This window comes from Asterias amurensis, chromosome 19 (genome assembly GCF_032118995.1).
Source record: "Asterias amurensis chromosome 19, ASM3211899v1".
NCBI classification, from domain to species: Eukaryota; Metazoa; Echinodermata; class Asteroidea; order Forcipulatida; family Asteriidae; genus Asterias; species Asterias amurensis.
Genome location: NC_092666.1, coordinates 11,269,252 through 11,807,115, shown reverse-complemented (window position 1 = coordinate 11,807,115; position 537,864 = coordinate 11,269,252). Strand labels below are relative to the sequence as shown.

Sequence of the window (537,864 nt, the reverse complement as noted above, 5' to 3'; positions counted from 1 at the left end):
TAGCTGTCCACTAATATAACTTCAAAGTGACATTATTTTCAAAATGTTTTTGTACTATCGAAAGTTGTGTACTCAGTGAGCTTGTCGTCAGAAGTTTTATTGTCGATAATAGTTAACTAAATCATGATTACATAGTTTGAAAATCCCCCATTTTCACTATGACTCCCTATAGTGAGTGCACCCCAAAAACTGAATGCATCTTTAATATAAAACGTCAATGTGATTACCATTTTGATACGCTAATGTAATAATTATGAAGGGAATATTAATAATGGCCATTAACTTATGCCTGTCATAATATTATACGGTTTGGCTGATCATATCATAATAATGACTGTGTATGTTAAAGGAACACTGTGCCATGCTTGGATCGGTCGAGTTGGTCTTTGAAAAGCGTTTGTAACCGTTTGTTATAAATGCATATGGTTAGAAAGATTATTTAAAAGTAGAATACAATGATCTACACAAATGTGTCTCGAAAATGCGTGATTTTCTTTTTACTGTGCGAACTAACACGGTCGGCCATTTATGAGTCAACAATTTGACTTCCGTAAAATGGCCGACCGTGTTAGTCGACGAAGTAAAAGAAAAACACGCAATTTCGAGTGATACTTGTGTGGATCATTATATTCTACTTTTAAAAATATCTTTGTAATCATATTTTATGCATTTTATAACAAACGGTTACAAACACTTTTCGAAGACCAACTCGACCGATCCAAGGCAACGTTTCCTTTAATGTTCGTTATCAGAAGGCGTACGTGAAAAAAAAAACAGAAAAAAAAACTTTTGCATACAAAGCATTTTGGTTTAGTTCCTTCTGATAATTGCCTATTTCTTTCAGTAATTGTTTTTGCATACAAAGCATTTTGGTTTGATTCCCTCAGTCTGGTAATTGCTTATTTTTTTCAGTGGTGGTTTAATTGGACGCTGAGGCCCCATTAGTTGACAGAAATAATGAGATCAATGCAATCCCTACCGTCCATGGCTCAACTCGCCTTTTTCTTCTGCTCTCTCGCTCCCGCTTTCTTAAAGACAGTGGACACTGTTGGTAATTGTCAAAGACTAGTCTTATCACTTGGATGTATCTAAACATATGCATAAAATAACAAACCTGTAAAAATTTGAGCTCAATTGGTCGTCGAAGTTGCGAGATATGAATGAAAAGCAACCTTAATCACACGAAGTTGTGTGCTTTCATAATATGCTTGATTTCGAGACCTCAAATTCTAAACTTGAGGTATCGAAATCAAATTCGTGGAAAATTAATTCCTTCTCGAAAACTACGTTACTTCAGAGGGAGCCGTTTCTCACAATGTTTTATACTATCAGCCTCTTCCCATTACTCGTTACCAAGTAAGGTTTTATGCTGATAATTATTTTGAGTGATTACCAATAGTGTCCACTGCCTTTTAAAACAAAAAATTGTCGTTATACAAAATGGTCTTTAAATAAATCCTGCTCGCTCTTCTCCTCTTCTTCATTTGTTAGACTATAAACAATGACATTAAGGAAGACTTGTGATTACAGGAATTAAACATGAAACAACTGAAAAAATGCATCCCCTTTTCAAATCGCATTATTTTTCGTGACATTGTTTTACTAATTGCTCAAAAACTACAGCACCACAGCAACCACTATTTTAAGGGAAGCTTTATACATCATTATCTTCAAACTTTGAAAGTAAATCTGTGGTCTATTGTGTTTTGTGTCCTACCAAGACTATACCCAAACCCATAGAGATTGTATACATTTGGCAGTTGGCTCTTGATCAAATTATGTCCAGCAGGAAGAATAATCTGCAATTGGAATAAAAATTGTATGCACAATCCCAGAGAGCGTTACTGTCAGTAAGTCTCAGATTTCATGAATTTATGTTCCCCCTTTTCACGAACGTAAAATCGTTCTTTGGCAATACTTAGAGACTACCTCTGTATAATTATTTTAAAATGTTATTTTGAAGAAGAAAAAAAACCCGTATAGCTCTACAATGACGTTTGTTTTCACTCCCGCATTATTCTGACCAGGGACACTCGAAAAGACATTCACATACAACCAATTAGTGTAAAACAGGTACGGGTCACTCAGTTTAAACATAATGACCATAAGGCCGTGTAAAAAAAAAAAAAAACAGTTTAGCGTCCGGTTTCTAAAATAAAAAAGGGAGGAGGGGCTTTTAATTTTTGAATTTTTTATTTTCAAGATTTTAAACAAAAAGGAAGAGGACCCCTTTAAATTACATGACTGCCCGAAACATTTTAAAAGTAAAGTTTTTTCTTGTTGAGACCGTTAAAATACATCAATTTTGTTCCATTTAAAAAAAAAAAAAAATCATAATAAAACAATCTTTAAAAAAGGAGGAAGGCGGCCTCTGAAAAAAAAGGGAAGCGGGGACGCTAAACTTTTTTTTTTTCTTGGCCTAAGAACTTGGTAGGAAGCACAACACTAGTTGAGAGTACAACAAACCCGAACAATCTGAATCTGAAAATACATTCCTTTAAGATCAGCTCCCGACCTTCTCCACGAAGCTTCTCTGACAGTCCTTGATTTCATTTTATTTTTATTTTTTAATGATCAGTACTTCATGATCAGAGTGTCATGGCCGAGTGGTTAAGAGCATCGAATTCAAGTTCTGGTGCTAATTCACCCGAGTGTGGGTTCGAATCCCGGTCGTGACACTTGTGTCCTTGAGCAAGATACTTTACTATAATTGCTTCTCTTCACCCAGGGGTATAAATGGGTACCTGCGAGGGTAGAGGTTGATATTGTGAATGAAAAGCTTTCGGAGCGCCACGGCAGCTCGGGGCTGTATACTCCCTAATGGGAGCTGAGAAAGATTAAAGGGATGTTTATTGGCCCAATGACCAGGGGACTAATGTAAAGCGCATTGATACAGTTTATTGTGAAATGCGCTATATAAGAACTTGTTATTATTATTATTATTATTACTTCCTCCTGCCACCCCCCCCCCACGTTGATGATGACGATGGTATTCGAGAGTTAGAATAGTTTTCCTTCCAGATAGGCCTACGCTCAACCGGCAGGCGCGGGCAGAGTGATATAACACGACTAATTGATGTTTCTCACTGCTCGTGACCTATACGCCTCTCGTATGCATGACGTCATAACTCTTTACCCAAAAAGAGGCTAATGGGCGCACGTCCACCACCACTTGCAGTGGTTGCGCTTATGGCCTCGTTTTGGGTTAGCATTGAGACGTGCCTCACTTATAAATAAAGAGAGGCGTATTAAGCAGGGTACTTAGCTATTGTAATTTTCACGTGTATAACAAATATCCCACCATAATACAAAATATGGATAAAATAACGACCATGTGGGGTTATTGGCTCAATATTGGTCAACGAAGATGCAAGAAAATTACGAGTTAAGAAGAGGAACAATCAGGGTTCAGATGTTGTTGTGCCTTAAAGACTCTAGACACTATTGGTAATTGTCAAGGACCAGTCTTTTCACTTGCTGTATCTCAACATATGCATAAAATAACAAACCTGTGAAAATTTGAATTCAATTGGTTGTCAAAGTTGCGAGATAATAATGAAAGGAAAAACACCCTTGTCACACGAAGTTGTGTGCTTTCAGTTGCTTGATTTCGAGACCTCAAATTCTAAATTTGATGTCCTCGAAATCAAATTCGTAGAAAATTACTTCTTTCTCGAAAGTGACTTCACTTCAGAGTGAGCCGTTTCTCACAATGTTTTATACTACCAATCTCTCCCCATTACTTGTTACCAAGTAAGGTTTTATGCTAATAAATTTGAGTAATTACCAATAGTGTCCACTGCCTTTAAGCCTTCCTAGTCAGATTCAAACTTGTGTTTGTGAAAAAGTACCTCTTTCTGTAAAACTTCCACGGGTGTTTTTCTCCTAACAGTATTTTATAATTAGGCTATTTATAATGGCTATCAAGCACATCCCAAGAGTTTCGTTGAATATTTTAATGGTCATTAAATTTTGGGGTATTACCAAGGGTCGTATAATACCTTCAATTTAATAGAACTTTTGGGAATATCTTAATCTCAGCAATCATAGCGAGACGACCATTAGAAGTCGCCACCTTGCTGTTCGGTCCAAGGTGACGTCATCATGTTCAATACAGATATGATTATTACTTCTTATCGGTCAGTTCAACAATTGAGGTTCTTGCTCCCCCATGATTCAACGAAGAATAATGCACCAGAAATGCACTACCAATATATTGATAGAGAATACAATAAAAGGTGGGGTTTATTTTGATTTGGGTTTCCCCCCGGTTGGACGACAACAGTTCCCGTGTATTATGAAAAGTGCGACACTGTGGAGCGCAAGCATCTAGCTTAATTAGTTGAGTATAAAACGGCCACTAAATGGAAACAAAATAGTTATAACTTTTGAATGGACCATCCAACCCCCCCCCCCTTTTCTTTTTAAAGGGGCCGCATTAATTAGTAAATCAACATTGTTATACCATTGTGCAGCCACCTTGATATTCCCATTGAAATCAATGCATGGAGGTTTTATTTCTCACCTCCATGATCAACGTAACATGGAGCTATCTTTTATATAGCTCTATGACGTAACCTAAACCAAAAAGAGGAATAGTCTGGTCACTAACTTGTTTGTACACTGAATGTTGGTTTATTATTGCTAGCATCAATACAAGGACCATGACCATGAACATGACCAAGATGGTCTAAAGTTGCTTGCAATTCGGCCCGATGCCACGATTTTTAAAGGTGTGTAAAATTAATATTAAACCACTGATGAAAACGATATGAAATGAGTCATTTGACCAGATCGTACAGCGGGGACCGTCTGCTCTCCCCTATTGATAAAGGTATATTGTATTGTAAAATGCATAATCCCTCTTTTTTAAGGGACATTGTCGCAACAAGCAGACGGGCAGGTGGATCAATTTTGGAGAGCTGCAAACTCCCAGGGCCCAGGCCACCTGAGCTTCCAACCACGGGTGAGGGTAACGAGGAACCCATCTGCCCCGCAAATGGGCCCATCACTCCGGTCTCACGTTAACAAGTCTTGAGTCGGCGCATTAACTTTCTCGCTGAAGGGCCAATCTCCCGGGACGCAACAAGCTGGTTTGAGTTCTTGTACCCGCAGGCAAATCAACAGCCGTGACTGCTTGGCCAGGTGTTGCCTTGGTGATAAAAACAGGTGGTTTCGCTCTGCTCAGGACCAGCAATTCCTATACACAGTCTGAGAGCATGAGTATGAGTATTCTAGTTCTACATGGTCTGAACATGGAGGAAGAAAATAGTTTATTTCTTCCTCCATGGTCTGAGTGGTCTGAGCCAGTCTGACCATGTCTGAGCCAGTCTGAGCATATCATGGTCAGGGGTCGGTATGTATTATCATCCTCCATGGTATCACAAAGAACTTAGGTCTAGGACTATAGTCTGGAGCACCTCCATGTCTGGAGATTATCCTAAGAAGCTCGTCGTAACTCAGAGATAAGTCTAGTCTTCACTTTTTGAGTGAAGAGACGATTGCCTGGTGCCCCTCACTCCAGCGTGAACCCACACCTTATATTTTAAGCAGCCAGGTTGGCTCAGTGGGTGCTGTCCCTGCCTTTCACCTCATTGGACCCCGGTTCGAGTCCGGACTGGAGCCCAACCTGATTTAGTTGCTGACGACAACTTTTTTTACCCTTCTAATGTATGTTTTTTTTTCTGTGCCATTATGCTGAGCAGTGAATACACGCAAGCTGGTGGCTATCTTGTTTTATTGCTAACCTGCAACAGACGCTTTAAAGGCAGTGGACACTATTGGTTATTACTCAAAATAATTGTTAGCATAAAACCTTACTTGGTAACGAGTAATGGAGAGCTGTATAGTATAAAACACTGCGAGAAATGGCTCCCTCTGAAGTGACGTAGTTTTCGAGAACGAGGTAATTTCACACTCAATATTAAAAGACGAAATTTGCTATAGTAGGAAAAAGTTGCCTACCTTTATTTGCTGCTGATATGATGACATCACAAGTTCGTCAGATGACATAACAACTATAAATATAAAGAAGATGAACAAAGAGTGTCAGACTTTCCAACAACCCGTTGTCTATTAAAATCTTCAATAATATGGAAACTTTGATACCATGCTGATACCACCAACCAGAGCTGTGTTTGACAGAATTGCAAAATAGAGGAAACAGCTTTATTTGGTCACGTGGTTGCTGGACGCCATTTTTTGTATAAATTTAGCACAACCAAAATGTGCAGTCTAGTCCGGCACCCTACATGATTAGTGATAAACAAAAACAAATGCTTCACAGTTACACAAATTGTGCGAGCACCTCTTATAATTTGTAATATACATGTACAGCAATAATAACAGCATTGAGTCCGTGGACATACTTTGTCAGAAAACAAAGCAACTGAAAAAGACATTCCCAAAACACCCAACTGCAAAGTTAAAAAAAATTATTGATGAACTTGGATAACATTCCTGACACGGTTTTCTTGTAACCCCCCCCCCCCCGCAGCCCCCACCCACAATTAATTTTCTGACGTATTCACACTATTTTTTGATACCCTTTTTTCCTTTCTGTGAACTGTTATCAGTTTTTAAATTATCTTCACATCACAAGAACAAGCCTCACATAATCATAAGAACAACTCGGGCGTTGAAGGCACTGAAAACTGTTGGTAATAAAATTACTAAAACAAATAATTGTAAGCATAAAAACTACTTGGTAACGAGCAATGGAGAGCGGTTGATAGTATAAAACATTGTGAGAAACGGCTCACTCTGAAGTAACGTAGTTATTGAGAAAGAGGTAATTTCTTACTAATAAAATACCTCAGCTGAATCCCTTTATATGCATCTGAAAGCACACAAATGTTATGCAACAAGTGTATTTATTTTTTTCATAATTCTCTTGCAACTTTGAGGACCAATCGAGTCCAATGTCAAAGACTTGTTAATAGTAGTGTTTGCACATACGTTGGCAAGTGAGAATCTGGTCTTTGACAATTACCAAACGTGTCCAGTGCCATTAAAAGACCGTTGAAAAGTTGTCCAACAGCATGAACAAATCACAGTTCTTATAAAGAATAAGGTATGGGGATGGCATTATTCTTACGGGAGGGGGGTTGAGCAATATCACGGTTGAGAGGAAAGTCCCATGTGGACCACCTTTTTCTTTCTTCTGCCTTTGCAGAGTGCGGCATCAACGGGGCGAATCGAGCCCCAGTCCCCGGTGGAGTATTGCTTTAAGAAGCCGCATCCGCCAAACAGCGGCTCTTGCATGCCCATTAATAATCACATCTGCGGACAATCAACGGAAGTACAATTTAACCATTTGGTCCATTATTTTGTTTTGACCCTGCTTGAACGTCACTTAACGATCCGACAAATCAACTCTTATGTGACTTAAGACATAATTTTCTTTTCAGCTGATAACATCATATTTTTTGTGTTGCTTTCTGATGTCGTTAACAATAGGGGCTCGAAATTGATTTACCATGCAATTGCAAGGCTATGATAATGATCATCATTTTGGACATTGCTTGGTGCACTTGCGCTGCCTTGTCATTTTTATACAACTCTTTTTTATTGTGTATGATCAGTGCGCATAATATATCCAAAGCCTATACGCATACACTTCTTGTTTCTTTCAACGTTATTCATCTTCGCTGCCTCATTGTTAAAGGCTGTGGACATTATTGGTAATTACTCAAAATAATTATTAGCATAAAACCTTTCTTGGTGACAAGTAATGGGAGAGGTTAATGTTATAAAACATTGTGAGAAACAGCTCCCTCTGAAGTGCCATAGTTTTGGAGAAAGAAGTAATTTTCCAAGAATTTGATTTCGAGACCTCAAGTTTAGAACTTGAGGTCTCGAAATCAACCATCTAAACGCACACAACTTCGTGTGACAATGGTGTTTTCTTCTTTCATTATTATCTCGCAACTTTGATGACCGATTGAGCTCAAATTTTCAACAGGTTTGTTATTTTTATGCATATGTTGAGATACACCATCTGTGAAGGCTAGTCTTTGACAATTACCAATAGTGTCCACTGCCTTTAACGACCAAAGCATTCTGCATTCCTTTTTACTTTATTGTAATACATTCCTATACACCACAAGCTTCAGCAGTGGACCTGCAACCCAGTGGGGAGGGGGCAACATCAACCCCAAATTGGGACGATTTCAATACTATAGAGAAAGCCAAACTGTCTGAAGAAAAAATCCAGCTGACTTCGGTTGTCTCAATCCAAACTAAGGATAATGTGTTCCTCGCTGAAAATTACGCATTTTTGTGTTTGTATGTTTTCTCATGACTCCATTCTCACAACGGATTAAAGGAACACGTTGCCTTGGATCGGACGAGTTGGTCTATGAAAAGCGTTTGAAACCGTTTGTTATGAAATGCATATGGTTAGAAAGATGTTTAAAAGTAGAATACAATGATCCACACAAGTAGCACTCAACATTGTACGGTTTTCATTTTACGTCGCGGACTAACACGGTCGGCCATTTATGGGAGTCAAGTTTTTGACCCCCATAAATGGCCGACCGTGTTTGTCGACGAGGTAACACGAAAACCACGCAATTTCGAGGCATATTTGTGTAGATCATTGTATTCTACTTTTACAACATCTTTCTAACCATACCGATTTTATAACAAACAGTTATAGAACGCTTTTCAAAGACCAACTCGACCGATCCAAGGCAACGTGTTCCTTTAAGACCAGGTGTTCACATGTTTCATGTATAATGAACCGTCTACTTTATATACTACATTGAACGATTATTATGGTTTACCATAGCCCTAAACCAGTATTGGTCATCCACCTGCACAAGCCTCAGACATTTTAGTTTAATATAGGTTTTTTTTCGGTCAATTTCGGAAAATGAGCAGCCAATTTAACCACCAAGCAATTATATTCTATTTCGCGCAAAATCGAATGCTACTCAAAAGGGTCATTCGATTTCGTTTTGGGATTAGTCAAATGTAATGATGATGCTAAAGGAATTTGACTCGACCCAAAACGAAATTGAATGGCCGGATTCTGAATTTGAAACGCAGTAACAACTGGAGAGGCAAAACAGCTTTAATTCGAACGCATGAAAATGAGACTGGCTGCTCATTTGCCGAATTTGACCGAGAAAACCTATATTTAAAGGGAACATAAATATACCTTTGGTTATCGGAATCTCTCGATTGTTTTAACCATTCAACTATTATCTGCGAACATTTCGTTTTGAAATGTTGAAGCGGAGACTGGTGCATGGCGCAGGAAGAAGTATTCCGTAATTCGAATACACAATCTGAAAAGCGTTTCTGGCAGTAACTTTTCTCAAATTCAAACTATGGGGGATACAAATTGACATCTTTTACCATCATAGCCTATATTTACTTCAAAGTAAACTGATTTCTCAAAATTGCTTTGTACAAACGAAACGGCTGCTGTGCTTCTATCTAACCTTGTGAGTTTTTATTGCCATAAATTTGATTAGTGATTACGAACGCGTACATTCCCTTTAAGTGAAGTTGTGAGATGAAATTAAAGGCAGTGGACACTATTGGTAATTGTCAAAGACTAGCCTTCATAGTTTGTGTATCTCAACATATGCATAAAATAACTAACCTGTGAAAATTTGAGCTCAATCGGTCATCGAACTTGCGAGATATGAATGAAAGAAAAAACACCCTTGTCACCCGAAGGTGTGTGCGTTTAGATGGTTGATTTCAAGACCTCAAGTTCTAAATCTGAGGTCTCGAAATCAAATTCGTGGAAAATTACTTCTTTCTCGGAAACTATGGCACTTCAGAGGGTGCCGTTTCTCACAATGTTTTACACCATCAACCTCTCCCCATTACTTGTCACAAAGAAAGGTTTTATGTTTATAATTATTTTGAGTAATTACCAATAGTGTCCACTGCCTTTAAGTTGAACTCTCGTAGACATTGAAAAAGATCCAACTTAACAACAACCTACAGACAGCATATGCTCAGCCGCTCATTTGCACGGGGTTAATAAGTCAAACAAGCCACGTCAAAGAAATAATACAATACACATTGTCTCGTTTTGCTCTGTCCAAAAAGAAAAACACATTATGGGCAATTTTCGTTGACCCGTTTTCTCTCCGCTGATTGAAGTGACGGCTGGCGATGTTCACGTTCCCATGAGTCCGGGAGAATAAGACAAAAGCTCCTTTGAGATCGGAAATGTTATCGATATAATCTTCAATTTTGGGAGGGTCAGGCCTAAATATTAACATCTAATTCGATTAGAGCACCTCTACACACCCGAAGTCGAATCGCAGATAAGTTGAAGAAAGTAAGTTCTTGAAGGACTTTGATTGTGGAGTGTGCTGAGATTTGAGATAAAACGGCACCTCGACAGACTCTCAGTCAGACTCAAAACTATTTTTTAGAGTGGCACAATTACCTCTTTCTCCAAAACTGTAATTTACTTAAAAAGGGGTCGTTTCTAACAATGTTTTATAATATTTTATAATAACAACAGCTCATCGGTGCTCTTTTGCAAGAAGTCTGTATAGTCATTAAATATCAAAAGTAGGCATAGTATATATATATATATATATTTTTTTTAACCGTTCGGTTGTTTTCAAACTATAAAGCAGATGTATAATAAAACTTAAACCCGGTTTCCTCTGAAATAGCGTAGTTTGAAAAAGAAGTAGCAATATCACACTCACTAAAATATTTGAATCTGAGAATGACCTCAGGCCTGAAGCCTTTTCAAACTTGTGCAAAAAGGTTTTGTTTTCATAGTTCTCCTGCAACTTCGATGACCAATTGTGGCCCAAATTTGCACAGGTTTGTTATGCTTATGTTGGGATGGATACATATAGATGTAGAAACACCTCCATGAAAACACCAAGTGCATGAGCTTATACTGGTCTTTGACAATTAATAAATGTGTCCAGTGCCTTTAAGATAAGATGTCAACAGAAGACAAAACAGCACCTTGAAGGTCAAACTTGTATGTAAGGACTCCTACATGTGGTTACCATACATCTCAAGTGGTTGTTATCAATGCGAATTGTACATTCTCATTCATTAAGATAATTAGACTACAGTGCTTAATGATCGACCTGTGGAAGATGGAACAGTCATTTAGCCAAAGTTAATCAACACCTAAGTAGAAACAGGTTAAGATAGGATGACCTGGCACTGGCACAACAAGGTAATCGAAATTCCTCATTACATAACATTAGAGTGGATCATGATGAAGCCATAATCTAGTGTATTGCTCCCATGGCTCCTGGTAATGCCTGTCCGGATTGAAGACACTGGACCCTTTTGGTAATTGTCAAAGACCAAATCAACATCACAACCACAATCATCATCACATCAAACACGAAATCACCACCACCATCTCAATCACCACCATAATCACCACGACATATCCATCGAAATTTCCATCGCCTCGCAATCATCATGACTATATCACCATCACCCTCACATTATCATCAAAATCACCATCACCACAAAATCATCATCAAAATCACCATCACCACCAAATCACCATCACCATCACAATCACCATCACAATCACCACTACATACCATCCCAATGAAAACTCCATCACCATGACCACAACTATCAATATCACCACCTCCATCAATATCACCATCACCATAAAAATCACCATCACCACAAAATCATCATCAAAATCACCATCACCACCAAATCACCATCACCATCACCATCACCATCATAATCACCATTACATACCATCCGACCGAAAACTCCATCACCATGACCACCACCATCACCATGACCACCATCATCAATATCACCATCACCATCAAAATCACCATCACCATCAAAATCACCATCACCACAAAATCATCATCAAAATCACCATCACCACCAAATCACCATCACCATCACCATCACCATCATAATCACCATTACATACCATCCGACCGAAAACTCCATCACCATGACCACCACCATCACCATGACCACCATCATCAATATCACCATCACCATCAAAATCACCATCACCATCAAAATCACCATCACCACAAAATCATCATCAAAATCACCATCACCACCAAATCACCATCACCATCACAATCACCATCATAATCACCATTACATACCATCCCACCGGAAACTCCATCACCATGACCACCACCATCAATATCACCATCACTATCAAAATCACCATCACCAGCGCCATACAATCAATATTATCATGACCATCACCATCACGATCACATCGTCATGAAAATCACCATCACCACAAAATCATCATCGAAACCATTATCACCACCAAATCATCATCAAAATCACCATCCTCTCACCATTATAATCATCTTCACCCTCACCGTCACCATCACCGTCACCACCACAATCATCATCACCCAACGCCACTCTTCGTTCCACAGACGCCCTAACAGAATTAGTTTCTCAAGTTTGACAACACCCCCATGCCAAGGTAGACCCATAGGGTGCGTACGTTTAGCTTCCCTGGGTCATTCCCGGTGTGTGGCGGTTTTTTTCCCCCAGGACGAACGTGGGTAATTATCTGCACACGTTCGTCCTGGGAAAAAAAAAACGCAACACCGGGGTCGACCTGGGGAAGCTAATCGAACGCACCCATTGATTATGCTAGTTATAAAATGGACATCATATAATGCAGCACATCCTATATAATTTCCCCTCCTTCGGGGATAATAATACAAGATTCTTAAGTGACCGTGTAGAAAGTTCTTTCATTGATTATTGCTAGAACCCTTTTTCGGATATTCATCTCATTGGCGTTCGGGTCAAGGAGTGCGTCTGCACGACACAACCTCGTGGGGCAAGCGGAGAATTTCCCCCTCTGATTCGCAAAAGATTCACGCTACTTGAAAGGTAGTGACCGTATCCGCTTGGGTATTTTTTTTGTAGCACACAAAACATAATATACAGAGATTCACATTAACTTACATGGTTCGAAAAAACGATGGCAGAAAACTTTCCTTAAAATATTGCTTGCTGAGGTGCTGTACTTTTTAAGAAATGAATAAAATAGTTTCACGAAAATAATTTTCCTCTAAAAAGACGACAATTATTTTAGTATGTACAACGTGTTTACCAGTACACTGCAGAGTTAGAAAACAATATTAATAACGCGACCCTCCTGAAAACATCGCTGTGCAATTTTGTTTATTTTTTTCTCTCTAAAAAAGTGACGACAATGAAGCTGAAACTTCTACAGGTAAATTATATTACATAAATCTTTATTCACAGTGAGCAAGGATTCATGTCATGGCCAACAACTTCATTTACAAAAGGTATCAAAACCCTTTTAAGTTAAAGACTGTGGACACTATTGGTAATTGTCAAAGACAAGTCTTCTCACTTGGTGTATCTCAACATATGGATAAAACAACAAACCTGTGAAAATTTGAGCTTGATCGGTCGTCGGAGTTGCGCGATAACAATGACAGAAAAAAAACTCTTGTCACACGAAGTTGTGTGCTTTCAGATGCTTGATTTCGAGACCTCAAGTTGGCAAGTTCTCAACTTGAGGTCTCGAAATCAAATTCGTGTTAAATTACTTTTTTCTCCAAAACTAGGTCACTTCAGAGGGAGCTGTTTCTCACAATGTTTTATATCATCAACCTCTCCCAATTACTCGTTACCAAGTAAGGTTTTATGCCAATAATTATTTTGAGTAATAACCAATAGTGTCCACTGCCTTTAAATCCCCATCCCCACGTCGTGGCTAGATTTGTTTTGATCAAGCAATGACAATTTAGTAATACAGGCGTATAGAGCCCGTTTTATAATTAGTTTTTTATTAGGTTTGTATATCTATTCAGAAGCTTACATGTATAGATTCGTGCAATCAGGCAATAACTACAACTATATACATAGAAAGAGTGGGCAAATGAGAGTTTCGTTGTGGGTGGTTTATTTAGGTAGGGCCTTGTTAACTTGTGGGTTTGGATCTGGTTTATCCCATTATGAATATTGAAGAGAACGATTATAAAAAGTGAACGATATCGAAAAAGTGTGGAAAGCTCACAATGACGCTTTGAATGTCTTTGTCATAATTTGTTTGCATTTTTGGAATGGAAATACTGCATAAAATATGGTGCCATTTACCCCCCCCCCCAATAAAAAAAAACAAAAAAAAAAAAACGAATAAATGCCATAAATCAGAAATAAAATAAAAACGCTGTGTATTTTGGTGCACACTTTAAAAGGGTTAGCTCATGCGAAAGATACATGCTTCATGGACAAATGAGAACCGAGTGGACTTTCCAAAGGAATTGTTAATATTGTGACGTCGTCTACTTCTACCCCCCCCGGCTAATTTGCACTGTTCGGTTCATCTCTTTCTCAGAAAGCGAGACGGAATAATAATTTGTGCCTGTGGGGAAATTCCCCTTTTGAAATTTTACGAAGCAAAAAATTGCATGGTGAAACCCTGGGTTTCGTGTCTCTTGTGTAGCACAGCCATATTAATTTGTTAAGTCACAGCAGCGGTTAAAAGAACACGTTGCCTTGGATCGGACGAGTTGGTCTATAAAAAGCGTTTGTAACCGTTTTTTTTTATATATAAAATGCATATGGTTGGAAAGATGTTTTAAAAGTAGAATACAATGATCCACACACATGTGCCTCGAAATTGCGTGGTCGGCCATTTATGGGAGTCAAGTCAAAAATGATTCCCATAAATGGCCGACGTGTTAGTCGACGAGGTAAAAGGAAAATCGTGTAATTTCGAGGCATGTTTGTGTGGACTATTGTATTCTACTTTTACAACATCTTTCTAACCATATGCATTTTATAACAAACGGTAACAAACGCTTTTCAAAGACCAAATCGACAGATTCAAGGCAACGTGTTCCTTTAAGGTCGGTTGTTCTTGATTTTTTACTTTCATGTTTTAATATTTTAGTCAGAGTTTTCAAATTGAGTGAAAATTAAACTTAAGTTGGGGGTGTTGTGACATTTAACACCCATTTGATAATCAAAATTAACATAATTGGTGTTGAAACAACAGCAAATGTAAATGTGGGCAGATATGAGACGCTTGCTATCGAACAGCGAAAATGGTTGACCATTAGAACGCAGATTTATTTATCTAACTTTACTGCAGTGATTATTTAGCAGCGTAAGCAGAAGTTAGACACTAGTGTGAACACGGTGTGTCAATCCTGCGACAAACGCAAAGTGTCTTTTTTACAATCAAGTAGTAATCAAGATGGCGGCTTCAAGGTTAGAGAGGAATAGATTTCCTTCCTCGGTAAAGGGGAAGGGGGCAGATCAGGCTTCGGGCGGTGGATGTTTAGTGCATTCCGGCTCAAGGTGATTAGACATGACTGGGGGTAAGAGGAAGAGGATGGGGACAAGGAAGCAAGGTGGCAGGTAGTGGGAGGGATCGAGAGAAGCTATCAACAACAATCAATTAGGCAGCTTGGAAATGACAGCTCGGGTTTAACGAACTTGTACGGGTAGTTGTCATGGAGTTTCTGTCATGACTTCAACAACTGAAACGCATCAAGGTTGATTTTAAGACTCACAATATTTAAATTAAAGCCGAATTGTTAAAGGTGGGTTTGGGGTGGGGGGGTGGTCGCCATTTTGTTTATCTATCCCGTGGGATTCAGCATAGGGTCATTTACAATTTACTTTATAATGTTTTTCTTATGTTTTTCTTTATTGCTGACTGGAACTTGTTTAATTACCACTGGCACCCTTTCTGTCAGTGGTGCCTGTTTACATCAAAATGCTCCACAGGAAATACTAATTGAAGGATTCCTAAATATTTCATATGACGTGTCTCTGTATGTTTTCTGCCTCTTTTTTGCATTTTTTAATGATGGTTTTTAATTATTGGCAATTTAAAAACAATCTACGTGATTTTCATCACATAATTTGCCTGTCTATATTTTAAAAAAAAAATACTCATGTTTGTGGTAGGCTTTTAAAGCCATTGGACACTTTCTGTAAACCGTACTATCCAAGGCCCACACTTCGTGAATCACAACTTATATGTAAACTAACAAACCTGTGAAAATTTAGGCTCAATCGGTCATCGGAGTCGGGAGAAAATAACGGGAAAACCCACCCTTGTTTCCGCACGTTCGCCGTGTCATGACATGTGTTTAAAAATAAATCCGTAATTCTCGATATCGAGAATAGATATTGTTTTAATGATTTCTCAAAAAGTAAAGCATTTCATTGAATAATATTTCAAGAGAAGTCTTCACCATTACCTTCTGTAAACCCTGTAAATTTGTAAATCTGTGAACTTTTTTTGTTTTTCTGTTCCAAAAGTGTCCAATGGCTTTAATGGTATCTTATTGTGTAACGATAAGTCTCCCGAATTCCAAAGTCTACTTTGCGGCAGTATAATACAATAATAATTACAATAATTATTTACTTATACGCACATTATTTGTCAATAAAGTCACTCACGGCGCACAAAGAGAACATCAGTGTAACATTAATTTAACTGAAAACTTGAAACTGGTTTAGTAAGAACGTAAACAAATATTATGTCTTAGACAATTAGCTAGACTAATAGCTAGACAGTTTCTCAAATAACAAAATCTATGCAGCCAAGTGGAGAATAATATTCACACATGATGCTATACAACAGAACAAAATGCACATTTTTTACGAACTGAGCTTATAAATCTCGACAAGAAAATAATGATTGAGATTTATTTATTTAACAAAAATAAAAATCACGCAATTTTTTGCCTTTTTTTTCTTCCTAACTTTATGGACTAATCTTGGATAATACCTAACAAAAGAAGCATTGGTGGTTTCTGTGGTATCTTCAAGTACATACACCAAATTCAAAGCAAAAACCCGAACACAGCTATTTCGTGGAAGCGTAAGCGACGTGATTTTGAACCTTCAAGGATGAATGCGTTTACAACAAAGAAGTGTTGTAAGAGATTAGGCTTTGGTGTTTGGCTTCCAGCCCAATAATCCCATTGCCAATTCCCAGACGAGAACGAAAAACTGCAGATAAACGTTGCGAAACTTTATAAACGATCGTCATACACTGTACAGCGGTTAACCAGTATAACAGAATCAGTTTTGGCTTGTTGGGACACAGGGGAAAATTGGTTTTGATGATCTTCCAGTCAAGGGAAGTTCGGCAAACTATCAGTACGAACATCAAGCTGGCAACTAAACAGCCAATCTCTTAAAATAAAACATTGGTTTTAAAGGCAGTGGACACTATTGGTAATTACTCAAAATAATTTTTAGCATAGGGAGAGGGAGAGGTTGGTAGTATAAAACATTGTGAGAAACGGCTCCCTCTGAAGTGGAGTAGTTTCCGAGAAAGAAGTAATTTCCCACGAATTTGATTTCGAGACCTCGGATTTAGAATTTGAGGTCTCGAAATCAAACATCTGAAAGCACACAACTTCGTGCGACAAGGGTGTTTCTTCTTTCATTATTATCTCGCAACTTCGATGACCGATTGAGCTCAAATTTCACAGGTTTGTTATGTTATGCATATGTTGAGATACAGCAATTAAGAAGACTGGTCTTTGACATAGGTAATTACTCAAAATAATAATTATTATAAAACCTTTCTTGATAACGAGTAATGGGGAGAGGTTGATAGTTCATTATGAGAAACAGCTCCCTGTGAAGTAACGTAGTTTTCGAGAAAGAAGTAATTTTCCACGAAATTGATTTTGGGACCTCAGATTTAGAATTTGAGGTCTCAAAATCGGGCATCTGAAAGCACACAACTTCGTGCGAACATGGTGCGACAAGGGTGTTTTTTTTCTTTCCTTAATATCTCGCAAATTCGACAACCGATTGAGCTCAAATTTTCACAGGTTTGTTATTTTATGCATATATTATGTTGAGATACACGAACTGTGAAGACTATAGTCTTTGAAATTTACCAATAGTGTCCAGTGTCTTTAAAATTACGCGTCTAAAATAACTTCAAGTTTCTCTGAAAATGAGGATGATTTAACTGGAGTGTTTAATTCAATTTAAAATAAAGTTTACAAGAGATCAAATGAACCATTTAAAAGTATGGGAGAGTCAACAGATTAGCAAATGTTTCAGACGATGGAAGTGATGTCTATCTGTTTAGGGACAAGTCGGTTTTCCAGCACGATGGTTTTGTAGATTGCGATAAACAATGTTTATCTCGGTACATCATGGAGCTAATAAAAGGGCTAAAGCATAGCTGTGATATAAATCTTTCACTATGCAAGCCACTGCATGCCCATGTGCGTCTGATAAGAACTAATGAAGACATAATTGGGCAAAAAACAATTGAAACAATTATATGGGTAGGGTTGTTAACACATTGCCCAAGGGGGGGGGGGGCTTAGTATCATGTTCTGAATGGCAGCTTCACTGATATGTCAATCAGGGGCGCGTGGAAGGCGCAAGTTGTCAGGCGGGGTAAGGGGCGGGTAAGGGGGGGGGGGGTTGTAGGTGATTATATGAGGAGACACGGGCCTAAAGCGATTATTGCTGGTGGAGTTAAATTTCCATACACGAGATACGGTATCGTGAAACCTTTGTTTACAATAAGGAGTGACCTTGTACATTCCAGGGATTTTCATGGCAGACAAGTTAACGATCTGTTATTTTGGAAAGTTTGTTTACCACCTAAATGCAAGATGCATACAAATAACAGCTATAAAACACGTTTTGAGATGTGCCCTTCCTTTATATCAAAAATTGATTAACAAAAACATACAGTATAAATTCCAAGAAATGTTTGTATATGATTTTGTAGAGCTGTGTTTATACATCGATGCTGATAGGAAGTCCCAAATATTGGGTCCAGATTCGGCCACGGGCGACAAAGATGACATTATCCCCCTCCCTACCCATGGCTACTCCGAAATTCCAGGCACCCACTTTCTTTGTGCAGGTCTGCCCATTCCTAATTTGCATTCCAAGTGTATGTTGAGAAAAATGTCACTTTTAAACCCTGTTAAAACAAATCCCCATGGGAACAAGTTCAGGTTTAACAGGTTTTGAGCAAACTTAATCTGAACTCGTCTCCAGAATGTATACATAATAACAGGTTTGGAGTGGACATAAATTCGCTCTGGAGTTTCGGTGATGCTATATAAAAAAAAAATAAAAAAAAAATAAAAAAAAAAACGCGATCAACTTTTGAAATTAATTTCTCCGCAGGTTGTTGTATTATCATATTTTATGATTAAAACAATCGAACGGTCCAACAAAACAATCTGGCTTTAAGGAATTGTCTCAGGTCAACGACCAGCGGCAACAATTATAAAGTCCAATATCTGCGGACCAATGCATAGTTATTTCAACTTGAAGTCTCTCTGCTGACTTTAAAACGCCTCATCTGAATTTCAAAACAGGCGTTCCTTCTTACAAAAGCTTTAAAAACATACAATGCATTAGTTATACCAGACGCTGGGATTCTGATTTGGGATCTTAAAAGAAGTCTTTTGAATACTAAACTGAGCTGTTATTGTGGATTTATCGAATTGAGCACGGTCAATTTGGGGGCAGAGAGAAAAGTCAGATTTGGTAATCAATTCAGGAATTAGGGTTGGATGGGGTGATTTTATACGACGGTGTTTTATACGAAAGTCGTATATTATTTTTAAAGACACCGCACGTTTGGTAATAATTGCGAAAGACCAATTGAGCCTCAATTTTCACATGGATACACCAAGTGAGAATACTTGTCCTCTGACAATTACCAAAGGTGTCCTGTCAATCTAAGTCTGAGAAATGAAAAGGCACAATAGATTTACAATAGGATGGCCCAACATAAACATAAAATAACAAAAACGGGAAAAATTTGGGCTCAATCAGTCATCGAATTTTGCTAGAGAATTACAGAAAAACACCTTTGTTGCATAATGTGCTTTCAGATCCACAATGAAAGATGTTTAAAGGCAGTGGACACTATTGGTGATTGTCAAAGATAGCCTTCACAGTTGGTGTATCTCACAAAAAGAATAGAATAACAAACCTGTGAAAAATTGAGCTCAATCGGTCTTTAAACTTGCGAGATAATAATGAAAGAAAAAACACCCATGTCACACGAAGTTGTGTGCGTTTAGATGGTTGATTTCGAGACCTCAAGTTCTAAATCTGAGGTGTCGAAATCAAATTCATGGAAAATTACTTCTTTCTCGAAAACTACGTTACTTCAGAGGGAGCCGTTTCTCACAATGTTTTATACTATCAATCTCTCCCCATTACTCGTAATCAAGAAAGGTTTTATGCTAAACATTATTTTGAGTAATTACCAATAGTGTCCACTGCCTTTAAATCTTTTAAATTGCTAAAGCCTAAAAGCTTTGAGAAGTCTTTTATTATTTTTGTGAGAAATTCCTCCTGCTCAAAAACTAAGTTATTTCAGAGGGAGCAGTTTCTCACAATGATTTATACCAGCTCTCCATCTTACAAAAAGTTACTGTTCTGATCAATTACCACTGGTTTCCAGTGCCTTTAAACCTTCAGTGGCCTGTTAGACAAAACATGGATTTCGGCTGTGGATAAAAAAAACATGGGAAAACAAATTCAAGCAGTGGGTGTTTTTATTTTTATGACCACCGTCACGTGCCGCAAGCTCACTTGCCGCGTTACCTCTCAGCACCCTCAGCAACATGGAGAGGAACATGACCCGAGGTCTATTCTCAAGGTCACAAGGTCAATAAGATGGTGTTATGTATCGTGTACGTGCGTCATCGCTTGCCCCGCGGTGCCCCCCGGATCTATTATTGGCACGTGGCACTCGTGTGGTAAGAATCATTGATACACAACCGTAGAGATACAAACAAGTCCTTTCTCTATAACGATACAGCCATGGTGTGGGGTCCACTAGTTTTAATGGAGAAAGGACTCAATCGAGTCTACTACAGACTATCCCTTCGTGCGCCATGGGTTTACATCAACATGAATAGACAGTGCACCAATAATGATTTTAGTAAACATAAACATAACCACACAAAATAAACAATTACATGATCAAAGTTAACATCTCTCAATTGCCTATTAGACCAAAAAGGGGGAAAGAATTAGAAGGGACAGCTTTTATCAAACCATAAACACTTTGCGCATACCGAGTGTAGACGAATGTGTTGTGTGCGTTGGTGCACGGAATGGATTGCACGGTATTTTGTTGTATTTTATTCAAACTTTTCATGCAGATTGACTTATGGCCTAAAATTTGTGATTTATCAAAGGCAACATAATACTACTTCATCTATTGTTTGTTCCATTCACAGATAACCCCCAGATAACCCATGGTTTGAGAGTTGTATATTTAAGAGAACCAACGGACATGGAACTGAACAGTTCAACATGCTGGGGGACGTATACTTTAATCCCACGGGATGTGGTGTCAAAGGTCAACTCGTTGACTCGTTGCGTCCTCACGTAATATAAATCTCTTGTCGCACGCCGGCACGTGGTACACACACTGCAAACCCATGAGCACCCACCCCCCCCCCCCCCCTTCTCCATCTCTTCACTTTTACTTTAGACTTTTGTCAAGTCCTTCCTGGCTCAGACAGTTGCACAAAGCTGCTATCCCAAGCGACTGGATGGGGAGACCACGCAGTCAAGCTACTCGACTCGCGCGCGTGGTATCCCCTTTCAGTCGCTTATAGGATCGCAGCTTTAGAAGCTGTCCAGGTCAAGAAAGCCTTGACAAAAGGCTAGCTTTACTTCCGTGGTGTTTCCGTTTAGACAGTGATTGAACACTTCTCGAGGGGAGGAAGGAATAGCTCCCTTAGTTACCAGTAATTGGACCTCCACTATTTAGTGTCGCAACTAAACTTTAAAGGCGCTGGTATTTACTCAAAATAGTTGTTAGCATAAAAACTTGGTAAAATGAGCAATGTAGAGCTAGCTGATGAGAGTACGCAACATTGTAAAAATGGCTTCCATTTGATTTTGAAGTAACGTAAACGAGAAAAAGATATCTCTTACTCGAATATTAAAGGCACTGGACACTATTATTGGTAATTACTCAAAATAATTGTTAGCATGAAAACTTACTTAGTAACAAGCAATGGAGAGCAGTTGATAGTATAAAACATTGTGTTGTCTAAATTAACGTAGTTTTCGAGAAAGAGGTAATTTCACACTCAAATATTAACAGGCATCAGGCCTAATGCCATTTTAGGCATCTGAAAGCAAACAATAATGTGCAACAAGGGTCTTTTTTTCTTAGATTTTTCTCTTGTAACTCCGATGACCAATTCAAGTCAACATTTTCACAGATTTGTTATTTTGTGAGGACACTGCTCTTTTACCAAGGTATACCTTGCCTTTACAACAGACAAATGCCTATGTAATGCCTGGGAAATAAGTAATAATCAACAGCTCGCAGAGTGAATACAACAAAACTGATTACTGGCTTGTCGTCCATGGGGAAATGAAGAAGAACTATAAAAAAGAATTTAAAAAAATAGACAAAAGGTGTTTTCATGACAAATCAGTTGTGGCTTGTGTACACACCTTCGGGCTCGAGTAAACCACAATTTTGTTATGAGGATATTAACAGTCTGCAATGCCAAAGATAAGAACAAAAGCGAATTTATTGCGGTTTAATTATCGGGTGTGCTACGCTATCGGGATATCACAGGTTTTATGTTTAAAAACTGATTGTTATCTTTGATGGACGGGTCATGAGTGCTGAGTGCAGAGGTGACACAAATCCCCCTCTTTCCCCAAATGTTCCTGCCCACTCTTTCCGGCCAACGGTCAGCACCTCTCGAAGGTGTCGAATTTTACGCTGGTAAAACAACAGAGGATGAACAAAACGAACCACACCTCCTCCACTGTTCAAATGCATTGGTTTTACTACAGTTTATTCAGACCCACATTATGTTCCGACACCTATACTAACCCTAACCCCAACCATGTAACCTACATGTGGGTTTCGGAATTATAGGGCGTCGGAATAATACGTAGTGTTGCCGGAACATAAGGAAGGGTGTCAGAATACCTACAGAACAGTCGCATTATGAAGCTTAAAGGAACACGTTGCCTTGGATCGGTCGAGTTGGTCTTTGAAAAGCGTTTGTAACCGTTTTTTATAAAATGCATATGGGTAGAAAGATGTTGTAAAAGTAGAATACAATGATCCACACAAACATGCCTCCAAATTGCGTGGTTTTCCTTTTACCTCGTCGACTAACACGTCGGCCATTTATGGGGGTCAAAATTTTGACTCCCATAAATGGCCGACCATGCTAGTTCGCACAGTAGAAGGAAAACCACGCAATTTCGAGGCAAACTTGTGTGGATCATTGTATTCTACTTTTAAAACATCTTTCCAACCATATGCATTTTATAAAAAACGGTTACGAACGCTTTTGTTTTGACCAACTCGTCCGATCCAAGGCAACGTGTTCCTTTAAACGGTGGCTGCTGTATTTTCCGACAACCCTGTTCCGAAAACCCTATGTTCCCAAAAAACTTTGGGGATTGAAACGCTGTAGAGACTTGCGGTGTCGGAACATTTAAAATTTAAATTAGTTAAAGTATTAAAGCCATTATACACTTTCGGAACAGAAAAACAAGACAACAAGTTCATAGATTTACAAATAACTTTACAGGGTTTACAGAAGGTAATGGTGAAAGACTTCTCTTGAAACATTATTCCATGAAATGCTTTACTTTTTGAGAAAACATTAAAACAATATCGAGAATTACGGATTTATTTTAAACACATGTCATGACACGGCGAAACGTACGGAAACAAGGGTGGGTTTGCCCGTTATTTTCTCCCGACTCCGATAACCGATTGAGCCTAAATTTTCGCAGGTTTGTTATTTTATATAAGTTGTGATACACGAAGTGTGGGCCTTCGGACAAAACTGTTTACCGAAAGTGTCCAATGGCTTTAAAGTATATTATTATTAATGTTAGCTTATAGAAAGTTCATAGAGTCCTTGCTCTCTGGATAGTTTGTGTTGGTACTGACAAAATAGTCGCACAAAGTGTTCATGTTTTGTGTGATCAACCATAATGCTAGTCTTGGTGCAAGACGTTTCTCGTTCCCTTTTCACGCACACCGCGGCCAATTCACCGACAGCGCGCGCACCGACTCACCTGACTTGGGCGGTGAGTGGACTATAAGTCAGGTGAGTCGGTGCGCGCGCTGTCGGTGGATTGGCCGCGGTGTGCGTGAACAGGGAACGAGAAACGTCTTGCACCAAGACTACCATAATGCATGAACAAACAAACCTGTGAAAGTATGAGCTCATTGGTCATCGAGGTTATGACAAAATCGTGAAAAGAGACCCATGTGTTTTCTGTTTTCAAACATCCAGTTTGTTATCACGCGTGATAAAAACTATAGTTTTTTTACTCATTTCTCAGAAACGATAGCATTTTAGGGAAAAATATTTAAAGGAACCCTTTCTACCTTTACGTACATTTTTAAATCATGTAAGTTATGTGTGAATCTGTGAACACTTTTGTTTTTCGACCTACGTAGGCAGTTCTACCTCCATGATTACACATGGCATCCTGAACCCTTATCCAATAACTATCAACTATAGGTATGTGTCTAGTTATCGTGACAGAGGCCAGGTGGGCCTGGTCTGGAGAGCATCACATCATCCACACAGATGGCAAGTGGCTGCCATAACTGTCACAATCACTTAAAGACAAAGCATTTGGACACGTTCGATTGTTTCAATCCTAGGTAGATCTATACAATAAAAAAAACTAAGATTAAACTAACCAAAAATAATAAAAACAATTATTTTAAAAGGTGGTAGAGTTTTTGAGGTATCGTCAAAAATCTGGAGAAAAAATATTTCCACGCATGAAAAAAAAATCTCCTATGAGCACACATCTAATCCGACGCTTCTCATAATAATTCGAACTTTGTGGCATAAAGACTGTTATCTTTGTATTATATAACCACATTACTCCGAAGTATTTTTCTCAAAATGCTTCATACCGTCATGGAGCAATACGAAAGTATAGCACCATGATACCACCAAAGGCTGTTTTTTAGTGCCGTTCATTTTAAAGGGAAGGTACACGTTTGGTAATTACGCAAAACAAATATTAACTTAAATTAAAAAACTGGCTTGGTAACGAGCATTGGAGAGCTGTTGATATATCATGATAGTATACAACATTGTGGGAAACGGCTCCCTCTGAAGAAGCATAGATTTTGAGAAAGAGGTAGTTTCTCACTAAAATAATAAAAGACTTCTAGCCAGAAGTCTTTTATTCCTAATCTCATCATATTCTCTCATCATTTTCTCGCAACTTCGGTGACCAATTTAGCTCAAATTTTCACATGCTTGTTATTTTTTGCTTATGTTGGGATACACCAAGTGAGAAGACTGGTCTTTGACAATTACCAAAGGTGTACCTTCCCTTTAAGAGTAAATTACCAAACGTGTACCTTCCCTCTATAACTGTTGAGGAATCAGCAGTGAGTCTTTTTGAGTGGTTTAAAAACCTGTTGCGTGTGACGTTGTACTCTACAACAACGCCCTCTCTGGGTTCAATCATTGGCTGAGAGTTGTGTGCGGCGCGTGCACGCGGTCATGTTTCCTTTGTCATCTGTTATGGCAGTAAATCTGATTTTCTGAAAAGTTACACTACCTATGGAGCTAATCGTGCACCATCTATTTTGTTTTACCATCAAACCAGAAACGAGCTGGCCCTATATTAAGACAAAAGACTTATCTGGGATTAAGAAGGGGCGGGGTGGGGGTGGTGGTTGGTGAAGAGGTCCGGAACTTCAGGAAAAGCCTTATCTCGATGGCCCATCTGTTAGTTTGATGGAGTTCTTTGAGACTAGGTTGAAACAAAACTGTCAATATTTATGCAAGGGTACTAAAGATACAAAGCGTGCGTCAATGGTTTCTGGAAGAGTTCTCTAGTTTTGAAGCAACTTATTCATACTTCACAATAATATAAGTGAGCGGTGAAAACAATAGACGATGTGACCTGTGACTTCACACGTGTACAAAAGAGCCACAGAGACTGGACTTCCTGCAGGCACAATTTGTACACAGCCTAATGGAAGAAAACATAAAATCTTATATTTTATGGAGATTCCACTGTTTAAATTCTTTTGATATGTTGAAAGGGGGCACATCTCAAAACTTGTTCAGCTTTTACTTTCATAACTCTAAGATTTATGTGGAAATTATAACACCAAATGTCAACTTTCCCATAGGACCAGTGTAGTATCTTGCCTGCCATAATACTCAAAGAATATACAAGGTCACACTTATTGTAAACAAAGTAATATTCTTGCTTTTGTTTTACCCATGTGAACGAAAGGCTCAGACACGTTATGTGGATTGGATTCGAACCCATGACCTTGGTACAACTTGTATCTGTTTTATGTTCAAATGACACCCGTGTTTATTTAGTATCTTCAATAGCTTTAATAACAATCACAGGTTTTATGATTGATTGATGGGTTGTTAAAATGGATTTTACCGTCGTTTGAACTTTTCAAGGATCGCTTCCCTTGGAGCAATCTGGTTTATTGATCAAATACTACACACGCCATTGTTGTATTTTGCGTATTGTTGCGCCATGAGATGGATTAAACAACAGGATTGTGAGCAAGAATTTTTACAAATTTTGGCTTTGAACTTACTTAGAAACGAGCAATGGAGAGCTTCCGATAATATAAACCATTGTGAGAAACGGCCTCTTCAAAAGTAACAAGTTTTGATACAGAGTTAATTTCTCACTCTAATCAGCGCCTTCAGGCCTGAAGCATTTTTCTTAGGCATCTGAAAGCACACATTATTTTGTGAAACAATGGTGCTTTTTTCTTCCATTCTCTTGCAACTTCGATAACCTATTGAGCCCACATTTTCACAGATTTGTTATTGCATATTGCTCTATGCTCTGTGGTTGTTGTACGCACACTGGTCTTTGACAATTTACCAAACTTCGCCATGAACCACCATCAAGTCACCACCAGCTGTTCCAAACCATGAAAGTAGAAACCACTAATGCATACAACTGTTTCAGATATGATTTACAGATTATCTCAACTTACTTCAAGGGTTCACTCAACATCACTCATCGGATATAACCGCTTCGTCAAGTAAAATTAAAAAAGGGACACAATTTTTGTTTACAGGCGAGCGTCGCCCCCCCCCCCCCCATCAATTGACGTCATTGCCGCTAAAGCACCCAGGAAAAAACAAATCGGAAGTGGCTATTTTGGGACCCAGCGTAGCCATAACAATAGCAGCCGAGGTCACAGGGGTCATAAAACAGCGTCTAGCCCGGCTATTAATAGACCCTGGGCACAGTGCGCCATCTTGGATTCGAATTAAGTATAATTATTAATAAGCAGTTCTGATGTGATGGCATTTTGATTTGAGCGGGGTTGTGGAACTTTGCCTGGATTTGTTCCAGTATAAGCTGTGACACAGGTTGAGTGGTTAGACATGGTTAGACAGAATCCTCAATGAAGGCTGTTGCCAGACTACGACCGCAACAGGTCGTTGTAGAATTCAGTGTCACTGGTGCTTGCCTCACTAAAGTTCACAACTGCTGCAACTTTTCATAATTAACTTGTTAAAGGGATTGTGTATGTTTGGTAATTGGAAGACGTTTGCTTGTTTTACTCCTATAATGAGGCCTAATTATGATAAAACTGACCTTTGAAAATTGCATTTCAGCAGGCGTTTTTTGAGATTTTGACCAAAATCTGGAGCGGTTATATTGTCCATCACGCAGGAAGAATAATCTGTAATTGGAGTACACACTCAGAGAAACGTTAGTCGTTCCAGCAGCAACGCTAGTGAGGTTTAAATTTTTGGGGTTAAAAGGTGACCCTTTTAAAGGATTCGGGTACTTTTTCAAAATGTCCACAGATTTACATTAAACTTACAAGGTTTGAAGATAATGATAGTGGAATTCTTCCCTTCAAATACTACTAACTGAGGTTGTGTAGTTTTTGAGAAATGAGTAAAACAAGTCACAAACAAATTTTTGTTTCAAAAGACCAAAATTATTTTAGCATGTAAAATCCCCTTAACCAGTTATGATATTATACCAAAACCATAGCATAACTGGTTAATACGTTTTTACATGCTAAAACTGAGATGAACATTATTACTTTTACTCATTTCTCAAAAACTACAGCACCTCAGTAAGTAAAATTTCAAGGGAAGCTTTCTACCATCATAATCTTCAAACTGTGTAAGTTTAATGTACATCTTCGGACATTGTGGTTTTTTTTTGTTAGGAAAAAGTACATATTATACTCTTTATTAACGTTGACGTCTCTCAAAACGCATTATACATAAATAGTCAAAGCTGCTGTACTTACCTATAGTAAGTTTGTATCCCATTATTCGTCAGAGTCATTACCAAACGTAAAAAAGACCCTTTTAATATATAATAATAATCTGTGCTTTCCAATTCCTGCGGGAAGGGGGGGGGGGGGTCAAGTCCACTTTACATGGGTGGAAAAGGGGACTGGGTTCACTTCCCCAAAATCTTCGATTTCATAAAATTCAGAAAAAAACTTCATCAACTTCTGTACTTTTTTACAGGGTAAAAAAGGTCTACCGAAAACCTGTTGCTGTATGTTTTGGTGGTTTTAGTTCGTGGTTTGGAACGGTTTCAACCCACAGAAAACAAACAACATACAAAACGTGACACTCTTTGAACGGCCTTCAAATAATGGGTTTATCTGGGCTATCAGAATGTAACACGCGTGCACCCCACGCTGCACCAAGTCCACCGAAGGGGAGTTTAGACTTGTCATAGTCACCTGTGTGTATCATTCGAAACTATTTGGGGCTTCCCCATTTTGAAGTGAATTACAGTAAGTTGTTCAAGTAATTATTTCTATGATTATGTGGAGTCATCTTTGAGCACGAAAACATAATCTGTGTCTTTTATTATAGTAATAATGACACGGAAATGTTGCTTAAAGCCATTATACACTTTCGGAACAGAAAAAAATAAATAAAAAATCACCTGGATTTACAAATAACTTACAGTGTTTACAGAAGGTAATGGTGAAATAATTCTCTTGAAATATTATTCCATGAAATGCTTTACTTTTTGAGAAAACATTAAAACAATTATCAATTCTCGATAACGAGAATTACGAGTTATTTTAAACACATGTCATGACACGGTGAAAAGTTCTCGCAATGATTTATACTATCAACCTCTCCCCATAAGTTTTATGCTAATAATTATTTTGAGTTATTACAAAAAGTGTTCACTGTGACAAACATGAGATAACCAAACATGTACGAAGCTTAACCGCCTCCAACAAATTGCAAGAATGAGCCCCGATGACTAGTAGTATCACTTCTTACTCACAAACCACAGATTACGATCTCTCAACAGACTTGAACTTGTCTAATTCAATCCACCATAACCGTGAGTCGGCTTAAAATAGGCGTTGTTTTCGTAAATTAATAAGTTCCCGAAGCCGGTTTCGTTTAACACTATCAAGGTAAGGACTGCCTCTAAGTGGCCGATGAGAGAGAGGGTATTTAATGGAATTGCACGGGAGAGAGTGGGTGCATGTGGGTTGAAGCGCCGTGTGGACAGTGCTGAGTCTAGGGTATAGGTAGGGGACAATGGGGTGAACTTCTGGAAAAACCGGTCACTGGTGACTGATACAATAAATAAAACACGAAACCGAAAAACTATCGATATTGTTTAAAGACCCCGGACACTATTGGTAATTGTCAAAGACCAGTCTTCTCACTTTGTGTATCTCAACATATGCATAAAATAACAATCCTGAGAAACTTTGAGCTCAATTGGTCGTCGAAGTTGCGAGATATTTATGATAGAAACAAAAAAACATAATCGCACGAAGTTGTGTGCTTTCAGATGCTTGATTTCGAGACCTCAAGTTCTAAATTATGAGGTCTCGAAATCAAATTCGCCGCAAAATACTTCTCTCGAAAACTACGTCACTTCAGAGGGAGCCGTTTCTCACCATGTCTTTTATTATCGACCTCTCCCCATTACTCGTTACCAGTCAGGTTTTATGCTAATAACTATTTTGAGTAATTGCCAATAGTATCCACTGCCTTTAAAGACAGTGGATACTATTGGTAATTGACAAAGACCAGTCTTCTCACTTGCTGGTTCTCAGCATTATGCATACAATATACAACCTGTGAAAATTTTAGCTGTATCGGTCATTGAAGTTGCGAGATAATAATGAAAGAGAAATAACCCTTGTTCACGAAGTTGTGTGCGTTTACATGGTTGATTTCGAGACCTCAAATTCTAAATCTGAGGTCTCGGAATCAAATTCGGAAAAATACTTCTTTCTCGAAAACTACGTCACTTCACTTACTATCGACCACTCCCCATTACTCGTTACCAAGTCAGGTTTTATGCTAATAATTATTTTGAGTAATTTCCAATAGTGTCCACTGCCTTTAACCTTGTGAAACATTAAGAACTAGATACAGTTAAGCCAGCCTGTACGCTTTAGAGCTTTCAGGCCTGCAGCCTTTCTCATGCATTTAAGGACATTGCGCAACAAGGGTTTCCTTTTCCTTAGACTTCGATGACCAATTGAGCCAACATTTCCACAGTTTTGTTAATTTTAAAATGTTGGGATACACCAAGTGAGATAACTGTTCTTTGAAAATTACCAAAGGTATCCCGGGGTGGATTTCACCAAGGTAGTCCTAACTTAGGACTAGTCCTAGGCAGTGCTAAGAGATAGGACTGGTCCTAAGTTAGAACCAGTAACTCATCCTAACTTAGGACTGGTCCTATCTCTTAGCATTGCCTAGGACTAGTCCTAAGTTAGGACTACCTTTGTGAAATCCACCCCAGTGCATTTAAACACTGTAAGGGGAAAGGGTGGAATTCAAACACTCTATTACTCGAGTAGGCCTAATCGATTTCAATAATTTATTGAATACAAAAACAAAATCCGCCAATGAGGTAAACAGCATGAAAATTAATCTTTCTAATTTTGCAGTCCAGTGATCTCATACACTTTCAAAGCGTGTGGACGGTAGCAGGTCAAATTGAAATCAACATTTGGAGACAATAGCAAGCACCTGTGGGAGCATGGCGCAGGGCACAAAGCATCACTCGTCACTCGTCTGTATACGTGTTTGACCTCAATATTGGAGTTGAAGAAGGAAAAAAAAAAAAAAAAAAAAAAAAAAACGGGGAAAAAAGAGGTCTTCTCGCTAAGATTTTCAAGGCATTGGCCACATTTTATAAATGCTCAAAACCAGTATTCTCACTTGGTGTATCCCCTAACAAATCTGTGAAAATTCGAGCTCACTAATTGGTCATCGAAATTGCGAGAAAATAATGAAAGAAAAGAACACCCTTGTTTCACAAAATGGATGTTTTCAAATGCCTGTGAGAAAAGCTATACAGGCCTGCAGTCTTTCTCATATTCAAATAGTTTCTTTTCTCCTGTAGTCAACCTGTGCATACACTAGGCTAGTTCTTTATACTGTTTTTAAACAGTATAAAGAAATGTCTTTGTTAAAAACTCATTGTTTGAAGCTGCTTATTTCTAATCTGCTTACTTGTAACATGGGGCTCCATGCTTGTTATTTATCCTTGTACATTTTACTGTTCTCTTTATGCGCTTAGATGCTTTTGCATTGGACGCTTTTCAATTACTATTTAACTAAAGGCACATCGTGTTGGTTTTGTTTTGTAACTATTCCAATTACAGGACTACAAAACCCTAGATGCACTTCATGGGATTCTGTTTTTAGGGCACATGCACTCTCCATACCGTGAGAGTTTTCTCCACCGTCCCTTTCTGTTCAGACAGCAACGGGGTAATCCAGGATTAAAAGTGTTATCAAAATGTGTGATTATTTATAAAATTAAACAACAATAGCTTTTGAACGCCGATTTATTTACAATTTTGACTCGCTAGTTATCATTTGGGATTAAGCAACCTTAGTAGTGACTATATAATAGGACAATAACTTGGGGCCTAGCTCAATGTGACCACTGATTGTATTTATTACACATGGGAATTTTTGTGTTTATTATTTACACATTGGTCTGAAATGAAAACAAATTTACTACTGACTTATCGGCTTAAAACCCTGTCATACTAGACCTGGGCTTATAGCCCGTAGGTAAGCACAAACTTGCTTAGCACATACACATTTTTGCTTAAAGTATTTGGGTACTTTTTCTAACACAAAACACAATGTCCACAGATTTACATTAAACTGATACAGTTTGAAGATATTGATTATACAAAGCTTCCCTTAAAATATTAGTTGCTGAGGTGCTGTAGTTTTTGAGAAATGAGTAAAACAATGTCAGCTAAAATAGTTTTCGTCTCATGATCAGTGAGACGACACTTATTTTCATGACATTGTTTTACTCATTTTCTCAAAAACTACAGCTCCTCGGCAACTAATATTTTCAGGGAAGCTTTCTACTATCATTATCTTCAAACTGTGTCAGCTAAGTGTAAATCTTTAGACATTGTGTTTTTCAAAAAGTACATAGACCCTTTAAAGGCAGTGGCCACTATTGGTAATTACTCAAAATAATTATTACCATAAAACCTTACTTGGTAACGAGTAATGGGGAGAGGTTAAGAAGTATCAAATGTAGTTTTCGGGAAAGAAGTAATTTTCCACGAATTTGATTTCGAGACTTCAGATTTAGAATTATTTTGAGGTCTCAAAATCAAATATCTGACAGCACAAAACTTCGTGAGACAAGCGGTTTTTTTTTCTTTCACTATTATCTCGCAACTTCGATGACCAAATGAGCTCACATTTTCACAGGTTTGTTCTTTCACGTATGTTGAGATACACCAAGTGAGAAGACTGGTCTTTGACAATTACCAATAGTGTCCAGTGTCTTTAACAGAAATAGACATTACATTGATTTTACATTGTTGTGACTGAGGCTCGCTCAGCTAATTTCTTAGCAATGAAATTGGCAAGAAGTATTTATTTTGCTGAAGAGTTTTATGCAAATTCCCTGATCCCCGTACACTGCAAACTCGATGTCTTGTGTAAAACACAAATAATGTTCTTTGTTCCCAATGCAAAATAAACATTGTAATAGTTTATCTCTCATTTTGTAAATGTTCATTGGGTTTCATTTTGAATAGAAACAAACATCCTATAGTAAACTAAAATGGTGAATTATTGTTGCCACAGTTATCAACGAGACTTGTTTTGTTTAGAAAAAGAGAGAAAATAAACACCCGAACACTCACACTCACACCGACACAAACCTAAACACCATAAACAAACACTCTAACAAAGAAACAAGCAAACAAACAAGCACCCCAACAAGCTGAAAAAACCACAATTTCTCAATCTACTATTTTATCATACTTTTTAACGCTTCAAATCTATACCAAACTTATATAATTATTCTCTCTGCCAATGCAGCACACTTTGTATACCGCAGACACTATTCTTGTTCATCATAAAACAATGAAATTCACAGTTGGTTTCGATGTGTAAACCAAGAGTTTCACATGCATTGATTCTGCATTATTGGTGTGTTGACATTTCGCAATGTCTTTCTTCTTTTAGAGCTGTTTCAACACTTACTTTCAGTTGCCTTACGTAAATCGCTCAAAAAATAAAAGGTATTCCTATTTTAGATTTAGGTTGATTATTATTTATTTGTTTTATTTAGTATCCATCTTCGTACCTGATGTTGTATTGGCAGGGGCCGTCCAGGATAAGACAAAAGTAAACGAAAAAAAGAAAAAACAAAATCCATCAAAGCGATGTGCGCTCCAAGACCCCACAACAATTATCGTATGGATATAAAACAAAAAAAGATAATAAAATTATTATATAGGTTTTCTCGGTCAAATTCGGCAAATGAGCAGCCAATTTCATTTTCATGCGTTCAAACTAAAGCTGATTTGCCTCTCCAGTTGTTACTGCGTTTCAAATTCAGAATTCGGCCATTCAATTTCGTTTTGAGTCGAGTCACATTCATTTGGCACTCTGTTCAATTTAGCGTATCGTCATTCTTTTTCGAGACACACACGCCTCAAGAAGCGACTGCGAATTTGAATGCTGCTTTGATGAATTGTTAAATTGAATGTTTATTTTGTTAAATCAAATGACGCAACATTACATTTGACTAATCATAAAACGAAATCGAATGACTCTTTTCAGTAGCATTCGATTTCGTGCGAAATAGAATAGCTTGATGGTTAAATTGGCTGCTCTTTTTCCGAAATTGGCCGAGAAAACCTTTAGTACAGGACTCTACATATTCAATAAAAAAAAAAGAAATAATGAAACACCGAATTGACACATTGGGCAAGAGACATCATTGACCAAAACTGAACACTAACAACGATAAACCACAAAACAATTTCACACAAAAATGTCTCCTCAAAAACTCTATGCAACCCCTCCCTACCGTCACACTGAAACAAACCTAGGGGAAGTTAAACAAATCAATCACAAACTGAAAAATAAATGTAAGAAAGAAATTAAACTATTTATAAATCTATTCATTGAAATCGGAAATTGTGTTTGGTGTTATGAATTGCTAAACATGCACCACAGATAATGAATTTGCAAATTAGACACAGTCTTTATGTACATCCCAGCCATAGACTTTGAATGAACTGGTTATAAGTTTTGATTGAATAAAACAATCTATAAATAAACCCGATGTGAGTATTTCCGAAGTTATATTTGGAAAAGTCTTTTGATTCGTTTTAGTCTCGGTGGAATTGAATCAAATACTTTAGGTCCGGCCAGGGGTTGTATAGAAGGCTATAATAGAGTGTGAGATGTGGGTTCGAGGATGACACACCCATCGTAGCGGATACAGGGGGTAGACCACCGGACCGAGGAGGCCTATTTATAGAGGGGTACCCCCTTCGAAGTCAACAACACACCCGTCTCTCGACTAGCGACCAAATTCCATGGCGCACTTTTGTTGGTAAAACAATGAGCCAATCATCTGAATTTGATAATAAAATCGATGAATATAATGAATAGCTCATGTTTGAACATGTTTTTGTTTTAGTTTTCAATTCAGACCAGATTCCGTTTTTTTTTTTTTTTTTTTTTTTTTAAGACTCTGGACACTGTTGGTAATTGTCAAAGACCAGTCTTCTCACTTGGTGTATCTCAACATAATTATGCATAAAATAACAAACCTGTGAAAATTTGAGCTCAATCGGTCGTCGAAGTTGCCAGATAATAATGAAAGACAAAAAACACCCCCGTCACACGAAGTTGTGTGCTTTCAGGTGCTTGATTTCGAGACCTCAAAAAAAGAAATCTAAATCTGAGATCTCGAAAACAAATTCGCAGAAAATTACTTCTGTCCCGAAAACTACGTCATTTCAGAGGGAGCTGTTTCTCACAATGTTTGACACTATCTCCCCATTACTTGTTACCAAGGAAGGTTTCATGCTAATAATTATGTCGAGTAACTACCAATAGTGTCCATTGCCTTTATAGGATGCAACGACGGCGATTGCCTCCATTTGAAATGCCCCGGTTGAAATTTACAATTTTCTCATTTATACTTATAGGTTCCCTTTACCAAAAAGAAATGTGCCTTCGTGCCCGTGCCCTTTCAAAAAGAAAGCACGACGTGTGACTTGTTATAACAGAAGTGTAGATCTCTGAATGACATTCACCCAGGACAATTCAGAGGTCACAAACCATCACTAGGCGTTGGTAAAATGAGGTAACTTCTTTTTTGGTTTTAATACCAAACCAAGGTGTCCAGTGTCTTTATAGGCAGTGGACACTATTGGTAATTGCTCAAAATAATTTATTTGCATAAAACCTTACTTGGTGACGAGTAATGGGGAGAGGTTGATGGTGTAAAACATTGTGAGAAACGGCTCCCTCTGAAGTTGCATGGTTTTCGAGTAAGAAGTAATTTTCCTCGAATTTGATTTCGAGACCTCAGATTTAGAATTAATTTTGAGGTCTCCAAAATCAACCATCTAAACGCACACAACTTCGCGTGACAAGGGTGTTTTTTCTTTCATTATTATCTCGCAACTTCGATGACCGATTGAGCTCAAATTTTCACAGGTTTGTTATTTTATGCATATTGTTGAGATACAGCTAATATAAGAAGACCATTCTTTGACAGATACCAGAAAAAAAATATTGTTAGCATCAACAAGGATCTTTGAGTGACATTCACACGAGACAATTCAGTGTTTACAAACCATCACAGGGTGGTAATGATCACCGGCCCTAGGCTACGAGAGGGACGGGGACGAGGGAGGAATCGGTACGGGAGAGAGAAACGATATATTTCCGCTGGCTGTCTGCACCATGCCGATAAGAAGATCATCTCTGGTCTTTTTTTTTTCTTTTACTGTGTGCAAGGTGGACTGCACTGATAAGCGCCCGATGGGTCTGGGTCTGAATTGAATGGTCTGGTTTGGACTTGCCATAACAAGTGAAGATCGCTATAGAATGTTTAACACCAAGTCTTCGAAAGTTTATTCTTGTTGATACATATAAAATAATATATATGTACTTTTTGTTCGAGAAGGAATTTTTTTTTTGTAATCCACTTTATTTTCGTTACAATGAAGATTTAAAGAACAAACCCGGATACTTATTTTAGCCGTTATAACTGATATTTAATGAAGATAAAGAAAGAACAACAATCGTTTACTTTACCATTAATATATAATATATAACCATATAAAAGAGCCTGGTTCAGGTTTAGAGACTTGCCATAACACGCAATTATGTTTTAATTTGTTCTTGTTTGTGGTTGTGTTGTCTATTTATGAAAGAAGAAGGAAAATCGACGGTTATTGTGTGGAATAAACCTTATTTCCAATATTAGAAATGGAACTAAATAAACACAAAACCAGTGACAATAAATAGAGGATGGGGGAGAGGTTTTTCTATATTAATCCAAGGCTTGCCGAATAGAGGAAATGTTGAAACTAAGTAAGATATACGAAGGCTGATAAGAAGGGTGGTGTTAAATTTCCAAGAACTGTACTGTCTTCAGACTAAAATTATCGTTTAACTGTAATATAAATTCATAAATTTAACAATTTAGTTAGCAATTAATGCACAGTTGTACATCTAACTCCCATGGTTTTCACTGACATTTCACTGAGAGACAATACAAGCACAGCTAAACGAATTTCTATGCTTACTCTACACCCAGCTATTAAAAGACGACATTGGTGATAACGGTGATGTAAAATAGCGCCCTCTGTAGAAAATGACTGTTTCATTCACGATCGTATACAAAAGACAAGCAACGAGCACGTCATTTGAAGCTGCGCTATACGCTATACAAGCTTCCCTTAGCAGATAATGTTAAATGCTAAACGAATCAATACTCTAAAAAGGAGACAGGAGACAATCAAACGTAATTTCTGACGACTAAACTTTAATTATCCTCATTATTGTGGTACGTGTTTAATTAGAGAATTCGTTTGCAATAGGGGCCAACTAAAATAAAATAGAGTAGAAACTGCATTTATCAATTTACTGTAAAAACTTGGAAGGCGTGAGCGTCAACACGTTTCTATTGTCAAGACGTGTATACAACTACTGGGTGAGGTGAGCTGATCGCACGTTTTCAGCCCCGTCTCTAGGTAACGGTTTGTAAACAAAACCCGTGTTTTCATTTTATAGAAAACCGGTCAAGGATGCCCATCACAAGCCGGGTCAGTAGTTGGCAAAAGTGTTTTGATAGTAAGCAGAGAAGTCAAGACGTATACAAATAACTGGATATGGTGATATGGTAGGCACGAATTCAGCCTCGTCTCTAGGTAACGGTTTGTAAACAAAACCTTGGTTTTCACTTTGTAGAAAACCAGCCAAGAATTCCCATCACAGACCGAGTCGACAGTTGACAAGGAGAGCTTCGATAGTTAGCTCACAGAGAGCTGAGTTGTAAATCTGTTTTAAAACCGCCTAAGAACAGTCACAAAATCTTGAGGAGTTCGACTTCAGCTTCTAATTAGAGATTTCTTGAGTTTACGATAGAAAGCAAGATATTTGTTTTGCGGCAACACTGTGTGTATCTACTTGCCATGTAGTTTTTCCTTTTGAGAACTTTGCTTTATATTCAACTACCGCGGAGTACATTTGTGAATTTGGTAGACAATTCTGTACTACCGCGCAGAGTAGATTTTCGGAATTCGGGAGATTTCTCAGTTCAGAAAGCAATATGTTAAGTTTTGCGGCTTGGGCAGGCATTATCTCCCTTTGTTTTAGCATCTTGAGTGGAATTCAAGCGATATGTCCATCCGGCTGGCTGACTTGGCAAAACTCCTGCTACATCTTACTGCCTCAGAAGATGACTTGGTTCGATGCTAAGATGGTTTGTGACCGACCGGGCAGCAGCATGATCGTCCCAAACACGCACTCGGAACACGATTTTATTTGGCATGAACTTGGCGCCAACAAAGGTGACAATTTGGGACTTTGGATCGGCTGTAGAAGAGTTCAAGAGGCCGATACAGTGTGCTCGGATAACAACAACAACAACAATCTTCAATTCAAGAACTGGGCCCAGGGTCAGCCCGACAAGGGCAATGAAGAGTGCATAAGAATGGCACATACATTTGGTGGTAAATGGGGAGACTCTAACTGCACTTTGGACAAATTTGCTGCTTGTGAAATGAGCGTTCCTGAACCCGAGTACTGCCTGACGGCTGAAGATTACGGTCGCTTCACACCACAGTGTCTGCTCAACCATGACATCAAGAACCTGACAGCCAATGGAGTCATTGGGTGTGGTCAGGCGTGCTGGGCGGAGCCTCGATGCCACTCCTTCAATCTCTGGCAGAAGGGTAAGATCTGCCAGCTTAACAACGCATCCCGTCTGCAGGCTGACGTCGCCGATATCAAGATCATAGAGGGCTGTTCGTTCTTTGAGTTGTGAAACCCAATAATTTTTAGTATATCATTGCACTGCACGGAACTATTCATGATTATTGTATTGGATTGATTGGGACAATTAAAAGATGTGGTTTATGACAAATAATTGATCAGTTCAATTTCGAAGGCCAGATTTTATATGCCTCAATCAATGACCTTTTTTTAGACAGTAGTTGCATATATAGGTCGTGTATAGAATTATCTGCTATACGGAAGATGGCTATAGATCGCTGAAAAAAACCTCTTGTAAATAATGAAGATAACAGAGCAAACTTGTCGAAACGTCGGTACTTATTTCACACCTGCAACTTTACATGGCAAAAATAGTCACATGTAAACCAGTTTCATCTTATAGCCGAATGGTAATCATGTTGTGCTGACAGACTATACCTATAAGAACTCATTTTATTTTTTAAATCTAAAACAACAACAACTATAATCTCCTTATTGCGTGGTTTTAAAGTAGTGCTACGTGGTCAGAGGGAATAATTTAAAAACAAGGTCCGCGGCACTTAGTTGTTGAGCTAACATTGCTGTTCAACAGCGCCCTCTAGTGGATATCTCGTCCCATCCCAACAATACAGGATAAAACTGCCGGTGCCCAAATGGGGACGACGATTGCCATATCAATGACAGTGTGAAGATTTTTATACACATCTGTATGTCCTTTTCATTGTGTGTGATATAATATGCACCTCCCCCTTTTCGGAGAATGGTTACGCTACTTTTTAAGGCAGTGTGTAATTTTAGTAATGACAAAGACCAGTATCCCAATAACAAACATGTTTAAAGTTTGACTGAAGGTCAACGATGTTGCAAGAAAATAACAAAAGGAAAGAACAATACTCTCTAAATTTAAAAGAGTGAAAAACATCACTCTTTACATTTCGAGTTGTACCTCATATGGCTCTTTAAAGGCAGTGGACACTATTGGTAATGACTCAAAATAATTATTAGCATAAAACCTTTCTTGGTGACGAGTAATAGGGAGAGGTTGATGGTATAAAACATTGTGAGAAACGGCACCCTCTGAAGTGCCATAGTTTTCGAGAAAGAAGTAATTTTCCATGAATTTGATTTCGAGACCTCAGATTTAGAACTTGAGGTCTCGAAATCAACCATCTAAACGCACACACCTTCGTGTAACAAGGGTGTTTTTTCTTTCATTCATATCTCGCAAGTTCAATGACCGACTGAGCTCAAACTTTAACAGGTTCATTATTTTATGCATATGTTGAGATACACCAACTGTGGAGGCTAGTCTTTCACAATTACCAATAGTGTCCACGGCCTTTAAAAAGAGTGGTGGTTATTTCACTCCATTAGAGGGGTTTCAACACCAGGACAGAGTGAAAAATCACTCAAAAAGATGCAAACTTCAATCTAAAAGAATGGAAGACCACTCGAAAAAAGGTGTCCCTCATATGGCTCTTCATCAAAGAGTGCTTTTTCACCCTAATGCATTTAGAGGGTATGCTTTCAGATACATGAGAGAAAAGCTCCATGCCTGAAGCCCTTTTCAGATTCAAAAATGTATGGGTGAAGAAACTAACCCTTTCTTTAAAAACTACTGCAAACGGTACTAACTGCAAAGTACACCCTGTCTAAAAATGGGAAGATTCTGCTATTCTTAAAGACACTGGACACTATTGGTAATAGTCAAAGACCAGTCTTCTCACTTGGTGTATCTCAACATATGCATAAAATAACAACCCTGTGAAAATTTGAGCTCATCTGGTCATCCAAGTTGCGAGATAACAATGAAAGAAAAAACACCCTTGTTCAGGTGCTTGATTTCGAGACCTCAACGTCTAAACTTGAGGTCTCTAAATCAAATTCGTGATAAATGACTTATTTCTCGAAAACTACGTCACTTCAGAGGGAGCCGTTTCTCACAATGTTTAATACTACCATTCTCTCCCCAAAACTCATTACCAAAAAGGTTTTATGCTAACCAATAGTGTCCACTGCCTTTAAATGAAATCCAACGTATCGAGACAAAGTTGTCTTTATTATCTCTTTGTTTGTGACATAAAATTGCAGAAAATAAATAAAAATAAATAAACAACACGGTTTGAGCATCCAAGATTGAAATGACTTGCTGTCTTTCCCTCGTAACTTACGTTTTTATTTAACATAAATACCCCTGATTAGCCGGCCTCATTCACTAACTAATTACCATTTTTCTCCCTCTTCTCACCATTGACTTCGTCTTGTGTGTCCCTCCTCTGTGTTCAAACCAGCCCCTTATACCTAAATATCACACTTTTCTTGCCGTCTATCCCCATTATTGTTCATCTCATGTTTTGTTCATTTGTTGTCATCTCTTACCCATGTTGCTTTTGTTGGCTTTCTAGACTGCTTTGTGTGTATACTTGTTTATAGGAGTTGTGGATTGTGTTGTCATTTTTAGCCCCCGAGACAGACTCTGCTAGGGTAGAAACGACAGGCAACAAATTGTGCATTACAAAAATTGAAATGAACAAAAAATAATAATAATAATGCACTCAATGACCTGACGTTTCGACCTTAACAAAGTTCAATATTTAACGACCAAGCTATTACAATTTGAAAAAAAGTTTTAATGTCAGCAATTGTTTTTTGTTTTGATTTCATGACGATGTGAGAGAGTTTTAAAAACAAGTGTTAAAAAGTATTGTTGAATATTTCGCATAATAAAATTTGCCGATAAAAGAGAGGAGCTTATTTGTGTGTGACGCACTGAGAACAGTATTCCAGTAACAATAAATAGCGCCCTCACTCTGAATAAAACAAAGTTGTGAGTTCTTGTCAATGCCATAAACATTGCAGTTCTAATATAAATTGCGGTCGAAATTATATTTGGAGGTTTTCATTCAAAACTTTCGGGATCAGGCAACCATTAACGTATCTTGTTTTACTTTTTCCCTGTCATTTGTATTTTTGATTGGTTGGTTTATGGAGAAACTAGGTTCACACAACGGTGCTTGCACTAAACTATCATTCAATAGGAGACTTTCTGGGACGATAGGTGGCAGCAGACTGACCAGGTAAAATCCATTGTTCTCGGTAATGTGTGCATGCTGAGAATTACGTAAACAAAGGGAATTTACCTGGTAAGTCTGCTGCCACCTAGCGTTCAAAAGTCTCCTATTACAAAATAATTACGAAGTCTCCTGTCTGCAATATTGAGCCCATCTCGGAACCACCAATCGCTCAAAAGAGATACATCTACATAGTGTCATAGCAAATTTCCTACGTTTATTGTATTTCCACAATGCAAACATTCAAGTCTTAGTTACAAAGTTACGTGTTTATTCGTCGGCGGAATGTTCAAGAATGTGAAAGTATAATAAGAGTACAATTGTTGGTTACCCATACTTTGTACGACGTGCATAACATTATGTATGAAATGTTTAGACATAACTTACACAGTTATATAAAACTGTCAATGGTGGAAAACTTCCCTGGAAATTGGCCTGAAATGCTATTGCCTTTTGAAGCCATTGGACACTTTCTCAACAGAACAACAATTAAAAGGTCACAGATTTACAAATAACTTACAGGGTTTACTGAAGGTGATGGTGAAAAACTTCCCTTGAATGATTATTCCATGAAATGCTTTACTTTTTGAGAAATCATTAAAACAATATTATCAATTCTCGATATCGAGAATAACGGATTTATAAAAAAAAAAAACCATGTCATGACACGGCGAAACGTGCGGAAATAAGGGTGGGTCTTCCCGGTATTTTCTCCCGATTCCGATGACCGATTGAGCCTACATTTTCACAGGTTTGTTATTTTTATATTATAAGTTGTGATACACGAAGTGTGGGCCTTTGAACAATACTGTTGACTGAAAGTGTCCAAATGGCTTTAACAAATAAATTAGTAAAACAGTATTCACTATGAACTTGATTACAAGATGCAATGTTCGATAACAAAGATGATGTGGGGGTGGGGGGGGGGTATGGTTCACACACAGTTCTCTATTGACTTCAAGTTGACTGATGGAGCCTCAACTTGCACCCTTTGTTATTTCATCTACGCTTCGTCACACAATTCAAATGTGGATAATGCTTTTTGACAATAAATAATTATGGGCGGTTGCTTACCAATTTTTAATAAAAATTGCCATTATTACACAGCATACCACATCCCTTCACAAGAAAACAGTACACAAAGCAAATGAATAAAGGCTAACAATATGAAAGACAAGTGGTCCATGGCAATCAACCACTGAACAAGAACGTTTTTCGATGTTTCTTGAAAACTTAAAGGGACTCCACGGATCGGGTTCGATGAGAATGAGGGAGACAGTTCCAACCGTGCAGGGCATGTACGTAAAAAAACGCACAATCCACAGAAGCAGAATGCAACCTCGTAAATGACAAGAGTGTACTGTCAGATAGGGTCATAGGTAGGGTAACTGTTTGGATAGATAATGATACATCAACAATTAATTACCCTTAAAAACTTACCCAGTGAGAATCACTGTGGATGTTGAGAGTAAAACCTGTGTTGCGAAAGGATTCCTTTCGATGTATATCTTGGTTTGGATAATATAATTTTTGGTTTGCGGTAACACCATGTGTGTATCTACTTGTCAGGTAAAGATTGTTCTTAGAGAACGGTAGTTCTTGTGTACCCCTATATCGTTTGTGGAATTGATTTTACTTGCCATCTTTTGTTTAAATTTTTACTGCAATTTTAGAGTGTTTAATCAAAGAATATAATGATAACTTTTTATGAGCTAGGTCTGGGAGGACACATCTTTTTTGATATTTTTTTATTTTTTATTTATATTTTACTTTTGCTCTTCCCTGAACGGCCTGTGCTTGTTTAATTGTTTTGTCCGAAGAATTAAATAAAATAAAATAAATAAATTAAATAAAGGAAACTGTCTTACTTTAATCTACTGCCGCGGAGAAGGTTTATCGGATGTTCGGGAGACTTCTCAGTTCTGAAAAGAACTGTCCTGGTTTTGGTAATGTTTATTTCACCCAAAAAAATTGAGGCTGAGAAACGAATCATGCTTGGATAGTTTCTCGGATTTCTGAGAGTTTACTAAAAATTAAATTTTCGTTCGCGAGTCTGAGTGTCAGAGATGGGGTTGGTATCCCATTGTCACCTCACTAAAACGTGACTAATTTTTTTTCTTGAGAAAATACTAGTTTTTTTCTTTCTTCTTATTTTCCCGCAAAGACACTGAATTTCAGCTGAAACTTCCGTATGAGACTTTCATTGCATCTGTCTGTATAACTTTGCATATCAATCAGATTAGCGGAGACAAAAACAACTACCTAAATGACCCTAACCTAGTTCACGCATTTAATGTTTTATGTGCACGCTTACAAGGTAACTCTAAAGGCGGATGGGCCTAAAAAAAAAAAAAAAAAAAAAAAAAAAGAGGACGTGTGCTTAACTATTGTGTTGCAAAGTTTGGATTTTTCGTTCAGTTCAGTGAGTGCTCCGTGGTTCACTGCAACGATATACGCATGGAAACAAACAGTATGGCTTAATACGCCAGAACAGTAAGTGACACAAAGGACACACAAAATTGACAATAATAATTAGTAACATTAATTCACTCAGACGGCATTGTAGGCTGGCATATACGATGATGCAAGCTTTAAAAAAAGTACATAAAAAGAGTAGGGGCGTTTTTTTACCTTTAAAAACTACATCACATGGTTGGATGCATTGGAACGGGATTAGACTAATTTTACCCCCTACTTTGGCCGTGTTCCAGGAACTTCATCACCGGGCATCTCGACCCGATTGACGGCAACCTATTGACTGAGTCCTGCCGGGTTTGAGAAATGATAGGCAATTACCTCGTTAAAAATCGGCATCCCATCAGTGACGTGTGTTGATTATAAATAATGAGGTTCATACAGGTGGTTGTATCCTGTCCAGACAATGCCACGATAGTATACATGCTAATTGAGTTTTCCATTAATTGCATTACAAATCAATGGTTTTAATTTGATATGGATTCCTCCATGCCAAAGGTTGTCAATAACGGTTACTTGATCGCATTATAACAATTAGCATGGTTGTGTAAGGTTTGTTTTGAGAAAAAAAAGGGGGTCTATTAATTGAACCGATCCAATTGAATTCCCTTCAAATAATTTGTTTTTGAAATATCTATCATGGAACAATGCTGTCATATCGAACTGTTTTTAAAATATGTTTTACTTGGTTTGTTTTGTCTATATCGTTTTGCTACACTTTTTTTTCTGGCACAAACATAGGGTCAAAGACTTTGAAGTAAAATGTTTCTTAAAATCCATTAGGCTTAGAGGCCTACCATCCAAAGCTGCTTTATACTTCGTACCATAATTGTATTTTGTTTTTATTGCCATTCGTTTTCAGAGTCATTTCCAAACGTATACAAACCTTAGACCAAGGAATAAAACCGTTTTGGCAAAAACACACAAAAACATAGCTTACAAAAACAAGTTATATAGATCAATGCAACAATTACAACCTAGCTGTTTGGCACACAGTGCTGGGTTTGGTTAGAGTTATGAGGGGCATATTCTGTTCATTAAAAGTTTCTCGTTTACTCTTGCAAACAAAAAGTAAGATCTTGCATTGCTCGAATAGTTTTTCTGGAAGGTTAAAAATAATAAATTTCGAAGTCACAGCGACTCCGGGAATTCACCCAAAACGGCCACCCCTGAGCCGGCCGTCAAACGGCTCCACAGTACCCATCGATGGGAGCGGCACCAACCTCCCAGTGACTCTTCCCGCACAATTGAACTTCTAACAAAGACTTCTCAAAAAACGGCAAGATACCCCGTTGTGAGGTGACTACACCGGACAATAATCACCACATAAAGAAAGACATCGTCGCTGAAAGAAAAACAAAAACCTCCCACAAAAAAAAAATCGCTACAGTTAAAACTACGCAATTTTGTTTTGTTGCGAACGTAATCTTCTAAAGCCGTCAAGCGAGAAACGGGTTTGGGATGGATCGTGATCGTAAAGCGTGGCAAGGGTTATCACGCGTGCCTCGGATTTACCCACGCGTGTCAGAGAACAATAGTTTTGGTCAGGACTGTCGCCCGCTAAAAGAAGAGGAAGGGATGGGTTCATTTATTAGGATTTTTTTGTGTTTTTGACTGGGCTGGATCAATGATGGACTTTGGGATCAGCGTGGGAAAATAAAAGGTTGGAATGCACTTGTTAAGAAGTATCACATCGGGACAATTGAAGTTGACAAATTGGTTGATTGATGGAGTGTGGGATGACAGAGCATCAGAGTGTGACGGGCGCAATGTCACCAGTGCATTTATTTTTTCATTTTTGTTTTTAAAGTTTAATGTTCGAATCCCACCGTAGTAATACACCTGTGATTTTTTTCCCCACAAAACTCAGGAAAGTACCGAGTACAAAGTGCTTTCACGCGTAGGTGTAACTTGTAAAACCAAGTAGTATGATTTCAAAGTCTTTAAGATGCTAGCTGCAGGCCTTACTTGTGGTTTATATTAATGATATTCGAGTTGTTGTGTGAACAGTTACATCTATTTCTAAACTTCAATATGTCAAAAGGGTCGTTGCTACAAAATAAATCAACAGATCTACTGTGCTCTTCGCTGAAATTCACTTATTAATTTGATGGTATGTTTCTTCAAAATATAAAAAAAAAAAAAAAAAATCCGGAACAAACTGTAGGCCTATCTCATCTTGTTATGCTATTTTATTATTTCCTCCTCTTTTTGTTTGTGTTGCTTTAAATCGACAGCCCCCTGGGGTCCAGTCATGGAAGTTTCTTCACAATCATAGTTTATTATTATCAACATTCACCACAAAACCATAGATATAATAATCAGACAAAACCCAACACTGTGTCGTTGTCTGGCCACACCGTGGAAAACCAACTCCTTTGTACCGTACACGAGAGCGGAGATGAAGAACATTGACTGGGGGCTTCACAGTCCCTCACATCACCGAGCTCTCAAGGGTCTCCGTGAATCAATAGTAGGGGAACAAAAGTATCCAATTTAACCTCACAACTTGCAATCCATGGATTAGGATAAAACAACCGGATTGGAAAGGGGCGAACTATTGTATCCTCAATGTATACATTGTCAGATGAAGGAGAGTTGGTAATCCCTAACAGTAGGTGGATCAATCGATCCATGGCTTGATTAATCTATTCTAAAAAAAAAAAGATGTCAAACTGGGATTGGAATCCCTGTGAAATCATTTAGTAACCGCTTTTCTCATGGGGGTATTATCTTGACGTGGCTTTCTATTGTTTACAATAAGGGGATTAGCAAGATGAGGACTTTGGAATGGTTGGAACAACCATTGAAAGGGGGATTATGAACATTAATTAAGCTATGACGTAGATGTAAATTAAGCCGGCAGTGAGGAAGGTGACCATGCTAAGTTCAGATTGCATGTACATTTTATTCTGATCATATTATATAACTAGGCATGTAACTGCTTATGTCTGTTGTGCTGTCATTAAGCTTTCGAGAAAGACGATCTGACTGGGTCGAAACGTCAGGCCATTAACTATTATTATTATTACTACTTTATTTTTTTTTTTTTTTTTTTTACACCATAAGTCCCTTTGGCTGGTAGGCAGTTTACAACAGCAAGTCTATTAGCTCATAGTATTACAACTTTTGTATTTGAAACATAGCATGGTGTGGACTAACTAGTAACCTTGCCAGTACACTCTAGAACTCCGGGTATGAGTTGACCCGGTTTCAGGCCATAGTGGGTCTGATCTTTTCTGGGTCAGTCTGACCAGAACCTGAGTCAAAATTACCTACAAACTGGTCAAGCTGAGGCAGAATATGAGCTAGAATTCGATTTTGCTCAACTGTAAGATCAGTATTGCTCGTGAAAGAACCCTGAACACTTACTTATAAACACGGGGCAAACAAAATCAGAGTCTTAGCTAAAATCCATTTTTTCAGCTGCGCTAGGATTGGTAGTCCTCGTAAAAGAACCCAGAATGCCTATCGTTGAAGAGTAGGGGTTAAACTTTGTTGTTTTTCTGGTTCAAATAGCATGCCATCTAGTTTACGTTTTTTTTTTCCTCAGGCTTGCGAGCCAGCAAAGTTGAGTGATATCTTATAAGGCATCCTGGTTCCAGAAATATATATTACCCAAATTATGTCATATCAATCAATCATAACAATGCATAAACATAATAAAAACAATACCTTACATGAAGTTGGTGTGGATTCAGGTTTATTTAGATGTCGTGCTTTCATTCTTGCGACAGTCACTGCAGAGTAAGAAAGCTGGAGCAAAAACAACAACAGTATGATGAAAAACATTATAGCCGAGATGTAGAAATTTAGGCTTTCCCTGATGAAGGTAAACATTTTGGTGCCTTACCCCGGCTCTTTTTATTGTTGTCTTCTTAACGGCAGTGGACACTATTGGTAATTACTCGAAATAATTATGAGCATAAAACCTTATTTAGACGGGTAATTGAGAGCTGTTGATAATATAAAACATTGTGAGAAGCGGCTGCCTCTGAAGTAATGTAGTTTTCGAGAAAGAAGTAATTTTTCATGAATTTGATTTTGAGACCTCATAATTAGAATTTGAGGTCTCGAAATCAAGCATCTGAAAGCACACAACTTCATGCGACAAGGTTGTTTCTTTCATTATTATCTCGCAACTTCGACGACCGATTGAGCTCAAATTTCCACAGGTCGTTATTTTGTGCACAATGTTGAGATACAACAAGTGAGAAGACTAGCCTATGACAATTACCGAAGGTGACCAGGGGTGGATTTCACAAAGATCGTCCTAACTTAGGACTAGTCCTAGGCAACGCTAAGAGATAGGACCAGTCCTAAGTTAGGATGAGTTACTGGTCCTAACTTGGGACCAGTCCTATCTCTTAGCACTGCCTAAGACTAGTCCTAAGTTAGGACTACCTTTGTGAAATCCACCCCAGTGTCTTTAAAATTTGATAAGTGTGTGAGGTATGATCCTATTTAAAGGATTCGGGTACTTTTTCAAAATGTCTACAGATTTACATTAAACTTACAGGGTTTGAAGATAATGATAGTGGAAAGCTTCCCTTCAAATAATTATTACTAACTAAGTTGTGTAGTTTTTAGGAAATGAGTAAAACAAGTCACAAAATAGTTTTGGTCTCATGAGACCAAAATTATTTTAGCATGTAAAATCCCCTTAACCAGTTATGATATTATACCAAAACCGTAGCATAACTGGTTAATAGGTTTTTACATGCTAAAACTGAGATGAACATTATTACTTTTACTCATTTCTCAAAATTACAGCACCTCAGTAAGTAAAATTTCATGGGAGGCTTTTTACTATAATAATCTTACAGTACAAAAATACCCTTTAAAGCATATTATTTATTTTTTGGGCGGGGGGAGGGGGGCTTGGGCAATGTGAGGGGGGCTTGGGAAATGTGGGGACTTTTATCAAACAGGTACAATATTCACCGATAATGTAAAGACCCCTCGCCAGTGGTTAGCTATTTTATAAATTTATGCATTTCCAATTTTGTACCGTTGCACCTTTGTAATGGCTGCGCATCTTTGAAAAACGGTGTTTCACTGACATAATTGTTTCTAACAAGAAGAAAAAGTTCAAAATAAATAAAATCCGAAGAAGATTCTACTATTAACTGCTGTTAATTGTTGTGGGGTGGACCTATCATGTTATTTCGATGCCATGTATATATAGGGTTGGAATTTAGGTGTGTGTTGAAATTTAAATTTGGGGATTTGTTCGTGATAATAGACAGTTTTTATTCTAAAAATGGCAAAACAAAAATGCGGCACCACTGAACCACTTCAAAGTATATCATGGCAGTACTATATTACTGTGCACCAGTTACATTGTGAGGCATAGGTTAAAAAGGGGCGTTATTTCCAAGTCGACATTATACACGCACATTTATATGGAGACTTGCCGATGTCCGGAAACTGGACATACCGGTCGTCTGCATTTTGGTTGGCGTTTGGGAATTAGTTTGGCATGGAGTCATCATGTGAACATGCATCATAAAAACAGTACAAACGGTATGCAAAGATAAACCCTACCTGGAAACCCATCACATCTGGTGTCTTCTGGTGGGAAAATGTCGCCTGAATAACTGAGATTTAACGGTATAGATGACACGATGTACTTTTCACAATTTCACATTGGCCGCCATCTGTAGACTGGTGCCGTTGCGTTGTGTCGATCCGTTCATTCGTTTACTGCTCAAAGACGTCACATGCTTCACAGCGAACCAGTTATTTCACCACAAGCTATTAGTTTTTCGGACACTGTACAAACCTCGACAAAGGGGGGGGGGGCGGGGATCCAGGAAGGCAGTGAAAAGGTTGGAGGGCTGGGGAGGGGTGAAGTTTTTGTGTTGACCAGCCACTCTTATGTGTTTAGGCCTTCGTCATACGAATAAAAAGGGACTTGACAGTTTGTTTTCCTTATTATTATTAAAGGGTCTATGTACTTTTTGTAGAACGAAAAACACAATGTCTAAAGATTTACACTAAACTTACACAGTTCGAAGATATTGATAGTATACAAAGCTTCCCTGAGGAAGCTGAGGAGCTGTAGTTTTTGAGAAACGAGTAAAACAATGTTATGAAAATAATTATCGTCTCACTGATCATGAGACGAACATTATTTTAGCTTTTAACAACGTATTTTCATGACATTGTTTTATTTGTTTCTCAAAAACTACAGCACCTTGGCAAATAATATTTTAAGGGAAGCTGTCTACCATCATTATCTTCAAACTGTGTATGTTTAATGTAAATCTGTGGACATTATGTTTTATGTTAGAAAAAGTACCCAAATCCTTTAAGACCGAATAATAATAATGCGAATAAATTGGAATCAGGTATCAATGCTGATGTAAATATTAAGTCGACACAAAGTGGGCTCCTACGTAAATATTTATTTTATTTGTTGATCACCTTAAAAAACAAAAAAAGCAACAAAAAACATATACAAAGAATAATCATAACCAAAAACATACAAAAGAAAAGGAGAGTGTTTTCGCGTGTCTGGTTGTACTAGATTAGAATTACCTTTCTTAATAAAGTTTCCAAAAGTGGTTGGATGTGTGTTTTTTAGTATAACCAAAATGTATAAGTAGTCTCTGAAAGTATCCGCTTCAAAACAAAATGTTTCCTCCCCACGAATACAGTTCCCTGCCATCCAAACGTATCAAAATTCACATCCCATTCTCCAACCCAAACATAACAGATTCGAAATCAAAACAAAATAATCAAGATAAAAGAACCGATGCAAGTGATAAAATGATGGGGGGGGGGGGGGGGTAATCTACTCCTTTCGTAAGAATAGAGTAGTCTTTTGTCAAAAAAAAAAAAAAAAAAAAAAAACTTCTACCCCCAAGCTCACATTTCACAAGCGAATATCCCCCGTGTGAATCCGTTTTCATTTTATCGGTTACACGGACAACCTTTATGAAGAATCGAATCATAATAACACAGAAAACCAATCTAGAATAAAAATCACTTAAAGGCACATGACACTATTGGTAATAACTCAAGATAATTTTGAACATAAAAAGCTTACTTGGTGACGAGCAATGGAGAGCTGTACAATGAAACGGCTCCCTCTGTAGTACGGTTTGTTTTTAGAAAGAGGTTATTTCTTACTCGAATATTAACCTACCTCATCTGATGCCTTTTATATGCATATAAACCACAAGGTAAACCGAACAAAGATATTGACAAAATAGGGACACCGCCAATAAAGGGCTAGATAGCTCAGTTGGTTGAGCGCCGGCACGTTAATCCGGAGTTCGTTGTTTCGAATCCCACTCTAGTCAATTCTTTGTTCAACCCCCCAAAAGCCTCTATATGCATCAGAAAATGCAAATTCGATGACCAATTGAGCCAAACTTGTCACGGGTTTGTTATTTTATGCATATGTTGGGATACACCAAGTGAGAATATTGGTCTTTGACAATTACCAAAGGTGTCCAGTCACTTTAAGTCTGAGAAATTAGACGGCTCAAGAGACATACAATAGGATGTTGAGACTGGCCCCTTTAGAAATGGTCAAGGTTAGTTATTAAATCTGTACGGTACTTCTTCGTTCCCTGTCAATTTATTTTCCCGCTTTTTCTCTTCTCCTCCTGTATTTGATAGATTGTCCTAGAGTAAATCCTTGTTTTCTTCAGTTCTTCTTCTTTATTCTTCGCCGGACCTGTCAGGCTTTTACCTCTTGTCTCTCAATTCACGGGGATACCCCCCAGGGGCAATGCGTGCCATCCCCCAATAAAGACCATACTGGCGGATTGGGAAGTTGCAACGGAAATTGGTGAAACTTGAGGGAGCTTTTAAAAACGCTCTCTTCGATCTTGGCTTTTAAGTGTATTATGGGGGGGGGGAGGGGGGGGGGCTCATCTATCATTGGGAGAGATAGCCCTGTGGATTCTATTGAGTCTCGGAAGAATCAAGAAGAGGGGGAAATGTCTATAGTCAAATGACGTCACAATGACGTACGATGGGTTTGTTTATTTTGTAAACATGGAGCATTATTGGAATAATTTTTAAACGCGTGTATACCTGATGTAACTATTTTGCGATCACTTCAAGGATGGTAGAGTAAGTGTTTTCAAGTGCAGAACTTTGATTGAAGAAAGATTGAAGATTTGCCAATAATTCAAACATTGCATTAACCTAATGTTCCAACCGTTACCCCACCAGCACACAATTGTACCTTTGCTTGATTCAAAGAGAGTATTCGAACGTCGGTCAGGAATTTACTGTAGTATTATGTTGTGATTTTGTCATCAAATATACAAACAGATAAACCCAATAAGCAAACATTCATAAAAAGTAGTGAAGCTTTATTACTTCAATGAAATTAATCTTATATCATATTTATTGTGCACCCCGACTGTAATTACTTCAACCGTAAACCTTTTCAGAGGTTTGTATTAATTTCGCTCAGAATCCATAAACCAAAGCTTGTCAATGAATACCCTCACATAGCATGGAATCCACACCAAACACATCTCCAGTGTTTTTGTACCGATTTACAAGCAGCCTATGTTAATAATAAACGGCTAATAACACACCCCTTTGGTAACCAGAGACCAACTGCGCCATTATTGCAGTTAATTTCGCGCGCGCGGACATAAGGTGTCCCGAATCCATCTACCGTTTTTTTTTTCGTCTGAAGGACATGGAAGACTACACTACCCGTTTTCAACCCGAACACCATCGGGGTACCTTAATTGAATTTCTTCAGTATCAGGATCAGGTTCCCAAAAGGGAGAGGGGGAAGAGATGTGGGGAGAAAGAATCCTTGGTTCATTACCAAAAAAAAAATGGGGGAAAAAAATGGAAAAAAAAAATAAAAAATTGAAGCACACACACACAAGTATTAGGAGAAAGGGGGATAAGGGAGAAAACAAAATCAGAGCCCGGTAAACAAAAAATCACGCCTGGGGCTAGAGATGCATCACAGCACCGAAATGAAGGATGGGTTTCAGCGAGACGGTTGGCAGGTAGATGGTTTAAAGTCCGTATACGCTGGCGTATACCACACAGCTCCTCATCCTTAAGACCAGTGCTTTTGTGTAAAACTGAGGTACTCTGCACTCTTCTGCCTGCCAGTTTTTGTTGTTTTATTCATGGCGGCTGAGCGAGTCTTAATAGTGCTTATTTTTTTTCTTGGAGTGATTTCCTCTGCGCTATTGTTATCACTAATGGACTGTCTTCAGGAACAGGTGTTTTTGTTGCGAAACTGACACATTCATCTTTTCTTTTTTCCCTCTTTCTAGGTTTTTTTTTTGGTGGCGCGGATGAGAGGTAATTGCTTTGTTTTGTTGTTGTGTTTTTGCGTAACTAGGGTGATAATGGTTTAAATAGAGAGGTTTGCTGGCTAGCGTGTGTGCTTATTGGGGTGGTGGGGTTAGACGGCAGTTAAGGCATAACATTTAGGCCTACCCACTGTCAAAATAGTTCACACTTATTGCAATATTATGATTAAAAAAAATATTGTGATGAATCTCCCTTTAAGAATGCCACGTGGAACAAACTGTTCTTCACTATGCGAGTTAAATATGATTTACTAAAATGTTATTAATAATAATAACTGTATTTATAAATCGCTAAATTGCCAAAGGCATGACACTGAAGGAAACAATGACAGTACAAAGACGCTGTCGATCAGCAGGGGAAAATATGGGTCTTGAGAGCCCGTTTGAAGCCTTGTTGAATTAGTTCCATCAATGAAACTTCATGACAATTGCAGCTACATGTATGTTAGTAATGGTCAATCGTTAAAAATCATTACCATTTGTGGCGAGGCTTTTGTTTCAAACCTTTTGGCAGACGAGATACAAACCCAGACAAGACAAAGAAAGAATGAGAGAGAAGATTCGAAGAACAAAAGTGTTAACCCCCTTTTTTAAGCAACCGATTGCGTTTGACAGGGCTTCTGTCAATTATCATCTTTTGTCTTAAACAGACACTTAAACGATTTATTTTAATTAGGATTAATATCTAAACGTTTTGATAATCTGTTTCTCTATCACTTATTGCTATTTTGTCATTATTTATTATTTCGGATTGTTTGCGTTAAATAATAAAGCCACATCATCAAGGTTTTGACGAACTGGCCACACTTCTGCCGTTGACGGCGTGTTTCAAAATGGCAATACCATGACGTCATATGGGTTGTTGCAACAAAGCGGCCAGGACATTACGCGAATCTTCGAAAAACCACCGGTAGGAGGGTAATTAAAGGTAGTGGATACTATTGGCAATAATTTACTCAAAAGAAATATTGGCATATAACCTTACTTGGTAATGAGTAATGGGGAGAGGTTGATAGTAAAACACATTGTGAGAAACGGCTTCTTCTAAAGTGCCATAGTTTTCGAGAAAGAAGTAATTTTCCACGAATTTGATTTCAAGACCTCAGCATTAGAATTATTTTGAGGTCTCGAAATCAACCATCTAAACGCACACAACTTCGTGTGACAAGGGTGTTTTTTCTTTCATTATTATCTCGCAACTGCGACGACCAATTGAGCTCAAATTTTCACAGTTTTTTTTATTTTATGCATATGTTGAGATACACCCAGAGAGAAGACTAGTCGTTGACAATTACCAATAGTGTCCACTGTCTTTAACTATAATATTTGACACACAATAACTTTCAAAAGGGGCACCAAGCGTACAATAACGTTCAAGAAAATCTCTTTATTAATCGTCCTCAGCTTTATACAAGCCCAAAATGTTCTCCAACCTCCATACATCAATATTGATAATATTTTGGTCCTATTCCTCAAAAAACACAAAAATGTACAGCAAAAATTAAGGTAAATATAATAATCCATAGGAGCTTCTATACACTCTGGAATGTAGGAAAATCAACGTGATGTTAAAACGCAATAATTATTATAATAATATATAAATTTGTCTAAACTCTCTCTCTCTCACTCAATTTTTTTATTTTTTTATTTTTCGTATTTAACACTTGATTTCAGAGAACTTTTATACTTAGAGGTACATGATTCGGAGTGTCACAGTCGGTTTGCAAAGTGGCGAGAGTGAGGGAGAACTGTCGATAAAGGGATGTGACGTCACAGTAATCTTGTGCTCCTACTCTCTAAGTGTAAAAGAGTGAAAAACACCACTCTTTACATTTCGAGCTGTCCCTCATATCAACATATCAAAATGAGTTGTGGTTATTTCACTCTTGTAGAGGGGTTTCACTCCAGGACAGAGTGAAAAAATAACTCAAAAAGATGCAAACTTCAATCTAAAAGAGTGGAAGACCACTCGAAAAAGAGTTGTCCTTCATATGGCTCTTCAAAGAGTGTTTTTTTCACTCTTTTACATTAAGAGAGTAGTGACCCATGGGAAATCCTATAGATTATAGGAAATGGGTGAATGTTGCACATTGCATTCTATATCTGACGTATGTGTGTGAATAAGGTCACAAAATTGGCACACATTTTGAGGAGTTCAACGAACATACCCGCGCCTAACGCTCTTGTCTTGCACGTGCCTAACTTGTGTATCGTACGTGCCTAACACGCGCCTAACTCTTTTCTAACACTGATGACGTACACGGGTGGGACCGAAAAATTGAACGATTAAGTTTTCCTGTCCAGTGTTTGTTTGTTTGTTTTGGAGAGTGTTTTTTAAGTGATATTTCCAGCCACTTTTTTCTCTGACTTCGATTCACAACCGATTCACTTGAAACTATTTCACAATAATATATCAAGTGTCTCTTTTAATTTCTTTTAAATTTTAAACTCTAGCGTCTTGAGAAAAAGCCTACGACTGCACACAAAAGTGAAGTCAGGCCATTCTTTCAAAATACTAGTAAAAAAAGGAAACTGTTTTCAAACAATATTTACAAAGATACAAAAGTAGACATAAATTCTCAGAATCCTGTCTCTGGGTTAGTATATCTAGGTATTGCAGAGTAAAAAGGTTGCTATAGGCTAATATATTATTAACTTTTGTTTGTTGTAATGTCATTAACTATTATTTTTTAGTTTGTATACGAACTCTGACCTATCAAGGTCAACTTAATCAATTTACATAATTAACAATGTTCTCTCTAAATCATTCTACATTATGCACGCACGGGATACTTTCGTGTGATAACTGGTAGCACGTTAAAAATGGCATTCAAAATAAACAAATTTATTGTATTTCAACTAATAGGCCCCTATCAAGTTTTTTTTAACTGTCTTACTTCGCCAAAGTGTTGGTACACTTCAAATCCAACCCATTATGTTTCAATTATATTATTGTATGGAATGAAATAAAATTAAACCATTGCTCTCTACCTACACAGATTTAATACCAAGTTACTTGTGGTGTGGGGTGCGGGCTTGAAATGTGATAGCTATAGATCGGTGTTATTCATTCAAAGTATAAGACGCTGTTTGTGTTTGGTCTTTCTTAGTTTTGCGCAGAGGAGCAAGGGGCTTTCAACAGAGCGATAGGTTTCACTTATGTCTTCAAGTATACCCGTATTATATCAACAAGACAATAAATTGGCAAAACAAAAATAGAAGGGCATTCTTCCGAAAGCAACTTAGAGGTAATTTCGACAGTTCTTAAATAAATTAATCAAACTGGAGATTTTTAAGAAAACCAGAAGGAATGTTTGAAAGAAGACAGAGTTTGGCACAGCCATGTCTGAGTAAATTCATAAATAACGAAAAAATATATTTCATAAGTTTAACTAAAACACAAAAATAGAAAGACCACAGAGAGCAAATGAAAGAGAGATAAAAAGGCATCCGAGCCGAATTGCTAGACCATTTCGTGACGTAATGACTGCATCTGACGTAACACTGAGTCGCAATGACGTAACCAGTCACGCGATACAGGTGTTTTCAATGTCGAAACAGAAAGAAGAAAAAAAAAATAATAATACCGTCACCAATATTGAAATTGTGCGTACTTCTTTAACACCTTTACGACATTCAATAGCTGAGTCACTGATGTTAAGAATGACTGACCAATCGTTGTAGTTTACAATAAAACAAAAATGCTGATAGTCTGGGTAAAAGTTGCAAGAAGGCCCATTTTAAACAGAAGAACAAATCTACGAGTTGCAAGTCACATTTATTATTTTAGACAGAGGGCGCCCCAGATGCAAAACAGGTTACGTCACGCGTCTATACTCTTACGTCAAAGGTCACATGCCGTGAACATTATATTCTAAATATTTTATTTACAATATTTATTGGTAAAATATGGCATTGCACATTATGGATAGGCACCGCTTCATATCATAACCTTATAACGGCTTGTCAAAATAATCATAAACAAGAATTAAATCAAGCTGAAACGAAACTAAAAAAAAGAAATTACTTCAAAATAAAAACCACATTGTAACAGGGCAATTTAAAATTTAAATAAAATATGTTTCGGAATGATTTTGGGTAACAATTGTTTATTATTGTTTTAATTTCTTTTTAAAATGAAAAACTCCTTAAAACATTGGAATGGTCAACTAACATGATGGAATGTCGCAAGTTAAAACTGATCAGTTGCTACCCAAAACACCATTTTCAGCGTAACCTATTGTTATCATTACTAAACTTTATACAACAATAATCGAACGAAACGAAATCTGATTTCAATATTCCCCGCAATAATTTTAAAACTAAGAATGGGTGAGTGAACAGCTTTCCTAGAGTGTGATTAACACGGACTTGTTAGGTGGTACCCATGTCCCAACCGTGCTCCAACCATGTTCCAACCATGTCCCACATAAAGGGACACGTTGGACCAAACAGACAACCGTGTATTCGATGTTAGCTCGTGCAAAAGTTGCCTCCAAGCTCGAAAGAGCACACCACTTCGACGTTCAAAGGAAACTGGAACAGAATTGTTTGTTTGCGTGTGAGTGAAAAAGGGGGTTTATTCCCCATGAAAAATGAGTTTGCACTATTCCCATCCATGCTCATCGCATGACTGCAACCAGTTCCCACCGCTCGAAAAGGAAATTCCACATAAAAATAAAATTCATTACTTCGCGAATAGAACAGCGTCCACACTATAAAAAAAAAAAAAAAAAAACGCTTTATTTTCCCTGCGTCTGCTTTTCTTCGTACACAATTACACTTACGCCGTGTGGTTTGGCGCCAGTTTTATTAGCCTTCATTTCGCCCCGATCGGCTGTAGTGTTTTTCAAGCCCTATACCTTTATCTGTGCATTGACTACACTAATGAGAGCCTCCATCAATCTTAAGCAAAGGATATACAGTACACACCTTCGTAATGAAAAGGTAAAGGTTAGGCAACCACAAAAAAAAAAAAGAGTCGAGTTGGATGCATGATGTTTTATCTATGCGTGAATGTGACTCCAGTTGCTATTCCATTTGCAAAGTATGTGCAGTAAGGCAATGGCATAATTTCTTGTGTAGTTTGTTTTATTGTTTAAAACTACACAATATTCGTTGACGGTGAAACCATAAGCCTCGATTTAGAGGGTGTAGGTGATACGCCTGTTTATAAAAAACAACATGAACTCACTACAATATAGAACTGCATGTTAAAACATGATCTGGTTGAGTTTATAATTACCAACCTAAAAAACACCGAGGATCACACACCTTATAGCTCTGTCCAAAAAGTTCCAATACTGGAATTCATATTACAGGGTGAAGTTAGTTTTTATATCATGGCACTTTCAGTCTGGTAAGTAAAAACACAATGTTTTCTACCCATAATACGTGCCTATGTGCGGTGACACGTGACTATGTGGATGTGCCACGTGACTGCTGGGGTAGATATTTGCGGCACTGGGTGATGACCAATAGGAGCCGTGAGAGCTGAACAAGCTCGCGTTTGTCGACGGGATAGGAGTGCCAACAAAGTTGATCTTGCTAGGGTGATGGTATCCCTGAGCCAGGTAGCTGAGGTCCGACTGGTACCGGTAAACACTAGGGTCGGCCTGCACGGGCTGCATGGCCTGGGCTAGCCCGGCGAAATCAAACTTGTAGGCGTATCGCTTGCCGTGAACTTTCGTCATAATGTTCTTGTCGTAGTAGTAGCGAAGCGCACGGCTGAGCTTATCGTAGTTCATGTTGGGCTTGCTCTTTCTCTCGCCCCATCGTCTGGCGACCTCATCTGGGTCAGTCATTTTGAACTCTCCGTTGGTGCCCTCCCATGTGATGCAGTTGGCATTGGAGCTATCGGACAGGAGCTCGAGGAGAAACTGCCACAGTTGGATCTGACCGCTTCCTGTTGAAGAAACAAAATTGAGAGAATAAATAACAACATATTTTTAACATTATGGACCAATCACAGGACACCAGGGAACTCTCTGATATAAATTATAATGTACACTGTTAAATGGTAGTTGCAGTGGTTAACGGTAGGCCTAGAATACCATTGAGGAAACTGAGTTTAACAATTGTGGACCGAGCATAGTACACCAGGAAACAACAATAAAGGCATGAACACTGTTAAACCGCTAGGCCTAGGTGCAGTGGTTTACTGTAGGCCTACAACTTTGTGCACTGTGGATTGCCTGGCATTGGGATGACAGAAATGCACTAAAATAATACAATTTCAGTTCATGTTCTATTAGATTCAAGAAGACAAAATGAACAATTTATTTATGGAGTTGTTCAAGAGAAGTTTTAAATCATCTCGCATCCCAAATATTAAGCACACTAAAATTAATATCGCTCACCACAATTCAAATATCAAGACAATAAACTAAGACACTGTGTTTGTAAAACACATTGACTTACACATAACATAACTATACTTAAATATCAATAAGTGCACACAAATGCATACGTCACTTTTCAGCAATGCATCATGGGAAATATCGATTTTTGTTTGTTTATTCATGGGTTAATTTTGTTTTAACAAAGTCAGAAAAAAATGCTTACGGTTCCAGACAGGTCCTCCTAAGCTGGCAGCAGGATTTTCTGTATGAGGTGAAAAATACCGAATTTTGTTTTCAATTATGGCGGGAAAAATTAAACATTCGACCAAATTCTTACGGCTTGGTTTCAAAACGATTGGACCGTTTTCGAAATCAGTAATCAACAAAAGCAGATGTTAGTGATTGTCAGCTTTAGAAATTATGTCGTTTTATAGAATGGATGGATTTACAATGTTTATTAGTATTGTTTAGTGTTACTATTAGTTCGCATTATCTGGTATAAAAATAATAAAAATAGATATTTCCCATGATATCTTGCGATAAATTACGTCACTTAACGGGAAGTAGGCTACTACGCAAACAACGACCGTTTACTGACAAACACTGGGATTGAATGAGCTTTATAATGTTATGCATGAACAACATTAAAAACAACAAATCATAATAATACAAATAAAATGAAGAGACGGGTTTACAGCAAAGGAAATCAAAATTACATGAGATGCTTAGCAAGTAAGGTTTGCAGTGACACCATGTTCAAATCTATTTGTGAGCATTAGTGGCTCTAAGAAGAACCGGTTTGTTCTGCCCGATGTTTTGGTCAGTCGACAGTCATTCTATAGAAGATGGTCAGATCACACTGACCGAAACGTCGAGCAATTACAAACCGGCTCTTCTCCGAGACACCACTACTCACAAAATATATTGTGTACATGGTGTCACCGCAAACCTTACATACATGAGACAGTTTAAAACAATTAAAGAAAGCTGACAAAACAGAGATGCAATACAAGTATAATCAAGCAGGGATTGACAGCATGTGGTTGTCCCTTAAGTCAGTTGTTATTGATTTAAGTCGAGCTAAACGATGGTAACACTAGAAACAGGCAGGCTTGTACAACATCGATCGAGCACAAAAGTCAATCGTTGAAAGTCACGATCAAGTATCGCAGAAGGGAAGGTCCGAACCGGGCGGGTTTTTCACCCCAGGCCAAAAACTGATTTGCGGTGGTTCCCTAAAAAACTGACGGTGTAAAAAAAAAAAAAAAAAAAAAAAAAAAAATATGAAGATGATGTTTCATGGAGGTTTTTGATTTCCACATTCCGTAATGCATGGATGTCGTACTTCGGTAAAGTGGTCTTTCTTCCCTTTCTGCTTCTTTTTTTTAGTTTTTAATAATTAAGGATTTGCAGCGAGACAGAATGGGGCAAGCTTGAACATGGGATACATTTCAACATGCGTCTGACGATTAGCTCTCCATGTCCCATTAGTGTCCATAAACACAATCAATTTGTCGAGGCCAAATTTAACTTGGATTGAGTTACGTCTTCGAGAAACGGTGTCGTTTAGTGGTTTGACAAATAATTGAATGGTTTCAAGTTAAAGCTGACCCTTTTATAAATGGAGTGACCTGAAAATTTAAAGACCAGTTTGCATTTTCAAGAAACGACAGTCTTGTCAAGACATTTGCTTTTCATTAAAAAAACTTTATCTATAACAGTGTAGAAGAGTGTATAAGAGGTAGTCACAAGATTTATCGTAACGAAAACGAGTATTGTCAACGCACAAGCGCGCGATACCATTGCTTGCTTTAGTCACGGTAATCGTAGTCACTGTTAGTTAGTTATGGTCAGTACTGTAATTTAGTTTGGGCATCGGGTAAATTTGTCGGTGGATTGTTTTTTAAAAAGACTTGCGATGATATTTTATTCAAACCGAACAATTGCTCCAAGGGCATCGACGATTCAACCAATATTATTGTTTTTTTTGGATTCCACAAATTGAATTGCCCAAGAATAATTGCGCATGAAAAAAAGGAATGTATGAATACTCCTGAGAATTGCTTAAGGGCGACAGAGTGATTTAAGTATTACACTGGCAGAGATTTTGAGCTTACAATCTAAATATAAAAAAAAACAGTGATTTTTTTTTTCTTTTCTGTATTTTCTCTTATCCTATCATCCGTAATTTTAATGATTTTCTCCCCTTGCCTTTCATCTTCTGTTGCGCGGCGATGGATAAACACTGGGCAAGAAGAGTAGATGCGAAACAAACTCATGTAATCCCCGCCAGCGCCAGCGAAGATCAAAGCCATTAGCAGAGGTTTTTCTGACTATGCCAATAGTTTTCGCGCCAAAATGCCCGGCGAGGCTATCTTCCCGCGTCACTGAACATGCGTGGTCCCCATCCGTTCCCTGCGCACGTACGCAGGCCTAGAGCGAAGCCAAGCCCTTGGCACCGCTGCTACAGCTACGCTCAAATCAAAATCCTATTATTAAGGGACACGTACACGCGGGTGTGTGAGTCGCGGGTCCATTAAGGTAGTCAGGTCTAGAGTTGCTTTTTAAGATGGTGATTAAGACTCGTTTTTTTTTTTTTTCTTAGATTTTTTTTTTTTGATGAGCGTAAAAATCAAAGAAGATAAAGAAGATGTTCAATAACGCAAGTTAAACCTCAGTTTTGTTGTGAAGAGTTTAAGCTTTATTCAGATGGAAATTGTGTGAGAGTAAAAATATATTGGTTTCAATATAATTTAATTTCATTCCCCCGGAGTAGGTTTGTTACAGTCGAAGAAAGTGGCTGTCAATTGTGTACGAGTGTTTAAATCTATATATAGGTGCTGCAGTTAAGTAGGCTTATGTTTTGCGTGTATAATTTATAGGCATTGACCAACCCTCGTTTTATAGTGTTTGTTAATTCAAAAACGAGCCCAACAACACATAATATAATTTAAGAATTTGTTTCTTTAACAAAGGTAGTTTTAGGTAGACTAATGTTTTTGTGTGTAAAAATAAAAAAACATTCTCGCAGCTAATAGGCTGAATAGCATCATTTGTACAAGTTAAAAATAAAAAGCAAAACATTCATTGATTCAACTACGAGTGAAACTGCGATCTCTTTGAAAAGCGGTTAATTTTGTTTGTCGTATTTTGTATTTCCATTGCTCCTATGTTCTCCCCCTTTGCTCTCTAGTGCTTCACGTAAACGGATCTCGATGGCAGCAGACGCATCCAGGTCCGACTAGCTGAATTACAGTCCAAATTAAGTTAAGGTGTTTAACGACGCACGCTGTATCAACCCCAAGCGATATCTGGCCCTCTATAATGACGGGATAATTCAATTCTGGCGATGCAGTTACATGTATTTAATTTAGAATCCTTTTGAGTGATGTGGGGGATGGTTTTTATGTACTACACGCTCCCCTGTGTGTTAGGAGGTTGCATGTTAAATCGTGTAGCTCGAGATATGGGAGGATGGATGGACGATGGTTGTTGCACAAGTGGCCATCTCTTGATATTGACTTAGGTTTTTATACTGCGTAGAAATCTACATGGTTAATATATAGTAGCCAGTGTGAATGTAAAGTGTATTTCTGTTATGTGGCTGTCAAGCAATCCAATCAAATTTAAAAGACAAAAACCTGAAAGCCCCTAAGTTTATTGAGAGAACATATACATGGAAGGATGACAACACCATTTAAGATCTTTGTTAGTTTAGTTAGCATTAATTTGTTGTTATATTAATGAATTTGAACCATTTTGTTAATTTGATACAAAATCTGCTCTTTGACATCGAAACATAAAATATTAAAAATTTCTGCAGTTTTCGTCCACAACACTTCTTTATTTTTGTAGTTAACGCAATTAAAACCTGTTATTTATATGAAATGTTTTTGAATGTTAATGCAAATTATAAAATTAATATAATTATTGGTTAGTGTGATCGGCAATGGATATTCCTCTTCGAATCATCACACAAGAATCTTTGTTTGAAATACAAACCAATAACTTTCGTGTTATTGGATATTTCAAGGCGTAGCGGGTGCGCACCTTCAGCTAATAAAGTCTTCATGCTATTTGAAGAGACTTTCCGCGCACGTGGTTTCAAAGAAATACAAGTTTTTAATTATTATGATGTTGAATTCATTTCATTTGGTTAGTATTCAGTGGAAGACCTGAATGAAATCGGTAGAGTTTTCAGGGCACACAGTGAAGGGCGTTGGATGACAAGACCACGAAGACAAGAAACGCAATCTGATGACAGACCCATCATTCTCCCCTATCTCTCGGTCCGCGAAACACGATCCAACCAACCCTTCCTGTCCTAAAAGACCGAACATCCCATCTTCATCCACCGTGCGCGTGCCTCGTCAAGACGGGGCAGCTCACGTCTCAACACGGTCGCTCTCTTACAACCCGGTAACTGAATCCTCTCGTACAAATCGTAACTTTTTTTTCCAACCTCAAACTCAAAACCCCTCTCCTTTCAATCAGATGCCTGTCACTGGACACGATCCCAAAACGTGGGGGAACAAAAATCATATACGAGACGAATTTCAGATTCTATTAATTTTGTGAGGGCTGGCGGAAATGTTGACCCTTTGCGTACTTCCATGCAGTTGTCGATCAGACCATCGCAGTTTACGACAAAACTTATTTGTTCAGTTTTAACCCTTAGTCTGTTTTTGTCTCTCGTTTTATCTTCCGTGAACAAAATTACAATCTTGCACTTTTTGTTTTGTGTTTATAAAAATTATATTTAACACACCAGAAGAAAGCATCATTCATCGCACGCATTCTTTGTTCCTTTTGGAAGACACGTCTTAATTGATTCATTTTATTCAAAGACAACAATTCCCACTGTTTGAGATTATTCAACAACTGCGTCTACTTTGTTTCATTTTTGTTTTCTTCTTCGACCAGGGATTTTTTTTCTTGCACCGTTGTATAAATACCTCCAGGCGTTATTTTTGTGTCCTTTGTGTCCCTTACATTGGGGTATATAACACAAAATCGTTAGGTGTGCCCACATGAGGAGAAATTCGATACTATGGAAATACAAAATTAATAAAGTTATTGTTAATTTAGCAGAATTCGATGGCTATTGGTCTTTAAATTCGCGTTTAAAGCTCATTCAAAACAGCACGCACGCTCCAACAGAGAAAAATACAACGAAAACAGAAGACCAAGCTGTGCTAAGTGTGAAAAAGGACATCCAACTTTTGTGATCCTTGTCTTTTGTGTCTGCTTTTATGTAAAATAACAAAACCATAGACCGTGCTCAACCTTCTCTACCAGCCTGCTCTATGATTTGTTGTTTCGTTTCCTTTTAAAACACGTCAATTCATAGGGATCGTTTAATGAAACACTTCAACACGGAGGGAGTGCGCAGAATCTCACTTGGGGAAAATTCTTTTTAGTGTGAGCGCAAAACTCTTTTCATTGTTTGTATAAAAACAAGAAACTTTCAGCTTCACTGGGAATTGTGCAGAAACTTTTGTGGCAAGTTTTTGTGGGAAAAAACCTGGTTGGTTTATAAACCAACAGGCGGTTTTTTCTTCTTCGAGATACCTACCAAAGATTGTAACGCTTGGGTCAAAACTTGCGTCAAATATTAAGGTAGGACCTAATCTGCTAACAGAAAAATCCACCGAATATGTGAGCCTATGTTAAAGACTAGTTGGAACAATTTCCCAAACAGGAAAAATAACACCGAAGTTGTGATGTTTAGTTGGGTTTAAAAAAAAAAAAGTAGTTGGACCTAATTCGCTATTAGAACTTAGTTTAGGTCAGAGACTAGCTGGACCCAATACGCCTTCTAAAAGCTATTCGTATTCAAGCTGTCGCATAAAGCTATTGCAGGATCAGCTTATGTGCAATTGAAACCTTCGTTTTATTTAACCGTCTTCATCAGACCACACTATCTGAAGGAGTAAACTAACAAAGCAGTGGTGTGCATTAAAATAATAGTACACCAAGGATTGTTTGATGCAATGGATAAAAAGTACACCACTATTTATAGATCATGCTAAATGATTAAATGGCAAACTGTTGATCCATCATAAATCAGGGGCGCCAGTCGTAAATTCCCAGTCTCAATGGAAAGTACTGATTCAAAAGCAATTTCATAATAATTATCCCATTACCATTCCGCCACCCATAAAGGATAGGGGGAGTGTAGTTCATTTTACATGACCCATTATAAGCTAAGTTATGGTAGGTAATAAAACCATTACTCGTGGTGGTCGAAGGAGTGAGGGGCTAAAGTGTAAGCCGGCAAACCAGTCATTCTGCTATATGTCCTAGCTTTATCATTATTGTTTAGAGTAGGAACCTCATCATGAACATCAGCGGCGCAGAAAGGACATGACAGAAGACAAAAAAGCAGAGCCCCCCCCAAAAAAAAAAAAAAAATAAAAAATAAATAAATAAATAAATAAATAAAAAATTGCGGTGCTGACCATTACCCGAAGGAGGCAAAAGTGTAAGCCAACCAAACCAGTCATTCTACAATATGCCCAAGCTTTTAACATTATTGTTCTCATCATAATAATCGGCGATGCAGAAAGTATATGACCGAAGCAAGAAAAAAAAGGAAGACAAAAAAAAAATAAAAAATAAAAAACAGCACCGCGGCGCTGCGAGAGAGCCTGGTCCGCTTTGGGTGTAAAGTCACTCCTCGCCCCGGGCAAATCGGCCGGTTAACTCGGCTATGAGATGGCAAGTCGGCGGTGCTAGATGCTACTCGTGCCGTAACTCAACCTGGTCGAGTGGCCACTACAGTCCCGCTGCCTCTCCATGCGTGAGGCACTTGACGCCAATATTGCCGTTGGTCTGGGCCGTACAGGGCTAAGCATTTGTAGAAGGCTGGGTGACTCACACACATTTGCATCATCTACAGGAGTCCCAAATTATTCGTCTGCCAACCCGCCCGCCATCATAAAAAAGCTTAAATTCACCGAGAAATTATTGTTGATATTTATTTGCATACAGTCCTACATTCATCCACACTGTCCTCGCCATAAAGCTAAAATTTCTTGAGAGTTGATATTCATTTTGCATCTATACATTCCCGTATCCGTCTATACAGTCTCCGCAAAAAAAAAAAAAAAAAAAAATCCCAGAGAAATGATTGTTGATATTCATTTGCATTTACTGTCCTTATTCGTCTATACTGTACCCGCCATAACAAAAAGCTAACACTCCCAGAGAGTTGATATTTATTTGCATATATTATACAGTCTCGTAGTCGTCTATACCACCAGTCCCCGCCATAACAATAAGCTAAAAATCTCGGAGACATAATTGTTGTTATTCGTTTGCATCTACAGTCCTTACTCGTCTATACACTATACCCGCCATAATGAAAAAGCTAAACTTCACAGATATGTGATTTTTTTAGTTCGTTCACATGGCTGTGGTTTGCCGACATTACTCCTGCTTTTGGCCATTCCATCCACGAGCAATTTGTATTAAAATAACTCAAAAACGTAATTTTGATATTTGTTTCTCAACACGCTTGCATCGTAGGTTGTTGTTTTGTTTTATTTTTATTTAATTTATTTCGTCTTGTTTTACATTTCTGCCGGTTAACAAAGATTTGTTTTAATTCAGTAATAATACCACCAATGTTTAGTGTCACACACACACAGTAATTGTGCATCGCTTGAAGATAAGATTGGTTTCGCATAAATTTGACAATAATGCACGCGGTATCTGGGCTATACAAACATTTCATCCCAAAGGGTTGATCTTTGTTTTCTTATTAATTTTCTTCTGCTGTTATTTAATTAGTTTTTGATTTTTGGGGTTGAACAAAGAATTGACTAGAGTGGGATTCGAACCAACGACCTCCGGATTAACGTGCCGGCGGTCGTTGGTTCGAATCCCACTCTAGTCAATTCTTTGTTCAACCCCAAAAAATCATTTACAAATTTACCCAGTCAGTTTCCCTTGTGGTTTATATTGTTATTTAATTAGATAGAAAACAACCTTTAAGTCGCTCAGTGTAAATGCAGCCCGATTCAATTTTTCTCTCAAAGAAATTACAGATTTAATATCCAGGAATATTAGTACAAATGCCCAATTTCATAAAGCTGCTTAAGCAACAAATAATTGTTCATTACAATGATCTGCTAAGCACATAGGCAGGGGTCCAGTCACATTGTACACATGGCAATGTATGTTGGCTGGTAACCTTGTTATGGTAAGCATAACTGTAGTGCTTACCCACGTTTTGTCACTGGTGATTAAGCCCTGTATTTTAACGAATCACTCATTACAATGTAAGACCATTATTTTTCACAAATGATTTTATTATTACTGTTGTCTGAACCTGAAATGCTTTTGACATTTTCAAAGTGCTTTTCAAAGAAATTACAGTTTTTTGGGCATTTGTACTAACTAATATTCCTGGACATTGTAGTTCTTATAAACAACAATTAGTAGCAGAACCGCAATTATGCTTCCAACAGAACTTGGGATACATGTAAAGCACTGACCCAACCATTCATTTATCTAATATAATTTCACAAGTTGAGATTGAATAAACTGCGTTGTGCTGATGTGCTCCCAACTATGCAATTCCAGATTAATTAAAACGACCACTTCAAAATGAGTGAAAATAAACCCTTTGGGTTATACAGTTTGTTTTCAGTTTTATCCGCCACAATGGCAAGAACCCACTGTGCTGAAATCCTACATATAAAAAAAAAAAAATTCACCGAGCTCCAGCAACTAATTTTAAACCAAAAAAATATTGTATAAGTTCTCCGGAAATTCATTCCGTAGGTTATTGCACAAAGCGAACAATTGTGTGGGTTTATTGCAGCGTGCTGCCGAACCACACCCGAGGCCTCCCCGTTTGTCGCTTGGCAAACATCTTAAACTAACCGGCCGTGATTCCGTCGTACACGGCCTTTCCTTCCTCGGTTGCCGACAAAAAATGTTCCCTGAGTTTTGAAGATATTTTCCTTTTTTTCCTTGTCTGTAAATGCGACTTGCTTCCCGTGAGCAAACCCGCTGCGTGAGGATATGGGCTTTTTCGTTGCCCGTACCGGTTTGTGTCTAGTAATTATTAACACGGTGCACGCACGCTTTTAAAAATCTTTGATTAAACTTGTGTTTGTTTTCTACATGAACTTCATCAGTGAAACTTTGTCATTTCAAACCGTTTATCACTCACTCTGTATGCAATTTAATATTGTTCTTGTACAATGTTTTAGTTATGCGAGACGCAACAAACACACAAGCCCGTAACCGTTTGAAAGGGCAGCCCACAAAGTTCACCCCAAAAGACCGCGCCCGTCGGGGAAGACTCTGCTAGGGTCAAAACGTCAGGTAATTTACTATGTTATGCACTCATACCATAGGTCTTGTTGCTAAGCAGTTTGCAACAGTCACAACTTTTTTATTTTTTTTCCCCTTTTTTTTATATACTTGATACAGGGAAAGAATCAACGTTTCTTTAAAACAAAAAACCGAGACGTTCCATTAACCACACTGACTTCACAAACATCAAATTTCGATGTCCAATGCAAGATACATCGCGACTTGTTGGGATTATAATCTTTCAGTCATCATCTGGACATTTATGTAGTAAAATAATCATTTTAATATATTTTTTAATGATCTCGTTAGCTCCTTGATCTTAAATCGAACTTTAACTGACTTCAACCTCCCGAATTTATTCCCGATGCACAAGTTAGACAGACACAAATCAATGACAAACAGGGAAAACAAAAGCAAGACAAAGGAAAACAATGCAATGAAAACTAAATTAATGAAGTGTAATTACCTGGGTTGGCAAGCGTCCTGCTGGTTGGACCGAAGACTTGGTAAGGATCTGGAAACATAGAATAAGAGCGTAGTTGTTTACAGTTGAATCCCATTTCACCGAAAACGGAATCTCAAACACTGGTTGAGATTTGACGAAAATCTCTCGACGTCTCTTGAATAAAAGTAACTTCCCTTTACAATGGATGTACGTAACAACCACCCGGCAGTAATGAGTTACGACAAAGAGAAACCATTGACTCCAATTTTGCGAACGTAACTTGTAACTTGACTGGTATTTTGAAAGTGTTCACTGCACACAGTTGTTTAAATGCCACCAGTTTGTACCACACGTGCTCTCGTGACCAGTCGTTTCGGTTAGACTAAAGGTGGTGTTTGAGAAATGAGAACCATTTTAACCCCAAATTCCCACTGCTCCCCTAATTGTTTGCTGTGTGGATACGGATTAGAAAACTAATCCCTTTTCTTTTTTTTTTAAACTTGAAGAGAAATAAGTAATCCACTTAAAAACAGGCCCCGTTCTCGAAGGTGTTGCGCTGGGAAACAAAAGCTCGTGCCACGCGCCTGGTGTCCGAAGTGACCCACGTGCCAAAAAGTGGGTTTAGACCCATGGCTTAAAAACCCGTCTTGGTAAAATGTAAGCAAATATTTGTCTTGTGGTCTCCGAGGGATTGTGGGGATGGGCGAGAGAAAGAGAGAGAATACACGAAACAAAGACTAATCGATCTGTGTTAGATGGATGTTGGATCGTAGATGGTGGGGGATTTGGACTGGACGTGGAGGCAGAAGAGAGGACGGGTGGGAGAAAATGACAAACGGAGCAATTTGTTTCGGCTTAGGAAGAGATAAGTGCTTTCTTTTGAACAAATAATTTGGTAGTGATAGCCTGGGAGCTTGATGAGAAATACGTTAACAATGGCATTGAAGGATTGTGAGATGATGAAAGGAATTGATGTGGGTTTTGTGGTGTTGGGGTGAAGATAATGCTTTTGGGAAACAATGCTTGGGTTTTGTAGGCCACGGGCAGAGACTACGGGGGGTTTCACACGGCAGAGGACAGAAGAAGTTCAGGTCATAGAAAGTAAAATGGCACCTACATGTCTGATGGTCAGACTACCATCAAGCACATCTTGCATTAAGTGGCTTGTTGCAAATCCATTTTGAATGTAACTTTGCATGTTTTTCTCACATTTTCCCTTTACATTGCTATTCAGGTAATATTTTTTGTTTAACCTTTACTGCACAGTATCGCCGAGAAAGGTTTGAACATGAATGACTTTTTGAACTTTCGATTTTGATGTGAACAAAGCCCGAATGTTTAAAACGACGTCATTGTCAAATAGAAGGTCACGCATCTCACCAATTCGCACTGATGTACTTTCTATTTCATTGACGACAACTTAAGAATTAATATCTAAAAAAACACGAACAAAAAACACTAAGGCTGGGTTGCCTAGCCTCATGTGATAAATGGCTGTATGCCAAAGTATGATAGTGAATTGGACAAGTACCCGATAGTTTTTTTTAAGCGTGTTCGCAAGGCAGATAAGAGGTATCGAGACGGCGCGCTGGTAGCGAGGCTGCTTCTTTCAAACAAAAACCTCGTTTGAAAACAAGACTGGCACTTGGTTTTAGTCTATTTTCTACCTACATGGTATTAGGAACCAAACCCCCGAATTTGTTTCAGTATCAAATCGGCCTCCATACTGTTCCTTTTCTTTTACTGTATTAACCTTAGTTCGATATTAATGCATTCTGTAATGCTGTGTTTTAACAGTATAAATGTGAAATGAATGAATTAATACCACTTAAATGAAACTTGGCAGTGAAGAGACTTTGTTATGCACGTCATCCATTGTCCATTTGTTTCCCCCTTTTTTAAAAGTCCGCACCGGCTTAATGCCAGTCTGTTTATGAAGCACAAAGGGAACAAAGTCGCTATTCGGAAGGATTTGGGTTTTAAAAGTGGATTATGAGAAGAAGAAGTAAGAAGAAGAAGAGACGAAGAAGAAGGCATAAAAAGAAGCCAGTCCAGGGCAGACCAGGGTTAACCAGGTGTAGATAATAACGTAACGCTTAATACGCGTGAATAAAACACAAAACCGCATGAAAAAAAAAATGGAAAAAAAACTGCCAGTCTGCGGGACGACTCTGACCACTCGCCGTAGAACTTGAGGCATTAGTGGGATACTGAGCGTGTGCATTAAAAGGGTTTGCGCGCCATCACTTAACCCGCTATCTGGCAAACACAGGGACAGGCGACTCTATATCTCTCTCCGGCACAATGTGCTCTTGTGTTGTTGGTGTTACTGAATTCCATTAGTGACCTTTGAAATCAATTTGCGAGGAGTTTGGGGTGAGGATGAGCGAGTGGGGAAGCTGAGAGGGGATTGTAGAAGGGGGGGGGTGGATTCAGACAGTCAGCTTGGAGACAGTAAGGATGAGTGGATTGATGGGAAAGAAAGGGAGTTGCAACTTGGATGAATGGAAACAAATTGCAACCCTAAATAGTCAGGAGGAAGGCATGAGGTAGAAGAAGAAGAAGAAAATAGAAAGGAAAATGAAACATCGATAAAGATTTTTTTGGTACGTCGAAACGTAAGACCATTAACTATTTTTGCATGTATACCGTAGATCTTTTTGGTTGTTGACAAGCAGTTAGCAATTTTTTTTTCTTTCTAAAAAAGGGTAAACAAAAACCAAAATCACTATCAACATACAGACTTTCGATTGTGAGCATCTACTCTGCAACTTTGGTAGAGGTATTTTTGTTTTACAGTTTATCAGTAAATATTTCGGGTACCGATATTATAAGAACGCAGCTATTTCAACTTAATGTCCAAAAAGTTTCAGAAAAGGCTTAGAAAGACCTTTTGTTTACAGAACGAAATATTTTGTATCAAAAACCTTGCTTTCAAAAAGGTGATTGTACGAGTTGTCAAAACGCGTATTGTTGGACTTCGGAAAAAAAGGCCAACCGCCATGTTAGCAATAAGAAGTGAGGTCATTCTTTGAATCACAATTTCACAAGTTAAAAAAAAAAATCATTGAAGGTGAGTATTCTTACCACCTGGTGTATTAAAAACTGCAAGAATTTCATTAAAAACCATAGCATTGTTCATGTATCATTTACATCGCATAGAGTCTTGGTTATATTTCCAGCAACCACAATGTAGGGCAGCACAGTGCGTCAATGAGCTAGCTAGTTTCTAGAGAGACGCAGCAATTTTTTTTTCTCTCTCCACAGTGCGGCAAACCACGCGGAGGAAATTAAATGGAAGGAAGGAAGGACGGAAAGAGTGGAAATAAGAATACTGATAATCAATATAGGACACGGGAGAACACCGGGGGAAGGGTTGTCACAAAGAGAGTCTACCAATGGGGAGGGGGGGGGGGGGGGGGAGTGGAAGCCAGCACAAGGGTGCTAATGGCCATACAAAACTGAAGTTTTGTTTCTCGGGCAAGGTGGCCTCTTTTTAAAATAGAAGTGGCAATAGATGACACGGGAGAACACCGGGGGAAGGGTTGTCATAAAGAGAGGGGGAGGGGGCAAGAGTCGATTAATGGGGAGGGGGTAGTTGAATTCATCACAAGGGTGTTAATGGCCATACAGAACTGAAGTTTTGTTTTTCTTTTTTTTTTTTTCTTTTTTTTTTAATAATAGCAGTGGCAATAGATGACACGGGAGAACACCGCGGGAAGGGTTTAGAGGGGAGGGGCGAAAGTCGAATAACGGGGAGGGGTAGTTGAATCCAGCGGAAGGGTGCTTTTTGCCATACAACACTGAATGTTTGTTTCTCGGGCAAGGTGGCCTCTATATACAATACCAGGGGCAATAGATGACACGGGAGCACACCGGCGGGGAAAGGTTGCAACAAAGAGAGGAGGAAAGAAGTGGGGAGGGATAGGTAGACTCATGTTTAAAATTACCTGGTCTGATCTGTGTGGTGGGCTCAATACCAGGCTTCGGGACTGATGTCGTTGTCTGAGTAAAACCTGCACAAGGTGACAAGAAAGAAAAAGTGACATAAGTTTCTATTATTAATGTGATAAGGGGTTATAATTCGGCACAATGAGTCTCAACTGGTAACCAGTCACCGAAAAGTTGTTTTCAGTTCCTTGAGAAAGTACGCAGAGAGAAACGCGCGTCTGAGTCAAAATTGCACAATATGACAGGGAACAAATGACATGTTAATGCTGGGGTAAGGGGATATATTGTGGCACGGTGAGTCTCAATTGGTAACTCGTCATTGAACAACTTATTAGGGTTGTTTCACCTCATTGGGAATGTGTGCAGAGACACACGTAAGTTTGAATACGTAAGTCGACACCAATCACTCCACTATTGACTCAAAACTCCCGTGTAATTCAAATAAAAGAGGGATGCAGTATAATTTGTAGGGATGCCTCAGCATTTCCCCTCTTGGTTTCCGCAACTAACTTTTGTTCTTTTTATTTTCCTTTTTTCAATTCCCACATGGAATATCTATGACAACTCCTGGCAATTGATTGAGCGAACAAAAAAGCACGAACAACACACGCACAAGTTGAATCCCGCAAGCCATTTTAGACTTGAGTTTCAGCGAGCACAAAAAAAAACCGTACAATTGTCACGCAAAAGTGAGAGGCAAAAAAGTCACCCCGCGTGGCGCCACACTCCGCAAGGGGTCCCGCGAGTTCTGGGGTAAATAATAAAGACTGAATAAAGACTGAATAAAACAAAACAGAGAGAGAGAGAGAGAGAGAGAGAGAGAGAGAGAGAGAGAGAGAGAGAGAGAGAGAGAGAGAGAGAGAGAGAACTCTACACATTATGATGGAGTGAAAACAGAAAAAAAATTGCAGCGTTTCATTTCGAGACAAATGCCTTGGACATGGAGGTTGTTAAGTGGCCGGCTTTTACGCTCCCGTAAAGGAAGTGATAATAGCTAACGTACAGGAAGCCCTACTCTCCGAGGAACGCATCTTAACTACAGACCACGAGAGCGCATTTACTGCGTCAGCGCCCACGAATAACTCTCTTAAATCCGCGCTGAGATTTTGTTTTCAGGCACTCGCTCCCCGCTCCTCTCCACTCTCTATACCGTGTTCCCCGTCAACCAAGCGGTTGTGATTCTAAGGGAATCCTCTGCCCATACTTCGGATCACCCATCTGCATCAGAACACCGGCTGGGGAGAGCAGGCGGCCATGAAAAATTCACGACGGCAAAATGCTGCAGTTTTGTTAAAATCCCGTGGGAGTGCTAGCTGATTATTGCTCATATGTCAGCGCGCATCATCGCAGATTGGCCACGTATAAGACTCAACGTGCGTCTCTCTGGTATTTTTATCGACATGATTTATTTATTTTCGACAAAACGCAAAAAAGTTTTTTTTTGTTTTGTTTTTAATACAACGGCTATCAACAACGTCTTGAATTGTACGGTACAATATTACAGGGCAAAGAGAAGATAATTTTTTGGCACATCCCATTATGATAAAACTTACTGGTTAAGGGAATTTAACGAAACCATAATTAGCACAATCTTTTCGTGAGTACTTTCGAACACAGGCCGAATTGGGGATTGATTAACCTTGATTTATTAAAGCAAAATTGAATTCGAACAAAATTAAACATGGTTGTTTCTTAATGAGCAGGTAAGCTTGTGGTAACACCACATTACGGTATTTAAACGCAACTTAATGTATTGATAAAATGCCTGGTACAGAATTATAAGCCTCTATAACAATTATTTGAAGATGTGCCCTCCTCACTTTATCGAATACACTTCACTGTAGAGTTTCACGAGAAGAGAGTCGGCAAGTGCCGTAGTGCGCAGAGAGGTTCTGCTGCGGAACGAGTGTCAACTTTAACTTCGAAGAGGAGGTGCATGGCTCTGTAAATAGCTGCTTTTTTGGTTCCTTCTCGACGTTTCAACTGGCCTGATTTTGTTGTCGTCGGGAGACATGAATGGCCAGAGTGGTACCCAGTATCCGAAACGTTGCAAATGTACCACTCAGCTCTTGTCAGAGCAGATCTCCACGAGGTTTAAAAACGAGAGACCATCATGTGTTGCCCCAAAGATTAAACTTATGTTATTGTAATTTGTCGTTGTTGGATCGAAATTAGGTTATGCCTTTGTTTTCTAAAAATGTTCATGACAGGAAATTAACAAACCATTCTACACGACACAAGGGAAACGATTGTTGACACAAAACCCCCAAACAACAAGCGGGACCCGTCTATAATTATTTCCTTTGCGGAAACTCGCCCAGTATTTTCAAAACCAAACCCCGGTTTGAACGCCACCGGTACTGCCGTCTCGAACCCGGGGATCGACGGAACCTGGGTACAAGGTCATGAATATCATCCACATGTTGTAAATTATCGAACTGGAAGAAAAAGACAGGAAAAAACAAAAAAAAACAAAAAAAAAACAGGCATCAGATGTTCCACGAGATAAACAAAACAAAAGACAACCCATTCCAATACCCCCTGCATGGAAATTAGCCTATGACAGAAAAAACAGCCCCAAAAGACGAAAAGACAAATTAATCCATTCCAATAGCTCACTGGATACTATGCATTAAACAGGAAGACATTGGGGGAGGGGGGGGGGGGGCATCAGATGTTCCTTCCTGGAAAACAAAACAACAAACCGAACCTAAGTTCCAACAGCTCCCTGGATACTACCTTTTTAAAAAGGACGACAGCTAAAAAGCACAACCAAAAAGGGCCTCAGATGCTACTTCATAGATAAAGTACAAAAACCAAAACCCATTCAAATAGCTACATAGATACTCTGTTTTTTTTTTAAAGGACACAAATAAATGGGGGGAAAAGAGCCTCAGATGTTTCTTCCCAGAAAACAAAAAACAAAAAACAAACCCATTCAAATAGCTCCCAGCAGGATACTGTGTATTTAAAAAAGGAAAAAGTAAAAAAGAACGAGAAAAAAGGGCATCAGATGTTCCACAATAGCTCCCTCGATACTATGTATTTAAAAAGGGAAGACAAGGGGGAAAGGCCCAGCACTGTCATGCACGTTTGACTGGTTAAGCCGTGGTGATAGGGGTCCCTTGGTGATTTTTATTGGGGGATATTAGCTGTGGATGAGAAGTTAAATACACTGGAGACGACCGTGAGTGGTGAGACCACGACATGAGCTTAAACCACGGGCACAGATGGTCAAAGCTTTTAGGGAAGGGACGAGATTTTTTTCTTCTCAGGTTTTGTTTTTCGAGAATGTTAAGAGTGTGTCTTTTATACATCGCTGTACACGCTGACTAGTGGTGAGTTCCGACTCTCCTCCACAATTGTTGTTTATACAATAAATACATATAATAATACCAATAATAATAATGAGACTTAAGGTTGTGCATGGTGGAAAATATTAAGGTTTGCGGTGCACTATGTAAAATATCTTTGGTGAGTAGTGGTAGCTCTGAGAAAATCCGGTTTTCTTTTTTTGAACCGGCTTTTATAAGAGCCACTACTTACTCAATAATAAAATGTGTTGATAAATAAAATAAATACACAAGATAACATTTTGGTCCTATTTTCGTTTAATCAACGTGAATATGTGTATATCTACAAAGCCCCAATTCATAGGAGAGATTTCTTTAAGAGACCGACTGGCTTTACAAACGATCCTGCTACAGTGCTGTTTAGAACTTCGTGTATTATGATTTATTTGCGATAATAGTAAAGGAAAAATGGTAAAATCTTCATTCCAGGATCACTGCGCCCAGGCACTCCTGTATATTCATGGAGTAATGTTTTCATTTTCTCCTGAAGACGAGCAGAGTGCATTGATCGAAACGTCGAGACCAAACCTGTTCTTTTCAGAGCCAAGACTCTCTTATTAGAGAGTCAATACATGGTTGTACCCGCAAGTTTACTATTGTTAAGCGTTGTATTTTTATGCTTCAGAATAGCCCGCAAACATGACAATTTTTTTGTGAAAAAAAAACTCGAAGCCTCAAGGAAGGTGAAACAGCTTCCGATCCATTGGCATTCTCTCCCGTCAGTGCGCATGCGCAAGCCAGGCGAACGGCAGGAGTAGAATACAAGTAAAATGAAAACAAGATCCGCCAATGGCGATGGATCGATTCTTGAAGCGGAAGACTATAGAATGAAAGCAATATTATAGGAATTCGCTCGTCGTGAACTTGGCATTTTACCTTGACCACGGTGAATTTACTTTCATTAGGTTCTCTTGATATGCCTGCCTTTGATAAACTCGCTAAAGAAAATAAAGCATGGTTATTTTTTTTTCTCTGACAGTAAACATGAAGCGACGTTATCAGCATAATGAACGGCATTTGTTTGCCATTGCTGTTGTCGTTGTTGTTTTTTTGGTTTTTTTATCTTTATATAATTATAATTTTTGTTTTCTTCAAAACTAACAGCGTGGTAGTTTGCAAATGGATATCAAACCCCTAGCTTCTTTCTAATTCACAATAGTCATCCATCCCATTCTGTTCATTAGTTTAGTTTATCACCTTTAGTGTACAACTATTAAAATACATCGTGGTGCGAAATAAAGAAAAACAATGCAAACGCAGCCCCTCTAAATGGGGATCCTTGAACAAACAAACATCAGAATAATGTCATTCTAAGATCATTTTGTATTGAAATTGTAAAAGAGCTTCATTGAAAAGGGCAGCGAACTTAGGAGCAAATTATAGTTAAGTTTAAACAATAAATGAGTGATTTCTCCCCATCGGGAACTCCACTCACAAAAGACGTTGGAAATCTCCTGACCCGAACCTCTCCACAACAACCTACGAGTGGCCGTTACGGAACGCTGACACCTCACCTCGTTCATCAACGCCACTACGGATGATATCTCCAAATAAATACAGTCCTATATTCCTTAAACATAAGCTCTAACTACTACCATCACTCAACATATCCCAATTGGGCATGCATTTCAGCACCATCACAGTCAAAAATCAGGCCAAAAAGTCATTCCCTAATTATCTTTAAAAGGCAAAACACACATGATGAGTTTGTAGAGCATTTTAGCGCGCTTTATTTCCCGCCCTTTTTTTTTTACAGGGCTGCTATCTTGCGTGCTCGCAGCACTCCAGCGCTGTTCTTATCGCGTCTGTTTAGCAAACATTGCCATATTTATTAGTCAAATATGGATACCTTATGGAGGAAGGTTGGATGGAACAGTATTACTGAACAGCTGTTTCAATGTAGTATGCAAGCATTAGAGGTGATTTAGTCTGCTGTGCCTACATGTAGACAAGGGGAAAGACAACACTAGCGGCACTTCAGTGTTACGAGGTCTGCCCGTAATCCACATATGGACCGGTATTTAAATATGAGATCGGTGAACGTCTAATAATGAATGGCATGAAACAAAGACAATTCATTGGAGATGTGTCACCCTATATTTATAAAACCATCGTTACATTGTTACTTAATTGGTCATCAAATTTGAAATAAAAATATAAGAAAAAACAGTGCCCCTTGGTGCACAATTTGTGTGCTTGCAGATGACTAAAAAGGGGCTTAAGGCCCGAAGACCTTTATTAGGAAAATTATTTTCATTCGAAGTACATTATTTTGTGTTTATTTTTACTCAACATCTCTATAATAGTGATATCGTTTCCTTCTCGTTTTTTTATTCGTTTTAAATAATATAAAAACGAACAAAATAGCAAGTCTCTGACCTCGTCATACTGACGTCATCTTAGAGTAGGCCTACCTGTATAATTAATTGGTGGTCCGTTTAATTATTCAAATGAAGAAGAAGAAGAAGAAGAAGAAGAAGAAAACAATTTACGAAATTTTGTTTGGGGGTTTTGTATGCTGGAATGAAGTAACCACAAACGACTCCGCGGAGGAATTCCCCAAAGCGCGCAGTCCAAGCCACAGACCCGCCGATGAATCGGCTCCGTCACCCCGGTCGCTTGCAACCATCTGCCCGCTGTCGCCTTGTGTTTACACGGACTTCCCAGTGATTTGTACCGATAACGTTATATCGCTACAGCTGGGTCACTTTATACTCAATCGATCTTTATGGATCTACGAGTTAGGGATTGTTCCGAGATGGCTAGTGTGTATATAAACTCAGGAAGTTGAAGCTGTAATTAACTCATGAACATATGGATATCTGCTGCTGCTGCTGGCACGATCCTTTATAAATATATTTATTTTCACCCGAACTTTCGCATGAGATGTTGATGATCGTACACGAGATGTTGATGATCGTACACAAATCTCAAAACTGAAACTTCCCTTTTCATCTTCCATTGGATTATTGGCTAATGCAGTGATTAAGTTCGCTTTTCTGAGAGTTATTGGCTTCATCACAACCAGATCGAAATGAAATGTGAAAAAAGTCAACTTATTTAAAGACAGTGGACACTATTGGTAAATGTCAAAGACCAGTCTTCTCGCTTGGCGTATCTCAACATATGCATACAATAACAAACCTGTGAAAATTTGAGCTTAATCTGTCATCAAAGTTGCGATATTACAATGAAAAGAAAATAATCTGAGGTCTCGAAATCAAATTCGTGGAAAATTACTTTTTTTTCTCTGGAAAACTACTCCACTTCTGAGGGAGCCGTTTCTCACAATGTTTTCTACTTCCAACCTCTCCCCATTACTCGTTACCAAGTAGGTTCTGTGCTAATAATTATTTTGAGTAATTACCAGTAGTGTCTACTGCCTTTAAAATAATGATCATCTGAAAAGGAGTATCGACTGCACTTTTAAAAGAGCTGGAGAGTTGGTCGAGAACAACCTTGAAACATCTTCAAAATTCAAGACAGCTGTAAAGGCATGACACGTCAATGGTTTCTTAAGGAGCTTTTTATCCGAGTGTTCAATAAATTCGTTAATAAATTGATTAGGTTTTCGATAGGACGACAGCAACAATTACATGGCGTTTGGATGATGCGTTTGCGAATGTATCCTCCAAACAGCAGAATAAATTATGCAAATAATAAAGGTGAATTTATTTACAAATACAAATGTTTACATACTGGATACACCATTTTATCTTGCGATATAATTAATTGATGTTCATTCAGGGGCTTCGTAAAGTGTTGCTGTTTGAAACAGGAACAATACATGTTGTGTATAATCAGTTTTGTCCTGTGCTATATACTAAATGAGGCTGTGGTTATGTGTGAAATCTTCATCTCTTAATTAACTGTTATGCAACTCTTCCTCGAACAAAAAACATTGATCACCCTGGGAAAACAAAGAGCCGTTCTGGAATCTCAAACACATACACAACAAGATCTATGTATAGAATGCAAGGCTGTAGGACGAGTATACGGAACGACAATCAACGCAAAGTCGTGATAATATGCAAATCAACAAAGCAAAGATTGATTATTAAAGGCAGTGGACACTACTGGTAATTGTCAAAGACTAGTCTTCACAGTTGGTGAATCTCAACATATGCATAAAATAACAAACCTGTGAACATTTGCGCTCAATCGGTCATCAAAACTACGAGATAATAATGAAAGAAGAAAACACCCTTGTCACACGAAGTTGTGTGCGTTTAGATGGTTGATTTCGAGACCTCAAATTTTAAACTTGAGGTCTCGAAATCAAACTCGTGGAAAACTACTTCTTTCTCGAAAACTATGACACTTCAGAGGGAGCCGTTTCTCACAATGTTTTATACCACCAACCTCTCCCCATTACTCGTCACCAAGAAAGGTTTTATGCTAATAATTATTTTGAGTGATTACCAATAGTGTCCACTGCCTTTAAAGATGGGAGCCGAGCTCTTTGAGGACGATCGCTTAAATCTTCTCAATCACACAATTCCTTTTCAACATGATTGATAAAAACCGACGTTCGGTATAGTAGGGTCGCAACCACAACACACGTCACTGATGCTTAAGGGCATTGCTTATACATGCTGCTGTAGAACCGTTTGGTTATTTTGAGTATATATACATGTAGTTGTACACAATAAAATAAACTTGTCAAAAATTTCAATTCAAAGAGTAGTCGTTTTTTTTTTTATATTGCCAAAACTTCGGAACGAATAATTATCATACTTAATCCGAAAACGAATACAGAGTATGAGAAGCGTTACCTGTATAACGCTTCGCATGATTTTTGGGATAACTTATTCTCTTTTCCTAAACCGTAGTAGAAATGTTTCTCAAAATGCAAAAGCTGGTGAACTTAGTACCACATAAATTGTGCATTGACATTCAGAGTCAATATCAAACATATGCAGACCCTTTAATGCTCACTGCCTTACCCCTACCCCCTCTTAGCTCTTATTCCTATAGTAAGCTAATGGAATTATCTTCCCCATACGTCACTAATGCTTAATGCTTGCTTCCCTATCCGAACCACTGCATCCCTCTTAATGCTCGCGTCCCCCCCCCCACTCCATTCGCTCTCCCTAACTCCTCCTATTCATAAAGTACTGGAAGTTTTAACTCTGTACGTCACTGATGGTTAGTGCTCGATTCCATACCATATCCCTACCTTCACTCTTAACGCTCGATTCCCTACTCCCCCCCCCCTCCCCTCTAACTCTTATTCCTATAGTACTGGAAGTATCAACTCCATCCAGCATCCGGCGTGTACCACGAGACGACGATGAGAGAGTGGGGGGGAAATCGCGCTCTCTTAACGGGGTAGTTTGCCCCCTTGCAACCCGCTAAGGTACTTGAACACCCCGCTGCAAGTGGCTAGGTAGTTATACTAAGACCGCTCGGAAGTTGGGGCAAGATGGCGGAAAGCTGCTGCGCACCGTCAATACTTGACCCTTTAGAGAGACGAGCGAATGAATAATTTCTTTTGAGAGATTTTATTTCTTTCTTTTCTCGAAATGTGTCTTGAGTTTGTCTCTGCCTTGCGACGAAGGCTTCTAAGGGAATTTTTTAGAGCATGTCAAAGTACAGGCTTAGTTTGTTAGAGCGTGGCGAACTCGATGAAAAAGGCTAGAGCGGCTAGAAAACATCAAGTCTAGCCGAATTTGGAATAGTTCTAAAGAAGGAAACACATACGATAAAATAGAGAGAAAATCTAAATGAAGAATGCTCAGAGAGAAGTGCATGAAAGGTGACTCAAACTTGAGCCTTTTATCCTCAAAAATATAAACAGACAGAAGAAAAACAAGTAGGCTAACTCGCATTACCAAAGCTATAAAAGGTAACAAATCGTGCCCAATGAATATAATAAATGAAGAAATAAATAAACAAATAAATAAATAAATAAATAAATAAATAACCAAATAATTAAATAAAAATCTGTAAACTTGTACTCTATATTTCAGACTGAAATGCTTCCTGAATATGACTATCGTTCAAAAAAAGGACGTTGGCTTCAAACCGATTATTTCAGCTAAGCAATTTGTTATTATTATAATTGTCTGTTGCCATTAGCCCTATGACAATGCAAACACAAGAGCCATGCAGCAATCATAGTAATGTTTAACTGTAGGTGAAATATTTTAAAAGCTGTAGACAAAATACTGAACGCTGTAAAAAAAAATAAAACATTAAAAATAAAACGCTGTACAAAAATGACTAAACTTGTGTACTGTAACGATTACAGCTTATTAACACCCAGACGTAGGGCAAGGACCAAACGCAGGAACACTTAATTGCTCTATTATGCTATTTGATTGAGCTGGGGTGAGGAGGGGTGGGGATGATGGAAGGGGGGGGGGGGGTGACAGCCATGAAGTGTGTACCCATTCGTTAGTTCAAGCCAGCTCAGGGTCCATCACGGCGAATCTACAATCGTCCTAATTAGATGACTGCTAAATGCGTTTTGAGCCCGCAGCAGTTTTCTGTTTTTAAATATCATATTTCAATTTTTTAACAATTACGGAGAGGGATTGATTTCTTGGGGAATTATTTCAGCAAAAATCTACTAAGAGGGAGGGAGGATGTTATCTAAACACCCAAGTCGAAATAGCGTCCCAAGTGAGTATGGACAAAATATTCAGTTATTTTTCTGTTATATTCTTCTGTCAACCTAAAATTTACTGATGTCGTACACCTTACATGTGATTCAGAGAAAGAGAGCAAACTAACTACTTTAACTGAAAACAATTACTACCGGCATACCTATAAACATTACCTTATAATGTTTCATAACAAAATCCAACACTACCCTGCACTTTTTTTATACTGCCGCTCAACCCAGCACCGTAGCCAAACGTTTTCATACCACACCCATAGCCAAACCATCTAAAAACAAACAATGTAAACATCATTTCCACAGCATCTAAATTCGGTTCATCCACAAAATTTCAGATTGAAAATAATTAACTGTCATTTCATTAACCAATCCTTTATCTTGTCTTCAAGTAGTTGCTGAAGTCTAGAATTTCACTGCACAGTCTCGCATGGTCATTAAACGATGGCTATTGACGTCTTCTTTATTAAAATCACCGAGCACAGTTTGTTTTCTCCTTTATTACCAAATAGCAGTAGAGCAAGAAGAGATCTGAACAGCTCTAATTAAGTCGACCTTTTTAAATGAAAGACGGTGACGTAACACAAAAAAGGCCATGCATAATATTTCACTCGCTTTTCTATCAGGTCCGATCGATGTTTACTTTAAAGGTAATTATTAGTCATTTCTTGACAGCAAAAAAAAAAAAAAGGGAATACGGGAATGAAGAGAAGCATGGAGGTTCGATCCAATAAAGAACCAAGGGCATATTCAACCAAAAACAAAATGTGATTCACTCAGATTGATCATAGAACATGAAGGAGACAATGCCAAAGTCAAGTGGGCGGGGCTAAGGTTGGGGGGAATCTCAATGCCGAGATTTTGTAAATTCCATTCCAGTCTGAGTTCAGTCAGAAATATGTCAGCATGTTTTCCTTTTTGTTTGCAATGGTTTTGGCTTAATGTTCCGGAGGGGCGGGCTGAATATTAAAAAGACACTCACAGTGGATGAGGTTTTGCTAAATGTTTTTGCTTATTTCAAGTAAGTATAGGGACATTTATTTAAGTAATTACATGGACATTTCTAGGTTGTGGCAAATCAGGCAAATGTTGACAGTCATTACTAAGTAAAACAATGCCACAATGTAAAGTGGAAAACTAAATTATTCATTCCCAAATGCGTGCAAAATTATCTAACCCCCCCCCCCCCCCCCCCATTCAGTCGACAGAGTCAGAAATTATCATTGTTACAGTAATGGTTTTGGCTTAATGCTCTGGGGCAGGCTGGATATTGCAAAGACACCTACAGTGGATGAGGTTTTGTCAAATGTTTTTGCTTATTTTGAGCAAGGACTGGGACATTTCCTTGATTGTGCATACTAGATCAGAAAAATGCCGGCAGCTACTACTGATTTAAAACCACAATCCATAAACTCATGACGATCTAACTTATGAAGCTGTGCTGTTAGCTCACATTGGCATGCAAATTTAGCCCCCCCCCCATGTAAAATTGACATCGTCAGGAATCAACACTGGTAAGGAACACGACAAGTGACTACAGTCCAGAAGTTATGACAGCCTAGTCACTATTATGTTTTTTTTTTAATAATAGACCTAAAGACGTCCACAAAGCCTCTTTGCATTGAGATGAAGGAGAGATAAGATAGCGAGAGCAACCCTAAATGAAATATCATAGTGAAACCAAAGCCTGTGCATAATATTGACAAGAGCTTCCGTGTCAACTACGAGCGAATCTAACACTCAGGATCACTTTCAGATTCAATAGAAGTAGCTTAATGAAATCAGTCTCTATGTGGAAATATAGTAGAGCATCGCTCATTGGTTCAAAAGAGAAAACCACATGACATTTCTTCGTGAAAATAAAGAAGGGCATCGCTCATTGGATCAATAGAAGTAGCTTAATGAAATCAGTTCTGTGGGGAAATATAGAAGAGCATCGCTCATTGGTTCAATAGAGAAAACCACATGACATTTCTTCGTGAAAATATAGAGCATCACCCATTGGTTCAATAGTGAAAACCACATGACATTTCTACGTGAAAATAAAGAAGGGCATTGCTCATTGGTTCAATTGAAGTAGCTTAATGAAATCAGTTCTGTGTGGAAATATAGAAGAGCATCGCTCATTGGTTCAATAGAAGTAGCTTAATGAAATCAGCTCTATATGGAAATATAGTAGAGCATCGCTCATTGGTTCAATAGAATAAACCACATGACATTTCTTCGTGAAAATAATGAAGGGCATCACCCATTGGTTCAATGGAGAGAGCCCAGTAAAAATGCCCTCTTTGTGAAAATAAAGAAGAACGTCTCCCATTGGTTCAAAAGAGAGCCATATTAAACCCCCTCTTCGTGAGAATAAAGAAGAGCATCACCCAATGGTTCACAAGAGAAAGTCTAATGACAATCTCATCTTCGTGAAAATAAAGAAGAGCAATGCCCATTGGTTCAAAAGAGAAAGCCTACTGACAATCCCCTCTTCGTGAAAATAAAGAAGAGCAATGCCCATTGATCCATTAACACTATGTGACTCACTACCATGTGTTTTGTTGTTACTACTATATTACTTGATGTATAGTTACTGCTGTTTCCTTCGGACATAATTTTGAGGTTGTACATTTTTGTGGCAATAAAGAAGAGCAACGCCCATTGGTACATCAACACCATGGGACTCACAACCAGGCATTTTGTTCCTACTTTTATCATGATTTGTGCGTATTGTTATCGCTGGGTGTTTTTTTTTTTCTAAGAATGTTTGCAAACCTGCTTGGAGGTTGTTAATTTAATGATCAGGAGTTACCATTAGTAAGGTTTTCGGTGACAAAATTTAAACATCTGTTTTGTGAGTCTTTTTTGTTTACCAATACACCGATGTGTGTTAGCACTGTATACTCAGTACTTTCCCCGACTCCTGTGAAAAAAAACCCATCACAGGCATATTACTCGGCTGGGATTCGAACCCACGACCCTTGGAATTCTTGAGCAGTGTCTAACCAACTACATTACCCGGTAGCTAGAGGCAGTTCGAATCCTATGCTTTGGCAGCGGGTACCGCAACGATATATAATTATAAGTTAAATTTGCATCAGGGATAAAGAATACTTATTTAGTTCTGACTTGATAATTGATATAATTTACAACGAGATACCTGTCTGTTTATGCGGGTGATTTAACCGGGAGGGCAGTATGAAGCGCTATGATTTAATAATTGTATTATAGTTCGGATAATCCAGAGCCTCTCAATAATTTAAAGTATCCTCAACGTCACATTAGCTTTGTCATGTGTAAATATGAAGTCGATTGGCGTACGAGGAACTGAGCTTGTCCAAAGGATGAGAAAACTACTGTGATGGGCAGGATTTGATAGAAGGCTTAATTTCAAATACTGGTTGGAAAGTATTTGAACACGAATTATTAAGGCTCTACATTAACTTAACAATATTTAATGTCATATTGAAAAATTAACACATTTTGTACATCGACCCTACAAGTCCAATGATGATTTGTTTTGTTTTGCCCGCTGATTAGTAATGATGCGATGATTCCAGTTTCATTGTTTATTTAAAGGCAGTGGACACTATTGGTAATTACTCAAAATAATTATTAGCATAAAACATTACTTAGTAACGAGTATTAGGGAGAGGTTGATAGTATAAAACATTGTGAGAAACGGCTCCCTCTGAAGTAACGTAGTTTTCGAGAAAGAGGTAATTTTCCACGAATTTGATTTCGAGACCTCAGATTAAGAGTTTGAGGTCTCGAAATCAAGCATCTGAAAGCACACAACTTATGTAACAAAGGTGTTTTTTCTGTCATTGTTCTCTAGCAAATTGTGTTCAAATTTTCACAGGTTTGTTATTTTGTGCATTATGCAAGTGAAACGATTGGTCTTTGACAATTACAAAAAGGTGTCCAGTGTCTTTAAAGACATATCAAGCTTCAATGGAGTTGGATTTATACGAAGAACACATAATTGGTGTAAAAAAATATCGCATATTGTGTTATGCATTAAGATTTGCATTTTTTATGAGGTTTAAAGCACGTTTTGAAATAAGGATAATTTTTTCTCGACAATCTAGTGGAGGATTTGCTAATTGTTAAAACATTTATCAAGAGACAAATTGTGTTCTCTGATGACTTAAACCGACAATGAATTTCAATAATTTTAGTCTTTTGTAAACCGGTTATTGGTTTGTAATTATAAATAAACAAGGGGTTATGAACGTAAAATATAAAAACTTGCAACCAACAGCTAACTAAAATACGAACGTGCCAACCACTAAATGGCAACAATATTGAGCCTAGTATTAACAATCGGGAGCGATAGTTCGTAGAGAACGAAGGCAATGTCACAAGTAAAAAATAGTAATAATAATGCCCCGACTACTAAATTTAGCAACAACATTTGGGCAAAACAGCGATGAGTGTTCGTTCGTTAATTAAGAAGACAATGTCACAGGTAACAATTCAAATTCAGGCAAATATTCCAATTCCCTTACAGCAGAGGAGTCAACATTCGTTGACAGTTTTAGAACTCTGTCAACTTGACCATCTTGATATATTTAAAATAGGGTGCTAAGATTGTGTCGACCAGTTAATATAGCAACCAAAGTTGAACCAGGACTTAACGACAAGAAAGTGTCATTCTTTGAGAAAGAAGACAGTGTCACAAGTAACAATTAAAATAACACGGCAAATATTTGTTATCCCCACGGCAGAACGGCCATTATCAATGAATAATTTGTTTAACTTGTCAATCTTTCAAAAAGTAAAAAAAAAGGTTGTTTCAAGACTTACCCTTTGACGATGACACAGGCACCGATGTCGCCCAGCTGTTCTGCCTTCCCCTCACCAGTGACTCGGCACACGATGGCTCTACAATAAACATCGAAAGAAAATAGAGTTGGCATTTAGCGTCGTCCGTAGTTACAACAAAAAAATAAGAAAATAAAATCACAATCCAAGGGAGCGAAGACAAACGCCTTCTGCGGCTAAGTCCGAACGGGGAAGAAGTGGCGAGCGGCACGGTCTGAGATGCCGTGCGCCGCTCGCTCAAGAGCCCCATTGCACCGCGGTAAATAAACGAGCGGGGGAAAAGGGAACCCTTCAGATGCATGGAGTTGTAGACATCCTTCCTTCCTTCCTTCCTTCCTCAATCTCAATCTACGATGGCGAGGACGAGATAAGTGGCAGGGAGAACTCCTCCCGCTAAAAATAAAAACCCCAGTTAATTGCCGGGTAGTCAATTAATCGGGGGTGAGGTTTGTTTATAGTTGTGTTTGACTTGGCTAAGAACGAAATTAGCAACAATAATAATGTGTGGAATTACCCGTTAGAAACATCTGAGCGGATGTGTCGTAGTGATGTGGGTAGGAATGGTGATGACCTGGCGACCACCGCTTCCCGCCTATTTTGTCCGCCAGTGCAGCGAATTTCTCTCGCTGCAGCTCCACAATTGCGACTTTTTTAACGACCTACACCGGTAATTTCCAGACAAGATCCTGACTTTCTAACAGCAACAGCAACACACACGGCAGCGTTTTCAAAAACAAAACCCAACTCGTTGACTTTTAATACACATGCATATGAACACGCAGTAACTGTGCAGACGACGTGGTTGGAGAAAACGCGCCAAAATTAGAAGTGGAAATTTCGTTGGTAGCAACAACACACGGGTAGCAGACGACATCCAGTGCTCACGACACGCACACAGCAACCATCACCACCACGGTCCGACTGTGATTTATCAAATATTTTGCTTGGGATTCATTGTTAGTGATTTGTTTTTGGTGGGCATGTACTACGGAGACGATAAGGGTGAAGAATAAGAAGAGTGAGAAATAAAGCCCGAGCTTCGTTTGCCTATAGTCAGTGATGTGACGGGTTATGGCCTGGCGGCCTAGCAACAACAGTGAGCTCTTATTGGTTTGTTGGCCTTAATGGCTGTGAAGAGCGCGTAAGTCGCATGAATAGCGATGAGAGTAAGGGCCAATCAAGTGTCTCTATCACGGGCAATGAAACCAGCGGGTGAAGAAAAAATGAGATGGATGGAGAGCTATGAGAGAGAGACTGGGCGAAGGGTACTTGCAGTGCTCTTGCGCTCCAGGCATGCATTAGAGAAAACTCCAACCCGAATCTGTGGTCAAGTCAGCGATCTTGATGGGCCGCGTGCGAGGCGCTTTTCCCCCGTGCCTCTTGTGATGTTAATCGGTGTAGTCTCAATCACCGGTGTAGTCCGGCCTTTTGTTTTTTCCCCCCTGTTTTTTTTTTTTTATCCTCTAGTTTTTATATAATATAGTCACAAGTCCCTCCTCCAAGCAAGTGAAGGATGCAGTCAGACAGCATTGGTAGTTATCAGAGTGTGGGATATAGCTATGGTATCAATTCACCAACGTGGAAGACCAACGTCCGGAGAACCCCGTCCCAATTGGGATGCGGGCGACCGTGAGGAAATCACAAACAGCCCGGTGAGAAGAGAAGGGAGATTGCCCCCCGGTTCTCGGTCATTTTGACGGCACGTGTAACTACGCCGGTACGGAAGGGCCACTGCCTCCCTTCCAAAAATGTCATACGATCAATCAATAAATAAAATAAAATCACAATGGCGATCTTTTGTAGGCATTATGATATGACCTTATGACTTGTGTCAACTGAAATATGACGGCTCGTTCCCAACGCTTGTGCTAAATGTAGGCCTACGTGCAGTGAAATATCATATTGAAGACTGTATGCGCACTCAAATGACTGTTATAAAAATAGGATAAAATAATGAGTTTTTATTCGATGGTGTATACATTACACTTGGGTGTTTATTACTATACAGTAAAATTAATATTATTTTCTAAGTCGGTCTTGACGTTATTGTTGTATGTTTCCGACTGAATTTTCTTTGGAAAACCTCTCAAAATACATCGTTTGTAATAAGAAAAAGGGAATATTTTGTCAGTTGTGAAAACAATAATAAGAACATGTCCTCAAGGGTTCAAAACAAACCCCTGTAATCAATAACAAACAAGTACAAAGTTATATCAATTCATATTGCAACGACAGGCAAAATAAAAACTGCGGCAGCCTAAATTTAGCAATTTGAAGCTTGCAAATTCCACTAATTTCTCCTGACAGCGATATTAAATTGAAACGCATCTTCCAGAACGAACAACAATGAGAAGGTGCGTCAAATTGTAACAGATCTGACGTTTATGCTTAAAGGCACAGTTCTTAGAGCTGTCAAACTGGACAACAATATGATGACAGTTAACCATAAACTGGACACTAGATGGCGTCTCGGACGGCACAACACGCTCGCCCATAGGTGATTTCTACCTGGTTTGAAACAGCACAACAAAGGCAGTCGCCAATCGCATACACGAATGAACTACAGACAATGGGTATCTGTCACAGTTGCCAAAACAAAGAATTGACATTTTGGGTGGAGATAAGAAATGTTCTTATTATGTCTTGGGGCACGCCCTCAATGAAATATACACAGTCAATGTCAATTAAAAGTATCAAAGGTGGACAGTTGGCTTTGTTGTAAATAGAAGGGATGAAATGAAATAAAAAAATCAATTAATGTCACGTTTAACGCGTGTACTAAACTTTGCGTCACTGCGTCAAGTGACAAAGAAAGTATCTGGGACATGGTTTAAGGCAGTGGACACTATTAGTAATTACTCAAAATAATTATTATCATAAAACTTTACTTGGTAACGAGTAATGGGGAGAGGTTGATAATACAAAACCTTGTGAGAAACAGCTCCCTCTGAAGTGACGTAGTTTTCGAGAAAGAAGTAATTTTCAACAAATTTGATTTCGAGACCTCAAGTTTAGAATTTGAGGTCTCGAAATCAAGCATCAGAATGCACACAACTTTGTGTGACACGGGTGTTTTTTTCTTTCATAGTTACCTCGCAACTTCGACGACTAATCGAGCTCAAATTTTCACAGGTTTGTTATATTATGCATATGTTGAGATACACCAAGTGAGAAGACTGGATTTTGACAATTACCAATAGTGTCCAATGTCTTTAAGTGTTATTTATTATAAACTATAGATCGAAATAGCAACAGTCAGCTTCATGTATCTCGATCCACTTTCTGCACAGTGTTAAATTTTAATAATAAATTAAATCATTAATTATTGTTGACCACATTCATGTATTTCTAATTCCCTCCTTTTGTTACACTAATTAGTTACCCGTTCATGTTTGTAGTAATGTCATTTAGCCTTTGATTTAATACTCTGCATAGGGTCAAAACATCAGACCATTATTTTTTTGTTTTCATTTATTAAAGAGGTTAGACAAATTTATATGTCCATCAATGACGTAAATGATTTCTGAAGAGAAAGGAAAAAAAAGGTGTCAAATGACCACGCGCTCCAATTTCAATGTTGGCACTGTGACATAATCGACTTTATACGCGGCAGTGCGGAGGACATCCGTTTAGCGTATGTTCAGGTGAAATATAGCTCCGTTTTTGAATATCATAAATCACAAAGTCGATCAGAGCTACGGCATTTTCTCCCGCCTTTCCATGTCACGGCCGCTTAACAATCAATTAGGCTCAGCTTCGAATCAAAGACAGAGCACACACACCGTCTTAAAGGCACTGGATACCTCTGGTTATTTGGCAAAGACCAGTATTCTAACTTGGAGCAACCCAACATTATGCATATTAAATATAACAAACCTGTTAAAATGTGGGCTCAATTGGTAATTGAAAGAGAATAATACAAGAAAGAACACCTTTGTTGCATTACTTAATGGGAGAGACTTCCAGATAACTAATACAAGGCTTTAGCTGAAGTATTTTGTTATCTGAGTGAGAAATTAACTCTTTCTCAAAAACTACGTTTTATAGAGGGAACCGTTTCTCACAAGGTTTTTATTCTACCAACAGCTCCCCATTGCTCGTTACCGAGTAAGTTTTTATGCTGAACATTTTGAGAAATTACCGATAGTGTCCAGTGCCTTTAAAGTATCTGTGTTCGCCAATATCATATCAGGTAAAGGGATCTGCCGTTTTGATTTTTTGCTGCCCGTCCTTCCTTTTCGATGATAACAGAAACTAGGATAAGATCAGCGTTTGTGTTTATCAACCCCTTAGCTTATAGAGTGAGCTTCACGTTACGGTTATTGCCTTACACTTATTCATCTATTATTATGTTCACTTTACTAAGTTACAATTAATCAATTTATCGAGAAAAATATTCGGCAAGAAATCTACCTAAATCACCCAGTGCTCGCTAGAATTTGTGAATGGAAAAGGGCAATATGGACCTCACTATGGATCATTGTAAAATAATGAACATTACTTAAACAATATATAAAAAGATGTGTGGTAACACCATGTAATGACTATCTCTAATGAGTTGGGTGGTTCTGAAAATAACCGTTGGTTTCAACTTGACGTTTCGATCAGTATGCTCTGATCGTCTTCTGGAGAAGACTTAAACAGAAAACTAAAATAACAAAAAGGAAAACAAGAACATCAACTACAACAACAACAAAAACAACAACAATAATAATAATGACATAATGCAAATGTGTCGAATATAGTTTAAGTTAAAGGCAATTATTTAAAACAGTTAAGTCAGTTCAACGCAACTGCCTATAATGCACTTACAAAACTGTGACACCCATTCCTTGCATTTCAAGGTGAATGCACATTATGTTTTGCTTAATTTATTTTGAGTATTACATGAGCATTGATGCATGATTAAATTATTGTTTGTGTGTTTATGTTTTTATCTTCAAATGACCTCCGTTTTCTTTGAGTCGACTCAGGATTTCAAAATTCAACCGCAGGCATCGATACAAAATACATCACAAAACAAAAACCGCTTGCATTAATGATGTCATTATTTTGTTTATACAAATGATATTTTGCTTCATTTATTATGTTCATTATAACATTGCTGGATGTAATAATTATTAAATGTGTTATGTTGTATCTTCAAAGTGAACCATATACTTCTTGTCTTTTGGTAGACTCAAATTACAAAATTCAACCCCAGGCATCGCAAGAAAACCTTGCATTAATTGTTTTCTTTACGTCATCCAACAGCAAAATATATTCCCTCTAGAGGGGCATAAATCCTTGCTTTTATGGCACTAAATGTTCTTCGTCGCATGGTAATTTGCGTCCCATCCATCAAACGGGACCCGAGTCCCCAAGTCTACAACTGACGTCTTTATTTAAACACTGGCTCCCTTTTTTTTTTTTTTTGCTGGCGCTGATTCTCTCTTTCTCGGCCTTTTTTATCTTCTTTCTTTTGCTTGCCTGTATTTCGCCCGAAATGTGAGCTGCTCGCTGAATATTCAACACGAGAGTTTGATATCGCGGTTGTCTACGCCGGGTCCAAGCTTCTATCCGCGGGTGATACACAGAGCGCGTGGTGAGGACTTAATAATGCTCTCGTCTTCGTAGTGATTTCTCGCTTCGAGTAGGCCTGTAGCCCTGGGACACTTTTTTCCATTCTTTTTCTTCTTCCCATCTCAGAGATGCTCGGTTTAAAAAAAAAAAAAAAACAACATTTGACTTTTTTGATTTTTTTTTTTTAGTAATAAAAAAAAGGTGAGTGGTGATGGATCACTATGGGGGGATGAGATCAATTGAAACAGAATATGTGGGCATACACACGAAGCTCCATTGCTTGCCTTGTTGGGAGAGAGTAGATGCAATAGGGCGAATATTCATGCCTTGAAATGAAAAGAAAAATAGCTAGAGCAGAAAAAAAAGACCGGCGGGGGAGTCGGCATAGACTGAGGTTTTGACGAGGTACGGGGCAGAGAATAGAAAACAATCACGGGGTAATAACATGCAAATCCAACCGGTTAAAAGCTCTCGTATAAAAGCCAGCACCCTTTTATATTCTCCCTTTTTTTATTATTATCATTTTTGTTTTGTTTTGTGTGTGTGTTTGATTTCGACTGGCTCTTGGCCTGGCGCAGCGGTCCGCCGCGTGCAATCGTTTATCGGCAGCACGTGTGGACATCCATTTGCCCCTGGACAACGGTGGCCCAGTATTTGAATGAAACTGAAGCAATACATTTCTCTCCCCTTCTACAACATTTTTTTTTTCACTGTGATCATTAAATCCCTTCGTTTTACGAGCTATAATAGGTCGATTTCATCAGGTGTATCGAAGGGTAAAATATAATACGCAGGGACAAAGGTAGCTCAATGTGGGATGTGAAGTTGCATGGATAGTGCCACGTGTGTCTTCACCGTTCAAAATAAACTGAAGACCAGTGGAGTGCTGTTCGAAACGTCGAAATTACAACGACACTCAAGTCTATTTTAAGAGCAGAACAGACATTATGTTTTTTGAGATGGGTAAATTATGATTGTGAAGTTCAGTTGATCATTTTGTCTGAGGTTTTTTTTGACATAAAAAAAACCAACAAAATGGAAAATTTAAATTATTTATTTGAAAGAGTTTTCAGAAGCGAAATGGTGAAAACATAGTGTGAAATTGTTAAAACATAACGATTGTCAAAACATACATTATTTAATTGCAAACTACATTGTTTGTTTAGTGTAAAGTAACTTTTGCAATGGAACTTTAAACATGCAAAAGTTTAAAATAGTTTTGGGTTATTTGAACGTTAATGTGTTTGATTGATTGATTAATTGCCTTGTTGATTGATTGATTTAATAATCGTTTGTTTGATTGATTGATTGGTTGATTGATTGGTTGATTGATTGATTGATTGATTGATTGATTGATTGAATGTCTGTTTTTCTACATTTTTCATGGTGAATGTGTGATTAATATTGTGCCATTGTCTTAGCTTGTGTTTTTGTGTAAGAGGTGTTGGAAATTGTCTATGGTTTGAAAAATAAAACACAAATAAAAATAATAAACGGGTACAACCATATATTAAGTAATCTTTGTGGGAGTTTTTGCTCTTAAGTGTTTGTTTTCTTTTCTTCTCCATTCTTCAAGAAACTCACAAACACAATTGACAATTATCGCGGCTGATTACAAACAATGTCGTTCTGCTCCAAGGCAAACAATAACAAGCTAATTAGAATATTGGCAAACCCAACTTGTCGAACCGGACAGTGAAAATTAATTAACCACTCCGCTCCTTTTTATTCTTAAACTCCAAAACGGACAATGAGTTGCTCCAGAGTGTTTATCTAAGCATCCAAGTGTATTATGTGCAGCTTCTACCTCTTCAATAACAATAGCTGCACTGAAGCGTATACCCAAACGTACAAAATAGTCCATAATCAACAGCCTAGAAAAACCCTTATTAGTCCTGCACTATCATTGCATCTAAAGGTAACTGGCGTATCTAATTTAACCCAAACGCGGGTATTTTTAAAACGTTGAAAACTACCCATGCGCGTACCCTGTTGAGCGCTGTACACAAATAGAAGAGCAACAAAAAAAAAAAAAAAAAAAAAAAAGGCACAACAAAACCCAAGAGATCCCGATGTTTTAATTAAAGACCGCATTTTGTCAGCCGTGATTGACGTGAACACGGCGCATGCCTTTATTGAAAAAAAGAGAGACTTTATTTTGTCTAATTAACTGATTGAGACAAGATACTGAAATTACATCTCCGTTGGGGACTGGACGTGGTGTATCATGTCACGGAGTAAAGATATACGGCGTGCGCGGGGATGGTTAAATATTGTCAGAATGGATGCTAATAAAAAAGACTAACGTCATTGCATAGCGTGCGGGTCGGGTGCCCTATACGACAGGCAGTGATTACGATAACGAGTTTGCTTCTACGAAACAGGTACCAGTCTTTTTTTTCTGGAACCGCTCATGTTGAGAGAATATTATTCATGACTTCTTGAAGTACATCCATCTTTAATGTTGCAAGGAATTCAGTAGACGGGTAATAATTATTTGGCTTATATATAACGAGAATTCGCTTCGATGCAGCACACTAAAATATCCACTTTGCATTATTCAGAAACTACTCTAGTTTATTGAGAATATCATAACTAGTGCAGTTTTTCTTGTTTGAATATTGTAACTTATATTGGCTCAAAGAGAGCAAGTGACCTAGTAGCGACAGTAAATCTTCGCAGTAAATCTTCGCATTTAAGACAGTCGCACTTGAGTATAAATTGGCAATGATATTAATATTCGATCGATCTACGTTTTTACGTTTCATGACTCATTGTTCTCAGATATCAACTGACTTCATTTAGATCGAGACTTGATCTAGGATATCAATGGCATGGTGGGCTATTATCGTTTGCATAGGGGATCGGTGTTTAAGGCAATTAATTGAAGTAAAGAATTGGGCTAGAGGTTGCGGTGAGGTGATTCCAAGACACAACCTCTTACTCTTGTATAAGATATCAATGACATGGTGGGCTATTATCGTTTGCATACGGGATCGGTGTTTAAAGGCAGTGGACACTACTGGTAATTACTCAAAATAATTATTAGCATAAAACCTTAGTTGGTAACGAGTAATGGGGAGAGGTTGATAGTATAAAACATTGTGAGAAACGGCACCCTCTGAAGTAACGTAGTTTTCGAGAAAGAAGTAATTTTCCACCAATTTGATTTCGAGACCTCAAGTTGAGAATTTGAGGTCTAGAAATCAAGCATCTGAAAGCACACAACTTCGCGTGACAAGGGTGTTTTTCTTTCATTATTATCTCGCAATTTCGACGACCGATTGAGCTCAAATTTGCACAGGTTTGTTATTTTATGCATATGTTGAAATACACCAAGTGAGAAGACTGGTCTTTGACAATTACCAATAGTGTTCAGTGTCTTTAAGACAAAACCTCTTACTTCTCAAGCCATGAACGATGACAAGAGGAGCTGTTATAGTTTGCATACCGAATCGGCGTTTGGCACAATTAAGAGAACGATTTGGGGTAGAGGTTGCGGAGGGGTGTTTCCAATACACGACCTCTTACTCTTGCCTGAATAATGGCGACATGGTGGGCTCTGTTATTGTTCATACGGGATTAATGTTAATGGCGGTTACGTGATTTGGGCTAAAGGTTACGATGGGGGTACAACCCTCTACTTTCGCAAAGTCTATGTACCGTACTCAAATTTAATAAGACGTTCATATAATTTTAAAACGTAAGTTAGAAATTCATTAAGCCAAAAAGTCTGCATATTTTTGGTAGATGTTTATTAATTTATGCGATTATTATTTTGTGTCCATTATCGTAACCACCGTATATAAAAAAAAAAAAAAAAAAACAATCAAACAATAGGCTACAATAACTCGTCTTGTATCGATTGTTACCCATATAATCATCACAACTGTTGAACGGAAAAACAAATCACTTCCTAAACAAAAAATCAAAACAGCCAGGGATTTTCGTTCACACATATTTCATTCCATGACGCATAATTTTGCATCTCAATATTTCCGTCGTCGGCTGAAATCCGTTCCAACCTCCCGCTCCATTAATCAACGATGTGTGTCGCTCAAAAAAAAAACTCAAAGTGCATCCCTTCAGTCAAGGTTGCCCATCTCCAATATCGGTCTGACCTCTCTTCTTGTTAATTTAAGTCCCTTTCTCTTGCCGCCAGTAACTTTGATTGAGATGGATTCTGTGACCTATACGAAATACTCAACAAGTGCTAAACGATGTGACCCGACTACGTTTGTTCTTCTTTTAATACTGTCATTTCCTACAGTGCTTTTTGGAGACAAGAGCAATAGACGCATGGTAATGCCACGCGATACGCGCAAAGCGAGTCGTGCGCGATCCCAACATACTGGTTGACTCCACCGTGCCAGCTAATTAAGACTTCGTCCCCCGTACCTGGGAAACCTCGGGCCCCCGATCGAAGCTAGCTAATTGATCTGCGGTCAAAATTCAGACTCACGCGCCTCGGTTATTAAAATCGCAGGCAGTGTTGGTGTGCCGACTTTTCGAACAAACTCGCTGGCCGTGATTCTCGGCTCAAGATGGGCTTGGAATCACGTTTGCTCACGCTGTTCTTACAAGCCCCCAACAGCATTGTCAATTACCTTGTATGGACGGAGGTACATCTTTAAAGTGAATACGCCATTAAGCGCAAAAGGTTACCAGACATTTACATTCATTTATATCAAGACGTGATGGCTTTGAAAACAGGAAGACAAAACAATGAGTAGAATATTTTGTTCTGCCTGACCGAGCATTCATAAAGCGTCTATATCTCTACTTTGAATCACACAGCAATTACGTATTGACTTGCAATTGTTCCTCATTTTACAAAAGAGATGAAGCCCGGATGAAGATACCATAATAACCTATTTTATTAAAGATTGAATCGTTAGCTACCAAACTGGGTTAACATTTTAAAACGTGTGCACCATTTTGGTTTTCCAGGCGGCACTACTTCTGGCCATTTCCGTTTCCGTTTGCATTTTTTCTCGTGAACATGTCCATTTTCAACGCTCAACAATTATTTTATTTTTTTCTGATAAGATAATAATGACAAAGTACATAATTTTGGAGTGTAAATAAAACAATTGTTAAAAAAAAAAAAGTTTTAAATAACTAAATGAAAGCATTTAAAATGTCAGTTTTTAAATTTGTAATTTTTAATCTCAAAACCAGATTGTATAGGGTGCAGGGGGGGGGGGGGCACGGACATATGCAAAAATGGGGTGTGACACGCCCCCTTCTCCAGTTTAACCTACACAAATTGTCCAAAAACAGATACAAAAACAACAACAACAACACGACAAAAAGAGGACAGCTAGTCAAAACATTGTACATAAATGTGCCGATCATAGTCATAAAACATGAACTTAATTAAATGTAATAATAAAGAAAATTAGTTAGACTTTTCAATTATCACCAAAATCGGTGTATATTTTTAAAAACAGCTGTTGCCGAACAAAAACAGTTTCTTCACCTGTAAACATTTCCTGATTGGTAAACAACGATGGATAAATCTATCTCGATTAACATGCACTAGCCAATACAAAAAGAAATTATAACCAAGGTCAAGAAATTTCTCCTTGATAAAAAAATAAAAAAAATCAACCAGAAGCTACGGAAACTGTACACGTTCCACAAATCCATTAACATCCTCACTGGCCAATCAACGGTGATGTAATCTTTGTGAACAGTGTAATTAATTATGTTTGGATTGAAGGAAGAGATATTAGGAAAAGGGGGGGGCGAAAAAAACCCTGAAGTGGTCAGCAGATATCAAGACACACTTAAAGCACTTGTCACGTAATCTTCACAGCCGGGGAAATTTATCATTGAATATTTAAGGGTCACTGGATTTTAAAAATGGCAAGCACGAACCCATTTTTATTGGATCGGACAAAGAGTCGGTGGTGAGAAACCTCGAAGAATCGAAGGGAATGTTTTCAGAGCAAACGTGAAAGGTGGGTTGAGTGTTAAAGGCACTGGACACTATTGGAAAATATTCAAAATATTTGATGGCATAAAAACTTACTTGGTAACGAGCAATAGAGAAAGCTGTTGATAGTATACAAAATTGTTGTCCAGACAGAGGTTTTTCAATAGTTTTTGCAGAAAGAGTTAATCTCTTTCGCACTTAATAAAATGGTTCAACTGAAGCCTTTTATTATGCATCTGAAAGAACACAGAGATGGCAACAAGTGTGTTTTCTTCTAATTTTTCTCTCACTACTGAGATGACCAAATGGGCCTAGCTTTTGTATTTGTTATTTTATTCATATATTGGGATACGCCAAGTGAGAATACTGGTTTTTGAGAATTACCAGAAGGTATCCAGTGCCTTTAAAGACGACTCTGCTGGAAAGGATGGAATGATGGTGGGGTTGGATGGCGATCATGCATGCACACAGGGACACGGCCATGTTTGTCTTGAGTCGCTCGGTCGCACTGCACTCGATGGCACGGCCAAACGGAAAACGCAATGGGGGAAAACTCGCCGCAGCTCAAGAGCCACATCCTCGGCCCGTCGCTGCGAAACCTTCGCTCTTGAAATTTGGAACGGAAAGCGCGGACAAAGTGGAGCGGCAGGAAGCGCACACGGGCAAAAAAAAAATGGCGGGGAAATCGATCTTGTCAACCAACTTCCTTCCGAGGCTTTTCAGTTGCTTGGTGATCGAGTGGGGGCAGTTCGCAGTAGCTTGGGGTTGGGCCTTAGTTTTAGTCTCCACTCTCTCTTCCCGTGTGTTTATATGGGTTTTAAGAAGAGTGAGATGGGGGCGGGGCTATACACGTTTATGGTGGAAATATCTGGAAAGTAAATGAAGGGGGGAAATCAGCTTTGTCACTTTCCTTCCCTGCATTGTTTACATTGATACTAGATGATTAATTGCTTATAAGGTGCAAGCGTTCGTCTAAGACGCAAGGGTTACTGATGGAAATAGGTATCCCTAGCCATATGCATGACTTCCCCCCTCTCCGTGGCCTCAACACTCTTTGTTTTCCGTTAAGTCGTGTTTAGCCTTTCCGAGAGCCTTACATAGCATCCGGGATCTTCGCGAATTTGTAGCAATCTTCAAACGCACCTTCGGGGGGAAATAATCCAAACCGTGCGAACTTCATTTAATCAAACGGCACCAGTCGAAACTATTTGCACTGTCAATTTGGAACTGAAAAAAAGACAAACATCACAGTCGTGGTCTATTTCGATACACCGTGATAACTCAGTTTTTGAGTTGTATCGCGGTGGAAAGATGACTGTTTTTGTGTGTGTGTCTTCTTCTGTTTTTCTGAATAGATGGGTTTAATTTTGCATCCCGATCGCTTTGATTTCGAGCACTAATGGTGCGTCGTTGCCATAATGATGCTCGCAAGTAATGGATGTCCTTAAGGTGATTGATAACCAGTGCAAACTGCCTCTGCAATATATTAAGACTCCGTTCGGTCTTCTTTCTTGCACACGAAAATAACAACCTCCGATACAAATGAAGGTTCGACTTTTGATTGTCTCATTTTTTTGTTTAGACGTTATAAATAGCAATAGCTGAATACAAATGAGCGAACTTTGAGTTTTGAATCTCGAACCCGATTTCAACTCTCAAAGTGAGCTTGAAAATCACAGATCTGGGTTGCTTAACGTGGTTCTCGGAACCAGGAATTAACACTATTAAATCAAGTTGAATTTTTGCTGATGTTCTGTTTCCGTTTAGCATGTTTTGTCTGTGCTTAGAACATCCGTGTGCACCAAGATGAGTGTGTGGCGTAACAATAATTGCAGCTGAGAAAATCCACTTGAAGCCAATCAGAGCCCACTGATCGAAACGTCGAGTAAACCACACAAACAAATTCAAATCCTACTTAAAATTCGCCTGATTCTACAATACTCAAATGAATCATTCAATATCAGTCAATCTTAACGATGATTTGATTTTAGATTTTCCAAAGGTATTCAGATTGAATTGTAATCGGATGTATTTGAGAAGGAAAAATACATTATCAGGGTGTTTGAACATCTAGTAACAATAAAAGGCATTACAGAGCACTCTTACACGGGGTACCACAGCGCTCTACAAGAAATAATACAACAAGCAAATTATGGCACAAATGATGGAAAAATAGTCATTCTACTTCAATCCAACATTATAACGGCAACATAATTTGTGTTGTTCTGGAGACTCATAAGAATGATTAACAATGGTTGCCATAAATTAAACATGATATTTCAACGGGACCTGAAATAATATACATTGGCACGCCTACTAACAATACAAAAACAAAACAATAATGCGGTTTCAGACTACCCTTAAAGACAGTGGACAATATTGGTAATTGTCAAAGACTAGTCTTCACAGTTGGTGTATCTCAGCATATGCATGAAATAACAAACCTGAGAAAATTTCAGCTCAATCGGTCGTCGAAGTTGTGAGATAATAATGAAAGAAGAAACACCCTTGTCACACGAAGTTGTGTGCTTCGTGGTGCTTGATTTCGAGACCTCAAATTCTAAACTTGAGGTCTCGAAATCAAATTCGTGGAAAATTAGTTATTTCTCGAAAACTATGGCACTTCAGAGGGAGCTGTTTCTCACAATGTTTTACACCATCAACCTCTCCCCATTACTCGTAATCAAGAAAGGTTTTATGATTATGGTTATTTTGAGTAATTACCAATAGTGTCCACTACCTTTAACAAAAATCCCTGTTCGTAGAAAAGGTATCGGCTGACGGGGAGAGGAAAAGAGGCCTTTAGAGAAAGGCGATGAGAGTGTACTGGCGGAAGACGAAGGTAAAGTTCTCTAGTGTTTACTCGAGTGAAACAAGGACTGGATGCAGCGAGAGGGAGAGAGGGATAAAGAGGGTAGGCTGGAGGAGTAGACACGGCGGATGGGCCCTTGAAACCAAACTGGGGAAGATGACGAAGAAGTGAAATGATGATGGAGATATGAGAGAGGAGAAAAAAAAGAGGGTGATTTCCAGACGAGAAGAGACAAAGAGACTACTACGGCTGTTAATGAAGGAGGACCCGGGATGATGTTACAGAGAGGTTAGGGAGTGGAGATGAAGAGGGGGTGGGGTGGTTTAGAAAGGGAGGGGGTGGTTGTACATCGAAAATATTGAGGTGACGACGGTTTGGAAACGGGGAAGAGAGCACAGATACTGGTTAAGGTGAGGGCAGGTTGAAGAGACCGATTCAAGGGTCTATTTACTTTTTGTAGGACAACAATTACAATGTCCACAGATTTACTAAACTTACAAGGTTTATAGATAGTGATGGTAGAAAGTTTCCCTGAAAATATTACTAACTGAGGTGATGTAGTATTTGAGAAATGAGTAAAACAATGTCATGACATAATTTTCGTCTCACTGATCATGAGCCGAAAGTAAACGTATTTTCATGACATTGTTTAACACCCCAGCAAGTAGTATTTTCAGGGAAGCTTTCTTCTATCATTATCTTCAAAAAGTTTAATGTAAATCCGTGGACATTGTGTTGTGTGTTACAAAAAGTACCCAATCCTTTGAGATGAGGAAGAGGGTGAAAGAAATATGATGGGACGAACAATCTTTAAATCACAAAAGTTTCGATCTTCATGAAGCCTTTATAATAATAATGACAAAATACAATGGCCACAATATTGTCTTTAACCAGTCGTCTTGACACAATTTGTAAGGTATATTAAACATAATTTTCTATGCATTTCCCATTTTATTTGGTACATCTAAGTGACTTCTGAATATGCCTGTTGTCTAGAATTATTTGTGTTATTAGTTACAGAGTACTATTGTACTCGATTTGGGTCCTAACACAAACGTATTTTCATAAACACATGTTAAAACCTACACCACAAGTTAATACTTATGAAGGACATGATTAAGTTAACGTGAGCAACTTTTGGAAGTTTCTACTTCTTAGTCACTTTGCATTTTGGGTAATATGAGTATGAGAGAAGCGCCCCTGCGCATGTCCAGAGACCTGTCAACTGCTTTGGTTGTTCATCATCCCACGAGGATGAAAAGTGGTCCCCTCCACCGGACGGTGTGCCGTCTAATCCTCGCTATTCACGGCCACGTGCCCAGCTAAAATACGGTTACCGCTCGCGTGCGCAATCGTTCCCCTGCGGGTTAATAAAACTTTGGCGTACCATTGCCCGACGTGTATTCAAGCGCAAGGTGCGTGTGCAACAGATAGTCATTTTTTTTTTTTTTTTTTTTTTTTTTCTTTCTTTTTTTAGAAGGGGGACATAATGAACAAGCTGCATGGAGCAGTAGTTGACGAACAAGATTGTTGGGTGATTAAAGCAAAGGGGGGTGTCATACAAAACCGAGGGCAAGAGAATGGGACCCTGGCCCGTGCTAGTAATGGGAGGAGAAGCGTGGACACGTGAATAGTGAGTCGTGTGTCACGTCAAAAGTTCGGCGCTCCGGTGGGTTTAGTGTGGTCTGAACTGTATTGTCATTAGACACTGTATTAAAGAAAGTGTATAGTTCAGGCTCGCCATAGGGGAAGATTATCTCTTAGGATAGTAATATCAGAGTTATTGTGGAGATTCATGTATGTCATCGATACCAGGGTATGAATAATATAGACAAACTCTATACCCATTTTTGTTTGGCCAATGTTGTGTTAGGAAGTCGTTTACTTCTGTGGTGTGGTTTTGTAGATTAATTCGTACAATTAAATAAGACTTTGTTTCTTTGTTCGAATTGGGTTACCCTTTTGAGATCACTTTTCTGAAAGTTAAAGATCAAAGTTGTCGAAAGGCTTAGCTTATCCTCATTTAGTGGGACCGGGATGTGAACTTGGTGTAAAGTTTCAGGGGTAGAGGTTCTTAGAATTTGAGCTAGGTAGATCAGGTCATCGGGTATCCATCCTCTGACCTGGAATAAACTTCTGAGTTTTTTTTCTTTCCGTCTTATTAATCCATACAAAAGTTTCAAATCACTTACTTGCTTATTGATTTATTTGTATTTATTTGTTTTCTCCATCGACTTTAGACATTGTCCTTAGCTTGCACATCAGCATTACCTGAAATAGCTCAATACTATAAATATAACATGTTCCCAACTGTTATCTGACATTATATGAATAAAAAAAAATCCTCTAACAAACTACGCTCAATTTGGTATGACGTTGCAACTTTTTATTTTATTTTTTTTTTTTTACTTTATATGCTGGACACTATCCTTTGTACGAATATTTAAGCTGAATAAATAAATGGTAAGTAATAAATAAATAGTTATCAATTTAGTTTTCAAGTTTTATTTACAAGTTTTTCTATCACATTACACTGTCAATTGTACCTATAATTTGGAGAAATCAATTTGAGTTTGTTGGTATCTTTATTTTTTTTTTTGCATTCGTTTCAATAATCGCATTAATAAAAATGATAAACTATGAATCAAATGGGTTGCTTATAACGGATGCCATAAAAAAACACCTGTCCAAGGTAGAATTGAACAATATAACAACAAATAAAACTAAATTAATAAGATCCGATTAGTACCTCAACCAAACCGTACATTCTAAACACTACAGTACATGCTAATCAGTTCGCCTTCTTTCATTCCCGTTCCCCAATCCGACAACGCCTAAACATCAGCTCCTGCAATTTAATTAAACATTGTGAAGTGCCATTAAAAATCAGCCAAGCACCCCCCCTCCCCCAACATCTCTCTCTTTTCGTTCCTTGTCGATTCTCCGAGTAAACCAAAAGACCCACCTACTCGCAATGAATTGAGCAAACATAGTAAACACCCCCAAATGCGAGAGCACTGATTCAACGCAAATACTGGCAGAGAGATATTCTTCGAACGGATTTGGTTTTGTTTGAACAACGGCGAGAGCTAACATGAATAAATTTGAATGAATAAATAATGAAAATCTGGGAAAAAGGGTGAGACTTAAGCTTTCAAGTATCGGGTGCTGGGAACGTATTGTCTGTTTCTAGATTAAACTGAGAAAAAAAAAACGGCTCGCAAACACGTTGAATCAAAATTAAAATTGTCTTTTGTCACACGTATTATTAGTGGGACACCTGTAAGTTGGGTGATAATTCAGAAGGTCGTACACCAGCCGCTTTGTGACTGGTACCCGTTGATGAGTTTGCGCTTCGTAAAATTAATTGCAAATTCGGCTTGTGTTTAAACAACGAAAGAGTGGAGGCAACACTTAATTTAGCTTGTTCTTTACTCCATTCGTGATTTGTGTTGAATGTAGTGAATTTCGGTAAGTTAAAATTATTGTGGGAGTTGCCATCGAACCAGAATTAATAATAGTCAGTAAAAGGGGAGAATATAAGATGAAGGGGAAGTCAAGACAGTTGAGTTTACCTTTTTAACACGAGTTTGAGGGAAAAACGGACAAACGTTTACTTCAAGTGTCTTGTGAAACATTACCACTACCGCTTTATCGAAACAAAGCACACCGATGCAAAACCAGAAATCAATTGAACATGCCACCAACAACTTTAAAGACACTGGACACTATTGGTAATTGTCAAAGACCAGTCTTCTCACTTGCTGTATCTCAACATTATGCATAAAATAACAAACCTGTGAAAATTTGAGCTCAATCGGTCACCGAAGTTGCGAGATAATAATGGAAATAAAAAAAACTTGTCACTTGAAGTTGTGTGCTTCAGATGCTTGATTTCAAAATCTGAGAGCCTCGAAATTAAATTCGTGGAAAATTATGTCTTTCTCGAAAACTACTCAACTAAAGAGGTAGCCGTTTCTAGCAATGTTTTATACTACCAACCTCTCCCCATTGCTCGTTACCAATTAAGGTTTTATGCTAATAATTGTTTTGATTAATAACCAATAGAGTCCGCTGCCTTTAAACTTCAGGCATACCTACTTAATATTTAAACTAAAAAGTGGTGAAAATACTGAACTCCAATGATGTGATGCTTTTATCAAAATTATTCTTGTCACAGTAACATTTTACCAGTCGCGTTTTACCGATACACAACAAATTCCAAATTAAAAACATGAAACCGCACACTGATTTAAAACACTTCAACACTTGCATAAGCTCGATATAAACTGTTAGCAATTCCTTTTGGATAATTTAAAATCATGAACGAAATTATAAATCACCAAGTACGCGAACCAAATCTCTGCGTGTTTCCACTCAACATAGCTATTTATACCATTTCTTATTGTTAAACCTCAAAACAATCATCCAAAATCTCATCGGTATGACTTTAATTAGGTATATATTGAAGTCGAGGTCAAACAATGGTGAAATTCACCTGGCTATGTTGTTACTGTTAAAGCAAGCATCACAAACAAAGGAACCCTCTCTCTGGTGATTTTTCTGTCGTTCTCCTTTGCCATTCTTTATTTCATTTTACAATCTCCAGTCTCAAACCTCTCGATCCTTTTTGCTAATGTCACTTAATAGAGCCGCAAGGATTGATGAGTAGCACAATAGCCCACGTCAGGGCAACCATGAATATGCGATGCCTGCTATAATTAACCCACGGGAGCTTGCGGGGGCCTTCACAGAGCATTAGCGGATGCCGTGCGAGTCGATACCCCGAACAATGGCACGCGACCTGGGAGCACGAGAAGCACCGGAAATGTGCGTCTGTGATGCGGACGTGGGGCCGGGGAAGACGGGGGGATGGTGATGGATAGACGGTCGGAGACATGGAACACGGGAGGGTTACGAGTAAAAAAAAAAAAAAAAAATACATCATAAAAATACTAGAAGAAAAGTCGAAAGGAGAGGAACGAAATATATATATTCAGGAAGATGGAGAGGAAAGATGTATTGACTACTACTACTAAAAAGGGAAGGACACGTGGATGGAAAAAGAGACTAGAATTGATTGAAACAAGATGGGAAGGGTTAATAGAATCATTATATTTGAGGTATCTCTGGGTTTCCAGTTGTGTTATTGAATCTGAAGGTGGGAGGGATAGAGAGAGTTGTAACAAACTGCAATATTGACATGAATCTGACTTTAAATGCCGACACTTGTAATCGGAATGTATGAACGTGGATATGTTCATGTCCTTATCTGGTTCTCGATTAAAGACACTAGAGATTATTGGTTAATGTCAAAGACCAGTCTTCCCACTTGGTGTATCTCAACATATGCATACAATAATAAACCTGTGAAAATTTGAGCTCAATCGGTCGTCGAGTTGCGAGATGAAAGAAAAAACACCTTGTCACACGAAGTTATGTGCTTTAAGATGCTTGATTTCGAGACCTCAAAATTCTAAATCTGAGGTCTCGAAATCAAATTCGCGGAAAATTACTTCTTTCTCGAAAACTTCGTGTGACAAGGATGTTTTTTCTTTAATTGTTATCTCGCAACTTCGACGGCCAAATGAGCTCAAATTTTACTCGTTGATAGTTTATGCATGTTAATTATGTTGAGATGTGCTAAGTGAGAATACTGATCTTTACAATTATCAATAGTGTCCAGAGTCTGTAATCACTGTAGCTTGCAAGCCTAGCCTAAGGAAACCTGTAACATGGATACTTGCTATGCTAAAACCAGAAACCCCGGGTTGACCCCTACTCTTCCACGATAAGTGTTATGGGTTCCTTTTCAATAAGCTTTTAGTATTACATTTCCAAGAATCAGAAGTTGAGTGACAGAATATTTGATAAAATCACAGATCGATGAAGGCAGTAGACAGAAAGCCTGGCGAAAGATGGAGTAGAGGTGGTTCAATAGAACAAAAACAAGAGGATACAATTGCAGGTACAATTTAAACAATGCGCAGGAGAGAGAAATCAATTTAAGAATACTACATAGCGATACACACTCAGTCACTTCCGTCCGTCCGACGAAGGCGAAGAAGAAAACATGACGAAGAAGGGAGGAAATAGCTTCAGTGATCTAGATCAGCGGCTGAAAATTATTTCTTTAAAAAATAAGATGTTTTCTTTTCAGTGCTCATATCGAGCATTGGGTCCCGTCACTTAGTGGAATCAATTCTCCCTCAGCGCACATACGCTAAAGGTTTCTCAGTCTATCTCAGTTTTTTTTTCCCTCGGTCTTTCTCCCCCCCCCCCCCCCGTCTCTCTCTCTCCCCCGTCCACTTCTGAATAAATCAGGTGCTAGCACAGTGAAAAAAAAGGCGCCAATCTGCAAACGACACTTATTTCTGCTTGACATTATCGCCAACAGCCACAATATGTGCCACTAATATCTCCAAATGCCACCTCAAATCCGTGTTGTCATTGCATCAGCAATGGCGAAGGGGTGCCGTAGACATCGATAAAACAACGGCACCCTCGATCGACCGGGGTGCCCGAGTAAATTGCGCCAGCACTCACGGGCTCTTACCTTGTTGTTTTAACCACTAAAATCGGCATGGATTTTGTTTTGAAAGTCACGGAGGTTTTCTTACGATAACAGCACCGGTTAATTTTCACTGTTGAAGTTTTTGCTCCTTAGTGCCCGTTTTTTTTTTTTTTTTTTCCTTTCTTTTTACAAGAAGAGGGGAATGAAAGTCACTGTTTGACAATCGGTGATGATTTCCGATGAGCATTTCTACAATGTTTTCAAAACCAACCTTAAAGTGGTGTTTGGTTTAATTAGAAAACTCTTGATTAAAAGTCATTTTACACATAAATAATTGATTGTCCGGATGTTAAGAGTCGAGTATTACTTATTAAACCTTTCAAAGCTCTTACGTCACTTTCAAGGCGATAGTTTTACCGATAATTTTCGTATTCATTTTGGGACTATATGACTATGGAATACTGTCGCTCATTTTTTATTTTATTTATTTGTTTATTTTTTTGGAGGGGGGGGGGATTATCGGAAATTTTATTCAACTGGTACATCTTTATTTCAATCACGACTTTCAAAATGGCGGCACCTTAAATAGCCTTTCTCAATTGATTTGAGTATTTTATCGCGCGCCAGAAATCACCACTTAAAAATTATGTGCTGTTTGGGGGGTGACGACGGTGGTCTGTTATTAGTACAGTCCGTATCATAACAAAGGAGCCAACCACATCATGCAGCAAGCGTATGTCTCGATCACTACCATGCAATCCAATCCATCCAAGACATCCACAGCGATAGAATTAAACCCGCTCCTCCACCCCCCCCTTTAAATTCAACCATTATTCATACCCCCGTTCGGTAAACACTGCGCAAGACCGTAATAGTGTTGTCGCCGAGCCAACACACACACCCAGAGTGGCTAAACGTACACTAAATCCAGCATTTCTACCCCTTACTCCTTCCCCCCTACCCATGATAAACCATGTTGTTATTAACAACTCCACCGGATTCAGAACATATGCTTGCTGACATCCTAAGCAAAGCCTAGCCATACCACAGAGGTAATGACAACCCTTAGCTATGCACACCGTACATGACTATTAGCCATCCGTTGAGGATTCTGCTTATATTTACTTCCCGCCCTAAGCGACTCGGACCGTCTGTTTTTCCTAAGTGTGCACGCCGTGCATCCATTTGGCCGACTTGGTCCCCCAGGCGATGTGGTATTTTCATTTTAGCGCCGCATGAATAATAGGCTGCTAATTACAATATCGCCTTCGTTTTTTTTTTTTTTGGTAAAAGCATATTTTGTTATCTTGACGGGGTAAAGGCAGCGATTATTAATCTAAAAGAGCATCAGTTTTCTTAAATGTACCATCTTGTTATATTAATACATTCCACTGGGTTTAGAAAAGAGACGAACAAACAGTGGTTGCTGTCTTAACAAAAATTGAAATCAAGAGAGGGAGAGAGGGAAACAATTGTGAGAGTCGGCTCCCTTGTTGGTGAGTGGACCAATTTATGACTTATTAATGTATTTGCTGCTAAATGATATCACTCGCAACTTTGCATGGAACGCAGTTCTGCTAAGCTAAATTGTCAACGCTTAGCAACTTTGTGTATCTAGTTTGATGAACTCATAGGCATACCAATTTAAGCTTATATGATTTTCTACTAAATTCTGCATTGACTGCACTCGCAAGCTATTCCTTATGCTCGACAATTTGACGGGAAATCAGCTCATCAAAGCCGAATTACCATTGCTTGGCAACTTGGTGTACCTCTAGTTTGATGAACATGGGCTTAAAGTATCAAATTTATGACGAATTTATGAACCAATTTATGGCTGATTTGTTTGCTGCCTGCCATGGTAACTTCACTCCCTAGAAATTGCTTTTATTCAATTTCTGTTTCAGCTAAGCCAAATTATACATGCTAAGCAATTTGACGAACCTGTGTATCGCTAGTGTCGAGAGAGAGATGGAAGGGTAACATTATTGCTGATGTAGTAGTGAGGGAGCGATATTGTCCCCGTGTGACACACAGTGGAAACGCCTCACGCCGTAGCCCGCAGGGATACTTGTAAACCATTTGACAACACTATGAAACAGACCCCCATGCTTAGTGGAGCAGGAGTTGAGTTACACGGGAGAAAGATGACGTTCTCAGAGGATTGTCTTTTATGTTTAGAGGAAGATGGTTCTGGAGGGGAAATATGAACGCGTAATAATGTCCATTCTTTTTAATTTCTGACCTCTTGTGCACAGCCGCCCACTACTAACTCCTCAGTGAAATTGACTTAAATGTCAATGTAACCCGAATAAAGCAAACACTTACTATTAAACAACGACAACAAAAACAACATCTATCAAAATATTGATTTGAAACACTTTGATTCGATTGATGTTTGATATTATGGTCGCAACTATGTCAGCGATGTCCATGATATCCCCATTTTGTGTATGTATTTACTTGTTACACATCCAACAGCTAGCGTCAATCAATATCAGGAACAAATAGCACATCGTTGTAAGCATTACCACCGTACCTATTATGTAGTCCAGACCTAATTCTACCCGGACCTAAATGTAGCCCAGTTTAAGTGTAGACCCAATTTATTTACCTATGTAGTCCAAATCTATAATTCTTTCCCGGGCCTTAAATGAAGGTCCAACCATAGTAAACCCTACTTATTAAGTCCGGACCTAGTTTTGTCTGGACCTTAAAGTAGCACAACCTTAAACATAGACTAAACCATTTTACATATAATGTGGTCCGAACCTAATTATACACTACCGTTCAATCAATCATTGGTCAATACAGTCATTTTGTTTTGTCTACAAAGATTGACAGTCATCTTTTGTGTACGACCATGAGTATGCTGACGATGTATATCATGGCCACTTGCTTGTTGATGTGTTATTTATAAGAAATATCAAGCAAGCCCTCTTGTTCGTAATATAATTAATGTGTTAGCCTCTTTCCTTCCTGTTTTGAGGTAGCTTCCACTGGTATAAATGATTTGGGGTCGTATGATTTGTAAATAATAATGCAATGTTGTCTCCCGTTTCAATTAAGGGCACCACTAATTTTGAAAAATGAACTTACAAAGAGAAGTCCATCATGGTTGTGTACGATACCTAGTTTTGAATATTGAACTGTAACAGACAAAGTCCATCATGACAGAACACAATACCTAACACTCACAAAAAAAATATATCCCAGCTCCATTTCAAAACCAAGGACAACCCTGCTGAACCCACCCCATCCCGAACCCTACAACCTCCTCCCCAAACCACCACATTAAATCCAGAACCAATAATACAATCTTTCCTCTAGTACTTCCTCCTTCCTTCCCCCAACCCCTGACAATAAAAAAAAACCTGTCTTCCCTCATCTCCTATATGCGTATTCTGTTTTGTCGCGGCTTCATCATCTCCAGACTCTCCCCCATAAACGAGACTAACCCTGTCACAACATTAGCAGATAAACATGGCCGCAGCACCCAGCAGCTCCAGAATCTAATAACGTGCAGTAAATGGCTTTCTAGCTACAACCATAATCGTTATAGAACCTTATTAGATCCCGTTCACCTTACGGCGTGCGCTGTGTGATTGCCATCTTGTATTATGCGGGGGCCGTTTTGAACTCCTTCAGATGTACTCGTTGACTGTTGTGTGTACGCTTATCGGCGAAGTCGATGAAATTGGTTTTGATGTTGTTTTAACTTCGCGTAATCATGAAAATAGTCAAATGGACTACAAAATATACATAGTTTATTGTATTTATTGTAATTATTAGTGAATGCATATTCACTATCTATCTAGTTTTTCCTTGTTATGTATTACAGCAAGTGGAAGCCACAATTCGGTATTCTTTTTTTATGATTTGGACAAAACAAAAATATATATGTCATGATGAACATGATACGGGGTGTTCTTGTCCTTCATTAAAACAAATTCGTTGTTTTGCTTTGTGTGTGTTTTAGGTCAAGGTTGAAAACAGTATAGATTGTTCTTCGAATCATCAGTAATAATAATTACTAAAAATGTGGATGAATTTCCTAAACAAACAAATAATACAAATGCACAGGTTTTCGCAAAACGCTAGCTCTGACTCAACTATAAAATGTCAAAAGACCGGATACATTTATTTCACACTTGGTGTGCAATCCAGGTAACTTAAACAAACTTATAATGCCAAAGGACGCCTGACTATTTTCTTCCCAACGATATGGTAATGGGGATAAATAATACCATGTTGGTGTTGTTACATATACCAGGAAGAATCAGTTTTCGTAGTGTATATCCGAGTATTACTATTCATTCGTCAATTCATGTGGTTTTTAATTTTCTTTAAAACTACTTTTGACTGCATCCATTTTATATTTTCATATTTATAAAGTTTTTTATTAAAATTTCGCCAAAATGGTTTAAAACCATGACGACATGTCATCATCATAGTTAACTTTAAAGAGATTGCATTCAATCATATTTCGGACACAGAACAGCCGTCGATGTTTCTGTAGGCACAACAACTACTAGACTTCTTGAGCGTCACTCGGTAGACCGTGATAAGCGGCACATCTTACTGATCAGTGCAGCCAAGGGGCCTGATGAGAGCCACATCGCATGCACCAGATAAGCAACTCTCATTATTTTGTAAATTGCTCCATTTTTTCATTAAAAGGTGATCGTTTGGAGGGATTTATGTCAGATTTAAATACAAGAGACGGTCCGCTCCGGTGATAGCGGTTGGACATATTTGATTAATCTTTTTGGAATTTTATTTTCAATTTTGGGTGGTTGCGAAAACTTACTGTTGTTATGTTGAGCTTTTAACTATTATGTCTGCATATGGACAGTAAGAAACCTTGCTTAAAATTTACTACGCTGCCGAGCAAAATGTTAATTGATTATAAATAAATGACGGTAAGATTTTAAGTTGTTGGCTACAAAGCGAAAAGGCTTATTTCTATTAGCTGAGGTCTTGAGAAATCTTTTTCAATGACCAGGGAGTTAACCCCTAAGATGCTTAGCGTAATTCTGATCTTCTTATTAACTGGTAGCCTTGGATGGCCTCTCGATGATAATGATGTCATTATAAACCGTTTACAATGATAGTTATAACAATTATAAAAAAGTGTGCCGTGGAGAGACAAAGTTACAGAATTGGTAAATATCGTAAAGAATTGATTGATTAATTTCAATATGAAAGCTCCTGTTTCACGCAGTACCGATCCCCCATAGATTATTTCAGACTTAAATACTGTCAAAGTGAAGACATCCAAAGCACATCTCACATATTCATCCACAGAAAAACATTAAAGTTAACCAATAAAGTACAACCGTTTTTTCCCCGAAATATTAACTATATTTAGTGATTATGTCACCAATAGACATCCAAATTGTATGACAATATCACAAGTTTGGTGTATGTTGTGTTACTTGAAAGTAATGGGTAGAATCAAATTGAGGCCTTCTCTTCTAAAACGAGGTTACACCCTTTTAAAAGTTCACGAAGATATTGACAAATTATCAACTTTTGCAACCATGTTTTTAAATTTGTAACAATTATAATAAAAAAAAAGAAATAATGAAAATAATTATTGGTGCAATAATGGAGCACACTATTCCCACACTGCACTTTAAACACGACACGAACAACGCTGTTTTTAAAAATCCTCTTAAAAAAAACCCTACCTAGATTTCTTTCCTCTCTTCTTTTTGTTCAAGGAGCGAAACTTCTCGTCAGTTTGCCAAGGGTTCGAGTTTTCTTATATTTGCGCAGCTCTGAGATTTGCGAGTCTCGCTAGCCACGTAATGACCATCATATTAAACTCGTTAGTTGAACCATTAATCATTCCAAAGCATGAAGTTGACGTTGAGAAAAGATGATAATAAAGGAGTTAACGACGAGAGAGGGGACAAGCAACAGGAAGCTTCATACCCAGACTCACTACGTCTTATAAATTCCCAGATATTAGTTCTTCTCCTTCTCTCTTTAAAGCCGACTTTCTCATCCTTCTCTCCCCCCCCCCCCCCCCTCTCCACCCGTCTTCCTTTTTTGTATAAGCACTTGCACTGACTAAGAGAGACAGTCCAAACAATAGATTATCACATTCCCCGCTCCGGACCAGAAATTGCTACTCAAAACCTCTTCCCGCCGAATCACCATTAATTAAAAAAAATTGCCCCGGCCCGAGTCTTCCTCTGCTCCACGGAGTAGGTGAGCAGCGCTTAGTTTACACACACACAAAAAGGGAGATTTGAAGGGACTCACCCCGCTCCACTTCAATAAAGCTATCAAACTTATCATCCCGGCAAAATCCCGGCGACGTGATCGAATTTCTTACGAAGTTTTTTTTATTTGCGTCCATTTACCCTCCCGTTTATTTTAATTATGTTTTGATAATACTTGAACGAGGATGGGCCGCGCATGCGTCTTGGAGACTGAGAAGGATGATGGCCGGGGCGCCCGGTTCTCCCCAGCACGCGCGTGCGTCGCTCAGCCAAGCGAGAGGAGATGTAGCTCGAAGCACGTCGCTGATCGAGGAAGGGAGAGATTTCTCCGCAATTAATTCCACGACGAGCTTCCTTCCTTTCCTACTCTCTTCAACATTTCCCGATTTGACGAGCCCTCTTCCTGGCGAAATTGCCCAGCTCCGATCGCTCCTCACAGGCAATCTTACGTTGAAGCTGAGACACACCGAGAGAAAGAGGCAGCCGCGGTCGGGGTTGTAATAAAACCGCCTGCGGTATATGTGTTGGCTATCGGAACATAAATATCCTTCTGCAAGCCAATATTCGTTTCTCGGGGCTTTAGTGGCTAGATAATGAGACATTCAACTCCGGCGCGAGCGAAGCGAGCAAGCGATAGACTCTGCCGAATAAAAGTCAGTGCGGTATAAACTGCATTGAATAATATTGCCCTGTGAGTGTCAATGGCGCATGCACGCTTGATTTGAGTCCCCGTTCGCCACCGTTTTGTTCTCGCACGAGTACGTTTCGTCATTCACGTATACTCCCCGCCGTGTTATAGTGAACTAGGAACTAGCATCACAAAAGAACCCCGCACACAATTTGAAAAAAAAGGAAAATCTTCCGCAGCCATTATTTGTCTTTTTTTATTTCTTGATGTGGACAAATTAACCTTGGCAAAATTGCCTTTATTAAGTCTCGACTTTTGTCATGTTGGTAACTAATGATTGGATATGATTTTAATAACATCAATAATGTCGCATTACAGCGCGGGAAAGTTGACCCCGCAATCAAATTAGAGGAGTCTGGTGATTGGTTTATCCGAGCTAACCCGTGGTGTCCCTACTATTTGATGGACCAATCAAAGTGGTGGATAAATAAAACAAAAACATAACCCGGGTTGACTCTCGAGCATGGGTTAAAGAATCTCTCTCTCTCTCTCTCTCAAGCTATCTCTGTCATAAATGGAACCACTTGTCCCAAATCTGTGCACAAAGGGTTGTCTAATGGTCCCCATTAGCCAATCAGGGCAAGGCCTCGAGTTACAAACATGTGACTGGGTTTTCAAGAACACGAAAAAGGGTTCGATCGTGCGGCTGAGCACAATGAGTGTATTTTTTCTTTTTTTGACGGACGGGGCTTTTATTGGACAACGTATACCGTGCCCAAACGAAACAAGCCTGTTTGGCTGGAGGCTGTTCCAGTTTGACAAAGGTTATGGACGATTGTAGGGGGAAAGAGGTTGCGTGAGGAATGATGGGACTTGGGCAGATATGATAGATTTGGGGGTAGGAGATACGGGGAGAGGTTCAAGTGAAGATGAAGGAGGAAAGAAGTACGAGTTCACGATTGAAAGGGAAGTGGTTGCGAGAAGAGAGTGAGTTGAGAGTTGACGATTGAACGGAAAGTGGTTACGGGAAGAGAGTCGGTTTAAAGGGTTAGGTGATGGTGAAAGGGTGCGAAAAGGATGGAGTACACACGTTGATGTTGGGTGATGTTTAGACGGGAAGCACTGAAGAAGGGAGTTGCCCTCTCCACTGAGGCTGTCAAATCCTCCATTTACGTGGTTCGAATCCCTCTGTAGACAGTACAAACGTTTACTTCGGGTGCATGGCGATGATTGGACGCGAAGCTCAGGAGAAGGGGTTTTGTCTCTTGTTGCCTTGCAACTGTCCCATTCTGTCGGCCAACTGGCAGATAGCCAACTCCCTCTGGGAATGATCTGACCCCCTCCCCCCCCCCCCCCCCCCCATTGCGCAAAGCTCAGTGCATATAAAATGATACGGGCATGATGTCTGTGCCGATCGAATTTGAATATGGTGAATTGATATCTTTAGAAAAAAAAATATACTCATTACAAATGCCACCAAACTGTCGTGTGCCAATTGTCTTGCAGGAGTGTTTACTGGGGTTACATTGTTAGTTGTCTCTTATCAAAATTTATGAAGTCATGGCACAATTGTTGTATATAGACTACGTTTGTATACATTGACCCACAGTTGTCGTGTTTAGAAGGTATTTGGCTTCAGTTGTATCGGAGGTGCTGTTGGGAGCGTGCAAGGGTGGTGAATCAACAGGCCAAAGGGACTGACGAACAGACATGCCAAGCCAACAAGGAGCTAGTCCGAGCGAGGGACTAAAGTTGACCATTGGGCGATTTTGCCTGGTACCCATGATGTATTGAAATCATAGGTGACCATGGAACATTGACTTGTGGTTGACAAAATAATTGGTCACACCTCGAACTTGCCCAGAGTAGAGATAGGTAAGGGGGTAAGAGGGGGGGGGGGGTAATAAAATCAGATTTTTCACCGTCCTGTTATATTGTTCTTTCTTGTTGTTGTACGTGTGATGCATTATTCATGATCTCGTCTGTCCCCGGGGTTGTAGTCTTTGGGTTTGTACCTCGTCCGTCAAACAGCCGCACGTGTGTATAGGTTTTTGCCCCCCCCCCCCCCCCCTACCACGTGTCCTTATAACCTCAGAGAAAAAAGAGAGGGGGGGCTGGGGGTCCGACCTGATGTTTCACCCCTTCTCTCTTTCTTGATTTACCAATTATCCAAGGGATATGAATGGCTTGCCTGATCATCGACGTACTGTCTCCGAAGTCCCCCCCCCCCCCTCCCTCAATGAGTTTCCGTTGGGAGAGCTCCCGGGCCGGGGGGATTCAGTGTCTGATCAACGGCCGTTCGAAATTGGCCGGGCACGTGTCCGATTATTGGCCGGCCACGTCGAGAACGGAAGAATACAATTAATAGTGGTGCAATGGACTTGTCTGTGTGTGTGTTTGGTGTGTGGGTCCCCCCTTCCATCTCTCTATACCATTCCTCTTCTTCTTCTTCTTTTGGTGAGGGGAGCTCCCTCCGTGATGAGGTTGTTTCAGGGGGACGTTATCCGGAGTGAATAAAGCAATGAATCAACACGGACCATCATTATGGGGATCATCTTTCAACGGGGGCAGGGAAGCGTTTTACCCGGGCGGGCAGCGCTCACAACGGCGAGCAAAGCAGCGTCCGCCGGCACCCAATTTCAAATTCATGGTGAAAATTGATAGTTGCGCACAGGATGTGGGAAATTTTAGACCAATCGACGGTGGCTGATGGCCAAATCAGAGAGGAGGGTGAGAGATGCTGCAGACGAAAGAAGAAAAAAACACCTGCATGACAGAAATTCATAACGGGGGGAGAGCTGGGAACACAAAGGAGCATTTCCCGTCGACTCTTGTTGTTTCGTCGCGATCGGCCCCAGCGAAAAAAAAAATCAATATTGCATTTACAATCACAGGGCACAGAAGTGGCATACACACCGCGGGATCGGGGACTGGGGCCTCGAAACGAAATCCTGGCAATTACCGTGCGGCGATTCCAATCAGGACCCTCCCTAGTTAGCCTTGATATAGCATCACCAATGAATGAAGTTGCAGCGCTATTAGCTGCAGTTGATCGACAAAACTCACACCATGATTCTCTCACTATGGCCGGAACTGTAGATGCCTTTGAACTACCCCACAACAATATAAAAAATATATATAATAGAGAAAATACCGACTTCTTTGCAAAAAAAAAGAAAAAAAAAAAAAAAAAAAAAAAAAAAAACGCCAAGCAGTGAATGAAGCACAAAACAAGTCACTCTAATTACTTTGTTTAAAAGAAAAATGTATGTCAACCAAATTGACTTGATGAAAAAAAATTAAAAATACATTGTTGGGCAATTTTCAGAATGAGCGCGTTTGAAAGAGACCGTATAGCTTTTAGTACACATTTCTCATTGTTGAAAGAAAACCGTTCCGGTTTAGCGGTGCCAGTGATCATCTCCGCAGGGTAGGCAGACTCGGGAAAGCTATCTCACTCGCTGCCGAGAAGAGTTACTTATGGTCGGTCGACGGTTTCGCTAAAAGGGGGGAATCCTCTTGGTGTCATCATCGGATGGATAAAATCACCTGCTTTTTTCTCTGTTTTTTCTCTCTTTCCTAATTTATATTACACTCTCGAGATATTTTGTTTGGCCGATCGGCGCCTGACCATATAATGCGAGGTGATGGGATGGCGTTCAACAGATAAAGGAAAGAAGTATTAGTGTCTAGACTTAGGTCAGAGAACTTGTTTTGGGGTTACTCCTGGACGGGGTGTTTTTGAGGGGAGATTAAAAGCGTGACGCCAAACTATTCCGGAAATTTGTATAAAATATTGCCGTTTACATATCAAAGATTTTAAATTTTGGCTACGGCTAGAATGTTCGTTATTAAGCCGTAGTCGTGTTACTCACTTAAGACACGTTATGGACTCTATATGTTGAGCACACAAGTTGTATGGCAAATTAATTTGCCTAAAGGAACAAATATATAATAGGGGACCAGTTGCATGGCTTCTGACTGGTGTTCTCTACTATAATCACGATATTATATTTATGCTATTTATTGCTATTGTCTCTTATTGTATTGTATTGTATGCTAAGCAAATTGTTAAGCTTACCAGCTGAGTGATCCTGGTAGTTTGGCTGGTAACATTTATTGCTAACCATTATGTTCATGTGCTTACCATATTTAAAAACACTGCAACTGCTGAGTTTAGTCAGAATCCTTGACAATAGAAAAATTTAAATCTAAACTTAAAACCCATCTTTTTAATCACATAAGCGCTTAAAGACTTTAAATGTAATATGCGTCATATAAGAACTGCTTATTAGGTGTTCGGGCCAACAGCCCGGAACACCTCTTATTTGTATTTATTATTGATAATGAACACAAACTGTTAAAACTGAGTGCCGGACCATCAGAGACCTCTATCAAAATGCCACCATCTTGGTCATGCTCCTTATATCCAAGAACAGCAATGGATGCTGATAGTCATTGTACAAAAAGGAACCAGACTAAATCTCCTTCCAGTTTGGTTTCATTGTTTTGAATGGGAAACAATCAAGATGGCCACATTATGATGAAATTATATTGGTACACTCGAAGCCTCGGTGTAATGGTTTGTGTTCGGTGAGGGAGTTTGATATACGTAGGGAAATCATATTTAAGGTGATTCTGTGATTATACACAACCATATAATAATTCTCAATGGCAAAGTAGGCAAACAGGTGGAAGCGGCAATTAACAAACCCCCTTTCCCTCTCTTCCGTGGCCACCTACACCCAAAGCCACAAGTTATGAGTGAGAAATAAAATTAAAACCATCCAGCGCCGCGGTTCATAAAAAAAAAAAAAAAAAAAAAAAGCTAGATCAGACACGCTCACTCAAGGCCGGGGCGGCAATATTTTATTAACCCGCGCACCGCGGGGATTGCAATTAAGTCACAAATACAGGCAATCAACAAAACAAAAGGAAATTCTCACCTGTCCTCTGCATCCGAGAGTTTGTATCCACGTGTGTGCTGACTGGGTAAGGAAATGCAGTTCCACTCCCTGGGAAAATAGTGAATAATTATAGCTCCATTGGTTAGAAAATACTGTGTAAAAATACTAGCGAATATTCTTAGCCAAAATCAGCTTATCACATAATACGGACATTTAAAGTGACCTAAATAAATAAATAGTTAGTAAAAAGCCAACAACACACGAGAGAAAGAGAGAACCGAACCCGAATTTGTGTGATTCTGAGGGAATTTTAGATACACCACACTACCGGGTCAACTGGCCTTGCGTTTAACCGTAAACAAAATGTTTGTCCACACCAGGATCTTATTTCATTTAAATGCTTTTAAAGAATAAAAGTTATGCTCAGGAAAAAAAAGGATGCCTATAGCAGATTGTACATGTGATACGGTATTTTAGCCGGTAAGCTTATTCTAGTAAGCAACATTGTGTTGTGCTTAGCCACTCTCTGTGCTGAAAGACAGTGGACAACTTTGTTAATAATATTGTCAAAGACCAGTCTTCTCACTTGGTGTATCTCAACATAGGTCATGCACAAAATAACACACCTGTGAAAATTTGAACTCGATTGGTCGTCGAAGTTGCAAGATAATAATGAAAGAAAAAACACCCTTGTCACACGAAGATGTGGGCTTTCAGATGCTTGATTTCGAGACCTCAAATTCTAAACTTGAGGTCCCGAAATCGAATTCGTGGAAAATTACTTCTTTCAGAGGGAGCCGTTTCTCACAATGTCTTTTACTATCAACCTCTCCCCATTACTCGTTACCAAGTAAGGTTTTATGCTAATCATTATTTTGAGTAATTACCAATAGTGTCCACTGCTTTTAAAGAACAGCTTGAGTGAAAACGGCAACTGGTGACTTTTGCCGAAATTATTTTGAAATGCTTCTAAATCAAAAAGGAAACGTAGTTCTGGTTCTAACTCGATGCTCTCTAATTAGAGCCAAACGAGAAGAGAAGATGATAACGACATTTGAGTTTTAGATGTAGGAGGAAAACCCCAGAGAATATTTCCAGGGGAAAACCCACACAGTCAGGTGGGTCTGGAATCCCAATCCACATAGTACCCCGGTTGGATTGAAACCGGGTTCCATAGTGGAAGGGAGGCATGGCACCGCTTCACCAACCTTACCACTCAAATGAAGTTAAACAAATGCAAACACTTGGAAATACTTTAAGAACACATTGCTTTGGATCGGTCGAGTTGGTCTTAAAAAGCGTTTTCAACCGTTTGTTATAAAAATGCATATGGTCAGCAAGAAGTTTTAAAAGTAGAATACAATGATCAACACAAATTATGCCTCGAAACTGCATGGTCTTCCTTTTACTTTGCGAGTTAACACGGTCGGCCTCTTATGGGAGTCAACCATTTGACCGTGTAAGTCGACGAGGTAAAAGGAAAACCACGCAATTTCGAGTGATACTTGTGTGGATCATTATATTCTAATTGTGAAATATCTTTCTAATCAAACGCTTTGTAAAGACCAACTCGACTGATCCAAGGCAACGTGTTCCTTGAATGTTGCTTCTCATACAGATACGCGAACTTGAGCCCTATCACGTCATTACTCTTGCTACGTCATCACTGTGAGGTCCGTTTTGTAAACCCGCTTTGTCTCAGCATGTATAGGTATAACAAAGCAACATCCCACAAATGACGTCAAAGTAATGTCATTTTGAAGCCCGCGAACACCGGTAGAAGTGTTTCTAGTTTTTGTTTAAAGTGACATACCTTTCTGAACTTGTTCGGGGTAGTAATTTGATGCATTGCACGTGACGTATTTCTTCTCGGTGATTGGCTGGGCTGATCCAATATTTGTAGCTGTGTGGAAGAGTAGGTGACAGATATGAAAATACACGATGACGAATTCCGAATAAGTGAATAGCCACAATCATGGTCACACATCTGTTGGTGTCCATTTTACGAGCAACAGTTTTAAAGACACTGGATGGACACTATTGGTAGTTGTCAAAGACCAGTCTTCTCACTTGGTGTATCTCAATAATTATGTGCATGATATAACAAACCTATGAAAATTTCAGCTCAATTGGTGGTCGAAGTTGTGAGGTATTACTGAAAGAAAAAAATAACACTCCTGTCGCACCATGGTCACACGTAGTTGTGTGCTTTCAGATGCTTGATTTCGAGACTTCAAATTCTAAACCTGAGGTCTAGAAATCAAATTCGTGGAAAATTAGTTCTTTCTCGAAAACTACGCCACTTCATCAGAGAGAGCTGCTTCTCACAATGTTTTATACTGCCAACCTCCATTACTCGTTATCAAGAAAGGTTTTATGATAATAATTATTTTGAGTAATTACAAATAGTGTTCAATGCCTTTAAAAACCACTGATATGTAGCAGTTTTCTAAATGTTGCATGTGTCAATAATGAATACACAATACTTGAGATTGTCAACAAACAATACAAAAGATAGTGCTTAAAGTTACTTCTTTATTTTGTACATGTTCATTTGGTGTCTTTGTAACAAACCGTGTACACATTATTGTGGCTGTGCACTATGCACTGTTCAAGTGTGGTATGAATCCCTGGTTTTATTACCAGAAATGTATAACAATTAATGTTTTGTTTTGTCTTGTTTGGAATATAACAATAAAAAATAAGGTAAAGAAATGATTCATCTAATATGTGAAACTGTCCCATTAGCTTCAACAGGACAGAAAAGTGACGCCAAAGATGGTCAATTTGCTGTACTGATTAAAATGATCAAGATGATTTTGATTAAGGTGATGATGATCATACGACGAGTTTCAATATCATGTTGATGAAGTCACCGCGATAGGTTTGTCACCTCGTACGCAGTAAAGGCCAATTACCGCCTGGTTTTACCTGCTATCGATCAGAGATTATATCAACTCCAGTCAACCTCTATGCCATAGAGAAAAGAGAAAAGAAGAAAGGAATTCCCCCTGGCAAGAGGGGCCGAATGCAAATAGATTTCTCCCTTTTCATCAAGTGAATTTCGCCTTTATTATTGAACAACTCAGCCGAAAAGAACACAAACATTTACACGTCGGTGGAAATACGAAGAAGACAGAAAGAAAAAAAAAACTCATGAAGTGGGGACTACAGAAGTCAAGGGAATTAAGAAAAAACTCCGTGGCAAACGGGACTTTTCGGAAGATTGCTCGCGGGATACACGGGTCCATTTTCCCCCCTCCATCCTCTTCCGACTCAGAACCAAAATAAGATCCGTGTTTTCCTTGTCAACACGCCATCTCTAGCGTCGTGTTGTGACGTGTTGTGACTTTAACCATCGTGACTTTGTGTGTATATTTGAAGGTAGAGAGGAGAGGAGAAGGAGAAGAGGGGGGCCGGGAAGATAGAGCAAATCGTGGCGGTAGTGGGGGTCGCGTTTCCTCCGGAACCACGTCTCAGTCGCTTCGCTGCGAGTGATTGTTTGTACGCGGTGCGCGTTTTTTTTTTATATGAACCTACAACCATGGAGAAGCAGATATTAAAAAACGCAGTTTTCAACCCCCCTCTGACTCAACTGTATACCACACGTCCATACACAAGATAGACTTAATTGCTAACTCACTGTGGACTAGAGTAGGGATGGCGTTTAATGAATTATTTGAGAAGGAGGTACCATTTTTTTTTTTTTTTTTTTTTTTTTTTCATAATAGGAATAGCTTCTTGAGTTTTGGTGACTTTTTTATATCAGCATCCTGGACTGTTTATTGATGACTTGACAAGTCATTTATCAGCGATCAATCATCTAGTCAGGGGAAATAATTGCAATTGTGCCTTAAGTGCAGAGAGTGTAAACCCCTTCAGCGTCTAAGACCCCCTTGGCCCTCTCTCGTCTGCGTGCGGAAAGGGGAACAAAGGTATCTTTTTGTTGCGCGATTTTCCACGACAGTAACCCCTCACATTGAAAACTCACTCTTTCTTATTGTGGAGTTGTCGCCACGTCATGTGGAATAACTGTTCGTGATATATCTTTACAAGTGAAGATGCCCCTCAAATTCACTTCGACCAAGGGTAAATACGTGTATCGATGAATTTTATTTGGTGGACGCGTTTTACCCTTGTGTGAGAACACATCGAAATGCCGATTCCAGACGAAACAGCTTATAGTGATGTTCAATGCCATAATACTGGACCACCCCTACACAAACACGTCCACACACACAACCTTACGAATCCTGTTGGTGGGGTCCTGTTTTTTTTTTTTTTTTTTCTATTATTCCCCATTTTTCTATTATTCCCCATGCTAAGGAATTCCCTCGTGGTGTCCAGGTTGAACAAAATAATACCCTTGTGGGGTCCAGGGTCGAACAAAAGACTCCCATGTAGGGCTCATTGTTCAATTGAGTAAAGGAACCCCCAAAGGGTAACCAGTAAGCTCACAACTCTGCGTTGCAGTCAGTCTGTGAACTTTCATGAGTGTGTACACTTAGGGAAAATCCTACAATTCAACACTTTATAAACAAAAAAAAATAAAAATGTGTGGACGTGTGTAAGTCCACATAGTGCTTCAAGTCCTAGCATTGTCTGGACCTCTTTTGTTCCCAGGTACACACTTTGTGCAATATTATTAAAACACCCTACGCACATGTTTCGAATTTACCGGTGTGAACCAGCCGTCGATTTCACAAAACTCTTCCTAACTTAAGATTAATCTTAGGACCTAGGACGAGTCCCAACCCTGCACTGTAGCATGCAGACCTTAAGATTAATCCTAAGTTAGGACGAGTTACTCGTCCTAACTCGAGATAAGACGAGTCCTAACTCTTTGTGAAATCGACGGCAGGCTTAAGACCAAATCCCCGGGTTACAACCCCATTAGACCCTCCAAGTAACCAGGAAGGACAATACATTATTTTGCTATTACCTTGTGAGCTCGGAGGTGCACGAGGGGATGGCTGCAGGGCTTTGTCCACGTCATCTGACGTAAGGTTGGGCAGTGGAGCTGTCAGACAAACAAACAAACAAACAAACTTGTTTACAAACTTGGCGAGAGCTCTTAATACAGTCTAAATTATCAGTGAAGAGAACGGTACATCTCACTACTCATTCGTCCAAAACCTTAAAGATTAGTTTTATGATGTTATATTGTGAAGATTGCGTGTTTCTTCGGAGGTAGAGGGAATGAGAAGAAATCCCTGCAGCCAGCAGCCCCCCCCCCCCCCCACCACCCTTGTCCAGACCTCTTCCACGTGAACTCATAACTATTGTTCGTGTCAATCAATGGCACTCTATTGTTCTCTAATAGAAGGTAGGCAAGCAATAATGTATTGTTCTTCATTGTTGTGCTCGACCGAGCAAAAAGGCCGCCGGTGCACAAGCAACCGTAATAAAGACGGTCCTTGTTTTTACGGTGTACTAATTTTCACAGTGGGCTTCAACAAAGACGCCCTCTGTTGCCGGTGTAGGTACAGGGATCTGTATTCGCCGAGTCCTCCAAGCCATTGAGGTTGGAACATTATTCAAGACATAGTGTGGTGCCGAGGGACTTATAAACTTACCATACCCTGTGTCAAACGATTACCAAACACACCCATTTCTTACATAAATAACGTTTAGTGTCTGCAAAAAAAAAATGTGCCCGTCTTTTTGTTTTGCTCACATAACCTTGGATTTTGTTCGTTTGTTCGTTTGTTTGTTTGTTTGTTTGTCGACGTAATGTTCGGATTTTTATTGTCATCCTCCCCATCGCTTCAGATTATAGTTTCAAACTTTAAGTAAACAGTTTCTGAGAACGATCAATAAATACTAATCAATAATCTAAAATATTATCGAAAGGTGGCGCTATCGAGTTTGGTCCTTCACTTCTACATCTGATGACAAATCTGAATTGAAGTGAAACAGATCATCTCATTTTTTTTCCTTTTTCGTCCTAATAAAAAACTGTTAATTAAGAACGATACCAAGGCATAGTGACCGAATTAACCAGTTCGCAATTATCTCAGAGGAAACATAAAAACATACACGGCCCATTAAAAGGAACAGAAAGGAAACAACTCTGCCAAAAGGGAAAACTGGAGAACAAAATGGCACTTTTTATTTTGTATTTTGAAAATCCTCGGACTTTGATCATAGCGCGGGTAGGCCCTTCAGGTCGGCCGCGTTTCGTACCGACCAGCCCGCCGTAAAATGCTCCTCGTGTGAGGGGTAGAGTCGTCGTCTTTAGGTCCCGCGCCGCCTAATTGACAATGTACACACGCAATAATCACATATTAGAAGATCTAAAAGCCTTTTAAAATCACTTCCAACACTGTGAGTAGCTGAGTATAATTGGAATTGTCGTACTGTGATATCATCTCGATGTATGATATTATTAGGTGCCCCTGCCGGAAGCTTGAACGAAATGCTAAAGTGAAAGGGTCTCGCAGTTCACCAGTTGAAATATTTTGCCAATATATTTTTTTTTCGGGGGACACCGAATTAACAACTAAAAGCTTTTCTTTAATCTGTTTTATTTGTTGATTGACGAAATACAAAATGGTTTCAAACACAGTTGATGATTGTTTAGCCCTAGGTGTCTGTGATTTTCCTAAAGCGTGCAATTTAACAATCACGCTCAGTTACTCTGTGTGTTTTGTCTGTGTGACTTTCATTTGTGAGCGGGTTCTGTTGTTTTTTGGAAATCGAGTTAATTGTTACAGCGTGGCCTATAATGTTGTTTTGTTTTTGTTGTTGTGTTTGCTGTCGTCGTCATTCACTCATCCATTCATTCATTTCTTTTATTTTTTTCCACACACAAGGAAAAGTATAATTTACATTACAATATATTGTAATGATTTAGGAATACATAAGTACATTATGATTCTGTGTGAGGATGGAGGTCTCAAAGAAGCATCATCTTGTCGAGTCGAGACCCCACTCATACAATAACAAAATAAAGAACAATACAACAATATGAAAACAAAATTAGTAAATACATAAATAAATAAATAAATTAGTTCGTCGCCTTCAGTGCAATCTGCATCCCCCAATCAAAAATGTGTTTTTATTACTGTAGTTGCTATTTGCTGTTGTCAATACTGCTCATGTCACCTGATATTGTCATTGTCATCTCTCTTAATGTAAAATAGTGAACAAGCACTCTTTCAAGAGCCATATGAAGAACAACTCTTTTTGGAGTAGTCTTCCTCTCTTTTAGATTGAAGTTTGCAACTTTTTGAGTGATTGTTCACTCTGTCCTGGAGTGAAACCCCTCTATAAGAGTGAAATAACCACCACTCTTTTTAAAGAGCCATATGAGGGACAGCTCGAAATGTAAAGAGTGGTGTTTTTCACTCTTTTACACTTTGAGAGCCATTGCTGTCATCGTCGTTGTCGCCGTAAAACGTCATCTTCAAGTTGTTCCTTCTAATGCTGTCGGAACTATTTATAAGTATTGTTTGAATCTTTGCATGGTGTAAATACATAGGAAGCAACCATACAAAAGTAAACTTGCGGGTACAACCATGTAAATAATGTGTTCTGTTTTTTTTTGTGCGAGTGTTGGGACTATTTCCGTTCTCATATTCGTGCATTCATAAATTCACAATAATACTTTGTGGGCATTGCCTTTAAAATTGCTTTCACCGACCTATACAGCGCGGTGCATGAACCGAGGTTTCCATTGTACATGTACTTTGCTCTGTTTACCCATAACTTAATTACGTAAAAAACACATGCTGTATGGTTAATGTATACATGATGCAATTTGTTTCCGATAAACGGTTAATTGCTAGACGTTATTGTGATTTATTGCTTTTTGAATTACATGTTATGGAGTGTGTTTTTTCTCAGACATCAAACAATGGATTTTTGCATCTCCTGGGCAATTAAGTGTTATGGTCAAATTGCCTTTCTTTGGTAGAGAGAGTATGTATTTAATAATATCATTATATAAGTCTTATATAGCGCACGTATCTACCAAATAAGGTACTCAATGCGCTGAGTATACACAAACTTTCAGAAAGATAGGTTATTGCAGTGATGAATTATTAGACCCAATTATTTAGCACCTTATAAGTGCTACGGTGCATTCAGCAGCCACAGCCAGGAACACCGGGGCGAACCCCTTCTCTTTTCGATAAGTGCACTGGGTTCTTTTACATGCGGTTATACACAACACATGGGACCAATGGCTTTACATCCCACCCAAATGACGAAGCAATGGTTAAGTGTCTTGGTTAAGTATCACGGCTGGAGATTCAAACCAACACTCTGTTGATCAGAAACACCAGAGTTTGAATTCGGTGCTCTTAACCGCTCGGCCACGACACTTCCGCACACCGTAAAAAAAACTTTACTATTTCAAATTGTTCAAAAAACAGAAGTGTGTATTAGGACAGTTATGGATGAACCATGAATGAACCATATGGAGGCGCCAGTTGTTCTCCGGTCACGTGGTTTCTGACGCCATTTTGGGGGTCTAAATGCACTTTGTCAGCAGCCTCGCTTCCAAATGGAGCAATGGCCATATCAGCACCTGGAAATAGGGTTGCGAGATCGACCACCACTGGGAACGAGGTTTGGTAATCAGGCATAAACATTTTTTTTCTGGTACTTGTAATCAAGTTTAGAAAAATAAAGACTCCCAAAACCTCGCCCATAGTTTAAAACTCGTCAATCATTCATTGTTTTGTATTTGTTTTGTATTGTGTTTATTTAATTATTGTTATTAATTTGTCATTATTAGTATCAATTTAGTAGGTGTTGGTTTGGTGTAGCTTTGTTTTTTCGCTTTTGTTTTGTCTGTGTTATACCTTTCTTGTCTAAAGACAAGCAGGTCGGCCATTTCGAGGTCAACTTGACAGTAAGTTCACTTCCTACTAAGAGGAAATCAATCCAATATTTTGATTTGTACCAATAACTGGATGGTTACACTAATATTTCGCACCAACTCTGCCCCCAGGTGATGGCCTTTTAAAAGCCCTAGCAAACTGGGAAGTATAGAGAGAAGGAAGATTGTTCTAAAGTAACTACTCCGCCTTTCGCATTAGGAATCTCATGTTCCTAACCCTAAACTGACGTATGCAAAAAGACAGCTCCACGGCAAAAAAAATATAGACAGAAACATAAATTCTCAATCATCTGAGAATCAATTTAAAGATGAGTCATGTCTTTTTCTAGCAACAACAATTTTGCTTCAAAAGGAAATCAAATTTATTTATTTTTTCTTTCTGCTGTCCCGTTTAAACTAAACACACTTAGGGAATATTTGGGTCAAGCCAAATATTAAATCAAGGATAATTGACAGTGCTTTTTGGTTTAGTCGGTTTATGTTGGCTTGCATCGCGGGTCGGCCATTAGGAGTTGATTTGTCATAGATATGGGTTGAATTAGGCTAAATTTGACATGAATTCAAATGAATGTATGTTGTTTCGCCTGATAGAAAACGACAGGGGCAGGCTGGTTCAGTTCTGGACAAGTCGGTGACAACTTGAGACATGCCATCATTTTTGTCTATTAATAACCACTAGAAATACGTGCTTGGAAGGTAGCTGTGAACAGAAAACGGACATGTTCTCACTGTGTCTATGACATAACGATAATAATATCGAAGTCTTATATAGCACACGTATCTACAAAACAAGGTACCAAAAGGCGCTGAGTTTATACAAACTTTCAGAAAGATAGGTTATTGCAGTGATGAATTATAAGACCCAGACGACATGTGCACCTTTGGGTTTACAAGGTGCTACGGCGCATTCAGCAGCCACAGCCAGGAACACCGGGCGAACCCATTATGTTTTCGATAAGTGCACAGGGTTATTTTACATGCGTTACACAACACACGGAACCAACGGGTTTACGTCCCATCCGAAGGACGAACAACCATTAGAGATACGTGATGTGCAAAGGAGTGAGAATCCATGTTTGGTTTTGTGGTTGTACAGAAAAAAACACCAGTCATTTATAGTTGTTGGACGCCAAATTCAGTCGAAATGTAGCACAACCCATCCAATGGGCAGGACTAGTCTGAAACCCTATTTTCGCATATGCATTTTATGGGAATCGACTAAGGCTCTTACCATAGGCGTGTATTAAAGAGGGACCAGTTTTCTACGGTCACGTGGTTGTTGAAGCAGACTTGTCTGGTACCTTGTGTTTGTCAATGTGTAATTGTTTAGACAAGTTTTCACAATTCACCCAATATACACAGCTCTGACCGTAAGCCCTCAAATACTCCACCAACGTTCTGAATCGGCCATGCAGTCATCCACCATCCCAGTGACCTTGCTCCCAATACAAGAAGATCCGCAATTTCGACACAACCGACCGGCAGTTTTACACGTGGAGGAAGGGGCTTGTTAGCTGAGGAAACCACACGACATGCGAGTTGAGGTTTGTCTGAAATCCAGACAGCCAACAAGAGGCTCATTGGAGAGCCAACATCGCTAAGTCTCGAAAGGTTAAAAGCCAAGCATTATTATAAGTAAGATTTGCGGTAAGACCATGTAAATAATCACTTTGTTTTAGTTAGTAGTGGTGGATCTGAGAAGCACCGGTTTGTACTGCTCGACGTTTCGATCAGTGTGCTCTGACCGTCCTCTGCAGAAGACAAGCATTAGGAGACTCTACCACTATACCAATTCCTGTCGTGTACCCTGTCTGCATGCAACAGCAACGACTACTACTTGTCATTATACTAAGAAACACCCTTTTCGAAACAAGGGTTCGGCTATGGCTCAGGCTCAGGCTCTATCAGTTATTTTGGAAAGGCACGCTTTCGGTTCTGAGCTTCAAAGAGGCGAACGGTGCAATAGCCGAAGCCTGCAAGCAAAATCAACGATTTCGAAAAGACCGTTCGACCTCGTCCCCAGCAGACCCGGAAGTTGTCGTTCATTTTGGAAACGAACTTGATTTTCACTTCTCTTCCATTTTAATCAGTTAGGTAATGGATTAAAAGGGACGGTAGTTAAAAACGGCGCTATCTCGGTATATCCAACTGTTATATTAAAGGCAGTTTTTCCTAACCCCATAAACGGGTTCAAGTTTCTGTCATTTTCAGTTACGTAGGCTATCCAATGTTTTCGCGCAAGCAGCACGCTTTGTTTTTAACACACAACCGCTCAATCAAGTATCGGCTATAGCAATCAATCAAAAAACCAAGACCTGTTTTCGCGACCCGTCACTTTCACCACCCCCCCCCCCCCTCTCCCCACACCACCACTCAACATCACTGCACAATATCTACTCGCTAGACGCACCGAATTGCCCTCAAAACCATCCACTGTTTTGTGGAATATTGAGGGGGGAACTGTCGTGCTTATCAGATGCACAAGGTAGCGCAGCACATTTTCCGTTTCAGGCTAATTGACAAACTGCGCGATTTCCTTTGGGCCAATCAAAGTTGTAGCGCAACCCGAGAGCGAACGTGGAAGGGTGGGGGGGGGGGGGGGGGCTATATCCCCTTCTATAACCCCCCCCCCCCCCAAAAAAAAAAAACAAAAAAACAAACAAACAAACAAACAAACAAACAAACAAACAAACAAACAAAAACTACACCGTACACCGGCTGCACGTGAGGTGATGCTATATTTTGTGGTTGGTTTTTGAATCCTGTTCGCATCCTTTCTGCATCTGGACCCAACAAAAAATACTGCTTGACAAACTTCTTTTCTTAACAACAAAAAAATAAGTAGGGCACCAGTCACGGAAATATTAACTTCATGTAATTTTGACTGGTAACCTGTTTCTGCTAAGCAATACTATTCTGTGTTTAGCAAGTTTCCGTGCTTATATAGGGCTTTATGAAATAGGGCCCTGCCCACGTATCCTTTCAACATATGGAAATGACTTCGCTCAGAAAAAAAAAGTTACATTTTCGAATCCTCATGTGCTTTAATTTAACTTAATAGGCATTGTGTGGGTGGGTGAAAACTCGGCCATTATGAACTAAAGGTTGACCCTTTAAAATAAAGTGATGGTGCTTTTTTAAGAGCGTTCGATTAAACCACGCAAAAGAAAATTCAACTTCGAATCCTCTGTGCTTATTAACATTTCATTAAATGGGCGTCGTGTGGATTGGTGAAAACTCGGCCATTAGCTATATAGGCCTACATCCCCGGTGCTGGACTAAAAATGACACCCTTTAAAATAAGCTGGGCTTTTCCACTCACTTCTCCTTTCTTGAAGACATGTTTGACTAAACCAAGCAGACTCACAGGTAACTCTACTTGGTGTGTATGGATGGAGAAACGAATGAAAGGTGACAGAGAGTTAGATTGAGATAGATTTGATCGTCTTGAGAACATGTCGAAGTGGATGCCACGGCATTCCGGTGAATTCCTACGCAGTCATGGTCAAAGTTGGAAAGAGAGAGTGAGAGAGGGAGAAAGTTGGCCGTCTACGTATTGGAAAAAGAGGTGGCTGTTGCGAGCTTCTTTTCAGCCAAAGTAATCTTTAGGCCTATGTTGTATTATTGCAAAAAAAAAAAAAAAAAAAAAAAAAAAAGGTTAATGGCCTGACGTTTCGACCTCGGTATAGTCTTTCTCAGAGGCTTTTGGAGCCTGGGTTAAAGGCACTGGACACTATTGATAATTGTCAAAGACCAGTCTTCTCTCTTGGTGTTTCTCAACATAATGCATACAATAACAAACCTGTGAAAATTTGAGCTCAACTGGTCGTCGAAGTTGCGAGATATGAATGAAATAAAAAAAACACCCTTGTCACACAAAGTTGTGTGCTTTCAGATGCTTGATTTCGAGACCTCTCAAATTCTAAACTTGAGGTCTCGAAATCAAATTCGTGGAAAATTACTTCTTTCTCCAAAACTACGTCACTTCAGAGGGAGCCGTTTCTCACAGTGTTGTATCCTACAACCTCTCCCCATGACTCGTAATCAAGAAAGGTTTTATGCTAATAATTATTTTGAGTAATGACCAACAGTGTCCACTGCCCTTAAAATGCAGGACATTATCTATTGTTTGGGTATATTAATTTAGACCTTTTTTAAAGAAGAAAAAACACGTTACGAGGTACAAAATAAAGTAATACAATTATTGATTGATTGTTTCATTGTTGGTTGTGTAATCTTGTTTCGTAATGATATGAACAATAAGAATAGACACAATAAAGTTTATTCCATGGAAACTGTTGTTGGTCATTATGTTATTACTTAGGCCTAGTTACTATTAATTTTAATCTTTATGTTATTGTGTTATATATTCCCAACCTGTGTGTGAGCTTGTTTTATTGATTAATTTATTTATTTATCGATGTATTTATGTTGTAATTGATGTATTTGATGTTATTGTTCTTTATTTATTTATGTTATGTTGTTGATGTCCACTTGGCCAATTTGAGGCAGCATGTCAGCAAATCCAAAAGTGGTAGAGGGCGCCCTTCCCTTCTACCGTCATTGCCTATCAATAATTTCAGTTAATGCAGGAAACATGACGAATAAGGCTCTTTACGATTTGGGTTAGCTTTGCCTCTTTTCTGATCACCAGGACTAGACTCGGTCCCTGGGACTTATTCGGGCTCAGCGACACTTGACCTTGTGAATGTGTGTGGTTTAAAAAAAAACACCGCACATACAGAAAATTAAAGAATTGGTAAGAAAGAAAAAAATCGTGAAGATCACAGATTTACATAAAATGATAGTAGAAAACATCCCTTGAAATATTTCTGTCTGAAATTTCATATTTGATGAAAAATAAATAATCTAATTTCGCGTTTGGAGTTTATCGCTCAGTGAGCGTTTTATTCATTCTTGTTTTGGCGTCCTGCAATGCAAAATTTGTAATCGGTTTTTCACTATTCTCTCGTGACCCAGTTGTCTGATCGATCTAGAACTTCTACAGGTTTGTCAGTTTATGTATATGGTGGATTACATATAGTGCTAACACTGCCAGCAACTGTTGGCTAGCAAAACCAATTCTGAAATGTTCCTTTAAGCTTTAACTGTTAGAGCTCTTTTTGAATTCTTACTACCTTTGTTATTTTGCCTCATTGTGGGTCAATAGACATTGGTCCATGGGACACAGTTTGGGATCAGTGACCATTGGCGCATGCGCGCAGAGAGAGAGAGATTAAACTTAAACCTTTTAAACTCTGACCTTGTCTGAGGAAGTTGAGGTGTGAGAGCAATACGTCAGCGTTGTAGGAGCTGGTCAACCTTGTGAAGTCATCTCTGGTCATCTTACACAACTGTTTGCCGTCGATGTCGAATCTGTTCACCATGACCTCCTGGAGTGAGTATTCGCTGACCGTCCATTGTACCCACTGTTGGACATGGTCCGTGGACCATGTGTTGGGATCTGTTTGGAAGAGAAAAGATTAGATTAGATTAGATTAGATTAGATTAGATTGGATTTAATGTCCACGTTAAAAAAAAAACATAGAAACTTGACATCCACTGGCCAAATACAAGTATACACAATAAATAAAAAAAATATACAAATTACAAAATAAGTTACGTTAGAAATACAAGCAACAAAATACAGAAGACCCGCGCACTAAAACAAAAATACACCAGCCAAAACAACGCCAACCGGTCACAAATAGGACATCAAGACAACAACAGGCTAGGGGAAAAAAACAGTCTTCCTACCTCCGTGTAGCCACCCGACCAATCCATTCCAAAAATGGTAAAAGGTTCTAACAACCCTTACATGGAGAGGGAAATTAATTTGAATTTCTTCGGTTTTGGTTTCCATCCCAGTTAGTTTTCATTGGTTAAGTTCTTTATTCCAACCCAGTAAACCATGTGTTTGAATGGCAGGGAAAGATTATAACTTTAGGTGTAGTTTATTAAAACACGAGGTAGTCAGCTACAAAAGAGTAGCTAACAATACCACACTCTATAATGATTAAACATTGCAACATACCAGTTAAAGACTATGGACACTATTGGTAATTGTCAATGACCAGTCTTCTCACTTGGTGTATCTCAACATATGCATAAAGTATAAAAAAAAACTGTGAAAATTTGAGCTCAATTGGTCGTCGAAGTTGCGAGATAATAATGAAAGAAAAAACACCCTTGTCACACGAAGTCGTCTGCTTTCACAGATGCTTGATTTCGAGACCTTAAATTCTAATTATAAGGCCTCGAAATCAACTTCGGGGAAAATTACTTCTTTCTCGAAAACTACGTTACTTCAGAGGGAGCCCTGTGTGCTGCATGCGACAAAACAGTTCCCCCCGCCTCCGCCCCCGACCGACAAATATAATTGTTTTAAAAATAGAGGGCGCTGTCACGATTATCCGTGGCTGTCTCGAAGTCTCTACCCGAACCCATGTCCGTTTGTTATGAAGACTAGATCGAGTCTTTCAAAATGACTACTTTAAAAGTGAAACTAAAAAATTATGGTTTAATATTACATGATTTTGCACCGTGGAGCTAAAAAGATTCTTTTCAAAGTGTGTTACGTTTATACTCAATATCGGATTTGTTTGTATATGGTATTATTATATATTTTTTTTCAGGAAATATAACCAAATTGTTTCTCAGCGATCCCTTTCTCTATGACACAATGTTACATTTCTTCTTTCGGACAATTAATGCTAGTATGGTAAGCAAATTTCTGGTAACCTTCGGGGAAAGAAAACGGAACAAATGGATATCCAATTCATATCAATTTAATTGTGTAATAGTTAAGAAAATAATATCATTGTTTCAATGTGTCTATTGTCTTTCCATTCCACCGACCAGGAAGCTGATTGTCATATAATTTCAATTTTAGCAAACCACCTTATACATCGCACCATAGGCATGTGGTCTGACTGACCTGGCATCTCAAACCACATGATACAATACAGCACAGTGTCATATCCAGATTATACAAAAATAAAAACATTACAACAATAAACCGCTGCATGTTTGTGTTGAATAGAGATAACGGATGTACCTCCTTCCTGTTTAGGGAAGGAAAAGTACTCTTCACGGATTCACCACATAATGTTGATACCATCTGGGCTTGTGACGTCACGTAGAGGTCATGACCTATATTGTGTGGCACCCCGACGTCTAGTTATGTTTTAACTGACATTTGTATAAGTGGTGTTGCTTTGCATGGTGTGAATAATATAATATATAAATATATAGTAAACGTTCGGGTACAATATGTATTACATCTCTTTTGTGGGAGTGTAGGCTCTTAAAAAGAGCCGATGTGGTGTTGACGTCAGGAGAAACATTTTGATATTAGGGTAGGAAAAATACAATACGGATTCACCACAATTTTTCTCTTTCGAATCAACGGTTTCGGCTTTGGAGATTCGGCTTCAGGCTTCGTCCTCTCGTCTGAAGCCCTGAGCATACGCAAAGCAGGCGCAATAATACTGTCCACACCAACCACGGTACAAAGCTAGCCTGAGCCGAATCCCAAAGCCGAAGCCGTGGTTTCGGAAAGGGCTGTATATACAATCCAGGCTCCCTTGTGACGTCACGTAGAGGTCACGACCCCTGTTGAGTGTTGTGTGGTACCTCGACGTCGACTTGTGTCTAGCAAGTTGTGTTTTGTTTTAGATCTGCGCAAACGGTATTGTATAATTTGCTACAGTTGTAGCAATAAACCAAGGGGCTGCAGCTTTCCTCCAGTTGTCAGACATTTTTAATGAATACAAATTAGCAACGAAGGGCAATAACAAATTAGCTTGTAATGTAAGGCAAATGTGTGGCCCAGTTTCCTTTTACACTTGCAGCTTAAAGGTATGGGGTCATACATTGGATTTTGTGTCAACGTAATGTTGATGGACATGCACATTATTATCAAGAGAGGTTAACAAAAGTAACCTGTGAACGTTTCAGCTTAACACAGTTTATACTTGTTGAGAAAACAGAAAATAACTGACATGGTATTTTTACCAAAAACGGCGATTTTTGATCCAAGCTCGGTGAAGTGACAGCGGGTACACCAACCGCTTTTCTAGCCCTTTTTTTGCGGACTTTTGAATTCGTTGATCAGATTCGATTGTTTTGGGTGAAATTTGTTCAATACGATTATTATTATTATAGTCTTCAGCAGCTATTTCCATCACTCTGCAATAATCGATACACACTGATGTTGAGGATTGGTACTGTTTTAATATTAAAATCAACAATTCATCAGATTTTAAACAAAACAATTATTTTCCTGTGATTAGACAACCATTCATGTATGTAATGCAGTGACAAGCCCTTGTGCATCTGAAAACCGGGTTTCCCTCGTGACTATGCGTGAACGACCCCAGCGCAGAGGTGACCCAGGCAAATTCACCCGGTGGCTCGGGGTCATGATAACGCTTAAGATTTCCCGGTCATCCAAACTACGACACATCTGTGTCACAGCGTGAAACACTGAAAACCTCCCCCGAGAGAGACCCACGAGGGTTTTCGGTAACGCCCGCTGAAGTTGAACAACGCATTAAAATGAAACCAGATATATTACAACACAGTAGACCAACGATATACAGACATCAATCAATCTGTACTTAGATCAATGTTTGTGATTTGTTCTGGTTCTGTAGGATATTATAATCCCGGTTATAAATATTTTGTGTTTTTCCTCAAGGAGACCGAAAGGAGTTATAGCTGATCGACCACAAGTCGACCGTCCACGAATACATCAAATAGAAACAAATAATAAACTTTCAAGAAATTACTACTGTTGTTGTACTTTTATTGGTTTCGCTGTTAATGTTGCTGTCTAGAGTAGTTGCAGTTGTTTTTGTTGTTGATATTAACTATGTTTATTGTTTGTTGCGCTTGTTGTTCCTGTTGTCGATTTTTTTTTTCACTTTTGTTGTTGATGCTGCTGCAGCTGCTGTAGTTTCTGTATGTGTCTGTTTTCTAATGATTTTTCTGTAAACTATGATCTGTTGGTGTTTATGTTAACAAGACTTCTTTAAAATAATATTCGCAAGTAAACAAAAAGCCCGTATCGTTACAAGGAAAGTCAGATGACGCCAATGAACACTATAAAGCCAGAGACATCCGAACAAAAACTTCTTCGCACTTTGCTCCACAGGCACACTTACTTCACTAAAGAACATGAATTATTTCCCATACATAAAGACATATTAATTGTTGTCTGTCTTTTTTCTTTCAGTTCAACCAAGTCTGAGACCCCATCCCCAGCCATCAAGAACTCGGTTGAGCTATTGCATGTGTCACATGCTAATCCACAATTCATTGGGTGTACACAGCTGCCCCCTGCGCTGAATGATTGATAGCACAGAAAATCTGCAACGTAACTTCGAGTCCCCCCCTTCAATCTCCACCCCCTACTTGAAATCTCCTTCTCTAAACCAGATTATTACCTTGTTTGTTAATCCCCCTAATCTCCCCCAAATCCGTGCAAGCTCTTGATTTCGAGCCTGGAAGATTGCGTCCAATTTGTGGCTGTAATTAACGGGTTCCTGCCGGGGTGCTAAACACGTAAGTCGTGGTCTCGACTAATCGAAAGTGCCCCCATGGAACGAAACCTTTACGAGACACGCGCACTTGTTTTCTTGCCCTCGTTTTTTTTCTTCTTCGTATTCTAAGTCTGTTGTTTTCGTCCTGGTGGTTTGTGATAACATTAGATAATCTGTTATTGAGTTCTAGTAAAAGCTTTTAATTCGACGGGGACCAATAAAATATAATGACGATCACTTTTCATGCAAAAATAAGTAACTAACAGTAAATTAGGAAAAAAGGTCTACTGCCTTATTTTTGTTGAAAAATCGCCAGCACCTCGCTGATTTTCAAATGTATTTTTCTTTTACATTTAAAGATAGTAAAATGAACTGTTTTTTGTTTGGTGATTGAAAGAAAGGAACAGTCCGTAAGATGGTAATGTTCTGCAAAAGTAAAGTTAAAAAAAAAAAAAAAAAAAAAATCACAATTTTTTTCTTTCTTATACATAAGTCTGTTTTGGGGACGGCAGTAGAACACAACATTTGAAAACAAAAGTTTAAAATACCTGTAACATTTTTATTTTATTTTTATATTTAGTTTAAGGAAAGACAAAACAATTGTCATGTGAATTTCACTGATTACTTTCTATTGCATTGCCCTTGCCATACAATAATTGTGTTTACGCTTGTTTGTTTAAGTCCCAAAGCCTATCCCTGTTTTCTTTGCCCTGTTACATGGCTCGAACTTCCTGAATTCGGTCAAACGTGATGAAGAACTGAAGCCTACATAAACCAAAGCAAAATACAAGCTTAGAGTTTACTGCATGTGTACACCAGCATCCTCCGAAATATTGCAAGTCACACATCACCACTGAAGATAGAAAAAGGGTCTTAAATCTATAACTTCCAGATTAAAGAGTTGACCGAGCTAGGTCGTTAAAGGCACTGGACACGTTTGGTAATTGTCAAAGACCAGTCCCACTTGGTGTTTCCCAATACATGCATAAAATAACAAATCTGTGGGCTCAATTTGGTCGCCGAAATTGCTCGAAATTAATGAAAGAGAGAAAACAAACCTTGTTGCACAAAATAATTTGAATGCTTTCAGATGCCGACAAAAGGGCAGAGGCACGAAGTCTTTATTAAGTGAGCAATTATCTCTTTCTTAAAAACTACGTCACTTCAGAGGGAGCCGTTTCTCACAATGTTTTATATTATCAACAGCTCTCAGTTACTCGTTACCAAGTAAGTTGTCATGCTAAAATATGTTGAGTAATTACAGAACGTGTCCTGGGGTCGATTTCACAAAGAGTTGGGACTTGTCTTATCTCGAGTTAGGACGAGTTACTCGTCCTAACTTAGGATTAATCTTAAGGTCTACATGCTACAGTGCAGGGTTGGGACTCGTCCACAGTCCTAAGATTAATTTTAAGTTAGGAAGAGTTTTGTGAAATCGGGGGCAGTGCCTTTAAGCTTTACTCGGGCATGAATTTCTTTCTTCAGTTTCTTGCTACTTCGACCACCGTGGAGTCAAAATTTTCACAGATGCATATGTTGGGATCACCCAAAGTATCTGGTTCCTTTAAAGCACTGCACAACCTAAGTCCAGTTCGACAGTAGCCTGCAATTTTGTTAGTGGTTTTGAAAGCAGGAAGTCCGTATTTCTTCTATCGAATTAGCAGATTTCCGTTCCGGCAAACTGTAACCTTCCTTGATTCCTATCGCGTTCGCCTGCAGCTTCCGGGCTGATGTTGGAAGGGCTGCAGTGGCGCGTGGCACTGAAGGGTTCTTTTAGACATGGGTTAGGTTGATGGGGGTGGAGGGTGGACGAGGTTGTGCCCTTTTAGTCTCATTTACAAGTCGTCTGTGCCCAATTCCATTGCACTGTCTAACGTGTAAGCAGACGAAGGCATTATAATGATCAAAAAGTCATAAAATTTAAAATATATATTACAAAAGTGAATGAATGCTTTACTTGGGAAAACAAGTGTTTCTGTTTGCTTACAAAATTCTTTGAAGACAACTCTTGTTCATAAACCCCATTTACACTACAAAAACTGGGGGTGTTAAATTGGTTCTCCTTGTATATATAATGTGATAACACCGACACGGTGTTAATTTCACCAACGATATAGTAATGGGGATGTCACAAATTGATAGCAGGAAGAAGTTTTTGCAGTGTACCTACAGCTCAAAAATATGAAAAAGCAGTTTTACAAAATCTCAGATTGTTCTGAGCAGACAAAGTGTAACACGGTGGTGCGGTCACAGTGACTGTCCAGTTCAGAGCTCTGAGTGGGTGTGGGTGGGGTGGAGGGTGGGGTACGGGGTTGTGTTATATTGGCATTTGGGACTAAGTCGACCCTGTCCCCGACCCCTTCGTGGTCACCCCCTCCTACATCAAAACATTTCTATCGCTCATGATACATCGAATAATCGTCAAACGGATTATGTTCATTGACATTTTAGAAGCAATTCTGAAACTCACCTTCATAATTTGGCCTATTTATCATGGTACTAAACACTACACCATTCAACGGTTTGAGTTGGGTGTATACCGGCAGTGTTTATCCAGTGGTTATGCGCCAACCATTATTTAAAATTGTCAGTTGAAACTTTGCAATTCAGTTTGATATGCTTTCTATACGACGGAATGAGGTTTTGAAGACACGCAAATAATAGTTATCGAAGTCGGTACACACATTGTTAATAAAAGGGCAAATTTCCAGATTAACATAATATTCACTCATTTATAGTTTAGTACAGTAGCGTTAGAAAGAATCTGAAATGGTTGCAACTCTATAAACAAAAGTCATCGTACGGAATTGTTTCGCGCATTCGAAAGGAGCACAGACAAAGAGTAAATTAATTTTACCAACAAACCTAAATTTCAAAACAAATTTTCTACGTCCATTTTCAATCTATAAAATACTACTGTGCTATTGCTATTGTAAAGAGCTGATGCCACCAAATTCAAGTGATCGTTGTAGCTAGTTTAGAAAACATAATATTTAAGTTATTTTGATATTAGCTTTTACTGATGCAGAGCACATCCGCCAAAGAATATTACTGTAATGATAAATTAGATTTTTGCGCCGAAAGTAAAAAGTGTTAAACATATTACAACCATCGAAATATCTTGAGTTTGTGTTCTTGATGTAGAGTGACTTCTAGAAGACAGAGTCAAATCAACAGAGTTAATAGCAATGTTATCCCATTGCCTTTATAGAGGAAGGTCTCGTTTGTAATAATCATATTTTGCTCACCCAAAAAATATAAATATTGGCTTTTTGAACCGATGGTAAAGTGTTAAATAGTACAGCTATCGAAATAACATGAGTTTTTGTCCTTGCATATTAAAGCATGCCATATTAGTTGCTCAGTGACTTCATAGCTTCATATACAGATAAATCAACAGAGTTAATCGCAATCCTATTCCATTGACTCTGGGTACGGCAAGGTTTATCACCGTGTGTAGAATATTATCATATAGACACACGAGCGACTGAGAGAGAGTACGAGCAGGTGGTTTCTGTGATTAAGTTTGGCATGGGGGAGAGGGCTTCATTGATCGGGTAGCTCTCGGCTGGCGACGCTCGCTCTGGCCCGAGTATTATTGCTGTGCTCAAAGAACAGGTGATATGACGGCGAGCTTGAAAAGGAATACAAGCCAGTGCCGCGGTACGCGCATAATGAATGAGATGTGGGTTTTTTTCTCTTGGGGCGCGTGTATGGAGATACCACGAGTGAAGATAGCACGGGACTGAGTGGTGTGTGTCTGACAGAAATAATGTAAAGCGATGACAAGGATGGGTTTGGATGATTGGTGGGTTTAAGAGGGGGGAAGACAGCGTGAAGGTCGACCTGAGAATGGTCAGACTGGCAGGGGGAATACATCTCTGTGTGGTTCAACATCAAATGCACTTTATGGTTGATGGAAGGCGATGATTAAGACACAAAGTTCGTTCACACTTTGTTTTATTTTTCTTGTACTGTGCAGTGATTTGATGTTGGATGATGTATCCTCGTTCAATGTTATGGGTAGAATAGAGTTGGGGAAACATACTCCACTATAATCTAAATGTTTACAACTAAAGGCAAGGTAGATGATAGAAACAAAAAAGTGATTTGTACTGATTTTGAAAATGATTTGTTCCCAATCTGAAACATTATCAACTTGATGTCAGTATATACCGAATGTCATGAGAGGTAACTTCGTTTAAAACGAAACTATTTATCCGTTGAAAAAGTTTAAAGGCAGTGGACACTTTTGGTAATTACTCAAAATAGTTATTGGCATAAAACCTTTCTTAGTGACTAGTAATGGGGAGAGGTTGGTGGTATACAATGTTGTGAGAAACGGCTTCCCAAGGTGCCATAGTTTTCGAGAAAGAATTAATTTTCCATGAATTTGATTTCGAGACCTCAGATTTAGAACTTGAGGTCTCGAAATCAACCATCTAAACGCACACAATTTCGTGTGACAAAGTTTTTTTTTTCTTTCATTATTATCTCGCAACTTCGATGACCGACTGAGCTCAAATTTTCACAGGTATGTTGAGATACACCAACTGCGAAGGCTAGTCTTTGACAATTACCAATAGTGTCCACTGCCTTTAAGCTTTTCTTTGTGAATATCCTATAGATATACTGAAATCAGTTTAAATTAGTGTTTGCTTTAAGATAGGTTCACAGTAATGTATTATACCTGTATTATATCAATGTGTGATTGGATTGAGAGCAACAACATGTCATTCACATGACATTTTTTGTAAAGACACGGGACACTATTGGTAGTTATCAAAGACCAGTCTTCACACTAGGTGAGATTATAATGAAAGCAAAGCACCCCTGTAACACGAAGTTGTGTGCGTTCAGATGCTTGACTTCGAGACCAAACTCAAGGAAAATTACCCTTTTTTCTCGAAAAATATGTTACTGCAGAGGGGGCCGTTGATCACAAAATTGTATACTATCAACAGCTCTCCATTACTCGTTACCAAGTAAGGTTTTATGCTAATATGCCAATAGTGTCCACTGCCTTTATAAAGTAACATGAGTGCATTTACCCATGTATGTCACTCTAACCTTGAAAGGAGCATTTAATTTCAAACATAAGCTTGTTGTTCCTCGTTATGGAAAGACCTCTTCATATTTGCCAAGATGACGCTCTTCAGACTGCCAATGAACTTGAAACTTTATTTGAGTAAATATTGTTTTATAAATTTAGTTTCATTGTTTTATGTTACGTACTGCGCATAGGGGCCCCTGCATTATGCACAGACGTATTAATGTATTGTGTGGCAGTAATATTTTTACTATTGGGAACAAAGGGTGGAGGTTAACCTAACAATGACTCATTGTTTCTACTTTCGGGACAATGAACCCAGGGGAGCATACGTATTGGTGTGTCATCACATTATGGATGAACCCAATACATGCAAGGTCAAGAATCATGGTTTGTGAATTATATTTTAATATTGGCCTACAATACAATAAGTGGGGTCATTGCGACGTCACTAGACAGACAATTTGACCTTAAGTCAGCTGGTCAAACAATGACTATGTGTTATTGTTATTATTGTGTTGTGAAACGAGACTTGGAAGCGTCATGTGCCCAATTTCATAGAGCTGCTAAGCACAACAATTTGCTCAGCATGAAATTTCTGTCTTGATGAAAACAGGATTACCAACAATATTTACACATGATTTTTTTGGATAAGCAAACAACAGCTGAATACCAGTAACAAGCAATATGCAACAAACTAAAATTTGGTTGGTAAACCTGTTGTTATCAAGGAAAACATTTCATGCAAATTTGTGTGCTTAGCAGCTCTATGAAATTGGGCCCAGATGAGTTTAACATTCGTGCTTGAGAAAAAGTAGGCAAAGTATAAAACTGGTCCCCAAAACGATGCCCATTGTTCCCATCATCTTCATTATTTATATGACAGTGAAGTTAGGTTGGTGTTGGACATTGTACATCACATGTCTGGCAGCGAATATCAATGTTGCTTTTTCGATATAGGATATTGAACATTCACAGAGGTTTGTACAGCGAATACCAATGTTGCTTTTTCGATATAGGATATTGGGCAGTCACAAATTTAAACAGCGCATGTCTCCTTTTTATTTTGAAATTCGACATTGAACATTCACAATGGTTCGTACAGCAATCTTCAATTGAAAAGGACACTTTTATCGGGTTGGTGAGTTGAACAATTGTTAACGGGGTGACAATATCGGAATGGAGACACACAAAAAAACCAAACCAGAAAACAGATCAGCATAGTAGAAAGTATAATCAACTTACCAGCTGGCACGATGACCCGTTTTTCATTGGTGGTGACATTGGGTGGCGGTGAGCGGGCCCGATCGGACTCCGATCCGGGGTAAGGTGGGCACGGGTAAGGGGGTGCCGCCTGGGACGCCTCGGACATTGCCCCATGAGGTTGCTGTCTCTTACTCACGCTACAATCCAAGGGGGATTCAGCCTCCACAACACGGCCGATGGTACCGGCATCATGCCCGTGGGCTACGTGGTCCGGCTCCTGCTTCATACGGATATCTTGCTGGCGGCACTGGTTCCACTGGGGAGGAGCGGCGAGGTCTTGCGGGGAGGGGGACTGCCTGGGCTTGGGGATCACACTCTGGAGAGACGCCGAGGAGTGGGGGCTTACCGAAGATACCACAATAGGCTTGGGCGGCTCTTGGTGGTGGTGCTGGTAAGAATTCTCAAACATGGACTGGTCTTCGGACACTACGGACAGGGCTTCCTGTTTGGAGGAAACAAAAAGCAAGGAAGTCAGCAATGAGGAAACTCAGATTTGTTGGTAATTAAAGCTATTATGAATAAACTAGAAAGTGTTACATCCCTGATAAACCACGCCCACAAAATACCCACTGCTCAACAATAGTGTAGCATATCCAAAGAGGTATATCCATGGTTCCATACCCACGGCACTCTCATTCCGTTCACAATAAATGAAATTAACAATATTTTGCTACAAAAAATTTTCCGAATATAAAGTAGTTGTTGACATTACAGATTTAAGTTATGCAATAATTTTGAAGTGTACGTTCAATACCAATGCATGCCACTTTTTACAAGGACGATGCACTAAATTTCTGGAAACGCAGAAAGGGAAATCCTACTCCCGCTTCACTTTCAGTCTTTTCACACCAAATATTATCCACATTATTTTCTGAAATAATTATGCCGGATATCAGTCATTTGTTGTCTCAACAAAAGTTATTAAATCTAAAGTAATCGGTCAGTTTCCAATTCATGCTTTTTTTTAACGAGGAAAACGCATCAAATTTCTGGCAAAGCAGAAATAAAAATTCTACTCCAGTTTTGTAGTAAACAATGGTAACAAATCAGCTAATAATGTATACAATCTACACTTCATCAACAAAACATGTACTTTTCATTTCTCAATACCAACAACACACATCCGTTTGCATATTGAAACAACATCAACATACAAAAGCTTCCATTATTTGTAAAGTTATTGAGGACCCCATCAAAATGACGGTTTTGCAAAATAATAAACAATGCGGACTGGGAAATAATTGAGGCGCACGCTTGCGGTGTTGGATCAAATTTCGAGCTGTCACTCACTTAAATAAATATCTGCATCGCTATACCTTAACAATCAAGAGTGTGAAGTTATTATTTTACAGAGGGCCAAAGAAACGATGTTTTTTACTTTTGGAAAAAAAAAATGAAAGTGCACACAATATTTAAAATGATATAAGCAGTCGTCATAAAGCCGGACCAAAAGCACTATTCTAAACATTTTTCTGCCACTGTCGTTTTCAATGATTTTTTTTTTCTTTTCTAAAACGATTAAAAAAAGGGCATCCTTAAACAAAAATCAGGAATTTCGTTGAGGATGGTAATTACAATGTGCAGACAGATATTGCACTGAACTTTGTATAAAGAGAGTTGCGACGTAGGTGAGCCAGTTTTCTTCGGTCTTAGTTGATGGACGTCATTAGTCGGTCCAAATGCAGCACAACCCAATGGGCAAACTAGTATGGCACCCTGTACACTGCCTGACATATTTTTGCATGATTCGGCATTCTAACATTTACTAACTCCCCCAAAAGAAAACAATGAGCAACTCGCTCTAAATTAACATTAAATTGTGTTATTTCTTTCCCCCATGTGTAGCACCAATGTTTAACAGTTGGAAAGACCGAAAGTAGTAAAGGACTTAATTTTAGTGAAATTATAAAGACAAATCTTGAAGGTCAAAACTGAAACTAAAGAACCCACGCTGTTTTGTTTTCAAGAGAAAAGAGCACAGTACAAACGAAACGGGTTGTTGTTGCTTTTTTTAAACTAGTCAAGGCTTACCTGTTTTTTATATTGAATTCATTTAGAAACTATCAATTTCTTTTGAAAGTTACAGTTTGTTTTACCGGATAAAACATTTCTGACAGGACCACGGTGCAATCACCAGGAGTTGGTGGTTATTTTAAGAAGAAGAAAACAAAAAAATGTCTTTTTTTTACAAAATAGGAATTATTATGGTTTATAGTATAGAATATTATAGCATTCGCAAATTTAGGAAAATATATATTTTACCACCAGTTCCATCAAGCTCAAGTGTATTGTGTTTTAACAGTCACCAAGAGCTATACGTGATATATTAACGTTGGATATCCAATCGAAATAGCAAAGTCGACATCCGCTGTACAAACCTATGTCCAATGTTCAATGTCAAACTAAAACTTTACTGTCATCAGTCCAAATTACTTTCCATGTAAAACAGAGGAAGTACCAGCGGGCATTTACTGATACACAACGACTCAGTTGAGCAAAATAAACGAGTGTTACGGCACGTGCCGAGTCAAGATAACGTCCAGTTGTTTAAATGGAAGAATGTCCAATATGGAAACAGCAAAGTAGACATTCGCTGTAGAAACCTATTTGAATGTCAAGTGTCCTATATCAAACTATTCCTCGATGATCAAACCACGGAGTATCACTCTGCGCTACCTTCCAGGTAAAATAGAGGAAGTATACACTAGGACTCAGTTAAAGAAATAAACGAGTTCAGATAATACCAGTTGCTAAGAATGTCCAATATTGAAAGACAATGTAGACATTCGGTGTACAAACATATGTGAATGTCAATAGTCCAATATCTAAGTAACTGTTATGTCACCACTCCACAGTACCTTCCAGGTAAAATAAAGGAAGTACAAGCGGGCACTGGTGTGCACATATACTCAATTGGGGAAATAAACGAGTGTTACGGCACGTGCCAAGCTCAGATAACATCCAGTTGTTAAAAGATTAACTTGTGTTACATCTGGGAATACCACCAGTGACCTTGGGGGTTAAGGGGAAACCGATCCACGAGTATTAGGGTATCAGCGACCTGATGCCCGGCACGCGAACTGGTTCAACATTGGCGTGCTTTTACACCCGGGGATAATCGCTTTACCTCCCGGGTGGTATAGCCCGTCGTCGTGTGCCGAATTATTTCCAGTGGGGCGAAAAAAAGGTTTATATTCGCAGTTGTTTGAGTAACAATGTGTATGGGATAAACAGTGTTATTGACACCATGGAGGTGGTGTGACCCATGAACTTAATGCCACATCAATAAACAATTGAACATTGAGGCTGGATGGTAAACGGGTCCCAATTTCAAACTGCTTTGGCAAGACATGTTTGCTAATAACTTTCTGCTGAGCAATTTATAAGTGGTACAGCAACAATGTAATTCCGAGCTGATAAACTAGTTATAATGGGCACAATTGTTATTTGTTTAATTTGTCATTATACTGTTTTGCTAAAGTAGATCATGAAATAACGAACCCAGGTTGTTGATTACAGACCAAATTAATAATATCATGGCCAAAAGATTATTCGACAAACTAAATCCACATAAATGTATAGATAGCCTTAATCAAAGAGGTCAACGGACTAGTTCAAGTCGTGAAATTGTTCAACATCTTTTGAGTAATGTTTAACCACTTCCATAGGCTAAACACATCGCAAGTATAAAATTAAAGACACAATACAAGGGCATCAAAGTATACTAGACTTTCTGGCAGTCCTCTGGAGGGTTTGTTTCAGGAAGATGTGTCCCCGAGTAAAAGTGTATCAGTACGTTGCTTTAAAGGCAGTGGCCACTATTGGTAATTACTCAAAATAATTATTAGTGTAAAACCTTTCTTGGTGACGAGTAATGGGAGAGGTTATTGTGAGAAATGGCTCCCTCTGAAGTGACGTAGTTTTCGAGAAAGAAGTAATATTCCACGATTTTGATTTCAAGACCTCAAGTTTAGAATTTGAGGTCTCGAAATCAAGCATCTGAAAGCACACAACTTTGTGTGACATGGGTGTTTTTTTCTTTCATAGATCTCGCAACTCCGAAGACCAATTGAGCTCAAATTTTCACAGGTTTGTTATTTTATGCATATGTTGAGATACACCAAGTAAGAAGACTGGTCGGTGACAATTACCAATAGTGTCCATTGTCTTTAAGGTCAATGTTAAAATCGTGTACCATCAAGGCAAGTGTTTTTAACAGCACGGTTTTAAGCCGCAGTTGAATACACAGTTGAATATAAATTGAATACACAAAACAACCCGATCCGGGTAGACATTATTGTAAATAGTCTGGCAGACATTTCCTGTTCAATCCACGTCCGGCACGTGGCATTTTGTTTGAATTCACATCTGATGGGTCCGGGCCCAGACCTCAATGGAAATAAACAGACTTGCATTGACACTTCATAACGTGTCTGTACGTGTCAATAAGTGGAACTAATTTTTAAAATATCGTTAAAAAACTTGCCTGTTACACAGTGCGTCGCATGACATCCATTCTGTTACAATACTGCTGTAAAAGCAATGGCGGTATCACAGTATTTGCTATCAGTGTAAAACTAAAGCACACGTGTATATACCATCATCATTTTAGGTACAAATCACACTATTATAGCCGATGTCACATCAAACTTTCTGTTTCAAAAGCTAGAATTAAGTGAAAGTAAAACTAGAATACCCAAGCGTTAAAAGTGAGTATCTGTAAACACACGACCAAGTTCACTCTATCAGTTCACTCTATCAGTTCATTCGTATGTTGTCAACACCTCTTAGTTTGTGAGTCACAACGGCGAGACGTGACCACAGTTACCCCCAAAAGACTCAAAAAAACTTTAAAGACCGGGGAGGGGTACTTTGCTATGCCCTTCCCTGTTTCAGACATCTTATGACGTCATTGGTTGTGGTGTTGCTGGTGGCACTCAAGCGAGTGGCCCGTCGTGCATCTGTATATTATTGCAAATGATCGTTGACTTCTGACCCCAACAACAGCACCACGCAAGGAAGCCACCGCTAGCACCCTGACCTAGCTCTCAAAATGGCTATTATTTATTTTCATTTCTGATTAAAGTAACTGGACACGTTTCCTAATAATATTGTCATCTAAGACTCAAAACGAAATTGAATGGCCGAATTCTGAATTTGAAACGCAGTAACAACTGGAGAGGCAAAACAGCTTTATTTCGAACAAATGAACATGAAATTGGCTGCTCGTTTGCTGAATTCGACCGAGAAAACCTATATAATATCAACAGCTCTCCGTTGCTCGTTAGAATGACAGTTTTTATGGTAACGTTTATTTTCAAGAATTGCAAATAATGTACAGTGCCTTTAAAGTGACCGTGAACACTTTTAAGTGTAGTGTATCTGATAAATTTATTTAATAGATGTTAAATTTGCATCGGGATAAAGAATATTTATTTTTGGTTTTTACCCATACACCGATGTGTGTTAGCACTGTATACTCAGTACTTTCCCGAGTCCTGTGAAAAAAAATATCACAGGCATGGGATTCGAACCCACGACCCTTGCAATTCTAGAGCAGTGTCTTACCAACTAGACTACCGAGGTTGCCCGGTAGCTAGAGGCAGTTCGAATCCTATGTTTTGGCAGCGGGTACCGCAACGATACAATAGATGTTAAATTTGCATCGGGATAAAGAATATTAATTTTTGGTTTTTTACCCATACACCGATGTGTGTTAGCACTGTATACTCAGTACTTTCCCGAGTCCTGTGAAAAAAATAGTCCTCTGATAAATTTAACTCACGTTCGTAGACAGTGTCCATCTCATTATGGCAACTGTAGAGTCACTAATGATATTAACAATTATGGCAGTGACAAGTACATAAATCAGAAATCAAGTTTCACTTGCATTTCATACATTTACAAGACTTGCAAACACAGCATTGATTACAGGTGACAAACAAAACTAACTAAATCATGATTTAGCAATTTTTTTTTTGCTATATAAAAAAAAAACAGATTTTAAATGATTGAAATCTTTCGTTAAAATCGTACTTGCTGTGGTGCTGTAATATTTGAGATATTGCAGGTAAATCATATAATATAACAAACGTCTTCATTCACAGTGAGTAGGGATTCATGTCATGGCAAAACACTTGATCTACAACTTGCTGTGGTGCTGTAATATTTGAGAAATTAGTAAAACAATTTCACAAAAAAGAATTGAGTCATAGAGATAATTCATTATTTACTACGTACATCACATTATTTTAATCTCCTGAAAACTTTGCTCTACTGATTTTCATTTTATTTTAAACGTGACAACTATAAATGAGGCTTAAATTTCTACAGGTAAATCATATATAACAAACGTCTTCATTCACAGTGAGTAGGGATTCATGTCATGGCAAAACACTTGATCTACAAAAGGAATAAAAACATCTTCGATAGTAAAAATAAAAATAAAAAAATCACGCTCGAATCAATCATGCATGCTACATGACAATCAATATTTTGGTTGATTATGATCATCAACATGAACAGCTGATGATCAAAAAGAAGGGGTGAACAGATAGCATCTTTAAACTTGCCCCAGCCTATTAAAAATAAAATGGATTAATTAAAAAACCGAAGTCGTTTGAGAGCAGGTGGTTTTTGCAGCAAGGAGGTTTTCCATTCCCAAATTGCCATGAACTTCATCGTTCATCATCGTGTGGGGGAAGCCCAGGGCCGTTAAAAGCGTCGAATCGACGGCGGTGTATACGCTCCTAACACACGCTGCTCCCAAAACAGACGGTCTGGTCTCGTAGACGGTTGGAGACACGAACTAAATAGATACTAGACATTCATTTTGCACTGAGGAGGTGTTAAGTACACAAAAGACTTGGATTGTATGGCAGGTGAAAATAACAGCCGGGAGTAGGGTCTTTTTTTCAGCGAGTTGCTGTGTTTTTGGCGGGAATCTACTCGCGTGGGGGTCATTTCTTTGCGAAAGACTTCAACCGCGAGCATGCAACGTGCATGTGTTAGATTATTATAAGATGAATGCCTGGTTAGCTTTGCGATGGGATAATACCCCAGGGGGAAATTGTGCTCAACATTTTTTTCTGGAGGGGAAGAAAAAGTTACCCATTAAAGCAAGTGAATGTTTCCTATTTATTAATTATTCATAGTGTTCGACTATTGCAATCGTGTTTGGTAAATATTACAATTTATTTGATTATTGAGTCAATAACCTGCAATGGGTTGAAGTTGTTCCTTTAACTAATTGTAAAAAAAATATATAAAACAATAAAAAATATGACACCCAAATTGAACAGCATCATATCCCGTCTTGATCGATCCGAAGGGGACTGACTATATTTATTCCCACAACATACTCCGGAGACAATAAACTTTCTTAATCTCCTTCCTGCCTCCGTAACTAAATCTTAAAACCCTCCTCAGCAGAGTACATTGTCTTAATGTCTTGGAGTTCTTATCAGCAGTATTCCCCTTGAGTAGTTAAGAAGACAAACTACTGGGATGCTCCTATCTAAATAAGGAACACATTTCCCGGGGGAAACGGGCCCTTGACTCACCCTGAGACCCTGTGATCGAAAGGGCAATTCCCGGACTATTTTCTAAGAAAGGTTTAAATGTTGAGTTTGAGTTTTGGAAGGTGTTCAAAGATAAGGTTTTGAGAGAGTACGAACAATGTGTCATATTCCATTCCACTAAAAGACATAATTATATTTACACTCTTACCGAGAGAAAAATCCTACCGTCAAAACAGCAACTTGGAATACTTGGAAATTATAGGCTAAAGCCATAAAAGTTTGTTGTATAGGTGTACCCGCACACACCGAAACAAATCTGGACGAATAGGGATAATAATTAGTTGCTATAAACCATAAACCAATCAAATGTAATACTCTGTGTAGTGGACAGGTACTCAAAAAGCTTCTTCCCGCCGTGTATTGTTAATGTCTTACTTTGGAAATCACTACCTGTTTCTTGCTTCCCTGCCTCTTATTCTGTCCTAATTCAAACACAATACTAATAGTAATATTTCTGCTTTTTGGTTTCATCTTCTTTTACCCCATTTCCCTCATTTTAGCCCTTGCATCGAGTGGGCCATTTCAGGTCATTGTGATTGTCAATTTCCCATTAACAAATTGATAAACAAGTAAAAGAAGGAGCTCAATCAATGTTGCATGGATTCGAACCGAGTACATCAATTATTTCACTTTCCAGTTTGAACAACAGTTGATAAACACAAAGTATATTTTAGTAATTTACGTCAATGAATCAGCATCGGGTCCTTATCTTATTGTATAAACCTTGGTTTAATTAAAAAGTTCAACACAAAAGTGAAAACAACTCGATATTTTTGCCGAAACTCGAACTTTCAATGTGGGATTATTTGAGGCTACTAATAAAATTCACACGAAACTAAGACACTTCGCAGCCGACACCCTTAAACTAAAGTTACGAAAATAAAGTTCGTATGCTGAGTGATAATTAAGAACAGGGAATCAGAGTGACGCGTTTGTTTCATTTCAAAACATTACAACCGTGCGATAAGGCTTTCTTTCATCATTGCGCATGCTTGATCAACTCTGACCTCACTTCAACTCCAGGGAAGAGTTGGCAAATTCCAGAACAAACAGAAAACCCTAATCAGTCACTGTTTCTTTGTTAGTCATATTATCACAATACATGATAAGTTTAGATGCAAGACACACGCAAGACTTACCAATTTGGCACGGGACGTCCCAAATGTACGGGGGTTAAGGAAGCGCCCAATTAAGAACAGTCCCATTTGGGAATTGCGGGAAACATTTCTTGAACAAGAGCATGCACCAACCGTCACATGTATGGTTGGCAGTTTTGTTTTATGTACATCAACACTGCAACCCTGTCTTAGTGCTTTTCAATGGGGAATTTTGTTTTCTAAATCGATTAAAAAAAAAAATCCTTCAAACGAAAATCGGAATTTTGTTTTGATTATGGCCATTCTAAACTGCAGAAAGAAAATGCGTACGGACGGTTAAACCAAATGTAATGCTCAGTGTGAGAGTTCATCGAGATTGGGCTACAAGTGCTACGGATTCATTGCGATTGGGCTACAAGTTCATCACTATTGGGCTACAAATGCTACGAGTTCAACGCGATCGGGCTGTACTTGCAGCGAGTTCATCACGAGTTGGGCTACAAGCGCTGGCAAGTTTCATCCACTGTATGTACCGTTAAATTCAAACTGACATATCGAGGGAACTGCCTTAATTCAAGATGATGGTGTCTTTATCCAGAATTGGGATAAGTCTTACCACTCGGTCACATCTGCCAGTATTGGACTTAACAGGTTCCTGTTGTGAGTTGGTTTACATGTTTTTCATCGGTATTCAAAGATCGTCTTATTCTTAAAGGAGTTTATGCCGGTTTTCACCATTTTACTATCATATTGTTGTAATTAATTTTTAAAGGCACTGGACGCGTCTGGTAAATTGTCAAAGACCAGTAATCTCACTTAGTGCATCCCAAGATTAAAAAAAAAAGAAAATTCTGTGAAACTTTGGACTCAATTGATTATCGAAGTTGCAAGATAATAATAAAGAAAAAATATCCTAAAAAGGCTTCAGGCCTGAAGTCGTTTAATATTCGAGTAAGAAAATGCCCCTTTCTTCGTTACTTTTAAGGGAGCCGTTTATCACAACGTTTTATACTACCAACATCTCATCTCTCCATTGCTTGTTACCAAGTCAGTTGTTATGCTAGCAATTATTTTGAGTAATTACCAATAGTGTCCAGTGCCTTTAAGGATTAATTGTTTTGACTATAGTGCGTCTGAGATTATATGTCAAACTTAATGAAACTTGTGACCAATTACGAAACAAATCATACAACCTAAAACCCAGAATTGATCGATCTTGAATCATTGTTAATTAAACGGATTTTCATGTAGACAGCGTGCAAGAGTAGCGACGGAGAAATAGCGTATTAGATAAAGCAACAAATGGTAGCACTTAAAAGTAGGGTGTTACTGTTATATAGACTGGTAAATACTCCAGGTATGGGCTTGATCATAGTCATCAAAACACATTTGAATCTGATAAACGAGCTTTATTGCGAGGTAAAGACTCGTCTTTTCACCACATTACTTCGGACTCAATCTATTTGCAAAGTCACTCCATCACACAATTGAGTTTCACCATGCCCTCACTAATCAGATTCAAAGTGGACAATGTATAACTGTGTTTGTTCACTTCAAAAAATGTGTTCATCGGAAAATTTATGATAATATTGAAATAGTGACACATAATTTGCTATTTCAGGGGGAAAAGGTTGAACCGAAAATTTATAGAGTCCCCTCTCATGTGTTCGTTTTTTTTTAACTCAATGCCAATACAGAAGTCATACCAATTATGTCCAACAAATTTGCAACCATTGTCCTTGACTCGTGTAAACAACAAAACGACACCAGCCACAGAAAGGATTCTGCCAAAGAACATATTAAAAAAATGCACTTTTCTACTGGAGACAAATTAAAAATTTGGCAAGCTCATTATTGGAAGACTGTATCACCACTTCTGCTTCCACAACGTAGAGGGGGGGGGGGGGGGGGGTGGAAACTGAACCTTGTGTCGAGTTAAAGACAAGCAAATCAGCATCTCGTATTACAGCAACGAGAGTAAAATGGTTGGGGTTTACTTCCTTACAATGAAAAGGTACTTCAAACATCCTTTAACTTGAATACAATGAACAACTTTCTTTCTGGTCGTAGATCGGGGCTCGTAGAGCTGCTTAACGACACTGGCCACTATTGGTAATTGTCAAAGACCAGTCTTTTCACTTGGTGTATCTCAACATATGCATACAATAACAAACCTGTGAAAATTTGAGCTCGATTGGTCATTGGAGTTGCGAGATAACTATGAAAGAAAACAAACACCCTTGTCACACGAAGTTGTGTGCTTTCAGATGCTTGATTTTGAGACCTCAAATTCTAAACCTGAGGTCTCGAAATCAAATTCGTGGAAAATTACTTCTTTCTCGAAAACTGTTTCACTTCAGAGGGAGCCGTTTCTCGCAGTGTTTTATACAATCAACCTCTCCCCATTACTCGTTACCAAACAAGGTTTTATGCTAATAATTATTTTTAGTAATTACCAATAGTGTCAACTGCCTTTAAGCTAAGCAGAAATATTTCCTAAACATTTCTGTCTCTAAATTAGCAGAGTACCAGTCACAAATTGTAGACGTGGCATGGTACTTTGGCTGGTAACTTTATTCTGGTAAGCAGGATTTCTGTGTGCTTAGCTACTATTGGGCCCATGTAAAACAAAACACGAGATGTTTAAAGCACGAAGAGCAAAAACTTTCAAACTTTTTCACAGTGTGCATGCAAAGATGTTCAACTTATAAAGCTAACTTCTTAGAAGAAAGACCCAAACAAGTTTCCAGAACAACAACAAAAATAGATTTACACATGGTGCTTAACTGCAAACCTCACCTATCTAAACCCTAAACATGCAAAGTTTCAAATACCACCTAAACATTATTAAAGGAAATAAAGAAACTTCGCGGGAAACAAGATAATCCCGTTTTAAATCTTTGTAGGGCAGGAAAGACGGTACAAACTTACTCATTGGATCGGAAGTAGTACAATGTCGTCTTGTTGTTAAGGCGCACTTGAAGAAACTGTCTTGTTGAAAAAAAAATGACTTGATTTACAACAAGTCTGTGGTCAGCGATTGGTTTATATAAACTAGCCGATAAACTATTCCCAGCCAGGTCAATCCCGATCCCTTAAACGATTACAAACCGTCAAACTTTGACTCAAGATTTAGGAACGCAGACTCGTGACGTTACCGGTGTTTGAGACGTTCACAACTCTTGAGAGAACGGGGTTCTCTTTCAGCAACGGATACTTGCGGAATGTCGGTTATCTCACGAACAGCCCCAAAGTCTTTATACAGCAGTTTTTTTCAGCCGTTAATTTTGAAACACGGCCTTGAAACACGTGGTGTTCTGTCGCAGGGCTTCGGGATGGACTGTGAAGAACATGGATCAGCACAGCTACCGTTGTCGCAAACCCTTCCTAGAAAGTGTTGAAAGCTACACTTGGCTTCGTGTACTCGTCGTCTGTAAGTGTGTGTTTGAGAATACTTAGCCTTGTCGAGTCAAATACAAACCTAAAAGACAACCGTCAGTGGGGGGCTCAGTTCCTAAAATGTAAGGAAATGGTCGGGGTTCTTATCGCTAAGGGGCAGGGGGCGCGGGACAGGAAGTAATCAGGCACTGGTTGGGAAGGTCTCTGGGGGCATACTCGAGGTACAGATCTGTGACCGGTCAATCCAGAAAAGGGAACAGGGACCGCGTCCTATAAGTTCCTTGGAGCAAAATCTCCTAGCAGGAATACGTTTCTTCCTGTAGTGTTTTTTTTCTGTGTGAAACCTAACGAGCTAAATTGCAGTTCCGGTCATTTGATAATATAGCTCATCTGAAAACCGGACCACTCCGTTCGTCGCATCATCGTGATCCAATGACTTTCTTGTTTGCTGTTTATGGTTAGGTTTTTCTCGAGCCCATAACTCTACAATCTGCTGCTGTTAAGTCGTTTTCATTTGCGGCTCCCCAATTATGGAAGTCTCCCGACACATCTGCGCTCAGCAACATTACTTCAGATGTTCAAGAAAGGCCTCAAATATCACCTTTTCACCCAATGATTTTTCGTGTTCATTGTTTCGATTTCCTCACTTTCTTTATTTAATGTTGTTCTCGAGTCAACCGCTGTGATCTAAATTAAACAGAGGTATATAAATGCCCTTTTGTATTGTATTGTATTGTATTGTATAACTTCATGTCAGTATCTGCTTCATGTTATGATTTGTATTTATCGTCGCGGAAACTAATGAAAGGTTGACAATAATTCTGCATAAATGTTTGTATTGTTTTATCTTGTCAACTGAGATGAATTGTTTAACCCTTTCTTCTTACTACCGCAAGAGGGCTCAAGTTTTGTGTTTGAGTTCCAATATGGATCCCAGGTAGCAACCTCACCAGCATGGAGTTGCTTCTTTGACAACGTTTCATAGAGTACTTGCTACGGCTGTTCAAGGTCGGCATCATATACATGAACACGTGTTTTACATGCAACAGTCGTTATGACACTGCAAAGTACACACAATTTGCTTCTAAAGGAGGGTTTGCCTGCAAACAAATAATTATGTAGTGATACTGCAAATATTTATACAAATTGTTGGTAAATTTCTTGAGTTTGCTTCAATCACAAGTGTGCTTGTGTGATATTCTTTTAGAAGTAAGAGGTATACGGGGCGCCATGGATCACTTCTGGCCGATTTAACGCAGACCATGATAGGCTTCTGGCCTGATTTTCTTTTCCAAAATGCTTGACTTCGTTGTCAGTGTGGTGCTGGTAGGGGTGATTATTATCTGCACATTTCAACTTCAGGGTGCCTTTTCACGCGACCCCTTAATGCATGTTTAGCAACCTGTGCATTTCCGTATTCAATAATACAGCACGGGAAGAAGTTGGGGGAAGGAAGAGATTATATGATTGTATATGGTGTTCCCGTCAGGGGGGAGAGAGCGTAATAACAAACGTCTGAAGTGCGTGCTGAGTAATGTAGACCAGCCACATATCAATTATATATCAGTATATACGAAACAAACTGCAGGGGCCCAACACAAATCGACACCGATGGTTATGACACTCTGGAATGGTTAATTTTGTTAATGCTATCCGCTATGTGTTATCGATTAGTAATTGATGAGTTGCGATTTACATATTGATATTTGTGATAACATGATGAGTGTAGTGTCAGGGGACACAACACCAATCGACATCAATGATTATTTTACCATCCACGATTACTTTTTATTTTATTTATTGTTTTATGCTACCTACTGATGCGTTGTCGATAACTTATCGATTAGTGAAGATTTGGTCGCAACATTGACTTATTAGAAGCAACCATAAGTTCATTCTTCTTGAATTAACTTCAAGTAATGGGTGTTGATCAAAACGCACGCAGAGTGGGAAGAAACAATTAGCAGTTTGCTAATTGAAATATTGTATGATTTAAAGAGAATGAAAGCAATTTAAAAAGTCATCAAATGACCTAAATGTTACAAGCTGTTTTGAGCTTCCCCTGACCCCCGGGGAATTTCCTTGAAGTACTTCATCATCTCTAATTAATAATTAAATTGATTTAAAAAATACAGTCCTAATAAAAATTGACAAGTACCTGTCATACTTTCCTGTTTAATTTCAGCAATAAAAAGAGAGGAAATGCTAACCAACATATAAGATAAATAAAATAAGACATGGGACCATAAGTTTTGTCCATACAAACTCGATTGTTTTGTTAGAATGTTTTCACTCACACGAAGACAAATGGCGGCGGATAACCCTGTACACCAAAGTTGCAGTGCTCCATTGAGGACTGCCATAGGCTTACATTATTCAAGACGATTGTTAAACATTTCCATGATAAAAAACAAACACTTCATACCAAAGGTATACGTCAAGGTCAGGATTGGGGGGGGGGGGGCTGCGCTCAGGTCTTGCTATAAGGTTGGAGCTTTATGCAGGTGTGGGCTCTATTACTGTGAGAGTTGGGGTAACATTATTTTGTAGGGTTTTTGTTTGGGTTAAATTTTGTTGACTACGTCTAGCAATGGGTTCCTGGCTACGTTCAAGTGTTGGCTTTGTTTAAGGCATGGTTGGAGTATGGCTTCCGTTTAAAGGCAGTGGACACTATTGGTAATTGTCAAAGACTAGCCTTCACAGTTATTGTATCGCAACATACGCATAAAATAACAACCCTGTTGAAATTTGAGCTCAGTCGGTCATCGAACTTGCGAGATAATAATGAAAGAAAACAAATACCCTTGTCACACGAAATTGTGTGCGTTTAGATGGGTGATTTCGAGACCTCACCTCAAGTTCTAAATCTGAGGTCTCGAACTCAAATTCGTGGACAATTACTTCTTTCTCAAAAACTATGGCACTTCAGAGGGAGCCGTTCTCACAATATTTCATACCATCAACCTCTTCCCATTACTCTTCACCAAGAAAGGTTTTGCTAACAATTATATTGAGTAATTACCAATAGTGTCCACTGCCTTTAAGTATATACAGCGTTTTGGGTTACACTTAGGTAGGGGCTGGAACTACATTTTATGAATAGGTCTCGTGTACATTTATGTATTGGCCTCATTTTGGTCATGGTTTAAGCTACCTTTAGGCATGAGCTACAATGAGGTCAGAGTTTGAACCACGTTAAGAATTTACGTACAAAGTAAGGATTGCATAAAGGGCCAGGATACATCAATATATCGGGATGCATTTTAGGCTCTGCATATTTTAGGACGTCAAATAAAAATTATACAACAGCCATATAAATCACACAACAAGTAGATGGTAATAAATTATACAACTTTTTCAGCCAATCCGTCCTCGACTTAATTTATCGAGTCTGACAAAACAAGACAGTTAAAATTCATAATGAGAGCTCCACACTACCCCGTCCATGGTCTTTTAGCTAAGTCTAGTTTCTGGAAGACGAAAATAGACACTTGATTAACCAAATCAACACTTGCACCCTAAGTAGTCGAAAGAAAGAAAACAACTGGTGGAGAAATGCCAGGCAGCAGCCGGGGTCACCCTGACCACAAAACAACAGGAAAAGAGTCTAAGTTGGGGTCATACTCATTGATGTGTAGGGGCTTCTTGCTGTGGTTCTCAGACCCAATCAAGTTGATTAAACTAGACGGTCGGGGACAAAACACCATACATGCATTTAAAAAAAAAAGCGATTTTGAGCGATTGGTTCAAGAAGTCAGTATTTGTGAGTAACAGAAAACTAGCGAAAGTGGCAAATGTATTTATCAGTCATTATGTGTTAATTTGGCTTAATAAGGATGCGCAATCAACTTACGAGATCCTCGGGGGAACGGGGTGAAGGAAATTGAAATTCAGTTGTAAAGAAGTCGGGGAGTGGGACAAAAACATACAAGTGTGTTGAATAACCATCGTTAACGTACATGACAGGTGTGTTAATTAAGATTTATGTAGCTATAGAAATTGAGATTAAACAAACCCACAACTTTTATTTTAAAAACAATCTAACTACTTGTACCGCATAATATATAAGATGGATGGTGCTAATAACCAGGTCGCCATTTACGCAGTTATAAAGTTCGTGGAAAGGTAGGCGTTGTGTCTTAATCGCTAACAAGCTTGTAACCACTAGAAAAAAAAGGCGAAAGTGGATGAGACCCATTTTAAAGGTAAGTTAATAATAATAATAATATTTAAAATGTTGTTGCGCCCCTTACATACAAAATGATCAAAGGCGCAGAAACACATGTTAAAAAGTACAGAGTGGAAGAAAAAGACAAAGAAAAAAGACTGGTCACCAGGCCAGTGCCCCAACAGAAGTATGGGGATACATCTCTCCAGCCAACAGAGAACTAATAGTAACTTTTACATAGGCCTATCTCTGCTGGCATCGGTAATGTTTTGACCTTTTCAGGAGACAGACGCCTCTAACCCTATCTATGATAACATTTGAAACTAACTGACAAGGTGACCATAGAAGAATACACACTAAAAAGGGGGTTTAAACAGGTGGGTTTGGAAAGAGAAGACATCATACAACTTTACAGATGTGTACACAGCTTGCATGGTACAACGATGGCCATGGTGCAAAACTACATTTTGAACTATTTGAAATGCAATAGTTTTTGAGGAAAACTTTAGTCTTGCAAGTCAAAAACTCAATTATTGAAAAAAGTGAAAGCAATACAAGTTTGGCCATCCCTTGTCTGTTTATCGAAACTGCAATGAAACGAGCTTAAACTTTCACAAATGTGTGATTATCCTACAGGGTACTGTTAACATAACACTTGCATAATGCCAACACAATTACATTGGCAGAATTTTAACACCATAATGATGTTAAAGCCACTATTCACTTTCGGTACAGAAACACAAAAAGTTCACAGATTTACAAATAATTTACAGGGTTTACAGAAGGTAATGGTGAAAGACTTCTCTTGAAATATTAGTTTATGAAATGCTTTACTTTTGAGAAAACAGTAAAACAATATCAATCCTTGATAACGAGAATTACGGATTTATTTTAAACACATGTCATGACACGGCGAAACGTGCGGAAACAAAAGTGGGTTTTCCCGTTATTTTCTCCCGACTCCGATGACCGATTGAGACTAAATTTTCACAGGTTTGTTATTTTATATATACGTTGTGATACACGAAGTGTGGGACTTGGAAAATACTGTTTACCGAAAGTGTATAATGGCTTTAAATTTTGATTAGGCTCCTGTGTATCTTGTTAACAACACCCATGGTGTCAATTTCAACACCCTTGTTATTGCAGTTACTCATACGATATGCTTTAGACAGATCCAATGTATTTGCATGAATGTCGAGGTGTTCATGCAACTAAAAGTGTTTCAGTACCCACGTCATTGCACAATTTTTGAAATTAACAGCCTCCTCTTCCCAATTTTCACCCTTCCTTTCCCCTAACTTGCCCCCTTCCTGACCCTCTACCTGACCCCCGTCCTGCACGGTCCCAGACACTAACCTCAGTGTACGAGCACGCCTTAAGACATCTGCAGCGTAGCGAGAGCCTGGCCACACCCGGGTGGTACAGGCACGAGAACCTCGGCATTGTGGACGGATAAACCTGGTACATCATCAACAAACGGCAGCATGTTTCTCATACAATCCGCATCCTTAGTTCCTCCCGACCCCTTCACAACCAAAATCAACGGGGGATTCGAAGCTCTTTCCCCCCGTCGTATAATCGCCTCAACACGCTACACTGACAGCTTCCCTGGACTTTATTCCCACACTGTGTTTCACACACACAAGTAATTCACTCTTAATAATGATCAGAAAACACCGACTGCAAGTACACACTTTGACGAGTGTAGATCCGGAGGCATTTTTTTGATCGGTGGATTTTTCCGTAGATACATGACTTGGGACGTTCCACTGTACAATATGGGAATGTATCTTCTTCTAGTCATTGATTTGTTTGTATAATGCAGTGTGTGTGCTGAGCATCTTTCTTATTTTCGTTACACACTGCGAATGATCAATGTCTCTATCGCATACCTTGCGGGTAATCGTAAAGGGAGTTTTTTATGAACTGTACTGTATAAAATTATGTAGTTAATGGCAGCCATACCAGCTCAACGAAATGAAATGTTGTTGAAGTATATTGTTTTAATCATCCATAAGGCATATACACCTGTTCTTTGAAACAAAATCAATTAATTAAGTATCATTTTTAGAATCCATGAATTGGGCCAAATTTTAATTATATTTGTCAACGACGCTGCGCAAGTAAACATCTCCAATGATTTGCAAATCAAAATGTAAGTGATCAAACAGAACTAAATAAAATTTCCAAAGACTACTTTTGAAAGAGGAAAAAGCCTTGACCCGTCGTCAAAATTGAAGTCTACCTTTGGGCTTCATTAGAAAAAGAAGGAAGGATTAGGCATAAAATTATTTGTAACTTTTTGGAAAAAGAGTTTTATTGTTATGTAGCTTGTTAGGAGCTTGTGGTTATAAATCATGCAACCCAAACCCGCAGACATGTTTACACAAGTTTTATTTATAGTATTATTTTTTTCCATCTTTTTCTCTTCTAAAAATGATTGTCAACCCTCACATCACATCACGGATTTCAAAGACCCGATAATTCCAACTGACATGCTATTTGGCAGACGTTTCCTGCTGCATTTACACGGGATTCGGAACAATTTGTACAAGTTCCGGACTTCAAAGATGCGACAGCCGGAATGGGTTCCGTAAAGCCAGCTGATGACGGCTTGGCGATAGTGCATCGCTAGAGGTTGAAATTCTCAAGTAAGATTGTTAGTTTAATGGCCCTTTTCGAAACCACGGTATCGGCTTTGGATTCGGTTTCAGGCTCAATCCTCGCGTCTGAAGCCCTGAGCACGGTTCACAAAGCACGCGCATTTGCTCAAACAACCGCGGGGCCAAGCTAGCCTGAGCCGAATCCAAAGCCGAAGCCGTGGTTTCGAACAGGGCCTGTGACGGCAACGGGGGACAGAAAAGTATGGAGAACCATCGTGGTTGGAGGACACCACTCGAGCTAAGCAAGCAATCAAGCAAGCATGTTGGTCTAAACAGGTATACACCCGACATCAATAAAAACTATGATCGATTTCAAAGACATCGAACAAGTATACAACCAAAGAGGGAAAAACTGACCGGGTAAATTTTTTCAACGATTTGGGGTTGACCAAAGAACAATTTAATGGATAGTAAATTTTACGTAGATACTTGCGTATTATTCCGCGATTTTGACGGTGTTGTGATTTTTACGTAAATATTTACATGTTGATAGTCTTTCAGTTCATTATTTACACATTCTAAATAAATTACAATTTAAATTATGTATTACTTACTGTATGTATCTTCTCCTTATCATGACAAACACAGTGGTCTCTTTAATTAATAAATCAATAAATCCAGACATTCATTTGTGAAGAAACCGAAAGGAAAACTGACATGGTAAACCTGATAATTTTGTTGGCGAACCCCCAAATCATTTTCCTTTATGAATGAGCCAACACGCAGCTGAAAAGCCCGCAAAAAACAATATTGATCTAACCATAGTACCTAACATAACCCAGTGTCACTACGACTTTATAATCAGAGCCCTTTCTGGGTTCATGCACTTGTTATTAAAGCTAAGCACAAACTACCATAGTTTCATGTTCCTATAAGTGTTGTGATCATGCACTAACTTGTTCTTCTTTTGAACAGACAGGTTATTGATCTAACTCAGTAAGAAGCTAAAAACAATCTAGTAAGATTTGCGGTATTATATGATAATCTGTAAATGAGTCTGGGGTGGTTCTGAAAAGAACCGTTAGTTTCAACTCGACGTTTCGATCAATATGCTTCGATCGTCGTTTTGAAACCACTTCTTTTCAGAAGCACCCCAACTCATTATGTGGTGTTCACGCGCAAACCTTACTATTTCCTAAGGTTTCAGGTTACAGTGTAAGCTGGGACTCGTCCTAAGTCCTAAGATTGAAGATTTTAGTGAAATCGACGGCTGAACGCACTTGTTCTGTTTCTGTCTTTTCAACAGAGACAGATACCGGCAGCTGTGTGTGAAACAGAACAATAATTGACCCGTACAGGGAATCCGTGTCAACCGCAGCAGTATGTCAGTCGTCGCGTACAAGCTGGAGACCCACACAACAAGCAAACAACTAAGGGGCGGAAGGAAGCAACGAATGAGGCAAATTAGACCCCCTCTAACCTCTGAATATCAACATGTTATTATTCTTTCCATTGCCCTATATTACCATAATCCCCTGGCCTATCCCCCCCCCCCCTTCACACCGCACACTACTGAAAACCTTATAATATGGCCCGCCCTCAAGTGTTGACTTCTGTTTAGGGTAAAGAAAAGGATTTTGAAGTTGCATGACATTTCATCCTTAGCCTATCGTTGTCGTCAGGCAGTTTTTCTAGAAAAGCGTACAACGAATGAGTTAAACATGACGTAGGGTAAACAAGTTTTACGAATAAAGAGAAACTTGTTGATGAATCTGAATTCATTCATTTAAGCACATGTCAAGTTGGGCCATGATCATTATATTATTGTATAGTACATTTCATTTTAGATACATTTATTTCATGTCAACATCAATCAACACATTGTGATATCATAGTTCAGAAAACATATAATAACTTGTACTAAGGAAAACTTAATCCAGTTAATGAACAATAAATAGAAAATAGTAACCGTGTAGGGAAAAGAAGAAGCAAAAGCTGTTTTCCCTATTACCCAAAGACAAGGACAGTTTACACACAAAAAACCGTACACCAAACAAACACCAGAGACATGGACATAATGCATGAGTGAGACTGGACAATAGATAAACAATTACAAAAAAAAAAAAAATTGGGAATTATAATAAAAGAGATAATTATATACTTTTTAACATTAAAGGTAACCAGCTTACCTTTTAAAAATAGGAACAAGTTAACGGACAGAATACCCTTAAACATAATCAGAATGTGGCTGGTATCTTATTTGTCTGTTTGTTCGAAGGGGTGTTTATGTATCGGTCCTTGTTGTTCTGTTTTTGTTAAGAACTAATTTGTCTGTCGTTATGCTGTGTGAAATTGGGCACTGGCAATGATTTTACTGAATTTTGATTTTTCAAAAAGAATAAACAATCCAAAATGCCTTTGTGTCACACCTTAAAATACACTAAACACTATTGGAAATTGTCAAAGACTAGTCTTCGAAGTTGGTGTATCTCAACATTATGCATAAAATAACAAACCTGTGAACATTTTAGCTCGATCGGTTGTCGAAGTTGCGAGATATTAATAAAAGAAAATAACACCCTTGTCTCACCGTGGTCACACGAAGTTGTGTGCGTTCATGCAGATGCTTGATTTCGAAACCTCAAAATCTGATTCTGAGGTCTCGAAATCAAATTCGTGGAAAATTACTCCTTTCTCGAAAACTACGTTACTTCAGAGGGAGCCGCTTTATACATTGTTTTATAATATCAATCTCTCCACATTACTCGTTACCAAGTAAGGTTTGACAAAAGTTTGACAACAAAATAAATAAATAAATTTGTGTCACTGCTTAAAGGAAGATTTTTTTAAGCCTCATAACATGTCTCATGCATCAGACATCTCTGAGTGATGACTTTGGTATCTATAAATAGCTCAACACGTGCGCTCATCGTAGCTCAAGAGATGGGATCTCTAATACGCACAAGGTGTGTCGTCCTAGATAGAGGAGAAGACGCATCGGATCATCAATGCAGAGCAGACCTGAGATTTATTGGTACAACAAAAAGTTATTTTTACCCACAAAAACAATTACACATATTCCCCAAGTGAAGTGAGGGGTTTGCACTTGAGTCACCGCTTGTACCCGTCCTTATAGGGATGGATGTATCTTCCTTAAAGCTTTTTTTTATTTTTTTTACTTTTGTTTTGTTTTGAAGTAGCTGATTAAAATTATATTTGATTTTCTTACAGTTTTTTTAGTAAACAATTATTTGTTAGGGTCATTTGTGTTGTTATTTATTTATTTATTTATTTATTTATTTATTTATTTATTTATTTATTTATTTATTTATTTATTTATTTATTTATTTATTTATTTATTTATTTATTTATTTATTTAATTATTTATTTATTTATTTTATTTTATTTTTATTTTTTGGGGGAGGGCTGGTAATAAAACAAGGTGATCAAGAATGATAACTTACACCGTATACACAGTGTCGTCCCCAAACAGCCCTGTGTTGAAGACACTCTGTGGACATTATTGTTTTTAAGCGACGTACACAAACCCTATATTATGCACAAAGAGGTCAGTGTTGCACAAACTTTTTGGACATTCCCTTTAAGAAAAAAACAAATATACATTTGTTTTTAACACTGTTCAAAACCCCATGAATGTAAAAAAAAAAAAAAAAAGTGGATGAAGACATTGTAAGCTATAAAGATGTGGGTCAAAAAACATTCAGCTATTCACTGCATAAGCCTTTTCGAAATCATTGTGTAATTGAAACCCCATAAAGGAAAGCATAACATTTGCAATTAATTTACGAAGCATACGCCCAAGCGCAAGCCTTAGTTTCGAAAACGGCCATAGACACGCGCATTATTTTGAACAAACGACTATGATTGGCTTTGGCATGTCTTAAAGTATTGTCTACTCAGAATTATGTGTCCGTAAGTCATTGTTTCTGACATAGTCATGGCTCCGGATTATATTGGCTTTAGCAGCCACCTTGGAAGCACATGTAGTGGTCTAATCTTAGCTATTTTCCCTAAGCCAATCTTGCTGACGTAGTCATGGTTTCACGCCTCTCCCCAAATTTGGAGAGTCATCTCGACTTTAACACAATCTCGCGCGAAGAGTCATCTCGAATTTAACACAATCTCACTGCAAAGTCATCTCGACTTTAACACATTCACACTGCAAAGTCATCTCGACTTTAACACATTCCCACTGCAAAGTCATCTCGACTTTAATGCAGTCTAGCTGCAGTTGTCACCACTCCTCACTTCTCAAACCCCTGTCTTTATCACAGTATCAGCCATTGCAAGTTTTTTGCGTACGTATAATACACCCCTATCAAGTAGCAGTTAATTTGTACAACGGCTTAGCGTGGAGGAAGTCATTCAGCCAATGGCCTCGTCACTCGATGAAATTATTAGTGGATGGGAAGATTCCATGTCGATCACGAAGACTGAAAAGTGCATCTTCATTGCGTGTATCCTGTTAGAACAGAATGGGTTTTCCCCAAGCAGTTCCTTATTCGTCAATGTGTATAGCGAATGTGTATTGCATATTTTGGGTTATTTCTTAAATGCGGGTGCCCCTCTAATATCATTGTATTTATTCACTCATTAGCTTTTTTTTTACGATGACCCCTTGGAAGGACCCTCTTTGGGTACAGTTTAAAGGCAGTGGACACTATCGGTAATTACTCAAAATAATTATATATATAAAACCTTACTTGGTAACGAGTAATGGGGAGAGGTTGGTAGTAAAAAAACATTGTGAGAAACGGCTCCCTCTGGAGTGGAGTAGTTTTTGAGAAAGAAGTAATTTGTCACGAATTTGATTTCGAGACCTCAGATTTAGATTTTGAGGTCTCTAAATCAAGCATCAGAAAGCACACAACTTCGTGTGACTATAGGGTGTTTTTTCTTTCATTATTATCTCGCAACTTTGATAACCGATTGAGCTCAATTTTCTTTTTTTTTTGCATAAAATTATGTTGAGATACACCAAGTGAGATCACTGGTTTTTGACAACTATCAATAGTGTCCAGTGTCTTAAAAAGATGGTGCCCCTCTAATATCACTGTATTTCCTATACTCCTTAGCCTTTTTTTTACTAGGAAGGATCCTCTGTAGGTACAGTTTAAACTCCTCAAAAAGTAGATTGAGTGTTCTCCTAAAGTGTTGTCATTACATATATCCATGTAATGTTCGTCCTTGAACGTGTGAAACTATTTCGATTTAATTCCCTCTCATGAGACATGTATCCCCATACACTGAATACATCAAAATTAATGTGGCTAAAAAAGAATTAAAATAAATGACTTCGAGTTATTCCCAGAGTGTCTCCAAATGAAATGGTTGGTTCGTACACATTTTTTGGTTTGAGTTGTTGTTGCTTTTCTCATCAATTATGATTATTGTTTTTGCTGTTGATGTTTTATTTATTGTGTCATTATTGTTGTTGTTGCTACTGCTGCTGTTGTTGTTTGTAGTGGTGGTAAACCTACGTGGTCATTTTTCAAGAGACCGCCTGTTTTCAGATTTTTACAACCAAGGTGAACTATAACATGTTTTATAATGGTGAGAAGATGATTTTTTTTTCCTTCCCTTGAACAACAGTTTAAAAAATCGCAATATTACATTTCTGAAAATAAGTATGATTATGCCGTAACCTAAGAAGGTGAGCATCGTTTGATTTGTGTGTCACAATACAAGTACAGACCTCGACATCCTAGCTATTTCTAATCAAATTACATCTTATATTCAACTTATAGAGAGAACAAAATACATCAAGAGAATGGGCAGAAGGCACCACGATTGCTGAGCGATAATTTGCATAACAAATCAAACGGCATTCATTTACAAGCGGCAGGTGGAAATCCTGACGAATTAACGGTTTTAGTTACGCGCGTGAACTCTCTGTTGGCACAGCGGATCGATCGGCTGACGGGGCGCAGTAGCGCTGAAGCCCCCACGGATGGTCATCATGACGCGCTGCTGCCGGCTGAAACTGAACTGCGCTTATTCCTCGGGGTAATTGTGGGCGGGGATTTCTCTATGGCGAAATACATTGTTATGGGGGATTGAGTTATGGCTGATGGTAGAAAAAGAAAGGGAAAATTTGAAATTATCGATGGAGTGTTTAGAGACGTGGGTGTTTCGTGTGCTTACATTACATGAGCCTCTGTGTTTATTACTGACTCGCATGGCAGTCGTATGCAAAACTAACAAACGTTACTGCAAAAAGTAGAAGTCAAACAACAAAGGGAACACTAGGAAAGAAAGGATATAAGCTTATAATGTGAGATGTACGACAAAGTGTGTGGACTGTCAACTAGCAATATTTTTCTTAAATAAAAACATGTTGAAGGATACGAAACAAATAAGACATCGAACTGATGTCAAAATATTAGTTTAAAAAATAGGCATTCGCTGTACATTCCTATGTGAATGTCCAATGTCCAATATCGAAACAGCAAAGTGGAATTTCACATGTACAAACATAATGCGAATGTCCAATATTAAAATAGCTAAGTAGACATTCGTTGTATATTCCTATATGAATGTCCAATGTCCAATATCGAAACAGCAAAGTAGACATTCACATGTACAAACATAATGCGAATGTCCAATATTAAAATAGCTAAGTAGACATTCGCTGTATATTCCTATATGAATGTCTAATGTCCAATATCGAAACAGCAAAGTAGACATTCACATGTACAAACATAAAGAGAATGTCCAATATTAAAATAGCCAAGTATACATTCGCTGTATTGCAACAAGAATGTCCAATGGCCAATAATGTTATAACATCAGTGCTTGTGTCCATTGTGCACTTAACTTGTCACAAGTCTTAATATCTTTATGGAAGCAGTCTATTAGAAAAGTGAAATGAAACTATTATCCGAATTCGTGTTCGATAACTGAAGATGACAAGGCCAAATTTGTATTCAGGTTTAGAAACGAGAAGGAGGAAGAGCCACAGGGGAACATGGCAAGGTAATCCACATTGGCAGGAAGACACCCCCGAGCCCACCTAATAATAACCCTCGGAGGGATATGAGGGGGAGGAGTGGACCCCCTCCCATATTTTATAACGGGACCCCCAAAATTGCTTCACCGAAACCTTTAGATATTGATACATCCATTTCGATGGGAACTGAGTGACTTCATCTATAATTGCAAACATAATTTACAGAATTAATCATTGGAATTGAATTAACCGAACTGACATTTTGGATGATTAGTTAATTTGGGATATATAATCTTGTGATAGTCCACCAGGATTTGTTTTTGCGGCTATACCAGTAACATTTCGCTGGTTTGGCATACAAAAATACTCCAGATCGGAATTAGTTCACTTTGTAAACTTGTAAGTAATCTATTACCCGATTGGTAGATTGATTGATAGATTTATTGATTGATTAACTATGTTTTACAACACATGAATTCCCTAAAACAGATGGTACTGAAGTTGAAGTAGAGTTTGCACGATTGTTTCAGACAAAATCTTTAAATGGACCAGTACGGCCGATAGAGGGGGTAAACCAGTATAAAATTATGGTCTCATGTTCAGCCGCATTTCTACTATTATATAGTCTGGTATTACACGCTGCTGTCTAATGATCAGGGACGGGGAGGAGACGTGGCTTGCAACCTCGCTCTGGTGATTTGAGTTTGTGCGTGAGCAGGGGTGGGTTTCACAAAGAGTTGAGACTAGTCTTATCTCGAGTTAGGACGAGTTACTAGTCATAACTTAGGACTAGCCATACGTTTTGTATATCTCCTAGGACTAGTCCTAACTCCTTGTGAAATCGATCCCAGAGTTATTTGCATACGCCATTCTTTAAGTGTGTTTCATGGAATCGGTACAGAGCCATTTTAAAGTTTCCTTGAACATTAGGCCTACGACTCTCTCATTATTTCAGGGATTCCCATACAGGGGCGGTTCACCTTTAACTGGCACTACGCATGCCTATCGGGCCTCCTAGTCTCGTTTTGAAAACAAGATGGCTGCACTGTACATTCTGAACCTGAATCTGAACTATAAAACTCTCTGGCAAAGCATCATTTATAACTGAACCATCACACCATTTGTTGTAAAAAAAAAAAAGAAGAAAAAAAAAAAAGGGCTGAGTAACAACATTTCAGTTTTAGACGCGGGAGGAAAACACACAAGAAGGAAAAGCAAAGCAGTCAGGTTCAATGTAAAGCAAATTATGTTGGGTTTTTTATCGGTTTTTTTCTTCGAATTTCATAAAATTGTAACGGTGTGACTGTTGTTGTGACAGTCTAAGAAGGGAAAAAACAAGCCCAAATTAAAGTCGCTGGTCTGGGAATCGAACCACGGTCCACAGAGTGAAAGGCAGTGCACAAACCATTGAACAAACCTCACTGCCCGGGGTCAGGGCTCAATAACAAAACAAGTCTTCATTTCCAAAGCTTGCTAACAATCCCATGATCCAGTGCTTGGCCGTACCATCCGAGGCATGTATTATTTTACCCAGGTACCTTGCAAGCAGAGCGCTTGCCTCGTTAACGTATTAAAACAGTAGCATCCTGTTTTTGCCCCGAACCCATGTCAGCTCTCTCAAAAACGACATGGCTACTTTTCCCACTGCAAATGACCGCAACTAAATTTTGTCTGAGCGGCAGAAACTTTCCCCTCGTTTCTCTCTCAGTCCGTAAGATTTACAACATGTGTTCAGGGTAGACTGATTTTTGTTTAATAATAGTGGTTTCTTGTAAATTTCCTAATTTCCTTACCCAGGGAAGCAAGTATTAGGGCATTTAAAAGGAAAATCGCAGGGTAATCTGTCAAGAAAGGGTCCCTCGATCAAAACGGTTTTCGTTGCGTCACTGTCCTATACCATTTTTCAATTTGTCATGGTGCTTAATTGAGTTGTTTTCCCCTTTTTTGTCCTTTCTATTTTTATTAATAAAGTAATAAACTCAAAGTTAATTGTTCTCCATCAATAACGGAGTTCCGTTCGTAATAAACTTAAATGGTTACCTACATTTATTGGACATGTAAAAGTTTGTGTGCGTAATTCGACATGAGTGAAATAGAACAGAAAAAAATGACACGACAGTTCGAAAAATTAACTAATTAAGAACTGTTCGATCAAACAGTTTCGTCACTCGTGGATTTTATAGGGACAAAAACAAGTAGGCTACAAGTTATGTTGACAGGGTTCTTTTATCCTTATTCAAAAATGACCTAGGTCAGAAATTGACCCAGATTCGGTCCAAGGAGACATCGGGTCAGCATGGCCGGTTGGAGGTGAACATGAACCGTATGGGGTCGGTCACTTGGACCCGTTTTGTGGTCTTTACTACCCATCTGGGGATCAGTATGACATTGGGATGATTGTGAACTGTTTGGGGTCATCGTGATCTGTTAGGGTTTATGGGTCAGTTTGTCGGGTCACATGTAAAATGATAAGCCGAGTTCAGAACTCTGATATTGATGAACTGTGATAAAGATGGAATTTCTTAAGTAGGATTTTAAACTTTTCATGGTGGAAATACGATATGGAAAGATTTGCGGTAACACCATGCAATGACTATATCTAATGAGTTGGGGTGGTTCTGAAAAGAACCATTAACGGCGATGGTTCTTTTCAGAACCACCCCAACTCATTAGAGATAGTCATTGCATGGTGTTACCGCAAACCTTTCCATGATCGTATTATATCTCTAATTTGTTTTTTGACTGTTTTGATGTTTTGTTACAAAACCTTCGTAAGTGCAAGTCCACCCCAGTTATTTGTTCTTTCTCAAAACCCACAAATATGTAAAAGCTTAGGCTGTATCCAGTCAGTTTCCCCTGTGGTTTAACCCCTTGAGAGAGATAGTGAAAAGAAAACACTTGACTTGGGAGCAATCTCCCCAAACACTGATACAATTCATTGTGGATAAGTTCTTACAACTATTACGCTCGAGTAAAGAATTTAGATCCTCGGGCTCCTGTGTTACAAAGATGAGCCCAAAGGGTATCTTAAAAAAAAAAAAAAAAAAAAACGGCCAGCGTCTTCACTCTATTTTCTCCATTTCTCCTAATTACCATTAATTAAATACCTCCTCAATTAAGCAGCCATAAATACTTCCAAAGGACAACCCCTTGTCCGATCGGATCATTATTAATTTGTCAAACTTGAAATACAGACCACTAAAGAACCCATCTTTCCGAAGTCATGTCTCTCCTCACCGGGGGGCTGTCCAAAAAGATTTGTTCTGATGAGTGACAGAAAACTGGACACTGGACTTCCACAGACCATGTTTTCAATCACCTCTCGCTAGATTATAATCAACAGCTAACTAAAACCACTGAGTTGCAGACCGTGGGCCACAACGAGCGGACCAACCGACGGTCGTAACTTATTTCCCCTTTGGTTGGTTACTCTCCTCGCTTGTATTCTATTCCGGGAAAGTCCGGGGCAACGCGCTGCACCGATGTGCCCGTCGAATTAGCCCGAATTACCCGTGTAATTATGAGCTGATTGGGACACACCGGGGGCCTTGTTTCGATCACTCGGGACTGGGGTATTTTTGGCTGGGTCCGGTGTCCCCCCCCCCCCCTTTCTCTTGGAAAAACTTCCGAATGCAATAGAAAGCTATTTTGTTGCTACCGAGGGAATTAATTGTTAGCCTTGAATAATTATTTTCGTCTATACAAAGAATGAGGGGTATTATACCAGTGCACTGTTGCCGAGTGGAAAGTGCCAAAAGTGAAAGTCCAGACAAGAATTTATTAAGAGATCAAATAAAAAAAAAGCATTGTCACATGACACAGGTATGCGGAGTTATTTTGTTTTCGAGCCTATTGTGAGCTCAATCAGGTCATCTGAGTATGAGAAACACAGATAAGGACTTCGTTTAACACAGATATGGACTCCAGAATGTCAAATACGTTTGTCAAAAGTTTATTACGTTGGAAGAAAATAAATATATATTTTGTACATTGTTTTGCTGCCTATTGGAAAATTTTACTTAAAGGCAGTGACACTATTGATAAATTGTCAAAGGCTACTCTTCACAGTTGGTGTATCTCAACATATGCATAAAATATCAAACTTGTGAAAATTTGAGCTCAATCGGTCGTCGAAGTTGCGAGATAATAATGAAAGAAAAATAACCCTTGTCACACGAATTTGTGTGCGTTTAGATGGTTGATTTCGAGACCTCAAGTTCTAAATCTTAGGTCTCGAAATCAAATTCGTGGAAAATTTCTTCTTTCTCGAAAACTACATTACTTCAGAGGGAGCCTTTACTCACAATGTTTTATACTATCAATTTCTCCCCATAACTCGTTACAAAGTAAGGTTTTGTGCTAATAATAATGCTAATTTGTGCTAATAATAATGATTTTGAGTAATTACCAATAGTGTCCACTGCCTTTAATAATAAGTTAGTACGCCATTTAAAAAAAAAAGGACTGTCAGACTCATATACTGTTACTATTCAGTGAATAGTAGAAGCATAAGAGCACGAAGACATTTAAGTGATGGTGGAACTGTGTAACGATGTCTAACTGCTAGAACTGAATAATTAATAGGGGATGGGTCTCCGGAGAAGACCGCCACAAGGACGATTCCACCTGCCGTGACGGACCGTTAGTTTCCCCCGGTGGATGAACGGCTTGTCACGGGTCCAGCTGCCCGGTGATTTGACACAGATCGGGCCCGATGTGGGGGAAATTCGTTTATTAAGTGCACCTTGAAGTATGAGAAAGAAATGGGATATCATGGCCGTCGTGTTAAACTTGGCACGTTGTGACAGCCAGGAAACTGCTTTAGAATTATGACAGGTTTGTGTAATCGCTAGATTCAGAGGGGCATATAGCTAGCTGGATATAGACACTCGTTCAAACACTTACCAATGTTTGCATCCCTGTGGGTACAACTCATAGCCCCATAAACTTTGCACATACAATCATTGTGGAGCACCCCAGTTTTTAGATGAGAAATCAAACCAAAAAGGATACAGTATATACGGGAAGATAATTAATTAGTGATGACTATAGATTAATTTAGATTATGAAAACCTAAGAAAATTACAAACTTAAACTTCCCTTTAAATTATAACCTATTTATGTACTATGGAACGTTCGGCTGACTATGGATTTATATGCCTGTCTACTGAGAATTTCCTGCCCCATTAATAAAATAAAATAAATCCGCCATGAAATATTAACAATCATGTATGTTTCCAATAGTCTGCCAAACGTCGTCAGGCAACACACACGGAACAAAGTAAAACTCCGAGATACGAGTCAAGTAGCGCGTCACCGTGGCAGACCTGATGGGGACACTAAACGCACAATGCCCCACGGCTCGGAGCGGCTCGTAAACACCTGCCCGCAACGGACCACCGTTCCGCTGTACAGGATGCGGTTGTCCATAATTAATGGCTGGTGGATTCATAGAAATGAAAGTGTTCTGGCCTAGTCCTACATCATGTCCAATGACGATCACCATCCAAGCAGGTACAACCTTGCATGTTCTGTTATTCTTCTCAGAATCCATCAAAATCCATTGCTATTGCACTTGACGTTTGGTTTTTATTTATTTTAAACCTTCGGACATAACTATTCTCATGGGGTCTTCCAGGGTGTAAAGGCAAAAGGTAAACAAAACCTGTTATTCATGTTTTATTAAAAAACTGCAAAACAGCCGCTCAGCTAAAAGCCGAAATGTACAGTTTACATAGTCATTAAAAGTAATTATTACTATAATAATACAAACAAAGGATGAAATATCAAATGTATGAACACACACAGGCAACAAATTTGTGACAAAAACAACATTAAAATGAGCACAAAAAACATTTTGATTAGATTAAAAATCAACTGTCGCTCATGATCCCAAGAGCCTCGCCAGACTGATAACGGTAATGAAGTGGGGGACAAAAAGCATAATTTAGTAACCAATATTGCTATTGACATTACAGCAATTTTATTGGGGCTGATAAACACCTACATTGTATTAAAGCCATTATACACTTTCGGAACAGAAGACAAAATAAAAGTTCACAGATTTACAAATAACTTACAGGGTTTACAGAAGGTTATGGTGAAAGACTTCTCTTGAAATATTGTTTCATCAAATGCTTTACTTTTTGAGAAAACAATAATACAATTATCAATTCTCGACATCGAGAATTACGGATTTATCGTAAACACATGTCATGACACGGCGAAACGTGCGGAAACCAAGGGTGGGTTTTCCCGTTATTTTCTCCTGACTCCGATGACCGATTGAGCCTAAATTTTCACAGGTTTGTTATTTTATATATAAGTTGTGATACACGAAGTGTTGGCCTTTGGAAAATACTGTTTACCGAAACTGTCAAATGGCTTTAAAGGGTATTATTATGTCCAATTATGATAGTAGAAAGCTTCCCTTGAAATTTTACTTACTGAGGTGCTGTAGTTTTTGAGAAATTAGTAAAAATAATAATTTTCGTCTCAGTTTTAGCATGTAAAAACGTATTAACCAGTTATGCTATGGTTTTGGTATAATATCATAACTGGTTAATGGGATTTTACATGCTAAAATAATTTTGGTCTCATGAGACCAATATTATTTTGTGACTTGTTTTACTCATTTCTCAAAAACTACACAACCTTAGTTAGTAATATTTTAAGGGAAGCTTTCCACTATCATTATCTTCAAACCCTGTAAGTTTAATGTGAATCTGTGGAAATTTTTAAAAAGTACCCGAATCCTTTAAATAAAGAAATGGCAAGTCACAGTTGGCAAACCGGAGAACACATTTTGGTGATGAAAACAAGCAACGTACATAAAAACCATCACTGAAAAAACAAATATAACTGCCAAGGGGAATTAGCCAGAATTTCACAAAATGCGAGCAAGAGACGGAATGGTGGATCGATTGTACCTCTATCAAAGTGATGTGCCCTCCCAGACCCCATGGAAGATGACTACATTCTTAGCATACATTTTGAGCATACCAGAGGGTTGATAATAGGTAGGGTTATTTCCTACAGTGTATTTCCTTTATTAGTGCTTTGTTGAATCTTGGGTACGTTCCATCAAATTTCATTACAACAACAAAATATTTAAAAAAAAAAAAAGAATTAGGTGATAAATTGGAAAGTTTGTGGTAGAGTCAAACTGAACAGGTGTCAACTTCATAATGATGGTCCTAACTTATTTGACTTGTCCTTGGAGTTGTTAAAATCTTGATGCTATTCATATAGCTAGGTAACCCATCGTCCTATCTTCAGATAGACTAGTCTTAACTCATTGTGAAATCAACCCCAGTCCATATTTATAACCTCTGAACCCTCGCTATTGAAAAGCCCCGCTGGTCCCCAGCACTCTATTTGACTAGACAGTCAAAACGGGAAACGTGAAGTTCCGAACCTCAGTGTCCCCCCCCCCCCCCCGAAAAAGGGAAGAAAAAAACTTCCCAAGGAAAACTATTTCAGTGAGTTTGTTAACGGAGTCAAATGAAACATTTCCTGCCTGGATCATACCTGCAGAGCGATAAGCCATTGATGCCCCCTGTTTATAATGATGAAAAATTTCCCCTTCAATTTTTTTTTTTTTTTTTTTTCCAAACGAGACTGGTTCCCATTTGTGGAATGTTTGTAGAGTGGGGTCACCCGCTCGCTAAGGCAAGAACGAGTGTGACTCACGCGTAAATAGTAGGGTAAAATTTGTGTCTGTCAAAATTGCCACTGTCATAGTGCTTTTCAATGAGGAATTTGTATTCTTCTTCTAAATCGATTAACAAAAGGGAAGCCTTACTAAAAAAAAAAAATATATATATATTTTTTGAGGATTGCAATTATATAGTACAGAAAAGAAAATTACCGACAGAAGCGACACTGTGATAGCGCTGTCATTTGTTTAGGCATAGGGCGAAGAGGGCGCTGTTTGTTTATTTCCACCAGATATTTTTCAGTCAAAGGCACTGGACACCTTTGATTGTCAACGACCAGTATTCTCACTTGATGAAACCTCCACTGACGTTACAAATATTAATACAATAATAATACTTTGGAATATTAGATTGTGTCTCTGTTTACAAAGTTGCACCACAGTTGTTATGAAAACAAAAAAATGTCTAGTCTATGTACAACCAATTGTTGGATTTGCCAACAAACAACAATCACTAAAATTGTACAAACAATAAATGTTGAATTTGTAACAGTTTTCAACTAAATGGTAAGAACTTCTGAAATAGTCTGTCACTCGTTTTGCATGCGGAAACAACCTGTGGTTTCAACAGGTTGGGTTGCACGTGAAACTTGGCACAAACTACAGCGTCTCGGTCCAATTTAGTTTATTCTATAGAGGCTTAGATTAAAAACAGGTTCTCAAAAAAAGTCAGTGTGGCCAGCACAGGAGATCCGGCATGCAGACACAAATTGAAACTCATCTACAAGTATTTGTTTCTAAAATTCGTTAATCCACATGCGGGTTGTGGATCTACACTGAATAGTGTTTGTAATCTAAATAATTAACGGTACTTAATTATCACCACAATGCAATTAAGACAAGGTTTGAATGGTAACAGAGCCAGCCAGTATTAAGCTCACATTATGAAAAGATAAATAAACACAAACGGAAACCCCATTGGATCCGAGTACAGTGTGTATGTAAATCAACCACTCTTAAAGGAATATGTTGCCTTGGATCGGCCGAGTTGGTCTTTGAAAAACGTTTGTAACCGTTTGATATAAAATGCACATGGGTAGAACGATGTTGTAAAAGTAGAATACAATGATCCACACAAACACGCCTCGGAATTGCACGGTTTTCCTTTTATCTCGTCGACTAACACGGTCGACCATTTTAATGGCCGACCGTTTAAGTTTGCAAAGTAAAATGAAAACTACTCAATTTCGAGGCAAAATTGTGTGGATCATTGTATTCTACTTTTAAAACATCTTTATAACCATATGCATTTCATAACAAACGGATATAAACGCTTTTTATATCAACGCTTTTTATAGACCAACTCGTCCGATCCAAGGCAACGTATTCCTTTAAAGGAAAACAAACTACGTACACAAAAGTACACTACTCGCCTTTGTCGTATAGAGAGCAATAATCTATGTATTTGGTCTCCCACTTAAATGACTTAAAAAATATGGGCATAAATCTCTAATGATGTTATCGCAGTCAGCTGTCATAAGAACTCGGAAAGAGAACATTAAAACACCCAGCAAGGATTAAGGGGGAACTTTTCAACCAAAATACGAGAGCGTCTCTTAGGTTTAACTCTGGATTATCTTATGTTTGAATCCGTTTTTAGACTAATTTATGCTCTCCTATTTTAAAGGCACTGGACACTATCGGTAATTATTCAAAATAACTGTTAGATTATTGTATCACTTGGCGACGAGTAACGGAGAGCTGTTGATAGCATCAAAACATTGTGAGAAACGGCTCTCTTTGAAATGATGTAGTTTTTGAGAAGGAGGTAATTTCTCCCTCAAACAATTAAAAGACTTCGGGCCTGAAACCATTTTTCGGCATTTAAAAGTGCAAAATAACATTGTCCAACAAGGGTTGTTTTTTTCTTTAAGTCGATGATCAATTGAGTCAAACTTTCCACAGATGTGTTATGCATAATGTTGGGACACATCAAGTGAGAATACTGGTCTTTTCATTACCAAAGTACGAAAGGTGCCCGGGGCCGATTTCACAAAGCACTCATCGCAAGACAAATTGTCAGTATTACCATAGTGAATTGTGTTGTGACTTCTCATTTTACTTTGCAACTAACGATTGATTTGCAGTTGAGATCAATCTTAGCTCTTTGTGAAGTCAGCCCCAGTGCCTTTAAAACACAAATTAGGGGAAAATATAGGGATCTTTTTTGTCAGAAAATAACAGAGTGGCTAGTCGAGCAGGCTGATCTATCGGATATTGTTATTAAGTACTCGAAACTGCTGTTTAACCCGCAGCGATTGGTGGGTTTCCTGTGTTCACCTTATTTCACAAGGCCGGGTCTTATAGAAGAGTTTGCTGTCAACCAGCCAAGGAGCATGGAGCTCTTTAAACGTCAGGTTGGATGTAGAGGGGGGGGGGAGGTTTGCAACTGAGAGAAAATAAGTAAATTGTTTGACGAATGGCATGGGGAAATGTGGTTAGGGTGAAAATTAGCAGTCTCGTCACCAATTATGGTTGAGCTTTAATGTGCTATCAACGTGGTGGTAAGGGATATAGAAGGAACAAAATACATCGTACGACCTCTGACATTTCGGACATTATTAGTGCGTGGGACGAGGCACTTTGGGTTTTGACGGGGAGGAATGAATCTGAGGAGAAAAACAAGACTTTACTCGGCTGTATTCCAAAGCACTTGTGTGGCAATGGTAGTTTTTAAAGACCAGTATCCACACTTGATTTGACCCTATTTTATACATGAAATGACAAATTGTTAAAGTTTAGGCTCACACAGTCTCCTTCGACATTACTTTATTTACTTGTTAAACGAGGAGTTGTTATTTGCGAGATACCAACTAATTGTTTTACTACTTTCTAAAAATTATTTCAAGGGAAAGTGTAGGTTGTGTGCACACCTGTGTTTTTACTTATTTTTCTTCTTTTTCAAATACGTCTTACTATATTTATCTATTTACGATATAACGATTCACCTAAACAACGTTTGTGAACAGGGCGCCACCTATCGAGTATTTAAACTCTTTTTAAAGTTAGACTGTTATTCAATTGATTGAAAATGAAGACAAACTTGTTGAGGTTACCACCTCAGGTACAATGAACTATGACTGGTTCGACGTAGATTTTTATTTTATTTTATTTTTTGTTGCTAAGCATTATTGATAAAAGGAGCGCAGCTCTTTAAAAATAGACACAGATCATTGAACAATAATAAGAATAAAAAAATACCTCCTGTGTAACTGATAATACAATTATTATTATGATGGCTTGTTATCGAAAGACTATTGCCATCCCTCGTGGGCTTGCAAGGACCCCCCCCCCCCCCACCCCTTCCCCACTGGAATTTAACTGTTTGTACCAGCTTTGTAAAGGACCACTTTGTTGTCAAAGTTATTAATTAATCATCTCTCGTCACATTCACTTCCATCGCGGGAGAGAAGCTCAAGATAATAACATTTAGAAACCTGCGTGTAAGGATTCTATTGCTGGAGGGGACCGTGCATTCGTCTCCAGCGACCCGGGGCCACCTGGCGCTGCCCCCACCGTGCCTTGCCCGGTGTTCGTGAGCCGGTGTAACGGGCCATTTCCCGGTACGAAATAGAGCGCTGACAGACGCTCGCTGTGAGTGATTTGGATCGGCCAGGGCGCAAGGGCCCGATACAGTAGCAATCGATGATGGAAATTATTATTATTATTATTATTTTTTTTTTTTTGTGAGAGACTGACAGAGGATATGCGGATGAGGGATGCGGCATCTTGAATCGCAAGTTGGTGCTTGTTGTCGGCGTCAATAGGTTAAAAGTTATAATGAAACATGTATTGAAGAGGTGTTTGTTTGTTCATTTGTTTGATGTTGGAGGGATTGTGTCATTCGTTACATATTTTTTGACTGACTTTTATTTTTTCTGCTGCATTTGAGGATCCATAATAAAAAGATTCGACTTTATAAGCAATCTAATTATATACGATCAAAACTACGTATATAAAATTCGGCAGTGAACCAAATTTCCGTGTTTTTTTTTAAGCAGTAATCTTTAAAATCTGAGTGTGATGTTACTGTCAGTAATGCTTATAAGATTGCAATTTCGGGCGATAGAAAGTGCTACCTTTTTTTCATAACCGCAATAATTCGAAGTAAAAAGTTTATGAAAAAACACTCTATACAAAACTGCTGTACTTCTAGCTAGTTAGTTTATATTATTGCCATTCATTTTCAGAGTCATCACCAGAGTATGAACATAAGGGTTTCCCGCCACCAACAACTGATTAATAAATATTCCTGCACAGCTATCAATGTAAAATTGACAGTGATTGAACTCTGATTTTACAACTTGACACACCGGGAAAATAATTTGCACGAACGTTTAAACCACAAACTTAAAGTTGAAATGACGATCAAAAAAACGCAATAACCTGTATAAACACCAATCCGTAACGTAGCAAAAACGGTAGCTGGGCAAAAATCGTTGTAATAGTAAACCTCACATCACATGTTTTCAAAAGAGCCACAGAGCCTGGACTTCCTGCAAGCAAGACTTGCACACAGCTCAATGAAAGAAGAAAACAACATAAAAATGTTAAATTTTATCAACTTTTGATATGAAGAAAGTGGGCACATCTAAAACTGATATTTCCTTCCTGCGTGTCTTCTCTGTATTCGGGTTCTTGGCTACATTGGTCAGGTTTTTTCTTCTGAGAGTTATTGGCTTCAAAACCAGAAATTAATTAAATGAAAGGAAATCTCAAACCATGATCAGCTCTCATTTCCATTGATCGTGGAAATTATGACAGCAATATCCCTTATGACCAGTGTAGTATCTTGCCTACCATAAAGGAACTGGAATGTACAAAGTCACTCTTTACTGTGAACAAACACTACACAAAAAACATTTTTACCGAAACATAGATGGCGCTATTCTAACTCAGGTAGCCACTGCTAAATAATATGGCACAAAAATGGAAATAAAGGCACATGTGATATGACTTTGTGTAATTATACATGAGTCATATGGTACACTTTTGTCGCTTTTCCTTTCTTTTAAATCAGCCTTCCTCTGACATTTGGGTGTCTAATTAGCTCAAAAACGCGCTAATTTGTCCCCATCAATTATTCCATTACGACTACGCTGTGACCTACTTGGCTACCCTCTGCTCTCGGCTATTGATGCTCGAGTAGCTTGAGGGGTCCCAATACACACGGGACTTGAGAGAATAACAAGGAACTGCACGCAATCTCCAACAAGTAACTGGGGTTCGTGTGGGAGGCCATCTTGGGTGATTTAGATTGAAAACAGAAGTTGGAGATCACAATCTTTTCAACTTTTAACTGTTATGTCTGAAATGTTTTATTCAGGATTGGTGTAGGATTAAACAACTTAATTGTTAAATCCGAGTCTGAAAGTTCATAGGCTACTGTAATACTAAAACCATGTTTTCCTCTGTGAAATGTTTCCTTTTTAAAATGAAGTCATGTTCGAGGAACTTGAGACGTTATTCGGGAAATTTAAAAATCTGAAATAAATCGATTGCGCTTACAACATAATTATTATCCTTAAACATGTATCCGAATCGGTGTACTAGACGGTTATACTCATTTCAACAGTACATTATGATGGTGTACATAATTTACAGACTTAAAGACACTGGACACTATTGGTAATTGTCAAAGACCAGTCTTCTCACTTGGTGTATCTCAACAAATGCTAAAATAACAAACCTTGAAATTTAAGCTTAATTGGTCATTGAAGTTGCGAGATAGAAATAAAAGAAAAAACACACTTTTCACACGAAGTTGTGTGCTTGCAGATGCTTGATTTCGAGACCTCAAATTCTTAACTTGAGGTCTCAAAATCAAATTCGTGGAAAATTACTTCTTTTCCGAAAACTACGTCACTTCAGAGGGAGCCGTTTCTCACAATGTTATATTTTATCAACCTCTCCCCATTACTCGCCACCAAGAAAGGTTTTATGCTAATCATTATTTTGAGTAATTACCAACAGTGTCTACTGCCTTTAAATAAATAACTTAATAAGGTCACATCGATTGACCTCATGCACACCACAATGTCGAGTAAAATCTTGGATAAATATTTGTATAAAATAACCGGTTATCCATGTTGATACATGTTTTAAATGCATCAGAATTGTGGACGTAGTCAACAGTACCCATGACATAGTGTACAAAATGGAAAGACTAAAATAACTTGCTACGGTCATATAGATTGACCTCCTGTAACCACAGTGTCACCCCATATTCGAAACAATAACTTCATCTGATAGCTTCCAATCTATAATACAACTTGGACAAGTTGGGAGAACACAGTGGTCCCATTGACGGCAGTAACCTACCGAGGAGGGACGGTGTCATCGCGATGGATCGCACCGGGCCAAACGAAGCCTCACCCCACCCCAATAACGGCTCTGCGGTCGGTAACTGTGTAAACACGTGAGAATGGTGGTACACCGGATTCAGATTTGAGTCACTATGGTTTTATGGGGTAATCCTCGGCACTTTCCCACTTTTTTTTCCCCTTGGATCCTTCCTGATGTTATCTATGGGGAAATATTTGGGACTTCTTGTTCATATCAACGAAGTTTCTCAGTTATAGTTGCTGCACTCCATCTACTGCTTTTGTGTGGTCTTAAAGTTCTGATTTCAAAATATAAAACAAATTCTCAGGGGATTTGGTGTGGAATGATGTTTCTAATCAACCAAAATGCAAACCAATTTTGTTCACCATGTAGGAGATTTATGTGTGGATAAACCATCTACGCCAAAATATTCATCATTGTTTTCAATCTCACGTGGTGAAACAATACTGAAAACGCACAGATTTGTACGCGCGGCACACATGGCTGTCTGGCAGAATGAGCATCGTCCTTTTGAACTCATAGGCGAGGGCGCTCCATAATTATACGTAATATCAATGCAATGATCAATACCAGGGCACAATTTCATAGAGCTGCTTAAGCAAAAATTTTTGCTTAAGCAAAAAGTTCATTGCTTAGTAAAATCAGATTACCGGCCAAGACTCCACTCAATTGTTATGCTAAGTAAACAACAGCTAAATACTAGTCATAAGCAATGTATATGGCATGGCATTTTGGCCAGTAACGTGTGTAAAATAAGCGAGCTATTTTCGTGCTTAAGCAAATTTTTTGCTTAAGCAGCTCTATGAAATTGGCCCCAGTGCAACATAAGCAGCCAGGGACCAATTTCATACAGCTGCTTTTTAGCAACAATTTTGCTTAAGCACGAAAATAGCTCGCTGATTAATTTAATACATGTTACAGGCAAAAGTTTCAAGCCATATACATTATTTGTGGCTGGTATTTAACTGTTGTTTACTTAGCATAACAATTGAATGGAGTCTTGGCCGGTAATTTGATTTTACTAAGCAAGGTATTTTGTTTTTGCATAAGCAACATTTTGTGCTTAAAGCCATTGGACCCTTTCGGTAAACAGTGTTGTCCAATGCCCACACTTTGTGTATCACAACTTCTATATCAAATAACAAACCTGTGAAAAGTTAGGCTCAATCGGTCATCGGAGTCGGGAGAAAACAACGGAAAAACCCACCCTTGTTTCCGCGCGTTTCGCCGTGTCATGACATGTGTTTAAAATAAATCCGTAAATCTCGTTAACGAGAATTTATATTGTTTTGCTGTTTTCTCAAAAAGTCAAGCATTTCATGGAATAATATTTCAAGAGAAGTCTTTCACCATTGCCTTCTGTAAACCCTGTAAGTTATTTGTAAATCTGGGAACTTTATTTTTTTTTCTGAACCGAAAGGGTCCAATGGCTTTAATGCAGCTATGAAATTGGGCACAGGTAGGAACACGTAAAAAGACAAGAGCAACGATACAGTTTTAATTAGAGAGATTCTAAACGAAAATTATTGTATCAAACATAGGAGATCTTTTTGATAGTGAACCCATGTATCAATTTCCCATCGCGTGGGCACAAATTTTTTTGGGGGAAATCCCAGTTTTATTTCAATCTGCGATTTTTGCAAGAGTTTGAGAAAACAAACAAACTCTTCACTGTGTTTCCTGCCCGGTGGTAAAGTCATCAGAATCATTCGGCATGTTATCTATTAAAAAAACATTCAATTGTGCACGGTATTGGTGGATTTGTGATCTTCACTTTTTACTTCAAGACAATGGACACCTTTGGGAATTGTCAAAGACCAGTCTTCTCACTTGGTGTATCTCAACATACGCATAAAATACAAAACCTATGATAATTTAAGCTCAATTGGTCGTCGAAGTTGGGAGATAATTATTAAAGAAAATACACCTTGTGACACGAAGTTGTGTGCTTTCAGATGCTGAAGATTTAGAATTTGAGGTCTCGAAATCAAGCATCTGAGAGCACACAATTTCGTGTGACCATGGTGCCACAAGGGTTCTTTCATTATTATCTCGCAACTTCGATGACCGATTGAACTCAAATTTTCACAGGTTTGTTGTTTCATGCATAATGTTGAGATAACTGTGAAGACTAGTCTTTGACAAAGCTATGAACATTTATTTTTTTACCAATTTCGCAGACCCTTTTAAAATGAAATTACCACCGATGGTTCATAATTCATACGGTTCATAAAGATGGTTCATAAAGCTTGATTGATGCTTTAATAAATCGACTCGGCAAGTGACAGAGCGATCCGCTGCACAAACCAGATTGATAAATTCATAGCAAACCAGTTATATCAAAGTTAGTTTCCCTCTTCCCCAATCGCCACCCCCCCCCCCCCCGGAGAGTAAAAAGCCTTCCCTGTAGTACGGCGATACAGCAGTATTAACCAAACTACCTGCCATGTCCAATAACCAAGTGCAATACATAACCGGCCCGCTATCAGCAGTAAAAACACAGGTACCAATCCAAGCCAATTTGCCCCACACGGATAAATGCCCCCGTGAGCCCCGGGATTTTCATCCGGAGACGAGCTTCCAAAGGACCCCTTCCCATCCCGGTCTCTTTTCTGCTGCTTCATATTTTTTAGCTATAATTAGCCCGGGCAGGAAAACGGGTAGCAATTAAGAAAGCTCCAACCAGTGCTAACGCGTGAAAGGTCCTCGACTGGGGGAGGGGGTTATATTTAGGTTATGGGGAGCCATGGGTAGGATGTCCTAATCACTGGGGGGGGGGGGGGGGGAGAATCGGGGTCTAATCATTGCGGGGGGTAATTTGAGTTGACCTTTGACATGGCTAATGTCTGATGACCAGTCCTTGGAGTAGAGTCTGGCTGTGCATTGCGGGGGAAACTGTTTTCTGTATATCAAAATTTCCAATAATCGTAATGCTTTTCGATGGGGAAGTGCAAATTATTTATATATTGATTCAGAGAAGGGACTCCTTACAAAACAAAAATGGAAACATTGTTTAAGTATGGCTTTTCATCTATATACTGTATACAAAGTTGCGGTCGAGGGGGGGGGGGGCGGGGACTGCCAAACATGTCTTGCAGAGTCACAACTAATCTTGTATATTATTATATACATGCATCCAAGTTTGACTTACATTCGGTTTGTCAATTGAGCCAACGATGGACTCGGCAAATCTCTCAGGGCAATGTTTACACTTCCTTTTGTAAACTGAAGCAATAAACGTGGACCCCACGAGGCTTCAAAATTGTTCAAAAATTATGTTTCAGGGTATCAAGTTGGTCTGGGTGGAAAACTTCCCTTGATGTACTTGCTTTCTCCACTTTACCCCCAGAATAAACTAACAGTACATTTCAAAGCCATTATACACTTTCGGTAAACAGTATTGTCCAAGTCCCACACTTCGTGTATCACAACTTATATATAAAATAACAAACCTGTGAAAATTTAGGCTCAATCGGTCATCGGAGTCGGGAGAAAATAACGGGAAAACCCACCCTTGTTTCCGCGCGTTTCGCTGTGTCATGACATGTGTTTAAAATAAATCCGTAATTCTCGCTATCGAGAATTGATATTGTTTTAATGTTTTCTCAAAAAGTAAAGCATTTCATGGAGCAATATTTCAAGAGAAGTCTTTCACAATTACCTTCTGTAAACCCTGTAAATTATTTGTAAATCTGTGATTTTTTTATTGATTTTTTTCTGTACCGAAAGTGTATAATGGCTTTAATACAACAATAAACACTATACACGCTAATTTGCATGCTACCTTTGGTCTTAACTCGGACCACTTATGCACTATATCATTGCATTTTTTACATTTTTTTTTGTTCAATCTGCAAATTATACATTATTGCTCTGTAAGTCTGTGACATTATCTTTCTGGGGGTCTGAGCACGTTCTTACATGCGTCTACATCTCATCACTCTCAAATACCGTGTCAACTAATATAAAACTCCAACAGATACAGCATGACTTTCCGCTCTGTTCGATTAAATTCAAACAATTCGCAATGGGAAGAACAAGGAAATAGCAGGAACTTAAAAACACAAATCGACTCTGACAGTCAGTCGTATTAAATAGAAATGCCAACGGATATCCTGAAGTTCGGAGACGTTATCTTACACGCAGAACGGATACAGTTCGAGGTATCGTGTATTACTATACGGCTGGGTATGGGTTGATTTCAACATGTGGTGGGGCTATGGGGGAATAAAGCTAGTGTACAAGGACAAAACATATGCTTTAAAGGTTGGGGTCAAAGATTAGTAACACTCAACAAATTACGAATCTACAGTTGGGTGTAGATTCGTAAAAATAATCTACACTTAAATTTGATCAATAGAGTGACGACACAGAAATAGTTTAAAGGCAGTGGACACTATTGGTAATTACTCAAAATAATTATTAGCATAAAACCTTACTTGGTATCGAGTAATTGGGTGAGGTTGATGGTATAAAACATTGTGAGAAAAAGCTCCCTCTATTCGAGAACTCAAGTTTAGAATTTGAGGTCTCGAAATCAAGCATCTGAAAGCACACAACTTCGTGTGACAAGGGTGTTTTTTTATTTCATTCATATCTCGCAACTTCGACGACCAATTGAGCTCAAATTTTCACAGGTTTGTTATTTTATGCATGCCAGTGAGATATTGCAAGTGAGAAGACTGGTCTTTGACAATTACCAATAGTGTCCACTGTCTTTAAGAACATCTAATTGTACTTAGTGAGAAGAGCAAACTACTCTGAGTATGGATCCGCTTCGAGGAATGGTTTGGATGAATTGTTCGCCCAATACATTTGGGAGACGATTCGTGCATGATTTGTTTCTCAGATTTATGAGGGTTGGTGTCCGTTCGCGAATAATGCTGCCAGAGATGCGGTTGGTACCCGCTGTCGCCTCGCTACACGTGGATGGATTCGACCATCTTGTGGTGTAAAGTAATCAGCAAGAGACTGGTTGGAATATTCTATTTTAACAAGTGTAAATACCGAATGTAGTGATCATTCAACTTAAGAATGGTGCACAAACACGAAACTGAATTCAAAAAGTTGCTAAAAACATATAAATTAATCGAGTTTGTGGAAAATGAGTGGCGAACATGTTGTAATGAACTTATTTTTGGCGAACATGTTTTAATGAACTTATTTAAAAACATTTTTTGCTGTAATTGACCGGGACAGTTCTTTTAACTTTCCCTTTAAGGTGAACTATCATGGGACAGGAAACAGTCCCATGGCGACTAGCAACCTTTGATGTTCCTTCTTTCCTGATTGTCGTTATTATTTCGAATTGTCTTATCATTAGCTTAGGGTATATAAACTCAATGATAGCTGACAGGTGGGGAAATTTGCTGTTTTGGGGGCATTTTATGTTTTTTTCATTTGAATACATACTATGTAGGCCTATAATAATAACACTACTAGCAGAAACTGCACAGTTGAATGGAGTAAAAGGATAGCGACGAGTTCTTAAACTGCCGTTTAAAACCGGCAGGGTCGTGACCCTGCGATAAAGGCCCGAGCCGAAGGCGATGGTTTTTATCGCACGGCCACGACCCTGGAAGATTTCCGACGTCCTTGAGCTCTGTACGTGTGTTGCATTTTTATGACTGAGACAGTTTTCGGATATGCATTCGTGCGCGTGGTATGCATCCAACATATCCAAAACACAACCAGTTACAAACAGCTCCAGCTGGTCATTATCAACCGTTTAAACACCTCCACGTGACGCGCTCTCCACCAATAGGAATAGCGAAACTGTCTGGGGTATTTTGAATATTTTGTTAATGTGGGAACCTTTAAGGGCTGCGTGTATCAATGCGTTGTGTGATTGCAAGTTGCATACATTTTTAATTGGGAATGTATTGTGTTATTTTAGTTTTGGGGGGTTTCGAAGCGGCTATGTGTTTCGAACGATTCATTTGTGCACTAATTGGAATCCGAGCCCCTGCCCACCCCCCCCCCCCCCCCAACTGGTTACACCAATCCATGTACAAACCAGTTACTTTGCCAACTATACTGTCAACATCAATTAATCATCTTAAACAGAACTCTGTTTAAAGGAAGGAACTTTCACCTAACCGCAATATTTTTCGCTCGGTCAGTTTCTTGGAAGAGGCTAGTAATATCATATCTTTGTATGCAAATGTATGTCTGTGAGGCATCAATAACTTAATGTTAAAGGTTCTTATTTGAGTTTTTTTTTAACTCGAAATTCTAGATTAAACACGACTACTAAAACGCAGAGTTTATCATACTCGAATCTAAGGAGGAATAATCCGAATCTAATTCCGAGTCCAACCCCTAAAACAAAACTCATCTTCGTCTTGTTAACTTTGTTTTGCAAGATTCATAATGCAATTATACATAGAGTGTAGCATAAGTCCATTACAGTGGTGTAATCCTCAAATAGCAAAATGTTGATTTTGTTGCCATGTTTACAATGACGCCACTGGGTAATCAGCAAATAGGAATGAGGTTACATCATCACGTGACACCGTTACGGTGTCACGTGATGATGTAATCTCATTCATAATAAACTGAACCAAAGTAAGACGAACGCCCAGTAGAATTAAAATAAGGAGCAAGTTTCAAAGGGCGAACAGCTGGATACCAAACATTTTAATCCCTGAGTTTTGGCGGATAAGTCGACCTCGTGAACGGTAAGGGACGACCGGGGTTTGCATTTTTTTTTTTTTTTTAATCGGCCACGTTTTAGCTCTAAGACGCGCTGATCGATCTATGTCGCGTGGATTTTGTATGATCACTTCCCGTCTAGTGTCACAAATAATCAAACCGACCGTCAGCTAATATATCCAACACGATACCGCAGCCAGAACTCGTGACTTTTCTAGGGGGCAACCAGACCTCGATTCACGGGGGCACCTCACGTCTTCCAAACCCGGCCGGCCTTTATAAGAAATTTCCTCCGGACTTCGATCGAGTTCACTTTCCGTTTTTGTGTTCTACTTTTTGAGGAACGCTAACCTCGATGACATTGCGACAAAATTGTGCGAATAGTATCACAGAGGCGGTATCTACAAAGTATAGAGAGATGGTGGTATATGGGAGATGAAATCAATTAGTAAGATATGTGAGTTTTTAAGGCACTGGACACGTGTGGTAATTATTTAAAATAGATATCACAACTTACTTGGTAATAAGCAACGGTGAGCTGTTGACAGTAAACAAAATTGCAAAAAAGACTTCTTATGAAGTAACGTAGTTTTTGATAAAGAGGACATTTCTAATTAAACTATTTGAATTTGAGAAAGACTTCTGGTCTGAAGCCTTTCTCGTGCATCTGAAAGCACACACAAGTTGTTTGTTCTACAGTGGTTTTTTCTTGCATTCGATGACCAAGGAATGCAAATGTAAACAGATTTGTTTTGTCTATACAAACTATACTACACTTCACAAAAGAATCTGCATGTTGGCATAAGACTCAATTAAAAGATCCCACGTTTAAACTTTAATACAAACTCACATTCCCTATACTTCATGAAAACTTTTCCAAAAATCCCTAGCCAAAAAAAAGAGGCAACCTGAAACTTGTCTCAATCATGACATCTTCGTCATTTAATTTCACTGAAACTTCGAAGTATAGAGTCCAAATGTTTTGATAATCGTCCCCAACTGATGATGTACAACCGGTGATCAATTTAGAAGAGTGGCCTGGATTTTAAGTGTGCCCCCCCCCCCCTTCTTGAAACTGGCTTGTCAGCCGGAACCTCTTCTCAGGATGTTTTGTACAAGGTCAATATATTACAGACATGTAACCTTTCTGGGTGACAATTTGCAAAACTATTTGACCCCGTAAATCAATGTGTGTGATATTACTGAGAAGGCTTGTGTCTCTTTTAAAGACACTGGACACTATTGGTAATTGTCAAAGACCAGTCTTCTCACTTGGTGTATCAAAACATATGCATAAACTAACAAACCTGTGAAAATTTGAGCTCCATCGGTCATCGAATTTGCGAGATAACAATGAAAGAAAAAAACACCCTTGTCACACGAAGTTGTGTGCGTTTAGATGGTTGAACTCGAGACCTCAAATTCTAAATCTGAGGTCTCGAAATCAAATTCGTGGAATATAACTTCTTTCTCGAAAACTATGGCACTTCAGAGGGAGTCGTTTCTCAGATTGTTTTATGCTATCAACCTCTCCCCATTACTCGTAATCAAGAAAGGTTTTATGCTTATAATGATTTTGAGTAATTACCAATAGTGTCCACTGCCTTTAAACCTTGCACACCGGCTCCTCGTTGAGGTAGGTGACCTCACAAGAGCTCTAATAAGTTCATTACTAATTATTTGTTTAATGAATACTTATACTTTTCTGTAAAGTCCATCCTCATGTCAACGCACAAAAAAGGACAAATTGCACTTGTCTGTGACATGTCGGTTTCTGAAATTCCAAGAAATGACGAGCCCCGAAATACCAATCCAAATAAAATGGAATAATTTGTACAAAAGTACCATCAATGTGCTAAAAGGGCCATTGTGTTTCACAACAAGTCTCCGATTGCACCAAAGTGTCTCCACGATGCTCTGCATGTAACGACAACTTCAAAAAGACTTTTGGAATGACTTCCACACTCTCATTTTTTTTTTTGAACGTTTACAACGACTCTATATTGCATATCAGTTTTCATTGACACAAATAATAATAATAATAATAATACACGGTTTTTATATAGCGCCTTTTCACGGGGTGTCTCAAAGCGCTTCCGACATTATTACCCCTGGTCACTGGGCCTTAAATCATTCCTTAAACCATCTCAGCTCCCTGGGGAGTATACAGCCTGTGCGACAATTATATGCGCTACATGGCTAAACCAATCACAAGAACAATCTCTGCCCTCACAGGTACCCATTTGCCCCTGGGTGGAGAGAAGCAATTATAGTTAAGTGTATTGCTCAGGGACACAAGTGTCACGACCTGGATTCGAACCCACACTCTGCTGAACAGAAGCATCAGAGCTTGAGTTCGGTGCTCTTATCCACTCGGCCACGACACCCCATTGCGGGCATTTCCCGGTGATGACCAAAAGACTTATAGAATGTCTTCCACTGCTTCCAATGTAAAACCTCATTCTAACGTTGGTTAGAGCGTTGTTTTCTTTGAACGTTTATATTCTATAAGGAGTCCTCTGAATATAACGACGCTCTCTATACAACGACGCTCTGCATATAATTAGTGTTCATTGACAAAATAAGTGCTGGCCACTCCCGGTGGTGAAAAAAAAACGTTTGTGACTTCCACAGTTTATAGACCATGTGAATTTTGTTTACAATAAGTGTGACCTTGTACATTCTTTGAGTATTCTGGCAGGCACAATACTGCACAGGTCATATGGGAAAGTTAACATTTTGTGTCATAATTTCCACATAAATCCAAGAATTATGAAAGTAAAAGCTGGACAAGTTTTGTGGCTCTTTTGTAAACATGTGATGTCACAGGTCACATCGTCTATTGGTTTTGGTTGTAACGGTGGTTTCCGTAACCTTTATTACGACTCTATGTATAACGACGCTCTCTATATTATCATTTTTCCTTGACAACAAATCAGTGCTGGGCATTCACGGTGATCAACAACAAACGTTAGGAATACCTTCCAGAGCTTCCAGTAGAAAACCACAACAAAATGACATGGTTCCTATGGCCCGATTAGCAATTTGCATGTCTTCTTATAACGTCTATACCAACTCTGAATCTTTATAACGACGCTCTATATATCAGTTTTCGTTGATAAATTAGTTCTAGGGTCGATTTCACAAAGAGTAAGGAGATAATCAATAACGTATGGCTAGGTCCTAAGTTAGGACGAGTCACTTCTTGTCCTAAGGACGAGTAACTCGTCCTAAGACTTTTTTTGTGAAATCGATGGTCACGTATACACATCAGTAGACTTGCGGACAAGTCGATTTCACATGAGTTGAGACTAAACGACTGGCTAGTCCTAAGTTAGGACGAGTAACTCGAGTAACTCGTCCTAAGTCGCCGATAGACTCTGTGTGAAATCGACCCATGGCCACTCCCGGTTTCGTCTTCCAGTGCTTCCAGCAGGAAACCACAACAAAAATGAATCGGTTCCTATGAGGGTGATTAGCATTTTACATGCACCCCTAAGGTGTTATTATATGGACAGCCGACAGGGAGTTTCCACTTAAACATAATGTATTGTTCAGACAGTAGCCACAGACCTGGGTCGTGTTCCTAGTATCCTATAACTGTAATTGAACCTACATTATACTCTCGTGGGCAATGACCAGACTTTTTTTCCCCTCGAGGCCTCTGTTTGGCTAGATTGACTTAAAAGGAACAAAATAGTTTTTGTATAAAAACGATTAAGTTCACAATAACAATTGCTTGGAAGGGGTTGTGTAGTACACTTATGGAACCAAGTCCATTCACTTTAAAACATTATGACCAAAGAATGGACCGCACTCAGTTTCATAAAAGAACACATTTTCGAACAAAAACATGTAACAAACTCTTCCTTGAAAATAAATGCCCTTTCATAAAGAAATCGTATGTTATGCAAAGGTGACCATAAAACTAAAAATACAAAACAAAAATGCACTATTAAAAAGCCACATGGACACACTCCACGTGATATTACATAACATAACTAACTTCTTCAATATTGAACTGTTTCAGAAAACATTTTGTTGTTGTTGTTGTCTCTCTGTTTTCGCTTTGTGGTTTGTTTTTATGTAGGCCCCCTAAGCCTGGTGGGCAGAAATGTGGAGAAATTGGTAAACAATGCCTCAAACTAATCTTAGTCCTAAGTGTCGAAACCGAAACAAAGGAACTAGATGACTATTTATTGGTTTGGATGAGTCCTGCTGCTAGAATCATAAACAGTTCATTGTAATCCAGCCGCAGCTTCGCTCTCTTCCAATCAACAAAAAATAATATACTGCAAATAGATTGCCATTTAGGTTGAATGTCCTTTGCTCTTTATCTAACATAACACTGTAAAATCAGTGTTTAGAACGTCAACACAATTCTAAGCATAAGTTTTGTACCCACTTTTTTTTCACACGTATAACCTAAAACATGTTTAGTTACCTGTGTGCATTTCTGGTCTTCGCTTTCTTGTTATTTTGCACTTGTGTTTTGTCATGTTAAATATATTTGTGTACATTTTGCATTGTTTGGTCAAAAAATTAATAGCAATACAAATAATAATAATTCCTACAAACAGTTTGAGCAGGTTTCAAAATGGTTAGCATTTTTTTTTTTTCATATGATCTAAACAAGTTTTTAACAGTGGGTAGAACTTGTGTGTTTAAACTCTAAACACTGTTGGTAATGCTGTGCATTATCTTGTTTCAAAGAACCAACCAACATCGTCAACCATTCTTGGTTAGGATACCCTACGATTACGTGTCGTTGTTGATTCTTACATGGGTATGGAAATAAATATAGATCTGTACTGATTTTATTTGGAAATTGTAGTTAAAGGCAGTGGACACTATTGGTAATTATCAAAGACTAGACTTCACAGTTGGTGTATCTCATCGTATGCAAAAAGTAACAAACCTGTGAAAATTTGAGCTCAATCGGTCATCGAAGTTGCAAGATAATAATTAAAGAAAAATCACCTTTGTCACGTGAAGTTGTGTGCGTTTAGATGGTTGATTTCGAGACCTCAAGTTCTAAATCTGAAGTCTCGAAATTAAATTCGTGGAAAATTACTTTTTCTCGAAAACTATGGCACTTAAGAGGGAGCCGTTTCTCACAATGTTTTATACCATCAACCTCTCCCCATTACTCGTCATAAAGAAAGGTTTTATGCTAGTAATTATTTTGAGTAATTACCAATAGTGTCCACTGCCTTTAACATATTCAGGGTCATCTGGGTCAAACAAAACTTATTTCAACAATCCCAAAAAAGTATTTTATTTCGGGGTGGGTTTACACCGCATTGTAACAGGCACTGTCTTGTTGGGGTAATATATAGGTCCCCTGTTTCGTCGTGTGTCAGTACTGTCGTTTGTACACATTCAGTGTTGATTCACAATAATTGTGCCAAAGCTATGCTATTGATCATAATAATCTAATCAAACAAACAAAGTTTGTGACATTCACTAACCTAAACTTTGGAATGCTCTCCCACATACAATCAGGATCGCCAACAATACAGGTACCTTCAAAACATTGCTCAAAACCCATTTATTCCGCCAGGCTTTTTACTAGACTTTTACATGGCCGACTGTGGTTTTATTTTTGCTGTTTGATTTTAACTATTGTAATTTTCAGTGTAATTACAATTTTCAAATCTGTTTAAATTATTGTTAATATCTGTATATTGTTGTAATGCGCATCTGTACATATTTTTTATGAAACTTGCGCATAATAAGTGAATAAATTATTATAATTATTATTATTTTATTCACACCAAAGATATACATCTACTGCAATTTCGTTGGGGACAGGTGTAGCAAAACAACACAATACAAAATCATTTAAAGCTGTATCACAATGCTTAACAAGCAGAAGAACAAAATAGCAAGTTATAATTGAAACAAAATTATGAGTTAAATGAAATAAGTCTTGTTATTAGCTTTACTGAAATCCTGGGAGGGATTGAGTATTGCAAATATCATAACATAACATGTTCAATGAGAACAACCAAAATGGATATGTACCAAAATTAATAGTTGGCCCAGCAAAGACCAAACCATAATATCGTGATAGAAAATGCTATACATACGTGTACATGATCAAATTCTGGCATACAATGAGTGTTATGCTATTGTTTCAAAATAAACTCAAACAAACAGAGTTTATTTTGACATTCACACCAAAGCTATACCTCTTCTGCCTTTTCGTTTGGGACATATAAAAACCATAATAACATGATAGCAATAACCGTCATATGCATACACTGTGTTCACATGATATGCTAGCATACAATGAGTGTTATGCTACCGTAGACTTCGCCAGAGCATCAGTGAACATCTGTGTGTGTAAGATATCGAACTAGACCAGATAAGAATATGTGGATCCAAAAAGGAAGTGCGGCCGAAAATAGCAATCTTCATGAACTAGGTTGGACTCGGCACAATGAGTTTCCCAGCTTGCTTCCCTGTATGTGGGACCAGGGGTCGATTTCACAAACAGTTAGGACTAGTCCTAACTGAGGACTAGTCCTACGAGATATACAAATTGCATAGATAGATAGTACTAAGTTAGGACGAGTAACTGGTCCTAACTCGAGATAAGACTAGTCCTAACTCTTTGTGAAATCCACCCCAGCTCTTGTAAATTCAAATATAAAGCTTACTAGTGTTTGAATACAATTATTCAATAATACAGACAGCCACTGTAAGTAGTTTGACTGCAATGATTTGTACTAATTTCGTTCATATATTCATTGATCAGTTTTATTTGCAACTTATTGGTTCGTAAACAATCAGAATTTCTTTGGGGCGAGAATGTTGTGTTAACTCTTTCTAATCCTTTAGTTAGAGACTATTATCAAACCAGCCAAGACTGTGCAGATACGCTGAGCACAACACAAAACTTTCACCAATCTAGATCTATATAGTTGAAGTTACAAGAGCCGGTCACACATACAGGGAAAAAAAGCTGACAAACTCTGTAGAAGGGTGAATTTGTTCACCAAAATCTTTGAAGCCATTATACACTTTCGGTAAACAGTATTGTCCAAGTCCCACACTTCGTGATATCACAACTAATATATAAAATAACAAACCTGTGAAAATTTAGGCTCAATCGGTCATCGGAGTCGGGAAAAAATTACAGGAAAACCCACTCTTGTTTCCGCGCGTTTCGCCGTGTCATGACATGTGTTTAAAATAAATCCGTAATTCTCGAAAATTGATATTGTTTTAATGTTTTCTCAAAAAGTAAAGCATTTCATGGAACAATGTTTCAAGAGAAGTCTTTCACCATTACCTTCTGTAAACCCTTTAAATCATTTGTAAATCTGTGAAATTTTGTTTTCTGTACCGAAAGTGTATAATGGCTTTGAAACTCTCATCGTCCCTCATTTTGAGACTATTACAAAACCTATACAGACAGTGCAGCATGCTGAGCTCATTAAACAAAACAAACATGTCAACAAATAATATTTCGGCAAATACAATTGAAAATCTGGAACCCTCCTGCTACACCTTCTTCCAGATCTTTGAGCAGAGTTTTTGCGCACATAATGGTAGTATTGGAGGCCAATCTAGAAGTCAGTATTGTTACAGCGGTGGTAGAATAGAATGGACAAGACACAGTGAAAACGGGATTCGTTTCGACCATACAAAGATTGCAACTATTCAGTCAGTAATTTCTCGTTGTTGCAATTTTTACAATTTCGGTTCTTTCCAAACTCGCTCAAAAAATAAACACAAATGACATTATAACTAGAAATAATAACTAGACGTTGTTCTAACAAATAAAAACTAGTTTATTGGAGTAGTATTGACTAGTCTTGTTTAACACTTTCGTTAGATGGTGCAAGTTCCTATTTAGTCTGTCCTTTCTCATGTTTGTTTTCTGTTTTCGATTTTTACAATTTCGTTTCTTTCAAAGCTCGTTCAGAAAAAGAAACACAAATGTTTCCCAAAGATTATAATTAGACATTGTTCTAACAAATAGAAACTACTTTATTGGAGTTCTATTGACTCGTTTAACACTTTCGTTTCCCCCATGTGAAACACCTCAATGTTCAGATCCCGTGCGAAGAGTATTCGTGACCAAAAGTAGACTAAGTTGGCTCGTTCAGCGTTGAAGTCGAGACGTGAAGACCGCTACCACAAACTGAGACCGAGACACTGCTTAAACTTTCATGGGGGAGGGACAAGGAATAAACGGGTCTGAAAATCGAGAACGGATGCCAGTCAAACAATAAATCTCGGGGGAGCTATAGGGCAACACACTTGACACGCAGGGCAATGTGGGTTTGGTAAAAAAAAAACATGTATACATGGTCCATGGGACAGACATGTGGAATGGAATACCTTGCTCGGTCTTGATCAATAGCCAATAACTAATATATGCATGCGCGGTCTGGTTTTTAAACATTTTTTTATGTAGAGGCGTATCTTGTAATTCTTCTTGGATGTGATATATTTTACTTTGATATAGTTTGTACTTGCATTAGAGCCTAATAGTAAGAGTAAATTTGTCTGGTCCGGTATGTTTGTGTATGCATTTGTAATACTTAGTGCAGTGTTTTGTTTTTTAAGCATGTCATTTTTATGTTGCCTTTTGATACTAGCGACCATGTTTTTTTATTGTTTTTTTTTATTGTAATACATTCTAAAACATCATGAAAAACAATTTTTTTTTCCCGAGTTGGCTTATGTTGCTATATCATCATGGATAATGAAAAATGTCCTTATAGCTTTTAGCGTAAATGTAAATCTACAGTGTGTAAGCACTGGAGCTGGGACAAATATGGATTAATTTATTATTACGTATTTACAGATTTACAAAAGAAAAATCAATACATCAACATTAACTGCTTGAGGTTTAGCTGGTGTATTTTCTCTGACCGAAAAGTTAGATTTAAAAGACTCCTCTAGATGAAAATGTCAACAAATCTTTTCGTCTCGTTTATTTCTTTGGCATGTCACAAAACTTCTAAACTTCACTCCATGATGGGTTTGTGCTTTGTTGAGTGTCTTGTCACACCCTTTGCCAGTATTATTTCGGTCGCCAGTAGCATACATTGGTAACTTCATAACACTTATGGATATGGACTAGACATTAACTAATTTACAACACATGCATGTACATCAAAACATGTTATCACATTTTAGTTTTTACTATTTTTTTGCGACTAAAATGATGAACAGGCATCGATACACGAAATAATGGTACGGTTTAAAAAAAAAATTGTGTTCAGTATCATCTTTGATAGTTCACGTGTGTGTACGTCAGAGCAAACTCCAACACGCAGCTGGTACAACAATGACAAAAAGACGAGTTCAACAAAATGAAGTTGGTCCAATAGTTCAGTTGCTTCAAAAAAAAAGATTCACAACAACCTTATTACCAAACTTTAAAGTTTAATCCAAATTGTTAGCCATAATACAAAACAGTAACATACTGTTTTGTGTCTATCAAAGACAATGATTTTTTTTGTACAAGAAATACTTGTTTAGCGCCAACAAAAATGTTCAACGAAATTAATTCCGTCTAGATGTTCAGTTGCTTCAAAAATGATTCCCCAAAACCATCTTACAAAACTTCATGCACAAAGTTTCATCTGTAGAATTGTCAGCCAAAATCTAAAACAGTAACAGAATGTTTTGAGTACCACCGCGGCACAGAGACAATTATCCTTTGAATAAGAAAATACTCATATTTGTTTTACGAAAATACTCGTGTAAGTAGCACCTAAAGCTCTAATGTTCATCGAATTGAAGTTCGTATAATAGTCCAGTTGCTTAAAAGATTCACATAATGTTCTTACCAAACATCTTGCACAAACTTCAATCCCATTCGTTAGCCATACTCTAAAACAATAACAAACTTTTGGGGCCAGGCGAAAGAAGACAATGATATTTTGTACAAGAAAATACTCATGTAGAGCCCAAAGCTAATGTTCATCGAAATGAAGTTCGTCCAAATAGTTCAGTTGCTTCAACAAGTTCACAACAACCTTTTTACAAAACTTTACAGTTTGTATCCACCAAAAGTGACAGCCGTAATCTAAAACAGTAACATATTGTTTTGGGTTCCAGCAGCGCATAGAATGACCAACAAGAGAATATTCGTGTAGTAGCGTCCAAAGCTAGTGTTCAACATGACGAAGTTTGGCCAAATACTTAATTCGTTTCACAAGATACTTCTGACCAAACTTCATGCAAAAAGTTTCATCCACAAAATTGTTAGCCATAAGAGATGAGATTTTGTATAGAAATACTCATGTAGCGCTCAAAGCTAAATGTTTTTAAGAAATCAAAATTCATCCAATAGTTCAGTTGCTTCAAAAGATTCTTACCAAACTTCGTGTAAAAAGTTTAAATCCAAATTATTAGCCATAATCTAAAACAGCAAACGACTGTTTTGGATCCAGCAGCAGCACAGAGACAATGATTTGTATACAAGAAAATACCCATGCAGTAGCGTCCAAAGCTAGTGTTCAACATAAAGAAGTTTGTCTAAATAGCTTCACAACAAAACTCAGACCAAACTTTGTGAAAAAAACTGTAGTCCCATTTGTTATCCAAAGTCTAAAACAGTAACATTTTGTTTTGGGTCCAGCGGCGTATAGACAATGAAATACAACAAAATACTCAAGAAGTAGCGCCAAAAGCTGATATTCAACGAAAAGAAGTTTCCAAATAGCTCATTTGTTTCACAAGATGCTTATGACCAAACTTCATGCAAAAAGTTTCATCCACAAAATTGTTAGTCACAACTTAAAACAGAAACAAACTTTTTTTGGTCCAGCGGCCGGAGACAATGATATTTTGTATAGAAAGACTCATGTAGCGCTCAAAGATGAATGTTTTACGAAATCAAAATAGTTCAGTAGCTTAAAAGACTCTTACCAAACTTCGTTAATAAAGTTTAAATCCAAATTATTAGCCATAATCTAAAACAGCAACAGACGGTTTGGGTTCAGCAGCAGCACAGAGACAGCAATATTTTATACAAGAAAATACGCATGTAAGTACAGCACCCAAAGCTAATAGTAAACTAAATGAAGTTTGTTAAAATGTTTCAGTTGCTTCAAAAAAAAAGAGTTTCACATAACTTACTAAACTTCATGTTCAAAGTTTAATCCCACAAACTGTATATCCATAATCTAAAACAGTTACAGACTGTTTTTGGGTCCGTCGGCACAGAGACAATGAGATTTTATACAAGAAAATAGCCATGTAAGTAGCACCCCAAAGCTAATGCTATATCCTGTAACCGCCGGGGGGATGTATCAGAGTCCATCCCATTGTCTGTTCTTACTATCCCAACGGAAAACCAACCATGAGGAAACCGGTTCAGGATATCCCGAAAGGCCCAAGCCAAAACATCCAATGCCTGCAAAAACATCTTTCCCTTCCCTCTAATGTCAGTGTCAAGCACACGCTAAGCGGCGGGGTTGGTAGCCGAGTCACAACACGGTAACGCGAGGGGAAACAAAACCAAAACTTACGGGGGAAACTTGTTGCCTTGATGGTAAAAGGGTAAAGTTTTTGATGGTGGACAAAAAAGATAAACTGTGCACTCACCTTCACTAACTTATCCATCGGTGAATCAGGGAGGTTTGAAGTGGTGGTTATAGGAGAGTGGGGTTGCCTTTAGAGCTGAGGGAAAGATTCCATACACAGACGGGACTATCCAATAGGTTGTGGTACTTCCTTGACTCTAGCTGCGACTAACTGACTGCTGAAGTAACGGGACACCAGGACGTCACTCCAGCAATTGGCCGTGCAAGTTAGGAGCTGTGGAAACAACCAATAGGGAAGCTCGTTTGATCAGGGTATGGGGATGGGAAAAGTAGACTTCGGTCGGGGATGAGTTTTTGAGAGGGATCTGTAGGGGGGGGGGGTTACAACTTGTACAGGCGACGTTGTGTAATTCAATAAGAATTCCATGAGGAATGACAGATTGATGGTGCATTAACACTTGATTAAGAATAGACCCGAGTGATAAGCACCGGCTTTGAATCTACCGGGGATTAATGTATAGTTTCCCCCCACTGGAATATTCCCAGAAGATCGCTCCTTCTACTTCAGATAACGAACTTTTTATAAGTTAATCAATTCTCTTTCTGCAAGAAGACAGTTTACTAGTCAAGTTTGGTAAATATGTCAATTTAACTTTGTGATTGATGTTAAGGAATACTTAATGATAAAACATGGTTCTCCATGATGAAGATGAGCAGAGTATCTTGTTTGAGAAGTCGAGACCACACTGGTTCTTCTCAAAAACAACATTCTCCAGAACCGACACTCTTCTCGAGAAGGAGTTTTACACATGGTTGTACCCGCAAGTTGGAGTTTTTCTAATGGGTCATAGAAGTGTGAAGACCGTGGCATCTACAACAATTTTTTGTATCGTAACAAGACAAAACAAGTTTAAAGCCATTGTACACTTTCGGTACAGAGAAAAAAAAGTTCGCAGATTTACAAATAATTTACAGGGTTTACAGAAGGTAATGGTGAAAGACTTCTCTTGAAATATTATTCCATGAAATGCTTTACTTTTTGGGAAAACATTAAAATAATATAGGTTCTCGATAGCGAGAATTACGGAATTATTTTAAACACATGTCATGACACGGCGAAACGTGCGGCAACAAGGGTGGGTTTTCCCGTTATTTTCTCCCGACTCCGATGACCGATTGAGCCTAAATTTTCACAGGTTTGTTATGTTATATATAAGTTGTGATACACGAAGTGTGGGACTTGGACAATACTGTTTACCGAAAGTGTCCAATAGCTTTAAGTTTATTTTTGTCTAAGTTAGTTCATTCCCAACTCTTTAGGTCATCATTCATCAAATTCGTAGGTAAAGTTTTTGTTTAACGCCAACAGCAAATGGATTCGATGTCTGGTAAGGACTTAGTACTACAAACGGAGAGTATTTCACAACAAGATATCTGATATATTTTTGATTATGTTTGAACTGTTCAGATGACCTTCAAGATCTAAAATTTTTACCAATCCTGAACTTTGTTTCGAACTCTTGCCAAGTCAAGTGCGAAACACTTTCATTGATTATTACAATTAATAATAGTTTTAATTGGACCCCTGTCATTTTTACCTTTTGGTCTCGTTTTCATAACGTCCACGTGGATGGGCGTACGGACAAGATGGCCGCTTCTATCATGAACACAATTGTCTACATCGAAAGAAGTCATTCCACTCCGGAGATTTTTCTGATTGAAAAAAAGACAAAAACAACAGTATGACTTGCTGTTAAAACAAGATTTGTAAAGCTAACTAAGTGGTAGCAGACAGTGTCTCTGTTTTGTGTGCTCAATCACTAACAAATCTATCTGTACATTTTGGGCTTAACCTACTGCTGTGCGAGTCAGGAAAAAAACAGTGGCAAACCAATCGTTTCATTGATTGTGTAACAACCTTATGTTTTGGTTAGGTTTGTTGTTGCTGTTTTCTTGAATATTACCTCATTTCAGAGAAAAATATTTCACACAATAAAGTTCTAGTATCAACCTTATAAATATTCAGTAAAGTTTTAGAGCAAAATTGATCTCTGTTGATTTCATAAATCATTACCAATCCCGTACAATACCTTCAAATGATTTGTTAAAAAATTGTGAGATTGTACATAAATTATCACATTTTTCCAAATAACTAACATGTGATAAAGATGGTCATAATAAAAACGAATCTCATGAAATTATATTATTATTTTTATTTTATTTAAATCTTTAGACATACACAATAGTTACAAGTTGTACAGGGGCTGTCATGGTTAAAACAAAAGTATAAAACTGTCATCAAAAGATGTGTAAAACCAGACCCCTGCCAACGATAAAAATATAGTTATACAATATAAACAGGTAATTGCACTGAAACATTTAAAAATCACACAAAAGAAAACATTAAAACACAAGCAAAACCAGATTATTGAAAACCACAAACTACACCCACAACAAAACACCGTAGCAATAAGAGGAAGGGGCAACAATATTGCTTGACATTGGTTAAGAAATATATGAAAACACTTTTATCTCGTGAGTAAAAAAGTTGTTTTCAAATTTTGAAACATGTCAGAGGTTTTTCATTATTTTATTGTGACTACGATAACCGATTGAGCCTAAATATTTTCACAAATTTGTTATTTCATGTTTGTATTGGGTCACATAAAACAGCGGATCTTTAACAATTATCAATGTTGTCGATGCTCATTAAAATGTTATGATACATCATCTGTTTTAAAGAAAGACAGATTTATTCAAATCCTCTATTTTCAATAAACATGATTTTTCATTTAGTTTTGTGAAGAATTTCGTCGAAATGAGTCGTTGGTCACGTCTTTGGGTGAGCGTCTCATAACGATTTATGAGTTGTCTGAGGATCGTGTGCAGGGTCTTGCACGTGATTTCCATGCAAGGATTTCTACGTGGCAAGCAGACTAAGAACCAACCATTGAGGGAAAATCATCTTTAAGGTGACAGTCTTCAGACATAAGACACAGGATAAACAGATTCCATAGTTTGAAAACAACTTTATCGGGTTAAAACGAAGAGTTTTAAAGACAGTGGACACTATTGGTAATTGTCAAAGACTGACCTTCACAGTTGGTGTATCTCAATAACAAACCTGTGAAAATTTGAACTCAATCGGTCATCGAACTTGCGAGATAATAAGGAAAGAAAAAACACCCTTGTCACACGAAGATGTGTGCGTTTAGATAGTTGATTTCGAGGTCTCGAAATCAAATTCGTGGAAAATTACTTCTTTCTCGAAAACTACGTCACTTCAGAGGGAGCTGTTTCTCACAATGTTTTATACCATCAACCTCTCCCCATTACTCGTCATCAAGAAAGGTTTTACGCTAATAATTATTTTGAGTAATTACCAATAGTGTCCACTGCCTTTAACGAACCGATCATTAAATTTGTAACTACTCATTTACAATTAGGGCAAAATGACCCAAATAATTGACTATGTTAAATGGATCATTTTCCTTGCAGGCTAAATGTTTTACAGAGTATGAGGAAAGGAAATACAGTCAGAGCTATGTTATTAGAAATATATTCAGCAGTCGCAGATTTGTTCTGAAAAAATATAAAGGTAGTATAACAAGCAAAGTTTAAAACTTTCAATTTATCGTGACATATAGGCCCGTTCTGAATGCGTGCCAATTTACGTGCTCGTATTTTTAAAGACAGTGGACACTATTGGTAACTGTCAAAGACTAGTCTTCACAGTTGGTGTATCTCAACATGCATAAAAATAAATAACAAACCTGTGAAAATTTGAGCTCAATCGGTCGTTGACTTTGCGAGATACTAATGAAAGAAAACACAACCTTGTCGCACCATGGTCACAAGAAGTTGTGTGCTTTCCTATGCTTGATTTCAAAACCTCAAATTCTAAATCTGAGGTCTCTAAATCAAACTCGTAGCAACTACTTCTTTCCCGAAAACTACACACTTCAGAGGGAGCCGTTACTCACAATGTTTGTACCATCAACCCCTCCCTACTTGTAATCAAGAAAGGTTTCATGATAATAATTATTTTGAGTAATGACCAATATTGTCCACTGCCTTTAAGACACCATTCCGCCAAGTATGTATCATGTCTGCCCCTACCGATGGGAATGTTGAACACGAAAACACATTTTGAAGGTTTTCTAAGTTTTGAGGAATAGTCTCTTTCCCCGACCTCCATTCCAATAAGAAAACACTCGTGATATTTTTCATAACAGTCCCTTTCACAATCCTTTTTCCCATTTCTCCCTTTGTCTACCATCTTAAAACAAGAGACACAGATTCCCAGCCTACAGCGCTCTGAAACCCCATCGCCTTGCTGCTCAGTCTATTTCTGTCTTGTGTTATTCCTCGGCCCGGCCCGGAAGCTCAATAACACTCCAGAGGAACTTTCGAATTTGGACGAATCAGGGGGCTAAGGTTGAACTGGGACGACTGCTTAGTAGCCGTCTCAAGAAAACATACACGGGGTATAGGGAGAGGGGGGAGCAGTCAGCCACGGGACATGTCAGAACGGGAAAAACCATGCTTGTATATCGAGACGTCGTTTGCCCTTTAAGTGAATCTGAGAGCGGGATTGGTCAGACTGGACTGTGTACTAAGTGGTCACTGGACGCATCGGGGGGGGGGGGGGCGCTAAGGTTGAACTGGGACGAATGCTTAGTAGCCGTCTCAAGAAAACATACACGGGGTATAGGGAGAGGGGGAGCAGTCAGCCACGGGACATGTCAGAACAGAGAAACTTTTGCTTGGATATCAAGTCGTCGTTTGCCCTCTAAGCGAATCTGAGAGAGGATTGGTCAGACTGGACTTTGTACCGAGTGGTCACTGGACGAATCACGGGGGGGGGGGCTAAGGATGAACTGGGACGACTGCTTAGTAGCCGTCTCAAGAAAACATACACGGGGTAGAGAGAGGGGGACTCAAGCAACGAGACACGTCAGAGCAGAGAAACCCTCTGATTGGATACCCTTTAAAGGAACACGTTGCTTTTGATCGGTCGAGTTGGTCTTTGAAAAGCGTTTGTAACCGTTTGTTATAAAATGCTTATGGTTAGAAAGATGTTTTAAAAGTAGAATACAATAATCCACACAAATTTGCCTCGAAATTGCGTGGTTTTCCTTTTACTTTGCGAACTAACACGGTCGGCCATTTATGGGAGTCAAAATTTTGACTCCCATAAATGGCCGACTGTGTTTGTCGACGAGGTAAAAGGAAAACCACGCAATTTCGAGTGATACTTGTGTGGATCATTATATTCTACTTTTGAAATATCTTTCTAATCATATGCATTTTATAACAAACGGTTACAAACGGTTTTCAAAGACCAACTCGGCCGATCCGAGGCAACGTGTTCCTTTAAGAAATCAAAGATTGGGATTTGTCAGACAGGGCTCTTACTGACTGGTCACTTGTGAGGTACTGGTGTGGGAAATCAAAACGTCGTTTGCCCTTTAAAGCCATTGTACACTTTCGGAACAGAACAACATTAAAAGTTCATAGATTTTATACAAATAACATATACGGGTTTACAGAAGGTAATGGTGAAAGACTTCCCTTTAAATATTATTAAACAAGGGTGGGTTTTCTCGTTATTTTCTCCCGACTCTGAAGACCGATTGAGCCTTAATTCTCACAGGTTTGTTATTTTGTATATAAGTTGTGATACAAGAAGTGTGGGCCTTTGGACAATACTGTTTTACTTTAAGTTATCAATCCAAATTGGAATTGGTCAGTATGGAATTTGTGACTGGTCACTGGTGAGACACTACTGCCCCCATACCTCAATCCAACTTAACAGTAGTGGGTACCCACTTGGTGGGTGACATTGAGGGCAATTCTCATCTCGTCTCAATCAAGTCTCTATCCTAGTCACGTACAACTTGGGTGAGGCCGGGGTGCGTTTTCGTGGCTGTTATCAAGAACTGTTTCGGTCATTGGCCATGAATGAGTTTTATATGTGCACGAGTTTGTTTGCGTAAATTACTCAAGTTTAACTTCTGGCCATCGGAGGAAACTTCTGGCCAAATGGGGTGAACTTTTTGCCATTAAGTGGGAAGTGAATTTAAGGCCACATGGGGACACTTCTGGCCACATTGTGTGAGGCTGTTTGCCGCTTGGGTCACTTCGTGCCACTAGTGATCACTTCTGGACACTATAGGGGGAACTTCTGGCCACTTTTTAGCTGTGCACTGCATTGTTCAAGCCTCTGACAGATGAACGTGTAGATTTCTAAGAAATCTGTGTGCCTCATTAGATTAAATCCAATTTAAAGTCAATGGCTGATGATGTAAAACAACGTCCCGATGTAAATGAGGTGTCATTTTGACTTGTGTGAATCTAGATGGATTGGTAGTCGCTAATAACATAATAACCTATAGTCTGTTTTCGCGCCAATATGGTTGTAAACAGGAGATCCTATTCAGTAATCGAGGCGTACCCTCTTCACTGAAAACCGTATCATGTATTCTTCTCTGTAATGACAATGATGATAGAATGAATTTCTGCGTAAATCATTTGTCGATAAATTGTTTTAGTTTGCGAGAAGGACTGGTTAACCTACAGTCGTTCCCAAACAATGATTTAAATGAAATCGTTACCGTTTTCTCCATTAGAGACTTACTTAAGCAGGTTTGTCGGTGGGTTGCCTTTTTTGGTTAGTTGGTTGCTTAGTTGGTTGTTTGGTTGTTTGTTTGATTGATTGGATGCTTGCCGTCTTGGAAATTATGTTCCCTACAGTTGTCTGCGTGTTTGTTTGCCTTCTTGCTTCATTGCAGCTTGCCTGCATGCTTGCCTGCTGCTTGCTTGCTCGTTAGTTTACCCGTTTAATGGCTAAACTTGCATGTTTGCTTGTTCGTTTGCTTGCTTGCCTGCTTATTGGCGAGCTTGCCTGCTTGCTTGTTTGGAGCCTCAATGCGCGTTTGCTTGAATTATTGCTTGCTTGTCTGTCTGCTTGCTTTCTTGCAGCTTGGCTGCTTGCCTGCTTGTCCATTTGCTATAGCTTGCTTGATTGATTGATTGCTTGTACTTGCATGTTTGGTAGGTTGGTTGGTTGGTTGGCTGCTTGCTTGCTTGCTTGCTTGCTTGCTTGCTTGCTTGCTTGCTTGCTTGCTTGCTTGCTTGCTTGCTTGCTTGCTTGCTTGCTTGCCTGCTCACTTGCATGTTTGATATGATAACTGGGTCAGTTAATCGGTAAGATACATGCACACCACAACGGAATGATTTTGCTCATTATGTACATTGGTGGTAGCTCCAGTCCCCGCCCAGGAAGTTAGCGGTAACCTTGGTGTTTCCGGGTTGAGTGATATCAAATAATTCTCATTGTCTGTCTCTACATAAGTTCAATCTACAAATGGTTTATATTACACTCATATAAAAAAAACTAAACAAATCTACACTGTTTTCTACAGTGTTTTCTGAATAACTGGTTAAAACAGGGGAGTAATCCGCGTGATATAACAACAGTGGCAAGAACACGAAAACAAGATCACAGTTAACATAATGTTCACTTTCATGACGAAGTTGTGTAACCAATTATCCTTTAGGAACATATTAATTGTCTCTCATCTAACACCATTGTGGTTTTATAAATAAAGTAAAAGATGTGAAACAATGCCTTTCAATCATTTGAATAATAAACATATTAGTCATTAGATCAATGTAGAGGTTAAAGACACTGGACACTATTGGTAATTGTCTAAGACCAGTCTTCTCACTTGCTGTATCTCAACGTATGCATAAAATAACAAACCTGTGAAAGTTTGAACTCAATCGGTCATCGAAGTTGCGAGATAATAATGACAGAAAAAACACCCTTGTTGTGACACGAAGTTGTGTGCTTTCAGATGCTTGATTTCGAGATCTCAAATCCCAAATCTGCGGTCCCGAAATCAAATTCGTGAAAAATTAGTTCTTTCTCGAAAGCTACATTTTTTCAGAGGGAGCCATTTCTCACAATGTTTTATACCATCAACCTCTCCCCATTACTCGTCACCAAGTAAGGTTTCATGCTAATAAATAGTTTGAGTGTTTGAGATAAACCAATAGTGTCCACTGCCTTTAACAGAGCGAAACTGAGGAAATTAGTATATTGTCAAGATGTAAAAGAATCTGGGTTGTTGATTACAGAACACTAATGTAGGGAATGTCGTCTATAGCAATTTATAACAGTGTGGCCATCTTGATTTTACTCCATTCCAACTCATTGTAACCAAACTGAGGCTGGACTGGACGAAATAATAGTCTGGTGCTTTGTTTGCGCAATGAATGTTAGCATTCAATGAATGTTAGCAATATTGTTACAGAAACAAAGAATATGACCAAGATGGTGACAGCGTGATAAAGGTCTATAACAAGGAACGTCTTACTATGACAAATCCCTTAAATTAAGATGTGATTCAGGGGAGCCTATATAAATAGTGTATTCTGTAAATACCACAAGCTGTGCTAACACCAAACTCATTGTCATGATTATTTTAAGTGTCTGCAGACGTTTCGTTTCCCGGGGATTGCACTGATGAGCTCATTGGTTTAATTTCTCGCATTTGAATTGGTCATTCTATTGCAACCAAAGAGAAACAATCACGTGAGTTGTTTGAACCAGATCACCTAAACAACTCACTCTAACTTTAAAAAAAAGAAGAAAAAAAAAAAAAGTTGAAGATAATGTTGAAGGCCCTCGGAGCCTCTTTGTTGAAGGTTCACAGCAAGTCTCGTCACTATTAGCCCCCCCCCCCCCCCCTCCCCTGCCGAGCCCCTACTTTTGAGATTAAAAATCCCGTATTACGTAAAAATTAGGTATACAAAAATAGAATTTCATGAGTTCTTAATGTAACAATTTCAATATTTTTTTTATTTAAACTTTGTTTTCCCATCACGGCGACAATAATACCTTTAGACTCACCGTCGTTTGTCTTAATCAACATAACAATATATGAACACATACCAAGAGCAACTAAAGGGGGCTTGCTCTATATAAGAGAACAAGAACCTACACTTTTAGTTGGCCAGAGGAGTCCTCTATCGGCATGATGTGTCCCTAGCGGTCAAAAGTTATTCCGGTGGCCAGAAGTGTTCCCTTAAGGCAAGACATGCCCCCGGTTGCCAGAAGTGCCCCCTGGGGGCCGCAAATGCCCCCATTCGGCCATAAATTCCCCCAGTGGATATATCTTTCCACAGTGACCACAAGTATCCCCTTGAGACCAGAAGTGACCCCTATAGTGACCAGGGATGCCCTCTAAAAACGATGCACTCATCTTTCCCCCACCCTAGTTTCTTCACTGTTCACAATGTATTTGTAAATCAATTTGTAATCAAAGAATCGAGGTCAAGAAGAATATTAAGAGTAAAGTAAAAACATTCCTATTGGAAATAAAGGAGCCGACTTCACAACATATGATTTTCAGGATGGTAAAGTCAGATCTTGATGTATTGAGTTTTGTATAATCTCTGTGAGTGACAACTTTACCTCTTTCAAGAAAAATATCGAGAGGCAAAAACAAAAATTCCTAACTTACAAAAAGAAAATCTCAACAAACAGTAGCCAGCTTTACAAAAATATTATTCAATGATGGCAAAAGCATCCCCTCTAAAGGCATTGTACACGTTTGGTAATTGTCAAAGCTCGTGTTCTCACTTGGTGTATCCCATCATAAGCATAAAATAACAAGACTGTGACAATTTTGGCTCAATTGGTCATCAAAGTTGCGAGGAAATGCTGAACGAAAAAACAGCCTTGTTGGACGAATTTGTGTGCTTTCAGAGAGAGACTTCTAGCTAGAAGTCTTTTAACATTTTAGTGAGAAATGACCTATTTCTCAAAAACTACGTTACTTCAGAGGGAGTCGTTTCCCACAATGTTGTTTCTCATCAACAGCTCACCATTACTTCATTACGAAGTCAGTTTTTAAGTTAATATTTGTATTGAGTAATTACCAAACGTGTACCTTCCCTTTAAAGGGTATTCGTAAACGTCTCTAAACCATCCTGTCAGATATTGATGTATGGAGTTCGAATAAATCCCTTGGGGTTACGGGTCAAACCAACTGATCTCCGCTTTGGAACAGTTTGATGTCGGTACAGACTTCTTGTTGAACATCCGATCTGCATAACTTACCTCCTAAATAACCAAGAAAGTTATATTTTAATTTGTTCTGTGAAGACTCAAAAATGTAAGAGGGAATTTTGCAATCTGGATGCGAATGTAATGCTGAGTGTCGCATGAGATGACTAAGCTGACTTAATGTTCAATGTTTTAATGTTTTACAGTTTTAAAGCCGTTTGACACTTTCTGAACAGAACAAAAGTTTAAAGTTCACAGATTTTCAAATAACTTACAGGGTTTACAGAAGATAATGGTGAATGACTTCTCTTGAAATATTACTCCATGAAGCGCTTTACTTTTTGAGAAAACATTAAAACAATTATAAATTCTCGAAATCAAGAATAACTTATTTATTTAAACACATGTCATGACACGGCGAAACGTGCGGAAAAAGGGTGGGTTTTCCCGTTATTGTCTCCCGACTACGATGACCGATTGAGCTTAATTTTTCACAGGTTCGTTATTTTATATATAAGTTGTGATACACGAAGTGTGGGCCTTTGGACAATACTGTTTACCGATGTTGTGCGATTGCTTTAGGGTGGAAGTGATTGTTTTGTGGGAGAATGATTTGTGTTATTGAAATAACTGCACATTGAATGTAGTACCATTGTCGCCTGAAATACTGCATTGTGTAAACATTTGATAGTTGCGAGGACTAAACATGTTCAATGTTCAAAGCATTTGAAAACTACTGTCTGACTATTAACCAAATTGTGTTTAAATATTTTCATCCTAAAGTGAATTTGATTTCTCCATTTTTTTATTTTATTTTTTTTTTATTAGGTTTATCACCTTTAACAATTAATTGTATTGGCTGTATTTTTTCATGTAATTCGACTCTTGGTCGCCATGGGAAATTTGTCGTTAAAGGCAGTGGACACTATTGGTAATTACCCAAAATAATTATTAGCATAAAACCTTTCTTGATGACAAGTAATGGGGAGAGGTTGGTGGTATAAAACATTGTGAGAAACAGCTCCCTCTGAAGTGCCATAGTTTTGGAGAAAGAAGTAATTTTCCACGAATTCGATTTCGAGACCTCAAGTTTAGAACTTGAGGTCTCGAAATCAACCATCTAAACGCACACAACTTCGTGTGACAAGGGTGTTTTCTTCTTTCATTATTATCTCGCAACTTTGATGACCGATTGAGCTCAAATTTTCACAGGTTTGTTATTCTATGCATATGTTGAGATACACAAACTGTGAAGGCTAGTCTTTGACAATTACCAATAGTGTCCACTGCCTTTAAATAATAAAGCCTTTAACATGCTGAATTTGCTGTACATTTTCTTGTATTTCGACCGTTGGTCGCCATGGTATTTTTTTATTTAAAGCGCGTCCCGGCCGTTACTCTCGACCAATAGGAATGAAGAACATACAGGTGCAAGCTCGCGTGTCACGTCCATGTTTCAACACGTTTTACTGGTCATAAATAAAGGTTTATACACACCCACGTGACGCGCTCTCCACCAATATGAATAGCGAAACTGTATGAGGTATTTATGAATGATTGATAATCACACTGATAATGAGTTTTCGGCACCTATTATGTCCAACAAGAACAACTTGTCGAGCATACTCGTTTTGTCGAGAACAACATGTTTGACACTTGAAATGGGTTGTACCTACCTAGTGGTTTGTCATATAATATAAAATAGGTCGAACATAATGGTTTGTCGATATAACGGGTCGAACACAATAAAGTTGTAGGGCATTTCTACACGAAAACAACTGAAACTACGAACTTTCCGGACACATAATGGAAAAATTCGCAAGGGTGAGACTTGTTGCTCGTGTGTCACAGTGTCATAGATGAAAAGTAAAACTAATTTGAAGAAAGTTTTGCTTTGACATACTTGAAAGCCTTCATGATGCAGAGCTCGGATACCCGATGAGGAAACACATGTATGTTTCTAGGTCATGCTGTGACAAAGTTTCAAAAAAATTAGTTGGATTTTAGTGGTTCATCCGGACCAGAAATAAAGCACACTTGTTTACCCGCAAACCAGTTGTAATTAACACCCAAATGTATCCACCCATTTCCTCCTTAATGAAGACAGCTTATAGTCTTAAATCACATTCATGTGTTTCAAAATGTTTTAAAGACACTGGGCACTATTGGTAATTGTCTAAGTATTGTCTTCTCACTTGGTATATCTCAACATATGCATAACTAACCTGTGAACATTTGAGCTCAATTGGTCGTCAAAGTTGCGAGATATTAATGAAATAACACACCCTTGACATACAAAGTTGTGAGCTTTCAGATGCTTGATTTCGAGACCTCAAATTCTAAATCTGAGGTCTCGAAAACAAATTCGTGGAAAATTACTTCTTTCCCGAAAACTACGTTACTTCAGAGGGAACCGTTTCTCACGATGTTTTATACTATCAACTTATCCCCATTACTCGTTACCAAGTTAGGTTTCATGCCAATAACTGTTTTGAGTAATTGCCAACAGTGTCCACTGCCTTTACGCTGGATTGGTGCTAAACTTCTGTTGTTGTATTAATCTCGTTGATTGACGCATGTTCTCGATGTCACAAGTAATGCAAGAAGCGTAACTTACGTATCTTATAGTTGGATTGCATATTACGTTATTGACCACCATCTTCGATGTAAAAACAATGGGAAAAGTGCTCTTGTGTATGCGCTGCGCACGACTGGTAATTAACATATTATCAATATGTACTGAAATAAAGTGACGTGAGGTGTATCTATTTTTGTAGAATATTTCCCTCAGATATGAAGAAAACATTAGCTTATTTAAGTTGTTATCACGCAAATTAAGAACAATGAGTTTACGTGCCGGCCGAAAACTGAATTTTTGTTTTGTTTACGATTTCCTCCTGACGCAGTGGATTAAACCAACATTTCTCTGGATCTGAATTTCCTTTTTTGTTTATTATAAAAAAAAAAAACATGAACACTGTCTGTGACTATTATGTCAGCATTCAGCATTACACGTCACGTAAAACACCTTTAAAAGTTTGATAGAAATGCCTAATTTCTGAGACGCCTTCTATGGTACTAGGTTCCCACTTTGACTCTGTTTCTCCTTTCTCTTCTCTACCTCAGGGCCCCTAGACATCAAGGAATCGCAATAATTAGACCCATAGGCCCAGGATCTGAATCCAACTGTCCCGAAGTTCCTTAGACTAATGAGTTTATTGAAGACATCAAAATACATAATTAACGGGTGATTGCAAGAGCGCAGTCTGTCAAACTAGAGGTATCGGAATTAGTCAATCCAAGACAAATCTAAACTTGCACCTTATGTTCGCCTCAGTAGTGGTATCATTTTTGTAGCTGGATTTTGTTCAAAGCGTGTCCAAAGGCTGTCAGATTTGCGTTCGTTTACACTTAAAGACAATTTTGGGAAACTTGCATTAGGTAAAGAGCTCCAAGACTTTGAAAAAATGGAAACACTTCTGCCGTTGACGGCGTGCGTCAAAATGACAATACTTTGGCGTCATGCGTGGGAGTTTGCTTTGTTATAGATCCATGCTGCTGCAAAGCGGCTATACAAAATGAAGCTCCAACATAAAAACATTATCATGAGTGATGACGTTACATGAGTGATGACGTAACATGAGCGATGACATATCATGAGTGATGACATAACATGGCTTTTCGGGAACTTTTCTGAAAAGTACCACCAAGGGGTGTTGACAAATTTTTTTTCTGCACAATTAAAAGCTGTTTAATCTCATGTGAACACAATTTTCGTATTGATGGAAAACATTTGAAACTAATTTCACCAAAGATTATCTCTTGCCATTTTCGTTCAAGTAGGTCTTTAAACTTGTTGTCAACTCTAACTATCAAGTTCATTGATACGCAGTGACAGTGAAGACCGTGTTATTGACCTGTTAAAAAAAATACCACTCATTCAGTCACCTACGACAGATGTATCTATACCTTAATTCTACGTAATGTAGATTAAGCCGACTAGCATAAGAGCATTACCTGTTTACAAGCTCGGTTGGTTTCGAGACTGGAGTGTGTTCCCCCGGTAAATAATCATTCGTCACTTGATAGTGTCTAGTCGGTCGGAGAACTCCATTAGGGGAAGAAGGGGGGGGTCGTCTCTGCGTAACCCCAGAATGGTCTGTCATAAACACGCTTCTTATCCGAACGAAATAAGGAAATTGGGACTCAATAAAAGTATTAAAAAAACTAACAAGAATCTGTGAAGTCGAGTGGAGGTCATTTTGTATGAGTTTAAAGTAGAGACACAGTGTGACCTAGGCCCAAATTCAAACAGGTGTTTAGCAGAAAATTCTGTTCTGCAAAAGATTTTGCTAAAGGCCCCTTCACACTTAAATATTATTTTAGAGTCAGCGAGAAACGAGTAGGGTAACAATCACACTCGTGGTAATGAATGGTAACATATTTTTGCTAAGAATGATTTTCTGTACTTAGCACGTTTTTGTGCATACAAGTTTATGAAATAGGGCAAAGTTGAACAGAGAAGACCTGGAACTCCGGATGCAGTTTGGATACAAGTCAGAAAAGACCTAAATATATTTTGTTTTCCCCTTTCTCTCTTATTATGGGTACTTTGTGAAAAAAAATAAAGCCATCTTGATAAATATTTCCGTTTGAAAGCTATCGCTATTAAAACCAGATTGTATACAAATCACATCTAATTACATCTGCTTGCAAATTCATAAGTTTTACATAATACTTTGAAGCAACATTTAGGGATATTGTGGCAAAACATGTTATCTTAAACGCAGATTTAATTTGAAAACAAGTGAGGTCCAGGCTGTCAATAGTTACTTGTTTATAACCGGTTTCGAGAACGTGTTTATAACTTTGAATCGACATTCGGTTCGGTGTGGTTGGTTCCAGAGTTCGTGTGTAGGTTTTTAACTTGGTTTTGGTGATTTTGTTTGTTGCTTTTATTTATTCTATTTTGTTGGATGTTTGTCTTCAATCTTTTTTTGTCTGTCCATTATTGTTTTATTGCTTGATGGGATGTTTTTTGTTTGGGGGGGGGGGTTCGGTTTGTTTTCGTTTTTTTGTCCTCTTCTTTTTTTCTTATGTTGAATCCTAGTTGTGATTTTGTTTTTGTTTTTTTGGTTTTTTTTCCAGTTTGACTTTGGTTTGTTTTGGAAGATCTTTGGATATAGTTCCTTCATCTCATTTCCTTTTTCTGTGACAAAGTTTCAGTTAATTTGATGTCATCATGTCAATGTGCAAGTTTCTTAATTGTAATGTAATTTTTAAAAGTTGTGCGTTTTACATGTGTTGTATTATATTTTATCTGTTATTTCTAATTTTACTTTTATCAAAATCAGAAGAAAATAAATTGCACTGAAAAATGCAAGGATTTTCACTTTCTTAAGTACGGGTTTTTGCTCAAATCAACATCTTTGACTTTTACAACATGAATGAAACACAAATCACACAATGTCATCGTGCTACCATCTTGGGCGTATCCCCTACATACAAGAAACTTTCAAAAAACTTAAGAATTACTTATTTGAAGAACCAAACAGTTGCCATACTGCTTCCCTTCATCTGTATAGCTGCTATAATATTGACTAAAATAGAATATTAACCAATAAACAAACAAAAAAGTTGCCGCCCAGGCCGGGATAAAAGTCTTTACTCTCATTTCCCACTGAAAGACGAACCCCTTCCCGTTACAGTTCCTTATTCATCCTTCGCTATATGGGATTATATGGTAGACTTAGAGGCCCTTAAGCCGTAGATTTGGCTAGGATCCCTTGCTAAATTTCAGCATGGGTCCCTTGCTAAGTTTTAGCATGGGTCCCTTGCTAAGTTTTAGCATGTGTCCCTTGCTAAGTTTCAGCATGGGTTCCTTGCTAAATTTCAGCATGGGTCCCTTGCTAAGTTTTAGCATGGGTTCCTTGCTAAGTTTTAGCATGTGTCCCTTGCTAAGTTTCAGCATGGGTTCCTTGCTAAATTTCAGCATGGGTCCCTTGCTAAGTTTTAGCATGGGTCCCTTGCTAAGTTTTAGCATGTGTCCCTTGCTAAGTTTCAGCATGGGTTCCTTGCTAAGTTTTAGCATGGGTTCCTTGCTAAGTTTTAGCATGGGTCCCTTGCTAAGTTTTAGCATGTGTCCCTTGCTAAGTTTCAGCATGGGTTCCTTGCTAAGTTTTAGCATGGGTTCCTTGCTAAGTTTTAGCATGTGTCCCTTGCTAAGTTTTAGCATGGGTTCCTTGCTAAGTTTTAGCATGGGTTCCTTGCTAAGTTTTAGCATGGGTTCCTTGCTAAGTTTTAGCATGGGTTCCTTGCTAAATTTTAGCATGGGTTCCTTGCTAAGTTTTAGCATGGGTTCCTTGCTAAGTTTTAGCATGGGTCCCTTGCGAAGTTTCAGCATGGGTTCCTTGCTAAGTTTTAGCATGGGTCCCTTGCTAAGTTTTAGCATGGGTCCCTTGCTAAGTTTTAGCATGGGTCCCTTGCTAAGTTTCAGCATGGGTCCCTTGCTAAGTTTCAGCATGTGTCCCTTGCTAAGTTTTAGCATGGGTCCCTTGCTAAGTTTTAGCATGGGTTCCTTGCTAAGTTTTAGCATGGGTTCCTTGCTAAGTTTTAGCATGGGTCCCTTGCTAAGTTTCAGCATGGGTCCCTTGCTAAGTTTTAGCATGGGTCCCTTGCTAAGTTTTAGCATGGGTCCCTTGCTAAGTTTTAGCATGGGTCCCTTGCTAAGTTTTAGCATGGGTTCCTTGCTAAGTTTTAGCATGGGTCCCTTGCTAAGTTTCAGCATGGGTCCCTTGCTAAGTTTTAGCATGGGTCCCTTGCTAAGTTTCAGCATGGGTCCCTTGCTAAGTTTAAGCATGGGTTCCTTGCTAAGTTTTAGCATGGGTTCCTTGCTAAGTTTTAGCATGGGTTCCTTGCTAAGTTTTAGCATGGGTTCCTTGCTAAGTTTTAGCATGGGTCCCTTGCTAAGTTTCAGCATGGGTTCCTTGCTAAGTTTTAGCATGGGTTCCTTGCTAAGTTTTAGCATGGGTTCCTTGCTAAGTTTTAGCATGGGTTCCTTGCTAAGTTTTAGCATGGGTTCCTTGCTAAGTTTTAGCATGGGTTCCTTGCTAAGTTTCAGCATGTGTCCCTTGCTAAGTTTCAGCATGGGTCCCTTGCTAAGTTTCAGCATGTGTCCCTTGCTAAGTTTCAGCATGGGTTCCTTGCTAAGTTTTAGCATGGGTTCCTTGCTAAGTTTTAGCATGGGTCCCTTGCTAAGTTTCAGCATGGGTCCCTTGCTAAGTTTTAGCATGGGTCCCTTGCTAAGTTTTAGCATGGATTCCTTGCTAAGTTTTAGCATGGGTTCCTTGCTAAGTTTTAGCATGGGTTCCTTGCTAAGTTTTAGCATGGGTCCCTTGCTAAGTTTCAGCATGGGTTCCTTGCTAAGTTTCAGCATGGGTCCCTTGCTAAGTTTCAGCATGGGTCCCTTGCTAAGTTTCAGCATGGGTTCCTTGCTAAGTTTTAGCATGGGTTCCTTGCTAAGTTTTAGCATGGGTTCCTTGCTAAGTTTTAGCATGGGTTCCTTGCTAAGTTTTAGCATGGGTCCCTTGCTAAGTTTCAGCATGGGTTCCTTGCTAAGTTTCAGCATGGGTTCCTTGCTAAGTTTTAGCATGGGTCCCTTGCTAAGTTTTAGCATGGGTTCCTTGCTAAGTTTCAGCATGGGTTCCTTGCTAAGTTTTAGCATGGGTCCCTTGCTAAGTTTTAGCATGGGTTCCTTGCTAAGTTTTAGCATGGGTTCCTTGCTAAGTTTTAGCATGGGTTCCTTGCTAAGTTTCAGCATGTGTCCCTTGCTAAGTTTCAGCATGTGTCCCTTGCTAAGTTTCAGCATGGGTTCCTTGCTAAGTTTTAGCATGGGTTCCTTGCTAAGTTTTAGCATGGGTTCCTTGCTAAGTTTTAGCATGGGTTCCTTGCTAAGTTTTAGCATGGGTTCCTTGCTAAGTTTTAGCATGGGTTCCTTGCTAAGTTTTAGCATGGGTTCCTTGCTAAGTTTTAGCATGGGTTCCTTGCTAAGTTTTAGCATGGGTTCCTTGCTAAGTTTTAGCATGGGTTCCTTGCTAAGTTTTAGCATGGGTTCCTTGCTAAGTTTTAGCATGGGTTCCTTGCTAAGTTTTAGCATGGGTTCCTTGCTAAGTTTTAGCATGGGTTCCTTGCTAAGTTTTAGCATGGGTTCCTTGCGAAGTTTTAACATGGGTTCCTTCCTTAAGTGTTAAGCCGTGGATGGGAACACGCTGTAACCATATCATGGTTCGTGGAGGCCCCAAACCCCCATTTCCTTCCGCACTTTATTGAGCCTGCTCAGTGTCAGGGGTTGTCAACGCGTATCAAGTCGTGCTAGTGGGGAAGGAGGATAACAATCGACCAGTGTCGTCTACTGACATCATTTACTGCGTACAATCTAGTCCAATACAGGTCTGGCAGTGTTGTCATCCTTGTTTACAGCACATAAAACAAACTACAATGTTTAAAAATATGCTCTAGAATTGCAAGGGTCGTGGGTTCGAATCCCACCTGAGTAATTATGCCTGTGATATTTGTTTTCACAGGACTCGGGAAAGTACTGAGTATACAGTGCTACCACATCGGTGTTTGGGTAAACAAATAATTATTATTTATCCCCGATGCAAATTTAACATCTATTTTAAAATATTGTTTAAAAATATGAGTTTCATAGATTCGCCCATACATCTCCTACACAACACATTAAAAAGCCAATTACTGTCTTGCAATAAATCTATCCAACGTTTAAAGTCAAAGAGTATTTCTGTTTTTTGAAACCGTTCGATTATTTAATCATAATAAATACTGGTGTCGCCTGCTTACATCATTTCCTACAGACATCTTCGGCACAAGAAACAAAAGCCTGGTACAATAGTGTCTTCCTTTCAAGCAACAAATAGCTATAAATAGCTATTCGGGGTAATCTCGGTGGTTCAGTTTATAAGCCATCTGCTCTATATTGGCAAATGTCTGTGGTTCGAATCCCACCCGGGTTTTATGCGTGTGGTTTCGGCGAGTCTATTGCCGAAGTACCTAGTCAAAGTGTGGTAATTAAAAGAAGAAAAAACAGCGACTCTGGTGCAAATGCCATTCAGTTCAAATTGGATACAGAACAAGATTTAAAGGCAGTGGACACTATTGGTAAGTGTCAAAGAATAGTCTTCACAGTTGGTGTATCTCAACATATGCATAAAATAAATAACTTGTGAAAATTTGAGCTCAATCGGTCATCGAACTTGCGTGATAATAATGAATGAAAAAAACACCCTTGTCACACAAAGTTGTGTGCGTTTGGATGGTTGATTTCGAGACTTCAAGTTCTAAATCTGAGGTCTCGGAATCAAATTCGTGGAAAATTACTTCTTTCTCGAAAACTATGGCATTTCAGAGGGAGCCGTTTTTCACAATGTTTTATACCATCAACCTCTCCCCATTACTCGTCACCAAGAAAGGTTTTATGCTAATAATTATTTTGAGTAATTACCAATAGTGTCCACCGCCTTTAACAAAAAAAACGGTCAAAAACAGTATCTCCTCATTTGCATATTTTGTAGACGACTGTTCAGAGTGTTCGCAGCGTTTCAGGAAATGAAAGCATTAATTATGGGAGGCATACCCTAGGCACAAGGTTGACAACTACAACATATCCCCCCCCCCCTTCTGATTGGTCAGGTGTCTATATATACCCTATATGACGTAATCTGACAGATAACGGATTGCATTATTAATTGGGTTTAAATAAACAGATAAACGAGGATATTGAAAACGTGCAACCAAATTGTGCAAATAAAAAAACAAATAATTCACCTAAGTTGCCGATTCCCCCTCACCAACCGACACAGACCGCCACAGAAAAACATCTTAAATTATAACAACATGTCCAACGGTGCGAAAGCCTGTCAATAAATCTAATAATTTGTTATGATATTTTGTTGGAAAACAAGTTTACACGTGGGGTAGGTAAAAACTATAGTCGGGACATCAGGCCAGCCTGAGCGGCCTGTTTTTCTTGGCTCTGCCCCCGGGGCTTCCCGGCCCCCATCCTCGGTCATGGGGGGTCTGGCACGCTCACGCGAGCGAGCCCCGTAATCTAAATCAATCATTGCTTTTCAATAATATCAGATTATCTGCTCAAGTCCCCTGGTGAACGTTTGTGGGTTAGAGGATGGGGAAGGGGGATGTCCAGTATAAACAAAACTATGCCATACCACTGGGCAATAGTTGGGTCATAGTAAACTGTATTTGCAACTAGATACGACTTCAAAATATGAGGGGCCCATTTTTTTTTCCAGGACCACTTTTTAGACGTCCCGTCAAAATCTCCCCCACGGGTTTGACCTCAACCGGAAATACGTCACGGATATGAAAAAGGGTCACCCCTCTAGTTCGGAAAGGTACATGTACTATTAGCTCGGGTCATTTCCCTCGGCCCACTTGTTGTTTCTTTTGAGGTGAGGAGGAGGGGGGTCCTTAGGAAGCGAAAAGCGGGACATGCTGGTAATGGTTTGTGGAGTTGAAAATCTTCCATCGGGCATGTTGTGTATGAGGCAAGGTTGTGATTTTGTGTGCAATGTAAGTAGCATTTAAAGTTACTTACAGGGGTGGGGCATACACGTTTGCTAGTTTCCCTCGGCCGACTTTTGGTTTCTTTTGAGATGAGTGGGGAGGGGGGTTCCTTGGGGAGCGAAAATGGAGACATGCGACGGTAAAGCTATCTGGGTTTGGTGTCACCATTTTTTGAGTTGAAATGCTTCTAGTGGGCGTATGTTATGTTGGAGGGACGGTGTGGATTTCTGCGCAGTGTACAAAGTATTTAAAGGAACACGTTGCCTTGGATCGGTCGAGTTGGTCTTTGAAAACCGTTTGTAACCGTTTGTTATGAAATGCATTATGATTAGAAAGATGATTTAAAGTAAAATACAATGATCCACACAAACTAGGCCCAAAATTGTGTGGTTTTCATTACTTTACGAACTAACACGGTCGGCCATTTATGGGAGTCAAAAAATTGTCGCAATTAGTCAAAGAAGTAAAAGGAAAACAACGCAATTTCAAGTGATACTTGTGTGGATAAATACATATTATACTTTTTAAAACATCTTTCTAACCATATGCATTTTATAACAAACGGTTACAAACGCTTTTCAAAGACCAACTCGACCGATCCAAGGCAACATGTTCCTTTAAAGGTTACTCAAAGGGGAGGCGTAAGTTTGGTAATCCCTCTTATCATTAATGCAAATAAAAAATTGTGGAAAAAGGACGACTACAATAGTTTTAGATACAACTTATATTTTGAGAGACAGTTCACTTCGTAGTAATGTAAAAAAAAAATATTAGTTTTTATCCCCAAAAGTTTAAATCTGAGAAGCGTTACAAGATTCCCATATTGTGCATCCAATACTGATGTTGTGTTCACAGGATCCACATTCTCCGCTAACTTTGCGAGCCGCGGATTTCTGCGTTAGCTGTGTAAGCGAATGATGCCTATGGAAAACTTCCCTGCAAGAAATAACCCGTAAACTATGCCTATGCTTGACGTAAGCGCGGAATTCCCTGCTTCCGTAAGAACAGTTTCATTGCGGTATATTAAAAGCAGAGCCCTCAAATTAGGTTTTGCATGGTACAAACCAAGTCAGCAATTATTATAAATTAAGGTAAGCTCATTAAATTACGGAAACGCGTAATTGGGCACGAGCCCAACATGAGGTTACGATCGAAGTAGATCGACCCCCTGTATATAATTCCCGCCATTTTATAATAGTAACAAGCCCATAAACATTTTTCTTGGCGTGATATCAGCGTGTTTGGCCAGTCACCAGGAGAACGAGGTAGTCTTGCCAAGTACAACCGTTTGACTGACGTCATTGGTTTATGAGTTCTTCGTGACGTTGTTGTCAGGGTCCAATTTCCTAAAGCTGTTTGTGTTCAGTAGAAAATACTGCTTAACAACTTCCTTTGCTAAGCAAATAATTATTGGGGCACAAGTTAATACAACAATGTACACCAACTGTAAGTTTTGCTGGTAACAAGTGTTCTGTTATGCAATACTTGTCTATGCTTAGCAAGTTTTTATACTAATACAGGCTTTGTGATATCTGGCACTGGTTTTACAATTGTGCTCAGCAGTTTTGTTGTGCTTGCAGGCTTTATGAAATTAGGGCCTGTTTAAAGACTAATCCTTAAAACCTATACCCCCCCCCCCTCCCTTCACGCCCCAAAGAAAAATGCTCGTTTCTTTTAGAGGTCACAAGTATCATGACTAACGAAAATTAAATGTTGGGGATAAAGATTTAAGTTTTTAGAAAAATGGCAAGATTTAGGCGAGGATGTGGAGAGCCAGATAAGAAGGGAAAGCCGTCACACCCGGTTATATCCCGAGCCATTCGACGTACAGGAATGTTGTTTTTAAAAGTGCTGACTGATGGACGGTGGGGTTTGAACGCTGCCGTCAAGCGACGGTTAAATGCCAGGTTGGTGATACTAGGGCGATGTACGAGAAGGGGGTATGGGTGGCCAGAGGGATTTAAGACTGTGTTTGTCGGGCCTTGTCACCTTCTTAAAGATTTTTGACTCTTTGGGTGACATTTTTCAAAGAAATATCCTTTTGTCCATCCTTCTCGGGGTTGTTTAAAGACAGTGGACACTAGTGGTAATTGTCAAAGACCAGTCTTCCCACTTGGTGTTTCTCAACATATGCATAAAATAACAAACCTGTGAATATTTGAGCTCAATTGGTCGTCGAAGTTGCGCTATAACTATGAAGAAATAACACCTTTGTCACACAAAGTTGTGTGCTTTCATATGCATGATTTCGAGACCTTAACATTTAATTATGAGGTGTCGAAATCAAATTCTTGGAAAATTACTTCTTTCTCGAAATCCACGTCACTTCTGAGGGGGCCTTTATTCCCCTTTACTTGTTACCAAGTAAGGTTTTATGCTAATAATTATTTTGAGTATTTACCAACAGTGTCCACTGCCCTTTTGAACTACACTATTTGAAGATTTGTTTACATTAATATACTTAACAATTTTAGTTGCACATCTAAAATGCAACGACCGTGCATTTTTCTAACTTATGAATCTCCACTCAAGGAACGGTCAAAACAAGTTTTTTTTATCTGCCCCCTCGATCGAGTGAGGAGCGGGGTTTCTCACTTGGCGGTCAATTAAAGCACTTAATTAAAAAAATATCACCAATTAGTGCAGTGCACTTGTCTGACAAAAACAGCTCTCTAAACATTTCACAGTCTCTGTTTACAGTTTATTATGTGATTAAAGTTCTTGTCGATGCATGCTATTCTGGTCGGAGGTAATAATTTGCACTTCCCTGGAGTGACGGTGTGATATTGAGGCACATTGCAACTGGTTAGTGTTCGTTTCATTTTATTTTCTTTTTTTTTTCAGAGGAGATAAAGTTGTTTGTAGAGGTAAAATTCAAGATTTCTTGTGATCGAAGAAATAAAATGGCTCCTTAAAAAAATAATATGTCATTATTGATATTATTTCCCCTAAAATTAGAATACCTGTTTTTTGGGTTTGCATTTAAGATATATAGCTACCTATAGGCATATAAGTTAATGAATGGCCAAAAAAAAGTTCATTAGTCAAACTACTTTTATTCAACATTTTATGCATTTTTTCGTGTTGCACTTTATTTGTGTTTGTTGTTGTTTTTGTTGATATTCATTGACCTTTGTGTTTTTAGTGTGGTTTTGGTTTTTTTTTTTTTTTTTTTTCAATGCTTCGAGTTGGTGATAAAACTTGCAGAAGTATTGTTTGATGTACATCCATCATTACTATTTTTTTAATTTTTATGTTTTGGGGGCTTTTTTCGTTACAGGTAGATGGTATTCCCCCACCCCCAATGCCTCGAGTTGGCGGTACTAAAGTAGTAGTATGGTAGGTATAGGGGTGCTTTCTAGAAGGTATAGGGGTGCTTTCTAGTAGGTATAGGGGTGCTTTCAAGTCTACATGAATTTTGCTTCCAAACTCATGATGCATCGGAACTGGCGGTTACGGCTGTTCCTAAGACCGTTGCTGAGGGTAGTCAGCCACAGCCAGTGTCAAAGCCGCTATATCGGGCCCGGTCATATTTTTGAGCTAAAAAGACACCGCTGTTAAACTCTGTCTGTTTTCTTCCGTGATTAATTAGGACTTGCATCAAGTATATCCTGAATCTGGAACGGCTTACCTTTGTCTTCCTTCTACTGCTTTCTCCAGTCTTAAACCTGTTCAAGTCCATCATCTTTAACCACACTTCTACCATGTGCACTTCCGTTTTAGGCTCTTTTTCATACCATGTCTTCATCTTGTTTGCGAGCATTGGCTTTCCTTAAGAAAAACATAGTAAATTGTTATTTTAAAACTAAAAAAAAAACATCCTGATCCAAACTTGATAGAGCTGCTTAAAGGAACATTACAGAAATGTTTTTGCTTACCAAACAGTTGCTGGTAGTGTAAGTACTTTATGTAATCCACCATATACATAAACTGATCGATCGGCCATCTTGGTCACGAGAAAATAGTGAAAAACCGATAACACATTATGTTTTGCATGGCATCGATGCAAAAAGAAAAAGAAATAAAATGCTCACTGGACGATAAACTCCAAACAGAAATAAGATTATTTATTTCTCAACAAATATGTCAACTACTATCATCATCATTAGACCTTGTAACTTTTAGGTAAATCTGTGATCTTCACGACTTTTTTTCTTCCAACCAATTCTGTAACGTTAAACAGAAAAGTAGCTAAGCACAACAAAAGTATACTTATCGGAATAAGGTTGTCTCCCAAAGTACGATTTCACATAATGCTATCTGCGACTTGTATCCTGCTCATTTTTTTAAGCAGCAAATTGTTGGAGCAAAACTCCAGAACCAGAAATAATATTGTGGAAAACAATCAATAAGAAATCCCTGAGACCAATTTGATAGAGCTTCTCAAACAAAAAAAAGAAGCTATTTGTAAGCAGAATACAAAATATGTTTACAAAAACAAGGTTGCCACCCCAAAATACCATTTCACATGTGCCACCTGTGACTGGTATCCTGCTAGTTTGTTCTAAGCAGCAAACTGTTAAGCAATGTTTGGTGCTCAGCACCTCTATGAAAACTGGCTCAGACCAAAGAAATTATGAAAGTAGTCTTGAAAGTAGCCCTAGGTTTGCGTTATGTGAATCTCTTCAGATGATCTTGGGGTGGTGGGGGTTGTTTTCTGGAGCTATGATCTTTTTTTTCTTTTCTTTTCTTTCTTTTTTGAGGGGGGTGGCGGGGGGGGGGGCTCCCTCTTAGACATACCGAACGTTGTATGCACTCGCAAAAGGTGTATGACGATGGGATAGTCTTCGTTTCGGGGTTTGTTTTTGAAACTGTTTTTCTGTTTATAGGGTTAAAGTTGCATTATAAAAAACGCCCTGCATTTTGAAGATTTATTTGTTTATTTTTTAGTTCAGGAAAAAAAAAGATTCATGAACACCGCTCTTTGAAGATTCATTGAGTATATTTAAAATTGTTGCACATTCACTGGGCGCTGCTCTTCTTCTCAGCGAGCTAATTACTAGATGGTAAGTGACAATCACTCCCCTGGGTACACCGATTAGAACCCTCACTCAAACCGCTCTTGACTCGGCCTAATCCACCAGACAGCGTCCGGTGATGTTGCGCGGGGCGCACGTTAACACCTCCCTCGTCACAACCTCCGCTAGAGTGTCGGTTAGCTTAGCGGGGGGATCGAGCCGCGAGGCCCCCTCTCTGCTTTGGAGAGATTACTCCCCGGGGTTTGTATCTCGCAGAGCAGACGGTTGTGTTTGTGACTGATTGGCGAGGTCACTGCACTCTTTGGATATCTTAGCTCTCGGGCCTCATGCAAACTGAATCACTTTTATGGTATAATAAAAGATGTTGACACATGACGTTGCGCATTTTGAGTTCCTAAAAAATGAACTTCATACATCATCAATAGAGGGCGCTAGGTACGTTCGTAAACGAGACAATCGATTGCCTCTATAATTATGCCCGTCGCACCACTCTCATTTCTCGTACACTAAATGCTTAAGCCGTGTCCGAATTGGCGACTTTGGCTGCAGCTACGGCTAGATCAGCGCGTCTGTCAGTGTTGAAGAATAGCAGACGCGCGCGCCCTAGCCGTAGCTGTAGCCGAAATCGCCAATGGGAGACTTTTTGAAAGCTCTGCCACTAGAGGGCAGCAGACCTACCAGGTAAGGGTGCACAACTCCTATAGCAAACAATGGTAAATGCTAAAAATTCAAAAATACTCAAAACATATTTAGAAGTCTCTCAGCCTCTTGAAAATTAAATCAGATACATTGTCATACAACTTAACTTCAGATTTCTTGTTAATTTTTGGTAGGTCAGCATTTTGGAATTTTTGCTAATTACCCTAGAAGAAACACTCCTAAAAACTCATGCACACCGCTGGTTATCATTGGGGAACTCGTGTCCAGTACGTCCTGTTTCAGAACAGTTTGGTTTATGCTGGCAATGTGTTATGAAAAACAAAATACAGTTTGGCTAAATCTAAAATACAAAATCAAAAACACGCAAAACACAAGGTATTTGCTGTCAGTGACCGTCACTCATGCTTTTCCTTTTCCTAAGTTGTTGACATTACCTGGTGAAGAGCGCCCTCTCTTGGTGATTGGCAGCTAGTCTAAAGTTTCCCATTCGGACACGGCCTGACTCTCAATATTTGTCTTCAAACTTTGTGTAACAGCGCCCTCTTTTGAATCGACGTATTTCAGCCCTGGTTAATAATTTACAGTATGGGGGGGGGGCACACTAGGAGACAACATTTCCCTATGTGTGGTGATGTTTCCATTACGTTCTCCCATACAGACTGAACAAGTTTCAGTATAATCCTGCCACCAACTTTTCATTTGTTTTGAAATAAAATAGTGTTCATTTTATTCAAAATAATGAGATATTTCTTAACGTAAAAATGAGTGAAAACATGATTGCAAGATGCGGAAAATGTTCCGTCACAATATTAGTTAAAGGCAGTGGACACTACTGGTAATTACTCAAAATAATTATTAGCATAAAACCTTACTTGGTAATGAGTAATGGGGAGAGGTTGATGGTATAAAACATTGTGAGAAACGGCTCCCTCTGAAGTGACATAGTTTTCGAGAAAGAAGTATTTTTCAACGAATTTGATTTCGAGACCTCAAGTTCAGAATTTGAGGTCTCGAAATCAACCATCTAAAAGAACACAACTTCGTGTGACAAGGGTGTTTTTTCTTTCATTATTATCTCGCAACTTCGATGACCGATTGAGCTCAAATTTCCACAGGTTTGTTATTTTATGTATATGTTGAGATACACCAAGTGAGAAGACTGGTCTTTGACAATTACCAATCGTGTCCACTGTCTTTAAGTACACTGCACACTTGTTTGGTTATTATTCTGGTACACTTGTACGTCAGTCATCATTTTCTCGTAATTATACTTTTGGTTTCCCATCATGATAAGACTGTTCATGTGTATTTTAATTTCTTAGTTGGCTTTTGACAATTCAAGAGTTAACTCACCGGATATAAGAAGTAATTGAGTTGCACTTCCGTAAAAAGCACGGTCGCCATCTTGTGGTGGTCCCAAACAGTCCAACATCGTGTATGTATTATACACAAAGCCGCGTACCAGTGACATAATGTCCACTGCGCACATGATTCGAATGGTCTAAACAGAGCATGGTCGAGTTGGTAATGAGTTGACCGTTGTGTAGTTCCTTTATTCTTGTGTATAATATAGACATTGCTGTCTGATCATTGGTAAACCCACATTGTGGGTTTACCATGAAGCAGTCAAAGTTTTCCAATAGTAGTGGCCTATGTAGACTGTTCGTTCGGTACAAAAACCGTAAAACAAGAACACTCTAAAAGAAAAATAGTAGCGCCGCAAGGTGCAATGTGGAGCAAGGTCGATCAAAGGTCTTCAGTTTAATGGGCGATTTTGCTTGGTACCCAGGATGTATTGCATGTATAGGTGATCGCTGAATCAACTTACCCATAATAGGCAACTTGGAGTAGTTACATCATTGACAGCGATGTTCATTGTATACACAAAGAAACTCTCACTGAAAATGGCGTCCGGTGCATACTTCCAGTTCTTAACGATCTTTGCTAAAAAGCAAGATTAACTAAACTGAGATTCAACAGCTGCATAATACGCAAACAAGCTACGGTTTATTGGACAGTGATGCAACACGTGTGACGCAATAGAATGTAGTTTTGTTTTCTTATTCAATGGGTTGCAATGCCCAGGTCAGCAACCTGAGTGGTTGGAGTTCCCAGACGTCGAGTTTGGTCATATTATTTAAAAGTATGTCTTTTTTTATGTCGTCAATTACTGCCAATGAAAATGTATCATATTTTGATGGTGAAGGCCTGCTTAAAAATCGGACTCTTCATGTATGTTGTTTTTTTAATTCATTCATTCAACCACACAGAGCAGTCGTGAAATGCCACAAAAGTCAGTTGTTTGTAATTTCGGTCATGCCTTTAATTTAAAAGAGCACACAGCCGTCGGTTTTGGGCGTGTCTCAGGAAACTAATACATAATTGGAAATAATACATAATGATCCACGCAAAAATGCTTCAATTTTGCATAGTTTCCAATTTACTCTTTTATAACCGAAATCGCCTAATCCAAATTGACTTGACCCTTTAACACTACTAACAACGGAACACTACAGACTTGTATCTACGATGATCGTTGGTTTAAATTAATTTTATTTCATATAGTTCTCAGTTAAAGTGATAAAGTGTGTTTTGACTTGTACATACAAAAATAGTTGAGGTGGATAATATCAATAAGTTTCAGTGAGAAAATTATAAGTTCATAATATTATTATTATTTACAAAATAAAACCAACTCACCTATATATACATATCAGAAACGAATAAAATAAGAATAAATATATTATTCACAAAACTTATTAACACCTAACTTTTCAACTTCAGATACCTTGGACAATGAAAGGGAGTCACTAGGGTGTGGGGAGCGGCCCGTGGTTTTAGAACTGGTGCAGATGTCATCAAGTGTTAATACAGTTATTTATATGAAGTTGCCAGAGACCAGCAGCCGATTTCACGAAACTTTACGCAACTGCGTAAGTCCACTTGCGCAACGTTTATTGCGTAAGTTGCGCCATAAACGTTGCGCAAGTGGACTATACGCAGTTGCGTAAAGTTTCGTGAAATCGGCTACTGAACCAAACCATCTTCGCTCAATTTCATTTTGATGCCCGAGCAGAAAACATTGCTTAACAATTTCCTGCTAAGCAAACATATGAGTAAGACACCAGTCAGAATATGGTACATGTGGAATCATATTTTTGGCCAGTAACCTTAATATACTAAAATCATAGTATTTTGTCGTGCTTAGCTACCTTTTAAGCAAGAGTCTGCTGCCACCTACCGTCCACAAAATGCTCACACCATGCACGTCCATTTTGCTAGACTGATCAACTGTCTTTATCCGAAAGATTAAAGACATGTATTGCGCTATATGTACATGTATACACATGTACGTGAGATTTAACTGCGAGTCTCCATGACCAATAAGGCCATGCAAAATTAATGTCAGGTCAAAGGTGGTTATGGACGTTGGCTAAAAGGCAGATCTTTGTCGTAATAGAGAGGTTTAGCTTCAATTATGTGAGCGTGAACGTCAACATTTTGTGTTGTTTTAATTTCAATTTCAATTCACTTTATTATCCACGATGGGAAATTCATTTCGGCCTTTTATACAACAAATTTACAAATTTTTCACCAGAAAGGTGCCCGAGAGACTCCCCACAAACTCGGGAAATTCCCATTCAGACAGGGGAAAACCTTTCTGGGTGACGTCGCCACTTTGGCTTATTGCATGCTCACGTATGACGTCTGCGTGCACGTACGTACCTGACGTAAAAAATTTTAATTTCACGTATGCTAAAAACGTGAGATTTTACGACACAATTTTGTGACGTTCACGTTCACGTTCACGTTCACGCGGAACGTGCAGCTAAACCTCCCTAATTTACGAGGCTCGAAGTGTGACGTCAGATGTTCAGGTTATCTATAGCGTGATATATCAAACTGTAGACAATTGGTGATAATTAGAATGTGAGAATAACAATAATGTGCGCAGCAAAATTGGGGCGGATTGGAGGAGGTAGTTGGCATTTGCCTTAGTACAGTATTCAGGGTGCGTTCGTTTAGCTGCCCTGGGTGATCCCGGTCTGCCCCGATGCGTTCGAATAGCTTTTGACGCCATTCCAGGGGCTCACCCAGGTCAGCCCCCAGTGCCCTGCTTGTGGAGTGGGTCACTTAGGGGGCTGGCCCCTGATAAACGACGTCACTACGAGAGCGGTGAGTGGTCGTTCGTTTAGCTCTTGTCAGGGGCTCACCCGAGTGAGCACCGCGGGGTAGACCCAGGGAAGCTAAACGAACGCACCAATATGTCAATTCACAGCAATGTACATATCTTGGAAGGACGCTCCTGGACTGGTTGTGGCGTGGGGTTTCCCCTTGCCTGACTGGGAATCTCCCGAGTTTGTTGGGGAGTCTCTCGGGCACCTTCGCTGGATGCCGCCGCTGTTACAGCTGCCATAACTGGGCACTTCATGGGTGTCGGAGAAGGGGGTAAGACAAGAGTTGATCCCCTTGGATCGTTCATTGATGCTGTGGATTTGTTGGTCGTTGGGGGCGGAGTGGTGACGTGAGTTGGTGATGGATCCTGCGTGTAAGGTGGTGGGTCTGTAATGTCCAAATAAATGCAAAACTCTCTCATTTATTTGGGTTCGAACAAAGACAAATATTGACTTGGGCTCAACTTATTTGACCGCTGTTCATGTACCGTAAGTCAGGATCCACTAAGCGTCCCTCAATATCAAATCTTGCACGTCCTTCGCACTAAATCGAAATGTAGACAATATTGACATGGCAATTGGAATTATGCAATCAATGTGTGTAACAAGACGAATTGACTGTAGCACAACTTCTTCAAACAAAGACAAAAATGCTGGGGCTCAATATATCTTTGTTTAACCCAACCATTTAGCATTTGACCTAGTCAGTTTCCTTGTGGCTTATTACTTGATTTTCTCAAATTAAATTTATTAAAATGTCTCCATGAATTTCCATTGCAATTTCTCTTGAGAGTTGTTTACGATAGTGAGGGCCATTATTTCAAATATTTCCATTGGCTTAACCACGTCGTACACATTGGTAAGCTTATATGCCTTGATATTCTAAGATGGACCATACCAGTCGTTACAGAGGGGTGTTAATCAACATAGAACATTGACTTTTATGGGACAGTATAAAACACTGTCATCATCCTTTGTTTTCAAAGTGTCGATTGTCTATGATTTATCTATTTATACAACTTTTAAAATAATGTTAAGCAAACAAATTAATAGTCATTGGCACCAAGAAGTGGACAAATTGTTTCCACAGTAAAAGTAGGAGAAAAACAAAAAAGTTATTTAAGTAGATTGTTCAAACCGTTATTTCGGACTGCTGTTTTGTATTATAAATAAAACGAATTTAAAAGTGTATTTAAGAAGAAAATCAAATTATGAACTTCAAAACTGAAATGTTTCAAATTTGTCGTTTTAACCATTTTTAATTTAAAGAAAAAGCATTACCTTCATCCGTGAAATGGTCCAAGTTGATGACGTCACTACCTTCATCTTTATGCATACCGGTCAGGAAGTAGGTACGCATCTTGCCTTTACCTTTGACCTCGATGTCACCACGTGACTCGAATATGAACTTGTCGTTTTGTGACTGTACAGCCCTGAGTATGAAAATATAACAACAGTGTCCTTAGACCTTTTTTTCTTTTTTAATAATCTACACCAAAACTTACTCTTTTCGGAGCCAAACACTCCCTCATAAGAAATTATCATACGGTTGTACGCGCAAGTTAACTATTAGGCCTAGTTGTAGTTTGTTCCTATTCTTCACACCATGCAAAGCTTCCAACATTACTTGTTGTGATGTTGTTATGTTTAATTTGTTAAGTATTATTTATTCAATTTTTTTGCTAACAAAACAGTTGCTGGCAGTGTAAGCACTTAATGCAACCCACCGTATACATAAACTGATAAACATGTAGAAGTTTAAGATCGATCTGCCATCTGGGTAGCGAGAAAACAGTGAAAACCGATTACAAGTTTTGCGTTGCATCAATGCCAAAATAAAAATGAATGAAACGCTCACTGAGCGATAAACTCCAAACGCGAAGTTAGATTATGTATTTCTCATTAAATAAGACATTTCAGACAGAAATATTTCAAGGGATGTTTTCAACTATAATCATCATTAGACCGTGTAAGTTTTATGTAAATCTGTGATCTTCACGATTTTTGTTTCGAACCAATTCTGTACCGTTCCTCTAACGACTCACGTGTCATTATTTAGTGCATTCTGTGTTAAATCTTCTACTGAATTTCAAGCAATGCATAAACATATTAATCAAACATCAATTACTGAGACTTGCCGTGTTTATCGTTCAGGGATAAACACTTTCTCATAGCAATAGCTTAAAGGCAGCGGACACTATTGACAATTACTCAACAACTTGTTTGTGCGTAAAACCTTACTTGGTAACGAGTAATCGGGAGCTGTTGATATTATAAAACTTTGTGAGAAACGGCTCCCTCTGAGGTAATGTAGTTTTCGACAAAGGAGTAATTTTCCACAAATTTGATTTCGAGACCTCAAAATTAGATTTTTAGGTCTCGAAATCTAGCATCTGAAAGCACACAATTTCGTGTGACAAGGGTGTTTTTTCTTTCATTATTATTTCGCAACTTCGACGACCAATTGAGCTCAAATTTGCACAGGTGTGTTATGTTTTGTTATGCCTAATGTTGAGATACACCAAGTGAGAAGACTGCGTTTCTTTACATAAAATCACAACACACAGCGGGACCTACAGCTTCACTTCCTGTCAGGAGGACGAAGCAATTATGGTTAAGTGCCTTGCTCTAGGCTTGCTTACAGTCCAAATCTAAAGTCAAATTATCTTTTACTCAACCTCAAAGTTAGTCTTTATATCAGTCGTTATCCGAGTGGTTTTATATTGATAATATTGAAATAGAATTGTAACAAAACAGTTCCACAGAGGGAAATGCACAGCGACCTCGATGTGAGGTCAGTGTCTGCAAACCTTAATTTTAAACCTAAATTAAAGGCAGTGGACACTATAGACTGTGCAAGTCTCGCACGTAGCGAAAACGAGAACTTAATTAGAAAAAAAGTATATTTTTGTACAAAACCAAATTGTATTGAAAATGTTATTTGTTAAAAAATTCTCAAAGATTATTACTTTTAACGTACTTTTTGTATAATTATTATTTTAATTCGTGTACATAATTATTGTTTTGTTTAAATTAACGTAAAAATTATACATTTATCGGGACGAGGATCGCTGTTCGACATCGACCTGGATGGTTTTTCTAATAAACCCCGTTTGTGAATCACGTCCAATTGGTGCGATCATCACATAGGTTCAGCGATAATGGGAACGTCAATTGGGTAATATTCTTAATTGTTTAGAGTAAACCGGAAACTGGAGGTCAAGTTTTTTTCTTTAGTTTTCTTCGTTAATTTGTTGAATTGATTTTACTTTTCTGTTTTTAATTACTTATTTTTACATTCCCAAGAACACATTCACTTTTTAGAGTCATAACTTTTGTTAAACTAAAATTATTGACAGAACAAAATCTCCCCAACGTAAAACTCCATTAAGTTGGGACCACAATGGTCCCGGAAGTTCAATTTCTCGCGAGACTTGCACAGTCTATTGGTAATTACTCAAAATAATTATTATCATAAAACCTTGGTAACTAGTAATGGGGAGAGGTTGATAGTTTAAAACATTGTGATAAACGGCTCCCTCTGAAGTGTCATAGTTTTCGAGAAAGAAGTAATTGTCCACGTATTTGATTTCGAGACCTCAGATTTAGAACTTGAGGTCTCGAAATCATTCATCTAAATGCACACAACTTCGTGTGACAAGGGTGTTTTTTTTTTCATTATTATCTCGCAAGTTCGATGCTATTATCATTATTATCTCGCAAATTGAGCTCAAATTTGCACAGGTTTGTTATTTTATGCATAATTATGTTTAGATACACCAACTGTGAAGGCTAGTCTTTGACAATTACCAATAATGTCCATTGCCTTTAAACTGTCTCCCGTTCCGTTGTATTTATCTGTGACCATCTAAAAATCTTCGACATTTTAATTTCCATTCTCGTGCAAGTATAAACAGTTGTCCAAGGCTCTTCGTTTTTGAATATCACGATTTATGCGTGATTAAAACATACATTGACTGAGTGACTGAAAATAAAATCGAGGTTCATTCCGACCCTTTTTTTGAAGAAAAAAAAATATACGCTTAAAGGGAAGGCCGTTTGATATCACTTATTGACAATCAATTACAATAAACCTTTAGCTAGAAGCGTACATACAGCATTATTCCACTGGTTTAAAGGCAGTGGACACTATTGGTAATTACTCAAAATAATTATTAGCATAAAACCATACTTGGTAACGAGTAATGGGGAGAGGTTGATAGTATAAAACATTGTGAGAAACGGCTCCCTCTGAAAGGGAGTATTTTCGAGAAAGAAGTAATTTTCCACGAATTTGATTTCGAGACCTCAGATTTAGAACTTGAGGTCTCGAAATCAAGCATCTGAAAGCACACAACTTCTTGTGACAACGGTGTTTTTCTTTCATTATTATCTCGCAACTTCGACGACCGATTGAGCTCAAATTTTCACAGGTTTGTTATGTTATGTATATATGTTGAGATACATCGAGTGTGAGTCTTTGACAAATACCAATGGTGTCCAGTGTCTATAAGCATTCTGGAAAACATTTCACTTCAAAGTTATGTGGTTATGTGACAAAATATTGGTCTTTATGCCCCAAAGTTAGAATATTTTGAACTCGTGTGGTCTACGGAGTTGCGAGAGAATAATGACAGAAAAAAACCTTGCTGCTAGTGAAAAATTACCTCTTGTTAAAAACTACGTTACTTCAGAGAGAGCCGTTTCTCACAATGTTTTATACTATCAACAGCTCTCCATTGCTCGTTAAGTTTTTAAGCTAATACAAAATTATGCAAACAGTTTCCAGTGTCTTTAATAAGCACTGAACACGTTTGGTAATAATTGTCAAAGACTAGTATTCTCACTTGATGTATCCCAACATATGTATGAAGTAACAAGTCTGTGAATATTTTACCAAATTGGTCATTGAAGTTGCAAGAAAACGTTGTACAAGTTTGGTATGCTTTCAGATAGGAGTAAAAGGCCACCAGTCTTTAATGATTTTGAGTGAGAATTTACCCTTGCTTCCAGTGAAAAATCTTGTACAAAAATTGTATTACTTCAGAGGGAGCCGTTTCTAACAAAGTTTTATACTATCAACGGCTCTCCATTGCTCGTTACCAAGTAAGTTTTTCTTTGCTTATAATGGGAGACTTTCAGAACGCTTGGTGGCAGCAGACTTACCAGGTAAAATGCACATGCTCAGAACTACGTAAACAATTGAAATTTACCCAGTAAGTCTGCTGTCACCTAGCGCCTCAAAGTCTTCCATTGAGTAATTGCCAGCAGTGTCCAGTGCCTTTAAGTGCATGGGTTTTACCTTACTACATCTTCACTTGTATGCACCTTTCCAGGCACGCCCGTGCTCTCCATTCGTGACGCAGTATTTACGGTGTCCCCGAAGAGACAATATCGAGGCATCTTTAGACCGACTACACCAGCTACCACGGGACCAGTGTGTATTCCAACACGTATCTGGATTGCCTCTCCGGTGATTGGGGACAAGACTTCATTGGTTGAGTTAAGCTGCTGGAGACCGAATCGAGCTACTCGCTGAGCGTGTGCGTCTGTCTCAACTGGGAGACCACCGACCACCATGTACGCATCACCAATTGTCTCTACCTACATCAATCAATCAATCAATCAATCAATCAATCAATCAATCAATCAATCAATCAATCAAAAGTCACTTAAAGGAACATTACAGAATTGGTTTTGCTATCAAAACATGTTGCTGGCAGTGTAAGCACTTTATGTAATCCACCATTATACATAACTGACAAACCTGTAGAAGTTCGAGATCAATCGAGAATAGTGAAAAAATGATTACAAATTTTGCATTGCATCGATGCCTAAACAAAAATGAATAAAACGCTCACTGAGCGATAAACTCCAAACGCGAAATAAGACTATATGAAATTTCTGACAGAAATATTTCAAGGGATGTTTTCTACTATCATCATCATTAGACCGTGTAAGTTTTATGTAAATCTGTGATCTTCACGATTTTTGTTTCTTACAAATTCTGTCAAAAGTTTGCTCTAAGGCGCTGAGGCAGAGGTGAATGATTAGTGCCTCAATAATTATGTAACACTCCACCACTCAGTAGCACTATGGAATTGACTTTGGACATAATGGCCCACAGAACACTTGTACCTAGAGCTTATGGAGCACAGGGCATCCAAAACACTTCGTAACAACGAAGGAACAATCATGGTACATTGTGCATTAAAGGAGCTATGGTACTTTGGGCATACAGAACACTAGTGCCTATAGAGCAAATAGAACACTTGTACCTAGGGCATCCGAAACACTTCGTAACAACGAACAATGGTACATTGGGCATAAAAAAGGAACTATGGTACTTTGGACATGCAGAACACTGGTGCCTGGATTATATGGAGCAGTACCAAGGGCATCCGAAACACTTCGTACCAACGAAGGAACAATGGTACCTTGGGCATAAAAAAGGAACTATGGTACTTTGGGCATGCAGAACACTGGTGTCTAGTGCATAACGGAACAGTAGTACAAGGCACACGTAACCATTGTATGCGGCATACAAAACCCTTGAACCACGGGCATACGGAATCCATACTAAGGGCATGTAGAACACTAGTTCACAGGGCATACGGAACACTCTCACTATTAGAACAATGGTACCTTGGGGTTCATAAAACACTTGTATGTAGGACAAACGGAACACTGGTACCTAGGGCATTCGGAATGTCTCAGGTGCCTTCCAAATCACCTACCCGTTATGGTGTTATGGTAATTCTTTAAGGGTACAAGCTAATTACCTTGTAGACGCCACAGGCGCTGGTCAACCTATCAAATCTGGTGTACATAGCATTGAGCAGATGGACTATCTGGATCGGCTGGCACTGACTGCACATGTCTGTGAAATGAACTACGTCACTGAAGAGTATGGTCACCTGCGGAAACTCTCCTGTTAAACGAAAGAGTCTTGGTTCAAGACATTTATATCTGTGTTTGAAGGTTTATTCGGCGTGTCCAAATTAAAGGCTTCGGCAGTGGATATGGCTGAGCGCCAAACTCCTGTTCTTTAACAAAGTATGTCCAGCCAAACTCGTGTACACTGCAAAACTGGCGTGTTTGCTACATATTGATGCAAAGAAAATAATCAAGTGCATTAGACCGTTCTGGTGTAAAAAAAGCAGAAAAAAAACTCTGTTCGTCAACGATAGGTTTTGTTTAAGTAATCGGTAGATGGCGCAACATCGGCTTGCATGAAAGGACTGGGCAAGTTTACGAATCTTGATACGTATTAAATATATTTTCTCCATTAGTTATTGTCACGATATTGGTGACTATATAAACAAAACGTAGTCACTTAAAGATAAGTCTGACCACGGACTCACCTGCTTGAACGTGTCGTCCCTCTCGAAGCTCATTGGCCACCTCCCTGGGCAGCATGGAGTATAGCAGCGTGTCTGTCTTCTTCTTCTCTTCAGCGAGATCCTTCATCAGCACCCTCAGCTCCTCCTTCTTCTGCTCCAACTGCTTGGACAACTCGACTTCTGCGATCCTCTGCTGATTGAAGAGGATGAGATCTCGCGTGATGTCGTGGGGTGCGATGTCCGAGAAGTGGAGACCCCGCTCGGTGAGGTCCTCTAGCTTGGTGAGGCGAGGGGAGCAGAGGAAAACCATCTTCTGCCCAACTTCCATCCACAGCATCTGGCCTAGGAGGAAAATAGAGAAAAGTGTTCCGGTTATTGGAGGACTTTTAGACGCTAGGTGGCAGCAGACTTAGCAGGTAAATCTATTGTTCTCTCGGTAATATGCGCGTGTACAGAACTACTCAAGCAATATACCTTATTGCAAATACTCGGTACGTGCGCGTTAGGGTGGGATGAGGTAGGTGCATACTGGTCTAGCTAGCGATCAATTCTGATCCCTTACTAGACTAGCATGCACCTCATTCAACAGTTTCAACATGGGTTTTTGCGAAAAGGTCTATGATTTGTTTAAGAGAATACCTCTTAGTGATATCGTAGGCTTGTCTTGCATCTTTGCGTTCAGTTCCTCCTTCCGGAAGTCAACAATGAATATTGACGTCCTGAAGGTTCGCAGGCTCTCGACGTTGAGGGCGATGTTCGGATGTCTCACGCTGAAGAAGTCCTCGAACGACGCACCCTCTTCGGTAACCCTTGGACAGAACTGCTGGATCTTGACCCCAGAGTGCTGGATGACGAGGTTCTTGTCGAAAACCACGTGGTACGGAAACGCGTGACAGAAGGTGGACGGATCCACATGGATCTTGTCCGGAATGTGGGCAACGAATTGTTCGGTTTCATGCTGCTCTTTAATGGTGGTAACATCGGGGATCTTGTCTTTGACATCGGAGTCTTTTTCTGTCACTAGTATGGACAACCACTCCTACAAAAGGACATCAAATTGTCAGAAGTTTTTACGAAATTATTCAGTGGCTGTTTATGCTTCTGTCACGAAAACCTGATGTTGAAACGGATTTTTATGACACGGCATTACTGAAATCCCATGTTTGTTTTGATTTGTTAAACGTTTTCTTGTGTATGAAATAAAACATTGTATGATGGAGTTGGGTATATGCTTGATACATTACGGGTGTACCATGTAACGACTCCTTATTGTTGTTCTTAAAAGAGCTTTCATTGTTTGTTCATGGGCACCCTCCCAAAATTAGTTCAAGATGACTTGCGGAATCACCCCCTTTTGCTATTAAAAGTCGCCATTTTGTAGGGCAAACTGTATGCGCGTCCAATCGCATACATCATCGAAGCGCAGCACGCAACATTCCCGGTTTGATCATAGATATAGTATACAAATATTGACTGCTTCGAGTGCTATGGTTAAAACTATGACTCCCGAGGTGATCCCCGGAGCGTTCTATTTTCCCCGAGGCGAAGCCGAGGGAAAATAGAACGCTACGGGGATCACCGGACGTCTGGGTACTGCACGCCGTGTGCTAGTCTGTCGGACTAGCGCACGGCGCCGTGTGCTAGTCTTCGGACTAGCGCATGGCAAACCGACGCACTATCACAAGGCCGTCGTCTAGCATAACTAAGACATGTCATGTGACCCGCTCTAAACCAACGAGCAGGCAGAATACTTGCAAGGGTGTTATAAAATAGATTATAACACCCCTTGCAAAGATTCTGCCTGCTCATTGGTTTAGAGCGCGTCACATGACATGTCTTAGTTTTGCTACACGACGGCCGTCGGTTTGCCATGCGCTAGTCCGACAGACTAGCACACGGCGTGCAGTACCCAGACGTCCGTTGCGTGTACGAGGATGATAAATTAATAGTCTGTAACCATTTCGGATTGCACGACACGACATGCAACACATTCAGCAAAAGTGTTTGCAATCTGTATTCGCGTCGTCCGTGGATTGTAGCATTCAGGTCTGTAACTTAATAATAATAGTACAGTATTTAGAAATGTTTGGGGTGTTATAAAACAAATATTGACTGCTTTTACTCGTGCAATGGTTAAAAACTATGACTCCCGAGGTGATCCCCGTAGCGTTCTATTTTCCCTCGGCTTCGCCTCGGGAAAATAGAACGCTCCGGGGATCACCTCGGGAGTCATAGTTTTAACCATAGCACTCGAAGCAGTCAATATTTGTATAATAACTAGATCGGCCGCGCGTACAAACGCGGGTTCTGGCATGGGGGCTGCCATTGCCTATCTCCCGTGTACATTTTCTGTGCGTTGCCGTCAGCACGTGACTTTTTGCCGTCAGCACGTGACATTTAGCGCGTCAAAGGCATATCTCCCGTGTTCATTTTTGCGCGCCGCCTTTCGAACGTGAAATTTTTACCGCGTCCATGGCGAACAATTTATTTGCTACACAGGTAATGGCGCGTATGTACGCGCGGCCGATCTAGTTATTTAATTCTATATCTATGGGTTTGATTTCTACGGCACATACACGCACACGCACACGCGCACGCACAGACGCCATCTTGTAGGTCAGATATTTGAGCTGCGTGACGTCATATTCAATACGGTCTATATCTGGGCCCAGTTTCAAAGAGCTGCTTAAGCACAACATTTTGCTGAACACTTAGTTGCTAAAAAGAAATAAGCAGGGTACCAGTCACAAATTGTACTTGTGACATGGTAGTTTGGCTGGTAACATTAATTGTTCTGGTAAGCGTAATTTTGTTATGCTTAGCTATTTTGTTGCGCTTAAGCAGCTCTATGAAATAGACTGTGCAAGTCTCGCGCAGATTTGAACTTCCGGGACCATTGTGGTCCCAACCTTATGGAGTTTTAAGTCGGGGAGATTTTGTTTCGTCCATTACTTTAGTTTAATATAGTTTATTACCATAAAAATGACATATGTTGTTAAAAATGTAATACTAATTAACAACATATGTAAAAGTAAAAAATAAAGTCAACATAAAAACAAAGAAAAACCGATATTTAAACTTGACCTCAGGTCAGGTTACTTGTAAAAAATTAAGAATTTGTGCCCATCTCCGATCACGAAACTTACGCAGACGCTTGTTTTGGCCGCGCGGGATGGAAAGCCTTTTCATAAACCAGCTTTCAGTAGTTTCACATTCGGGCGTAGATTTACAAAAGGGGTTTCAAAACATTTAAGATCAAACAAACATCCTTGTCCCAGAGTTTTACTTTTGTCTATACATAGACTTTAACCGATAATTGTGTATTTGTTTAAAAAGCTAAAACTAATTTAAACAAGCTCTAATGGGTATTTTTGTTGTTCAGATTCGGCATTAAGAAAAAATTAAAGCAAAGATTTGATTCATAAAAAAAATAAAGTTATTCAGTTGTCGTGTTTTCTCGCTCCGGTGCGCGCGAGACTTGCACAGTCTATTGGGCCCTGGAGCTTTTGTTATGCTTAAGCAGCTCTATGAAATTGGGCCCTGGAGCTTTAAATAAAGAGATTATTACGTAATAATACCTCTTGACTGATTTTGCCGTCCAATCCCATCGGGGTGAGATTGAACTCAATAAATCGGACATGAAACACCCAGTGGTCCTTCCTAACCCCTCGATGGTACTCCTCCTTGTAATCAATCACCTCCATCTCAATCCGCTCGCAGAATATGATCCTCGCAACACCCTTAATCACACCTGGGGAAGAGGAAGAACACCATTTAAAGACACGCTGATAGTCAGCAATACAGTCCCTTTTCGAATCCAAGGCTTCGGCTTTGGATTCGGCTTCAGGCTCCGTTCTCTCGTCTGAAGCCCTCAGCACGTACGAAAGCACGCGCAATATTGTCAAAACAACCGCGGGTTAAGGCTAACTGTGGAGCCGAAGACGTGTTTTCGAAAAAAGGGTCACAGTTTAAGTATAAAGCTATAAAAATGGGAATTTTGTTCATGGCGTACAAGGAACGGGAGTATCGTGCCGTTGTATCAGCTTTTCAATCAGTTTGATTACATCATCTGATTTGTTTGTTCCCAATAAGCTTCTCAAAAGACAATAGGATACTCATCGATTAGTTTTGGGTTTTTTTTTTTTTTATGTTTTTTACAGTAACCTGCATCTCATAGCAATACTTTTTGTTCATGGTTACCTCAAACCTAACAGAGATAATAAAGTTTTGTTCGCACATCAATAGGAAGGAATGTTTTCTTCCAAAACCGGTAGAAACATGTCTTTCGCTAATTCTTAATTTGGAACGGGATCCTTGCAATGGTAGATATGCAGTTTTTAAATAAAACCGAGGGAATGTTTGGTACCACATGAAAATGCAGAAAACAAAGTTTCCCAAACCGATCCGCATCCCAGCACCACCCTTACCTGATACCACACCGTTCAGTCCCTTACGCACGGAGAAGTAGTGCAACGTCAGGGTACCGTCCTCCCTGGTTTCCGCACGGAAGGACGGCTCGTCCATCATAGGGTACATGGTCTTCATGTAGACCGTGTGCATGAAGTCAAGGTTACCAATGAACTCAGCCAGGTTCTTGCCCAGGGTGCGGATGAGTTTGTCGTAGCCGATGCGCATGACCCACGTGACCCAGAAGACTCCGAAGAGCTCATAGACGCTGTCTGTATGCACACCTGTTCGGTTGATAGTAATTAGAACGTCGCCATAAACAATATTTTGAATGAGGACTCCATTTAAAGGCTCTGGACAATTTAATAATTGTTAGCATAAAAACTTAATTGATTTTGGGGGTTGAACAAAGAATTGACTAGAGTGGTATTCGAACCAACGACATCCGGATTAACGTTCAGGCGCTCTTCCAACTGAGCTATCTAGCCCTATTGGCGGTGGCCCTATTTTTGTCAATATCTTTGTTCGGGTGCCAACTTACTTGGTAACGAGTATATCGGGAGAGGTTGGTAGTACAAAAGATTGTGAGAAACGGCTCCCTCTCAAGTAACGTAGTCTCGAGAAAGAAGTAATTTACCACTAAAATATTTAAATTTCGAGACCTCAGAATTAGATATAGACTGTGCAAGTCTCGCGCGCACCGGAGCGAGAAAACACGACAACTGAAGAACTTTATTTTTTTTATGAATCAAATCTTTGCTTTAATTTATTCTTAATGCCGAATCTGAACCACAAAAATACCCTATAGAGCTTGTTTAAATTAGTTTTAGCAGTTTTAAACACATACACAATTATCGGTTAAAGTCTATGTATCGACAAAAGTAAAGCTCTGGGACAAGGATGTTTGTTTGGTCTTAAATTTTTTGAAACCCCTTTTGTAAATCTTCGCCCGAATGTGAAACTACTGAAAGCTGGTTTATACGCGGACGCACGATGGTCGCAAGGGCGTGAGATAAACGCGTGACGCAGTTTAAAGAGGAAGCCGACGACTAAACGACCAATGAAAGGTTTTTCACCCCGCGCGACCAAAACAAGCGTCTGCGTAAGTTTCGTGATCGGAGATGGGCACAAATTCTTAATTTTTACCAAGTAACCTGACCCGGGGTCAAGTTTAAATATCGGATTTTCTTTGTTATTATGTTGACTTTATTTTTACTTTTATATATGATGTTAATTAGTATTACATTTTTAACAACATATGTCATTTTTATGGTCATAAACTACACTAAACTAAAGTAATGGACGAAACAAAATCTCCCCAACGTAAAACTCCATAAGGTTGGGACCACAATGGTCCCGGAAGTTCAAATCCGCGCGAGACTTGCACAGTCTATTGAGATCCCGAAATCAAGCATCTGAAAGCAAACAACTTCGTGTGACAAGGGTGTTTTTTCTTCCAACATTATCTCGCAACTTCGACGACTGATTGAGTTCGAATTTTCACAGGTTTGTTATTTCATGCATATGTTGAGATACACCAAGTGAGAAGACTGGTCTTTGACAATTACAAATAGTGTCCGGTGTCTTTAAAGATAATAAAGCCTTCAATGCCTCGATCAGAAAACAAATCGTATCTTTTACTGCGCTCTTGTTAGACCTTGTATTGATGTTGTTTTCTTTAACTCACTATCTGCCACGCATGAGACGCGTATAATTATTGGGGGCGTATTCAAAACAAATTCATCAGTTCCTTGGCAACAACGTAGATATTTCACAAACAACTTCTCTTGCCTCACTCAAAAGTCGCAGGCATTCTAATTTTAACTGTATCTAACTTTGTCAAATAATACAAACATAATAATACCCAAAAGATCTGCTGCTGCTTCTGCAAGCTTGTATGTGACGTCATCATCGTATTGTTGGAAATTCACAAACTTGTCTTCCACTCCAGCTTTTTTCCTTTTTGAGATAAACATACCAAAATAAATATGTATTACCAAAGATATTTCTTGAAGATAATCCAGTGTTTCTCATCCCACTTTCAAAACTGTAATACAAATGAGAATTCATACGTCACTGAGTGCTGTTTTTTTTTTTTTTTTTTTGCTTCTTTGTTTCTTGCCCAGGAAACATTAAATCAATCGTTCAATTTAAACCACGTCTTAACTAAGCTCTACTGGCAGCATAATCCACCCCAGTGCCCAAAAAAAGGAAAACTGCAAGGTCAAATCTGTCTCTAACCAAACAGTAAAATCATCCACAGACCTTTAATCCACAGCCGACACGCATGTAAGATTAATTAAAGGGTAACGCAACGCACCATAGCAATCAATCACTTCATTAGCTAATCCAACAAAACAAGAAAACCTTCACAGCTGACAACTAAAAAAAAAAATGATAACTCAACGACGAAAACCAAATTCGTGATTAGTTCGGCCTTCGTGAGTAATTACTCTCCACTAGCGGCGAACATAATGTTTTCATTCATTAATTTTGTTGCTCATGGTCAAGCAATACTCATTTGATGTGAACAGTAACATAATACAACCATTGGGACAAAAAACTGTTGTTGTTTTTTTTGCTGAACATCAAGGCTTACCAACGTAAAGCCTTTGAAATTGTTGGGTGCCTTTGTACAGTTTTTGTTTACTCTTATAGGAATAAACAACTTCTAGCTAGGAGTCTTTTATTATTTTAGTGAGAATTTACCTCTTTCTTTCTTATGAAAGAAAAAACGTCATTGTCACACGAAGTTGTGTGCTTTTTAGATGATTGATTTCGAGACCTCAAGTTCTAAATCTGAGGTCTCGAAATCAAGTTCGTGGAAAATTACTTCTTTCTCGAAAACTATGGCACTTCAGATGAAGCCGTTTCTCACAATGTTTTATACCATCAACCTCACCCCATTTCTCGCCACAGAAATGAGTTATTACCAATAGTGTCCACTGCCTTTTAAACCTTTGCCTTTTTCACCTATAGCCCCCGTACCAGGATCAACCTACACTTTTGAAGCTACCTGCGAAGCTCAATCACAGACCCCAAAATGAGACTACTTCTTACCGTATGGTGTCCCATGTACTCTCGCCAAATCTCTCGAGAACTAAATCTTTCAGGCAGATTTGTATCAAGCCGTACTGCAATACAAAAAAAAGACAAAAACACAAATGTGTTAAAGGCACTGGACACTATTGAAAATTACTCAAAATAATTGTTAGCATAAAAGCTTACTGGGTAACGAGCAATTGCGGAGCTATTGGTAGTACAAAACATTGTGAGAAATAGCTCCCTCTAAAGTAACGTAGTTTTCGAGAAAGAAGTAGTTTTCCACGAATTTGATTTCGAGACCTCAGAATTAGATTTTGAGGTCCATCAAGCATCTGAAAGCACACAACTTCGTGTAATCGTGTAACAATGGTGTTTTTTCTTCCATTATTATCTCGCAACTTTGACAACCAATTAAGTTCAACTTTTTACAGGTTTGTTATTTTATGCATACTATGTTGAGATACACCAACTGAGAAGGCTAGTCTTTGACAATATTACCAGTAGTGTCCAGCTAAAGGGACACTCACTGAACAGTAAAATCTTATCAAAGCGAACTCATGTGAATTCAGGTTGTCCATAAATCTGAGGCTTTAATTCCAAAATCCACTTCTATCTACGTTCATTGGTTGAAAAATGACAAACGAAAATGACATGGCACAGACAAAGCTTCTCTCCAAAGATGGAGATGGATGTTTGGATTATCCTCAATGTTATGGAAAGAGTTTGTATCTCGTATCTTCACTCTAGTAATAATTATTTGCTGTTACTGGCGATTGTACTTAATTTTGCAGTTGAAGTGATGTTCAATCAATTAAGATGTAGGATTGACCATCGCAGTTAAAGCGCCTGTCAGTAAATGGACGCATCACTGGCGTTGCGTCTTGGCTGTCGCAACTAATCACTATTTCGCTTTGTTTTTATTCTTGAACTTGCAATGGTTTATCACTGGCCATTGACCGAAACAGTTATTGGTAAAAGAAAGGAGAAAACAGAGAAAACGCACCCAGATACGACTCTTAGAAAGCGATTGGATCAGATTAGATAAAAACTTTAATATCCCACACTGGGTAAGTTAAAAACTGGCCTTGATTAAAAGAGAAGGCTTATACACATAACAAAGATACCTTAACATTTATAGCAATACAAAATTTACAATTATTTCTTCATACAAAACGTAACTCAATAAAATACGACACTGTTTCGCTTTACAACAACGCAATGAAATACGGCGTTATTTCGCAGTACAACGGCGAAATAACGCAATAAAAACGGCAAATGTTCAATCGTACATTATGTTATAACTCTACGTGTTTTCAAAACACATGACCACTCATGATGTGTGTCCACAAAGTAGCATCTTCAAAGGTTGTTGTAATTTTTCTGATTACATTAAACTACGTTTTGTCAGCCAAGAGGGCACTTACTTCTATAAATATAATTGAAAATAATGCTGCATAAATGAGTTTGTAATTATAACGTACTTTTTTATGAAATCATTCGTTGCTGTCTTAACAGACCACATGGTAGCAATCCATTTAAAATTGTTCAACTTGAGTTTTTGTTGTGCTTTTTTTAAACTGATTTGTGCGACTGTATTTACAAGTTAAAAGAAACCCGTGAACACAATGCTTCAACAAATCCTTGGCATCGCGATGTTGTGATAATGGTTTAAAGGCAGTGGACACTATTGGTAGTTACTCAAAATATTTATTAGCATAAAACCTTTCTTGGTGACGATTAATGGGGAGAGGTTGATGGTATAAAACATTGTGAGAATCGGCTCCCTCTGAAGTGCCATAGTTTTCGAGAAAGAAGTAAGTTTCCACTAATTTGATTTCGAGACCTCAGGTTTAGAACTTGAGGTCTCGAAATCAACGATCTAAACGCACACAACTTCGTGTGGCAAGGGTGTTTTTTTCTTTCCTTATTATCTCGCAAGTTCGATGACCGATTGAGCTCAAATTTTCACAGGTTTGTTATTTTATGCATATGTTGAGATACACCAACTGTGAAGACTAGTCTTTGACAATTACCAATAGTGTCCACTGCCTTTAAGCTGCATGGACTTTTGTTTCATACAATCGTTGGTTGCTTCTTTATAAGATCTTGATTTCGCAATCAAATAAGGAACTGATGAATTCCAAACCCTTAAGAATTGACTCGTGGGATTCAATTAACAAAGTAAAAAGACAAACAGAAAACTATTTGTTGACAATGTCTAAACAAATTTGGGCGTCGTATAGGGTTGTGGTATACGCACAGTTTACACTGCATGAATTAGTTTATGTGTACTTATTTAGGAAATCTTTGGTTGTTGTTGCGCAAATCAATTTTTATCTACTTGGAGTTTTCTTTGTTTTTAACTTTCCAAACTTCAATTACTGATTTGTGAGATTCAATTTTACAAAACTATAAGAAAACCGAATATTAATGTTTAACAATGCATTGCAAGTTTGGGCATCGCGGAATGTAAAAACACTCTTTTTACGAATTTTTATTTTTAATGCCCATTAAGTGGTTTTATAGTTTTAACTGCTTGTTATAGTTCTATATTTTTATACTGTATGCCATGTTTTAATATGTCCATCTGTAATGTCCTTTATTGTCTCTTCTTAAATTGTGGCATCAGGAGATTAACTCGATAGTAATTTAGTTTACTTTTTTCGTAAATCCATTTTTTTTAAATCGTCGTTTGACTCACGCTTTACCAGATCAAGAAGTCACATTTTGGTTGTTTAACTTGAGGTTTTAAAATTTCCAGGCTGCATAAAAATTGATAAATATTAGGCTTTTGAGTCCTTCAAAAACCTAAATACCTGTGGGATTTAATTTACAAAGCTAAAGGAACCACAGAGTATATGAATAGTGAACAATGCCTCACTGAAAATGGGGCATCGAAGAGTTTTGATAATAGTTTACGTTGCGTAAATAAGTTTATGTGTACTTTGTATGAAAACATTTGGTTGATGCGTTATCAGATCTGACGGGTTGCAACTCAATGTAACATCTACTTGAAGTTTTCTTTGGTTTAAATTTGCCAAACTTCAATCACTGACTTGTAAAAAAAACAAAATTATTAATTTTCAACAAGGCCCCGACAAAATTGGGGCATCACAGGGTTGAAACAGTTTACACTGCAATATGGAAATGTTTTGTAGGTACTTTTTATGAAATCCTTGACTCTACTTTAACATAACAAGAAGTCACAGGTCAATTTAAACATTGTTTAATCTGGCTGAACAGCTTGAGGTTTTCAAGTTTCCACGCTGCATACATATTTGATAAACTTGGGGGGTATTTCTTCGTTTGAGTCTTTCAAAACCTTAAAGAGCCAATAAAGGATGATCTCAATATGACCAAGTAGACATCGCAGATACCGGTTAATAACCATTTTACTCTCAAAATTTGCATTTAGTAATAAATATCTCGAGTCAAAAATGCACCCGACCGCGCGGTTTTTTCAGCCGAGAGTCAAAAACGGCTTATCTATTATAATGACCCTGGACGCCAGTGACGAGTTTCCCCTGTTGGTTTTGAACACAGTTCTCCAGCTTTGGCATTTCCACACCAAAATAGCCGCCACTGACGTCACGATTCCTTTGTCGCGCGGGTTTGTTTGACCCCACGTTTTTCAGAAATTTGGCTTGGAGCGTTCTGGAGAAAACCCATTTTTACCATGTTTTAACGTGAGGTAAGAGACTCGTTATATTTTTATGTTTCCTGGATGGACTGCAGCTGTTATAAAACTGTAATATCTATATGTGAGATCATCCTTTATTGGCTGTTTAAGAACTGACTTGTGATCTTTAGTTTACAAAGCTATACGAAACACAGAACATTTGCATCGGCAAAGTTCGGGCATTGCAGGGCTGTGATAAAACGTAAAAGTTTGCTAAAGAGTTGTTTTTCGCTAAGTGACAATTTAATATCAAAAACATTCCTTTTGATTGATGAGGATGTTGAGCTTCATGGTTTCCGGTCATATCTTGCTGCCAGCCGGAACTGCATTTATTTACTGGCTATACTGTTTTGTTGGTTTATCAGAAAAGAATTGTGTTTTTGGAGTAGATAATGCTGATAGAAGCTGTTTTCAAACCCCTGAAGTATTACACAATTTAACATGCTGATACTAAAAAAATTAAGTGAAATAATCAATTATTCTAAAGAGTTAACTTTGTTCCCAGAGGAGGTTTTTGACGTCTAGTCATTTCAGGTTTGGCCATTTTGGCTTTAGAAGAATAATAAGAAGAAGGAAATGTCTGACCCCTTTTAAAGGCAGTGGACACTATTGGTAATTACTCAAAATAATTATTAGCATAACAACTTATTTGATAACAACCAATTGGGAGCTGTTCATGGTATAAAACATTGTGAGAAACGGCTCCCTCTGAAGTAACGTAGTTTTTGAGAAAGAAGTAATTTCCCACTAATTTGATTTCGAGACCTCAGATTTAGAATTTGAGGTCCCGAAATCAAACATCTGAAAGCACACAACTTCGTGTGACAAGGGTGTTTTTTTCTTCCATTATTGTCTCGCAACTTCGATGACCAATTGAGCTCAAATTTTCACAGGTTTGTTATTTTATGCATATAATATTACCAATAGTGTCCACTGCCTTTGAGCTTACAAAAATCAGCCGTACAAATTTCTTTGTGCTTCTAACCTTGTTGACAACGGATTTCAAAGTAGTGTCTACACCATCCGTCGGGAGCATGTTGTACAAGTTTCCATTGTGAGATGAGGATGTTACAAGATTCTTAAAAGGTTCGGTTCAAAAGAACCAACAAGGCTAATGGGAGAGTTTTGGGTTGATGCTTTGACTAATTGCCAAGGCCTAACAATACGTGAAATTGAGTCCGGTCCTTTATTCAAGAAGAGTGAGCATTCACAATATAAACAAAAGCAGAATCCAAAAATATAAAATAACCTATTGTACCGGTTTTAATCCTTTTTTACGCAAGCACATAATGCACAGCACGGACACTTTACTACAAGGGCAAAAGTTCAACACCATAAAAACAAGTCTGCAGCCCTTAAAACGGCAATAGTTCGGGAATAAAACTGATATATTATACAAAATACTACTCAGAGACAGCCACATGACCCTATTCTTTCTAAGAAATAGTAATAAGAGCATGGTCGTGACCCCAAACATGTTACGATAAATATGCTATTCACTAAAGATTGAATGCTGATCTGCACTTTTGGTTGACTCAACAAACATTCGTGATAATAACAATTTATGTGCGTGTTTGTGTTAATTTTGGTCACAAGAGTCACCGAAAACTAGTGGAAACTAACACTGGAAGTTGTCACTGTTTTTGAACAGAATCACATCAATAGCTTAAGGACACTGGTCACTATTGGTAATTGTCAAAGACCAGTCTCCTCACTTGCTGTATCTCAACATATGCATAAAAACATAAAATAAAAACAACATGTAAACATTTGAGCTCAATAATTGGTCATCGAAGTTGTGAGATAATATAGAAAGAAAAAACACCCTTGTGTACGAAGTTGTGTGCTTTCAGATGCTTGATTCTAAATCTGAGGTCTCGAAATCTAGTTCGTGGGAAATTACTTCTTTCTCGAAAACTACTCCACTTCAGAGGGAGCCGTTTCTTACAATAATTTAAACTACCAACCTCTCCCCATTACTCGTTACCAAGTAAGGTTTCATGCTAAAAATGGTTTTGAGTAATTACCAAGAGTGTCCACTGTCTACAAGTTCCTTATTTCATGCACTCGAAATCTATTTATTTCCCTCAAAATATAAGATATTTCCTGATGCGCTCGAAATCAATATGCCCCCCCCCCCCGGGCGGCGGTGAGAGAAGCTCCCTCTCCTGATGTAATACTCGAAAAAAGTCTACACAACTCAAACCTATTTAAAGGCACTCGACACTTTTATTAATTATTCAAAATACTTACTTGGTAACGAGCAATGGAGAGCTGTTGATAGTATAAAACAATGTGGGAAACGGCCCCTCTAAAGTAGCATAGTTTTTGAGAAAGAAGTAATTGTTCACTAAATAATGTTTGAATTTGATTTCGAGACATCAGAGTTAGATTTTGAGGTCCTGAAATCAAGCACCTGAAAGCATACAACTTCGTGTGCCAATGGTGTTTTTGTCTTCTTTATTATCTCTCAACTTCGACGACCATTTGAGTTAAGATTTCCACAGGTTTGTTATTTTGTGCATATTATGTTGAGATACACCAAGTGAGAAGACTGGTCTTTGATAATTACCAAAGGTATCCAGCAGCCGATTACACAAATCTCTAGGATTAATCCTATCTCGAGTTAGGACGAGTAACTCGTCCTAGGACGAGTAACTCGTCCTAACTTAGGATTAATCTTAAGGTCTGCATGCTACAGTGCAAGGCTGGGATTCGTCTCAAGTCCTGAGATTAATCCTAAGTTAGGAAGAGTTTGGTGAAATCGACAGCAGTGTCTTTAATATCAAAAGTAGGCTGAGCTCAGTGAGTCCCTAACACCACACACCTGCAACCTATACATCCCATAATTAGGGAGATCTCTTGCAGTACTGATCCAGATCCAGATTATTTGGTCACGAAACCATTTCAATCGGTTATTTAGTGCACTTCTCAGTTTGTGTAATCTAAAGCATTTAGAACAGTTTTTTAGTTCGTATGATCGAAATGATGTAGTTCATGGGCTCCAAATTATTTTGAGTTTGACACATGAGTCCCAGTATTTGCATGAAGTCGCTCCGACTAATGAATTTTCAAACTCACTCGCAGACGTTACCAGGCAAATCCACTATAATAAAGGCAAGGAAATTGGACTTTCGAGAAAATTGTAGGTTGCTTTTGGCACTAATCACTACATCACTTGTGTTCGACGGTACACAGTGATTTCCCTCGGGAGCTTGTTAGCGTATCCATACAGTACATTCACCACACATGACAACACGTGCACGAACATTTGGCTCAATTTAAAGATAATTGACAGTATTGGTAATTGTCAAAGACCAGTCTTCTCATTTGGTGTATCCCAACATAAGCATAAAAGAAGAGAACCCAAAATCTAATTCTGAGGTCTCGAAATCAAATTCTTGGAAAAGTACTTCTTTCTAGAAAACTATTATCACTACAGAGGGAGCCGTTTCTCACAATGTTTTATACCATCAACCTCTCCCAAATAGTCGTCACCAGTAATTACCAATAGTATCCACTGCCTTTAAAGAGCTTGAAATTTACAATTTCCTCATAGGGTTTTTGGTGTATCTGATCGGAAGAGGTCGAGTTCATCGCTCAGTGAGCGTTTTTATTCGGGTTTCTCTAAATACGAAGTCATACAGGTGTAATAGATGTTAAATTTGCATCGGGGATAAAGAATATTAATTTTGGTTTTTACCCATACACCGATGTGTGTTAGCACTGTATACTCAGTACTTTCCCGAGTCCTGTGAAAAAATATCACGGGCATGTTACTCGGTGTAATATACAGGTGTAATATGTTTGGGTTTTTTTCAACTATTTTCTTTAGACCCAGATGGCCGATCGATCTCAAACTTCTACAGGTTTGTCAGTTTGTGTATATGGTGGATTACATCAAGTGCTTACACTGCCAGCAACTGTTAGCTCAAAAAACTGTTAGCAAAAAAATATATAAAAACATTGTAATGTTCCTTTACAAATCGATTTGGTGTCGCAAAGCAATTTCCTCTTTGGGGTAACACCAAGATGCATATTATATTATTTGTTTCTGCTTAGTTAATAGCCCATCATATTTTGTTAGAGTGTTTTATGTGTAGTGTAATGTGTACTTTTTATGAGCTAGGTCTGGGAGGGCACATCTTTTTTTGCTTTTTTTGTTTGTTTGTCCGAAGAATTAAAATAAAATAAATAAAATCATTTCCGCTATAGCTGAGACTTTTGTTAAAATGTAATAATAATAATAAAAAATCTGTTAATCACTCTATTCCAAAATAACCACCAATCACCCCTTAAATCAAACTCAATTACATAAAGTGATACTAACAGGTAGTTATCCCACAGCGATATTTGTTAGCCCCAATTATTGATTTTGTGTCTGTGAAAAGAGCGGTAGATGTGACATTAACTTAATAGCTCACACGGGCTTTAGTACAAAACAAGCAATTAATGTGTGTTGTGTATACACCGTACTTTACCTACAAATACTGGATGTAGGTTGTAGTTCAACCAGATTCAAGACAAATTGTAACCAACGATCGAATACAACGTTAAAATGAAGTGTCGTGACCGAGCAGTTAGGAGCACCATTTCAAACTCTGGTGTTTCTGATCAGCATACTGTGGGTTCGAATCCAAGTCGTGACACCTGTATCTTTATGCAAGACACTTAACCATTGCTTCGTCCTCCGGATGGGACGTAAAGCCGTTGGTCCCGTGTGATGTGTATGACACGTAAAAAAAACCAAGTGCACTTATCGCTAAGAGAAGATGTTGGCCCCGGTGTTCCCTGGCTGCAAAATGCGCCGTAGCACATTGTAACCCTTATAAGGTGATGCATAACTGGGTCTCAGAATCCGCAACTGTAAAAACCTATTTTTCTGTAAAAAATGTAAGTATAGTGCGCCTTGAGTACCTCGTTGGTATATACGTGCGCTATATTTGACTTCGATGTTATTATAATTAGTTAACGTTTGGTTATCACTTTCAAACATAAAAGTAATACCATCTTTCGGGTAGAAGCATACAGCATATTATGTTAGTGTAAAACATATTGGGAAACATTTCACTTCGAAGAAATGTTGTTGGGTAAAAAATATATCCTTTTGGGTCCCAAAATTTAAGACGTTACTGCAATAACGCTTCTCAGATTGTGTATTCCTATTGGCGACTGTTCTTCCTGCGGTGTACATATTCTTTTAAAGGCAGTAGACACTATTGGTAATTACTCAATATAATTATTGGCATAAAACCTTTCTTGGTGACAAGTAATGGAGAGAGGTTGATGGTATAACACATTGTAAGAAACGGCTCCCTCTGAAGTGCCATAGTTTTCGAGAATTAAAGTAATTTTCAAAAAATTTGATTTCGAGACCTCAAGTTTAGAACTTGAGGTCTCGAAATCAACGATTTAAACGCACACAACTTCGTGTGACAAGGGTTATTTTTCTTTCATTATTATCTCGCAACTTCGATGACCGAATGAGCTCAAATTTTCGGGGTTTTTTTTATGCATGTTGAGATACTCCAACTGTGAAGGCTAGTCTTTAACAATTACCAATAGTGTCCACTGTCTTTAATACTTAATTTGTCTATGATGAAAATAGATTTAGAAAATTTGTAAAAAATTCGCATGCCCCTTGTGGGGGGGGGGAGCGCAAGCCTTCTTCTTTGGTCTGCACATGCTTATTTCTGTAAACATAATATAACTTTCTAAATCGAATGTTATGCTACAAGTGAAACGGTTTACCCCAACAAACATTTCATCAATTACTCGTCTCGTCAATTACTCGTTTTCTTGTAAAAATTAGATTAAACATGGCAAAAGATTTAGTTCAGCACTTTCAGTGTACATTTTGCGGCATCCGATTTCACGAAGCCGATTTCACGCAAATGCACAAGTCCAACTTGTGCGGGAATTTAGTGTGTTGACGGTGCACAACTTACACAATGCATCTCGAGCAGTAGTTGGCATGAAAATGCTCTGGAATTGCAAGGGTCGTGGGTTCGAATCCCACCCGAGTAATATGCCTGTGATTTGTTTTCTTCACAGGACTCGGGAAAGTACTTAGTATACAGCGCTACACACATCGGTGGATAAGTATGGTTAAAACCAAAATTAATATTCTGTATCTTAATATTCTGTATTTAACATGTCTTAAATTTACACAATACATGTTGTGCATTCACTGCGCGTACATATTATATGATCATGTTACACCATTCCTAGAAAAACTTAACTGGCTGCATGTCATGGGATGAATCCAATATAAAAACCATGTGCTTTGTTTACAAACGCCTTCCTGATCTTGGCCGAGCATATTTGAAATCGTGTTTGGTTCTGTGTACCCACGGAAGAGTCGGCTTGCGGTCATCGAAAAACACTACCTCAGCATTTTCCCTCAACATTATTAACTTTGAACTCTGCATGCCCACAGTAGGAACAACACTTTAATGTGAAAGTATCAGATATAAATATTATGGCACATTTTTCTTGGCACATTATCAGTTGCAGAGTTAATATTCTGGGTTATTTTACACGCGTTACACAACACATGGGACCAACGGTTTTACGTCCCATCCGAAGGACGAAGCAATCGTCAAGTGTATTGCTTAAGGACACAAGTGTCATGACGGGGATTCGAACTCACTGTCTGCTGATCAGAAACACCATAGTTTGAATGCGGTGCTCTTAACCGCTCGGCCACGACATTTCCGCTCCGCCACGACACTTCGAACAGCTAAACAATACCAATTGTTATGCATCAACCAGTACAGATTGTGCAAGGCCCACAGCTTAATATAGTTATAAGCAGTTTTTGTGCAACAGTGTCACTATAAAGTAGGGTTTGAACTTTTTCATGGTGAACATACGATTTAGTTAGTTGCGGTAACACCATGCACCATGTGATAAACTCTAATGAGTTGGGGTGGTTCTGAACAGAACCATAGGTTTCAAGAACTAAATCAACTCATTCAGAGATTTTTACCACATGGTGTTCCGCAAACCTTACTATATAGTATCAGAATATATAATTTGCAAACCCTTACTCAAAAGTGTTGTTATAGGCCAGCATAATTCATGTATTCCTTTGACAAGGTCAACTAACTGTTCAACGAAACTAACACAATTTATCAGAAAATATCCTCTAACTGTATGACTTATACCATTTCAGAGCGGAATGTAATTGCAACCAAAGGTCTATTGTATTTGACTCCTTGGAAAACAGTATTAGTGTATACAATTTGTAAGCCTATTATGCTCAAAAGTATTGTTATCGGCCAGCAGAATTTATTTATCGTTTGATAAAGTCAACTAATTGTCCAAGGCAGTGGACACTATTGGTAATTACTCACAATAATATTTAGCATAAAAACGTACTTGATAACAAGCAATGGATAGCTGTTGAATAGTATAAAACATAGCGAGAAACGGCTCCCTCTGAATTGTAACGTATTTTTGAGAAAGAAGTTATTTTCCACTAAAATAATATTTGAATTTTAATTCGAGACCTCAGAATTAGATTTTGAGGTCCCGAAATCAAGGATCTGAAAGCACACAACTTCGTATTACGGGTTTTATTTTATTCCATTATTATCTCACAACCAACCAATCGAGCTCAAATTTGCGCAGGTTTTTTATTTTGTGCGTATGTTGAGATACACCAAGAGAGAAGACTGGTCTTTGACAAATACCAAAGGTGTCCACTGTCTTTAAACGAACAAAAACACAATTTATCAGGAAATATCAATTTGTATGACATGACTTACCATTTCAGCACTTTATCTTATTAACTTCCAATCAAAATGATTATTGTAGGACTCGCTGAAAAACACCAGCAACAGCTCAACAGTGAGACATCAGTTATCAAGATCTGGAAACCTAAAGACAACGAAGAGGTTTTTATGTTAAGTTTAACATCCAATAAAACAGACTTCTCCACACAGGAGAGGATGTCGTTAGTGTGATCTCATAGCGTAGATGATGCGCTCTCAGCCCAGCCTGAACATCTGACGTCAGATATCTGTCTTCAGTTTACGTCAATCCATGTCCACCTTTGAACCTGCACTCATTTCAAATGGAGGTTCATAGTCAAATCATACGTACTTATATCATACATAAATTTCTCTGTTCTATGATTGTTCACATATAAAACAGTAACACGCTGCTGCATGCAGACTACTGAAACGCAGCTGCCAAATATCACCTCGGACCAATAAAAACATATGGACAGATTACGTCACTGCACGTTTATCCAATGAAGTCACAGGTTCTGTAAAGCCAGTACCTGTCTTTATCATTGTTGATCAGTCTATACGTCAGCCTATCTGAGAGTCGGCCTCACACAAAATAAGAACACCCTGATTAATAATCGACTAGACTTGAGTGATGGTTATCCTGCGGCTGTTTGAGGTACCGCTATTTTTGTTTCAACGTTGTTTTATAGTTTAGAAACAGTGGTAGAAACTCCATTGTTCGTGTCAATATGCATTCTTCATTCAATAAAAGTCAATTAATTAACTTAATGTCGACAGTTGAAGGTTAACGTGGCAAGCTTTTATTGGTGTTTAATTGGCACATGTAAAATTTAGATATGCAGTGAAATGCTTTTTGGTTTTGCGTGTCTAAAAACATGTTTATCGTCTCTATGACGTTTTTTTTTTTTTTTCTTTTTCCTTTTCCCATTGTTTAGGTGTTTGTAAAGTTCTGTTTTGCTTTGCAGTTGCAAAATCACAGCTTATTTCAAATACAGCTGAGTTTTGTTGTGCAGTTGTTGTTATTGTTTGTTTGTGGGGGAGTTTGTGTTTGCTTGTTTGTTGGGTTGCTTGATGGTTGTTAAAGACACTGGACACATTTTGTAATTGTCAAAGATCGGTTTTCTCACTTCGTGTATCTCAACATATGCATAACATACCAAACATGTGAAAATGTGGGCGCTCGATTGTTCGTCGGAGTTGCGAGATACCTATGAAAGAAACAAACACCCATATCACACGAAGTTGTGTGCTTTCAGATGCTTGTTTTCGAGACCTCAAATTCTAAGCTTGAGGTCTTAAAATTAATTTCGTGCAAAAATACTTCTTTCTCGAAAACTACGTCACTTCAGAGGGAGCCGTTTCTCACAATGTTTTATACTATCAACCTCTCCCCATTACTCGTTACCAAGTGAGGTTTTATGCTAATAATTATTTTGAGTAATTACCAATAGTATCCACTGCCTTTAAGAACAATCCTTGTGTAGTTTTAAAATGTGCTTCCGAATTAGGATTTTATCGCCATTTATATGTCATAACGTCCACTGCCTTTAATTAATTTGCAAATGCTGTATCAAATAGCTGTAGGCTACGCTGGATTAAACCATTGGCGATCTTGGTTAATTATATTGTAATTCATAATAATCCAATTAGAGGTGGTTTAAAATTCTACTGGCAGGCAATTTATTTGATGCGTGCAGCAATAGATCAGTGCTTTTCTTTAACTAATTATTTCCTAAAATGGCGCCAATGTAAATTTCACTTTCCAGCATCGGGTAGCGCTCTAGTGCACCCCCCCCCCCCTATCTTGCGTCCTTCAGCGCTTTGTGATCTTAGATTTGTAAAAAAAATCTTTTATGTATCCTTTTTTTAAATTTTGATTACAGTTTAAACTAATGTCATGAAGTCGTTGCAACAAAACCCTGAAATTATAGAAGTTTGTAAATGTAATAATATTTTGTTAATTGAATATCATAACGTGAAGAGAGCGTAATGGAAGAAATTGAAATTATTTAGCATAGTTTAGAAAGCACTCAGAAGAAATGGAAATAGAGCAGTGTATTGACTGTCGTCTACTTAAAGGCACGGACACATTTGGTATACGTCAAAGACTAGTATTTAAACTTGGTGTATCCCGACATTATGCATTAAATAAAAAATCTGTAAGAATGCTGTCTTAAAGGATTTGGGTACCTTTTCAAAATGTCCATAGATTTACATGAAATTTACAGGGTTTGAAGATAATGATAGTGGAAAGCTTCCCTTCAAACATTAGTTACTGAGGTACTGTAGTTTTTGATAAATGAGTAAAACAATGTCATGAAAATATGTTTGTAAAGGATTAAAATAATTTTCGTCTCATGAGACGAAAAATATTTCCGTGACATTGTTTTACTCATTGCACAAAAACTACAGCACCTCAGCACGTAATATTTTCAGGGAAGCTTTCTACTATCATTATCTTCAAACTGGGTAAGTTTAGTGTAAATCTAAGGACATTGTGTTTTTTGTCCTACAAAAGTTACATAGACCCTTTAATTGGTCATCGAAGTTGTTATAATGACTAAAGACAGTGGACACTATAAGTAATTGTCAAAGACCAGTCTTCTCACTTAGTGTATCTCAACATATGCATACAATAACAAACCTGTGAAAATTTGAGCTCAATTGGTCGTCAAAGTTGCGAGATAAAAATGAAAGAAAAAACACACTTGTCACACGAAGTTGTGTGCGTTTAGATGGTTGATTTCGGGACCTCAAATTCTAAATCTGAGGTCTCGAAATCAAATTCGTGGAAAATTACTTCTTTCGGGAAAACTATGTCACTTCATATGGAGCCGTTTCTCACAATGAGTTATACTATCAACCTCTCCCCAATACTCATCACCAAGTTAGGTTTTATGCTAATAATTATTTTGAGTAATTACCAATAGTGTCCACTGCCTTTAAACAATGAAATAAAACAACAGTAATCACTGTTTACACAACTGTGTGTGCTTTCAATTGTCTAATAAAAGGCTTCAGGCAAAAAGTATTGAGTGAGAATTAATTATTCTTCTCAAAAACTACGCTACTTCAGAGGGGGCCATTTCTCACACTGTTTTATGCCATCAACAGCTCTCCATTTCTCGATACCAAGTAGTTAGTTATGCTAACAATTATTTTGAGTATTTACCAGTAGTGTACATTGCCTTTAAGATTGTAAAACAGGATGTTACTGGACATTGTTTCAGGTGTAAAAGATAACGGCCTGTCCACAGAGGTTGAAACTTCCAAGTCATCAAGTTTAGCATGAATATTAGATATTTTCTTCACAAAAAAGCTACCCATATCATTAGCAAGAGACAGTTTATCTTTATAAGGTAGGTAGAGGACGTCAACACTATGCCCAAGCAGCTTTTTAGATGCTCTAAATAATTTCCTCTGGTCGGAACTACTACTTTTTATAAAGTCTTTGTAAAAACTGCAGCGAGCTTTATTAAGAAGAAAGGTAACCCTATTTCTAATAAGCTTATATTCTGAAAGATCAGAGACCATGTTTGTTTGTTCGTCGCCTCTTCTTTTCTGCACGTCTCCTCATCCTCAAGGCAGAGTTGATGTCTTGACTAAACCAACTTGAAGGAAGAGCAGTCGTTAGGCATGATTCTTAAACTTTACGCTTGCTGAACGTTGAGCAGTAATGCAGTTAGGCTGACGATGCCATAGCATGCCTTGTCATTAATCCTAAAAAATATTAAATTTAAAGCTCCAAATAATTGAAAATTCATCCTTCAGATCACGTCCCCGTGCTTTTCATCATTTGTAATTCACCTTGAGAAGTCTTCAAAATAGAACAACTTTTATAATTTAAAGGCACTGAACACTATTGTTTATTACTCAAAATAATTGTTAGCATAAAAACTTACTTGTTAACAATCAATGGAGAGCTGTTGATAGTATAAAACATTGCGAGAAACGGCTCCCTCTGAAGTAACGTAGTTTTCGAGAAAGAAGTAGCTCTCAACGAATTTGATTTCGAAACCTCTCAGAATTAGATTTTAAGCTCTCGAAATCAAGCATCTGAAAGCACACAACTTCGTGTGACAATGGTTATTTTCCCTTCAATATTATCTCGCAACTTCGACGACCAATTGAGCTCAGGTTTATTTTATGCATATGTTGAGATACACCAAGTACGAAGACTGGTCTTTGACAATTACCAATAGTGTACGGTGTCTTTAACATTGATACAGAATAAGATGATCTGGTTATCTGTATAGAAGTTTTATAACTCAATCCGTATTAAAGTTACTTCTGAACTGAAGGCTAGGTATGTCACGTCGAGTGATTACCAAGCATGACCTGGTTTATACAATTTATTCAAAGATAATTTTGTTTGTTGAGGATTCAGCTATTCTCTGCTGCTCGACCTCTCAAAGAAATAAGAAATAAGGTCTTACTAACTAAGTCAAGTGTAATGTCACAGTAATGAAACTGACAACTCGTCTTGGCAAAATGCCATCGGGATAATGTCAACAGACCGAATAATAAACAAAACCGCCAGAGAATTTTGCAGTAACCTCCACAATTCTATCTTTTGACAACTTAGACCAAATGACATGAAAAATGTCAAATTGCCCTGGCTTGATTATTTTTCTTAAAGCAAAGCTATCAATGACCACTTATGTTGTGTAGGATTTGAAACTTCTCCTTGGAGTTAATCCAAAGGTTCTTTTCAGAACCACCCCAACTCATTTAGAGAAAGTCATTACATGGTGTTACCGCAAACTCTTCTATCACTTACGTTTTATTTTAATTTTTGTCTTGCTACTTTTTGTGTTTTTAAAAGCAGCTCCACAATAAGACCCTGGTTGATTTTCCTTAATGACTGAAATGCACTGTGGCAAGGAAAGGCAGCTAATTGTGCCCCTTTTTGTTCTAGCCTCGGTCATTCAGCAGTAGCAGTAGACATATGTTAGTAATGCAATCTTTCAATAAACTGAAAACAACTCACTGGTGGTGATGTTAACCTCCATTTTCCTCGTTTTAAACGCCTTCCAAGATGTGTAATTAACCCTTGATTATTCATAACTGCATTCACAAAAAAATATCTATTTTGAAGGTACTGGCTTGGGGTGGGTGCTCCTGCAAGCTGATACTGCTGTGGTTTTGGCTGCCCAAAGAAACAAAAATACCAAGAGCATTCAACCGTGACAACCACTCTCCTGTAGAACAATCGGTGCATACTTTCTCTTTCACTCAGCCAACAAAGGGTGTTCACTCAACATGCTCACTATGCATATTCACTCATCTGTGAAATACCTGGTCTACATTTGGGTCTTTAGAACATAACCAAAAGTGAGCCAAATCCTGATAACACAATACTCTTCAAAACAAGGATTTTCACTCAACTGAAGGGTGCTTACTCAACTGTGAGAAGCAATGTTGTTAGATTAGAAGTAGTTTGAATATGCCTTTATAGACCATCAAAATGACAACGCAACACAACGCGCTTTCGATCTCCAGAAGACGATTAGAGCATACTGATCGAAACGTCGAGTTGAAACCAACGGTTATTTTCAGAACCACCCCCAACTCATTTAGAGGTGGCATTATGGTGTTACCTCAAACCTTACCATATCGTATTTTCACCAATGTGCAAAGTTTCAAATCCTACAACCCACATAAACAAGAAAACACATAAACAAGTCATTTTGATTTCATAATCACTATAATGGGGACTGAGAACAGAGCAAAAAAAGGAGCACAACAAGTCTCAACAGAGGAATTCCTTAGAGATTTGGGTGAACCACAATAACCAGGGCTGAGTTCACAAAACACGAAGATTCATAAAGACATTGGACACTATCGGTCTCAAAATAAGTATTAGCATAAAACCATTTATTGGTAACGAGTAATGGGGAGAGGTTGATAGTATCAAACGGTGTGAGAAACGGCTCCCTCTGAAAGAATAGAGTTTTCGAGAACGAAGTAATTTTCCACGAATTTGATTTCGAGACCTCAGAATTTAAAGTCTCGAAATCAAGCATCTGCAAGCACACAACTTCGTGTGACAAGGATGTTTTTTCTTTCATAGTTATCGCGCAACTGGTCTTTGACAATTACCAATAATGCTTAGTGTCTTTAAGATGAGTTGTCAGTATCACCATAGTGATTTTTATTGTGATCCCACTTTGCATTAATTAGCAATTAAGATTGATTCCAGTTATGATCAAGCTTAGCTCTTTGTGAAATCAGCCCGTGGCTCAAAGAATAGCTCATTTTATGATCAATTATAAAGCAATTAAAGTTTGCTCCTTTTGTCGCGACATGTTGGTTCAGTTCAATTCAATTTCTACAATTCACACTGTTCATCTTGGTAAAAATATTCTTCAACCTGCAATTCTTTCTTAATTTTTTTGTAGGGTAAAAGTCACTCCAATCAATTGAGAATAAGTGACAACTGCAATTGATTTTTGTCCATTGTACTTTCAATCGAATAGAATGAATTTCAGTACAAGTTTTAGAGAGTAACAATGTAAGGCTATCTGAACAAATTGCTTCCTTTCCTTTCCGACGACACATTGCATGGTTAGCCACTGATACGTAAGTGTTTGTTCTGGGTCAAGCACCATGTGTTAGTGCTGCTCTAGTCAGGTTTGTTCACTGTACTGCAAAATATTACCTTGCTCTAAAAAGGGAAATTTTGAGAAAATAGAATTAGCTGCTCCTGCTTATATGAACCGAAAAAGAAAAAAAAAAACGATTACTTAAAGGCACTGTCGGTATTGGTAATTGTCAAAGACCAGTGTTCTCACTTGGTGTATCCCATCATAAGCATAAAATAACAACCCTGTGACAATTTTGGCTCAATTAGTCATCGAAGTTGCGAGAAAATTATGGAAGAAAAAACACCTTTGTTGGACGAATTTGTGTGATTTCAGATAGGAATAAAACACTTCTGGCTAGAAGTCTTTTATAATTATATTAGGGACAAAATACCTCTTTCTCAAAATCTATGCTACTTCAGAGGGAGTCGTTTCCCACAATGTTTTATACTATCAACAGCTCTCCAATGCCCACTATACCAAGTCAGTTTTAAAGTAAAAATTTATGTTGAGTAATTACCGATCGTGTACCTTCTCTTTAATGGTCTGGCGTAATGAATATGGTGCAGAGTCAATCTCAAAGGCTAAGACGGTTCGATATCCATTAGCGATGTACAATATAGACCTTCACTGTCGAAACATATGGTAATGTCCAATATCCAATATCGATATAAAGTAGTCATTCACTGTACAAACCTATGTAAATGACCAATATTCAATATTTAAAAAGCAACATTGATATTCGCTGTACAAACATATGGTAATGTTCAGTATCCAATATCGATGTACAAGGTAGACATTTACTGTACAGACCTATTTGAATGCCCAATATCCAATATTTAATACGCACTGAGCTATAGCTTAGTACACATAAGGGCAACAAGAAAAAAATATTGTCTTCATTCCCGATTCAAAATCAATATGTGAACTGGCATAAAAGAAGCAGTCAAGTGAAAATTTAAGGAAAGAGCAGCAGAATTGAAAAACCTAAGGGTATTTTTATGATTGTTTCGGAGGGGTCATTGAATGCATCCAATCCAATAACATACTCTTGCTTTCAATCAAAACCATCCGACCAAGTCATTACCTAAAATGAAAATAATTATCTTATTCTAGTTTCGAAGTGGCCTCGGTTGTTTGTAAAACGTTGTTTTTTCTTTATTTTGCCAGTGAGATTAAAACATCATCAGAGAGATTGTAAAATTGTCCCTTTTGTCCATTTTCGAAAACGTTGTTTTTCTTTCTTTGGCTTGTGAGGTTCAAACAGCATCAGAGAGATTGTAAGCTTGTCCCTTTGTCCATTTCCCTACAACAAAAAAGTCGGCATTCTCACATTTTGATTAATATACTGAAAAGTAAACACAATCTTCTATTAATAGGAATAACATTTTATTCGGAAGCTAATCACTTCATTTTTGATATCAAAAAAGTACAAGAGTGGAAACAAAATAATCAGAATTTCTGTCTTACAATCATGGCTTGATTTACATTGGGTCAATATTTGATAAATTAAAGCATGTATAAAATATTCACAAAGTTGTTATTTTGTTTGTGAACTAGATTTTCAAAGTACAGCCTATTATACACTAATTGAATATTCATATATTATATTTGCGTCAGGCATGGCAGCAAATTTTCCAAACCATTTCACCGATTAAACTCGGCAAGTGATTGAGAAACACAAATTAATTAAAACATCAAAGTTTGCCTCCTCATATTTACCTAGAATAAAATATGCAAACACATTTCACAAATTGATTTAAAACGTAAGCTGTCAAAAGAACAAGCAATCGGTCATAACCCAAATGGTTTGTGAACAGAGATATGGTACAATGCTAAAGACAGAACATTGTTAAAACCCGCGCTCAATTTCATAGAGCTGCTTAAAGCACAAAAAAGTAGCTAAGCACATCTGCATTTATGCTCAGCAGACTCAGGTTACCAACCAAACGACCATGTCACATGTACCATTTGTGACTGGTATCCTGCTCATTTATTCTAAGCAGGAAGTTGTGAAGCAATATTTTCTGCTTATTTAAGCAGCTAAATGAAATTGGAACAGGATTGTTGTCAGCACAGTTATTGACAAAGACAAGATGAATAATGTGACTAAAAGCAAAAAATTGCGGCCTTTACATTTCTACCCTGAACGAAGTTAATGCGAAGATATGTCACAAATAGTCATACGGAAAATATATGCTGTCAAAAAGTCAAAGCATGGAAGGCCCAAAGATAAGTATTCTATCAATATTGAAGACGTGAAAGACAGACATTACATGCTTAATGTCAAAAGAATGAGGGTATTAAATTGTTGTTGTTCAATTGTCAACAGGCTCAAAATTATTCCTAAATGAAGCAATAAAAAAAAAACATATGTAATATGAAAAGCCTTTGTTTTCAATATTGAAGCTCCTGTATATCCAGGGGTCATTATCACACATATAGACCTGTCTTAGGACTAGTGTTATTACCTTTAGGAGTTTAGCCAGTATATGTTTTCTTTGATTCAGTTGTGTACATTTTGTGCCTGCAGGAAATACAGGGATCAATTCACAATGCACTCAGATTCATTTCAAGATGACTTTATATCAGTTTCACCATAACAACATCGTGACATCACACTTTGCTTAGCAATAAAGATTTACAACTTAAGATCAATATTAGGCTCTTTGAGAAACGAAGCTCAAGGGCCGATTTGACCATTAAAGAGCGAAAGATTGATCTTAACTGTGTAGCAATCTTTATTCCTAAAGGAAAGTGCGATGTCACAAAACCAATCTTACGGTAATATCGTCACTGTCTTCTAAATGCTCGATTGAGATTTATATTTTTCTCAAAGGCTAAATTACAATACATCAAAACCGAACAGGTCATGGTTACATATTAAAGGCAGTGGACACTTTTTGTATTACTCAAAATAAATTACGACATAAAACCTTTCTTGATTATGAGTAATGGGGAGAGGTTGGTAGTATAAAATATTGTGAAGAGACGGAGTTTTCGAGAAAGAACTTTCCACGAATTTAATTTCGAGACCTCAGATTTAGAATTTGAGGTCTCGAAATCAAGCATCTGAAAGCACATAACTTCGTGTGACCGTGGTGCGACAAGGGTGTTTTTTCTTGCATTAATATATCGCAGTTTGTCAATTACCAATAGTGTCCAGTATCTTTATGTCTGATGTTTTGTAATTACCTGTTCATATTTGTTTCCATTCAGCATTCGAGATAGACTCTGCTGTAGGGTTAAAACGTCAATCCATTATATAAAACAAACTATTTGTTAAACACAATTTACTTGCTTTTTGAAAGTCAATAAATACTTTATAATACTTAATTGAAATAGTCAATAAGTAACAAAATAATAAATAGATATATAAATAGCAGTTCGTATACAAATAAGTCACATTTACATTTATAATAATATATTAAAGTTGTTTTTAAATAGCACATGTTTAAGAGGGTATTGCGTTAGAGCTGACTGAACATGCCATACTGGATAGTACACTTAGAGTTGAATTATCATAATTATAAAACAAGTTGGAGTAATAAATATATTTTATAAGTTGGTATTTGTAAACACCTTCAATTGTTCCAAACTATAAATATCAATGTAAAGATAGTACAAAATAGGAATATTACAATAATTGTATCCTAGCTTCTTTATTAAAGCCCTGGTTCATTTTGAACGTCAACATTCCTGAAATCACCGGAACTCCTTTGCGGTAGGCTATGCAGCACTGGAAACCAAAGTTGCGCACAGGTTACTGCTCATTCAAGTTATAGAGATTTAGCAACACGTTCCGCGTGAACGTGAAAGTGAACGTCAGAAAATAATGGCGTTCAAATCTCACGTTTTTAGCAAACGTGAAGTTGCCATTTCACACGTCAGGTACGTATGTGCAGACGCCATACGTTAGCATGCGATAAGCCCAAAGTGTTGACGTCACCCAGAAACAACAGATGTTGACGTTCACGTTTACGTATTGCTCGCGTAACGTGCAGCTAGACCTCCCTATTACTATTAACAATCTCTACCCTCGCGTGTACCCATCTACTCCTGCGTGGTGAGAAGCAATTACAGTTAAGTGCAGCTTGCTCAAGAACACGGTTGTCAAAACCGGAATTCGAGCTCACACTCGGAACTTGAGTCCAATCTTCTAGACCATTTGGCCACGACTTATACATTGCAATCTTTAAACAAATTTAAAAGATCAATTCTACAAAGCATACATTTTAAAAATTGGTCCACCTCACATAGGATACACTCAATTGCATTTGTAGTTACGTAATCGAAGAGTATTTCAATTTAATATAGCAGGCAGTTGATAACTTCTCATTTCGGTCTCACCACAAACATGGTGGTGTGACGAAATATTGCTCAAACTTTTATTTACAAATATACAGGAATTAACATGTCAGCACCAATAGTTATGGAGCGCAATCATGTTAGCATGCACCAACGCGTTTTCAAAACCACCACTGAACATTTTTTTGCATAACAGCAAAATAAGCCTATGTACAACATCAAATAGTCATCTTGCGCTAACAGAAAATAGATGGCTGCACTTTTTTAGAGGGTTAAATCTGGGTCGGTCTAGATATCTGTAGAATTGTGTACACGATGTGCGGAAATAAATTTACAGCCACCTCAAAAAGAAAACAAAACGAAACAACTCTTGTACCTGATATCCCCTACTTAGGTATTGGAATGGTCCAATCTAGGATATCAAGGGCAATGTACGTAGGATTTGATACAATGTGACATTACCTACTCTTAACAGCACTCACTGAAGTGTTTTTAAGAAACATACTATGGCAATTGGCAGTGATTCTTTTTCCTACCTCATTTGTTGTTGTTTCTCTGTATATTTTTTATTTAATTTTTTATTATTTTAGAAAGCTTTAGGGCATTCAAAGGTGTAATAACCTCAGAATATTGACGACAATTATTTGCAAGACACATCACTAATTAGATTGGAAGAAAGCCACCTGCTTCCAAGTGTTACAAAATGCGATGGAAGTTCAAATTTCATTTGTTTTTACAACGCCCAGTTACAACGTCCTCTTCAACACTAATTGCAATTTCATCACCTTGGGGGGGGGGACATGGCTTGTGACTCGTATAACCCGCAAGGAGAAAACAGTTATGAGTTCATTTCAACAACGATTGTATTCAGAACTGACTCCGCGGCAGTACACTTAATTACGATCCTATAAGCTAAAGTAGTAGTCCAGTCTAATTTCTATACCATCCGCCCTGGTAATAGTTAAAAGCAGGACAGTTCTTTTCAGAACTGAGAAGTCTCCTGAACCTCCGATTATCTACTCCGCGGCAGTAGAATAAAGCAAGACAGTTCCCTAAGAACAACTCTACCTGGCAAGTAGATACACACATGGTGTTACCGCAAACCAAATATACATTAATACCTCACCACGAAATACCTCAAATCCTATATAGATATAACTGTATTTCTGTTGACTCATTTCCATTTGAAATGAAGTCAAACAAAACTAAAACATAAAATAAAAATCTACAACTGGGGGAAATCGGATTTCAGTTTTTTTCACGACCAGATTTAATGAGTGTGTTGAGCTAGCTGAAGATTTTGTGCATATTTCACCATTTTTTATCATACGCAATTTTTTTTTATTTACGGGCCTATTCTATGGTTGACCAAATTTCATAAACCGTGCCATCTCTACCGATCCCATGAATTTTGCTTTACAAATGCATAAAGCCGAGAAAACATTGCGTGACTAATTGTTGCACATGCCCCTGTCAATATAAAATTAGTTTTGTGTTATCTGTTGCTTTCATAACCGTTTTCTCCTTAACAGCAGTGGACACTATTGGTAATTACTCAAAATAATTATTAGCATAAAACCTCACTTGGTAACGAGTAATGACATAGTTTTTGAGAAAGAAGTAATTTCCCTCGAATTTGATTTTGAGACCTCAGGTTTAGCAACTGGTCTTGAAATCAACCATCTAAACGCACACAACTTCGTGTGACAAGGGTGGTTTTTCTTTCATTATTATCTCGCAGCTTTTACACCCGATTGAGCTCAAATTTTCACAGGTTTGTTATTTTATGCATATGTTGAGATACACCAACTGTAAAGGCTAGTCTTTGACAATTACCAAAAGTGTCCACTGCCTTTAATGACAGTGTACTAAGCTAGCTGAAGATTTTGTGGATGATGTTTCACAATTTTTATCAAACGCAGTTTTTTTTATTATTATTATTTAGGGCCTATTCTATGGTTTATCAAACAATTCATAAACCGTGTCCAATCCCATGATTTTTGTTTTACAAAATACATGACGCCGAGAAAACATTGCGTGACTAATTGTTGCACATGCCCCTGTCAATTTTGTGTTTTCTGCTGCATTTTATTCATAACCGTTTTCTCCTTAAAGCCATTGGACACTTTCGGAAAAAAAAATTGCGGCACTAAATTTTTCATTGGCCCATGTCAAGACAAAATTAATAGTTGATCTGTATGAACTCCATGATCCATAGGATTTCAGACTAAAATTTTACAATGCTTCGGGGTATGATTTTCCTTTCAATAGGGGGTATATCGCATAATAAATTTCTAGTAATACTATTTTGCAATTTATTGTGTATATACATGTAAGCACTGATTGGCCAAATTAAATAAAACGAGAACTTCAGGTCACAATTATTACATATTGTTATCCGACTATTTCAAATGTTTGCACTGCCAACGTCCATTTAGGCCCGTCTAGCTCATATATTATTCTGCAATTTATCAGAAAATTGAAATACTAAGAACGGTTTATAACCTCCAGAAAAAACAATGAGCTATTGTTTGATAACAACATGAAAATTGAACCATTTTGGTAATTATATATTGATACCTCACCATGCAATGTCGCAACTCCCTATTAGCCTTTTTGAACCATGGTGGACACTATAAAGAGTGCACGGTTTGGACTGGGTGCAAACATACAACGTTAACCAAACCAACTGGTGCAGCAGTGATGTGTTCGGTGTTCAGTCAACTCGTCCATCAGACAACTTGACGGTTGAGACAGCTCGACCGTTCGGACAACTCATGGTGACCATACCTCAACATAATAGACCATATTGAATAACCCTTTTTTGCTATGAAAAGTCGCCATCTTGTAGGGCAAACCGTATGCGCGTCAAGCGCGTACATCATCGAAGCACGCAACATTCCTGGTTTGGTTTCTACGGCACATGCACGCACACAAACACGCACACGCACAGACGCCATCTTGTAGGTCAGATATTTGAGCCGCGTGACGTCATATTCAATACGGTGGGTCTTTACGGCGCTATACAATTGTAAACTCATCTCTGTAGTTAGACGGCGAATCCGTAGAAGTTGTGGATGACAGCACGTGTATTTCAATCTCTTCCATACAATGATCGTTCCCATCGGGGCTGTGACGCCTCATTGGCGGTGGTAGCGGGGGCGAGCAAGATGGGAACGAGGAGTGTTCTGATAAGACCTCAGATTTATTAAGATCCTCTGCATCCCACTTACTGGGTTCTTGGCCACTCATTTTGGGATCCTCCTCATCCCATTTGGGGTCCTCTTTCTCGGCTATGGTGGCTTGTGTTCTCCATTCTGGGTGGTCTCTGTTCCATTTGGGATCGGCGTAAATTGTTCTCTCGTTTTTGACGACGGCGTAGTTTGGAACGTGGTACTTGGTGTCGGGATGTACAACTTTTGGAACGGGGGTGACTGATTGTCGATGAGGTGGTGGGAGGGGCGGTTTTCTGGCGTGCCATCTCTCAGGTTCACTTATTGAGCCTATAAAGGTTGAAAAGAAATCAAAAATATACATGAGAGGGTTGCGATTACATTAAGCTAAGTGCTATATTTTATATCTGGGTATGGTAAATAATTGTATACCCCCATAAAAAAATTAAAGAACGATAGGAGTAAAGTGGATTCATGTCACGTAAATTTCCATGGTTAAGGACATGCATAACAACTTATTTGCAAAGTCTTTTCACAATGTCCCTCATTGGATTGTATCTCTTTTATAATCATACATTGATAAACTATTGACATTTTCCCGAGGGTAATCCACCCCCCCCCCCCCCAACCTTCTATTTTACATTTCCCTTCTTCTCCCTAAAATGATGTTCCTTTTGTGGTTATTGTCCTAAAATTATATTTACCATTTCCCCCTTGTCTCTTTCCCCCAAGAAACATGGGTCTCCTATGGTGTCCCTTCTATTTTTTTTTTCCCTCGCTCTTCCCTCGCTCTTAACCATGTTTTCCTGTGTCTCCTTCTAAAAATGTGTTCTTTTTGTTTACCCTTTGTTTAGGCTTTCGAGTCACAGTGGTTAGGCTCACTTTGATTAATCCTGGCCATCTTAGAATGGGCTTGTCCTGTCTGTTTTTATAATTGTCTTGCTTGACTGCCAGTGCTCCCTCTCATTCAATCATTGGTTTACAATTGTTCTAGGTGTCATAAGTTTACATGCGTTGTTTCTTATACTGTTATATTTCTTTAGTACGGTAATATTGTATCTTGTACTGTTTGTTGAAATCTTGGCCAAATAAATAATAATAATAATAAAAATGTGTTCTTTTTGTTTACCCTTTTCCCTGTCCTCATCCTTAATTAATGCCGATCTTCCATTTACCTTTTTCTCTCGGTCTCCTCCTAAAATGATGTCCCTTCCACCGCAGCTCCGTTCCAGTGTCACTGTCCGTAACACCACTTGGTGCCGCGCTGAAGCTGTCGTACGGCAGTGAGATGTAGCCCTCTGATGGGCTGGACGGCTCATGCCGTATGTTGATCCTCCCACGAGAGCCGTTAAAATCAGGAGAACTAGAACTAGGTGTACTGCTACGGCTATCAAATCTGGAAGGAAATGAACCAGGTATTTTTTATTAATTTATTTTTTTTACCCATACACCGATGTGTGTTAACACTGTATACTCAGTACTTTTCCGAGTCCTGTGAAAAAATATCACAGGCATGTTACTCGGGTGGGATTCGAATCCACGACCCTTGCAATTCTAGAGCAGTCTCTAGATATTTTGTTTACGTGACTGATTTTAACCTGGGTGAAATGAGAATAAATTCAATTTTGTGTATAGGAAAGGTGTCACCCTTTACAATCAACAATGCTAGCCGACAATGTATGCGTGTCGTGGCCGAGTGCACTGTATTCGGATTGTGGTGTTTCTGATCAACAAAATGTGTGTTATCTGGTATGGCTGGCTGCAAATTGGATCAGGATACTTTGTAACCCATAGTTATATTTGAATAAGTAATTCCTATACTTAGAACACAGCACCGAGCTCTGTGTAGAAACATTGTTTGTTTGTTTTTGCTGTCCTTTACTGTTGTCAAACGCTCTTCTGTGATTTTTATGTTATTTGTGCTTTTCCGAGTCTTTTGCTCTGTTACTTTATATTAGGGGTCTTGTGTCATTTGTGCAATTTACTGTTTTCTGTGTTGTATAGTCAAATTATATTTATCTTTCTTTTTATTGTATTAATTGTCAAATTGTAAATTGAAGACAGCAATTCAGTTTTTTACTGCCAGTGTCTTTTTTAAATATTGTTGACTAAAATAAACCATATAATAATACAAATAATAATAATAAAAAAAAAAACGATTTGAGACGCAAGAAGAAAGAAAAATTAATAATAAATTTAGAAACAAAATGAATATAGTCATATCTTCCTTGTTTTAATGGGGAAAGTTTGAAGCAACAATTTTGCAATAATACGAAAACTCAAGCTGCAAAATAAAGAACATTTTGCATGCATCAAAGGCGCATTAATGCATAAATGAATTCGTTGTCTTTTCAGCGAATAGAATTGTAAGTGTTGTTTTGTGCATTTGGTCGCCGCTACATTGTGTGCCCGTCGTATATACATTATATTTTTACAACAGAGTGTGACGCATAAATGACGAGTTACAAATTTTGTGATTCCACCTGTACATTCTAACAAATGGACAAGACTACAGCAGGCACCGTGACTATCTGCCATAATGGCGTTAAGTGAGCAGCCCCCTGTGCTGCAAAAACAACACTGTTTGTTGGAGGACTTCCATTATTGGATGCTATAGTGCAACTGGCTCAAATCCAAGGCTGGCTGCCCTGGGGAGTGTCAATTAGCCTCATTTACGTTTGGTTTAGGCGACGTGTGGTCGATCCTTACAAATGAATGATCTTGAAAAGAAAAGGAACAAAAGACAAGTTGTCAACCAATCTTCAAAGGGCTAAAAGGATGAGTACTTTCCCCCAGTTATGATGGGATGGGACTGTTTACTTTAGCCTTCATGATCCCATGTCGTGTTAATTGAAGAGCCATACTGTGAGGTGACAAGACTAATGCGAGTCTAAATTTTAGTTCACGAAACTTCAACAATATTTCTGAAGGTAACTTCGTCAGTTTAGAGGGTTAGAGTATGGGTTAACCCATGCGTTTCTAATTCAAAGCAAGCACCAATGTGTGAAGGGTTCCTCAGGCTTGCGAGCTAGTGATTAAGTTAACTTATGAGGCGTCCTTGGTATAGGCAAAGCTGTGGAGCATTCAAATCAGTCAATAACTTTATTTGTATGTATTTGAAAACATAAATGATTTGCGGAAGAGACTACTATTTACGGAAAGGTAACATAATAAAATCCGAGTGCGGCAAGCAATCAATATCAATCTAACAATTACAGAACAATAAGCACATTATTCTCCTGTGACAATTCAACTTCGATGATTGACAACTTGCAATAAGAGAGTGCGCAAAAACGCCTCCATGGAAACTATCCACAAAATGTTCAATATCACAGGCACGCGAAGATCTAATAATGGATCCAAACACTTTCTCAATTTGATTTGAACCACAGGTGGCGCTTACTTATACTGCAATTCTTAAGACGAGATGAAACCAGAATCTTATTTGTTTCTGTAACAGATCTTCTGTTTTTGACACGGGATATTTATGTGCAAAGTCCATGAGTGCAAATGGTTTCCTGCCCCTCAGAAAAAAAACATCTAAGACATGACTCTCCTTTTAGATTTGTGGAATGGTCCAGTATGATATCAATGAATATGACTCCCCAGGTAATTACATGTTGTATAAATGTTTTCATTAGTCATTAATTGGAACTCCATCTTCCTTGAGTGCAAATAGTTTTATGCCCCTCAAAAAAAAATTATCTGAGACCTGACACCCCTTTTAAAATTGTGGAATGGCTCAATTTATGTCATGAATTAATATGACCCCCCAGGTAAATACACTTCAGCAAAGTGGCTTAATTAGTACTGTATATAGATAATTGATTAATGGATTAATTGCTACTCCATCTTCTTTTAGTGCAAACGTTTTTTTTCTGCCCCTCAAAAAAACATCTTTAATACCTAACCCCTTTCTGATTTGTTGAATGGTCCAAGTATAGGACACCAATGAATGGGTCATTAAAGCCATTGGACACTTTCGGTAAACAGTATTATCCAAGGCCCACAATTCGAGTATCACAACTTATTTTTAAAACAACAAACCTGTGAAAATTTAGGCTCAATCTGTCATCGGAGTCGGGAGAAAATATGTGTTTAAAATATATCTGTAATTCTCGATATCGAGAATTGATATTGTTCTAATGTTTTCTCAAAAAGTAAAGCATTTCATGGAATAATATTTCAAGACAAGTCTTTCACCATATTTTGTTTCTGTTCCGAAAGTGTCCAATGATTAAGATAAGATGTTAGATGCTTTGGATAATTAATGGCTTAACTAATCATATCATAGATTGATAAAATGGTACTCCATTTCCCTTTGGGGTGAAAACATAATCTTTTCAAAGACAATGTAGACAATCAAATTTGTATACTTACTGTCGCTGCCTTCTAGCTGGTCCCCTGCTCGCCCTTATGACGGGTCTGGTAGCCATATAACCTTTCCTTTGCCCTCTCCTATTGACCTTGTAGCGGGATGGTCTATACACCTGAACGTGGAACCTACCCCTGTCCTGCTCAGATTCGCTGGTTTCACTAGGGTGAGGGGAGGTGGTGCTAACACGTCGCATTTGCTCCCTCGGCCGGGCACCTGTGAAAAATGAGGTGTTTAATCAGCCGATATGTGTAAAAACAAACTTATTCATGGATAAATAGATTCAATGATGTTGAATTTTGTATTCTATATCAAATTTGTTCTAACAGTAATGCGATTAATAATTTAGCAGCTGTCAGGTGGCTGACTTTGTAATTGAGGTTAGAAGCCGGTTCCTATTCATCATTGACCACAAAATTTAAAGGCAGTGGACACTATTGGTAATTGTCAAAGACTAGCTTTCACAGTTGGTGTATCTCAACATATGCATAAAACAACAAACCTGTGAAAATTTGAGCTCAATCCGTCATCGAAGTTGCGAGATAATAATGAAAGAAAAAAACACCAGTGTCACACGAAGTTGTGTGCGTTTAGATGGTTGATCTTGAGACCTCAAGTTCTAAATCTGAGGTCTCGAAATCAAATTCGTGGAAAATTACTTCTTTCTCGAAAACTATATCACTTCAGAGGGAGCCGTTTCTCACAATGTTTTATACCATCCACCTCTCCCCATTACTCGTCACCAAGAAAGGTTTTATGCTAATAATTATTTTGAGTAAGTACCAATAGTGTCCACTGCCTTTAATCAAATAAATTAGAAAAGCAATTTATTTGTAACCTTTACTTAAAATTGGTTGGATTTAAATACTGTTGAATTTTTTTATACAAGAGTAAAAATCACTTAAAACCACATTACACACGATATATGTGAACAAATTTTGAAAACATTGAAAAAATCACTTGGCAGAGTAAAAAGCAAAACACAATACACACAACAATGTTCAAATTTTAGTGCTTCATTAAATATAAACATAATTATACAATTAAGTGAACCGCCTTCCATTATACATCATCAATTGTGAATGATTAAAGTAATGATGAAAAATTAGAATTAGAACAAAATAGAAACATGGATAAAACAAATAAATTGAAATTGGGAAAACATTAACCAGAGAGAAATGGCCAAATAAATATGGGCTGCCAATAAGGAGACAGACAAAAGTGAAATAAAAACTTGTAACCAAAGAGGTGTGTCACTCGATCCTGAATACTGTTAGTTGTATAGGCCCTTGACCTTTTCTTTTGCAAAGTCACGGCCCGAGTTTTTGCAACCCATGGTTGGAAAACTATGGAAAGCCATGAATGCAGATCAAAAACAAACCACTACTCTTTGTAAAAACTTACAAAAATACACATGTATGCAAATTTGTGTTGATTTTGTTGAAAACAAAACAACCAATTATAATAGGGATTTTATATTTGAAAAATTTGACTTTGAGTTAGTATGATCTTTGCTCAGTGGTATGATTGAGTGTTTTACTAACATTCGGCCGGCCGTGCCAAGCAAGGAGGTTTGTTTATCAACAAAAGAAAGGTCTATTGTTTTCCTTACCCTCTTTGATGTATGTAGTCCGGGGAGCGTAACTATCTGTCCTCTCCGGCACGGAGGGCAATGGCGGTGACGCAGTGAAGTGTCGTATCCCCGCCTCTATATCGCTCGCTGTGGAGTAATCAAAATCATGGTGCCCGGAATGGTTCGGTGACGTCACCGAGCGTGGATTCCTCCTTCGGGCTTGCTCTAGCTGGCAGGCGTTCTCGTAGGCCGAGGCTAGCTCCTTGTCACTCACTGTGGTGCAGATTGAGGCTTGACTGCCTCGCTTTGAGTGGCCTAATTCACGGGAGTTAATAAACAAACACATAATTATATTTTCTGATTGATAACTTCTGCAAATTGTTTGTTTTAGCTACAAACTTAAATGTTATTAAAGTATGGGGGGATGAGTTTGAATGAACATTACCTTTTTTTGTACGTTCCTATATAAGCAACGCACAAACGTGCCTTATACTTCAGTTTCTGGGCCATGACATGAATCCCTACTCAGTGTGATGTTTGTGATTTAATTATACCCATAGAAGTTTCTGATTCATTGTCAAGTTTTTGAAAAAAGTTGCACATTGTACAGCCAAGTTTACATGCTCAATTTTTTCGTCTCACTGAGAACGAGAGAAGTTATTTTTGTGAAATTGTTTTACTCATTTCTCAAAAACTACAAAAATTTAAGGGAAGCTTTCTTTCTTTATTATATTTAAACCGTGCAAGTTTAACGTGAATCTGTAGACGTTTGTGTTTTGTGTCGTACAAAAAGTACAGCGTTTCCACCGCCAATCATAGTCATCTTCAACAATTGTTAAACTCTTGAATCAAAGTTAATGCATGATGAGCCGAATAAAAACAGAAAAGAGGAATGAATTTGTACCTCGACGTCTCTCAGAGGAGCTAATACTTGGTGTGTGTGCACTACGCACTGAGGGTGTGTGTGACCCACGAGATGGCGTGTGCCTCCCGGCTGGTGTGCCGCAGTAAACGTTCTGTGGACGGTTGGGCACAACAGGTATCATGTGCGGTCGAATGTCATCTAAACACGCATAGTCGTGGCTTGATGACATAGAAACACGGTTACCAGTTGTAACTGTGGAATGAATACATGAAAATAAATTCAACTCCTTTTGAAGAAGACTTTTGACATCCGTTTCCGGTTACTTGTGAACAATTATTTTAAGAACGTCGCCCAACTGACGTTCTTTTTAGCAACAAGCCTATGTAATAAACTTAAAGACAGTGGACACTATTGGTAATTGTCACAGACCAGTCTTCTCACTTGGTGTATCTCAACACATGCATGAAATAACAAACCTCTGAAAATTTGAGCTCAATTGGTCAGCAAAGTTTTGAAATAACAATGACAGAAAAAACACCCTTGTCAAGTTCTAAACTTGAGGTCTCGAAATCAAATTGGTGGAAAATTACTTCTTTCTCGAAAACTACGTCACTTCAGAGGGAGCCGCTTCTCACAATGTTTTATACTATCAACCTCTCCCCATTACTCGTTACCAAGTGAGGTTTTATGCTGATAATTATTTTGAGTAATTACTAATAGTGGCCACTGCATTTAACAGTCTGGGTGTAGTTAACAACTGGATTAAAAAAATTGGTCTAAACTGGTCTTAAAGAAATGGTTACAATGTTAATTTAACAATGATATAAAAAATTACAATTGTATTGATACAAAATAGCTACGGGAATTTCTATTTTCAAGAGGTTTTTCATCCAATATCTAACAGCGGATTTCCAACGCTTTAATACATGTATTAATTTGAAACCTTAGAAAACAGTGTATTAATTTGTATTTTTTTTATATATTTATAAGATAGTAGTTATTAAAGAAGGCAGCTCTCCTTTATAGGAAACTATAGACTTTGTTCCAGTCGTTTTTCTCCTTTTCAATGAGCGAGACTTTAGACACTCACCAAAGTACTCGCAGTCAGGTGGCAGATCGTACAGTCTGTCGACGTCAATGACGCCCCCATGAGGTCCTAAATCACCCAGGCTTGGATCATCTGAACCTGTTGATCGGAATGTACTCATACTGGGGAATAGTACATCTGAAGAATCATCGGGGTTAAAGTTCATATATGGATCACCACCAACAGCGCCCTCTAGAACATCTACATCTGGTGAGAAACAATACAGAACTCATGACAATCACAAGGATTTGGGTATATTTTGTACGCACAAAATAAAATTGACAAAAAATTGGACTCAATGTTGGTAAACTAAGCCAATGGGTAACTTACCCATTTTAGTCCAATGCGAACAGCCCAGGAAGTTTTCCTCCCAGGTAACTTACCCAACCCGAATGGGTAGTTTAACCGAGCTAAAGATGCCCAGGAAGATTGACCAGGTCAGTTTAACCCAGCCAGAAAGTCCAATGCGGACGCAACGACTCGGTTAAATCTCTCATCGATCCGTGACCCCAAAAAGCCGACATGTTTTGTCATGGAAGAATAAGATTATCATGATTATCGAACTATTCAATGTTACGCAGGGACCCAGCTCGGTTAGTTTACCCACGGTCTCGGTAAGTTTACCCCAGTCAAATCAATCCAAGTGCGGATGGATGGAAAGTTAACCCGTCGGAATGTTACCCAGCGTCCTGGTTAAGTTACCCAAAATATTAATCCAGTGTGAACAGGGCTTAAAACTCTACAGCAAACAAAGTTCAGTCAGTCAGGGGTGTCACAACATATCTTCTTACCGAAATCAGAGCTACTGTTGAAGACCCATGGTGTTGCCCCGGTGATGCTGCTCAGGTTATTGATAGGAGCGACACCCCCGTGTAAGAATGGTTCATTCTCAGATGAAGATCCGCCTTCAACTGGCCGGATGTATCTCCGCCCACTTTGAAGGGAACAACAAGCAATTTATATACAAAATGGTTTGTAAAGTAAAAAATTATTATTCATCAATAAATGCAATGTGAAATTTTAAGGGATAACTTCTCTTTGAATTTTTTTTTTTTTCTTAATAAAAAAACTTCATGTACCCTTGTGGGTACAGCAAGTAATTGTTTATAAAAAAAAACAGCTTAAAGTTGTTGAAAGACTCGTGCAAGTCTGTTGTTGTTATACTTCGGCTGAGCTCTGGCTCCAGCTTTATGGACTCCATCATCATGTTGGAGCAATGTGAATTTTTGCACGGTGTTTCCGACACTGATGGCTATGCATGACATCATCAACAATAACACTAAACTTGCATAAGTCCTTTCACTAATACATATCACCTGTTTTTAAATCGAAAAAAAAAAAAACTTACTGTGTTGGGAAATTATTGTTTTCGAGTTGTGTGGTCTCAGCTTCTTTCTTGGCAGCCTTCTTCTTGATGGCCCTGCGATGACGCCTCGAGCTGAAGATGAAGAGAGCTATGAACATGATGATGAGAAGAAGGGTGATGCCACCCAAGACCGGACCGAAGAGCATGGGATTCTCATAGAAGGCAAGCTTGTTGTGACCGGTGCTCGGGTCTGATATCACCTCGATTGGGGCGGCGGTACCTGTTTTGAAAAACAAAGACGGGACTGATAAGTTTTCTTCAAAATAATCACAATGACCAAGGTTGCGCTGGGTGGACTAAATCCGAGAACTTACAGGTTGTGATATCACTGAGCTTAAGGCAGTAGCACTGGAGAGACAGGCAGGCTGTGGTGAGAGCAGGAGCCAGCGGTTCAAGTGCGATAAAACTTGAGGAAACCACGCGTAATTATCTTTTTCTACGAGAGAACGATTGTGAGTGCTATACTAGGGTGCGTAAGACTAAATTACTTGCAATCAAAACAATTAATGAAAATTCACGTTATCCTTACCGCCACCATATGCAGTAGTCGCAACCCGGAACTCGTACACGCTTGGTCCTGCACCATTCACGGCCGTCACACGAAACACGTACCACGACTGCGGGTGCAAATCCTCCACAACATACATTGACGTTGAGGGCGGTATATTACTTGAAACTGGTACCCAGTTGTCGTCGCCAAAGTTTCTGTATTGGATACTGTACGATTGTATCATGCATCCGCCGGTTGACCAGCTACTGAGCACCAATGAGATGCTAGTCGCATTTGAATAGGGGACAATCTTGTCGGTTGAGGGCGGTATTGGTACTGAGAACGGGGAGAAATTGGGAAAAAAAATATAATTTATTGCAAAGCTGGTTAGAAAAAAAGCTTCTGGTTATTGTCAATATAAGTTATCACACAAGCACGAGTGGAACATGTTTGTTTGAACCCCAAAGTAATTGTTTACACATCAGCTGTTAAAGTTAGCTTGTGGGTAATATCATGAGTACTTGCCACAAAACCAATTAATTTTGATCAAATAATTAAAGGGGTTTATTTCAAAAGTGAAAACGGAAGATCATATTAAGTTCCCAAAAGACAAAATATCATTTCATTTGTTTATACATCTCGATAAATACATGCTGAGGAACTTACTCTCTCCTGTTGTTCTGACGACAAACTCCTCGCTAGGTTTTCCAATCCCAAGTTTATTCCCAGCCGTCATGAAGAATTTGTACGGTGTCCCACACAGGACATCGGTTAAGCGGTGGCTCCGTAGAGTGGCGTTGATCTGTACTAGGGTCCATGTCTGTTCGTGTTCTCGTTTGTAGTGCAGTTGGTACCCTGTAGACAGTGTAGCAAATAAAACATTACAATACAGACTTAAAGGACATGTTTTTAGATTTCTAACTGGACGCTGCTTTTACGCGAAAGTTTGGTTTTGACTTTGGGCCGTGTCAGTTGCTCTGAATGTTCTACTTAGCCAAAACACAGACGCCGTGCAGGGATTAGTCAAACCTGTAATGTGATTTCTGAAATTGCATGTACATTCAAATAATGACTATCATTGTTGCCACTAAATATGATGAAGATTACATTTCATTGCGTCAAGTGGAAACATTGATGATCTTAAGGCAAAGGTTTCAAGGTGTGCATATCTGCTGTCGATTTCACAAAACTCTTCCTAACTTAGGATTAATCTTAGTACTTTGGACGAGTCCCAACCCTGCACTGTAGCATATAGACCTTAAGATTTATCCAAAGTTAGTTACTCGTCCTAACTCGAGATAAGACGAGTCCTAACTCTTTGTGAAATCGACGGCTGACAAATTATTTAAAGAGTGGATGGTGGAACCGAAAGAAGAATTTTAAAAGCAAGTGTTGCAATGTGAACTCGCCACTTCAACAATGTTAATTTCACCTGAAGACGATCGGAGCAGACTGATCGAAACATCGTTAACGACCGGTTCATTTCAGAACCGCACTCCAGTCAAAAGAGATTTTCATATGCAAAGTTTCAAATCCTACTTACCAAGAATTGGGCTACCACCGTTTCCTCCTGATCTCCAGTTGATTTGAATTGAGCGGGCCGTCCTTGCACCCAGCGTAGGAACAGGTGCGTATGGGGGAGCTAAGGGAATAAGACCAACCAGAGATGGAAACAAATTAGTATTTGATTTCACTTATTGTCATTCTTGTCAGCCATCTGTTGTTTTGCCGTCCTTTTTTATCCCACAAGAATATTGTAACAAAAGCAGCGATTACTTTGTTTAAAATCATTTGGTTCTGTTTTAAAATACTCAGAGCCAACAATTGATCTTGGCACCATTTCCAAATATCCCGATCCGAACGTGAATGCATAACTATGACAAATGACGATAAAACAAGCGATTATGGAGCACTTTCTTTATAACTAGATCAGGATTGGTCTAAAAATGGTTTTCATCCACGTTGATAATGAAAGCAAAATTCCTTTGCAGTTATTCTAACTCTCTAAGTGCCCGCTTTTTATTTGCCAGCTTTTTGAGGTTTTTACGAAAATCTGTAAAAAAAAAAAAAAAAATCTTTCAAGCCAAGAAAATGCCTCTTGCTGATTTGTGCTGCCTGAGTACATCCCAAAGGCAATAGCGTTTCTTAAGTGGTAATGCCCTATCGTGAAAACATGACTGTAAACTCTGGGTCGTACATGTTCGATTGATGACACTTTTTGATACCGTTTTTTTATGTACATAAAAACGGTTGTACATGTACAATAATGGCACTTTCGGATTGTTGAGAAATTATGCATAGATCCTAACCACTTTGGATCGGCAGACCAAAAAACCTTTTTAAAATCATGTGTGAATACCCTTACCACCAATACAAATGTTATGTGCAGTCATTTACCTTCTCAAGTAAGCTAGCCATTTTTTTTTATTAATATAAGTGACACCGAAATGTGATACAATAAAAGTAGACCTCAAGTACAGACGATGGCCGGGTAAAACAACCTACCTCATACACCCCTGCAATTACCCTACCCCTTCAATTACCCCATTCCCTCAATGACATCTCCCCAAAAGTTAAGATCATTTTCTTTCATAAAAAAAAACAGCCAGTGTGTACTTAAGGTCTGCGTAAAGTTAGCCACATACCAACCCGATGATCAATATCTAGAATCTAAGTCTAAGCTTTACGATACCACGACACGAAAAATGAACCAAAAAGACAGTTTTGTTACCCAGTACTTATGTTATCGTATAAACCAAAATGGCAGCTACTTTTTCACGCAACGTTTTAATATCCAACACAATTTTGTTTGTAATAGTCTTGTTTTTGGTAGTCAAACGACTTGAGAACAAAATAGTATGCGTCTCAAGATGAGTTGTCAACCTTGCTACAGTGATTTGTAATGAGACGTCACACATCGCTTAACAATTAAGAATGATACACATCAAAAGATCAAGTTTAGGTCTTTGTGAAATCGAATGCAGATGTTGCAAATGGGGCTTTAGAACGTGAAAATCTTTTCTCATGTTTGTAACTTCCTTTTGTGTGTTTAATTTCATATTGTTTGAGCCTTCAAAGAAATAATCCCAATGATGTAACCAAATTGCACCACTGTACATATACTATACAACTTCAACACCGATCTAAAAATAAAGCATGCAGTACCACAAAATGAAATGTCATAACATTTAAAACGTTCATGCACAGAGATCGTTTCATTTTTTTATAATCTTTAATTATGCCACAATTTACTCGCAAAGCATCACCGGAAATATCGTGTCGTGCGTCACGATATACTTACATCCTATTGGTCGACGGACTATTACGTCATCAGGGCAACAGAATCAATAAGTTATTGTATGCAAATACATGCAAATCAGGCAGGAGACAAAAAGAGGTATCATTCAGTTACAACAACAAAGGATTCGATGACAATGGGGCGTCCACAACAAAGACAAACACAAGACGTTTTGATGAAACTTATTTCGACAATTTTGATCAGCAACAGGTTGGTTAAAGGACGTGTTTTAGAAACTTGTGAAACATTTGATGGATCGAACCTTGAAAGACTTGTGGAAATTATAGTTTAAAGGGTCCTCTTTTTGTTCTTTAACCCTTTTTTCAGATGGCTTATAGCTTATTGGAAATGCGTTTTTATGAACACTTTATGAAACATACATCAACGTGTTTACCAGCTCCACTGTGGTCTGTGTAAAAACAAGTTCAATATTTGTTCACGATGAAAAAAATGGTTTTTCCAGAATTGAAGTTTGTTACTCGATTAAAGGAAAGTCTATCAATGAATTGATAGTGGTTTTTTAATAAAGTTTTGTCTTTCCTTGTAAACATTTTGTGACAGTAAAATCAATAGTTGAAGAAAAACATCGTTGATGGTTGGGAAAAAAAATCATACAGTTTACACAAAACAGAGAAGAGAAAACACTTTAACAGACAATTTAAATAAACAAACAGTACAACATTATTGTAGGTTGATAATGCATTTTTATGGTATAATGGTGGTAACAATATCATTGTAACGGTCAAACCTGCACAAACAAATCTTTTTGGAGATTTAAAAAAAAAAGTAAGTCATACACCCCCAAGCTCAACCCAACTATTAAGCCCGGTTCACACTTCCTGCGAATGCGAATACGAAGCGAATTTGACGTGAATTTGACGTCACAACCCTCCTTTCGTAGCGATATTCGCAAGTGAGTTGAACACGGTTTAACCCAGTGCGAATTTCGTTGCGAATTTGTGACGTCAACATTCGTATCGCATTCGCATTCGCAGGAAGTATGAACCGGGCTTTAAAGGCAGTCTTGGTTGCAGTTTGAGACATTGTTTTATAACAATATTGTTTTGAAGCACAGGTTTGACTGTACAATAGGGTCTATGTTAAAACAATGCAAGTATAAATAAGAACACAATTTCAAGGTTTCAACGGATTCATGGGTTGCAATCAACATGCGGTGCTCACAGAGTTTGAAATGTGTCACAACCAGGGTGGGGTTGGAAAAAGTTGGAAAAGGGAAAAGTCAATACTAAAAATGAACTCAGGATCATATCAAGTTGTAAAACCTTGTTAAAATATTCCTTTCTTAGTAAGAAATATACAACACTTTCAGAACTCTTCTTCCTTCTTTCCATTTTTATGTTGTTGTTTTTCTGTTATTTAATTTGTTAATTTTGAGACACATCCAACAGCACAATTGGTGCAATTACAGAATAAATATAGGAAATGAGATGGCACGTTCAGATTTAAAAATGAAAGAAAAACTCCAATGAGGAAAACCCATGTGACCAGGGGTGGATTTCACAAAGGTAGTCCTAACTTAGGACTAGTCCTGGGAAATGCTAAGAGATAGGACCAGTCCTAAGTTAGGATGAGTTACTGGTCCTAACTTGGGACCCGTCCTATCTCTTAGCATTGCCTAGGACTAGTTCTAAGTTAGGACTACCTTTGTGAAATCCACCCCAGGTAAGGACTGAAACCCCAATCCACACTCAAGGCTCTGAGTGGTGAAGGAAGAGACAAGAAACCACTGAGACAACCTGATTTTCTTCTTTTTTATAGTAAAGATTTCAATGCCACAGTTTTGAACCAAAAACATTTTTTAAGCTTTTCTTTTTAATGTGAGCTTAACTTATTGACATTAGCCGTTGATATAAGATTCAGAGGTAAGGGCCAAAGGTGCTATGGGAGGGGAACAAAGGGGAACTGTTGGTTCTGGTACATGCACCATAAATATCAACTTAAAGGGGGATTGTTGTGCAATGGTAAATTTACAGTGGACTCAAAGTGACTCGTAAATCCGTACTATACAAACATTGTGTGAAGTTTTAATTTCTCCAAATTCGATAGTTACGGTTTACATTTCCCTTCAGAGCCACCGTAGGAAAGTTAAAAGAAGGGGTGATATAGGATGTATGTTGTGTAGCATGCACGCATGCGCACTCTGGAAACTTGCAGCTCACGATTCAGCAGTGAACAAACGGGGTCGAAACCATTATATGGACCATGACGAAAAGAATCTGGAATTATTTTGCGTAATATGGGACTTTTAAAATGTTAGCTGGCAGCTAAATGCATTGTTCTCAAAAACGTACGCATGCTCAGAATGGAAACAATGAAAATTAAACTGGTAAGTCTGCTGCCACCTGGCGTTCCAAAGTCTTCCATTAGAGAACGACGGTCCAAGTGATGGCTTCAAGTAGAAACCTCGCACATTCAGGCAGGGAGAAACCCAGGGAAAGTTTGTTCTACAGTGCGGTCTACTTAAATAAAGCTTCCCTCCACCAGCAAAGAGCAAGGGGCATTCCATTAGAAGGGGCTTTCCCAATGATCGGAGAGAGAGGGAGGGGTACAGCACCCAACCACCAGCCCAAGATACCCACATTCACTGACACCACGCCCTCACCGGTGAAATTTTGACTTACCTACAACATGGAGAGCCACAGTTATCTCGTCCGGTGCACCCCATGTGTTGACTGCCTTGCAAGAGTAGTTACCTGCATCTGAGGGTTGGACGGCCTTTATGGAGAGAGAACCATTCTCTAGGATCTGCATGTGGTCGTTCTCCTCCAGTAACGATCTGAAAATTTTGAGAGAGCAAAGTTTTAAATGGTGTGCTGAACATCTTGGTGTGAAGAGCGATTCATATGGGAGACTTTCAGGACGCTTGGTGGCAGAAGACCTACCAGGTAAAATCCATTGTTCTCAATAATGTTCGCACGCTCAGAACTACGTAACCAATGGACATTTACCTGGTAAAGTCTGCTGCCACCTAGCGCCTCAAAGTCTCCCATTGCAGTTGTAACCCTAGGAACTATACAAGCAGGAAGGATTGTTATTTTTAAAGTGCAACCTATTTACCTGTTACGTCTCCACTCTATGGTGGGTCTTGGGTCTCCAACTGCCAGGCAGTCCATCACAACATCTTCTTTCCAGGTTGTTGTTATAGTTTTGGAAAATGACATCACTCTTGCTGGCACTGTTGATATAGGTAGAAAGATCAAATTATACACATGACCATGTTGGTGTGTGTCCCCCCCCCCTAGAATCCTTGACACCCCTAACTTGTGCCCTTCCCCATCCACTTGCCCCTCCCACAGATAACAAAAGATAAATATAAACATATACATGTAAGAAAATCATGATCTTCCATCTAAAGGTATTCACCAAACCTTGTAGAGCCTACTTATTTACTAGCCTATTTATTACTTATACCAAATTTTTGTCATTAATTCTGTGTTTTTAAAACGTAATGTTTTTTTGTTTTTCTATCTTTTTAGTGCACACAGGGAAAACAATTTTCACTTTTTGCTTGTAATCTGTGATGAAAGAAATAAATTGAATTGAGTTGAATTGAATTGAATAGAAGGTTTCTGTCTTATAGTTTAAAATGTCTTTCCTGAAATAGTAACATACTGTACCTCGGGTCATTGGTATTTCAGTAGCCACACGACTTGACTCGCCCTTCCCGATGATAGTGTTACCTCGTACCCAAAAGTCGTACTCGTGATTGGTCTGTAAATCTGACACCATGTAGTGATTAACATGGGGGTCGAGTTCAACTTCTCTGGTGATCTGTGGTCACAAGAAAGGTAAGTTTTGTCTTTTAATAATGAAGTTAAATAGGAAATGCTGTAGAGTTTGTGAAAAGTTTCACCATTTCACTTGGCAAGAAGGAGTGTCATAAGGCAAGTTTATGATGGGCTCGTTTTCATTGAGTTTCATTCATGAAGTTTCTGCTGTTGTCATAGTACATGTGTACACAAATACAAAAGTATTTGGATTTGTGACAACCCATTCAGCTCAGCCGTTAAATGGGATTGACTGTTTAGCTTAGAACTAGTTTTGAGATTTGATTCTCACAACATGAAGTTGTTAATTGAACTTTCGTCTTGTCGAAACTATTCTGCAATGTATTATTTTCCAACCCTACACATTCTGTTAGGGTTGAAGTTTGGTATTCGGCTTACTACACATTCAAAAAAGAGCGTTGTGCTTTTAGTATTAGCATTTAATTCCAATTACAAATTCAAATTTATATTAAGCTTACCTGTTTCCGTTTCAAGTATTAGCATTTAATTTACATATGCAAGTTTATGTTAAGCTTTCTCCTCTCTGTGTTTAGTATTATCATTTAATTTACATAAGCAAATGTATGTAAAGCTTACCTCATTCTCTCCTTGCATGAATTTGATGTAGAGGTAGTAGTGTAGCAGGATGCCATTTATTGATAGAGGTGGTAACCAGGCGACTGTGATACTCGTAGGGGAAGCCGCGTATGCTTTGATATTCGCTGGTGCCCCTGGCACTGTTATAGAAAGATACCATCAAAAAGAAGTATTTGCTTTGGTCCATTACCAAAAAAACAGTTATAATGGCACAGTATAAAATATTACAAGTAAAATCTAAAGGGGAAACTGGCTTTGCAATGTTTTTAAAATTTGGGGTAGAACAAAGTGAGAGCGAAACAACGACTTGTCGACAAACGTGTCCGCACTCTACCAACTGAGCTATGTAGCTGAGGAAGCTATAGTGGTTTGTGAAGTATGATAGTAAAGCATACATTTTCCAGAGGAACAGTTTTCAAATTGTCAGTTATGCGAACCATGCCTATAAAGTCATATCAGTGTTTTGCATTAATTCATAATCTGCAAAATGGTTGATACCTTAAACTCATATGACCATTAAACTGGTAACAGCTATCGAATGATGAATATGGTTGGCTCACAAATCCCATCCACGGTCCCTTTTAGGATAATATCCTGTTGCATGTGCTGAGAACCAGGGACAAACACAGTGCTTTTAAAATGACAAACAGACCGAAATCCATTTGAAACCAGGTTTTATTGAAGGTAAAATTTACTCACAATCTTGTTGAGTGCGGACGAATATAATGGGACTTCTAACTCCCTCGCCCATGCGTGTGTAGGCAACCACTTCCACACTGTAGTTAGTGAACTTCTGCAGGTTGTAGATGTGGGCTGTTAGCTCAAGTGTCTCGTATACCTGTGCATCAGACTCATCTGTAGAAAACAATTCAAATTATTTCTTACTGGTGGTAAAAGTGACTTTTGGGGTTGAACAAAGAATTGACTAGAGTGGGGTCCGAACCAACGACCTCTGGATTAACGTGCCGGCGCTCTACCAACTGAGCTATCTAGCCCTATATTGGCAGTGTCCCTATTTTGTCAATATCTTTGTTCGGGGGTGCCAGTCAGAAGCCATATAACCGTTAACTGCCGTGTAGCCAGGGATCACACTCAAATTACGATACAACCTGGGAAGCGGCAGCCAGGGGATCACCTTAAGGGGATGCAAGTTTTTGTTTCAGATATCAATATAAACCACAAGGGAAACTGACTGGGTAAATTTTGAAATGACTTTTGGGGTTGACCAAAGAATTGACTAGAGTGGGATTCGAACCAACGACCTCCAGATTAACGTGTCGGCGCTCTACCAACTGAGCTATCTAGCCCTATATTGGCGGTGTCCCTATCAGTTTCCCTTGTGGTTTATTTTGGTGGTAAAAGTATCGTACCAAACGTACTGCGGTTGACAGTTAAAGGAACACCTTGCCTACGATCGGATGAGTTGGTCTTTGAAAAGCGTTTGAAACAGTTTGTTATGAATACATTATAATTAGAAAGATATTTATAAAAGTAGAATATAATGATCCACACAAGTATCAGTGAAGGCTGACTCTAAACCTTCTTGCTTGCAAGAGCACCTACCTTCGTCTTGCCTAACCGGCTCGTAGTATATCCGATAACCCTGCAGGATGCCGTTGAGGGAGTCCTCTGTGGCTGGACTGTCCCACATAACCATCAGGCTGGTTGGACCAGTAGGGACGGCGTTCACTGTTCTCGGTGGCTCGCTCGGTACTGTTTTAGGGGCAATTCAAAATTAAAATAGTTGATGTTACAGACAGTGGACACTATTAGTAATTGTCAAAGACTAGTCTTCACAGTTGGTGTATCTCAACATATGCATAAAATAACAAACCTGTGAAAATGTTAGCTCAATCGGTCGTTGAATTTGCAAGATAATAATGAAAGAAAAAACACCCTTGTCATACGAAGCTGTGTGCCTTTTTAATGCTAGATTTCAAGACCTCAAATTCTAAACAAGATTTTCAGGATGAGCAAACATCAGCTGAATACCAGTAACAAGCAATATGCAACAAATGGAAATTTTGTTGGTAATCCTGTTTTTATCTAGGAAGAAATTTCATGCTCGGCAATTTTGTGTGCTTAGCAGCTCTATAAAATTGGGCCCAGACTATCCAACAAGGCTCTTTCTTACTCACCATCTTCCTGTGTGAAAATCTTCCTTTCAGGTGACCAAGGTCCCATGCCCTTTCGGTTGTACCCTGCCAGTTGAATGGTGTACTCCCCGAATTTCCTGAGATGTTTCAGCGTGTAGGTTTCTATGTATCCAGTTTCTACTGGGATCGAGATGGTCTGAAACGGCGAGTCACGATCTTTGTGTCTGATTTGGTAACCAAGCAGGACGCCATTTTGAAGATCTGCTCTTGGTTGCTGTTGTAAAGAAAAGTTAATGATATTAACCATTATTTCCACGAGTATAGGAAGTATGAATAGCTAACTGCCAATTTTGTACATTATTCTTTTCGTATGTGATTGGTTTCTTTCCGTGCCGAACGATGATTCATACAAAGTATCTTGCAATGTCCTGTGAGTTGAAGATTTTGAAGTAATCTCGTTTTAAGATGTGGGGTTGAAGAATTGTGGAGAATTTATAAATCATTTTTGTTCAGTGGTTTGGGTATTATTCTTTCTTTCGTTTCATTTGCTGTCATTGATGAGCAGACTGGACAAAAGTTTGTTGTCGACTAGCAGCTTTATTAATTGAAACTCGTGCTCAAAAGATGTGTCGGGTTCCAGGCAATATCCTCTAGTCGACAAAATGGGCCTTTTACGAAGTCGGGCCATTTTCGAGATTGCTGCTGTTGCCTCTTGCAACTTTTAGTTATACTCTGCTAATATGAATATACATAATAAAATGAACGGAAAAGACTTACTCTCCAAGTTATGGTGATTGATTGTGAAGATTCACTTTCCATTTCGATGTTCAAAGGCGCCCCGGATGGAACTGCAAAGAAAAAGTAGAAAGTTATTTAGATCCATCACTAGCTTTCCAACAAGAGATCTCGAAGTGTAAAAAGATCCTATAAAGAAGTTATTACCAAAGATAAACCTCCAATTTGACAACGACAATGTTAAGATGGACATGAACGGGGAAGTAAAGCCTACCCTCTTCGTCTGTGGTGAATAAGATCTCAGCACTAGCTTCACTGATACCAATCGCGTTAAACGCGTAGGCACGCACGTGATATGTGTTATAGGGATGTAGACTGGCAATAGTCCATCTGTGTCTTGTGACGTTGGCAGGCACATGAGCAGTCGGTAGTCCGCCTTGCCAAGGATCTAGATTGAAACAAACACAACACAAACATCAGTTGAAACTTTGCATGATATGGTAAATTTCTATTGGCATGATTGGTGAGCATGCACACATTACTGAGAACAATGGGTTTACCTGGTAAGTCTCAAAAGCCAACAATTGGTGTCTACATAACACAGCTTGTAGGACCATTCGCCAGAGGTTCCATACTTGGCGCATAACGATACAATGATCCAGTGTGGCGGTTTCAGTCTTCCGCCGTGTTCAGTTTTCCGGAACTCAGTACGGCACTAACTATTGACTACTTTCGCTTGCTGTGCGCAGGCGTCGCATGACGTAATGTTACCGTATTTTGTCATTCGGAAAACTGAACACGGCGGAAAGTTGAAACTACACCGGCTGTAGCCATACTCGTATCTGCCAACTCGTTCAAATTCATTTCTGGATTTGTTTTTGTTTTTTGTTTTTTAAGTGCAAGCACTTTTTTTTTATTTCATACATAATATGCACTCACAACAACTCATGAACATCTGGATTTGTTGAAAGAGTTTAAAACTCACCACTTCCATTCTTGTACTCCAGCATGAAGCCGGTGAGGGGGCTGTTTCCGTCAAACTCTGGCTTCCAACCCAAGAGGGCGCTTCGACTAGTTATCTCCAAGGCGCTGAGGTTGCTCGGTGGCTCGGGTGCCTCTTTAATAAAGAAATTTACAAAAGAAACAAAGCATGTTAATAAAGTTTTAGCAGCTTGTACAGTCTAAATAGCGCCCTCTATTGGCTGTTATTGTTCTGGTCGATTTCAGTCACAAAGACTGGTTTGTTCTACGAATATTTCGGTAATTCATGACATTGCTAAGTCTAAACAGCGCCCCCTCTTGGCTGTTGTTCTGCTTTTGAACTTGATCACATAACGAGATAAAGAACTGTCTGCTATTCGTATATTATTGTTTCCAAGATTTTTTTGAATATAAAAACATTTTTGGCATCACTTACCGAGAACCCAGAGGCGTATATTCCGCTCGTCCGTCCCGTACTCATTCTCAGCATGGCACGAGTACACGGCCGTGTCAACTCGGCCCACCTTGTACAGACTCAGAGTCGACCTCATCGAATTCCTTGCAATCACAGTGTTGATTTCAAACTTTCCCGCCATCTCCAGTCTGGTGTAGAGGACTCCATCTTTTTGCCATTGAATCTCCAGTGGGTCGTGACCGCTGGCCAGGCAGTCCATTGAGACGTCTTTGTTCTCTTCCGAGGTGATGTTTTCTGAGGTGAACTCGAATCTGGCCGGAACTGGAAAAAAAAAAAACTTACAATTTCAGTATCAACAAAAAAATCTTCCTCGTGTGGAGATTTTCAGTCTAGAATATAAATGACATACACTATAAGACATTCTACCAGCCCTCATTGAATGGTTTAAAAAAATAACTATGTCTTAAAACAATGCATATGGCGTTATCCTTCGTGACGTGGCCAGTGATCATTTGTCCTGGAGAACTCTGTATTAGTAGAAACTGATAGGGTATTTAATCAGCGTTCACTAGCTAATACTGTTCCTGTGTTCAGTATCCCTTCTAGGATAATGTGGAATAGTCATCAAGTTTGGGATATTAAGTAGTAGGTGCACTTTGGAGAAAACAGTGAAACAAATAACACATGCCATGGCATAACCATTCTCATTTAAAGCCATTGGACCCTTTCGGTAAACAGTATTGTCCAAGGCCCACACTTCGTGTATCACAACTTCTATATCAAATAACAAACCTGTGAAAATTTAGGCTCAATCGATTATCGGAGTCGGGAGAAAATAACGGGAAAACCCACCCTTGTATCCGCGCATTTCGCCGTGTCATGACATGTGTTTAAAATAAATCTGTAATTCTCGTTAATGAGAATTGATATTGTTTTACTGTTTTCTCAAAAAGTAAAGCATTTCATGGAATATGATTTTAAGAGAAGTATTTTACCACTACCTTCTGTAAACCCTGTAAGTTATTTGTAAATCTGTGAACTTTTTTTTTTTTTTCTGTACCGAAAGGGTCCAATGGCTTTAAGTTATTTTTGAATGGTTTTTGTTGTGACAAACTTACAATACACAGACAGCCTGACAGTTTTACATGATCCCCTCTTAATAAGTGGATTGGTCCAGTGTTGGATAGCAAGGACAAACCCACATTGCACTTTGGATAAAAAGGTGGGAAAATTTAAACTTACGATACACAGACAGCCTTGCAGTTTTACTGTCACTCCCGACGTCATTGGAGATGTGACACAAATAAAAACCGCTGTCCTCCTCCTCGACCTCTTCGATGACCATTGACCCGTTCGAGGTCACCCAGATTCTGGGGTCATTCGGGAGGTCAACAAAGTTGGAAGCGCCAGGTCCTGGAAAATACAATAGAAAACATTGTTAAATAAGACAACGTGTAAATCATTACAAAACATTGTCTTCAAAATCCCCCTCTTAAATATGTGGAATGGTCCAAAATCCCCCTCTTATGTGGAATGGTCCAGTGTAGGAAAGCAACGATATTGATACAACATTTGTGTAACAGTTGGTGCAATTGGTGAAATAAATATGTGTGTTAAAGAAACATTTGTGTTACAGTTGGTGGAAAAAAACACTTGGGGTAAAACACCGAGGGATTTAGGATTGATATATTTTATTTCATACCTTCCGCTTTCTTCCATAGCACCACGGGTTTGGGTTTACCATCTGGCACGCACGGGATGTATACGGTATGGTTGAGAACAACTGATGTATCGCCAGGCTGCAACACAAATCTAGGAGGAACTACATACAAAAGAAAAAAAAGTATGTAAACTATTCTGTTAAAGTGTTATTTTTCCCGTTCATTTTGTGTGTGGTAGGCCCTACCAGTACTGCACAGTGTTTTACTTTTTACAATCTGGCATATTATGTGTTTTATTGTAAGGCTCATGTCACAAGCGGCAGTTTACAAGCAACCGTTCTAGCAGGGTTCTAGCAGGCAGTCTCGAAGAAGAAAAGGCTTTCACATCTGAATGTTCACTATGTTTTTATATGTCATTGTTTGAACATGACTCATGTGCTACCAAAGTATAATCCTATAAAAAGAATCCACTGCAGTTGGTTGCCTCCAAGTTGCCTGGTGTGACAGGGTAGACTTCTTCTCAGTGATAAGTTACAGTGTCAGGAGGTTTTTAAGCTTAGATAGATGCACACCGGAAAAAAAATGTTAACACGATTTAAAGTGAGGTTTACAAACTACTGTACAGCGGCAATATAATGCGAAAGTAAACCATCTACTTGTCAACTTTAATATTGGAAAATATTGCTTCTTTCAACAAGGCATCATTAACTCAGTCATTTTAGAACGGATAGTCCATGTAAGACGTACCTAGAACAACAAGCTCCGTTGTATAGTTCACGGTCGCAACCATGTTACTAGCGACACACGTGTAGTTGCCGTCATGCACTGGCGACGCGTCCAGGATCAGCAGCGAGCTACTGAAGGCCGTTTGACTTTCAGTTATTCCAATTCCAGGGGGTATGGGTTCACCGTCTTTCAGCCATGAAATAGTTATCGGGACGTCACCCCATGGGATGCTACACAGCATTTGTGTACGCTGGCCCTGTGGTAATGGTGAGTCCACGGAGAAGGGGGCAATCGCTGGAGGAACTGAAGAGAGAGACAAACAAATTCTTTAACAGGCTAGAACTGGGTGGGTTTGTACAATGTTTTCTACCTCCATGGTTTAAATAAGATAAATAATAAACAAGCAATACACACACTATTCTGGGACCTGATCCCCCTCCAATGATTCTGTCCTGTCAACGGGAAAAGGAGGCAATCGCTGGAGGATTTGAGAGACACAAACAATGTCTCAATATTAGAAGGAAGGAACTGGGAAGGTCTGTATGTATGTCTGTAAAGAATATAAGTGAAAATATGTTTCAGACCATCAAAACAAACTTCACAACTTTGGGACCTGAACCCCCTTTGGAAAAGTTTCCGTATGGCGCCACCACTTTTTCATTCGAAATAAAATAATATAGTATCTAATTTACCTGATTGACATATCCCTTTTTGTAAAAATGAGTGAAAAAGTGGTGGCGCCATACGGAAAGTTATCCGTGAAATGTTCCAATAAATCAAGGAAATTCAAGGTTTAAAAAACTTACTGCGCACAGCGAGGTTGAACTTCTGCGAGTGACTCAACTGTTGTTTGTTACGGGCAGTGCAGACGTATTCCCCCTCATCCCTCCCTTGCTCCACGTTGCGTATGACCAAGGTACCGTTTGGAAACACCGTCTGCCTGAGGTTTGTTGGGAGGGTCAGGTCTCTTTTGGACCATGTGATGGATTGGATGGGGTACCCGACTACCCGGCAGTGGATGGTGAGATCGCGGTCTGAGACGGCGGTGATGTTCGGCAGAGGACGGACGTAGGGTGGACCTGGATATGGAAATAAAATGGGAATATTTAATTTTTTTGAATGGCAATCTCCATCACCTTTCTTGTTGTTCTTGTTGTTCTTCTTGTTTTGTGGTTGTTGTTGTTTTTTACAGTGTGATTGTTTCCTGTATATTATTTCAAAGTTTCCGTTAACTTTATGCATGTATTAAATTTAGAAACGAAGTTCCCGAGACATGATATCGAGCAAAAAGGGTTAAAAGCACAGCCTGTATGGTTTTCAATAATTGGTAGTATAAAAGTTGAGTTTTCTAGTTCAGAATTGTTATTTTAGTTTATGCTGAATTAAACACGTGTATACATTATTACACAATAGATACGTGTACAGGGCTGGATACACGTGTGCTATAGGCTAACAAAGTACATTGTCAACAATGGCACACGCAGTGTCCTGTTCAACAACCGAACCGTTATGGACTAGAGTCACAAAGCCAGTCACACTGCCTTTCATTATTACATGAGTCAATGTATCGATCCAAGCAGTGTCAATAAAAAAATAATCACTCGACTGGCACGAGTCTGAATGAGCTTATTTGCATACAGCTGTATAACTCCAATAGGTAACAATCTATGTTAACGTTATGTGTTTTAAAAACTGCAAACATGTTTAAAGGCACTGGACGCAATCGGTAATTACTCAAAAGAATTATTAGCATAAAAACGTACTTGGTATAATGAGAAATGGAGAGCTGTTGATGGTATAAAATATTGGGAGAAATGACTCTCTCTGCAATAACGTAGTTTTTGAGAAAAGAGGTAGTTTCTTACTCAAGGCTCGAAGCCTTTTATTGGGCATCTCAAAGAACACACATTTGTGCAACAAGGGTGATTTTTTCTTGTACTAATCTCTTGCAACTTCGATGACCAGTTGTGTTCAAATTTTCACATAAAATTTGGTATTTATTATAAAATTTACTTGTGGGGATATACCAACTGAGAATACTGATTTTTGACAATTAATACCAAACGTGTCCAGTGCCATTAAAGGTACAAGCATACGATTACGCACTGTGTCTTTTAAGGAACTGAACACGATTGGTAATTGTCAAAGACCAGTCTTCTCACTTGGTGTATCTCATAATAAACATAAAATAACAAGCCTTTGAAAATTTGGGCTCAATCGGTCATCGAAGTTGCGAGAAAACAATGAAAGAAAAAACACCCTTGTTGGACGAATTTGTGTGTTTTCATATAGGAATAAAAGACTTCTAGCTAGAAGTCTTTTATTATTTTAGTGAGAAATTACCTCTTTCGCAAAAAATACGTTACTGCAGAAGGTGTCGTTTCCCACAATGTTGCATACTATCAACAGCTTACCGATGCTCGTTACCAAGTCAGTTTTTAAGTCAATACTTGTTTTGAGTAATTACCAAACGTGTACCTTCCCTTTAAAAGGGTACATGTTTATCGTTCGATTGTAAGAGTACATAATTATTACACATAGGCCTTTGTGATGTATTGAAGACAATGGCCTTCTCAAGCGACAGCAGTACTTGTAACACTACAACAAACAATTTCATTAAGTCTTCCATACTTGCGGCTTCAACAAACAATGCAGCCGTACGGTTATTTCTGAGGCATTGGCCTGGTATACGGGATAGCCGTGGAAGCAACAAGTACTCTATTAATTAAATTGTTTAAGATGACAACGGGGCTTAACGGCGTATATACCAACACACACGTAAATTAAATTGCATAATATATCTTATGGCATGTATAGTTTGAAATTCTATGTTGCAATTAAATGAATTGTCATATCTATGGCAGGTTAGGTCTTCGGTTCCATATGGTTTGCATGGATATTAAATAGTAGTCAATTTAAACGTTAATTTATTTAGAATCATTCCGTGTAAACTTGGTATGAACTGCATGTGTATCTTGAGGCAACAGTTTGAACACTCTTTTGGCACGGTAATGTAATTGCTATAACTATGTCAGAATAGTATATATTTTTGGTTTGCGGTAACACCATGTTTGTATCTACATGCCAGGTAGAGTTTGCTCTTAGAGAACTGTCTTGCTTAATTATATTACCGCGGAGTAGATTGTTCGGGTGTTCGCTATCTAAAGAGGTAAAACGAGAGAATGAAACAATGGAAAACGCAAATGTACGCGCGGCGCACATGGTGGGCCAAGATCAAGCTTCGTGGGTGCGCCGTGTGGGCCGTTTCACATAAAATTTAAATTTTATTGAAATACAAACCTATTACAAATATATTGTCCTCATGTCTTGAGGTTCCGAGTTCGCTGGTAGCCTCGCACCGATAGAGCCCGCCATCTAGCGTCCGCAACCTGGTAATATTCAAATGACTCACGACGTCTCCGTCTGCGTTGATGACGTCGTTGTAGGCGTACCTTGCCATTGGTGGAAGTGTTGTGTCGTCACGATACCACGTGACTTCGGGGACGGGGTTACCGGCCGCCGTGCACGAGAGCTGTAGGTTGGGTCCGGGTTGTAGAGTTTCGTTTGTGAAGTGGTCCAACAGGATTGGTTTAGCGGCTACAGTTAAAGAAAAAAAATTATATTAAAAATTAAAGTTTTTTGTTTTATCATCTTCTGGGAAATATGAAGAAACCAGAGAATGATGTTTCCGGTAACTCCATGTTAAAACAATATCTCAATTATTATATTAACGGAGTTGCGATTGGTGCTGAGAAGTCTTTGAAGCAGTTACTATAAACTGTTCTCAATTTAAGACACACCGTTCCTAATAACAGATTTATTTCAGAAACCATGTTTTCGAAAGTTAGGTTGTGTTTGTGTTTAAAGCAGAGTTCTTGTTGTTCAGCGCCAGGAGTGTCATTATTGACAGACATGGTACACATGTTCAATATTAATATTATTAAATCTGAGACCTGAACACAAAGGTGTTCCGACATAGCGATGAAGTCCTCGTATCGCTCAAAACAATGCATTGCAAAACAATGCATTATTGGAAAACAATGCATCGCAATGGGTCCGAGAACAAAGAGAAGTCTTTGACCTACCGGTCAACAACCCTATTCGAAACTGTGTTGGTTTGAATCATCTGGACGTTTCGATCAGTAGGTTCTGATGGTCTTCAGTAGAACGAGTTTTAATGCCAAACGGCCTTTGGTTTCTTCGACCTTTTGGCCAGCATGTTTGGGACGATTGTGTTGTTTATGTCATCGGATTGCGATAACGCGAGCTAAGTGCGGTTTGTATTTGATGCGATGTGTCGAAGTAATCGATACCATTAATTATAAGTGGCGTTGGCACTGTGCATGTTGTTGGTGCCCGCAGTTGGTGTTCACACTGTTATAGCTTTAAGTTTATTTGGATTTGAAAAAGAAAAAGGAAACAACAAATCTGAAGGTCTTGAATCAATATAATAACATGAACATGCGACTTAAACCTGTGAAACACCCCAAATGCTAAAAACAGCAGAATTATACAAATACATCAAAAATGTACATTTTAAATACACACATGAAAGTACATTCTCATGTCATGACAAATATTATTTCCCTTTTGCAGCGGGCTTAGTGGTATGAAATAGTTCTAGTTTATTACAGCATTGCCAACATGACCCATGTTGGGTTTATAACACACAACTGAAGCAAGCATGTTTTTCTTATATCAGTAATTGCAAAAGAAACAACCAATATTACATTCATGTCAAGAATATTTTCTCTTTTTGAAGCGGGTTTTAATGGCAGTGGACACTATTGGTAGTTACTCAAAATAATTAGTAGCATAAAACCTCACTTGGTGACCGTCGAGAAATGGGGAGAGGTTGATGATAAAACATTGTGATAACTGGCTCCCTCTGAAGTGACATAGTTTTCGAGAAAAAAAGTAATTTTCCACGAATTTGATTTCGAGACCTCAGATTTAGAATTTGAGGTCTCGAAATCAAGCATCTGAAAGCACACAACTTCGTGTGACAAGAGTGTTTTTTCTTTCATTATTATCTCGCAAATTCGACTACCAATTGAGCTCAAATGTTCACAGATTTGTTATTTAATGCATATAGTTGAGATAAACCAAGTGAGCACACTTGAGTTTGACAATTACCAATAGTGTCCAGTGTCTTTAAGGTGTTATAAGATGGTTCTATTTTAGCACTACAATGGTGACCTGTTTTGAGTTTATTACATTCAAATGAAGCAAGCACATGTTTTTCCACATCAGTACATACAACAATAAAACATGAAACGATATTCGAATATCTCTTTTTGAAGCGGGTTAGTAGTATGAAATGTTCCTTCAATAGTGACTCATTTATTACATTCAAATAAAGCCAGCATGTTTTCCTTCCACATCAGTATTTGCCATAAAGCATGAAATGACATTCACGTCACGAACACTTCTCATTTTGAAGTGGGGTTAGTGATTTGAAATGGTTCTGGATTTTAATATATAGCACTGCAATTTCATGACTCATTTTGGGTTAATTACGTTCCAATAAAGCAAGCATGTTTTTGTCTCTTCCACATCAGTTCATACAATCGAACATGAAATAACATTCATGTCACGAATCGCTCGCATGTTTAAATTGAACGGCTCCCTAAAACTAATTTACCCATGAATTATATCAATAAAACAAAATGTCATTAGTACCATTATAGCGTTGAGTTAAAAATCTAAACAAAGAAATAGATTGTCTATGTGCTCCACTGTTTGGAGGTATTGCGTGGGTGTTTCTGTGGAAAACTTAATGAGATTATTTCATCAACTTCTGTTCAAAGAAGCCTCACATCTTATATGATACATTAACATTTGCAAAGTATACTCAATAAACTTTTGTAGTTGTAGGCCTTTGGTGGTAAGTTGAGATGGATGAAAATAACTGCTTTCAAACTGTGTAGTGTAAATGACAGTTTCACACCTTCAAAATGAGGTAAATGCCGTGCACGTATACATGTTGATAAGATGCATTCACAATTGGTAATATCGGAAAACTATTGTAGTTGTAGGCCCTTGATTGTAAGTTGAGACCGGTGAAAATAACTACTTTTCAAATTGTTCACTTCCCCTTGTACATTTTATACAATTTCACACCTTTTGTAAATGCCGTGCACGTATAATGAATAATATCCATTTTGGTTTTTAACCAATGTGTACCGATGTGTGTTAGCACTGTATACTCACTGTTAACATGTATGTAATTAATACCATAGTATGATTAAATCACTTGTTGTAGTAATACAAAATTAGTTGATTATTGTTATTAGTGGTGACGTAATTAAGACACTACGGTCGCGGGTTAGTGACGCTCCAAGAAGCCGTCATGCACTTTGTTTAGTTTTACCTGAGCCGTCCGGTAGAGCATTGCTTGTGATGAAATCATCTGCAAAACATATTGAGATCCAGATCACAACGAACAAAAGGAGACCATGTGTTTGTTGTTGTTGTTGTTGTCCACAGTAATAAGTCATCTCTCCATAAAGACTCTGAGTGTTGTTCTCATATTATGAATTGCTTTTTTTTCCCGGGGTTTTCAAAAGGATTTTTGGCGGGTTTAAGGTCCTTGAAACGTGATACAATTATGAAAGATGGCACTCTGGAAGTGTGTACACATGTGCCGAGCTGCTGAGACTGATATCCGCATTGCACTTTAGTAAGTTTACCATCTGTCCCTTATTCATTAGTCCTCAATCTCGACGGCTTCCTGAAATACGAGACCAAGGGGGTTTATGATTGGCGCTCGGCGATTCGTAAACCACATGCTGTCCTATCAGAGACGGCGTTAGGTTTCACGGTTGGAAGTGCAAGACAATGCGAGGTGGCTTTTTATGCTTGACATAATACCACAGTACAGATCATTATTGCAAGGGGAGTTAAGTGTTCCACAGCCGGCTGATGTTTTCGTACTTCGATTTTCTCTGGCCCCATTTCGGAAAGAGCCCCCCGTGTAACCCTAGCCTGAAGTGGGATTGACACATTAACAGAATCCTTGTATGTTCATTAGACGAGGTAAGCACCAGGCTATGAGGCTGTTCGACGTGAAACCAGCACACCTTGGCGCGTGCCATAAGAATGGTATCACATCGATCGAGACCCGATCAATGAACAAACGGATTAACCTGTGAACAACAACCGTTCACTTCTAACCCCAATAACATCCGCCCATATATATTATTTCATTGCAATTTGTTTGTACGCTTTGGACCCGGTCACACAGGCCTCGACAACGAGAACGAGAACGAGAACGAGAACGAGAACGAGAACGAGAACGTTATCAATACATGCCCTCGATTGGTTGAATAGGCGTGGGCGTATTCTGTGTGGAGCAATTCAACCAATAGAATGCCTTCTCTTTGCGTCGTTATCGTTATTGTTCTCGTTATCACTTAAAGGTAGTGGGACCGGGCCTTTACACCGATGTGTATTAAGCACTGTACACTCGGGTGGGATTTGAACCCACGACATTTGTATTGCTAGAGCAGATGCCTTGCCACTTTCACATGATTGTTTATGCGCTCATTAACACTGGGCGATCGATTCACTTTTAAAACATGCATTCATAAATACCTCAGACAGTTTCGCTATTCCTATTGGTGGAGAGCGCGTCACGTGGGTGTGTATAAACCTTTGTTTATGACAAATAAAAAGTGTTGAAACATGGGCGTGACACCTGTATTGTTAAGACAGTTTCTTCATTCCTATTGGTCGAGAGCAACGGCTGAAACAGTTGTGCCACATCACGCGATACGCGCGACGCGCACAGCATTCCCTTATAAGGAGTTGTATACCCGAGGGCGGCGGAGAGCTTTACCATCTCATAGCTGGAGGGGTGTTGTGTTATAATTGTACTTTTTGAGCAAAAAATGTTGATGTTTTTGACCGAAAAGGTGTTTATGAATGGGAATCAAAGTGTGTTGAATCGGTTTCAACTAGTGGTTTAAACCCGCCGAGGCCTGGTTCTTGATAGTTTACCTCGACTTCGTCTCGGTAAAATTATCAAGAACTAGGCCTCGTTGGGATTAAACCACTAGTTGAAGACCTCTTCACCACACATTGATTCCCTTAGTAAAGGACATGTAGGCGGTCCCATTCAACGAGGGTTCTTGGAACAAAGGGAAATTTTTAAACAGTCCATATTGGTTGAAGGGTGGGTGAACAAAATTGATGATGATTTCCAAGTGAGAGTTTGGTTTCCCTGTGGTTTAAGTTGATACTGGTCCAGGTCGATAGCAGTTTTATGATGAACATCAGATAACTGTTTCGGTTTTTGGACAGTGCTTCTAACCGATGTGCAACTCAACCAAAACAGTTATTGGTTATTGATCTTTTCAGACTTAATTCAAACAAGCAAATGACCTAATTGAACCAGTTGAAATTTTATGGAGTTAAAATCAGAAAAGATCAATTCTAAGAGTTCATCAAGAGGGGTTTTTGGACAGTGCTTTTAACCAATGTGCAACTCAGTCAAAACGGTTATATTGGTTACGACCGCCAAAACGTACCCCAGATTTATAATTTCCTGAGATCAAACTTACCACCCATAGAAAGCTGCATAGTAGCTTCTTTAGTCTCCCAGCTGTTACTGGCCACGCATTGGTACATCCCCCGATCCTCCCTCGTCATTCCGGCCACCTCCAACGTCCCATTGTCGAAAATAGTCACGCGGTCATCACCGTCCAATGGCTGGGCGTTCTTGTACCACGTGACTCGCTCGATTGGGTAGCCACTGACAGTGCAGTTGAAGTTGGCAAAAGCCCCGACGTCCACACTTCGGCGTTGAGGGTAGAAATAAACTGCCAGTGGTTCTAGAAGATGGACAGACACACAACATCATTATTTCGGACGGGCTGAGCACATGCTGTCGTTTATAGCGAGAATTTGAATAATGTCTGGTTGACTTACATAGTCACAAGTTACAGCTTAAATTATAATTTCTCTGATAAAGTGACAGTTGTTATATGGTTCAGGGCAAACGTTTTATAGCAAACTCTATCCCTGATGTCATTATTGCAATGAGTAGGATTTGAAACTTTGCATGGTGGAAATACGATATAGAAAGGTTTGCGGTAACACCATGTAATGACTATCTCTAATGAGTTGGGGTGGTTCTGAAAAGAACCGTTGGTTTCAACTCTAACTGCAATGCTCATTCAGAATTGTGTATTTGTGTTCGCCGTCTCTTGAAGAAAGAACGCACCGGCTTGCCCTATAGCAACTGTCTCTATAGACATTTATCACTGTGTGGCCATCTTGATTTTACTCCATTCCAACTCATTGTAACCAAACTGAGGCTAGACGAAATAACAGTCTGGTGCCATGTTTGCACAATGAATGTTAGCATTCGTTACTGTTATGAAAAAATGGAACATGACCAAGATGGTGGCAGCATGATAAAGGTATATAGTCTGAGGAGCTCAAATTTCAGCATGAATTTGTGACTAAGGAAGTCAATGTATCAGACATAATTCAAACAAGAAATGGCCTAATTGAACCAGTGGACATTTTATGAAGTTAAAATCAGAAAAGATCAATTTTGAAAGTTCCTCAAGCGGAGTTATTAAAAGTTGTGAACACTGCAATTATTGCGAATAATATATGCCTATATCAATAATACACATACATGATTGCATTCGTGTTATACAGTCTAAAAACTCCCGGGTCAGAATTGACCTGGATTTGGGTCCCATGGGGCCAAACCCGTTTCTGGGCCAGTTTAAAAACCCGGAATCCGTGTCAATGTGACCCGGAATCCGAGTCAAAATTACCGCTTTTAACAAAATTCCGGGTCACATTGACACGGATTCCGGGTCACATTGACACGGATTCCGGGTCAATCAGACCCAAATATGGGTCTTTCCCACTGGTACCCAAATTGGGTCAATTCTGACCCGGGAGTGTAAAAGGTCTGTAACAAGCGAAGTGCACCTTGCAATGAGTTTGCACGGAGTTGGAATACACAACTGAATAGTGCAATAAAAATTAACAGGCATTAAGCCTCAGCTCGTACACAACTTCTGAATGTTTTAATAACGTAAACTATTTCCGGGAATTATGTGTCATATTTATGTGGATTTTTATTGTTCAACAACAAAAAAAAGTAAATAATATGAATATTTTGGCGATGAGTAACCGCTGAAGGAATGCACAATATACCTGCACTTCTAACCATTACAACCAGTAAATTCCCCTTCAAAAATATGATCATCAATAGAGTATTTCACCTCCCAATGTACTTTGACGAGTCATGTTGAGAAAAAAAAAACATGGGGGCTCAAAAACCTGTCCATATGTTCCACCAACATACCTTCGTTGCTGGTTTTTTAGGGCAATCTAGCGTAGCGTGTATGGTGCGAGTAAGTGGTCCTTTGTAGCAGGTCAGCTTCGAGTACGACGGTTGCAACGTCTGAAGTATGGTTTAATTGGGTTATGTGACGTCGGGTGTGGTTCTCTTTTAATTTCTGAGTTTTGCTTCCCACTGTTTTTTATTTAAAGAGTGGTTTTAGGGAGGATGTTGTCCTCCACATGACATCAAAGGTGGATTAAAGGGAGAGGTGAACTGTTAACATGCTTGGTGATGATACGCCTCAAATCGAACAATACGAAAGCATGCAAATGTTTCCTTTCCTTTACAGCAATGTAGTTGAGTGCGCCCTCAGCTGTATGGAGTCGGCCCATCAGCTATGGGCGGATTCCAATTATAATTTAGCCGAAGATACACTCTGAAACCTCCCATGACACATTTGACCCGGATTGTCTTGCTTCGGGTGCGTTCGTTTAGCTTCCATGGGTCTACCCCGCGGCGCTCACTCGGGCGAGCCCGTGACAAGAGCTAACGAACGATCACACTCACCCTCTCATGGTGACGGCATGCAACTCAGGTCACCCCAAGTGACCCACTCCACAAGCAGGGCACTGGGGGCTGACCCGGGTGAGCCCCGTCAAAGCTATTCGAACGTACTGGGGCAGACCGGGTGACCCAGGGAAGCTAAACGAACGCACCCTATGTATGAAACAAGTGCCCCATACACCAGCGCCTCAGAGCAAACTTTTCATTTTCTGGCGCTTTATAAATTTCTTTTTGATTGATTGATTGATTGATTGATTGACTGGGACTCGAATCTATCACTCTGCTGGTCAGAGACACCAGAGCTTGAGTCTGGTCGGCTTAACCGCTTGGCAACGCCATCCATACTTATATTTAACTGACATTCTACACTTGTTTATGGATGTTCGTCTTCATTCTAAACAAAGCAACATAGACTACGATAGAAAGATTCCATCCAAATATACCGCTAAATCTAAAAACATACCTCTGACCGTCAAATGCCTGCTGGCAGTAGCGCTACCCGAGTCACTGGTTGCTTCGCACTCATAAATCCCATCATCCTCCAGTAAAACTGCAGTAATCAGCAGGTTCCCGCCTTTGAGGGTCAATCGGTCATCAAGGGTAACTGGTGATCCGTCTTTGATCCAATGGTATCCAGGGATTGGGTAGCCGCTAGCTGCGCATGGTAACTCAACGGTGTCGCCAACTTTACCCACGTATTCACGACGGCTGTTGATCATCTCTGGAACTGTGTTTGTTGGATCTAAAGAGATGTATAATAGATGTTAAATCGTTGCGTATACCCACTGCCAAACCATAGGATTCGATTTGCCTCTACCACAAGCCGGGAAATCTCGGTAGTCTAGTTGTTAAGACTCTGCTTTAGAATTGCAAGGGTCGTGGGTTCGAATCCCACCCGAGTAAATATGCCTGTGATAGTTCGTTTTGCTTGCATGAGCACAGAAGCTATAATCGGCAAGACAAGGCACCAGACTAACTGGTACGTGAAGCACCATTCAATCAATGTTTGTTTCGCTAACTGATTAGAGGAATAACTTCTTTGTTATGCAAACTGTAGACCCTACTTATTAACCCCATGCATTGAAGTCATATGCAGCTACTTATAATATCCATTGGAATTGTCGTATGTGGAGTCAAATGCATCCTAAGATATCCGCATTACGCGTCGCTTAAAGACACTGGACACTTTGGTAATTGTCAAGGACTAGTCTTCTCACTAGGTGTGTCTCAACATATGCATTTAAATCTTTGAAAATTTGAGTTCAGTTGCTCATCGAAGTTGCGCGATAACAATGAAAGAAAAAACACCCTTGTCACACGAAGTTATGTGCTCAGATGCTTGATTTCGTGACCTCAAAATCTAATTCTGAGGTCTCGAAATCAAACTCGTGGAAAATTACTTCTTTATCGAAAACTACGTTACTTCAGGGGGAGCCGTTTCTCACAATGTTTTATACTATCAACAGCTCTCCATTACTCGTTACCAAGTATAGTTTTATGCTAATAATTATTTTGAGTAATTAACAATAGTTTCCACTGCCTTTAAAAGTGCAAAAGTAACACACTGGGAATTGAATCGGCCGAATAAATACCAAAGCAATGTTTATCGTGTGGTGACGTCATGTGAAATTTGTTGTACTCACTCGCAACGTTGAGTCGGGCTGCACGACTCACTTTGACCGTGCCTGTGAGTCTGTTCCTCGTGCTGCAGCGATACTGGTACCCCGTACCGTCCTCGTCTCGAACGTCCCGGATGTGGAGCTCTCCTGTAGGTAAGATGCTAAATCTACCATCTGGGGAAAACAGAAGCAATTTAAAGATGATTTTGACTGAACAAAATAAATACCTTTTATTTTTCAGCCAGGGTCCAAATTTATAGAACTGCTTAAAGCATTAAAAATAGCTAAGCTCAACAAAATCATGCTTACCTGAATAAATTATAACCATTCCACATGTACAATTTGTGACATGTTTCTTGCTCAATTTCTAACTAAGCACAAAATAGTTCAGCAAAGCAAATAATATATGAAATTTGGCCCAGAACAAAAACACCCTATTTCTGGTAGGAAAACATTTGAGCCTAAATGAAAGTGCTGCAAATTGATTAATAAAACAAACAAATATTGTTCTCAATAAAAGAATACTGTTAAAAAGAAATCAACTTCAACCTCTTCTTCTTTTGGGTTATTAACTTACAGTTTCATGTAGTGAAACTTTATTAATTGTAAATAAAAAAGAGATTACAACTGCACGTAGCCATACCTGAAGTCAGTTCATTGGTCGATCGCGACCATGACGTCACCTCGATATAGTCTTTAACATAGGCAGGAACTGCACATTTAAAAACCGCTGTGTTGCCTCTCATCACGTGATTGTCATGAAGTTCAACTGTGTAGGGCTGAATAATTACTGCAAGAAAAAGAAAATAACAATATCATAAGTATTTTTAGTTTTTGTAAGGTACAGGAAATTGATGAATGGCCCCAGTTTCATAGCACTGCTTTAAATACCAATGAAATCTCCTCTTAAAGGGAAGGTACACGTTTGGTAATTACTCAAAACAAATATTAACTTAAGAACTGACTAGATAACGAGCAGTGGAGACCTGTTGGTAGTAAAACAAACATTGTGAGAAACGGCTCCCTCTGAATTAACGTAGTTTTTGAAAAGGAGGTAATTTCTCACTCAAATAATAAATGACTTCTAGCTAGAAGTTTTTTATTCCTATCTGAAAGCACACATATTCGTCCAACAAGGTATTTTTTTCTTTCATCGTTTTCTCCCAACTCCGATGACCAATTGAGTTCAAAATTCAAGGTTTGTTATTTTATACATATGCTGAGATATATTAAGTGAGAAGATTACCAATAGTGTACGTTCCCTTTAATACAGCCTACATAGAATCATTGCCGTGACATCAAATTTGGCACAACAACAAAATGCTTTCCAGAAAATGTTACCAGCCAAAATACCAGTTCACGTGTGCCTGCAGCCGATTTTTAACAGCCACAATTCAACATAAATACTTTTACTCGACATTCGTTCCTTTGTTATTTGTATCAGTCAAGCATTGATCTGTATTAAAAACGTCATCATTTTTTATCCACAACAGCTCTATGAAAATTTGTGAAGATGCGGTTTCATTTACAGACAAGCAAACTTCTCAAGTTGACATTTCAAGTTGAATAGCCAGGCAACGGTGCACACGCGTCTTGAGAGGAGACTAATGAAGAGCCGCAACCAGACTAATAGCTGTCTGAAGTCCAGACAGCTACTTAGAATAGACAGCATTTATTCAGATAGCCATGACCAGGGACCAGACTTAATACAGTATGGCGATTCGTGTAATATCAACATCATGTCAATGAGTAATAAACCAACGTAAATCACCAACGTCTGATTTAAAGAGGAGGTATACATTTTGTTATCACTCTCAAATTTAAGGCAATCAAAACCTTTGGTGAGAAGCATACAGCAGCTTTCGACAGTGTAAAGCATTTTGTGAAACATTTACGTCAATTTTTAAAATCAGCAATTAGACATTCTCTTTGGATTTGGGTACTTCTTGTAGGACAAAAAACACAATGTCCACAGACTTACATTTAACTTACACAGTTTGAAGATAATGATAGTGGAAAGGTTTCCTTAAAATATTACTTGCTGAGGTGCTGTAGTTTTTGAGAAACGAGTAAAACAGCATCATTTAAACAATTTTCGTCTCAGTGATATTATTATTAAATTATTTTAGCATAGTAAAAACGTATTTTCATGACATTGTTTTACTAATTTCTCAAAAACTACAGCACCGCAGCAACTAATATTTTAAGGTATGCTTTCTATACCATCATTATTTTCAAACGGTGTAATTTAAACAAGTTTAAATAATCTGTGGACATTGTGTTTTTTTGTTACAAAAAGTAACCAGATCATTTAAAGGCACTGGACATCTTTTGGTAATTGTCAAAGACCAGTATTCTCACTTGGTGTATCTCAACATGCATGAAATAACAAACTTGTGAAAGTTTTGACTAAATTGGTCATCGAAGTTGCAAAAGAATAGTAAGTTAAAAAAAAAAAAAAATTGTTGTACAAAAGAGTGTTGTCTCTGATGCCTTTAAAAAGCAAAAGGTCTGAAGTCTTTCAATATTTGAGTGAGAAATTACCGAACCCCCGAACATCTGTTTTGCGGTAGTATAATAAAGCAAGACAGTTCGCCAAAGAACAAACTCTACCTGACAAGTAGATACACACATGGTGCTACCGCAAACCAAATATACATTGATACCTCACCATGCAATGCCTCAAATCCTATATAGAGAAATTACCTCTTGCCAAAAAACTAACTATTTATTTGTAATCAGTTTCTTGAATGTGATGACCTTGATACTCTCGGTCGGCTACTCAGATCGTTCTGACAATTTGTTGTATTCTTTGTCAAGATGAGCTGGGGGTCGTCCAGGTGTGTCGGGGTTATCCTGTTTCTTTATTTACGTGTTTATGTCCCTTAAACTGTATATTTGATGTAATTTTTATAAATCTTGTTGTCTTCTCCATTTTTTGAGGTTTTGAGGAAATCAATAAATAAATTACTTCAGAGGGGCCGTTTCTCACAATGTTTTATGCTATCAACAACTCTCCAAACTAAATTTGTGTGCTAATAATTAATTTGAGTATTACCAATAATGCCTTTAACCCTAATAGAAGAAAATGTTGATATTTTATTAACATTTTACGGTCACTGATTCTCCACCGTTCAATCTTTTGGCGGCACCGTCTCCGAGCGAGCTCCTGAAGACATGAGCAAACACGCTCCAACCATGGACTGTCAGACATAAGTACTATATAAACGACCACACCATGTTACACGGACTCGGAGTTCGAGGCACCGTGTTTCTCAGCATCGCAACAGCGGGGGTTTCGGTCCTAAGTGCCCGTCGACGTGGGTTAATATTTTACGAACGGGAGCTTTTTCTCCGTGGAGTGCTTTCCCGCACTTAATGCAGACAATTTTTTGTTAGATACGTTTCCGTTAAACATGTCGTCGCAATCTGATAAGAGTTATTGATATGATATCATAACAACGGAGCAATTTCCAATTTTGAATCTCTTTATATATTAATGATATGCTTTGTCAGGGATTTTTTATGGTAAGGTTTTGCTTGTTTAATGCACTATTATCAAATCACACTAATATTTGAGAACGACTGTGAGTTCAGTAACGGACTGTGCATGACTAACGTGTATATCAAACAAGAAAAAAACAACTGAAACGAAGACTAGATTTATCTATTAAACCAAATCTTATTTTTGAACTCTATTTAAATAAAATTCACGAAAATGAAAATAAACCAGAATCTTAAATTGTAAATGAAATTTAATTGTTTATATGATACAAAGAACTTGTAAATATTTACACTGAAACTAAATGTAACATTTGGAGATGATACTTTATTGCACACATCCCATTTGCCGATACGCCAAATTGTTGTTACCATTATATATCTATATACATAAACGTCAGTTGGGAAGCATTCTTAATTGGCACGTTACCGAGAACAATGGATTTACATGGTACGTCTGCTGCCACCTAGCGTCACAAAAGCCCAATTTAATTGTTTTTTTTTCCAAAACGAAACATTTCATGCAAAAATATTTTGAGGGAAGTTTTCCATCGTGACAATCCTCATACTGCATGTTTAAGTTGCGTGCAAATCTGTGAGAAATTATTTGTTTTCAATCGTCGCCAATGTGCACAACCTTAAAAATGACAAAGTCAGCTTTTGGATTAGAAACAAATTTTGTTCTTCGAGTGAATATATCATGTAGGCCTATACCTTGGAGGAGATTCATGGATTGCCATTTTTGTTAATGAAAAATCTGCCTGTACTTTCTAAGAAAGATTTCAAAGTGTAAGCTTTGGCACCAAACACCACAATTTTCCCTTTTTGAACAATGTATACTGTTACCACAAACGTTTCCATAATGTATCGTGTATTGACGTTATTGGTTATTGAAAAACCTGCCTCCACTTTCTAAAAAGTATTTCTTCTGTGTTGCACAAAAAAAGGTAAGCTTTGGTGATTAAAAACCACTTCTTCTTTTTTGAACATCAACTATCGTAAGTTATACCTTGAAGAAGTGAATAGATTGACATTTTTGTTAATGAAAAACCTGCCTCCACTTTCTGAGAAATAAGAGAGAGGAGATTCGATCTCTTTACATTGCATCATTAACGAGTCTTTGCGGTCGCCTGATTGTCGATGTGTAAACACGAACTTCGTACCGTCTTCCAGAAAATTCCAATTAAGCCCCGAAGAAAGCATAATATAGTCTGAATTTTGTATTTTAGGATCGTCTTATAGTACCACTTAGACACTGAACACGTATGGTAATTGTCAAAGACCATTCTTCACACTTGATGCACAAAATAACAAACCTGTGAAAATTTGGACCAAATTGGTCATTAGGTTGCAAGAAAATGATGAAAGAAAAACACCCTTGTACATAATAGTGTGCTTTCAGATCATATTTTAGTGAAAAATAACCTCTTTCTGAAAAACTACGTTACTTCAGAGGGAGTCGTTTCCCACAATGTGTTATACCATCAACAGCTCTCCAATGCTCGTTACCAAGTCGGTTTTTAAGTTAATATTTGTTTTGAGTATTTACCAAACGTGTACCTTCCCTTTAATGAGACGTTCAACATATCATTCATTTCAGTATTATGCAATTTTTCGTTAAAATGTTTTTGTATCATGTGGAAGTTTCTTCCATTTCCACATTGTTTCGGTCATTATTCTCGTATTTGTACTTACATTGTATATTCATAATTGTATGTTTGATTGTTTTTATTGACAATGTAAACTGAAATCACGGGTTAAAGAAGACGAGTTTATCATAAACAAAAGATAACAAATATTTATGCCTTTTTGTATACTTTTTTGTAATTGTCAAAGACCAGTATTACCATTTGATGTATCCCAACATATGCACAAAATAAAATAGCCGTGAAAACTATGGCTCTTTTGGTCATCGAAGTTGCAACACATAAAATCCAGAAAAAATTAAATGATGTCATATTTTCCCTGAGTTCTCAAGCATCAACTGTATCCGTAAAAGGCTCTAATTATCTTTGCCGTGAAGCAGATGAGATCCAATGCTAATTATTGCAAAGGCAGTCACAAAAAAAAGAGCAGTCGCAACATCCTGTGACAACAACAAAAGAGGTAAGTATTTGGTTTTAATTAACTCATACTTCGTTTGCAGGGCGCATGTATTTATTTTCACATCAGTGTAAACCAACGTTGTTTATCGCCAACCAGTCCTGTCATCGACGGGACCCACACTCTGTAAACATCAGCCCCGGGTCGCCCCACCTCTAACACGTGCCACAAGTTCAATCTTTGTACTCATGTAGATTCAATATCATAGTGAAACACAAACTAAATCGATTGGAGTGTTGTTTCAATGACGGACAATGCCGTCAGTGGGTCATTTCAAGCTCTCGTATACTCTCGCAATGCAAAAAAGTGAAAACTCTTTTTCGAGTGGTCTACTCTTTTAGATTGAAGTTTGCATCTTTTTGAGTGTTTTTTTCACTCTGTCCTTGAGTGAAACCCCTCTAAAAGAGTGAAATAACCACCAATCTTTTTAAAGAGCCATATGAGGGACAACTCATAATGTACAGAGTGGTGTTTTCACTCTTTTCCATTAGAGAGTATATTAATAGAGTCCTCCTCTCTCACTATGTAACACAGCCTTTTCTCACTACTTATCTATTTACATTTTGTCGTCTTTGATTAGCCTAGAACTTTAATTCTTTGTATTATGTCGTCAGCATTTTGTAATGAAAATGTTCGTCTTGTCCTTGTTTCGTGATTCGCTGTTTGTTTGTTTGTTTGTTTGTTTGTTTGTTTGTTTGTTTGTTTGTTTGTTTGTTTGTTTGTTTGTTTGTTTGTTTGTTTGTTTGTTTGTTTGTTTGTTTGAAAATGTCTGATTTCTACAAGCCTCGGCTTACTTTAACAGCCTCATGCACTTGCTCCTCTCTTTTAGATTTAACAATTCAATATTAAATGAAGTTATTTAAAAGAAAAATTGTTATTTCCTAGTTAGGCGTTTTTATTATGTTATACCTTTCTATTGTACTGATAAATTCTCATATTTTATTTTTTTCTAAAAAAAGCATGGAGGACACGTCAAATTTAATTGATGGAGAAATAAATATATACTGGGAGCCCTGGACATTATTGTTTTCACCCTAGCTGGTGATACTGTTAGTTTGCAAGCTGTCGCCGATTGTGCAAATACAAGCGGGGATGTTGTTTGCAGTGAAGGTCTGTAAAACACACATCTCATGTTGAGCTCAAACGATCGGGAGTATTGCAAAAAAAAAAAAAAGTTTGTTAAAGGATTTTTTTTAATGCAATTTCGCCCCAAACAAGGCTAAAAGCCACTATAGGTAAGGGTTACAAGAAGAAAGTGATTAAACATGAAAATAACTCGAGCTGAAGGCAGGAATTGATATTCCTCTCAAAATAGTGTTGTGTTTTCTTGCGGGTGTTTTCTTGAAAGAAGAAAATGGATTTTGCCACTATGAAGAAAAGGTCTCTTAAAAGACAATCTTTTACCAGAATTAATATCGGCGAATGTTGATCAATAATGTCTTCTTTTGAAAAGAGTACAAGAGTTGAAGCATCCATTTTGATTTCTCTAATCGTGGTTCGATTAAATAGCGTTAACGAAAATTTGTTATTTTCAAAGGATTTTACGCAATAAACCTAGGCTATAACGTACAAGCACAAATTATGATACAAACACAAAAACCTAGAGCATGTATCCCGAGACCCGAAATCTCGCGTAAAACAATGACATCACACTCTATAAATAGATCACTACACTACATTTTTCATAGGGTTCTTGCCTCTTTCCTTCTTCTTGCTTCGTCTATACCCAATCAGGCTCAATGTAAAAATGTAAATGAAAAGCAAAAACGATATCTTTGTAAGGAGCTCTTCATGTTTCCGGCTCGTTAACTTTAACAACCGCACCTCGCCCGTTGTAATCGTTAAAACAAAATGGCCACCGTGCTTTGGTTTACAGGAGGAATTCGCACCAATCATTTTGATTGCAGCTGAGTAAGTGCTTTTCTGAGAGAAACGAGGATTGGCGCCCGGGAAGAAATACACACACACTCACAAAAAAAAGAGGGGAAAAATACGTGGAATTAAAACCGTCACTCGGAAAAATCAGAGATTTGTTTGAAGTACCCGAGTCGCACGTGATCAAACACTTGGATAGCACAAATCATATATAACTATATCTCATCGACGAGCCATGGCGTTTACCTACCCCCTAGTTCAAACAACCAACGGGACTGGAGATGTGAACAGATGAATGATTCCCATGGTGGGAACTCTATTATATGGAACTGTAGAATCAGCGAGATATCTAATGGAGATGCAGAAACAAATACAACACGAAAACTCATGCAGATATTTGATAGCTTCTTTTAGAAGAAGCTCAAACATACTTTAATGTTAAGAAGTAACATGAAGATGGTCAACACCTTAACAGTGCCGGTGCCTGAAAGTTTTAGAAAATGTTGCTCTTCAAACAAAAATAATTATACACTTTATCTTACACATTGACTATGGTTAAGACAAAGAGTGGCATGTACGATTCTGGACCTTTCTGGCGGACAAGATACAGCACTTGTTATATAGGAAACTGTGCATGACGTATAAAGTCAACAGATATACGATAACCATACTGGGGGAAGTTTTGAGATGTGACCCCCTTCTTCATTTCTAAAGCTTATACACAATCAGTGCCATTTCCACACAAAAAAGTCATATTTGATGCCTTCTTCTAGGCTGTGTACAAAATGTGACTGTAGGCAAAGCAGACTATGTGCCTCATTTGTAAGAATGAACATGTCACAGCTTACCACGACCTACTATAATTACATCCTGAAACCATTTCAACTCCAGCACCAGTAGCCGAGTTGGCAATCGTGTTGAAACCATTCACATCAACAAACTGTACCCCAAGGTTACACATTCACTCCTGGGTGAAGGGAAGCAATTATCTTTCCCAAGAAAATCAGTATCCCGACCAGCGTTTGAACCGTGACTCAACCAAAAGAACCGTCTTCCCTTCCGACACTGTGAGAGAGACAGACTATGTCAAGTCTATTTCACTTCGTATCAAGAGCAAGTCTATTACCAAAGGAAATCCCGTACTTATGATATGACTGCAGACTGGCATACACTTATATTGGAGAGGTTTCATCGATAAGGTATAAAAGATGATATCGTTGAAAACGACTTCCCTTCGCAAAGGTTTCAAGGAAGTTGTGAGAAATCGTGAAGCAATAACTATTGATATTTTCATTTCATTGAGCTTCACTGAGTAATGGATATGTGTGCTATAAGAAGTCACTATTATTTCATTATTTTCATTTTTTGCCTCTGATTAATTGCGAATTCAATGGTTATCAGAGAAGCGAACTTAACGCGGGTCAAATCTGATCCGGATGTGTTTAATGGTGTTCAGAACAGAGAAGTCTCCCGAACACCCGAACAATCTACTCCGCGGTAGTAGAATAAAGAAAGACAGTTCTCGTAGAACCAACTCTACCTGGCAAGTAGATACATGCATGGTGTTACCGCAAACCAAATATATATACATTTTGTTTTGTTTCTCGTCTCTACTTTAACAAAAAATATGAGTCAAATAAATCACAATCTTCGACACATGCGAAACTCTTCTTGGTGGGTCAAGTTACCTCAGCCTAAAATATTAATTTTCAATCACGGACACTCGGAGTCCTTTTTGTCGCACTGCATTATTGAACGGGTAGAGAGCGACTGACTGTAACAGACGTCAGGTTTGTGTACATACACTGAACCTTTTCTGAAGTACGTGCTTTCTGCGGTAGAAAGCAATCATGACACTGTTCCCGGTAACCTCGTTTCGTGTTCCCGAGGATGTATTAGATTTTTTTTCTTTTTTTTCTTGTCTGTCCAGTAGACTGTTTTGAGATGGATTTTTCTTTTTTTTTTTTTTTCTTTTTTTTGGGGGGGGGGGGGGGGGGCTGTGGGTGTGGGTGAGTTGGGTGTTGGATCGTTTGTTTGTTTGATTTGTTTTGTTTGTTTTGTTGTTGTTATTTAGATTTCTGTTGGTTTTGTTCCAGAACGCGTCTTACCGCTAACCAGATGCATTATTATCACATGATTGCTGTTGAGTATATAGTTACAACAGTATTGTTTATCAGTTTGATTCTTTGTACCACATACGCTATTTTAAGTTTTACAAGGTGCCACCTTTAATGGATGTACCCGCAGTTTTATACAGTTTACTCTAAGAAGAAAGTTGTTTTAGTCTTTAAAAGGAGGGCTTTGCTTTTTATGACTGCAAGCTTATGAGTTTTTTTAGTTTTAACGTAACATTTTTCAATACAGATTCAATGTAATGCAAGAGACCTAAAGATCAACTCTTCTATCTAGAAACATTTATTGAGGTTATTCCCTCAAGGTGAACAACCACGGGCGTCCATGTTCTCCCGAAAGTCAATAATTCTCGCACCCCCTTGACACAACGAAGCCCAACTGGACGAAATCACCCTCCAGCCAGGTATCGACCCGGGAGGCAGGGGGTCAGCACTCACCCCTCTCAACGGTAGGCTACAGCTATTAAAACACGCCTTGCACTTCACTCCTCGGTGTTCATTTCTTCATTGATTTTGTCCGGTCGCAGTTCGCTCAATGTGTTCGGAACACCATTCGATTTCCAGGGGTTTAAACCTCTCACGCACGACCAGTGCATTTAACCCACGGATCGTTTGGTAGTACTTTTTCAAGGGTTCATTTGAAGGTATTTTTTTTTTATAAGGTGGATTGTAATTTAGAATTTCCATTAAGGAATGAATCATTATGCAAGCATTGTTGGTTTAAGAAAGTCTACCTGATTTCTTTTTTTAATTTATAAAGGAGACAACATCAGTAAACATAAATTGTAAACTGCCGGTAGTTTGTCTCCTCCACAGACTCAAGTTATTATATTGACGAACATTGTCCCTTTTTTCTTTTTTTTTTGATATTTCTAAGGAGCTTTTGAAGTGCCATCCGACATGATGAGATCATGCGATATTAACCTGCCGGATAATGACATCAGAAACATAATATGACGACATATTGAGATGATTTTTCTCGAGATGACGACATCCTGAAATTAAGATGTATTCCCGATATATCTTATTTTAGGATGTCGACAACCTGAACGTAGAATGTCGACTTTCCGAGCTAACTCATCTCGAATGATAACGGCCCGAAAAAAATACATGAAAAACGGCATTCTTACTTTCGAGATAAATTGTCTCTTGATGTCGTCATCTTCTCAAGATCTACTTGCTGTATGGCACTTTTAGAGCTCCGTACTCTCTAACAGTTTTGAGACTGAAATTCACTCTAATTGATTGAAACTAGGAGACAAAATCAAAAGCAGTAACCACTTGTTTCAATATAATTATAATATCAATAATAATATTTTAGGCCCTTTTGTGATAATTAGAGTGAATTTCAATCTAAAACTTTGAGAGAGTAACGATTGATCTTATTTAAGAATGTAATCTTAAAGACACTGGACACTATGAACCTATTGGTAATTACTCAAAATAACTTGGTAACAAGATATGGAGAGCTATTGATAGTATAAAACAATGTGGGGAAACGGCTCCCTCGGAAGTAACGAAGTTTTCAATATATAGAGGACTTTTCCACTAACACATTTGAATTTGATTCCGAGACCTCAGAATTAGATTTTGAGAGGCCCGCTGAAATCACACAACTTCGTGTGGCAAGGGTGTTTTTTCCCCCAATATTATCTAGCAACTTCGGCGACCAATTGAGTTCAATGTTTCACAGGTTTGTTAATTTTTATGCATATATGTTAAGATACACCAAGTGGGAAGACTGGTCTTTGACAATTACCAAAAGTGTCCAATGTCTTTTAACCCTTACAGGGTTTATATAATATACAAAGGTTCGATCTGTACTGTTCGTTCTTATACTTCCGTTTTATACATCACGTCTTCTGTCTACAATTTAAACTTCCCTTTAAAATGGTTATCATATTATGTGGTTGCGAAAAAAAAATGTAGAGCAAAATTGCCAACCATGGGCACCAACGCTTGTAATTTAAATTAAACTGTGGAAAAGTGTCTTCCCTTGGGGTTTAATTGTTGCTCATTTTGTGAATCAAAGCTTCGGGAACGGTTTGTTCCGCCCTGTCGAGTCCTGTCTCATAAAGATGAAACTGCTTACGTGCCGAGCGTGGTGCTGCCGCGAGCTAGAGGGGCAAGCTAGGAACGGATATGGTTCAATTTGATTTCTAAAATGGAAACTGTGTCGAGAGAAACAAGTATTTTGTTAATCATTGGTGAGTGTCGTGACTGAATGATAATGGGAGAACTTGGGGAGTTTTTTTTTTTTTCGCATTGAAACAGATGCATTAAGTCGGCCATCTTTGGTGACAATTAAATTTATTTTATGCAAACGACTTTGCTGTTCTTTTAGACGTGATTGTTACATCCCTAATTAATGCGTCAATCTGGAGGTTGAAGATGAACATAATTATGTTTAAATCTCCACTCTTAATGAGTGAATGCTTACAAAACTTGAATTCAAACTCATCAACTCAAAAAAGTACCAACATTGTGATGTTTTTTCCCCCACCTTTTGCAAAAATGCTTCAAAAAAAGGCACTTAAATATTTGTTCACATTTATTTTTCTTAATCCTTGGTGGTTTGATAATAAAGGTCTAACATTTGCATATGTTTATATATCCAATGTCTATTTCTATTTCGATATTTGGCATATGTACATTCGCAATGTGTCCACTATAAAATATACCAGAATGTCATATTAATGTTTGATGCGCCGTAGCACCTTGTAAACCCTTATAAAGTGCTAACTAATTGGGTCTCAAAATTCATCACTGCAATAACCTATCTTTCTGAAAGTTTGTGTATATACTCAGCGCCTTGAATACCTTGTTTGGTAGATACGTGCGCTATATAAGACTTCGATATTATTATATTAAGAGTTTACACTGCTCTACAATTGACGACGGAGCAAAGCCTATAGTTTTAGAAAATACCCAAAGTCTATAACACAAAATTTAAAAAAATAATAATACAAAAGTCCTTGAGATGTTTGATGTCAACTCACGCCTTCTCACCGAGTAATTTACAAGTCCACCCCAGACCATCATCCTTAAAAAAAAAATGGAAATTACAGTCCATCAAAAAGAGGGTCTAACGCTGTTTAATCACCATAGCATGCTGCTTTTCCTATCAGTGGACTCAACTTGCAGTAGACTACGTGTATCCAATTCTAATCAAAGCATATTTCTCGCTTCCGTATGGGTGATATTGAGAGCCATGGGCCATTGCTGTTAATCCATCCTTTAAATAGCCCCTCAGGGCTGGTATGAAATAGAAGACGAAGGTATCGGTGACACTCCCAAACACGCATTAAACACAGCTTCACACGCACGTGTGTTGAAGGTTGTTTGGGATTTTTTTTTTTTTTTTTTTTTTTTTTTTTTTTTTGCAGGAATGGTGTTTCCTTGTGTCAGCGCTGTTTCACCCAAGATGAGATATTTTCTGGATGTTCAGAATTGGTAGAATGGTTATCAAATGATTAAAAAAAGGAAGGAAGTGTACCGTTTCCTTTTGTCAGCGCTGAAAATCCAGCTTGATTATTATTATCATTATTATTTTTGTTTTACTTGGATTAAAACAAAATTACATTCAGAAGTGGGAGGAAATGCTTTCAAATGATTACAAAATTAAAGGAACACGTTGCCTTGAATCGGTCGAGTTGGTCTTTGAAAAACGTTTGTAACCGTTTGTTATAAAATGCATATGGTTAGACAGACGATTGTGTTCATTGTAGAACACAATGATCCACACAAATTTGCCTCGAAATTGCGTGGTTTTCCTTTTACTTTGCGAACTAACACGGTCGGCCATTTATAAGAGTCAAAAATTTGACTCCCATAAATGGCCAACCGTGTTAGTCGACGAGGTAAAAGGAAAACCACGCAATTTCGAGTGATACTTGTGTGGATCATTGTATTCTACTTTTAAAATATATTTCTAATCATATGCATTTTATAACAAACGGTTACAAACGCTTATCAAAGACCAACTCGACCGATCCAAGGCAACGTGTTCCTTTAAGATAATTTCTTTCTTGTTGTTGTGCATAAAAAAAATAGAAAAATGTTTGACGTTCAGAACTGGGGCTGGAACGTTTTGGAATAATTGTGTTTGCCAAATCACAACGGGCTCTCTCTCTTATATGCTAATTCTTGCAATTGCATTATTCAAGGCCGAATTTCTCAATCCAAGAAAAAAATATTACACTCGTGGACTAAAAAATCAACAAAAATTTGAAGTTATTTGTGTTAAAGGCAGTGGACACTATTGGTAATTACTCAAAATAATGATCATCATAAAACCTTTCTTGATTATGAGTAATGTGGAGAGGATGATGGTACTATACATTGTGAGAAACAGCTCCCTCTGAAGTGACATAGTTTTCGAGAAAGAAGTAATTTTCCACAAATTTGATTTCGAGACCTCAAGTTTAGAATTTGAGGTCTCGAAATCTAGCATTAAAAAGGCACACAACTTCGTATGACAAGGGTGTTTTTTCTTTCATTATTATCTCGCAACTTCGACGTCGAACTGAGCTCAAATTTTTACAGGTTTGTTATTTCATGCATATGTTGAGATACACCAAGTGAGAAGACTGGTCTTTGACATTTGCCGATAGTGTCCACTGTCTTTAACAGACAAAGGCAATAAGGCCTAAATGTACTGTTTATCTTATTTTATTTCGATGTGCAAATGTACATTTTTTACATGAAACGCGTGCAGTATGGCTGAATATGTACACAGCGTTCTGACTTGAAACATTCCTGCATTGCAAAGTGTCTGTGCCATCACACCGATCAAACATAGCCTATGTACGTATGTAAATCGCACATTAAAACCCACACAGGCACTCATATCTCTTTCTGCACATACATAAATAACAGTAAGTGCCGAGTAGTCTATATGCAAATACCTGGCAATACTGATCATTGCAAATAACTTGCACATTGTTTTTTTTACAGTCCGAGCCGGGCCTTCACGACCTTGTAAGCTGCTGAGGCCGAGACGTCCACAAACAAGCAATTTTAATCTTGGAGCTTCATAAAAAAAATACTTAGACTCCATTCCGCTGCCAAACATTTTGTTGATTAATTTGGACGGTGCGATGAAATATTAATTAAAAACCATCCAGCAGCGGCGCGTGTGACGTCACGTCAGCGAGAGCCGCGCATGCGCGGAGTAGCACCTGGGCGCTAATAGAGTGCCAATCGCTCAGTGATCGATATTTGCTGGTTGCGCTGGTACTAATGACTAGTGCAGCGCATCAGATCCTAATCGATAAGTTATGTATCGGCTGGATCTGAACGTGACTAAAGGAAGACGATATCATAAACATCGTCTGAGACCTTGACAGTCTACACTGTGGCTATAAAGTGCCTTAAAGGCATTGGACACTTTGGGTAATTACTCCAAAATAATATTTAATTGCATACAAACCTGACTTAAAGCCATTATACACTTTCGGTAAACAGTTTTGTCCAAGTCCCACACTTCGTGTATCACAACTTATATATAATTATAACAAATCTGTGGAAATTTAGGCTCAATCGGACATCGGAGTCGGGAAAAAATAACGGGAAAACCCACTCCTGTTTTCGCGCGTTTCGCCGTGTCATGACATGTGTTTATAACAAATCCGTAATTCTCGTTAACGAGAATTTATATTGTTTTACCGTTTTCTCAAAAAGTAAAGCATTTCATGGACTAATATTTCAAGAGAAGTCTTTCACCATTACCTTCTGTAAACCCTGTAAATTATTTGTAAATCTGTGAACTTTTTTTTTTTTTCTGTACCGAAAGGGTCCAATGGCTTTAACCTCTCAGTTTTATGTTAATACAGGATTACAGTAAACAATTACAGATTATGCTATAACACTTGCATTTTATCCAATTACTCATGAAAAGTGCTCCTTTAAATACATCGGACACATTTGGTAATTACTAAAAATACATTGGCATAAACACTTACGCTACTTGATTACGAGCAATGTGGAGCTGTTGATCAATAGTATAAAACATTGTGAGAAACCCCTATGAAGTAACGTAGTTTTTGAGAAAGAGATAACTTCTCACTAAAATATTTGAATCTCAGAAAGACTTCAGGCCCGAAGCTTTTCTCATGCATCTGAGAGCACATCGGCAACAATAGTGTATTTTGTGGTGCAGGTCTTAATTTTGAACCATTATTCCATATTGTTTTAAAACGTGTACATTGTTGTTCTCCTATTTTTATATTTCTTTTGTGTTTTATTGGCTATGTGATAAATGCTTAAACTGATAATATTGAGCTCTTTCTATTTAAACAACTGCGGGTCGTGTTGTCATGCCAATCGATAATCTATGTAAACATTTCCACAGATTTGTTTACTTTAATAGTTTGCTATTATCTTCATCATCAACATACACTGTCAATTCTCTTGGTTTATTTTTTAGCTTGGTGAACTGAATATGAAACTAAGAACAGTTTTACATCTTTCTTCATGATAAATGGCCATGACCAGTTCACTTCATCTTTGTGTATCTCCCTTCCTTCATGTTCTTCTAACCCTTTTCACTTCGCTCATTTAGTAGCCCCTTTCATACGAGAGCAATTAGCAAGGGTAACTTGCTAAATTGTAGCAAGGTTGTAACATTACCTCGTGTGGCCCCCATCACCAACAAGAGTCACAAGAGTCTGCCATTACACCCAAAACTACGACGACGACAACGGGGGACAAAATAATGTCCGTGCGCCATGACCGTCAACACTGCGGATAACGACACTTCTTTTGATTTCAAATTTAATTATTATACATTTTCCTTAATGATTCATGTGTATAGGGAAACCGCAAAACAAAATGGTGCAGTTTCTCAAAATTCGTAGTCTGCCAAACGTGGGAATTCGATTTTCCCCCATTGTACGCATTTGCAATATTCATTCCCATCCGAAGCCCTTCTGTTCTTCGGTAAAAACTTCCCAAGCAAATTCTGTGCCACAAATTCTGTGAGCCATTCCGAAAAGAACGTGCTCCAACTCCACATTGCAGTAAGAAAACACGGCCTCTCTACTAATAAACACCGACCATCAAAATAATAATTAAGTGAGAGAAAATGATCCTTTAATAATGGTAGATATCTTCCGGTCGGTCGGTTTTCGGGTATTGTTTACCATCGATCCCCCATCAACCAGAGACCCTTGCCGTGGTGCGGTCCTGGCGACGGGGCGGGCAACAAGCAGCGGCTGACGGTCTTACAATACCATGCCATTCATTGCCATCATGAAGACACCGGACAATTTGGGTGTTTAATTAAAATGTTGGTTTTTGCTGGATAGTGACGGCTGGAATTGAATTAGGCATGCTATGCAGTGCGGTATCATCTTTACGACATGCCGCGGTAATATGGGAAAATTTAGACCTTTGTTTAGATGTCTATTACCGTTTCGTGGGAAACAATTGACTGATTGTGTGATTCAGCAGAGAACCATTGTTTTCGTCAAAAGCCCAGAAAAAAAATTCATAGATTCTTGTTTAATATTCTTACGGCACTTTGAATGGTAAAATTCCATTGTCACTTATCAAAGGATTAATTACTTTACGTTATGCACTTTTTACACCAGACGAGAGCTGTTCATGCATTTACACTCTATAAAATAATAATAGTAATAATAGTGTGTGTTTCCTATGAGTTATTTGCGGTGTTAATAATATCAAATAAATAACAAGCAAAATAATAGCGTAATTTGTTTTACTTTTATGGTGTAAAATACAAAGACCGAGACAATAAACATTTTTCCACAGCGATGTTAAAATTAACATGTGTGTACAAACCAATAGGTGATGTTGCCAAAAACACAAGGCGTGAAAATGTCCGGAAAATTCCTAAAATCTCTCAGCGATAGTAGACTCAAAAGCAAGACAAGTTCTCAAAAGAACATAATTTAATAGAATAGAAACACACATGTTACCGCAAACCAAACATTAAGGGTGCTTTCGTTTAGCTTCCCTGGGTCGACCACGGTCTGCCCTCGGTACGTTCGAACAGTTTTGACGTAATTCCAGGGGCTCGCCCGGGTCAGCCCCCCACCCTGCATGTGGAGTGGGTCACTTGGGGTGACCCGAGATGCATGACGTCACCACGAGAGGGCGAGCGTGATCGTTCGATAGCTTTTGTCAGGGTCTCACCCGAGTGAGCACTGCGGGGTCAACCCAGGGAAGCACCCAATGATAATGTCTCTGTTTAACTTGTTATAAAACAAAATAGCACTTACCCGCATTAGCTCGTATTGTTGGGCTTCGTATAGACCCCACACGGTTTCGTGCAATACACCTATACGAAGCCTCATGTACGGCACTGACGTAATCATCGGGTAAAAAAGGCGGGAAAGTCAAAGTACCATTTTCTGTCACGAGGCGCAAGTTCTCCACCTCAACGACCGGGCTATCGTCATCGGCTAGAATCCATTGGACAGTGGGTGTTGGTTGACCGTAGGCGGAGCATACGAGTGTGGCACCGCTGTTGTGAGCGAAGTCGACACGGGGAGGGGGGACTGAGACGAACTGGGGGCCGATGAGCTGTGTGAGCTCCCCAGAGACGATGTGAAAAACTGCAAAGTAAATCAAAACCACGTCAAGATTATGACAACATTCAAAAATACAAAAGTGAACGAAACTCGTTAATGGGCTCATCGTAGACCTTTTCGCAAACACCTATTGCGCAAGCGCTAGCTGTTAAGTGAGGTGCATGCTGGTCTAGCTAGCGCTCAATCTTGATCGTTAGCTAGACCAGCATGCAACTCATTACACGCATATTTGCGAGTATTTGCGATAAAGGTCTATGGTAAAGAGGTAAAATAAAGGTTGAGCACCTCCACGCGACCCCTGCAAAATCACAAAGCGATGGTATAAATTTAATGGGGATTTATGCTTTTGAGCATAGCTATATTGAGTTGGGCCACTGTATTGAAAATTAGAAGTCATAAACAGAGAAACCGGCTATAAGCACCAAGAGAGAAAACAATACAAATCTCAGCAATTCAACCAATGAACTGATATAATGTTAAGCCAAAATAACCCGTCCCATAAAACATCCAGTCTTTCCCAAAATCCACGTGGGTATTTTGCTCTATTCATTGTAAATTTCTTCTCGTTTTTTTTACTGGGGTTTCTACGTGTACTTAATGACAAGAAAACGAGAAAACAGCGATGAATGATTTCTGGAAACAACGCAAAGAAAACAGAAAAACCATGTGAACATCTCTTGGATAATTGCATCTTTGTTCTGCAAATACAACGTTTCGAAATGTTTCCTTAATATATCTTTTGTGAAAAAAAGGTAATGAGTTCTACGTTGTACAGAAGCCAATGGTCAGCGTTGAACTTAAATGTGTACTTATCATAGAATAAAATGCAAAGTATACATTACTTTCCAGACATAATAGACAACATCCTATTTTATTCGTGTTTATTTTGTTGTGGTTAGCCGCAAGTAAACATACAAAAAAATAGCAGGGTTATTACTTTTTTTATGGAGTCGAAATATTACGCGCTCGCGGGCATTGTCCTTGTGATCGCACGTTGTTAAAATGAAAAGCAAACGAGGAATAATTATGCTGGTACACACAAAGGATCATTGGCAGGTCTGGTGACAGAATCATTATAATTTCTCTACAAGTGCCGTCACTTTGTGCTATCAAATTCACAACTTGTCAATGCTATTTCAATATTATCGTAACGCCTTGAACTAGTGTTCAACTTGTCAAGGCAGACTATCACGAGCCTTTCCATGGTTCCATTTTAAACACAAACGTAAAGCAACTTAAAGCCATTGGACACTTTCGGTTAACAGTATTGTCCAAGGCCCACACTTTGTGTATCACAACTTATATACTATAAAATAACAAACCTGTGAAAATTTAGGCTCAATCAGTCATCGGAGTCGAGAGAAAATAACGGGAAAACCCGCCCTTGTTTCCGCACGTTTCGCCGTGCCATGACATGCGTTTAAAATAAATCCGTAAATCTCGATATCGAGAATTGATATTGTTTTAGTGTTTTCTCAAAAAGTAAAACATTTCATGGAATAATATTTCAAGAGAAGTCTGTCACCATTACCTTCTGTAAACCCTGTAAGTTATTTGTAAATCTGTGAACTTATAATTTTTTTCTGTTTTCGAAAGTGTCCAATGGCTTTAAATGCTTAACAGCTTCTGGTTACCAGCCACAATACCATTTCACATGGGCCGTTTGTGACTAGTTTCCTGCTTATTTTTGCTTAGCAGGAAAACATTATAAGCGCCTATAGTCTGCCATTGCTTACTCCATCGAACTATTGTTAACAGTTAGTTTCATAATCGGTGATATATTTTTTGAGTGAACACAATCCCGTTCAGTTGTCTAAACCGATATAGAGCTTTTAGGCCGAATAAAACAAGTGCAGAGTCATTTAGAAGTATTTAAAACATCGTTGATTTTTAGCTCACTTGTGTGGCTATTGGTGCACTTGGTGAACAGCGCAAAATTATGTTTTCTTTCACAAACAGTTTTGTTGTCAAAAACAAACAGTTTTTGTTTTCAAGTTACGACAGAAATTGTCATGCGTAATAATACGGGGAAAGTACGCAATACATCGATTGTATTGATTAAGAAAAACTAGATCACATTGGCGTGAACACTACAATGGCCTTTGTTTAATGGAAGGTGACGGCTACTCTATGTCATTTTTAATGACAAATTTACAAATAATTTGTTTCACATGGGAGCTTGTTTTCAAATCAGTATCATGTGCGATCAGGACAATAGACAAAATGATTGTATGATTATAAAACTGATGGTTAATAAATGGCGTGTATGCTCGATTTTAATTTTACTGTATAAGGGGCTACATGACAATTAAAATTGTACTTGTACCAAATTTCTATGAATACTTGTAATTTCAAAGATTGTATGTAAATATATATATAGTAGATCCGATTTTAAAGAAAAATATGATCTTTGTTTGATTTTTTTTTCTTTCTCGTTCTTGATACGCACGTACTACACTTGCACAGTCTGCCTGCACCATGCACGTTATGTGATTAGTGTAATTATTTTGTGGCTACTTTTTTCGCACATCAACTCTCATTACAAAAGTGACTCACAGGAAAAAAATCAAGATCTGGAAATACTGATAACAAGAAAGATTGTTATTATCAAACAAATGTAGATTTCCGGCAAGATATGTTTCTTAATGCGTATAAGACCTCCCGGGCTTACAGTCAGGCACGCATAGTGGTTAGATGTTATTCATTTTGACAACAGCACGACATGTGTGATAGGAATGACAGGTCGATATTGCAGTAATGAAACTAATTTCACAGAGCTGCTTTGGCACAAAAAGTAGCTAAGCACATCAAAATTATGCTTACCAGAATAAGGTTACCAGCCAAACTATCATGTCACATTTACAATTTTGTGACTGGTATCCTGCTCATTTCTGCTTAGCAATGTTTGCAAAACCCAGTGTCATTTTCTAACGTATGCTAACCTTCTTTTACTCAAGACAAGGTATACATCCGTATGGACTGTAAAGGGGGTAACCCTGTTGCAGCCCTTGGTAGGTGGCAACTGGCAATGGCCCCTGGAAGAACAACAAAAATTGTTGCCTAGCCCACACCTTGAAGTGGCAATCAGGCCTTGTGTGTCTGGCGAATTGCATAAAACAAAAGCATTGGCACGGTAATGTTTGAAAAACCTATTGCCACTCTTATGTCTGTCTCATTTCTTTCTTTGAGTAAAGATAATGTAGCAGTATAAATTATGCTTCGGGCATGCTTTACCGTCTTTCAATCAAGACAAGGTAGCTGTCTTTGACAGGGTAGAGGGCAATGTTTACAAAACCTATTGTCACTCTCTTGTCTCCTTCATTACCTTCTTTGAATCAAGATAATGTACAGAGTGACAACATCGGCACAAAATACGTATTTTGTATGCTATTAACCCTCTTTTTCAGCGCCTTTGATCAATTTTGTGGACATATGGCGCTTTGTATATGCTGTTATAAGTATTATTACTCAAGACATGGTAGAGCATTAAAGACTATGTTTGCAAAACATATTGTCACTTTTTTCTCTGTCTCACTTTTTCTTTGAATAAAGATAAAGTAGGCCTACAGATATGGTGACAACATCAGCAGAAACATGGTAGAGGGTAATGTTTGCAAAACCTATTGTCACTCTTTTCTCTGTCTCATTTCTTTCTTTGAACAAAGATTAAGTAGGCCTACAGTTTGGTGACAACATCAGCAGAAATTCTGCTTCGGGCATGCTTTACTGTCTTTGAATCAAGATAAGACTGGATGCAGCATCGACAATGTTACAAAGAGTTGCTGCCGAAGGGTCTTAGATCTCTTTGTTTCAATACAAATATTGCCAGGGTAGTCCAATTATGAAATCATTTTTCTCATATAGCTTCGTATAGAATGCCTTTTTGTAGCATTTGCTTAATATTCAATTCAATCTAATTCAGTTCGAAACTCGCATTTATTTAATATTTCCATACTTCATGAAAACAGTACAAAGCCATAGTAATCTATTATAAAGAAGTAACCAACTAACAAGGCTTTCTTTCTGAAAATTTGTATAATACTCAGCGCCTTGATTATACCTTGTTTGGTAGATAAAACTTCGATCTAAAACTTCGAAATTATTAATATTATTATTTTAAAAGGCAGAGAATATCTTAATAAAGTATGACGGCATTGAAGATCTAAGTTGTGGTGAGAAACTGTTCGACTTTTGAAGCTGGGTGGATGGAGAGATGACAAATAATATTTGCTTAAAGCTGTTGCGCTTTGGCAGCTCGATCATAATAATTGGTAATGATTGGTCAGGAAATTGTTATGTAACAGCATTTCTTATTGGTAGAAACTCGCCGCTCACTCGTTTGTGTCCTCCTAAAATGATACAAACCAACCATTGCTCTTACTAATCTAAAAAGAATGTTGACCTCCAAAAACTAAGACATCAATAAATGCGCCACCAAATGAAGAAAAAAAAAATGCACAGACGTTCCTCTAAATTAGTCATAATCAGTTGCAATTACGGTTTGAATAATGGAGCGCTATATTGGAAGGGTATGAGTAATATATACACAGCGGGAACCATGCAGGAGAGAAAGAGAGGGGGAGACGATTGTTGGCTTTTCGGACAAATTAATCACATCGGTGGAGTTGTGAAGGGAAAACCTCGACGCTCGTTGACTGCCCTGGGAATCCTGATTAGGGGAGTATAGTTGGGTATTAGTGGTGTCCAATTAGAGTTGAACGCGGCACAGCATGCAGATAGTGGGTGATCTATTGTCTGTAATATAGATGGCAGGGAATTGGTGAGTGGGTTAGTATCGTTGGTACCGTTATGATCAAAGCACGCCACAATTGTATAGGGCTGCTTAAGCAGACAATAATGCTTAAAAACATGTTCTGCTTAGTAGAAGTAAACAGGATACCAGTCACACATTGTACATGTGACATAGCAGATTGTAATCTTTTTCTGGTAAGCATAATTTTGTGGTGCTTAGCTACTTTTTGTGCTTTAGCAGCTCTGGGAAAGCGTATTTCATGAGTTACAGGGAGTTTTGGATTGTGCACGTGCATGCACTGCCCACACTACTAGGCATTTTTTGCTTACACACAAACTCAACGCTTGCAGAGGGCCCAATTTCATAAAGCCAGTAAGCACACAAAGTTGCTAAGCACAGAAAAATATTGCTTAGAAAAAAACAGGTTACCAACCAACATTCCATTAAGTTAACATTGTCTAGACTGGTACCCAACTAATTTTTTCGCTTAGCAAATAATTTGTTTAAGCAGTATTTTCTGCTAAACAGCTCTATGAAATTTGGCCCAGTTAGCGGAGAATGGTGATCATAAGCGGAGAATTCGGCTTTAAGCAAGTCCATGAAATTTTGCCCAGGGCTGCGGCCGGCTCGGTTGTACATGGAATAATAAACTCACACCCAGTTACTTTACGCGCGCAACCTCCCTCCATATCAAATCTGCACACAGCGCGCGTGTGCTCGTATCTATCTACCTATTCGTCTTGTGCATTTTTAAAGCTCCAAAATTGGGGGGAAATGGGGGGTTCTGAGCCCCCCCCCCCCCCCCTTCCCAACTGTCAAAATAAATTAGTCCAGTGTGCGTTAAGTCGATGTTCAAAACTGAGTGATGAATAATGTATAATATTTCAAACATCGTAGCGTCACGGGCAACTCGAGTTAGCCCTAACTAATTAAGTCCAATGTTTGTAAAACACACATCTATCATAAATTAACAAGTACAATTTAAATTACCATATTTTTATGTCCTCTGCATACATAAGGAATATTCACTGCGGCTACGGTCCCTTTAAAAAGTCATTTAGTTTAACACGATGCACGCGCGATGGTCTGAAGGCAGACCCAAACGCGTAATCAACCCTCCCCAAAATCGCCAAATTAATTTCACCATAACTCACAGCGGGACCCGTCTTCGTGGCGTCTTTCTAATTAGCTCAGGCGATTGCTTGCTGAATTTGTTTTTTTTTTACTGCTAGCCTAAATATTCTGATTATAACTGATTGGGAAGGGTTTTGATGGAGTTGGTTTAATTTGCAAACAAAAGGGGAGAAAAAGAACAGCTTATAAGTAATCCACTAGAGAAAAAAAAAATCAATGAAATGGGGATCTCACTTCCCAGAAAACAACAACGCATTCTGTTGTGCATTGATATGCAGATGAATTCAAATCTTATAATCTACAGGAACAAAATGGAAGCGGTGATGCATGGCTAGAAATCATTCATCTTAGGTTGACATGTTGCTTGCACCAGTAAAACTGCACAGTTGTTATAGATACCGTTATTGTTGTTAGAATTCGGCGCACGGTGGATAGGTGCAACTTCGCAAAGTATGATTGCTAGGTGTTGTGTCTCTCATCACTTTCTAGTGAGTGAGGCATAGTCCAATAACCATTATTTCCTTTCTTTTCATCTTATGAAAAGCACTTATGAGAGATGTTAAATTTGCATCGGGGATAAAGAATATTAGTTCTTTTTTTCTTGTTTTTTTTCTTGTTTTTTTTTTTTTTTTTTTTTGGGGGGGGTACCCATGGGTTCGAATCCCACCCGAGTAACATGCCTGTGATATTTTTTTCACAGGACTCGAGAAAGTACAGAGTATACAGTGCTAAAAACACACATCGGTGTATGGGTAAAAAAAAACACTTAGCTATCCCTATGGGATATTATGCTTGTTTTTCATAGGGTTCTACTTAAAAAATATATATATATATAAATATAAAAAAGCAGTGCGATAAAATTGGGCCCTGGGGTCCATAATGTTAGGCAATCTTTCTTCAGTTATCTAATACTTTACTCTGTGTGTTGTGTGCTTAACGCATAAAAAAAAAATCAGCGCCTGGGAGTATACCAGCACAATTGATTCAAACATATTCTGGAGGGTTGTACGCTGTTAAGAACACAATTATTATGTAATGCAATCCTCAAGGTACCACTGGCAAGTCCTTAATTGTTTCTTGCCATCAACTTCATAAGAGGTGGATGTATACATACAGAGCTTGCACAGCCTCTATAAATTTTAATCCTCTACTAATGTGCGGGTGTGCATATTTCATGGCTATTAAAAAATGCCTTAGCGAGATACGTGAATGCATTACACTAGATTAGCGTATTTTGTCATGATATCCAATTGATGAACAGGGTAGACTTTCACTCTCTAAATGCAAAGGAGCGAAATGCACTCTTGAAGAGCCATATGAGAAATAACTCTTTGTCCACTCTTTTAGATTGAAGTTTGCATCTGTTTGGTGATTTTGCACTCTGTCCTGGAGTGAAACCCCTCTAAAAGAGTGAAATAACCACCACTCTTTTTAAAGAGCCACATGGGGGACAACTTGAAATGTACAGGGTATAAGAGTTCAGACTAGTCTTATCTCGAGTTGGGACGAGTTACTCGACCTTACTTAAGACTAGCTTTGAGTTTTTAGTCCTAAGCTAGGACTAGTACTAACTCTTCGTAACATCGACCCCAGGCTTTAAAAGCACTGTTCATGTTTGGTAATTGTAAAAGACCAGTGTTCTAACTTGGTGTATCCCATCATAGGCATAAAATAACAAGCCTGTAAAAATTTTGCCTCAATTGGTTATCGAAGTTGCGAGAAAATTATGAAAGAAAAAACACCTTTGTTGGACGAATTTGTGTGCTTTCAGATAGGAATAAAAGATTTCTAGCTAGAAGTCTTTTATTATTTTAGTGAGAAATTACCTCTTTCTCAAAAACTACGTTACTTCAAAGGGAGTCGTTTCCCACAAGGTTTTTATACAGCTCTCCATTGATCGTTATACCAAGTCAGTTTTTAAGTTAATATTAAATGTTTTGAGTAATTACCAAACGTGTACCTTCCCTTTAAACACAGTACAGGTCAAGAGCTTACACTAAAAGGTAAGTGTGAATTCCTCGTAAAGCAAAGATTTGCCTGTTTTTGATATGTCCTAGTACTAGTCCTAACTTAGGACTAGCCTTAAGTTTTTAATATCTCCTAGGACGAGTCCTAAGTTAGGACTAGTCCTAACTCTTTGAGAAATCGACTTCAGTACTTTTAAATGCAGTACATGTCAAGATTTTACACTACAAGACAAATGCATATGTTGAGATACACCAAATGAGAACACGGGTCTTTGACAAATTACCAAAGGGGTCCAGTGCCTTTAAAAGGCAGTACAGGTCAAGAGTTTACACTTTAAGATAAATGGGCATTCCTCAGATGAATTACCTGCGGCTGCACGGTGAGGCCTGCCGCAATATCAATCCCCCGGCCAGTTTTCATTTTCATCCGCGTAACTCATTCAACGCCAAAATAATTGGGACTGTAATTTTAATAGCCGGTGTAATTGCGCATGTTTATTTGAAGTTGCTACGGTGTATATTTTGAACATTGCTCGGACTTCGGTGCCGTTGTGTCTTATTTACGACGATTGGTTTGGCTCGTGGACTACCAGCAGGGAAATTGTTTAGTGTAAGCGTGTCTTTACCCTTTGACACTGCGTGCTTAAAAACGGATCGGGTGGACAGAAAACTCGGGACGGGACGTTCTCGATATAACTGTGTTCTGTTAAAGCATGGAGGTAGGGTTAAGGCAGTGGACACTATTGGTAATTACTCAAAATAATTGTTAGCATAAAACCTTACTTGGTAACGATTTCTGGGGAGAGGTTGATAGTATAAAACATTATGAGAAACGTTTCCCTCTGAAGTAACGTAGTTTTCGAGAAAGAAGTCATGTTCCACGAATTTTATTTTGAGATCTCAGAATTAGATTTTGAGTTCTCGAAATCAAATATCTGAAAGCACACAACTTAGTGTGACAAGGGTGTTTTTTGTTTCATTATTATCTCGCAACTTCGACGACCCAATTCAGCTCGAATTGTCACAAGTTTGTTATTTTATGCATATGTTGAGATACACCAAGTCAGAAGACTGGTCTTTAACAATTACCAATAGTGTCCGGTGTCTTTAACAGGAGAAAAACATTCCTCACTCAACTTCGTTTTTGTTTTCCAAAGATTATTACAATGTCTTAATGTAGTATTTAGGCCTATCTTTGGTAATTACTACAAAAATGTATGACTATAAAACTGAAACGTTTGTGTGATTGTGTAGGCCTATTCCGGTTCCGGATTTTTCGTCATGCGTTGCCATTAAAGTCATTGGACACTTTCGGTACAGAAAAAAAATTAAAAGTTCACAGATTTACAAATAACTTACAGGGTATACAGAAGGTAACGGTGAAAGACTTCTCTTGAAATATTATTCCATGAAATGCTTTACTTTAAAAAAAAAACCATTAAAACAATATCAATTCTATAACGAGAATTACGGATTTATTTTAAACACAAACAAGTCATGTCATGGCACGGCGAAACGTGCGGAAACAAGGATGGGTTTTCCCGTTATTTTCTCCCAACTCCGATGACCGATTGAGCCAAAATTTTCACAGGTTTGTTATGTTATATAGAAGTTGTGATACACGAAGTGTGAGCCTTGGACAATACTGTTTACCGAAAGTGTCCGATGTCTTTAAGCGCTCCATATTTGTGGTTGTACTTCAAAAACTCCACCACCATTTACACTATATTTTCATATGATTAAAACAGTTAAACTGTTCCTAATACCAATGTATTATTTTCCTTTTCAAACGACAAAACAAAGTTAGTTTTCATGTCTTGTCTTTCTTCAGAAGATTTTTTTTTAGTTGAACAGTGATCCATTCAACGAAACAGTGTCGTCTACTGATGATCACGTAATTAGATGGTATCTATCCGTCAATGCCATACACCTACTGCGACTAGTTGCAAAAACAAATATCGCTACGCCGTCAACCGTTCAGAACATACAGGGGGGGCTTTACCGAAATTAACCAAGTATCCAGCAGAGACCCCCACATGCCGAGTGTGTACGAAATTGCTCATCAAGTTTTATAATTTATTGCCATCGACCTAATTAGTTGGATGTTCGATTGGTGACCGGATTAGCGCCCACGTGGAATATCGGACTCGCTCGTGGTGGTATTAAAGACACATCAGTGGATTTCACAAAACTCTTCCTAACTTAGGATTAATCTTAGTTCCGTATCCAAAGACGTTAGGACGCATTGAACCCATCTTAAGTTTAGGACGAGTTACTCCTGTCCTAACTCGAGATTGGATTAATCCTAGCGTGTTGTGAAATCGGCTGCTGGGCACGTTTTGTATTGTCAAAGACCAGTATTTTTATTAGGTGTATCCCAACACGTATAAAATAACAAACCTGTGATTTTGGACACAATTGGTCCTCAAACTTGCGAGAAAATACTGAAGGAAAAACGCCCTTGTTGCACAAGTGTGTGCTTTCAAATTACTCAAAATAATTGTTAGCATAAAAAATTACTTCTTGGTAACGAGCAATTGAGAGCTTTTGATACTATAGAACACTGTGAGAAGTAAGGTATTTTTTGAGAAAATGGTAATTTCTCACTCAAATAACAAAATACTTCAGCTGAAGCCTTTTATTATGCGTCTGAAAGCACATAATGGAATGCACCAAGGGTGTTTTTTCTTTCATCACTCTCTTGGAAATTCGATGACCAATTGAGCTTGAATAGTTGAATAGTTTTGTTATTTTATGTATACATTATGGGATACACCATAATACTGTTCTTTGACAATTAAAAACATGTCCAGCGCCTGAGTTATCGGACAATAGTCCAGTTGCTTTTCAAAATGTACAATGAACCAAAGGTGAATTGAAACAAATCGAAATGAATTGAATTGAATTGAATTGAATTGAACGTTAATAATGTCCACATGTCTAGTTCTAATTAGTAGCAACACCAACTATTGAACAATAGCCGAAAATATCTCCATATATGAATTAATTAGGGAGACCGGAGCGAAAAACCAGTTTCTATTATTCCCTTCCTTTGTGCGTGACTTGACGTGTGAACAATGTTATATTATTAGTTGCTGGTATATGAATGACCATGTACCGGAACGATATTATGGCAAACTTGACTGTTTGCCAAAGCAGGACCAATAACCTGTTTTGGTTGGTGTTTTGGGTTTTGATCTTTCTCCAAACACAAAACTTGATGCAGATGCTCTAAACCACTCGGCCATGACACCCTTCTTTTTAACAATTTGCAAAGCACAAAACGATAGAGTGCTTCCCAGGCAAACAGCTGCAATACCATAGCATTTGTAATGTTTGTAACTGGTTCCCTGCTTCTATTGTTCAGCAAAAATAGCTATACGTACTTTGTCTGCTTAGTTCTGAGGCTTTATATAAACGTCATGAGTTACGTTCGCGCAATATTCTTCGAGTCCAAAAAAACGTAAAAACAGACGCGAATCCAACCGCACATTTCGCTGTTGAACATCACTAATCACACAATCAAACGAAAATTGTATTCTTTCTCCCGAAGACGATCAGAGCATACTGATCGAAACGTCGAGTTGAAACCAACGGTTCTTTTCAGAACCACCCCAACTCATTAGAGATAGTCATTACATGGTGTTACCGCAAACCTTTCCATATGAAGGAAATAGCAAAATGACGTATTGTTGTTTGTTTGTTTGTTTGTTTGTTTGTTTGTTTGTTTGTTTGTTTGTTTGTTTGTTTGTTTGTTTGTTTGTTTGTTTTGTTAGTTTGTTCGTTTGTTTGTTGTATTTCCATTTGTTCAACAAGGGACAAGAATGTTAATTACAAGTATTTAAATAAAGTTAATTAAACAAAAGTACAAATGGGGGTTGCAACCAGAGGAGGTAAAACCCTCCTGTATTGGAGCATCTGAAATGCTGCATAATTCTGTACGCTGCCTTTACCGGAAACCACGATGCCACATATTTTAACCAAACACAGCTACCCTTAAAATTGAATAGGCCTATATCATTAATAAGAAGTATTTCATAAAAACAGTCTGTATTCGAGCGCTGTCGGGACAGCCCCGTCCTATATTGGTCAAGTCCGTATCGCAGACTATACGGGTCCAAAACAATGCTAATATGAAATGGTATTGTTTTCTTTGGCTGAAATATCAATCCTTATACTAGACGCCGTCTAAACTGGAAATAATAATGAGCTTTGTAAGTTTCTCATTAAACAAAATTAAGCCTACCATTAAAACTGATGGCATCATTAATATAATATTTATATAAAGAACAGCCTGTATTCGAGTCTAGCGGTAGAGAAAACCCTTTCAAAATTCTGAAAAGGTCCATAGCTATCGCTGTGCGGGTCCAATTGGTTTTAATTTGACCCGACTTGGTAAAGACTCCCTAATCTCTCTGTAAATGTCGAGGAAGATTAAATCCAATTAAATGTATTAAATTTAAACCGCTTTTCTCAAATACTTTTTTTTCTGTACCTATGGGCAATGCTGTGTGATGTAGCATTTAATCAAGTTATTGATATAAGGCAGTTATAGATACAGTGGCATATTATTATTATTATTATTTTTTTTTTTTGCAAGAGCACCATTAAGAAACACAGTATACGTTATTTCGTCTGCTCAATGTTAGGTCATTAAAAGGGGCAATTTCATATTCGCAATGATGGAAATTTCATTAAATGAAAAGCCCGTATGAATTTAAAGAAGAAAGTTCAAAAATCAACAAGTGATTTAGTTTTTTTGTTTATTAAAGAAGTGAATGGTGTTTTGTTTGCCAAACCATTGCTTTGTAGACCACTGTTGATCAATAAACCAAATTCACCAGGAGCTCCAAAAACTATGCAAAAAGCAATAATGTTATGAAACAATACAAATTGTACTAATAACCTTCACAGTCCAGAGCAGACAATTTATTATTTATATCTTGCTTAAAGGAAAATTACAGAATTGTTTTTTTGCTCACAAAACAGTTGTTGTCAGTGTAAGCACTTTATGTAATCAACCATATACATGAACTGACAAACCTGTAGAAGTTCGAGATCGATCAGCCAACTAACTGGGTCACGAGACAATACTGAAAAAAAACGATTACAAACATTGCATTGCATCGATGCTAAAATAAAAATGAATAAAACGCTCACTGAGCGATAACTCCAAACGCGAATTTAAAATATTTTTTTTCATCAAATATGACATTTCAGACAGAAATATTTCAAGGGATGTTTTCAACTATCATCATCATTAGACCGTGTAAGTTTTATGTAAATCTGTGATCTTCACGATTTTTGTTTCTTACCAATTCTGTAACGTTTCTTTAAAATATAATGCGTACAAAATTGGACAAAGACCAATGTGGTTTTATGACGTCTAAATGGTGGGTGTCAATCATTAATGCAGTAGCATACCCTCGATATGTGCCACGCCCCCTCATGTTGGCACTTTAGATAGAAGGATGTGGGGCTGCAATATGTTTTTATTGAGTGTTGGAACTATTACTACTTGTTCCTCATTTGTTTATTTTTATGTCATTATATTTAATTGTAGTCTATTATGGCAAATGATATAGGGCGGTGCAATAATGTCTCTAAATTATTTATGGTTTGTTAATATTATACCAAGCTGGTAAATGCAGTACATTTTTAGCTATACACTATTCAGTAGCCAGAAATGCGCAGAAAACACATCTAAATGGATCATTATATAACCCATGACCCTACAGGAAAATTAGCATAAAGTCCTGACCAAGAACCGGTGCTTAACCTATTTTTAATGTACACAAAAACGTTTTTTTTTTTTTTAACGACTTCAATAAAATGCGTACGAAAATGAAATAACTAATAAAATATGATAGAATGGTTGCGTTCGTTAAGCTTCCCTGGGTCGGACCCCGGTGTGTGGCGGGTTTTTTTCCAGGACGAACGTGGGTAAATATTTGCACACGTTCGTCATGGAAAATAAAACCACCACACACCGGGGTCGACCCAGGGAAGCTAAACGAACGCACCCTATGATAGCTTTGTGTGATTCATTGCACATAATGTTGGTTTATTATGTTGAGGTCACAGGTCATAAGGTTGCATGTAGACGGTATGACCTATGACATCACATGTTTATAAAAGAGCCACCAAGCCTGGACTTCTTGCAGACACGATTTGTACACATCCAGCTTAATGGTAGAATACATCAAGTCTTATATTTTATGGAGATTGCACTGTCTAATTCTTATCAACTGTTGATTGTGATGAAAAGGGGCACATCTCAAAACTTGTCCAGCTTTTACTTTCATAACTCTTGAATTGATGTGGAAATTATGACACAAAATGTAATTTTCCAATATGACCAGTGCAGTATCTTGCCTGCCAGACTAGCCAAAAAATGTACAGGGTTATACTTATTGTAAACAACGATAACATGTCTTATACTTAGACACCCGAGGACCGATACCTGGCTTTTAACTGCATCAACCCCACCCCTCATTTGCAAATTTGCATAATAAGTATAATGACCAGGGGCTAATGGAATACACCTTTGTAGACAGTTTGTAAACAATACTTCCCTGAACTACTCCTGGTCAAGATGTTTTATTGTTCTAAGATTTATAATCAAAATAATCAAAATAAATCAACAATATTAACGCTCAAATGCACAACAACCGTTACCTGAGTACAGTCACTCTTGTTTTGTAAAATTGTGTGCACCTCTCGCTGGTCACCTCCACTTCAAAGTGCCCGCAAACCATTCTGCACTTTGCCGGCCTCCTGAACGAGTAAACGTGGCCCAATTTCATAGAGCTGCTTGAGCATAAAAAAATAAGCTAAGCACAACCAAGCGTGCTAACCAGCTAAACTACCATACCACATGTACAATTTATGGCTGGTATCATGCTCATTATTGCTAAGCAGGGATTCTCTAAGCAGAAGTTTCTCCTCAGCAGCTCGATAAAATTGGACTCGGGTCTCACATAAGCCTTTATGAGCCTACCATCCACTGTAAATACAGGTTCAACTTAATTTACGAACAAGTGCAACCTGCACTGGGGAATAATGTGCTCGAAGATATTGATATTTTATTGATATATCTGTTTATCTTACACCCTGCATTTATGAGCGTTTACTTCTGCTGAAATCAAATCTAAAACTCACTTATGATCGACGGGGGTTAACATTAACACATTCCAATCCGTCCAGGCCAAAAAAAATTATAAAAAGATCAAAACTCTCTTAATCTAAACACCGAGGTGATATGAGTGAAAATAAAAAATCACTTACCGGGTATAAGAAAAATTATAGCGCCCGTCAATATGAGATGATACGCTGAGCGAAACACGCCCATCCTCCCGGCCCACCGTTGCAAAGAAATCCGATCCATCGAGTTTAATTCCATTCTGGGCGCTACTGTTGTTCCAACATACTCAAGATCTTGCGCATTTAACTAAAAATATTGCTCCGAGAACTTAACCGAAAACGGATCCCAGTATTGAAATTAAGCTCTGTTGTTGCAGCATAAAATAAGTGGTCCTCCTGTTGAATTTGGTCTGCATTAAAGACCTTAAGATCATCAACAAAGTCTTGAAATAGTTTGAGCAAAATAAGGCAGTCGTTTTGAATCTTCCAAGAGCTACAAAACACTCTGCAGATGCTACTACTCCACAGAATGGTCATGCAGAAACACAACTAACAAGTTCAGTGATGCTGAGGAGGTAGGACTGACGTATACGAACACCCCCGTGGATGTTGCCAATCTCACGGCACAAGACAAACTGTTATCACGGTAAATAAGCCGGCCCTGCACGAGTAAGTTCCACAACAGCAGTGGTCTATTCTATCCGCACACAGCGCCCATACACCGACACACAAGCCTCACCAGCCAGGCATACCACAAGCGGTGATCATTGTCTATCCCCACACTAATGATTTGCCACAACTTAGCCAAGTCCTCATTAATTATGCATGCAATTTACGCAACGGCACGCGATTGGCCGACTGCCGATATAGTAAATGAGCCGTGACGACAGAACCATTAAAAAACGAGCCTGTTATTATTTGGCACAATGGTTATGACATTGATGAAAACAGGCCGTTTCGCTGGTGTCGTGCCACGGTTGTGTGTTTGCTTATTTGAGAAATTTTTGAATTTTGAAAAGGGGTACCAATGTTTACAGAAAAACGCGTTTTTGAAAGAAGCAGCTGCCTGGTGACGTCATGAGCACTTTGACTAAGGTCATCAAAAAGACAAGAAAACAAACATGAATTTATTCAAACCTTGGCCACAACAATACATTGCCTATTAAAAAAATATATATATCTATATAATAAAGCGAGATATTCATTTTGCTTGAAGCTAGCTTCATACAGAAAAATGAATTGCAGATTTTGTATTGTTTGTGAATATCAAAATATGGTCACTGCTAGAATGAGTCCAGTGGAAAATGTTTCCTGAAGTTGTTGTCATCTGACTTTACTTAGACTGCCATGCTAATTCAAAAATCTTCGGTTGTGGGTTGTGTGCCAACCAATGAATGTAACACGAGGGAAATTTGATGTCACTTGTAGTTGTAGGGGTATGTGAGTTTTCTTGTCGTTGTAGGGATGAGATTTTACTGGTTGAAACCTTATGTGAACTGCATTGGCCTGTAAAAAAAAGCGGCATATAGATCAAGCTAACGCAACTTGTATAATCGTGTTGTGAACAAAGGCATACCTTACATAATTACTCGGTCAGTAAATAAAAAGGATTATGGGTTCCTTGAACTTATGGCATTTGAAAAGAATTTATTACAATTCTACAGGTTAGTCAATTTATGGGCAACAAAATAGTCGGGTGTTTGGTATGGTATGATGTCCCCAACGAATAACTGCACTGGGACGCAGGTGCTCATTTTCGGTGCCTTGAGACCACTGGGAAACCAAAAGAACTCCATAGAGGAATTCATAAAGTCTTGGTGCTCCACGGGGAACTTATGTCCGAAGTCTAGGGGAAACTGTGAAGTGCCAGGACAAAGGAGAACAAGTAAGGAATGTTCCACAAGGATGCGTTCTTGAGAATGTGTGATCTACAAAGCAGCTTTATGCACAAGGAAATCCGAAGAGCAATCGCCCTGCATGCCTCTGAGATATTGATATTTTCTTGCTCCCTAATACGGGGTTCCCGCTAGTAATACTAAATAAACAATTATGAGTACTTATAGATCAGCTCCTTTTTCTTAACCCCCCCCCCCAAAAAAAAAAAAAAAAAGGTTAATTTCTTCAGCTTTATTTTTTAAACCGTATCTCTTTGGAACTCCTTGCATTGTGCATATTTCCCTCTAGCATACAACTATAGACTGTTCTAATGCATAACTTCAGTTTTCCTGAGCCGTTTTCATCATTAATTTCTTTTTGTAGCCCCTTACCAAGAGTTGCCTTAGCCTTGTTTAGGGCAAACTTGCATTAAACAACTTATTTTACTTGTGTAAACAATTTGTTTTTATGTAGTTTAAACAACTTATATGTCTTAATGTAGTGTACCCCATTTGTTTTAATGTCGAGCCATTTTCTCGTTCAACAAGAGTAGAGACTACCTGTGGAATCGCTTTTTATTTTGTTTGTTACCACACTTTGACCCAAATGTTCGCATACAGACCTTGTTGATATTGCCCAGGCATTGTTAGAAACGGCACGCGACTGGACTATTTAGTATTCCATTTGAATTAAGAAGATGATAATGGAGTTAAAATAAACAATGACACCACAAATCTCTATTGCGATATTGATCGACCAGACAATAGTTTTTCGATCGTCCCAAACCGGGGTGTCCTTTGTCCACCTAGCTGGACCATGGCTGGACCGTCCGGAAACCAGTGATGGTCAACCCTTTGTTGTCAAACATAAAGTCAAGAGGAACAAAAAGTGGCCAGCTAAGATTTTATTGCCGTTATACTTTCTTTTGTGATCTTTACAAATCGATGTTGCATTAATCCAGGGGATTACTATCAGGTGGACAATGCAACAGGTTTTTTGGGGGATTGGTTTAGGATCTTTGTCAGGAAGGGGCAACAGGTGGAGGAGTTGTGCAGGTGCTGTTTGGAAAAGAGTTTGGGAAGAGTTTACTCATGATTTACAAAATGATCAACTTCTTTTGTTGGGGAAGGTTACTTCGGAGATAATGAGTTGTTTATTATCAGTCTGCTCAGCGAAGGTTAATCCTGCTGTCAGTGCCTTTAGAGGTAGAGTCATGGTGGTGGTGTTGATTTTTTGTCAAAGTAATGTTTATTTATAGGCAAAGTTATGATGAAAGGTACAATAAAAGTCACTTGTGAAAGTTTCAGCTCAAATTCTACTTGCTGAGAAAACAACACACAACTTTGAAAATCAAATACTTTTTTCCTTCAAATCTAAAGGTTTCCACGTCATGGTAAACAAAACTTTGAGGCCTCATTTTTCGTCTTCTTATGCTACATTGTTTTAATTTCTTTTAAAAGTCTACTTCATTTAAAGGCAGTGGACACTATTGGTAATTACTAAAAAATAATTGTTAACACAAAACCTTACTTGGTAACGAGTAATGGGGAGAGGTTGATAGTATAAGACATTGTGATAAATGGCTCCCTCTGAAGTGTCGTGGTTTTCGAGAAAGAAGTTTATTTCCAAGAATTTGATTTCGAGACCTCAGAATTAGATTTCGAGGTCTCGAAATCAAGCATCTGAAAGCACACAACTTCGTGTGACAATGGTGGTTTTTTTTTTCATTATTATCTCGCAACTTCGACGACCGATTGAGCTCAAATTTTCACAGGTTTGTTATTTTATGCATGTTGAGATACACCAAGTGAGAAGACTAGCAATTACCAATAATGTTCAGTATCTTTAAAGGACAATATGTTTTAGATGCTTGCCTGGTTCTTTCACTATCTTGTCTCACACAACGGATTCATTCAGGCAAATTTTTTATGATCACAAAACCATGACCACTGTGTGCAACTATTTTTCAGGTGTAAACAAAATCCTGTATAACACCTATAAGTACATTCTTCGACGTTCATACACAATCCCCGGCGCAAGACGTTACATTGACCATTGACCAACAAAGTGTCCGGCCAAAGCAATACACATCCGTTTAATCTTGTTCCACGGTCACGTGCTTAACTTTATGCGTATGCTTTCATGCATAAGCCGCTTATAATTTGTAAATCTTGTTTATCGCCCGTTAAAATGATGTCATTTTTGCATTGAGTTAAAGAGGCAAAAATAAGTTTAGTTACAGCCTCATGTAGGACAGAAATTTTGAAAAAGTATTTCCGTTTTATTTATTTTTTTTACTCAACTGGAACATAGTTTACAATATTTTATGAGGCTGTTTTTTTACCAAGATTTGTTTCTTTTTTTCTAACAAATAATTTTGAGTGGTCGCCTTGTTTCGTTCGTTCAAGAAACGTTCCAATTTACAATAGCAGGGGCCTAAGCCAACATACCTCAAATATGTTAACGTATATCTAAATGGGATTATGTTTATGTCAGTTCAGTTCAATTCAAGTGGAGAGTTTTAAAAAGTTCCGTCAGAAATCTGAACTGTAAAAAAACAGAAGAAAAACACAAAAATTGATTCAAAGTTATCCACTACCGATAACCACAACAAACAAGACTTAACATCTACACCAATGTAAGCTTTAGAACTTTAGGGACCAATATTAAAAATTCCACAAAAATAATGACTATTTTTATATGCACAAAAGAAAAACAACTACGGTTGATCCAAAGTATTTCCACAAACCGTAACCACAACAAACAATACTTAATTTCCAACCCCAATGTAAGCTTTAAGACTTAAGGGGGCCCAATAAAATTCCGCAAAAAATTAGGACTATTTTTACATGAACATTTTAAAAACAACTTCTATTGATTCAAAGTAATTCCATAAACCGTAACCACAACAAACAAGACTTAATTTCCAACCCCAATGTAAGCTTTAGGACTTTAGGGGCCCAATACCAAACAGGTGTTTTGATATTATACCATACCATTGAGCTACCAAGGCTTATACACTTATACCAACCCCAACTGGAAACCAACAAAGGCTTATTGATGTGACAGGGCACGTGCTTGGCTGACCGCCTGAACAAAGACACGGCACGCGTACTTCGCGAGCCCAGCTGCAACAATAAAAGAAAGCTCGTTGTACACCCCTGCCACCGAGGGGTCCCCTGGCTGGGTCTAACTTGTTGATAGGGGTCCACTGTTTTTGTTACTGGCCTAAAGTTCTTCACGTCAAGGGGGCTTTTGAATTGGGGTTTGTGAATGGTTCCTCTACTTGAAAAGATCTCCAGTGGAGATAAGATAAAACAAGTTATTTTGTACGGTATTAAAAGACTATGATATAATGAAATACATTTATTATGGATTATGTAAAGGAAGTTTGTGAAAAGGTCATCCAAAAGTTGCGTTATAGTGCGTAAAAGTTGTGGAATCTATATTGAACCATACGGGAAGGATAACATATTAGTTTTACCATAAAATGCTTTAAAGAAAGGTTTGCGGTAACACCATTTAATGACTATCTCTAATGAGTTGGGGTGGTTCTGAAAAGAACCATTGGTTTCAACTCGACGTTTCGATTAGTATGCTCTGATCGTCTTCTGGGGAAAGCTGAACCACCCGTGACTAGACTGCGACACGTAGGCCTGAAGATGAATGTGTGTCTAGAATTAAGAAATATCAGGTTTAGATGTGGAAGGAATGTTTTTAGTGCATACAAGAACTTAGCAAATTTCACTTTTTACACAACTGTGATGAAAAATAAAAACTGAGTTTAAATTCAACTGAACTAACACACCGTCGAAATGGAGTCCCACAACCAACATTGGATTTTACTCGGCAAACCTCCAACGGTTTTTATTAACTATCATGTACATACGGTCCCTCATTCACAAACGAGTAAAAAACAGTTATTGTTACAGTACGGGCCAAGAGTACACAATACAAAAAAAATAGACTGCAGCGCAAACAAAACAAAACAAGATGGGAACAAAGACAACGGATACTGAATGGGAAACGAACGAGGCGCTAACGGTGTGTGAACCACAACATGGTATGGTGGCTAAAGTCACCATGGGCCCGGGGTGAAAGAAAGCGTGTCCGAGCTCAGAGACAAAAGATCCCCTGCTCGGAAGGCCATTTGCTCCGGGGCTCAGACGTCCCAATCCACGCTCGCAGCGCGTGGATGAGTTTTCGTAAGCAATCGTTTTGGGGGCGCAGTTATGTGTTTTTTATTAGTGGACCTGCAGCCGATTTAACAAAACACTAGGATTAATCCTATCTCGAGTTAGGACGAGTAACCCGTCGTAACTTAGGATGGGTTCAATGCGTCCTGACGTTTTCGTATACGGAACTAAACTCGTCCTAAGTCTGACGATTAATCCTAAGTTGGAAAAAGTTTTGTGAAATCGACGGCTGGGGTCGATTTCACTAGTCCTATTAACAACTGAAGGCTGGTCCCAAGTTAGGACGAGTTAACTCTTTGTGAAATCCACCCCTGGGCCCAATAGAGCTGCTCAGCACAAAAAGTTGCTTAGGGTAAACTTTTTGTCTATATACAACAGGATTACCAACCAAATTTCCACATGATTTTCAGGATAAGCAAACAACAGCTGAATACCAGGAACAAGCAAATGCAACAAATAGAAAATTTGGTTGGTAACCCTGTTTTTATCATGGAAGAAAATTTCATGCTAAGCAAATATTTGTGCTTAGCAGCTCTATGAAATTGGGCCCTGGTGCTTCAGATGGAAGGAGGTCACGGGTTCATATTTCGTTACCCACCCTCTCTCCCTCTCTTTACTGACTCCTCTTCAGCACACGCCACGTGCTTGCATTCCCAGCGTCTATGCTTGGCTGTGGGATTCAGATTAATCAATCATTCAAAATGATCGGCGGGAAAATGCTATTAATGACAAACTAATGGTGGAACTTGATGCACTCATGAATAAAATATGTATCACTTAATAGTATTGGATGTACCACCACAGTGTAAATACATGTGGGTTTTATTGCTGATACAGTATTACCTGCACTTGTGATGTCACGACTCTGATATTTTGATGAAAAAAATTAGTATGATATTTTTCCAAACACTACAATACCTTTCTCCATTCATGTTTTTTTTTTTTTTTTTTTTAAGGGTCTATGTACTTTTTCCTAACACAAAACACAATATCCACAGATTTACATTAAACTTACACAGTTTGTAGATCATGATAGTAGAAAGCTTTCCTTGAAATGTTACTTACTGAGGTGCAGTAGTTTTTGAGAAATGAGTAAAACAAATAATTTTCGTCTCAGTTTTATCATGTAAAAACGTATTAACCAGTTATGCTATGGTTTTGGTATAATATCATAACTGGTTAATGGGATTTTACATGCTAAAATAATGTTGGTCTTCCTAAGAAAATTATTTTGTGATTTGTTTTACTCATTTCTCAAAAACTACAGAACCTCAGTTAGTAATATTTGAAGGGGAGCTTTCCACTATCATTATCTTCAAACCCTGTATAAGTTTAATGTAAATCATTCTGTGGACATTTTGAAAAAGTACCCGAATCCTTTAAGACATAGTACATGTATATCGTGAATATGGGAACCATGGGAACAAAAGGAACGTAGAGTAAGAGACACATTAAGGTCAATAACAAAAGCTAAATTTAAATGGGCTGGACACACTGCCCGAAGAAATTACATAATGGATACCAACAAGAATAAGGAATATTATGGCAACCCAGGGAAAAGGAAAAGAGGTAGACAGAGAAGAAGATGGAGAGATGACATCGGGGTTTATGCAGGAACAACATGGACCAGAACTACAAGAAATAGAAATGAGGAGGGCTACATCTTACACTGGAAAATGAAAGGAGGTAGACAGAGAAGAAGATGGAGAGATGACATAAGGGAAACAACATGGACCAGAACTGCAAGAAATAGAAATGAGGAGGGCTACATCTTACACTGGAAAAGGAAAGGAGGTAGACAGAGAAGAAGATGAAGAGATGACATCAGGGAAACAACATGGACCAGAACTGCAAGAAATAGAAACGAGGAGGGCTACATCTTACACTGGAAAATGAAAGGAGGTAGACAGAGAAGAAGATGGAGAGATGACATAAGGGAAATAACATGGACCAGAACTGCAAGAAATAGAAACGAGGAGGGCTACATCTTACACTGGAAAAGGAAAGGAGGTAGACAGAGAAGAAGATGGAGAGATGACATAAGGGAAACAACATGGACCAGAACTGCAAGAAATAGAAACGAGGAGGGCTACATCTTACACTGGAAAAGGAAAGGAGGTAGACAGAGAAGAAGATGGAGAGATGACATAAGGGAACAACATGGACCAGAACTGCAAGAAATAGAAATGAGGAGGGCTACATCTTACACTGGAAAAGGAAAGGAGGTAGACAGAGAAGAAGATGGAGAGATGACATAAGGGAAACAACATGGACCAGAACTGCAAGAAATAGAAACGAGGAGGGCTACATCTTACACTGGAAAAGGAAAGGAGGTAGACAGAGAAGAAGATGGAGAGATGACATAAGGGAAACAACATGGACCAGAACTGCAAGAAATAGAAATGAGGAGGGCTACATCTTACACTGGAAAAGGAAAGGAGGTAGACAGAGAAGAAGATGGAGAGATGACATAAGGGAAACAACATGGACCAGAACTGCAAGAAATAGAAATGAGGAGGGCTACATCTTACACTGGAAAAGGAAAGGAGGTAGACAGAGAAGAAGATGGAGAGATGACATAAGGGAAATAACATGGACCAGAACTGCAAGAAATAGAAACGAGGAGGGCTACATCTTACACTGGAAAAGGAAAGGAGGTAGACAGAGAAGAAGATGGAGAGATGACATAAGGGAAACAACATGGACCAGAACTGCAAGAAATAGAAACGAGGAGGGCTACATCTTACACTGGAAAAGGAAAGGAGGTAGACAGAGAAGAAGATGGAGAGATGACATAAGGGAACAACATGGACCAGAACTGCAAGAAATAGAAATGAGGAGGGCTACATCTTACACTGGAAAAGGAAAGGAGGTAGACAGAGAAGAAGATGGAGAGATGACATAAGGGAAACAACATGGACCAGAACTGCAAGAAATAGAAACGAGGAGGGCTACATCTTACACTGGAAAAGGAAAGGAGGTAGACAGAGAAGAAGATGGAGAGATGACATAAGGGAAACAACATGGACCAGAACTGCAAGAAATAGAAACGAGGAGGGCTACATCTTACACTGGAAAAGGAAAGGAGGTAGACAGAGAAGAAGATGGAGAGATGACATAAGGGAAACAACATGGACCAGAACTGCAAGAAATAGAAATGAGGAGGGCTACATCTTACACTGGAAAAGGAAAGGAGGTAGACAGTGAAGAAGATGGAGAGATGACATAAGGGAAACAACATGGACCAGAACTGCAAGAAATAGAAATGAGGAGGGCTACATCTTACACTGGAAAAGGAAAGGAGGTAGACAAAGAAGAAGATGGAGAGATGACACAAGGGAAACAACATGGACCAGAACTGCAAGAAATAGAAACGAGGAGGGCTACATCTTACACTGGAAAAGGAAAGGAGGTAGACAGAGAAGAAGATGGAGAGATGACATAAGGGAAACAACATGGACCAGAACTGCAAGAAATAGAAACGAGGAGGGCTACATCTTACACTGAAAAAAGGAAAGGAGGTAGACAGAGAAGAAGATGGAGAGATGACATAAGGGAAACAACATGGACCAGAACTGCAAGAAATAGAAATGAGGAGGGCTACATCTTTACACTGGAAAAGGAAAGGAGGTAGACAAAGAAAAAGATGGAGAGATGACATAAGGAAACAACATGTGACCAGAACTGCAAGAAATAGAAATGAGGAGGGCTACATCTTACACTGGAAAGGAAAGGAGGTAGACAGAGAAGAAGATGGAGAGATGACACAAGGGAAACAACATGGACAGAACTGCAAGAAATAGAAACGAGGAGGGCTACATCTTACACTGGAAAAGGAAAGGAGGTAGACAGAGAAGAAGATGGAGAGATGACATAAGGGAAACAACATGGACCAGAACTGCAAGAATAGAAACGAGGAGGGCTACATCTTACACTGAAAAAGGAAAGGAGGTAGACAGAGAAGAAGATGGAGAGATGACCTAAGGGAAACAACATGGACCAGAACTGCAAGAAATAGAAATGAGGAGGGCTACATCTTACACTGGAAAGGAAAGGAGGTAGACAAAGAAAAAGATGGAGAGATGACATAAGGGAAACAACATGGACCAGAACTGCAAGAAATAGAAATGAGGAGGGCTACATCTTACACTGGAAAAGGAAAGGAGGTAGACAGAGAAGAAGATGGAGAGATGACACAAGGGAAACAACATGGACCAGAACTGCAAGAAATAGAAACGAGGAGGGCTACATCTTACACTGGAAAAGGAAAGGAGGTAGACAGAGAAAAAGATGGAGAGATGTAATAAGGGAAACAACATGGAACAGAACTGCAAGAAATAGAAATGAGGAGGGCTACATCTTACACTGGAAAAGGAAAGGAGGTAGACAGAGAAGAAGATGGAGAGATGACACAGGGAAACAACATGGACCAGAACTGCAAGAAATAGAAATGAGGAGGGCTACATCTTACACTGGAAAAGGAAAGGAGGTAGACAGAGAAGAAGATGGAGGGATGACATAAGGAAACAACATGGACCAGAACTGCAAGAAATAGAAATGAGGAGGGCTACATCTTACACTGGAAAAGGAAAGGAGGTAGACAGAGAAGAAGATGGAGGGATGACATAAGGGAAACAACATGGACCAGAACTGCAAGAAATAGAAATGAGGAGGGCTACATCTTACACTGGAAAAGGAAAGGAGGTAGACAGAGAAGAAGATGGAGAGATGACATAAGGGAAACAACATGGACCAGAACTGCAAGAAATAGAAATGAGGAGGGCTACATCTTACACTGGAAAAGGAAAGGAGGTAGACAGAGAAGAAGATGGAGGGATGACATAAGGGAAACAACATGGACCAGAACTGCAAGAAATAGAAACGAGGAGGGCTACATCTTACACTGGAAAAGGAAAGGAGGTAGACAGAGAAGAAGATGGAGAGATGACATAAGGGAAACAACATGGACCAGAACTGCAAGAAATAGAAACGAGGAGGGCTACATCTTACACTGGAAAATGAAAGGAGGTAGACAGAGAAGAAGATGGAGAGTTGACATAAGGGAAATAACATGGACCAGAACTGCAAGAAATAGAAACGAGGAGGGCTACATCTTACACTGGAAAAGGAAAGGAGGTAGACAGAGAAGAAGATGGAGAGATGACATAAGGGAAACAACATGGACCAGAACTGCAAGAAATAGAAACGAGGAGGGCTACATCTTACACTGGAAAATGAAAGGAGGTAGACAGAGAAGAAGATGGAGAGATGACATAAGGGAAACAACATGGACCAGAACTGCAAGAAATAGAAACGAGGAGGGCTACATCTTACACTGGAAAATGAAAGGAGGTAGACAGAGAAGAAGATGGAGAGATGACATAAGGGAAACAACATGGACCAGAACTGCAAGAAATAGAAACGAGGAGGGCTACATCTTACACTGGAAAAAGGAAAGGAGGTAGACAGAGAAGAAGATGGAGAGATGACATAAGGGAAACAACATGGACCAGAACTGCAAGAAATAGAAATGAGGAGGGCTACATCTTACACTGGAAAAGGAAAGGAGGTAGACAGAGAAGAAGATGGAGAGATGACATAAGGGAAACAACATGGACCAGAACTGCAAGAAATAGAAACGAGGAGGGCTACATCTTACACTGGAAAATGAAAGGAGGTAGACAAAGAAGAAGATGGAGAGATGACATCAGGGTATGGAGGAACAACATGGACCAGAACTGCAAGAAATATAAATGAATGGCGTTTACATGAGGAGGGCTACATCTTACACTGGATCAACACATCCTAAATGATGAGGCATATCCAAACCAAGAAAAAAAGACAAAATTATTTTTGTTTTTTAAGGGGGGGGGGGGTACAATAGGTCTAAGATTGCTATTACGAAGGAAAACAATGGGGATCTAAAAAAAAAATCCAGACAAAGAGTTGAACAAAGGAGGGTCCACCATTGTGGGTACAAAAGTGCTTCAGGGCGGCCGTAAGCCAGACACATTTATTTTCTTTCAGTTTGTAATAAATTTCGGTTCCTAGCTCGAAAAAAAAATTTGCCCTAGCTTGCTGGGCACATCTACTACTACGACTTTAGTGCATTCCCGTGTTCGGTTGAGTGCACTGGGCACGTTTGATAAATTTCAGACTAGGTTTTTATATATGCATAAAATATGCATAAAACAAATTATAAACCTGTGAAATATTGGGCTCAATTGGTCATTGAATTTGCACGAAAATAATGAAAGAAAAAAACAGCACTGTTGCATTATTTATGTGCTTTCAGTCAGATGCATAATAAAAGGCTTTCAGCTGAATTCTTTTACTATTGAGTAATGAATTACCTCTTTCTCAACTCCAGAGGGAGCCGCTTCTCACAATGTATCGTACCACTCTCCGTTGCTCATTACCAAGTAAGCGTTTTATGCTAACAATTATTTGAGTAACTACCAATAGTGTCACTGCCTTTAACATTCACCTCTTAATGTCAGACACACACCCTCATAATGACACCCTAAAATGGTGTCTAGCAAGTTCCGTTCATATCTCGTGGTTAGGCGTTCAGCAACCAGACGACAAAAAGTACAGGTAGCCCAGTCGGTGTCAAAACGGTGCAGGGATCTTTAAATTCAAATGAAATTGGAATGTTTGATGTCAAACGCCACATGCTGTAAGATTGATCCCCACTTGGGGCATATTAAAGGAACACGTTGCCTTGGATCGGTCGAGTTGGTCTTTGAAAAGCGTTTGTAACCGTTTGTTATAAAATGCATATGATTAGAAAGTTATTTTAAAAGTATACTATAATGATCCACACAAGTATCACTCGAAATTGCGTGGTTTTCCTTTTACCTCGTCGACAAACACGGTCGGCCATTTATGGGAGTCACATTTTTGACTCCCATAAATGGCTAACCGTGTTAGTTCGCAAAGTAAAAGGAAAACCACGCAATTTCGAGGCAAATGTGTGTGGATCATTATATTCTACTTTTAAAACATCTTTCTACCCATATGCATTTTATATGCAAAGACCAACTCGTCCGATCCAAGGCAACGTGTTCCTTTAAACGTTGGTCGTGATACAAGAGAGTTGTAACTCACCATCTCACAGTAGCAATATTGGCAGCACTTTAGTACTCATTTGCCTTGCCCCCCCCCCCCCCCCCCCCCCAGTGGACGGTTTTTCTATGGTGACAAAGGTCTTGTTACACTCTCGTTCGTGTGTGTTGTGTTGTCATGAATATAGCCTCCGAGAAAGACTCTTTTAACTAGGGAAAACCGTCCGGCCATTAAAGGAACACGTTGCCTTGGATCGGTCGAGTTGGTCTTTGAAAAGCGTTTGTTAACCGTTTGTTATAGAATGCATATGGGTAGAAAGATGTTGTGAAAGTAGAATACAATGATCCACCCAAACAAGCCTCTAAATTGCACAGTTTTCTTTTTACCTCGTCGACTAACACGGGCGTCCATTTATGGAAGTCAAATTTTTGAAGCCCATAAATGGCCGACCGTGTTAGTTCGCACAGTAAAAGGAAAACCACGCAACTCTAAAGCAAATTTGTATGGATCATTGTATTCTACTTTCAAAACATCTTTCTAACCATAAGCAATTTATAAAAACGGTTACAAACGCGTTTTATAGACCAACTCGTCCGTTGACTTCTAAGTATTTTTAAACTAAGCGGTTTGCAACGACTAATTCTATTTTCTCTTTAATCTTAAATAACGGGGGGGGGGCGAAACTGTACAGAAAATTTGAGGCAACACAATATTTGAACCTCTCTTGCGGGTTGTGGTGGTTCCGAAAAGAACTATAGCAAGTGTAATAATTTGACGTTTCCACAAGTAGACTCTGATCGTCTTCAGGAAAAATCCTGAAAAGAAAAGGCATGCGGGTGTTTCTAAAAGACTTGAAACTGCTATGGAAATCCTTTTTGAATTTGAAATGGTTCATCCTCTAATTTCTACCGGCATTTTCATACAGAGCGTATTGTACCAAAATATATAGTAGAAAGGGGATTTTTAATCAAGAAAACGGACCTTTGAAATTCTAACTGATTAATAAATTATGTAATTAATAACCGTTTTTTTTTAAACACTGCGGTTGAGATTCCGAAACCGTCATCTCTTTATTATAAAATGAAAAACAAAATTTGTCCAGGATACATTTGCAATTTGCAAGACATTAGACCGGCTATTGCCCTGTCAAACGCCCGACTGCACAAACAACGGTATATAGGCCTACGGGGCGACACAGCGGGTGAGAAATTAAAATTGCTATGCATCCACTGTGGAGCTTAACAGCATGCAGCTTTTCTTCGTTTTATTAACATGTCTCCACTTTTCAATAGGGGTGACTTCATGCTGAATAAACTTCAACCGTTAACTGCGCCATTTCCCCGTTTGCACGACCTCTGTGATGCAAATGAGGGTTTCCTAAAAAAATACATCAAAATAAGGAGGAAAATAAAAGCCCACTCTCTGCGGAACAACTCGAGCGTGACGTCACGGTTTAATTTATGCATAACTGAACAGCTGCGCGCGTTCGGTTGGTCATGGTGTTTGTTTCGCAATGTGCAGCGCTATCAAACCATGGGGGAAGGAAAAACAGTTAGAGAAGAGCACAGTGCAACGGATGTTTGTTTTTTGTTTTCGTTCACTTTTCTTTTTCTTCTCTTTTTATTTTCCGCTTGGGAAATACAAAGAGGCACCAGCCGGTTCCAGCTGAGTGGTTTTCGTACGTATTCAATAATTTTTCCCATGGTTGCTTTGGTGTTTCAACAGGCCAAGAAAACCTGCTCGTTCCGCCCCATTTGGAAAATAAGTCCTCTTGTTTAAAAAAGAGGTATAACTAGTTATTTTGTGATTGGAATTACATAGGCTATTCAAGAAGCACCTGTAGTGTGTCCGGGGATTGATGCGTTTAACAAATAGGCATCTGGTTGTTACGGCAAAAGCTCCAACCGTTTTTCATTGTGACTCAAAAAAATTGCATTACACTGTTCACCGCGATGTATAATAAATTTGAATCCAAAATGAATGTCATGGACACTTCAATGGAACTCACCATGGGATTCTTTTTATCAGCCGAACACGACCCATTTAAACAAGCCCGCAGAGATAAATGCTGTCACCAATTTTAGAATGCTCATTGATGTATAGTTAAACCTGAAATAATAATGTTATAAACCAAAACAAAAACCTCAACGAAAAACAAACTTGCTTAATTTAATAGTTTTTACTACCAATTTGAAACTCCCTTTTTGGCTGGTTGTACAGTTGTTGTGCATCTTATGTTACAAGCGTTTGATTGTTAGAGTTGTTACCTACTTCTGTGACAGACAGACACTGTAATTTACCTAAGTTTGAAAAGCAATTGTTTTATATTTTACAAAGAAAATCTATATTTTATAAGAATATTGAGATACTGCACAAGTTTATAAGAGTGTTATGTGTACGTCCGGTACTAGGCTATTATTTGTGTGATAGTTTATATTCCCGTTATTGTCATGATGCCAAAACAGAGATGTGTCAATTGTTACAGATGTTTCAGCACAGCGCATTCATTGCCAACCCGTCCAACAGTTCGGCATTGTTATGGTTGTGTTTTTACTTGGCACCCCTACTGCGAAACGTCAGTGTGCAGGCGGCTACGCCCTCTACGTTGAACAAAGGAAGCACGAGATAAAGTCTAATCAGGCGTGCTGCACGCGCGGCTATTATTTTTGATATTACGAGCCGGCTCCAGTGTCCGCACAACAGAAGAAAAGTGTTAATAATAGCTCTCTAAATAGTGTTTATTTTCGCTTCAGCACATGTCAATTTTTCGGTTGGAATTTATTTATAGCTGGGCGTTTGAAAACAATGTGTTGTTCCCGGAAGGCTAGGATTAATATGGGGGTCCTTTTTTGTGTGGAATGATTTAAAGTCTTTGTTCGTAAACGAAAAACATGGCATAACAGTCTTCTCACTTGGTGTATTTTAACATATGCATAAAATAACAAACAAAAAATTGAGCTTAAATGGTCGTCGAAGTTGCGAGATAATAATGAAAGTAAAACAACCTTGTCACACATGGTTGTGTGCTTTCAGATGCTTAAAATCGAGACCTCAAAATCTAATTCCGAGGCCTCAAAGTCAAATTTGTGGAAAATTACTTCTTTCTCGAAAACTACGTTACTTCAGAGAGAGCCGTTTCTCACAATGTTTTATACTATCAACAGCAGCTCCCCACAAGTAAGGTTTAATGCTAATTGTCAATAGTGTCCACTGCCTTTAAACCAAATTGTCGGCAATCTCGCGGTACTTCTTTTTTATTTTGTAAATCCTACGTTCCTCGTGTAAGAATTACAAACGCTTCCCCTATGCTGGAATATATTTATAAATAAATAGCGTTTGAAAACAATGTGTTGTTTAGGGAAAGCTGGTATAGATGTGGGGTCCCTTTTTTATATGCTGGGCGATGTTATGTCTTTGTTTGTAAACGAAAAAAACATGGCATAAAAAATGCCTGTGTGAGATTAGGGGCCTATACTATTGAGATAATATGGGTATAGGAGGCTTTGTTGGACCAAATTGTTGAAAAATCTTGCTGTATTTCTTTGTTATTCTGTCAATCCTAGTTGCTTTTGTAAGAGTATTACATATCGCTCCACCGGAGGGGCGTTTTTTTGTATCTTTTGTATTTTTTTTTGCAGATCGATTATCATACCTCTGCACTCACACACACTGAAAATGCAACAAGCTAGCCTTCCTCAATATAGGTTTCTAGCACTTACCTTATACCTGGAGAAGTCCTTCCAGAGATCTTAAAGAAAACCCAGTTTTAGATATGAGAGGGGAAACCCACGCAAGAGTCCTGGCCGATGCATGGATTCGAACCGCGGGTTCCACAGAGGTGAGATCAGGCAGATAAAGGCATACCTGAATGCCCCATTGTCCCTAACGTCATATCTGCATTCTCCAGCAAAGGTCATAGTATAAATACCGCACTTTGCGAGTAAGACAATTAGCCATTTTGAAGAACTAGACATTTAGATTAGGTGAATACAGACACACCGTGGTATACATGCCGTGGTCATGTCTACCACCATACGCCTACCTCACAATGGCCCACAATATGAACCGTGACTGATTTCAAAAACCTATATACTTGAAAAGTATACCGTGTTCTATTCTCGCGTTCGGATAACTTTCCGTATCACGCCACCACTTGTTCACTAATTTTTACAAAAAGGAATATTCCATCGAGTTAAACTAGATTTCAAATCGAATGAAAAAGTGGTGGCATGATACGTAAACCTTTCCTCCCGTTCCCTTGGTTCTGACATAGGCCTCCAACATAATTAAAAACACCATCCTTAATTACACTTCATGTACACTTACATCGACTCGTTCACGTTGAGGAACTCGTCTAACAACCGGTGCCCGGGTTAATTAGAGTGCGCCCTCTCGTGTTTCAACTATGCCTGTTGTGAAATCTACACGTGGTAATCAAGCAAAAGCTTCACTGACATACTCATGTTTGATAGTTTCCACTCAAGCTTATTAAGGGCACCGAGCACCTTTTGTATTACTTCCGCAACAGTCATTAAACTTGATTCAAATAAGGTCCCCTCTGCACATTTTAAGCTGAACACCAGTCGCATACATAACAACCAAACTAGCTGACCACATTTTTCCCAAAGAGTGGCCAATCCTAATAGGCTAATACCGAGAGATTGCTGTCGTCGCCGTTAGTGGCATCCTTCAGCAAGAACACTGTGATGCTTCTTCCCTTCGGTAGAGTTGAGGACTTCACAACCATGCTGTCATCAAGTAGCCAAGTTGCACTAACCATCCTTACTACTCTATGCGCTAACCACAAGGCAAGTCTCATGGACGACTGATGAGAGAAAGATATAACCCAGATCTCAAGTGATCCAAATACAAAACCACGCAAGCAAGTACCAAGAGACCCACCAATGACTTAGTGTGAGCAAGTGATCCAGATAACATGAAACGATGTGACCAAAATGACCAAGTGTGACCATGGAGGAAAGAAATTAATGTTCTTTCACTATGGTGTGACCAAGTGACCAAGAGACCATTAAGTATACGTTTCAATAAACGATTATCTAAACATTCCAAAACATAATGCAGGTAACCGATTAGAGTAGTAGTGCACTGAGGATGTGACCGACAGACTATGGAGAAAGGATTCCTTTATAGAGAGACCAATTGACAACTTGTCAAAAAGTGACCAAAATGGCAAAATTACAAATTAGTGGCCGAGAGACCATTAAGTATAAGTAATCAAAGGGATCGTGAGAAGATGGAGAACAATTACCCATCTCAGATTCGCTGATGACATTCTCATCTTCAGTCACACCCCTGAGGAACTCCAGGGAATGATTCAGGAGCTTTCAGAAGCAAGTATTAAGGCGGCCTTAACATGAACATGAAGAAAACAAAGGTCATGGCGAGTAACAATTCTCAAAACTTCAAAATAGCGGTTCAATGTAAAGATTTGGAGATTGGTAGACACTGCATTGACAAGAAGATCACCTTCAACAACGAAACAGAAGAGGAAATAAAGAGAAGAACCCAGTTAGGATGGGTGAAGTTTGGCACACTGAGCTACATCTTTAGAGACCACACCCTTCCTGTATCCCTGAAAAGGCAGGTATTCGATCAGTGCATCATACCTGTCCTATCGTACGGTGCTGAGACATGTACGACCACCAAACGACTAGAGAAGAAACTTAGGGTAACAGAGAGGGCCATGGAAAGGATTATGATAAGAGTAAACAAAGAAGGACATGGTGACGACTGAGGACCTAGGAAATAAATCAAGAGTGCGGGATATTACAAAACAACCAACTGGACTCCAAGAAACCGGACAAGAAAAAGAGGGCGACAAAACAGAAGATGAAGAAGTGAAATGCTTGGCAACAGACAGCACAGGATAAAGTGAGATGGAGAATTGGTGAAGAGGCTTTCCTCCTGCAATGGAGTGAAGCTGGCTAGACGACGAATCAATACATGCTTATCTTTAGAATTTCAGTGCACTGACCAAGTGACCGAGAGACTATGGAGAAAAGACTTCCTTTCTTTAATAGAAAGACCAAGTGACCAAATTAATATCAAAATGACCGAAATGTCAAAGTGACCACGTGAGCACTTCAGCAAGTGACCATAGACCATGCAATGGTGACCAAAGTGCCCAAGTATTCAAGAATAACAGGAAAAGCGTCAGTGAAGTTTTAATTTTTACTCAAGTTTAAGCATTCTAGACTCTATCCTCTTCTATCCCCTATCCTCTTCTATCATTTTTACTTGCTTATCAGAAAAGGTCTACATTAGAAAAGAAGAACAACAGTAATTACACTAATTTAACCATCTTACGATGTTGACACAATAATTTTGCAATGCTAAAAGAGCATTTCCGTTATTAATAATAACAAAATAAAAAGCCTACGACACCCGGTATTCCCAGGCGGTCTCCCATCCAAGTACTGACCGGGCCCGACGTTGCTTAACTTCGGTGATCGGACGAGAACCGGTGTATTCAACGTAGTATGGTCGTAGGCGATCCAATGATGCCTTTGTACACATTAATTGATAACCTCGTGTGCCATATCATTAGCTTATTATTTCAGGATTGCGCAATTGAACTGGGCGGCACCCAGCACCCAGCAATACACCTGGTCGACATTGCCGGGAAAATGCAAGAAAAAACCTTTTTCGAAATGTACAAGTTCACGACTAGGACTTGAATGTACTTGCACGTACGTGTGTTCGATGTTCGATCGAGGCAAAGTCTGCCTCGATTGACGTCACAAAAGGGGTAGGCGGAGTCACCCCACACAACTTTTTTGTTTGTACATATAAATCGTTAAAAACAATTACTCAAAAAAATTATTTTATTGTTCAGAACATATACTCTACTGTTTGAAGAAAAACAAAATCTATTTCCAGGTGACTTTAATTACACTTCATGTACACTTTGCCCAGACTCGTTCACGTTGAGGAACTCGTCTAACAACCGATGCCCGGGTTAATTAGAGTGCGCCCTCTCGTGTTTCAACTATGCCTGTTGTGAAATCTACACGTGGTAACCAAGCAAAAACTTCACTGACATACTCATGTTTGATAGTTTCCACTAATGCTTTATAAGGGCACCGAGCACCTTTTGTATTACTTCCGCAACAGTCATTAAACTTGATTCAAATAAGGTCCCCTCTGCACATTTTAAGCTGAACACCAGTCGCATACATAACAACCAAACTAGCTGACCACATTTTTCCCAAAGAGTGGCCAATCCTAATAGGCTAATACCGAGAGATTGCTGTCTTCGCCGTTATAGTGGCATCCTTCAGCAAGAAAACTGGGAGGATTCTTCCCTTCGGTAGAGTTGAGGACTTCACAACCATGCTGTCATCAAGTAGCCAAGTTGCACTAACCATCCTTACTACTCTATGCGCTAACCACAAGGCAAGTCTCATGGACAACTGATGAGAGAAAGATATAACCCAGATCTCAAGTGATCCAAATACAAAACCACGCAAGCAAGTACCAAGAGACCCACCAATGACTTAGTGTGAGCAAGTGATCCAGATAACATGAAACGATTTGACCAAAATGACCAAGTGTGACCATGGAGGAAAGAAATTAATGTTCTTTCACTATGGTGTGACCAAATGACCAAGAGACCATTAAGTATACGTTTCAATAAACGATTATCTAAACATTCCAAAACATAATGCAGGTAACCGATCAGAGTAGTAGTGCACTGAGGATGTGACCGACAGACTATGGAGAAAGGATTCCTTTATAGAGAGACCAATTGACAACTTGTCAAAAAGTGACCAAAATGGCAAAATTACAAATTAGTGGCCAAGAGACCATTAAGTATAAGTAATCAAAGGGATCGTGAGAAGATGGAGAACAATTACCCATCTCAGATTCGCTGATGACATTCTCATCTTCAGTCACACCAATGAGAAACTCCAGGGAATGATTCAGGAGCTTTCAGAAGAAAGTGTTAAGGCGGCCTTAACATGAACATGAAGAAAACAAAGGTCATGGCGAGTAACAATTCTCAAAACTTCAAAATAGCGGTTCAATGTAAAGATTTGGAGATTGGTAGACACTGCATGGACAAGAAGATCACCTTCAACAACGAAACAGGAGAGGAAATAAAGAGAAGAACCCAGTTAGGATGGGTGAAGTTTGGCACACTGAGCTACATCTTTAGAGACCACACCCTTCCTGTATCCCTGAAAAGGCAGGTATTCGATCAGTGCATCATACCTGTCCTATCGTACGGTGCTGAGACATGTACGACCACCAAACGACTAGAGAAGAAACTTAGGGTAACAGAGAGGGCCATGGAAAGGATTATGATAAGAGTAAACAAAGAAGGACAGGGTGACGACTGAGGACCTAGGAAATAAATCAAGAGTGCGGGATATTACAAAACAACCAACTGGACTCCAAGAAACCGGACAAGAAAAAGAGGGCGACAAAACAGAAGATGAAGAGATGAAATGCTTGGCAACAGACAGCACAGGATAAAGTGAGATGGAGAATTGGTGAAGAGGCTTTCCTCCTGCAATGGAGTGAAGCTGGCTAGACGACGAATCAATACATGCTTATCTTTAGAATTTCAGTGCACTGACCAAGTGACCGAGAGACTATGGAGAAAGGACTTCCTTTCCTTAATAGAAAGACCAAGTGACCAAATTAATATCAAAATGACCGAAATGTCAAAGTGACCACGTGAGCACTTCAGCAAGTGACCATAGACCATGCAATGGTGACCAAAGTGCCCAAGTATTCAAGAATAACAGGGAAAGCGTCAGTGAAGTTTTAATTTTTACTCAAGTTTAAGCATTCTAATCTCTATCCTCTTCTATCCCCTATCCTCTTCTATCCTTTTTACTTGCTTATCAGAAAAGGTCTACAATAGAAAAGAAGAACAACAGTAATTACACTAATTTAACCATCTTACGATGTTGACACAATAATTTTGCAATGCTAAAAGAGCATTTCCGTTATTAATAATAACAAAATAAAAAGCCTACGACACCCGGTATTCCCAGGCGGTCTCCCATCCAAGTACTGACCGGGCCCGACGTTGCTTAACTTCGGTGATCGGACGAGAACCGGTGTATTCAACGTAGTATGGTCGTAGGCGATCATTTTTGGCCTTTGTACACATTAATTGATAACCTCGTGTGCCATATCATTAGCTTATTATTTCAGGATTGCGCAATTGAACTGGGCGGCACCCAGCACCCAGCAATACACCTGGTCGACATTGCCGGGAAAATGCAAGAAAAAAACTTTTTCGAAATGTACAAGTTCACGACTAGGACTTGAATGTACTTGCACGTAATTGTGTTCGATACTCGATCGAGGCAAAGTCTGCCTCGATTGACGTCACAAAAGGGGTAGGCGGAGTCACCCCACACAACTTTTTTGTTTGTACATATAAATCGTTAAAAACAATTACTCAAAAAAATTATTTTATTGTTCAGAAACATATACTCTACTGTTTGAAGAAAAACAAAATCTATTTCCAGGTGACTTTAATTACACTTCATGTACACTTTGCCCAGACTCGTTCACGTTGAGGAACTCGTCTAACAACCGATGCCCGGGTTAATTAGAGTGCGCCATCTCGTGTTTCAACTATGCCTGTTGTGAAATCTACACGTGGTAACCAAGCAAAAACTTCACTGACATACTCATGTTTGATAGTTTCCACTCAAGCTTTATAAGGGCACCGAGCACCTTTTGTATTACTTCCGCACCAGTCATTAAACTTGATTCAAATAAGGTCCCCTCTGCACATTTTAAGCTGAACACCAGTCGCATACATAACAACCAAACTAGCTGACCACATTTTTCCCAAAGAGTGGCCAATCCTAATAGGCTAATACCGAGAGATTGCTGTCTTCGCCGTTATAGTGGCATCCTTCAGCAAGAAAACTGGGAGGATTCTTCCCTTCAGTAGAGTTGAGGACTTCACAACCATGCTGTCATCAAGTAGCCAAGTTGCACTAACCATCCTTACTACTCTATGCGCTAACCACAAGGCAAGTCTCATGGACAACTGATGAGAGAAAGATATAACCCAGATCTCAAGTGATCCAAATACAAAACCACGCAAGCAAGTACCAAGAGACCCACCAATGACTTAGTGTGAGCAAGTGATCCAGATAACAAGAAACGATTTGACCAAAATGACCAAGTGTGACCATGGAGGAAAGAAATTAATGTTCTTTCTCTATGGTGTGACCAAATGACCAAGAGACCATTAAGTATACGTTTCAATAAACGATTATCTAAACATTCCAAAACATAATGCAGGTAACCGATCAGAGTAGTAGTGCACTGAGGATGTGACCGACAGACTATGGAGAAAGGATTCCTTTATAGAGAGACCAATTGACAACTTGTCAAAAAGTGACCAAAATGGCAAAATTACAAATTAGTGGCCAAGAGACCATTAAGTATAAGTAATCAAAGGGATCGTGAGAAGATGGAGAACAATTACCCATCTCAGATTCGCTGATGACATTCTCATCTTCAGTCACACCCCTGAGGAACTCCAGGGAATGATTCAGGAGCTTTCAGAAGAAAGTATTAAGGCGGCCTTAACATGAACATGAAGAAAACAAAGGTCATGGCGAGTAACAATTCTCAAAACTTCAAAATAGCGGTTCAATGTAAAGATTTGGAGATTGGTAGACACTGCATGGACAAGAAGATCACCTTCAACAACGAAACAGGAGAGGAAATAAAGAGAAGAACCCAGTTAGAATGGGTGAAGTTTGGCACACTGAGCTACATCTTTAGAGACCACACCCTTCCTGTATCCCTGAAAAGGCAGGTATTCGATCAGTGCATCATACCTGTCCTATCGTACGGTGCTGAGACATGTACGACCACCAAACGACTAGAGAAGAAACTTAGGGTAACAGAGAGGGCCATGGAAAGGATTATGATAAGAGTAAACAAAGAAGGACATGGTGACGACTGAGGACCTAGGAAATAAATCAAGAGTGCGGGATATTACAAAACAACCAACTGGACTCCAAGAAACCGGACAAGAAAAAGAGGGCGACAAAACAGAAGATGAAGAGGTGAAATGCTTGGCAACAGACAGCACAGGATAAAGTGAGATGGAGAATTGGTGAAGAGGCTTTCCTCCTGCAATGGAGTGAAGCTGGCTAGACGACGAATCAATACATGCTTATCTTTAGAATTTCAGTGCACTGACCAAGTGACCGAGAGACTATGGAGAAAGGACTTCCTTTCCTTAATAGAAAGACCAAGTGACCAAATTAATATCAAAATGACCGAAATGTCAAAGTGACCACGTGAGCACTTCAGCAAGTGACCATAGACCATGCAATGGTGACCAAAGTGCCCAAGTATTCAAGAATAACAGGAAAAGCGTCAGTGAAGTTTTAATTTTTACTCAAGTTTAAGCATTCTAGACTCTATCCTCTTCTATCCCCTATCCTCTTCTATCCTTTTTACTTGCTTATCAGAAAAGGTCTACATTAGAAAAGAAGAACAACAGTAATTACACTAATTTAACCATCTTACGATGTTGACACAATAATTTTGCAATGCTAAAAGAGCATTTCCGTTATTAATAATAACAAAATAAAAAGCCTACGACACCCGGTATTCCCAGGCGGTCTCGCATCCAAGTACTGACCGGGCCCGACGTTGCTTAACTTCGGTGATCGGACGAGAACCGGTGTATTCAACGTAGTATGGTCGTAGACGATCATTTTTGGTCTTTGTACACATTAATTGATAACCTCGTGTGCCATATCATTAGCTTATTATTTCAGGATTGCGCAATTGAACTGGGCGGCACCCAGCACCCAGCAATACACCTGGTCGACATTGCCGGGAAAATGCAAGAAAAAACCTTTTTCGAAATGTACAAGTTCACGACTAGGACTTGAATGTACTTGCACGTACGTGTGTTAGATGTTCGATCGAGGCAAAGTCTGCCTCGATTGACGTCACAAAAGGGGTAGGCGGAGTCACCCCACACAACTTTTTTGTTTGTACATATAAATCGTTAAAAACAATTACTCAAAAAAATTATTTTATTGTTCAGAAACATATACTCTACTGTTTGAAAAAAAAACAAAATCTATTTCCAGGTGACTTTAATTACACTTCATGTACACTTTGCCCAGACTCGTTCACGTTGAGGAACTCGTCTAACAACCGATGCCCGGGTTAATTAGAGTGCGCCATCTCGTGTTTCAACTATGCCTGTTGTGAAATCTACACGTGGTAACCAAGCAAAAACTTCACAGACATACTCATGTTTGATAGTTTCCACTCAAGCTTTATAAGGGCACCGAGCACCTTTTGTATTACTTCCGCACCAGTCATTAAACTTGATTCAAATAAGGTCCCCTCTGCACATTTTAAGCTGAACACCAGTCGCATACATAACAACCAAACTAGCTGACCACATTTTTCCCAAAGAGTGGCCAATCCTAATAGGCTAATACCGAGAGATTGCTGTCTTCGCCGTTATAGTGGCATCCTTCAGCAAGAAAACTGGGAGGATTCTTCCCTTCAGTAGAGTTGAGGACTTCACAACCATGCTGTCATCAAGTAGCCAAGTTGCACTAACCATCCTTACTACTCTATGCGCTAACCACAAGGCAAGTCTCATGGACAACTGATGAGAGAAAGATATAACCCAGATCTCAAGTGATCCAAATACAAAACCACGCAAGCAAGTACCAAGAGACCCACCAGTGACTTAGTGTGAGCAAGTGATCCAGATAACATGAAACGATGTGACCAAAATGACCAAGTGTGACCATGGAGGAAAGAAATTAATGTTCTTTCTCTATGGTGTGACCAAGTGACCAAGAGACCATTAAGTATACGTTTCAATAAATGATTATCTAAACATTCCAAAACATAATGCAGGTAACCGATCAGAGTAGTAGTGCACTGAGGATGTGACCGACAGACTATGGAGAAAGGATTCCTTTATAGAGAGACCAATTGACAACTTGTCAAAAAGTGACCAAAATGGCAAAATTACAAATTAGTGGCCAAGAGACCATTAAGTATAAGTAATCAAAGGGATCGTGAGAAGATGGAGAACAATTACCCATCTCAGATTCGCTGATGACATTCTCATCTTCAGTCACACCCCTGAGGAACTCCAGGGAATGATTCAGGAGCTTTCAGAAGCAAGTATTAAGGCGGCCTTAACATGAACATGAAGAAAACAAAGGTCATGGCGAGTAACAATTCTCAAAACTTCAAAATAGCGGTTCAATGTAAAGATTTGGAGATTGGTAGACACTGCATGGACAAGAAGATCACCTTCAACAACGAAACAGAAGAGGAAATAAAGAGAAGAACCCAGTTAGGATGGGTGAAGTTTGGCACACTGAGCTACATCTTTAGAGACCACACCCTTCCTGTATCCCTGAAAAGGCAGGTATTCGATCAGTGCATCATACCTGTCCTATCGTACGGTGCTGAGACATGTACGACCACCAAACGACTAGAGAAGAAACTTAGGGTAACAGAGAGGGCCATGGAAAGGATTATGATAAGAGTAAACAAAGAAGGACATGGTGACGACTGAGGACCTAGGAAATAAATCAAGAGTGCGGGATATTACAAAACAACCAACTGGACTCCAAGAAACCCGACAAGAAAAAGAGGGCGACAAAACAGAAGATGAAGAAGTGAAATGCTTGGCAACAGACAGCACAGGATAAAGTGAGATGGAGAATTGGTGAAGAGGCTTTCCTCCTGCAATGGAGTGAAGCTGGCTAGACGACGAATCAATACATGCTTATCTTTAGAATTTCAGTGCACTGACCAAGTGACCGAGAGACTATGGAGAAAGGACTTCCTTTCTTTAATAGAAAGACCAAGTGACCAAATTAATATCAAAATGACCGAAATGTCAAAGTGACCACGTGAGCACTTCAGCAAGTGACCATAGACCATGCAATGGTGACCAAAGTGCCCAAGTATTCAAGAATAACAGGAAAAGCGTCAGTGAAGTTTTAATTTTTACTCAAGTTTAAGCATTCTAGACTCTATCCTCTTCTATCCCCTATCCTCTTCTATCCTTTTTACTTGCTTATCAGAAAAGGTCTACATTAGAAAAGAAGAACAACAGTAATTACACTAATTTAACCATCTTACGATGTTGACACAATAATTTTGCAATGCTAAAAGAGCATTTCCGTTATTTATAATAACAAAATAAAAAGCCTACGACACCCGGTATTCCCAGGCGGTCTCCCATCCAAGTACTGACCGGGCCCGACGTTGCTTAACTTCGGTGATCGGACGAGAACCGGTGTATTCAACGTAGTATGGTCGTAGGCGATCATTTTTGGCCTTTGTACACATTAATTGATAACCTCGTGTGCCATATCATTAGCTTATTATTTCAGGATTGCGCAATTGAACTGGGCGGCACCCAGCACCCAGCAATACACCTGGTCGACATTGCCGGGAAAATGCAAGAAAAAACCTTTTTCGAAATGTACAAGTTCACGACTAGGACTTGAATGTACTTGCACGTACGTGTGTTCGATGTTCGATCGAGGCAAAGTCTGCCTCGATTGACGTCACAAAAGGGGTAGGCGGAGTCACCCCACACAACTTTTTTGTTTGTACATATAAATCGTTAAAAACAATTACTCAAAAAAATTATTTTATTGTTCAGAACATATACTCTACTGTTTGAAGAAAAACAAAATCTATTTCCAGGTGACTTTAATTACACTTCATGTACACTTTGCCCAGACTCGTTCACGTTGAGGAACTCGTCTAACAACCGATGCCCGGGTTAATTAGAGTGCGCCCTCTCGTGTTTCAACTATGCCTGTTGTGAAATCTACACGTGGTAACCAAGCAAAAGCTTCACTGACATACTCATGTTTGATAGTTTCCACTAAAGCTTTATAAGGGCACCGAGCACCTTTTGTATTACTTCCGCAACAGTCATTAAACTTGATTCAAATAAGGTCCCCTCTGCACATTTTAAGCTGAACACCAGTCGCATACATAACAACCAAACTAGCTGACCACATTTTTCCCAAAGAGTGGCCAATCCTAATAGGCTAATACCGAGAGATTGCTGTCTTCGCCGTTATAGTGGCATCCTTCAGCAAGAAAACTGGGAGGATTCTTCCCTTCGGTAGAGTTGAGGACTTCACAACCATGCTGTCATCAAGTAGCCAAGTTGCACTAACCATCCTTACTACTCTATGCGCTAACCACAAGGCAAGTCTCATGGACAACTGATGAGAGAAAGATATAACCCAGATCTCAAGTGATCCAAATACAAAACCACGCAAGCAAGTACCAAGAGACCCACCAATGACTTAGTGTGAGCAAGTGATCCAGATAACAAGAAACGATGTGACCAAAATGACCAAGTGTGACCATGGAGGAAAGAAATTAATGTTCTTTCTATATGGTGTGACCAAATGACCAAGAGACCATTAAGTATACGTTTCAATAAACGATTATCTAAACATTCCAAAACATAATGCAGGTAACCGATCAGAGTAGTAGTGCACTGAGGATGTGACCGACAGACTATGGAGAAAGGATTCCTTTATAGAGAGACCAATTGACAACTTGTCAAAAAGTGACCAAAATGGCAAAATTACAAATTAGTGGCCAAGAGACCCTTAAGTATAAGTAATCAAAGGGATCGTGAGAAGATGGAGAACAATTACCCATCTTACATTCGCTGATGACATTCTCATCTTCAGTCACACCAATGAGAAACTCCAGGGAATGATTCAGGAGCTTGCAGAAGAAAGTAATAAGGCGGCCTTAACATGAACATGAAGAAAACAAAGGTCATGGCGAGTAACAATTCTCAAAACTTCAAAATAGCGGTTCAGTGTAAAGATTTGGAGATTGGTAGACACTGCATTGACAAGAAGATCACCTTCAACAACGAAACAGGAGAGGAAATAAAGAGAAGAACCCAGTTAGGATGGGTGAACTTTGGCACACTGAGCTACATCTTTAGAGACCACACCCTTCCTGTATCCCTGAAAAGGCAGGTATTCGATCAGTGCATCATACCTGTCCTATCGTACGGTGCTGAGACATGGACGACCACCAAACGACTAAGAGAAGAAACTTAGGGTGGCAGAGAAGGCTATGGAAAGGATTATGATGGGAGTAAAAGAGAAGGACAGGGTGACGACTGAGGACCTAAGAAATAAATCAAGAGTGCGGGATATTACAAAACAACCAACTGGACTCCAAGAAACTGGACAAGAAAAAGAGGGCGACAAAACAGAAGATGAAGAGGTGAAATGCTTGGCAACAGACAGCACAGAATAAAGTGAGATGGAGAATTGGTGAAGAGGCTTTCCTCCTGCAATGGAGTGAAGCTGGCTAGACGACGAATCATAAAACGCTTATCTTTAGAATTTCAAGACGTAAGTTAGGTAGGATAGCCCATTATTGTTGACTCGGTGCACTGACCAGGTGACCGAGAGACTATGGAGAAAGGACTTCCTTAATAGAAAGACCAAGTGACCAAATATCAAAATGACAAAAATGACCAAAATGTCAAAGTGACCATCTGAGCACTTCAGCAAGTGACCATAGACCATGCAATGGTGACCATAGTGCCCAAGTATTCAAGAATGACACCTCTATCCTCTTCTATCCTCTATCCTCTTTTATCCTCTATCATCTTCTTTCCTCTTTACACTAATTTTACCATCTTACGATTTTGACACAATATTATTGCAAAGCTAAAAGAGCATTTTTGTTGTTAATAACAAAACAAAAAGCCTACGACACCCGGTATTCCCAGGCGGTCTCCCATCCAAGTACTGACCGGGCCCGACGTTGCTTAACTTCGGTGATCGGACGAGAACCGGTGTATTCAACGTAGTATGGTCGTAGGCGACCACATGAGGGCGTTGTACATATTTATTGACAACTTCGAGTGCCATATCATTAGCATATTTCGGGATTGCGCAATTTAACTGGCGGTCGTAGTATGGTCGTACGCGATCATTGAGACCTTTGTACATCGTGTGTCATAAATTTTCATTAGCATAATTTGGGATTGCGCAACTCAACTGGGCTGCATTCCTTCCTCCATGATTATACTACATTCAATACACGTGCCCTTCCCCCTTTGGAGTAGGGCACGTTACCACAACCGTACTAATCAGTTACCAAGTAACCAACTCGGTGATCGTTGACCACTTGACCACATGAGCAAGTGATTAAGTGACCAAGTTCCCATTAATCAAATTCTCCGATTTCTACTCGCCGGACAGTCAGTGGTTTCACTGTGACTCTTATCAGTTGTTATCATTATTAGGAGAAGGGCATGTTATACCACAACACCGTTTTATAAACATTTACACTGGAACCAATTCCCAAAGGGCAGTGATCCTGGCCCACGCCTAACTTTCTGATGTCAGATAACTGTTTCTTTACTGGATTTCTCAGGGTTGGGTTTCACAAAGAGTTAAGATCACTAGTCTTGTCTCGAGTTAGGACACGTGTTTTATCTCATAATGCTAGTTACTCCTAACTTTTAGTGAAACCGACCCTGGATATAATTATTTGGTAGATGTTTTTGATTCAAAGTTGCTTATCATGACCAATCTTTCCAAGAAGCGACCACGTGAGCAAGATGAGCAGTTGAGTAAGTTACCATCAACTGATCAAGTTGCAAGTATTCAAGTATCGTGGCAAAAGCTTCAGCCACATTACAGTTTTCACTCAAGTTATTGTGTTGCATTGAACCTCTTTACTTGCCCATATGAAAGGTCTACATTAAAAAACAAGAACAACAGTAAGTAACACTAATTTTTCTATCTTATGATTTGAAGATAATTATTTAGTAATGCTAAAAAAGCATTTTCGTTATTAATAACAAATAAAGAGCATACGACACCCACTTGAAAAGAAATATACATTTAAACGAGAATAACAGAAATAACGCAAATTTTAGTGTCCCATGATTATTAGATAATGTGCAATAATAGCATTTCCATTATCAAAAACAGTGACATTTTTGTTTATGTAAAAACATAACAAAAAGCCTACGACACCCGGTATTCCCAGGCGGTCTCCCATCCAAGTACTGACCGGGCCCGACGTTGCTTAACTTCGGTGATCGGACGAGAACCGGTGTATTCAACGTAGTATGGTCGTAGGCGATCAATTGAGGCCTTTGTACATATTTATTGATAACTTCGTTTGCCCTGCATTAGCATATTTCGGGATTGCGCAATTCAACTGGGCGGCATACCGCATTCAACAACGTTCCTGACGCCCCGCGATAGCATAATATTTTCAGAGTCCACATTCGACATGTGCTCAAAATAATAAACTCGATGCTCGATGGAAACAAATCATAGCGGAACATAGTTCGCGCGGAGGAAAAAAAACACACAAAAACGCTGGGAGTGTGAGTGCAACGGGAGAGCGCGCGCGATGTATAGGTCATTTACGGGCTGTACCACTTTGACACAGGGATATTTCGGTATTGCACAAGGGCGGCATACTACATTCGACAACGTGCGTGACACTTCGTAGCATAATAATGTTCACCCATCACAGTCAGTAAGTTTGATCTGGTTTGATAAATCCGTCTCTCTCACCCACACCACACTAGAGGTCAATCACTCAGATGAGCTGAACACCCAGTCGCATAAACCATGCATATAAACCAAACTAGCGCTGGCCACTTGTTTTCGAATAGTGGAAGTGTCTGCACAGTGGCATCGTTGAAGAAACTGTCAGGGCCCGAAGCCCACTGTGGAGGAACTGACTTCACAACAATGTAATAACCAAGTGACCAAGTATTCGAGAATAATTATAGCAAAGCTTCCTTGACATTATAATTTTCACTCACTTTAGTTTGAGCATTCTGTTGAACCGCTTTACTAGCCCATTTGAAAAGGTTTACATTGAAAAACAAGAACAACAGTAATAACACCAATTTTACTATCTTACGACTTGGACACAATAATTTGGTAATGCTAAAAAAGCATTTCCATTATTAATAACAACAAAATAAAAAGCCTACGACACCCGGTATTCCCAGGCGGTCTCCCATCCAAGTACTGACCGGGCCCGACGTTACTCTTCGGTGATCGGACGAGAACCGGTGTATTCAACGTAGTATGGTCGTAGGCGATCAAATGAGGCCTTTGTACATATTTATTGACAATCTCGTGTGCCATATCATTAGCATATTTCGGGATTGCGCAATTCAACTACGCGGCATACTACATTCAATAAAGTGCGTAGCACTTTGTAGCGCAATGTTTTTGTTATATAGTTGCACAGTCAGTAAGATTGATAATTAACAATCCTTCTCTCCGACTCACACAACACTAAGATGTCAATCACTCATTAAGCTGAACAAAAAGTCGCATAATGCATAAACCATGGATGTATAAAATGTTCCTGCGACACGAGCCCCGTGATAGCATAATAATTTCAGAGTCCACATTCGACATGTGCATAACGATACTAAACTCAAAACTTGATGGGAAAAAAGGAAGTGAAACATAGTTCGCACATTCAAATGCACGGACAAACGCTAAGAGGTTAACCTTTTATTCTCTGAAAAAAAGAGAGGTAGACCATCAAGCTATTATGCAGAGGCATACTGTCCGATAACGAAAACTCTAAACAAACTCAGTTACAATCTTTGACCAAGTGACCACTTGTGCAAGTGACCCGGAGATCGAGAGCAAGTGACCAGGAGACAGTGACCATGCGGCAAGTCATCAATATTCACCCAAACCTCCGACATATCACTCATCACTGGTATCACTGCGCGACTCTTATCAGCTGTTATCATTACAGTAATTGTTTTATAAACATTCACCCTGGAGCCCACTTCCCCCAAGGCCAGTGCGGACTCTGACCACAGGGCTTTACTTGCTGGTATCAACGTACGGTATTGGTGCCTGCACATCATCAAGAAACGGTTGGGGAGAGGACTTCACAAACATGTATCAAAATAACCAAGTAAACTCAGTGACCTGCCTGCTGTGACACGTGAGTTATCAGCTGACTTCAGGAGGCACTTATTTCACAACAATGCAATAACCAAGTGACCAACTCACTGACGTCATCGTTGACCCATTTACTACTTGTGACCATTGTGACTAAGTGGCCAAGTATTCGAGAATAAGTATAGCAACACTTCATTGACATGAGCATTCTGTTGAACCGCTTTACTAGCCCATTTGAAAAGGTTTACATTGAAAACAAGAACAACAGTAATAACACCAATTTTACTATCTTACGACTTGGACACAATAATTTGGTAATGCTAAAAAAGCATTTCCGTTATTAATAAATAAATAAAAAAGCCTACGACACCCGGTATTCCCAGGCGGTCTCCCATCCAAGTACTGACCGGGCCCGACGTTGCTTAACTTCGGTGATCGGACGAGAACCGGTGTATTCAACGTAGTATGGTCGTAGGCAATCAAACGAGGCCTCTGTACACATTTATTGACAACCTCGTGTGCCATATCATTAGCATATTTCGGGATTGCGCAATTCAATTATGCGGCATACTACATTCAATAAAGTGCGTAGCACTTTGTAGCGCAATGTTTTTGTTCTATAGTTGCACTGTCAGTAAGTTTGATAATTAACAATCCTTCTCTCCGACTCACACAACACTAAGATGTCAATCACTCATTAAGCTGAACAAAAAGTCACATAATGCATAAACCATGGATGTATAAAATGTTCCTGCGACACGAGCCCCGTGATAGCATAATAATTTCAGAGTCCACATTCGACATGTGCATAATGACACTAAACTCGAAACTTGATGGAAAAAAAGAAAGCGGAACATATATCGCACATATGCACGGACTAACGCTAAGAGGTCAACCATTTATTCTTAATTTTTAAAAGCTAAACACGAGTCGCATCACGGTCGATCTAACAAGCCGGCCACTTAAACAAGAAAAACAAAAGATAGTTAAATCATGGAGGTAGGATTCAAGCTGCATGCAGGTAACCAAGTAAAACTATGACCCTGACCCAGTCACCATCTTTGAACAAGTGACCACTTGGCCAAGTGCGGAGATCGAGAGCAAGTGACCAGGAGACAGTGACCATGCGGCACGTCATCACATAATGTTCACCAAAATCTCCTACATATCACTCATCACTGGTATCGCTGTGACTCTTATCAGCTGTTACAGTAATTAATTTATAAACATTCACCCTGAAGCCCACTTCCCCCAAGGCCAGTGCGGACTCTGACCTCTGGTCTCAACTTGCTGGTATCAACGCACGGTATTGGTGCGCCTGCACATCATCAAGAAACGGTTGGGGAGACTGGAGGCTTCACAAACATGTATCAAATAACCAAGTAAACTCAGTGACAATCGTTGACACGTGCGAGCAAGTTAGTGACCGAGTGACAACGTGCATCATTGTACGGGAATTCCCAGTAGCTACCACAACCAAAATCTCCGATTTGTACTCGCCGGTGTCAGTTTCACTTTGACTTTTATCAGCTGTTATCATTAGTTAAATTGTTTTGTAAACATTCACCCTGGAACCCACTTTCCCAGGGCCAGTGATAATCCTGGCACACAAGCCTAACTTACTGGTGTCAAATAACAGAAGATAATGCTGAAGGGCTTTTAAGCCATGTTTAAGCAGTCTATTGCACCTCCACTTGAAAACATTTAAAACGTAGGCCGAGTGACACAAATTTTAGCGTTAGACGATTTAAAAAAAAAACTATGAGCAATACTATACAAAAACGAGAATAACAGTAATAACGCAAATTTTAGCGTCAAACGACTTTTGCTTAAATTGATTTTTGCTAAAAAAGCATTTTTGTTATCAATATAAAAATAAAAAGCCTACGACACCCGGTATTCCCAGGCGGTCTCCCATCCAAGTACTGACCGGGCCCGACGTTGCTTAACTTCGGTGATCGGACGAGAACCGGTGTATTCAACGTAGTATGGTCGTAGGCGATCAAAAGAGGCCTTTGTACATATTTATCGACAACCTCGTGTGCCATATCATTAGCATATTTCGGGATTGCGCAATTCAACTATGCGGCATACTACATTCAATAACGTTCCTGACGCCCCGCAATAATAAACTCGATGCATCATAGCGGAACCTAGCTCGCGCGGAGGGAAAAAAACACACAAAACTGGGATCCGGGAGTGTGAGTGCAACGGGAGAGCGCGCGCGCGATGTATAGGTCATTTACGGGCTGTACCACTTTGACACGGGGATATTTCGGTATAGACTGGGCAAGTCTCGCGCGCACCGGAGCGAGAAAACACGACAACTGAAGAACTTATTTTGTTTATGAATCAAATCTTTGCTTTAATTTTTTCTTAATGCCGAATCTGAACAACAAAAATACCCATTAGAGCTTGTTTAAATTAGTTTTAGCTTTTTAAACTAATACACAAAGTCGGTTAAAGTCTATATATAGACAAAAGTAAAACTCTGGGACAAGGATGTTTGTTTGATCTTAAATGTTTTGAACCCCTTTTGTAAATCTACGCCCGAATGTGAAACTACTGAAAGCTGGTTTATACGCGGACGCACGATGGTCGCAAGGGCGTTAGATAAACGCGTGACACATTTTAAAGAGGAAGCCGACGCCTAAGCGACCAATGAAAAGACTTTCCACCCCGCGCGGCCAAAACAAGCGTCTGCGTAAGTTTCGTTTTCGGAGATGGGCACAAATTCTTAATTTTTTACAAGTAACCTGACCTGAGGTCAAGTTTAAATATCGGTATTTCTTCGTTATTATGTTGACTTTATTTTTACTTTTATATATGTTGTTAATTAGTATTACATTTTTAACAACATATGTCATTTTTATGGTCATAAACTATATTAAATTTAAGTAATGGACGAAACAGAATCCCCCCAACGTAAACCTCCATAAGGTTGGGACCACAATGGTCCCGGAAGTTCAAATCTGCGCGAGACTTGCATAGTCTATTGCACAAGGGCGGCATACTACATTCGGTAACGTGCGTGTATGTTTTCACTCCCACTATTGCACCGTCAGTAAGTTTGATCTGGTTCGATAGGTCAATCACTCATGATGAGCGGAACACCCAGTCGCATAAACCATGCATAATAAACCAAACTAGCGCTGGCCACTTGTTTTCGAATAGTGGAAGTGTCTGCACAGTGGCATCCTTCAAGAAACTGTCAGGGCCCAAAGCCCACTGTGGAGGAACTGACTTCACAACAATGTAATAACCAAGTGACCAACTCACTGACGCCATCGTTGACCCATTTACTACTTGTGACCATTGTGAGCAAGTGACCAAGTATTCGAGAATAATCATAGCAAAGCTTTGTTGACATTATAATAAATTTCACTCACTAAAGTTTGAGCATTCGGTTGAACCGCTTTACTAGCCCATTTGAAAAGGTTTACATTGAAAAACAAGACAACATTGTATACACCAATATTACTATCTTATGACTTGGACACAATTATTTTGTTATACTAATTGAGCATTTTTGTTATTAATAACAAAATAAAAAGCCTACGACACCCGGTATTCCCAGGCGGTCTCCCATCCAAGTACTGACCGGGCCCGACGTTGCTTAACTTCGGTGATCGGACGAGAACCGGTGTATTCAACGTAGTATGGTCGTAGGCGATCATAAGAGGCCTTTGTACATATTTATTGAAACCCTCGTGTGCCATATCATTAGCATATTTCGGGATTGCACAATTCAGCTGTCGGCTTAACTACATTCCAAAACGTGTGTAGCGCTTCGAGGTAGCTCTAATTCTTAAAAAGCTCTTCAACAGGTATACCAGAGGTAAATGTGTCACTCCATAGAGCTAGAAGGAACTGGGTCACTCCATAGAGCTAGAAGGAACTGGGTCATAAAACACTCAAGCGTGACGATTCAATGATTCAATACACCATGTTCAATGCAGTCATTCGAATTGATGGAAATTAATTTTACCACTTCAAAAAAGAAGGAAAAAAAAGAGAGGTAAATCAAGCTACCATGCAGAGAGGCATATTGTCCGATTAAACGAACACTCTAACCAACTCAGTTACCATCCTGACCAAAGTGACCACTTGAGCAAGTGACCCGGGGATCGAGAGCAAGTGACCAGGAGACAGTGACCATGCGGCACGTCATCACATAGTGTTCACCAAAATCTACGACATAATCACTCATCACTGGTATCACTGCGACTCTTATCAGCTGTTATCATTACAGTAATTGTTTTATAAACAGTCACCCTGGAGCCCACTTCCCCCAAGGCCAGTGATTCGGCGGACCACATTGGTCTATCTTGCTATTACTATCAACGCACGGTATTGGTGGGTGTCTGCACATCATCAAGAAAACTTAGGGGAGAGGACTTCACAAACTGGAAACCACTTTCCCAGGGCCAGTGGCACACAAGCCTAAGTGTCAGTAACATTAGTTAATGCTGAAGAGCTTTTAAGCCATGGTTGAGCAGTCTATTGTATCTCTTTAGTTGCAACTTGAAAAGTACTATACATTCGTCACACGATTTTTACATAAATAATGTGCAATGCTAAAAAAGCATTTCCGTTATTAATAACAACAAAATAAAAAGCCTACGACACCCGGTATTCCCAGGCGGTCTCCCATCCAAGTACTGACCGGGCCCGACGTTGCTTAACTTCGGTGATCGGACGAGAACCGGTGTATTCAACGTAGTATGGTCGTAGGCGATCAATTAAGGCCTTTGTACATATTTATTGACAACCTCGTGTGCCATATCATTAGCATATTTCGGGATTGCGCAATTCAACTATGCGGCATACTACATTCAATAACGTGTGTGGCACTTCGTGGCACAATGTTTTTGTGCCTATAGTATATAGTTGCACAGTCAGCAAGTTTGATAATTAATAATCCCTCTCTCTGACTCACACAACACTAAAATGTCAATCACTCATGAGCTGAACAAGAAGTCGCATAATGCAGAAATCATGGATGTATAATATAAATGTTCCTGAGACACGCGCCCATGATAGCATAATTATTTTCAGTCCACATTCGACATGTGCCCAATGATACTAAACTCGATGCTTGATGGAAAACAAATCAAAGCGGAACAGTGTTTGCACATATGCACAGACTATCGCTATAAGAGGTCAACCATTTATTCTTAAAGTTTAAAAGATAAACACGAGTCGCATCACGGTCGATCTAACAAGCCGGCCACTAAAAAAAAGAAAAACAAAAGATAGTTCAAGCTACCCATGCAGAGGCGTGTCCGGTAACCAAGTAAAACTATAACCCTGACCCAGTTCCCATCTTTGACCAAGTGACTACTTGGCCAAGTGCGGAGATTGAGAGCAAGTGACCAGGAGACAGTGACCATGCGGCACGTCATTACACAATGTTCACCAAAATCTCCAATATATCACTCATCACTGGTTTTACTGTGACTCTTATCAGCTGTTTATCATTACAGTAATTGTTTTATAAACAGTCACCCTGGAGCCCACTTCCCCCAAGGCCAGTGCGGAGTCTGACCACAGGGCTTTACTTGCTAGGTGTCAACGTACGGTATTGGTGCCTGCACATCATCAAGAAACGGTTGGGGAGACTGGAGGCTTCACAAACATGTATCAAATAACCAAGTAAACTCAGTGACAATCGTTGACACGTGCGAGCAAGTTAGTGACCGAGTGACAACGTGCATCATTGTACGGGAACTCCCAGTAGCTACCACAACCAAAATCTCCGATTTGTACTCGCCGGTGTCAGTTTCACTTTGACTTTTATCAGCTGTTATCATTAGTTAAATTGTTTTGTAAACATTCACCCTGGAACCCACTTTCCCAGGGCCAGTGATGATCCTGGCACACAAGCCTAACTTACTGGTGTCAAATAACAGAAGATAATGCTGAAGGGCTTTTAAGCCATGTTTAAGCAGTCTATTGCACCTCCACTTGAAAACATTTAAAACGTAGGCCGAGTGACACAAATTTTAGCGTTAGACGATTTAAAAAAAAAACTATGAGCAATACTATACAGAAACGAGAATAACAGTAATAACGCAAATTTTAGCGTCAGACGACTTTTGCTTAAAATGATTTTTGCTAAAAAAAGCATTTTTGTTATCAATATAAAAATAAAAAGCCTACGACACCCGGTATTCCCAGGCGGTCTCCCATCCAAGTACTGACCGGGCCCGATGTTGCTTAACTTCGGTGATCGGACGAGAACCGGTGTATTCAACGTAGTATGGTCGTAGGCAATCAATGAGGCCTTTGTACATATTTATTGACAACCTCGTGTGCCATATCATTAGCATATTTCGGGATTGTGCAATTCAATTATGCGGCATACTACATTCAATAAAGTGCGTAGCACTTTGTAGCGCAATGTTTTTGTTCTATAGTTGCACTGTCAGTAAGTTTGATAATTAACAATCCTTCTCTCCGACTCACACAACACTAAGATGTCAATCACTCATTAAGCTGAACAAAAAGTCGCATAATGCATAAACCAATGGATGTATAAAATGTTCCTGCGACACGAGCCCCGCGATAGCATAATAATTTCAGAGTCCACATTCGACATGTGCATAATGACACTAAACTCGAAACTTGATGGAAAAAAAGAAAGCGGAACATATATCGCACATATGCACGGACTAACGCTAAGAGGTCAACCATTTATTCTTAATTTTTAAAAGCTAAACACGAGTCGCATCACGGTCGATCTAACAAGCCGGCCACTTAAACAAGAAAAACAAAAGATAGTTAAATCAAGCTGCATGCAGGTAACCAAGTAAAACTATGACCCTGACCCAGTCACCATCTTTGAACAAGTGACCACTTGGCCAAGTGCGGAGATCGAGAGCAAGTGACCAGGAGACAGTGACCATGCGGCACGTCATCACATAATGTTCACCAAAATCTCCTCTATATTTATCACTCATCACTGGTATCGCTGTGACTCTTATCAGCTGTTACAGTAATTGTTTTAAAAACATTCACCCTGGAGCCCACTTCCCCCAAGGCCAGTGCGGACTCTGACCACAGGGCTTTACTTGCTGGTATCAACGTACGGTATTGGTGCCTGCACATCATCAAGAAACGGTTGGGGAGAGGACTTCACAAACATGTATCAAAATAACCAAGTAAACTCAGTGACCTGCCTGCTGTGACACGTGAGTTATCAGCTGACTTCAGGAGGCACTTATTTCACAACAATGCAATAACCAAGTGACCAACTCACTGACGCCATAGTTGACCCATTTACTACTTGTGACCATTGTGAGCAAGTGACCAAGTATTCGAGAATAATCATAGCAAAGCTTTGTTGACATTATAATAAATTTCACTCACTAAAGTTTGAGCATTCGGTTGAACCGCTTTACTAGCCCATTTGAAAAGGTTTACATTGAAAAACAAGACAACATTGAATACACCAATATTACTATCTTATGACTTGGACACAATTATTTTGTTATACTAATTGAGCATTTTTGTTATTGATAACAAAATAAAAACTATTCAACTATGCGGCATACTACATTCAACAAATGTGCGTTGCACTTCGAGGTAGCTCTTTAAGGAGCTCTTAAAAAGCTCCTACCAGAGGTATATGTGTCACTCCATAGAGCAAGGAACTGTGGGCATAAAACACTCAAGAGTGCGTGACGATTTATAGCATGTTCAACATGACATTCAGAATAAGTTTTCTTTCTCCCCAACAAATATCGCTAAGACGTCAACCTTTTATAAAAGCTAAACACGAGTCGCATCACGGTCGATCCAACAATCCGGCAAAAAAAAAAAAATAAATAAATAAATAAAGCTACCACATGCAGGGGCATTTCATGTGTTCGCGTAACAAGTAAAACTCTAGCCAACTCAATTACCATCTTTGAACAAGTGACCACTTGAGCAAGTGACCGGAAGATCGAGAGCAAGTGACCAGAAGACAGTGACCATGCGGCAAGTCATCAATGTTCACCCAAATCGCCGATTTATAATGATATGGGTTTTGACTCTTATCAGCTGTTTATCATTACAGTAATTGTTTTATAAACAGTCACCCTGGAGCCCACTTCCCCCAAGGCCAGTGCGGAGTCTGACCACAGGGCTTTACTTGCTAGGTGTCAACATACGGTATTGGTGTCTGCACATCATCAAGAAACGGTTGGGGAGGGGACTTCACAAACATGTATCAAAAAAACCAAGTAAACTCAGTGACCTGCCAGCTCTGACACGTAAGTTATCAGCTGACTTCAGGAGGCACGACTTCACAGCAATGCAATAACCAAGTGACCAACTCACTGACGTCATCGTTGACCCATTTACTACTTGTCACCATTGTGACCAAGTGGCCAAGTATTCGAGAATTAGTATAGCAACACTTCATTGACATTATAATTTTCACTCACTTTAGTTTAAGCATTCTGTTGAGCCGCTTAACCAGCCCATTTGAAAAGGTTTACATTGAAAAACAAGAACAACAGTAATAACACCAATTTTACTATCTTATGATCTTGGCACACAATAATTTGGTAATGCTAAAAAAAGAGCATTTTTGTTATTAATAAATAAACAAAAAAAGCCTACGACACCCGGTATTCCCAGGCGGTCTCCCATCCAAGTACTGACCGGGCCCGACGTTGCTTAACTTCGGTGATCGGACGAGAACCGGTGTATTCAACGTAGTATGGTCGTAGGCGATCAATTAAGGCCTTTGTACATATTTATCGACGACCTCGTGTGCCATATCATTAGCATATTTCGGGATTGCGCAATTCAACTATGCGGCATACTACATTCAACAAATGTGCGTTGCACTTCGAGGTAGCTCTTTAAGGAGCTCTTAAAAAGCTCCTACCAGAGGTATATGTGTCACTCCATAGAGCAAGGAACTGTGGGCATAAAACACTCAAGAGTGCGTGACGATTTATAGCATGTTCAACATGACATTCAGAATAAGTTTTCTTTCTCCCCAACTCAACCTTTTATAAAAGCTAAACACGAGTCGCATCACGGTCGATCCAACAAGCTGGCCACTTAAAAAAAAATAGAAAAAAGAAGAAGATAAATCAAGCTACCACATGCAGGGGCATTTCATGTGTCCGCGATAACCAAGTAAAACTCTAGCCAACTCAATTACCATCTCTGACCAAGTGACCACTTGAGGAAGTGACCGGAAGATCGAGAGCAAGTGACCAGGAGACAGTGACCATGCGGCAAGTCATCACATGTTCACCAAAATCTACGACATATCACTCATCACTTATCACTGTGACTCTTATCAACTGTTATTACTACAGCAATTGTTTTATTAACATTCACCCTGGAGCCCACTTCCCCCAAGGCCAGTGCGGACTCTGACCACAGGGCTTTACTTGCTGGTATCAACGTACGGTATTGGTGCCTGCACATCATCAAGAAACGGTTAGGGAGAGGACTTCAAAATAACCAAGTAAACCCAGTGACAATCGTTGACCTGCATGCTGTGATGTGACACGTGAACAAGTTAGTGACTGAGTGACAAAGTGCATCATTGTACGTGAATTCCCAGAAGCTACCACAACCAAAATCTCCGATTTGTACTCGCGCCGGTGTCAGTTTCACTTTGACCTTTATCAGCATGTTGATCACTGTATTGTTTTGTAAACATTCACCCTGCAACCCACTTTCCCAGTGATCCTGGCACACAAGCCTAACTCTGGTGTCAATAACAGAAGTTAATGTTGCAGAGCTTTTCAGCCGTGGTTATAAGCATTCTATTGCACTCTTTATTTGCGTGCAACGTCATTAGCATATTTTGGGATTGCGCAGTTCAACTGGGCGACATACTATACATCCTGACGTGCCGTGATAGCATATTTTCAGAGACCACATTCGACGTAGGCCTACAAAAACTTAAACTCGATGCTCGATGGAAAAAATCTTAGCGGAACATGGTTCACACGAGGAATCAACAAAATAAATATTCGTCACTGGGACCATGGAGGATTGGAGGTAGGTCATTTACGGGCTGTACCACTTTGACACGGGGATGGAGTACAACAATCGCAAGAGGGAGCGTTGCGTATTACTGTGATACACGAAGATAAACGTGAGATAAAGTTTAGTATAACAAGCTGTCAGATCCAACTTTAGCAATGATTGCATTAAACAGTTCTTTCCTTTATGAACACCCCCACCTTCCCAAAATGAGCTGTCCCTGTACCAAGTCAATGGCCATCGGCACACACAACATACGGAAAAGTTGATAATTGTAACATTTCATTGGACATGACAGCGCCTGTTTCATTCTAGGGCAACAGGTGTTGTCCATCATAAACTGTTCAGCTCCAAAAAGACGTTTGATCCAGCCAGTGCACGAGTTATGGCAAGAGTTGCAAATTCGATATAGTTTTTCACTCCCCGCTATAGGCGCGAGCAAGAAAGTCAATTTGTTTCATTGGTAATTGTCAAAGACCAGTCTTCTCACTTGGTATATTGGTATATGCATATAATACAAAACCTGTGAAAATATGAGCTCAATTGGTCATCGAAGCTGCAAGACTATAAATAATGAAAGGAAAAACACCCCCTGTCGCACGGTCACACGAAGTTGTGTGCTTTCAGATGCTAGATTTCGAGACCAAAAAATCTAATTATTAAATCAAATTCGTGGAAAATTACTTCTTTCTCTAACTCACAATGTTTTATACTAGCTGCCCATTACTCGTTACCAGGTATGTTTTTATGCTTCTAGTTTTAATATTATTTTCCACACTGCCTTTTAAATAAAACAAAAGGGCGTTATTATTATATAGAACAAACAATTTACATGAATTGCAAAAGAGTAAACTCTTCTTCATAATACTATAAACAATCTATAAAATTCGCTTTTTGCAATCTGAAGTTATTACGGATTTTGTAAGAAATTCTGCTTTTGAAAAGTCTATTATTGTTTTGATCAAATGTTTACTCATTTTTACTCAATTGTCCATTATACAGTGCTTAGGGAACAAATGCTTAACTTTGTGAGTGGAAATAATGCACATTTTCATCTGTTTACTAACAGTGAAAACCTTGAATTTCTTATGAGTTCTACAGATGAATCTATTATACAATGTGTCGTCAAACTCGCCTTTTTATTTATGAATTTAAAAGAAAGAAAAAATGGTCTGATTACCTCTGTTGATTTTTTTTTTTCTCCCGCAAATGTATATTAAAATAATTCAGGTTTAAAATGTTGATGTAACCCTCCCCGGGGTTAAGGGGTGTGTTCCAAGTTGGAATTAAAAAAAAAATGAATGAATGAATGAATGATTTGTTTGTGCGTATTTCGGGGCCGGGAACAAACCACTCAATAAAAATGAGTGCTTTGTTCCGTTATACAGTATTACTAAGTTTTCTCTTATCCCACACATTGCTAACAGATCACTCAATTAAAGGCAGTGGACACTATTGGTAATTGTCAAAGACTAGCCTTCACAGTTAGTGTATCTCAACATATACATAACATAACGAACCTGTGAAAATTTGAGCTCAATCGGTCATCGAACTTGCGAGATAATAATGAAAGAAAAAAAAAACACCCTTGTCAACGAAGTTGTATGCGTTTAGATGGTTGATTTCGAGACCCCAAGTTCTAAATCTGAGGTCTCGAAATCAAATTCGTGGAAAATTACTTCTCTCAAAAACTATGACACTTTAGAGGGAGCCGTTTCTCACAATGTTTTATACCATCAACCTCTCCCACATACTCGTAATCAAGAAAGGCTGTATGCCTTTAAAGCTGAACACAGTTCAACACAGTGGCAAATAATTGTAATAGCATAACAGGATTGTGCACTTTACTATGTGGCATTTTGTTCGAAGTAGCTTCATAATTATCAATCATGCACAATCAGTAAGTTTGATAATACTTGATTCTCTATTCTAAATAATTGACAAGACGTCGACTACCATGAAGCTGAACACCTGCTTATGCTAAATGAATTCCAGCATTACCTTTCAACAAGACAATTACGCCTCAGTGACCAGAGACTTCTCATGATGCACAAATCATCCACAACCATGGAGAACTTGATCTGGAAGAACATCTGCACTTTAACGCAATGAGCCTCCACGCTGTCACCACAAGAAACCATGATCCACTCACGTGCAGCACTACATCCTCAAGAACCAAAGCCTATCATAAAACACTTCCCAAATTCCCAAAATTCTGCAAACTGGAATTTATACCTCCATACTCACGACCAGCATCAGTGGTTTCGGCGGACACTGAATGATCAACCCGAGCTCCGATCCCTGACCTGACATAGAGAGGAGCACAACATCAAGATATACTAGCAGAACCACTGCATGGGCTAATTACTTTTTCTCGATAGCTACACATTAGTGGCACCATTGAAGATAACTGTGAGGGCCCTTCCCCCTTCGGAGACAACACAATCAATGAACCACTAGTAAACAACTCGGTGACCGTCGTTGACCCAGTGACCACTAGACCACGTGAGGGAGTGGCCAAGAACCGAAGTGTCAGTGACAAATATTCGTATACGTAAGTTCCCATTACTAAATTCTCCGATTTCGCCACACCGGTCTCAGTTTCACTATGATTGTTATCAGTTCTGCAGTTGTTATCATGAAGTGATCGTTTATAAACATTCACACTGGAGCCCACTTCCCCAAGGCCAGGCTGGTTCCCACAACCCTTCTCGCTGGCACCGCTGCCAGCTAGTGTCAACACGGAAAGTGCTGAAAGAGCATGCACAGAGAAAGTCCTCCCGTTTCTTATTTGGTTTCTCAGGATATTATTTTGTCGATTGTTATAATTCAAAGTTGCTTGCAAGACAACATTTACCACTCTTCTCAATACTTCACACGGATACAAGAGCCTCTCAAATTGTGTCGATGTTTTTATAAGTAAACTCGCAGGCAGTGACACCCTCTAAACCACAAGTTTACGCCTCATGAACTTTAATCAAATTAAGAAAGATTGTGTTGAAAACTGCTCATTCCCAAAAATGACTACCAACCCGAGTTGGAGGTAGAAATCTACCTCCATGAATTGACCAAGTGACTACGTGAGAAGTGACAAACAGACCAAGAAGGCCTACGCAACCTTTTAATCAAGTAAAAAGCTTCAGTTACCATAGTATTGTACATGTAATCACTTTCTTACTACATGTACATGTAGTAAACTTAGTCATGAACCCACTGCCCCAATACGGCGAACCACTTTCTGATAGAGCCCCATTATGAATTATCATCCGCCAAGCCATGTTAATTTACAAGAGGGTAGCCTCCGGGACCATAATTCCCCCATGACACCGGCCGGCTGGTTGCAGTGGGCAAATAATTGCTGGAGTATTTATTTTTAAAATGAGGATTTAAATATTTCCTAACGGTACAAATTTCAAAATCAGACGTATTTTGTAGTAACTTCAATTAGCATCATTTATTAATTACAATTTATAAAATTATTATGTACATTATTACGGCACAGATGTACGCGTATACTTACAAAAAAACATTTACAAACCGATATTAAAAACTTCAACAAATAATTTATGCACATTTTCTTCCAATAATGTGAAGTAAGAAACCAACAACAAATCAAAGAAACCCATCCTCATCGAGCTCTTTAAGCAGGAGTCATCTGCTTCAATTTACTAAGCAAAACTACGATGGAAACCAGTCACAGACGACATGTGATGTGCTATTTTGACCATGGTAACACTATGCTAGTTAGCAACATTTTGTTTGTTCTGCAAATGATATGACTAAGCATACAGCTCTGTGGCATTGTAAACAAATAATTAGAGTTTCAACAATGTGCAATTATAATTGATTAATTTCAAAGTTTCATTTATTAAGTTTTTTTAAGACGAGTTGTCTTCCCTGCAGCCATAATTCTTTTTCTAAAATTAAAAAATGTTTCGTTGTCGAACTGAAATTCATAACAAAGCATGCAAGACGAGGAGAAAACCATTTGCCAAAAGCACACTCAATTTCGAATTTTCACAGCAGATCCGACGAAAATGGCCTAGAATGAAAATAAACCAATTTTGAATTTAAAAAAAAAATGAATTGAATTGAAGAACCTCGAAGATTGCACCAAGAGCAAAATGCCACATAGGGTACCAAAATGTGTAAAAAAAAAAAGTTTTCAGAGAAGCAATATATGTGTTATAAGACCAAGTATCAACATAATGGAAAACTGACTGTTTGGGGGCATTTTAAAATGAGTTTGGGCTGAAAAAGGGAAAAAATGACAAGAACCTGCGATTTACATGCATACATGCCGGCGCTCTACCAAGTGAGTTATCCGGCCCTGATACTGACCCCATTTTGTCAATATCTTCGTCGGAAGCCATTCATCTGTACCTGCCGTCTTCTTTGTTCAACTAACAAATACAGTATACATGTATTGTGTATGTATGAACAAATCAGGTGTGAATTTATACTTCCCATCATAGTTAAAGTGACACTCCAAACACTATGTTACACTAACATATTCAAAAACAACCATTAATATGCGTTCACTTAATTGGCGTATGGAAACTCTTTAGTTTAAACAGATATTTAAAAAACTTCAGTGAAATTGTTCATATTTTGATACTTATTGGTCAGATTGTTTAAGTCGCAATTTTGTTTCATAAACCAACAACATCCAAAACAAACAAACACAAACGGATGCACAATTATTTCTATAACGACGTTTGATATAAGTTGCAATAGACCTTTATTATGCTGCCTCCATCTTGGTCATGTTCCTCGTATCGAATAGCAATAATCCATGCTAACAATCACCTTGCAATAAGGAACCAGACTATGTTGTTATTCCAGCCTCGGTATGGTATAATTGATATCAATGAGATAAATTCAAGATCGCTGCACCATGATAAAGATCTATGCCGCGGGCCATTAACTCTTTTAATTTACTGTTTCTCTTCTGAAGCTCACTCCACGGTTTCCCACCATCGATTTCATGGTTCATGGAAGTTTAAACTCTTCAAACTTTGCCTTCTACTGTTAGCACCATGCATCAAAAGTTTATCCTGGCAAGATAACATGCTGCACCTGATCGGGCAGGGCGGAGTTATCGGTTGTGTAAGCTCAAAGCTTACGGGAAAAGTTAACCAGGAACGTCGGAGTCTCATCTTGAATCCTTCTTCCGGTCCTTCTTATCTTTCTTCTCCTTGCGATCTTTCTTGTCTTTCTTGTCTCGATGCTCTTTGTGGTCCCTTGATTTGGATTTCTGAATAGGTTAAGGAAAGGAAAACAACACATTAGTTAAAATAACGAACATAGAATACAGTCCCGTGAGGCGGTATTACATAGTGGGTCAAAAAACTCTCGGTTTGACAAATCTTTAGGACGAGCCGTCCGTATCACCATCGTGACATCACATTTTGCTTAGCAATTAAGATTAAATTGCAATGATATTGTTTCTTCAATCAACAGTAGACGTGAAGAGTTTTCAACAGTTTTGATAAACAGGTTTTGTATTTTTTTGTAAAAACTTTCATAACATGTGTCGTAAAAAACTCTCGATCCCCCAAAGCACAAAGATTCATCTTAAGACGGGTGTGTCAACAGCATGTACAGTGGTCTATATGTGTGAAATCAATTGTTAGCAATTAAGATTGAATTTCAAAAATAGTTCTACTTTCAATCAAAACTGGACGAGATTGGGTGTTTCTTTAACACAAATTCTATTGTCATGAATATATTGTCAACACCATGTCATAGCTAAATGCAAACGTACCTTGTGATCTTTATCGTCGCGGTCCTTATCCCTCTTCTTGTGTTTCTTATGCTTTTTCTCCCCTCCATCCCTGGTGGACTTCCTTGATTTACTATCATCTTGAATCACCTCCGATCCTGTCAGACTCTTCTTCATCGACTCAAGCTCCTTCAGTTTCTTCTCGTACTCGTCCCGGACCTTGTACTCCCCTGGCGACAGCTGCGGTACCGTTGGCGACACCGAGTTTCGCCTGGACGAAGACGGTCGGGAGTTCGGTTTGCCCTTCAGGAGCCTTGCGAGCTGGACGGACTCCACGTCGTACGACCCTCTTCTCCCGCTGCGTTCCTGGTCTAATCGATCCATCGGGAAGGTCTCCGGTGTCTGGCTTCTGATTGGGGCAGGATACCGTCCGTTGCCCGTTATCTCAGGTAGCTTACCCGAGCCGGCGTGAACCGATTCGTGGTCCAGGACTTTCGGTTTGCTGGACTGGCGACGGAGTTTGTTGGCGTTACCGTTCGGAACGGTTTCCTCGGTGATGAAATAGTTGGAGGTCACCTTTGTGCCGCTTATGGTGGCTGCACCGTCCTCGATGGGTGCAACTATTGGAAATCAAAACAAAACAAAGTAACAGTTAATAATATTTGTTTAAAAAAAAATCTTGTAACTTTTCACACAAACAAACAACCGGTACACACATTGTCTTTTCACATTAGATTATTGTAATCTTTGGACAATAAAACATCTTGACTATGTAGAAGTACAAATAAGTAAAACAGTTTAAAAGCTATCATCATAAGATGCCTCAATCACAAGTTTTAACCCTATAACAAATTAAGGCAACACGTTTCAGAACTGCCAACATCTACATCTTACAATCAGGCATATTTTGCACACCAACCAGGGAAATATTTAGAAATACATTCACAATAAAAAAGGACAAAATTTTCATAATCAGGCAGATTTTCCGATTTGTTCATCAGAACATGGACAGATTTAATGTCAGGGAACTTTCTGTAGGATCAGAGAGTGCTTGCTGCTTTGCATGTGAACAAAAGTTTTTAAAAAGCAATGTATGTTTACTTTCATAGTTACAAATAATAATAACTTAAAAAAAAACGTACCTTTTGTCCGCTTTTGATGGCGACGGTAGAAGTAGTAGACAATGATTGGGACGACGATCAAAGCAAAGACGAATATTGCGATCAGTGCTAACACTGCCAGCACTATCGTGTACAAATTGTCCTCTATTGGTAAAATAAAAATAATCATAGATTAGTAAAAGAATACTCAATTTTGATTATTCAATACTCAGTACGAAAATTCGAAGATACATTTACAATCGATTCTCGCTATAACACGATTGCTGGACATTGCCAAACAATGGCAATCTTACAATCCAGTTGAAAGTGGTGCTTATTTAGGTAAAGAAGAAAAACACTCTTGTACATTCTTACAGAGTAGTATGTTATAATAAATATATGTTTATTTATGCTGTTTTTGTGTTTTAAGATCGTCCACATAAGTTTATCTTGTCGAAGTATGAAAGATGAGATCAATTTATCTGTTTGCATTTCATTTTGCAAAGTCAAATTCTGCAAAATAAACATTGCCTCATGTTCAGTATTTACGCAATAATCAAGACTTGTTTTGTGTGTATACGATGATTAATATTTTTGTTTACACTTACCAACAATGCGGACCACAGCGTAAACACTCTCAGTATCGATTCGGTTCCTCGCCTGACACAACACCACGGACTCGTCCATGCTGAGTGATGCGGACGTGATAGTAAGAGTTGACTCAGACGTCCCCGAGTCGCTGATTACAAACCGGTCGTCGCTCTCGGCGATCTCAACACCGTTGTAGAACCACTGGTAACCGAGGACAGCTGGGTCGCCGGTGGCGGTGCACATCACAGAGCCGGTTTCATCCTCGTATATTTCAAGCTTCAGGAGGCTTAGACTCACTGAGATTGTAGGTGTCACTGTACAAAATAAAAACAATTGTCAGTTTATTTAGTTGATGTTTTTAGCCACGTTATATATAGAATAGGACTCAACACTGCAACTTCAACTGATCGGTACATGGTGAATATTTGATGGCGCTGACCAATTTAGTGACACTTTATGACCACATGTACTGACTTAATTTTGTTCGCAAAATTAATTGTACAAGTTTTAATTAGTTTTTTATCCACGAAGTTAATCCTTGTGACAAGGAAATGCTGTGGGCAAATATATTTGGGTGACCTAAGTGCTTCAAATCGATACACTTTATACAAATATTCTTTAGGTAAATTTAGGTTGCATTTTTTTTAGGGATAATCACCATTAATTAACTATTTAGTGCATGAAGTCCTAAATTTTAAAAGACAGCAATTATTATCTCATAAACTAAACTCACGTTCAAAGTCCAACGGCGGCAGTTCACACTTCTGCGTCGTGGTGTACGACGGATGACTAGACAAACACTCGAAAGTAGACCCAATCATGTCATTGGTCAACACGAAGTTGACGTCATTCCTGGAGTAGAGGTCAGAGGCTCTGTAATCTCCCGAGAGCTCAGCGTTGTTTCTAAACCAGTCGAGTTTTGGCTGGGGCTCGCCACCGCGTGACGTGCATGAGATTGTGACGTTGTCACCCTCTCGCAGGTCGGACGAGGGCAACATAGAGCAGAGTGGGTAACCGCCATCGGGTGCAGTAGCAGCTAAAGAGGTGAAAATAAAAATAAAAATTAAATAAATTAGTTATATACTTCGACAGATCAGGTCTCTGGATAGCATTGACCTATTGTACAACAATTATTTTTTTAGTTTTATTTAGGTTGTTTCGTTATAAAGACCTATTCGGAAGTTGAGTCTGAGTTTTTTTCCAAAGTTACCGTCAAATTGAAAAATTGTCAGACGTATTGTACCCCCAAATCACTCTCTGGGCTCTAATTTTCATATTCGTAAATTTCGTGCGATGAGAAAGTTTCAAATGAAAAATGCATTTAAACAGTAACTCAAAATAAAAACCATCAACAAATATTATATTTAAAAATGTCGTTTCTTTTTGAAGCCCACTCTTGATCCATAAACTTCATTTACCAGAAGCTCGGAAAAAAGAAAAAAAACATTTGTATGAAATCGAAACAAACTGCACAAACGACCATCTAGGCCAGGGCAGATGAATGCAAACTCCGGCCACATTGGAGGCTGTTATAAAATAATCCTCAAATTTTTTCAATAATTTATACAAACTTACCGATGACAGTTAGAGTGGCACCACTAGATGAGATAGCATCATTTCCTACACCACCACCGCTCACGATACAATGGTAGGTACCCACGTCCGTATCTGCCACGTCTGAGATCATTAGGTTGAACTCACCAACGTCCTGGTCACCAACGATTGAAAACCTACCAAAAGGAAATAATTTAACAATATTTAATTTAATTCGTTTGCTTATTTCTTTTGCAATACATGGATATGTTTATGTTTTACTTGTTTATGCAAATGACAAACCGGTTTGGATTGAAAGCTAATAACTGAGCTCCCCTTGTCGATGTGTATATTGAAAAAAAAGTTACAATTGACAAAAAATAAGTCTATATTTTAAAAGAAGGATGTCTGCCTAACACTACAGGAAATGTTTGCCTCCCTTCGGTTAAAAGAGTTGGGAACAAAATACAAAGACAATAAAGAACTTTCGAATGCAGATACTAAAGCCGCAGATTTAAATCAACGAACAGCAAAACATAATTATACCGTCGGGTCTGTTTACAACAGAAGTACTAATCTCAAAGTATTTGAAAATGGAACTTTATGTAGTCGGCAAACTAACCTGGTGTTGCCATTGGCGATTTCGTAGTCGTAGCTGATAGCCTGACTGTTCTGTAACCACGACACAGTTCCGACTCTGTCGACCACTTTGCACCGCATCAGGGCATCGGTGCCCTCCACGAACACGGAGCTCGACGGTACGATTGTGAGACGTTGTCCGGACCCTTTGAGAAGAAAAAAGGTACACGAGTTAAACTAAAAAAAAGTTTATGACCTCAGGGTCTTTCTTGAATGTTAAATCGATTTGAAATTATTAAACTTCATACGGTAATCGCATCCTTAACATACATTTTTCAGGGATGCTAAATTATGACAGTAAAATTAGTTTGATATTGTACATTCACACCTGTACAGTAATTTATGTGAATGTTCAATGTCCAATATCGATATAGAAAAGTAAAAACATTCACTGTACAAACGTATGTGAATGTCCAATAATATCAAACTAACTTTACTTTCATTGCTATTTTGGAGTATACATCTAAGTCATAATAGCCAAAGTAAATTTCCTGAAAGTTGGTTAAGAAATCGTTTCAGAAACAATTTTTTTGTTGTCAAACATTTGATTTCTTACACTTGTTGATAAATCGTCTGCGCCAAAAGTGGGATCTGTCGTATGACAATTTTGTGCAATTGGGTTTACAGCAATTATCTTGTTGTTTGGTTTCTACTTCAAGGTATACGGATACAAGTTCATACCTTGTATAGTCAATGTTGCTTGAGTTGACTCGATTCTCGCGCTGGTACCCGCCGCCGTGACAACGCACTGGTACGCGCCCTGATCAGCGGCCTCTTCTGTCGACACAATATTGAGATTGTACTCGCCGGCTGATTGGTCCCCAACGATGGAGTAACGGGCGTTCCCATTGGTCACTACTGTGTCGTTGCTTATGATGACGCCGTCTTTTAGCCAATACAAGAACCCCTCTTTGTTGTCGACTGTGCACAGCAGGGTTGCCGTCGTTTCTGACGATACAGAGGTGTCCCCTGGCTGAGTGGTGAAGCTTTGGACCTCTGAAATCACAACAAAAATAGTTTTCATCAATTTTGTTCGGTTATATTCAACCCAAGATCCTGTTGCTTATTTGCACAGCCACAACCATGGGTGGGCATTATTTTCGCGTCCACTTTACGAACCATAGTTTGAAAATCACTGTCATTTATCTCAATGTTAGATAGAAATCAAACAACAATCGCTGTGTCAATGATGAATGAAGACCTTTTCATTTTGTTGAACACTAGAACTGCAAAGTGTTGCTTTTTCGTAGTTAAGAGGGTGCCACTTTTGACAGTGACGTTTTGTTTCAGTAAATTCTGGTTTGCCTGCATTTTTCTCGACTTTCGACGGTGATATTTTTTCCGTAAATAAGACGATGTTATTCTCGGCTATACTTACGAAACACAGTGAGTGTAACAGTGCCAGAGAGAAGCTCGTCGGTGCCGACACCGCTCCCCGTCACAAGGCATTGAAACTCCCCCGAATCGGCCAGCTCAGCGTTGACAATCTGCAGGTTGAAGATAGACGAGCCATCACCCTCGATGGTGTACCGTGTATTGGATGTGTCGATTATGGTTGTGCCGACGCTGACTGGGGAAGAGTTCCTGGTCCATGTGACGGTACCGGCTAGGTTCGTAACGGAGCACTGCAAGGTTGCTGTGGCGCCTTCGGTGGCAGAGGTGTCCGTGGGGAGTACGGAGAAGGCCTGCTGTGCGTTACCTGGATGGGGGGAGATATATATCAGGTAAAATAATGTTTCTTGGTGATGGGCATTTCTCTTGATTGGAAAAAATATATATAAATCAGGTAAAACACTATTTCTTTGAGTTCGGTACTTTTTGTAGGACAACAAACACAATGTCCACAGATTTACACTAAACTTACACAGTATGAAGATAATGATAGTAGAAAGCTTCCCTGAAAATATTACTTGCTGAGGTGCTGTAGTTTTTGAGTAATGAGTAAAACAATGTTATAAATGAAAATAATTTTCGTGTCACTCATCATGAGACGAAAATTATTTTAGCTTGTAAAAACGTACTTTCATGACTTTGTTTTACTCATTTCTCAACAGCACCTCAGCAACTAATATTTTAAAGGGAAGCTTCAAATTTATCTTCAAACTGTGTAAGTTTCATGTAAATCTGTGAACATTGTGTTCTGTTTTAGAAAAAGTACCCAAATCCTTTAATAACGTTTTTTGGGGAAACTTTGATATTTCATTTCTGAAGTCAAGGCCTCTGAGAAAAGCGAACTTTAATCACTGTAATATTAGCCAAAACTCCAAGTGAAGAGAAGACAGTTTGAAGGAAGCTTATTAATAATCATTGTCTATATCTTTCACGAGTTTACCATCAGAATGAAAACCCTTGTGAAATTGACAAAAAATTGCCTGCATGCGCATGAATGGCCATAAAAAAAAACTGTTACATGCATAAACACAATGCGCGTACCCAATTCATACAATAAAAGACAAAACATAGGCAGAAAATCCAACATAAAAAAAAAGCCAAGGCCTATACTAAAAATAAAATATATTTTACAGTTAATTTGTTACAATAATCACTTTGAAACCACTTACCAATTCTGATCTGCAACACGAGTAAGCAAAGGGCCACCAATGAAACGACCTTCTGCGTTGATAAAGTCATGATGGCCACCTCTGTTGGGACAAAAAGAGAGAGAAAATTAGAAAACTGAATGCAACTACAAATGAACTTTCAGAGGTATTTTAAACGTATTTCAAGGAATTTTTGAAACTATTATTTACACTGATCATTATCTGCACAAGATTATGTCAATACAAAACATGGGGTAATCGTATGCAAAGTGAACAAATATGAATGACTAATACCGTTTGAAATATTTAACTTTCATGGAACGGTTTCATTTCAAACTATACTTTTCCAAAATTCACAACTAACGGTAAGGGACTATAATTTTTATAAGAAATAACATTGTAACCATTTTGTGACTGCGTATACTACATGTCTTTTTCAATTACTAAGGGTAACGCGTCACCAAACGGTTCATGTTTAACAATGTTACATAACACATTCGTTGATCCACTTATACAAGCAGCGTCTTTCAGCGATCAAACTTAACCGATTGATTAAACAAAGAAAGAAAACAATTTGAATGAATCATATTGATCCTTTGACACACCCATAGAAAATCGGTTAAAAATAATAATGTTTAAATCTTACAAAGTCATTCTGAATAGCAAATCCTTCCAAAGTAAAAAAATGTCACATCGTTCATTGTATGACGAGGACAAAATTAGCTGTTGCAAACTGCTTGCCAACCACATGACCAATTGGAAAGCACAATTCTTGTAAAACATGTATGTGGAAAGTAAAATAAGTATAAAACACAAATAATGACCTACAGATAAAGAGCTATGGTTTACTCTACGTGCTTTTACTTTTTTGTTTGAAACGTAAACAAATTAGTATTCACTATCATATCTGAAAGCATTAATTTTTGTTATGGTAATTTAAAATATTGCTGATAAACGACTTCCTTAACATTAGGCCTGGAATCGTTTTGGCGCATGCTATCATTACATTTAATTAAACTACATAAATTTCAATCTAGTCACACTCACAATTATGTCATTGCCAACAAGCAACGAAAAACAACCAAGAAAACATTATGCCATCATTCTTAAGGTAACGTTTCCGTTTGTCGCAAGCACTTTTTCATTCGATATGAAATAATACAGTATCTAATTGGCCTCAATGAGATATTTCTTTTTGTAAAAAAGTGCTGGCGCCATACGGAAAGTTATCCATTCTGGATACTAATAGTAATAGAATTACAAAACAAAATGTACTGCGGTCTAAGTTTAGCCCCAGCAAATGCCCACAGTAACCAGGCAGTCACAATATCAATTGACATGGTCAACACAACAACCAAAATGAATGTAGTAAACATTGGAAATTATCCGGAAATACCTCATAATAACAACGAAAAATTGATGATTACAATACATATTTTTATTAATGATAACAATTAACATCATACATCAACTTATGATAAAATACTCACCAAACAAATAAGATTTTGCAGCCTTTTATAAACTCCCTTTCGATCAAGAAACTCTTCGATGATTGCAAACAGGTTTTATGTCCGTTTTTTCTCATAAACACGCGCGTACGATATCTACATAAATCCAAATCTTGGACGAGAAACCACTTAATCAGTGGTGATCATTCGTTGAGATATCCACTCTGAAGATCTTGGCAAATAAATTCCATTTCAAGTGGTAGAAGAAGTCTCTTTTAAAACCCACGTGAAGATGGTGTTAACGCGCAGATAAATTACATCAAGTTTAACTCAAACGTGTGGCAAATTACACCACGTATGTCTATGGAGTCACAAAAAGAAAATGGGGTCGGGAGAAGATAGTTGTTTCCTATGTGGGGGCAGGGGAGCATAACAAAGGGGTAAACATCGAGACTCTAGCAACCGTTGTCAGGTCCCCTAAACAAGCTACATGTCACAGCGTTGCTCACGCCGTGTGTATGCAGTAAGACGATACCGTAAACGACAGTACACAGCGCGCACGAGTGAACACCACTTTCCCCGTCCGTTCACTTTCCAGCGTTCTGATTGGTCTGTACCGTCACGCCTCATTAAACCGCTCGATATTCAACAAATGAGGGGGCCTGATACAAACACGTTCAGGTAAACGTTTCACAATGGCAGCCAGCAGACTCACACGGCGGGCGGTGCTTTATTAATAATCATGAGGCCGTGGAAATCTAAGTAAACGTGTTTACGACGTGTTTGTAATGGAATGAGTTTCGGCATTGTTGCCTGGCACTGTTTGGGTTGAACCATGGAGGAAGAACTGTGAGGAAGTTGTTGAGGTTCAGCAAAGCCCTTACTCTATGGTTAAACATGGAGGTAGGATTAGGGTTAAAGCGCTTAAGAAATGTGGGCTGTGTAAACCGACCATGAACCGATTGACTCTGTACACAGTTAAATAATGTAGGCCTCTAATGGGCGTGTTATTGCTTGGGTAAAAACAAGATTCGATTCAAATCAATCCGATTCACAAGCATCGATTTGATCTAACAATTAATTTGCAAAGCAAAATATTTCAGCCTGAACTTGTTGCGAACCCATTGCATTCCAAAGCTGAGTTAAGTACGCGTCAACGAGTTGATATATTTGATGTTGTTCTGCAATGCAAGGGTATTCATTTTATGTAGTCAGAAATGTTAAACCAGCCATGGACTGTTATTTTAAATACTAGCTATGCACGGCAAAAACAAATTTTGGAAAACGTAACATAGACTATAAACTCCAACTCAACACCAAGTTCATTATATATAAGGCATCTCCATTTTTAGGGGCTACCATTTCCCATGGCGCAATTTTCTGGTTATTTAATGAGATTATCATTACTAACAGCGTCTTTATAAGTTATGTCAGACAATACTACAAAAAAAAACATGTTATAGTCCGATAGATCAGGGCCCAATTTCATAGAGCTGCTAAGCACACAAATTTGCTTAGCATGAAATTTCTTCCTTGATAAAAACAAGATTACCAACCAAATTTCCATATGTTACATATTGCTTGTTACCGGTATTCAGCTGTTGTTTGCTTATCCTGAAAAATCAGGTGGAAATTTGGTTGGAAATCCTGTTTTTATCAAGGAAGAAATTTCATGCTAAGCAAATTTTTGTGCTTAGCAGCTCTATGAAAGGGTAGGAACTAAAGACAACCTAGAGCAACAACTACTTCATCAACTGCAAATTGAATTTCAGTGATAGAAGCACTGTTTTAAAAAAAATGGAAAAAATGGAAAGCACTGGAATATCCAAAATACAAATCAAGTCCCCATATTTCTTTCGGTGTTATTCAACGCGACAGCAACCAACACCACCACTTTCACGAACCAGGATCTGAACTTTAGATTCCAAAAAGAATTGTTCTTTGCGTGTTGTCCTGAACAAAGGTATTCTGAGCTGGAGGCAAACCACTCATGGAAAGTATCGAATGGACCTGTTTGGGCAAAACCTTTGACAATAGATTGTGGCATTGAAGGTGCCACGAGTTGGTCCAAAAGGATGCCAACAAAAGGAGGGGGGGGGGGAATTCTGCATTTTTTATGATTAAAAAAACCAAAGAACTTATGGAGTGAACATTTTTAAATAACCACAGAGCTAATAGAACGGTAACTTTATAATGAACCAGTGAAGGACACATTTTAACAAGTTTTAAAAATACGGTTTGTAAGTTGTCTCTATCATTACCAGTTGAGTATTCCTTTTTAAACCTTAATCCTAAACCTGTATAATTTGTTGTTTTAGTGAGATCCTTCCTCACCATTGTGGCAAGCCACAACTCAACACTCAAACTGCTGGACTGATTATGGTGTTATACATGTACATGTACAATGTACCTGATTCCATGAAGAGCACTCAGTTGACTGGTGCAGTCCTCAGTCAAACACCAATTCAGTAACTTAACTCCCAAACGGTTGAACTCTGAATATGGTGGTCTGCTTGATCCCATGTAAAGCATGGTCAGTTTACTAAACTGTAGTCCACAGTTAATTACCATTTCAGTAAACTCAAGACCCAATCTGCTGTGACTCTGATTGTGGTGGTATGCCAGATTATACATAAAGCATAATCAGTTAACCAGTGCAGTGCAGTCCTCAGTCCAACAGAATCAAACAAAATATGTGTTTGATTTTGATGTGCTGGGGGTTAAAAACATGGTGCATAACATGTGTGGAAACAAATGTACAAAATGTAGTTAAAGCTGAGGTTACAGGCACTGGACACTTTTGGTAATTACTCAAAATAATTGTTAGCATGAAAATTACTTGGTAATGAGCAATAATAATAATAATAATAATACAAGGTATTTATAAAGCGCTCTAACTAACAGGGGAAAGTACCACAGCGCTGTACACACAAAATAAACAAAGAGCAAAGAATAAATAAAAGCTAGCAAATCAGGTGAACAGGTGGGTTTTGAGAGATTTCTTGAAGGCTGCTAGTGAGCTAGAGTGGCGGATGCTGTGAGGTAAATCATTCCAGAGTTTGGGGGCAGCAGCGTGGAAGCTTTTTTCACCAGTAGTGGTGCGTGTTTTGGGGATGGCAAGTAGTCTGGTGTCAGTAGATGACCGGAGGTATCTGTTAGGTTTGTACAACTGAATGAGATCCGTTAGGTATGAAGGCGCAGAGGCGGTATTGAGACATTTGAAGACCAGGGTAAGTATTTTAAAGTTGATACGGTTGGAGACTGTCAGCCAGTGAAGATCGTGAAGAATGGGAGTGACTCTGTCATATTTCTTGGCCTGGTAGATCAGTTTAGCTGCACGATTTTGGAGCCGTTGAAGGCGTTGACAGTCAACAGATGATATTCCATAGAGAAGAGAGTTAGCATAATCGAGACGAGACGTTACAAGGGCTCTAACAGCAGCATGGCATGTGGGCTTATCAATGTACATTCTTATCCGAGAAAGGTTACGTAGACTGAAATTAACGGATCGGCAAATAGAAGTGACTTGGTCGGACATCCGCATGGCCTGGTCAAACTCCACTCCAAGATTTCTGATATTCGTGGAAGGCTGGATGATTTCGGAGTCTACTTGGAGGGAAACATCAGATAGCGAACTGAGACATCTACTGTTGGCACAGACAAAGAAATCAGTTTTGGAATCGTTGAGTTGAAGCATGTTGCTTAACATCCATTGTTTTATGTCCATTATACATTGCGACAATGTGGAAAGAGCTTGATTGATTTCACCAGGGTTGTTGGGATTAAATTGAATGTACAGCTGGGTATCGTCAGCATAGAAGTGATAGCGAATGTGCTCAAACCGTTCAATAATTGTGGCCAGGGGATAAGTAAATAGGGAAAACAGCTGAGGCCCTACCACAGAACCTTGTGGTAAACCAAACTCCAATACCTGGGGGTCAGATAGCTCACTAGCAACCTTAACTCTATTAGTGCGACCAACAAGGTATGAATGAAACCACTGTTGAACATGACCTGTTAACCCAAAAACATTATATAATCTATCCAAGAGGGAAACATAATCAATGGTATCGAACGCCGCCGACAGATCCAGCAACACCACGAAAACAGCCTGCCGATCATCAAGAGCACGCATTATGTCACTCTTGATTCTCAGCAATGCCGTCTCAGTGCTGTGGCCAGACCTGTAAGCAGACTGAAACTTCTGAAACAACATATTAGTACAAAGATGATCATTGATACGAGTTAAAGCAACCTTTTCAATCAGTTTCGATATAAATGCCAAGTTAGAAACCGGTCTATAGTTCTTGAGATTGTTCACGTCTAGCCCGGGCTTCTTTAGAATGGGAGATACTATGGCTTCCTTGAGGCTCGATGGGAAGGAACCTGTGGCAAGCGAGCTATTGACGATTGAAACCAGAGCAGAGAGGAGAGTCCCGGTATTCAATTTCAACATCCATGTCGGGAGAGGGTCCAGGTCGCATGACTTGCTCGGTGCTTTGCTAATGAGTCTGAGGACCTCGTCCTCACCGGCAAGGGGGAAGTCAGAGAGTTGAGGTACTTGTACTAGGCAATCAGCATGCTGGAGTGAAACGGGTTCAGGGGTGTGGGTGAGTGAACACATGATGTTAGATCTTATTTTGGCAACTTTGTCTTTGAAGAAAGTTGCAAACCGGTTGCTCAATGTTTTCAAGGGTTGGCCAGATGGAAGGGGAGGAGCCCCTTTGTTTAACAGTGAGTTGATAGTTTGAAACACCGCTTTTGTGTCAGCAGATGAAAGATGGGCCTTGAAGTACTTCGACTTTTCATGACGTATGAGCTTGGTAAGTGAGTTGATCTGACTCACATACGCATGGTGGTCATCAGGATGTCTGGTTTTACGCCATTTTCTCTCAAGTTGTCTGCGGTTGCGTCTTGCGAGGTGAATGTCATTCGTATACCAAGGTTGCTGTTGTTTAAACCTGCGTGTCTTTATCTTGACGGGGCAGTGAGCATCAAGAACACCGAGGACAGCGTTGTCATAAAATAAAAGTTGATCACTGGGGCAACTGTCGTATGGAAACAGCTGAAAAGACCGGGTAAGATCATTGGTGAATGAATCAGTGTCGAGGGTGCGGTAGTTCCTAACCTTCGATTGTACCAACTGTCGAGTAGGTTTGGCATGGTCAATGATGCATACAATAACATGATGATCCGAGTAGAGATTATTGACACTGTTACAGTTTTGCACGAGGGTATCCGCTTGACGCGATATCACAAGGTCAAGTGTGTGACCATATTTGTGGGTGGCTCCATAGACATGTTGCTGTAGGTCATGGTCGACAAGCAGTGTGAGAAACTGAGCAACTTCAGGTTTACTTGGGATATCGAGGTGCAGATTGAAGTCCCCTAGTATCAGGTGATTGCCGGAGAGGGGTGAGATCTCAGCCAGAAAATCGTTGAACTCCGACAAAAACTGTGGTGTATTCAGACCGTTCTTTGCGGAGGGGGGCGGTCTGTAGATTGCAAACAACCGAAGCTGTTTAGTAGGGTTGGTGATGTAGGCAAGTTCGAATGATTGAGCTGATGATATGGAGAGCTGTTGTCTGTTGATAGTATAAAACATTGTGAGAAATGGCTCCCCCGAAGTAACATAGTTTTTGAGGAAGAGGTAAGTTCTTACTCAAATATTAAAACGCTTGTCTTTCTTTCAATATTTTCTTTTTACGTCGATCACCAATTGAGCCCAAATTTTTTAAGGTTTGTTATTTTATGCATAATATGTTGGGTTATTCTAAGTGAGAATACTGGTCTTTGACAATTACCAAACGTGTTCAGTGCCGTTAAGTGCCAGAGGTGGAAACATGAGGTGCAATGTAAACAACAAAATAAACGAAACAAATCAAACGTCATCAATTGAAAATTTTTTATATTTTACATAATTGGTTATAATTCCATAATTCCAGTATGATCAGTCCACGTGATCACTTCAAACATATCGTTATAATCAAAAGAACAATGATAATAAAATGTGATTATTAATTGCATGCATGAACATAGTTATTATGAATTTGAAACTTTGGAGTGTGGAAAGTTACTGTCCTAAGGTTTGGGGTAACACCGACGACAGAACGGTCGACTGGTCTAGTGGAACAATTTCAAGTTCTGATGGTTGAAAGATTTAAGTTACAGACATGCAGCATTATAATCTAACAAAATAAGAAAAAAGCAGAAATCAGCTAGTTCAACTGAGACATCGCTAAAATAAGTCAAGTTCTAACATCGGTGTGTCTTGGTCTAGCCGTCAAAAGCACCCGACTAAAGCTTTGATGCTTCTGATCTGCTTCTGAGTATGGATTCGAGACCGAGTCATGGCACTTGTGTCCTGGAACAAAAACTTCATCATAATTGCTTTGTCTTTTGGATGGGATGTAAGTTTTATCATGGCATTTCAACATATAAAAGATATGGCCTCTGCATGAGGCTAATTTGTAACCTGGGGTCCAGATCTTTTCCAAGCATCGGTAGGGGGCTCACTTGTGCATCAAGATGTAGACTCCTGTTGTGTTTGGTCTGTTTGCTGGCTGGATTTTATGCTAGGTGCCAAGTCCAACAAGATCTGGTATGAAAAAGGAAACCACCAACTTGTTACTGTAACTGTGTTTATACCTGCCTCCAGAGGGCGCTGTTTATGATTACATCAAATAGGACTTTTCCATAACAGGCCCTTTTCAAAACCACGGCTTTGGGTTTGGATTTGACTCAGGCTAGCTTGGCCCCGCGGTTGTTTTGACAATTGGCGCATGCTTTGCATACGCGCTCAGGTCTTCAGAGGAGAGAACGGACCCTGAAGCCGAATCCAAAGCCAAAGCCGTGGTTTCGAAAAGGGCCTTAGTTCAGTTTCGAGTTCAAGACTTTGAGTTTGAGAATTTTGCTAGCTGAGTTAAAGTACAATATAAAGGGCACTTGAGTAGAACTTAATGACAAGTACTAAGTCTGAGTACTATCAAAAAGTATTGAGTACTAGTACTGATGAGAAAATGCCACAGATCCAACCTGTTAAAAACTTACTGGTTTCTTAGCTCGGTCTTGGATAATACTCCATGCTGTGTGATGCACCTGTTGAAATAAGCAAAAATGATTGATCAAATCAAAAAAACATGTTACTCTTACCTGTATGCATCAACTAATGGAGCTTCTGCCTTTCATTTATCTTTATTAGATAGACTCGAGATAAGATAGAATTGAGTGCAAAAGTGTATTGTTAATTTTGTTGCTGAAGGGTTGGGTATCATATGTTCTTTAATCAAATTGTTCAATGCAGTAAGGTGGACCGTAAATAGCATAAAATGCTTTTTATCTCATTTGTTTTTATTTTCATAAAAGTAAACTATTACAGCCAAGTAGAGATTATTTGGATCCAAAATGTAGAAGAAAAGAGTCAAAAGTTAGTGGTGATGCCAAACTATTAGGTTTATTTCATTTCATTTACACATTTGTTTTTATTACTGCTCTACATATTTTACACATTTTAACCAACTTTGTCAATTAGATTCAAATTATGAGTAGTTCACAGTAATACATTGTAACTTAGGATAGCAAAAGATGAAAGTTCACAATGATTTAGATAGTAAAATATATTTTAAAGCTTAAAGTGGGACAAGAATTAGGTTAGGGTGAAGCAGAGGCTTTTGTGCATTAACCTATTTACAGACAAACAACACAAAATACTATACAGAAGACAGAAAATGTGTACAGTAGGACAGACTAAAATCGAAACCTTGGACATTTTCTCAACCAGCCACCAACGGCCACAATATTTCTTGTATTTTTTCCATAAAATAATAGAGTGACTACTTAGGTTTGAAAATAAAATAGCGCAAAAATCCCACAAGATCGCCTTTTCTCCCAAAAATTTAACTTTCAAAACGCTGTTTTTAACCCAAAACATTGTTTACACCATACTACACCATGTGTTAACACACAGAAAATGTAGCAACCTTCGTTGACAATGAGATGCAGCGCTTCATAAAACAGCCACAAGAGGGCGCAATTCCTCTTTAAATGTCATAAAATTCGTGAATCATGACATGCATTGGTAAATTGTGTTTTATTTTGAAGGACAACCAAGTTTTATCTGCCAAAAGATGACATTGAGACTTTTTTTTTTTTTCTCTTTTTTTTTTCCCCTGGCAGAAATTGTTTGTTGATCTTTGGGATTGACACATGCTTGAGATATTTTGACCGATTATTGTTCTAAAACGTGTCGATGTCTGGGTCACATAGGGTTTTAAACCACTGTGCACACAACATTTTAATGTAAGAATTTTATCATCGAGTACTCACCTGGAATTCTGATGGCAAAGCAACACCTTGGAATCTCAGCAGCTTATTCTGTGAGGTTTTAAAAAAAAATGAACAAGTTATTAAACATACAGATAAAGTACAAGGGATATGCAAATTAACAGGTGCAAATCTATTCAGTCAATGCGATACCCCCTACTAAAATACAGGATTTGAGCTGCCTCCTGCCTCCTAGTTAGTAAGACATCTGCTCTAGAATTGCAAAGGTCGTGGGTTCAAATCCCACTGAGTAATATGCCTGTGAATTTGTTCGAAGAATGATGAAAGAAAGATGGTGTGTTGCAACTGAGCAGCTAAGAGCACTGGACTCAAACTCTGTAAATTTCATTCTATATCATCTGATCATAAAAGCAAATTACAAACTTACCCTTGGTTTGAGATAGTCTTCAATGCCATGTATCTGCAATAATAATGAGATAGTACAAAAGGTTAACTTCATTTTCAGTTTAGTTTGAGAAAGAATAATATCAGTCTAATTACTTTGTTAAACAAGTGTAAAGAAAGTTTCCAGCACGCAATACAAAATATATCAATAGATTTTTATCTATATCATGAATGACATCTTTAAAGGCAATACCAGGGAAATGTTATTAATCAAGGGCAAAATTACAACTCAAATCAGCAAAACAGTATCCCTTTAAACGTATGTGTATGAGCTCCCTTATCCTTTGTAAATGTGCATGCATAACAAGGAAGTCATGCTTACAAAATGATGCTGTGTTCGTGTATGCTACAACTTTGGTTTAACAATAATTTCTGGGGCAGGTATACTTACACATGTAAAGACAAATCTACAGGGTTCAATGAACCCTGTGTTGGTGACCATGGGACCTTCACTGATGTCCACAAACTCCCCTAATCTGAAGAGGATGATTCTGTCTGCCTGTGTCTCTTCGATCTGTTGCTTCTTGTATCTAGGGTCAAAAGGTCATAAAGGGTCGAAGGTCAAAACTAGTTTTTTAAAAAACTTAAACATAACTGCATTAAAGGGTCTGTTTACATGGTTAATTTTATTGCATACAACTACATTTGTATAGAAGATGTGACCCATGTTTACATTCAAACCGCCCAACTTTTGAAAAAACACTGTATACCTCATGTTTCGCCGGGCAAAAAGACGCGTAGTCATGGTAAGATTGCGCACACTTTCTAGCTGGCTGCCAAAACACAAAGGTTTTGCCCGGCGGTATGCGCGCGAATCATGTTAATGGTTTCCGAGTGACGTCAGAGGTCACATCGTCTATAGGATTAAAACAATCGAACGGTTCTAAAAACCAAAGGTATACACTATTGCTGTCAATAACATGGTAATTAGCCTAGCCCTCTCATAAATAATAAAATCCATTTAAAACACTTACGTATTGTCCTCAAATATGCTGAGCGCAACCTCTCTGCTGACCTCTAACCTCTCAAAGTTGACCTTGTTCTCGGCGAGGCTGAAGGCTTGCCTATTGAGGCAGATTATCTCTTCTCTTGTTGGCTCCCACTTGAATGGAAGGTTGACGTCATATGCAAAGCATCCCTTGGAAACTGGAACGGACAAATCAGAATTTGTTTTTTAAAAGTTCTGATTATTCACTCTGAAGAACAAGCCCAAAGTTCATGGCTCTGTTTTAACTCAGAATTCTGCACAAGGTTAAGATTATTTATTGTTTGCTTTTTACGGTTGGCGGTAAATTTGTATGCTAGCTAGATAAGAGTGCTTTGTAAACTAGAAGAACGCTCGCACATAGACACCAATTACTTGCTCACCATTGAAATACACTTAATAGTAAATGTAGAATTTCTCAAGTGTGCACTCACTTCGCGCATCTACAAGATCCAACTTTTCTGGTTTGGCCACATAGTGAGAATGAAAAACAACAGACTTTCAAAATGCATCCTACTTGAAACAGTAACTGGAAAAAATAGTTGGGGTAGGCCTCGGAAGAGGTGGGAAAACGATACCATCATGAACAGCAGCTTCTACCTGGAACATCGAATAGCGCAAGACAGGCAAGAGTGAAGGAAAGAAAATTCATAGAGCCAATGTCCTGCGTGATACGGTGCAAGATTGATTGATTGATTTGGCCTTTGTTCGTGCGTAATATCTTGGGGTGCCATACCCGCGTGTGCCTTGATTAAAGGCTGTAGGGAGCACAATCTGAGACTAGCATCCTAATAACAGACAAGAATACGCTTTCAATCTTACTTGGGATTTCCGGTGAGCGAGCTACTTGTATTCTGACGTCATCTTTGAATGCCGAGTGTAAGATTGCGCCCATCATGTGTGAACAGGACCTCCAGAATGCCTGTAAAGTAAGATGATGAAGATGATATTTAAATATTGCAGTTTTAATATAGAGTGTCATGGCCGAGTGGTTAAGAGCATCGAATTCAAGTTCTGGTGCTAAGTCACCAGAGTGTGGGTTCGAACCCCCGTCGTGACACTTGTGTCCTTGAGCAAGATACTTTACTATAATTACTTTTCTTCACACAGGGGTATAGATTGGTAACTGCGAGGGTAGAGGTTGATATTGTGAATGAAAAACCCTTTGGAGCGATGTACACGTAAACTGTTGCCCAGGTTGTACACTCCCAAGGAAGCTGAGAAACATTAAACGGGATGTTATTGGCCCTATGACCAGGGCACCAATGTAAAGCCCATTGATACAGTTATTGTAAAATGCGCTTTATAAGAATTGTTATTATTTATTATTAACAAACTTGTAATGGAAAACTAAATGCTATAATCATCCAAGATGGCCAACGCTTGATTGTCATTGTGAAACATGTGGCGTTATCAGGCCTGTATGTTTCGGTTTTTTTTAAAGACATTTTCTTCTTGGTAAAGGGCACCCTATGAAAAAATTGTAAATTTCTACTGGAGCGTTTCAAGGGCACCAAGGCAATAACCTAGGGGGCATGGAGGCCAATGTCAGGTCTGCATCATGTGCAATCCACCTTTATTCTGTTCAAAGATCTTTTCTACAAACCTGGTTTGCCTCTGTGACATCATCATCTTTCATTGTGACAAACCTCAGCTCGCAGTCTTCAATGAGCGGTTGCAGCATGTGCCACGGCTTGCCGTTAACCATCGCTATTGCTGAATGCTTGAGGTATCTCTGGTTCAAATCTAGAATAAGATACATTCAAAATAACGCTGTGAGAACCAATTGCAATCATGATTCAAGATTCAAAGATTCAAAATTGTCATGATATAAAAAACATGCCATTTCAGAATAGATACAAGTAAAGGCACAATATAAAAAGACAACAAGAGTAACAAATTCCTAATTGACAGATAATGGACCAGTGAAAAATTGGGGGACCAGAAAAATGAAAAGCTAACCAGTCTGGCTAGTCACTACTGAAAAAAGTTACGGGCAAACCATGACGAGACTTGAAATCAACAATGCCAGTTAATTTGAATACTAAACACCTAAGTGCAATTTTAATTTAAAGGCAGTGGACACTATTGGTAATTACTCAAAATAATTATTAGCATAAAACCTTACTTGGTAACGAGTAATTTTCCTCGAATTTGATTTCGAGACCTCAGATTTAGAATTTGAGGTCTTGAAATCAAGCATCTCAAAGCACACAAATTCGTCCAACAAGGGTGTTTTTTTCTTTCATTATTATCTCGCATCTTCAATGACCAATTGAGCTCAAATTTTCACAGGTATGTTGTTTTATGCATATGATGAGATACAGCAAGTGGGAAGACCGGTCTTTGACAATTACCAATAGTGTCCAATGTCTTTAAACTGAAGTATAAATATTTGTCAATTCTGTTGAATATTGACATAATTGAAGTACTTTACCCATCTTCACTTAGTGATATAACAAGTTCAACAAGGTCCAACAACGACCCAAAATATGGTGTAGATAGTACAATTTTGTTCTTGCCCGGACACCGATGTGTATAGTGTTCTTATCATTTTTATTCTTCTGGTCTCGTAATGAATTCTCTTGTCCAGTAAATTGTCTTAGCTACAAGTAGCCCTGTAATCCTGTGGATTTTTCCTCAAATTCGGCCCTGCACGATTATACTAATATTATTATCTAATAGAATTTAAAAAAAAAAAATTATTTCCCTTGTCTCTTATTGTTTATTCTATTTTATAATTTAATGTAGGCTTTTGCTTTTAAAAATTATTTCAAATATATTTTCACAGTCGTTCTTGGTGGTCTGTTTCTGTTCCCTATTTTATTTTATTTAATCCTCAATGTATGATTTAATCTTCTTTCCTAAGATGATTCTATTTTAATTGTTTACTTTGTACATATATCAGATTGTTTTTATATAGGCTACATGAATATTTCTAATTGTTTTTTATCCTTTCCTGTAATTGGCGGCTCATCCGCTGTTGGTTTGGTCAATAAAATATAAATATAAATATAAATAACTTCAAAGAGTTGTTCTTACGCATAGCAGCATGGTACGGTGTCGATAGATACTTATTCATCATGAATTTACACGGCTCGTTAGGATCAACATGTTCCACCTCAATCTTCTCGATTCTTTTGATGAGCGATAACTGTCGTTGTTTCTCTTTTTCAAAGACCTCATTTTGCCTGGATGTGACTGCTGTGTTTGTTGCAGTCATCTCTGTTGACATACCTGTAAAAAATATAAACATTTGGGCGTGTGAACTATTATATAATAATAATAATTAACCATTGTTAGTTGCATCATGATACAACTTGCTCTCTAATTCTACCCTTTCATGTTTCCCTGCATTGTTATCGAACAATGCATTTACCACTTTTATGGTCCAGTAATCCATCCTTTCATACTAAACATCCTTTATCCTCGCCACTTTACTCCTATATAGTATTGGTTCATAGCCACCAATTGTTTCTGAAATAGAAACTTTGATTGGCTGTTATTTTCCCGCTTCTTTCTGGATCCTTCCCTTAATCCCTTTCCCCTCTCTTTTTCTATAAATGGATATGTATTTGTTTGTACTTGATTTAAGCCTCTGAAGAGGGTCTGGTCTGGATCGAAAGCTAAGGCCATCTACCCTATTCATTATTAATAATAATGATAATAACGCTGAACATTTCTAGTGCACCATGTCTGTCAATGATGACACTCCTGGTGCCAAAAAAAAAGAACCCTGCTAATACACAATGACACAAGACAACCAAAAGTTTGAAGGCTATTGTTTCCCAAACAGATATGTTTTGAGATTAGTTTTGAATTCGGAACAAGTATCTACTTTTCCTACTCCTCCCTACTCCTAGAACTACGCATTTCGGTTTCGTCCGCTATCGTCTCCCATTACAGGACCAATAGCGGACAAAACCGAAATAGTTCTAGGAGTAACCCCGGCCCCACCCCAATTATAATTATATATTATAACGGGGAAAATAATTAATTAATTCGTTTAATTTAAAATTAAAATTAAAAAGGGATTTTTTTATAGTAAATTTAAATAAAAAGATACTAATTTATTTCATAACGTGTGCAAAAAAGTGGTGTCAGGATGATTCGGACAATTTCAGTAATACATTTCAGAAAATGGCAGGTACTGGTACAACGAATACCGGACACTTCGGCACCTTGCAAACTCGGCACCAGCAAACTCGGCACCTCTCAAACTCGGCACCCACAACCTCGGCACCTTGCAAACTCGGCACCCACAAACTCGGCACATTCACAACTACAAACTCGGCACCTGGTTGAAAAACGCTCAATCTGCCCACGGTTAAAAACTCGGCACCCAGTTCGAAATTGAAATAAATCCCGATCCCCGACGCGTCGTGTGTATCGGTTTCGTGTCGTACCGACGATACATACCTAATAATTAATATGTATTTTTCACTGTCATGGTGAGGTCGCCCTTTTCAAAAATCTGTATCAAAATAATTAAATTTATTTTGTGTAAACTTTTGAAGACGTTTTTGAGTCGAATACGTAATTTCGATGTCCAAGTATTTTTTTGGGAACATTTACACGAAACTTTGATCCAATAAAACACTAGTTCAAAATAAAGCACGTGTAAATAATTTCTAATAGATGTTAAATTTGCATCGGGGATAAAGAATATTAATTTTGGTTTTTACCCATACACCGATGTGTGTAAGCACTGTATACTCAGTACTTTCCCGAGTCCTGTGAAAAAATATCACAGGCATATTACTCGGGTGAGATTCGAACCCACGACCCTTGCAATTCTAGAGCAGTGTCTTACCGAGGTTGCCCGGCAGCTAGAGGCAGTTCGAATCCTATGTTTTGGCAGCGGGTACCGCAACGATATAATAGATGTTAAATTTGCATCGGGGATAAAGAATATTAATTTTGGTTTTTACCCATACACCGATGTGTGTTAGCACTGTATACTCAGTACTTTCCCGAGTCCTGTGAAAAAAATATCACAGGCATATTACTCGGGTGGGATTCGAACCCACGACCCTTGCAATTCTAGAGCAGTGTCTTACCAACTAGACTACCGAGGTTGCCCGGCAGCTAGAGGCAGTTCGAATCCTATGTTTTGGCAGCGGGTACCGCAACGATATAATAGATGTTAAATTTGCATCGGGGATAAAGAATATTAATTTTGGTTTTTACCCATACACCGATGTGTGTTAGCACTGTATACTCAGTACTTTCCCGAGTCCTGTGAAAAAAATATCACAGGCATATTACTCGGGTGGGATTCGAACCCACGACCCTTGCAATTCTAGAGCAGTGTCTTACCAACTAGACTACCGAGGTTGCCCGGCAGCTAGAGGCAGTTCGAATCCTATGTTTTGGCAGCGGGTACCGCAACGATATAATAGATGTTAAATTTGCATCGGGGATAAAGAATATTAATTTTGGTTTTTACCCATACACCGATGTGTGTTAGCACTGTATACTCAGTACTTTCCCCGAGTCCTGTGAAAAAATATCACAGGCATATTACTCGGGTGGGATTCGAACCCACGACCCTTGCAATTCTAGAGCAGTGTCTTACCAACTAGACTACCGAGGTTGCCCGGCAGCTAGAGGCAGTTCGAATCCTATGTTTTGGCAGCGGGTACCGCAACGATATAATAGATGTTAAATTTGCATCGGGGATAAAGAATATTAATTTTGGTTTTTACCCATACACCGATGTGTGTTAGCACTGTATACTCAGTACTTTCCCGAGTCCTGTGAAAAAATATCACAGGCATATTACTCGTGTGGGATTCGAACCCACGACCCTTGCAATTCTAGAGCAGTGTCTTACCAACTAGACTACCGAGGTTGCCCGGCAGCTAGAGGCAGTTCGAATCCTATGTTTTGGCAGCGGGTACCGCAACGATATAATAGATGTTAAATTTGCATCGGGGATAAAGAATATTAATTTTGGTTTTTACCCATACACCGATGTGTGTTAGCACTGTATACTCAGTACTTTCCCGAGTCCTGTGAAAAAATATCACAGGCATATTACTCGTGTGGGATTCGAACCCACGACCCTTGCAATTCTAGAGCAGTGTCTTACCAACTAGACTACCGAGGTTGCCCGGCAGCTAGAGGCAGTTCGAATCCTATGTTTTGGCAGCGGGTACCGCAACGATATAATAGATGTTAAATTTGCATCGGGGATAAAGAATATTAATTTTGGTTTTTACCCATACACCGATGTGTGTTAGCACTGTATACTCAGTACTTTCCCGAGTCCTGTGAAAAAATATCACAGGCATATTACTCGTGTGGGATTCGAACCCACGACCCTTGCAATTCTAGAGCAGTGTCTTACCAACTAGACTACCGAGGTTGCCCGGCAGCTAGAGGCAGTTCGAATCCTATGTTTTGGCAGCGGGTACCGCAACGATATAATAGATGTTAAATTTGCATCGGGGATAAAGAATATTAATTTTGGTTTTTACCCATACACCGATGTGTGTTAGCACTGTATACTCAGTACTTTCCCGAGTCCTGTGAAAAAATATCACAGGCATATTACTCGTGTGGGATTCGAACCCACGACCCTTGCAATTCTAGAGCAGTGTCTTACCAACTAGACTACCGAGGTTGCCCGGCAGCTAGAGGCAGTTCGAATCCTATGTTTTGGCAGCGGGTACCGCAACGATATAATAGATGTTAAATTTGCATCGGGGATAAAGAATATTAATTTTGGTTTTTACCCATACACCGATGTGTGTTAGCACTGTATACTCAGTACTTTCCCGAGTCCTGTGAAAAAATATCACAGGCATATTACTCGTGTGGGATTCGAACCCACGACCCTTGCAATTCTAGAGCAGTGTCTTACCAACTAGACTACCGAGGTTGCCCGGCAGCTAGAGGCAGTTCGAATCCTATGTTTTGGCAGCGGGTACCGCAACGATATAATAGATGTTAAATTTGCATCGGGGATAAAGAATATTAATTTTGGTTTTTACCCATACACCAATGTGTGTTAGCACTGTATACTCAGTACTTTCCCGAGTCCTGTGAAAAAATATCACAGGCATATTACTCGTGTGGGATTCGAACCCACGACCCTTGCAATTCTAGAGCAGTGTCTTACCAACTAGACTACCGAGGTTGCCCGGCAGCTAGAGGCAGTTCGAATCCTATGTTTTGGCAGCGGGTACCGCAACGATATAATAGATGTTAAATTTGCATCGGGGATAAAGAATATTAATTTTGATTTTTACCCATACACCGATGTGTGTTAGCACTGTATACTCAGTACTTTCCCGAGTCCTGTGAAAAAATATCACAGGCATATTACTCGTGTGGGATTCGAACCCACGACCCTTGCAATTCTAGAGCAGTGTCTTACCAACTAGACTACCGAGGTTGCCCGGCAGCTAGAGGCAGTTCGAATCCTATGTTTTGGCAGCGGGTACCGCAACGATACACTGTGTTTTATTACGCACGATTCCACTAAACACCGGGCACGCTGGACTGTCGCTGCCGCCGTCGTGGTGGGGCAAAAGTCCCCCACGGCCGACGGCCGCACGCTCCCAGATCACACTCTCTTCAAAATCAAAAAGTCATTGTCAACCAAACGCTAACATTTTCAAAGCCCAATACATCAACAAATAGCGATGCACTTTCACCAACATTAAAAAAAACGAAAAACAAAACAAAAACTGTGAACGTGCGGACGTAAAGTTTCCGGGGAAAAAAAATCTCCGATGCCAATTTTTCGAAATTTCGGAAGCGGTTATAGTCATTTAAGCAAGCATAACTACTTATTATGTTAACTAAATTCAAACCAGTTTTTATGGTGTTAATACCACTCTTCGGGTGGTATTTGCTGTTGGTGCCGAGTTTGGCTTGGTGGACCAAAATAGGCCGGTGCCGAGTTTGTTTGGTGCCGAGTTTGTTGGACCAAAAAAGGCCGGTGCCGAGTTTGTTTGGTGCCGACATTCTTGGTGCCGAGTGAGTGCCGAGTTTGCTGGTGCCGAGTTTGCAAGGTGCCGAAGTGTCCGGTACCCGGTACAACACACACGACGCATGTCACAGTTTGGCTTCAAAAAGTGATGTGGCGGTATGTCCGGAAACTGGGCAGAAACAAATATTTTGGGTTAGTTCGCAATTTCATCCATTAAAATTATCAAACTTACATCTACACGCAAAACGACGGACAGACAACGTGTGTTTCAACCACTTCATTGTGTTTTCCACCTGTAGTTGTGTCCACAGCCAAAGAGAATCAAGAATAAAGTTGAAGACGAGTTGACTATTTTTTGAGAACACATGCGACTCTTATTGTGAACCTTGACCCGAGCCCCAGAGTTTGTCAGAATCAAATCTCGGTGAGTCACGCGAGAGTACGCGCTTCACGACTCGTTGTATCTAAGCGACGGTCACGTAAATAGTTTTCGCGCATGCGGCGTTTGTGTGTGATCTTTGGACCAAAAAAGGAAGACAACACAGAAATAACACGGCACTCATCAAAATCTACAATAAAACTTCTAGCAAAAACGATTTATTAAAAGGTGTTTCAAACTGAAAAGCCAAGAACAAATAAAATGGTAAGTATCGTTAAATCATAAACGTTTTGGGATCGTTAATTGTAAGTAGATTTGGCGATGTTTTTGAGCAAAAATTAACCATTTATTTTGACGTATTTAGCTTGTTGTTGAGACACAACAAAGTCACAACTTCCTGTTGCCGTGTAAACTGTAAAACACAAAAGCATTGCAAATAAGCTCGATTATTTGCAACATGCATGATGATGTAGAATATTAAATACTTCCCTTGGATGGCTGGTGTTTTGTCTTTGGTTTAGTTTTGTGGTGTGTAGTTTTGCTTTGGGCTGTGACATTACAGTTGTCAAACTGTACCAATCGAATCTTGTTTTTATAGTTAAATTTAGTTAATTCTTAGTTTATTTAACATGTTTACTATTTTAAGGTCATCATTCATCAATCATTATTTTACTTATTGTTCAACACAATGTTACTTTACAAACACAAGGCAACATTATCAAGAAAGATACAATAAAAGATACCTGTGAATGTTTCAATTTACAGCAGTGTGTGTCTTGTTGAGAAAACGTGGAAAAGGTTTTATTTTCATAATCATATCATCAAGATTAAAGAACAGTGTTTCCTTCAAGAACTTTAAATCCACATTGCGTTTTATTTAGGCCTAGGGGATGCCAGTGAATACCAACCGCATCTTTCACTTTGGCAGCAGCATTCACCAAAAGAACACCACAGACATGACAGAAGGTTGAAACAAATATTCACCATCATAGTCCTACTCACTGCCAATTTAACATCATCAGTTTTCACACAAAGTTCTCTTGTTGATCTTAAATTTAATTCTCCTCATTTAGCCTCGCAGTGTAATCAGCACGCAGTCGGCCGGTAGCAACGGTTCCCGCCATGCAAACACAAGAAAGTACTTCACCGTCAGCAAAAATTCCTCAGTGGATGAGTCGCTCTTTGGGACTGCTCCAAACGCCAAACAACGACAGAATGAGACCAAGTCCGAGGAAGTTGTACTTCAGACGCAGTCGGCTGGTGGGCAAAGAAGGAGAACGCAAAAAAAGAAAGAAACCGTCCAAGTCATCACGAAAGACCTGATCAGAAATTTAATGTAAGTGTGATACATCAAATGGATTGCGTTGGACTAAATGCTTTTCGAAATATAAATGGTTACAAGCAAAGCTTTTAAAGTTAAAGGGCAGGCCATTAACTTTGCCCTTGAAAAAGGGCACAGCAATTTCCCTCTCGTGAAGTGCACCTCTTTGAGAAAAATGCAAATTTGTACAGAAACCTTGCACAGGGCACCACAGCAAAAGCACAGGGCACCATGGCAATTACTGTGGAGATCGTGGGTTATTTAGAAGCCTGAACGGGGGACTATCATCAGCGATTCTGCGCGACAGATTGTGTTCAAAGTTTATTAATCCTTGCTTAGCCACAGCCCTTCTATATGATCATGACGATATTCCCTTTTAAAGTTGGGGTCATAGATTGGTTTTATTGTTTGTATTAATAATTCTTCATCTCTTTTCTTCCCTGTTTCTGCTGTGCCCTGTTCCTGCCCCGCCCTACAGTGTACCTCAGGATGATCCGTCCGGTCAGTCAGTCGTGTTACCGTTCGGTGAATACCAGAGGATTATCAACGCTGCTCGTGTATTGACACATCAGGAGCGTATTGCAGCAGAACAACACAGACAAAAAGAGAAAGAGGCAATACAGGTGAGTGTACGGATGTCATTCGGTCATTGGCGATGACTGGCTTTTCATGGTCTCACATTTTGTGTGACAAATTTTCATTGTAAGCACCAGACGGTTAAAGCCATTGGACCCTTTCGGTTCAGAAAAAAAAAAAAAAGTTCACAGATTTACACATAACTTACAGGGTTTACAGAAGGCAATGGTGAAAGACTTCTCTTGAAATATTATTCCATGAAATGCTTTACTTTTTGAGAAAACAGCAAAACAATACAAATTCTCGTTAACGAGAATTACGGATTTATTTTAAACACATGTTTAAGGTGGTAGCTTGTTTGATGTGAAGAGGGAGATTGTTCCAATGAGGTCCAGCAAACTGAAAGCTACGTTCACCATTCTTTGGTGGACACTAGCTCTCTGCGTTAACATGCCTTTTCCTGCGCTTACATTTAGTTGAAGTGGAAATCAAAATGACATAGTCAAAAGCTCAAAATCGTCCATGAGGAAACTCTATAAAATTAAAGCTCCGGTGTAATAGATGAATAGTAGAAGACGGAGATAAAAATGTAATATTTTTCCCCCGTAATATTTCAGGAAGCTAGTAACGATCGCAAGCTACAGATGCAGGCTTTGGACCGAGCCAGACAGAAGAACGAGAAACTGAACGATCTTGATGAAGAGGCGAGACAGAAGGCGGAGTATCTCCTTCAGAAAGCCAAGGAGCAACAAGAAGAGCAGGAAGATGAAATCAAACATCTCAATGAGGTAAGAAAAGAACAAGACTTGAATTGAGCTTTAAAAATGTTTTTCATGCAAGTTTCCCCCCCCCCTCCCCGCCCTAAAAAAAAATTAACGCTTCAAGGCAAAGAACCGTTTGACTGTATTCATCCTATGTAAATGCACACAAGTGAAAACTTCATTCCAAAAGGTGTTCGCCTTTTTGAGATATCTCGGAAAATCCAAAATGAATATGTCCAATGTCTTTCAACGTTACTCTGTTCTTGTTGCAATATGGACAAAGCTGTTTTAAGGCCAAGTCACACAGGCACCGTTAACGAGAACAATAATGATAACAATAAAAAAGCACGCCCTCAATTGGTTGAAATGCTCCACGCAGAATACGCCCACGCTCATTCAACCAATCGAGGGGCATGCATTTTTATCGTTATCGCTTTCGTTCTCGTTTTCGGGGCCTGTGTGACTTGGCCTTTGCATTGATCAATGCCATCTATGAGAGAAAATTTTGAAAATGTTAAGGGCATGGGGCACCAAGGCAATGGCCCCTATTGATAGAAATATTTTCCTCCTGTAACTGATTTTCGTTTTTCCCCCATTTACCCTCTTCAGCTCATTCTCAACGCCAAGTGCCACGCCATCCGAGATGCCCAGATTCTGGAGAAGGGTCAGATCAAGGGAGAGATGACGGACGAAGAGAAACGACTGGATCTCATGATGGAGGTTGAACGACAGAGGGCGCTACAACTCCAAGAGGAGATCGAAGCGCAAAAGAAAGAAGAGCGATACGAGTGAGTGTGTTGATTGGTTGAAATTAAACTCAGACTGGCGATGTCATAACTCTTGTCTATTTTTAAAACAGTCTCGTGGCCGAGCGATAAAGCTCACTGGACCTAAGCTCAGATCCCAATTTCATACAGCCTGCAAACACAAAAACACTAAAAACACAGAAAAGTATTGCTTGGCAGAATCAGGTGACCAGCCAAAATTATATTATGTTTGCATTGTTGTCGCAGGTGCACGACTCAATTTTTGCTAAGCAAATAAATTTGTCAAGCAGTGTTTTCTGCTTACCAGTTTTTATAAAACTGGGCCCTGGTAATTTTCATCAGCAGAATATGGTTCAGAACACTTGTGACTTTAAGCAAGACACTTCACATAAATTTATTTTCTTCCATCTCTTCTAATCTATGGATGTAAATAGAAATGGCACACAAGTTTGATGTTAATTATGCTGTTCTCTTTCCATTAGGGGTGCTTCTCAAGTCCTGACTCAAATTGCCCAGAGGGAGGAGGAGCGATTGTTGGATCAGGAACGTAAGGACCAGGAAGCCCTGCACATGTTGAAGTATCTGGAAAAACTCCAGGTGGAAGATCTCAAGGTAAATTGATCTGCGGTTTCTGGTGTTTGTTTTAATCTAACTAGTTAGAAATTTGAGAAAATAGAATTAGCTGTTGCAAACAACTTACCAACCTAATGGACCGAGAGTATAAAAGCAAAAAAATAGTTAATGGCCTGACGTTTCCACCTAGCAGAGTCTGTCTCAAAGGCTAAATGACAACACAACAAACATGAACAGGTAACTAAGTGAAACATAAGCAGTGAAGTGGAAATACATGAATGGGGTTAGAAAGCATACGTAAAAAGCAGGGGGTAAACAATGAATAGGGGGCAAAAAGGGGGGGGGGTGAAGGAAAGGGACTGGCTTGACCACAAGCAAGAAGATGGAAAAACAAAGGACAACAAATTTGTCACTGAGTTGCGGTTATGATCACCATAAGCGCCAAATTTCCTCGCTAGCTGTGTAAGCGAATAATGCCAACAATCAAAAACATCCTACTAACCCATGAAATACGCTGGATGTAAGCGAGGTATTCCCTTCTTCTGAAAGCGCTGATTCTAAGTTTACAGTAAGCAGAGTCATGATATTGGGTTTGGATGATAATGGGTGCCAACCACATCTCTGGCCTGCAGCATACACAAATTGATACCACAGATATTTGAATCCCTGAAAGTCGCCTTTGGGCAATCTTTAGCGGTTGTTGAATGTTAACAAACCAGCTAAACTATTGTAACAATAGCCCTTTATCATGGTGCAGCCATCTTGAATTTCTCCCATTGATATCAATGTTACCAAACCGAGGCTGGAAGAACAAGATAGTCTGGTTCCTGTTTGCAAAGTGACTTTACACTTAGCCAGCATCTTGATAGTTCTCAATCATATCCTGCTCTCTTAATCTTCCAGGATTTGGAGCGCAAACATGAAATGACCCTAGAAGCGCAGAAAGAGATCGCACGAGCCAATCAGGAGGCAGAGGAACAACGCATCCGTCGCCAGGAACAAGAAAAGATGGCTGACCTGAAGGTGACGGAGTACATGAAGAAGAAGGCGCAGCGTGAGGCAGAGTTTGAGGCCGAGCAGGAACGCATCAAACTGGAGAAGGAGAAGGAGATTGCAAGGCTCAGAGCTATGCAGGTAAAGTAGATGTCCGTACTTAGAGAGTTTGTGTATTTTTTGTACAACACAAAACACAAAGTCGTCGATTTAAAGATAATGCTGGTAAAAAACTTCTCTTAAAATGTTACTGTTTCACGAAAATAATGTTTGTCTCAGTGAGACGGACATTGTTCAGCATGTACAACGGATTTCTGCTGAAAACATTGCTCTGTGATTTACACTTTTCTTTTTCCTCAAAAACTTGACGACAAATCAAGCTGTTAGTCGCCAATCTTATGAAACTTTAGGAAACTGTGTAAAACCACTGCATGTGCCCAACTAACACATGTGGACTAAACACAGTTGCATGAAGTTTTGTGAAAGCAGCTTCTGGGGTAATAGCGTTGAGCGACATCAGCATAACTGCGTGACCGATTGAATGCTATACAAGCAGCCATTATGATCGTTATTAGGCACCCATGAACAAAGATTGTGACGAAAAGGGAGACCACCAACATAGAGCTGTATTCAATTTGTAGAGCGACAGTATTTTAATCTCGAGGTCGTTGTTTCAAGTCCTGCTCTAGTAAAGTTGACTTTGCTCAAGCCCAAACGATTATTATTTTTGACGAAACTATAAATATTTGAATCACACAGGAGAGGGCAAAGGACTACATGGCCGAGAAGGACGCCCTCCGAGCAAAACGCAACCAGGAGCAAAGAGAGCGAGAGTGGAGACAAAAAGAGAAGGAGGAGGCCAAGAAGAAGGCTGAGACAGAACAGATGCTCAAGATTGCCAGAGAAGTCCAGGTGCAGAACAAGGAGCATTTCTTGGCTGTACAGGCCAAGAGGGAACGACATGAGTTTGAACGCGTCCTGAAGTAAGATTTTACTTTTTAATTTTGTTTTTAATTGCGTACAAAATAAGTGGGAATGTGGCTGACAGAGATTAAGTTTCAAACAGCGGGGAAACAGAGAAAAGTTCTTGACTTTTTTCTTCACAAACGTGTTGGTCATCCACCGGACCACGTGGGGTCTCTTACCCAATGGTAGTGGGGACCCAGTTTCACAGTGAACATTTTTGTGGGGATTAAAGTCTGAGGACCTGCTCTCGGTACCAAGACCTTTTTTGTCATGGTCTTGTTCTTGTTCTCATTCTAGGAAGGGCTGGTCTCGGGAAGGCAGGTCTCAGTCTTTGTGTCAGTCTCAAACTCAGATGTATCTAATAATAATAAGAAGAAGAAATACTTATATCCACCGGCCCACGTCGGGTCTCTTACCCAATGGTAGTGGGGACCCAGTTTCACAGTGAACATTTTTGTGGGGACCAAAGTCTGAGGACCAGGGCCCAATTTCATAGAGCTGCTAAGCACAAAAATTTGCTTAGCATGAAATTTCTTCTTTGATACAAACAGGATTACCAACCAAATTTTTGTTTGTTGCATATTGCTTGTTACCGATATTCGGCTGTTTGCTCATCCTGAAAACCATGTGGAAATTTGGTTGGTAATCCTGTTTTTATCGAGGCAGAAATTTCATGCTAAGCAAATTTGTTTGCTTAGCAGCTCTATGAAATTGGGCCCTGCTCTCGGTACCAAGACCTTTTTTGTCACGGTCTTGGTCTTGTTCTCATTCTAGGAAGGGCTGGTCTCGGGAAGGCAGGTCTCAGTCTTTGTGTCAGTCTCAAACTCAGATGTATCTAATAATAATAAGAAGAAATACTTATATAGCACAATTCAGTACTGCAAGTACTCTCAATGCGCTTTACAAAACAAATAAACAAATTTATACAAGAGAAAGCAACAAATAAACTAAACAGTACAACACTGGTGGGGACTTCTGCTCCCTTTGTGTGTTTCTCCATGGAAACCAAAGACTTGCAGAAACAGTACTTCAGCACTTTTGAGTAACACATTGTTCTAAAACTTGGCTAAACTCCGACCCCTCTTCCCTCCTTCTCCCAATAGAGCACAGAATGAAGCGATGCACAAAGAGAACTCTGAGGAGGTGGACCATCACATGAAGCGTCTCGACCACGCCGAGGAAGTCCGTCGACAGATCAGGGAGAAGGAACAGTTGAAGGTCGCTGAGCGTCATTCGTTCTTTGAGGAAGGGGTTCGCATCAACGAAGAGGCCAGGGCTCGCAGGAACAAGTTGGACTCTATCAAGCAAAAGAAACTGTCGGAGTTAAGGTGAGTTATATCAATGAAACAATATCTGTTTGTCATGTTTGTTTAGATGATCCTCCCCTTAAGGGAATTTGGCAAACTCCCACAGGGGAATACAAACACCAAAATGGCATCAGCCAATCTCTCTCATACAAACATTGGTTTAACGTCTAGGATTATTTTCATCCATCCAACAATTATATACTATTTCAAGAGGAATATCAACTCATACCTCCAGCTCCCCAGAGTTATTTTCATTTTTAATATTTTTCTTTTTGAAGGCTCTTACCAAGACTGGCTTTTACTCTTGTTTGACGCAAACTTGCCTATAAAAAAAAAGAACTACAAAAAATGTTTCCTATCCTTAAGTATTTTTCTTATTCTTTTCACAGAAATGCTGGCGTCCCAGAGAAATACTGTGCCGAGGTTGAACGGAGGATAGATGCCCCAGCATTGGCAGGTTTCAGTACTTAAGCTCAATAATTATTCCCTGATAACATAATAGATCTTTATCACACTTGACTACGACTGCCATGATGGTTTAGTTTCCTGTATACCACAGTAATAATTCAATGATGGTACACTGAAGGCTCCCCACTAGCTTCCAATTCGGGAAAGTAAAATCCGTCCAATGAAAATCTCCAGTTGTAAATTTAAAGCTATCAAAATTTAATCTTCCAGAATTTAAACCGTCCAACTTGAGGCCTTCAGTTTAAGTTAATGTTAAAAAAAGTGCTTAATTTATAATTTGTTTTGTACTTCCCAAATAAATTTCAAATTTCTAATCAGAAGATGGTTTTAGTTTTTGTATAAATTTACAATTTACTTTAAAAACATTCGTCCAGTATGGAATACACTTTATGTTGTGGGTTTCATGCGCTACATGTACATAAGATGTATATATTAAAACATGTTGTTGTATTTTATTAGTTACCTATCTGTATGGGGTTTTGTATTCATTTTTTTTATCATTGGCCGCAGTCACGATTACCTACCGGAAGTTGGATACATGTATTATAAACTTCCCACTATAGGGATGGTATATAGCTTCTTTTTTGTTGTGTCTATAGACAATGTGACCTATGTTTACATTCAAACCGCCCTATGTTGACAAAACACTGTATACGCCAGCCATGTTTCGCCGGGCAAAAAGACATGTTGTCATGGTAAGATTGCATACACTTTCTAGCTGGCTGCCAAAACACAAAGGTTTTGCCCGGCGGTATGCGCGCGAATAATGTTATGGTTTTCGGGTGACATCAGAGGTCACGTCGTCTATATTAATAGAGCATTACACACAGCAGTTGTGAAATCACGAAGACCAAAACTGCATATTGATAAAGTGTTGCGAAATACTGCCTACACTGTTTTTTTTTGTAACAGGGCCCAATTTCATAGAGCTGCTTAATTCAGTAGAAAAACAGTTGCTTAAAAGATTTCTGCTAAGCAACAATAAGCAGGAAACCAGTCACAAATCCTACATCTGAAAATGTATTTTAGCTGTTTTTTGGTAAGCATGATTTTGCTGTGCTTAGCTGGTTTTTGTGCTTAAAGCAGCTCTAAGAAATTGGGCCCTGGTAGAAGCAAGGTTTTAGGCTTAATTGACAATTGACTGAATTCAAACTGTACGGTCTCAATTCCAGAAAACGATCTAAGCATACTGATCAAAATGTCAAGTTGTAAACCACCGGTTCTTTTCAAAACCAACACCTTGAAGGGCCTTGTGTGTCTGGCGACTTCAATAAAAAATAAAAAAATAAAAATGCTAATCAAAAAGAGAATTATACATGGTGCTGTTGCAAATCCACCTAATGATCTCATCTCTGGAGCTGACAATCTGTGGAGTTACACGAAGCCTGAAACTTATAATCTGTGTTTAGGTGAAGTCCCTTTGTGCCTTTTGACTGTTTTGTTTTGTTTTGTCAGCAATACCACTGGTGTACATTTATATGTCTTATTGTTGAATGTTTTGAATTGAATTTGATATGTTAATAAAGACTTTAACAAATTAAATGTGTTGAACTTGTATGATGATTGTCACTTCAATAACCACACAATTTATTTAAAACAATTCTTTGAACAGGAAATTGAGTTTTAAGTATACATTACTTTCCAAGTAAAACCAACTATAGAAATGTTCTCAACTAAACACAACAAATATATTGATCAAGGTGTACAAAAAGGAACTTCTGAACAAAAAAAATTATAATTAGCTATTAAAACAATACCTCACATCTACCTATCTTAATAATGCCCAAATTTAAAATACTAACCAAATAGATTGTGAAACATTTAAAAAAGACAAAAAGTAATCACAATTTGTACAGTTAAGTAGAGCCCTGATATTATCACGCAGACCACAGTCATTATCTTTATGCATGGGTCAACTTCCACAGAAAAGCTCACCTTGCCTCAAGGGCCTTGCTGCTCAGGATTTTCACCGCAAACTTATTTAACAACACCTGAGCAAAAATTATATAAGAAAAATAGTAAATCTGAACTAAATACTTCATGTTTCTGTCACCGTTAGAAATCAATCATACTCGATCTTTATAAACAATCCTAACACCACACAACCAAGCTGTGATTGTACTTTTAAAATGGCTAATGTAATTGGATATTAAGAGAACTTCATTTGTTTTGTTTAATATTTGATGGTTTAACTGGAAACCAAAAACCTCCATTTTCAAGGGGGCAACAAACAAAATCTGAACGTACTTTTGTAAGCATAATAATGATGATAATTTACATTCTGTAATCAGCAGCACATACCTATTGGTTATCCCTTCCAGCCAGTAATTTAGTTCCTTAAAGGGAAGGTAAAAGACTTCTAGTGAGAAATTACGTCTTTCTCAAAAACTACGTTACTTCAGAGGAAGTCGTTTCCCACAATGTTTTATACTATTAACAGCTCACCAATGCTCATTACTAAGTCAGTTTTTAAGTTAATATTTGTTTTGACTAATTACCAAACGTGTACCTTCCCTTTAAAGCACATTTCTTTTGCTCAAGGAATCAACTGTGTATATATACATTTGTATTTGTAAACAAGATAATTGTTCTTGTGATAGCATAGAAGTGGAAATGAACCTTTCCTTACAACTCATAAAACACTTAAAACACTAAAATTCCAAAAGTAAATCTACTACATTAATAATACTCTCAAGGTTCTGGCACCCACAGCATTTGCCGTGGTTGCCTTTGCAAGTTCCAAGACAAAATATTTACATTTTCCTCATAGAAAAACCATTACCAAAGAACAATTGCTTCGCCTCTTCAAAAGCAAAGTTCAAGGCCTGCACACTGTAAGTAACTCAATAATAAACTCTAAAAGTCACACAGTTTTATGTTGATTCAAACTAGTAAAATATTAAGTAAACTGAACGAATTAAAACAATAGACTCTTCCCATGAAATATGTAAATTGCACATTTTGGTTGGCAAAAATAAGGAAACATCCCGCTGTTTTGTACACGACTAATGGCTGCGTGACTCGGAGCGTTTGCGCGTCTGCTTAATAGTGCACAACTCTGTAACGTTTGCCAACCAATAGGGTCTGCACGCATATGCGTGAATGTAATGAGCATATTTCATCGAAAGGGTCCTTTGGATTGGTACGTATCATGAGCATTGAATAGTTTGTCATTTCTAATTGGGTGTTAGATACCCATTTGGAAAAAAAAACCATGTAGTTTTCCATTGATGAGTGTTGTTAAATGGGTGCAGGATACTCGTCTGGGATAAACATGTCGTTTGTCATTCTTAATCGGGTGTTAGATACTGAATAAGATGTACTCATACAGGAGCAACTTGTCCATTAGCGTTTCTTAAATGGGTGCAGGCATGTGCAGGATACTCATCTGGGATAAACATGTTGTTTGTCATTCTTAATCGGGTGTTAGCTACTCAATCGGGAATAACATGTAATTTTCTATTTATCAGTGTGGGATAGTCACACCAGAGCAACTTGTCCATCATCATTCCTTAAATGGGTGTTGAATACTCATCTGGGTCATTTCTCATTTTTTAATGGGTGCAGGATAGTCCTCTGGGAGCAATGTGTAGTTTCGACAAGTTGGGCAAGTACGTTGTTCCTGCAGCCACAGTCTAATGCACTGAAGATGGGAGAAACCATAAAAGAGCAAATAAAAATAACACTTTTTCGTAGAGTCAGCTGTAGTGTTTTGAGATGTTAAATTTGCTTTAGGGTCTATGTACTTTTTGTAGGACAAAAAACACAATGTCTACAGATTTACACTAAACTTACACAGTTTGAAATAATTTTTGTCACAGTGAACATGAGGCGAAAATTGTTTTCGCATGTAAAAACGTATTTTCATGACATTGTTTTACTAATTTCTAAAAAAATACAGCACCTCAGCAGGTAAAATTTTCAGGTATGCTTTCTACGATCATTATCTTCAAGCGGTGTAAGTGTAATGTAAATCGGTGGACATTATGTTTTGTATTACAACAAGTACCCAAATCCTTTAAGGATAAAGAATATAAATTTTGATTTTACCCTTATTCTCACTTGGTTTATCTCAACATATGCATGAAATGACAAAGCTGTACAAACTTGAACTCAATCGGTCATCGAACTTGCGAGATAATAATGAAAGAAAAAAACACCCTTGTCACACGAAGTTGTGTGCGTTAATATGGTTGATTTTGAGACCTCAAGTTCTAAATCTGAGGTCTCGAAATCAAATTCTTGGAAAATTACTTCTTTCTCAAAAACTATGGCACTTCAGAGGGAGCCATTTCTCCCAATGTTTTATACCATCAACCTCTCCCCCATTACTCGTCACCAAGTAAGGTTTTATGCTAATAATTATTTTGAGTAATTACCAATAGTGTCCACTGCCTTTAAGCACTGTATACTTTTCTGAGTTCAATGAACAAATCTCAGGCATATTACTCTGGCGGGATTTTAACCACCACCTTTGCAATTCTATCGCAGTGTCTTACCAACTAAACAACAAAATTGATTGGTTGCTAGAAGCAGTTCCAACCCTATTTTAGCAATCTAGTTATAGTCAGACACCGCTCTAGAAATCCAAAGGTCGTGGGTTTGAATATCACCGAGTAATATACCTGTGATTTTGTTCACAGAACTTGAGAAAGTATTGAGTATGCAGTGGTAACACACATCGGTGTAAAGCATAGAGTTATACTATAAGAACTAGAGGGCGCACTGGTGATGCTTCTTGCACAAACGCGACGGGACCGCAACGAGACACGCTCGCCATTATGTATACCGTTGAATATGAAGTACACGGTGGAGTTATTAATGAAAGGAAAAAACACCCTTGTCACACGAAGTTGTGTGCTTTCAGATGCTTGATTTTGATCAAATTCGTGGAAAAATTACTCCTTTCTCGAAAACTACGTTACTTCAGAGGGAGCCGTTTCTCACACTGTTTTAGACTATTACCTTCTCCCTATTATAAGTTATCACACAAGCCGAGTTGGATATGGGACGCAGACGCGCTATATTTTCCGTGATGTATTTCCACGAGCGCGCGTGTGATAACGCATTTATCTTCAAGCAAACTTGGCACTTGACATAGAACACACAAGACGCATGGTAGTGATATTAGCCGTGCAATATAGGTTTTTATCACCACTCCATTCTGCCAATCTGATTGGAGGATTAGCGCGTACTTGAAGATAATACTCGTTACCAAGTGAGGTTTCATGCTGATAACTACTTTGAGTAATTACCAATAGTGTTCACTGCCTTTAATCTATTGAGGTTTCTCTCCTGCAATGTTGCATTTTGTGATTTTAAACTTGAACTTGAACTTACATAAGGATGGAATTTATGTCCACAGCGCAGAGTGACTATGTTCTTATTCATCTCTTCATGGCAGATGACACACGGGTCTTCCTCCTCCTCAAAGTCTATCTTCTCTGCCTTCTTGGAGGCCCAAGCAGACTTGGGAGGCGGCTTAGCCGGTTCCCACTTTTGGTTTCCGTTCGGTGATCGCTGGGTGATGGCGGCCAGCTGGTGAGAGTTCCTCCTCTGGGAAGGAAGGAAAGACAGAGCAAGAAGCTTAAAAAAATATATAAAAGGCTATAAGGACTATATGGAGGTTCGGCGGCACCTTAAGCCTGCAAAAACGTGAACGTAAACGTCAGAAAATTGTGATGTTAAAATCTTACGTTTTAAGCATATGCGAAATTACCATTGGTTCACGTCTGGTACGTACGTGCAGACGTCTTACGTGCACATGCATTAAGCCCAAAGTGGTGACGAAACAACACAATTCAGAAAATTTATATTTTGTTTATACCTGTAATTCAGAGGACGGTTTCTGCTGGTTCAAAATGAGCTCAGCAGCACGATGGATGATCTCCTCAATCGACAGACCAGAGAGGGAGTTATTGTTTGCGGCTCTCACATCTTTGATCACCTTCGTCAGTTGCACTCTGAGAAAAGTTCAGGTTAAAAACCAAATTAATGGATGTAATGTCAACCAATGTCGTGATAATTTGAGCGACAGGCGAGACTTGCAGCCAGGGTTCCCAAGAGCCGAACCAAGCTATCGCCAGGAAAGCAACCCATGGGAAGGGAAACCCTTGAGGTCTCCCCTAACCAATTGGCTGCAAGTTGTTGCCCCCTCTGATACTGGTTAGTTGATCTCGCTGCTGCCATCAAAACCAAAATTCCATGAGCAGAAGGACAGGTAAACAGCAGAAATAAATGGGCCTTTAGTTTGCGATTTTTTTTTACAGGGAACCAACTCTTACTTGTTGAACTCGGGAAACATGTTCTGAAGTGGAAAGATGATTTTGTCAAAGTTGCTTTTCGGCTGGGCTGCAGCTCCATTCACTGGGGCTGGTTTTTGAGGAGCCTTGGCTGCCTGACTGGGTAGTAAAACACTCATCTGAGGTCCTGGACGGAAGAAAAGAGATTGTCAAAAATTATGCTTCAGGAACTTTAATCTTTAACTCATCAGAATCCAATAGCAGTTTATTCAGAGGCCTGGAGTCACACGGAGGCCAGGTAAGCCTTGGCTACTGCTGCCCTAGTCTTGGCCTTGGTGCCCATTCAAAATTTGCCACAGACTGTACGATTTCCCAATGGAAGTACTCTTTTCAAAATGAAAATGCCCTTGCCCTTTCAAAGATGAATATCCAGGCCTGTGTACAACAGTTAAATTTAAACTTGGCAAAGTGTAGAGGAACCTCTAGAGCTTACCACTGAAGGAGGAAACAGTTACTGGTGAAGTTGACTGTGTCTGGGGCTGCTCTTGTTGTTGAGCCTGTCGCAAACTCTGCTGATAACTGAACTGACTGCTTTGCAGTCCTGGACTTTGTCCCGACATCCTAGCTGCCGATGTAGCTGGGTCAATCCAAGGGGGATGTGCTCCAGCAAGAGACACTGGTATCTTAGCAGCGTGTATGTGGGGGTGGCCATGTGGCTGCCTTCCTGGATAAGCTGCTTCTTTAGGAGCTTGCCTTTCTTGGAATCCAGACGATTGGGTAGAGAGCCCCATTGAGACCGGCACTGAAGGTGGTGAGGGTTCTCGCTGCTGAGGCATGGTCTGGATCTCTTGTTGCTCCCTCTGATACCGGTTAGTTGATCCCGCTGCTGCCACCATATTTGGATCTCCAGGCACAGGTGAAGGTGAATGGGTATCTACCTGTCGATTTGCTGATCCAACATTAGCACTTGTGACTGCCATCTTTTGACTGCCACCAAGCGGGCCCATATGGCCAGGCGGGACCATTTGGCCGGCCGGGGCCATTTGACCAGGTTGGTGCAATTGATTTGGAGCCACTTGATTTTGCTGAGCCATTTGATTTTGCTGGGCCATTTGTGAGGGCATTTGATCCGATTGGGTCATTTGATTGGGCGAGGCCATTTGATTAGGTGCGGCCATTTGATTGGACGGGGCCATTTGCTGATTAGACAGGCCCATTTGATATGGGTTATAGTTGGGTGTCGGCATTCGTAAGTTCATTGGACCATGCATACGCATCCCGTATGGCATATCAATTCCAGGTCGTCCCCTCTGCATATTCTGTGTCATAATATGTGGTGGCTGGGGAAAAAAATGAAGACAAAAATCAGAAATTTCTTGTGTCCTATTACTAAAATTAATGGTATAATTTTGTGAAGATTATTTGTTCATTTCATTTTCCCCTCTTCTTTATCTTTTTTTGTCATCAACATACGTTGTTTTTAATAAAACCTTTGCACAACAAAATTGGCTATTGACCCATTTCACCTGACGTCATCATCAGAAAAATCTTGAATGCGCCATACTTGTGGGCAATTTCACTGTGCCTTTTCATATATAACTCTATACATAGAGTATGCTGTGCGTTATGCAGTGAAGTGCGCATTTTAGGCGACGCGGCGTTAATACACGTAAACCTAACTTGCCCACCAACATGGTAAGCGCGTGCAAGGGGTCAATAAAGCAGGAGCAGGCTCAGAAGCAACAAAATGTAGTAAAACATCCTGGGTTTGAATCCCTATAATATCCCTTCGGATGGGACGTAAAGCCATTGGTCCCATGTGTAGTGTAACCCATGTAAAAGAACCCAGTGCAATTATCGAAAAGAGATGGGGTTCGCCCCTGTGTTCCTGGTTGTAATAGCACCTTGTAAACCCTTGTAAACCCTAATAAGTGCTACATAATTGGGTCTCAGAATCCATCACTGCAATAACCTGTCTTTCTGAAAGTTTGTATATACTCAGCGCCTTGAGTACCTTGTTTGGTAGATACGTGCTCTATATAAGACTTTGATATTATTTAATCCCCACTGAGTGATTTGCCTGCGGATTTCTTTTCCATTTTCACAGAACTCGGGAAAGTATTGAGTAAACAGTGCTTGATAAACATCGGCGTAAGGGTAAAAACGAGTTATATTCTTTATCCCCGATGCAAATACAACATCTATAAACTGTAATAATGGTTAATTTATAAACATCTCCTCAACTATTCGCAGCTAGATTCACAATTTTTAAATATACAAAACTTTCTGAAGAATTATTTTGGATTGTTCAACCACAGTGATATGAAAGGGGAAATATTTCAGACTCTTAATATTTACTTTGCCTGATATCCTAATGGAAAAAACACTTGATGTCTAGTTATTTTTTCTTCTTCTTTTCTATACTTTGCGACATATATCTGGCAGGAAGACTCAGTACAAGTACTTACCACTGCTGGGAACTTTGGCCGGACAGGTTTCGGAGGCTCGATGAGTGGTAGCTGACTAAGCGAATGTCCGGACTTAATCTTCAGTACGTATTCCTCATATTTACTCTACATAATCAAGGAAACAAGCATTTTTTGTTAGAGGGAGTTAGTATTTTGGGAACGTTTTCATCATCTGGAGATAATTTCATGAAGTAGCTAAGCTCATAAATTTGCTAATCAGAGAAAATCACGCTGAACTGTGAGCGCAAAGCGTGAAAACTTGCGAGCGTGAAAGCTTACAAGTGCGAAGCCTGCTTAGATTCATGTATCTTTGGTTTCAATAGAATACTGTGCAATCTGAAATGTTCTACATGGTTTTTAACTTTCATGTTTTTTATGAATTTTATTATTATTATAAAAAAAAATTTTTTTTTAAATATTATTTGTTCATTTAACAAAGATTGGGGTGGGGGAGGGGGGGGGGGTAATAAATAAAACAGAGAATATCCTTGATAGATGAAACGAAATGACCAAGCTGATCCCGATAGTGATGTGACAACAATCTTAGGGGATAGAACTTACCTTAAGTGTGGCCCCATTGGCAATATTAGTGATAGTGATGTGACAACAATCTTAGGGGATAGAACTTACCTTAAGTGTGGCCCCATTGGCAATATTAGTGATAGTGATGTGACAACAATCTTAGGGGATAGAACTTACCTTAAGTGTGGCCCCATTGGCAATATTGTCCTCCAGACTTTTCTGCCATGTGTTCATATACTCCCTCTGGTTATCAGTCAGACTGGCGCCCCTACCACTATTTAAAGGGAAGGTACACATTTGGTAATTACTCAAAACAAATATTAACTTAAACTGACTTGGTAACGATCAATGGAGAGCTGTTGATAGTATAAAACATTGTGAGAAACGGCTCCCTCTGAAGTAGCATAGATTTTGAAATAGAGGTAATTTGTCACTAAAATAATAAAAGACTTCTAAATAACAGTCTTTTACCATTACCTTCTGTTAACCCTGCAATTATTTGTAAATCTGTTCATTTTTTTTTTTTCCCTGTTCCGAAAGTGTATAATGGCTTTAAAAAAAAGAAGAAAGGCACACCTTTGTACAATGTGGCTTAATCTATTGAGTTCGTTTTCACATTCTCGAATTGCATTCGTCACCGGAGTAAGATCCCGACCACATTGCAGATGGAGTGCCATAATCTGAAAATAAAAATCATTACCGGTAGGTCAAGACAAAAATCTGAATTGGCGACTGCAGCTACGGCTGTTGCTAAAGGGTGTTGTCAAGGACACACTATACTTCAATACATGATGACGAGGAACTCCAGGAAATCACGACTGAATTTCACCAATGCAGGTTGAGTTCCATCAAATAAGCTTGAAATCTGGCTCAGACTGGTTCAGACTGGTTTAGACTGGCTTTACATCCGACTGGCTCAGACTGGTTTAGACTGGCTTTACATCCGACTGGCTCAGACTGGTTTAGACTGGCTTCACATCCAACTAGCTCAGACTGGTTCTGACTGGCTCAGGCTGGTTTTGACTGGCTTTACATCCAACTGGCTCAGACTGGTTCTGACTGGCTCAGACTGGTTTGCAAAATCTTTCTACCAGGATGTCACAGTCACACGGGCATAATACGATCAACTTTTTCAAACATTTCTGCCAGGCCTTTGTTTTTGTGATTTTTTATCATATTTTCATGTATTTTCTATTGTAAGCTTCTTAATATTTATTGTAATAGTTTTAAAAATTGTGAATTATGTCACAATTCATCGGCATGCTGCGATGAAATTTTTAAATAAATAAACCATAAACCATATTACAAACTTGCAAACAATTTATTAAACCTGTTTCAGGACAATGGGAATGCGTCTTACCTCTGCTTCCTGACATTGCTTCTGTATCCGCTGTTCCGACCTTATCAAGCTGGCCGAGGACTCCTCAATTTTCATCTTCTCAGCTAACCACAGATCCCTAAAAACACGGGAAAAAAAACGATTGATAAAAGTATTAAAGGCAGTGGACACTATTGGTAATTACTCAAAATAACTAGTATGAAACCTTACTTGGTGACGAGTAATGGGGAGCTGCTGATAGTGTAAAACATTGTGAGAAACAACTCCCTCTGAAGTAACATAGTTTTCGAGAAAGAAGTAATTTTCCACGAGTTTGATTTTGAGACCTCAAAATTAGAATTTGGGGTCTCGAAATCAAGCATCTGAAACCACACAATAACTTTGTGTGACAAGGGTGTTTTTCTTTCAATATTGTTTCGCAATTTTGATGACCAATTGAGTTCAAATTTTCACAAGTTTGTTATTTTAATATGCATGTGTTGAGGTACCAAGTGAGAAGACTGGTCTTTGACAACTACCAATAGTGTCCAGTGCCTTTAATAATAAGCAGTTCAAATAGCGTTTTTTGTTTTCTCTACAGGGGTCAATTTCATAGAGCTGCTCAACTGAAAACAAATTTGTAAGCTTACTATAGCAGAAAAATGTGCAAATAAAGCGTATTTCACAGGTTTAGCAAGCAAGTTAGAGTGCCTCAACCTCGAATTCTGGTGTTAAGTTTTCAGAACGTGGACTCAAATACCGGTCATGACACTTGTGTCTTCTAGCAACACACTTAACTATAATTGCTTCTCTTCACCCAGGGGTAAATGGGTACCTGTAAAGGCAGGGGGTGGTTAATTGATTTCACAATGACTAGATTAAGTGTTGTCATCTTGTTAATGAATCACAATTTAAAGGCGTTACAATGTTGGTACAAACGAGATTGGCTGTTGCCAGCTTGACTTGTATTACATGTATATGCCCTTACGGAGCTTTGCTGAGTTCAGTTGTTATGATTGTTGAAAAGATCCTCAAAACAAATAATCAAACAAACAAACTCACTTTTCAGACTGCATATTCTTAGCTGTCGCTTCAGACTGCTCATCTTTCAACTTTAGCTCCGCATTCAGCCTTTGTGGATATAAAAAAAAAAAAAATTATTATAATAATAATAATAATAATAATAATAATAATAATAATAATAATAATAATAATAATAATAATAATAATAATAATAATAATAATAATAATAATAATAATAATAATAATAATAATAATAATAATAATAATAATAATATCATGCATTTATATAGCGCTTAATACCAGGTTTCTACTAAGCGCTGAAACAAGAAGTGTAACATAACAAAAAATTACAATTTAAAAGTGGATGAAATAGCAGAAAATGAACAGCTTAGATGGATTGAAATAAGTGTGTTTTGAGAGCAGTTTAAAATGAGTCCAGTGTAGTGGAGGCACGGATGTGGACGGTAAGATTGTTCCAGAGAGTGGGTGTGGCGATTGAGAAGACGGCACAACAAAATGATTTGTGAAACTGCCTCTAGATCATGGAGCTATATATATTGACTAAAGTGCTAACACCCCGTTAATACACGCACTAAGGTTTTGAAGCCATGTGGGTACATCCATGTTTATGTACAAACCAATACAAAAGCTTGAAATTTTGTTCGGCAATTGTACAGCTATTTGCATGATAGTGCATTTGTTCTTTTCTATGTGTCATCGAACCAAAAAATGCAGCAAGTGTGAACGCACAATCTGCTGAGGAGTGTACAAACTGCGGGCGTCACATGCGTCATGTTTATAAGGCACGTATACTTTTTTTTAGTACGTCAATCAAGTCAAACTTACGATTTTCGTAGTGCTGACGTACGCCAATGGGCAGTCGCGTACGTAAGCGCACACGCCAAATTTTAAAAAAATCGCGGCCATGTGTGTTCTCTTAAAATTAAAATTGTTCCGTAGTCACGCATGTGTGTTCTCTTAAAAATTAAAATTGTTCCGTAGTCACGCAACACATCAAACATGTCTGCGCCTAGGGTGGCTTCAACGCAGAGCAAGTTAGCGCTCTAGTCAATATATATAGCTCTATGCTCTAGACACAAGTTTAGGGGTAAGACATCTACATGTACATGTACTCTACAATGCAAAGGGGTCGGTTTGAATCCCACCTGAGCAATTTGCCTGTTAAATTTTTTGTTCACACAACTTGTATGAGTATATAGTACTTAAAGGGAAGGTACATGTTTCGTAATTACTCAAAAAAAATGTTAACTTAAAAACTGACTTGGTAACGAGCATTGGGGAGCTGTTGATAGTATAAAACATTGTGAGAAACAACTCCCTCTGAAGTAATATAGTTTTTGAGAAAGAGGTAATTTCTCACTAAAATATTAAAAGACTTCTGGCTAGAAGTCTTTTGTTCCTATCTGAAAACACACAAATTCGTCCAACAAGAGTGTTTTTTCTTTCATCATTTTCTCGCAACTTTGATGACCAATTGAGCCCAAATTTTCACAGGCTTGTTATTTTATGCATATGATGGGATACACCAAGTGAGAAGACTGGTATTTGCCGATTACCAAACGTGTACCTTCCCTTTAAGACATAGGTGTAAATGCAGAGTCACACTGCAGCGATAACGAAAAAGAACAACGCAAAGAGATACGCATTCTATTGGTTGAAAGAGAAAGTGTGTATTCTGCGTGAAGCAATTCAACAAATAAATTGCGTTCTCTTTGCGCAGTGACCGTTATCGGTTTCGTTATCGCTGCAGTGTGACTCGGCCTTCAGGGTAAACATTATGTTTTTTTTCTCATGCAAAAGTAACATCTGTTGAAGTGTGTTCCTTACTTAGCTATCTGATGCTCTAGGCGTCTAACCTCTGCATCCCGCTGGAAAACATCTTTCCTTAGATCACCTTTCTCTTGCTCCAAGACTTTCTTGTCTCTCTCAAGTGAATTGATTCTGTGTTCAAAACCAGTCACCCAATTTCTCGCTTCCTATAAACCAGAAGAGATCGTTAGTTAAAGGAACACGTTGCCATGGATCGGTCGAGTTGGTCTTTGAAAAGCGTTTGTAACCGTTTGTTATAAAATGCATATGATTAGAAAGATATTTTAAAAGTAGAATATAATGATCCGCACAAGTATCACTCCAAATTGCATGGTTTTCCTTTTATTCCTCGACAAACACCATCGGCCATTTATGGGAGTCAACCTAAAAAGTCAATAGTGCGGCCACGAGCAGCTTGTACAAATATGCCCTAACATGTAGCAGCCACAAACTGCAGCAAGGTTTGCCGAAAAGGTGTTTCTTTTACAATCTCACACGAAAACAAATAAATTTTATAAAATAGCCCAGCTGGTTGTCTTTAAAAATACGCCAACTGGCCATTTTTTTTTTTTTTTTTTTTTTGGGGGGGGGGGGGCTATTGTTGATTAAAAGCACTTTTAGTTTATAAGTATCTTGCCCAAGCTCACAAGTGCAGCAAACTATGCCCCCATGGAGACCACAAACTACAACTTACCTTTTCCTGTGTTTTGAATGTTTCCACCTCACTCTGTAGCTTTTTCTCTTTGATATGATAAAGCTTCTCAGACTCCGATAATTTTACATGCATTTCTCGCACATCCATCTTATAACCAAAAAATAAATAATAATATCCATGACGTTAGTAATAATAATAAATATATAAAACTTGTAAGGCGCACGTATCCACTCTGCTGGGTGTTCAAGGCGCAGATGAACAGGGGTTAGGCTATGGATTTTGGAGTAATCTTCTTTTTTTTAGCTAACGCCCAACTCACAAGTTTGTATGGCCACTTTAAGGTGAGGGCTACACTTAACTGCCATCTGTTGTAGAAGTTTGGAGTAATCAAAGATTTGCAGTCTGTTGTGGATTTTAGAATAATCATAGACTCACACAGTCTGTTGTGGATTTTTGATTAATCATAGACACTCACCACAGTCTCTGTTGTGGATTTTAGAATAATCATAGACTCACACAGTCTGTTGTGGATTTTGGAGTAATCATAGACACTCACCACAGTCTCTGTTGTGGATTTTGGAGTAATCATAGACTTGCACAGTCTGTTGTGGATTTTGGAATAATCATAAGCACTCACACAGTCTCTGTTGTGGATTTTGGAGTAATCATAGACTTGCACAGTCTGTTGTGGATTTTGGAATAATCATAGACACTCACACAGTCTCTGTTGTGTATTTTGGAGTAATCATAGACTTGCACAGTCTGTTGTGGATTTTGGAGTAATCATAGACACTCACCACAGTCTCTGTTGTGGATTTTAGAATAATCATAGACTTACACAGTCTGTTGTGGATTTTGGAGTAATCATAGACACTCACCACAGTCTCTGTTGTGGATTTTAGAATAATCATAGACTCACACAGTCTGTTGTGGATTTTGGAGTAATCATAGACACTCACCACAGTCTCTGTTGTGGATTTTGGAGTAATCATAGACTTGCACAGTCTGTTGTGGATTTTGGAATAATCATAAGCACTCACACAGTCTCTGTTGTGGATTTTGGAGTAATCATAGACTTGCACAGTCTGTTGTGGATTTTGGAATAATCATAGACACTCACAGTCTCTGTTGTGGATTTTGGAGTAATCATAGACTTGCACAGTCTGTTGATGGTTTTGGAGTAATCTTAGACTTGCACAGTCTATTGTGGATTCTGGAGTAATCAAAGACTTGCACAGTCTTTTGTAAATGTTTGAGTACTATTAGACATTCACAGTCGAATGTGGATTTTAAAAGACTTGCACAGTGGATTTTGGAGTAATCTTAGACTTGCTCAGTCTACTGTGGATTTTGGAGTAAAGTTAACCTTGCATAGTCTGTTGTGCATTTTAGAGTAATCTAACCCACCTGTAATTGACTGACTTGTGGACTTTCAGCGATAAGTTGCATCATCGTTGGCTCCGTGTTAGCGCCTCTAGCTTGCATGGTTTGCTTCGGACACTGAGTCCACGTACACTTCAACGACTTCTTACGTTCCGTGTACACCTTACACGCCTCGTAGATCATTTTGTATTTCTGCAAGAGTTCATTATACTTGGTGACGCTGACTGTCGAAGCGGCGGGAGTGTCTGTGGTAGGTAGAGGAGATTCAGTTGGGTTGGATTTCGAGGTTTCAAGATTCTCTCGACTCGGGGACGCATTCTCGGCGCTTACCAGATCAGCAGCTACTGTAGGCTGATCCGTATGTTCGTTAGTTTTCTCCTCAGTCGACTTTAATTGGTCTTCTTGCTTTGCCGGAGAATCCACATCAGTTCCCTCGTCTGAACCTACATTTAATTTTGTATTGATAATTGAGTTGCCTCTGTCATCCTTCACAGAGTCTTGGTTCAATGATTGGGAATCAGAGGAGAGATTTGAAGCAGTGCTCCTGCCAGATGAGAAGCTGCTACTATCAGAAGACAGGCTGGAGCTCTCGCTACTTCTGGTAGAATAAAACCCACTCTCGCCGCAGTCTACGACATCTTCTTTAGCGCCAGACCCCTGTTCAGAATTCATAGACACTGTCCCTAATTCGCTGATTTCTTCATTTTTAGTTATTTCTGAGTTTGTCGGCAAATTTATAAAGGTGTCTTTTAAAATTTCACCTGGCATACAAGAAACAGGTCCCAAGGAAACACTGGCACCAATTGCCAACTTATCAGCGGAATTAAGCGCCATATTGCTATCCCCATCAACCTTTGACCCATTATTAACCTCAGATTGACCTCCAGACGGTAATGAAACACTTTGATTAATTCTATTCGGTTGTCTGTTGGCCGCGTTCACTTTATGCGGGAAAAATATTTCATTTAATATACTGGGAGGGGCATCGTTTAGAGAGCTTAAATCACTGGCTTTGTCAACGTCAGGCTTAAATTCAAGTCCATCCGCTGTACGATGGCTTTGTGCATCTGTCATGAGTGGCTTGATTTTATACACAGAAGCATTATCCTTTTCATGAGTTTCAGCATAGTCTCCTGATTGTTCCTCAACTTCTGAAGTTTCAATATGTGACTTTGGTTCCACTTTGCCAATGCCTTCTAGCACAGACTGCATTCTGGCTGCACGGGTTTCTTCCGAATCAAGAAAGATGTCCTCAAGAGTGTCCATTTTAGAAGGCGTTGCCGCTTTGTCAGATTTCCTCTGTCCACCCTCCGCTGCACTGCTAGCCAGGGATTCATTGATGTCCGGGAAATGTTCCGGGGCTAGGTTAGCACGAGAATTAGTCCAGTACGAATGCCCTCCCCCAGCCCCAGTTGTGGCTGGGAGGGACGATGACTTCACCTTGGGAGCTTTGGCGCGCTCCACGATCCCTTTGCACTTGGTGACGTCTTGGAGTAGACAAACGTGATCCTCTACCATCTTGAAGTTGGATGAGTTCAAGAGGAACTTGTCGAGGCCGCCGGCGCGTTCGACAACAGCTTGATGTTCAGACGGCATGCTTTTCAGCTCGTTGCTGAGTAAAGTATCGGTGATTGGTACGGGACCAAGACGTCTGAGAACTTCTTCAAAATGCCTGTAGGAAAAGCAAGTTATTTACAGGATATTTCATTTAGTTGCTTGATTACAGACGATGTGAACTGTGACGTCACATGTTTACAAAAGAGCCACATAGCCTGGACTTCCTGCAGGCATGATTTGTACACAGCTCAACGGAAGAAAACGTAAAATCTTATATTGTATGGAGATTGCACTGTCTAATTCTTATCAACTTTTGATATGATGAAAGGGGGCGCATCTCAAAACTTGTCCAGCTTTTCTTTCATGACTCTGGGATTTATGTAGAAGTTATGACACAAAATGTAAGCGTATTAGTTACAAAAACTAAATCGCAAGCTATTAACTCACAATTGTAATGCTGTGATTTGGCTCCTCTCCTCTTGCGACTTGGCGACTGCAGCAGACGTCAGCTCGGCCATCTTCTTGGGCATCTTTTTATCCACTTTCTTGTGCGACTTCTTGGCCTTGTAAGTTTCCTCAAACTCAGTTTTAGCCTCTTGGAGGCTTGGTGGAGTTGTAAAGGGCTGGTTTGTAAACAGTCCTGGAAAGGCAACATTGCTGGAGAGAACGAAAAAAGGAAAAAAAATGGTGAACAACCATACACAATTCTGAATGGATGTGTATGGCACAATGGTACCAGGGTTTGCTCATCCTGGAGGTTGCTATACAAAAGCTTGGCCCTAATAATCAGTTGGCGTAGCAACTGTCTCGACAGTCTGAAGAATTCAAATGTAAGCCGTGCATTGTAACTAAGCAAGTCATTGAACCAGACATAATTAAAATTTAACTCGCAAATGGCTTATTGCTGAGCGCAGAATAGTATCACTTAGCAGAAACAGGTTACCAGCCAAAATTACAGTTAGTTTGCATTGTTGTAGTTGGTGCCCTACTCAGTTTTTGCTGAGCAAAGAACTTTGTCAAGCAGTATTTTCTCAGATTCTCAAATTATTAAAGGAATGTTACAGAATTGGTCAGAAACAAAAATCGTGAAGATCACAGATTTACATAAAACTTACACGGTCTAATGATGATGGTAGAAAGCATACCTTGAAATATTTCTGTCCAGAATATTTGATGTGAAATGAATAATCTAATTTCGCGTTCGGAGTTTATCGCTCAGTGAGCGTTTTATTCATTTATGTTTTTGCATCGTTGCAAATCGATTTGTAATCGGTTTTTCACTATTTTCTCGTGACCCAGAAGGCCGATCAGTCTCAAACTTCTACAGGTTTTTCAGTTTATGTATATGGTGGATTACATAAAGTGCTTACACTGCCAGCAACTTTTTTGCTAGTAAAACCAAGTCTGTTATGTTCCTTTACGTGAGAAATAACCTCTTTCTCAAAAACTACATTTACTTCAGAAGAAGACGTTTCTTACAATGTTTTATACTATCAAGAGCTCTCAGTTGTTCGTTACCAAACTAAGTTTCTAAGCTAAAATATATTTTGAGTAATTACCAAACGTGTCCAGTGCTTTTAAAGCAGTGGACACTGTTGTTACTCAACATGGGCATAAAATAACAAACCTGTGAAAATTTGAGCTCAATTGGTTGTCGAACAATAATGAAAGAAAATGAGATAATAATGAAAGAAAAAACACCCTTGTCACACAAAGTTGTGTGCTTTCAGATGCTTGATTTCGAGACCTCAAATTCTAAACATGAGGTCTCAAAATCAAATTCGTGGAAAATTACTTCTTTCTCAAAAACTACATCACTTCAGAGGGAGCCGTTTCTCACAATGTTTTATACTACTAACCACTCTCTATTACTTGTTACCAAGTAATGTTTTATGCTAATAATTATTGTGAGTAATTACCAATAGTGTCCAGTGCTTTTAATATTTACTGACATGCACACAGACAGAGATCTAGCCGGGGCCAAAGGAGAACCTTGTCAACTTCATTATGAAACTATTTAAAGAAAGAATAAAGGAGAACAAATCACCTTATGATTGTGCATTTGTTAAATATGCTATTTGCAGGATTTGAAAATATCTTATCTCTCATGGAACCAGATTTGAGCTTTACTTCAATAGGCGCCGCCGTTTCCTAAATGAAAACAAAAATAAAAATACATTAAAAAAACAGTCCTTTGAAATCAAGACTTAAAACAAAAGTGCACCAACAGAATAGTCTTTCATAAAATGTGGCTGAAAGAATTAGCTGTTGCAAACTGCTTACAATCCAAAAAGACGGACCTAAGCAAAAATATTTTTAATGGCCTGAAGTTCCAACCCTCGCAGTTTATTTCTGGACAGGTTTTTGAAGTTTATGACTTTTGTAAACCATATGATTTACCACATTGTATGTGTTAACAGACTGCTGCAATATTCAGCAGCTACAGCCTGAAACACCAGGCAAACTCATTTTTTAGCAACAAGTGTTACTGGGTTCTTTTACAGCTTTATAAGTCTCATCTGAAGGAAAAAGCAATAATGGTTAAATGTTTTACTCAAGAACACAAGTGGCAGTGGACACTATTGGTAATTACTCAAAATAATTATTAGCATAAAACCTTTCTTGGTGACGAGTAATGGGGACAGGTTGATGGTATAAAACACTGTGAGAAATGGCTCCCTCTGAAGTGCCATAGTTTTCGAGAAAGAAGTAATTTTCCGTGAATTTGATTTAGAGACCTCAAGTTTAGAACTTGAGGTCTCGAAATCAAGCATCTAAACGCACACAAATTCATGTGACAAGGGTGTTTTTTTCTTCCATTATTATCTCACAAGTTCGATGACCGAATGAGCTCAAATTTTCACAGGTTTGTCATTTTATGCATAAGTTGAGATACACCAACTGTGAAGGCTAGTCTTTAACAATTACCAATATTGTCCACTGCCTTTAATTCGGAGTTAACCAGTATGCTTGACTGCTCAGTCAGCCACGACACACCATATGCTACATTAATTTTGGTTTTCACCCTTACACCGATGTGTGTTAATAGCACTGTATACTCAGTACTTTCCCGAGTCCTGTGAAAAAATATCTCGGGCATTTAACTATTACTCGGATGAGATTCGAACCCATGACCCTTGCAATTCTAGAGCAGTGTGGTACCACCTATACTACCAAGATTGCCTGGTAGCTAGAAGCAGTTCAAATCCAATGTTTTGGCATTGGACATCTATTATAATGCCATATGCTGTTTTTAAAGGTATCTGAAATAGTATAGGTCCATTCATCATTACCTTTGATAAAATCATTACCTTTCTCCAGAAGATGATCAGAGCATACTGAGCGAAACATCGAGTTGAAACCAACGGTTCTTTTCAGAACCACCCCAACTCATTAGAGATAGTCATTTGCTTGGTGTTACCGCAAACCTTTCTATATCGTATTTCCACCTAAGCTTGGGCGATATCACGATATTATCGAATATTGCGATATTAATTTGGACACGATTTCTATATAGGATGGATTTGGTTTTAATCGAAATATCGATATATCGCGATATATCGATTAAATATCGCGATGTATTTGCTAGCTGAGACATCTTGCACCCCATAGGTTTGGAGTAAAACCAGAAGAATAGGTCATTAGAACACCTCTCTTATGCTAGGACTGTCTCTTCTACAACTTTCACTTGGAGTTTTAAGACTGATGATGTCAAATTTCATTAATCGCAATTATATCAAATATCGCGATATATTGTCGGCGATATATCGTGAATAAAATAAATCGATGTCGCCCAAGCTTATTTCCACCATGCAAAGTTTCAAATCTTACTTACCTTTGACTTCTTCCCCTTCTTTGTTTTGGGTCTCACTGCTTTTGTCTTTGCCTGCAGGAAGGGAAAACAAAGTGCATCAGAATATTTATAGAGTGTCAATTATGACATGCATGACACATTATTAACATACGTACACTATGTAGATTCTGTTAGATTGGGCCTCACCAAGGAATGTGATAGGCTGTTAAAAAAGAAAAAACCTGCATTGTGAAAGCTTGCGAGCGTGAAACCTTGTAAGTGCGAAGCCTGCTTGCATACAATTATCTCTGGTTTTAAAAGACTTGCTCTTACGTACATTTTGCTTTAGTTTTAAAAGCTCGTCTGCATTCTGGGTATTCCGTATCATTTTAACCCATGTTTCTTGGAATTCGATCGAAATTTTATGAAAAATGAAAAATATTTTTTGGGCGTATTTAAAATTAAGCATTTAAACTTAACAATATCGATAAACATTTTTATTTATTTTTTTAGGGGGGGGGGGGGCATTAAAACCGGATTTCCAGTTTAAAACAGTTTTAAACTGGAAATCCGGTTTTAATGCCCCCCCCCCAAAAAAAAAAAAAAAATAAATAAAAATGTTTATCGATATTGTTAAGTTTAAATGCTTAATTTGAAATCCCCCCCCAAAAAAAATATTTTTAATTTTTCCCATCCCTGGTCTCACCTGAGAAGTAGTCAGCCCCATCTGCTCATTGTCCTCCCTCTTGAGGACGTACACCGCCTCCTCCATGTCATCTTCATCATTGTCATCATCCCCATCCCTTCCATCTGCCACCGCCTTGGAGCTAGTCCTCGACTCGCTGACCGTAACGAAGGCAACCGGCACTCTGTTCAACCCTGGACCCAAACCATTGGGCTCACACTCTGCCTTCATCTTATCTGACATTACTATTTCAGACTTCTCCTGATCTGTAGAGACATGGCATTAAGAAAAAGGTGGCTAGGTTAAAGGCAGTAGAGACTATTGGTAATTACTCAAACTAATTATTAGCATAAAACCTTTCTTGATTACGAGTAATGGGGAGCTGTTGATAGTATAAAACATTGTGAGAAACAGCTCCCTCTGAAGTGACGTAGTTTTCAAGAAAGAAGTAATTTTCCACCAATTTGATTTCGAGACCTCAGATTTAGAATTTGAGGTCTCAAAATCAAGCGTCTAAAAGCACACAACTTCGTGTGACCATGGTGCGACAAGGGTGTTTTTTCCTTTCATTACTATCTCGCAACTTCGACAACCGGTGGAGCTAAAATTTTTACAGGTTTGTTATTTTATGCATATGTTGAGATACACCAACAGTCAAGACTAGTCTTTGACAATTACCAACAGTGTCCAGTGTCTTAAGAGAAGGGTATGATTGTTAAAAAACTTGTCAATAAATATGGTAAATAGAGCTAGTAGTTGACCTCGAGTGGCTTACTGTAATGAAAGCCACCAAACTTTCTGTATAACCATGGACCCAGCCCATTCTGCTCATATTCTGACTTCTTCTTATCTATTGTGTAATGGTTAGATAAGGGTGTAATTTGTTTTTGTTAAAAGGTCAAGAAAACGTTAAATTTATAAGGAGCAAATCCAACAGTCCTTGCTCATAGCGCCGCACAATAAGCAAAGGAAGGCAAATTTCAGAAAAAGATTCTTTGATGGACATTGTATGTAACAACATCTGGACCCAATTTCATAGAGCTGCTAAGCACACAAATTTGCTTAGCATGAAATTTCTTTTTTGCTAAAAACAGGATTACCAACCAAACTTCCACGTGATTGTCAGGATAGGCAAACAACAGCTGAATACCAGTGACAAGAGATATGCAACAAATTGAAATTTTGTTGGTAATCCTGTTTTTATCAAGGAAGAAATTTTATGCTAAGCAAATTTGTGTGCTTAGCAGCTCTATGAAATTGGGCCCTAGAGGGCGTTGGTTTAAGTCCCGCTCTGGTAAATTTTTCTTTGTTCAAGCCCAAAAACATCAATGAAAACAAATAAATCTGGAAACAATTTCATTAAAAGCTGTTTAACAGAAAATTCTGCTTCGCAAATTCCTTTGCTAAACAAGAAATTTACTCACAGCAAATGGTAAACATTCACTATTTTTTGCTAGTAATCTATTTTTGGCGGGCACAGATTTTATGTGCATACACGCTGTATAAAACTGGGACAATTTCTTTAAAACTGTTTAACAGAAATTTCTACTTCGCAAATTCCTTTGCTAAACAAAAAATTTACTCACAGCAAATGGTAAACATTCACTATTTTTTGCTGGTAATCTATTTTTGGCGAGCACAGGTTTTATGTGCATACACGCTGTATAAAACTGGGACAATTTCATTAAAACTGTTTAACAGAAAATTCTACTTCGCAAATTTCTTTGCTAAACAAGATATTTATTCACAGCAAATGGTAAACATTCACTATTTTTTGCTAGTAATCTATTTTTGGCGGGCACAGATTTTATGTGCATACACGCTGTATAAAACTGGGACAATTTCTTTAAAACTGTTTAACAGAAATTTCTACTTCGCAAATTCCTTTGCTAAACAAAAAATTTACTCACAGCAAATGGTAAACATTCACTATTTTTTGCTAGTAATCTATTTTTGGCGGGCACAGGTTTTATGTGCATACACGCTGTATAATAAAACTGGGACAATTTCATTAAAACTGTTTAACAGAAAATTCTACTTCGCAAATTTCTTTGCTAAACAAGATATTTATTCACAGCAAATGGTAAACGTTCACTATTTTCTGCTGGTAACCTATTTTTGGTGAACACAAGTTTTCTGTGCATCTGTATAAAACTGGGCCTTGGCAATTTCTTGGGGCTGACTCCTACTTACTTGGCTTCTTCTCAATCTCCTGTTGTTCTTTCCGCTCGTCAAGACCAGACTTCTCGATCTCCACACCTCCTTGGGCCTTCTCATTCCCCTGCTTCTTGGGCTCCTCCTGTTTCTGCATCTTACGATTCTTCTTAGTCTGTTGCTTACTGCAATTTAATAATAATAATAATAAAAGTGATGACAGATCTGTTACAGAAGGCAGCACCTTTGGGAACAGCGAGGAGGATCCTGATGAGAACAACCCTCGAGATATAAGGCTATGGGGCATGGTAGGACTCGAAGAGTTACCAGCACAAAGGAAAATATGTGAACCACTCTGTGAAAATGAGTCAGATGTCGCCCGATGCATTATAGAGTAATGGACAGTTTAATGTGGAAAATATCAACAACAAAAATATATATATATTTATTTATTTTTTACTTTTAAGATTTATATTTGCATGGTAAACCTTAAGAACACTTATTTTTTGGCATAAAGCTATGAATACAACCATTTTGTGATCAACTTTAGTCTAATTTGTATCCTTTTGTGCGAAATGGTAGTTTAAAACATCATTTTACTTGTAATTCATTTTTAACAATGATATACTGGCTAATTTCAAATGGGGTAACTCAGCAACGCGATACACCCCAAAGCTTAGACATACATGTATACCAAATAAATGCTGCTGGAGTGGTCTTTCCAGCCATGCATATAACTAAATTTGTTAAATTGTCAACATCTGACTCATCTTCACAGAGCGGGTCACATATTATCTTTCGTTTGCATGCTGTGATTCTGATAAGATGAAATAATCACAGTCTCCTGACGATGACTAGAGCAAGCTAGTCGAAACGTTGAGACCAATTTCGAACTGACTCCGCGGCAGTACAGTTATTACGATCCTATAAGCTAAAGTAGTAGTCCAGTCAAATTTCTATACCATCCGCCCTGGTAATAGTTATAAAGCAGGACAGTTCTTTTCAGAACTGAGAAGTCTCCCGAACCTCCGATTATCTACTCCTCGGCAGTAGAATAAAGCAAGACAGTTCCCTAAGAACAACTCTACCTGGCAAGTAGATACACACATGGTGTTACCGCAAACCAAACATACATTGATACCCCACCATGCAATGCCTCAAATCCTATATATGAAATAATCTAGTTTTTATACAGTGCATTTTACAATTATTACTCCAAAAATGAATGACCATGACAAATTACTTGGAAAATTCTCTTTAATTCTAGGAAATTGTAAAAGAGAATTTTGAAAATGGAAAGATAGTGTTACCTTGCCCCCTTGTTCTTTCTCGCCTTGGTTTTGTCACTGTCTGAAAGACCATGCTGGGAAAAAAGAAAAAAACAATAGAAATATCAACTTCATACCTTCAGCACATTTCGTTTTCACAGCAGCCCTGGTATTGTTTAAAGGATTTGGGTACTTTTTCAAAATGTCCAAAGACTTTCATTAAACTTACAGGGTTTGAAAATAATGATAGTGGATAGCTTCCCTCCAAATACTACAAACTGATGTTCTGTATTTTTTTAGAAATGGGTAAAACAAGTCGCAAAATAATTGTTGTTTCAAGTAGGACGGAAATTATACAGCATATAAAATCCCATTAACCAGTTATGATATTATTCCATAAACATAGCATAAATGGTTACATAAATGGTTAACATGCTAAAACTGAGATAAAAATTATTTGTTTTACTCATTTCAAAAAAAAACTCCAGCACCTCAGTGAGTAAAATTTCAAGGGAAGCTTTCTATCATAATCTTCAAACTGTGTAAGTTTAATGTAAATCTGTGGACATTGTGTTTTGTGGTAGGAAAAAGTACATAGACCCTTTAAATAACAATAACATGATTTATCTTATATGATTTAGCCTTCAAATACTCCTAATCCGTCAGGCCAGTAATTAATGTTTGTATTTATACTATAGTTCCTTTTTCTTTGTAAGTTGTTTGCAACAGCTAATTCTATTTACTCAAATAAAAAATATGGCACATTTATATTAATTAGGCATGTGGCCGATCCACTGTAAGTACGAAAGAGACATCGAGACAAAAGCAACTGGTCCATTCACAATAATATAAGCGGAAAAATATAGTGTTCTGCGTCCCACATCCGACGAGGCTATATTTTCCGTATTTCCACGAGCCCGCGTGTGATAACGTATTTATCTTCAAGCAAACTTGGCGCGTGACCATAGAACAAACAAGACGCAGGTAGTGATATTATCACCACTGCATTCTGCAAATCTGATTGGAGGATTAGCGCGTACTTGAAGATAAAACCATGTCTAAACGTATGGTAAATAAATAAATTCTAATAAAAATAATTCTAAAGAAATGACTGGTGGTCTGTTAATGGTTAACCAACCTTAGTGATGCACAACCCGTCTGGTCCTAATATTTCCACACTAGTGAAATATCCGTCACAATCCGGAGTGCCACAATCTTTACCCAAAATCTCCTGCAAAAAAAAATAGATTACGACATAAACCACAAATTAATGTATGTCATATTTGCATCAGGGTAAAGAATATTATTAATAATTACACAGCATTTATAAAGGCGCACTAAATCTGGTGTAAAACCATTCAAAGGCGCCGGTCGAGATGGAAAAGAGGGAATTCTCAAGTGGTAGGGAAAGCGTGAACAGGTGTGTCTTAAGTTGCTGCTCGAAGATGGAGATGTTATGTATTACATAGTTTTACCCAAACAGCGATGTGAGTAAAGCACTGTATACTCAGTACTATCTCCAATCCTGCAAAAAATCCACAGGCATTTTGTTCAGGTGGGATTCAAACCAACAACCTTGGCCATTCTGGAGTAAATGTCTTACCATTAGACCACTGACTTTATCCCTGATGTAAATCTAACAGCTATAGGCAGTTGGTATCCAAAATTTTAACAATTTAACTTTCTTCCTCAGTGAGATTTAATATCACAAACACTGTTGTCTACAAAACCTTATTTTATTTCATTGAAAAGATCCGATCTTACTCTTTCCAATAATAATAACAATAATAATAACTAGACATGATTGCATTTGTGCACAAATGCAGAGCTGTTTCGTTAATAAAATTTTCAAATTTTCCCTCTTAATTTGAAATTCTCTTTGCATCAAAGCAGTTATGACAGTCCAGCCTATTTAAAATTTTTTTTTGAATTATACCACGTTCAGATAGCATTTTATGACTTCAAGGTGCAAACAATTAAAATAATCTTTAAAAATCATGTGATGACGTCATCATGACGTCATTTCACAATTCACAAGGAACTTGTCAATATCCAACAACCTACCATGTTTCAACATGATCGCATTATTACTTAGAGAGTTATGTTAGTTCAAAAAGTGCACCTTTAAGGCCGCGTCACGTGACCCCCGATGACGTCATTGATCTGAAACTTCACACATATGATGGCTGCCTGACAGTTAACGTGTGTGTAAAATTTGAAGTGATTACAAGAAACTTCACCACACACATCTTCAAAAAGTCCATTTTGACGAGTTTTCAACCTGCTGCTAGAGGGCGCTGTTGCATTTTGTGACGTCATTGGTATTTTTTTTTTAACTGCCCACCCTTGCCAAGCACTAACAGCGTTAAAAGCAACTTCATATCTTTTGCCAATTTTGAATTAGAGGGCCACTTCCTGTTTCGACCGGAAGTAGAGGTCATGTGAGGTCACGCACACGAAACAAAATGAAGACCTAATTTATCCCTTCCCAATCCCGCAAACAGAAACCTACGGTCTCTTGTGGCTGATTTGTTATAAATTTTCAAACATTTAAAACACAACACCTTTAAGATGTCGTCACGTGACTTGTGATGATGTCATAATGACATCCTTGTTTTGCAATGATCATTGCCCCAATACCTTTCATCCCTGAAAGTTTCATTGCAATTGCTCTTTGGGAACCTTGCAAATCAGCACTTATATGAAATATTTCTGAAGATGACAAATAAATAAAAAAATAATAATAATAATAATAATAATAATTTTAAAAACTTTAACAAAAACAAGAGCTGTTTCGCTGCGCTGCGCTACGAAACAGCTAATAATTGTGGCTTCTTATACAGCGCACATGTCCGTCACTCAGTGACGCTTCTGGAGCTGTAACATTCAGTATTTCCTGCAAGCTGTGGGACTACGTTTTTGAATTATTCAAATTTTTACAGGTTTGTTATTTTATGCATATGTTGAGATACACCAACTGTGAAGGCTAGTCTTTGACAATTACCGATAGTGTCTACTGCCTTTAAGTGTAAGCTTCAGGTAAGGAGGTTGAACTTTGACAAAACTACAACTTTATTTCAAATGGTCTGTGTGTTTAGACTTGAATGCATTTCTGCGTCTTAGCTTGGTCGCCACATATAAGGAAGAAGGGATATGAGTGCAGTCAAATTTTGAAGTCAAACATTAACCACATTACCTTTTCCGTACTAGCGTCAAAGAACTCCTCCCCTTTGACCTTCTTCCAGCATGTCACATGATAGTCCATGTGACATCGTTCGCTGCATATCACCTTGACGTAACCTTTGAACCCGACATCGGTCAGGTAGATCTCGGGCTTGTGAGGGCAGGCTTTATAGCGGCAGATGGCGTCTGGCGAAGGGGGGTGCTTGAAAATCGACTCCAGATCGGCAAGTGCAAGCTAACAGATACAGAAATTATAGTGGAAGTTATAATAAGGATAATCATATACATTATTTTACTTTCCCCTTACACTGATACGTATGTGTAAGGCACTGTATACTCAGCACTTTTGCCAATTCCTATTTTAAAGAGACCATCAGAATAATACTGTACTTTTACAACTTTAATATCATTGGAAAGACCATTGGTTCTTTGATGATTTCTTTAAGCTAAAGGCGCCAGGAAGCAGGGATACTACCACCAACCAAATTAACCAACTGGGGATAGGCATTCAGAAGCACGAAACTTCCTGCCAAATAATGGTCTCAAAAAAATGTGTGCGGTATGTTTGACAAAAACTCTTAAACTAAGCAAGCTGAAGACACACAATTGTGCCTTGCATATTCCTGCATCAAAAAATCAATGTTTAATACCAGCGTTGCCATTTTCAGTTGCATTGCCTCATTCCTTACTAACATGACTAAGGAAAACCTGACACACCCTTAACAAGAATGAAGTAAAAAGTCTTAGAGTAAATTTGAAGCTTAAAAAGTACGATGGGGTTACCTACCTCCATCTTCCCGTCTTCTGTCACCTCAATCTTGTGCTTTGTACCCGGCCAAGTCTCGACCACACTGGTGAACTTCTCTGCCATGTACTTAGCCTTGCCTAGCGGATCATCTAAATCAGAAAACCTGAGAAAAGAATAGGGGACAAAAGATTATTAGAGATAAAAATGACTTGAAGGTACCTTGGTTTTTAATATGAGGCCCCCATCAACCCACCACCCCTTTCCCCTCGTAAGTTTCTTACATAAGGGAATAAAAGGGTAGCAACGAGGTCTTAAACTGCCGTTTAAAACCAGCAGGGTCGTGGCCATGCGATAAAGGACCGGGGCCGAAGGCGAGGGCGTTTGATTATCAACCGTTTAAACACCCCCACGTGAGGCGCTCTCCGCCAATAGGAAAAGTGAAACTGTCCGGGGTATTTATGAATAAATAGCACTTAAAGGTAAGGTCTTGTATGCACGACCCCATGGTTTGCAAAAAGCAAGGTTGTTTTTATGTTTTGTTGATGTTATTGCCGGTCAGGTTTAGTGGTGTCTTGCCTCGCATTCCATCTCTCGGACCCTGGTTCAAATCACACCGGGGGTACTAAGATGCAGATTGGGTTTACAGTCCCTACTAGATTGCGTGGGTTTAATGTGTTTTTATTTTTTCAGGCAGCATTTTTTTTTTTTTTTTTAAATGGCTTCTTCTAGGTACAGCATAGGGTGTGCACCGTGTAAAATATTGTAAATTTACCCATAAATACATGTAAATTAAATTAAACATTTCTGTGCTTACTTGTTTTGCTTGAGGAATGACTGGCAAAGTCCGTAGTAGGGTAGAGGTATCCGAATCCGATTATGATTCTCAATGATATTCTTGAATTTACTGGAAGCTTCAACGATTTCCTGTCAGGGAAATGAAAAACAAATAAAAGATATGAAACCCAAGTTAAAAAATAAGTTGAGCAAAGAAATACAGGCCCTTTTTGAAATGAAGGCTTCGGGATTCCGGTTGCAGACGAGAGAACGAAGCCTCAAGCCGAATTCAAAGCCGAATCCGTGGTTTCAAAAAGGGCCCTTAAATGCACAAAATTGCTCAGTTTGCAGGGCATCAAGGCACTATGAACCACAGAGGGTTTGTTTATCCAAGTTGGGAGAAACTGTGTAAAAGGCACCTCCAGACCTTTCAAGTATTTAGTTAGTAACTGTTATCAATATTGCTTCTTAATTATATTGTTCAGAAAGACTGAGATGTATTTACCTCATCAATGCCGGACTCCAGGCACGCCATGCCGTAAGCGTAAAGAAATGTGACGTAGTCTTCCTCACACATACCTCCATACTGCAAAGAAAGAAAAGAAAAAAATATTATGGAAAATTTAGTTAATATCTACACTTAGCTGTGGGTAAAAACAATCTAGACATTAACCAGATAGCGGCCACAGTGATGCCAACAGGGGCTGCAAGATGAGTCCTAGGCCATGTGTACAATTTCTGACTTGTATCCTGCTCATTTCTGCTAAGCAGAAAATTGTGCCATATGATGTACAATGTTTTGACTGGTGTCCTGCTCACTTCTGCTAAGCAGAATCTTTTTAGTCTATGGCTTGGGTCCGGTGAACTTGACCGCTCCGCCACGACACGGCACTGAAAAGAGTTTGAGAAACTTACCTTTTTGGATGACTTCATAATCAAGTCCATAGCAGCCTTGTAATACATGAAAGCTTGTCGCCCTCGTTGCTCTATCATGGCCTCTGAACCGTGTTTCAGCTGACTCTCCAACTCATTCTTCTCTTCCATCTAAACAAAAAGAAGAAGAGGAGTCAATAAACATTTTAAAGGCAGAGTAAACCTTTGGTTTTTTTAACCTTTAAATTGTGTTAATCATAAATGCAGATGAGAACAATAAAATAACCATGCGAAGGTACTACCTTTTTTTTCTTTTCTTTTTTTCGAAAATCTTTGTTGTAATTTAAAGAGAGTTGATGCACTACAATTCCCAGTGTTTTTGGTTTTTAACTTTTTTACATTGACTAAACAAACTATTATCTTATCTTTTTTTTTATTTTTTGTGTATAATGGTTGACAGATATACAGACTTTGTCTTCTAAAACACTACATATGTGGATTGGGTATTCAGTTGACTGCATGGGTTTTCCCTGGAATAAATCTCTGAGGTTTTCCTCCCACATCAACAACTGAAATTTCTTCATCATCTTCTCTTTTCGTTTGGCTCTAATTAGAGCATTGAGAATAATAATCCACATCCAGATGTAGCATGGACTGCAGTTGGTTGCCTCAAAATTGCCCTGAAAAATTACCTCGTGTGACATGTCCTTTCTGTGTATTTGTTTACCTTTCTCATGTTTATTTCTGCTTTTATTATTGCGTTATTTTTGTACTATTGTATCTCTGTTGTTTGTTGCTGTTGCCCTGGTTTCACCATCTTCAAGGACACCAGCACCATAGCATTTAGAATTAGGCAGTGGACAATATTGGTAATCAGGGTATGATTTCGTCCAAACTTTTTGCATAGCAAAACTGCTATGCAATTTTTTTTTTGTATAGGCAACTCAAAACTTTGCATAGCAGTCCATAAATTTTGCATAGCAAATAAAAAAAAAATGCTTAAATTGCAGATACGTATATTTGCGCAACGGGTTAAAGGTCTTAGGGCGAAATTTAAGTAAAATGCTGTCATACATAGGACCTAGCTTCATACTTTAATTGTTTTCGTTGTGAAAAAGCGGATAAAAGAAGTGACATCTCCCGGTTCCCTGACATCTCTGTGTGCTAACACGACATCCAGCATTGTCCTGTGTCAACTAGTTAGGATGCAATAACCACGGAATTGTTTTTTTTTTTATCCCACAATTTTCAATGTCTAGATTTGGTTTATTTTTGGTTTATTATAAAATAAACACACCAAAATCAGCCTCATCGGGTTCATTCAATGAGAAGGGGCCGGGTCTTAAAATTGAATTGAAAAATGAAATGCTAAAATACTATTTCTACCTCCATTCATCAACACACATGTACTTTATGTTTGGACAATTAACGCAAACAAATCACAATATAAATGAAAATCAACGAGGACACAAGTCGGCAGACACAAGGTTGCAACTTTGAAACTGAAAGGATCTTTGGATACAGACAACCAAGAATTTTCATAATAATAAATAGGATAATATTTTAAGAATAATAAATGTGTGCAAAATTAGGAGACAACTTTAAAACCAATTTTATAATAAAGGGAACAACATGAGTTACATGTATATCGCTTTTGAACCGAATATACTCAGTTGGAGAGGGAGGGTTACGTACTGCGATTGTCGCAAAAGTATTATTTTGTGCACAGCACATTATTAGCAGGAATCAATAGTGAAGCGATGTATCTTTTCTTCACACAATTAAAAAAAAAAGAGATCAAAGTTCTTGCATTTCTCCAGCTCCTTTGTCGAAAAAAACAACAGTTTAAATGATTTAATATACCTTGCAGATGTTCTTAACATAAATAAACAACTGTTTGTTCTTACTTTTCAAGTAGAAAACATCAATTTAGTTATAAAATCCCAAGTCACCATCGCTCAGAATAAACAAATCCACACGTGTGTGACTGCATGTCAAAACAACCATGTATGTACATGTACACATGTACGATGTACAGGACATGTACATGTAGTCTGGTTCGTCCAATGCCTGAGTGGGATAAAGCCTAGTGGCTCAGAGACACCGCGTAAGGAATGTTTTCATTGGTCGATTTTGCCCTACTGCCAGAGCACTGTGTTAAAGTATTCAACATCACGGAAGAAAACGTTAGTCGTCGGCGATGATTTCTTATCAATTTAGCATCGTTTTTCTTGCGGGAAAATTAATTAAATATGAATGGTTTTAAATAAAAAATCAGTATCTTTGTATCAAACATAAATGTTGCAAAATAACAAACCTGTGGAAATTTTAGCTCAATTGGTTGTCTAAGTTGCGAGATAATAATGAAAGAAAAAACAAACCTTGTCGCACGAAGTTGTGTGCGTTTAGATGGTTGATTTCGAGGCCTCAAATTCTAAATCTGAGGTCTCGAAATCAAATTCGTGGAAAATTACTTCTTTCTCGAAAACTATGGCACTTCAGAGGGAGCCGTTTCTCACCGTATTTTATACCATCAACATTCCCCAATTACTCGTCACCAAGTAAGGTTTTGTGCTAATAATTATTTGGAGTAATTACCAATAGTGTCCACTGCCTTTAAGCTTGGTTCATACTTGCTGCGAATGCGAAGCAAATGTCGACGTCACAAATTCGCAACAAATAATTCGCAGCAAATATCGCTGTGAAAGGAGAGTTGTGATGTCAAATTCACGTCAAATATGCTTCGCATTCGCAGGAAGTATGAACCGGGCATTAGGCACAGTATAAATAATTATTACTATTATTGCCTCACCTCTTTCTGTTGTTCATCATTCATCGCCTTCTCCTGTTGATTCTTCATGGCAGCTTCTCTCCTCTTCGCTTCCTCTTCCAGTTTTCTCGCATTCTCCTCTCGGATTCTCACTAGTTCCATCTTAGCCTTCTCAAACTCGATTTCCTCGAGTATCTTGCGGGCTTCCTCTTGTTCTTTCTGCTCTTTTTCTTGCATCTTGGCCTTCTCCTTCAGTGCTGCCTCCACACGGGCTCTCACATCTTCCCTCTTCTTTGCTGTCTTCCTTTCCTCGTCTTCAACCTGTCGTCTTGCCTCTTCCTTTGCCTCTCGTTCCTTCTTAGCTGCATCAGACTCTGCTCTCTGTTGTACAAAAAAAACTAACTGTTTCACAAAACTCTCAAAACTAGCACAAAAATAGCCCTTGATAAGTTGCTGTTGTTGAATTGTTGTTGAGCTTGTCTTGCAATATATTCTACAACCGCGGAGTAAATTTGTCGTATTCTGGAGACTTTCAAACAAATCTACCCTGCTACCTAGGCGAAATTGTCCTGCCATCTGGGCAAGAGGTAGGAAATCAGGTTGGACTACTATTTCCGCTTAAAAGCAGATCGAGGGGACTTCTAGCTATTAACATCACCGCGTGGAGTGAGTTCTTATTAATGGTTTCAACATCTCGACAAGCTTTCTCTAGTCATCGACAAGAGACTCTATTGCTATTGTTTGGAAGTTTTTTTTATTGTTGCTGCTGCTACTGGTGTTGATGATGCTGCTGCTGTGTTTGTTTTGCTTTGATTTGATGTTGTTGCACAATTGGTATTATTGATTAGACTCCATGACTTACAAGGCCAAGTTTGTGGGGTTTTGTCTACAAAATCCTTCACACCCAATCTCCATCTTATCTGGTTTCACTTTTAATTCCCACAACTTTAATACTGCTAATGCATACAGGCAACGACTCCACTCATCAGCTGATCAGACCCGGCTTTCTGTTTCTAGAACTATACGGAAAGCTGGGGATAGCTCATTCTCCATGGCTGCCCCTCGCCTATGAAATGAGCTCCCCGCGGGTCTGCGAGAGGCGATCTCGTTGCCTGTGTTCAAAAGCCTGCTCAAGACATTACTGTTTCCCAACCCATCCTAGTTTGTTTGTTTTTCTTTTGTCATAGTCTCATGTAAAATGCTTTGTTCTCCGTAGGGCGCTATATAAATACTTTGTTTAGTATTATTAGTATTATTGAATCCTACCAAGCTAACCACTGATTTCACAATGACTAGAATAAGTTTTGTCATCTAGTTACTGAAGCACAATTAGATTTGTGCAATTCATATATAGTCGTTAAAACAATGTTTTTATTGGCTGTCGCCAGCTTAAATTCTATCCCCTTATGGGAGTTTGCTGAGTTCTCTTGACGAGAAGATCGCTAGCAGCCATGTGAGACTTCCTCTTTTCAGCAGATTTCGTCTTTTTTGGTTTTGATTTTTTTTTTTTTCCCTTAACTTACTGTGTACAAAAGTATAGGAAAATTGTCTTTTCCTCTTTATATGCTTGCCTGGTTTTCTCTTTTCCTCTTTTTTCATGGCTAGCTACTCACATGTAAAAAATACTATCTACATCTCACCTTTTTCTCTTCATTTGACATCTCCTTCTGTTTCCTTTTCTTAGCCTTCTTTTCTTCTTTCTTGTTGCTGTCTGAACGCTGCTTCTTGGGAAACTTCAATGCAGCCTTTGTGTCCTCCGGCAAAAAAACTTTGTGGCGACCAACATTTTGATTTTCCTTTATAACACCTCTTCGATATTCAATCTGTTTGAAGAACAGCATTATCATTATTATTTTATTTGCGTAACAGTACAAAGCAAAACACAAGCCAATAAACCCCAGCAAAAGCAAATAGATGCCGTGATCCGTAGATCTGTTGCCCCACATCTGGGGTACACAAAGATGACGTTATTTTCATGTTTTCTTTTAACTGTAGAAACAAGCATTACATATTGCATGTACCCAAAGGTAAGAAAAAACAAACACATACCCTCATTGAAAGAAACTTTTCCAACATGAGGGTCTTCAGGAGGGTGCAAAGTAATAACTGGCAAAAGAAAGCTCTACACCAGAGCTTGAAACTTTACACAGATCCGAGGCCAAAGATTTTAGTGCTGGGCCATTAAACTCATGACTGGAACAGTCTGGCATTCTCATGCTTTTCAATCCAGTATCTTTTTCTTTTATTAACAATGTTCCAATGTTGACTTTTGAGTCCGATAAATATCTATCAATTCTGTTGCTGTGTATCAAAGTCTGCTCTACTGATAAAAAAATTAGATACCATTTCTCAAAAAACAACCACGACAAACAAAGCAATACAATATTTTATGCGTTAGAACTGCGTTGTAATTTTGTTCCTTTAAACATTTTGATTCTAGTCATGTGGAAAACATTACAATATAATTTGGCAAGAAGCGACCGCTGTACAAACTAGCCCCTTCTGCCCACTTACAAAATTACTCCCTGGTGTACCAGAGGGTGTCCCAATACACACAACATTCTAGTTCTTATGAAACTATACCTGAAGCTTTCCATCCACCTCCCGTGGTCCATATCACTACATTCTGAGTCTGTGTGCTATCCATAATATGGGGAGAGGCTTTACGCACTTTGCCAACTCACAAAATTAATCCCTGGTGACCCAAAGGGTGTCCCAATACACACAACAATCTAGCTCTTATAAAACTAGACCCTAAAATGCACCACTCACCTCCCCTTGCTCCGTGTCACTAAACTCAGAATCTGAACTGGACGGGTCAACGAGGTCCGGTACATCATCCAGACAAGGTGTTGCATTAATCCTCTCATCAAACTTCATCCGTTGTGTTTCTAGATCCTTGACGCTACTGTCGTTGTGAGAGCTTTTCTTGAAGAGTTCTATCGCTAAGGAGTTGGATTTGAGGGCCAGCTTGATGTAACCAAGCTCAAATAAAGCCTGGGAGTAGCGATAATGCGCCTGGATGGGGACAAATTACAAAATCAACATCAATCCACGCCTGTTACAATCTTACTAACACTGGACACTATTGGTAATTACTCAAAACAAATGTTAGCATAACAACTAACTTGGAGCTGTTGATAGTATAAAACATTGTGAGAAACAGCTCCCTCTAAAGTAGCATAGTTTTGAGAAAGAGGTAATTTCTCACTCAAATATTTGAATCTGAGAAAGACTTGAGGCCTGAAGCCTTTCTTTAGGCATCTTAAAGCACACAAACTTGCGCAACAAGGTTTTTTTCTTGCAACTTCGATGACCAATTGAGCCCAAATTTTAACTAATTTGTTATTTAAGCACATGTCGGAAATACACCAAGTGAGAGTACTAGTTCTTGACAATTACCAAACTTTACAAAAATTTGAATCTAAAAAACGTTTCTGTCTAAAAAAGTTTACTGACCTTTGATGAGTTGGGATTTATTATCAGCGCCCTCTTGGCGTCCATCAGGGCGTGGTTGAATCTCTTCATATTGAGGAACGCCAAGCTACGATTATTGTACAGATTGTGGTCATAACGGCTAATGCGTATTGCTTTGTTGTACTGCGCCACCGCTTTTGAATAATGATCGTTTTTATGTTCGTCGTTCCCTTTATTCTTATACTCTTCAACGATCTGTGAGGGCACAAAGATAGATACTGAAATAAAGCTGACCTATTTCGTTGTGTTTGTGGAAGAAACGATATAACAAAAAGTTATTAGGGAAAAGGCATATTATAAGCAATTTACTAACGGGAAAACTTGTGTTTTGAGACAACTGAGTGTGAAAGTTTTCTGCCATTCATTAGACATCATAGGACGGTTAAATTCGGCATGGGGAATGGGAAAAAATCTATTTCGGTTAATTCTAGCAACAATTGTTTGTTTTTTTAACCTGTTACTTGAACACAAAAACTTGAGTGCTTGGGAGAAGAGCACAGAGCCTTGCGCCATTCTTTTAGAGCAAGGAGGAGTCCAGGGAGTCCAGACGTCAAGCCCCACCCCCCACCTACGTTTGTAACCCTATCCGGAGCCACCCACTGGATCTGCTTCTGGGAAAGAAAACCACTTTCTAAACTTAACGTACCTTTCTCTCCCTTGGATCTATGAACGTCATTTCACCAAATAAATCTTTTTTTCTAACAGTGTCGCCAGCAAATTGTATATCTGTCAAAAAAAAAAAAAAAAACAGGTGTAAACTTTCTAAACTACCTGGGGAACATTCAACCTCAATTACTGAAGATGATGGGAGTAAAGGCAGTGGACACTATTGGTAGTTACTCAAATTAATTCTTAGCATAGAACCTTAGACTTGGTAACAAGTAATGGGGAGCTGTTGATAACATAAAACATTGCGGGAAATGGCTCCCTCTGAAGTAACGTAGTTTTCAAGAAAGAAGTAATTTTCCACAAATTTGATTTCGAGACTTCAGAATTAGAGGTCTTGAAATCAAGCATCTGAAAGCACACAACTTCCACAGTTTTTTTCTTCTTTCATTGTTATCTCGCAACTTCGACAACCAATTAAGCTCAAATTTTCACAGGTTTGTTATTTGATGCATGTTGAGATACACCAGTAAGAAGACTGGTCTTTGACAATTACCAATAGTGTCCCGTGTCTTTGCATCGCAGTGTTACTTACAAGTATAAACAGCTATCATTAGAGCTACTTTTGCATCTTCATCAGCAGGGGGGAGACGTTTCCTGAAAAACAAGCAGAATTTATGGATGATTGTTTGACAAAAATTTGTGCTCGCTTCATTCTTTTTTTGCCAAGTGTTTTTTTTCTCCTTCCAAACTTGTCTGATTTTACTCACCAAAGTCTTTCAAAAACAACTTCCTCTTCTGCTAATTCTTTCGCATCGGATAAATTTGATACCTGTTAAAAAAACGAAAAACTGTTAGAGTCGTAACAATTTATTTGTTATTGGAAAACAAAGAGAAAGGGCAAATCAAAAATAGTTATTTTGGAAATTAAACAGACAGGCAATATACATTGTATCATCAACAGTTTTCAACAATTGTAATTGTTGATATGAAGAAAGGGGGGGGGGCACCACAAAATGCAACACCTGTTAATTTTTATGAATCTTGAGTTGATGTGGGAATTATGACACAACATATTAAATGCCTTGTCACTGTAGTATCTTGCTCGCCAGGACATGAACTGGAATGTACTAGGGTAAATGTGTTTTTACTTTTTTGTCAAGATAATATACTTGGTCTACAGGTTTTAAAAAGGCAAGTTTATTTGTTTATATTTTTGTTTGTTTAATCATTTATTTGATCTCGCTTCCTGTACTTTGTTCTTTGTAAAGCACTATATAAATGCTCTGTATTAAATTACTAAGCACTTTTGAGGCAATCTTGGTTTTCGTGACCAGTAAGCACTTTTTGTTTGCACTGGGGATAAAAGAGTATAATTTGTTTTTTTACCCTTACCACCAACTCAACTGAGTACAGTGTATTGACCCCCGGCGACCAATGCCACGCTCACCATGTTGGTGGGCCGTTAGGTTTACGTGTATTAACGCAGTATCGCCCAAAATGCACACTTTACTTAGTCAACTTTACTGCATAACGCGCAGCATCATAGAGTTAATATATAAAAACACACAGTGAAATTGCCCACCAGTATTTTTCTGATGATGACGTCAGGTGAAATGGGTCAATACACGAACAGTGCTTATTACATATCGGTGTAAGCTTAGGGTATAAAGATAAAAAATAACACAGTCCTTACTGCCAGTGCCTAGTTGAGCATTGACTGGAGATTCATTCTGTATTTAACACACAGTACATGTAAGAGTAGTAAACTGAATTTAATTACCTTGTTCAATTTTACTACTAAATCCATTAAACGTTGAAAATCCCCTCCATTTGACTGTAAATTCTGCAAAACAAAAACATCATTTTAATAGAGGAAGATCATACTACATCTTTGAGAGGGCAAGGCCATTTTCATTTTGAAAAGGGCTCTTCAATTGGAAAATCTTAAAGTCTAGGGGAATTTTTGAAAGGGCACCAACACCAAGACAAGGGCAACCCGTCGATTTCACAAAGAGTTAGGATTAATCGTAAGGTCTGCATGCTACAGTGCAGGGTTGGGACTCGTCCTAAGTCATATGATTAATCTTAAGTTAGGAAGAGTTTTGTGAAACCGACGGCAGGCCTGTTATAGGGTATTCACATTGAAATATGATTAAAAAGATTTTTTCTTTTTTCTGTTTAAAAGGTGGGGATTTTTTTAATGCTCTTTTTTTTCTGGTAAGGGGAACTTCTATGAGGGCAGTTTAAAGTTGTAATGGAACTTTTTAGAGGGCACCACAGCAAAAGCACAGGGCACCACTGCAATTGCTGTCGATACTGTGGGTTAAAGACACTGGACACTATTGGTTATTGTTAAAGACAAGTCTTCCAACTTGGTGTATCTCAACATATGCACAAAATAACAAACCTGTGAATATTTGAGCCCAATTGGTTGCCGAAGTTGCGAGATAACAATGAAAGAAACAACACTATTGTCACACAAAGTTGTGTGCTTTCAGATGCTTGATTTCGAGACCTCAAACTCTAATTCTGAATTTAGAATTCTCTAGATCAAATTCGTGGAAAATTACTTCTTTCTCAAAAACTAGTTTACTTCAGAGAGAGCTGTTTATAACAATGTTTTATGATCAGCCTCTCCCCATTACTTGTTGCCAAGTAAGGTTTTTTGATAATAATTATTAGAGTAATTACCAATAGTGTCCACTGCCTTTAACTCAAGGCCTATTGACTGTTTACCAACTGAATATCATGTTATCCTGGAAACAAAGATAACTTCAACCTGGGTTACTAGTTGCTTATCAATGTGACCTTAGACTTCTCAGGGTCAACAATTTTCAGAGCAGTGAGTATGTAATTGTCAGGATCGCGCTGTGTTTATTTTTTTTTTTACTGGTCTTTAGCCACCCCTGCTTCGTCTCGGTAAATTATCAACAACCAGGCCTCGTTGGGATTAAACCACTAGTTGAAAACCTCTTCACCACACATTGATTCCCTGATTTAAGACATGTGCTTGATTCATGTACTTACAATTGAAACTTGATTAGCAACCAACTGAATAGCATCAGTCAAGTAGTCCATTTTGTAGTATTCGTCAACATCAACTGGTTCCACCTCTAACCATTTGCTGGAGAAATAAACAAATAAATTTTAAAAATGTAACTTTACACAATATAACAACTCTAAACCCTTTTTTTTCAAACTTGGGATAAATTCCAACCAACATTGCGAAGCGAAACTCTATCTGTGGTAACTAATATATTCGTATCTAAAGGATTTGGGTACTTTTTCAAAATGTCCAGGTTTACATTAAACTTACAGGGTTTAAAGATAATGATAGTGGAAAGCTTCCCTTCAAATATTACTTACTGAGATGCTGTAGTTTTTGAGAAATGAGTAAAACAATGTTATGAAAATACGTTTGCAAATGATTAAAATAATTTTCATCTCATGAGGCGAGAATTATTTAGAGTTTGTAAAATTTACCTCTTTAAAACAAAAGAGTGTTGTTGTGTAGTTGACAAAAAAAATGTGTTCCATGCTTTATGTTTTCTAAACATGTTAATATTTTTCTCTATCAGTCAAACTGCCAAGGCAGCTAATTTGAAAGATAATTTCAAGCAACCATTTGGGAAACAACAACAATTTAAGCCTAGATAAATCCTGCCATGTTAATGTTTTACCTTATCAGTCAACTACCAAGGCAGTTACTTCGAGAGTAAATTTCAAGCAACCTTCTTGGAAACAACAGCAATTTAGACCTAGATAAATGCTGTATGTCAACCCCAGTATGTGGTTGGTAGCATGTATGGCTGGCTTACATTGATAATGGGCACGCCAATATCCTGTGCCAGTTCCGTGTGTCAGGAAGTAAGGTAAAAGATACCTCTTTCAGAATCACAAAGGGAAACCAAAAAAAACCCCGCCTGTCGTCGCGGTCTGCCATTATGTCATTTTGAAATTCATGAAGCCTTTATTTTCCGTTTTTTTATGTCTTCTTCTAAAGGCATGCTCGTCCACTATAAGCCTTCTTGGCTCATTAGGATCATGCTTCCACAAAATTGTCTTCTGCATTCTTTTATGTACAGTTCAGGGTGGAAATAATAAGCCTTTTTGAGGTATGGCAGACACACTGCTACAACACTATAAGGTTTGGGTGAATTTGTGCGTATTGACCACTTGAAATAGAACGTGTGTTATTCTGTGAAGTGCGCATTTTAGGCGACGTAGCATTTACACGTAAACCTAATGACCACAAACATGGTGAGCGTGGCATCAGTCGCTGCGTGTGACGCACGTATCACGTCCGGCATACCTCATAAAGGCTTATAGCTATATCTTGGATTGAATTGAGATTAAGCATTACAGAAGGGTAAGTCCCGCTGAGGCATACAGGATTGCGAAATACCTCAGTGACAACAACCTTTTTTTTTACACAAGTTACAGCTGTACAAAGGCTCAACTGAATGGCCTTTGAAAACTACAATGGACACTTCCTCTTTGTATGAAAGTACGTCAATAATAATTTTTTGTTCACAACACAATGAACACTACATGAATATAGTCGCTTTCACCAGAGAGCCATTTAGCAATGTGAAAGGACAATGATTTGTGTACTGTCTAAGGTCTCTTGTAAAATCTTCTCAAACCATTGTTAGGCCAAATAACAAAAAATACCAGTTGATCGTCCGGATTTTTCAAAAAAGAGGAGGATGAGGGCCTTACTCGAGAGCATCAAGTTAGATTTTTTACTACAAAAATTGAAAAATAGTAAATAGTAAAAAAAGAATGCGGCCCCCAAAAAGGATGCGGGCGGGGACGATCATCTGGTATTTTTTTTATTTGGCCTTATACTATTATTATAACCATGCTAAAATAAAGCAAGGGACTATTGTTTAAGGAACATTACAGAATTAGTTTTGCTGACTAAACAGTTGCTGACAGTGTAAGCACTTTATGTAATCCACCATATAAATAAACTGACAAACCTGTAGAAGTTTGAGATTGATCGGCCATCCAATACCGAGAAAATAGTGAAAAACTGATTCACAAAAATGGGGGAAAAAATGGGGAAAAAACACTCAGTCGCTCACTGAGCAATAAACACAAAACAAGAAATAAGATGATTTATTTCTCAACATATATGACATTTCAGTCAATAATATTTCAATCTGAGACCTTCACGATTTTTGTTTCTTACCAATTCTGTAACGTTCCTTATTGCTGTTGTGTGAACAGCACTTTAAAGAATAACTTAGAATACGATTAACTGGGGTTCTTCCTATATAGTCTATAGACCCAGAACCTCCCCAGTGACTTCCAGAAATTTACAGACCAGTGCATCACCAGAAAGATCGAACTGTAGGTTTTGACACATTAGTTTTTCTCTCCCTTTGGTATACTTTTCTCAAGACAATTTGAAGGCTCAAGGAGATTTTGATGAGATTTTGAGGAAATTCTGCTGAAATCTGAACAAAACTGAAAAATCACAATGCCAAGGTAGATGACTCAGTAGCAGGGCTGCCAATATTTACACCTTGCAATCAGGGAGATTTTGTACTACAATAAGGAGATTTTCCAAAATATTCTTCAGAACATGGAAATCTTGATTTATTTTCGGGGAACTTTCTGCAGAATCAGGGAGAGTTGGTAGCCCTGCAGTAGATTTGCTGTTGGTATGAAACCCGATACAATTTACAAACCAAAGTAGTGCTTTAGATTGAACTGGATTATAACTAACAGTGACAAACTTAGAATCTGATTAACTGCCTAAGGGGTGTGCGATCAGGCTTTTACATAAATTAACAAGAACCTCTGGTCTGATACTCCACTGATGCAAGGAAGGCCATTGCCTCCCTACCCCCTGGTCGTTGTTTTGGTGCCCTTGAAATGCTGAAATTTGTGGTGGCAATGATGCCCTTGCCCTTTCAAAAACGAAGCATATAGGCCTGATGAAACCTACATTATAGTGTATTTTTTAAACTAGTGGGGAAAAGCTATTGGGTAGAATACCTACAGCAGCTTTTTATAGATAACAAGAAAGCATATTTTGAGAAATATTTCACTTTGAAGTAATGTGACAAAATCTCAAAAATGTGTTTCAAATATTAAAACTAATTTCCAGTTGGAGTTTATTGCTCCACCCAAGTGTTTTTTTTTTTTTTTTTCTTTTTTTCGAATGGATGTCATGCTACGTGTAAATGTGTAGTCGTTTTTTCACTGTTTTCTTCCGACCCAGATGGCCAATGGATCTCAAACTTCTACAGGTTTGTCAGTTTATAATGTAAGAGGTGGATTATATAAAGTGCTTACACTGCCAGCAACTGTTTTGTTAACAAAAAACAATTCTGTAATGTCTTTAAAATGAATGGCTTTTGCTGAAACTGGTTGAGAAAACCCATATTAATAACAATACTAATAACTGAAACTCACTCTATGTAAGTTGATAGTGAGGCTTCCTCCGCCCATAGCTGCCATTTGTAGGGGAGGAATTCTTCCCCGAAAAGGTGTGGTCCCATCACACGTATCCTCATTGTCTTTATGTGATTCTCATATTTTGTCTTCAGGCCTGTGATTTTCACCCATTGCTGACACTCCTTAGAGTTCTGAAAATGTCATAAAAAAAAAATAGTGGAAAATGTTTAAAGTCGGCTGGTTTGATTTCTTTGTTTTAATCAGTTTGATCTAAAGACACAATAAGCTGGCATTACTGTAGGATGCCTTTTGCAGAGGTTGCAAAGTACGAGTATGTGTCCAACACAGATCCAACAAATCTACCACAAAGATGCCCCAAAATTTCACTGTCAATGAAACAAGTGGGTCTTCAGAAGTTTCTTAAAACAATAAGCTGGCATTCACAGAGCACCTTTTCCAGAGGTTGCAAAACGCTAGGATGCCTCAAACACAGTTTATATAATATAAAAATCACTGTGGAAACAAGTGGGTCTTCAACAGTTTCTTGAATGACACTGTCTAGTCCTTGGAATGGGAGACATCACTGCAAGATAAACAATAACTTGTCATTCATTACAATGCTGTCAAATTACCCATCACTGGGAATTATATTAATCAGCGATGTGAGTATTGTCTGTACAATGGCCTTAGAGTTTGACGCAAGTTACCGTTTACATTTGAACTAAAATGAAATTAGCTGTTTTACTGCTGGGCACCTTTGAAAATCAGTGTTTTATCTTAAAGGTTTCCACAGGGTAAATAAGAAATAGATAAATAAAGAAATTCAAGTAATAGGCCTAAACCATAGAGGAAAAACTAAAAAGATTACGTACCAATGATAGAGAAACCCCCTCCATCGTTTCTTCTGAGATTTTATCACAATTCTGAAAAGAAGAGGGAGAAAACTTTTTCAGTTTGTCGTTTTTATAATACACACCTTTAGATCCTATTCACTTCAATTCAATCCTATTTAACACTTAAGAAGTCCTGCTCAAAAACGTAAATGAAATTCCTTTGGCTGGTGTTGAAGCAGGATATGAAACCACATTGCGCAATGTGTGTAAAGTGCATTGAGGCGGTTACTGTGAAACATAAAAGATCAGACAAGATTATTAAAAATGCAATGAGACATATCAAAGACCCTTAAAGAAGAAAACAGATTAGGTTATTATATTTTGTAAAACTACAAACAAAATATAGAAACAAAACTAAAAAGGTCACAAAACAAACAAATCAGAACAAATGCAAACACCACAAAATATAAATTTAAAAAAAAGGAAATATTATAAAAAGAAATAACAAAACATTGTTTTTATAGAAGACACAAACAATTCACTAGTCAATCAGTCAATCAATCAATCAATCAATCAATCAATCAATCAATCAATCAATCAATCAATCAATAACAACTCATTACAAAACTAAAGTCCTAAAATACTAAAAAAACTAAAATAAAGACAAGCAGAGTGCACATAAGATATTAAAGGGAACACATGACGTAACTTCCCCTTTAAAGTAACTTAACTTTGCTCACCCATGACTTTTGTTTCTTTCTTCTAAAAATGAGAATGACTCACAAATTTATCGCTTAGTACATGAAGTAAGTCTGCCTTGCTGGATATTTTGAGTTCTTCCCTGTCTTGCATACATCTATAGCAATGATTTGAGTATTGCAAAATATCCCCTCCCTTTTGATTAACAAAGTAATGTTTGTGTTGCAATCTGCCCCTGATACAAGGGAATTCCCCTATTACAACACGCGGTGTGGTGTACACTGTACATACATACACAGTCTATTCATGTTCACATTTTATACCCTACAATGTATATTACCTCCATCGAGAATGTTTATGAGTGTAATGGTGAAACCAGGCATACTACAATGTATTTGGTCCTTGGAAACAAAAGTAGTAACATTTTATGGAGTACAACGGCTAAACTACTGGTATTGGTAAACTGTAAGTTTTAATAACTTTAAAAGGCTATTTTATCAGAGTTTTTCTGAATTTTGCAACGAGGGACAAATGGATCAATCAATCAGACTACAGTGGGAATGTCAAGCCTGGGGGAATCTTATCTTAAGGGCAAAGTATAGACGATGTGACCGGTGACATCACACGCTTACAAAAGAGCCAGAGAGCCTGGACTTCCTGCAGGCAGGATTTGTACACAGCCTAATGGAAGAAACCATAAAATCTTCAATTTTATGGAGATAGCACCGTCTAATTCTTATCAACTTTTGATATGGTGAAAGGGGGTACATCTCAAAACTTGTCTCTTTTACTTTTATAATTCTTGGATTTATGTGGAAATTATGACACAAAATGTAAATTTTTCCCATTATGACCTGTCCTGTGCAGTATTGTGCCTGCCAGAATACTCAAAGGTCACACTTATTGTAAACACAGTTCACATGATCTATACTTTGCACGAATGCCACAAATGCAAAACATTCATTGTTGTTTTAAGTTCACCCTGGTTGATCTTTATCATTTGGTTGAAAACCCATTCACCAAAACATACAATATTTAAATGACATCTGGTCTGTGGGCGTTTTTATGATGCTGCCTGTGAAAGGTTGGTTTGTATGAATTTACATTGGAAGTACTTTGATAATAACAGAGCATTTGTAACGCAAAGCAGGGAATCGATATTGTACAATGTAGTTTTACAGCCTCATCGCATATATTTGTTTGTTTATCAAGTTAAAAACCACAATGTAAAGTGACTTGGTAAATTTGAAACAATTTGGGGTTGAACAAAGACAAATTGACTAGAGCGAGATTTGAACCAGCAACCTTCGGTTTACCGCCACTCTACCAACTGAGCTATCTAGCCCAAAATTGGCTGTCTCCCTATTTTGGCAATAACAATAGAAAACATAGTGGGTGTGTAAATCTGGGCTTGCATGTGGAGCCCTGTGGGGCTATTTAACAAAGATCCATTAAGTTTTTCTTTGCTCAACTAGGATCAAATATTCAGAGGAATGCTTTAGAAAAGGGAATAATAGAACAATAGCATGACCTGACAAGCCTGATCCGCAGGTTGTGTGATACTGTTAGGCCTGGAATCAGCATGGTTCAAGTGCACAGTGCAACTGAGATCACACAATTTTACTGTTAATTTACATTTCATAAGTTTAACCTTTTCTTATAAAAATAGATTTAGTTTCTAAAGGAAGTCATGGGATTGTGAACCAAAGAAAACAGTGCGGGGTCAAGGGGACTCTTTTACAAACAATCTGGACAATGAACCTGTACATGCTCTAATGTTATTTACTTACAGTGAAGTCCAGAGTACTGAATTGATAGATCTATAAAGTATGATTAAAGGGTCTGTTTGATAAAGGGTCTGTTTGATATTACGATTCTGAAAATAAATAGCAATAAAAACTTAGATCTAGTATAGTGCATTTTGAGAATCTTGTCACTTCAAAGTACTGCACTGTGCAGTGTGTGTTGTAATACAGCTTGTTATTAGAAGAGTGCCCTCACGAGGCCGTGTGTAACAAGTAAATGTTGTATGCAGGCGGCCATGTTTTAAGGCGATACACACTTAACTGTCTTAGTAAATGAGATACAGTAATAAAAGCATATATTCAAGTTCAATCTTCAGCCATCCGGCCTCCTGAATTATTACAGTGTGCACTATGTACAACATTATACAACATGTACAAAGTTGTTCATGTAGTGTACTTAGAAAGTCACAGTGACATTCTGTACATGGCCAACTTCATAGCTGTTTACCGCTAAGCACATTTTTGTGCTTACTTCAGTCAGATACATGTAAACGTGCATCCACAAAAGCCTCCTGTAGGTTAGTGTCCACTGCCAAATTCACCGTTTCAATACTTTTATGTAAATTGATAAATAAACGGCGATTGTTGTCATGGGAAATTTGCTACATTTTGTTGTGGTCCAGTCATCCAATCACTAATGTGTGTGATTTACATAATTTATGTGATAGAGAGAGTGTACAATGGCACATACGAGTACTGTGTAGGCTTATTTGTGATCTGATTGACTAGTGTGGCTACGATTATCAACTTACATGTAATGTTGCATACATGAAGAGTGGGATTTCCCAGTATGTCATAAAGTGGGAATTCCCCGTATTAAACCACCACTCACCGGGGCCCGCTTTCATTTTAACTTGCGGAGCGCTCAATAGAGCAGAAGTTCTATTAAATTATAAACACAACTTGTACGCAAAGTAAAGTGCACGTCGCACCATTACAATTACCTGGTTCATTTTGGTGACTGAAACTATTCCAACATCCCTGTTCCGAAAACCCAAAACTTAATACATGCTTGAGTAATGGAGGGTTAGGGTTAGGAAAAAACACTTGAGGTGTCAGAGAACATTCTTAAGTCTGAAGTAGGGGAGTCGGAACATATAAATGTAGCGTAGGTGTGTTTCGGAACATGAGATGTCGAAACAATGTATATCGTCATCTTACATGTTGTTGTGAAGACATTTTGTCGCATTTTGTTCTGTGTAACCGGGCTGGTTTAATTTGGGAAATTCCACTTCTTGCACCACTTCTGGGAAATTCCATTATGCAAATAGGCTGGAGCAATATCTTCACTCTATCCAATCAGTGGTGGACAATGCACTTGAGTGCTACATGCTTCACCAAATTTCCTACAACATTCCTTGTAAATGTGTTTCCCTTAAGTGGCGTATTGGGCACCTGTTAAGTCAATTAGCAGTAAACATCAGTGGGTTTTTTATTTATTTTTAGTCGGAGATGGTGGCAATGGCGATGAACAGATACACAAACAACTGAAAAAACAGTAAGTACAAATTTTTCTGACAGTTTTGTTTTATGCAGAAAATATTTAATGGCCTAACGTTTTCTAGAGTTTCAAATCCTAACTTGTTTTCTAGAGTCTTTCATGAATGAAAGCTCAATGAAGTATTTGAACTTGAGCCTACACAATATCCAAGGGGGGGCCTAAGGGAGGAGGAGGGGAGTGCACCTAGTTGGCACATCAATCTTCTTTTGTTTTAATGTAACCAGACGGAAAAAAAGACATAATACCAATGGTACATTTGTACCTTAACCAGTTGTGTTGATGACATTTTTGTCCGCCAATTTTTTTTCCCCAAAGTCATTTTAGTAATTATTTAACATAACTTCAGAGCTTGGCGACGCCCCTTGATCTATGAATAACTTCGCACGTAGTTCATTGATTTTACAAAACACATAAAACACACTTGTGCACTATGAACTATTTTCCTCGACCCCGTCAAAGATCATCCCACACACTTCTAAAAAGTCAAATCGTAAACACAGTGCATAGAATATCATATCGTATGTATTATCAACATTCTCATTCAGGATTACTTGGTTGGGGGAAAACCCTAAATATGCAACTCCAGTCAATTACACATAGTACAGGTCCACCGTGCAAATGCACAGTGTGTACCAGCATCGCTGCAACAGAGCTGCAACAGTACTGGGACTAGGAATCGGTGTGGTGAGATATCAGGACTGTGGCAGGTGTGGTGAGATTCCAACGAAATTGGCAGACCAGAGGGTAACTAACTAAGAAATCTTTAGAATAACTAACTTTCGATAAATCAAAGTCTAAATTCAATGAGAGTTTCATGTGATAGTACACATTATATCAATCAGTACTGAATCAATATTGTTGATTTTAAAATACAATTTATGTCTGAAATGTTGACAGTTTGTGACTGAAATTGTTTACGATGTGTGAAATAAGAAATACATTCTTATTAAGCCTTGCCTGTCCAACTTTCCAAGTAACTTTCCAATTTTCTCCAGATGGATGTCACTGACAGAGCCCAAGTTGGCGGCAGAGCGGCAGGCAGCAGGCCTTTCACTTCGCTCTCTAAAAAGGGGCACAGCAAGTTCAGGGAGGTTCGGGCAAGTTCTCCCTCTATGGAGAGCACCACAACAAAAGCACAGGGAATTGCTGTTGGTGCTGTGGGATATTTTGAGGCCTGCCAAGGGTTGTAAGTGGAGTTTGTCTAGAAATTTGAGCCCTAGTGAACCTTTACCCTCTGTGACCTACAGTTACATCACGCCTGGAATTACAGGGAGGCCACAGCCTCTGTTGCCTAGTCTTGGACTTGGTGTTCCTTCCAAAGCTTCCCATAGACTTGGGCCCAATTTCATATGAGCTGCTAAGCACAAAAATTTGCTTAGCATGAAATTTCTTCCTTGATAAAAACAGGTTAACCAAACAAATTTCTATGATATAGAAGAGTTTGCGGTAACACCATGTAATAACAATCTCTAAATGAGTTGGGGTGGTTCTGAAAAGAACCGTTGGGTTAACTCGACGTTTCGGTCAGCATGCAGCATCAGAGTCCAGCATTCTCCAGAAGACGATCAGAGCATACTGATCGAAACGTCGAGTTAACCCAACAGTTCTTTTCAGAACCACCCCAACTCATTATAGAGATTGTTATTACATGGTGTTACCGCAAACTCTTCTATATCTTATCTCCACCATGCAAAGTTTCAAATCCTACTTAAACTTCTATGAGATTTTCAGGATTTATAAGCAAACAAAAGCTAAATTTATACCAGTAACAAGCACTATGTAACAAAGTGAAATTTGGCTGGTAATCCTGTTTTTTTTTCAGGGAAGAAATTTCATGCTTAGCAAATTAGTGTGCTTAGCAGCTCTATGAAATTGGGCCCTGCAGTTTTTCAAATCCTGTTGCAAAATTAAATTGGCTGCTCAAAAATTTAATTCCTGGCCTGCTACATGTAGTGCTGAACGTACATGACACTAATGCTAAATTGGCAAACAAATTAATTTTTTTTGCAATAACAATACTTCAAACAAGAGATATTTAAAATCACAAAGAGAAGGAACCATGGTACAATTTATACTTTAAATTTGAATAAAATATGAATAAAATTCAACTACAAGAACCTGTATTTATATTCTTTCTTTCCAGATCATCAGCAAGCGTTAACAACAATAACAACCAATGAGTGTTTGTAAAGGTCTACTGTTTGCAAAGTACTGGCCCATGATGATGATTGCTCAATACTGTCTAGAGCCAGTAGGTTTGCATTAACACCTGCTGTATAGTATGACCTTTGACACTAACCATTCATGCAAACTGTAGGCATGAACTGTGAATACTTTTGTTGTGTGGTTTCAAACTGAAATTTGTGACGCTTCGAGTGCTTTATGCTACCAATGTGAATGAGGCATTGAAATGCATTTAGGCCTAGATATCAGACCGATCCAAAGGGCATTATAACACAATAGATCTTTTGCACTTGGTTGGTGCCTAATGGAAGTTCTACCTCCATTAGTAATACAGGTAAATTCACACGTGTAAATACAGTACACATTCTTAGCTTAACACTACAGAATGGAACATAATCAACACATGATGTACTGCACTGTAGACTCTACGAACAGTAAAAACATCGGTTAACCTATACCCAATGACAAACAGCAAAACTTATGTCCATTCTGCAGAGTGCCATTCTTTCCCTTCTAGAGTCTATTTTTCTGCACTCTGTAACTGACAGATTTCAGTTACAGAATGAAATGAGAACCTGTTACCAATTAGTGTGCAGAAGGGAAAGTCTACCAATTTCTACATTCTGTGAAGCAACCAAGAGCAATTGAATGCACTGCACACTATAATAACATCACAAAAGCAACAAATTGTGCCTGGAATCTTCCTTCCTTCCTGTGGCAGATGTTTTCTTTAGGGCTCTTTCCGTATGAAATGCACATTTTGTTGCTTTAGTGAAGGGCATCTGCAAGATTTGAAGACAAGCAAATGATATAGAACTTATACTTGATACGTGCGCATTAGGCATGGAATGAGTTGCATGCTGGTCTAGCTCGCGTTCAAGTTTAGCTATGTAGACCAGGGCCCAATTTCATAGAGCTGCTAAGCACACAAATTTGCTTAGCATGACATTTCTTCCTTGATCAAAACAGGATTACCAACCAAATTTCATTTTTTTGCATATTGTTTGTTATTGGTATTCAGCTGTTGTTTGCTACCCTGAAAATCATGTGGAAATTTGGTTGGTAATCCTGTTTTTATCAAGGGAGAAATTTCATGCTAAGCAATTTTTTGTGCTTAGCAGCTCTATGAAATTGGGCCCAGCATACGCCTCTTTCAACAGTAAGCACTTGTGCAATGGATATTTGCGAAAAGGTCTTTTAGACACAGCATCACAGGCAGTGACATTAAGTTTCCCTACACCCTTTTAGAACACTACAAAAACTAAACATGACCTGGAGTGCGTTTTGGCGACCCCAACCAAAAACTGCTTCGCCGGTTGTTGGTCGTTGGTTCTGCTGTTCAGACTGAACGATAACCGAGTTGTGAGCTCGGTTACCGTATTGGTTATGACGTCAGAAACAGTTTGTGGTTGGGGTCGCCAAAGCGCACTCCTTCTCTAGGACAATCTGAACCTATTGTTATGTTAATCTTGGTCACTAAAAAAGTGACATTTTATGAGTCCATGTGCAGGGCGCACCCTCTTAGTCAACATGATAGTAGACACGCACCAATCAACACACACCGTTGGCCTGAAGCAATGGCAGACAGTGAGTAGATTGTTGGCCTGTGTTGTGTGACAACCATGCATTGAAAGCTGGGTGAATGTCAATATACAAATAGTGGAGGCATGTACAAAATACATGTTAACTTTAGGACTTGTCCTAGGCGTTATTAAAACCTAAAGGCTAGTCCGAAGTTAAACTCGGCCTAATATCTCGAGATAAGACTAGTCTTTTTTAATTCTTTGTGAAATCCACCCCTATAGGCCTACTGCATTTCAACCGACAAATCTGAGTAAGGCCAAGTAAAATAAATAATGTGTTGCTCGTCCCCGCCCGCCTCAGTTTTGGCGGCCGCACCGATTTTTTTTATATTTGTTATTTAAACAAAAATATATTATTAATATTATTTATAGTTATTTCAAATGTACCCTTTATTTTTATTGAGCAGATGTCATCATCTTTCTTACATGTAGGCCTACAAGAATAGCTATTGCAACGCATAATGAGAAACTCTTTACATTGAAACGTTTTGCCCTTCTTTTAGGTTTGCATGCCACAGTTCTTTGCACAAGGACGTGATGCCACGCACACAGAATAACTTTTGAGCAGATGCAAGAATGACTCTTTAGAAATAATTACAATGTATCAAAATGGACACAGAAACACACACAGAATTTAAGGACATACAGAACATACTCATAAAACCATTAACCATCTTCAAATACGATATGGTGGCCATCTTAGACATGGTGGCCATCTTGATCCAAAAAAAAAAAAAATTAAAATAACAAATAACACCAACTTTTTCAAAAATTCCGGACGAGCAGCATGTTATTTATTTTACTTGGCCTAAACTAAATGGAACAGTCCAGATTTCAACTAGCGTTTATATTCTGGCACTACCCTGTATTTAAATAAATTTGTATTGTATTAAACCACAACAAATCCTTGTCATTTGACAATTTTCATTATTTCAACAACAAATTATACAAATTTCATAGCATTCATAGCCCCATGGCGCAGCGCGTTAAGTGTCTAACAATGTGCACCGATGTGAAGGTTCTGCAAAGCGTCCCAAGCAAGCTTGCAAGCGTCCTATATTTAGGACTCCTACCTATACATGCTATAAATAGATGGGGCCTATGTTGAACTTTGGAGTGTCGGAAGAGTTTCATGTTTATTATGCAAAATAAATTGCCAATCAATTGACGAGGGAAAGGTAAATGTGCAGTTACGTCCATTAATAATTGTTGTTAAATTTCATATTCGGCAATTGTTTCATTCAGTTTTTGTTAGCTTGCTCTAGCTGTCTACTAACTATCATGTTTATAATATTGATCTATTTTTCACACAGTTTATTTTGTGAGTTTTTTAAATAGGCCTGTTAGTATTATTAATGACTTATATTTTCATTTGCAGGTCCTCAGATGCTCAGAAGAGAAAACAACTTCAAAAAGATGTAAATAAAAATTCTTATTGAATTTAAGTGAATTTAAGTTCAGAAGGTGCATTTTTCTGTTTTATTATGACTAGGGCTAAGCAAAGCTCTACGTCGTATAGCCCACTTTGTTTGGCTGTTTAGTTTCTCTTTTATTAAAGCGATTGGCCACTTTCAGTTAACAGTATTGTCCAAGGCCCACGCTTTGTGTGTCACACCTTCTATATAAAATAACAAACCTGTGAAAATTTAGGCTCAATCAATCATCGGAGTCGGGAGAAAATAACGGGAAAACCCACCCTTGTTTACGCATGTAAATTCTCGCTATCGAGAATTGATTTTGTTTTAATGTTTTCCCAAAAAGTAAAGCATTTCATGGAATAAAATTTCAAGAGAAGTCTTTCACCATTACCTTCTGTAAACCCTGTGCTGTAAAGTGTAAGTGTAAGTTATTTGTAAATCTCATCTGGACTCGACTGTGAACTTTTTTTGTTTCTGGGATAACTTTCCGTATGGCGCCACCACCTTTTCACTCATTTTTACAAAAAGGGATATATCAATCAGGTAAATTAGATACTATATTATTTTATTTCGAATGAAAAAGTGGTGGCGCCATACGGAAACTTTTCCTGTTTCTGTACCGAAAGTGTCCAAGACCAATGGCTTTAACATACATCGGTCTATTTAAAAACATTAACCACAATCATGTTGAGTAGTTATTTCTCACATCACTATCTTTTTAGTTGGCATAGTTGATCATGCGTTTTTATCATGTTTTATGGAATTATGGGGGATTGCAAAACAACACAACAATTGGATGTCTTTCTGTATCACGCCACCACTTTTTCACTCACTCCTTTTTACAAAAATTAATATCAATTATTTTGAGTATTTCATATCGAGTGAAAAGGTGGAAGGGTGATATGTGGAAACCTTTATTCTACCTCCATGGTTCACCTTCCCGGCCACTTCGAGCCACAAAAATAAAACTGCAACGTTGTCAGGTTGTGCAATTGTGGTGAACTTTTCATTGGGGACGGTCGACGTTGTGTTGTGTGTGTGATGATGTGCAACGTTGTGGTATGTGCAACGTGGGCCGTCTTTCCCTTCCTCGTCCTCTCCATCCATGCCCCTCCTCCTTTACCCAATTTTTTTTCCCAAAGCCACAGTTTTAACAAAATATTCAACCACTCACCTAGTCCACTTTATCTTGAGAATTCAATGCTTGCAAAATTTACTGTTAAGAACGTCTGCATTTGAAAATATGATGTTTTGTAGTTGGGAATTTAAAGACGAATAAAACATCTGCGCGATCACAATTTTCTAAGTATTGCACGCATTCGAATTCACAAAGAGTTAGTCGGGTGCCGGCCCTAACCATGAGTTGAAAATAAGTGAATAATATTCATTGTATCGACGTTTGGGTACAAATCAAGCGCCCGCTTAATTTTTCTACAAACAGTTTTTTTATCGTCTGCACCTTCAGTTTTCGTTTTCTTTTCCCTCGAGGAGAATTTTAGCTATTTCCCTCGATCAAGGCAAAGATTTTCAAAATGAGGATGATGTTTGCAAGCAGGATAAAAAGTGAACAGTGGCCTATAACTTTAGGACTTCAGCCCATCCACTCCCCCCCAAATGCCTTCCAGCTAGCCCCGCCCCCATCCTATAGTCACAGGACCCTCCCACCATGGCCCATCATATAGCCTGTACAAAGTGAAAGCACAAAAACTTGCCAAGCAAGAGAAGTATTTCTTAACAGAAACAGGTTAGCAGCAAAAATGAAATAAGTTTACATTGTTGTGACTGGCGCCCGACTAAATTTTTGCTTAGCAAAGAAATTTTGTCAAGCAGCATATTCTGACACTTTCGCTTGTATCACTTTCGCTAGAAGAATGAACCGGCTTTATAACCTTGAATCTTTCATGCCCTGCCATGACACACAACATGTTTTAAAAGTACAGAAACAGAATGAACATTAAGTCATATAACACAAGCTTTATTCTGGGAAAACAGGGCGTGTGATTTTTTTTCTTTTGTAACAAACCAAATACAAACTCAAGCAATAATACAATTAAAAAATAAATCCGAAATTATCTTACAAATATAATACATAAAACAATGTTCAATAACTTGAATGAAATGTACAAAAAACTTCTTAACAATCCATTTTCAATACAACAAACTAATTATTCACAGAATAGAGAATATTATAGAAAGGGTAGTGTAATACAAACCCAAAACATGTCATCAAAAACAAATATAGAATCATAATTACAGTACCAAATATAGTGGATGGAGTCAGTTTTTACTTTCAACTAATTTTGTTTTTACAAATGCTGTACTTGTTTTACTCAACATTTCTTTTATAAATCAACGAAAGTGACATTTCTATGAATTAATCAAAGAAACATATTATAACTTTCTACAAAACCAATCTGTCATCTGTCACCTAAGAAATAGTATGTTACTTTCAACAATATTGCTAGCTATAGGCACTTGACAGGAAATTAAGTACAAAATGTCCCTTCAAAAACAAATTTAACAGATATTTTCTTTTATAAAACTGGACGGTGGGCGATGTTTTTCTTGAAAAACCGGACCATTTTGATTCACTACTTCACTTATTGTAACCATTTTTCAAAATGTTTAAAAAAAATTTAAAAAACTTTAATCAACTTAGAGAATTCAGTTTTTTTTGTTTTGTTTTTTTAACCAAGGAAATGGAATGCATTCACAGAAAAAAAACTATTGTTTATCACAAAAACATTACAAACACATTTCTTGTATAATTATCAACTACGCATTACAAATGTAAGAACCAATTAGTTATCTTTGAAATCAATTTACATAAAATGCTGTGAAGTTTTTGAACCAATGGACAGTTTGCACTTTTAAAAAGTTTTAAATAAACTCAATTTTCAAACATTTTCCTTCATGGACGGAAATAAATAGTCATTAAAGTTTAAATAAATTTTCTTATAAATCAAGGCTTTTTAATCATAAAAACCAAAATGGTGTCAATCACATATCTGGATTTATATAACCAGAAAGGCACTTTCATAGAACAGGACGGAAGAGCAATAATATTTAGAACTCACTTTTGTCTTCATATATATATAAATATTTATCTTACGCCACAAAAACAAAATGTACAGATATTTATTTGCATCTCTGGTATTTGTGCTGAATCAAAACTTACTCTCCACCTAAAACCACAGAGAAATTTTTGCAGAGAAATATTTTTCATATAAAGATGGACGGAGTATTTGCCCTTGTAAATTGAAAGCCCAGCCCTCTTTCTTAATGGCCCTTTCACTCTTAGATCACTTTGCCCAATTTCATAGAGCTGCTTAGCACAACAATTTGCTAAGCATGAAATTTCTTCCTTGATAAAAACCAGGATTACCAACCAAATTTCCATTTGTTGCATATTGCTTGTTACTAGTATTCAGCTATTGACATTTGCTTATCCTGAAAATCACGTGGAAATTTGGCTTGTTATCCTGATTTTATCAAGGAAGAAATTTCATGCTAAGCAGATTTTTGTGCTTAGCAGCTCTATGAAATTTGGCCCTGATCTACCCCAGTCAATAGTTATACCCCAGGGATTAGCCACCCCAGGCTCAAGAGTAGGGGTAAGCGGTAAAACCCTGGGGTATTCTTGATACGGAACGTGCAACAAGACTATTATATGGGACTTACTCATAGAGCTATATATAAGAACTAGAGGGCGCAATGGTGATGCTGCTTGCACAAAATGCGACGGGACTGCAAGGAGAACCGCGGGCTGTTTTGTTAACTTACAAAACGGCCACATGGGTGCATGCCTGGGCGCGTATATAGGCCAGTGTGCCCTCTAGTTCTTATATATACCTCTATGGACTTACTGCACGTTTTACATTGGAATGATTTCACCCTGGCTGCGGGGTACTAGCTGATCAAAGAAAAACTCCAAATGCTTTGCTGCCTGTTGGCAAAAAGAACAAAATCAAATAATATTAATAGTGGCTTCTTACATAGCACTCAGATTCGTCACTCTGTCACGCTCAAGGCGCTTTAAAGGAAGTGGACTCTTTCGGTAATTACTCAAAATAATTATCATCATAAAACCTTTCTTGATTACCAGTAATGGAGAGAGGTTGATAGTATAAAACATTGTGAGAAATGGCTCCCTCTGAAGTGGAGTAGTTTTCGAGAAAGAAGTAAATTTCCACGAATTTGATTTCGAGACCTCAAGTTTAGAATTTGAGGTCTCGAAATCAAGCATCTGAAAGCACACAACTTCATGTGACAAGGGTGTTTTTTCTTTCATAGTTATCTCGCAACTTCGACAACCAATTGAGCTCAAATTTTCACAGGTTTATTATTTTATGCATATGTTGAGATACAGCAAGTGAGAAGACTGGTCTTTGACATTTACCAATAGTGTCTAATGGCTTTAACATCCAGTATTTTCCTGCAATGTATGTGAGGCTATGTTTGAACTATAAGACTGATTCCTTTCTAGCACCATGTAATGGTTTACAAGGTATTGCAGCACAATATGCAGCCAATAACACCACGAACACTGGGGCGAACCCCTTCTCTTTTCCATCAGTACACTGGTTTCTTTTAATTGCAACACACAAAACACAGGACCAACGGCTTTACGTCCCATCTGAAGGACACAGCTATTAAGGTAAAGTGTCTTGCTCAAGGACACAAGTGTCACAACCGGGACTAAAACCCACACCCCGCAACCCAACAAGCCACACCCCGCTGAAACACCAAAGCTGGAATTCGGTGCTCTTATTCGCTCGTCGGCCACGATCATTGTTTTGTGGTTATTTTGCTGTATATATGCATTATACCTTTCACTGTACTTTCATTTCATCAATCAACACTGTTATTGTTATAAAACTAAAACCAATTAATTTATATCATAAAGGGTCGAGTCTCTGTATAAGCATAAACTTTTTCCTGGTGCCCTCCTCTTATCACCCTTTGTTCCTTTGTCTTCTATGTTTTATTATTAATTATTTGATTTTTGGGGTTGAACAAAGAAAGCTCGGTAGGTAGAGCACCGGCAAGTTAATCCGGAGGTCGTTGGTTTGAATCCCACTCGAGTCAATTCTTTGTTCAACCCCCCCCCCCCCCAAAAAAAAAGAGCGCCGGCAAGTTAACCCGGGGGTCGTTGGTTTGAATCCCACTCTAGTCAATTCTTTGTTCAACCCCAAAAATCATTTCAAAATTTACCCAGTCAGTTTCCCTTGTGGTTTATATTATTATTTATTGTGATATTTGGAAAATTAAAAAAAAAAAAAAAACTTCAAGGAGGGATGAGAGTGGGGAGAGGAAGGTAGACAAAGAAAGTTTACCTCTTTTGGCTCTTTGGGTCTCAGTATGTGCTCTCCATATTTACTGATGACGGACTCCTTGTCAAAGCAGCTGTACCAATAAAAAGAACACAATTCCAATTAGTATTTTAATTATATATTTTAATAAATTCCAGTTTTTGACTGCTTTTCCAAAGATGCAAAAATTTACCCACATGTTTTTTTCATTTCATTTTTTTTTTTCCCCATTAGTTTTCAAGTTACCTGAGAATTTATGAGACTTGAAGAGAATGGATCAGAATTGCTGAGAATTTGAGAGAACTTATGAGAGTTGATGAGAATTAATGAGAATAATTCTTATTATTTATAATGAGAATTGATGACTACTACACAAAGGCAGAAACAAATATTCAAATTTGCAGAAATCTGAAACTTAAAAAAAAAAGTTCCCATCGAGCACTCATGTGTTGAACTCATCATAACCATTTTTATTCAGTTTATGACCTTTGACCTAAGATAACTGACCTTCCAAGCAGGGCATCAAAGCAGCTGACAGCGTTGTCCCTCTGTACTGCGACAGCGATGCTGGGGCCATGACACAGAATCTTCACCTGGAGAGTAAATTTCAAAGAGTTGGAATAAGAAAAATATCCAGGGTTTAAGAAAGGGTTGCAAAGCGCTTCACAGAATGTTGTTTTTGTTAATAACAACTTTGATAATTAATCTAGAACCAAAAAGCAGAACTAGGTAAAGTATTTGGAACTGTTCAATTGTAATCCTATATAAATGTAGATGTACACAAACTCAACACCTGCCCTGTAAGCTGAGAATGGTGATCTCAAGCGCAGAATTCTGCGGTTAGCAGAGCCATGAAATTGGACCCAAGGGCGAAATTCATAGAGCTGCTTAAAGCCATTGGACACTATATAACGGGAAACCCCACTCTTGTTTCCGCATGTTTCGCCGTGTCATGACATGTGTTTAAAATAAATCCATAATTCTCTCTATCGAGAATTTATATTGTTTTAATGTTTTCTCAAAAAGTAAAGCATTTCATGGAACAATATTTCAAGAGAAGTCTTTCACCATTACCTTCTGTAAACCCTGTAAATTATTTGTAAATCTGCGAACTTTTTTGTTGTTTCTGTACCGAAAGTGTATAATGGCTTTAAGATCAAAAAGCAGTTTAGCTCAGCAAAATTATGCTTACAAGAATAAGGTTATCAGTCAAAATACCATATCCCATGTACCATTTGTGCCTTGTATCTTGCTCATTTCTGCTAAGCACAAACTTGATACAGAACATTATCTGCTTAAAGGCAGTGGACACTATTGGTAATTACTCAAAATAATTATCATCATAAAACCTCATTTGAAAACAAGTAATGGGGAGAGGTTGATAGTATAAAACATTGTGAGAAGTAATGTAGTTTTCAAGAAAGAAGTAATTTTCCACGAATTTGATTTCGAGACCTCAAGTTTAGAATTTGAGGTCTCGAAATCAAGCATCTGAAGGCACACAACTTCGTGTAACACGGGTGTTTTTTTCTTTCATAGTTATCTCGCAACTCCGACGACCAATCAAGCTCAACTGTTCACATGTTTGTTATTTTATGCATATGTTGAGATACACCAAGTGAGAAGACTGGTCTTAGACAATTACCAATTGTGTCCACTGTCTTTAAGCAGCGCTATGAAATTGGGCCCAGGTATAACTGCATATGATACTTACCAGACTTGGGAAGGACTTCCCGTAAACACTGCAGAATCCCCTTGCCTGGTCCTCTTTGAACCAAACCATCCGCATCCCAACGATAGTGAAGCCGTGCACCAGCAAGGCATCCATGACCTCAATGTGACCTCGGTGGTAACCTTTGACTTTGGTTAAAAGGAGGGGTGGGGTTAGGAGGAGACAGGTCGTCTGGCAAAGGGCGCTGTAGGATGGCATCAGGTCAGTGGAGCTTGTGCTCGAACCTAGGAAGACAGAATATTGGATTGTTCCAAAAAAAAAATGCTTATTTTCAATCTGAAAACTCAACTTTTTGTTGGTAATTTTTTTGCATGAAAATAATCTCAAAGCATACTGATGCTGGGTCGTTACACCAACGATATTTTCCAGAACTACCACAACTCAAAGACAGATTACTTCCATGGTGTTGCCACAAACCCAACTTTTTTCCCTGTTTTTTTTAAAGAGTTTTTGCTAACTCACAAAGCCGGACGACCATTTCAGTAATGGCTACACTTCACCGAGATGGGCCATAGACCCAAATCAACTGTCACCAGGGCTCATTGCCACATACTCCCGAGGATGAAACAGGGTTACTCGTTTGCAGTCCGTACGAATGTAGCCATGGGTTTCATTCACTAGGAGCCTGGCTGGTAGAGCAGAATGCATAACCTTCCTAACTTGTTCAAAACAATTATGATTAAATTCCTTGTTAAAGGCAGTGGACACTATTGGTAATTGTCAAAGACTAGTCTTCTCACTTGGTGTAAAGACTAGTCTTCTCACTTGGTGTATCTCAACAAATGTATAAAATAACAAACCTGTGAAAATTTGAGCTCAATCGGTCATCGAACTTGCGAGATAATAATGAAAGAAAAAACACCCCTGTCACACGAATTGGTGTGCGTTTAGATGGTTGATTTCGAGACCTCAGGATCTAAATCTGAGGTCTCAAAATCAAATTCGTGGAAAATTACGTCTTTCACGAAAACTATGGCACTTCAGAGGGAGCCGTTTCTCACAATGTTTTATACCATCAACCTCTCCCCATTACTCGTCACCAAAAAATGTTTTATGCGAATAATTATTTTGGGTAATTACCAATAGTGTCCACTGCCTTTAAAGGGCAAAAGTGTCACGACCGGGATTCAAACCTACACTCTGCTGATGACAGCACCAGAGCTTGGATCCGGTGTACTAGACCGCTCGACTACGTAATGCAATTCTGATACATAAAAGACTTAATATACCTGAGCTGATGGATGTCAGTGAATGAGTGCTGGTGACCGGCGACAGGAGGCTGTCATTTGAGTCCATCCGGACAGGGTAAGGCTTGGTGATGAAACAGCGCCCTCTAGCTTGACTGGATCCCATGAACGAGTCCACTGCATGGCACTTAATCTGAAGTTAGAACAAAAAAAATGTTAAAAAATTGTGTTTCTTATCGTTTGGTTTGTTGGTTGATTTCCAATATTCACACAAATAGTTACACAAATACTAACACAAAGTTTGACAGAAAATTATATGTACATAATTTACAACTCGATAAACCTTGTATTTGTCACAAGTTGACCTTGTATTTATGACTAGATAACCTTGAATTTATAACTATATTACCTTTTATCAATAACTAGGTTACCTTGTATTTGTAACTTGATTACCATTGCATGTACAAGTAGATTACCTTGTAGTTTATAACCAAGGAAAATATTACTGAATACAAGGATGACCTACATGTACATATGGTATAGGACTGTATAGACTTTTCAGGCTATTAAATAGCAATTTTGCTGAATTTTCTGAGGGTCAAAAAAAAGAAAAAAAATCTAAAAATCAGATAAAGCTAGAAAGAATATAATGCCTGGTTATACTGAATAATGTTATGTCTATACCTTATCTACTTTTATTAATAAAGTCTATGACTAGGTTACCATGTATGTACAAGTAGATGTAGATTAGTTTGTGTTTATAACTCCATTATCTTCAAATGTATATTACTAGTTTACCTTATCTGCTTGGAGGTCTGAGGTCTCTCTGCAACAGAGTCCATCTGGGAAGAGAAGTTTCTGCTCACTGACTGCTGCGGCATAGCTCTCAGATCCTAGTTGAATCAAAGTTAAAACCAATGCAATTAAGGGAGGGTCATCCAATGTTTTTAATCTCATTAAAGGCAAAGTATACCTTTGATTTTCGGAACTGTTTGAGTGTTTTGATTAATGTAGATGTAGAAAATAAAACTAACATCTGAAAAAAAAATGTTTCAAAAGGTGGTTGAGTTTTTGAGATATCGCAGAAAATCAAGAGTAAAGAACGTCCACCTGGATGAATAATCCCTAATAGGAATACACAATGTGAGAAACGTTACACGACGCCATAAAACCGTTATCTTTTAACATATCCACATTATGTCAATATTTTTTTCAAAATGCTTTATACTATCAAATGCTGCTGTAGGCTTCTAACCAAAGGTTTTTATAGCCATTAGTTTTAAGAGTGATTACCAAACGTGTAGCTTGAAAGACTGAAGAATAATAATAATAAACTACAGCATTTATAAGGCGCACTTTACTGAAAAGGAGAAACATTCAAAGGCGCCGGTCAAGTTTTGTCAAGATGTTGGAAAGCAAGCAAGAATAAGTGTGTTTTGAGTTTCTGGTGAAAGAAAGTGATGTTGTGTATTTGTCTGAGGTAATCCGGAAGTGAGTTCCAGAGTCTTGGTGCTATGTTGGAGAAAGCCCTGTCCCCATAACTGACCAGTCGAGTTCGAGGAACATGGAGCGTACTTCTGATAGATCTTAGACCTGGTCTAGTTGTACGGGGTGTCAAGAGATCGTGTATGTAGGGTGGAGCTGAACCACTGGGGAAGACTTGTGAAGCAAAGGCAAGGAACAAATTGTCATAAAATTTTGAAATGAGCACTCCCGTCATAATTTTGAACAAAGAATATCAAGAGAGTCTTTACCATGTATGCCATTGTTGATGGGATCTGCCCCGTACATCCCTCTCCATAGGAACTGGCTCTGCTTCCTGGCATCTTGGGGGTTGGCAGGCCCTAGTACGTCCAGCAGCTTCCGTACAGCATTCTCCCTCTGGAGGCAAAGGAGAAGCACCGGGCCAGACGTCAGGTGCTCAATGTGCATTGTGGACAGCAGCTCATTCTGAAAACAAAACAATGTTTCAAAGATGGTGTTCCATTTTTTTATATTTTTTTTTATTATGCAAGTCACCAGACACACAAGGCTGGAAGGCCACTTCAAGGTGTAGGCTACAATTATTTTATTTTATCCAGAGGCCGTTGCCACCTACTCCTAGGGCTGAAACAGGATTACCCCTTTTACAGTCCATACGGATGTAGGCTTAGGTATAATCAGTCCGAAGCCTGGCCGGTAAAGCAGAAAGCACCACCTCCCCAAATTTACGTAGCAAGTGTCATGACCAGGATTCAAACCCACACTCTGCTGATCAAACACCAGAGCTTGAATCCGGTGCTCTTAACCGCTTGGCCATGACAAGCTGTAAGAGCAGTGTAAGAACTTTAGTGGAAAATCCACAAGGCTTATAGCTCAAACTCTTTACTGGACCAAAAATTAAACTTTAAAAAAAATAGTTTGCATATAAATCAGGTCAGGTTAGCTCTAAGGTTGCCATAGTGGTTTCTGTTCATGCCTTTCACATCAGTTCACCCCTGGTTCGTGTCTGGACCGAAGACTTGCATGTGGATTGGATTTTTCAGTCCCTACCTGACTGAGTGGGTTTTTCTCCCACGTCTGCAGCTGAAATTTCTTAGTCGTCTTCGTTTCAAAAAAGTTGGTGTGGTGTTTCTATTAGGATGCTTTGCCAATAATATAATTCAGTTTCAGATTAGGATTTAGATTGTGTCTTGGTAAATTGCGGGCACTTTTTACATCAAAGTTTTATGGCGAACTATGCATGGATGTGAATAAAACATGTTTTTAATGGCAAAATAGCTCGTCTCTGTGCTTGCTTTCAACGTGTCATTTTTTGTGTTAAGCTGTTTTACCATCGAAAGGCAGAACTGTATCTATTAAAAATGAAGAAAGTCACCCCAAATATAAAAATTGACCAGACCCAAAGAAAATCAAGACCACACCTTTTGGTCATCCTTTGGTACAAGTTCCTTGGCTCTGTCCGACGTGATGGTTGTCAACCTTGCAGCGACGACCGTGAAGTTCTCTTGAGCGATTCTCTTTAGTATCTTAGAGAGATGCTTACGGAAGGCTAACGGTTTGATGACCATTACTGTGGTCAATAATCTTGGACCTGTCAATGACAATGAGGGATACAAAAAACAAGATTTATAGACTGTGAAAAAGTCTTGTTTGTATTCAACCGGGAAAGCTGGTTATCTGGCGCCCCCCCCCCTCGCCCAATCCAGCAAGCTCATCCCCTACAATGTTGCCCCAAGCAAGCCTGCCCCCAGCAATGTTGCCCCAAGCAAGCCTGCCCCCAGCAATGTTGCCCCAAGCAAGCCTGCCCCCAGCAATGTTGCCCCAAGCAAGCTTGCACCCAGCAATGTTGCCCCAGCAATGTTTCCCCAAGAAAGCTTGCCCCAAGCAAGCTTGCCCCCAGCAATGTTTCCCCAAGCAAGCTTGACCCAACAATAAGTGTTGTCGTCTAGTTGAATCACAATTCGTGCAATTCAAGAGATTGCTGTTGCCAGCTTGGTGTTTATATTCCATTGTGGGAGTTTGCTGAGTTCCCTTGATGGGAAGATCATCTAAAACAAATAAATAAATAAACAAACAACGTGATCACACAAAGGGAGGGATTTGGGGCCCTAGACAAAACACCAAAATTAAGTCTTACCGACTAGCATTGCCTTATAGATAGACTCCTCAACAACCAGCATCCCTTTCCCTTGCTTAGCTCCGCCCCTCCCTCTTCCCTTCCTCCCCTTCGGAGAGTCCGAGTCCGCCCAAGCGAATCTGGCTGTCGACAGCTCCTCCAAGCTGGGGCTTCTCAACGGGGGTAGGTAAGGGAGGTTGACACGCATGGACGGGTCGGCAAAGAGCTCTTGGTCCCTGAAGAACATCGTGGCTTGGCGGAAAGCAGCCTCGGCTGATGTGGACATAATTCTCTCTAGGTTAGCAATGCCCTTTCCGGGTAGGGCACCTGTTATCGGGGACGTACCTGCCATGGTAAACACAAGAGGTTAAAGGCAGTGGACACTATTGGTAACTACTCAAAACAATTATTGCCATAAAGCCTTTCTCGGTGACAAGTATTGGGGAGAGGTTGATGGTATAAAACATTGTGAGAAACAACTCCCTTTGAAGTAGTTTTCCATGAATTTGTTTTCGAGACCTCAGATTTAGAACTTGAGGTCTCGAAATCAACCATCTAAACGCACACAACTTCGTGTTACAAGGGTTATTTTTCTTTTATTATTATCTCGCAACTTCGATGACCGATTGATCTCAAATTTTCAAAGGTTTGTAATTTTATGCATATGTTGTGATACACCAAGTAAGAAGACTGGTCTTTGACAATTACCAATAGTGTCGGACGTTTTCAATGATAAATAAATTAAATGGTTATAACCAGCAGAGGGGGGCCAGACTGGAGAAATCACAGATGAAATGACAAGAGTGGTCAGTAAAAGAATATGATTTATAGCCCTGATGTAATTATTAATACTAATAGTAATAACAAGTTTTTATACAGCACATTTTACAAGAACTATATCAATGTGCTTTATGTTATAAAGTGTCCTGGTAAACAGCCCCAAGCTACTGTGGCGCTTCAAACTTTTCGTACACAATATATATCAACCTCTACCCTCACAGGTGCCTGACTATTCCCCTAGTTTAAGAGTTCAGCATCTTGTTCAAGAACACAATACCTTAACCACCAGGTCCCAATTTCATAAAGCCTGTAAGCCCAAAAATTTGCTTAGCATGAAATTTCTTCCTTGGTAAAAACAGGATTACCAACCAAGGTTTCATTTCTTGCATATTGCTTGATACTGGTATTCAGCTGTTGTTTGCTAAATCCTGAAAATCATGTGGAAATTTGGTTGGTAGTTCTGTTCTTGCCAAGGAAGAAATTTCATGCTAAGCAAATTTTTGTGCTTACAGGCTTAATGGAAATTGGGTCCTGAACTTGTATTTGATGCTCTAGCATATCCAGGCCTCGAATTACAATTTTTTTAGGGCAAGGCCACTTTGGCCTTGGAGCAGGCCAAATTTTGAAGGGCACCAAGGCCAGTAGAAAGGGCACCAAGGCCAAAACAGTGAAAGTAAAAAAGGCATCAAGGCCAAAAAAAACAAATTGACCAGGGGGACCCCTACGGGTAGTAAACCCAATTAAACAGTTCACATGAATAAGGATATTGATAATCAAATCTCAATAAGGATATTGATAAATCATATCTTATTCATGAGCAAACTGTACCATTTTAATTTTAAAACAATATTTGTATTATTTAAAAATATAAAAATACTAACACCCCCCCCCCAAAAAAAAAAAAAAAAAATCCTTAATTGCCCCCCAAAAGAAGTCAAGTTTCTTGCATTTTGCAGCAGAGATTTCGAACTAATCCCTTACAGAACGCTTCAAACGCTCTTTTCGCAGCATTTTTTTATTATGAAGTTATATCGTTGACCTGAAAAGTTGTTGCAAGCGATAGTAACTAAAAAAAATTTCTCAGATCATGCGGTGTAACAATGCCACCAGCAGAGGGCGGTCGAAAAACAACAGCGCCCGCTGTCGTTCATTGATTCATGTAATAGACGGGTCCCCTGTGAAAATGGGACGTCAGATGTTCGGGCCAATCGCATGTACATGTGTTCGTGTTTGCAACGGATGTCACGATGGGATTAACAGGTTGCGCTACTCGTTGTTTGTACGATGATGACTCTTGATCTGATTGCGTTGGATTATATTTGTTTACACTTCACAAGCGAAGTTTTGTTGGACGAAGATTAAAAACGTAAATATTTGGGGGTTTTTAATGAAAATAAAGGCACTACGGCCCTTTTTTTTAAAGAAGAAAAAAAGGGCACGACGGCCAAAAGGAAAAAAGGGCACGGCAATTATGGCCGTGAAAAGCGGAAATTTTTGAAGGGCATCACGGCCAGTTGGAAGGGCATCGACGGCCGTGGCCGTCGTGGCCGCCGTGTAATTCCAGGCCTGCATATCTATACCACTCAGCCATGACTCCCTACTATAGAAGGATATGATATAGCCCTGATGTAATTAATAAGGGAATCAATGTGTGGTGAAGAGGTTTTCAACTAGTAGTTTAAACCCAACGAGGCCTGGTTCTTGATAATTTTACCGAGACGAAGTCGAGGTAAATTATCAAGAACCAGGCCTCGGCGGGTTTAAACCACTAGTTGAAAACCGATTCAACACACTTTGATTCCCATTCATAAATACCTTTTCGGTCAAAAAACATCAACAATTTTTGGTCAAAAAGTCAAATAAATGCAAAAATAGTAATTGTTCAATGATTTCTTTCAACACAATACCCTTCCAGCTATGAAATGGTAAGGCCCTCGAGTAAACAACTCCTTGTAAGGAGATTGCTGTGCGCATCACGCGTATCGTTTGATGTGGCACAACTGTTCCAGCCGTAGCTCTCGACCAATAGGAATGAAGAAACTGTCCCGCTCACAACCGGTTATAAACACTGGTCATTATCAAAGGTTTAAACAACCCCCCCCCCCCACTCCCCGTGACGCGCTCTCCACCAATAGGAACAGCGAAACTGTCCGAGGTATTTATGAATAATAGTTTAGGGTTGAACAAGAAAAATTTGATGAAAGGACCCACCTAGAATTGATTCTACAAGCTGTGGCGCATTCAGCCCTCTGACGATGCACACCAGAGCAGGGTTTGACGTCAGTGCCTGGACGCTGGGCTGCCAGTAGCGATCACCAACCTCATAGGGTGTAAGCTCTTTAGCTTGGGATGAGGTCAAGGAGGCAAGCCACTTCAGGCCCAGGAGCTCGAGGCCCTGGGCGATGGAGGATGAAGGGGTACGTGACTGGTAGGATGACGTCTAAGGATACACAAAGAGAAAAAAAATGGAATTAGCCGTTGAAAAGTGTATACTGAGTATACAGTGCTAACACACATCGGTGTATGGGTAACAACCAAAATTAATATTCTTTATCCCCGATGCAAGTTTAACATCTCTTATGTTGAAAAGTACTTACCAAGCAAAAGGACTTATGTTAAAAGATAGTACATGGCCTGGGCCCAATTTCATGGAGCTGCTAAGCAAACAAATTTGCTTTGCATGAAATTTCTTCCTTGATAAAAACAGGATTACCAATCAAATTTCCACGTGTTTTTCCGGATGAGCAAACAACAGCTGAATACCAGTTACACGCAATATGCAACAAATGGAAATTTGGTTGGTAATCCTGTTTATATCAAGAAAGAAATTTCATGCTTAGCAAATTTTCGTGCTTAGCAGCTCTATGAAATTGGGCCCTGATGTTTTGACTCTAGCAGAGTCTTTCTCGAAGGCCTCATGAGAACACAAATAACATAAACAGAGTGTAACATAATCTGTCAAGTGGAAAAAAAAAAAAAAATGGGGAGGTAGACAGCACACAGAAAGAGGCTTTGCATGGTGAGGTATCAATTTATATTTGGTTTGTGGTAACACCATGTGTATATCTACTTGCTGGGCAGAGTCTGTTCTTTTGAGAATGTGTTTTACTATATATTCTACTACTGCAGAGTAGAGAAGTCTCCCCAATTCCGAAAAAAATCTACTTCGCTGTTGTAGAATATTTAGCAAGACAAGTTCTCAAAATAACATTATCTACCAGCAAGTAGATACACATATAATAGATGTTAAATTTGCATCGGGGATAAAGAATATTAATTTTGGTTTTTACCCATACACCGATGTGTGTTAGCACTGTATGCTCAGTACTTTCCCGAGTCCTGTGAAAAAATATCACAGACATGTTACTCGGGTGGGATTCAAACCCACAACCCTTGCAATTCTAGAGCAGTGTCTTACCAACTAGACTGCCAAGGTTGCCCGGTAGCTAGAGGCAGTTAAAATCAAACATCATAGAAACACAAAGTTTTACCGCACACCAAACATGAAAATTTCTGCTTCTGGAAAATTTCACATTGGATTCAGTCTTTTAATCTTATTTTCAGACTAGGGTAACTTTTATGGATTGGTAACAATAATAATAATAATAATAATTAAAATTTATATTTCGCCCCTTACATACAAAATGATCAGAGGCGCAGAACACTTGTTAAAAAGCACAGAGTGGAAGAAAAAGACAAAGAAAAAAGACTGGTCACCAGGCCAGTGCCCAAACAAAAGTATGGGGATACGTCTGTCCCGCCAACAGCGAACTAATTAATTACTTATCACATAGGACTATCTCTGCTGGCATCTATGTTTTGACCTTTTCAGGAGACAGACGCCTCTAACCCTATCTATGCTAAAATTCTAAACTAACTGACAAGGTGACCAAAGAAGAAATTAAAAAGCTAAAAAGCGGTTTTTAAAAGATAGGTTTTTTGGGTGAGTTTTTTTTAGGTTTATTGGTGAGGGGTGACCACTCAGAGCTGTACTTACAATGGGGTAAAGACCAAGCAGTTTACTCAACGAGTTCCCGACCGTCTTCAGAGCTTTAACCCCAGAGAAGGTGACCACCACAGTCTGTTCAAGCTCTGGATTGGTATAGAAACCACTCGGGCAACCCAGGCTGGAGTGGACGTTGCTAGACGGCAGGTTAGTCAGGTCCCCGCCGAGATGCTGAAGGAGGGTCTCTGTGTACGGGGCGATGTGGAAGCAGAGGTTGGCAGTCAGGGTACTGGTCGGGCTACTGTCTTTGATGGTTGTCAGCATACCTGGAAGCATTAAAGGAAATTGTGTGATCAACCATACACATAAAATACCAAGGTAATCACTTACACACATACATACATATTGGACATTTGTATAGCTCTACTACGTCAAGAACGCAGCGCATTAGATAGGGTACACAGATAGGGTATTATGGCCTAATACATTGTTTGAGTCAGGAGAAAACTGTAAAAAACAACCCATGACTTGTTCAATATTAGAACAGAGAAAAATTTGCTGTATTTAAAATAAAATTAAACAATTTTTTATTTTTATTTTTTTTTTTGGGGGGGGGGGGGGGGGCATTTCAAAAGCCCTGAGAGGGCGCTTTGTTATGAGAGACGCCCATGTTGGCGTTTCAGCTCACCATTCATACAGAGATGTATCATCATGGCTTCGATCAGACACGCAGCATGGTGCATCCCATTCTCCATCCGCAGTAGAATGGCCAAAGACGGCATCGGGGAGGCACTCGCCGTGGGGAACCCTGCCTCAAGATGCTCCTTCAGGGATTGCTCGTAGGTCAGGGAGGGGGAAGTGGGCGTGGTGCATGACATTGGGTTGAAGGCGCGGACCTGAGCTCCGGTTAAACCTGTAATGATGAAATATAAAAATGTTACTTGAAAGTTCAAATCAAGATATACATTTTGAATTTATGGGTGACAAAAGAGGAGTGGACAATGGCAGCAATTAAAAATTTTTACTCCATTATAGTAGTGAATGCCGCAAAAAGTCCAAATATCAAAGAAACTTGCTCAAAACTTGGGTACATTCTGTACGTCTGCAATTCACTGGACAGGCAGAGCTTTCCACTGGACCGTGACATTGTGCCCAAATGCTGAAATCTTTTTACATGAGGGTTTATGCGTGCTGACCAAAAAATAAAACAACTTTTATTGCTTTTTGTGATTTCTGGCAATGATCTGTTCCATTGTCCAAATCAATCCTTCACAGATAAACTTTCAAGATTTTGATCACCAGTGGCATGCCTTTAACATTGCTGCTGGGCTTGAGCCGTTGTCCGACTCTGGAAGATTATTCCTAGCTTTAAATGGTGTCTGTTCATGGTACAACCACACAACTAACACCAGTATGCTGGAGTTAGTCCATATGCCCAAAAGCCTAGTAAATACCATACTACAGAAGAAACTTAAGTATTTCGTGCACATTGCAAGAAGAGAAGGGGATAACCTGGAGAAGCAATGTATGGACGGGCGTGTTGCTGGTCGCGCCAGCAGAGGAAGGCCAAAGGTGAGGTGGACAGATAACATTCGTGCACTTAATGGGGGGAGTCTGTATGGCCTGAGGATGACCGCACTGGAAGGGGACGCGTGGAAGGAGTTCACTTCTCAGATCACCACAGGACGGCTGACGCCCTAATGGACTAAAGAAGAAGTTTGGTACCATAAGAAGAGCCCCAACTGTTAGCTCAGGAACAGTGGCCCTAAATGGCTTGAAGCTGGGCCAGTTAGTCATTCACTTGAACTGGACAAGTGCGTATGACAAGACTGGTTGCTCAACCAGTTTGAGTAAAACAGGGGACAATTTGTGAACTAGGGGGTATTAGATCTATCATTTAGTACGCACCCAATACACCGACTCTCTTGTTGTTCAGTCGTAATCTCCTTATCCCTCTGAGCTGGTAACCTCTGATCTGACAAGCAGAGAGCATGGAGCCGACGCAGATGGGCGGGACGATGGGTGAGACTACTAAGATGACATCGCTTTGAGTGGTTGCTGTCAGCATGGACGGCGGTTTCCTAAGCAGACAGAAAAATTTACGGTGAATAAGTCATGGAAATTTGAATATAGGCAGTTGAAAAAAAATTGACCTGTGAAGAGAGCGATGAAATAAAAAAAAACTACTGTGCACTCTGGTGCAGTGTAAATGGTGTTATCTTCATGTTTTCATGACTTTGATCTTAATTATAAACAATACGAAAATTATCTTTACAAATTTTAAACAAATAAAAATACAAAAAATATATTTGGTTACTTATTTGATTGTTTTATGTAATTTTTTTTTTTTTTTTTTTTTTTTTAGGGGGGGGGAGATGAAAAAAGTCATACTTTACGAGATAAAAATGGAGAGAGGACATTCCTGAGGTAATAATAACTTCTTGAATGAAGTGATGTCTCTGTGCAACGCCAGGGATGAGAAAAGGGATTAGCATTTTGAGCTGTTTCAGGTGTTTACTTTGTTCATCTTCAGTATGGTTGTCGTCTTCTTTTTTATGAGATATCGCCTAACAACACAGAATGGTGGGATATAAAAATGAGAGGACAATTTTGAAAATAAATTACCTGATGAGTGGTATCAAGTCATCCGTCTCCAGATTCCCAGCGTCAAAATCTGTCCTCGATCCCTTCTTGCCTTTCTTGCTCTTCGGGCTTAAGATCTGACTCCCAGATGCCTCCACCTCAGGAGGTGGTTCAGGTATGGAAGTCACACCTACATCGACGACACCGCTTTCCGGGACTCGTCCTCCGAACCAGAGCGCCAGCTCGTAGCTGATACGGTTTGGATTACGCGGGCAGTAGATCGGGACCTCCTCACGAGTCTTGCCGCCAAACAGGGCGATGAGGGAGTGGGGGTCTGTTCGGCGAGCAAGTTGAGGGTCGGTTGGACCGACAGCATCAAGCCATCTAGTACGTGCCATGGCTCCACGGACAGCAATCGCCAGAATTGGTCCAACCTTGTTGGTGTCTTCCAAGTCCTCCTGGAGTTGATTACCTCCTGAAGTCTTCGGCGGCTTCTCTCGAGGACTGCTCGAGGCTTTTAGTAACTCTTCTGAATGGTAGAGGAGTCGCAGACCAGATATGTCGAGGCCTTCTTGTAAGATGCGATACAGGATTCCTATCATATGCGTAGGGTTGAGGTAAACTGACTTATAGACTAAGGTCATAGTGTTCTGGACATCAGTGTAGTTGTCGTAATCTTCATTGGATGTCTGCTCAGACATGAACTCATCGGATTCCACTGTTTGCCAAAAGAAAGAGGCATCGTTGGACAAGTTGTTGAAGACCCTTTGCATGGAATCACGATCTGGGTTGAGGGTCAAGAAAGTTGAGAGCGGTCTTGAGCTGACAAGTGGAAGGGGTGGGACATATGAGCCATCTTCGAGAACCGCGTCGTAGTTGACTGGTTCTTCAGGAGCACCGATCAGATTTCCATTGCGATGGATGGCGTAGGAGAAGGTCTTCTCTATCCAAGGGCAGACGGTGTTCAAGGTGTTTATCTTCAGGAATGTGGCGACGTTGCTCTGAAACACTGTGCTATCTCGAGTCTCCTCCTTCCCGCGTCCTTTGGTCTTGCGTTTCAGCAGGTTGTTCTGCTTGCTTGCGCTGGCGACGGTCGGTGTGATGGCGACATGAAGCACCAGCTCTCCCTCCATATGAACCTGCTGGAGCCCAACTACCTGGAAGGGGCAATCTTTTGGCTTGAGGGCCAGCTGATCATCCGTCTCTTTGAACCCTTCCGCCAAGAACTCAAAGCTGGGCGGAACCAAGGACAACAGCCAGGTTAGTAAGACTTGATGCGTGATGGAAATCAGGGTGGGGTTCTCGTTCAGGGTCTTGCTGCCAGTTCCACGATGGGGTATGATCTCACCACTTGTAGAAAAGTGAACAGTCAGGAGGGCACACTCCTGGTTTGCGCGGAGGATAGGGGGTAGGCACTTTGGTGATGTGGTGTAGGATGCCTCCTGACAAAAATAACAAAAATACAAGGCATATAAAAAATCTTAAACACCTTTTCAAATACTTTTACATCATATTAAAATGACCTTTTTCGTTAACAACCTAACTTTTATTGGGGTGCCGTAACAACACAGGTATTTCACTTTGCATTTCTTGTGCACTGTCAGTCAATTTGCCAAATGCCAGATTAACAGCTGAGGAAACTCTCTCTTATTACATAAGATTATCTTTTATGAACACAAGGTGCCATGATTGTAAATAGCAACACAGTAGCACTTTAAAGACAGTGGACACTATTGGTAATTGTCAAAGACAAGTCTTTTAACTTGGTGTATCTCAACATATGCATAAAATAACAAACTGTGAAAATTTGAGCTCAATCGGTCGTCGAAGTGGCGAGATAATAATGAAAGAAAAAAACACCCTTGTCACACGAAGTTGTGTGCGTTTAGATGGTTGATTTCGAGACCTCAAGTTCTAAACCTAAGGTCTCGAAATCAAATTCGTGGAAAATTACTTCTTTCTCGAAAACTGTGTCACTACTGAGGGAGCCGTTTCTCACAATGTTTTATACCATCAACCTCTCCCCATTACTCGTTACCAAGTAAGGTTTTATGCTAATAATGTTTTTGAGTAATTACCAATAGTGTCCACTGCCTTTAAATGAAATCTGGTTCTTAGTACTAGAAGTATACTCGCATAATTGACTTTTCAACAGACTTGTCAACAGGTAGTTTTAGATGTTGAATTTTGCATTGGGGATAACGATTACCAATTTGGTTTTACCATTGCACTAACTTGTGTTAGCACTCTATACTCATTACTTTCTCGAGTTCTGTGAAAAAAATCACTTTGAAATGTCACCAGAAACCTGGCGCTTCATTCTAGAACCCACCAATGAGGGCTCCTTCACGACCTTTTCCATTCTAGTGCAGATGTCTTACCATCAGAGGAAGTTTGTATTGTATAAAGGGCTGGCTAACACACATCGGTGTAAGGGTAAACCCAAATTAGTAACAGTTAGGTATAATATAAGTTATCACATAAGCGCGATAGAAATACGGAAAAATATAGCGCTTCTGCGTCCCATATCCAACTCGGCCTCGTTGGATATGGGACGAGCGTGCGTGTGATAACGAATTTATCTTCCAGTCTCACTTGCAACGTGCAAATTTAAAACTTCAGAGCGTTAGTTCACGCGCCCAAAGTTTAGAATGTAATTTTGCACTGTCCGTATACGGAGCGTGATAAAATGACATTTCACAATACGCACTGTGTAATAAAAACAGAGGAAGTAGGATATAAAACAGAGCTCATAGCATATATGTTTTTTTCCCCCTAGTAGTTCGATCATCTGATTGGTGGATTAGCGCGTACTGGAAGATAATAGATGTTAAACTTGCATCGGGGATAAAGAATATTAATTTTTGTTTTTTACCCATACACGGATGTGTGTTAGCAGTTAGGTAAATCAAGAAATGCCCAGCCACACTTACAAGATCAAAGACAATCGGTGTCATCCTTGCAGCTGGGTACTTCCCAGAGGAAGATGTCCTTGGTCGTAAGGTCTCCAGACGCTTCTGCAAGCGACACCTCGTTGCTCGCTCTTGCTCCCGCTGCTCTCGGATCTTCTTGGCCATCGCCTCGTGAAGAAGGCGCTCTTGCTCCTTGGTCTTGTCCTCCTCGATGCTGGTAGGAGATGGTGGTGGAGTTGAAGGAAGGGTCTTCGTGATGGCCTTCTGGGCTGCGGTAGGGAGGGTCATGGATGAGACTTCTGTGGATTGCGACTTGGAAGCTCTTTGTTGCTGAACATGTTCTTCTGGTCCCTAAAGGAGGATATAAACAGTTGGTTTTACTTTTGTAAAATTGCAGGGGAGAAATTAACAATTTAGGGATGAGATTGTCAGAAAAATTCTAAAAGTTGGTAGAGATGGTCATAGAAGGGTCGTCTGTGGATTGCGACTGAGAAGGCCTGGGTTGCTGAATATGACCTTCTGGTCCCTAAAGGAGGGTAAAACAGTCTTGGGATTTGACTTTGGTAAATTTGCAAGGAGAAATGCAAAATTTAAGGATGGGATTGTCTGGAAATGAAAAACCCTACAAGTTTGATATTTATTTACCTTGGCATTTGCTTTCTCGGTGCTTGTTTTTGGCATGATCACTCTCGGTGGTTGTGTTGCTTTGGTTACACTGTAATTCAAAGAAAAGTTCAAAAAGTTGTTTAAAAAGTCATGGTAGGTTTGTGGCAGCATGATGTAAGCGATACAGAGTGAGTTTGCTTCATCAAAGCGCATAAAGGTGCTGTTCTGCAATATGCAGCCAATCAAACCAGGAACACCGAGGCAAACAATATGAAATAAGTGCACTGGATCATTTTATGTGCGTTACACAATAAACCGAACCTGCGGCTTAACGTACCATCTAATGTCTTGCTTTTAAAGGACACAAGTGTCACAACCTGGACTCGAACCCACACTCTGCTGATCAAAAGCTTACCAGAGCTCGTGTCCGATGTTCTTATCCACTTTGCCACGAAACGCCATATAACTGTTTAGTACTGGCAAGAGGCTATTTAATAATTCTACTTTTCTCACCCCTTCTTGGACTGGCTGGAAGTTGGCGACCCTTTCAATCCTCGTTTGCGATTCTGTCTCCATGCTTCTATATCATCATCTTCATCCCCACTGTCTCCAATGGTGTCAGAATCGCTGTCACTGCAGAAAATAACGAAAACTTGTGGTAACATGCTTTGACATTCAATTCAATTAAATTCAATTCATAAATGGTTTATTAAAATATGACTCGCAGTTAAAAACTGAATTGCACATGTCAACATCATAATATGTTAAACAACCTACATACATTTGGTGTCCACTAAACTTGCGTAACCATTGGCCAGGGCCCAATTTCATAGAGCTGCTAAACACAAAAACTTGCTTAGCATGAAATTTCTTCCTTGATAAAAACAGGATTACAAAAAAATCATGTTTACAAAAACTTGTGGTAACATGCTTTGACATACACTTGGTGTCCACCAAACTTGCGTAACCATTGGCCAGGGCCCAATTTCATAGAGCTGCTGAACACAAAAACTTGCTTAGCGTGAAATTTCTTCCTTCATAAATAAGCTTGGGCGGTCCCTTCGGTTACCCGGTTCTACCCGGTTCCAAGTTGAAAACCGGACTTGCGGTTCCACTCTTCTGTGGAACCGGGTACCCGCTTTTGTCGGTTCCGATTTTAAAAGACCGGGTCCCAATTATAAAAGGCTCTGTGGAGCCGATCCTGCGACGAACCGGCTCTAGAAAATGAGGCTTGATGTTGAAAGCGGTGACCGCAGATACAGTGTGCAAAGGCTTCAAGCCGACATGAGTATCAACTATCACATGTGGCTGCATACACAGTGCACACACATAGGCATCTTCTACAACCACCACATGTATGCATGTACATGTCATGCATATACATGTGCATGTATAGACAGCACGTTGTGATTGGCTGCCGATATATCCATCTTCATAAAAGCTAGCCCCGTGCACAAAACACACAGTGCTGTAGGTATGTATGTACAGGCATGTACAGGCATAGTACACTTGTATGTACAGAGACGACACACTGCATGCACTACGACTGTACTGCACTACGGATGTACTACACTACGGACATATGCTACACAACGATCATACTGCCGGCTAAATCAAAGACTTGTTTAAATCATAGAGTAAGGACAGAGCAGGGAAAATAGGTGCTCGGTGGCACGATGTCTGATCATTGGGGTGGGTATTCTGGTATTTTCGTTAAAAATAGATCGGCTCCAATTGTGTGTGTGTGAGCTCGGAACCGATGTCTGATTAACTTGGTTATTTTCAGTTCAAATAGATCGGCTCATTTGTGTGTGTGTGTGAGCTCTGGACGGGCGGCTTAGGTTTTTTATTGAATTGGAACCGGGTATGTCTCAGAACCGAGCTTTTTTTCGGAACCGGAACCGAGCCCCAAATTTCTGGAACCGCCCAAGCTTATTCATAAAAACAGGATTACCAACCAAATTTTTATTAGTTGCATATTGCTTGTTACTGGTGTTCAGCTGTTGTTTGCTTATCATGACAATTATGAGGAAATTTGGTTGGTAATCCTAATTTTATTAAGGTAAAAATTTCATGCTAAGCAAATTGTTGTGCTTAGCAATTGGGCCCAGTTTCAAAGAGTGGCTCAACAGGAAACATCACTGTGTAAATTTGCTAAGAAATAATGAACAGAGCACCAGTTTACGTCAATACTATGGTGTAATCGGTTGGAAATCTGTTTCTAACTAACTGTTACTCCCTGTGCCTTTTTGCTTAGATGGTTTCAATACTTTAAAGACACTGGACACTATTGGTAACTGTCAAAGAACAGTCTTCTTACTTGGTGTATCTCAACATATGCATAAAATAACAAACCTGTGAAAATTTGAGCTCAATTGATCGTCAAAGTTGCGAGAGAATAGTGGAAGAAAAACGCCCTTGTCGCACAAGTTGTGTGCTTTCAGATGCTTTGTTTCGAGACCTCAAAATCTAATTCTGAGGCCTCGAAATTAAGTTCAAATATTTTAGTGAGAGATTACTTCTTTCTCGAAAACTATACGTTACTTTAGAGGGAGCCGTTTCTCACAATGTTTTATACTATCAACAGCTCACCATTAATCGTTAACAAGTAAGTTTTTATGCTAATAATTACTTTGAGTGATTACCGATAGTGTCCAGTGCTTCAAGTGCCCAATGAACAGGGATAGTTGCATTGTTAGTCTCTTTGATTGACTAGAAGAAAAATAAACATGATGAATGCACACTATTATTAGAACAGACATGTACTTACCTTGGAGAGTTCAGTTTTAGAATTCTCTTCACAGATTCTGGAATTGGTTCTTTACCCTAGAAAATTTAAGACAAAAAGAGAAGTTACGTCACACTGAGGAAAGACGAGACTTCTACTCGCAGGGTATGATAAGCCCACTGGTCAAGAACAGCTGGAGACCACATTGCTGGTGATGCACATTTAAATCATTGGTGTCATGGCCCAGCAAATAAGAGCACCGGACTCAAGCTCTGGTGTTTCTGATGAGCTGAGTGTGGGTTCGAGTCCAAGTCATAACAATTGTGTCCTTAAGAAAGACACCTAACCATCATCGCTGCATCCTTCAGATGGGAGGTAAAGTCGTTGGTCGTAGGTGTTGTGTAATGCACGTAAAAGAACCCAGTTTTTTGCATATTGGCCGAGATTTGCCTGTATAGTTTTGCTAGGTTGTGATTGGGGAAAACTCTGCTAAGTTTAACAAAACAAAGGATATAATTCAAACAAACATACATAACATTCAAAGACAAATAAACAAATATTTACTTCTTTCTTCTCCTCATTGTCCTTCGTCGAGGTTCTTAGATCTAGAAACACTGTTTCCGTTCGCCCCTTTGGTGGGGCACTGCCAGCATTCATCCCTCTGCTTCGAATGGAATGATCCACTAAAGCTCCATGTTGAGTGGATACACCAATGGAAGCAGTTCTTGTAGTCGGTGCTTTGTAAGCGGGCTGATCCATCCTATTTAGAGAGGGGTTTGCAAAATATTATAGAAGCTATAAACATTTTGTGAATACAGTACACACCAATTGACGAACCCCCACAAGAACCGAGGGTGCTGTGGGTGTTCAGTACCTCCAACATTTTGAATGAGGGTGTTCCAATATTACTGCAGCTTCCCATACTTTGAAACATGCACATTCTGTCAAAAGAAATGCCTGAAAAAGAAGTTAACATTTCATAACATTGACACAAGACAGTGTGCATGCAATCCAGCACCTACAACCCCCGGCAACATACTTGTTCAAACATTAATAATAATAATAATAAGACTTGTAATGCGCACGTATCCACCCTGCTTGGTGTTCAAGGCGCAGTAAAAACCAACAACAAACAAAACAAAACAAAAAAAAGAAAAAACAGACACAACAAAATTAGTCTTTGAAAACCTGTGACATAAGATAAGTTTTGAGAAGAGATTTGAATGTTGTGGTACAAAGACAAGATCTAAGATTAAGTGGTAGAGAGTGTCAATGAAGTCCTTACCACAATCTGGCACAGACAAATAAAAAACAAAGTTTCTTGGGCAAGTTTGTTGACACCATAACAGTATTTCAGATGTCAATATTTATCTAGGCTTTTAAGTTTTAAAAAACCTACAATTACAAATCTTGAAACTATCCTAGTTCCGATTTCCCTTTTCTTTCTGTCCCATCTCTCTTCTGCCATTGTATGTCAAGTTTGTTTTAACTTACCCAGTGTTAGTTCCGATTTCCCTTTTCTTTCTGTCCTGTCTCGCTACTTCTGTTGTCTCCTCAGCCCATGCTGTTCTGGGTCCCCTTGTAGGGCCGTCTCCGGTAATCCTGGAGGCCTGAGATGCGTCAGATGTCAAGAGCTGTCCTTGAGAAAGCTTTCCGTCTGATTGCTGGACACACAGCTGAGCAAGTTTCTCCATTAGGCTCAGGCTGTTGCCTTCTAGAAAAGAAAAAAAACGAGATCAAACAAAATGAGATATTTCAATGGCCTTTGTCTTTGTCTCCCCAACATTTATTTCATTTCATTTATTCTTGTTGTGAAGTCAAAGACTCTCAGAAAAGCAAACTTAAAGGCAGTGGATACTATTGGTAATTACTCAAAATAATGATTAGCATTAAACCTTTCTTGGTGACGAGTAATGGGGAGAGGTTGATGGTATAAAACATTGTGAGAAACGGCTCCCTCTGAAGTGCCATAGTTTTCGAGAAAGAATTTATTATCCATTAATTTGATTTTGAGACCTCATATTTAGAACTCGAGGTCTCGAAATCAACCATCTAAACGCACACAACTTCGTGTGACAAGGGTGTTTTCTTCTTTCATTATTATTTCGCAACTTTGATGACTGATTGAGCTCAAACTTTCACAGGCTAGTTATTTTAAGCAAATGTTGAGATACACCAACTGTGAAGGCTAGTCTTTGACATTTACCAATAGTGTCCAGTGTCTTTAATCACTATACTAGCCAAGAACCTAAATGTAGAGAAGACAAGGAAGGAAGTTTAAATTTTAAATATGGGGGAAACCCCAAAGAACAGTCAGGTTGGGAGTCACCCAATCCACATAGTACTCTTGAGGTGATTCAAACTAGGGTTCTAGAGGTGGAAGGCGAGGAAAGATAGCACTACTAATTTCTGGAACCACCCAAGCATAGTTGGTCAACTCACTGGAAAATATTACCAAGAGTAAGATCAACTCAGCACAAAACTATTAGGAATATTTTCGTTAAAGGGTCTATGTACTTTTTGTAGAACGAAAAACACAGTGTCTACAGATTTACACTAAACTTACACAGTTTGAAGATAATGATAGTATAAAGCTTCCCTGAAAATATTAGTTGCTGAGGAGCTGTAGTGTTTGAGAAATGAGTAAAACAATGTCATGAAAATAATTTTTGTCTCACTGATCATGAGACCAAAATTATTTTAGCTTTTAAAAAACGTATTTTCATGACATTGTTTTACTTATTTCTCAAAAACTACAGCACCTCAGCAACTAAATATTTTAAGGGAAGCTTTGTATTATCATTATCTTCAAACTGTGTAAGTTTAATGTAAATCTGTGGACATTGTGTTTTGTGTTAGAAAAAGTACCCAAATCCTTTAAAAGTAAACAACTTTCAAACCTGTTTGTGCTCCATCCCCGCCTCCTGACTGTGGATGTCGCTGCTCTTGTTTGTTCTCCCACGGACCTCTTTCAGCTCCAACTGGAAAAGAATCCAACAACTGGTCCAGGTCAATATTTTCTACGTTATGCAAGGCCAGAGTTGGAACCTCTGTTGGAATCAGGGAAGATATCCTGCTGTCCTGAGAACCTCTCTCTTTGTCAGATGTCGATTTAGTGTCAGAAGCGGGATTGCTTGCTACTTTGTTGTCTCTCCCAGTCCCGGTGGTCATCGAACCGTTTGTACCTGACGTGCCATAGCGGCTAAAGCTTGAGTTCTCGTCAGAGTAACTTTCCATGCCATTTTCCTGAATGCCAAGGGCATTTTTTAGATCTGCCCAACACTGCATTGGGCTTCCCCTGTCATTTGTGTTAGTCATAACGCCGACGGAACTCAAAGGCTGTGCCTCCCCTACGTGGATAATGGACGGATCCAACATGAGCAGCTCAGCAGCGCTACTGTCACTGCTAGCTGAGGTTTTCCTGCTGCTTGATTGGCTGTTGGAATGATTTGCATACTGGTGGAAGACATCATTCTGACTGAAGGGGCCCTCGTTGGAGGGTTCTAGAATGGAGCGCCAGGTTTCTGGGGATATTTCGATATCTTGATGAGGATCATCTTCTAGAAGTGTGGGAGTCTTTAATGAACGGCTGACAATGGCAATTTCCTCATCTGAACTGACCTGTAAATTCAACGATTTCATTTGTTAGGATTGTTTAAAGGCTTTGACATTATGAAGGCAATAGTTTCTATTAAAGGCACTGGACACTATTAGTATTTGTCAAAGACCAGGGCCCAATTTCATAGAGCTGCTAAGCACAACAATTTGCTTAGCATGAAATTTCTTCCTTGATAAAAACAGGGTTACCAACCAAATTTCCATTTGTTGCATATTGCTTGTTACTGGTAGTCAGCTGTTGTTTGCTCATCCTGAAAATCATGTGGAAATTTGGTTGGTAATCCTGTTTTTATCGAGGCTGAAATTTCATGCTAAGCAAATTTTTGTGCCTAGCAGCTCTATGAAATTGGGCCCAATCTTCTCACTTGCTGTATCTCAACATTATACATAAAGAGCGGGATTTGAACCAACACGTCTGGCCGGATTAACAAGCCGACGCTATCTAGCCCTCTACATAACCTGTAACTGCCATGTAGCAAAGGATCATGCCCAAGTTTACGATAGAACAATATCAAGTACAAAAAACAAAAGATTTTGATACAATACAGAATTCAAAATCTTTGAAAAAGGATCTCTCTTTTATCGAACCCCAAAAATCACAGGCCCAGCTTACGTCTGACACTTCAAAGTCAATCGATGGCAACTTGGCCTGAACATCTGCAAAGATTGAATCTAGATGGGGCTGAAGGCCGATTCCATCTGGTAGGGCAGGGACATCGAAGGACTGGGGGCTGGGGGTTTGCTGCCGGGATTTCTTGCTCCCGCTATGCTTGTTCTTTTTCTCCATGATGATGACCTGTGCTTGTTGTTAGAGCCACTTCGTTCTTGGCCCTTGTTCTGAAGACATGAATGGTGGGGTAAGGAGCTAGGGCTTGGATCTTTCGAAGGCTGGACAGTTAGTCAGCCACATCACCTTGAAAGAAAATTATCAATCGAAATATTAATCAAACTAAAACCTGTTGGATGAACTGGATAATATATCAATTTAAAATTGAAATGCAATTTGTTGATGAAAAATTACTATAATTTGTTGTTTACAATAAAACTTCATGTTATTTAGTGTTGAGATCTTTGCTTTCAATGTTAAAGGTTGATTTGTTCGGAGGAATACAAATCTGTAGATAGGCAAATTGACAGCAAAAGAAAGTTACAATTTCATGATGGAATACGACCTCAAAATATTGTCAATTCAACCAAACTCATTCAATTCTCTCTGGAAAAAAATGTGTTTATTTTTTAATTGATAATAACTTTATAAATTAAAAGTTAGCCTTTCATTTCAAACAATATCACTTGTAACAATTTGCAATGTATCTCAGGCCTGGCATGCCTGGTGTTCCATGGACAAAACTTGACTCAAAACTACCAATTACATTCAATCATGGTTCATAGATTTACACTTTCACTGCAGTCATAGTTTATTGCTCCATGCTGCAGTCCGCTCGCTTGTTGTGTACGTACTGAGGAGAATCGTACAGTAAACACCATTTCTTGTGCACAGTTCGTACATTTTTTTTCGAAAGCGTCCGTGACTACGCACGTCTTGTCGTTTCAAAACCACTACGTACAGGGAATGGCACATTCTTGAAATCACTCATACAAATTAACTGTCTGATTGTTAATGAACCTTCAAGTTTCCTACCGTGTTTTTCCTAAAATTCAAGTTAATCTTGTGGTATTTTTGAAGTTCGCTCGAGCACAGACGACGAACGTGACGTCCGTTCTGTGGACTCAATGTCAATATCCCGGATGTAATTCTATGAATAATTCATGACAAAATCAAAATGGCGGCCTCCATCAGTGTTTACGGAAGCTAACGGTTGGTAATGCAAATTATTGTTTTGTATTTTCAAAATAAAATACAATTTATACTGTGTAACTGATTGATGTAGTAGAATAATACTTGAATTGTTATTTATACCTGACCATGTAGTTCATCGTTGCATTCACTTACTCCGACAAAACAAAGAGAAAGAGACAGACCAAGCAATTCAATTGCAATTAAATTTAACTACCAACCAATATGCAATGTTCGATCGATGGCTGCAAAAATGATGCTGCCTAGCAGCCTTGGCTAGCCAGAGACCGCGGGGGAGAGCGCGGGCACGAACGGGGGCAAGTGAATAGTCGGTCCTCCAAGTTCAGAAAATAATAAGCCTAGTTTAAATCAGTACACAGAAACTAAGTTGGATTGTAACTGTAGTTTTAAAAATAAAAGACAATCACAATAATTATATCAGAAAGAAAAAATTATTTTTGCAAATTGTCTGCGTCACGGTCATGCCACCACTTTACCTCCCTTAATTTTGGTCAAATTACACTGACTTTATATTCTTATTTGTCAAGAAGGGTAAAATATACCTGGTGCCTTTAATAATAGTTTAATAAAAGAAAATTTATATCAATTGTTTCTTCCGTTTTGATGAGACTGACTCATTAGACTCTTCTCTTTCTCCTATTCTAACTATACTAGTCTCACTCTCAGGTCTGAACTCTGAAGTCACCATCATCAGTCAGAGTACATTACAGATGATTAAAATGGACTATCCCTACGAGGCTAGTGATGAAGCAAGTGAATCCGAACTGCTGGATAAGAGTCTATCCATGTGGAAAGGATGGAGTACACTGGAGGGTGATCCAAGCTTCAGACCTACCCCTCTGGACCTCCATACAGCTTCATCCATCGGGCTTTATGACTGTGTGAATGCTTACATTGCGGGGTATACTAAGATCCCTTTTTTCATACACTTTGGGTCCATTATCGGTAGGCGGTATTAATTGTAGAGCAGGACAGGTTGAATGGCTTCATTTCATTTTCATTTCACTTTAATCTGGTTGTGAAGCTATTGGATTCTCAGAAAATCAAAACAAACAAAAAAAGTTTCAGTTTTAAAGTAAAAACATAAATTTTGCTGTGGTGCCCTCTGCAAGCTTCCAATTTAATCTTGCATTTTCCCCAAAGAAGTGTCCCTTTTACGAGACAAAAACTGCTGTGCTCCTTCAAGAGTGAAGTTGAATAAAATCTGTTTTTATCCCATGTTTGTTTATGTGATTTAATTCTAGTGGAGAAGTGGACATGAACCAGAGGAATCGTGGCTCATGGACGCCCCTCATGTACGCCAGCTACATCGGTCATGACAATATTGTCAACTTGTTGCTGGACGCTGGAGCTAAAGTGGAGTTGCGCAATAACAAGGGTGCCACTGCCCTCATGCTGACATGCAGCTGTGGAAACGAAAGTGTGGCATATTTCCTGGTTCAGGTTTGTCCCAAGAAACTCATTTTAAAGGGTCAATTTTAGTCCCAACTTAGGACTAGTCCTAGGAGATATTAAAAACTTAAGGCTAATCCTAAGTCGAGATAAGACTAGTCTTAACTCTTTGTGAAATTCATCCGTGAACACGTTTGGTATTGTAAAGACAAGCATGGTGTATCCCATCAGATTAAATATTTTAGTGAGAAATTATCTCAAAAACTTGTTACTAATTCAGAGGGAGTTGTTTCTCACAATGTTTTTTACTATCAAGAACTTTCCGTTGCTCAATTCCAAGTTATTTTGTTTTGCTAATATATATTTTGAGTAATTACCAAACAAGTCCAGTACCTTTAAGCCTCTTATGTAGTTTTTCAAGGAACTTATTATTATTATATATTTCTTGTTAAGAAACCACTGACTTAGTCTTGAATGTTCTTTTAAAATCTTGAAGGGTTGTGACTTTCCTTCATTGCACAGCCACGACCCTGTTGGTTTCAAACAAACATTCATAAATACCTAAGACAGTTTATCCATTCTAATTGGTCGAAAGGGCATCAGGAGGGGTTGTTTGAACGGATGATATATTACCAGTAAAAAGTGTTATAACATGGGTGTGACACGCGAGCTGGCACACCTGCGCTTATAATACAGTTTCTTCATTCCTATTGGTCAAGAGCAACGGCAGAGACAGTTGTGCCACATCACGCCATACGCACGACGCGCACAGCATTCCCTTATAAGGAGTTGTTTACCCGAGGGCCTTACCATTTCATAGGTGGCGGGGTGTGTGTTGAAAGAAATCATTGAACAATTATAATTGTTTGATTTATTTTACCAAAAAGTGTTGATGTTTTCCTGAAAAAGTATTTATGAATGGGAATCAAAGTGTGTTGAATCGGTTTTCAACTAGTGGTTTAAACCCGCCGAGGCCTGGTTCTTGATAATTTACCTTGACTTCGTCTCGGTAAATTATCAAGTCCAGGCCACGGCGCAGGTTTAAACCACTAGTTGAAAACCTCTTCACCACACACTGATTCCCTTATTCAAGACTGAGTCCCCGCTCTTTGATTCCATTTTTCTTTTCTCCTACGTACAGCAAGGTGCTGACTTAGAGAACAGAGACAGCAAAGGATGGACAGCCCTGTTCTACGCAACGTATGCAGGTCATCAGAAAGTGGTCCAGTTCTTGCTGGATAATGGAGCCAATATCAACACAAGGTGAGACGTGGGATGTTTGGTTTTTGAAAGGGCAAGGGCACCAAAGCATTTTTTTACCTTGGTAAAGGGCAATCTATGAGGAAATTGTAAAATTCTACTGCAGCATTTCAAGGGCACCAAGGTGAGACGTGGGATGTTTGGTCAGGCCTGTGTGCTACGTTTGTGAAAGGGCAAGGGCACCAGAGCATTTTTCCCTTGGTAAAGGGCAATCTATGAGGAAATTGTAAAGTTCTATTGCAGCATTTCAAGGGCACCAAGGCTATGACCAGGGGGCATGGAGGCAATCGCCTTTGTTGCCTCTGTGAAGTATCAGGCCTTTTTAGGTGATGCCTCTAGCCACCGGGCTAGCCTGATGGTCTGGGCCCAATTTCATAGAGCTGCTAAGCACAAAAGTTTGCTTAGCATGAATTTCTTCCTTGATAAAAACAGGTTTACCAACCAAATTTCCATGTGAATTTCAGGATAAGCAAACAAAGGCTGAATACCAGTAACAAGCACTTTGTAACAAATGTAAATTTGGTTGGTAATCCTTTTTTTGTCAAGGAAGAAATTTCATGCTAAGCAAATTTTTGTGCTTAGCAGCTCTATGAAATAGGGCCCAGGGGGCATGGAGGCAACCGCCTTCGTTGCCTCTGTGAAGTATCAGGCCTGTTTAGGTGATGCCTTTAGCCACCGGGCTAGCCTGATGGTCTAGTGGGAAGACATCTGCTCTAGCAATGCAAAGGTCCTGGGTTCAAATCCCACCCAAGTGCTTTGCCGTGGAATTTTTTTTCCACAGGAACTTTTGGTAAAGTAGAACTTTTGGTAAAGTACTGAGTATACAGTGCTAAATACACATTGGTGTCAGGCAGGGTAAAAACAAGTTATAAGATTCATCTTACATGTATAACTTGTTTTATTTTATTTAGTTATGCAAGTTCGCCCCAAACAAGGCTAAAAAAGCTGCTTTCGGTAATGGGTTACAGAAAAAAAATATTTTAATAATATTTCTGTTTGTTCAAGTGCCTTGAGTACCTGCTGACCTACCTAGCCCTATTGACCCATTTCACCTGACGTCATCATCAGAAAAATATTGAAAGCGCCATACTGGTGGGCAATTTCACTGTACGTTTTTGTATATAACTCTATGATGTGCGTTATGCAGTGAAAGTGCGCGTTTTAGGCGGCGCAGCGTTAATACACGTAAACCTAACTTCCCACCAACATGGGGAGCATGGCATCAGTCGCCGCGAGTGAAGCGCGTGCAAGGGGTCAATAGTGGCAGTCTCCCGATTTTGTCAACATCTATGTTCAGGATTGCCAGTCAGAAGTCACAAGCAGAATGGCATATTAATGGAACTGTATGTGATAAGTCTGCTGCCAAACTATCGTCTCAAAAAAAAGTTCTTTCCCTTTTATCTTCAGAGAGCCGAGACTTGGATTAACCCCATTCATGATGGCTGCTGCCGAAGGCCATGAAATCATCGTCAATTCACTACTGGAACGTGTGAGTGCCTTTTAATTTAAAAGAAGACTTTTGAAAGAGTAAATGGTAGTAGACTTATTGGTGAAAATGTGCGCATGGAAGTGTGCGTGGAAGTGTCGTGGCCGAGCGGTTAAGAGCACCGGATTCAAACTCTGGTGTTTCTGATCAGCAGAGTGTGGGTTCGGATCCCCAGCCATGACACTTGTGTCCTTAAGCAAGACACATAACCATTGCTTCGTCCTTCGGATGGGACGTAAAGCCATTGGTCTCATGTGTTGTGTAATGCATGTAAAAGAACCCAGTGCACTTATCAAATGGTGAAGGGGTTCGCCCCTATGTTATTGGCTGTGGCTGCTGTATGCACCGTAGCACCTTGTAAACCCTACAAGGTGAGTACATAATTGGTTTTCAGAATTCATCATTGCATTAACCTATCTTTCTGAAAGTTTGTATATACTCAGCGCCTTGGCATCACCTAAACAGGCCTGATACTTCACGGAGGCAATGACGGTGATTGCCTCCATGCCCCCTGGTCATAGCCTTGGTGCCCTTGAAATGCTGCAGTAGAATTTTACAATTTCCTCATAGATTGAGTTTGGTGTGCGCCATATATAAGACTTTGGTATTAGTACATGCCCAGAATGACAAAAGCAATTAAAGTTTACCAAGTATGTCTGCTACAAGCCTACCATCTCATACTCTCCGGTCGGATAAAGCTTCAACCTACGAAAAGAGCCATAAAATATTATAGTAATGTAAAAAGCCTTTTGAGTGGTCATCTGATAATAGTTGCTTACTGGCCTGTTGCTTCGCTTTTGAAAGGGCAAGGGCACCAAGGCATTGGTAAGGGCACACTATGAGGAAATTGTAAACTTTTACTGGAGTATTTCAAGGGCACCAAGGCAATGACCAGGGGGCATGGAAGAAACCGCCTCCTTTGCCTCCGTGAAGTATCAGGCCCGTGCTAATATGAAGGAAAACATTGCTGTACTTCATCAGCTAACCTGAACAAATATATAGCTCCTTTTAGCCTTTTGTCACCAGTTAGATACATTTTACTCTTTTTTCGCCTTCAGGGAGTCGATTTCAACCTGACAAACCAGAACGGGGAAACGGCCCGCTCGCTGGCCCTGATGAATGGACATATGAAGATCATTGGTCTTATTGACAGCTGTGGTATGTCCCCTAGCAGCCTCCGTAGTGAAGCAGGTTAGTCTCTGTCTCAAGGCTGAAAGGGCGGTCGGGTTGGCATTGGTTTGTTTTTTCGTGCTTTCTAGTGTGGCAGGAGATTCTGGCCCCCCATACAGCAAATTGTGTACAAACTGTGATAGCTCCCTCTTTTGAATCAAATTTCTTCAGCCCATGTTAATTTCCCAGGGACAGAACCTCCAGGGGACAGATTTCCTCGAGACACCGGCTCTAGTACCCAGTTCGAAGCATTTGGTTTTCAGTCCCCACTTGATTGCATTGGTTTCCTGGAATCTTGTGTCCTTAAGCAAGACACTTAACCATTGCTTCGTCCTTCGGATGGGACTTAAAGCCGTTGGTCCCATGTGTTGTAAAAGATCCAAGTGCACTTATCGAAAAGAGAAGGGGTTCGCCTCGGTGTTCCTGGCTGTGGCTGCTGTATGCGCCGTAGCACCTTGTAAACCCTTATAAAGGTGCTACATAAATGGGTCTCAGAACTCATCACTGCAATAACCTGTCTTTCTTAGAGTTTGTTTATACTCAGCGCCTTGAGTACCTTGTTTGGTAGATACGTGTGCTATATAAGACTTGGATATTAATAGGGTTTTCCTCCCATGTCTAAAACTTAAACCATCTTCTCTGCTTCTCTCCAAGGGGTTCTTGGAGTTTATTTTTCTGAGAGTCTTTCAGAGTTACCTTTTTGTTTCTGACACAGGACTTCATCTGTCCATCGACTTATCCTCTTCTGATGAGAGCTACCAGCGACCCAACCGACCTCACACAAGGTCAGGAAGGTCAAAGGTTAAAGGTCCAAGCATCCGAGATGGTCCAGAGACATTGGCCAAGCTGTTGAGTGAGCGCAAGGGAGCGAGACAGGGAACCGTTGTACCCAATACTGGTGAGAGATAAGTCCCCAGCAAAATCATATTGGTGTTTTTTTCTTCATATCTCTTCCTAGTTTGATCCTGGATGGGGTGCGTTTTGGCGATCGTAACCAATAACTGTTTCGGTTGAATTTGCCATTGGTTAATCACTGGCCAATGACCTTTCTTTACCCCATGGTTACCCCATGGAGGAAGGAAGAGAAGGAGCTCGAACGACCCGCAAAACCGCAGAGTAACAAAAGAATACCCTGACAATGCCCCTGTCTGAACAGTGGAAAAAGATAGGAGACCTCTAGCTGGACGGCCAATTAATGAGCAGGATTAGATCCACTTGTACAGAACCCGCCTACATGTAAAGTTGAATCATTGGAGACAAGAACTGTGAATATACACGTTTTAATTTACCGTTTGTGGTGTTTCACGGAAACATCATGGAATATTTTTACACTTTTTGTGACTTTCCGGTCACTAGCGGTGGTTCAAAATTTGGGTATTAGCACACGAGGGTGGTTGGTATTCAATTGTGTTTTTCGATTTGGTAGGCGAAAGTGTATACAATTTATCAGGTCTCAAAAAAGTTTTTTTTTTTTCTGTGTTATATCCATACCACATACGACACAATAGTTGAGTGAAGAACCAAGTGCGCACGCGCAAACTCACATATGCCAAGTCGCCCATTGTCTGTATAAGGTATGTGGGTGATTACGAGGTGTCGTTAAACGGCCGCAGTACCACGGGTTCGACTTTTGAAGTCCCTTCGTTCGAGCTCCTTCTCTTCCTTCCTCCATGGTTACCCTGGCACACTTTCACACCTTTTCCCTAAATCCAAAGGGTTCTGGTTGCACGTTGGGTTTTACCGCTTACCCCTACTCAAGAACAAGGCTGGCAATTCCCCCCCTGGGTATGCCCACGCAGGGGCAGACAGAGGGTAAAGCGATCATAGTGTAAAAAGGCCAGTCGTTCTTTCCCCGGGGGGCAACCCTTAGGAATAGAGTTGTGTGTAAAGAGCTGTAGATTCCTCAGTCCACTCTCCTCAATTAATGTGATTGTCTTTTTGCATTGCTCTAGATTGACATCAGTCGTTGGTTCGAATCCCACCCGAGTAATAAGCTTCTGACTATTTTCACACAACTTGGGAAGTACTGAGTATACAGTGCTCACATACATCGGTGTGTATATTGTTTGTTATCCCCGATGCAAATATAATATCTTTTAATTCTATTATTGTTGCAGCAAGTCCATGGCTCGGCTCCTTCCCGCCCGTCGAGCCAGCCAACGAGGATGACGACCCAGCGTTCTGCCAAACCGGTAATCTCACCATCAAGAGCAGCAACTCCAGCAACAGCAGCAGCGGCGGCGGGGGCTTTGCTGCAGCGCTCGCTCTCAGTCGGGGTGGTAGCCACTCCAGCATCGATGATCCGTCATCCGAAGCGTCCAGCTTCAGTCTTCCGCAGACTCCGAACTCAAATTCCTCAGAGAACGCTGTCTTTGCCGGTGCCCTCAACGACCAGCTTTCGCAGATGATATCGGCAGACCTGAGTCGGAGAGGGTATGGTGTGGACTCCCAGTTTCTACCACAGTCCGGTGGGCTGGCTGCGCAAAATCACGGAATACCAACGTTAAGTGGTTCCCTCAACCTATCCTTGTCAAATTCTGGTCAGGCGCATCCAGCTGCAGCCATTGACCAGTATTCAAACAATGTTGGGTACCATTCCAGCGTACCGCCATTATCTGGTGACCTAACCCAGGATGCACCCCTTGACACACCCGGTGATACAAAGCAACACTCGTACCCTCACAATGACCTGGAGCATCTGCTCGAGAGCCTTGGGCTCAGAACTAAGTATTTTCACATTTTTGAGGAGCAGGATGTGGATTTGAGAGTGTTCCTGACGCTGACGGACAGTGATTTGAAGGAGGTGGGGATAAAGTGAGTATAAAAAAACGTGTTTTAGTAAAACATTATTGTCTGTTGAAATACCTGACAGAGCAGCTTATGGTTGCCAGGCCGTCAAACGCATCAGACTCAGCTCCTGGCCCAATTTGATAGACCTGAACGGCCGATTGGGTGCTTACTAAGAAACTTCCTTTTCAAAGCACTGCCAACCTGATGTATCTCAACATAATTATGCATAAAAAAAAACTGTGAAAATATGGAAATTGCCAAAGACCAGTCTTCTCACTTGGTGTATCTCAACATATGCATAAAATAACAAACCTGTGAAAACTTGAGCTCAATTAGTCGTCGAAGTAGCTAGATAATAATGAAAGAAAAAAACACCTTTGACTTCGGGACCTCAAATTCTAATTCTGAGGTCTCGAAATCAAATTCGCCGAAAATTACTTCTTTCGTGAAAACTACGTTACTTCAGAGGGAGCTGTTACTCACAATGTTTTATACTACCATCCTCTCCCAATAACTTGTTTCCAAGTAAGGTTTTATGCTTATAATTATTTTGAGTAACTACCAAAACTGTCCACTGCGTTTAAGTCAATCCACTCAATCCACTCTAGCTACTAGTAAAAGCTAAACAGTTTTGAACATTTAACTAGTTGTTATTGATCACAGATTGATGGGACCACGACGGAAAATGACAAATGCTATCGCCAGATGGCACAGTCAGGCAAGACCGTTTTCTGATAATCTAGAGCAAGTCTACGCTGATAGAGTGGAGACAGCAATGCAAGAAATGGCCATTCAGTTGCAGGAGGTAAGTCAAGTCAAGTCATCCTAATTACCTCAGGCCTTGAAATAACCCATGGCATCCACAGCAATTAGCCTTTTAGATATGGCAGGCACATAGGGTTATATTATAGAAACTAGAGGGCACACTGGCCTATACACGCGGTCCGACATGTGGGCATGCGGCCATTTTGTAATTTGACAAAAACAGCATCGCACAGAGTGTGTTTGTGCGGCCATTTTGTAATAGGACAAAATATCATTGCCCGATATTCAATAAGTGTACAGAATGGCACGCGTGTCTCCTTGCGGTCCCGTCGCGTTTGTGCAAGCAGCATCACCAGTGCGCCCTCTAGTTCTTATATATAAACTCTATTGGCAGACAATATAGGGGTGCGGTGTTTGGTATGGGTAAATACAGACAAATTTACCCTGATGTAATTAGTGTTGTGTCCACCATACTTCAGAATGGCTCATTGCCGTGTGTGTACCATATGCATTTGCTGTTGTGCCCTCAGCAACATTCTACTACAAATTGAAATTTCCCTCATAGAAGTGCCCCTCTTGAGAGAACTATGCTGTGCTCTTTCAAGGCCTGGTATTCTGTTTGGTAATCTGTAAATAACTGTTTAAATTGTGTGATGGTATTGAAACAAATTTATGACTTGGCATTTGAAGTGTCTAAAATGATTACGAACCAAGTTTAAGTATGATCTCTGGACACCAACTATAGAGGGCTCTGTCACTGTAATTGCTAAACTGTGAAGAGGTACATGTATTGTGTGAATGTATTGGAATTGGTTTTACATCAGTTAGGGCCTACTGCTCAGAATGTGTATTGACAAATCTTCCGGTCCTTTTGTTTACTTACTTGCTTTGCATATAAAACCCATTTTGTTTAAAGCCATTATACACTTTCGGAACAGAAACAACATTTAAAGTTCACAGATTTACAAATAACTTACAGGGTTTATAGAAGGTTATGGTGAAAGACTTCTCTTGAAATATTATTCCGTGAAATGCTTTACTCTTTGAGAAAGCATTAAAACAATTATCAATTCTTGATATCGAGAATTACGGATTTTTTTCTAAACACATGCCATGACACGGCGAAACGTGCGGAAACAAGGGTGGGTTTTCCTGTTATTTTCTCCCGACTCCGATGACCGATTGAGCCTAAATTTTCACAGGTTTATTATTTTATATATAAGTTGTGATACACGAAGTGTGGGCCTTTGGACAATACTGTTTACCGAAAGTGTCCAATGGCTTTAAATTAAGCTCCTAAATTGTAAATTTTGTTGAAAATTGTTTCTTTGATTGTTAACATTAGCCTTTTTTTCATTTTGTTACTTGATTTCAAATTATCTTCTTTCATCTCTGCAGCTTGGACATCTATTTGAGATTGATTTGGTTGAATTTGAATTATTTGAATTATTATTATTGTAATTCTTTATTTTGTTTTCTTCTTTGTGGGAAAATGCTGACAATGAATCTGATCTATTTCTCTTTGGAGTATTGAAGTAACACTACAAATTAGATTGATCTTATTTTAGTGCTTGTTCAACTCATTTTGCTTCTGGGCCCAATTTCATAGAGCCTGCTAAGCACAAAAAATTGCTTAGCATGAAATTTTTGCCTTCATACAAACAGGATTACCAACCAAATTCCCACATGATTTTCTTTTCAGGATAAGCAAACAACAGATGAACACCAGTAACAAGCAATATGCAACAAATGGAAATTTGGTTGGTAATACTGTTTTTATCAAGGAAGAAACGTTGTGCTGAGCAAATTTTCGAGCTTAGCAGCTCTATGAAAATGGGTGCTGTTCTTGTAAAATGATTTGTGGCCCAGTACAATATGTTTGAGCTCAAGCCCTGCAGTCTTGTGGTATTTCTCCTAAATTTTGAGCCCTGTGGCTATAGTTCAATCAAGTAAAAATGTGTGTTATGTGCAGGAATGCATACCTCAGGGTAGTAGTAGTTTATTTTACTGACCCACGTAGCCGTTGCTGGTTTTTGGTTGTACATTTTATTCATCCACAGTTTATTTATTTTTGTTGTATTGACCCTTTTAAGATGTTTAGATTCTTTGTGTTTCAGTTCATTTTGTATTTTTTTAGGTTTACTATATGTATGTTTACTTTCGTGCTCATTATTAACAATGTGCATTCTTTTTTTTATTGTGTTTGCCTTTTTAAGACGTGTTTCTGTTCATTTTGTGTTTCCTTATAATTAATTTGTTTGCTTTCTTGCTTATTAATATTTTTGTTTAATTATTATTTTGTGCATTCATTTATTTATTGTACATTTTGCGTCATTTTGGACAAATCAATAATAATAATTATCGTAATTATAATATGATACCCTTTGAAAACACTTGTATGTTGGAGATGGGTCTAATCGAGCTATATTCCAATCAAGATACTTTTTTGTTTGTTGATGAACACAATGGTTTAAGAAGGGGGAGGCAGAGGGCCAGGTACTGCATGTAGGATTTTTAGATATTCTACTGTAAGGCTATTAAAGTATTGTTTAAAACACGTGCATCTTGGAGATAGGTCAAACCCAGCTAAAGTCTAATCAAGATCGTTTTTTGTTTGTTGATGAAGGCAATTGTTAAGAAGGGAGAGGCAGAGGCCCAGGTCATGCAGGAGAAGGAGCTAAGGAGTGTGGTTGAAGGATGCCTCGTAGAGGACCGGAAGACGTACCAACAACTCCTTAGTCTGGTGTCTGATGCCAGGAAACTCTGCCATAATATGAGGCAGCTGTACGATAGCGTCAGGTCAGTTAGAATCAAGTTTCGGCGTTTCTTAGGTTGGGTGATAGATGGGTCAATTCTCCATAAATAGTTTGGCCTATAAATCATCGTAACGATGAGAAAAACACATCTATGACTGTTTAAAAAGTGTCATATGATAAGATTGATAAAAATGAATATGTTCACAGATTTCCACACAACTTTCATGATTAATATCTCGGGCCAAGATGCACAAAATACGTCCGTCTGGTACCCGGGCACCAAACGGTCGTCAATAATCTTGTGCACCAGCATATGAACATGAGGCACACTAGTTAAACAATTTTGGTATATTTTACAACACTTGTGAAATGGCGAGCTTGGAGGACACATTTCTATTTCAATGATCGCTATCTGAGATTTTTGCCATAAATGAGTATAAAAGGATAATTACTCAGTCTTATACACTCCATTATGCCATAGACCCCTTTTCAATCTTTAATGGCCATTTAAGACCTTGCCGTCACCATTTATTCCCTGAACTCCATTTTCAATTCCAGGTCCTGCCAAAGTGAGTTAATCCGAAGGCTCCAGTCCAGTCCACTCTTCATGCCCAAAGACGTCAGATTCGACAATCTATCCCAGCAGTTCTCCTCCCAACTCCAACTGGACCTTTCCCAGGGTAGACCCGTCGACAACACTTCCCTGCCTCCCCAACCCGACGAGAACCCACTAGTCAGTGCAATCACCTCCAGTCTGATTACCGGTGACACGCTGAAGGGCACCGGCCAACAAACCAACCAATCAGCAGGCTTCATGAGCAGTGGTGGAATCTCATTGGGCGGTTCAGGGTCTCATTTGCATTTACAGGGTGGAGAGGGTGAGGAATTCGTTAAGATGACAATGAAGGACCTACTGGGCATGCTCAGTCAGTGCTCACATCAGCTCGGGCGGGCTGTTGCCATGGCAACGAACAATATGGACCAATTGATCGACGGCCAGACAGTTACTTTCTCACCTAACTCGAGCGGGAATTCATTGCCTTAATCTTTACCAACTCTCATCTTTCATCTAGAAACTGCAAAGTTTTAAACGGCCGTCTCACTACTCTTTTACTCCCATTCATAATGCCCTTCAAATAGCCTAATAAGTGTTGGAAAATCTGTTTAAAAAAATCTAGCGTAAATTAGTATTTTTGTCACGTCATCAGGGTCCATTTTGTGAAGGTTCGAAATGACATTGACCTGTTCTTCATATATGCATATATGCTTATATTGTACATTGAGAAAATTAGCGTTAGCGTAAGCTTGCATGCCTCCCGTATGTTTAAACATTTCTAACGGTGTTTATAACGCATGTTTAAACACGGCCACATGATCTCCTCTCGACAAATCAGAATGGATACACCGTCCCATGTATTTATGAATACCTTATTGTTATTGTGAGGCTGAAAGTTCTTTGGGGTCAAAAGAAAATTTGTAAAGTAAAATGAATTGTGTAATTTTTGTGCATAGGTAACATTTGTATTTTTTATACATGCAGCTTCAATTTTTGTACCAAAATGTATTCATATTTTTTTTTACAGCTAGACAAATTGGCTTATATATTTATAGTGTTGTCGTATTTGAAAATTACTGAAATCTATATTGCTATAAAACAGTTTTATACCCACCCTCTAGTATGGCACGTTTGTCAATGCACAAAGTTATTCATCAAAAACAAGCAGTACAGAATATAAACTAAAGGCAGTGGACACTATTGGTAATTACTCAAAATACTTGTTCGAATAAAAACTTACTTGGTAACGAGTAATGGGGAGCTGTTGAAAGTACAAAACATTGTGAGAAACGGCTCCCTCTCTGAAGTAGCGTAGTTTCCATGAATTTGATTTCGAGACCTCAATCAACCATGAAAGCACACAACTTCGTGTGACAAGGGTGGTTTTTCTTGTTGAGATACACAAAGTGACAAGATTAGTATTCGACAATTACCAATAGTGTCCAGTGTCTTTCACAGGAAAGTTATTTAATAGATTTTTAATTTGCATCAGGGGTTTAAGAATATCATTCGGTTGTGTTTCAAACCTACAACCTTTGCAATTCTAGAGCAGTGTCTTACCAACTAGACCACCAAGATTGCCCAGTAACTAGAGGCAGAAAAGGGTGATTCTTACAACAAGAGACAATCAAGAAGAAAATTATGTTTCAATTTTACATTTTGTAAATTTTTAGATGTTAATTGGGAAAAGTGAAAATTTTAGGATTTGTACCGAACTATCTCATATTATATGACTTTGACCCGGGTAATACTAAAGAATTATCTGCTGATAATAAACCTGTTACTGTACTCTCCTATATATCATTTCAAGTATGTTCTTTAGAAAACTGCCCACACAAAACAATGAAGAAAAAAAAGATATAATTATAAGGGTGGTCGGGTTGCCTTGCCTTCGACCTCTGGGACCCCGGTTCGAATCCCACCAGGGCACTACATGGACTGGGTTTTCAGTCACTATCTGACACCATGGGTTTTCCCTTGAACCGTTTTCTTGGTTTTTCCTCACACATCTGAAACTTCTTCAGTGTTTTCTCTTCATTTGGTTCTTGGCCAGTACAGTGATTAAAGACGCTGGACACTATTGGTAATTTTCAAAGACCAGTCTTCTCACTTGGTGTATCTCAACATATGCATACACAAACAAACCTGTGAAAATCTGAGATCAATTGGTCGTCGAACCTGCGAGGTTATGAAAGAAAACACACCCTTGTCAGATGCTTTCAGATGCTTGATTTCGAGACTTCGAAATTCTAATTCTGAGGTCTCGAAATCAATTTCGTGGAAAGTTACTTCTTTCTCGAAAACTACGTCACTTCAAAGGGAGCCGTTTCTCACAATTCTTTAGACTTTCAACCTCTCCCCATTACTCGTAACCAAGTAAGGTTTTAAGCTGGTAATTATTTTGAGTAATTACCATATAGTCCTAAGTTAACTCGTCCTAACTCGAGATAAGACTAGTCTTAACTCTTTGTGGAATCCACCCCAAGCCAATATGTAATTTTTAAATAAATCGATCACTTTAGACAGATTTCCAAAGCTTAGGGTCTATCTAACATTGTACTGAGCCACATCTTCCTTCTATCGTGCTTTAGGCTTTCCCTTTCCCCCGGGTGTTTCCCCTGTAGGCCTACTTCCATTGTTTTACCCATACGGCTCCTAATCCAAAAGTTGATACTTCTGAGAACTCCTATAAAAAAATTATTATCGCTCTCGGAAATCAAGACACAAATTTTTATCAAATATGGTGTGAAACTGTTTGATGGTGCACTTTAGTTTATCTGATCTTTTTGCAAAATGTTTCCCGTTTTTCTTTAGACTCACTAGCCTTATTTCTTGGTAAATTCAGAAGCTTATAATTCTGAGAAGTACTCATAGTCAAATCGCAAACGGAAATCACAAATATTTTACCAATCTGGTGTGTGAAACTGTAATTCAATGGACCTACTTTAGTTCAGCTGATACTTTTGCCCAAGTTTCCATATTTTCATAACAGATGGATTAGTTTTACTTAGAACCAGCAAGATTCAATGAGACAATTTGAAACTGTAATTAAATGGAACTACTTTAGTTCAGCTGATACTTTTGCCCAAGTTTTCATATTTTCATAACAGACGGATTAGTTTTATATTGGACCAGCAAGATTCAGTGAGACAATTTGAAACTGTAATTCAATGGACCTACTTTAGTTCAGCTGATACTTTTGCCAAGTTTTCATATTTTCATAACAGACGGGTTAGTTTTACTTTGGACCAGCAAGACTCAATGAGACAATTTCAGTGTCCCGAAACCAATGGACTCTAAGCTCCATCATGATTCAAGGAATCCTACTGATAATACTTACACAGGTAGTGGTTTCATTATTCAGATTCCATCAGAAATGTCGGACATGCATTTGATTCGTGTTAAAGGCAGTGGACACTATTGGTAACTACTCAAAATAATTATCATCATAAAACCTTTCTTGATTACCAGTAATGGGGAGAGGTTGATGGTATAAAACATTGTGAGAAACAGCTCCCTCTGAAGTGACGTAGTTTTCGAGAAAGAAGTAATTTTCCACGAAATTGATTTCGAGACCTCAAGCTTAGAATTTTAGGTCTCTTAATCTTTCATTATTTATCTCGCAACTTCGACGACCGATTGAGCTAAAATTTTCACAAGTTTGTTATTTTATGCATATGTTGAGGTACACCAACTGTGAAGACTAGTCTTTGACAATATTACCAATAGTGTCCACTGCCTTTAAAGGCAGTGGACACTACTAGAATTTGAGGTCTCGAAATCTTTCATTATTTATCTCGCAACTTCGACGACCGATTGAGCTAAAATTTTCACAAGTTTGTTATTTTATGCATATGTTGAGGTACACCAACTGTGAAGACTAGTCTTTGACAATATTACCAATAGTGTCCACTGCCTTTAAAGGCAGTGGACACTATTGGTAATTACTCAAAATAGTTACTAGCATAAAACCTTATTTAGTATCGAGTAATGGGGAGCTGTTGATAGTATAACACACCGTGAGAAATGGCTCCCTCTGAAGTAACATTAGTTTTCGAGAAAGAAGTAATTTTCCACAAATTTGATTTCGAGACCTCAAGTTTAGAATTTGAGGTCTCGAAATCTTTCATTATTTATCTCGCAACTTCGGCGACCGATTGAGCTAAAAATTTTCACAGGTTTGTTATTTTATGCATATGTTGAGGTACACCAACTGTGAAGACTAGTCTTTGACAATATTACCAATAGTGTCCACTGCCTTTAAAGGCAGTGGACACTATTGGTAATTACTCAAAATAGTTACTAGCATTAAACCTTATTTAGTATCGAGTAATGGGGAGCTGTTGATAGTATAACACACCGTGAGAAATGGCTCCCTCTGAAGTAACATTAGTTTTCGAGAAAGAAGTAATTTTCCACGAATTTGATTTCGAGATCTCGGATTTAGGTCTCAAAATCAAGCATCTGAAAGCACACAACTTCGTGTAACAAGGTTGTTTTGTCTTTCATTGTTATCTCGCAACTTCGACGACAGATTTAGCTCAAATTTTCACAGGTTTGTCATTTGATGTGTGTGTTGAGATACACCAAGTGAGAAGACTAGTCTTTGACAATTACCAATAGTGTCCACTGCCTTTAACATGAATATTGTATTGGCCACAACTTCCACAGTCTCATCGAAACGAACATGTGCACATAATGCCAGCCTTCCCAAAGGTTAATTTATCCAATTCTAAAACGCCGGCTGTTACGACAGCACTAATATTTTCCCCTTTCTATTCCTTCTGGGCCGAATAGCAGAGGATGTTTCAAGTTACATGGGCCGGTTGGTCCGTTGCTTTGACGATACTGGGTCTGACTGATCTTCATGCTGAGTTTATAGGTCGCTGGGTTCAAGGGTATAGATCATATCATGTGAATGATCACGATGGGGGAGACGGGGTTATTTTATGACTGTGTGAACACCGATCGATCACACTTTCTTTCAATGTACTGTCAAGTTTGTATTGAAAGACAATTCACCATAGGCTTTGTGTTTCGGGTGTTTCTAGTATTTCATATACGAGACAGATTTCTCAAACTATAAAGTTGTAGTTTTAGAAAGAAGTCTTAAAGGATAACTGATCAGATGTAAGATATCATATAAACTTTAGGTGGAGACAACGTTATTTTATGACAGTGTGAACGCATCCTGATCGCATTTTGTTTTAATGCACTGACAAGTTTGTACCGGGAAGAAACAAATACCAATGGTTTTGTGTTTGTGGTATTTCTAGATAGGCCTAAGTCATTGTTTCTAGGAATAACATGTCTTGAAGCATGGAGGAATGTGTTCTTATTCCTCCTCCTTACTTAAAGGGACTCATCAGCTGTGATCACTGGGGGGGGGTGGGGACAGGGTTATTTTATAACTGTGTGAACACATCCCAGATCGCATTTGTTTTAATGCACTGCATTTATTTTATTGCACATTTGTACTGAAAGAGGTTCCAGTTTTTGTGATTGTGGTATTTCAAGTACAGCTACAAGACAAATTTCTAGAACTATGGGTTCAATCTGCCTTGAAGGGATGTATAATTGATCACATATGAATTTTAAAATTATATAGTTGTTTAACTTTTGATAAAGACACTATGAAAAAAATTCCGTAGCCTACCTGTACTTGGCCGCGGTGGAAAATTACATGATAGGCGTGGTGTGATCAAACATTTAATATTGTAGCATTGAACTGATGAATTTTCATGCAAATTTTTTTATTTTTTTTTTATTTAATAGTATTATTGGATCAATATTAAATTTGTAACTAGAACCAGTGAACAAAAATATCTCGAAAAAAAGTATATTTTAGGTCCCTAAAATACATCACTTTCACTTCAAAATAATTCAGAAATCTGAAATGGTATTCACCGGGATAAAAAAAAATGTTCAATAAGATCTATCGTAGCCGATTGATAATACTTATTTGAAGAACTAAAAATAGAGATAGCCCCGAGGCACAATTGTATATTTTAAAAAACGTATATATATGGCTGTAGGATTTGCACTGTTGACCGTCACATTCCGTGCATTATTCAAAAATTCCCGTGCCTCAGACTCCGTAAATACAGTGCGATGAACTGAACTCCAAACTCAACCCAGCTGCAGCAGTAGATGTGACGTCAGCACATTGCAGAATCCCAGTGAGACATGAAAGATTCTGTCAAATTCAGGGACCAAGGGTATTTCCCAGTGTTCCAGACGGGCACTTGAATAAGTCGAATGTCAAGTATAGACCTTATGCACATGACATCATTTCAGTACGGCGCCCCCGCATTGAGGTCAAAAGGAGGTTGTTCATTGGCCAATCTATGTGCGTTTTGATTGTTTCGTCACCGTTTGACCTCAAAGATGGCGGCTGGATGACGTCAATGCATAAGGTCTATAGGCTGAGTTTACGATGGCTGAGTCAAGCCATGGTCAAGCCGAGAACCACAAATCATGCTGCTTCCATCTTGGTCATGTTCCTTGCATCGAATAAAAAATAATGAATGCTATATAATCATTTTGCAAACAGGAACCAGACTATTTTTTTCTTCCAGCCTCGGTTTGGTTACATACATTTGATATCAATGGGAAAAAAATCAAGATGGCTGCACCATGATAAAGGTCTATTGATCAATTAGATTCATGACGAATCTGTGAGACCACGTGTTTGGATCTCCGAGTGTGACCAATTGTGATCATTGAGCACTAGGAGCATGCTGTAATGCTCGGTCATACCCCATGGTCATACCTCCGAGGCTCTTTGCTCCGAGTAGGACACTGGACACGTTTGGTAATTGTCAAAGACCAGTCTTCTCACTTTGTATATCTCAACATATGCATAAAATAACAAACCTGTGAAAATTTGAGCTCAATCGGTCGTCGAAGTTGCGAGATAATATTGAAAGACAAAACAACCTTGTCACATGAAGTGTTGTGTGCTTTTAGATGCTTGAATTATTCGAGACGTCAAAATCTAATTCTGAGATCTCGAAATCTAATTCGTGGAAAATTACTTCTTTCTCGAAAAGACTATTGTTATTTTGAGTAATATTATTACCAATAGTATCCACTGCCTTTAAAATGTAGTTTATACCTCCAACGCTAACTTTATATAGCGAGTAGGTATTGATTTTAAATTGATATTTCCTCGTTGGCCTATCGTTTGTTGTTTTCAGTGGTTGTTTTAAGGATATCATGTATTGTGTTTTTATCCTTTTACTTCTTATTATACTTTCGTGGCGTTTGGTAATTACTAAAAACAAATATTAACTTAAACACTGACATGGTAACAAGCATTGGAGAGCTGTTGATAGTATAAAACATTGTGGGAAACAACTCCCTCTGAAGTAACGTAGTTTTTGAGAAAGAGGTATTTCTCAAAAAAATAATAAAAGACTTCTAGTCTTTTATTCTTATCTGAAAGCACACAATTTCTTGAGCCCAAAATTTTACCAAACGTGTACCCTCCCTCCCTCTAATCATGTGGGTATAAATAGATTCTACCTCTATGATGACCCCATATAGCAAGGAACATCTTAGCAAGGAACAGATGTTCCTTGCTTTATGGTTGAATGAATGAGAATTGAGCTGGAGCTTCTTGGGACTTGGTGATGAAAGACTACTGCCTTAAAGGCAGTGGACACTATTGGTAATTATTCAAAATAATTATTAGCACAAAACCTTATTTGGTAGCGAGTAATGGGGAGAGGTTGGTAGTATAAAACATTGTGAGAAACGGCTCCCTCTGAAGTGGAGTAGTTTTCGAGAAAGAAGTAATTTTCCACGAATTTGATTTCGAGACCTCAGCAAGTTTAGAAATTTGAGGTCTCGAAATCAACCATCTAAACGCACACAACTTCGTGTGACAAGGGTGTTTTTTTCTTTCATAGTTATCTCGCAACTCCGATGACCAATCGAGCTCAAACTTTCACAGGTTTGTTATTTTATGCATATGTTGAGGTACACCAAGTGAGAAGAATGGTCTTTGACTTTTACCAATAGTGTCCACTGGCTTTAAAGGCAGTGGACACTATTGGTAATTACTCAAAATAATTACTAGCATAAAACCTTACTTGGTATCGAGTAATAGAGAGAGGTTGGTGGTATAAAACATTGTCAGAAACGGCTCCCTCTGAAAAGTAATTTTCCACGAATTTGATTTCGAGACCTCAAGTTTAGAATTTGAGGTCTCGAAATCAAGCATGTGAAAGCACACAATTCCGTTTGACAAGGGTATTTTTTTCTGTCATTATTATCTCGCAACTTCGACGACCGATAGAGCTCATATTTTAACAGGTTTGGTATTTTATGCATATGATGAGATACACCAAGTGTGAAGGCTAGTCTTTGACAATTACCAAGTGTCCACTGCCTTTAAGCACTCGAGTCGGCTGCTGTTTTTTGTGGTGTATGAATACGATATAATGTAGAGGCCAACTTCCACTTCTTTCTCGACAGAGTCTATAAGTTAGCACAACACGACACGACTCTCATCACTCGGCCATATGGTAGCCCCGAAGGGACATCGCATAACGCAAACGTGTGCGCACACGTATGCAATGTCGTGAAACAAATCGCGAATATATGCGCACACGTATACAATATCGTGAAACAATTCGCGAATATGTGCGCACACGTATGCAATGTCGTGAAACAATTCGCGAATATGTGCGCACACGTATGCAATGTCGTGAAACAAATCGCGAATATGTGCGCACACGTATGCAATGTCGTGAAACAAATCGCGAATATGTGCGCACACGTATGCAATTTCGTGAACCAAATCGTGAATATGTGCGCACACGAGTGCGATTTGTTTTGCAATGTCGTGAATTTTATTGCATACCATGTTGCATACCATTAGGATGATGTCATAGTTGTGGATAATTTGTTACCGATCTAGGGAGTACTGTGGCGCTACAGCAGGCTCCCTCTGTAAAGCATGTGTATACCCAGGAACTTGGCACCAGGTCAAGGACGACCACACGCCTCGCTTGCCTCACAACAAAGACTACTGCTGCAATGACTACCGCTTATCTCACTGTTGGAAAGAAACCCCCCAGATCATTAGACATTTTATTCAAAGGTATGCAACATGGTATGCAATAAAATTCACGACATCGCAAATAATATTCGCAGACGTGTGCGCACATATTCGCGAATTGTTTCACGACATTGCATACGTGTGCGCACATATTCGCGAATTGTTTCACGACATTGCATACTCGTGCGCACATGTTTGCGAATTGTTTCACGACATTGCATACGTGTGCGCACATATTCGCGAATTGTTTCACGACATTGCATTCGTGTGCGCACATATTTGCGAATTGTTTCACGACATTGCATACGTATGCGCACACGTTTGCGATATGCGATGTCCCTTCAGGGCCACCATACGGCCACCACCAGAATATGTTATGTGTGCTAACACACATCAGTTTATGGGTAAAAACCACAATTAAAGGAACACGTTGCCTTGGATCGGTCGAGTTGGTCTTTGAAAATCGTTCTGTAACCGTTTGTTATAAAATGCATATGGTTAGAAAGGTATTGTAAAAGTAGAATACGATGACCTACACAAATATGCCTCGAAATTGCGTGGTTTTCTTTTCACCCTGTCGACTAACACGGTCGGCCATTTATGGGAGTCAAAATTTTGACTCCCATAAATGGCCGACCGTGATAGTTCGCGACGTAAAAGGAAAACCATGCAATTTCGAGTGATACTTGTGTGGATCAGTATGTTCTACTTTTAAAACATCTTTCTAACCATATACATTTCATAACAAACGGTTTCAAACGCTTTTTATAGACCAACTCGTCCGATCCAATGCAACGTGTTCCTTTAATATTCTTTATCCCCGATGCAAATTTAACATCTATTATATATACCATGGAGGAAGTAAACAGAATATGTTCGTTGGATATACTCGGCACGCCACACCGCAAAGTGTTGTCAGAAGCTAATCTTTGTTAAACCACGGAAATTGTTCGCAGATGGGCGTTACCGCCATTACTGACTGTTCTCGACCGCGTGGTGGTTTGAATTTGCTATTCTCTTGGAGTTTTCCTCCATGTTACGGTTTGTAAGGAATTTTATCTGGATTGGTAACAACATCATTGTCTAATTCTAGTCTGTAAGCTTACTTATTATGAAGTTCATATACTAGATACGTTTTTTTATGAAATATGAAGTAATTAATTCGATAAGATTGTGACTATCTGATCAGTCTAAAACGCAACAGAACACGGAACACAATTAAGACCCTATAGGGGGGAATGCCACACATCGAGATGACATTTATACAGATCATCTTAATTCCCTGAGCTATTCATATATTGTTCAGTATCATCATTTTTACCGCAAATTGTCTTTAATAATGTAGACCTATAAAACCACTATACCCTTTAGGCTTGCGTATTTTTAAGTTTCATTACTTCACATTTTGTTGCTATTAAAGTTTAATGTGCGCTCCCGTTTCCCGTGGTGGGTCCCCTGCAAATTGTCATGGTGTTGCGCTGTGGTGTTTGCTAGATGGTGCAACCATCGTGGAGGTATTTCCTTCTTCCATGGTGCAACGAGGTACGTTTTCCTCCATAGTGAAACCGAGAAGGTCTAAACTTGGACCAGGCCCGGGCCAAGTTTCATTTCACAAAAAGTAACTAAGCACAACGTTGTCACATGTACAATTTGTGACTGGTACTCTTCTTATTTCTACTAAGCAACAATTCTTAAACAATATATTTTTCTACTTCAGTAGATGAAATTGGGCCTTAACTTGGCCCGGTGATCTTCAAAAACAAAAATAGACACCATATTACTCGTTATAGATTTCAAAATGTAACTTCGTCCTAGCTCTCATACGCTCAAGCTATATAGCACTGTAAAATCATGGTAGAACTAGAGTATATATAGTGTTGAGTTGGACCCGTGGACTTTGAGAGACTTGCGATTGAACTGCGAACAAAAAATTGACATAATTAATTATGTGGTATATTTACATGTAACTTCGTCCTAGCTCTTAGCTCAAACTATATAGCACTGTATAATGTTGAGTTGGGCCATGGACTTTAATCTTTAAGGCCTGTGATTGAACTTCGAGAAAAAAAAAATTATGGACGTCATGTTACAGTCATGTATAGATTTACATGTAACTTTGTCCTAGCACTGTGCTCAACTTTATAGCACTGTGTAATGCTGAGTTGGTTTCCGGGTTATCACAATCCACACTGACCCAACAACCATGGACTCCAGATAGCATTTTCCCGTAACCGGGGAACCCTCACTATAGTTTGGCTTCAGTTTACAATGATAACACGAAAAGACAAACAGTCCTGTTACAATGTCCAGAGTTGAAGAAGGAAATCCTCCCGGATTTTGATGAAATAGAACCTCGACTTGCCTTTCCTTTATATGTTCAGATTAGTGGCAGGAAAGAAACAACATTTCCTTGTGACACTCTTAAAGCCATTGGACACTTTCGGTAAACAATATTGTCCAAAAGGCCCACATTTTGTGTATCACAACTGATATAAAAAATAACAAACCTGTGAAAATTTAGGCTCAATCGGTCATCGGAGTCGGGAGAAAATAACGCGGAAAACCTAACCTTGTTTCCGCACGTTTCGCCGTGTCATGACATATTGTGTTTAAAATAAATCCGTAATTCTCGACAACGAGAGTTGATAATTGTTTTAATGTTTTCTCAAAAAGTAAAGCATTTCATAGAATAATATTTCAAGAGAAGTCTTTCACCATTACCTTCTGTAAACCCTGTAAGTTATTTGTAAACCTGTGAACTTTTTTTTTTCTGTGCCGAAACAGTGACCGGTATTTTTTTTATTTTTTTTTTTTTTTTGGGGGGGGGGGCATAACAAATGGCCGATTGGTGTTTTTCAACACGCAGTTCAAGTTTCAAGTTCAAGTTTCAAGTTTATTACTGAAGTTCAGGTCATTTCTTTTAGCTTTATGGGATTTTGTTTTTCCTTTACTGGCCTATACTCCTTTAATCGACTATCGTGCATAAAAAATGTTGATATAATTGAAATGTTATGTGAACATTATAACCTACAGAGCAGGGATAGAACCGTTAGTCTTTTGAGGTCGTGGATATGACCTTTATCGCGATGTGGCCATCTTGATTTTACCCCATTCCAACTCGTTGTAACCAAACTGAGGCTGAACGAAATAATAGTCTGGTGCCATGCTCAATGAATGTTAGCATTGGTTACTGTTATCAGGGAACATGCCCAAAATGGTGACAGCGTGATATAGGCCTATAGGAGTGCACTGTTGGTTTGAGTGTGTATTCATTCAAACCTAATTATTGTCATATCTTCGCGTCCACCATTTTAATCTATACAAAAAAATGGTTTCCCCGTGCCTCCACATAAAACTCTTTGAACCATGGGGATGGTACCTCCGAGCTCCATGGCACATGCATGACTGGAATAACTTTGACAACAGCAAAATACTGTGTGAAAGTCCAGTCATCTGTGTCTAAACTGCTGCTGTGTGGGTGAATGAACCCGTATAGTGGCAACACAAAACCCTGTGTACAACAACATGGGGGAGAAATTTTGGGCAATCCCCTACAATAAAATCATCATTCATAGCCTATAATATAACCCGTTATACGATTGAATTTAGGATTCCTACAATATGATTCACATACATTTGTCGTTACTTCTTTGGTTTCTATAAGACTTCTATAAGATTCCTTTAAGATTCTTATATGTGTCTTGTTGTTGGGGATAGTACACTGCAAATTGTGTATGGGCATTGAGAGGAAGCAATGGGTAATTCACCGGTACAGTACACCTCGTGATTGTACATGTAGTAGACCCACATCCTATGTACAGTACATTTATCTGAGGTGAGCCAGCAGTGTAACCAAAAGAACAATGGGTTTTGGTGAAGGTCATACGTTCACTACACACAAGTTCTATAGCCGTAGATGGGTGGTGGCCCAAGAGATAGCAATGGTGCCATAATAGTAGTGCGGTTGAGTTGGTGACCGTATAATTATTAGATTAGTATATAACCATAGGGAACTGATTTCTCTTTGGTTATACCATGTATGACCTCGCTGGCAATCTATACCCATATCACCTCCATGATGTGTCCTTTCTCTATGATATACCACTATTTATGAGGAAGCTTAGATCAGTTTGGTCCTTGCAGTTTTAAGAACCACTAGGGACACAAGTGGACACAATTTTGTGTACACAATAAACCATGGAGGTAGCCCTCCATGTTTAAACCATAGAGCAAGGATCAAACATACTTATGTGCAGTCATTATTTCCAGTGTACACACAGCTAGCATAATGGTAGCATAGCAAGATGAAAAACACAAAATGTGTGTCAAAATAAGACAATCAATATGAAAGTATACTTGTTTCAAGTTTTGGTTTCATTTTTGCATGTTTTACATGTTGGGATCAGGGCAACATGGTAGGAAGCTCCCAAAAGGACAGGTTTTTATGTGTTTTTCCTCTTCAGTTCAATACTATTTCGTTTCCTCAAAATTTGTTCTGTTTCTTTGAATGGGTTTTGAACTTGTACACCTTTGCAACCATTGTAGAATATTTTGATATTTATACAGTGTAGACCTACACACTGTTTCCTGAAGCACTCACTCTTGAACCTTAAAAAGAGGGTGAAATGGAGTTCCGGGTTCTAATTATGTTCACTGATGCACTCATTTTCAAATAGAGTCTTTATAAAAGAGGGAAACTAAAAAGTCTCTAATTTCAAAATTTAATATTCAGAAAAATGCTGTTGTGTTCTAACTTTGTCAACTTCCCAGTGAAACATCAATCAAATAACATAACATTTCATGTTTTGGGTTTATTTTTTATTTTTACAAGACTGTTTAGCTCATTGCTAAATTTGTAAATTATTAAATCAAAATGGCATTGAATTTGACCTTAAGACTGACCTTACAATTCCCTTTTGAAGTCTTGTAGACCTTCGGGATGACCTTTTTTTAAGGTTTGTCCTAAAAAAAAGGTTTGTCCTAAAAAAATCACTAAATGGTATTGATTTGGGTTCAACTGTCCTACACAACCCCATACATGAAAATACATGAAAATTTTCCATCACTTATGTTTCAGTCAGTAATAAAAAAGCAAAAGATTAAGTTGCTTGGAAACCCGATACATGTATACAGCACCAAGCCAACGCCTTAAAAAGTCAACACCATAAATCAGAAACCCAACCTTTTTATGGTCAAGGACAAGAATAGT

General features: G+C 38.8%; 11 protein-coding genes, 12 non-coding genes and 1 pseudogene across 34 annotated transcripts; 4 read left to right on the top strand and 20 right to left on the bottom strand.

Annotated features, from left to right (window-relative positions):
- Positions 1-38,115: 38,115 nt before the first annotated feature.
- On the top strand, positions 38,116-38,832 carry LOC139951848 (snaclec agkisacutacin subunit A-like). The gene has a single exon (XM_071950916.1). It carries the CDS (start codon positions 38,116-38,118, stop codon positions 38,830-38,832), a length of 717 nt encoding a protein of 238 aa, XP_071807017.1.
- A 16,170-nt stretch (positions 38,833-55,002) lies between these two features.
- On the bottom strand, positions 55,003-205,531 carry LOC139951441 (transcriptional regulator Erg-like). 6 transcript variants are annotated; one of them, XM_071950341.1, is made up of 11 exons: positions 205,454-205,531; positions 203,917-204,129; positions 145,783-146,245; positions 135,206-135,406; positions 126,037-126,114; positions 122,908-122,997; positions 121,134-121,202; positions 88,480-88,557; positions 73,707-73,772; positions 69,778-69,825; positions 55,003-59,545 (listed from the first exon to the last, which is right to left on the bottom strand). In XM_071950341.1, exons 2-11 carry the CDS (start codon positions 203,932-203,934, stop codon positions 59,022-59,024), a joined length of 1,635 nt encoding a protein of 544 aa, XP_071806442.1. In that variant the 5' UTR covers positions 203,935-204,129; positions 205,454-205,531; the 3' UTR covers positions 55,003-59,021. The 6 variants fall into 6 exon arrangements, with proteins under 6 accessions (XP_071806442.1, XP_071806446.1, XP_071806441.1 ...); XM_071950345.1 differs by lacking the exon at positions 126,037-126,114 and adding an exon at positions 60,205-60,243; XM_071950340.1 differs by lacking the exon at positions 205,454-205,531 and adding an exon at positions 60,205-60,243.
- Positions 205,532-234,397: 28,866 nt separating this feature from the next.
- Positions 234,398-253,859, bottom strand: LOC139951847 (guanylate cyclase soluble subunit beta-2-like). Its single transcript, XM_071950915.1, has 11 exons — positions 253,809-253,859; positions 249,160-249,233; positions 247,964-248,058; positions 246,120-246,383; positions 245,271-245,443; positions 242,332-242,731; positions 241,714-242,034; positions 241,132-241,280; positions 239,652-239,953; positions 235,631-235,782; positions 234,398-234,737 (listed from the first exon to the last, which is right to left on the bottom strand). The coding sequence occupies exons 1-11, from the start codon at positions 253,857-253,859 to the stop codon at positions 234,448-234,450; spliced, it is 2,271 nt and encodes a 756-aa protein (XP_071807016.1). The 3' UTR covers positions 234,398-234,447.
- Positions 253,860-268,566: 14,707 nt separating this feature from the next.
- On the bottom strand, positions 268,567-344,993 carry LOC139951361 (cell adhesion molecule DSCAM-like). 2 transcript variants are annotated; one of them, XM_071950220.1, is made up of 34 exons: positions 344,504-344,993; positions 329,051-329,386; positions 311,840-311,986; positions 311,221-311,370; positions 310,041-310,319; positions 307,266-307,535; positions 302,002-302,298; positions 299,508-299,780; positions 298,723-299,004; positions 298,017-298,136; positions 297,557-297,727; positions 296,336-296,635; positions 295,904-296,035; positions 295,193-295,366; positions 294,961-295,031; positions 294,226-294,457; positions 293,651-293,800; positions 292,787-292,942; positions 292,088-292,227; positions 291,341-291,494; positions 290,781-290,898; positions 290,345-290,499; positions 287,706-287,723; positions 285,948-286,046; positions 285,071-285,259; positions 284,444-284,740; positions 283,897-284,134; positions 283,340-283,482; positions 282,552-282,755; positions 281,501-281,713; positions 280,636-280,911; positions 279,029-279,239; positions 275,824-276,044; positions 268,567-274,978 (listed from the first exon to the last, which is right to left on the bottom strand). In XM_071950220.1, exons 1-34 carry the CDS (start codon positions 344,616-344,618, stop codon positions 274,497-274,499), a joined length of 6,813 nt encoding a protein of 2,270 aa, XP_071806321.1. In that variant the 5' UTR covers positions 344,619-344,993; the 3' UTR covers positions 268,567-274,496. The 2 variants fall into 2 exon arrangements, with proteins under 2 accessions (XP_071806321.1, XP_071806322.1); XM_071950221.1 differs by lacking the exon at positions 287,706-287,723.
- An 18,898-nt stretch (positions 344,994-363,891) lies between these two features.
- LOC139951890 (5S ribosomal RNA) lies at positions 363,892-364,010 on the bottom strand. The gene has a single exon (XR_011787852.1). It is a non-coding gene; the product is annotated as a 5S ribosomal RNA (ribosomal RNA).
- A 2,489-nt stretch (positions 364,011-366,499) lies between these two features.
- On the bottom strand, positions 366,500-366,618 carry LOC139951889 (5S ribosomal RNA). Its single transcript, XR_011787851.1, has one exon. It is a non-coding gene; the product is annotated as a 5S ribosomal RNA (ribosomal RNA).
- Positions 366,619-369,108: 2,490 nt separating this feature from the next.
- LOC139951894 (5S ribosomal RNA) lies at positions 369,109-369,227 on the bottom strand. Its single transcript, XR_011787856.1, has one exon. It is a non-coding gene; the product is annotated as a 5S ribosomal RNA (ribosomal RNA).
- Positions 369,228-371,718: 2,491 nt separating this feature from the next.
- On the bottom strand, positions 371,719-371,837 carry LOC139951888 (5S ribosomal RNA). Its single transcript, XR_011787850.1, has one exon. It is a non-coding gene; the product is annotated as a 5S ribosomal RNA (ribosomal RNA).
- Positions 371,838-374,280: 2,443 nt separating this feature from the next.
- On the bottom strand, positions 374,281-374,399 carry LOC139951887 (5S ribosomal RNA). Its single transcript, XR_011787849.1, has one exon. It is a non-coding gene; the product is annotated as a 5S ribosomal RNA (ribosomal RNA).
- Positions 374,400-375,551: 1,152 nt separating this feature from the next.
- On the bottom strand, positions 375,552-375,670 carry LOC139951885 (5S ribosomal RNA). The gene has a single exon (XR_011787848.1). It is a non-coding gene; the product is annotated as a 5S ribosomal RNA (ribosomal RNA).
- An 866-nt stretch (positions 375,671-376,536) lies between these two features.
- On the bottom strand, positions 376,537-376,652 carry LOC139951895 (5S ribosomal RNA; annotated as a pseudogene).
- Positions 376,653-377,841: 1,189 nt separating this feature from the next.
- LOC139951904 (5S ribosomal RNA) lies at positions 377,842-377,960 on the bottom strand. The gene has a single exon (XR_011787865.1). It is a non-coding gene; the product is annotated as a 5S ribosomal RNA (ribosomal RNA).
- Positions 377,961-379,364: 1,404 nt separating this feature from the next.
- Positions 379,365-379,483, bottom strand: LOC139951903 (5S ribosomal RNA). Its single transcript, XR_011787864.1, has one exon. It is a non-coding gene; the product is annotated as a 5S ribosomal RNA (ribosomal RNA).
- Positions 379,484-381,035: 1,552 nt separating this feature from the next.
- On the bottom strand, positions 381,036-381,154 carry LOC139951899 (5S ribosomal RNA). The gene has a single exon (XR_011787860.1). It is a non-coding gene; the product is annotated as a 5S ribosomal RNA (ribosomal RNA).
- A 946-nt stretch (positions 381,155-382,100) lies between these two features.
- On the bottom strand, positions 382,101-382,219 carry LOC139951896 (5S ribosomal RNA). Its single transcript, XR_011787857.1, has one exon. It is a non-coding gene; the product is annotated as a 5S ribosomal RNA (ribosomal RNA).
- Positions 382,220-383,638: 1,419 nt separating this feature from the next.
- On the bottom strand, positions 383,639-383,757 carry LOC139951892 (5S ribosomal RNA). Its single transcript, XR_011787854.1, has one exon. It is a non-coding gene; the product is annotated as a 5S ribosomal RNA (ribosomal RNA).
- A 2,329-nt stretch (positions 383,758-386,086) lies between these two features.
- LOC139951884 (5S ribosomal RNA) lies at positions 386,087-386,205 on the bottom strand. The gene has a single exon (XR_011787847.1). It is a non-coding gene; the product is annotated as a 5S ribosomal RNA (ribosomal RNA).
- A 4,875-nt stretch (positions 386,206-391,080) lies between these two features.
- LOC139951731 (uncharacterized) lies at positions 391,081-401,566 on the bottom strand. Its single transcript, XM_071950786.1, has 11 exons — positions 401,104-401,566; positions 399,635-399,715; positions 398,452-398,772; positions 397,755-398,069; positions 397,057-397,219; positions 396,477-396,631; positions 395,635-395,937; positions 394,919-395,215; positions 394,353-394,475; positions 393,253-393,830; positions 391,081-392,742 (listed from the first exon to the last, which is right to left on the bottom strand). The coding sequence occupies exons 2-11, from the start codon at positions 399,702-399,704 to the stop codon at positions 392,641-392,643; spliced, it is 2,427 nt and encodes an 808-aa protein (XP_071806887.1). The 5' UTR covers positions 399,705-399,715; positions 401,104-401,566; the 3' UTR covers positions 391,081-392,640.
- A 5,433-nt stretch (positions 401,567-406,999) lies between these two features.
- LOC139951655 (large ribosomal subunit protein mL39-like) lies at positions 407,000-419,100 on the bottom strand. The gene is made up of 10 exons (XM_071950631.1): positions 418,948-419,100; positions 413,816-414,010; positions 412,380-412,519; positions 411,596-411,695; positions 410,763-410,934; positions 410,180-410,318; positions 409,772-409,804; positions 409,387-409,434; positions 408,112-408,159; positions 407,000-407,659 (listed from the first exon to the last, which is right to left on the bottom strand). Exons 1-10 carry the CDS (start codon positions 418,994-418,996, stop codon positions 407,585-407,587), a joined length of 999 nt encoding a protein of 332 aa, XP_071806732.1. The 5' UTR covers positions 418,997-419,100; the 3' UTR covers positions 407,000-407,584.
- Positions 419,101-419,199: 99 nt separating this feature from the next.
- On the top strand, positions 419,200-428,368 carry LOC139951871 (cilia- and flagella-associated protein 45-like). The gene is made up of 10 exons (XM_071950944.1): positions 419,200-419,358; positions 420,168-420,430; positions 420,894-421,038; positions 421,609-421,779; positions 422,362-422,540; positions 423,002-423,131; positions 423,996-424,226; positions 424,845-425,068; positions 426,155-426,379; positions 426,748-428,368. The coding sequence occupies exons 1-10, from the start codon at positions 419,356-419,358 to the stop codon at positions 426,827-426,829; spliced, it is 1,653 nt and encodes a 550-aa protein (XP_071807045.1). The 5' UTR covers positions 419,200-419,355; the 3' UTR covers positions 426,830-428,368.
- Positions 428,369-428,517: 149 nt separating this feature from the next.
- Positions 428,518-481,906, bottom strand: LOC139951868 (uncharacterized). Of its 4 annotated transcripts, none has more exons than XM_071950939.1 (37): positions 481,767-481,906; positions 471,442-471,492; positions 470,588-470,760; positions 467,186-467,282; positions 465,939-466,001; positions 464,926-464,987; positions 464,751-464,812; positions 464,196-464,275; positions 463,532-463,744; positions 462,845-463,090; positions 461,713-461,895; positions 460,115-460,453; positions 457,345-457,473; positions 456,935-457,015; positions 456,470-456,579; positions 455,695-455,818; positions 454,921-455,142; positions 452,863-452,955; positions 451,767-451,819; positions 450,496-450,641; positions 448,324-448,568; positions 447,660-447,710; positions 445,872-445,975; positions 444,272-444,481; positions 442,292-443,939; positions 440,924-441,031; positions 440,248-440,396; positions 438,439-438,507; positions 437,419-437,515; positions 436,635-436,738; positions 436,236-436,332; positions 435,537-435,641; positions 433,562-434,408; positions 433,111-433,255; positions 432,654-432,789; positions 432,167-432,382; positions 428,518-430,469 (listed from the first exon to the last, which is right to left on the bottom strand). In XM_071950939.1, the coding sequence occupies exons 2-37, from the start codon at positions 471,463-471,465 to the stop codon at positions 430,374-430,376; spliced, it is 6,927 nt and encodes a 2,308-aa protein (XP_071807040.1). In that variant the 5' UTR covers positions 471,466-471,492; positions 481,767-481,906; the 3' UTR covers positions 428,518-430,373. The 4 variants fall into 4 exon arrangements, with proteins under 4 accessions (XP_071807040.1, XP_071807038.1, XP_071807037.1 ...); XM_071950937.1 differs by lacking the exon at positions 481,767-481,906 and adding an exon at positions 481,516-481,744; XM_071950936.1 differs by lacking the exon at positions 481,767-481,906 and adding an exon at positions 472,186-472,291.
- LOC139951872 (uncharacterized) lies at positions 472,437-480,991 on the top strand. Of its 2 annotated transcripts, XR_011787845.1 has the most exons (6): positions 472,437-472,566; positions 475,353-475,404; positions 475,953-476,151; positions 476,403-476,593; positions 477,551-477,658; positions 480,553-480,991. XR_011787845.1 is itself a non-coding variant. In XM_071950945.1 (5 exons), the coding sequence occupies exons 3-5, from the start codon at positions 476,026-476,028 to the stop codon at positions 477,585-477,587; spliced, it is 354 nt and encodes a 117-aa protein (XP_071807046.1). In that variant the 5' UTR covers positions 472,437-472,566; positions 475,353-475,404; positions 475,953-476,025; the 3' UTR covers positions 477,588-480,991. The 2 variants fall into 2 exon arrangements, 1 of the variants encoding a protein (XP_071807046.1); XM_071950945.1 differs by having other exon boundaries at positions 477,551-480,991.
- Positions 481,907-482,635: 729 nt separating the features above from the next.
- Positions 482,636-511,344, bottom strand: LOC139951869 (dynein axonemal assembly factor 8-like). Its single transcript, XM_071950941.1, has 23 exons — positions 511,237-511,344; positions 510,208-510,507; positions 508,877-509,597; positions 507,471-507,690; positions 506,541-506,736; positions 506,019-506,074; positions 503,762-503,881; positions 503,288-503,357; positions 502,664-502,993; positions 499,773-501,172; positions 499,056-499,228; positions 497,836-498,060; positions 497,199-497,473; positions 495,413-495,641; positions 492,443-492,766; positions 491,727-491,896; positions 490,578-490,773; positions 489,622-489,716; positions 488,866-489,016; positions 487,619-487,860; positions 486,412-486,497; positions 485,929-485,998; positions 482,636-484,538 (listed from the first exon to the last, which is right to left on the bottom strand). Exons 2-23 carry the CDS (start codon positions 510,379-510,381, stop codon positions 484,467-484,469), a joined length of 5,595 nt encoding a protein of 1,864 aa, XP_071807042.1. The 5' UTR covers positions 510,382-510,507; positions 511,237-511,344; the 3' UTR covers positions 482,636-484,466.
- A 34-nt stretch (positions 511,345-511,378) lies between these two features.
- LOC139951870 (ankyrin repeat and SAM domain-containing protein 3-like) lies at positions 511,379-525,732 on the top strand. 2 transcript variants are annotated; one of them, XM_071950942.1, is made up of 11 exons: positions 511,379-511,413; positions 512,068-512,314; positions 512,658-512,856; positions 513,947-514,068; positions 515,473-515,554; positions 516,610-516,742; positions 517,437-517,619; positions 518,839-519,535; positions 520,175-520,316; positions 522,903-523,075; positions 523,591-525,732. In XM_071950942.1, exons 2-11 carry the CDS (start codon positions 512,124-512,126, stop codon positions 524,075-524,077), a joined length of 2,409 nt encoding a protein of 802 aa, XP_071807043.1. In that variant the 5' UTR covers positions 511,379-511,413; positions 512,068-512,123; the 3' UTR covers positions 524,078-525,732. The 2 variants fall into 2 exon arrangements, with proteins under 2 accessions (XP_071807043.1, XP_071807044.1); XM_071950943.1 differs by having other exon boundaries at positions 511,379-511,417.
- Positions 525,733-537,864: the final 12,132 nt, after the last annotated feature.

Bases quoted from the DNA above. Each gene is read 5' to 3' on its own strand.
- LOC139951872 (XM_071950945.1), top strand. From the start codon at position 476,026: ATGCACAGTGTGTACCAGCATCGCTGCAACAGAGCTGCAACAGTACTG. The intron at 476,152-476,402 runs GTAACTAACTAA...AATTTTCTCCAG, and splicing joins CGAAATTGGCAGACCAGAGG to ATGGATGTCACTGACAGAGC. The intron at 476,594-477,550 runs GTAAGTGGAGTT...CTTTCTTTCCAG, and splicing joins TTTGAGGCCTGCCAAGGGTT to ATCATCAGCAAGCGTTAACA.
- LOC139951869 (XM_071950941.1), bottom strand. From the start codon at position 510,381: ATGGAGAAAAAGAACAAGCATAGCGGGAGCAAGAAATCCCGGCAGCAA. The intron at 507,691-508,876 runs GTTTGAAAGTTG...TTTCTTTTCTAG, and splicing joins CGGGGATGGAGCACAAACAG to AAGGCAACAGCCTGAGCCTA. The intron at 490,774-491,726 runs GTGTGGTCTTGA...TTTTGTTTTCAG, and splicing joins TACCAAAGGATGACCAAAAG to AATGAGCTGCTGTCCACAAT.
- LOC139951731 (XM_071950786.1), bottom strand. From the start codon at position 399,704: ATGACTTTATCAACGCAGAAGGTCGTTTCATTGGTGGCCCTTTGCTTA. The intron at 398,070-398,451 runs GTAAGTATAGCC...TTGTGATTTCAG, and splicing joins TGTTACACTCACTGTGTTTC to AGGTCCAAAGCTTCACCACT. The intron at 394,476-394,918 runs GTAAGTGTAAAC...TTTTACCAATAG, and splicing joins CGCTGTGGTCCGCATTGTTG to AGGACAATTTGTACACGATA.
- LOC139951847 (XM_071950915.1), bottom strand. From the start codon at position 253,859: ATGCTCCCGACGGATGGTGTAGACACTACTTTGAAATCCGTTGTCAAC. The intron at 248,059-249,159 runs GTAAGAAGTAGT...TATCTCAAAAAG, and splicing joins AGTACATGGGACACCATACG to GAAAAAAGCTGGAGTGGAAG. The intron at 235,783-239,651 runs GTAAAACCCATG...TTTCATACTCAG, and splicing joins ACAAGTGAAGATGTAGTAAG to GGCTGTACAGTCACAAAACG.
- LOC139951848 (XM_071950916.1), top strand. From the start codon at position 38,116: ATGTTAAGTTTTGCGGCTTGGGCAGGCATTATCTCCCTTTGTTTTAGC.
- LOC139951870 (XM_071950942.1), top strand. From the start codon at position 512,124: ATGATTAAAATGGACTATCCCTACGAGGCTAGTGATGAAGCAAGTGAA. The intron at 512,857-513,946 runs GTTTGTCCCAAG...TCCTACGTACAG, and splicing joins TGGCATATTTCCTGGTTCAG to CAAGGTGCTGACTTAGAGAA. The intron at 520,317-522,902 runs GTAAGTCAAGTC...TTGTTGATGAAG, and splicing joins TGGCCATTCAGTTGCAGGAG to GCAATTGTTAAGAAGGGAGA.
- LOC139951871 (XM_071950944.1), top strand. The intron at 421,039-421,608 runs GTGAGTGTACGG...GTAATATTTCAG, and splicing joins AAGAGAAAGAGGCAATACAG to GAAGCTAGTAACGATCGCAA. The intron at 422,541-423,001 runs GTGAGTGTGTTG...TCTTTCCATTAG, and splicing joins AAGAAAGAAGAGCGATACGA to GGGTGCTTCTCAAGTCCTGA.
- LOC139951361 (XM_071950220.1), bottom strand. From the start codon at position 344,618: ATGGAATTAAACTCGATGGATCGGATTTCTTTGCAACGGTGGGCCGGG. The intron at 292,228-292,786 runs GTGAGTAAATTT...TTTCTATAACAG, and splicing joins CGTCCGCACTCAACAAGATT to TGCCAGGGGCACCAGCGAAT. The intron at 284,135-284,443 runs GTAAGGATAACG...TTTTCAAAACAG, and splicing joins GACTACTGCATATGGTGGCG to GTACCGCCGCCCCAATCGAG.
- LOC139951868 (XM_071950936.1), bottom strand. From the start codon at position 472,254: ATGCAAGACAGGGAAGAACTCAAAATATCCAGCAAGGCAGACTTACTT. The intron at 463,745-464,195 runs GTACGTTAAGTT...GTGCCCTCACAG, and splicing joins TAGATCCAAGGGAGAGAAAG to ATCGTTGAAGAGTATAAGAA. The intron at 437,516-438,438 runs GTGAGTTTGTTT...CCGTGTTTTTAG, and splicing joins AAGAATATGCAGTCTGAAAA to GGATCTGTGGTTAGCTGAGA.
- LOC139951441 (XM_071950340.1), bottom strand. The intron at 126,115-135,205 runs GTCAGAGTTTAA...TTTGTCTGACAG, and splicing joins CCTCAACTTCCTCAGACAAG to CTCCACTGCCCAACCTTACG. The intron at 121,203-122,907 runs GTATGTCACTTT...CTATTTTCCCAG, and splicing joins CCCCGAACAAGTTCAGAAAG to GGAGTGGAACTGCATTTCCT.
- LOC139951655 (XM_071950631.1), bottom strand. From the start codon at position 418,996: ATGAAGTGGTTGAAACACACGTTGTCTGTCCGTCGTTTTGCGTGTAGA. The intron at 412,520-413,815 runs GTAAGAACAACT...ATCTTATTCTAG, and splicing joins ACCGTACCATGCTGCTATGC to ATTTGAACCAGAGATACCTC. The intron at 410,935-411,595 runs GTAAGATTGAAA...TGTCCGTTCCAG, and splicing joins TCGCTCACCGGAAATCCCAA to TTTCCAAGGGATGCTTTGCA.